Source organism: Vicugna pacos, chromosome 12, assembly GCF_048564905.1.
Source record: "Vicugna pacos chromosome 12, VicPac4, whole genome shotgun sequence".
Taxonomy (NCBI): domain Eukaryota; kingdom Metazoa; phylum Chordata; class Mammalia; order Artiodactyla; family Camelidae; genus Vicugna; species Vicugna pacos.
Window position 1 is genome coordinate 41,529,167 of NC_132998.1, and position 576,045 is coordinate 42,105,211.

At 34.5% G+C, this 576,045-nt stretch overlaps 2 protein-coding genes, 2 long non-coding RNA genes and 1 pseudogene across 32 annotated transcripts; 1 reads left to right on the top strand and 4 right to left on the bottom strand.

Moving 5' to 3' along the window:
- Positions 1 to 64,029: 64,029 nt before the first annotated feature.
- LOC140700472 (uncharacterized) lies at positions 64,030 to 78,442 on the bottom strand. Its single transcript, XR_012078869.1, has 4 exons — positions 78,355 to 78,442; positions 76,970 to 77,029; positions 66,642 to 66,767; positions 64,030 to 64,167 (listed from the first exon to the last, which is right to left on the bottom strand). It is a non-coding gene; the product is annotated as an uncharacterized lncRNA (long non-coding RNA).
- A 49,012-nt stretch (positions 78,443 to 127,454) lies between these two features.
- Positions 127,455 to 131,058, bottom strand: LOC140700226 (uncharacterized). The gene is made up of 3 exons (XR_012078569.1): positions 130,976 to 131,058; positions 130,109 to 130,233; positions 127,455 to 128,501 (listed from the first exon to the last, which is right to left on the bottom strand). It is a non-coding gene; the product is annotated as an uncharacterized lncRNA (long non-coding RNA).
- Positions 131,059 to 131,144: 86 nt separating this feature from the next.
- MGAT4C (MGAT4 family member C) lies at positions 131,145 to 469,720 on the top strand. Of its 29 annotated transcripts, XM_072973281.1 has the most exons (11): positions 131,145 to 131,379; positions 144,221 to 144,331; positions 210,708 to 210,763; positions 343,389 to 343,437; positions 381,434 to 381,579; positions 384,490 to 384,633; positions 412,673 to 412,755; positions 432,408 to 432,457; positions 461,714 to 461,887; positions 465,885 to 466,032; positions 468,549 to 469,720. In XM_072973281.1, the coding sequence occupies exons 7-11, from the start codon at positions 412,698 to 412,700 to the stop codon at positions 469,688 to 469,690; spliced, it is 1,572 nt and encodes a 523-aa protein (XP_072829382.1). In that variant the 5' UTR covers positions 131,145 to 131,379; positions 144,221 to 144,331; positions 210,708 to 210,763; positions 343,389 to 343,437; positions 381,434 to 381,579; positions 384,490 to 384,633; positions 412,673 to 412,697; the 3' UTR covers positions 469,691 to 469,720. The 29 variants fall into 29 exon arrangements, with proteins under 29 accessions (XP_072829382.1, XP_072829383.1, XP_072829406.1 ...); XM_072973282.1 differs by lacking the exon at positions 343,389 to 343,437; XM_072973305.1 differs by lacking the exons at positions 381,434 to 381,579; positions 384,490 to 384,633; positions 412,673 to 412,755; positions 461,714 to 461,887 and adding exons at positions 319,362 to 319,493; positions 348,580 to 348,651.
- Positions 469,721 to 474,134: 4,414 nt separating this feature from the next.
- Positions 474,135 to 511,465, bottom strand: LOC102540766 (serine/threonine-protein phosphatase 2A 56 kDa regulatory subunit delta isoform pseudogene; annotated as a pseudogene).
- A 29,516-nt stretch (positions 511,466 to 540,981) lies between these two features.
- NTS (neurotensin) lies at positions 540,982 to 552,456 on the bottom strand. The gene is made up of 4 exons (XM_006197875.4): positions 552,277 to 552,456; positions 549,971 to 550,032; positions 544,115 to 544,339; positions 540,982 to 541,761 (listed from the first exon to the last, which is right to left on the bottom strand). The coding sequence occupies exons 1-4, from the start codon at positions 552,347 to 552,349 to the stop codon at positions 541,609 to 541,611; spliced, it is 513 nt and encodes a 170-aa protein (XP_006197937.1). The 5' UTR covers positions 552,350 to 552,456; the 3' UTR covers positions 540,982 to 541,608.
- Between the last annotated feature and the right edge of the window lie 23,589 nt (positions 552,457 to 576,045).

Genomic DNA, 576,045 nt, shown 5'->3' on the forward strand with positions numbered 1-576,045 from the left:
ACAGAGCCCTATTGCTTCACCAGCCTATTAAATATTTATGCTTTTAAGAGTTTTGTTCTTTAATCTCAACCTCTGTGTTCACTTTGCAAAACTGTAGTTTCAAGTATCCTGTAGACTTGTTTCTCCATGTTTATATGCTCTCTTTCTCTCTTGGGTTCGAGTCCTTTATATATACATATGGAATGTGTTTAGTTGACTGTCTTATGGTCAACCCTGACAAATTGAAATGGAAGTTACTTTTTTAATCTTCCTAACTTTTACTTCCATACTCCATGCCTCAGTAATTATAATTGGTAAGCCCATCTACATAGATTCTCCAAAAAGATAAATGATCATTGATTAGTTATCATTAGTACAAGGACTTCTAAACTATCAATCTCCAACCACGATATATCATTCTTTTCTTAAAATTCATAAATGGTAATGTTGCTAAATAATAATCATGTTATAATATTTTAGTTATGAATGTGAAATGTAGTTACTTATGTGTTTGGTTTGCACATTGAGATCCTTCAAATGTCTTCCTATTGTGATTGTAATAAAACTGTAACATCTTTGGCAGGAAATTTAAGTTCCTCCATAAACTAAGTCTAAGCTGATTATCTAAGACTCAGTTTTCTATGCTTTCTTTTATTTTTTTTTCTACCCAACACTCATATTGAACTGCATACTTGAAATCCCAAAGTAATCTACACTGTTAAAGCTTTTTAACATGGCACATATTTTTCTCCTGATGGAGAGTGCCTTTCCTCTGACCTTTTCCTTCTTTACCTAGATGAGTTTTTCAAGATTAGGCTTAACCTTAATTTCCTCTAGGAATCTTTATCCAGCCTCCTCCCCAAGTTGGCTTAGCTTCACTCAATCTGCACTTTTACAGGAATCTACAATATCTCTAGCACATGGATTACAACTGTCTGTTCATTTATTAGTTTTTTCTGCATTCACTTATGACCTCCATTGCAATAGAGGTTTTTTGTTTTGTTCTGTTTTCCTGTCTCTGTGAATATCAAACACATAGCAATAGAAACAAAAAGCTGCAGAAGGGAGGATAGAACCAAAGCTAATTTTCACAATAACCTGTTGCAATATTTAAGATGTACAATTATATATATATGAGGACACTTTCAAAATGTCAGGTTGCTACATTCATTATTCAGGTTTTTGCAACCTAATCTTAAGAATTTAGCTGGAGAAATGTAGAGAGGAATTAAGAAAAATTAGAGAGGAAATACTGAGTAGATTTGATGAAAATAAGAAGCCTTTACCTAACTATAAGGAACTGTATACCAGCTTCAAATAATGAAATAAGGAAGAATGTATAGATATTATATATATATATGTATAATATATATTCAACTGAGCTAAAAACTGAATAGAGTATAGGGTGTAGGCCTTCATGTAGAGATTTATTGATTCTTTTAATTGTGAAAACAATCTATTTCAGATTAAAGATACTTTAAACATGTTCTAATACTATCACAAATCTGCCTGAAAAATAAAACGCAGCATTTTAGGGAGTGTTTTGAAAACACCAGTGGTGAAGCTCCCACAGTTAAACCAGAATTTCCTGCAGTGGAACCTAAGCACCAGTATTTGCTTAAAGAAAAAAAAGAAGTCCCCAAGTGTTTCCAAATATGCAGCCAAGATTGAGAACCATGGCTCTGGTATAGCAAACTGATTTTGCAGTTAAGAAAGCTGAGAATCTTTACTTATAATCTTTAAAAGCCTTGGTCCTCGGGTTCCCTGACCCAGAGTCATTGAGAGGAATTGGAGCAGAAGGCTGTTAGAGGCAGGCAGAATGATGGTAGACTGTGACAGCTGACAGCTTGACAGGCGAGGCATTACCGCAGGGTATGGTAATGGATGTTCAAGATGGAGGCTGTGCATGATCATGATAAGAGCAAATTCCCTTCAGTGGCCTCTTTTTAAGAATACAGGGAAGTGTTAAGAGTCTTCCAGAAGATTTCTATCAAAAAATGATTAAACTAAATGTCTCCTTGGGACCCAAAAGTCAATTTCCACTTTTGGCAAATTCAGTACGTGCATTCCCCAATCGTGTCAGACAAAAACGGCATCATCAGACTATGCTATAGTGTGATTTAACACAGGTCGCCTCTTGTGTGGTAGGAAGAGACTTGGACTAGCATTCAAGATGTTCAAAGTCTGTGGTCTGTGTTGGTAGCACAGTCTTAAAGCCACAGCATGGGCTTTGTTTTAAATTCTTTTAAATTTTTTAAGTTCTCTCACTTAAGAACAGAAAAAGAAACAGATACCTAATAGGTTATAAAAAAAAGATAAAATGAGGTTAAGTGTATTTTGTGTAAATAGTTGTATCTATTCCTGTTCTTGAAAAAGGATGTAAGAAAGCTGAACAAAAGAATGTATAAGAATGTGCATTCATATACATACACATATATATTTGCATTATAGATAATCTATCTGGATTTTAGACTGTGTCTTGTTTTTGTGGTTGTTTAGTTGTTTGTATCTCAAAAATTGGGTTTGTATGATGCTAAACTTATAAGCATTTATTTTAGAATTTATGGTCATAAAAACAAGGTAATAGAATGTTTTATACCAGTGGCGATAGTGTCAATTTAATTTGAAAGCTACAACCAAATTATTGAAATACCTTACTATAAGACTAATTCATAGGTATGGGAGTTAGGGAACAGATGCTTGTATCCTTAAACTCTCACTGAATTTCCAGGTAGAATGAATACAGATATCATGTTATAATCATGTTATAATTAGAAATGCTCATATAATGTTCAGTTAGAGTACTGAGTCATTTAAATAAGAGGGAAGGGTAACCTGTCAATGGAGAAACATTGTCCTAATCCTTTCAGGCAAAATTTTCAGTATAATTAAAGGTAATTGACAATGTTCTTTTTTGCTCAAATCCATATATTTGAAATAACCATTTAAGTATACATTTAGTGTGAGATATGACTTTCATCTCTTCTTGTGCCCTCTAAAGATTAAATATTCTTTTACATTTTTTTAAAGTTCTATTTTTCAGACTGAAACAAAAAATATGACTAGGAAATTACTGTTATAGTGAAAGTTGATCAAGATGTGTTTAAGTTTATTTAAAGGAAGTTTCTCTGATTACATGATCACCTAATGTATCATGCCAACCAAAACTATATGAGTTTATGTGTATGTGTGTATGGTGTATTGTTTGCTTACTCAAAAGGAGTTTCTGAGAATGCGGAAATGAGACATGAGAGGGGGCTTCCAATGATAACAAACTAAACAACTTTTTAAGGTTTGTTTTCTGTCAGTCCCTCTGCTAAGTATTTTACAAAGGTTAACTCAAAACAACCCTATGGAATATCTCCTTTTTGTAGATGAATAAACTGAGGCAAATTTTATTAAAATAACCTGTTTAAAGTTGTACAGTAATTAGTGACAGAACTCTGGTTTGGGTCCAGGCATTGTGTTTCTATAAATCATCCCCTTAACCACTGTACACACTACCTTAAAAATGTACATATTCTCTTTAAAATCAGATATGCTATTTTTATCTTGGCACTAAAGCCTGAAATTCAAGTAACTACCATATAAGGTACACATTTTTCCATGTATTTAGAAATACATTAGATCTATATGTACTTCACAGAAAAAAAATCATAGCTTTTTATTTTTTATAATTTTGATTTTTATGATTCTTTATGATTATGATGATGTATGATTTAAAAATATACATCAGGTCTCTAAAATAGTTTTATAGTAGTAATTGGAGCAAGATACAAAGGAATAGAAATTGTCCTAGGTACAATCTGCCCAATCTATTTAAAGTCTTTTATTTGTCACTAAGTCAAGTCATGGGCTCTTGAGTCAGAACAAACTGAATAAGACAACTTCAAGTTGCTGATGCTATTGATTCTGGGAAAAGAATTTCAGAGTAGAAAACCCCTGCATAAACAGTGCAGATTTTGCATATTCTCAGCATCCAGCATGCTCACCTATCACGTAGGTTTTACTTCTCTTGTTTAATAGCCAGCAAACTACAGCCCATAGGGTCAAAGCAGGCCCATGTCTGTTTTGGGGCCATTCTGAGAACTAAGGAAATTTTTACATGATTTTAAATGGTCGAAAAAAAATTTTTAAATATCTTGTATCATGTGAATATTCATATTTGAGCATCTATAAATAAAGTTTCCCTGGAACATAGCATATTCGTTTTGTTTATGGTTGCATTCCCCCTGCAACGATAGATTTGAGTAGCAGTAACAGAAACTGAATGGCCTGCAAAGCCTGAAATATTTATTATCTGAACCTTTCTGGAAAATATCTGACACCTGCTTTTGACATTGAAATCTTCTTTCCTTAGGTTAAGCCGTGATCTGGTTTGCTTGATTATTCAGAAAAGGGGGGAAAAAAAAGAGATGGATTCTAGTGATTTTTCAGGATTTTTCAGTCTAAGTCTTTGCATTTCTGACCATTTGTCCTACTGAATCAAAATTAAAGCCTGAAGGTTTTACACAGTGGCCTGAATTTTCCCTTGATTACTCTGTTGACTCTGCAAATCTAGCGTGTGTCTGCTACATGACAGGTGTGTTCCAGTCTGCCCTTCTCTTACTACAAGCCTTTCCTGTGCTTCACAGTGATTCTGCTCTTACCTCTTATACCCAATTTTACTTTGTTCATACAGTCATTTCCCTCTTAAGATTTTACTTTGTATTTTGCAATAGAATCCCCACTGGGTGCATTTTATAGACTATACTTAAATGGCTTGATCTCTTTTGTACTATGGAAGTTTAATAAAATACAACTAATAGACATCAAGCAGTGGCCTAGATCAATTTCCGTATGTTTCTTGCTCAAAATGCTTCCCAAATGCATATAATACATATCCCTTTACCACTAGGTAACCAATCATTCAGCACAAGCTACTGTTAATTCTGAGGACAGCTGTGTCTGGTAGGAGAAATGCTGGACTTAGCTCTCTGAAAGTGAATTTGGATGGAGATAATGTATTTCAAGAGCTTTTAAAATTATTTTTTACTCATGATTTGGTTAATGTTTAGTAGATTGATAAATGCTTAAATGCTTACCAAATGTCAGTTTGAGGAGAAACCTGCTGCTTCCTTGCTTGGGGATATCTGATTTAAAGTGTGTCACGAAGACTGGTCAGTGTGCTAAACTCATGGCGGCACAGAGAAAACACTTGAAACATTTTCCTCAGAGGTATCCTTAGAGAACAAAGCTGTCTTCATGTTTCTAATTACCAAAACACTTGAGGAGAAACAAAGGTATTCCTTGTTATGAGTCTTGTTGCTTTTCATAAAATAGTAATTTTGTTTGTGAATCATGTCAGAGAAGATGAGAAACTCTGTGGAAAATGAAGATTAATAAAGTAATCATTCTCAGAAAATGTAGATCCTATTTTTCTGCAATTTTGCTTTTGAAAAAGGGCAAGGAATGAAATGCCAGAAGATGTTAAGGGAAAAGTATTGTGGAAAAATAGAATGCTTTGTAAATGTGGCATGACATATCAATAATGTTTTAAGGCTGAATGGATTACTGGCTTGCTTTAGAACAAGATTTATGTGGTGGAAGGATTTAACAAAGGTCCATCCTAGTTGTGAGGCTTTTTGAAGATGAATACTATTATATCACATTTAAGGGTGTTATTTTAATTTAAATGACACTGCTGATCTTCGAGCTGTAAAGAGGAATTAAGCTAATGGTGCCAGAGTGCAGGTCTTTAGTAGAAATAGCTAAAAATTGGAGGTTTGTAACTGGCTGTGATCTGATGGTCTGCTTCAGAGGCCTTCTTCGATGTGCAGTGCCTTTGTGACACTGTCAGCAAAAACAGAAGCACAATGTGAGGAAGAAAGTCTGATTTTTTTTTCCTAATGCTTGAATCCAAAATTGCTTCAACCTTGTCTGAGGAGCCAATTTTGATTGTCAGTTTTCCAGTTTCACTGGTCCAGTAAAAGAAGAAGGCAACTTTGTCTAATATGCCTTTAAAAATGTACTTTTTTTTTTGAATGGGAAGACTGCAGAAGACTAGAGGAAGTACACATAGACATAAAGAATTATTGCTCTTTTTGAACTACTTCCTTTTGGAACTACTTCCAGTAGTTTTTTTTTTAAACAAAGATGTAAGCTTACATAAAGTCAGCCTCAGGCAATATATTGAACAATCCTCAGTTTTGCCTGGGGAAAATCAGTTCCTTCAACATCAGTCTTTTTGACAGTCTCTTATCCTTTCCCCACCGTGATTCCAAGCAGAAAAATAAAGCTTGTATAAAATTTCTAACAGTCACTTCTCTGTAATGGGTTTCAAGTTGTCTCACCTTTTCCCCAGAGTTAGGCAGAAGAAAATTGTTGCGGAACAGAGAACTGCTTTTCCAATTCGTTAAAAATTGGTCATGTCACCTGAGGTGGCCTCCCATTGACTACTGGTTCCATAGCCAGCCACTACCTGTGCTGGAGGCTGATCTCATTCCCAAACTTTGCTACTAGACTCTTGATTAAAATACTGTCTTCTTGAAGACAGTATATCTAGTTTTAGAAAATTAAAGGGCAACACAGGCTGATAGAGCAAGGGAACTAGATTATGGCTCTGTTTGACCACAGGCAGTTTACATCACATTAATGATCATCAAGCATAAAACGAAAGATAATAATATACAAAGTGGACATAATAAATGTGATGTTAGGACACTAATTGAATGGCCAAGAACATTTGAATAGTAAGTGTCTGATTTTATCTGAAACATTAATTTATATAAACGTTACCAATAAGTTAATTAAAATGTTAATGCAAAAATTGAGGACTTTTTTTTCTATAGGTATGTATTTTATGGGATTCCTTAAACCTTATAAAGTTTTTAATATTGTAAATGATAATAAATTCAATGTTCTATAGGTTAATAACTTGTCCAGTGATTAGATGCCTTTTTTGTCTTTTAACCTTTTCCTCTTTCAGGCAATAATCAATGTCTGGGGAAAAAAAAAATCAATGTAGCACTCTTAACTAAAAGATTCTAAATGAATCTGAAAATTCCCAGAGCACTTACGTGGATTTGCTTAAGAAGTGACTGTTTCATGGCAGATAAACTAAAATCATAAACTGTTGAGATAAAGGATAATATATATTAGCTTGTAAAAAGAATTGCCTTCTTTTAAATTTCATTCTATTCTGCTCCAAATCTCATACAAATAAAATAATAAACTGTTTCCTGACAAAATCCTTTTTCACAAATATTGAACTTTTAAGTAAATTATTTCTTTGGAGCTTTCAAATTTGAATGAAAAAGAAAAAAAGACAGACAAAACTCAGAAAAGAGGAAGGAAGTAAAAGAGAGGAGAGTAAGGGGGAAGAAGAAAGGAAAGTGAGAGATTGAGAGAGGGAGAGAGAGAGAGGAAAGAAAAGGAGGAAGGATGCATGGAGAGAGGAAATAAAAAGGAAAACAAAGGCATTGTCTGCAGAGGCTACTCCTGGGTAGCTGTGTAGAAGTAGGTTCTTTGAAGCACAAAGGATATTGACTGTGCAACGCCAGATGATAAGCCATGTTCTTTAGGATTCCAGCAGTTTTGTTATTGTTTGTTTCTTACACTGACTGAATAAATACATTTCCAAATGCTTGAATGCCAAGTCTCAGAAGGTAGTAAAATAGAACTGACTAATGACGGCTGGGAGAAACAAAGCCTGATTAGAAGAAATACAGAAATTCAAACAACCAACCCCTCCAAATAATTCGAACTTCATTTTTGGCAGAAACCCAAGAATTCTCAGTCCGAAAGCATAGATTCTTTGAAATAGCAAATTTGGTGGCTTACTTTTTAAACTGGCCACAAGATTTTGAAAAGCCAAGAACCTTGTTTTCTCATTTCAGAAGCAGCACTTTGAAATAACTATCCTGTGCATGGGGGGGGGGGGCTTTTAGGTAGTTATTTCTTAAAGTCCCATTTTACCCTTTTCCTACCTGTATCATCCCATTTTTGTTCTTGATTTTCCATTGGTCATCATTATAGACAAGAATGGTGTATTAAAAGCCATAGTTAAGGGTCTAGATGGAAAAATCAATAGGACACATTTTCCAAGTAAAAATCAATAATACTTAAAACAACTTTTCTTACTTAAAAGGCCAATCCTGTTGTGCTAAATAGCTAAGTTCCACTTGTGCCGTGACCTTGTTCTGTCTGACTTACCATGTCCCTTTATGTCTATATGAATGATCATCTGACCGATTAATTGTGACAATACTAGCTACTAAATAAGAATACACTAATGTGAAAGATGCTTGGATAAATGGATTAGTCAGCACACAGATTATTTTAACTGCAATGATCAGGTATGTGTTTTATTACACAATGACTACAGCTTAATCCGAAAGTAAAGTCACTGGAATTTCTTGAAACAGCAGTGTTCATTTTTGACACCAGTTAATGAAGTTAATTGTTTTGCTTGTGGCCTTTCAAAACCTTGCTCATGATCAAATTGGTTTATGATAGAAGATTAATGCTGGTTCAGAGCAGTGCTAAGTCAGTAGATGTAAGTATGACAACAAAAATAAGAGATACTATTCACTCTCTGTCACACACTGTGTTGGATGTTTCATATGAATTATTTTTCGTCTTCAAAATAGCTCTACAAGATGCAGTCTATCCTCATTTATACAGTTAAAAACCTATGGGATCTGATATATTAGGGGGTAAAACTCATAAACAGTAAGGAGCAGCATTAAGATTCAAACCCACAGGTTTATTATACCAAAACATTTTGTTTTACTCTATACTATAAATACTCCTGTGACCTATTAAATCATGGCAGAAGCATGAACTAAGGATTGAAATAACACAGAAGTAAACTACTCTGCTTATCATTTTCATAGGGAAATTATTCTTCAAGTACATTCATTTCATGGAATGTAAATAATACACAAATAGGAATTTTCTACTATGTCAAGATTACTTGCCAAATTTTCTTTTTTTCATTCTTTATGTTTTACTTTTCTTTTCCACCAATATAATTCTATGATTATGAGTAATATACACAACGACTTATGGTATACATGAGTAAATTTCCTGTGTCTCTGATTTTATGAGGCTGTTCAGATTTCTGAAAGCACTGAATTTACCAATGGTCTGGGTCTTAGTAGGTCACTAGGGGTCTTCAGGTCTCTCTGACTTGAAATGAAGGCTGGAGCTGAAGGAGCATCATATGTCTGCAGGTCATTTTTCAAGGTGATTAGACCAGGTTATTCTAGGGTGCTGGACTGTACACCAGAAATCAGACATTAGTTAGAGTTCAGATCCCCGCACTACTTATGTATGATTTTGTTATTTCTAACCTGTCAACCTCCCATTCAAACATACTTCATTAACTCACCTTGGACTGCCCTCCGTATCTTTAGTATTTATATTCATCAACTAGCATTTGTTTCCCTTTTTCAAAGTAAATTTTGTATTTTCCTAACTTTAAAGACATATAGTCTCATATGTCTTTATAATTTATAATTATTTGATTAGTAATTTCATATGTTCATACTAATATTTGCTGATTAGTTTAAGATTTTTCATTTCTTTCGCATCTCTTTTGTTATCCTTATGTTAAATCTCATTGCCTTAACTTAGATGAGAATGTATTTATTTTTAATTTTGTTTAAAATTATTTAAAATCAATTCTTAGTATTTTCTTGTATTTTACTCTTAAAAAGTTAGTTTTAATTTTATCTATTTTTTCTTATTAATTTTCATTTGGTATTTCTTTTTTTCCTCTCTTCTTATTTTTCTTTACTGTACAATTTTTGCTTTTATAATTACTGACAGTGATGATAATACAGAAAGACCCCAAATCATTAAGGGTTAGAAAGCAGGACATCCTGCCCATAAGGCTTTTCGACAACACTATTGACTTCCCCATGGGATCTTCTAACTCGTTTAAGAGTGGTTCCCCAAGAAACCTCACCCTCGGAAAGCTAGTTAATTCTACCCAGGACTGTAAATCACCATGCAGGTGTCACAGTTGATTTATTAGGATGGTGTTGCTTCCTGATAGCTGACATCATACAGTCATTGTATAAGAAATCGTTTTGAAAGTCTATTGTGTACCATGTGGATAACTATTGGATTTAGGTGCTAGAGCCCATGTGTTATAGTTTACCATAATTCAGAAAAAGAAGGTATAAAAATATATGGAATGTCCCACTGAGGATAAACTCTCCGTGTGCAACATAGACCTGAATTTGTGAAGAGAATACTTAGTACTAAACATCCTGACAGAAGACAAGTGAACGAAAGGGCATTAAGTGCTAGTGTTCTCCAGGATGCCTATCTCTAGCAGCCTTTTCTTTTCACTCTTGATGGTTATAATCCAACTCCTGCTATATTATCTAGCAACTCTCTGCTGATACCCATATATATCCCGTATATAATTGTTTTTTATATCTTTTATATATACACACACAAAAAAGACATAAACACATATATATATATTTATTGAAGTATAGTCAGTTTACAATGTTGTGTCAATTTCTGGTGTTCAGCACAATACTTCAGTTATAGAAAGTACAAAATCTATATCCCATTTTGTATCTCTCTCCTGAGCTTCAGATCTTTGTGTTCAATTACCAAGAGGACATTTCCACCTAGGTTTTTAACACCTATCTTTAATTCAGTGTGTCTACAATTTTATGTACTGACTTTCTTCCCCACCGATCTTCCTGATAAATCTCTAAGGATCATTTCTTCTTGAATTCCATATCTCAAGGAATCAATCATCCACGGTGGAATTGGAGGATTCCTTACTCCCTCTCCTACTTCATTTCCACATCCAATCTATTGTCAAATCCTGTTAAATCTACTTTGTTAATGGCTCTACAACTGTCAAAGTATTAGACTCCTTTTTCCATTCTCTTAGAATCATCACCAAAGTCTCTTACCTGGCATGTCAGTTATCACTTTATTGCCTCTCAGCTCCAAATTCATTCTGCATTACCTGATCTATGAAAATTATCTGGGGCTTTTAATGTTTTTTCAAGTAGGAATGATTTTAAGTTTTGCCAGTAGAGGGTGTTGAGTAGACATTTCTAGAAAAAAAAGAATTTTGCTTCCTTGTTCTGATATGCTAGCTTAGGTGGCTTCTTCATCACTCAATCTTGCAGTACAGAACAACCAGCATTTTCCTTGGCATACTTCCTTAGGTAGTTTTGTAGCAGTGTGCCTCAGTGAGACACGGTCAACAGCTTTCTCAGCATCTTACGTAATGTATTTCCAGCAAGTTCTACAGTACCATAGTAACTTCTCCACCATGCAATGAGTCAGAACCATGCCCTCCAACAAGTCTATGTGTCAGCCCAGGATGGAAGGTTGGGGGTGGGGGAAGGAGCTGGGTTTCTTCCTTGGGACTGTTTTTATCTTAGCCCTAGTGCTGTTTGTTTGTTTGTTTGTTTATTTATTATTTTGTTTTTGTAGATACTTCTTGCATCCACTATTCCTATATTCTTTATAATTATCTTTAAATTTTACTAGCCTATTCCCCATCATTATATCCCAGTACTGCAGTTAATACTTCTGCATATTATATTAAACTTCCCCTGTTCAAATTGCTGTGTAATTTCACTCTCCTGGTTATGTCCAGACTTTGTTGATAGCTATAATAACCTAGTCCTCCAATTTCCTTTCCTTCCCACTTTGATTTATTTTCTCCCTCCAGCTGGAAAAACCCAGTGAAGTTGATACAACTCAGTAGTTTGTATCTCTTCTCTGGCATTCTGGGAAGATTTCCACCTTACTTTGAAATCCCTGTCCTTTGCCCATGTACCTTCCATCTAGCTAATAATAGCCATGGTCACCAAACTAGGCGCTGGGATTCAACAATGAAAAGAATGAAGTCCTTGCCCTTATGAAGCTTACATTCCCATGGATAAAAAGGTCCACAAACAAATGTAGATGTATATGTTGAAGGGGAAAAAAAAAGGCTATAAAAAAAAGTGAAGCAGATTAGAGGAGGTGTGTCACTGAAAACAAGATAGGTTATACTGTGATATTAATCAAACCCCACATCTCAGAGGTTTACTACAATAAAAGTTTAATTTTAGTTAACACTGCATGTCAATCACAAGTCAGGCATAGCTCTTTTCCATGTTGTCTTCCATCGGGGGTCCAGGTTGACAGAGCAGCTTCTGTGAAGACCATTATATGCATCCAGGCAGAGGGAAATGTGATGGGAACAACAATATGAAGATGCTGAAAGCTTCTGCCTAGAAGAACACATCACTTATCTTTACATATTATTGGACAAAGCAAGCCGTGTGTTCCAACCTAAAGCCAACTGGGCAATAATTTATAAACTTCCTGGGATAGTGAGTAACTGTAAACAAAAATGCAACCTAACACAGGTGATAAGGAATATCCTTTATGAGAAAGCAATGTTTGATCAGTAAGACCTGAAAGAAGTAAAAAGGGGAGCTAAGAGGATATGTAGGGGCAGATCACTCCGTAACAGGCACAGAATGACTACTTTTATTCTTTTTGTTTCAAGTAAAAACACTCTAAGTACAGTAAAAATGAGTCTTTTAATAGTAATTCTCTTGACAGTAATTGCTGTGATATGTCATGCCATGTATAGTTAGCATGTGAAGAAAATGAATCAGGCGCATTTCCTAATAATAATTATCTTAGTGAATGATGATTCAAATAGACAAGAGGATAGGATCTTCCTTAAGTGCTTCTCTCTCTGAAACTTAATGAAAGTTTTGTGTTTTAAACAAAACATCCTCAGTGTAGGTTTCTTTGGTGAAACACTTGTTCAGATCTGATTTTGCCACCAAGAAAGTCTTATTCAAATCCTTGTCATTTAATTGATCCCTTTGTAAAATGACTTCTTCTGATTATGTAGAGCTGAAATGTATGAATCAGTATAAATTGAATCTGATATTATACAAACATTAAACTGTGTATAAATACTTAAAACAATTTATATGTGTAGCTATATAATCTCATTTTTGACACATTAATATTCCACCTTGGTTATGTGAATAAATGTGATCTTTCATTAATTTACATATTCTACCTTCCAAGCTTTTCCATGGCAGAAATTATTTTTAACAATTTATTTCTGATTTTAAAAGTAAGCTACATATTTTATAGAGTATTTTAATCCTGTATAGTTTATATAGGATTACCTGCAATCATAACAATCTACAAATCTGGGGAATTACACTTTATAGGTTATTATGTGCTCTTATTTTTATGAAAATCTTGATGCTCTTTCAGTGATAATATTTCACCATATTTTAATTTTATTTGTTGTATTAGAATTCTTCTAAGATTATGCCTTCAGTTATATTTTTCTGTATTTCTATATTTCCATTCAGTAAATGTACTAGTGTAGCGTTGTTCATAGCATTCTCATATTTTTTAATTGCTCCCATTCTGGTTACAACTGCTTTCATTCCAAATTTCATAAATTTGTTTTCTCTCTTGATTAGAATTGTCAGCAGCTTATAAATTTAATAGGTTTTAAAGAACAAAACTTTGATTTTGTTTGTCAGTCTCATAGTTACCCAGTTTGCTCTGCAATTAATTTCTGTTTTTAACTTTCTACTAATTTTCTTGTTTGTTCGTGTTTATTTCTTTTCTGTATCCTCAAGTTAGATGCTTGGAAGTGCTAGCTGAAGTCCCCAAGCCTTTTCATTGCCCCTCCCTCACTTTCACTGTTTTATCCCTTTCAATAGTATTGAGAAGGTAGTACTCTTCTACAGTCATACAGCCAATTCTTTTTATTATCAGTGATTTCAGCATAAGAGAGTAATACAAAAGTGGTACAGGGCAGGGCCAGTTACTTTCGCCCTACCTCTTATATTCCTTGAACTCAAAATTTCATCTTTTGTTTCATGCAGATTCTTTGTAGTCTTTTTCAACATTTTGATGTGTATTCCCGAATTCCCTCTTTACTTAATCTTTGCCCTCCTTTCATTCATGAATTCTCAAAATGAGAATATAGCAATTCAATTTACATGAAAAGTTGGTAGGTGGGATTATGGGATTTCTCTTTGAAGTCTCTCTCTCACTTTCTCTTTCTAAACACACACACATGCATATATATATTTTTTTCAGAATACTAAAATCAGTAGGGATTTCTGGTGCTATGTGGTTCCAAACTGGTTAAAATAGACATACTTAAAAATATTTGCAGATACTGAAATTAAAAAGAAAAAAACAAACATAATTTAAAATGTGATCCTATATCTTTACTGAAGCTCTGTTTATGTGAAAATAAATTAATGAGGAGGATGTTAATTAAACTTTCAGGTATTGAATTTGACAAGCAAAGTCATCCTTGGCTAATAGCACACTTAACCTGAGTATCAAAAGACGTACATGCTCCATTACTCCACAAAAAAACACAAGATTTCAGCCTATTCTCAACTTGTAAAGTATTTTTCACCCTCAAGTGTACTCCTGAAATGTTTTCTGAAATTGTTCTGTCAATTTTGAATTAAATCAAGGAAATCATAAAATGTAGTGAAAAATTCCAGTACACATGTCTGAAATATTCCAGTTTAGGAACACTATCTTCATGTGTCTTGTTTTAATGCTTTTTGTGAGTTAGCCAAGAATATGTTTCAGAAATACAGCATAGGGGTTTAGAAAGAAGTACAGCCACAGATTTCTTAGCATCTCAAGTCTCCAGTATCTCTTGTTTGTTGACAGCTGAATAAAGCTTCCAAATATGCAAATTAGGCATAAGCTGTTGCTTCTGTTAAAATGCTTTTATAGTTAAATATACTCACTTTCTTCATGTTGAAATAATCTTCTGACTCATTTTCAAAAGTATGTATGTCAATAAACTTGTCTGTAATATATTATGATTGACCACAAAAGGTTATTTATTATTTTTTGTTAAGACTCTAAGTACTTCTAATGATCTGCCTGATAAGATGATCTAGAATCCACATCAACGGGGCCACACTGTCCTCCTGTAGCTCTTTTCCAGATTGCTTCTATAAGCAATGGAAGGCCACCCTTGTATTTCCTTCTTTTAGCCTACTCCTGGACAGCACACAGAATGAGCTGCATAAGAGGAAAAGGCGAAGTCTGATGTTGCTTATGGTCTAATGCTGAGCTTTGCACCCAAACCATAATAGAGGAACAGAAAATATTTGTTAAGTCAATGTTGACTCTTAACCTCCTTGCATTGTTTTGTACTAAGCGTTAATTTTTTTTCATCTCCTTCTTCCCTAATTTTTTCATCCTCAGTATGCACTGAATACAGTAGTAACTACCATTGATTTAATGATGTCTCTGTGTATGTGTTGTGTATGTGCATGTATGTGTGTGTAATCACCAATCCTTACAAAGTCTATATTTCTCCAGATTTCCTTGCTAGGTTTATATATCCCCAGATACTCTTATGAGGAAACCTTCAGTGATGGCAAATGATTTCTCCCAAGTCACACAACTGTTGAGAATCAGAGCCAGAATTAAAACTCAGTTCTACTTGTCTAAGTTTTTCCACTGCCCTCTGCTTCTAAAACTTTTCAACTCAAGTACCAGCAATAACAGAGGACACTTATGTTACTTCACTGCGTAATAAAAAAAATGGCAGAGTTAGGACTTATAACCAAGCAATATGACTTTAGAATTTGTTGTTTTAACTATTTCTCCTTAAATTCAGAGGGTGAATACAAGCATGCAGAATCCTGTGAAAGTAGGTTGTTTAATGTTCTACCTATAGTACAATGAACCAAGTCACACATTCTTCCACTTCTCCTTCAGGAGCAGGTTTGAGGAATATTAGGCAAAATAAGTTTGGCTGAACAAAGTCTTGTGTTATAGAACGTGGCATTCATGTCATGAGAATGAAGTTACATTGTGGTGCATAATGGTCTGTGTGAAAGAAGGAATAAGAAAGCCTCTGTACTGAGTTCTAGAGAGGAACACTGAAGAAGAAAAGATTTAGAAGGCAAAGGATTTGCAATGTGCAGTATCTTTGGTCCCTTTATGAAATGTCTAGTGAAACCTACCTTATTCACCAGAGCTTTTGAAGTTAAATGGGGCTGGAGGGGGAAAACCCAGAAAAGCATTTAAGAACTGAGTAGTAGTATAAGATGTGTGCAGGTCGAAAGCAAAAGCCGCCAAAATGGGCACAGTTACATACTTATTACCTTTTCATATACTTAATGCAAAAGTTTACTTACTTTACATAATTTATCCTGCCTCCCTCAAAAACGTCAAGCAACTGATGATCTTAAAAGATGTTTCCTCTTTATCTGAGGGTTTTCCTATCTCCATTGCAAAACGCACCCAGAATGTGATGCAGCATTGTTAATAAGCATTCCAGAGAAACAGTCAGAGGACATATCAATATATCATTTTAAGGGTTAAAAAAATAGACACAGGGAAATAAGGTTTTGCCCCCAAATATGTAGCTAAAATGACATTTCTGGATAAGAGTTCAGGGTTCTCAATCCATGTTACTGTAGCTAAAAGAAAGGAAGCTTCCACGAAGATGCCAGGCAGGAAGATATGTAACTACAGTAATTTGAAAAGCTATCCTGTTTGATTCTGATCTCAAAATCCAAATGGAGAATTTCCTTTTCCTTTTAAACACCTGAAGTGTAGAACTAAAACCTCTTGGATTGAAATAAGATAGATAGTTTCTGGTACATAGATTATACTTATTTTATTTTAATAAATTCTGTTTTTCCACCACTTTGAAAAAGAAAACTGATTTCCATTGCTTAAAGAAAACCCTCAAACTTACTTTCCGTTAGATTTTAACCTCTACATTAGGTTTTTTCGATCTTTCTCACATCAGCCACAATTTGTAGACTTAACTCTCCTTGTCTGATGCAATCAGCATAAATGAAATGGAGAGTCAAAAGGTCAATACCTTTCTAACCCAGAAAACACTATCTCATTTTTACTTTCTCCAATTTCTCTGAAGCCATAAGTCTTTGTTCATCAGTGATTAAAAATTCAGAACCATATTGGTTTTAAAAGTATAGACATTTTCCTGTTTAATGCTCTCTAACATCAACGTTTTTCTTGGATTGTGGCAAAAATGGCAACTTAGTCTAATTTGTATGATATTAGTTTGGTTTTATTTTTTATTTAAAAACTTGCATTTTTTATTCAAACAAAATTTACCATTGTATTATAATTCAAAAAACCTGTGTGATGGGAAAGATTGCCCATTAAAATTAATAAAACATTTTCTATTTTACTGTATTAAAATATATTTGTAAATATGTTTTATACTTGCTAATATGTATACCCTGAATAGAATCTTTAAGTGTCTGAAAAAAATATTCAATTAAATATTGATAAAATCTCTGGTATGACTGCTCCTGCCAACCTAGGATTTTTATTATTGTTATAAAGGAAAAATACGCAGAAAAAGATTACAGCAGGTGATTATTCCCTAGCAGAGATACTTATTTCTCACCAATCAGTATCTTTCTTCCTTGCAGTAATAGAATGCTTCACACCTAGATTTTAGAGGTCCCATGGCTAAAGCTAAAAGACCTTCCATACTTATAGTTAGGTGCCGCCTCGTGATGAAACTCTGCTACAGGGATGTAAGTGGATGTGATGTGTGCAACTTTCATGTTATTTTCATAAAATAAAACTGCTGCTCATTTATTTTATTCTTTATTCCTTTCCACTGGCTGTGTAATGGAGACTCTCCTGTAACCACTGCCTTTGCCCACAGTGGGAAAACTCTTCTTGAGGAGGGAGGTTGCTGCCAACTCAATTCCCCAGGTGAAGAGGAAGTAGCACTGCCGTTGATGACTTGCCTACCTGGCAAATTGTGTGACAGAGAAACAAACTTCTCCATCACTTAAGGTGCATACACTAAACACTCAGTATTACAAATGAAAATGGTCATATTGCAAATGATGAAGTTAAGTTTTACAATATTCTTTTGTCTCTAAAATAATTCTGTACATTCTGCAAGCAAAATATCAGTGAACTTCTACTTAAAATGTCAACAGTCATAAGCAACAATTCATATATATAACCTTTAACTCTCTAGAAAAGGGTAGTTAGTTGGGAGTACTCAAAAATGACATAAACTCAGGTTATCTTTGTTAATGCAATATTATAATATTATAAAATGTTAGCTATCCATTCAAATGAATATAAGTAAGATTAGGAATATATTATAAAATGAGGAATATAAAGGAATTAATTACAAGAAATACAATGTTGGCCACAGTATACGGGTAAGCTTGCAGTCTCTCCATCTCTTTGTGAGGCTTTAAGTCCTTTCATCTCATCTTTATGTATGTTTGTTCAATTTTTTCTCTTTGAAGACTGGTTTCTTATGGTGTTTCATTTTTGTTTTCCAAAATTTTTACTTAATTGGTCATTGTTTTAGCCATCATGGGTACCAACAAAACTGCCAGTAGTATGACACTCAGTACTGATTTCCACATCTGACTGCTTCATTCTCCATCAGCATTACAAACTCCAGGAAGAAAAACAAATGTCCAGACTGAATCAAGTGTTCATTCCAAGGCTTCTCAATCCTTTCCCTTGTCTAAAACTATATAGGAGGTTCAGTGTGTGTATTCTGTCCAGGGAGAGAGCAGTTGGAATCTCCAGTGAGAAACTAGAAAAAAAAAATCATATGGGATACAGGCATTTTTTTAGTTAACTTTTAGTGTAAAATGAATGTCTTTAGGACAAAGGAGTACATACATGGGTTTAATTACTTCTATCCACAATCATTATTAAAGAATTAGGTTTGCGTTTCTCCAATATTCGTTATCATTGTACTAATTATAATCACCTGAAACTTGAAAGAGACTGGAGGAAGAGGTAGTAGTTACTATGAAGGTGAACACTGCAATAGTTTGCAAAAAAGTACTTATTAAGGAGTTCCAACTATCTGAACATATTTAAATAATAATCATGTATGTCTTAAAACAACTATCCTGGCTTGACCTTTCTGATAAGCTCATCTTCACCCATTTTTACCCAATCATTAAGTCACAATCTCAAACAGATTTTTTTTTTTAGAATTTTACTTGATTTACTGTATCGACTTAAAAAAAAAAACCTTAACATATTTTCTTTAATTCATATCATTCTTCTCATATGAGCCTAAATCACTCAGCTTTTATGCTGTCCCATAATTAAACACTTACCTACTCATTAATCTAAATGAAATCTGTGACTTTATTTAACACCTATTTACCATCTAAGAAAAAGTGGGATCATTAAACAAAGTTTCTAGTTGCTGGGCTCCAAACTTGCTCTTGTAGGACTATTTTTTTTTTTTTACAATAGTATACATCCTGTGGGGAGGGAAATAAATCATCAGATAATATTACGTATTTTTTTCTTCTCATAGTTATTGTATCTACTTGTAAGTATTAAGCAAGCCCATACATGAGATGAATTTTAAATTGTCAATTAAAAATGTTATTCCAAAATATAATAGAGTTAGGTATTATATGAATCTTTGAAATTAAACAATTTCATGAGGACATTAGTGACTGAAGCTTAACTGTGGATTTCTTTTTTTAATTGTTTGACTTGCTTAGTATGTGCCTATATGTGATGTTTAGCTGTTTGTTGATACCAGATCTATCTATGATTGTTTAGATAAATAGATGTACAATTAGATGAATTCTGGTCTCAATTACCTTAACATTTCCTTTGCTTAATATACCATGAAGAAGAATCTGGTGTTTCCTCAATAGATCGTAGTAATATATATGGGTTGGGACTTTTTTCTAAGGTAGATAGCACACAAAATATATTACCCCTTAACACATCTTAATATTCCATATAATTAGAATGTTAAATGCCACCAACTACACTTTATAAATTACAGCTAATGCACATCTCACCAAAGAGTTGCTCACCTGCAGAGAAGCCATCATATTTAAAGCCCATTTCCAAGTCTTCTTATGCCCTCAAGGATACGAGGCTAAAGTAATGATACTATTGGAACTGCACATAATCAGCTCCTATAAAAACATGTAGTCCTGATTCCAGTTATGTTAATTCATTGCAGCAGGACTGTACATTTCAATCACCAGAAGGTTCAGTACCTTTCGGAAGCCCCTTGGCAGCACACAGGCAGGCCCCATGAAAGTATTTAGCAAATCCTTTTGTGAAGCATGAGGGGTTTAAAGCAGTAATAAACCAATTCCTTTACATTGATAAATTCCTCTTAAGTCAATGAGGGCTTTGAGGGACTGAAGACTGAGGATTTTTCTTCCCCAGTTCACTCTTCAGAAGAATCTCAGATGATGTATAATAATACAGACATCCATTTTCAACGTCTGGAGCCACTGGAGGGCAAGAGGATCATAATTCACAGTGAAACAACAGTTTAAATCAGAGCAGCCCAATTTCAGTCCCTTAGAAATGCTAGTGGTCCTTTTTCCACAGCATTTTGTATTTAAATGTGTCACTGCTGCATTTCTGTACACTTAATAGAGCATTCGAGACACATTTGTTGTGGTGTTACGGAAAGCAGTACATGCAATGTTTTTGCTTTATTGGTGAAGCTCCTTTTGTAATAAAAAGGTTGATTTTTAAGTCCACAGCAGAGTCTGTAGCATAAAATTCTGCTGAAGCAGAAGTACAATTACATTGGACGCCCCCAAAAAATAAACTTGGTAGAAATATAAGCTTAGTCTGAGTATTAACATGCTTTCTGACATAATTTTGTTGCAGAGGTAAGTGGAGAATTTACTCAATTTTTTTTTCTTTTTCCAAACACAAAGCCATTTATTAGTGGCTAACATACCCAATGTTGTCAGAGAAATATATTCTGAGGAGAGCAGCTATTATAAAATATAGAATGCCATGAAAAAGTATATTAAAGTTTATAACTCCAAAAGCATGACTTAATTAAGAATTGTAGTCTGCAGCAGTTATGTAGCAAACCTTGACTTTTTTCAATTTTCCAGACTGATGATGCATTGCAGGAGAGAAAGTCTGGCAAGGGTTGTCCTGCTGACTTTGAAATTCTTACAGCATTGTCAGTATTTTAAAATATTTTTAATTTCCCAATTTTGAAAAATAGTATAGTGTTAAAATACATGATCCACAATATATTAGGTAGAAGTTTTGATGTGTGTAAATTATCAACACCCTTAGATGTATTATAAATCTGTTGCTCTATTGTAGGACCTTTTGTTCAGTGTTTTAAAAGAATCTATAAATAATGACCCTTATATTTAAATGACATCAGATTTCCAGTTAAATATCACTACTTCCTTTAGTCTGGTTCTTGGTCAAGGATAAGCTTAAAGATATCCAATTTAATTTTATGTTCAAAGTACATGTTCTTGGGTGGGTTCACAACGTCTACATGCTTTGCTCTCTTCTAAAGGAAAAGTGATGTATAGCGTATATATCTGCACCCATATAGCATATGTAAATCTGTATCTGAACACCCACACATATTCTATTGAGATTTTAGATTTTGTCCAATATTGCATAAATCAATTTAAAATAATTATCTAAACTCTAAATAAAGTGGTTGAGTTCAAAATATGTCTTATAAACACCCATTACATAAAAGATTTTCTGTTAATAACTAGAAATAAAATGCTCAATGATGTTTGCCCCTCCCATCAAGACCTTAGAGCTTACTGAGTAAACAGAATCTCTACATAGATTATTTCAAGAAAGTAAAAAACTAATATAATAAAGGTAATTCCTGAGTGTTGGGGACACTCAAAGCAGTCTGCAATATAGTTTTCTCGAGGAAATAACTCTCTTGTTGCCTCTCAAAAGATGCTTAGATATAAATATTAGAAACATGAAGAGCAAGTAGGTATTTAGAAAAGGCCACCTAATAGAAATCAGTTGTTTTTATTGTCATAAAACTGAAAATTGAAAAAGTTACATCTGTTAATTTCCTGTAAAAGTATAGCAAGACTTACCATAGAAGGCCCCCCCAAAGCCATTGTAATGCATTAAAAAACAAAAAGCACTCAGTGAAATCAAGGACTACACATTTATGAGTATACACAGGGGAAAAAAATAACTAAATTTAAGGAATATCTGATATTTTTACAACTTGTAATTTATCTACCCTTTATCTAGTAAAATAGTGTTTATTGTTCTTGGTAGCCATATGTATTACGTGGGGACAGTAACTCAACTCAAATTGTAACACGTGAAGATAATCAGTGCATCTTATAGTCAATTAAACTCAAGTAGAATTGTATAGGAATCCTAGAAAATACACTCTTAAACGCAGGCACAGAGTTAATTTAAAATTACAGAACTGAGACAGAATTTAAAATGGCAGAACTGAGAAAAGAGAAAAATCAGTTCCCAATGATCAGTATCATTTAAAACCTTGATAAATTTGCATAAAAACCTAGTTGTCTCTGGATTTATAAATTTTGTAAAGCAAAAAATTCGCTGGTTCCTTGAGAGAGTGTGGTTTAAGTTTGACTTGGTTTTAATTTTAAAATATCCTACTGATGATACATGAAATAATCAAAGAAGTATCAGTTTTTGCTGCACAAAAAACATCCAAAATTTAATACTTGAGAAAAATTTGTTATTCTTGATGATTCTCTGGGTGACTGGATAGTTTATCTCTGTTCTCACCTGTGCTTACTTGTGGCCACAAACTCCTGGTGAGGCAGCAAGGACCAGTCTCAGCTGGCACAGTTGGGAAGCCTGGGTCAGCTGGCATGTTTTTCTACACGTCTCTCATCTTTCATAAAGCTAGTTCATGCTTAATCACACCATTGTCCCAGGGTTGTCAAGAGCAAAAGAGAGCAAGCCTCAACGAGCAAGTGTTTTGAAAAGATTTGCTTGTGTCACCTTGGCTAAATTCCCACTGACCAAACAAATCTGCATGGTCAAGTCCAGATTTGAGGGGTAGAGATACACACTTCACCTCTTGATTGCAGAAGTTGCAAAGTCATAGTGCAAAGAGTGTAAATACAGGGATGGAAAAAATATGTAATCATTTTTGCAATCTAGTTTAGTGGGTTTTAGGGTAAATAACAGAGTGAAAAAGAGAAAATATTTGCAGAAGGTAGAAGAATGTAGAATATAAAATGGCCAGGACTGCACAAAATGTGTCATTAGATCGACTCACAACATTAAATAGAAATGAGATGCATTTATTGGTATCATATAAGAGTTCCTTTTTTTCAAGAGTATTTGTGGTCTGTTTATACTACCTTGAGTGACTGATTAGTATTCAGATTGGCTTATAATAGTTGTTGATGGAATTTTGAGATCTCATAGAAAGTAAGTTTCACAGCCGTGTTTTCATATTTATAAGTAGATGTCCAACATTACCCACCTTCTTCCCATAACTCTTATAATCTGGAATATAGTACATGCCAACGAATCTTTATTGAGTAAATTAGGTGAATTTTTATTGCAGGTAATATGCAAGAACACCAAAATAGGAATTTATTCAGATAAAACCCCACTTACTCTGATTTTTAACCATAGCCATTTACTATTTTTCTTGCCAATGCTGCTTGCCAAGGCTAATAGATTTTGGTTGATTTTTGCCCACTCTCATTTTTTTTTCTTACTTAGTCATAATCATAATAATCTTGATGGAATTTTCCCTGTTTTCTCAATTATTTCGCAGGAAAACCCTAGGAAAAATGCTGCAGTCAATCAAAAGAAATACTTTTTTTCCTTTTCAATCTTGCCTCTAAACTAACCTCATGAGGCTTCAGAAGTTACTGTTATCCATGTAGTAGTTCTAAGTGCAACTGATTGGGTCATAACTGAATATATGTAGAGAAAAACAGGAATCCTTTTCTTTTGGGAAATTCTGATAATTGCAGAATAGTGCCAGCGAGCCTGTTAAGCATAGGTATTATCTATTTTGAGTAGGAAAAAATAACTAGAATCTCACTGAACAGTATTGTTTTGAACTTTCTAATATGGTTACATTTCACTTTTGAAAATAAGTGTAAAAGGTCACTGCTATCAAGAAGAGTGAAATGTAGAAAGTATCTGCTATATAGATTTGGTGTAGGATCATAAAATATTGAATTCTAAAATTTAAAAACAGATTTATGAGAGAGATACTTCCATGTAATTTCACAGCCCTGAATACCTTAAAATCTTGCTGAGCTTTTTAAGTTTGCAGATTTAAGGAGGTATAGAGGATGGGAATAGAAATTAGGAATGGAAATTATTACTAAGGGTTCATTTCATTGCTTGCTGAATATTGTTCATTGTCTGAAAATGCCCTGACACAGGTGACTGATTTTCACCACAGAGAATTTTCTCAATAATAGTCCCATGTTACGTTGAAATAATTTGAACTTCATAATTCCAAAAACATTAATGAGAAAAATATATTTAATGTTGCTTATAATTTTACATTCAGACATTATGTAAGTAATACATGAGTGATCTGAGTAAAATAAAAATTTAGTATTTCAGTTGTAAATAGCCTCTGTATCCCCCATCTCAGGCTAGTACACAGAAGTAAGCACTGCTAAAGATAGTGTTTGATCCATTAGATTTTTTTCTTTGTATTTTTAAATAATAAATATCTCTACTTGCTATATCATGTATGTAATATATTCTTAAGCTATGACTATATGGTCTATTAATATCATGTATTCTATAAATGATTTATGGATATGATTTTGGTGATTATTTACATATATAGGATCATATGTGTATATTATCTTATGACTTGCATTTTATAAAATATTTATGTTGTGATACAACACACAGGGAATGCAGAAATCACAACTGGTCAGCTTAGTGATTGTATAACCACCACCCAACTCAAGATACAGACCATGACTAGCCCATGCGAATTTCCCACCTGTGCTCCCTTCTTTGTAAACCTAATCTCAGATCAGGGTTTCTAACACCACAGGTTAGATTTGCATGCACTTTCAATTAAACTGAAAAATTTGGGTCTACTTGCATTCATAGACATCGTATAAACGTGATTAACCTCATTTTGTATGCCATTCATTCATTTCATTGATGATAAAGGTGTAACATAATCTGTTCATTGTACAATTGATGAACTTTGGGTTGTAAGAATGCTAGTACGAACATTCTCACATATGTTTTGTAGTACACATAGGCTTGCATTTTGCTGGCTGATGTTTGTGAGTAGGGTTACAGCATATGCATATGTCTATCTTTAGTAGATAATGACTAAGAGGTTTCCAAAGCTGTAGTATCAATTTGAACTTCCTTTAGTAATATAGGAGGTAGGCTAGTGTTTTACATTGTTACCAACATTTGATATTGCTATCCTCTTTAACTCTACTCATTCTGAGCTATATATAATAGTACATAGTTCTGGTTTTCATTTTGATTTCCTAATTAGAAATGAGCACTTTCTAATGAGGTTGAGCTCTTAAAAATATATTTATTGGCCATTGGCGTATCCTTTTCTTGAGAATTCCTGTTCAGTCCTTGTACTGCATTATAATAAGGTTATGTATTTATTATTATTGATTTGTGGGAACTTTATTGTACTATGAATATAAACCTTTCGTTGGCTGTGAGTGTTGTCTTCCATTTTGAAGGTTATTTTTCCATTCACACATGGTTTCTTTCGATTAACAGACATCTTAACTGTAATGTAGTTAAAGTAATTGTTCTGTTTGTTGTCATTCTCTAATCCAAGCTTGTAAACATGACTTTTAAAAAATAACCTACAATTTGAATTATCATTTACATTTAACATTAAAATTCACATATAATTTATTTAATTTTATTACTTTTTAGATAAAATTTATATAACAAAATTACCTTTGAAAGTGTACAATTCAGTGATTTTTAGTATATTCACAGAGTTGTACAACGATCACATTATCTAATTCCAGAATATTTTTCATCAACCCAAAATGAAATCAGGTATCCATTAGCAGTCACTCCTAATTTCCTCCTCCTACCAAGCCTCTTACATCACTAAATTACTGCCTGTCTCTGTTGATTTGTCTATTCTGGGCATTTCATATAAATAGAGTCGTACAGTAATTGGCCTTTTGTATCTGGTTTCTTTCATTTAGTATAATGATTTCAAAGTTCTTCTATGTTGTACTGTCTCCATATGAATTCTTTTTGTGGCAGTATTACTCCATTGTGTGGGCATACTACATCTTGTTTATTCGTCAATTAATGAACATTGTGCTTTTTACCTTTGGCTATTATGAATAATGTGGCTATAAACATTCTTGTGTAAGTTTTGTGTTTAGATATGTTTTCAATTTTCTCAGGAATCTACTTGGGAGTAGAATTGCTGAGTCATCTGATAACATTACACTGAACTTTCTGAAGACTGCTAAAGCATTTTTCAAAGCTACTGCATCATTTTACATACCTAGCAGCAATGTATGAAGGTCCTAATTTCTCCATTTCCTCACCAACATATTATTTTCTTTCTGATTACAGCCAATCTAGTGGGTGTATTGTATCCCATAGAGAGAGACAGATGTCTAGATATACTACACATACATTTAAAAACATTAAAAAATGCTCAGTGTTGTGAAACCAACAGTGATGTGATGAGCAGCGTAATCTAAGATGAAAAGGGAAAGAAAGAAAAAAATGAAAACATGAGGTTGAATATAAAAAGAGTTTGAATGATATCCCTATTGCCAAATTTGTAGTAACTGGCCTAACTAGGTCTCCTGACTCCTTTAAAGTATCCTGCAGCAACACTATTAATTTCAACTTAACTTGTAAAATCCCCTGTCTTCGGGGAAATGCTAGAGATTGCAACCCTTAATTCACCAACACTCAGAATACTATTTAAAACATGCAAAATATTTCCAAAGAAATATGACCATATACAGAACCACTGGCAAATCTTCTTACCCATGTATTATTTAAACTATTAATTTCTCCTTATTTAAATATTAACACCTCCATTACTAACCAGGGGTATCTTTGAGTTACCAATTCTTTTTTTGTGAGAGTTATACATTTTGCTTTTACCAGACATTTTCTGCTGATTTGCTGATTACTTGTCTATCTTCCTGACTTTATCATAGCAATTCTATTTCCAGCTAAGCATAGTTGCCTGTAGAGCTTTGTGATTCTTCTTTGTTCCGTTTCTTCAGTCAGCCAGAGGAAAGCAATCAAAATCAGCGCTGTCATTCTCTCTCCTCATGCATTTCTAGCAGAGATTAATGCTTCACCTTATGAGTCTTGAAACTTGAGTGTTGTAGGCAGTTTGAGATAACTTTCCATTTATTTTAGACCTTCTAACTCTAATCAGTTTGTTGTGTTTCTATTTAAGCTTTATTCAATCAAAATACCTCCAGTGTCTATTTCTATATTTAGTTACCCTGTAGTGGGTTTAACTTGAGAATAAATGGTAAGCAGTGGTTATTAAAACCAGTTCTGCTTACTATGTATCCTAAAACTGCTTTTTACAAAGTAGATGCTCAATTAGTATCTTAACAGAACAAATACAATGAATGGTCAAAAATAAAATCTCAAAGTGGAGAAAGTTTAATATCTACTTGCCTCTAATTAAACCAAATCACCCATTTTAGTATCATTTTTAAAATTCTGACACTTCTCAGCCACTTGTATCTACTCAGGGACTCCTGTAACCACCAAAATCAAACACTTCATCTATATGCTATATACATATTAACTGGCTTAAGAATAATAATCTACCAAAATTTTACCTGACAAGTTAAATATTGACCTATAAAATGTGACTTTCATAGGATTTTTCAGTGTAAAACAGAATTATGTAACTTTTTCCACACCTAAAGTGGAGGCAGGTAACATAGAAAAGAGTTGAAAAGAGTTGGATATATGTCAATCAAAAGTATCTTATACAATGGTTAAAACCTTGGAGAATCATCTGTGAGGAGGGCAGTGAGGTGCTGTAATTGGTGACCACCTACTAGACTTATGACTATCGTAGGTGGACGAATGGTTTTCTGACAGCAAGGGAGTAAAAGTAATCTTATTAGAAGTTTGGGAAAGAGAGTGGCTTCTAGGCAGATAAAAAAATAAATTTGTCTACTAAATGTAATTCAGTTATAAAAAGCATGAAATTTCAATAGGTTCATTCCAGATTTCATTTGTATATTTGTAGACATTGCCTTAGACAATTAATTGTTCTAGGACCTGGCAAACAAATATAACTAAAATTTGAGCAAAGTCGCAAAGGATATTAAAACACAGAGATGGTCTTTTCTTTTTTAGTTGTATTGCAGAGGAAATTCAAACGCCATTTTGTCTTTACATGATTAGATATGTAATAATTTTCCATGATGTGGCTTCAAGGATACCTATTGTAATCAACTGGTGCCAGGTGATTTAGATTGAATGAAAGTATTATGAAATGTACTCAAATACATTGACAATATATGAATTCTTAATTCATTAAAAATAATTTTGAATCTGATGGAAGCTCAAGAGACAGTAGAATTGGCTGACAGTTATATAACGATTCAAAGGCTTGAATAACAAAAGAGAAAAAAGGAGATTATTTAGGTTGGAGTTGCTAGAGACATCTAGTAATTTATTTTTACTTTTTGGACTATGTCAATCAATGCTTCCTGGGTCTAATAGGATTTTAGAAAATCCCAATGTATATTTATGACTATTTGGGGAAACCCTCTTACTCATCTCATGCTGTAATAACAGAAATCCCATAGACATACTACCTTAAATAACAGAGAATTATTTCTTATAGTTCTGGAGGCTGGAAAGTACAAAATCAAGGTGCTAGTCAGTTTGGTTCCTGTTGAGTGTGTTCTTCCTGGCTTGCAGGTGGCTGGCTGCCTTCTTTCCATGTGCTCACATGGCCTTTCCTCACTGCTAGAGAAAAAGTGCAAGCTTTTGGCATTTCTTCATCTAAGGGCATTAATCCCATCATGAGGATCCCACCTTCATGACCTCATCTAATCTTAATTATCTCCTAAAGGCCTCATCTCTAAATGCCATCACACTGGGGGTTAGTGCTTTAACTTACGAATTTCCTTAGGAAAACAACATTCAGTCCACAACAGGGACCCTGTGTGTGCTAACATCACTTTGAGGGATATGAACAAGTGTCATGCGTGGTATCAGAAAGCTTTTTTGTAAGGAAGCTGATGATCATCAAAGCTCTCCAACTGAATTGAATGGGCATTTTCAGGAAGATACTGAGGCCATGAAACAAGAGGCTATCATATTCCTTAAGGGCCCATTGCCATTTCCTCCTGATATTTAATTCCTGCCATAGTTTATGCAGCCATTCCCTGCATTTGATTCTTTGTCAAATTCAAAACAAAACGTAGGTGGTTTATAGATAGAAATAATAAGATGATCAATGAAAAAAGGGACAAAAACCTGTTGAACAAAGAAAGTAACTCTACTTAAAAGGTCAGACTGGATGCTGTGTGTCTGGCTATGTTTGCTCTGTTCACTGAAACTAATCACCCACAAATGGTACAACTTTTTGGTCACTTAGGAAAAGAAGTAATTGAACACAGAAAGAAGGGATCATCCAAAGTCCTATAATGCAGAGACAGGAGTTATGAACGTTTTTGTAGTCCTATCAGACCAAGATGTATGTAGACAATGTGGGTGAGATCTGTCTACTTCTAAGGGAGATGTGCTAATGATCTACGTAGTTTTGGTAGGTTCTGAGTTAATATAATTTATGGGAAAAACATTTATTAGAATTTAAAAATCATTGATCAGATGATTACAGGAAATAAAATCTGGGTGTCATTTTAACTGGCTTGGGAATCTCAACAAATTATATCAAATATATTTGAAACGTAAGCAGTGGGAAGGAAAAAACTGTCATGAAGCAGTTAGGTAGATTCTCTATTTCAGAAATTGAGTTCCGTGATGAGAAAAGCTTTGTAAATCTGGTCTAATTATAACTTCAAATTTCAGGGCTATTTGGCTAGAATTCACACATTAAGATAATCCTGGTTATTCACTTTAGAAGAGGTTCTCATTATGTTAACAGAAGTGAAATCAAAATTGTATCCTATCCTAGAATTGTATGAAATCCTAGAATACCAAGCTAAAAAAAATATGAAAAAGATATGGAGTTTGGAGTTTTGAAAATATAAAAAGAAAATATAGCTTACAATATAGCTTCCTCGCAGTTTTAGTAGCCTGAATAAATATTTCTGTTCAATATTCAATTAGTAGGAATGATCCAGATTGAAGAAGATCAGAGGCTAATGCCCATGGGCTATTAGCAGCCTGTAATTAATAGATGCTACTTTGCAACTCATTTCTTTACAGAACTGGTCTTTTATAATCAGTCAGTGGTTATGACCCCAGAAATATTTTGAAAAGTGGTCACTGAAACTTGGTCTCTTGTGTATAATCCTCTTTCTGCCTGGTATAGGGATCAAAAAAGAGACTATTTCTGGAAAGGAAATATATTTAATAATGACCAAATCTTGGTATAAGCAAATCATTTAAACGTTGAACTTTACTGATAGTGGTATAGTTATAGATGTATTCTAAGACACGATGAATGCTTGTGAAATATTTTATTAATGTTGACTGTGTAACTGATTTGCATTGATAACTTGAAATGATAAACCCTAGCTTCCCAAAATATAGAAAACAACTGTCCAAGTTACACGTGATTGAAGATAAAGTCACAAATCAGCAAATCAATCTACTTGCCAGAAGCAATACATGGTCTTACAAAAAGGTGACAAACAAATTATTCAGTTGATTAAACAGTACGAAATATTCTTTCAGAAAGAATGGAAAACTGTAGTTTCTTTACCTCATACTGTTTTTCTCAATCTAATTATCCCATTGGACATTCCGTGGAGGTGTTAACATGGTAATAAAAAATGTTTGAGATGTTATCAGAGATATTGTCATTATTGTACAGGCTTATAAAGAAAAAAGCCAATGAGTTAATAGGGTAATCATAGGAAATTGCTGGCCAAGAGATGTATTGGATTTCAGGGAAACATGAGACTTAATCCTAAGTATGAAGGAACCTCAGGGAAAACTACTGCAGTCACCTGCAGGCTAAACTAGCCTAAAATACCTGTTTAGAGTGGTAAGAGTCCTTGTACAGACAAGTTATGTGCTGGTAAATGTGATGGATGTGAACATTCCTTGAGAAAGGTATATTCAAATTATATTATTGTACCTGATGTATAACTGCACGGACTGAGCAGGCTGACATTAGCTGGAATTGCTCTGTGCCCTCTCCTATCTGGGAGTAGCCACAGGGTTTTAACCCTCTTTTTCCAGTCCACTGGTCAAAAGACTGGGTCTTCACCTTTATGAACTTATAAAATCGACATTTCACTTCTAGGGAATGGGAAAAATGGAGAATGACATCATGAGCTGGGAATGTGCCATTGTATTCAACTATGCTGTACAGTCTCCCTGTTCATAAGGATAAATTGTCCTACGTTTTCCCCTTGTTAAAGACACTAATTTAGCTCGCAGTTGGTATCTGTTCATTTTATCATCACCTTTGTGATAACAGTTTAGACATATAAAGAGAGAGAGCCAGAGACCACTGGCCCAGAAAGCGGGAGACTTTTCGAAAGAAGACTGTAAGGAAATGTATAAGGCAGCCTAATAGTTGAAGCAACTGAATTCATAAAGCAATCAGGCGTATGATACAGAGTAGAAAATTTTACTAGATAACAACAGCACTAGAGTTAGAATTATTGTGAACATGCCTTTGCCAACCAAGATTATAAACTTTTACTTGTATTAGTTAATTTAATCCTCATGTGTGAGACATGCTGTAAGGTGAACCCTCAGTGAGTCATACGTTTACATATCTCCTTTGTTTTGTGGTGGGCAGAACCTGTGACTTGCTGCAAGCCAGTAGCATATGGGGAAAATAACGGGACACTTACTTCTGTGATTATTTTAGCTTGGATAAGAGTCCATCTGTGCAGACAGGAATAAGAGATCCTCCAGCTGGCCCTGAAGAAGTAAATTGTCATATTGTCAGAGGGCCTGTGAGAGAGACTAGGCGAGGGCTTCCTGCAAGCAATTGCAGGAGGCTTCCAGTAGCTGAGAGCAGTTCTGGGATGGAAGTCAGCAAGAAAACCAGGAGAATCTCATTCTCACAAACACAAGGCAGTGAATTCAGCTAACAATTGCATGAGGTTTAAAGAGGACATCAATCTCCAGAAAGGAATGCAGCCTGGCCAAAATCGATGGCAGCCTCTGGGAACCTAAGAGTTAATGTCCAGCCTTCTGACTGACAGAAACTACCAGATAACAAATACATGTTGTTTGAATCTGCTAAATTTTCAGTAATTTATTATGAAACAATAAATGATTAATATATTTTAAAAGAATAACAGGAATTCAGTACTATTATTTCTTATTCCATATTATCACTGAAGTATAGAGAGATTAAATAACTTCATCAAGTTTACACAGCTAGTAAGTGATGGAACTAGGATCTGAACCCACATAACATCTAGTACAAAGAAAAGTTGAGAATGGATGTCTATAATCTTGACTTTACACATAGAAAACTAGAAAATTCACTGTTAACCAAAAATGCCGTTAGGCTACAAATTGGATATGTCCTCTAAATGACTGTGAATCTATTACCTGATTCTCAATACAGCTAGTGGGACTATATCCTATTTTTTATATCTCGTATATACATACAATAACTCCATTTAATTAGTTTAACCAGAAATACTTTTCTTCCTCTGTTGTTTTTTTTTTTCCTTCACCTCAGTGTGTTAGGAACATCTATGGGAAGGTCCATTTATATTTTGCCTACTACCCATTACAACAGTAAGAAATGCCTTGGATAAAGTGGAGGAATTCACACATTATATATGGAATTACAGGACATTTTAGTGATCTGGGAATTTCATTTTACCCCTAAGCTTCTAAGGTATACTCTGAGTATTATGGCTGAACAACACAATATGATTTAATTTTCAGGTCTAGTTTACCCATGGAGTTTTAGGTAAAGCTAACATCTTAAGCACAGTAACAGTAAAACCAAATTACTTCAGATTTAAATACCCATCTAACACTTTTTGAATGCAACTAAACTGACACATTATTCTATAATCACAAAGCTAAAATCTTGAAAGGGATTTTGCGTTAATTTACTATATCTAATTATAATTGAGATTACTGGCAGTTTTATTGCATCCTAAAGGGGAAAATTCAGAGTAAATTGCATTACGTTCTTAATAACAAGTATTTGAGAGAATTGTTTTCACAGTGTCTTGCTATTCACTTCAAACTGTGCCACCGACTTTCAGATTTAGAAGGTGCTGAGAGAATAATATTTAAGTATTCCTACAAGTATAAAAAGGAAAGGCAGTTCCTGTGGTTAATTTTTAAATCATCTATGATGCTTGAAATGACTGGAAACAAAGAGAGAGCGCATACAGCCTAATTATGTATCTTAAAAGTAGCTAATATTAAAATATTTTTATGGTCATAGAATTAAAATATTTAAAAAGACAAAATGGGTGAGAAGGGCAATAATATGATTCATTGCCAACATTCTATTATGTCTTTAGCCCTCTTAGCTAGAAACCTGCAAAAATTAATTATTTTTAAAGACATTTATTACCTTCTATTATAGTCATACATGACAGAATATAAAATAATTCACTTCATAAACTATGATGTGTAATGAACTATCCCTTTAAAGCTTATCAATAAATGTTTGGTATGTATGTATAAAATAGGAAAATGCATTTATTGTATGCAGTAAGACAATAAGACACAATCTTTGTGTGTGGGTATTGTACCTTCAACATTAAATTCCAGTAGTTATTTCTCCCCGTTTTCAAATGCTTTATGACATAATACTAGTTACTCTTCATTTAGTACTAATCATTTCCCAAATGTTTTGCTAATTATTTAGTATCTATAATCCTAATAATTATACTAGGAACTGTCAGAAAGGTTTAGTAATTTGCTTAAACAAGTACACTGTATAGCTGGTATTAAAATTCTACCTGGATTACTTCAGATCCAGGCCTTCGCTCTGATATATGCATACTGCCTTGTAATTTTCTCTTTAGTAGAGTAAAAACTGCCACAATCAAAACAACAAAACAAGTTGTATAATAAAATTAGAAAATACTAAGGTTGTCCCCTTTGGAGAGAGTGAGAAGCACTTTACTCAAGTTCATTTCATCTTTTGGGGCATAATTCTTTTCAAGAAAGTAAGTTAAAATTTCGCTGTTTATTTTAAATTTAAAAAATACTTCAGGAAGAGAATTATGTTACTAATTCTCCTAAGCTTAACTTTTCTCGTGAACTTACATGAACTTATTATTCATATATTCATGTAAAATTTAATTTTGTTTTCTATTTATAACTCTGATATGTATTTGATTCTTATATCCCTAGGTAAAATAAAGTCTCTTTCAGGACAAGAATTTTTTTGTGTAAGAATTTAAATTCATTATTTTATCTAGTGTAGTGTCTGGCTTGTATTAATATAGCCACTCCTGGTTTTCGTTAATTAATTTCTGCATTTTCCCATCCTTTTGCTTTTGACTATCTTAATATTTAAAGTAGATTTCTTGAAGAAAGCATATAGTTAAATCTTGGGTTTTTTGTAAATTATTTTATATATAGTAACACTGGTTTATAACATTATATGTTTCATGTGTACAACATTATCTTTCTACTTCTGTATACATTAGAGCATGCTCACCACCAAAAATTTAGTTTTCATCTGTCATTTCCGTATAATAGATCTCCGCTGTCCCGTCTGGTAACCACTACTCTGTTCTCTGTATCTATGTGTTTGTTTTTGTTTAGTGTGGTTTGTTAATTCGTTTTGTCTGTTTGATTATTTTTATATTTTATGTTTGAGTGAAATCATACAGTATCTGTCTTTCTCCATCTGACTTAATTCACTTAGCGTAATACTCTCAAGGTCCATCCACATTGTTGCAAATGGCAAGATTTCATCTTTATTCATGAATGAATAGTAGGGTATTGCTTTTGCTTATTAATTCAATCTGATACTCTTCCTTTTAATTGGGACATTTAGTCCATTTAAACTCAATGCCATTATTTACACAAGTATAATTATATGTACCATCTTTCTATTAGTTTTACATGTTTCTCATCTCTTCATTCTTCTCTTTTTCCTGATTAATTGAGGATTTTTTATAATTCGATATTACTTTCAATATTGGCTTAATAGATACATTTTTGTTGTATTATTTGTAGTTGTTGCTTTAGGATTTATAAAATATTTATCTTAACCCAGCCAATTTAGATTAAATTTATCACTTCAGTTACAGTACATGAACTTAAAGTATCCTTCTATATCCACCTTGCCAGACTCTGCACTGTTTTTGTTATGTAACTTATTTCTCAAAATATTGTGTACTGTATAACACATACAACACTTTTTTTATTTGCTTTGAACCTTTAAAAGGCAATGTTAGAATTAAACAGATTTTTCTCTCTTTACTCACATATTTACTACTGATGGGGTGGTACTCTTCATTTCTTTCTATAAATCCAGATTTCAATGTGGTGTCATTTTTATTCTCCCTGAATAATAAATAATTTATTAATCATTTATAAATGCAGGCCTGCTTGTGGTAAATTCTTTCAACTTTTGAATATCTGCAAAATCCTTTATTTCACATTTTGGGGTGGATCGAGAGGATTTTTATAACAGTTTTACTGAAGTATAATTCACATATGATAAAATTTACCCTTTCAAAGTATACATTCAGTAGTTTTTAGGATATTAAGTTATACAAGCATCACAAATGATTTTAGAATATTTTCATTACTGCAAAGAGAAACTCCATACTCAAGAAGTCAGACCTGATACCCTTCTCACCTCAGCTCAACAACCAGTAATCTACTTTCTGTCTCATAGACTTATTTATTAAGGATAAGGATGCAGAGCATAAATGATATCATATATGGTCTTTTGTGATTGGCTTCTTTCAGTGGGCATACTGTTTTTTAGCTTCATCCATGTTACAGTATTCATCAATCTGTCACTCCTTTTAGTTCCAAATAATATTCTATTGTATGGATAGGCTCCATTTTGTTTATCCATTAACCTACTAATGAATATATGGATTGTGTCCTATTTTTGCTACTGTGAATAATACTGCTATGAATATTCATGTACAAGTTTTTCTGTGGCCATATAGATTCTTTCTGTTTTTGTTTAACTGGGAATGTCTAATTTCCCCTCCATGTTAGAATGATAGTTTTGCTGAATTAAAATCTCAGTTGAAAGTATTTTTCCTTCAGTACTTTGAATATCTCATCCTTCTGCCTGTATGGCTTTTGTTACGAGGTCAGCAGCTCAACTTACTGAAGATTCATGTATATGATTGTTTTTCTGTTGCTATTTTTTAAGACTCTATTTTTGACTTTGGCTTTCCACATTTGACTATGGTATGTCTAGATGCGACTTTCTTGAAGTTTCTTAAGCTTCCTGGTTGTATAGGTAATATATATCATTGAATTTGCAAAGTATTCAGCCATTATATCTTTCCATTGGACTGAATGTTGTGTCCCCCTGAATTCATGTGTGGAAACCTAATCCCCAATGTGATAATATTAGGAGGTGGGGGTGTTTGGAAGGTGATTAGGTCATGAGGACAGAGCCCTCATGAATGGTATTAGTGCCCTTATAAGAGGCCCCAGACAGCTCACTTGTCCTTTCTACCATTTGAGGATACAGTGAGAAGATGACTGTCTGTGAACTAGCGAAGATTCTCAGTAGACATGAAATCTGTCAATGCCTTGGCCCTGGACTTTCCAGCCTCCAGAACTATGAGAAAATAAATACCTGCTGTTTATAAGACACTCAGTCTATGGTATTTTGTTATAGCAGCCCAGACTAAGACAATCTCCCAATATTGTTTCTCCTTTCTCTCTTCTCCTTCAATTACTACCATTACGTCTATATTGGAATTCTGATAGTGCCCCACAGGTCTCAGGCCCTGTTCATCTTCCTTTGTTTTTTTATTTCTGTTTCTCAGACTGAATAATCTCAATTGGCCTATCTTCAAGTTTTGTTGTTTTGGTTTTTTTTGCCAGTTCATGCCTATACTTGAACTCCTCTACTGAACTTTTTAAAAAGTTTCTATAATTTTCCTTTTTAATTCCAAAAATTTTACCTGGTTTATTTTTATAATTTCTGTCTATTGATATTCTCTATTTGGTATAATACTTTTTCATATATTTCTTTAATTCTTTAGATATGGTTTCCTTTCATTCTTTGAATATATTTATAATGCTTGATTTACATCATTTAAAAAAATTAAATCCAACATATGTGCTTCTTCTTGGGCAGCTTCTATAGAGTGTTTTGTCTTTTTTTTCCCACTGTGTATAGGTCATATTTTCCTCTTCCTATTTGTGTCCCATAATTTTTTATTGTTGAAAACTGGAAATTTAAAAAATAATCATGTTTAACTCTGGAACTGAGATTCCTCCCACCTCCCTTCTTCCCCATGAATATTCTTGTTAGTTCTATTGTATTTTTTTTCCTATGTGTTGCTGCTATGTGTTTGTTTAGTGACTTTTCTGGCCAATTTTTTTTTAAGTCTATATTCTTTTGTTGCCTATGGCCAACAAAATCTCACCTTGAATTGCCCCACTGGTCAGGTAATAATTTTTCAGGGATTTTATTAAATGACTTAAACCAAAAGGTCTCCCACTCTTTGTCAAGAGGCTCTGTTTGTTTGTTAGGTCATGCTCTCAACACTCTGGTAGTTTACAGCTCTACCTCAGCCAACACTTTCTCGTTGTACAGAAACTCAGGGTCAGGCAGAGGTGAGGGCATAGGCTCCTCAGGTCTTCTTTAGGTACAAACTCAGCCCTACCACATGTATTTAGCCTTTAGAGCCTCTGAAATATGTTGGAGTATTCAAAGCCATCAATGAATGTCTCATTTTCCAGATCATAATTTTAAATTTGTAGCCAAGCTGTTACTTGCATCAGTTGGTATCACTGCCTCAGATAGCTGCTACTTTAAACAATCATCACAGATAATTTTCAATATATGCCAAGATTTAGTGCTTCTAACCCTAAATAAGCTCTGAGTCAAGTTAAATAAAGCCCTGTAAGTGGGACTTTATAGGGGACTGTCAGACAGGTCCAATAGGGAAAATTCTCAGGTGATGAAATATTAGGGAGAGCTCTAAATTCCTTTTGGCCCCTTCATTAGCTGCTAGGTTCTCTGTATTTACAGTTACCACACTGTAAAGCTCCTGGTTTTCAAGATTTCATAGAGCTGGAAAGAGAAGGATGAGGAGGGACTAAATTAAAACATCATAAAACTCACTGTTCCTACCAAAATTGATCTAATTTTGTCAAATAAGTGCTCCTCAGATTGTTGCAAGCCTGTTGTTAACTTTCAGAATTCTATAAAAGCTGATTTTAAAAAGTTTTAGCAATGTTCTTGTTGTTTTTGTGAAAGAACAGATTTTCAGAGGACCATAGTTTGCCATTATGAAAGTACTTCTGTCTACATTTATTGATGAAAGATATTTTTGGCTAGATATAAAATTCTTGGTGTTTTTTTAAATTGATGTTAATCCTCCAGTACTTTAAAACGCTGGCCCACTGTGTTTTGGCTTGCATTGTTTTTACCAAGAAGTCCACTGTCATTCTCATCTTTGCTCATTGATACATGTTTCTTCATTTAACTAGTAGCTTATTATATTTTTTTCTAAATATCACCAATTTTAAGTCATTTGGTTACGATTTTGTTTAGTGTTCTTCACATTTCTTATAGTTGGGTTCATTAGTCTTCTTGGATTAATCAGTTTATAGTTCATTTAGGGCAGGTTTAGTTATTTGCTCAAACATATTTTTCCTATGCCCCACTCTTTCAAGGCCTTTAACTACACGTTTATTAGGTGAAGCTGTCCCATAGCTTACTGATGCACTGTTCCTTTTCAGAGTTTACCTTTTCCTCTCTGTGTTTAACATCGAATAGTTTTATTGGTTTGCATCAGGTTCACTAATCTTTTGTTCTTCAGTATTTAACTTACTGTTAATCATATCAAGAGTATCAGATAATGTAATTTCAGCTCTAGAAATTTTACTTTGTTCTTTATATTTCTCTTGTCTATGTTTAGCTTTCTGATTCTTTGCTTTAATTTTTTGAGCAAATGGAATATAGTAACAATAACTGGTATAATATGTTTGCCTAGTAATGATTTTGTTTTTGTCATTTTGAATCTATTTTTATAGACACTTGACACTTGCTTTTTTGAGTACCTAGTAATTTTGTAGTGGATGACAGACATAAATTGTAACTTGTTTGTGCTGGATTTGTGTGTGTGTGTGTGTGTGTGTGTGTGTGTGTGTTCGTATTAATATTCTTGAGCTTTGTTCCGAGCTTATTATTAAATTATTTAAAACTGCTTTTAAAATTTGTTATGTGACACCAATAAAGCCTTTAGTCATGACTTAAGTTTGTCCCCCTATTGATGCAAAATATTTCTTACTGCTCTACCTGCTACCTCTTCAGTTACCCTTGTTTTTTTTTCAGTCTTACTGCTAGGGATAGAAATTATTTACAGCCCTGTGTGAACTCTTAGGTGTGTTCTAATTCTTTGAATTGGTTCTTTCTATAACCTAGTGCAGTTTCCTTAAATGAAGTCAGAAATTGATCAGAATTTAGTAGGGAATCAAGGGAACCCTCTGCAGAGAATTCTCCATATAGATCTCTCATCTCCAGGACTCTTCCTAGGAAAATCCTTGCTGCCTCAACTCCCTGGATCTCCTCATCTTTAGGGAAAATCCCAGGCTTGGCTTTATTTCCCTTTCTCTGGTAGACCATGGATGCATTCTCAATGTAGTAAGATATGGGCACTCATAGGGTTCACCTCTTTAATTTCCCCTTGTTCAGAGACCAGTGTTCTGTACAGTCTCAATATCTAAAAATCATTGTTTCAAAGATTTTACCTGTATTTTTTATTTATCTCAAATAGGAAGATAAATCCAGTTTATCTTACACCATCTTGGCCAGAAACAAACATCTCTTCCTTACAGTTACTTTTTAACCTAGTTTTTTTATTCCTTTAAAAATAATTTGAATATCTATATCATGTATAATAGAAAACTACTGGGTACTATAGAAAATTATCATTTTAATTAATTTATTCATTCAACAAATATGCATCACTTTTCCAGATCTAGGCTTATTCTTAAATACTTAACAGAAAATTTCTATAAGATTCTTTCCCTTAATCAGTTTGCACACTAGTGATAAAATTTTGAAAAATATGAAAGCAAATGTCTTCAGGTTGCTCCTACAAGGGGGAACAGAATAGGTCTATGCTGTAAGGATGCTGTATTGTTTTCCTTCTATGGACTGATAGGATTTTGACAGGTGAAAATATGAAGAGTTTCTTTCAACAGACCAAAAAAAAAAGGAAACAGTATCAAAAAAATTAAGAAAGAAAAGAGTGTAAACTTGAATAGGAGGTGGAGTAGAAAAAATACCCTAATGTTACTGTTGTATAGAATACAGAAAAGAAAATATAAGAAGGCATATCTTCAGGAGAGAGTAAAATAATATGGAAAGACATGAATCTTTGGTCTTGGAACTACATTTGTGAACAGCAAAGACTATGGGAAGAGACAATCAGAATTAAACTCAGTTGCAAGCACTTTGTCCTACTTGTACAATATGAGATATGCCCGCAAGAGAAAGACCAGCTGAGAAATAATAAAATGAAGGTTTCTTAAGGATATCACACTGATTGGTTGCAAGGGTGTTATTAATAGACTAGAGAAGTCAGGAATGAAGAACATTTAAAAGGGAACAATCAAGAATTCAGTTCTAGTGAGCACAAGACATGGATATAGAGATAATGTGTAGCTACTAAGAAGATTATCTGAGATTGTTAAAATAATTGTGTAAGAACTAAGTCTACCTGAACAATGATGCAAAGCTATTAAACAGCTGGCTAAGACTGAGGCAGATTGTGGGGGGAAAATTACTAATGCGAATTTGCTTTCAAAGTTTGCTTGGACCGCAGATTTTTTTCAGGTGTTGACCAACTAAGCCAATCTGTTTCAGTCCTTGAGGAGAAGTAGGTGCTTTAAATAAAATGGTTATTAAAAATTTTAAAATATGGTTCATTAATATGGGTCTTTAATCAATGTATTTTGTTTTGTTAATTGCTAAAATTATTATTTCTTGCTGGATTCTATTTTCTCCAGTGACATGTTGCCTATAAGTTGAGCACAAGTTACATATTTTTGAGAAGTAAGCTTTGTGCAGGTGACCTAGAAGTGAGAAACTAGTGACCCTCTGCTAGTCTTCTAAACATCTATTCCCCTGCTGGAATGGTTTGTAATATCAAAAGATCGATAGATGTGTATATACCTGTTTACTTTTTCTCTCCCTGGGATTTTGTATGTCTAAAGGTTGTGACAAACATTTTGAGAGAAAACTCTATTCATTGAACTTGAGGGAGAAAAAAAAAAGTCCTGTCAACTTATAAAGCCAATTCACACAAGCAGCATACAGCAATAAGTGAGTTGCATATTCTCTGTAAAATCTCATTTTAATAGGATTTTTACTTTTTTAGTATTCCAAAAAAATCAAAACTGAAATAATACATTTTCTGTTCATAAGATGGTAACTCTTATGTGAACTAGATTTGTGAAATGTCCATACAAATATCACAATGTGCTCTTTCCAATTCTCCTTGCTCTCATTGCTGCAAGGATTCTAGTTCAATGGTTACTTACATTTACAGATGTTTACTTGTATTTGTGCTGCTTTTACTTTTAGCAAAAGTTTCAATAAGAAATATTCTAATTGATTATGGATTTTTCTAATTCAGAAGCATTCTTCTGTAAAGGACAGATCTACTCACCAATCCCAAATATAAATGAAAATAAGCAATTTGTTTCAAGTATCGCAGGGGTTTTTAAGACTAGACCTAGAAACTGTAAATCAGGCACCTAAGTCTCCCAAGTTGGTGTAACACACACTGATATTACACCGTAAATGATATCAGATCATTACTCTAGTTCTCTGTGAATACTAGTTTCAGGTCTACATTACTACCATCTAAGGTATTCTGTGCATAACTTCACTCATGAAGAGAATAAAGACTGTGAACTTAATAATACCACTATCCAGGGTTTTGTAGACATTTTAAAAGTTTCTTATTAGAAACTGGATTAAAAGATCATGCTGAATAAAATATTTCATGGGTATTTTATACTTTTTGATTTGAGCAAGAATCTCTGTCAATAATAGATGTCATCATTTACTATTTTTATGTTTATTAATTCTCTAGCCTTGTTTCTGTCTAACCAGACTACGTCTATCTAGTCTAATTTCAACTACAGTGTTTTATATGAATTTAAGAAAAAAAACTGAGATTATATGCATTTGGAAAAATTCTAAAATTTCATTCTTCTAGTAATTTCACAAAGCCATGGATTTGGTAATGTGATTTGTGATTCTCCACTTTTTTATGTCTCAAAATTGCATAATATCTCAGGATTAGTGTTCTTTGAAACATACTTTGGTCAATAATTCTCCATCTCTGTTTAAAATAGAGTAAAATATATTTCTTCTAAATCATGATGTTAGTTTATTGAACGTTCTTCCACCACTCAAAAATGTCAAGCTAATTTCTTATTAATAAAATGCAAAGCTGAGCTTCTTAGGAAAACATGATACGAGATGGACAATTGAGCTTTATTACTGATTTTCCACTTTTTTTTAATCACCTCAAGAAAATGGTGCAAGGTGACATAGAGTTTTCAATGATACATGTTCAGAATTAGACTTAGAAAAAGGAATTGGTTGTGGGCTACTGGGCTACATTGCATTAGTCTATTATAAACACTTCATCTATTGATATTTTGTAAGTGTTACAAATTAATTATTATTATTACCATTATTATATGTAAATAAATCTTTCACAAATTGGATACTTTTTAAAGTGGTAGAACAGGAATAATTTTAGATTCCCTTCTTTTACTTTTTTTTGGGTGTATATATATTTTTAATTGAAGTATAGTCAGTTTACAATGCTGTGTCATTTTATGGTTTACAGCATAATGCTTCAGTCATACAGGACATACATATATTTGTTTTCTTTTTTTTTTTTTCACCGTAAGTTACTATAAGATATTGAATATAGTTCCCTGTGCTATACAGTATGAACTTGTTGTTTATCTGTTTTATGTATATTAGTTAGTATCTTCAAATCTCAGACTCCCAATTTATCCCTTCGCACCCCCTTTCCCCCTGATAATCAAAAGTTTGTTTTCCATGTCCTTGAGTCTGTCTCTGTTTTTTAAAAAGTTTGGCTTTTTTTTCTTTAGATTCCACATATAAGTAATATCATATGGTATTTTTCTTTCTCTTCCTGTCTTACTTCACTTAGAATGACAATCTCCAGGTCCATCCGTGGTTGCTGGAAATGGTGTTATTTAATCTTTTTTATGGCTGAGTAGTATTCCGTTGTATAAATACACCACAACTTCTTTTTCCAGTCATCTGTTGATGGATGTTTATGTTGTTTCCATCTCTTGGCTATTTTAAATAGTGCTACTATGAGCATTGGGGTGCATGTATCTTTTTGAATTAAAGTTCCCTCTGGATATATGCCCAGGAGTGGGATTGCTGGATCATATGGTAAGTCTGTTTTTAGTGTTTTGAGGAATCTCCATACTGTTTTCCATAATGGCTGCACCAAACTACATTGCCACCAACAGTGGTTCCCCTTTTCCCACACCCTCTCCAGTATTTATTATAAACAACTATATGGTAATAAATTAAACAACTGAGAAGAAATGGACAAGTTTCTAGAAACATACAGTCCACAAAAACTGAATCAAGAGAAATAGATCATTTGAACAGACCAATCACTAGAAATGAAATAGAATCAGCAATAAAAAAACTCCCTGTACACAAAAGTCCAGGACCAGATGGCATCACTGAGGAATTCTATCAAACACACAAAGATGAGCTCATACCAGTACTTCTTAAATTCTTCCCAAAGATTAAAGAACACTCCCAAATTCATTCTATGAAGCCACCATCACCCTGATACCAAAGCCAGACAAAGACACTACAAAAAAAGAAAACTATAGGTCAATATTGCTGATGAACATATATGCGAAAATCCTCAATAAAATATTAGCAAACAGAATCCAACAACACATTAAAAAGATACACCATGATCAAGTTGGGTTTTACTATATTTTTTTATTACTCCCTTTTTACTTTGATTGCATCTTACCACAACAACATTATTTTAGGTGTGCTATGGAAGATAGGATCCACTGATTACAGAATGGCCTATCATAAGACCCACTGGAAATATTTCTGTCAGAACTTAGCACCAGGAAATATTGCCTGACTTCTAACAGCCTGGTCTAGATTTTACATCCTGGGCAATGTAAATCTGTGGTCTAATTATGCTTCTCTCTGTTGTCCATTAGGAAGTTCAAAGCTTAATTTGCAGTCAATTTTTAGCAATTATAGAGGATGTTATGGCATATATTTAGTGTATGAAAATCAGCTTGATTTCTATTTGTTATTATTCTTGTGTATCCCTTTGTCTCTTCATGTGTCTTTTATGTTGTATCTCTCTATGTCTTTCACTTTATGTCTCAATTATGGGCAAAAGTAATAAAAGAAAGTTAAAATAAACATTTAATAAGAATAAACATCTTTTTACAATTTCTTTCTTTTTTTTTAATTGATCCTTAGTTTTGTCTTTGTTAGACTATGTATTTATAATTTCATAAGCTTGCTCTATATGCTTTGTTTGATCATAGGCTGTGTAATACCCACTGAATTTAGAACACAGAATTTTTAAATCTGTTGAAAATCATGCAAAATATATTATTGGCTAATTTCCTCTTTAAGTTGTTTCTAGTTACAATATTTTTATTCTTAGTTTAAATGTTGAAAAGTTTTTTAAGTATATACTTTAAAAAGTCATATTTCAAGACTATGCTTTTTGACAGCTGTGAAATAACAATGTAATTGCATCATAACTCTGAAATATGACTTTTTCTTGCTTGTAGAAAGTGGATATTTTGCCAATTCTGACATGTATACAACAGCTTCAGGGCATCTCATATTTCCTGATTAATTAAGTTCTGCTATCCACCTTGTCAGATTCATTGCCACCTTATCCAAAAGTTGAGATAAACAGGTTGTATACATAAAATAAAAGTAGATAGCTTGAAAAATACAAGTGTGCTTTCTTTTGTAATTATTTATTTGGAGACATAATATATAAAAAATGTGCATTAAGTAATTTTATAGTAAGTAATTTTGATATTTTATTTCTTTTTTCATTAATAGTTGTAATAGCAGAGATTTTATGTAAATTGGTAGATTCATCCTCAAATATCAGTTTAAAAGCATTCAATTACCCCCAAGTGACTCTTAATTTAGATATATTACTGTTGAAGTTCAAATTGTTAACTTATATATCAATTATTGGAAAAAAGATGACATAATTAATCCTTTTAGAGAAAAATGAACTTCAGTTACAAATCATGCAGTAATAAGTTTGGTCATGTTATCACAAAAGAAATGTAAATGCATTGATCATAAAATCTAATTCATTTGATAACCACTTTAGATTAAAAAAGAACATTAGCTACAGCAGGTTTTGTAGTTACATAAAAGCTTTTTAGGATTATAAGATATAGTGATTTTTATGATCAGAATTTGTTTTAGAATTAAATTTTTTTCTTAAAGAAAAAGCTTGATTTTTTTTTTCTACTATGGCACATCTGCTATTTTGATTTATTCTTTGTCATCTTTAGAACATAAGGATAAGTCTTTGGTTCTTGACCTCAAAAACTAAGGAATGAGATAAACATATAGCAGACATCTATAGAGCATGAAGAACAGAATAGAATTTACAGCCAATAGGTGAAATGATAGTTAACCCAAAGGTTTGAGAATGTGTGTGATTTAACCAGGTTGAGGAAGATGGAAGCTAATGGGAACATTCTAGTCGTGGAGACTAGCGTAACTAAAGAAACGCAAATCTGAAATGTAATAAGGCATTCAGATAACTGCAAGCTCTTTCGTATTACTACATGATAAAGTATGATATGTGAGATAGTGGAGGATGAGGTTAATTGGAGAAATGAATAGAGGCTCTGAGATCAGATATTCAGGAGTTTGAAACACATCCTAAAGCCAAAAGTCCCTGAAACTTAAGAGTTCCTCCAAGTTGCCAAAGGTCTTCAAACAAATAATGGTACTTTTTTCCCTGATAACTTCTCACATAAATTCAAAATACCAAATTAACCTCTTAAACATACTTTTATATATATATATATATATATATATATATATATATATATATATATATATATATCAAACTATCATAATAAGACATAAAACACTTAACTATTTCTATTTCTTCCTGGTCACTGAATAATGAATATGGTCATTAAAAAATGTATTCAAAATAGTACAACTGACATACTGTTGCTATAATATAAAATCTACATTTTAAATAAATATTATAAATAAATAAATAAATAAAATATAACAATAAACAAATTTATTAAGATGATTCAGAAAATAAAATAAAAAGCAATTTCCTGCATTGAACCATTATTCACTGAGAATGATAGTGAAGAAAGTTTTGATAGAAGGAAACAAGGAGTATTAAAGTCATCCATGGATGGATTGCTGGAGGTGACGTGTGGGGGAGCTAGGTGATGAAGGAGAAACTTCAGGCAAATATCAGACCCAGAAGAACTGACATAGTTTCCCTATCATTCTGTTACTGCTATAGAGAAACCAGAACAGCAAGCTTCAAGCTGCTTCTCACCCGTAAGTGTGCACAGCAAGGGTACTTACCAGCGTCAGCCATTTCTGACCTATATATAATGCCTGCAAAGGAAAACCTCTGCTCTGTGTCTCCCTGTCATCTGCCTGAGACTTTCTCACAGTCTGAGACTCTTTCTTCATGATATTCTTTCCTTTCCTTTCTCCTCCTCAGTGATACCAGACCAGCATTGTGGTCTGCATGTAATACCCACATGATCCTACTCCCTCGTCCCTTTGCTTTCATAAGTGTGTCAATAAATCTGTTGCCATTTTAATTCTTCCCTGATGTCTGCTTCCTGGAGAATCTGAACTATCGTGGCAAGAGATTTCACAAAATATTTAAAAGAGGACTTTTTATTCTTGAGCTGACGCATTTAAGGATATTGTTTAGCATTGTATTTGTATGACCCATATATTCCTTTAGAGTACATATATGGCACCTGTGGTTTGACTGTGTTCCTCTTAACATTGCCAGCATTTCCATCTTCTTCATATGAGGACTATATACCCTCCTGAACAAATGTGGTTATTAATTTCCTGCATGAGATTTCAAGAGCTCTCTAGAATCCTTTCCATCAACTTCTTGGAAGGTAATATACCTCTTCAGGAACAACAGTTTTCACTCTATCCTTAACCACCTTTACAAAACCTTTTAAATCAACCACAAATTGTAGAGTGAGTTTCTTATTATATCTCTTGGTATTGTAGAAAAAAAATTTTGCCATGCCTTGTTAGTAAATTCTAAAGCTTTTTTTGTGTTAAAATGTTTCCAAAAATTTTTAGTAAATCTTCTTGTTTGACATCTGCATCCTGGACCATGTTTTGCAGAGATAGTTGAGAATAAATATTTTGATGACTGTGATAACCTCATGGATAATAAACTTATGGTCCATGGGTTACAAATGCAATCATATTTGGATGGAAGAAAATCACATGGATGGTAGGGCTGCATTCTAATTCCTGGCTGAATATAAGAGGTAAAAATATTTAGGGTTTTGTTTGCAAGATTTTTTATTAAGGGTCAGAAATAAGAATATACATAATTGTCAAAGATTCTCCTTTGTCAAGTAGTGTCTGAGAATATCCAGGCAATTTGTAATTTTCCTTTCATCATTTTTTTGAGTAAATATATTTTTCTGAATACATGATAGACTAGTTAGGTTTAACATTATTAGCACAAGTACCTGGATAAGTAGATTGAGCTAGATGACTTCATAAGCATATACTTTCTTCTCCTGAAAGATAAGCCTCCCTGAGAATACTGCTTCCAAAACAATCTGGTCTCATCTACAACAAAATTGTATTTAACAGTATCGCCACCCTTGATTATTCTTCATAGTTAGAACAAAAAATAGTAATTTCTTCACAGAAAGTTAGTATCATTTCCACTATTATTTTGATGATATGAGCTGTCTTAGTTTAATCAGGCTGCTATAACACAGTACCATAGTCTGAGCGGCTTAAACGACAGACATTTATTTCTCATAGTTCTAGAAACTGAGAAGTCCAAGATCAAGATGTCAGCAGATTTGGTTTTTGGTGATGGCTTGCATTCTGACTTGCAGACCGCCTGCATCTTGCTGTATGTTCACATGACCCCCAGAGACAGAGCTCTGATGTCTTATCCTCTTCCTGTAAGGACACTAATCCCATCGTGAAGGTACCACTGTCATGTCCTCATCTAAAACTGACTACCTCCCAAAGTCTCCACCTCCAAACACTGTCACATTGGGTCTTAAGGTTTCAATGTATGAAATTTGGGCAGAAACAAACAGTCCATCCATAACATGAACATGGCTTGAATCTTGATTCTATTGAATTTCTCAGGCTTGTTTGAAAAGACAACTTATTTGCCAACTCATTTTCCTCTGCCACTGTCTTCCTCTTGAACTTCTCTGACATTGTTATTGTCATCTGAATCAACAATAGTAAAGAATCTGAGTCCTTGAGCAACCTGTCTCTCAGTCGATTTTGCCAATTATTTTGTATTCTTTCCCAAAGGAGAATGCTGTATTCTTGTCACTTCATACATGTGACTGCTAATTCATAGATTTTGTTTTATTATTTTTTATTATTTTATTATGGTACACTCCCTGATAATGTGTTCTTCAGGATGCATGCAATTTCTTTAGCGTGCTCTCCTTTGTCAAAACATCTTAGCTTTATTTCATTGAAAGAAAGCTTTCTCACTTGCTTTGTTTTCCTTTCCACACTTTTCCTCATAACATCGTCAACTGTTCTATGATTCATTGTATAAAAGTAGACAAAAACAGAAGCCAAAAATAGAAGGCACTGTGGAAAAGTGTTTGAGACAAGTGAAGAAAGGCCAGGGCACTCTCATATCAAGTGTAACATTGTGATGCCTTTCTTATTTCCATCACCTTCAGAACACTTAAAGCACATTTCAAATGGTCTCCACATAATTCTGAAATTCTCCAGTTGTACTGAGAATATAACTCACACTAGTTTTCTTTTTCCACAAATTGTTTTATTTAAAACATTCCATTGAATTTAGGGGGAATAAATTATTTTCCCATATAAAATTTAGTCAAGAGTTTTGAGAGAAATGTATGGTCTGTTAAATACAAGTATATTTTGATAGATTAAAAGGTTAAATCCTATTAATTCTTTTCATTTTTCCTGTGATATTAGATCTTTTTATAAAAACCCTTTACCTGATACATCTCTTTTAGGTCTCTTTCCATTATTGACTTGACCATATGACATGGTAATTAAGTTCCCATATTTGTCTTCCTCATTATTTATTAACTAATTGAAGGCAGGGACTATGCTATTTTTCATTGTATTCTCAGTTTTTCTCATAGCAGATCATGGAAGATATAGTAATCTCAAACTGTCTCCTGAACTGAATATAGAATACACAGTAAAGTATTGATAGTTTAAGGACGTAGAAGAGCTACCATGACTCAGTCTACTTAAGTAAGCTTTTACATCAGGCAGAATTCAAAGATTCAGAAAGAGTATCCAAGGAGGAGTTAGAATGATGGATAACCCCTCTTACTTAAGTACACTTTCAAAAGCTAGCCCTATCTCTAATTTCACCCTTATGGGGTTTTTTCCCCCCTAAATGTATCATTTGCATAATAGAGGATACAGATATTAGTAATTTTCATTTATCATAACTCAAGGTACAACCATTTACTTTATTTTCTGTGCATATGAGATAAAGTTGCGCAAAGGAGAAGCCCTGTGTGGTTAAGAATAATATCTCACACTAGTGTAAATTTCATTACTGGCGTGACAAAGACACAAACACCAAAGAGGAAGAAATGTTTGTCATGTTTTTTGTAAACATGTCACATATACTTGAAAAGGAATTTTGAATGATGAGAAAGAATTCTAACATTTAATAATATTTTAATACTTATTTTTATTACCATTGCCTAATATCTATTGGGCTGAGGATTAGTTCAAAAAAGTAATGATGAAGGTGGTTAAAAAATACCAGCTGCTGAGCAGTGGGCAGGAACACAAATACGTGGGGTACAGAGCAGTGAAAATATACTATGTAGGTTATTATAATGATAAACATGGCGCTATACACTTGTCCAGGCTCATAGAATGTTCAACAGCAAGGGTGAACTCCGAAGTATGGACTTTGGTTGTCAGTGTAGGTTCATCCTCAATGAAAAATGTACCATTTGGAAAAGGGATGTTGACAATGAGGGAGACTATGCATGTGTCCGGGCAGGAAGTATGACTTTTTATTTGCTTTAAAAAAAAAAAGTCCTTAAAACAACAACAACAAAACATAACTAGTAGAAGAAAATGTAAGAGAATATTTTATAATCTTGTGGTGCAGAGGATCTTTCTAACCAAGTAGGTCAAGAGCTATAAATGGAAAGAATAACAGAATTGACTATATAAAAATGGTGAACTTCTGCAATGGCAAAAATCCATCCTGGCAAACAAGCAAAATTTAAAAGAAAAAAAAATGTTAAGTATTATTGTACATACAAAATGTTTACATAGTTTAAAGTGCATTCTAAAAAATAAAAAATAATCATAAATATTGATAATAAAATAGACCGCTGTGTATCCATAATTCAGTTTGTGGAATAGAAGTCCTAAGACTTTTTTAAGTTCCCTGTATATTCCACCCCAACCTTATCTATTTTTCTCCCCTACAGAGATAACTATTATGTTGAATTTCTTTATTTTTATTATAGTGTTAGGAAAATAAATTTTCCCTTAAATTTTTTAATTTGTTTAAAACTATTAATACATAAAGATCATTTCTCTGTAAAAAAGAATCTCATTTTTCAGAAAGCCTTATATACATTAAGAGTAATAGGAATTTTCATTTCAGTGCTTGATACCTTTTTTAAGCACCAAACGGTATGTATTCTAAGGAAAAGGGAAATAAATGCATGAGAATTTCCCTTTCCCTCAAATATTACTTACACTTTGTAAATTAGCTATCCAAACAGACTCAGCATCATTTTAGTTATAATGCATCAAAAGCTTTCCAAAATATGTATGACAACTCTCATTATCCAGGAAAGGTGTTAAAAATATTCGGTGTTTTTACTATTGAAACATGTTATGAATCCTTTAAATATCAGAATGCTAAAAGGTAGATTTTCAAATTGAGCAATATGCAAAATCTAATATGTGTACACCCTGCCATTTTATGTAGAGGAAGCCGGAAACCATATGTCAGAGTGACCTCCAAGTGGGCAGAGATTAGATGCCAAAAGATTTGCTTTATCTAAGGCAATGTGGTATTTTTCTTTTCAGCAATCCTGGTAGTTGTTTGTTTTTATCATGAAACACTGAATTCCAATGAGGACAGTGACTGCTAAAAATGCATCTTTTTTGATGTGGGCATTCAGTGGTAACATGCACAGCTGTGTTTTCTGAGTGAGTTAACAGGGACTGCAGCCATGAAAATCTCAATCACTGGGGACGAGCTGCTTGTGCCTGCTCTAGTTCATGAGGAGCCACAAAAGCCAAATGAGGTCCCAAATGTCTGGTACTCTACATAGTTCATTGCTAATTACAAAGGAGTGACAAAAAAGTATGAGAATATATATTTTTGATATTTTACAGATTTGTATACCATACGGCATTTAAGATGATATGAAAGCAAAATAATGCCTTAAAAAATGGAAGTATATTTTCTCTATGCCTACATTGTACTAATTCCAATGGTGCAGAAATGCAGGATATTGGAGACATAGTAATATTCAGAGTTCGTATTTCACTGATGTCTACATTTAGTATAAATAGTTGCTTGTGTTTGCCACATATGCACTTCTCTTAGCCCATATCTGTAACCTAAGAGGATTCTATTTAGCCAACCAAAGTGAAAAGATGACTTGATTGAGGATGACAATGATTCTCCATGTTATGACAGCACCTGCTGGGAATAGACTGTTCCTGAGTTTGCTCAAGAAGTTTCTTCAAGCAGCCAGAACTTTCAGAAGAAACTATCTTCCTGGATGGATAGTCTTAATGCAGGATCTGTATTACATTCAGGATAACAATTGTTAAATATGAATGACTTGTTGATGAGATAGTTCAAATTAAAAAATTGAGTCAGCTCTGCAAATGGACTTTTCAGAAAAATCCAAAGACTGGAAATGTTTTCAATTGATTCAAAATAATTTTGAAGATTATCATTAATATCAGCAGTCTTATGGACAGGATACTCTATTCAGCAAATGCCAGTGATCATGTATACTTATCAAAATTAAATACTTATTAAATGGGTGAAAAAAATATCGATCATAATTTTATAGATGAAGGGAAATTGGGGTTTTAGTAGCACTGAACTCCCATCCCTAAAACTGACCAAGATACATGTCTGGAAAAAAATGAGAAACCAGCTATATAAGTATTCAGCATTCTTACCAACCATGTTTAATCCAGAAATTTCTAACCTCATAGAACAGTAGAATACCATATTAAAAATTCAGCTAAATGGTCAGTTAAAAGCAAACCTCATCTTGTGAGGATTGGCAAGTATTTTTCAGAATTCAGAATATTCACTGAAACAGTATCCATTAATCAAAATAAATGAACTGGAATCCATGTAGTTATGTTTCTTGGCATCACACTTAATAGTCCATAAACTTTTACTTCTCAGACTTATACTATACCCTTATCTAGTGGTCTTAGAAAGGAATCCCCCAAAGAGAAATACTTCTATCCCAGTCGGCTAACATAAGAGCTGAAAGCAAAGAAATTGAGAAAAGTGATATATGCTCCCTAGGTATGTGTGACACTTGCAAATATAAAGACCAAAATATTTCCTGTTTGTTGACTGGGATAATTTTCCCATTTTTAAAATTTTGAATAAAAGACTGTATTTTTAGGTATTTCTTTTATTCTTTTTTATTATATCATATAGGGAAGTTGTTAAATTTTCATTTTTTTCCTGAAGTTTTTGATATTGAGATGGAATTTGAGGACAACTGGCTCTACTGGACAGTGTAAAAAATCCATTGCATCATCTCTGACTAGAGTAGCTTAATGTTGACTTCCAGTTACCTCCTTTGGGGAAGAAGAGTGCCTATGTAGTATGATTGGATTGAATTAGGCAGGTAGATTTTGAATAAAGGTGAATGTGTGTGTGTGTGTGCACACGCATAAGTGAACAACACCCATATGGTAGAATGTAGAAGATGTCAATTGGGTGGAACTTCTGGCATGTAGAGATTCCTCATGTCCTGGAAAGAACCGCATTTCGAAGACTTTAGGCCCTGTTAGGAGTCTTACATCTCCAGCCCTAGCTGAATGTTCCAGGGTGGAGCTAGGTCATCAGATTATCTCCTGAGAATTTTAAACTTTGAATAGAGAGATCTGGAAACTAGAAATGATTAGAATTGAGCTTTGGTAAAGGCAGCAACACTGAAAGGAGAAGGTTTCCCATCTCAAGCTCTTACGGCTCCTTCAGCTGTCTTCATCTCTGCTAATCCATCCAGCTGGAGTGTATTTTCTTGGGTGTTCCTGGGATTCTGTGAATAGCCCGACTATCTTTCCAATAAAGGCCCTTTTTCATTAAGTTAGGCAGAGTCAGTTTCTGTTGTTTACAACTACTGCAATCTTAATTAAATCAGCTCAGTACGAGTAGTAAAATAATACCAAAGAACCATTTCTCTTGATCAAGAACTTGGAGAGTTTTTTTCTGGTACTGAAAACTTCATTTGCTGCCCACAAAAGGAAGTAGGAGGCTTGTTAGGGAAACCTAAGATCAGAGGTCCAGGAAACATGAAAAAATATTTCCAATAGAATTGGAATAACTTGGGAGGATTGGAAGGTGTCCTTGAAAAAATTTTAAAACAAAATATTTACTGCGATGTTAATTATTTTATTATGTCAGACTTATGATTTCTTCAAGCCAGGTAACTATCTCTAGATGTAAAACTGATCATTTTGTAAGGATGACATTGGGCTCTTTGATATAATGTCCAGTGTTCAGAAGCACGCCTCAGAATATGCAAACCATGCTCTTTGTGTGTATAATCTATCACTTCAGGAAGACAATTTTCAGTTTTAAAACAGAGGCAACACCTTATGTTAAAAATATTTCCTGCGAGGGGCCCTAATATTTTACTAGTTAAGAGTACAAGGGTCAGAGATGGGCAACTGGAAATAAGAGCCCAGGACCACAGCTTTACAAGATGTGTGACTTGTACAAGTTACCTCATTTCTCTCCCTTAGTATTCTCATCTGCAAAATGTCTATAGTAACAGTTAACTTGGGGAGAAACACATTTATGAATATTTAAATAAATAAAGTATGATCTTGTCATGAGGTGCTTTATCATTATTAGCTATTAGTCTTTCTTTTGACCTCTTTATATTGTTTATCTCTAGGATGACAATTTCAGTTTGTGCCAATTGTCCTGCAGTAATATTGAAAGTCACTTCTATCACTCTCAAAAGTATGCCTGTTTGGATGATAAATTATATATTGCCTTTGCTGTCTCAATTTAAGTCCTCTTCATGCCATGAATCTGTTTTTACCATCTGCCCCAATCAATAAATGGCATTATCCTCAAATAAAAAGGAATGGTAGTCATTTATTTTTCCCCTCTCCTTGTTTTGTAACTCCAATCCATCAACATAATCTGTCAGTTTTCCCTTCTGAATTTATCTCTATTTTATCTACTTCTCTCCATTGTATCTCACCTCACCCCCAACCCCAGCCCAGGCCAGATCAGTATCTAACTCTCAAATACCCACAAAAGCCTCCTTGTTGATTTCCCTGCTAACATTCTTTCACAGCTCAAACAGGTTCTCTTCAAAATGACTTTTTATAATGTAAATGAGATCATGCTGCTGCCCTTTTAAAAACCATTAACTGGCCTCCATCAAATTGAAAACACAATCTAAACTTATGTTGATTTACCTGCTACCCTCCAACCTACGCCCCCAGGCTTCACAACCTGGGCCCCTCTCTCCGTGTGATATTCCAGCCTCGCTCACAGGCTTTGAGTTGTTCAGCGCTGACCAGGAGATAGCCCACCACAAAGCACTTGTCACTACCGTCTCTCTTGGTCTGAAATGTTCTTGCGTGTCCTTCTCTGTCTCCTTCTCATCCTTCATATCTTAGCTTAGATTTCACCTCTAGCAGGTAGCATTCCTTGATCATCCTTCCTAGAGTAAGTTCCGCTCACCCCAGCTGTGCTTCTCTCTTAGAAACCTGTTGGCCGCTTTCTTTTAACTTATCACATGCAGGATCATTTTTTTTCTGTTTGTTTTTTTTTCAATCTCCTGCACTGCTGTAAGCTCAGAGAGGAAAGAAACACTTATTCACAGAGGGAGCAGAGTCCATTAAATGATGTCCAGTCTTTGATAAGTATTTTTGAAAGAATATACTTATTAGACATTATATAAAACTATACTTTTAAAAATTTCTCTCTAAAGTTACCTCCTAATATTTTTAATTCTGTTTTTCTAAGACAGTTTAACAATATACTATAATGGAAAGAGCCACTTTCTAGCTCTATGAACTTAAAAAGTAATTTAACTTCTCTTTGCCCCAATTTCCTCAGTTTTAAAATGAGAAAGTGTCTATCCCATCTACCCTGCCTTGAGCTCAATGTGACACTAAGCTATAAACTCTAAAACACAATAGTAAGTCCTCACTGTTTGGCAAATAGCAACAATTAGCAACCATACTTATTTCTCACTTAGACTTATTAATTTTTCAGGCTAAAACAAGCTAAGTACAGCATTCATAATGGTATAAAATATTTCAAAACTTTGATCGCATTTGGATTGGATTATCATACATTTGTAAACATTCTTATTTCTGCAAATGAGTTTTCCATCAAAGGTCTAGAACTTAAATTATAATGCTCACAGATAGCATAATGGAAATCATGGTAAAAATTGGGCATTTTTGAGTGCAAGTAATATACCAGGCACTATGTGAATAAATTTACATACTTACTTCCTTTAATTTAATCAACTACCTGGGAAATACATGCATTTATTATTCAGACCTTACAGATGAGAAAATAAGCTTATAAGACCTATGGGTTTTGCCCTAAGTTTCCAAGGCTAGTAAGTATAAGGAATGAATTTCAAAACTAGATATATTGACAAAAATAGAGAGATAATACTCTCTCCTTACTACTTTTAGCAGTTTATATGCAGTGAAGAAAGAAAGATATATTTATACTATTTTTATGTATTATATATTCCTCAAAGGAAACATACATATTTTCTCCTTCATTCATAGATTTTTTTCAGTTATCAGCAAGTATTTATTTACTTACTTCAGAGTGTCAAGTGTTCCCTGGCTAAACAAAATGCTATACAAAAGATACATAATTTATCTAATTGTGTGAATGTATTTGAACATCACTACAAAAAGCGAAAGAGGTGATCAGGAGACCCACAGGGAATTTAAGCTTATCCACCACATACCATGGAGGCACTGAAGTAAACAAGGCACTAAACAAGAGTTTTAGTCTTATTAGTAACAGGATTAAATTTGTATTTTGAAAAAATCACTATGCTAATGCTATGTAAATTGGTCTTGAGAGAGTTAAAGAAAATGAGTTTCTTTGATAAGCTTATATGGTAATCATGGCAACACATGAAAATAATTACAATACAACCTGTTTAGGTTTTGTGCTTAAAAGGAATGTTGGACAATTTTACTTACACAATTAAAAAGAGGAGTAGCTTTTTTTTTTTTAAGTCTTGAATGTAGATCTTCTTAGTATTAAAAAGAACCACAATTCATGGCTAATTTATAACAATTATACTTTGTATTTATACATTGTTGACCTGAAATAAAGAGATTGCCAGAGATCTTTCCAGTGATGATGGGTTTATTCTGGATTAGCAAAGAATTGCATATCAGGGCTGAGCCATGGTGAGCCATGAGCAAGTATTCACACAGCAAGGGAAGGAGAACATTTTTATAGAGAGAAAAAGAAGTTGGGAGGGCTGTAGTAAACACACTGTCCATGACTCTTCATTGACTAATTCCTTCCAGGAAAAGCATCTTTCTTCTTCCTTGTTGCACTCTGCTGTCAGGGCAAGGTGTGAGAGCTCCCATTCTGGTTTCCCAACTCTACTCATTTGAGGTTTCTTTTCATTAATTTTTTTATAATATATATACTTACACACAAATGTACATATATAAAAAGTATTAAATATTTTCCCAGTGAAATGAGTAAATGTACCTTGGATTCATTTTATGATCTTTAAAAAATTATCTATAAATTATACATTGCTAATCACAATCGAAAAACATATAGGAGACTTTTATAATAATTTGCATAAAAATAAGTAAAAAAATTAAGGCAAATAATTATCCACAATCGTGTACAAATAGGTAATTATCATGACTTACAGAATGATATAGTTACTTGAACTTTATATCAGATAACTGCATGTAGAAATTTTCTTTAAAATATTAAGTTCTTTTCAAACTTTATAACCATTTAAATTCAATATGCTTTTAAAATGCATAATGCAGAACATCTGGATAGTGAAAGAAATCGTTCTTTTATGGTTCATGCATCTGAAAGAATTTTTATTCTTTTGAGTTTATTGTAAGTGATACTGCTTTCTTAATTTATCTTTCAGAGAGTTCATTGTAGTCTATAGAAATGCAACTGATTTTTTGTATGTTGATTTTGTATCCTGTAACTGTACTGAATTTGTTTATTAGTTCTAATAATAATGGAGTCTTTTCGGTTTTTTTCATGGAGTCTTTAGGGTTTTCTATGTATCAGATCAAGTCATCTGCAAATACACAATTTAACTTCTTTTCCAATTTAAATGACTTTTATTTCTTTCATTGCTTAATTGATCTGATAAGGAATGCCAGGACTATGTTGAATAGCAGTGAATACAGTGGGCATCCTTGTCTTCCTGATGTCGGAATCACCACTGAGTATGATAGCTGTGAGCTTGTGATATATTATATTTATGATGTAGAGATATATTTCTTCTATACGTAATTTGTTGAGAGTTTTTATCATAAAATGATGTTGAATTTTGTCAGATGTCTTTATCTATTGCAGTGACCATATGATTTTCATTGTTTATTCTGTTAATGTGGTACATCACATTAATTGATTTGGTTGTGTTGAATCATCTTTGTATCCCATGGATAAATTCCACTTGGTCATAATGAGTGATCCTTTTAATACGCTGTTGAATTTGGTTTGCTGGTTTTCTGTTGAGGATTTTTGCATCTATGTTCATCAGTGATATTGGCCTGTATTTTTCTTTTCTTGTATTATCTTATTATTTTTTTTTTTTTTGTAGTTTCTTACCTGGTTTTGTTTTTAGGGTAATTCTGATCTCCTAAAATGAGTTTGGAAGTGTTCTTTCCTCTTCAATATTTTGGTAGACTTTGGCATATAATTGTTCACAGTAGTCTCATAAGCCATTTAATGTCTGTGGCATCAGTTGTAGTGTTACTTTTATTTCTGATTCTATTTATTTGAATCTTCTTTATTTTTTTCTTAGTTAATCAAGGTAATGGTTTGTTGATTTTGTTTATCTTTTCAAAAAATCTCGCTTAGTTTTGTTGTTCTTTTCTATATTTTCTATTTATTTCATTTATTTCTGTTCTGATTTTTTTATTTCCTTCCTTCTGCTAAGTTTGGGCTTAGTTTCTTCTTCTGTTTCTAGTTCCTTGAGGTGTAAAATTAGGCAGCTTACTGAGATCTTTGTTTTTCCTTAATGTAAATTTTTATTACTATAAATTGCCTCTTAGAACCAACTTTGCTACATGTCATAAATTCTGGTATTGTTTCTTATGAAGGTGCTCCATCACTCACCTAAGTTTATTTTTCTTTAATCCTTTGTCATATGTAAAAGTTATTTTCTTGTCTGAATGGATACTTTCAAATATCCTATCCTCACATTCACAGATTTCCTCCACGGCTTATTCAAGTCTGGTGTAGATTTTCTCTACTGCATTTTTCACTTCCTAAATCGCAATTTTTAAATGTAGAATTTTTTTTTACTGAGTTCCGTTTCTGTTGAATCTTGTTTTGTTCACGTGATGTTTTCTTGACTTTGTTAATGTCTCTCTGTGTGCTTTTGTAGCTTGCTGATCTTCCTTAAAATGATCATTTTAAACTCTTTATCAGGAAATTCATTCATCTCCATTTCTTTGGGGTCAGTAACTGGAAATCTGTTTAATTCCTTTGGTGGTGTCATGTTTGACTTTTCATTTTCCTTGAAGTCTTGCACTTTTGTTTTTCTTGTTTCAAGTAGTTGCCTCCTCCATTCTTTACTGACTGGCTTCAGAAAGAGTTACCTTTACCTGTTTCTCCATCCAGCTAAAGGTTTTGAGGATTTCTCAGACTTCTTCTAAGGCTATGCCTGGCTCGCATTCCTATTGAGGTAGGTGGGGATGGTATTTTTAAGATTGTATGCCCTCTTTCAGTCTCACAAATCCAGGACAGGTGTTATGAGCATCTTATTTGTTTTTTCCTGGGCAGTTCCCTGAAATTCTCAAGTTTGTGTCTTTTCCCAATCCCAGAGAGTAGGGCTGGCTTTCTGCACTCATTCAGTAGCCGTCTACAAAGGCTCACTCTCGATGTCCACGGGAGCACACCCTGGGAATTAGCATAAAGGCGGGGATAAAGTGTGTGGAGTGTTGGGATGCCCCTGGACCAGTAGAGAGGTCCACAGGTGAGGTGTCTCCAGTGGCTTTTTGGCAGATTCCTTGATGGAATCCATGAATGGGTAGTAGGAAGAACTGTGAAATGATTAGTAGTGTCCCAAAGTATTTTTTTTTAATTCAGTCAATTGAATCTGAGATGTATTTAGAAAGAAGGTAATTTTTATTCCCTGATAATATTATCACTATTATAGATGATAATTTAGATTGTGCCTCACAATATAAAAATTCAAAATAGAATAAAAAGACAATGCTCTTTTCCAGTGATAGTGCCAGCATTATTGAAAAAGAATGGATGAGAATGTGCAAAATATAAATTTTTAAAAGTATTATGTTCTTTGACAGTGACTCTATGGGCATACACAGCAGATGAAGAAACATTTGTTTAAAGAAATCTGAACTTTGGCAAGAACTCTGACTCTTTGCTATTTGAAATAAGACCTGTGTCATCCCTATTCCTCCTAGCTTAGGGAGATATAAACTCCTCTCCAGATTAAAATAATCAGAAGCACAGGGCTCCCTCTCCCCCAAGATCCCAGTCAGAAGGCTATTTTCTCAGGAAAGCAGGACACCATAATTTCTCATTTCTCCCCTAGCTACTTCTTGCTGAGGCTAAGTTCCATGTGAATACAGCTTAGAGATGGGGGCTCCCTTCTTTTGCTCATTCTTTATTCATGGAACGTAAGCTCTACCTTGGGTGCAACAATGCTGAATAAACTGGGGCCCCAGCCACCCCTGTTTCAGCTTTTGGGTGGAAGTTTCATGCTGGGCAAGGCAGAATTAGAAGACCTGTGGCTGCTGCCTCCCCATCTATCAAGTTCTCAGCTCCTAAAATGAAAGCGTCACTCAGAGAATTAGGCTATTGTCCCCACCTTCAACCCCCTCAACATCAGAGTTATGGTTCAGAGATTTTGTCCCAGAGAAAGGAGCAGGATATAGAACACAGACTTCAAATTCCTTTCAAGTGAACCTAATAAAAATTTGTAGAATACTCTACCCAACAGGAGCAGAACACACAGTCTTCTCAAGAGCTCATGGACTATTCTCCAAGAGAGACCATGTACTCAGCCAAAAAAACCACACTTCAATATATTTAAAAGCATATAAATAATTTTAAAAGTAGATTGTCTGACAATAATAGAATGAAACTCAAAACTCATGTATTAGAAATAAATTTGGGAAACTAACAAATATATGGGAATCAAACAACATATTCCCAAATAACAGATAGGTCAAAGAAGAAATCACAGGTGAAATTAGAAAGTATTTTGGGATGGATGAAAATGAAGACACAGTACATCAAAACTTTGGGGATGTAGCTAAAGAAATGCTTAGAAGGAAATTTATAGATGTAAATGCCTATATTAAAAAAGAAGGAAGATATCAAATCAAAAACCTAAACTTCCACCTGCCATTAGAAAAAGATGAGCAAATTAAATCTAAAGCTAGAAGAAAGATGGAAAGAATAAAGATTAGAGTATACCTGAATGAAATAAAAAATAGAAAAACAAGAAAAAATCAGTGAAACCAAAAGCCAGTTTTTGAAAAAAAAATTTTTTAATAATAAACTTGTGGCTAGATTGACCAAGAAGCAAACAGAAAAGACAAATTCCTAGAATCAGAAACAGAAGAGGGAAGACTACTCTGAACTTTGCTGAAATAAAAAGGGTTATAGAAGAATACTCTGAATAATTGTATGCCAATAAATTGGACAACTTAGATAAAATGAAAAAAAAGTCTAGAAAATCAAGGAAACTAGAGACATACACACACAATGAAGAACAAATGTTGAGAATTAAAAGAGGGCAAAAGATGTTAACTTCACAATGGAAAGTTTAAGAACAGTGCCAGGATTATGTAAGTATCGGATAGTAAAATCTTGATATTACTGATTACTTTGTGTTCACAAATGACTACAGTTCATCCCCTGATGTCATGAACATGTGGTTCTAGACAAAAGGAGTAAGTATTGATATACTATTGATGATTTGGCCAGAAGAGAAGTCATTCAATGTATTTTAGATGAAAAATATTTAACATTGAAAAAAACCCTCAACACAATATTTGGAAAAACTGAGGGATTGAAAATTGTGATGGAGTCAGTAAAGTTTGAGGGAGTTAAGAGAAAATTTCTGTTCTCTCCTTTTCCACTTTCCAGGTCTTGAACATGTGCTTCTCATTGACAAATCTGAGTAGGAAAAATAGGAAATGGATTCTGAGAAGTGCATGAGAGACTTTAGAATGTGGTAGTAGTGACCCCTTTGCCCCTCAAAAAAAAAAAAGAACACTATTATGTAATACTTAACATTTCTATCTAACTGAACAGTTTAAAAGCCATATATATATGGAAATCCAAGTCTTCTAATGGAAGGATCATCATGTTCTATCACAGTTCCTTCTGTTGTGCTAACAAAATCCCCTGTGTTCTTTTTTAACAAAGAGTGAGATCTATACTTGTTTTGAGATTTGCTTCATTCTAGTTCTATTGATAAAATAAGTGTTAGACATATGCTATAAAGCTCTATTAGCATTACTTTGCTTTTTTGAACATATTTTTCCTTCTCTATACAGCCGAATTCTTACTATCTTTTCCATAATGCTATCAAAAGATAATATAGTTTCATTTTTTAAAAATATAACCAAATTTATATATTGAAAAACTATATGGATGATACCATTTGCAAATATTTTCTTCCATTCAATAGGTTGTTTTTTCTTTTTGTTGATAATTTCCTTTGCTATGCCAAAGCTTTTAAGTTTGATTAGACCCCATTTGTTTATTTTTATTTTTGTTTCTTTTGCCTTAGGAGACACATACAGAAAGATACTGCTATGATTTAGATCATAGTGTTCTGCCTATGTTCTCTTCTAGAAGTTTTATGGGTTCAGGTCTTACTATTAGGTCTTTAATCCACTTTGAGTTTATTTTTTTATATGGCTTTACTGTTCTAATTATTCTGCTCTTGTAGCTGTCCAGTTTTCCCAGCACCACTTATTAAATAGATTGTTTTTTCTCCATTGTATATTCTTGACTCCTTTTCTATAGATTAACTAACCATAGGTGTGTGGGTTTATTTCCAGGCCCTCTGGCTCTTTATTATATTCTACTGGTCTACGTGTCTATTTTTGTGCCAGTACCATGCTGTTTTGATTACTGTTCCTTTGTAGTATAATCTGAAGTCTGGGAGTATGATACCTCTAGCTTTATTCTTTTTTCTCAAGATTACTTTAGCAATTCAGAGTTTTGTGGTTCCATGTAAATTTCAGGATTATTTACTCTTATGAAAAATATCATGGATATTTTGATGGTGATTGCATTAAATCTATAGACTGCTTGTGGTAGTCTAGCTATTTTAGCAATATTAATTCTTTTGATCCAAGGGCACAGGATTTCTTTTCATTTCTTTGTATTATCTTCAACTTCCTTCATCAGTGTTTTATAGATTTCAGAGTATAGGCCTTCGACCTCCTTGGTTAAGTTTATTCTTGGTATTTTATTCTTTTGGATGCAACTTTAAATATAATTTTTTAACTTTCTTTGATGATAGTTTTTATTATGAATGAATATTGAATTTTTTCAAATACCTTTTCTGTGTCTATTGAGATAATCTTATAATTTTTATCCTTCCTTTTGTTAATGTGGTGTATCACACTGATTTTGAATGCTAAACCATCCTCATGTCCCTAGAATAAAATTCCACTTGATCATGGTGTATAATCCTTTTTATATATTGCTGGATTCAGTTTCCTAATATATAAACAGCTCATACAACACAATATCAAAAAAATAAAATAAAAATTTAGGTAGAATTGAGATTTGGAAATGTTAACCACTATATATAAAAATAGACTTAAAAAACAAGTTTCTTCTGTATAGCACAGGGAACTATAATCAATATCTTTCAATAACCTCTAATAAAAAAGAATATGAAAATAAAAAAATTAAAAATAAAAATAAACATAGTGTAGGGATTGCTGCAAAAAAAAAATTAGGCAGATGAATAGATGTTTTTCCAAAGAAGGCATACAGATGGCTAACAGGCACATGAAAAGTTGTTCAGCATCACTAATTATTAGAGAAATGCGTATCAAAACAACGAGATACCACCTCACCCCTAAAGGATAGCTATCATTAAAAAGTCTACAAATAACAAATGTTGGAGAAAATGTAGAGAAGAGTGAACACTTTTATAGTGCTGATGGGAATGTAAATTGGTGTAGTCCTCTGGAAACAGTATAGAGGTTTCTAGAGAAAACCAAAACTAGAACTACTATATGATCCAGCAATTCCACTCCTGGGTATGTATCTGAAAAAAAAAAAAAAAACAGAAACATTAATTGGTAAAGATACACACACATCAATATTCATCATAGTACTATTTACAGTAGACTAGATATGGAAGCAACCCAAATGCTCATCAACTACATAAAGAGGATGTAGTGTATATTCATATCTAAATCTATGTCTATCTCTGTCATTATAGATATTGGTGATATAGATACAGATGATGGAATATTTCTCAGCCATAATATAAAAGAATAAAATTCTACCATTGACAGAAACATGGATGGACTTAGAGAATATTATTCTTATTCTGAAATAAGTCAAAGAGTGAAAGATAAACACTATGATATCACTTATTTGTGAAATCTAAAAAATAATATAAACAGATATTTAAGTGAAACAGAAACAGATTAACACAAATAGAAGATAAACTAGTGGTTATAGCAGGAAGAGGGAAAGAGGGAGGGCAAATTAAGGGTATGGGATTGAGATAAACAAACTACTATATATAAAATAGATAAGCAACAAGTATAACACGGAAGTATAGCCCATTATCTTTCAATAACTTTTAATGGATTATAATCTGTAAAAATAATGAATCTCACTGTTACACACTTGAAACTAATATAATATTGTAAATCAACTACAGTTCAATAAAAAATCTACATATATGTGTATATGTGATTTTGTCTCTGAATTAGTTATTACTAAATTTTGACAACATTCTCTTTGCTGTTTAGCAATTAAGCTGTAAACATCTAAAAAGTTAAAAAGGCCATGTATTCACTTCCCACTTAAGAAAGTGCAGATAAGTAAATAATTTGGATTACCAAGAAAAGTTGGAAAAGCTGTTTGAAATTTATATTGGCAATTAATTTTTTATTATGATCAAATTTGCTAAAGGGTTATATGATATTGAGCATCTGTGATTATTTGAATTTTGGAGTTTGTATATCTACTTCTTAAAATATATTTAAACTAAAGGCATAAATGTATCTTATGTATTGTATTTAAACATATTCATAAAAGCATGTTTTTTAATGACAAATTCATTAATATTCTTTTTTTTCAAAATTTGTTTTGGAACCTTAGTAATTTTATTTCATTTTATATACCATTTTTTCATTCATCTTCCAGTGTATATAAAAACCTAGTAATTGAAAATATCAATGCACAGAGTAAATTTTAATAATGAAAATACTAGGGGAGAAACATGTTTCATTCAACAAAGCAGATGTAGTAAATTGAAGATCATGATTTGATCCTATTAATAATAGCTATAAATTATAAAAGTGACTAATTAGTGTCCTCTGAAAAGTAAAATAACAACTTATATTTTAGAAGGACACAAAATACCATGCATCAAAAATGCTACCACAAAATATTATTTGGGCACAAAAATACTATTCTGGTACCTTATTTAATTTCCAGGTCCTGGATATATTCTGACCAATTTCTATTTGACCTAAGAAGGTTGTAGTAAATGTAAGCTCCAATTTGCTGAATGTGCTATTTGCTATTAAAGTAAAACATACTTTAAATTATTTTATTAAATTGGATTGCAAATTCAATTCCTTTTAAAACAGGAATTGTTCCTAATAAAAATGATTTTTGAGTATGAAGTTACCTCTCCATCCTTGTTTTGCAAAGATTATGGGCAGCTTTTAATAAAACTGCTAACACCTCTATCCCTATAATATTATATACTCAAGAGAAAGAGATACAAAGTAAAAATGTGCAACATATTTTACTCAATTGGCTATAAACTCTCTGATGCATTTCCAGGTGCTGAAAATAGGCTTCCTTGATGCATTTCAGGAATAAATCCTTTGTATCTGATTAAAATGCAGATAAGCATCATAAACTATTGTAATTTGAAAGGACTGAACTCATGCTGCAATCTGCCTCCATCTGCTTTCAGGTGTAAAGCAGGAGGGAGTTTTGAGGAAAGTATCACTGACTCCAACTGAGGTTAAAATTCAGAAAATTAAACATGCCAGTCTGATCTTCCCAATATTTTTGTATCTGCATTTATGTTATTTTGTTATGTGCCTGTGTAGGTTTAGAACATCTGCATAATCATATCACTGTTTATTATGACAAAGTGTGTTAAAAAATTTTTTTCACAAATATGGTGCCATACATGTATGGGGGAAAGAAACAGCTAAAATTACTGGCAGAGTTTTGAAAGAGCTTTGGAATTAAATTGACTGCCATGGGCTCATTTCTTCAGTAAAGTGTTTACCTCTTCCAACATTTTTCAGCAAATATGAGAGCAGTAAAATGAAGCCATACCTACTGAGCAGGAACCAGTTAAATAGCAGATGCTCAGCTGAAAGTCATTGCTGCTGGGGTGGGAGCAGAGAGAAAGGGGCTTTGGAAAAGATGCACTTAGGTATGAAACCTAAGTCTTCTGCCTAATAATTGTGTGGTTCATGGGAATTCTTAAATTTTCTCTGAGCTTCAACTTTATCTTTGATAGATCATGATACTTACGCGTCTGTCGGGTTTATGAGAGGATCGTGGTTAGAAATCACCTAGTGGAGTGTCTGTATGCTGCTGGTGTGAAATGCATGATGGCCTGTTTTCACTCTGGTTGTTATCTACAGCTGTTCTGTAGACCTTTGTTAAAGGTAATGAGAACGAGGCATCATCAGTATTCAACAGTGTTCACTGAGCTTATTCCCATGCTTCTAAAAGTCCTCTGTAGTAATTTTCACATTTTGTATCTTTTGTCTTCACATGAATAATAAAATACAGAATCATATTCTGAATCATTAAATAACTGTCTAATATTAGGGCCTGGACTTTTGTTTGTGCTTAGAAACATTTTAGTTCCAAGTAGTGTTATTTTCAAATGTGCAGGCTATTTGGAAGATTATGGAGATGGTCTTCACAATGCCTTACAGAGAAGTGACAGTGATAGCATGGTATGCTATAGATTGGATAAAGGTTTCATAGGTGAAGGAAGCTGAGAATAGGGCCATCACGTGATCTACTGGAGTGTGAAGAGGCCAGTCCCATAAGAAAAGGAACCATTGCCATCAGTACCATTGACCCAATGAAAATGGCACTTTAACTTCAGACCAAATCATCATTTAGCATATTTAATTAATGCCATTTGTGTTAATATTACAATTTTGCAAAATATAAATTTATTCAAAGATCATTTTGCATTTCATGTTATATAGAAGCCATAATCATAAGAAAAGTAAAAAAAAACCTAGTTTTACACATTATATATATCTAAATAATGTTTAAATGAAAATTAACTCTAGAAGCATGAAAGAATTTTGCATTAGAATCATTTTTCTAGTTCTGCAGATAAACTGAAATGCATTAATAAATGATTTTGAACAATTAAAAACAGCTATCTCTTTGAAAGAAAGAAAAAGTCCCATTTTATACTATATATGAGGCTTAAAAAATAAAGCAATATTAAAATACAGCACAAGAATATATATCTACAGTACAGATTATGTAATATTAAATTTGTATTTGGTAAAAAAAATTTAAGCAACAAATAACAGATGAAAGACTAAAATTGAGTAAACTGTACTTAATTGCCTTTGGTAGATCAAAAATTGTCACAAATTGACGAATACATATAGTTTGACCTAATATTTGTGATATTTATCACATAAGGATTTAATATTTCCACTTTATACCCAAAATTATACATGTTAATGAAATGGCGAAAATGACCATAACAAAAACCAGTAAGGAATATAATGAGGAAATTCACAGAAAAGAAAAAGCAAATGGTCTTCTAACGAAAATGGGTTCCACTGCACTAGATGTCAAGGACAAGATGATTGAAACAATGAGATCTTTTAAAAAAAATCGGGTTGACAGAAATCTGAAAGATTGATCGTATTCAGTGTAGCCAAGTATGTCTGAGAACCACAACTTCCATCCAGTGGAACTGGACATTACTCCAAGCTTTGTGGAATTTGTCCAGCAGCATTTTTAAACATTGAAGTGCACATAGCCACTGAACCAGTATCTCATCTGGGCTTTTATCCAGTAGAAATTGAAGTGTCGTTGCATATAAATAATGTACTGCAAGGAGTTTTACTGTATTTTACTTGAAATAAAATAAATAAAAGCAAAAGCAATCTCAGTATCTATCAGTAGGAAATAGTGAATAAATCATGATGAATCAGTCTCAGAGGTTAGCTTCTATATGTTTATTTTGAGAAAAATTTATTGTCCAGTGAGCAAAGCATAGAATAATGTTTTGCTATAATTTTTTAAAAAAACTTATGCTTATATAAAAACCTTGAAAATATATCTTCCAAATTGTTACTCTGTTTAGTAAGAAATGGGATTTTGGTAGAAGAAGATGATAATTTTAATATACTTGATACTTTTGTGTTGTTGACCTGGGTACAATGTGCAGTATTACTGGAAATAAATATATACATCAATTTAAGAATATGAAAGAAAAATTGCAAAGAACTTCCTTCTTTTACGTGTCTTTATTGTTCAATTTATCTGCATTAAAAATTTTCTAAGATTGTGAATGCTGAGTCAAAGAAGACACAATTAAATGTTTAATCATATGGCCAAATTCCATTAAAAATATTTTACCATTCTGTAATGTAATTCCTATTGGCAGAATTAACAAATGTAGCCTCAACAGCAGTCCTCATTATATTCCTTTACTTTTTTTCCCCTAATCTAATAGGCAACACTTTATTCCTCTGTGTCTTGTTTGTATTTCACATACTTGACAAATACATAACACTCAACCCATGAATAGATATCCATTGGATTATTAGTGAGATTTAAATTATTTCATGGAATTTTTGAGTTGTATATTTCTTCCTTTTGATTATAACATGTATCAAGTTATCTACTGAGAATTTTTGATTTGTATTCTTTAAATATCTGAAAATAATACACATTGAACTTGTACTGCTATTTCATTTGTAATATAAGGTAAAGGGAGAGACTGAAAGCTAGCTGCTAAATAATTTTGAGTGATTTCTGAATATTAAAGATTGCATAGAATTAAGAAAGTTGAGATTCTTTTAGGAATATAATAGACATTGCATTTTAAAATATATTTTTCACATTGGAGAGCAATAAACAATTTTATGGAAATAATTTATTTTTTATTGATTTTTATTCTTAATATTTTGAACTATTCATGAAGGATAATTGAATTCATGTGCAGAATATATTTTCACAGAAAGACTGCTTAAATAAGCTAAAACTGCTAACAAAATGAAATAAAGGAATAGTTAAACTTTTTAGACTGTTTAAATACAGTATTAAACTTAAAAATGCAAAGCTTGAAGGCCAGTGTTAGTATTTATTAGCAGATGTGTTGACCCTGATAAATAGAGTTCAGATTTTGGTTATTCAGTGGCAGATGCCATCACTGAAATGAAGAAAGAGCTACAATAAAGAGCTCAGACTGAAAGGAGTTTTGCCTTTAAAATGGGTTACTGCTGCCAGTGATTACTTTTGTTATTGAGAGAAAAGTCACTGAATATTTCATTTGCTTTCTTTTCAGTAGACGTTTTTGATAGCCTGAGTGAGTGTCCCTTTATGGGAAACTCATTTCCTCAAAACTCATTTTAAAGTAAATCCAAGAGATCTGAAGTCCCCAAGGGTCTTTTACTTTGTTCTCTAGTTTCTTAGTATTTCATGTGAAATATGTAGTCCTGAAGGCATAATGCTATTTAAAACACAAATTTTCTGAAAACTTCTCAGAGAGGAAATATTCTGATTTTGATTTTCTAAAATTTTATATGAAAGAGGTCATTGCTTCTTTGAAATAGTTTGTGTGAGCCAGAGGCAATTTAATACAATTTTAATGTCCTTATTTTCCCTTTTATATTCTTGCCCAGTTTGAGCCATTTTCTTATCTGTGTTTAAACGTGCCAAGAGAAGTAGTATGTTATTATTTATGTAGTTTTTAACTGTAAAAAAGTTCTAAGCTTGAAATACCTCATTTTAATTGACTTGCTTGGTTAATATGAAAAAAATTGGACTGCTGTTGAGGTTACATTTGTTAATTCTGCCATCACCAGGTATGGTCAGGGAACCGTTTGGTCTGTGTAAACCTCGGTGTCCTTAGGACTTCATTTCTCCATTCATAAGCTAAACATAATTGAATCCGCCCTTTAGGTATCACAATGGTGGAGAATACTTGACTAGACTGTTGTGTCAGATGATTGCTTTAGTGCATAGTAAATATTTAGATATTAACAAAGTTACCTTCTGGGATGAAAGATTGGAGAGAAGTTTAATTCACTATACTTTTTATTAACCAATAACTAACAGGAAAACAAGATTAAAATACTCCAAATCCTACCATTCTGTCAAATCAGCTACAGTGACATTTCTGTTCCCTTCCAACTGTTTTCCAGTTGAATTCATGAATTTTACATATTTGTAATCAGAGTATAGGCACAATTGGATTTCATTCAATCTTGAAGCCAAACAGATTGGCCCCAAACAGCATTGTTTGTGACTCTGGGGTCCTAACATAAACCATAATAAGTTCTCATTGACTCTGCTTCACCTAATGCTGAAGTATTTTGTTGAAATATTGAATTGTTAAAGAGTATTACTCATCATTTCACACTGAGTTATAAAATTCACAAAAATATAAACTGTTTCATGAAGACTCTTATTTCTATCCACAGATGCAAGATTTTTCTTACTCATGAAAATTTGAAAATATTATATATGGTCTTTGTATGTATATATTAATCTTATAACTAACAATAAGGCTCTCTGAGTACATCTCAGATAAACAAAATCAAATACATATATACTGGGTTATGGAAAGACCTTAATGAATGTGCATTACAATGACCTGAGAACTTGAGGATGTGAGCAAAAACTCCTACTTTTTGTAGATACTTATCCCAGAAAATCTATTAAGACATTGACCGTATCTTTTCCTATTAATGAAAGGCAGGGCAGAAGACATCAGCCTGAGTTAACTACTAATTAAAAATCATTCCTATGGATATATTATGCCAGCTTTCTAGAAGGTGAGCACAGTTTTATCTAGGCAACACAGCACATCCACATATCTTGCTTACAACTTGGCTTAATTTGTAGTTGTGTATTTTTTAACATCAGAAAAATTCTTTAAGATTAGAAAAGAATGTGAATGATCATGTGTGGCTTTTCTATGTAATTCAACAGCTAGTATATTTCTCCAGAAATATTTATTCATAACAGATATATTTGAAGTAAAACCTCCTGAGGGGCAACCAATTAGAGAGAGTAATTCTTCTAGATCTATGACTGAAGTGAAGACATATTTCAACAATCATTAGTATACTATTTGAGCGGATCAGCCCAGACCACTTATAAAAAGATTAGATTAGCATTGAGGAGAGAAGCAGTGCAGAGAATCAGAAGGCTGTGTGGTACATCTTGGTTTGGTAGTTAGCTTTCAGTTGCAGGAAACAGTTGCTGAAGCAATTCGTGGCAGACACAGATTTTATATGAGAAGTTAGATGCTTACCCATGACTTACAGGGCCCCTAGGCTTAACACTCAGAACCACTGCATGAAGAACTAGCTTGGCAGGGAGCTGCTCTCCCTGTTTGACTTTAAGGGAAGACCACTGTGGCTAGGTCCCAAGGGCTTGGAAGTCACTGATGCATCAGCTTCCTCTCAAGAACCGCACAGTGAGTAGACACAGGCCTCCTTTGCAGAAAACCCCAACAATTCTGTGCTTTTCTGCAGTAAAAGCTAAAGCAAAAGAGGAACCATCTCTCCGTACTTCTGCCTTCTAGATCTCACACTATGCATTCTAATGTCAGTATCTAATGCAAACTTAGAAACCTAAGTAAAAGAGAGTATTGGGAAATAGTTTTGTTTTCTAGCCTCCAGAAACAATGCAAATAGTGCTAAGTGCCAATCCACTATTCCTGGCAAACTTGGTGTACTTTTAATTCTTTATGAAATCTGAATATATACCAGGTAGGTTAATGATATGTCCTGGGTTGCTTGGAGCAGTACTGAGATGTGTCTGTCATTCCACCATAATTATAAATTGTGCCCCCTTTTACTCTTAATGAGTTCTGGTTTGGAAGATAAACTCCATATGCACTTTACCTTTATATCTGTATATCTTACCCTTCAGGGTACAATAAGGAAAGAGGGAAATGCCAGCTAACTGGTCCACATCTTATTCTTCAACACCCAAAACCAGACTGTGAAGGAATTGTTAGCATTTTAGCTTAGCAAAGATGTAAGACTTGGAGATGATAATAACTAGCCCATCATGGTCACACAGAAAATAAGAGATAAAGTGGGAGTGATTTTAAATTTAAGCCTGTCCAACTTCCAAGGACGTGATTATTGGTTAATTATGTGGCTGTTAACTATAATCAATTCTGTACTGATAACTGTTGTTTCTGTCAAATTTATCATGGACTTTAAGCATTTTATTTTCATGCATTATTCATTAATTAATTCTACAAGTACTATTTGAGCACCTACTCTGAGCCAAACATTGATCTGTGCCCTAGGAATATAGTGATAGACCAAACAGACAAAAATTCTTACCCCTATGAAGCCTACTATCTAGAGAGAGGACATCTATTAAAAAAAAAAAGACTAAATGTATCAAATGATAAAAAGTGCTAAAGAGGAAAATACAGCAGATAGGCATGATAGGGGAAGCTGAGGGTGGGGTTGCTATTTAAATTGGGACAGTCACTGATAAAATACAGTTTCATTAGATAATGAAATAGTCAAGTTATCATGAAGGTATCTGTACAAGAACAATTAAGGCTAAAGCATGCATATTGTGGCAAGAATGAGTTTGGAGAGTCTGAAGGAGAGCAAGGAGGTCATGGATGAATAAGAGCCCTGGGTAACCCAAGGCTTTGGCTTGGAAGTGAACTAGAAGGCCAGTTTACTGATGCAGCACACTGGTGTATTTCAACCACCTACAGATATTCTCACTTTCTCACCTTGGTAAAAGAGTATTATTCAAAGGTGAGCTTTATAAAAATGGGTAATACACGTACATATTATCTAACTTATTTAATGCTCAAATCCCTCACCAAAAAAAAATACAGTAGTAGAAATGTGGCAAAGATTCAATGCAATTAGAAATACATGTGCCTAGTACACACTACTTGCTCAATCAATGAAGGCAGTTATTATTAGTTAAATGAAGAACAGCTTTTAATCAAATAAGCAGCAAAAATTGCTAATTGCATTCACTTTGCTGTTTATGAAGCAAATAACAGGATTATTAAATCTTATGCAAGATTTAATCATGCATCTATATATGTACATCATTAGCCTTAAACATTTTAACATGCATAATAGAGAAATCCAGCTGGTGTCAAATATAATGGCTGAAGATATTATAAGATTAAGAGAATTATTTAATTGCAAAATAAATTATGGAATTGTTGTTTGGTCTTAGGAAATGTATTCTAGAATATAGATCGAGCAATAACTACTGAGTATCTGTGATGGCTGAGGCTCTATGCCAGGTGTTGGCACTGCAAAAATCAGTATTTGTCAATCAGTAGTATAATTAATCAATAGCAATCACCTGTTAATATGGTAGATGATAAACTTGGAGCTCTCATTGGGTACTTTGGAACCCAAAGGAAACATCTCCCTCTGCTTTATCTGGAACTGAAGGCTTATGGATAGAGTCTTTCTGAGCAGGTGGATCCCAACTGTCTATCTATGTATCTATGTATCTATTCATCTTAATACATAGATATCCATTTCCTAATTATGTCTGGGAGGTGGGAGAAATTTTAAAATATCCATATAAATCAACTTTTTAGGGAAAAAAAATAGTATACTGAAGAGAGTTGCTAGGAAAAAATGATTCAAAGTACCCTATGAGAACCTCTGCAGGGGCTAGGTATGTGACCCAATATGAGAGAGATTTCTTGGTTCCTCCTAGGTATGGTGACACTTAGAGGAATAAGGTGTCTGTCTGAGAAACTTGTTAAGAAAGAAAAGTGCAAGGAATATGTATAGTGTGAAATGTAACTTTATAGGAACATGTAATCAATGAGTTCTGGAAATTGAAGAAATAGCCAACATTCTGGGAGACAAATTAAAGTAAAGCTATTTGAAAAGTAAACAATAAATCCTAAGAAGACAATTTAGATGTGCATATGAGCAGCTTCTTTCTACAACACTGAAATGAATATAGGTATTACTTCTACCATATTTAGTGAACACATACCAATTGCCAAGCCATTCTTTAGAGAGTGGTCAAGAAAGTATACTTTGTTCTTGTCCTCATGAAGCTAAGATTTGGGGGGTGTTGATAGAGATGGAGGTAGTAGTGGTGATAAGAAAGTCCTGTAAGTATACATTAATAGCAAAAATGTACAAAAACATCAAATTTAGTTGAATAAGTGTGTTTTTGAATGTGTGAGAGTGCATGAAATCCAAAGATTACTAAATAAAATGGACTCTAGTTCTCACTCTTCCATAATCTTGAACTGAAGGATCATAGGCAAGTTACTTAACCCTTCTGTGCCTCAGTTTTCTTATAGATAAAATGAAAGAAATGCACAACTTTCAGATAACACATTTAGTCCATTCCATGTTTCATATTCTCTAACTGCATTTTGTGTATAAAATATATATCATATTATGACTACATGTAAAAATTTTAACTATAAGAAAATAATAAAACAGGATTCACTTCAGGCTTACCTTGTATCAGATTCTGTGATGTTTTATTTATTTATTCTAACCATCTGATGAGTTAGGTACTACAAGATACTAATCAAAAAACATATATCAGTTAAGTAACAAATAAATGCCTCTGTTCTTATAAGGTTTAGAGGAAAGAGAAACATTTTCTATCTATACAAAAACTACCCTTCTTGTTTGGATGGATTTACAAGTATCTCTGTATCTGTGCTTCTCATGCTTGTGATGGTTAAATTAGGAAATACAAAAGATCCTTGCCCTCAAGGTGTCCACTGTTCTTAGAGGGGAGGGAGGAAGGAAGGAGAGAGAGAGATTGAGGTTGAGATATGATTTGTTAATACACATCATCATTCAGGCTTCATGAGGAAGAGTACAGAACACTGCTTGACTTAAGTATGGGAGAGCCAGTGTCAGCTTAAGAGAGGAGTTCATGTTGAGCTGGTTTGTACAATAATTAGAAGTGTATTCAAGCAAACAAAACAAGCTAGGGAAAAGACATTATAAATCAAGAGGACAGCCTGTAATCAGACAGGGACCGCACGAGTGAGCAGGGCACTCTGAAGAAGAGAAAGTAGTTCAGGTTGTCTGCGTAACCATGGGATACAAATGGGTGGGTCGTGGGAGATGGAGATATAAAAGTGGGCAGATATGATTGTAAAAAGTGTGTCCTCCAATGACATCCTTAGAAGATTGTGAGCAATGGAGTGATACTATCAGGATTATGCATTAATAAGAAATATTGTAAGGGAGTAAAAGAGAATGGGGGATATACTGCTTCTGAAACCACAGGACTGCATGACTGATTCAATACAAAAGGGGTAGAATGTGAGGGAGTGGAGAAAGATAAAGGTTATTCCCAGAATTTGTGGAAGTATTTTCTAGACAGAAATTGACGAAGTTGATTTAGGTATTTTATTCTGAACTATGCATATTATTTTAAAATGCTTCCTTGATTTTAATATCAAACATTGTTCAAGTGGTGGAACCTAATCTTTAAAGCAAAAATATTCTTTAAGGTCCGAAAGTCTCTCTATCTGGTTTGATGTGGGGACTATGGAACAAAGTATCCATTCTTGCCCTACACACATCTAGGTTCAAACAAGAAAAGGTAAGGTATGGTTGAAATGGCATCATAGAATACCACAAATTATCACTGTAAGTTTTTGAAAGGGGCCTGATTTTATTGATTAAAAAAATCTACAGATAAAATAAAACTTAAAGTGAGTTGTTTTAAATAGGATTTATAACCATGCATTTAATGGAAATTGTCTTCTTAAAAGGGCTTCTGAAGATCTAGGTAGAAATATAAGTGCCTAATCTATATTTTATCTCTTTGACCTTAAACTTACAAAAGACCATATAAAATTCTAGCAGCAATGTGGAGATAATCTCTGAGTTTCTCATTCAGCTAAAATTAAAGTTTTTTTATAGTTAACTCCCCATATTTCATGCTAATGTAGGATTAAAGATGATAAAATAAATGATACATGCGTGTACACACACAATCTTGTGCATATACACACACACACTCTATTCAGGAAGAATTGACCACATATTCCTAATCTATTCAAGGATTTCTTCACAGAATATATAAGCAACACTATATCACCAGTTTCATTAGTTTGAATTCCAATTCTGACACATATTTAAGTTTTTCTTTAATGCATGTTTTAGTACATTAACCTTTCTTGTACATAGACACTGCTGGAAAAAAGCTGTGTGTCATAAGAATAAAATATTTTTAAATCAAAATATGTTTTTCTTTTAAAATACATTGGAAAATACAGCTAACATACCAAACTGATGAAGCAATTAATATTATTATTAAAATGAAGCTAGATGGAAGCATTATGCTGTACACCAGAAATTGACACATTATTGTAAACTATACTTCAAATATATATATGTATATATGTATACACACATATGTATATATATACATACACATAATAAAGCTAGAAAAGAATGATTCAAATGAAATATTAAGTATATAACATTGGTGTAATATATGGCTATGGCTCAAATTATAGCAGTTATTTATGGAATAAAGTTTATGTTACATTTAAACAATCTTATTAGATGAAAAAAATGTGTTTTGAGATAGAGATCTGAAGATGTGTCCACTTGTCAGTAACTTACACTGAAGCGAAGGTCAGCATTCAGTTCAGTCACCACAGATAGTATGATCCAGTTGAGATACTGAAATAGTAGAGACTGTGGTTGGATTTAGGGTTTTTCCTTTGGCTTCAAAATCTACTTTTTAAAAAATACACAGAGAAAACACATGGCAAAACCTCTAAAGCACTGTACCTCTAATGGGGACAGCCCTTATAAATACCATACTCATTTATAGTCCAGGTAGAGGACAAGAAAAGTGTCAGTATTCTATCATAACATGTACTCTAACCAGTGAACCAAGAAAAGCTTAGGAAAAGCAACAGCTGAGTGAGACCTTGAGGACAATTCAGAAAAAGGGATAAAGCAAAGTATGTTGAAGATAGAAAGTTGAAAAATACAAAAAAAAAAGGGGGGAAGAAACAAAGAGAAGTTCCCTGAGATGTGAGATGCATTAGTGGAAGGGAGATTTCTGTGCTGAGATGGAAAGAAAGGATGGAAGCTAGGTACGAACTGACAGTTTTATGAATAGGTAGGGGGCCAAGAAGTTCTGGAAATTTCTGACTGGTAATCTGCATTTACTTGTTAACGTGGAGGCAGGTGTTCTTCGAGAAATTTATGTTTAGATGAGTGAAGTCGTAAAGGACGATACAATTGGAGGACAAATTTCAAATAAGTGTTTCTGAAAATGAGCTTGTTAAGTAGTAATGCTTTAGCGTTTGAGAGAGCCAGCTTCATACAACTCTGTTATCAAAGTCACTGGGTGAAAATATATAGTCATCTGTTCAAGTGAGCTACAGGCAAACTGATGTGATAAGGAAGAACTAGGTTTCAGGTAAAGGGAAGAGTTTTTTTTTTTAAATTTATAATATCTAAAATACAATTTTAAAGATATAGAGGATAATGGATCAAGGTTTTAAGGAAGTGTGACGCTAACTCAATGGGAATAATCACGAAGTAGTGAGAAGAGTGGGCACAGACAACTTATGAATAGAATTGGATTTAGTTATATAGTTATATTCTTTAGAAGTCTATGTCATAGTTCTTATTATAAAACTTCATTCATATAGGATAATTTAATTTAATTTTTCTATTGCTTAGAATTTAGAGTGTGTGTGAGTTTAAATATTTAAAGTCAAAATGACTCATATACCTTTCTTGGTCATGTGGCCACGCCTTAAAGGAAATGGCCCAAGGTCAGCTAGAGAATATTGTATCACACTTTCATTAAGCCTGCAACAATTAGAATTAATGGAATTTTCTGAACGAAATAAAGGTTATGCCAAGGTTTTGCTGACTGGGCTGCAACTTTACTGCCATGGATTAGATATAAAAATGATCTTAAGTAACTTTCTTGATAATTAAGTGCTGGTACACAAGCTTTCCAATTACTTTACAGAAATACTTACCTAGATACTATGATGATATCTAAAAAACAAATGTTTATTATTTCAGTATTCTCTATCACTCAGAAGAAGATTATGGGTAACATCAAACTAGAATATGCACTGTACTTGTACATATTTTTGATGCAAATCATTAGAATCTAGAAAACTGTACATTTTACTTCACAATAGTTGCCTAGCAACCTTCAGGAAATCAATAGTTTATTATACAAAGACTCTAATTTATATCTCCCTTCATATTTTTTTTCTCATTTTTTGTACTTACCCCATTTTAGCTTGAAGTTCTCATTCATCATTTAAAGCTCTAACTAAAAGTAATACTAAAGTTTGGGAGGCTGAGAAACTAACCAGTTTTTTTTCAATAGGGAAAGAAAGCATCATCAAACCTAGTTCCCAGTGTTGCTAATTTAAGTGTCAACAGTGATGCTGAGCGCTCGGGCAACATCCATCTGAAAGCCCCAGTTATTTCGGGCTTCTCTGTATTGATGTATTCGCAGAGGCAGGAGTTATTCTTAAAGAAGTTATGTGTCTTCTTACCCTTCACATTTTCATAAATAAAATTATCACTCAAAAAAGAAAGCATCATCAAACCTAAAACTATAATTAATGTATTTTAAATTAGCCTGTTCAGATTAACAAGAAAGTCACATCATACATCTGACCATATGCCAACAGGTACAAATGGCAATTGAACTTTCCAGGAGACTTAATAATTAAATGCATTTGACAGGAATCTAGTAAGATGCATTGATGAATAACTTTGTATGATCCTTTCTGTTAAAACATTGGCAGCCAGACAAATTTCATGTACAACAACACTAATATTGCCCTTTTTTATCTGGAAAAAGTTTTATAAACTGTACATGTTAAGTACACATAAAGTAGAAAATAAAAGTCACCAATAATCTTACCATACTGTACTTAAAATTGTGCCATATATTTTGGATACCATTATAGGATCATCACCATCAAAATAATCATCATTATCAAAATAGCTCACTTTTTTAGAGTTTTACTATGTACCTGGCTCTGTTTTAAGAACCTTTTATATTGTAACTCACGAAATCCCTATGAGATAGGCAGTATTACTATAATACCAATTTCATAGGTAAGCTAATTAAGAAAAGAGAAGTTACATAATTTGAAAATGTTATTAACATATACATAACATGGTAGAGCCAGCCTATAAGATGGCCAGTTAGCCTCCTTCAATCCTTTCCTAGAAGTTTTTTTTTCTTGTAGTATACATATTTAAGGTAATAGACAATACTCATATTTTTATAACATACTAGACACAGTTCTAAGTTCTTAACATACATTGATTTACTTAATCTTCACAAAATATGTATGAGCAGCTTCTACAATATTTTACAGGGAAGGAGACTATGGCAATCTGAGAAAAGAAAAAAATGTAAAAGTTCTTTTTAAAGTCAGTGATGAAAACTGTTCAGTGTTAGATAACAATATGGAAAAAGAAAGCAAAGTGCATAAACCAGCTTCATACTGAAATCCAGTTACACAGATTTATACTGTTCCAGAATTCTGTACTTTAGATGTGATCAAAGTAGGAAGATATCGCTGATTCAAAGAGATCAATGTCATAAGCATTGGGCTCTTAGTCCCTCAATTTTATTGTCGAAAACATGGCACATAACTTAAAGAATGTATTTCTGACAATTTTATACTATGCTTTGAGAAAAAAGAGAGCCCTCAGAAAACTATTGTTATTAATGAAAGCAGTGTAAAGAATCCAGCATTGTTGAACTGACACTTTCATAAAAGAAACGGAAATTTGCTTCTGTAAGTATTCTTCCTACTTCTGTTTTTTGGTATTAATTGTGTGCCTGAGTGGTTTTTCAAGTAAATTTCAGTGTTTTTCCTAGGTCAAAATACTATAATTCTTTTCTATCAAGCTGAGATTTAAAGATCATTTTTCATCTACTTTCCAGCATTTATGCTTTTAAATATTATCAAAATAAAGGTTTATTTTATTTGATTGCTTGCAGGAAAAGGCCACACTGTTTCTAAAATCCTAAATAAACATTTAGAAGTGTGTGGTAATTGAAAAGTCATAATCTGGCACCATAGTAACAGCCTGTTTATACAAGAGGATTTTGTGATTTTGAATATTGCTTGTCATCTAATCTGGCAAGAAGATATACTATCAAATATGTGCTTTATTTTGAAGAGACACAGCCTGTGGTTATGTAAAAGTATTCAACCTACACTGAACTATAGACTAAGTTCTAGTTGAATATTTTATGATGTAGCATCTACTTGTGGTTATCAATGTTACCATTTCATATAAACCACTTTCGAAAAAAATTATAATTTATTATCCAATTTCCACTCCATTTATTTTAGAAAAATGGATTCATATTTAATGAGTATTTACAATGCGGTCTTCATGTCAATAAGTTGAATTACTCTCTGGGCAAGTGTTTAAATCATCATTTATAAATCAATTCATATTTTAATATGCAGAGGGTGGCTGTTGAAAGGAATACAGTGACAAATCAATTTGTAAATTAAATGATCATTACCTAGTTTATCCCTTTGTATCTAGATAGATAAATGTTTGTTCATCTTTCTGAGTTCAAAGCACACTGTAGACCTAGAATTTTGGGAGGCTCAGTAGAAAGAATTAAAAGGCTGAAAATGAGATTAAGCAAGTTAACAGTGATTATAAAGCAATCACTATTAAATTTAAAAAAGGTTGCATGGTGAATATAAAAGTAGAAACAGATAATACAGCTGTGTGAATATAACACTTAGTTACCTGACCACATGCTACTTTTCACTAATAAGGCAGTATATTTCCAAGTTTCAAGAAATAAGCATTTGTCTTTAGTTCTCTTTAATGCTGTGCTAAGTGTTTTATTTCCTGTTCATAGCAAGCTGTGTCCTGCTTCAAAACACTAATCTGACAGGTCAAGTGAAGCTCTATTTAATAAATAGTGTTCTTTCTCTATACTGTACTTGGTTTCAGAAATGCATTGTATACATTGGAGACAAAGCACTGAAGAATTTCCAGTTATACATATACCCAAGCCAACTGATTGACCACTAAGCAAAATGTTTGTATAGAGGATGCATTTTAATCAACAAACTCCTTTGACCATAGAATGGTTTTTACTCCTCAATCACTATTTTCATAAACTTTCAGAAACATAAGACAATCCCTATGGACATAAATCACATAATGTTATAGAAAAATAAAGAGTCATTCCACCAAGAAAATATATCAGCATAGTAAGTTTTGTAAATTTTTATTAAAGTATAAATGAAAAGCCAAAACACATTTCTAAGTACTTGTATATGTCTCCAAACAAATAATTATCAAAATTGGTCACCTGACATAGAATATTGGGTGTAGCTCAATTATACATCCAGGAAAATGATTGTATCTTGAGTATGTGCATTTGAGATTGTTTGGATTAAAAATCACAGTTCAGACATTGTTCTAAAAACTTTGCAGTAGAAAGTGTCTCCTTTTTTGAATCTAGGCTTGGCCATGTGACTTGTTTACAATCTTTCTGAGTTCAACCCACACTCTAATGTCAATTAAACATTAGCAAATATGGTACAAGCAGAGATTGAAAGGTGGTTGTGTAATGGGGCTTGCTCTCTTGCTGAACATGGAATTCTGATATCATCACACGAACGGCCTGAGCCAGCCTGATGAAGGTCCGTGTAGAGAACTGTGGCACTATGGTTCATGGCCCACTGCTGGGTCTGTGAGTGAGGCCATACCACGTTACCTACATCCAGTCAGTCCACCAGCTGATGACAGAAATCAGCTAAGCAGCCTAGACCCAAAGGCCATCAGTGACACACAGGATTGTATTACACAACAAAGGCTAGTTGTTTTAAACCACTAGATTTGGGGTTATATGTTACACAACAAAAGATAACTCATATGTTACTGGAATCAAACAGATGTAAGTATAATTCTTGGATGTAAAACATACTGGCAATTTCACCTTAGACAAATGACTGACATTTTCTGACACTTAGTTTGCTATTTCATAAAATGAAGAGGCTAAAAATTATTTTAGAATTTTTGTATATAAATTGGTACAATAATGTAGATAAAGTGCTTAATACTATGCCTGGCAAATATTACATACATTTTAATTCCATTACTTTATTTTTAAAATCCCACAAGTTGAATACCAAGTCTCTGAAAATAAAAGAGAAGAACAAAATAGTCTAAGAGAAAATTTTAAATTTTATGATATTTTTTCTTTTATATATATTTGCTATCAGAGACTGTAAGCTTGGTGAGTTAATCAGGGTGCTTCAAAAAAAGAGCAGAAATATGAAACTTGTCAGTGCATCTCCCCCCTAGAAAGGTATATAAAACTAAAACTGTACATTTATTGTACTGTTAATATAAATAGTGTAGAATTATGATACCATTAATATAGCAGATGTATAAAACTAATGCCATGTAATTGTTCTTTATCATTATATCTCTGGAGCTATTCTGGATGTATGTGTATGGAAAATTTCCTCACCAGCTCTCTTAATTATTTAAACAGAATCCACTTAGTTCAGTGATCTCACCAACTAACCCCAAATGAACAAAATAAAATTTTCTCAACTAGAAATAGACTGACAGATTAAAACATAAACATCATTTTCTAATTAGACTTGGAAAAAACTTAATGTGTTTATTTCAATGTTAGAATTATTGCAAGAACTCACAAAAAGGGCAACACTTTAAATATATAAAATCATAAAATATCTGTAAGTTTAATTTTTTTTAATTTAAATGCAAGGCTCAGGCTGGGAAAAATAGTTGTAATAAATTAGCAAATGTTTTAGTTAACCAAATATTTTGTTACATACCCACCCCATGTCTGATAAAATAATAGTTCAGAAGAATTCAATGAAAAGTGAAATAGACAGCCAGGCATTTATTCACTTCATTTATTCATTCATTCTGCACATATTTATTGTGTCTGTAATATATCGGATACAAATCTAGTTTCCAGATACTCCATGGTAAAAAATAATAATAACATAGCCATGGCTCTGAAGAAACTATGGGAGGAAAATATGCATATTAAATAATAAAACACACAGATATGATTGTCACACACTTTTAAGTCTTATGAAAGAAAGAGATAGCTAACTGCCCAAGAGCAATAACAAAATGTGTAAAGGAAGGACCTCTTTCTAGGAACACAGGGAAGGAGTACTGAGCATATTTGGGGGTATTGAGAATAAAGATAGTATTCAAAAATAGGTTACTACTAAAAGTGAATTTTTACCAGAAAAGGAGGGATCCAGTTGAATGTGCCTGCGGGAAAAATCAGGTTAAATTTGAAAAACTAAAATGTGTTTAATATTGTTAAATTGTTTCATGGTACACAAAGAGCTTTAGTCATTATTTTAAGGAAATTTTCCTCAGTCTGTGTGTCTCTTGAATGTAAGAGATTTTATTTCCCTCTATTCTTACTACCACATTCTTAGACTGTGAGAAAGCCACAGTATTAATTCAACATTAATGGTTCTTATTCCCAAATCAACACAAACATAAACTACTATCATGAGGAGCTGTAACTCCCAGAGTTATTGGCACTGCTATATGCCTATAATGAATGGCAATAGTGCTTTGTGTTGATTATTTATTCTCTAAATGCATAGAGTAAAAAAGGTAATTTCAGGAGACATATGAGGACAGAATTTTGGCTATCTCAGAAGGTGGTATCCATGTAGTAGAAGAGTGGATACCTTTTTTGTTTCTGTTTTGATTGGTTGGAGTAACAGATTCTGTATTTCTGAATTATGAGTGGTTAGTGCAGCTGAGCCCAAGCCTCTTCCTACTTATTTCCTGAATGTGAGATGTTGTTTTTGCCAATAAGCATGCATAGTTCTCATTGTGTTTATTAGTCCAGTTTCTTCTACATTCTATTTGGTCCTCGATCTTCAACATGCATTCTGAATCACATGGAAAACTTATTAAAAGAAAAATTGCTGAGTCCCACCTACAATGTTTCCCATTCTGTATGTCTAAGTTGGGGTCCAACAGTTTATGTTCATAACAGATTCCCTGGTGATATTGGTGCTGCTGGTCCAGAGACCACACTTTGAGAACCCTCTTCTATTTAGTGAAAATTCTTCTCAAACACTTACAAAGGTTTAAATGTCATGTTTGTATTAAAGAGTATTGGTTTTGTTTTTATTCATCTACATCATTGGGGGTATTTTGATAAAAATTTGGATCACCTACAAGGTAAGGTGACCTCACACAAACTTAAACCAAAAGTGAGTATAGTAAATACCGTTTGCCTGAAAGGCCCATATCAATTTGTCTCTATAGAGCTAAAGATGTCATAAAGCTTCAGGTGGGAGTCAAAATCTGGTTGAGGAATGAATCAATGTTAGCATCTATTGTTGAAACATATTTTTAAATCATTACAGATGCCTTTCAAAGGCTATCATTAAGTTACTATCATTTATAATATCTGTAGACAAATTGACAGATAAAACTTAAAATATAATTTTATTTCTAAAAATACATAAGTTTATAGTTTCACTGGGTTTGTTGTAACTCATAAAACTTAGACATTTTGAGCAATTGATCAATATACTTCAATTTTTCATTTTCAGCTGCTTATTTTATAAGGTGCAGATACAGTAATGTTTACATATAGACCGCTTCAGGTTAAATCAATAGCAATAAAGTCAATCCCTTTCTTTGGGAAATCATTTTGAACTTTTTAATCAGTTTTTGAACTCTTGCATAATCCACCATCTGGTGTTTACTAGTCATCAATAGGTTCAATTGATTGTAGTACACGAAGTCCATGATGCTCTGAATTCTGGTTGACTTTTATAGATTTAATCGAGTTCTACGTGAACTAATTTTGATTTCAAGCATATTTACACTAGGTAAAATGCATTTTAGGATTTCCCTATTGGAAACTTTTTAGGAAGCATTTTTTCCCCACACTATAATGGTTTGTCTCCCTATTGAGACCAGCATGAAGGTTTGGGAAAGTTTAGTATATTTATCATATTTTCAAATATCTTATGCCAATATTTTCCTGTATTTGGGCTCCTTTAACTTACACTCTTAGTGGAATGGTTCAATGAAAAATGCCTTAGAAAGCAACTCCGTGGTAGTCTTTGTGTTTCAATCTTGAAATCTTAGTTTGAGTATTTACGGTGAAGATAGACCAAGTGAAAATATGACTACTTAAATATCTCAGATGTCTCTCCCTATCCTAGCCTTCTTTGAAATAGATATTTTATTTCTCTGTTGTTGCCTAACAAATTATATCACAATTTAGTGGTTTAAAAGAACAACAAGTATATATCATGTTACAGTTTCTCAGTTTCACAACTAGTTTAGATATGTGTTTCTAGCCCAGAGTTTCTCATGTAAGTGAAGTCAAGATATTGGCCATGGCTGCTGTCATATGAAGGCTTAAACACGGGCTCTGTATCTGCTTCCAACGTGGCTCACGGACTTGCCTGGCAAATCAGTAGTAATTGTTGGCAGGAAACTTCAGTTCCTCAATTTGTTGGCCTTTCCTTAGGGTAGCTGGCTTTCCTCAGCATGAGTCATCCAACAGAAGCTACAAAGGAAGCCACAGTCACTTGAAAGACCTAGATTAAGTAGTCATTCTCTGTTATTCCTGAAATACCCTATTTGTTCCACAAGACAATTCTATTCAGTGTGGGAGAGGACCACACAAAGAAATGGATACCAGGAGGCAAAAATAACTGGAGATCATCTTGGAGGATAGTTATTGCAAATTACAAGGAAAACTGTAGACAGTTCTCTTATTTATTACTAATATTGTGGGAAAAGGCTAGGGTGTTACAAAATCATAAAATCTCATCAATTTTACTTCTGTTTAGAATGGAGATAGTTTATTTTATGCTTACCTTTTTCTCTCCTCACAACAGCTCATCCTGTGGTTCTTATACACACCTAAAATTTACTTATTTCATATTCTTTTCATCTCAAACCTCTGTTTTTAATTAAGCAATATTTTATTAGGCCAATATATTAATTTGTGGTCATGTGTTAGTAAATTCTAATGCATATATAAACACATAAGCCTTCTGGAGGAAATAATTTTTATTGCGAGTATTTAATATTTATGAAAGAAGAAGGAAGACATCCGGGGATCAGTAGAAATTCAATGATCCATACATATCACCACAATGATGTTTTAAATCAGCCCAACTGAGTGGACTTACACGGGCCACCAAATCCATGAGGAATCCTAAGATTCCAAATTTTCCCTCAGGAAATGTTCCTTACTCTTGAGGCTACTAATTATTTTGGTTCTCTTAAGGAATTTATCTTCCACAACTATGGATTCAACTAACTCCTGTATGCTGTATCAACTCACAATCTCTATTTCTTGGCCAGATCTGCCTCTTAAGCTTCCAGTTCAGCTTTCAGCTGCCAGTTGGACAGCATGAAGTCCTGGAAATAGAATGCAGTTTGGAATCAGAAAGATATGGATTTAAATACTGGTTTCACAACTGTATTAGCTTTGTGATATTAGACACATTGCCTAATTCTTCTGAGCTTCAGTTTCCCATTTATATAATGATAATAATATCTTCCTAGTAAATCTGCTGTGAGGATGAAAGATGATAATGTCGGACAGTGGTTGTTAACCAGGGATGTGCTGTTCATCTAGAGGACATTGCAAAGCTTAGAAACATTTTGTTGTTGTTGTTTTACTGTCACAACTGAGTAAGAGGGGTGCTACTGGCGTCTAGTGTTCAGAGGCTAGAGATACTACTGAACACCCTCCAGTGCACGAGACAGCCTTCTGCAGTGTGATGGTTACTATTTCCTGTTAACTTGACTGGCCACATGGTGCCCAGATGTTTGGTCAAACATTAATTTGTGAAGTGTTTTGGGAAGAGATTAACATTTAAATTGGTAAACTGAGTAAAGCAGATTGCCCTCCCTAAAGTGTGTGGGCTTAATCCAATTAGTCAAAGGCATCAATAGAACCTCAAGGCCTGACCTTTCTTAAGAGAAAAATCCTCCTACCTGACTGCCTTCAAAGAGGGACACCAGGTTTTTCCTGTCTTTGGTCTTGAACCAAAATACTGGTTCTTCCTGCCAACCTTAGGACTGAAACTACACCCTATTAGCTCTCGTGGGTATCCAGCTTGAAAACTGACCCTGCAGATTTTATACAGACACACACACAGACACAGACACAGACACACAAACATAACACCCCTACATCCTGTTGGTTCTGGAGAGTCCTAATACACACGATAAAGAATCAAAGAATTATCTGGCCCCAAATGTCAATACTGTCCAACTTAAGAAAGCTTGATAAACAGAAGCACCTAGTCTAATACCTTATATATGGAAGGCAATCAATAAATGTTCAATTAATCAGCTATAATTCAACTTCAAAATTTTAAAATACAAAATATTTATATTTTCAGTGAATGAAAGTGCCTGTAGTCTACCGGACTGGAAAATTAAGTCCACTGAATAATTAAAAACAATATTACTTAATACATTGCATGGATAATAATTTATGTTTTCAATATAATGCCCAAGATTAAGGTGAGACTGATGAATCCACTATAAAACAACACTTATCATAACTTACATTTGCTATCAAACGGATATATAGATTTTCATAAATGTATCAGTTATAAAATTCTGGTCTTCTGATACTTTGGTAGTTCTAATCTTCACTGTTGTGATTCTCTCATGTTTTTGGTTGTTGGTTAATTGGTTAGTTTATTTGTTGTTTGCTAATATTATTTATGTCTGTGTTTGATGATATGAGGGAAGTATTACTCCACGTCTTTCTCTGTTGTTTTTGCTGTCTTTGAACTTGATGATATAACATTTCCCACTGAATGCAGAATGAAAGTCTAAATTCCAAATTTAACTTAGATGTTTGGATAATGAGTATTGCTAATCTCTTGAAGCAAACAGATTCTTATAAGAGTTAACCAACACATTCTGTTAATATTTTTAATCAAAATGTGGTAGTATTTCATAGTTTTTAACTCTCAATATTTAATACTTGGGGTTTAATTTTTTTTAAATAGCAGGCCTTTTAAATTTAAACCAAGAGTAAGTATTCAAGTGGTGAGAGTGATGCCCTTTAGGCAGTGTTAAAGATATTTTAACTACAATTTTGTAAGAAAATGGATATGCCATGGTGGGTAGCTATCTCATGTTAATCAGAAGAAAAGGAGGAAAGGAAAGAAGAGAGGAAAGATGGAAGAAAAGAAAGAGACAGGGAGAGACAGGGAGAGACAGAGAGACAGAGAGAGAGAGAACAAACACCAGAGAGGCAGAGAAAACTTGAGCAAGTAAATATTCTCTATTTAAAACATGCAGTACTTAAAATATTTTCAAGTTTGCCTCTAATTTTATTATAGCACAGATACTTCCATATTTTTGTAATTTTTTGTATATGATGAAAATATAACAAGCAAATAAAAATATTATACTTGCATAGATATTTAATAATATGTTTTTTAGAATATAAGAAAAAATACAATGCAGTAATCTATAATATTAGACATGTACAGTGGTTACAAGAAGTGAAACATTTATTTCATTATGTAAGTCTATACCACTGGAGTGCCCACTCCCTAAGATTGGTATGAAATACTTTACCAATTTAAAAAATGTATAAAGCCCTAGTTTATAGTTTCTGGTGATCACAGATAAGGTAACTCCTTACCCAGTCCAAAGGAGCTATATTTAAGGTCATCAGGCACTACTGGCAGTTCCAGTCCCACCACGACAATTCCACCATGAAGTCCTCTGGACTGTGGTGCCTGGTGTCCAGCCCTCGCAGTTCTCACAGCCACTTGTGCAGTCATTCTTCTCCTAGCCCTCTGCCACTTCAGGCACAGTGTACTTCAGGGGGTTCAGCTTTCCCCCATAGAATATTCAACTCCTCTTTTCTCCTTAATTCTAAAAAACCAACAAGATCCTGCCTGATCCCTGCCTTATCTCAGACTTCAAATTAAGGCTGTCTTAAAATGAGGCTTTCAAAACCAGAGGGTTATTCTGATCATAATGCTTATCTTTAACTATTATGTGTGCTCATGAACATATTTCCAAAATTATCAATGTCAAGAATGAGACAGCATTTACTCCTTATCCCCCATATCAGGGTCATTCTCTCAACAGATACAGATCAAGGGTCTTCTTTGAGCCGAGCATTATTTATTTATTTTTTTTTTTTAGAATTTGACATCATTCATTTTATTTTCCCAGACTGGTGAGAAGTGATTACAGAAATCACAAATTAGAGATATTTTGAGGTTTTTTTTTAACAGTATAAACTTGTTGTTTATCTATTTTATATATTTATATTAGTTTGTATCTGCAAATCTCAAACTCTCAAATTATCCCTTCCCACCCCCTCCCCCATAACCATAAGTATGATATTACTTATATGCAGAATCTAAAAAAAATAAAATAGACAAACAAAATTATTTACAAAACAGAAACAGAACAGACTAAGCCAAGCATTATACTGGGTAATGGAAATTCACAGGCAATCCAATGAGAAATGGCCCATGCCCTCACTGGGCGTAAGTAACAGAAATTAAACACCGTCATTACTATTTTTTCACTCCATTTTCTGTTTTTTGATTGATGACATCTGTGGTTGTTAATCTGTTGATGAGCATTATCAATATACTCAGTATCGTTTCTTATTAAAGATACTTATTTCTGTAACCATGATAACAGATGTTAAGAAACCTTCACTGTTGATTCTTTTCTATGCTGCATGTATTATCTTTGAGTATTTTATTTGATTTTACTCTCAGAAAGGGTACATGGGTGGTTTATTTTCTGTAAATTCGTCTGTGAATGGCAGCTCTGTTGGTTGGGAAATTATTAAATCACAATCTTTTCTGCTTGAAACTCCCTAGAGACTGTCCTATTGTCCTCAGCTAGATTTGTGTTTCTTTATTGGTAACCTGTTTTTCATTGCCTGAATGTTTAAAGAGGTTTTTAAAATTTATTTATACAGTTCAGTATACACGGTTCATCCTTGTTATTTTCATTTAATATACAATGAATCCCCTTAACCAAAGACTTATTTTCAGTTGAATTTTTTATGTTATTATAACTTATAAAATATTACTTTATTTCTCTCTTTCAAAATAAGTACTGATGTCCTATCTATGAGCAGGTTAGTGTGCTTCTGCTAAGGATCCATGTTCTAACAGGCATACATAACACTTGCACTTCCAAAATAAACCCAAGGTCTATGTCCTATATGAACTTGGGAATTCATATTAGCTGTATAATGAGTATTGTAATATTGCCATTTGTTGCACTATCCAGTAATATGTTTTCCTTTTTCTTTGTCTAACACAGTTTCCTCAGTGGAAGGCATCATTGAGGGTATTAAAGGGTACATTCTCAACACAGTGAATAAATTAAATGTCAGCAGGGAGTATACACTGCCATTTTAAAGAAACTGCGTACCTCACATGGATGGTATTTTTAATGTATTCATAGAACTTCTGCCTTTCATGTGCGCTGTTCTTATTGTTTTTTAGGCTTCAAATATTTACTTGTAGTAGTATATAAATACATTCTATTTTATTAAGAATATGAATTCATGGGCATTTCATCAACTGAGAATTTCAAGATTAAGAAAACACTCAGTGAAAATATCTAAAATAACTTTATATTTAATGTGTTAACATGTGCAATATGATTTTATTTTACACATCTATTTTGAATCCAAACTTTCATTTAACTAGAGGCTTAAAGGGATGAAATTACTAAGGAAACTAACTGTTCTTAAGGATAGAAAAAAAAATGTGGTAATCCCAAGCTTGAATTCACAAAGAATAATTTATGTATGTATCTGAATTTCTGGGTGCCTTATTAGTGACTTCAGTGGAATGCTTCAAAAGGATTAATTGCTTGGGTTTGCACAAGTTCTTTATTTATCATCATTAAAAGGCCTGCTGAAGGAGGATTTTTATGGTGTAATGTATCACTTACTAAAATTATTTTTTGGCAAACTGACAAAAAAAAATCTTAGATGTTATGCTGTCTAATTACATGGCTTGAATCTAACAATTATTTCTAATTTGTTGGCCTCAAGCTATAAGGAGGAGAAGCTGAACAAATCAGCCGTTATATTTCCTTGCATGAGATCTATACCTACATGTAGTGAACAAAGGCTTTTAAGAACTATAACATATAATATGGTGATGCTGATGCTAAAAATCAGACATGAGACTGCATTACCCTTTTCTGAAACAATATTTTGATAATGGAAATTATGAACTAATATAATCATTTATCTAAACTAACTCATGATTGAGAACTATAAAATAATAATGATAATGCATGAAAATTAATATCGGTTAAGCTTCCATAATGTTGCATGTTGCTTTTACTGTGTTAAAATAGGTCATCCATTCTGTGCATAAAATCACATGAGCAATTGGCAAATGATATTAGTTTAAATAAACATGTTAAAGATGTTCCAAGTAATCATAATTACTATGATATAAATAATTAGACTGAAAACATTTCCCCTCTAAATGATGTATTCAAAATATTTCCTCATTTGATGTTTGCTTTGTCGTCACAATGTCCTTCTAGTTCAGAGTAAACATACCGTATTTAGAACTAATTCTGCATAAATCTTTTCCTAGTTATTCCCTTAGCATAGATTTTACTTTTGAAGGTAAGAAAGAAAGAAATCAATTGGACTGGAGAATTTATTTAAATTTATTTAAATTTATTAAATTAAATAAATTTATTAAAATTTATTTCAGTCTAGGAATCAGGTCCAGCCTAAGTTATTTGCAAACATAAAGCAGGATAGAAAGCCATGTGGGTAGAGCAAGGAAAATATTTGAGTTCCTAAAATTAATACTGTAACATGGGTAGAACAAATAGAAACAGAAAATGAGTGGGAGCTATAATTGCATCTATTGTGAATCAAAATCCATTAAATTATAAATTTGTGAGAATGATTCTCTAGGTTAACGTGGATTTGGAGTCAGAAGACATAAGTACTCTCTGAGTTCTGTCATTTATTTGTTCTGTAACCATTGGCCATTCATTCAGAATATCTTAACCTTTTTAAAAGAAAATAATAAAATTCACTTCATGTAGTTATGATAAGTAATAAGTGAGGTAACATATTTAATAACACATTTATCTAGTGCATTGCAGATATTCAGTGAATGGTAAGAGAGTCTGAGGTGAGAGAAGCATTGCTTCAGAGTTTAAGGAGACAAACTAGAATTCTTTGGAGAGAGGTACAAATACGCCAAAAACTACATTATGAGAACTAACTTTCCAACAGTTCACGTTACTGATTGGGCTGCATATTGAGCGAATGAGGTCCTCAGTGGAAAACTGTTTGAGAGCTGGGGGACAATCTTCTTGAGATTACAGAGAAGTTGATTAAACATGAGACTGGAGGATCATCAAGGTCCTCTCCAATCCCAGGATCCAGCGGTTTGTGAAAACTGTTAGTCTGACTACTTTGCAGATAAAAATGTATTCTCCCAGAAAGGAGCAACAGAGCAGAATGTTTAAAAGCTGGGACTCTGGAATCTAAACTGGCTGTGTTCCCATTCTGACACAGTCTTTTCCTAATTGTGTGAATTTGGGAAAATTATATGACTCCCCTGAGGTTCAGCTATCTTATCTCATACATGGTGATAATAATTTCTATTTGATGTGAAGATAAAATTAAATAGTGCATGCTCAAGGCTTAACAGCGTGCCTACAACATAGTACTCATCCCCATAGTTACCAGTGTTTTATCATTATCACTCTGTCAAGTTAGTAGAACCGATAGGCCAAAGCCAACTCTATCTAAAATCACTGCGTGAAGAAACTTTGAATAATGAGACCAGATCAAGCAGTAAGTTGTTTATGAAAATAAATGCATAAAATATCATTCATGTTAAGCACAATATAGTTATCCAGAAACAGCCAGGCTTTATGATGCAGCCCAATGCATACTAAAGCCATAGCATTGCCAAGCTCTTAAATTATAAGCATTTTGGTGTATGATTGAGTCTACAGGTTGTCTAATAAATGTATACTCAGTTATTACCATTGATTATTGCAGTTCTGTTCCTCTAAATAGAGTCTGCAACTGTTTTTCCTTCTTAGCCTTGTCCAAAGTATAGAAACTTCAGTCACTTACTCTAATGGCTAGAAAATGTATCCTATTCTGAGTTAAGGAACCCATGAAAATAACTGTAGTATCCTGACTGACATAATTTTTAAACAGAAGTTCAGGTATCAAGCAAATTAGTGTAAATTTGCCATTCACCAATTTGATGATTCCATAGGGTTAAATAATCCATTAGCCAATTTATAAGGCCAGTTGTCCAAATTCCATTAACTAGCATGCCAGTGCACTGTGAACTTCACATTTATCAAAACATTTTTTATTTTTCTTACTTTAAAATTTTGAGCTATTACCAATAGCTATAAGAACAAAACTCTTAATAAATATTAAGTTAAACATTTAATTTCAGAAGTAATTAAAATGTAAAACTTTAAATGATGTGAATAAAATAGAGAGCATTTGCCCTATTATGCTATCTTAGGGGAGAAATCTGTGAAAAAGAAAGAAAGAAAAAAAAGAAAAACCTTCTGTTCTGAGCTCTACAATTCTATAACTGAAAGAGTAGAAAGTCTGAAAGAAAAGTGTCTTGAATGTAAAAATCTTAAACTTGAGAAGTTTGAGAGTTAAATTTTAAAGCTGCAGTAGGTTGTCTTCCTTGTCTTAACTGTGAATGAAGGAAAGGGCAATCAGTAAACAGAGAAGCCCTTTACCAAATACGGCATTAATGACTGCACGCAATACCTAGCATCACACTGGGAAGCAAATTGGTAGTCATTGGAGACTGCTGAGCCTTGGTGAGATGTTCCCTGAGGCTAAAACCAATCAACAGCCGGGCTATTCCATACCCCACGAAGCCTAAGAGTGGTTTCCAGGGGTAACCTCTTTGAGAGCACATTTGAATAATCTAATTTGGAGTTTCAAAAGTGGGGGAAATGGTGGACACACCACATGTTAACTGGCATAATTTCTTAAATTGCTATAGAAGGATGCTCACATCTGATACAGTTTATGATGCATGTTTTAAAACAAAACCAATGATGCATAACCTGTTTGATATTGTACAAATACACACTTCAGTTTCAGTGCTCTGCTCTTTTCTCTAAAGGTGAGTTTACTTCTTTTCTGAGTACTTGAAATGTCACCCCTTTCTTTCTGAAAATAATGAAGTGGGCGGGTGCCTTTATCCTTAATAGTGTTAAAGAGATTTCAGAAGTTAACACACTGAAAATTTATAAATTCTCATGCATTCATTATGTTAGGAGTTGGTTGTTACTATTTGTGTAAGAAATATTTATGAAACACGTATTAGGTACTACACGTTGGCTAATAAGCCTGGAGTATGTATTATTTTCTTTAAGAGGATTGAAAAAGAAATGATGTTCAAACCTTTAATAGGGCAATATTTCTTCTTTCAGAGGATTCATCCTTGAAAGGGGAAAAGTGAGCAAAATGCTTATGTTATGTGAACCTGTTCAGGCTATTAAATTGTCTATTGAAAGATGAGTATTTTAGAACTAATATATACTCAAATAAATGCTTTGAAATGAAGTTCTACAACATAAACTTAAATAACCTTCTAGAAAAGTAGAAGTTAGGAAGTTAAAGGGTACAACAAATAAGGTATTGTTTAGTTCTCTTAGCTTCCTAAAAGTCAGTGTTCTTTCTAAAAGCATGCTATGTTTCCCCAGGCAGTATATTTATTTTATTTATTCCTAGGAAACACATAGTATGTATTTGATTTCGCATTAATGATATAAGAACTTGGACAGGGATCCATCTACTGGGGCAGAGGTGGGACAGAAATAAGAGACTATGCATGTCCTGAGGCTTGTGAGAGACTGTCAAAAATAGGACAGTATAGAAGAATCTAGATCATTAGGTAAAAAATGAGAGTTAGTTGCTAATACCAGAGATTAAAAGGGCTTGGGTTTCAGGACAGGTGTCTAGACCTTAAAAAAAAAAAAAAAGGAGATAGTACAGCAATGACCAATTCTAAAGGAAAGGCTGTATTTCATTAGGTAGCTATGTAGTTCAATGTGTATTCTAATAGCAATGCTAGGCATTGTGTGCGAAAGGAAAAGGTAAAATTTATATGACCTTTAATTTGAAAGAGTCTCCATAAAAGCATACAAAAAAAAAAAAAAGCCCCCACCAAGTTAGTGGACCTAAGAGGAAAATTGGTGAAATGATAACAGACAACAAATGATAAGAATCAGGACTGAAGTATTTAAAAGAAGGTTGACAGTGCAGCTTACTTACTTGATGCTGAAGTATTAAGTCATTGGCTCATAGTCCTTAAGTCTTCTCTTAAAGTAAGATAATTTTTGCCAGATATTGGAGCAAGTCTGGTGTCTGGCAATATGCATTAAATAGGCAAGGGACTCATTGCCAAAGAGTGTATTACCTTACTTACAGTGTCACCAGGGGAAAGGAGAAGATAGACTACTCATGCTGGTGCTCAGTCATCTCGCTAATAACAGTATGGTCTTCGGGTACAGCAAATTGCTTTCTATCCAAAAATAACAATGGCATTTATTCCCAAAGTAGATTTTATTCAACTGCACAAGACTTCATAAGGGGAGACATTTCTCACCAAGGACATAATCTAGAATTGAAAAAAGTATTTTATGGAGCCAAGTGCAAGTGGGTATGTATAATGCACTTGTCCCTTTGGATCACAATCAAGCATTCCAAAGAAGGAGAAGAAAAACAGTTTGTTTCCTAGCCTAACACCAATCTGTTTGTCTCTGTTAAACTGGAAGAGAGTTTTCTGTCTTTTTTTTCAACTTGTTTTTAGTATTAATTAAAGTTGCTCACAGTGCTTTGATGTAATAGATTACATTATCAACTGTCAAATGCTGATTATCAGAATTACAAGTCAATAAAGAGTTAAGTGAGTAGCAAAACGGAAAACAAATGGACAAAAAGGCTGAAAGATACACCGCAGTCTTAAATCTTTGAGAGTATCTTAGAGACAAGTGGATGATTTATGATTATCTAAGAATGATAAATTTATAAATCCCAGAGTAATATTTTTGTTTCATTTTTGTGTAAGTTTAAAGTATTGGTGAAATTAATTTCTTACCAGTCATCAGCGAAATGAAACTTTAATACCAACATGATGCACTGTAAAATAACTGTATTTTTAACAAACTTTCTAAGCTAAAGAGAAATTACATTTTAATACTCTATATTCTTATTTGGCATAATACCTAGAAAGAAATAGAAGATAATATTTAAATCTATCTACTGAACATTTATATTTCCTAGAAAGGCAAATAAGATTATTAAATATTTAAAGATAAGAAATTTCCTTTTTCTTAGAAAGTGAAATTAGCAGTATAATGAAGTCACCTCTGTTTTAAATTAATGATTGTTTTGTTAGCCATGCATTCTTCAGACTGACACTATAATTATTCATAATAGTAATCTTGCTTACTTTGATCTCATAAAAAGATATACATGGATTATCCTATCATACAATATTTTCAAATGCATTTCTTTAGTAGTATTCTCCTAGGAATAAAGGTAATATTTTTATAAAAAATAAAAGAAATTATATTATGCAGGGTCATGTTACCTTTAATAACTTTCATGAAGTATAATTATATGTGGTCAAATACGTTTTAAGTGAACACTATGATTTGTCTTTTCTAAAATGTCATGTAAGCTGGAATCATTCTCTAGGTACTCTTTCATGTCTGGGTTATTTTAAGTAGCATAGTATTTTCTTGATTTATCCATTTTTTGTGTATGTATCAATAGTTTGTTTTTATTGCTGAATAGGATTCCATTGAATGGATAAACCATACTGAGTTGCAAATTCAGCTCTTGATAGACATTTGTTTCCAAGTGGGATTATACTGAGTAAAGTTGATATAAATATTATTATGCAAGTCTCTGTGAGCAAATATGGTTTAATTTCTCTTGGGTAAAAACCTAAGATGGGTCATACTGTTAAGTATATGTTTGACTTTATTAGGAACTCCCAGATGGTTTGCCAAGTTGCCACTTTCCTTCTAGCAATGTTTGCAACTACTGGTGCCACTCCATCCTCTTCAACACTTACTATTGAGATTTTCTGATTTTAGCCATTATAAAGGGTAGATGAGGTATCTCATCATTGTGATAATTTGCATTTCACTTATGAGTAATGAGGCTGAGTATATTTTTATGTGATTACTGACCATTTGTGTAGATTCTCTCAATAGTGACCATTTAAATCTTTGACCCATTTCTTTACTTTTTCTCTTGTTATTGATTTGGAAAAGGTATTTATTTTGGATTCAAGTCTAGTATAGGACTCCTAGTCTGTGACTTGACTTTTCATTTTGTTAGAAGTTTTTTTTCAGTTGAAGTTAGTTGGTATACAATGTCATGTTAATTGCTGGTGTACTGCATAGTGATTCAGTTATATATATATAACTTTTCCTTTTCAAATTTTTTTTCATTTTAGGCTATCACAAGGTATCAAATATATTTCCCTGTGCTATACAGTAGGACCTTGCTGTTTATCTATTTTACATATAGTAGTTAGTATCTGCAAATACCAAACTTTCAATTTAAATTGGAAGTTTCTTTTGAAGAGTAAAAATATTAAGCTTGATGAAGTCAACTCTATCAACCTTTGTTCTTTTATTGAACTTGAAGTCTGTGGTCTATCTAAGAAAATTTTAAGTGTTCCAAGTTTAATAAAGAGTCTGACTCCATTATTTCATGTGTTATGACAGTTTCCAAGTCTCACTTCTTCCCATTTTGTCTCGTATCTGAGCAAGTTCATAAGAAAGTCTGGATGTGCCCTCCAGTAGCAAATGTAAGGGAACCTTTCCCTTGGCCCTACTCTCTATACTGTAAAAATACCAAGTCAGTCTCCTTTCCTGGTTTTCTCAAGCTATTTTTGGACCAAATTAATAAACCTGTCCTCCTGACCTGAAAAATCTTATAATATGACCAATACACTGTTTATACACTCTAAATGTGTTTGTGTGGTGTTATCAGTCTTGACATTTGAATCAAATTCTGTGTGGGGTCCATTCTGATTCTTCAGAGAGGCCATAACATCAAAGATGGTAATACTTTCACCTGTATTTCCTTTCAAAATGGTAATAGTTTTAACTTTAGGTTTGGATTGATGGTCCATTTTGAGTTAGATAAACATGTCATGAATTAAGTGTACAGATCCATTTTTTTATTGAGATATAATTCATATATTATAAAGTTCACTTTCTTAAAATGTACAGTGTGGTGGTCGTTCACATATTCACACAGTTGTGTAGCTATCACCATGATCTCCATTACCATCCAAAATACTATGGTAGGTAACCCTACGTTTAACTTTTTGAGGAACTGCCAAATTCTTTTCTAAAATGCCTATACCATTTTAGATTCCTACTAGCAATATATGAGTGTTCCAATTTATCCACATTCTTGTAAACTGGCACCTCATAAAAAATTAATTGATTGTAAATTTAAGTGTTTATATATGGAATCGCAATTATAATCCATTAATCTATATGTCTATCCTGAGGAAGATTTTTACTTTTAAGAAAAAAAGTTAAAAGCAAAAATAACTGTCAGCATTAGTTTTGCGGGGAGTAGTTATAGAGATAGTGTGCACCCCAAGCAGTGAGAGTGGCACCTCCGAGCTCTCCCTGAGAACTGCAGTCCCGCTGGGCAAGGCAGGTCCACACCTCAGGTCAAATCACATGGAAGTACGCTTTACCCAGCATGAAATCAAAGAGCGGCCACGTGACAAGGCTCAGTGTTTATGGTCTGGGAAACACCTCTTTCCGCAGAGAGATGGCATGGGGCTAGAAGGGGAATATTAGCTGAATAATCATAGGCCATACCCAGTCTCAGTAACAGAATCTTTACTGCATTTGTCAGACAAGGTTTACTGAATCAGATAGTTTTCCTGCCAAACTTCAAAGAGATTCTCCAATCTCAGTACTTTATAAAAATTAAAAAAAAAAGATTTTCTTGATAATAAGGTAAATATATAGTTTGCTTACAGGTATTGCCCACTTTTTGAAAGTTCACTTCACGCCATTTCACTTTTATGAAAGCTCTACACCAGTACCTGTTTTTGCTGATCAAAAGAAATCTGAAGAGGATTTTCACTTCTAAGAAAAAAGGTGAAAAGCGAAAATAGGGGTCAGTGTTTGTTTTGCATTGAGTAATTATAAAGGCAGGGTGTGCCCTAGACACACTGAGAGTGGTACTGCCAAGCTCTCCCTCAGAACTACACTTAGCATCTCAGCATCAAGCTGCCGTAGCTCTAAACTGTGTCTGTGAGAGTTTGTGCTTTGTTTTGATTTATCTTGTGTATCTATTAGCAAAGTGTATCTAAAGGTAATTGCTTCTTCACTTTAAGGTTTGGTTTAGGAAAGCTCTCATGGGGGCACTGTACTTTTGGATAGTAGGGGAAACCTATACCTATAATGTGACAGACATTTATGTTGGCCACCCAGCATCCAAGACAGCCTCATTTTCTTTTGTCTTCCTCTAATTTTCAGTCTCTCGAACTTCCTTTATGCTAGGATATCCATATTATACAATTCTGGTCAGTGAAAATTTAACTGACCCATTTTGGAATAACACTTAAAAAAAAAAAAAACCTGACAAGGAAGCTTTACCCTTTTTCTTCAGCCATACTTCTTTCTGCCTTTGTCTAAATCAAATGTCATGCTTGAGAAATCAATAACCATCTGTCAACCAGGAAGTTGAAAGCTGGGTGCCAAAGATAATTGAGCTAAAATGAAAGGAGGCTGAATATTAATGAGATATTGGAGTTATTAGACTAACTCTGTACTTCCTGATACACGAGAGACACATCTGTCTGTGTGGTTAAGCTGTTGGAAGCTGGGCTTTCTATTACTTACAGCCTAATGTAGTTGTATGTAGCAAACTACAAGAGAAAAACAGAGGTTTCCATTGTAAATGTCTAAATTATCTTTGATAAATAATTGATCTGAGGTTGGTTGTTGTCGTATCTACTTCTCTTTCCTAAGTGATTTTTTTTTGAAATGCACTAATTTTTGAAATCAGTTTCTGCTGATCCTGCTCTTAGAGCCATAATCCATTCTTTTCTTCAATTAGAATTTCAGAAATTCTCAATCTCTGCCAATAATTGCTTATTTTCTTTAATTTCCAAGTCTTTTATTTATATACACATTTAAAAACAAAAATAGCAAAACTGCAATTTGTCTGTTTTCCTAAGATGATCATCCATTTATACCTAGCACCCAGTAGCACTCTTCTCTTGACAGGAAGAGTAAGTCCATTGGAGGTGTGAATTAAAAATAGATTCTCATCGAATAACATCATAACCTCTGTAACAAAGGCTGTCAGTTAGCCCATAGTATCCGTTTATCCTTTTTTTTTAACATCATAAAACTCTTGATTTTTTGCTGAATACATGGTCATCCAGATGAAGATTATATTTACCAAACTTCCTTGAAGTTAGATGTCACTAATTTCTGGCCAGTATCTAGGAGTGAGTGGTTTGTCAAACATCCTGAATATGTCATTGATAGGAACTGACATGACATTTTAATTTTCTTTTTTTTTTTTTTGCTTCCTTTTGCCTGAAGTCTGGATTTATGCCCCGAGCCCTACCTTGGATAATTTGTACAATTATTTCTCCCTAAGAATAATGAAAAAGAAAGCTGAAAAAGGCCAGAATTTGAAAAGATTTCAGGCTGCCTTACTAGCCTGAATTATGTGTATGTGAAATTTAACATGACAGAGAAATAAATTTATTTTTGGCAGAATCCAAGGGTATCTGTAATACATTCAAATGAACCTGTATTATAATTAAGACAAAGACCTTTACTGATTTTCCTTAACATTATTAAATATATTAAATAACTTCCATAGCTACAAAACTTATAAGATATGTTTAATCATTTAACATCCCCTATTCTGTGCTTTATGATTGCTGTTATAAATATTCAGTGGAGGAAAATAAATTTAAAAAAGAAATCCAAGGACAGAGGAGTGGTGATCCTGGAAAAATGGCATTAGTGCTGGCTCTGGCTTATATGAGAGTAGAATTTCAGATTGGCCTGAACTGTGATTTTCCTTAGGCTGACATACTCTAATCACACTTGGAAACTGAATATTAAATTCAACCTGGTCTATGGAGTTTTTTTGGTAATGTGTTGGGGCTTTATTTAACAGGTCTTGAGTTGACAAAGGCAATAATAGGTGGAAAAGGTTCTAGTACAAGTAAACCATTTTACATAATTCATTATGCTATTATCTGCTTGAACTGGGCCAGAATTTTGTTTCTCCAAACCAAACTGAGAATAGCTATGTCACCAAGAATATTCTCTGAGAAGGACCCAGAATTAGTTTCTTTAAGGATTTGACATAATCTGCCTTCCCAGTCAGGCATTACCAGTGCTAGAGCCTTGAGCCACAGTGAGGACTTGGAGGCTAAGGAAGCCACACATTAAACTGCGACCATTCTACTTGTCCACCCTTCTGTATAACTGTATGTGTACGGATGAGATGTGTACTTGAATCAATAAAAATCAGATTATTCCTCTATGTATGCATCTTCCTTTTACTAAATAACACCAGTTAGTATGGAGGGGAGTCAGTGTATTCTAATGATCAAGAGATTGGATTTTTAAACTGGCTTGCCCACTTATTAGCCTTGTGGAAGGCATCCACCATCCTGATGCCTCGGTTTTCTTATTGATAGAACAAGAGAATATTTGTACCTCTCTTAGGATTGTTGTGAGGATTAAATTAGTTTATACATGTAAAATAATTGTTGCAGTAGCACTGTTTGTATCAGCTATTATTATTATTATTATCACCATTATTTTATTTTTCATTTATTATTTTATCACTTTTTACCAGCGCAATTTGAAAGTGACCAAAAAAAAAAAAAAACCCAAACAATTTAAAGTGCTCTCATTGATCAATTGATTCATTCATTCATTTAGCTTTTATTTATTAAAGACCAAATATGTTCTGTTCACCTTTCAGAAACCTGGGGGCAAAGCAGTGAACAAAATTATATAAGATACGCCAAGCAGTAGTAAGAACTATGAAAAAAATTGAGGCAAATAAGGAGACATAAATTTAGAGTGGGAGACTATTTTTAAATAGGATTGTAAAGTCCATTATGAGTTGATAATAGGTAAGGAGAAGCTTAAATGAAACAAGGGAGTAGACTATGCAAGTATGTGTGAGAAGAACATTCCAGAAGAGGGAAAAGTAAATACTAAAGACCTGAGAGAGCAGTATTCTTGGTATGTTACAAGAACAGGAAATGAAGCTTGGGGGGCCGGGACAGAATGATCCAAGGATAAATAGGTAGAGAAGCCTCAAGCTGTGTGCTGTGGGGCCTTCTACAATCCATTGCAGAGAACTGGTATTTCATCTGAAGGTTTTGAGCAGAGGAACCATCTGCTCTGCATTAGTTTTGCTTTTAAGGAAACATTTTATCAAGTGTATATACATATGCAGTAAGTAGCTTGTTCACTTTCAATTACTGCTATAAAGTATTTCATCACACAATTATACTTAAATTTATGTATATGTTCTCCTGTAGGTGGGCATTTTGGTTGAGTCCGGTTTTTATCTGTTACGAATAATGCTGCTATGCATATTCTTTTTTTTTTTTTTTTTTTTTTTGGTGGAGGTACTGGGGATTGAACCCAGGCCCTTGTGCATGCTGAGCATGCCAGTCTTCCAGTGAGCTCTACCCAACCCACCCCCAACCCACCCACACCCCCAGCTATGCATATTCTTGCAGATTTCTTTTGGTGAACATATGTATGCATTTCTTTTGGTTATATACCCAGATATGGAATTCCTGGGTTATAGGGTAACACATGCTCAATTTCAGTAGATGTGATAATTTTCAAACATAACAACAATGTATGAGAGTGACAATTATTCTGTATACTCACTAGGCATTGTTTGGTTAATTTGAGCCAGTCTGATGTTAAGTAATGGTGTCTTTTTTTTATTTAAATTTGACTGAATCTATGGCTAATGAATTTGAACACCTTCCCACATTCAGCCATTTGGATAGCCTAGATTTGAAATGCCTTTTCACATTTCTTCCCTATGTTGAATTGAGTTATCTATACTGTATTTTACTCATTTGTGTATGACTTTTAGATGAGAATTCTTTAATGAAAATATACATTATAAATATCTTTTCCTATTCTATGGATTTTTTAAACAGTAAACTTAATTTTTAGAGCATTTTTAGGTTTATAGGAAAATTGAGCAGACCCAGCAGAGTTTCCATTACACCCCTCCCTGCACCAAACACATAGTTCTCCCTTCTTGTATTACTGTCATACACTTATTACAACTGATGAACCAACATTGATACACTATTATTAACTAAAGTTCATAGTTTACATGAAGGTTCGCTCTTTGTGTTGTGCAGTCTTATGGATTTTGTCGAATGTATATCATGTATCCACCATTATATTAGTATATGGAATAGATTCACTACCCTAAAAATCCCCTGTATTCCTCCTGTTGATTCTCCTTCCCACTCCCAAGCCTCTGACAACGACTAGTCTTTTTTTTGTTGTTGTTGTTGTCTCTATAGTTTTGCCTTGGAATTCCAGATGTCATTTATTTGGAATCACACAATATATAGCCTTTTCAAACTGGCTTCCTTCATTTAACAATAAGCATTTAAGAGTCCTCCTAATTTTAGTGAACTCAAATTTGTCGATCTTTTCCTGCATAATGGTTTTGTTTCCTGATTATGACGGGTTTTTTCCCCCTCTGTACCACTGTAATGAAGATCTTTTTCTGTTATGGAAGATTTTTTCCCCTCTATTTAAAAAAAAAGTCTTTCACATACCATATAACTAGAATTTCTTTTCAATATATGAGGATGTAGAGATCAAGATTTATTTTTTTCCCACGTGAATATACAATTAAATAAACTCCATTATTGAAGAGACCATCCTTTCCCCACTGCACCATACGAAAGCTTTTTCACAAATCTGGTGAATGTATAGGCCAGTTTCTGAACTCTCTTCAAGGCAGTTTACAATACAAACATGTATCAAAAAACAGTCCTGAAAGCCCTATGGAGAATTGTCTCTCACCCTAGACATCACTGTCTCATTCTTGATGTTACAGAAAAAGTATTCAGTAGTTCACCATTGTGATGTTTGCTAAAAGCTTATTTTTTTTCCTAAATAGACTTTTATATTAAGAAAGTACCTTTTATTCTTAATCTGCTAAAGTATTCTTTAGAATTATTCTAATAGGGATTTGAATTTTATCAAAAGATTTTTATTCATCTATCATAATTATATTGTTTGTCTCTTTCATCCTTTCAATTTGATGACTTGCTTTGGCTGATTTTTCAAATAAACTAAATTCACACAGCAGGAATAAGTCTAATTTGATTGTAACCTATCATTTTTACATTTTGCTGAATTCAATTTGCTAGTATTTGTTGAAGGTTTTTATATGTTTATATTCAGGCAAGATGCTGGCTTATAATTTTCATTTCCTGCAATGGCTGATCCAGTTTCGATAAATAGGTTATATTGGCATCATAGAATGAAATGAACAGTGCATCATATTTTCCTAATGTCTTGAAGAGTTTATATGACATTGATGGATATTTTTCTTCCTCAAATGTTTGGTAAGATTAACTGTAAAGCAATCTAGGCTTGGCATTTTCTTTGTGGAATTATTTGTGTTTATGGATTAATTTCTTTAAAGATCCATTCATATCTTCTCTATTTTCTTATGTATGTTTTATTATGTTTTGTTTTTTAAAGAGTTTTTTTTCCATTTCATATAAAATTTAAATTATCGAACTAATTTTTCATAATCTCTTATCTATTTAGTCTATAGGATATTTATGTATATGTTCTCTTTATTCCTAATTTTTATAATCTTTTCTCTCTTTCTCTCTCTCTTCCTCGCTCCTTCTCTCTCTTTGATTTATCTTACTAGGAGTTTATTATAAATACATCTGATCTTATCTTCAACATTTTCTTTCTTCTACATTTAAAAATTTTAGTTTGCTATGCTTATTCTAATTTCTTGGAATACAGATACACAAACACATATATAAGGCTATAAAATTGCCCTAAGCTTTAGATGCACTCTGCAAGTTTTGATACATTGAAAAAAGGTAGAATGCTTTCTGCTTGATCTCCAGGATCAGTACCTTAAAAATTGGAAAACCCTGATGCGAGAAGAAAAACAAAATGTCCTACTACTTCTATATGTTTATCTTCCCCATATGATCCTAGGACCTTTACATTTGGCAAAAGATGCTCTTTGGTGCATTCAAACAAGTCTATTTATTATCTTCTCTAGTTGCTCACAGGAGAGAATTACTTTAATCTAAGCTACTGCATCCTAGTCAAAATCACAAATTCCAAATTTCTAGTTTCTGTGTGAAAATGGATTATTCTAGGAATAGAAAATGAGAATTATTAGGAGGCTATTGTGCTAATCAAAACAAAAATATGAAGGTAGCATTGACTGACTATTTGGGGCAGAATAGTGATAAATGGTTACTTTAGGTATATCTTTTAAAATAAGTCTGGCAGTATTTTCCAGAGTATTAAAAAAAGGGAAGACTGAGAATGGCTTCAAATATTTTTGACTTAAGAACAAGAGAGATTGTTTTTTCTTGCCTTGGCTCAGTCTGAATGAGACAGAGTCTCCTAAATAGAGGTAATATGGCTTGTAGCAGTTTGACTTTCTATGTTTCCTGTGTTGGGAAAAAAAATATGTGTGTATATATAATCTACTTCTCATTAACATGATGATTAAGAATAGTGGGTCACTATCAGATTAAAATTTATGAAGAGGTATTTTGTAGAAAGAACATGTACTTTTACAGAAGAACCATAATAACTTGAGTCATGTACGTCCTGGAAGCTCTACAAAGTTAGCTGGTATTATGAGAATGGTCCCAGCATATTCTGGGAGTGTCCTGAAACTCTGCTATGACTTATAGCTCCTGGTGTCACTATCTAGAGATGAAGGTGTTCTGTAAGGCTGAGAACGGCATCAGAATCCATTCCTGGAAAAAAGGGATTTGATGAGGTCTCTGTACACTAGGACTAAATATTGCAAATAAATTTATCAATGAAAATAATAAAAGTAACCCTTTAGTGCTTTCAATATTATTATTTAATTACTATGGTGTAAAGCATCGATAAAGACAATTTTTATATTCAGTTTCTCCTCTCGTGGTCAAAGCCACAGAACTGCTGCATTAATTTTGAAATGACATGGTTCATAGTTAAATATTCCTAAGAGGCTAATTTATCAATGCTTACTCCTTTGGATTATTTCTTAGTGGCAAGTTGGCTTTGTTAATGACATAAATAATGCAGGAAGGAATCAAGTAATTTTAAATCAATTATGAGGGAGTGCACATTTTGAATTCAAAATAATTGCAATTAACTAAATCCTCAGCAATTATAGCCATCTGGATGTTATCAAAGATATTTGAATTTTGGTAATATTTAATATTTAAAAAGTGAAGCAATTTGTGTTTAAATTTTCAGGGCCTTTAATTTGAAACTGTAAATGCAGGAGATAAAGTTTGATAATTTTTTTCATTTTGAGAATAAATCCACTGATATCTACTCTCAAATTAGATCTGTTTGTTGGGGTTATTTTAAAAGCTTCATCAATATGATTTTATGAGAGACCCATATAGTAGCAGATATATTTTCTAGCATGAACTACAGTGCTTACAAAAATATTCAGAGTAATTACATGATTTATAAAATATTTAAAAGCATTTAGTGATGAAAGGTTTTAAATGGCTAAATGATGACCTCAATTACACTGAGCAAATTAGCTAAAGAAGTGTTTGTCCATAATCAGTGTTTACCTTTAAATGGAATTTCGTATATATACAAATGTTTATTGCATGATTTTCTATGCAATCAGGCTTGTTAACAATTTTTAAATCCAGAACTGCCATTTCTTGAAAACACATTTTTAATACATGAACAACAAAAACACATTTAACTTATTTTCATAGGCATTTTTAAAAATCCTGAAAGACTAGTATAAATTCATTACTGTATAATTTTAGGTATTGACATTCATGCCTCTGTATCATGTACCTGGCTCTAAAAACATTGAGAGAGTGAATCTCAGTATTTTCCCCAGAGAGCTTTTTTTTTTCTTTCAGGTATAATGCCAGTAATCAATCTAATTTGTTTTCTTATACACATTCATGTATTGAACGGCTTCTACAACATAATTACTAGGCTAATCTTTCAGGCAGGTAGGATAAATAGCATAAGAAATGGGCTTGAATATCTGAGAGATCAAGCCAATCAAACTGTGTTTTCTCATTCATGTGCTTGTTAGCAGAAGAGCATTCCGGCTGGCCCCTTCCCACTGTTGCCTTCACCACTCCATGGGTCTTATCATCAGATGCATCCAGCCAGAGGAGGCAACAACTGGGGAGCTTTTAAGAACCCAGTGGAAGCGGCTCACATAATTTCTCCTCACTTTCTAAAACTCAGTTACATAGCCACACGTAAATGCAAACAAGGTTGGAAACACAGCCTATTTATTTGTGTGCCTAAGATAAAGAAGGAATCTGTTTGCAAAGAGTTAGTAAGCTTTACCATCCTAGGTAAATACATTCAACCATATATTTTTATATAGGAACTACTTTCTGCTATCAAGGAACTTGACAGTGGAAGGAGACAGGTTTATTAAGTGACTAGAGCAAAGTGAGGTAAGTGCGTAACTAGAAATAAGGTATACAGGAACTCCTTTAAAAATAACAAGGGAAAGAATGACTGCAATGGAAAAGGGCAGATGCAGTTTCACAGAGAAGTTGACAGTTCAGTTTTTTTTTTTTTAAGGATTAATTTAAATTCTTCAGGTACACAGTGGGACAGAGAATCTGTAAAAATAATGTATAAAATTATGAAAGATAGGACAGGAAGAGGGTATAGCTCAGTGAATAGAGCACAGGCTTAGCATGCACAAGGTCCTGGGTTCAATCCCCCGTCCCTCCATTAAATAAATCAACCCAATTACCACCCCCAAAATAAATAAAAATAATAACTTAAAAAATTGTTCTGTGAAAAAAAGAAAGATGGGACAGCTTAATAGTAACTAGTCAATTATACTGTAGTTCATTTTAAAATTTGGAAGTAACTTAAAAATACAGAAAAAACAAAGAAAAAGTAATACAGATACCCATACATGCACAAACCAGAATGAACAAATACTGACATTTCTCACATTTGCTTCAGATGTGGTAGATTGAACTATTGACTTGTACTGTATCACTGACTTCTAGTATCCTATTGCTGACTTTTAACTTTACCTTGTTCCAATGTAGTTCTTCCCACAGAGGCAATGTATGACCACTTCCTTCTACCCCCACATACCTTTTGACTTTAGACTGGGCCATGTGAATTGCTTTGACAAAAGGGATGCTATAGAATGATGCTAGGAGGGGACTTGAAATGTACTTGTGTAGGTGGAACTGTCCTCTTGTGCCTGTGTCATCCCCAAGAGAAGAATTTCCTCTGGGTATCTGCTCCTGCTGTTTCTTCAGTCTGGGACTCAGATTAAATACACTTAAGGTAGAAGTGAACCAGGCCAATGGGCAACTTAAAGAAGAACTGTCTAGCTGAGCCCAACCTAGATCCACAAAACACCAGCCAATCTTCAAACACTTGCGTAAGCTCAGCGCAGCTACGGACATGACAGCCATACAGAGTGCCATGGATATGAGTAATAAATTCTTTTTTTTATTTACCACTGAGATGTTCTAGTTGTTTGTTATATATAATACCTTAGATATACACTGCCTATATATTTATATACATACACACACACACACATACAAACAAATATTATAGACAACAACTCTCTTTTGTTCTTCCTTCAGGCCCCATTTCTTTTTTCTTTTTCCCCAGAAAAAAATGGTATGCAGATAATGGAACCTTCATTTATATTTTCTCATATTTTATTACATTCAATTTAAGTGTGTGGCATACTTCCAGCTTTTCCTCTTAAGAGAATATCTCTATGGTCTGTACTGTTGATGTGTAATAATTATACAGGTTTTTTAAAACATTCTAATGTTTAGATGGAGCTTTTCTCAAGAGTAACTAGTGCATATTCTTAGAAGTAGAATCACTAGATCATTAGATGTACACATATTCAATTTTAGTAGAAATAGCTTGTATTTTCAAATTCATCGTCCCCAGCTCTTGTTAATATTAAACATTTCAGCTTTTGTCATCAGATGGTTATGCAATCATTACCTCATTACTGTTTCCAGTTAAATTTTCCTGATTATCATAAAGTTGACCATTGTTTATACTTTTGAGGAATTCAGTATTTTCCTTCCATGAACTGCCTGTTTTTATTGCTTTCCATATCTAAGCTTCAGTTCTCCTTTTGTTAGTCCCATGTCAAAATAGTTTTTTCTGACACTAAAACTTTATTGTAAATATTTTTTCCTTATCTTTACTTTGTTTTAATTTTCTGTTATAGTTTTTCTTCCTATAGAGAATTTTAACTTTAAAGCACTCATTTGTTTTTGCTATTGTCCTTTCTGATTTGTGCTGTTTGTATGTTCTTTGTAACATATTTTCTATCTTGAGATGCCAGAAGTTTCTAAAATATTTTTCTCTAATATCCTAATTTTTAAAATGATCAGTCTTCTGAAATTATTTTAATTTAATGCATGTGTAATGTATTTAGTTTAATAAAACTAGGGATTGTATGTATGTTAGAGAGAGGAAGAAAAAGGGCTGAGAACAGAAATGAACCAAAACCAGAAAAGAGTCTTATTTTCCATACTAAGTATTTGGATCTTATTTTGTAGATATCAGTGCCTCCAAACATGTCGGTGAAAACCTGGAAAGTGGTGTCAGGTTAGGCAAAATTTTTGTTTCTTTGTTTTAATAACATGACACAAACAGTACCAATTATTAAAGAAATAATGAATAACTACACTTCATTAAAATTATAGCTTTTGATCTTCAGAAGACACAATGAACAATGACAAAAAAGTTAGCCTTTTGAAATAAAATATTTGCAGAATACACCTGACAAGAGACAAGAGACAAGAGACAAGAGTGTCAGGGGAAGGCAGTGACTGCAAAGAGGCACAACAGAACATTTTTAGTTCAATTAAGTGTTTCATATCTTGATTGTAGTAGTAGTTACGTGGTTGTATAAAATTACCAGAATGTGCCAATTTTGTATTTACAATGGGTAAATTTTATTCTATGTCAAACACAACTCAGCAAAGCAGTATGAAAACAAACAGTTGTCTGTAGTCTAAACAATTTTTGTTCCATACGTACAGATGCTGCTAATTTTAAAATATATGTATTTATATGATTTGTACTAAAATACAGAGTATCTTAAAATATTACTAATTTAAAAATATTAAAAACTTTAATGAAGGTATTTGATAGTTTTATTAATTTAAAACATTTTAGAGAGTATCATTTTGAAGTATTACTAATTTTATTCTACTCTAAACAGCAGCGAGTATAGCTACATTAATGTGGTGTGATGGACCTTGATATTTCTTAATATTAAAAAGGGCTCTCATATTTGCAAAAAATGTGGAAGCAGTGTTATTGTTGAGAATAATATCAAATGAGAGGCTACATGGTTCCTCGGGGATTTTAGAATGATGATTCTGATTAGGAGAAAAACCAAAGGACTGGAGACTATCGAAACTCTCCAAGCCATGTCATTAGAAATGAGATGTTTAAAAAGTCAGGATGAATAAAATTTGCTTACCTATTAGATATTACGAGAGAAAAAAATCTAGAAATTTGTAGGAGTCTAGTTTGGATGAATTGCTAAATATGTTTAAATATTGCATTTATATTATATGAAAGTTACCACTAATTTCAAATAATTTATTCTATCTTTCTTAATCTGTAGCCTATTAATTATGAATTCACAGATCAGGCATTATAATTGTTTCAATTCTGAGTTCATTCCTAATGGATTTCTCTAGTTTACAAATATATATATATATATACACATTCCTCTTCATGTACTTTTTCATTATAGGTTATTACAAGATATTGCATATAGTTCCCTATGCTACACAGTAGGACCTTGTTTTTTATCTATTTTATATAGAGTAGTTAGTATCTGCAAATCCTAAACCCCCAATTTATCCCTCCGTACTCCCTTTCCCCTGATAACCATAAATTTGTTTTCTATGTCTGTGAGTCTATTTATGTTTTGTGAATAAGTTCATTTATGTCATTTTTTTAGATTCCATATACGAGATTATCATGCTAAGTGAAGTAAGCCAGAAAGAGAAAGAAATACCATATGTCACAAATAATTTTAATATTCAAAGTATATTTGTTTCTATTTTTCTATAAATAAAGCTGGTGATTTTAAACAGTATTAGTCTTAGTGCTTATATATACAGACTGATCTATGTCTATATACCTGTCTATCTAGTAAAATTAGAGAAGTTTGATTTAGCTAAGGTAAATCTCAAAGGGAATTGCTCAGCAAAGGATAATAAAATAATGCAGAGCAGCCCAAGTGTTCATCCACAGATGAGTGGATAAAGAAGATGTGATATATATATATATAGCCATAAAATAATGAAATAATACCCTTTGCAGCAACATGGATGGGCCTAGAGATTGTCATACAAAGTAAAGTAAGTCAGATAGAGAAAGGCAAATACCATATATGTGGAATCTAAAAAAAAAGGTACAAATGAACTTATTCATAAAACAAAAACAAACTCACAGACATAGAAAACAGACTTATGGTTACCAAAAGGGAAAAGAGGTAGGAGGGATAAATTAGGAATTTTGGATTAGCAGATATACACTATTATTTATAAAATAGATAAACAACAAGGTCCTACTGTATAGCACAGAGAATTATATTCAGTATTTTGTAATAATCTATAATGGAGGGGAATCTGAAAAAGAATATATATATATTAATATATATATATATCTGAATCACTTTGCTGTACACCAGAAACTAACACAACATTGTACATCAACTAAACTTCAATATAAATAAATAAATAAGCAAATAAACAAATATAAAGTAATACAGGAAGCTTGATTTTCAGTATTGTTTTGTTTGTAATTGTATTTGTAATTTCAACTGCCATAAAAACCAAATTACTTAAAAAATGACAAAACATGTAAATTTATTGAAACTTACCCTCTGGTAGTTTGAAACTAGAAAAATCTGCAGACACTTCTCAAGGCACATATTAATATAATTAGCTCTAGGAAAATACAGAACCTCTAGAAGAATATAATTATGGACATCAAAATTCAGAAATAATTGTTTTGTAAATTTGGTAAGCTCATGACAGGAAAAGTGAATAACCACTCCAAAATTAAAGAGTAAGAAGTAAAAACCACCTCCTGAGAGCTGCAATGTAGAAGCAACGTAGAAGATTGAATCTGGTATGCTAAGTCACCTTTTGGGGGAAAATAATTTCCGAGGCTGAGTAAGATGTAACAGGATCTATCAAGGGAAGAATAGATGTATAAGAGTGGAGAGTTGGGGAAAAAAATAGAAGAATTACGTGTTAGTAATAAAATATTACTTAGGAGCAAGAGTTCTCTGGTCTCTGTGATAACAAATCCATCTCACAGAGAAGAATGATTCCTTAAACACTGGAGCCAACCAGCTGATACCAATTACTTTTCAAGAAATCATCATCTGATCATCCTATAGGGAGAAAAATACCTGGCTGTGAAATATAAGAATTCCCATCCTTCTGTCATAGTTCTTATTATAAACTAAAACATGATTTGCAACTTCAGTTTATACAGAAGACTCTTGTGAGCATTTGATTGATATCAGTCCTCCCTCTGAGAGATGTACCTATTTTAAACATTAAGACAAAACTGGTCTGCTGAGGCTACACATTTGAAGATTGATTAATGCAGCACATCTATGTCTCTTGGCCAGGACTCCTAGTGTTTACTCACTGGGATCAATGAACAATGTACTAACTTTGACTGACTAACTTTTAAATTTATGAAATAAATATTAGGTGTCATAGTTTTGGGATACTTTGTCAGATTCCCCACATTAAGCAATGTTATAGGATAAAAATAAGGGATTTACTCTAAGTAGTGTTAATTTTTTTCATAAGATAGGCATTTTAACATTTAATTATTGACAATGTATCTGTGAGTTTTTCTTACTCCAATTATAAAGCAGCAAACTGAGGTACTTGCTTCCTTTCTGACTCTCATTCTTATATCCAGAACAGGTCTTCTGACTTTGAAGGACGTCCTTCTTCTGTTACCGAGTTTCCTTGTTGTTGTGGATTTTTATCTTGATGTCCACAGACTTATGCTGCCTTGCCTCTAGTAGTGCTTTAGACCTACACTCTTAATTTTTTTTTTTACATTTTTTATTGAGTTACAGTCATTTTACAATGTTGTGATATACTCTTTTAATTTTGATCTCTGTAAAAGGTCGAATAAATAAAAGGTCAAATATAATGGTGACAATAAGAATTAATGATCTACATTAGCAAATAAATGTGTTTTAAATTCATACTCAGTTTTTTCTTTAAAATGAAAACTAGTAGTTGACTATGCATTTTTTCCATTACAAATTAATACTTATTTAAGTGCCTTTAATCTATTAAAAACGTATCAAAATTCTGATATGACTGTGAATACCGCAGGTCTCATTGTTAACATATGGACGTATTTCAGTGAATTTTATTTACCAAGTGAAAATAGGAATCAATATTCTCAATTCCAGGCACAATCCTACAAGGTTTAATAATTAGTCTGTTATTTAATAGTTGAAGAAATAATATTTTAAGAAAATCCCAAGAAATGGGTCTTAAATGATTATGATAATTATTTCCTTTTTTTGCCTCAAATATTATACTGCAAACCACTTGATACTTACAGGCATGTAAAGAATCCTATTAAATGCTAAAATTCCAGTGGGTAGCACAGTGGTTGCCAAGTCCAGGCCCTTACTGTAAGCATTTTCTGAATGAATGAATGAATGAAGTATTTACAGCCTATGCACAGACTGAGAGTGGCGTGACAGATTTAAATTGGATCATTTGTTGTTTAATGTATTTTAGACAATCTTGTTTCTATCCTTGCTTTTCCTGGGGAAAAGATAAGGAGAAATTTGCTCAGATACAATAAGCAGGAGGAAGAGGACTTTGGGAGAGAATGAGATTCTCAAGAATCTAGGGCTCTGTGTTGTGGCAACATTGGCAATGTCACTCAAACTAGTTAGTGTAGTGGTGGAGTGTATTTTGGAAGGATAGGATCAGATGGGATGCTTTTATGGAGTAATAACTGAAGTTAATTGAACAACATGAGTGAGAAAAATATTCCAGGCAAAAGAACAGTATGAGAAAAAAAATCTCTTGAAAAAAGAAAATAAGGGTAGGAAAACAGAAGGTAAGTGAGTGTGGCTACCGTTTTGTAAGTAATCCCTCTGTCTCATCAATTCCATATGAAGTGTCCTCTCAAAAACTTCTAATAATTATATTTTATTCCATCTTTTGGTTTTTATTCATTCATTCAATATTTATTGAGCATCTATCTAAAAACTGTACAAATTACTGGGTAGCACAATGGCAGTTAAGACAAAAGTTCACTGTATTATATGGGAAACAAAAGCAAAGACCTTAAAATGACAAAGTTTACTTTTGAAGTGTAAAGAAAATGCTGTGGGAATATGAGCAAGTGAGTTGCTAATTGTTCTTAAATAGAGAGAGTTTAGGAAAGGTTTTTCAGAAGAAAGAGTTTTAGCCAAATCTTGAAAGAAGGATTGGTGTAACAGGCGGATAAGAAAGTAGAGTGGAAAGGCGTTTTAAGTATTGCAAACAACCTTATTAAAGACCACTGATAAGGTGTTTATGAAACCATAGTAGGTGGTTTGTTTATAAGCACAGAGTGCATGGCAGTGAGAAGTGACCTGTGAAGAGCAGATCAGATCACAAACAGATACTGTATTTTATTCTGTGTGCAGGGAAAGGTTATTTAGAATTTTAAGCACAGAAATGAATTGATTAGATTTACAGTCCGTAAAGATCATGCACAATACCGTAGAGAATGGCCAGAAAGGTATGGATGAGCAAGACAAAAAGGAAACCGAGCAGGAGACTTACAGTCTCTGCTAAAGATTGAAGTCCCTAAAATGAAGCTCCATATGAGAATGGAAGAGTGGATTGATTCAGAAAATAATGGATAGAATCACTCTCTAAACTGAAAATGAGTCCCTGTTGTCTCATGAATAAAGTATACTGTCCTTACCTTCACACTCAAAACCCTTAATTTTCTTCTCTCAACAAATCATTCTAGCAAAACTATACTTCTAACAATACTTTGACTCCATAAAACCTATTGATTTTACCCTGAAGAATCTTGACTTTTTAAAATTTAGAATATGGACACCATATAGGCATCAAATGACACTTTTAATAATAAGTATTTTTAGCATAAAATCTTTTTTATTAAGTTGTAGCCTCTGTTAGGGAGGAATCATTTAAATTTTTTGTTCTCACTCAAAGCAAACAGAATGCCTTAAACTTGTATGTATCAATATATGTGTGAATGAATACGTGAATGAAATACATGAATGAAATATTACCATTTGACCCAGTTTTTCTCCTAAAATTCACAAACAAGTAGATTAGCAAAATCAACAGAAACATCACAAATGTATGTGCTTTGATAAATAAATATAAGCTAAAATTGTGGGAAATTCTGTGGGATAACCAAAACATGGACTTCATATGTGACTGTAATTTTACTGGACCTCTTCATTAGTCTCTGAAATCTTTTGCAACTAAATCAGTGAAAAGCTGTAGACTTTAAGAATATGAGAAAATGAGTTTTGAAAATCTGATCCTGGAACCCACCTACACTGTTGATGAGCATAAAGTTTGGTGCAACCATTATGGAAAGCAGTATGGAGATTCCTCAGAAAAGTAAAAATAGACTTACCATATGACCAGCAATCCCACTCCTGGGCATATATTCAGAGGGAACTCTAATTTGAAAAGATGCATGCACCCCAATGTTCATAGCAGCACTATTTATAATAGCCAAGACATAGCAACAACCTAAATGTCCATCGACAGATGACTGGATAAAGAAGCCATGATATATTTATACAATGGAATACTACTAAGCCATAAAAATGAAATAATGCTATTTATGACAACATGGATGGACCCGGAGATCATCATTCTTAGTGAAGTAAGCCAGAAAGAGAAAAAAAAATACATATATCACTCATATGTGGAATCTGAAAAAAAAAAAAAAGACACAAATGAACTTACTTACAAAACAGAAACAGACTCGCAGACATAGAAAACTATCTTATGATTACCAGGGGAGAGATGGGGTGGAAAGGGATAAAATGGGAGTTTGAGATTTGCAGATACTAACTACTATGCATAAAATAGATGAATAACAAGTTTCTTCTGTATAGCACAGGGAGCTATATTCAATATCTTGTAGTAACCTACAATGAAAAAGAATCTGAAAATAAATGTATGTATGTATATGTATGACTGAAACATTATGCAGAATACACAATAAATTGGCACAGCATTGTAAACTGACTATGCTTCAATAAAAGATTAATTTACAATTTTTTAAAAAATCTGATCCCTTCTAATAAGGAAATAACTGAAAATCCTATATATGCAAACAATGCATTTCTTCCTCAATATTTTCTTGAGACTAAATAACTTGAGGATTTTTTTGAACACAGATATAAATTAAAAAGGTAGAAAATGGAAATTACGATTATCGTACTGATGTAACCTCTAATCCTTTGACTATTTCATCATTCTTTATGAGATTATGCTTACTTATCCCAAGAGTTTATTCATAATTTTAAAAAGATGCATCCACTTTGTCAAGTTGATTATTATAGATAGTATTATAACTCTATCTGCTGAGAATTAAATGCTGCATTTGTAGCAGCATTTGGTTTCTCTTTTCAAAGGGTTCTTACTCAAATGTGATAATATCTGTAAATTTTATCATTTAAGCATATTTGCAGACTGCTATTTTCATAAAGGTGATTAATATTTTATATAAAATCAGAATAGTTTTGCTCTAATGCTTATAAGTAGAAGTAGAAATATCCTTATTGAATCTGGTAATGCCCTAGCAAAACTTTTGGAGTGAAAATACAACTTTACATTGATTTGTTTCCTAAAAAGAAGACTTGTTTCTCTCTCTGTGTGTGTGTGTGTGTGTGTGTGTGTGTATATATGTAGTAAGAAACTTAAAAAATACAAATAATAAAAAGAAGGAATTTCCTCCATAATCTAGAGGTTATCACTGTTAATGATATTTTAATATGTCCTCCTAGTATTTCATATTTATTACATATATTTTAAATTTATTATATATATAGTCATGTTTTAAACTTTCTCACGTAAAAATAAACTTTGATTATCTTTCAATATGATTAAATATTCTTTTTCAAAGTCATTTAGGAAGGCTAACTAGCATCCTATTCTATATATGTACCATAAGATACTTAATCATATCCTTGCTTCTGGACATGCAGTTTGCTTCAAATTCTTTGTGTATGCTCATGCATATGATGATACTGCTGTGATGCAGATTCTTGCCTCTACATATTATGTATCTTTTTTAGCATTTTCTTTTAATAGGAATTCTAGAAATAAAAATGCTGTGTCAAAGCAAAATGTAGGCACATTTACTACTATCAATCTGTGTTGTTAAACTGAACCATAGGAAGGCTGTACCAATGTATGTTCACACCAACAGGGTATGAGAGCAGTCATTTCCCTCTCCTCACTACTAAATTTTGTAACTTTAAAAGAATTGCACAATAAGAAATAATTTATTATGGAACAATTCAGAATTTTATTTTAAATGTAAAATTAATTATAATTAGTTAGACCCTATGAGTTTAATTCTTTTTCCCATTACTTAGAAGCTGGGAACTTTGGGAGAATGCTTCAATCCCTGTGCCTCAGTTTCTTTAAAATGAGGTAATAATAACACAATGTTTTGTGAGGATTGAATTAGGTGACACACTGAGAGGAATTCTGGTGTACAGTTATTATCTAAAACTTTCTGCTGCTGCTGCCGATGGTTCAGTAGTATGAAAATCACGATGGTCACGTTAGCATATTTCTTTGTGTCAATTTATATTTACAGCATGCTTTTCCATAAAAGTTGTACCCAAAATATCAGTTCTCTCATTTCCTTCTGCTGCTTTTCTATTGAAGTAGAATATCTATAGGGACACTCAGCATTACTGAAAACACTTTATAATGTTTATTGTTTAAAGAAATGTATGACCAGAGACAGATCGAAAAAAAGAAAACTACAGACTTTTTAATAATATATAGACTCTGTCTCACACAATTATGCTTTTTTTCATAAAATCCTTTTAAATTAATGACTAAAAATTTATTACTATGTATATTACTATGTGGTATATAATATGTATTACATGATCTATACTATATATGTTAATAAATACATAATACATTCAGTAATAATACATAAACATAATACCTACAGTTTATATATATGCAGATATATATATATATACACACACATACACACACACACACACACACACACAGTCCAAATAGTCTCATGATAATAATGGAAAGACATCAATTTTATTTATTTATTGTTTAAAATGTTTAAATTGAGGTAACATTGACTTATAGCATTATGTGTCGTGTACAACACTACATTTCTAATTCTGTGTCCTCTACAATGTGCTCACCATTAGAAATTTATTTTCCATTCATCACCATACAGTAAATCCCCTTTACTCATTTCACCCTCTCCACCACTACCCCTACCCTCAGGCCTCTTACCCTCTGGTAACCACTACTCTGTTCTCTGTATCTTCATGTTTATTTTTCTTTGGTTTGGCTTGTTTATTTACTTTACTTTTGTTTGTTTATTAGTTGTTTTATATTCTACATGTGAGTGAAATCATATGGTATTTGTCTTTCTAATCTGACTCATTTTACTTAGCTCAGGGTCCATCCATGTTGTTGCAAGTGGCAACATTTCAAGACATCAGTGTTATAATGCAAATTATTCAGTGTGTCTTAAACCTGAATTTGCTTTAAGTGTGTATATAAACTCCTTGTCAATTATTATGTTTCCATTACTCCATACAATTATTTTTAGGTGATCATTCTGATTCCAAATTCCATTTAGCAATGATTTATAGAGTGCATACTGTGTTCTGAGGGTTATGCTGAGCACATTTTTCTTCTACTTTATCTTATTTAATCACTAAAACAAACCTTTGCATCAGTGCAGCTTTTATCCCCATTTTTCAGTTGAGGAAGTTAAATTTTAATAAGTTTAAGAAGTTTATCAATGATTACACAGCAAGTAGGTAGGATTACTAGGATTTGAAAACAAGCATTCTGACCTTGAATTTAGTTCTTAATTTCCAAGTTATTCTATCCTTCTTATACAGTTTATTACTTTCAAAATGCATACTAACATATATCAATAAAAAGCTGAATTTATAACTTGTAATTTATATTTTAATGTACTTTTAAGATGTTTGATCAACTAATGTGTGTTTGAGCACCTAATTTTCATGCTGTATTTTAATTATTGACTAGTTAGAAATTGAAGAAACCACTTTGTATTTACTTTCTGCAGTACAGGGAAGAACAAACACAATGAAGTAGTCCACAGCTTGGAAAAGTGCAAAGATAAGGTACAAAATATGCATAATTTTGAATTCAACATTAATCTGGCCTTATCTCCACATGCCTCAGTGGGAAACCTCTATTTACTATTAAACAATGGGCCTTCATAGAAGAAAAAAAAAGTCAGTATAGCCAGAGTGTGAATTTTCTTGAGTAAAATGGAGAGCATTTATCATTTATGCAGTTCATAAAATCAGTTTAACCTCCCCAGACATGAGTGTGTATTTATAATTTAGATACTTAATTACTTCTAGCCAAGAGGGAGGCTTAAACATTTCTGTCCCTGACTTTCTGTTTGCTAAAGAAAGAGATCTCATTATAATAGTCTATCCTGGAGAGACTTTGGAGATCAGAAGGGAGTATTGAATTGTATAGCGGCAAAGGGGAAAAATATATATAGCATAACCTTGTTTTTCAGTTCATCCATTGATAGACATCTCTGGTTTCTTTTGCACAGTGAATCCTATTATCTGAATTCTCCATAGTCTGAAACAGACTTTGTGAACTATCATGGTTCAAGTATATTTGGTATGAAAAGGCCCATTGTCACATCTGAAATGTCTAGTATTTCCTTCCACTTGTAATTACTTGTTAAAGGTAGACTTTATTCATTAAACCAGAAAGGCTTGAGTATGGCTCTATCTTAGAAAAACAGATTTAGAAAGTCTTAATATGGACTTTAATAATAACTGATGTAGTAAGCAGAATTTCTACTCTTTTAAAAATAATACTAGTAGCACTGTTGTTATTTTAATTAATCCTCCTAACTCTGCTCTACACAATTTCTCAGTGTTCTTAAAGCCAGTAAATGGAGGATTCTTAGACTTTTTATTCCAAATTGTGACTTTGTTGTTACGATAGGTTCAGGATCTTTTCTTAGTTGTGACATTGTTTTCTTCATCTATCTCTCAACATTTTGCTTTAGGTATGAGGAAACAGAATCAGTGATGAATGGTATGCATGAACAAAGGATCTATATCTGAAATCTTAGGAGTTTCGTTTCTTTTTCCCTTCTCTTTTTCCAGATTCTTTTTAGATATGTGCTAACTTTATCTGAAAAAGAAATATTTTCTAGGACACTGGCACTAAAATGAAGAGTCTAGCTCTCTTTAAGTCCTGACTCTTTGCCTCTTTCCTGACAATAAATTAAAGCATAATCAGTATTCAGATTACAATATTGATTTACTCATAGTTTGTCATTGCCGCTCATATAGGTGTCATCTCAGATTTAAGACAGTCTTTTTACTCCCACTTAGGATGAAAAAATTATCAGTATCTAGGTTCCTCCTCTCTTCTGCTCTTTCTCCATGTTGTATCTATTTATCTACTATCCAATAATAAGATTTCTTTCATTTGAAAGATATTTCTCCAGTTGTTACTTTCTGTTTGTCTTTTTTATTAATTTGGACCTTAACTGAGTATTTTGTGACTGAAAGTTTACACTTGTACATCCCTTAGGCAATGATTATTTTATAAGACTATACACAAAATTACTTCTAATATGGAAGTTGAATTTGCAAAAATCTTAATTTGTACTAAAATTATTTGTTACAAGGTCTATTCCTCCAGAATATATATTAAAATAACTATAGTAGAACACTTAGGACTTATTTACTAGAGGAAAATATTTTTATTACAATTAGATTTTAGCTATATAATAAAAGTTGAAAATAATTTACATATTGATGGATGAAAGAAATTACAACTTCCTTTTCCTTGTGCAAGCTTTCATTTATGAACACAGACTTAACTGAGCTTAATACCATACTTAGATGAAGATGAGACTTCCACAACCTTTGGTGTCCAAGAAACAACTGTGAGCTCAGAAGTAAGGTAAAAAGCCCTCTGACCGCCTATGAACATAGTTGCTAAAGACCCTAAACTTCCTTAGGTGCTTGCCTTCAGCTAATTTACTGAAAATTCTATACAAAGTTAAGTCTTTCATAGGCTTGATGTAGGGAGAGAAGCAGAGAAACAAAAATGAATAAATTTATATTATTATTTTGGTATGAATATATGGATGAAAATGATACAGTTTTTAATACATCATTATTACAATAATAACTGTGATAATATATGTTTCAAAAAAGCAAAGACTATAAAGTTGCAAACATTTATAACATGGTATAAATTATGTCCTTTGACTATTGAATTAAGTCTAAATAGTCTATATTTTCTACATTGGACATCAAAGTATTTAAAAATCAGTAAAGATACTGTATCAGTTTAGAATAAGGTTCAGCTCATAAGAGTGAAAAAGCAAGTAAGTGGCATGGACAACCCAGAGATTTATTTCTCTCTTAATTACAAAATCTTGGCCTTGGCTAATAAGTCCACATTTGGTGGAGGTGGAGGGTAGGCTACTTACTTCTCTATACCATTTCAACATGAAATTCCTTCAAGTTCATCAGAAATGCAAGATAAAGTCCTGTTGTCATATGTAAATTTTAGAGAAGTAAAAAGAAAGACAAGAAACAGAAGGCACAAAGTGTACAACTCCCATATGAGTCGGTTACATTTAAGCACTTTTCCTGGGAGACACCTATTGCCCATCTCTAGGTATAAGGAAGACTGGGAATTATAGTCTTTTAGGTAGGCATGTAACTTTTGAAGAAATGCAGTTTGATTAACTAGCAAGAAAACATGGCAGAATGGAGACAGTGCAACTAACTAGTAGTCATTTTTAAATAGCTTTAACTTAGTTCATTTAGAACGTTAAGCATTAGAAAGAGCACTGAGAAATTATCCACGTGCTCTAGAATTTCACAACCTATAGAGGTGTTAGTTGCATAGTTTTGTAAAGCCATAGGACTAGCATTAGAAAGGACTCCACAGACTGTGCAGATGCTCATTGATTAGATGAGGGAATAGAGGTCCACAAAGACTGGATTGTCTGACCTCTCAGCATCAGAGCTGGGAAGAGAACTCCATCTCCTTATTCAAGTTTAGTTGTACATGATTTGTAAAATGTGTTTACAAATTTTGTTATATGATAGAGAGACATTACAAGTCAATTAATTGATCTGAATGGCAGACAGAAACAATTTAATTTCAAAGTAAGGAATGGTGGGGCATGCTTGCACATGGTTATATATCTTTAGTATTTTGTCATTAATAAAAGGCATCATTAAAATTTTTAAAGGACTATGAAAAGGGGGAAGTAATATAGCTTAGCATTTAAATTTTAAGTTTTTTTTCCTGTGTTTTATATAATTTATATGTGGGCAAGTATAAGAAAATTAATAGAACCCTGAAAACTTAAATCATATGTTTAACTTTTAAGATTTATGTTTAGAACTGATTAGCAGAAAAATATAAGACAAGACGGTGGATGTGAATTGGCATCATACTCATGTGGGTTAAAAGCCCAGCTATGCCTTCCCTAGGTGTAAACTTTACACTGGGAGAAAAACTGAATACTGTTTCCACTGTTCCCATAGGAGGAAAGGAACTTCATGCAAACACACAGTTTCATGTCAAGAATTATTTTAGTAATCTACTTCTGTGTAACAAATAATCTCAAAGATTAGTAGTAAAAAAAAATTTATTATCTCATGGTTTCTATGGGTCAGGAATCCAGGTGCTGCCTAGGTGAGTCATTGGTTCTCATGAGGCTGCAGTCATTTCAAGGCTCAGCGGAAAAAAAAAAAAAGTTTTTTATGTCATGGCTGTTGGCGGGATTCAGTTCCTTGCTGATGTTGTGAGGCTTTAGTTGCTGATTCTTGGCCAGAAGACTCTTTCAGTTTCTTGCCCTGTATACCTCTCCACAGAGCATCACATAACATCAGGGCAAGTAAGCAAGAGAACAAGAGAGAATGCCAACGAGATAGAGCTTGCTAGCCAAACAGAAGACATGATCTTCTGTAACTTAATCATAGAAGGGACAGCCCATCACTTTGACTTTTTCTGTTATTTAGAAACAAGTCTCTAGGTCTAGCCTACACTTAAGGAGAGGCATCACATAAGGATGTAAATATCAGGAAGCAAGTACCACTGGATACCATCTCAGAAGCTGCCTACCACAGGACTGACTGAAGCAGCAAGGAAGCCAGTGTGGCTTGAACTGAGGATGAGGAAATTTGTAAAGGAGGATATTGGAGAAATAACAAGAGTTAGATTCATGTATATACATTACCTAATTATAGAACTTGGAGTTTTAAGTGAAGGTAGAGCAGTCATAGGATTTTGAGCAGAGGTGACTGACATAATGCAACTTACATTTTTGAAAGACATCTCAGGCCCCTGCATTTATATATTAATAAAATTTGATATATATGTAAAATATACATTTATATGGGAATGGGGATGGTTGGAGTAAAGAGATAAGTTATGAGACTCCAGAAGGAATTTAGGAAGATGTGATAGTATATTGGGTACAGTGCTAGAAATGAAAAATTGAATGGTTGTCTTCAGGAAAAATATTTAAAACAGTTAAGATGAGCATATGCGATTAAGACATACAAACGACTATGTATGAAGTAGATAAGTAATACAGATATATTATACAGCACAGGGAATATACCACTATTTTGTAATAATTTGAAGTATAGCCTATAAAATATTGAATCATGATGTTGTACACTTGAAACTAATATAATAGTAGACCAACTATACTTCAATTGAAAAAATAGAGTTAAGAAGATTTTATGATAGACTAAATGGCCAGTATGAAGGAAAAAGAAGATCAAATGTAATTCCAGTTTTTGACCTTCAAGTTTCTTGGCCAGTAAACCTACAAGGATAGAGTTACCATCAGCTGCCATGGGAAAGGTCGTATTTGTAGTAGGTTATCTTTTGGGGAGGAGGGATCGAGTAGTTCAGTTTTGAATATAAACACAAACACATAGTGGAAGTGCCAAGTAGACAGTAGAGTATACCGATTTTGAGTTAAGGAAATACTTTTTTGGCCGTGCGTATACATTTGAGACATGCCACTGTTTACCTAAAAAAATAGAGGGGAGAATAGCAAGGGGATAGAGAACTACAAGTGTAGAACCTTGGTCATCCAACATTTAATAATGTGGAGAAAGATAAAAATCTAATTCAGAGTAAATAACAAAGATGCTTCCTTTTTAAATTAACTTGAGCTTTTCCTAATCTACCATGGAACTACTTTGGCTCAAGAGCTATGGTACATTTAGATTTCTCCGAATTAAGAGAGACTATTCCCTTGTTTTCAAGTGCAAGCCTGGAAACATTATTTTAGCTGGTAGTACAAAAGATAAACACTTCTCAATTGAATATAAAGCTATTTTCAGTTATTACCTATTCATTAAATTATCTATCTGAAAATATGTATTTATTTTTACAGAACTATATATTCAACATATAAACATATAAATTATACAATGATTTATAACATGTAAAAAAGAAAATTCTGAATTAACTCTTTGAATTATTACATATATTTGTGTATGTATATGTATAATTTAAAATATGGACTCAGAATGTTATTAAAAAGGTCCAAATATAACACTGATTATAAAATACAGAAGTTATTTTACAGTCTGAAAGTACACAACACAAAACTCTTCCTAAAGGCTGACGTGATGCTACTTCATTGTGTCCTGTTGTATTGCCACCCTCAACATGGAACTTCCTTCTCTGGGTCTGAGACAGCTACTGTGACTCTCCCATCATGTGCACACTAAGACTTTGGGGAGGAGAAATAAATAAGGTCTTTTTTTCTTTTAAGGACACAGATGGGAAGTTGAATATGTTGCTTTCATTTATTTTCCCTGGCCCTAAACTAGTCTTTGATCACATGGGGCTTCTAAGAATGATGAGAAATATAATCTGTAGGTAATTAATGAATTTAGGGGGAGTTACCAGTTTTCGATGTCAGCTAGGAAAGCATTAGCCATAGCAAAGTCTTACGGTACTATATGTGAATAAAATACAGAAATATTATTGATGTCTTATATTCAATTTAGTAAATGCACATAAATATCTGCAGATTAGTGAAAAGTATACAACCTGGAATTTTATAGATATAAATAGAAATTAGGTGGGTTTCTAAATACTTAGTAGCATATAGAAATGAAAGTATGCTTTCAGGAGAAAGAGCACAGGCCATTGATACAGAAAACCCAGAGTTGATCCTTGACTCCATAATTTACCAGCTACTTGACTTATGGTAAATTACCTTATTTATATGAGACTCAGTTTTCTCAACTGCAATAAAGGGTAAACAGTAATTCTACTGCCTCTCTCAAGGAGTTACTAGATGATCCAAGAAAGTATTGTGGATGTTGAAGCATTTTATATAGTACACTGTATTATGTAAATAAAATATATTATTTGTATATGAATAGTAAACTGACTTGACTCACATCAGGATCATAAATTTGTTTGCCAAAAGTAAGTGAAATGGTATTAGTACTTAATAAATAATCAATTAATTCTTATTTTTACAGAGGGGAACAATAATATTCTTTGTGTGAATGCTAATTCAATATTAATAATTTTATAGAATATATTCTCTGTAGAGAAATGAATTCAGTAAACAAATAGAAAGTAGTTATTTGGAAAAAACTGAAGATATTTCGATAGATTTATTTTGTTTTTATAAATGTTGAAGGATTAGATCTTGAGGAGGTTATTTTCATAAATATTTTCTGTAAGAACATCTGCAAAAATTTGAATGCACAATCATCAAAGTAAAATTTTAGTGCAAATGAATTAGGTGTAAACTGAGAGTATAGATGGTCGTTTGAAAGGCTGATGTTACAATCAAATATAAGCAGGTGCACATATTTGAATGATCATTACTCCCATATTCAGTAATTTCAATATAAAATCATTTTAAGAAGTATAGATGCAATTTTCTCTATCCTCACTGCTTATCTGTTCTTACTTAAATACTGCAAATGATTCTTTAATGTTTAAGTAAACAATTTGCCTCTAACTTTAGAGAGTTTCATTAGATTAGCAGAAGACTGAGCAGCAGCCCTGTATGACAGTCTGTGTAGTTAAACTGCCCCATATTCTCCAAATCACCTAGTAAACTTTGCTTAAAATCATCAATGAGGTATCAAGGAGAAAAGCCATGTAAAGCTACTTCCCAGTCGTACCATCTTACAGTGCGGCAACACCTGTGAAGAAGCTAGATGATGAACCAAACTTAAAAAGTACCTAGAGAGAAGGCTGGCTAAATTAAAAACTCATTATCACCATGTTGCTGATTTCTTAAGTAATAACAACATTTCTGAAATAGCATAAAGAACTGGATATAACTAGTTAATTATAAGAAAACTGTAACATACTGATTTAAATAAAGAATTTTATTATGCATTTTAAATCTTACGTTGTTCATTCATTTCTACTTATCAGTGTCTGCAGATCATAGTTCCAGTAGATACAGACGCACAAAAAATTAGCCAAATAAGGTAGTATTTTACTTAACATAAGATGGGGAGTTATATGATCATTCTCTTTTTTACTATATTCATTAAGCACATAATTATTATGTTTGTATTCTTGCTGTACATGGTGGATACTAAGCAAGGAATTAAAACAAAGTTCTTAAAATTGAAAGTTCAAAATGAAAATGTTATGGGTGAATCTAACATAATTTATGGGTCAGGAAAGATATGCCTGAAAAATTAATCTTTAAGTCAAGTTCTGATGGAGAAATAGGAGCTTGCAAAGACAAACTCTGAAAAGGATATTAGGGATAAGGTGTCCGTGGCAAGGGTGATAACATATAGAGAAGCCTAGAGGCAAAGGAAATTCCAGATGTGTGTCAGAAACTATAGAAAATTGAATAGAACTTGGACCCAGTGCAAAACTGTTGAAAGATAGGAAAGAAATAATCTACTCTGGGCAAGATAGCATGCAAAATAAGATCCCAAGCAAAATATTGACTAATACAGATTTCCATTATGTGGACAGTTTTTCTTATTTTTCAAATGATTATTCAATGTTGTATTTTTAAAATTTAACTTCTTCTTTTAGATATTTTGATGAAAATTCTATAATGAATGTATGGCCATTAAGTTAATTTCTTCTCAGTTGCCCCTACCTACACAAAACAAAAAAGAACAGAGGATCTCAGCTGGACTCTAGACCCAATAAGAGTTGGTTCTGTGTCCAATTTGTTGCAACCATCAGAATTGCAGGCCTGGATCCCGGAGGGCATGAAAATGCCACAGACCTAGTCACTGCAAACAGAGGTGTTCCAAATGCTGTTTGTTGTCAGTGTTTTCTATCATCCGTCTCCATCTTCTCCACCAGTTCATGATTTTATCTTGAAGGCAGGAACCACGTCTTAGTCATCTTTATAAGCAATTCAATACTAAGCACAGTGCCTGAAAGTAACAGGTGCTCAGTAACTATTTATTGAATGAATGGCTACATTTTTTTTAAGTTTGAAAAATTCTTATAAGTAAATTCTAACAGTGTATTTCCTCATGTAGAACAACTATTGCTAAAGACACATTATGTTTAATATATTCCAGAAAGTCACAAGCCCGTTTTATAGTGAACTAAACTTCTGTTATATCAAGGAATGCATGCAATATCAGTTATTTTAATGCCCATATTAGTTTAAACTGAGCCTTTCACCATCTGTTCCAACTCTTTAAACCGTGGATGCAAAAGAACACATTCCCCTATTACATTTGTAAAATGTAATATATAAATGATTTAAATACAGTTATATACTCTATATACTCATGAAGTAATGCTGCATGCAGCTGGAATGGGGCTCCCTTATGTTACAAACAGAAATAATAAAGCAGAAAGCCTGCTTATTCCTGACACAGAGTCTGAGGCTCTATGACTTTTTGTAATAGCACTGGAAGGTCAGGTGTTGACTATAGCACAAAACTGATTTTTCTCAGTAACGAATTTCATTTATAAACTACAATTCCGCCCATCCTCATTTTGTTAAACTGTTCATGAGTGCATTTTAATTTCTCTAAGAAATTCACATAATTCTCTGAAGTCCTTGGATAATGTCCCTATTGGAATTCTGAGTGCACTTTGTGAAACTTTATCGATTTTGCTGTGGATTCTTTGCACTGAGGCGTAAAGTCCCACCAAAATAATTGTTTACTGAGACCGATTATAGTCATCCATATAACCAGTGGCAAGAAGACATTTTAAAATTTAAGAAACATGTTTTATTTGGCCTACTAACATTGATAACTTACTGCAAAAATAATCAAAAAGGAAAATAAAATGTGTACTTTAGTGCTGTTTGTCATATCTGTATCCATTCACAATGATAAACATGTGAATGGGTTTGAGACCTACAATTTTCCAGAGAGCTATATTCATGGAAAGGACATGAAGCATAATAAGTATGTATGTTTTATACTTTAAGGGGTAGAGGAACAAGAGTTGAGGGAAAAAACATGCCAAGACTTTAAAACTCTTTTGCACTGTGTTCAGAGAACATCTTTTCCCTCCCCCACCACAAATAGAACGAGACATGTCTCATCTGCGTGTAACTGATAATGTATGCAATTTCTGCCATGGCCTAGTTAATTATTGATATTTAGTGACAGTATTTTTTAATATAGCAAGGACAAAAAATTTAAGTATCATTTCTGTGAATTTGACTGGTGGCTCTCAAACGCTTTATTTACAAAATACATTGCTCAGGGAAGAAAAACCTAACAGACTGTATTTTACCTACTGGAGTTAGCTACAGCTTTATAGACAGTCTTTAACATGCTGTTTTCTATTATTCAAGATAAACTCTACACCTATAAACACATAATACAGACACAGACACAGACACAGACACAGGCACACACACTATCCTGTAATGTGGCATAAATATTTTAAGACTATAGGAAGTAGTTCAGAAAAAGGCCATAGAAATTCTGTCAGAAAAAACAGCTGGATATTAAGTTTGAATGTGATATTCTCAATGTATTATTTTCTATTTAAGTGACAATTTAATTACCTGTACAATGTTGGTGTATTTTTGCTTTTTCCTGATTCCATAATCATAACGCTAAAAATGGTGTTCTGTTGAATTAGGCAGCAGAGACCCACCATAGGACAGTTTGCCTCCTCCTGCTGTAACTCCTGTGGAGGAGATGGAAGTGTTTAGAGAACAGGTGTATTTCATACAAACTCAGCCGCTTTACCACTCAAGATGTTTCTAGGGTTGAAGAATTGAATTATAAGTCTTCAAAACATAATGTCAATATCTAAGTAAATAAAGGTGTCTGAAAACCATCAAATATAAGGGATAAACATTTTAAAATAGGAGGCTACTGAAGAGTGGGTTCTTTATATAATAGTTGGTGTTATGTATTCTTTATTCAGATAAATTATTACTCTAAGCCTCGGTTTCCTTACTGTCCCAGGTGAGAGCAGAGAAAGAGACAAGGAAAGGGGTTTACTTCTGTAGGTAAGATTGTAGATACTCCTTCACTCTAACATTTGCTTCGACCTAAGAACCATATGGGTCAATTATAGTACATATAGGCTTCTCTGCTTATCTGTTTTCATCCTGACATGAGGTGTCAAGGTGCAGTTCTCATCTGGAGGCTTAAGACCTTCTTCAACCATAACTGCTTGTTGGTATATTTTATTTCCTGGTGACGATATGAGTGAAGTCCTTATTTTCATGCTAGCTGTTGGCCGGAGACTTGTTTTTAGCTTCCGGAGGCAGCCTCCAGTTCCTCCCAGTGGTGCCCATAGGCAGGCTATTTGCTTTCTCCAAACAACCAGGAGTCGCTCTGACACTTCACTTAAGTATCGTCTGATTAAGCCACCCATGATAATCCCCCTTTTGTTAATTCAAAGTGAAGTGATCTTTTACCTAATCACCAGAGTGATATTCCTGTCTGTAAGGACAACGGAGACGGGTCCCTCGATGGACTTCCGGCGCCCAGTGACTCAGCGGTATTATCCCGCATGCGCAGCACCCACGCGTTGTTACGTAACAGATGACGTGCGCTACGCAAGTGCACTGGTTAGCCCGTAGCTCATAGCTGGGTGGGTTCCGGCTTTGTTCGCCTTCCTGTATGAGTTGGGCGGGAGTTGCCACCACCGCCGCCGCCATGGAAGCCTGTGCACTCCGCTAGGCGAAAAAGGCAGCGCGTGTGTTCTTCGGTCTGCCCGAATCCGGGAACCTGCCAGGCTTTGAGCACCTGCAGTGCGCTGCCAAAGTCACAGATGCTGGCTACATTCACCAGAACGGGATTATACAGTGTGTCACATCAGGTACAGGAATCTTGGGAGCCACTTTAGAAACCTGCTTATCACATTAATGATAGCATGAAGCCTTTATTAACGTTTTTTCTTTAAACTTTATCTCATTCCTGTAAAGGTTCTAGTTTGTGTATGTATTATAATGTACATATTCTATTAGTGTAATAATACTTTTATGATTCATAAATATATGTATATGTTGGGATAAGTTCTCAAAATGTCTTACTATTTGATCACTTCTCTAAGAACTGAGTGTAGTGTTGAGGCTGTTGTGATGTGTGGAAATGTTATTTTTAGAAAACTAGGTCATTGGAAATGGCATCTGAAAATTTACCTCACTCTTTGTATTTACTGTCTCTAAAATTGGAGCCACAGTCAAATAGCCTGGCTTTGTTGTTCAAGCATTCCAAAAATATTCTGTACGTTATTTAAAAAGTGTGTTGATAAATAGCTTCCACAAAGAGACGAAAAATTGCCTGCTGGAATTAATAATATGAAATGATTACAATTTCCCCACTTTTGACATTTTTCTCAATCTGAAGGTACTCAGTAATATTCATTCCACATGTAGAGTTCGTAACTGTTAATATTTTCCACTCTCTTAAGTATAGCCTTCCTGAATCGTGGAAAGTAGACTGGATATGTGTGAAATCATCTCATATAATGACAAGCACGCATTGTGCTTCAGTGGGTAATTGTTGTCTTCCTTCTCGTTCCATGCTTCCAAATGAAGGTTTAGGACTGTCCTTATCCACGTAAATATTAAATGCAAATAAAGCCTAACAACGAGGTTAAGGAAGATTCAGGATGATACCATACGGAGAACTGGCAAGCTGTGGGAATCCGATATTACCGAGAAAAACGCTGGTTGCACTTTTGAGAGCTTGTAGGGAAGGGACGGCAAGGATTATGGGGACTACTCAGACAGTCAAGGTAGTGAAGCCTAGAAATCTGGTTGGAGATGTGGAATAAAATAAACAGTTAAAAATGAGGCGTGTTTTAGTTTCACAGTCTCTAATGATTGTAAGTGTTCAATCTAATAATTGAAAGGTATTCGTATCTACTCTTCTAAAATGAATCTAAAGTGGCTGCTAAAATACTGTAGGTAGCTAATAACAGATTGCTCACCTTTAAAAATAATACTCAATTCAGAGCTTTATGAGTTATTTTCTATGTTTGCCGTTTGTAGGTTTTTTCCTTCTAATTTTGCTCTTTGCATTGACAATAAAATAATATAGTCTATGGTTTTTTTACTTTAAACCTCTAGCTCTTTAAAACTACTAATTTAAAAATATTTTTAAAGTATTTTATGGCAATAGATGTTCACATGGCTTATTGCACACTGAACTATGTGAAGAGAGGGGAGAGAGAAAAATCTGTGATCCTATTTATTTTTATTCTGTTTTTGGTTTTTAACAAGGTTCTACTTAAACGGTATGTTTTGGTTTTCCTAGAGGTCCCATCATTCCTTGAGTGGATGGGAATAGGAACAATTACTGACAGACTCATCCTCAGCCATGGTCCCTCCAGTCTACAACCTATGACTAGAATTCTCTCTGGCTGAATAAATTAACATGCTATTTTCTTTTCCTTTAAAACCAAGATGACATTTCAACTATACTATATTGAAAAATAACTTTCCAAATCATAAAATCACCCACATATGAATATTTTTTATTATGTCCTGAAAGCAAGTGGACAGCAGTAAACCAGAAATAACATTATCTTTCCAGCAGGGTATGGCATGGCTTAGCTGAAATGAATGTATTCAAAAGTGAAATCAAGCACTTTCACTGAAACAATCAGAAAAAATCTATTATTTTTAAATTATCATTTTAATCCTGGATTTGATGCCATTTTTCTATCAGATCAGTAGGATTGAGTATTAATTTGCATGTTGCCTTTCATTAATTCTCTGTTGTGTGCTTTGGAAAAATTAAGTAATGAAAGTTAAATAATGAAAACTGATATGCTTAAATTGGGAAAGAAATATATATATATACGTATTTATATTTCAGCACTGTAAGTAGAATACCAGTTATGAAATTCTTTAATTCTATTTAAATGAAATGGTGATCTGTTAAACTCAATAATTCAAGGGAAATTTTTTAAAAATTGAATCTCCCTTGAAATTATAATCCTGTCATAGATTATCTATTTTATATATATATATATATGTATAATACATATGTATGTGTGTATCCTAGAGCAGTGAATTCTCAAACTGATGACTGTCATAGTCACTTAAGTTGATTGAAATAGGGGTTTCCTGAGCTATTTTGCCTACCTGAGAGTCCAGTGCAGTCACTCTTCAATAGGGTCCAGGAATTTGGATTTTAAAAATGCACCCCAAGTGTTTCTTGTGAAGGTAGTTGAGTGCCTGTCAGTAGTGGAATAACTTTACCAGATAGTGAAGTTTCTAACAGACTTTCCTTGTAAATCATAAGATAAAGAGGAAAGATAATACAAGATTCCTAAAAGATTTTACCTTATGCAGCTTTTTAAATGTGCATTTTTAACTTGGTCCACTGAGCTATCCTCAGGGGTCATACCAGGATCCTCTGCCTGTTGCAGACAAATTTGCCTACTTCCCAGATTTTCCTTAGTAAAAGGATGAAAGAGAAGTTGGCTAAAGTAGACGTATTCTGGATCAAAAATTTAAAACAGATTAAACTCTACCTCTGTTTTGTGACTCTCTTAATTCACCAGGATCATATTGCATTATCAAAGCCCTCTTAAAATGGAGAACTCCAATTATTATAATCTTAGTCATTCTTGAAAAATTTCCTTTCTGGCAGGGTGCTGAGTAAAAGAACAATACCAGACCTTGCCAGAAAGACTAGGAACATGCCTGGATATTTGAAAACTAAATATTATTAATTTTAGGAATTCAAAAACACCACTTACAAAATAACTTGAATCTGTAAGATTGTCCTCCATTTTTTCCTGCAAGCATGGATATGTGACTTGACTTATGTATTTTCCAATTTTAAAACTATTATTTTTGTAATTTTATATATACACATATTCAGAGTCTTTTCAAAGGTAAGAGTGGGAACCTCTCTGTGATGCTTTTCATCAGATTATTTTCCCTAAAATCTCATTTTCAGAGAATTATGTTTGGAAAGACTTCATTGTCCCTATGAAGGAAGAGCCTTGTTTTTGGTATTATTTTTCCTTTTTGTATTTTCAGAAATAGTAAGAGGCTTAAAAAGTCCCATTTTCCTAGTAAAATAATGTCAAAAGGAAATTTTGTAAATTCCATTAAGCAAAGCAAAATAATTATTAATAGTAAAAAAAAAAGCCTCAAATTCCCATCTAATTTGGAATGGATAAATTAGATACAGTTTAGTCATACAATGCAATAGTATACAAAAATGAAATGAACAAACATCTGCTACATGGGAGAGCAGTATTAAATCTTAAATTTAGAATGTTTTTCAAAAGAAGTCATACATAAAATAATTCCTATGGTGTTATTCCAATATTAAAAATTTCAAAAGCAGACAAAGTAACAGAAGTGAGAAGAGTGGTTACTGTAGAATGGTGGGGAAGAGGGATGCCCGGAAGGGACCGTAAAGCAGGATTTTATGCTCCTGGACATAGTCTGTAATTCAATTCGTTTAAAAAAACTGGATCAACAAATATATTAACTTTGTAAAAGTTCATCAAGTTGTACAGTTAAGAATTGTTCACCTCATTTTATGTGGGTATTTGTTGTTTTTTAATTATCCTCTTCAAATTAAAATTTTATTTTTTTTACAGCAGTTTTAGGTTCACAGCAAAATTGAGGGGAAGGTACAGAGATGTCCCACATACATGTCCCTGCACATGCATAGCCTCCTCCAGTAGCAACATCCTCCACTAGAGTGGTACATTTGTTACTATTAATGAACCTACATTGACATGTTATCACCTCAATTCTATAGGTTATATTATAGTTCACTCTTGGTATTGTACATTCTGTGTGTTGGGACAAATGTATAATGGCACATATTCATCATTATTATATCGTACAGAATATTTTCACTGCCCTAAGAATCCTTTATGCTCCAGTTCACCCTTTGTCCCTACCCCCAACCACTAATTTTTTTTATCATCGCTATAGTTTTACTGTTACCATGAATTGTCCAGAATGTCATATAGTTGGTATCATACAGTATACAGTCTTTTCAGATTGACTTCTTTACTGATTTGCATTGAAAGCCGTGACTTTCATGGCTTGATTGTTCATTTCATTTAGCACTGAATAATATCCCAGTGTCTAGATATACCACAGTTTCTTTATCCATTCACCTACTGAAGGACATTTTTATTGCTTCCAAGGTTTAGAAATTATAATTAAAGTTGCTATAAATATCTGTGTGCAAATTTTTATATGATCATTACCCCCATGAACCACAGCAGTGACACAGTTGGGGAACATGTGGAGGGGGAAGGGCTCTCGGGAAAGAGGAGGGGTTCTCACCCTCTTGCCAGGAACTTGGTTATTAACTTTGCTTTTTTGTAGGCAAATTCTGAAAGAAAACCAATAAATGTACCTAAACCATCAAAAAAAAAATTTCAAGTCCTCTAGGTAAATTCCAAAGAGTATTGCTAGATTATATGCCAAGTGTATGTTTAGTTTTGTAAGATACCATCTGTTTTCCAAAGCTGCTGTTTTGTTTTGCATTCCTACCAGCAGTGTGTGAGAATTCCTTGCCAGCATATGGTGCTGTCAGTGTTCTGGACTTTGACTATTCCAACAAGTGTGCAGTGGTATCTTGTTGTTTTACTTTGCATTTCCCTGATGACATATGATGTGGACCATCTTTTCCTATGGAGCAGCATTTGCATCTGTCTCTCTTCCCTGTTGAGGTATCTGTCAATGTTTTGGACCTATGTTTTAATCAGGTTATTTCTTACATGTTGAATTTTAAGAGTTCCTTATATATTTTGGATAATAGTCCTTTATCAGATGTAGCTTTTGCAAATATTTTCTCCCTATTATGGCTATCTGTTCATTGCCTTGACATTGTCTTCTAAGGAGTTTATTTGTTAGATGATACACATGAATGTTGGTTGGCACCCCAAGGTATTCAAAAGTGGAAGCTGAAGGCCCTAATAAAGAAGAAGATATGCAGAAAGAAGAAAGAAAATAACTTACGTGATATGTAAAGCACTCAAATTAGCACCTAGCGCATAGAAAGGATTCAACAAACATTAACTGCTACAATAATGAGAAAAAGTAAAAAGAAGAAAGAAGAAAATGGGGCAAGGAGACAGGCATAATTGAGAGCAGAGAGAAGTCAGAGGAAAATAAAAGGAGCAAAAAAAGGAAATAGAAATAGTATTAACTGTGACTATTGAGATTCAAATTCAATTTTCATTTAACTGTCTTTTTTTTGCATGCTACTTTATAATGTTTTATTTTATAGTGATACTCAGTGTTGTCATATACTATTATTATGTTTGTTTAAAATCTTTAAAACTAATAAGAAGACCAGCTTATTTATTATGAAGGAGTTTATTATATTCCATTAAGAGATTATTATCATAAGCTTTTTATGTAAGTACAATTTTGTGCATACTTAATTTAATTAAGTTTCGAAATCTGTGCAGATGAGTTAAAGGGATAAGTGTGCGCATTTGACATATGTTTCACAGAGAAGATGAAGTTCTAAATGATATGAAAGAATAAGGTATGAAGGACCATCTTTGTTGCATAACTCCAAGAACACCATTTACCTTTATAAATAGTAGTTTTTTGGAGTTGTGCACTGCTATGATCTATATGAAATTCAATTTCTCCTACCTTTTTCTTTGCCTATTCATCGTATTTTTTCTTAGTATTAATAATTTTTATTGAGCTATGACTTACAAACAATAAAATATATCAATTTCAAGTGCATATTTTGATGAGTTTTGATAAATGTATGAAGCCATGTAACTACTATCACAACATGATACAGAAGAGTTTCCTCATTTTAAACAGTACTTTTTTCAGTCAATATTTCTGCTTCCACTCCTATGTTCAGCAAATAATTGATCTACTTTCTGATAGAATCTGAATTTTTTTAATTATATTAAAAATCACAGAAATTATTTTACTCTTTGGAAGAGGCAAAACAATGTTAACTGACTTAAATTTGAGATGACTAGTCATATACATACACTCATATTCTGAAATACTAGGTTAGTTGACATAATAAAATATCATGACATATGCATATCACAACAAAAAAAGATGAATAAAGACATGACCCTCCCTGAGATTTTATTTATATCTTCTTGTGTTTTCTTGTATTACTCTTTGTTGCTTTTATTGTTCTTATGTCTTTTCTCTTTTCTCTCTTTTGTTTATACTTGGTCTCATCACTATTTAAAGAGATCCCACTTTTTTCTAACGAAATATTAAGGGAGACTATAAACCAAGGCTACTTAAAGCAATAAAAGTTACAATGAGATCAGACTTCTGGTCAATCCATGAGCTTATTATTGAAAGCAGTTCCATTAAATTTGTTTCTTTTTGAGCTATAACTGATGCTTGTGCAATGCAATGATTTTATGTAGTAATAAATAATAATCTCTAAACTTTTATAAGTATAGACACAGTTCTTAGTACTTTAAGTTATGGCTGAGATACTTTCAGTCTTTTTTTTTTTTCGCTCAAACTGAAGTGCTCAGTCACAGTTACATAAACAGAATTCTGCTCAAAGAAAGGATGTCTTTTTGGAATACTATTTCTGCTACAGGGTCACTGTTCTACAATATCTGTTCTCCTTGGTATTATTAATCTTTTTGTTCATTTTGTATCATTATATTTCAAGCTTATCTATTATATGAAACGGTAGTGATACAGTGGCCAAGCCATCCTGTTACTAGTGCGTGATATAATAATGTATTTAGATGAAAGCGTATTTTGTAAGTTCATGTATAATTCTTTCACTTACAACGTGTAAAGGTTTATTCTAGGCGATTCAGACGTTATCTTTTTGTCTTCTCACAATCAGTCAGGAAGATGAATATTACCATCTCTTTCACAGGTAAGGAAAATGAGCCATAGCAAAAATATGCAACTTACAAAATTTACATATATTCAGGCCTGTTTTTGTATCACTGTGATAAACACAGTTTTTCCTCCAGGGCTAATTGCATTCATATATATCAGAAGAATGAGTTACATGATGAACTGTAATCCCTGATAGCAATTTCCATTTTCTTATGTGAACATTGGATAACATAGTAAACAATACATAAAATGCAAATGAGTAATGTGAGGGAAAAAAGCAACAAGATAGTGTAAAGGATAAAATACTACTTTATGTTTCTCCCTTTTCTAAGACATTGATTTTGTAACTCTGCACAAAAAAGCAAGCTTTTTTTTCTCTGTCAGAACCCCAAGAAGTTTTATAAAAAGATAGTGTAAAATGAATACAGAACAGTATCTGTGCTACAACGGTGACTAAATTTATTTTGAAAAAATGCATTATTTACCCTGACAATGTCTTCTAGAGAAGCCTTCCAGGGCTAAGTAATTATTCAAATGGCTATTTTCCTACTGCAATGTTCTAACCTTATCGCTGTGATTTGTTTTCATTATCAGGACAAAATAGACTATTGCCTTAGCAATACATTTTCACAAGCATTTCAAATTCTGTTCTAAAGAACATATATCATAATGATTGTATTATATATTTGGTATATAAATATACACATATATATATTGAAAAAGTTTTATTGAAACATACATATCCAGAAAAGTGTAGACTCTTAAGTGAATAGCTCAGTGAATTTTCATTGTGAACATCTCTGTAAGTGTAACCTTAGTAGGAAAGAATATATTACTAGCATTTCAGCAAACTATTTCATACATCTTCCTAGTTATTTTCCTCAGTCAACCCCAAAAATAACAAGTAGGCTGACATCTATTAATAAATTAGTTTTGACCATTTCTGAAGCCTATGTAAATGGAATCATACAAGACACTCTGTGTGTGTCATGTTTTCTCAGCATGTGCAAAAGACTCACTGGTGTTCTTGTGTATAACAGTAGCTAATTATCATTGATTATATTTTCTTATTTACATGAATATTCTGAAACATATTCATCCATTTTGGTGCTGATGGACATTTGTAATTAAAAATTTTCATCTGTTGGCTATTGTTGTGAGGCAGGGTACAGCTCAGTGGTAGAGGGTCTGCTTAGCATGCCCAAGATCCTAGGTTCAATCCCCAGTACCTCCATCATAAATAAATAAATAAATAAACCTAAATACCTCCCCCTGCAAAGAACAAAGAGATCAAGTTTTTGCTATTGCAAAGAGAGCTCTCATAAACAACCTAGTGTATACCTTTTGATGCCATATTCGTATACTTTTTGAGTATAAAATCAGGATTGTAGCTGTTGGGTCATGGTGTAAGTATATTTTCAGCTTCAGTATATGCTGACAGTTTTTCAAAGTACTTGTGCCAACTTGCTAATCTTTAAGCGGTGTATAAGTTCCACTTGTTCTGCATTCTTCCCAAATCTTGAAATAATGTTTTAGGCATTTTATTCAGTATGATGAATATTTCCCTGTAGAGACATACTGTTGAGCACTCCTTCCTAGGGTATTGGCCATTTGGATATCCTTTTGTGTGAAGTGCCTGTACAAATATTTTTGCCTTTAAACATTAGATTGATTATCATTTTCTTATTGATTTCAGTTATATTAACACATTTACTGTAAATGTTATTGCAGCATAATTGACATAAATTGAGCTATACATATTTAAAAGTGTGCAATTTGATTAGTTTTGACATATGTATATACTCAAGAAAGTAAAACAATCAAGATAATGAACTCATCTGTTACCCACAAAAAGTTCCTTACGACCCTTGGCTATTCCTCACACAAGCTCTACCACCCCTCTTTTCTAGTCTCCAGGTGACAACTGATCTGCTTTCTGTCACTGTAAATTAGTTTGCATTTTTGAGATTTTGTATAATTAAATCATACAATATGAACTCATCCTGTTTCACTCCTTTCACTCAGCATAATTACTTAGAGATGGCATCTGTATCATTGTACATATCAGTGGATCATTGCTATTGGGGAATTGTTTAATGAATATAGAGTTGATTTTGCAAGATGAAAAAGTTCTAGAGATGGCTGTACAGTAGTGTGAATATACTTAACACTATAAAACTGTATACCTAGAAATGGTTAAGATGGTAAATTTTGTGATATGTTTTTAACACAAAAATATAATTTAAAAACTCTTGTTTTTAGCTTAAACAGTTGGTGAATTTTACTAAAATTAAAAAAGAAAACTAGAGAAAATTGAGATTTGCCAAGACATGGTAGAATCAGTTGTTTTGCTTTGGCCATGTTTGAATTTTAAAAATGCCTGCTTGACAGCCAAGAACTGAGATCAGTAAACAGATGGAGAATGGCATTTGGAGTACAGTGGAGAGGTCAGGCTGCAGATATAAACTTGGTAGTCAAAAGGATATAGATAATAATTAAAGCCATGGACTTGGATGAGAACACCTACAGGGAAAGTGTAGATTGAGAAGAGAAAGGAGTCCAGGACCAACCAGCTTGTATTCCAAACATATTATTCAGGCAGTAGCGGAGAAGCCAGAAAATGAACCTATGATTAAAAGACCTGTAAGTTATGATAAACATCATAAGCATGTGGCATCACTGAAGCCAAGAGTAAACAATGTTTCAAGAAGGAATTAGTTAACTGGCTTCAGACACTATTGAGTTGTCAAGAAAGATGAGATTTATTTTAATGGATTGTGCATATGGATATTCTATAAGAATAAGTTGAGAAGGAATTGGAAAATGAGAAAGTAGATCTTTTGAGGTATTTTTGAATAAATAAATATGTTGATATGAGAGACAAATGGGTTGGTGGGAGGGTTTTATCTTTCAATACAGGGAAAGGTTAAAGCAGGATTTTAAATGATGGGAATGATTCAGTGCAGAGGGAGTAAATGATGTGAATGAGAAGCATAGCATGAGAAAGTTCCTTGAACTCCAGAAGGGTTCACAGGTAAAGTACAAAGGAGTTTGGTAGATCAGTAGGGTGGATTAGGAGAGTTGGAAGCTCCTGTACAGTGGCTACTATTTTCTCAGTGAGGAGAACATAAGGCAACACTATCCATTACCATTAGGAAGACTGAAAATAACATAAAGAAAAGGAAAATGTTTATCTTGTTCACTGTTGTATCCTAAGAACTTAAAGAATCTGTTACCTAGTAGATATTTAATAAGTAACTCTTAAATTAAAAAAAAATGTTTTAAATAAAATCACAAGGAATTACCTTTTCAAAGGTAATTTGCTAATTATTTCTAAAATTCATTAGGCCTAGGAAGAGATCTTTGAGCTCCACAATGTATCACAGCTTCAAATACATTATAGGAATTCTCTAAATGTTTATTCCCCATTTCGAACCAGCAAACTAAATCACATAAACTTGTTTTGTCTTGTTAAATTGTTTTTTTTTTAAATTGAAGTATAGTTGACTTACAAAATTATATTAGTTTCAGGTGTATAGCATAGTGGTTTGCTATTTTTATAGATTTTACTCTATATAAAGTTATTATAAAATATTGGCTATATTCCCTGTGCTGTGCATTACATCTTTGTAACTTACTTTATACCTAGTAGTTTGCACCTCATAATCCCCTTCACCTATCTTGCCCCTCTGCCCACCCCTCTCCCCTCTAGTAACCACTAGTTTGTTTTTTGTATCTGTGAGTCTGTTTTTGTTTTGTTACAGTTGTTCATCTGTTTTATTTTTTAGCTTCCACACATAAGTGAAAACATACAGTATTTGTCTTTCTCTGATTTATTTCATCAAGCGTAATACCCTCTAGGTCCATCCATTTTGTTGCAAATGGCAACTTTTCATTCTTTTTTTGGCTGAGTAATATTCCATTGTGTATATATACCACATCTTTATCCATTCTTCTGTTTCTTAGATTGCTTCCATATCTTGGCTATTGTAAATGATGCTACTGTGAACATTGGGGTACATACATCATTTTGAATAGTGTCACCTCACACCTGTCAGAATGACTATCATCAAAAAGACAAGAAATAAGTGTTGGCAGGGCTATGAAGAAAAGGGAACCCTAGTATACTGTTGGTAGGAATGTAAATTGGTACAGCCTCTATAGAGAATAGTATGAAGTTTCCTCAAAAAATTAAAAATAGAACTACCACATGATCCAGCAGTTCCATTCCTAAGAGATTGAAAATTCAGACTGTTTTTTTCAATCTTGGAAATAGTGTTTTAGAAGAACTGGTTTAAGACGTAGTTGAACAACATCAGAAGGTCCTACCACTAAGAATTTACTACAGTAATTTGTCAAATCTTTTCTCTTTTGTGAGCCTCAGTTTTCCCATGTGTAAAATGGAGAACATTAATACCCTCTTCACTATTCTGATGAAAGAATTAAATAAGAATATGTTAGTGGAAAATTTTATTATGGCAAATGTTACATAATAAGGCAGATTTTAGTTCACTGATAATCAGCCTTAGAAAAAAAAAGTATAAAGGGCATGTTTCTCCACACTCAAAGGTTATCCCTCTGTTTTTCTAGAGGAGCTGTATACGTTATCCCTCTGTAGTATTCTGAATTTATAGTCAAAATCTTTAAATGGCACTGACATCTACAAATAAAAATAAGGAATTTTCAAGGCTTTAGGTTTTTAAAGATGTTACTTTAAAAGGTTCAACAATACATAGAATTTTACACTTGTAGAATACCTAGATTTTTACTTGCTTCTGGAAGACACATCTTATAAATTGTCATAATCTGTCGTTTTTAGAGATTTATATAATCATAATTTGTATAATCACAAATTGCTTTGATATACTTGTTTAGCATGTATGATTAAAAAAAAGCTACCAGATATAAAAGTCAAAAAAAAAAAACCAACAAAAAAACCCCAAACACCCATAGCATTAATTTATATTTTTTAAATGGCAGCACTGCTGATAACTGTTAACCAGCCTTTATACACTTAAGAAGCAAGGCAAAGGTCACATACTCACGTAGTTGTCAGATCAATGTATTGCTCAGATTATTGTAAGAAATGATACAATTTGAGGCTGTGTTTTTCATTGAGGCTAATTTTTTAACCTAGTTCACTTTTTCTTGATAACAGGAACATTCCACTCATAGTTACAATCAGTTAATGCTCCCATAAAAACTAAATGTTTAAAAATAAGGAAAAAGTCCAGACTGTATAACTCCTTCATTACTCCCATAAGAATTAAAGGATGTGGTTGTATTTGGACCCCTTTGAAAGTTTGGGCAAAGTAACAGTGGAATATTTAAGCCATAGAAATGCAACATAGTTGGTCTCAGACTCTAGGGTATGTTGTAGGCATTATTGATGTGGCTCCCATGCAAAGTAGAGATATGGAATTGTCACTTTCATCAAATAATGAAAGTTACCTAACAATACTGATAACTCATTGTCCTATAAATAATGGATTGAATATTGTCAAACTTAAAAATAAAGACATACAGATACAGACATATAGAGAAAAGTAAATTATTGGATGACATCATCTTGATTTAGACAGCGTTTTTTTTTTTTTTTAAGTCTTGAACCACACTTTCCGAACCCAAAGGTACTGACGTGGTAGTAGAACTCACAGTCACAAATTCAGGGTTTCTTTAAACATATTAATGTCAGCAATGGATAGAGAAAACCAAACAGCAAGTGTTGAAAGTAGAAACGTAATTGGCCTGTTTGGAAAAAGTCTACTAGAGTAACAGTGACCAGATTCAACATGCAAGTGCCATCATGATGAATGTTTACAACACTTTTTTGAGAGCCAATTATACTGTTTTTTTGTGCAGGGACTGGAGATCAGCCAGATCAGTTGTATGCACAAAGCCGCTTTGGGTCTGTCTTTTCAAACAAGAGCTGCAGAAAACGTTATAGCAAGGTTGAAGCTTTATTCCACTTCGGTAAGAGAAGCTTTCTTTTTTCTTTGCTATGGTGAGAGTTTGATAAGAAATCCTTTTAAGCCATAATGTGGTTAGAGAGAAGTGAAGCTGTTCTATGTTACAAGTCATAAAATGTTTTCTTTTCTTTTGAACTGTTTTTTTCATGATGCTTTTTGCCCGTACATTACAGTGAAATAAAACCGGAACCACTAAGTCATACTGCACATGTTAAATTTGTACTGGAGGTAGGGGAGTCTTAAATTCCTCTTTTGCTGAGTGAAATGTCGTGCTATTGTATGTTTTTTACTGTAGATCTCCCAGTCAGGACAGAAGGGAAAAAGTCAGTATTCTGATACCGTGGCTGAGAGAGAATCCATGTGTTTAAGATTTCCCCTGACCAGGGATGTTATGAATGCTCAGCAGCTCACCACCATAAAGCTTCAAGAACCCAACCAAATTTGGCCTTTGGGTTTACTTGCAGGCATCTCTGATCACTGTAGCTTCCTTTCATTTTAAAAATTGGAAAAGCTGGAGATAGTAATTCTGGATGAGTTTGTCTGCTTATGGCTTTTGTCACTTTAGCTCTAAATAATATAATGGTACACATATATATAAAATACAAGATTTTGTTTTTCACATACATTTCTTTGACCTGTAATGTGCTTAAATATTACTGTATAAATGTCTACCTGTTAGAAACTCTACCTGAATTCATATCTGTCTAAAATAACAGGAAATGGTTGAGAATATAAATATATGTGTGTATGCACAATTAATTTTAGATAATGGCAGATTTCTACATTAGACTAATGTAATCCCTGCCAAAGCTTATCATTTTAAGTTTGCATTTATATAGTTTTTCATTTTCTTGGTAAGCGTTTGTTCAGAAAATGATGATGCAAAATCAAAAAGACTTAACAGCCAATCAGCTGCATTGAACTTGAACACTAAATCTATTTTTTAAAGTGAACTTGTCTGTAGTTTTCAGTAGCTCAATTACATATGGGATTTCATAGACAGATAGGTAGATCCATGAGAGATTTGAATATAAATCTTTTTAGGAATTTATCCTACAGTAGTATTCCCAGCTTCAAAGATATTAGCAGCTGGCAGTATTCAGTCTAAAAAAAATCACTAATAAATATTCATGTTTATTTGATCATTTTAATAAGTATTTATTAACTATCTACCTTACTAAATATTTCAAGGAGAAGAAATTTGTAGCTTATAAAAGAAATATAATGTGTAATATCTCTTCATATTTAAGGATGATTCAACAGATGTACTTGAAAATTGTTTATAATGAGGTTTTAGCTAAGGATAAATCCTTAAGAGTGTCTTACACGCAGAGTCAGGAACAGTCAGGGACAACAATGAATGCAATGAGAATAAATTTTTAAGATTAAAAAATAATTCCACCCTTTACTATATGAGCCTGAAAAACTGTAACAATGCCATTTTCCCCTTTTACCCTCTTCTAAATAATGTGTACATTTAATACAACCCACTTTAAGTACTTAAGCTGTGTACATTGTACTGAAAGAAATATAGACAGCCTTGCCCTTGAAAGACAGTCTGATCTAAAGAGGAGCTGAAGAAAAAAAATTATATTACCTGAGTCCATATAGTTAAAATAGTAAGAATAATAAAGTTAATACCTTGTGATTTCTTAGAGTGCTTGTCGCCCTTTTGGGCACCTGCAGCAGGCAACAACAGCAGCAAAAAGCCCAGTTCCCTTCATTTCTACCTTTCTCAATTTTGAAATTAATTTCAGATGGACGAAAGTATTTTTCTAGGACAAGAGCCATGTTTAATGGTATGTATGTATGTGTGTGTGTGTATATATATTTATATTTTCCTTTCATTATTACCTTTGCCTTTAGAAACTACACTTGTTATCTCTCTCCCCCGCACACACAGACACACACACACACATTATTTCACAGGACAGGAAAGGGAAGCAAGTATAGATAGCACTTGTGCCCCCGATGAGTGTGGTCCAATAGGACCTAACAGAATGTTTTACCTACAAGCCTTTACTTTTATTATTTATGCCGAGAACATGGTTTTTCTATTGTCTCATGTCCAGCTTTTATGTGTCCTTTATGGGTCAGAATAGAGGCCATTTTATATCATGGTGTCTTCCCAGCACGCCTCATGCCCCAGTCCAGCAAAATGATCTCTTCTCTTTTGAAACATTCTTGTCACTTTGTCATTGTGGCAAAAAGACTGAAGTTGAGGAACAGCATGTAAATGTTTCTCTTCATAACCACAAAGACAATTTGACACCTTTGTCACACAGTCCCTTCCTCTGGGCGTTGTTTCAGGAATCTGCTTTTTTAAAAGTTGCTTGTTAGAAAATTATTTTTTATTTCTTTAAAAATTTCCTTTGTCTTCCTTGCCCACCTGCTTTTCTTACAGCTGATGATCTTGCCTTCCATTTCCTAGAGAAAATAGAAATCATCTGGTGAGTTCACCCCATTCTTTTGCCTCCAAATCTAAAAGCTTAGTTCAGTCTACGCCATCCCTCTCTTCCGTCCACCTTTTATGGTGGGAGGAAACACCCAAACTTGAATCCACGCTCAACTTCTCCTCTCCTGTGAGTTCTCAGGTATTCACCTCCATCTGTCAGTTCTCCATTCCTAATCATCAGCTTTATTTTCTCCGTAAGATCTTTCCCGCTTGTGTTAAATTAAGTACATACCTACCAATCAGTGGTAGAGCTGGCACGTTCCCTTGACGATCCATCCATATTCCTGCCACTCTTCACAAACTGCTCAGAGTTTTTTTTTCTCCTCCAGACATCATTTTCATGACCCTGTCTGCCACCAGTTCTCTCTAATCTTACTCCACCTTTGTGACTCTTCTGAACTTTCTCAGGAAACCGTGTGGCTATTTTTGCTAAATCCATTGGCCACTCTTCAGTTCTCATTTTAGTTTCCCACAAGCATTTAAAGCTTGACGATTCAATCCTTTTTGAAATATTTTGAACTTAACTTCCTTGGTACCACATTCTCATGGTTTTTTTTTTTTTTTCTCTTGGTTGATTTTCTTACTTTTTGGTAGTTTCTTTTCCTACTTTTTTTCTTTTCTGGGCTATGTGATAAAGAGTTCCACAAAACTCAGTCATGGGCCTCATACTCCTCTCCCAGTTTCCCCCCTCACTCCCTCTCTCCATGGTCTTCATTACTATAATTTAAAAACATGTTTAAATATTTAGCAGCAGTCTTACAGTTATGTGCACCAATAGCTAGTGCATCCTTTGATAAAATAGGGATATGCTTGACAGGCTCATTAGATTTGGGATCGGCTAATAAAATACCCTCCACCCTAAACAATATTTGACTAGGTTCTACCATGTTTCTATTTTTATTTCTTTCTATTTTACTGCTGAATGTCACTGTCTTGTTTCATAAATACACTATTTCTTTAAATACACAAAATAATGGAAATGGACAGAGGGGAAAGCATGAAAAAGGAGTAGAATAAACAGATGTTGTTATACTAAGATATTCTTACCTTCTGGCAAAATAAGAAATAAGTAATAAGAGCGAACATATGAGAAATGGTGCAAATGCTGATACAGTTATCTTTATTTTGAACTCTGTGAGATTCACACAGAGATTTATAGTGGAAAGTTTTTAATCAAATCGAGAAGAAATGTCTGAGAAAAAGGCATAGCTGTAAAAGTTGTGGCAGTTAAGCTCTTTTGGGTTATAACAAACAAGGAGAAAAATAAATTGCTTCAGCCATTATTATGAAGAATATATTTTGAAATAGAGTTTACTTAAAAGCAAATATTACTTTTATTGAAGAATATTAATAATTATATGACAGACTCCTCCAGATTATATTTGAACGTTTGTCCAGGATAAAAATTACCAAGAAATAAGACTAAAGATAATGCAGAAATAATGAGAAATATTGGGGAACAGGAGAATGACTTGTCACTAATGACAAAATACAGCCTATTCTAAATAGACAGTGAGAATTTCAACGTGGGAAATAAGAGGTCAAGGAAATTTTAATCAGCTGCAGGCTAGAAGGGAGGAAGAGAAGTAAACTGAGCACAGGGCTGTATTCAGAAAAAAGTAAAAGGATTATACAAGGGAGGAGGGTATAGCTCAGTGGGAGAGTGCCTGCTTAGCATGCATGAGGTCCTAGATTCAATCCCCAGTACCTCCATTAAAAAATAAATAAATAAACCAAATAACCCTAATAACACCCTCTCCCCAGAAAAAAGCAAAAAGATTATACAATATGTCAATGAATAAAGGTTAGTGTGTCGTGTGTGTGTGTGTAACATATACTGTGATGTATAGATTGATATCTCTGTCCATCATAATCACACTTCATTTTGCCTTTGACTTGATTTTTCTAGATGCACTATTTCTGGTAGAAACTCAAATATGATAATACCAACAGAATTACTTGCCTTAGCTCTTTTTTGATTTATTCACATTAAATGCCACCTCCTCAGACAGACTGCTGTAGCTTCCTGCTCCTGTGGTCACGGTGTATACTCTTACCACACTTTTTCGTCATATAATTTACAACTACTTGATACTTTATTATTTTCTTATTTGCTTTACTTTTCGCTTTTAGACTAAAGAGAACTAAGTTTAACACTCTGTGGGAAGTGTGTGGTACCTTCAATAAAAACACTGTGATTACTCTAGTTTGGTTATCGTGGCTGTTCGTTTTTCGGATAGTCTGTTGTGTAATTATTGTGACATGTAAAAAACACCCATAACATTATTTTGTTAACCTAACACTTACAGCCAACAGTCATGCATGCACACACACATGCACACACACAATATACTAAAGAAGTCTATGACATTTACTTAGAAGAGTAAAAAATAAAGGGATTTCTTTTTTTATTTTTTTCTCATTAATTCACATATCTTTTTGTGAGAAAACACTGTTTCCTGATAAGAATAAATAAACTTGATCCCTGTAAGTAATTTATGGTAATTGTTCTCATTCATTCCTCTTAATTCTTCAGCAACATTAGTGGTTAAGGCCACAAGGTCCTGTGTTTGACAGCCTTTGTTTTATATCTTCTACAACTCTTTACTGTCTGTGAATTTAGATAAAGAATATAAACTCCCTTGTCAATAGAATGAACATAACAACATTTTCATCTCCGTATGTCTTAACATGTTAAAACATTTCTAACTATGTTGCAGCATTGTAGTGATACAGTGTGTGGTACTCCCCACCTCCTATCAAAGTGGTGGCTCTAAGTATGAAGTACTTGTTCATTTATGCTGCACATCATTCCATGAAGAAATCTAGACAGGGAGCATCAAACCTGCACACTAAAGGGAGAAGAGGGCCCCTCCTCAGGAAACACGACCCTCTTCTTTTCTAGAAGTCTGCACAAGAAATCTTGAAGAGGAGCATCCCAAACCTGGGATTGCCCTTCTTCGCCAATACCTCCTGCCCCTGTTAGCTGAAATGAATACGGCCTGGGCCTGTTAAATATGTACTGTTCTTTGTATATCAACTGTATCTCAGTAAAGTTGTTCAAAAAAGAAGGCACTTAAATAGGACAATTGTGTGAGAAGGTCCAAGTAGCATACTTAGCTGTGATTTTTCTTTATACCTCAGAGGAATAGGTGTGTCTCCATATAGCACTTAAGAGCAGAGGTGTGGTCCCAGAACCAGTTCTGCCATAGGCTGGCTGTGCAACCTTGGGCAATTGACTAACATTCCTAAGCCTTTGTTTCCTTATCTGTATAAGGAAACAATACTTGTTAATAATTAATAATAATAATAATAATACTTGTTAATTCTACCTATGATTTTTGTATTTATATGTGAACATGAGCTGAGATAAGAGGTACATTTAGTGTAGTGTCTGGTGCCTTACAAATGACCAATAAATAATCATTATTAGAATTTTATTGTGATATGTTTCCTCTTCTACTGTTCTTCAACATCTGGAAATAAGGCAGCAGGCTTTGAGCCAAAGGACAAAGGAATGCCAGCATAAAGTTCTCCATTTTCTTGGGATGGAAACATACACTAATGCTAAGGATGTTGGTGAAATAGAAAATATTTGGAAAACCACTGGCAGTGATGGAACCCATTCAGAGCTCTTAAGAAGCAGTTGCCATAATATCCCACCTGTCTAGATGGGCATCGAATAGGTGGTGTCCCTCTAGTGCTGAGAGCACAGTTTTAACATGAAAGGTCCTCATTAGATTTTAAAATATTGCACTTACATAGCTTGCTTCTGTTATGGGAAGAGGAAAATTTTAAGTGCTTCTTGATTGAGAAAAATAAGTGAGTATACAATGGAATAGAATATATAGTTATTGATATAGTTGTAGATTATTATTACTGTTATTAATTTTGTTAACTGTCTAAATTATTGAGAGACAGAAAGTCATTTGTAAGGTCCCTCGATAATCAGAAGGAATCTTTGTTAAGCAAATCCAAGTTTAATACCCATCCATTGACCTGGAAAACCCCAAGGTACTGGTGAAGTTATATGCAGGCAGTACCTTAAGATGCTTACCGGAAAAGGGATCATCGTGTCATTTTCTTTGGTGGCTGGTGCAAGACACTCCAGATCTTGGGGCAGAAGGTAAAGAGAATGGATTCAGTACTACCAAAAACCTGCCACTGTCCATAACCAAATAACCAAATACAGGTGTAATATATATATAATGGTTTTGAAAATGCCATGCCAGTGCATTTCTTGTTCTTCTTAAATTATGATGAAAGTCTGCATGGTGTAATGTTCAGACCAAGAGATCTGGAGCTACTGCTTTGCTGCCTGATCTTGAATTCAGGTTCTATCACTTAATGATTGTGTGGCTTTGAATAAGTTATTCTATTTCTGTGTGCCTCAGATTTATCGTCTCTAAAATGGATATAATAATAGTTCATGCTCCACTGACTTGTTATAAGAATTAAAAGGTTTAATAAATGTATTCTTTAGAATAGTACCAGGCATAAGAAATTGTTTGTAATGATAATGATGATGATGTTCATGCCCAGCCATCCTCACTCATGAACCAGTGGATTTCAGTTCTTCAGGAACTTGAACAGATACCACCTAAAATACTGAGTCATTTCTCCGTCTGACTGTCAAATTAGTTTTGTAAGTCAATTAACCAACAGGTTTAAGCTGTGAAGAGAAATCTCATTTTAATGTTCACTTCTTACATACTAACTCAAATAATCGGTTGATTTTTTTTTTTGCGATTTGCTACTCTAAACTGGCATTTTGATTTCTATGTACTCCTAATGAAAGTCAAAGGGAAAGGTTGCATATCCAGAAATCACAGGCACCCTTAACTTCTCTTTGCTCTGCATCTTTGACACTTTTCTAAATATCTGGCTTGTATGGTTTCTGGACCTAAATGGACACATATTTACAACAGAGGCTCTCATTTTGACATTCTCATTATTGAGAATGTGAAGAATCATGCTGATAATTTTTAATATATGTAGAGATGGATACTTTAACATATGAATATTTGTATTTCCCTGGTTTTTACTTTCGGTCTGTCCTACTGTGAAACATTTCCAGAATCACTGACCTTGTGTTAATATTACAGTGTAATTCAATTACAGCTTATCCCCTACACACACATATATGCATGTATATACATGTACATATGTAAACACATGTGCACACATACATTCAGTAGGGGAAGATATAATATAGTTGATAGTCAAATTCTTAGTTGTTCCACTATAGAAAATTCCATGTGTTGGTAGAATTAAAAGCAAATATGATTGCCATATGTTTTTCTGAAACTTCCCAAAGACAATTTTTTAATTTAAATTGAATATTTATAGACTAATACAACATTCAAACTCTGGCTTAAATGCTTTTATTTCAGGTTAAATGACAACAATAATATTGCTTTAAATATTTTAAAGCATTTCACATTTAATATTATTTTATTTACTCCACTCTGACTACATAATGCAGTGAAACATAACATTTTGACACTAATAGAAAATATTTGTATAGTCTTAAAACGTTCATTAATTCAGTAAAGTATTAAAGTTAGGAATAATTTACATTCAAGCAAATTTACAGGCTAAGGGATAGTTACAAAAAACTCATAAAATACAGCTTATTTTCTAATTTTGCTTGCATCTTTCTTATAGCTGTACTCAAAAAGATCATGTATTCAGATGTTTGTGCAGATTACTATCTGCCCATTTTCCATCTTTCTCTCTGCACTAAACAACAAAATGTATATGCGTTAGCTCTTGGCATTTGACACTGGTGGGAAAGATTAGCAGGAGTTGTGACTTTGACAGATCAGATATATTAAGCCTTTGCTGATGGGATCCACTGCAGAAAAGCTGGTTTGTCACTGTAACTAAGATATTTGTTTATTTTTTCCAAAGAAAAAGGAACATTTTTCAGACTAGTATATTGAAATGGAACCTAATTGCCTGCACATCACAATTTTAAATTATTTCACAGTATCCTTGTTGAGTTTTATAACAGTATCCAAAATATTGACCCATGTCATTTTCTAAATAGAAAATACAGATTTTATGTTTTATGTCAAAATGGGAGTTACCAGGGGCATAAAAATTGATTTTAAAATACTACTTCTTAGACACAGAAGTTGCTTGTTGGCCAGAAGATTTAGACTCCATTGCACCCTTATGATCAGAGCTGTTGGTATGTTTGTGTTTTCACATGCTACAGCAATTTTTAAGATTGTCAAGAGTTGAAAAATGATATTTTTCCAAATGGATGACTCTTTCAGAGATATTGATGTTCTTTTAACTGATCTGTGAGTAAGTTTTGAAAAGGAATTGGTTTCTCTTAAATTCTATTTTTAATGATTAAGGCAGCTACCCAGGGCTCCTCACAGTTCCAAGGTTCTGAACATTACTTATATATCTGCTGATAGAATTTTGTACTTCAGTTAACTGTGTTTAATTCAGCCTGAGAGTGGGAGAAAAGGGGGATAGGAATGGGAGAAAAGGGGGATAGGAATGGTAGAAAGGCAGATTTGAGTAGAAGAGTGTTTAGATACCTGTAAACTCTATCTCCGTTTATCATAGTTATGAGAGTCCTTGACTACCATCACTCTGTTGTTTTGTATCATTCTATCTCTGAAAGGAATCCTAATTCTAGGCCTTCATTCAAGAAAAATCATATTTTTTACCAAACCATTACTAACATTAATTTCTTTTCCTGGACTAATCTTGTCCATACACTAAATTATTTGAGAGTGACTCTTGAGAATGTTTTATAGATTAAAGACCCATGATTTCTGCACATGCTTCATATTTACATGTTTTGTATTTCCTTAAATCTATGCCACTGACATTATGGGATTTGTATGGAATATGTTGTATGTGATTTATATTTTTCTCCTTAATGTTAGATTTGAACCTAAGGTTTTTTTTTTTTTTTTAAATATAAGGCTTCTTGGCAAGTTGTCAGATATGGTTGTTGGAATAACATCTTTCTGTAAGGCTATTCAAAGTAAAATTATTATATGTAGCAGATAGATTTTGAGAACCAAAATAATGAGCCTCATTTGAATTCAACATTTAAAGGCTAATGATAGATTTGACAAATGTATCAAGGACCCATTTTCTGGAAATCTAAATGTCATACTCACTGTCAGCAAGGGTTAGAGTAATATTGTGAACATTGATATGTCCTAAACTCTTTCTAGTAAAATTGAGCATTTAATCATTAACACTATTACATTAAAATGGTTTCTTTTACTTTTGCCATGCAGAGACACTTAAGATAAAAGAAGCGCAAAGAACACCCAAGTTGGAGATCTGTTTTATCTGAAGCAGCTGTTCAGATTCTGACCCAAATTACATTTTGTTTGGTTCACTTGCTATGAAAAGAAAAAAAAATTAAATATCTAACCAATTTAAAGGGATATTCAGAGCTTTTACCTAACTCTGAGTTGGCTGTGATTCGAATTTTACCAGGAACAGTTATGAAGTAAAGATTTTTCCATGCCTTTTATGACTAAATTATTCAAGTGGTAGACCATACGGAATTGCATCATATTCCTAAACTCAAGTTGTTGCAAACCATAGGTGATTTTGAATGCAAGTTCTTAAAATGACTGCTCATCTTCCTTTTATTACCCAACTACAACAGAGTAAATTTGTGAATGAAAGTGGCTTTGTCCATTCACTTCCACTTAAGTTCCAAAATATTGTTCTCTGTACTTTGACTTTCCTACTCCTTTTGGTACATTTCCTAAGACAAAAATGTCACCCTTTTCTTTCAGTCTCCTTTCTAAATTCAGAATAAGCCTCTTACTTCATTTCTTGATCTAGGAAGCTAAAAAACTGGCTGAGCTACAAAAGTATTGATGTAAATTTAAATTTACATATTGTATATATTTATGTATATTTACAGATATAGTGTATATGTATTATATATAATATATGTAATGTATTATACATAATAAATGTATATGTGTATACAATACACACACACACATATATAAAAACACAAAGAAGCCAAAAGAAAACAAGATTTCTTTTGCTCCTTTGTTGTGTCACTGGGTTTAAGCCCTTGGGTTTGGAATAGAGGATTTTCAGTAAGAATTTTTAACAGAATTGTGAGGTTTAAGAAATTCTCTTATTTAAGTATAAGTCCTACAGTTAAATTGTACATTAATTTCCCCATATTTAGATAATAATTAATATAACAGATCATGAAGTTTTAGAATATGAAGACAGAAATAATGTTTTATTTCTCCTTTATGATTTCTGTGAATATATTTGATTGAAATATACTACATAGTATGTAAAATATTTTGAAAATGTTTTGTTTCACTGTTCTCTAATAGAAACCTTTTTGCAATAACCATAATAACTCCCCAGACTTGAGAGATGTCTGAAAATTGTTCTGGGTGGAAGAAAAATTGAAATTTTTCTAAGAAGTTATTTTCAGCAGAATATTTGACCTCAGCTTTCTACCAGCATTATTTTACAGATTCATAAATGGTTTCTTGGCAAAATCCAATCAACTTTCTTCAATTTTCTTTCTTTTCCCAGTTGTATTTGCAATCTTTTTAATACTCTTTTCTCCTTTATCTTACCTGAAACTTTTTTTTTAACTTTGTCCTCTTTACTAGCTTTTCTTTTTATAATCAGTTGCTGTTCAGCTCAGTTCTGTTCAGTATTCTCTGAACATTAACTCATACATTTACTCACTTACTTTTTTCTATAAAAATGAATAATTATTCATTGTCTGTTTTGTGTTAATTACTTAGGTAATCCATCAGCCATTCTAGTGTAACCCAGACTTATGTTGACATGTATGACTCACAAATCATGTTCTGACTATTCACTCTCTCTCCAATTAGTTATGAGTAGATTAGAAATGAGGAAATTAAAGTCATAGAATATTTTATCAGAAGTCCTTTGAAATGGCTTATGCTATTTAAAAAAAAAACAAGAGAGTTAGTTCAGTGAATGTATACTCTTTGAATACATAGTGATGTAATTTACTCAAGCAGTACAAGTTCTGAGATGAGACTGGACTGCATCATAATTGCAGCTACTTCATAGTTTTGTTGGTTTGTTTTGTTTTTAAGAAATAAATGGTGACACAACATTGTAAACTGACTATAACTCAATTAAAAAAATAAGAAAAAGAAAGAAATGGGATAGTGCCTGGAAATTCTGTGATACAGTAAGCACTCCTGAAGCCCAGAGCTTATCATTGCCATCATCATCATTAGTATTACCAAAAAAAAAAAATTCATCCTCTTCCTCTGTGCACTGTACATACTCTAAGGTGACAATAAAATTCTCAGTTGCAGATACTGCCTGTAAATATGTCCCATTCAAATTTTATAAATGTACAAATAATTAAATATTTTTAGGGTAAAGTATTTATTAGTCAAAAATATGTATAGGTGCCTAAATTCAAAATCAGGATAAATGTTTAAATACAAAATATTTTTGTTTAGTTCAAGTTGTATGTTATAATTTAATTAAATAAGTGTTCTGTAGAAGCAGGTAGATAGAATCATTACTTATTTGTACTTTGTGTGGGACAGAAAATGCAAATAATCCATCCCAATCGATAGACTTTGTGACAACTAAATATATAATATACTTGCATTTATGTTTTACTTTATTTTTATATTATCTTAATCCATATATTTTATTTATTTATTTATTTATTTAGGTATAGTTAGTTATAATGTGTCAATTTCTGGTGTACAGCATAATGTCCCAGTCATGTATTTTATATATATGTGTATATATACATATATACACACACACACACACACATTTATTTTCATATTCTTTTTTATTAAAGGTTGTTACAAGATATTGAATATAGTTCCCTGTACTTTACAGAAGAAATTTGTTTTTTACTATTTTTATGTACAGTAGTTAACATTTGCAAATCTCGAACTCCCAGATTTATCCCTTCCCATCCCCTTTCTCCTGGTAACCATAAAATTGTTTACTATGTTGTGAGTTTATTTCTGTTTTGTAGATGAGTTCATTTGTGTCCTCTTTCTTCTTTTTTTAGATTTTACATATGAGTGATATCATATAGTATTTTCCTTTCTCTTTCTGGCTTACTTCATTTAGAATGATGATCTCCAGGTCCATCCATGTTGCTGCAAATGGCATTATTTTATTCTTTTGGTGTCTGAGTAATATTCCATTGTATAAATATACCACAACTTCTTTATCCAGCCATATGATCCAGCAATCCCATTCCTAGACATATATCCAGAGGGAACTCTAATTCTAAAAGGTACATACACCTCAATCTTCATAGCAGGACTATATTCAATAGCCAAGACATGGAAGCAACCTAAATATCCATCAACAGATGACTGTTTTACTTTAATAAAGCATACTTCAGCCTGAAACCATTGAAAATTCAGGCTCTTTTAACGTTTGAGAACACAGTGGTCATTGGATAATTTAGTGAAAGTCAGTAAAAGATTTGTTTTTAAGATTGAGCTCTGTAAAGGGTTTTCTAAGTCACTTATTCATATTGTTGTCATTTGTATTGTAAACCAACCAGTTGTGAAAAACAAAACAAAGAGTGTTCTAAGGCTAGGTCACTGATGAGTTTCCTCTGCATTCTAAAAGCTAATGGATCCATACAGATTTTTTATGATAACTATCAAACAAAATCAAAGTATAGTATAAGGCCACTATATTAACACCACAAATTAGGCAGCTTAAAACAACAGAAATGTATTGGCACATGGCTCTGAGGGCTGAAAGTCTGAAATCAAGATACTAGCAAGGCTGTGCTTCCTCTGAAACCTATAGGGGAGAATACTTGCTCACTTCTGGCTTTCTGGTGTTTGCCTGCAGTTCTCAACTCTCCTGGCTGATAGATGCAGTGCTCCAATCTTAGCCTCCATTGTGGTAAGACCATCTTCTCCCTGTATTTCTCTGTCTTCACATGGTCTTCCCAGTGAGGCTGCCTATGCCTGAATTTCTCCTTCTTATGACACCAGTCATATGGGATTAGGACCCTAAGGACCTCATCTTAACTTGATTATCTCTGCAAAAACTCTACTTCCAAATAAGGTCACATTCACAGGTACCAGAGTTTAGGATTCGGGCTTTAACATGTCTTTTGGGGAGTCACCATTCAACCCTTAACACTGAGCATGTTTTTTCTTGTTCCTTCCTTCTCCCAGGCTCTCAGTCTTTTCCTGGCTGCACTTCTTGTCTATTCATCAAGCACTGTGTCAACAACACCCGTAATTTTTGTTTTTGTGATTCTACAAGGTTTAATCTGGTAACCTCCCTGTCCCCAAACCTGGCAAAATGCTTTCATTATCAATCTCTGTTTCCTGGACTTTTTTGCCCTTAGCCTACATATTAGTACACATATCTCTCAATACCAAGAAAAGTAAAAATGTCCTTCCTGTGAGTCTATTTTTCACTCTAAAGAGCATTCTGTTTCATTCTCTTTCCTAGGCCTAGTATTTTTTAAGAATGATTTTCACCCGATTATATTTTCTCAAATCCTATTTGTACGATTGGGGTTTAAGCCCCAAAACTGTACTGAAACTGCTATGACAAAGATCACTAATGATTGATATTTGCTACATTTCAGTGCACATTTGAGTATGATTTTAAATATTTGTCATACTGACACCTTCATTCTTCGGTGAGTTTCCCTTTTGCCTCTCTGGATATTCTTTCTAAGAATCCTGTGAAGTCTCCTTTGAATTCTTTTTAAATGTCAGAGCATGTTAGAGTTACAGTCCTTAATCCTCTTCTTCCAGCATTTGTATTTTTTTACTGAAAGATTCATATCCACTTTCAGAGTTTTCTTCAGCCCCGACCTATTCTCTTAATATCAGGTTATTTGTAATTATTCCTCTAACTTGTTATTTATACTTTGAAGTATCTCTCAAATGCATCCTCTTTTCTATCATCTGTATCACCACAATTTAACTCAAACTACCTACCCTCTCTCACTTCTTCTCTCGCTTTTGCCTTCATCTTATTCTTTGTTGACTGCTGTAATAGGTTCCTTACCTCAAAGTTTTGTATCTCTGTGAGTCCTCTCACTGTCTTACCTGGATGATTTTTCTAAAACTTAAATATTAGCATTATCATCCCTTGATTATAAGTATCTTCAGTTACTTATGATCTCCCCTTATTGGGACCAAAATTCAAACCTAGATTGTCATCAAGATCTTAAATACTTTGGAGCTTGTCTACCACTCCAAACCTGCTCCATCACTTCTTAAATACGCTATAGGTTTACGTGTTTATATGCCTCTACCTGGTCATCACCTCTCTTCATTCTCGCCTCCCCCAACAGGCATAATGCTGTAGTTATCTTTGTATGTGTAGTTATTAGCATAACACTAGTATACCGTGAATGTCAGTACATGTGAAATAGGGACAACTGAGGAAAAGTCTGATATCCATGTCATTCAAGGAACTGTTCCACATTTTGCCCAATTAGAGCACCAGAAAATGACTGAGCTCCCTTCTGTAATTCAGGTTTGCTGATGCGGTGACTTTTTTTTTTTTTTTTTTTTTTTTTTTGCTAGATGAAAAGAATAAACAAGCCCCTTGAGTTCTGGTTCCACTTTGCCTCTTGTCCATTTCTTCCCTCCCCCCCCCCCCACAATTTCCCCATAGCTTACCTGTCCATTGTCGCTGCTGGGGTGGGAGAAAGTAAAGAAAAGAGAGATTTGTCTAGCATCACCAAATGAAACTCAAGATTCATCTTGCCATAGATTTTTGTTATAAATTCTTACATGAGCAGTACAAATAGGACTCAGTCACATTATGGGTTAAATTTGCTTTGCGAGGAGAAGGGGCATGTGGCCTATAAAATGAACAATCATTTATTACACAGAATTCAGCTTCAAGTAGCTACTACTTTACTGATTAAATTAGGGAAATGTCTGTTTGGGAAAAGTGGCTTTAATTAATAAGCAGTTCTCCCCATCTGGTTCAAAGTGAAACAGCCCTATAGCAAGTACACTTGTAGCAGGACATGGAATCTCCCATTGAGCAGTCAGCCATTAAAGTACATAGATAGAAAAACCAGAGAAGACACCATGATTAGGATTATAGATCTTCAACATGGGCTAAATTTATTTTGGCTCAAAAAAGTGACTAATGATTGTTTTAAAACACCCACAGTTAAAGAAATCTTGTTCTAGCTCTAAAAAATGGGATTTTCCTGACAATTCATATGTCTTCGAAATCAATAAAAGGTAGCTAATGTGTGCCTAGCATTTTATAAAAGATGCTCTTGGGTTTGGAATTATTCTTACGAGAATAGGATTAACTTGCTACATTTTGCTGAACTAGTGTATTATTGTAAACACTAGATTCATGAGGGGAATAATGAAAAAGCAAGAATCTATTTTTCTGTACAATATATTGATTTCCTGGTCTGAGAATTTGTTTAATGCTAATTAAAATCCATTCTTAGAATCTCCAGGTTTATTTCTCACAATAGTCAATTTAATTCAAGGTCTTAATTCTTTCAAGTAATTTAGATGCATAGAAACTGTCTAACAAATTTTTCATTTTACCGTTTTCTATCTCTCGTCTTAGTGTGCTGTATTCAGATTTTCCCTTATGTATTATAGTAGAAATTTAAAAAAAAAATCTTTGAGTTTACTTGAGCATTTGTTTTGAAAAGTGCCCTCCTTGAAATGCTTTTTTTCTAGACAGTTAAAACCTGCTGTTACTATATATTATGTGCAGTTTTGTTTAATAGTAAATGTTACTGAAGTAAAGTTTCTCTCCATCTCTCTGTCTGTCTCTCTCTTACCCACCCCCCCTCCATTCCTCCTCATTACTTCTCACCACTCCCATTATACTAACTTGGCTGAGTTCCAACCAGCTTAAATCCACTCTCCTGTCTATACCTGGGAAGCTGAAGATGGCAGAAGAAAACCATACTCCCTTGCTGACTGGCTTCATGGTCAGTTCATGAGCATTGAATCAGGTGGGCTTTTGGTGTGCCATTACAGTATTACCACATTTTCCATGAAAAATCACGCTCGTAAATCTTTTATAACATCTCTAATCTGCTACAGCATCCCCCATCTCCTATGCTACAGCTACCTCCTCTTTTTCTATTACACTGACAAAAGCTCTCAGAAGAGAGCTTTCACCCCACCTTCATCTACAATCCATACCTTTCAGGGAATAGATCTCATCCCTTCTGACCTTATTTACAACATAATTCCATTATTTTGTTATTTGCAAACTGGCATTTCTTGCTGTGTATGCTCTCCTGAGTTCCAGAGCCTCGGGTTTAGGTTGTAATGGATCTTAACCTTCAGCCCTAACTTTTCATTTATTTTCCTCTGAACCATCATTTTTTGCTTCTTGTTATTACCTTTTTTTAAAACATTTTTTAATTCAGTTATAGTCATTTCACAATGTTGTGTCAAATTCTTTTTTTAACTTTTTTTTATTGAGTTACAGTCATTTTACAATGTGTCAAATTCCAGTGTAGAGCACAATTTTTCAAGTCATACATGAACACATATATTCATTGTCACATTTTGTTTCACTGTGAGCTACCACAAGATCTTGTATATATTTCCCTGTGCTATGTAGTATAATCTTGTTTATTTGTTATTTATATGCCTGTTGGTATCTACGAATTTTGAAATCCCAGTCTGTCCCTTCCCACCCCCTAACCCCTTGGCAAACACAAGTTTGTATTCTATGTTTATGAGTCTGTTTCTGTTTTGTATTTATGTTCTTTTTTTTTTTTTTTTTTTTTTTTTTTAGATTCCACATATGAGCGATCTCATATGGTATTTTTCTTAATCTTTCTGGCTTGCTTCACTTAGAATGACATTCTCCAGGAACATCCATGTTGCTGCAAATGGTGTTACATTGTTTTCTATGACTGAATAGTATTCCATTGTATAAATATACCATATCTTCTTTATCCAGTCATCTGTCAATGGACATGTAGGCTGTTTCCATTTCTTGGCTATTGTAAATAGTGCTGCTATGAACATTGGGGTGCAGGTGTCTTTTTGAAATAAGGTTCCTTCTGGATATATGCCCAGAAACAGGATTACTGGGTCATATGGTAAATCTATTCCTAGTCTTTTGAGGAATCTCCATACTGTTTTCCACAGTGGCTGCACCAAACTGCATTCCCACCAGCAGTGTTAGGAGGGTTCCCCTTTCTCCACAGCCTCTCCAGCATTTGTCAGTTGTGGACTTTTGAATGATGGCCATTCTGACTGGTGTGAGGTGATACCTCATTGTAGTTTTGATTTGCATTTCTCTGATAATTCGTGATATTGAACATTTTTTCACGTGTCTATTGATCATTTGTATTTCTTTCTTGGAGAATTGCTTATTTAGGTTTTCTGCCCATTTTTTGATTGGTTTGTTTTTTTCTTAATATGTCATATAAGCTGCTTATATATTCTGGAGATCAAGCCTTTGTTGGTTTCATCATTTGCAAAAATTTTCTCCCATTCCGTAGATTTTCATTTTGTTTTACTTATGGTTTCCTTGCTGTGCAGAAGCTTGTAAGTTTCATTAGGTTCCATTTGTTTATTCTTGCTTTTATTTCTATTGCTTGGGTAAACTGCCCTAGGAGAACATTTTTGAGATGTATGTGAGATATGTTTTGCCTACGTTTTCTTCTAGGAGGTTTATTGTATCTTGTCTTATGATTAAGTCTTTGATCCATTTTGAGTTTATTTTTGTGTGTGGTGTAAGGGAGTGTTCTAGCTTCTTTGATTTACATGCTGCTGTCCAGTTTTCCCAACACCACTTGCTGAAGAGACTGTCTTTATTCCATTGTATATTCTGGCCTCCCTTGTTGAAGATTAGTTGACCAAAAGTTTGTGGGTTCATTTCTGGGCTCTCTATTCTGTTGCATTAGTCCATATGTCTGTTTTTGTACCAGTACCATGCTGTCTTGATGACTGTAGCTCTATAGTATTGTCTGAAGTCTGGGAGAGTTATTCCTCCAGCCCCTTTGTTTTTCTTCTGTAATGCTTTGGCAATTCTAGGTCTTTTGTGGTTCCATATAAATTTTATTATGATTTTTTTCTATTTCTGTGAAATATGTCCTGGGCAATTTGATAGGGATTGCATTAAATCTGTAGATTGCCTTGGGCAGTATGACCATTTTAACAATATTGATTCTTCCAATCCAGGAGCATCGGATATCTTTCCATTTTTTTAAGTCTTCTTTAATTTCCTTAATCAGTGTTTTATCGTTTTCCGTATATAAGTCTTTCACCTCCTTGGTTAGATTTATTCCTAGGTATTTTATTACTTTGGGTGCTATTTTAAAGGGGATTGTTTCTTTACTTTCTTTTTCTGTTGATTCATCATTAGTGTAAAGAAACGCAACTGATTTTTGAATGTTAATCTTGTAACCTGCTACCTTGCTGAATTCTTCGATTAGTTCTAGTAGTTTTGTGTGGACCTTTTAGGGTTTTCTATGTATAGTATCATGTCATCTGCACAGAGTGACACTTTTACCTCTTCTTTTCCAATTTGGATCCCTTTTATTTCTCTCTTGCTTGATTGCCATGGCTAGGACTTCGAAGACTATGTTGAATAGGAGTGGTGATAGTGGGCAGCCTTGTCTTGTCCCGTATTTTAGTGGGAAGCTTTTCAGTTTTTCACCATTGAGTACTATGCTGGCTGTAGGTCTGTCATATATAGCTTTTATTATGTTGAGATATGTTCCCTCTATACCCACTTTGGCGAGAGTTTTTATCATAAATGGGTGTTGAATTTTATCAAATGCTTTTTGTGCATCTATTGAGATGATCATGTGGTTTTTGTCCTTTCTCTTGTTGATGTGATATATTACATTGATTGATTTGTGTATGTTGAATCACCCTTGTGTCCCTGGGATGAACCCCACTTGATCATGATGTATAATCTTTTTTATGTGCTGTTGGATTCTGTTTGCTAATATTTTGGTAAGGATTTTGCATCTATGTTCATCAGTGATATTGGTCTGTAATTCTCTCTTTTGGTAGTGTCTTTGCCTGGTTTTGGTATCAGGGTGATGGTGGCTTCATAGAATGAGTTTGGGAGTATTCCCTCCTTTTAAATCTTCTGGAAGAGTTTGAGAAGGACTGGTATGAGCTCTTCTTTGTCTGTTTGGTAAAATTCCCTAGTGAAGCCGTCCAGTCCTGGGCTTTTATTTGTAGGGAGATTTTTTTATTGCTAATTCGATTTCATTTCTAGTGATCAGTTTGTTCAAGTGGTCAGTTTCTTCTTGGTTCAGTCTTGGTGGACTGTATGTTTCCAGAAACTTGTCCATCTCTTTTAGGTTATCCATTTTGTTTCCATATAGTTTTTCATAATATTCTCATATGATATTCTGTATTTCTATGTTATTTGTTATAATTTCTCCATTTTCCTTTCTTATTTTGCTTATTTGTGCTCTTTTTTCTTCTTTGTGAGTTTGGCCAGAGGTTTATTGATTTTATCTACTTTTTATCAAATTCTTGTTACTACCTTTTCACTGAGTGTTTTGGCCAAAACCTAGAAAAGTCATATCACCCTTCAAGGTTTCCTCTTCCTCAGCGGCACCTCCCGTATAAATTTCTGTTCTGTCTGTGAAATGACTATAGTTGATCCACAATCCCTCTATGCTTATTCCAAGTACTTCTTTTTTTTTTAAATACTCTAACTTATATCTGGGCTCTTAGAATGGATCCACAGCTCGTCTCTGCCTCTCTTCTAGATGTTTAATGCATCTCACACATCGTTATAAACAGTCATCTGTGTAAACAGAAATAAGAATAGGCACATATCATGACTAAAATATTTTATACAAATGCATTTAAAAAATTCATTGCCAAACATAATATACCCTGAAGTAAAATAACTTACATTTAAGCTTTAGGTCTGCCATTCTGGGGTTTTGCTTTAAATTTTAAATGTTTGTGCCCCAGTTTTCTTGCCTATAAATTAGGAATAATCACAGTAACTTTTAAGGGGTTGTTTTATGATGAAATAATCCATTATATATAAAGATCGTAACTGCCCAGAACAGACCAAGATTCTGTAAATGCTAATTTGCATTATTATTATTATTCCTCTCTTGATTTTAGATACTTTAGTTGCTTCTATCATGGCATATTATTGCTGCTGTTGTTACTTCTAGTATCTAGCACAATTACTAGAACATAGTGTTTCTTAGATAAATTTGTTTGACCCAATGAATAAACTTACAGTTATTCTTCATTAATATTTGTATTAACTGATTTCCAGAAATAAAGTGACTAAATGGAATGGAGTATTGTGGAATTTAGAGTTCGTTACAGAGCAGTGGAATGAAGTAGATAGAACCTGTTGCTCTCACTTGCTTTCTTACATATTTAGTGTATCTGTTTATAAGCTTAGCCCAGCCTTCCCTACCACTCTTCTCCAGCCCAACCAGTGAACACACTGGTGGGTATCAGAGGAAAATATTTTAGAATGAAAATATCTGAAATCTCTTCCTGATCTTTGCAAAAAGTCATTGAATGGCTGAACCTAGATAACCATAAACCATTTTGGAAGAAGTTTCTGAAACTTGGAAAAAAAATAGGTTGACACTGTTTAGAGGACAGCAGAAATTATCAAAGGTCTAAGGTGAACATTTTATTCTGGGAATATGAGGACTACAGTTCTCTTTCCTTTTGAATAACAAACTAAATAGTGAGACCAACCCAGATGGTTCTTCAAAGAGAAAGAAAGAAAAAAATAGTTTAATAAGCTTGATTTGCTGACAGTCAAATATTACAGAATTTATTTTTTATATATCCCTGCCTACCAAAATTCATTAAAATTCTTCCTTCAGTGATAGACTATATATGTGAATTTCAGAAAGAAAATACAGCTATGATAGACCAATTAAGAAAGAAAAAAATATTTAAAATAAAATTATAAAAAAGTAAAAATCTCAGATATACAAGAAGACATGTGTATACTGTTTACTGTGTAATACTATTTTGTTTATTCCAGTTATATAAATGATTAGGAAAAAAGTTACTTTATTTTGTTCTAGTTGATCTTTGTTTCACCACAATCTCCTCAGTGATATAAACCCCCTAGGAACATTCACTTCATTCCAGAAAATAAATATTTTCACTCCTTAAATATATTGTGAGTGAAAGTCTATGATAAGTCATATTTTTATTAAAGGTTCACACCATGAAGCATATATTTTATAAAATAGAAATTCATTTTGATGTCATCCATGTGTACATTCAAATACATTTTATGGTCACACTATTTTATAAACACCAGAGCTTTGGTCATTCCTACAAACGTGTGTGTATGTGTGTCTTTAAAGCATCAAATTATAGGAAGTAATTTTAATCTGCCCTGGGAAGTTGCCTGGCAACAACATTAGAGTCAATTGCATTGCATGGTACAATATATGCCTAAGTTTAGATTGCTATTTATCTTCATTATAACTAAGTAATTTAAGTTGTCAAGTCTCTTGTGACTATTGGATATCTGTTAACTATACATTTAATGCTTGACTACACTGTGCTTCCAAAAAAGAAGAAAAAAAATCTGCTATAAATTGCTGTGTTGGGTTTAAACCTTATGGCAGACAAAAGGCTACAATGTCTTCATCTTCTTGGAAAAACATTGTCTTTTTACCAAGTGTGTACTACATGGACCTCACAAAGTAGTGAGGGATGTGATTTATTCACAAATTCATACAGGATAAACAGTTTTATGACACTGAATCCAATTGCACCTGAGGGGATTGTTAAACCAAACAGCAAACTGATTAAACTTAAAAAAAAAAAAAGGCAATATGAAATTCTAGTAACCTTCACTTTAAAATGACATTAATCCTACTGAACCACAATAGAGTATTCATTTTTAGGCAAATAAGAACTTGAATACTTCAACTTTCTTTTCTTCCTCATAAATACTGAACTCTGCATACTCAATATCCTCATAATTTTTTAGAATAAATAAGAGTAGTTAAACATGATGTAATTATTTCCTCTTTACATCACTTAGTTATATACTAACAACATGTATGATCTTAAATGGCATTTCCAATTATAATTTGGCATATAACGTCAAAAATTATAATACTGAGAAAAGATACTTTATTATATAACTTATAAAATATTTCAATAAAGATATCAAATTCGCCCACACATTTTAAAGCACAATGTTGAATAAATTAGAATTAAATTTGTTCATTAAAAGTAACATATTTTCCTACAGATAATATAATTGATAGAAAATACATGAATAAAATCATAAAAAAATGAAAATTCTGTTTCAAAATGCAAACACATCATAAACAAGGACAATTTTTTACTAAATTAAAGCACTTTTTAAATTTTGTGTAATAATGAAAATGACTTTGGTTTTCACATCTAATAAAAATATATACCATTTATTTGCAAATTTTAAGCACTATATATTTGGTCATCATTAAACTATGAAGTACTAAAAGTAAGTTATGGTAAATGACTTTGACAAAATAATGATAATAGTTTAGAAACATTTAATTTGCTTTGAAATCAACCCATTAAATTTTACAAAAATATTTCAACCTATTTAATGGCATGTAAATTTTTCTAATTAAAGATATTATGCTATGAGACCAGCATCACTGTGACAGCAGAATCAGACAAATATATCACAGAAAAGAAAATTATAGGCCAATATCACTGATGAACATAGATGCAAAAATCCTCAACAAATACCAGCAAACAGAATCCAACAAAACATTAAAAGAATTATATACCACGGTCAAGTGGAATTTATTCCAGGGATGCAAGGCTTTTTCAGTATCCACAATTCAATCTGTGTGATACACCACATTAAGAAATTGAAAAATAAAAATTATATGACTATCTCAACAGATGCAGAAAAAGCTTTTAATAAAATTTGACATCTGTTTATGATAAAAACTGCAGAAAGTGGGCATAGAGAGAACATACCTCAACATAATAAAGGCCATATATGACTAGCTCACAGCTAACATCATACTCCATGGTGAAAAGCTGAAAGCATTTCCTCTAAGATCAGGATACCCACTCTCATCACTTTTATTCAACGAAGTTTTGGAAGTCCTAGCCATAGCAGTCACAAAGTAAATAAATAAACAAAAAGAATCCAAATTGGAAAGGAAGAATTAAAACTGTCACTGTTTGCAGATGACATGATACTATACCTGGTAAATCCTAAAGGAGCGACCAGAAAACTACTAGAGTTCATCAATAAATTTGGTAAAAGTTGCAGGATACAAAGTTAATAATCAGAAATCAGTATTTCTACATATTAACAACAAACTGTCAGAAAAAGAAATTAAGGAAACAATCCCATTTTCCATTGCATCAAAGAGAATAAAATACCTAAGAATAAACCTTCCTAAAGAAGTGAAAGACTTGTACTCAGAAAACATGACGCTGATGAAAGAAATTGAAGATGACACAAAAGGAAAGATACACTGTGTTCTTGCATTGGAAGACTCAATATCGTTAAAATGACCATATTACCTAAGACAATCTACAGATTCAATGCAATCATTATCAAAATACCAATGACACTTTTCACGAAACTAGAATAAATAATTTTAAAGTTCGTATGGAAACACAAAAGAACTCAAATAGCCAAAACAATCTTGAGAAAGAATTATACACCATGGTCAAGCAGGATTTATTCCATGGATGAATCACATGGAATATTTATTTCACGGATGAATCAGAGCTGGAGAAATCACATTCCCTGACTTCAGACTATACTACAAAGCTACAGAAATCAAAACAGTGTGGTACTGGCCCAAAACAGACACATAGATCAATGGAACAAAGTAGGAATCCCACATATTAATGGTCAATTAATATATAACAAAGGAGGCAAGAATATACCATGGGGAAAAGACAATCTCTGCAATAAGTGGTGCTGGGAAAACTGGACAGCTACATGTAAAGGAATAAAATTAGAACATTCTGTAACACCATATATAAAAATAAACTCAAAATGAACTAATGACCTAAATGTACGACTGGGTCTTATAAAACTCCTAGATAAAACATAGAACACTCTTTGACATAAACCACAACAATATTTTTTGTATCTATCTGCTAAATCAAAGAAATTAAAAGCAAAAATAAACAAATGGGAACTAATCAAACTTTAAAGTTTTTGCACAGCAAAGGAAACCGTACACAAAATGAAAATACAACCTACTAAATGGGAGAAATATTTGCAAATGATCTGACCTATAAAAGATTAATATCCAACATATATAAACAATTCACACAACTTAACATCAAAAAAAACCCAATTTAAAAAATGGGCAGAAGACCTAAATAGACATTTTTCCACAGAAGAGATGCAAATGGCCAATAGGTGGATGAAAAGATGCTCAACATTGCTAATCATAAGGAAGACGCAAATCAAGACCACAATCAGATATCACTTCACATCTGTCAGAATGGCTATCATCAAAAAGAACACAAACACAAATGGTGAGAATGTGGAAAAAAGAGAACCCTTGTACACTGTTGGTGGAAATGTAAATTGGTGCAGCCACTGTCTAAAGCAGTATGGAAGTTTCTCAAAAAACCAAAAAATAGGACTATCACATGACCCAGCAAGTTCACTCCTGGGTATACACCTGAAAAAAAAAAAAAAAACAGAAACACTGATTCGAAAAGATATATGTACCCGAGTGTTTATAGCAGCATTATTTACAATTGATAATATATGGAAGTAACTGAAGTGTCCTTCAACAGATGAACAGATAAAGAAGGTGCAGTACATATGTATATATATATTGTGTACATATATGTAATGTATATATGTGTGTGTGTATATATATATGTACATGTATGTGTGTGTATATATATACACACATGTATATATACACACACAATGGAATACTACTCAGCCATAGAAAAAAATTAAATTTTGCCATTTGCAGCAACATGGATGAATTTGGAGGGCATTATGCTAAGTTAAGTCAGACAGAGACAAAAATGGTGTTATGTCACTTATATGTGAAATCTGAAAAATACAACAAACTAGTGAATATAACAAAAAAGAAGCAGACTCACAGATACAGAAAACAAACTAGTGGTTACCAATGAGTCAAGGGAAGAGGGGAGAAGTAACTCAGGGACAGGGGCTGAAGAGTTTCAACTATCAGGTTTAAAATAAGCTACAAGAATATATTTACAGCACAGAGAATGTAGTCAATATTTTATAACTATAAATGGAGTATAACCTTTAAAAATCGTGAGTCAGTATAGTATACACCTGTAATTTATATTGTAGAGCAACTATATTTCAATAAAAGAAAAAAATATTTATCTATAAAGTAAATTGTCTTTGTGTCTGAATCTTTAATTAAGAAGAACAAATAATAGCATAATAAAGCTGACATATACTTACATATACTTATATACTTGTCTTGCCTCTTCTCCGATAATAATATTGGTAAGATGTTTAAGTTTTACTGTCCATTAAAGATCATTTTACTTTTTTTCATAATGATCATGTTTTGTTATATAATACAATATATTTTAGAAAAAAAACTGAAACCTTTTAAAGTTTTATTTTTCTAATTAAACATGTAGCTTAAAATTAAGCATTTATTTGCATAAAACATTTTCTTTGTATTAAAATTAATAAATTTTGTATGAAAATTAGGTAACTTGTGAAGCCTAGGAGCCTTCAGATTTCATTCACTTGAATTGAAAGTTACAAATTTCTGAAATATGAAAGCAGATAGAGTATTGTGCTAGTAGTTTAATTGAAATAATCCTTAATTTTACTTTACCTAAACTATAACCACAGAAATGTTTAATTATTTTGGTTTATTTTCTGACATTCTTGATATCTTGATCTATCTTGGAGTTCAGCAAAGTGGCAATGGTTGAGAATTTATGTTTACTAAATGACTATCATGAATCTGATGTCATATTAAATACCTGGTATGTATCAAAACATTTAACATTTTGCTGATCTTGAGAAACTTAACTTTATCTCATAGAGATGAAGGAAAGGTCTTTGATTAGTAACTTACAGAGACATGACTTAAACAGAACAGTCTTTTTTTTCCCCAAAACTAGTGCTGAAAACTCACTTATTTTATTTTTCACTTTCTACTCCTTTGGATAGAATTTCAGTTGCCTTTTTTTTTTTAAGTTCCTTCGTATTAAAAAATTCTGACCGGTCTTGGCTGAAAGGATTGTCAAAGTCTGAGTGCAACTGGGGTCCCTTCACCTGTTTTAGCCTACACTTTTTTATAGAGGGCTATCTTCTTGAAGACTCTAAGTCCTTTTTTGTTTCAGTACCTAACCTCCAATGCACTTTTTTTACTTAAAAATTTATTTTGAGGAAATTTTACATTCAAACGGAGTTACACACTAATATAGAGATCCCATGTACTGTTTACCCAATGGTAACATCTTGCAAAACTATAGCACAGGATCACAACCAGTATATTAATATTGATATGGTCAAAATATTGAACATTTTCATCACTTCAGGGATCCCTCATGTTGCCCTTTATAGCCAAATCCACTTCCTTCCTGTTCCCACTCTGGCTCTAACCTCTGACAATCACTGATCAGTTCTCATTTCTATAATTTTGTAAACTGAATAATATAGTTATGTAAACTGAATAATAATGTGTGTTTCCTTTTGGACTTGGCTTTTTTCATTTAGCATTTTAGCTCCCTGGAGATTCAGCAAAGTTGTTTCATGTATCAATAGTTTATCCCTTTTTATTGCTTAGTATCCACATTATAGAGGTACCATAGTTTGCTTGCTCATTTATGAACATTGGATTAAATTATTATAAATAAAGCTGATTTAACATTTATGTAGACTTTGTTTTTATAAATTTATATTTCATTTCTCTGAGTAACTGTCTAAGATTCACTTGCTTGGTTTTATGGTAGTTGCATGCCTAGTTTTTAAAGAAACTGCCGAACTGGTTTCTCGACAGGCTATACTGTTTAACGTTCCCACCAACAGCGTATGAATGCCCGGTTTGCTGTATTCTCACCAGCATTTGGTTCTGTCGCTATTTTTCATTTTAGCCATTCTGATAGAAGTGTAGTTGTTTAATTTGCATTTCCCTAACTGCTAATGGTGGTGAACATCTTTCCGTGTGCTCCCTTGTGGGTTGTGTATAACCTTCAGTGAAATGTCTCCTCATGTCTTTGGCTCCTGTTCTAATTGAATTGTCTGCTTTTTCACTGCTAAGTTTTGAGAGTTCTTTCTATATTTTAGATACTCCTCCTTTGTCAGATATGTGGTTTTCAAGTATTTTCTTTCACTTTCAAACTTACCTTTTTCTTCCTCTAAATAGGTAATTTCACAGAGCAAAAGGTTTTATTTTGGGTGAAGTCCAATTTATCAATATTTCATTTTATGAATCATCTTTTTAGGGTGAAATGTAAGAATTTTTGACTAGTCTCAGGTTCCAAATATTTTCACTTGTATTGTACTTTTTCTAAAAGTTTTATGGTTTCATATTTTACAGTTAAGTCTATGATCTGCTTAGAGTTAATTTTTGTTTAAGAAGACTTCAGTCAGAGTTAATTTTCTTTTTTTCTGTCTGTCTAATTGTTCCAGCACCATTTATAGAAAAGCAGTCTTTCCTCCATTTAATTGTTTTTGCAACTTTGTAAAAAAAATAAGTCAGCTACATCTCTGTGGGTTACTGCTGAGCTGTCTGTTCTTTTTCATCAATCTGTGTGTCTGTCCTTCTGCTAGTACCACAGTTTTGATTGGTGTACCTATATATTAAATCTTGAGATCAGTGGACTGATTTTCCCACTTAATTGTTCTTTTTCAAATTTGTTTTATGTTTTCTAGCTCTTTCGCCTTTCCTTATCAATTTTAGAATGATACATTACAGTAGCTCTCTACCCTTTTTAAGAGCTTGTTAATATATTTTAATAGTCTTCTATAATTTTTATTGTATAAGTTCTGTACATCTTATTGTACATACACCTAAATAGTTTTAAGCAATTATAAGCGCTATTTTTTGTAGTTAAGATTTTATTTTTTAGAGAAATTTAAGGTTCTCAACAAAATTGAGTGGAAGGTACCTAGATTTCCCATATATCTGTTGCTTCCACACATGCATAACGTCTCCTATTATTAATGGTATTGTATTTTTAATTTTAGTGTCCGCATGTTCATTGCTAGTATTTGGAAATATAATTTATTTCTTTATGTTTTTCTCACATCATCTGAACTCATTTTTTAGTTCTAGGAGTGTTTTGTAGATTTCTTGGTATTTTCTATATAAATGATCATACTTCCTACAAATAGAGACAGATTTATTTCATCCTTTATCTGTTTGCTAATAGATGTAAAGTTGACACCAGGTATAGGGGTTAGTTTCACTTGGTCCATGGGCACTTTATGAGCTTTGAATCAGTGACTCATTATCCAGGGGAACATCCTAAGAGAAAGGTGGATATGAAGCAAAAGCATATAAACTGGGGAAAACCATGAATATAAAGATGGTTTAAAGCAGAATTTTGGAGGCAAACATACTAAGTTATCTTTTGCATTTACATGAGCATGAAGATGAGTGTTTTATTGGTATATCCTTTATTCTATATATGCACATTTATAGGTACAATGTTCTAAGCACCATGCTAGTTGCTGGGGACGTAGAGGAAGGAACCCATTTCCTGCTCCCCATGAAATTCCTCTGTATTTTGAAAAATTTCAATAGAAATAGAAAGTGCTGAATGAATAAAGCAGAAGTGATAGTAAGCGATTTGATGTTTCTAAGGCAAATAGTGTTTTAAAAGATTAACAAGTATAATAATATAATATTAATAATAATTTTTAAGCAGCCATCATTCCTTGAAAATTTTTATTCATTCATGTCTGAATGAAGCTTTGAAATATATAGATTTTGGTAGTTTTAGTACAAGTGGTCTTCAGATTGCATTTTGAAAAATTCTTCTGTAAAGCAGGTTGATGAGTACATGCCACGGAACATCTGTGTTTAAAAAAAAACAAAAAGAGAGCGAGAGAGGAGAACCTAGCTAGAAGTGACACAAAATAAATAGGCAAAGATATTACCAGAAAACCACAGACTACGATGTCCTCAAGCTATTTTATTATGATAGTTAAGGCTGGTATAAATCGCTACAGATATACTTCTACCTTCCATGAACTGAGCCAGTTAATTCTAGTTTCATTTACTCTAAAGGGACAATTCAATATATAGAAGCAAAAATGTAGCATGATCTGGTAGCTTTGTCTCCCTCTGCCCCGCCTGCCACCTCTTCCTTTCCTCAATGCTACCTGTTCCTCCAATGAAACAAACAGCTTTTTTTTTTTTTTGAGGAAAAGATTCTTGAAGTATGGATAGTATTCCTCCAGTAGAAATGTGAGTGTGAGCTAAATAATGGGTGGACATCTAGATAATTGCCAAAAGAATTAATTTCCTGCTTGTGGTCAAATGCAGCAGTGTCCTTTAACCAAAATATGCAATGGAAAAGCAGTCTTTCAAGATGAATGACATTTGATAATCTTCAAGTTTTTTTAAGCTATAAAATTATTTGGTTCTAAACATTTATTTATATAAATGAGTGATTATAAATGAATAGGTTTTTGGTCAAAGGTTCTCAAGTCTGCAGTACGTAAGAATCACCTGGAATGTTTTTAGAAATTAATGACAGACATGTTTCACTCCAGAACAGGAATTTAAAATTTTTGGAATGGAACCTAGGCAACAGTATTTAAGAGTATGTCCCAAATGAATATGGAATATATCCATTTTTCAGATCCATCAGTTGAAATAAAGATTTATATTTTACTCTTTTATTCTTTTACTCATTTTACATTTCACTCTTTGTTTTACTATAAGTCTTCACAGAATCAAAAACTGTTGTTTAATACTAAAATAATACAGTTATTATCTGGAGAAATTATTCTACAGAAAAAAATTCGGATGCAAAACAAATAATCAACCCAATAATATTTACTTTAAATGTGGACTAAGAAAATTAGTAGACAGGAAATTACACTAACTAAATAAAAGTGTCCAGCTTAGAATATGTAAAGTTATAATTAGATTGTATTTCTACATAATAGTTTTCTTTAGCATTTTGGTTAAATATCTACTCCTGATACCAATTTAATTACTTTTGTAAAACTTTGAGACGTATTGTTAGCATATCCCACAAGCATGTATCACTACCAAAAAGCACACAGAGAAAAATAGATGGGTCTGTGTTGTAAAGGCAGTCACTTTGAAACTATGTTGTACATTTCAAGGGAAAGAAAATAAAGGACTTATAGTATTATAGTTACTGTGCACTGAATTGTAAATCCAAAAAGGCCACTACGCTCTAAAATACAAGAGCTTAGTGCTACTTTGGTTGACTATGCATAAAAGAGCACAACTTTTACTGAAGGAATTTTCTTTGAATGTAGTTTTGGAGTGTGTAACCTAAGCTTAATAATTCAGCTCAATGCTCTCTTACTTTTTGGGCAATAAACAGTTCTCAGGTACGTACAGTAGTTTCCATTTCTCTGTGCTTATTTAAAAGCATGATTTTAAAATGTGCTGGATGTGCATTGGTTTAGCTATTAAAACATTTTTTCCCTTATGAATGCTTCAATTGATTGGAAAGATAAGGAAACCATGAACAGTGTGATGGTAGTAAAAATTGTTAAAAATAAGCCAAAACATCTGTATGATACAAAGAATGATTTCTTGTTTTCAGCTCTACAATTTATTTATTGAGATTTTCCAATATATCGGAAAGAAACTGGTTAAAACTCAAATTACAAATCTTTATTTTCTAAATTGGTTGGATTGTCTGTTTTCTGGAAGCCATTTATTATGTTCTAGTTTTTTCTAATCTTCCATCACTTTGCTAAATTATTTAATGTCCTTATTTATCATTCAAAGATTATATTTTTTCTTTTTTTTAAGCTCTTAGACTTACTGTCTCTTGGCAAGAGAACATTGATAAAAGTGAGAAGGAGGGGACTCATGAATGTACTCCCACAATATCCTTTAAATAGTGATATATTTTCTCTCTTCACTTACAGTATTCCTCAAAAAATAAAATTACACAACCAGATATCTAATAATGTTTAAGAGCCATGAAAATATCCAGTGGCCTGATATCAATAAAGCATACAGCTTCTTTAAAACAAGCATTAACATTGAAATGGCTTGAGGGAGGGTATAGCTCAGTGGGAGAGCACATGTTTAACATGCGTAAGGTCCTGGGTTCAATCCCCAGTACCTCCATTAAAAATAAGTAAATAAATAAACCTAATTACCACCCCCCAAAAGGCATTAGAATGGCTTAATAATAGCTACATTATATTTATATATTTTATTTCCAACCATCAAATTTACCCAAGATATCTATTGTATCAGCATGCCTTGAAGAGCAAATGACACTGTGACCAACAGTATATAACCAAATGGCTATGTGATGGTTGTTAACTGAGAAGTATGGAGGGAATGCATTCCCTGAGTTGATTCAGTGACTTTTCCATCCTTTTCTGCCATCCTGCTACTGTTGTTTTTTTTTATCAAGTTAGTGATTTCATCTTCACATGGTAGCTGCTCAGCTCTGACTACCATATCCTGTGAGGGGAGTACACACAGCAATGAGGAAGAATCCAGATGAGCTCTCTTCACAGTATATCTGTCTTTATTCCAGGGAGAAAAATCACTCACATCTACAACAGACTTCATTTTATGTTTCATTTATCCTGAACTGGGTAACATGCCCATGCCTATACTCATTCCTGGCACAGTGGGACAAGATCACCATGATTAGTTTAGACATTGTTTCCAGTTGGCAACATTGGCATTTTGGATGAGGCATTTCTTTATAGTGTAGAACTGTCCCATGATCCCTAAGCAGTAAATGCCTGTAGCTAATGATCATGACAGCCAGCATCATTCTTCATACTTCCTGGAGGGTCAGTACTCCCATCTGTTGAGAACCAGTAAGTAGAACATCCTCAGTTCATCTTCCCCGGGTAGGTGTGTTGCCAAGAGAATAAATTAATTTATTGTTTAGCATGGGAAAGGGGAGATCGGTCTTTGGTAGGTGGCCAACAGTATCTGTGACACCTCTGGAAGGAAACAAGTTAATGGTTTGATTATGTCATATTTACTCATACATTCCCCCTTTAACAGATAATATAGGAGGACGTACTTTAGTTCCAACTTCTGTTTGTTAATTGTGTTTTATTGTTTCATCTCATTGAAATTTCATTTTCTTACCTCTGAAATGATGGTTTTAGACTGGAATTATCTCCTGAATAAATTGCTTCTAATCCTAAACCTTTGGAATGTAACTTTTTTTTTCCTTCAAGTAATGTGAAATAGATAGATTGTAATTGAGAGGTGATGCATACAATAATTTAGAGTTTTTCTATGAGATTCTGTAGCTTTCCACAAAAGGAAACCTTGTGATGCATTCTCTGAGGAGTAAATAAGAACATTTGTTTATCCATTTGTCCTAACAAATTTAGAAAATACTTACTACCTAGTTGTAATTATAAGAAAAATAAGGTTAAATAAATTTTTTTTGTTTAATTTCCCTCAAAACTCAAAAGATAACAATGCTTTGCCTGGAAAAATTGACCTTCTAAGTTTTGTTAAATTCACATGTCTGTGTATATATACAAATACTTTAAATAAGCAAATATTTTCTTAGCTAATTGTAAATTGAAATACTTCACAATAGCAGTGGAAGTTCAAAAATTTAAATCATCTATGTATCAAATTTAGTTCATTTTTAATAATATGATTGTTTATCCTATACAAGTTGTTTTCCCAACAATGATAATTTTCCTTGAACAGTTATCATAGGAAAAAGAAATTTTGTTAGCAGGTAAAATGTTCATTCAATCATTCACTCACATATTTATCAATGAAAAATTTACTGAATACTTTAGTGCATGTGCCTGAGACTGAATAATTTGGCTGCTCAACATTAACTGTTTCGCGTGTCTAACTCCTCTCCATTCTTTAAAACTCAGGTAAAGTGTCATTTGCTCTAAAAGCCTTCCCTCACCACCTTGTCTTGATTAAATATTCTTCTCTGTGGGTTTTATTGTACCCTGAGCTCCTTAGGCTGTTAGGGCACTTACCACTCACTGAAACTACCTATTACTTCCTCTTCCTCCGTAAGATCATAACACTTATCTTGGTATCTCTGGTACCAGACACTGTGCTCATCTTTTAGATGTATATGATTTAATAATCATCACAATCCTATAAATCAGGGTAATATTATAATTATCTTTATTTTATTGGTAAGAAAACCAGGATATAAGAAGCATAGATAACTCATTTTATACTGCTAATGTACTGCAGAACTCGAGTAGAACCCAGACCAGCTTCGTTCCTCAACCATAAATCTATAAATGCCAACTTCTTGATTGAATAGATTAAGCTACCAACTTGCTCAGTGAATATTACCGCTAGACCTTGTCAGCCACACACACACAACTTCCTTTCATCCAGAAATGAATGATATTTCTTCCTCTCTGAAGAGACTGGCATATTTACATGTGCATTTTCCCAGTATGACTTGTGTACATTCACTGCCGTTTCACATTCTGATTAGCCCTTTACTATTAAAGCAGCAAGAAAACTTTGGCACAACTGTCATCCCCAGTTCCATGCTCAGTACCAGTAGAATAAGCAGCATCTTTTTTTTTATTCTAAAAATCAAAGTTTACTAGTGACTTCTCATATGTTGAAATTTCTTTCTCTGTATTGAGATATTTTCAGACTATAGTTATTTCAACTCTTCAGTTGCTTTTCATGTCACCCCAAAAGGATCTTAAGTAAAGCTTCTGAAAAACTCAAGACCTCCATTGCTGACAGTTGCCCAGTTTTAATAGATTTTTTAGGGAGAACAAATTTTGAATGTCCTGTCCCATAAAAAAAGAAAAAGGAAAAATTGTTAAGTGATTTAGTGACCCCACATTCTGTAGCCTTTCAAATTCTTCCTGGAAGATAGGTCTGTTTTTGTTTTTAATTTTAAAAAATAGTTCCATGTGATTAATGCATGGATAGTATGGGGGTCATGTGATCAGAATTGGGATCACCTCTTTGTTCTATGACATGGAAGTTCTATGTCTTTATGTCTGAAGCCAGTCTTCCAGAGACTCATTTTCTTATATGAAGTTCCAATCCCTTGTTTTGTGAGTAATTTTTGTAGTATTAAAATTTTTAAGTAATTAAAATGTTAAAGATGCATAACTGGGTTGATTTATCTTTTCATCAATTAAGAAACACATATTTTAAAAAAAGATTGTGACTATTGGTCCGAAATTTGTATTGGACATCGTTACTGAGCAGTGATTCAAAATTGAATTACAAACTGGCATTGTAAAATGTTTCCTATTTCTGTATTGATGTAATCTTAAGGGTGTCCTCAAATGCATTATTCTTTGCAAACTGAATTGCTAAAACCAAAATAAATTATGTTATCTTATTTAGAAATGTTAAATGAATTTTATACATTATAACATAAAGCATTTCTGCTATTGTTATTTATTTCCCATGAATATTTGCCTAAATTAGATTATAATTACTAACTCATTACTCAACAATAAAATATAAAACATTAGACCTTAAGCATATAAATTGAATTAGCTTAAAAGTAAATCTGTTTCTTAACTATAGTACTTAAGAAACTGTACCACTTTCTTTAACAATAATAATCCAGAAAGTCATTTGTATATTTGTGATCTATATAACAATAATTCTGTATTAAAAAAACAACTTCAAATTCTGGCTTACAGCAAAACTCTCAAATCTGAATCAAGTGTGGCTCTGCTGGATTTTGATGAAATTAGTTCAGTGACTCTGTGTCAGTCTGTGGTTCAGCTGAGCATGGTTCCGGGATCTCAGCTGTGTTCAAGTATGTTTCATTGAGTCTACACTTCATGGGTCTGGAGCCAGGCTAGATATAGACTACTAATGGAGTGAAAGCTGTCTCATAGAGGATCCTAGAAGGGCATAAGCCAAATCAAATTGCACAAGCACATTGTAAACGTCTGTACTCTCATATTCTTTAATGTGGCCAAAACAAGACATGTGAAAGCTACTCACATGCCCACACCCAAAGTCATTATTATGGGGAAATATACTGTACCTTAAGAGGGGAAGAAATAATAATTCAATGAATAACATACAATATTCATTTGGAAGTAATGTAAAATTTTGACAGTCATATTTTGGGAGAAAAAGCCCTCAGTATTAGACATAACAAACTGTGAAGCAGGATAATTTTATAATTAGACTTGGTAGCTTCAGTGAGAGTCACCTTATAATTTAAAAGTTCTTTCCATAAACTAGAGGGAAAAAATAAATGTTGTATTTAGAAATGAAGCCAAGGAATTTATTGATTATCAAGTTTCAATGATACATAGTGTGTTTCAATGGAAAGATCTCTTTGGATGCAGTTTTCATTTAATTTCTCTTATCTCCTTCTCTGATAAATCTTAGAGGCCCATGTGTAAAGTAAGTTTTATTATTTGATGTCTAAGGACTGCTTTAAAAATTATATTTTTGCTTTACAATATTGTTTAATTGTCTCCAGTACTTCTTTTTGTATGAAAAGAAAGAATCCTAATGAGCTAACTTCTCATTCCAAATCTTTAAAAAATAATATGCAAAATGATGTAATTGTGCTCATGTTGGAAATCATAGTACATTTCCTTTCCTAGAAGGATGATAAAATTAAAGTTATGCAGTAGGTATTGGTTTCCTTACCACATTTATATTTTCTCTCCAAAATGTATATTTGAATTTAATTAAATACAAACTCATAAATAACATTATGAAAGCTTCTGATTTTTTCACATTCTTCTGATAGAATGAGAACTCTAATATTTTAATAACATATTATTATTACAGTCTTCCTGCTGCATTTATAAAAATGCTTTGCAGAAATCATTTAAGATAGATGACTTGAGTATTTGTATTACTGAAGGAGAAAGAAATTTCAGCAGCCGTGTCTGAATTATAAGCATCTATTCTGTATTGCACATAAGTGCCTTAGCATTAATATCTTGAAACTACTCTCTTACTGAATTTCATAATACTAGTTCGTGTTCCTACTTCATAAAACAATAGGGCATTTTGTCATAGGGCTTTTACAATATACGCATTCATCAAATTATGATTAGCTAAGGTCAAGCTTGCAGCTACAAATAACATCCACAGTATTTGATAAATAATGCAATAAAATACCATTAACTGCTCAGTGTAATGGATGATCTACTTCCTTCCCCTTCTGTTGCTCTGCTATAATCTTTAGGGCTGCAGAAGTCACACTACAGCTCCAGTAATAATGAGCTTGTTATTGAATCCATTAACTTAATATTTTTCCATTTTATTGCACATTCTGAATAAAATAACCAATTGACATCATTTAGAAATAATACCATTGAACGTTCGTTAAATAGATTTTTACTGTGATTCCTCCTTCCATTACTCTTTGTATGTAGCTCACGGATTTATTTATAAATATAAATAAATATAAATATATAATATAAATATATAAATAATATGTAATCTAAACAATATTTTCACAGTTCTTTTAATTTAAAAAGTCAACTGTGTTTATGAATATTATATATTTCACTCTAAATGGATAATTATAGTACATAATATGTGAAATATATATATTTCTTACTGTTATTGCAATCTATATGTGAGTGTGTACACATTTATACATATATACACACACACATATATATACATACTCAAATATAGATTGCAATAATAAGAAAAAGAAGGATAGCCCAACTATTAACTTATGTGAATCTTGAAGTCAGAAGGTGCCCAGTCATTATCTCTGAGGAAATCAGGGCTAGCAAGTACAAAGACAGTAAAATTTTTATTGCTGTGAGCTCACAATCATTTGGAAGGGCATTGAGACATGAAAGGATTAATTCAGACAGCTATTTACATTTTGTATTTGGAAAGAGTCTGTTAGAAGGGAGAGAAACTTGTTACAGTACTTGAAATATTAACATCAGATATGTAATACTCATAATATTCTACTAATATTTAAGCCAATTTGTACAAAATTAGGGATAAATGTGATAAATTGTGTCCATGCAGCTCACTTAAAATTTCATTCATTTGGTAATTCAGACTTCTGAGAACAAAATAATTTAAAGTGATATGTTTAATTAACTGGTTATGCAAACACAATAGCTAAATTGAGCGTTTTATAAATATATTTGTGCTATGTAATTAATAAGTCAAATAGAAAAAGAGACAGTTCCTATCAACACTTTACAAATACAATGATGTCATTCAGTTTTTAGTAATATTTTACTGAGGTCCACTGAGAACTTTGAATTAACTTTATTCCCTAGTCATTCTTTTCCCAATGAAAATTGTAGTCCAAAATACTACATTGTTGTTTGAGTTCAAGCAATTTCTTACCCTTTTTTGCCTTTAGTTACCACATGGAACAAACTTTGAGGTCAGCAGAAACAATGCAATTGCAAAGGAGACAAATAAGCTTGTATACAATTTTGTGTCACAATATGCATCTAAAGTAACCTTTTAAAACAAAATGTGTTTCACTGTGATAGTGAAGTCCCGAGAATGAACAAAGACTTCTCCACAAGGACCAGGAAGCTCATTAATCCGTGAGCACTAGCTGTATGTGCCAGTGACTAAGAACATAGGGATTAAAGAAGGTCCTGTTTCTTCAAGAGTTTACTGCGTTGTGGAAAGAGTCTACTATGTGTGTGTGTGGTGGGGGGTTGGGGGGCGGGGAGTGGGCAAATGCAGTACCCTTCCCAGCTAGACTGTGTGTTCTGTAAAGACAGGCCAGGCAGCCACCTCTTCTGCTTACCGTGTATCCCTTGCATTTCCTGGAACTAGCACCATATCTTGTACATAACTGATTCTCCCAAATAATATTAATGGATAAGCGTAGCAGTGCTGTTAGTAGAAGCTTGAAAGAGAGCACATAGGATGCACATCTCAGCCGTAATGGAAAACTGAAAAAGATACTGTGAGGAGGTGCCATCTGGATTTAACTTTCAGCCCATGGAGGAACTAGCCAAGTGAATGAGAGGACCTGGGCAAGACAGGTGTGAGTAGACAGCACATGGCATACAGGTAGGAGGAACAGCAGGTGAACAGGCTAAACCCCACAACGTTCATGATGCATTTTAACTAGCGTCCAGTGGCTGTAGTGGACTGTGCCTAGTGGTGAGTAGCAAGATACGAGACTGGCAGTATGTGAGGGCTCTTATCACAAAAGCCACACTTGCTGTGCATGAGCCATTCGATTTTATCTTACAGATGATGAGGAGCCAATGAAAGACTTTAAGGACAAGAGCTTCAAGCTAATATTCTCTTATCATACCATCACTCTGGTATCCAGTTGGAGGGGAGAAGTTGAGACAAGCAACTAGTTAGGAATCTATTGCGCTAATTATGACATGAACATGACATGACATGACATGAACAGAGCCCCCAATAAAAGATAGGTAATAAGAGAGGAGTATATGAGTCAATTTGAAAGTTGTAAGAGGTGGAAAGAACAGGGTTTACTGTCAAGAAAAACATTTTAGTATGAAAAAGGCCCAAAGGAACTGAAATGTATCACTTTATTATTATTAATTATTACATCTCGTTCTTGTTTTGTTTTACATCATCATGCCAGTCACCAATTAAAACATTATGCTGGACACCAGAAATTGACACATTGTACCTGACTATATGTCACATTTTTTGTAAATAAAAATAAAAATTATGTAACTCTCCATAAGATCCATTGCTTTAGCACCTGCTGTGTAAGCAAATGATCACTTATATGTACTATACAAGAAATACTATGCAGTGCTGAGGAATGCAAACTACACAGAAAGACTTAAAACATTTTCTCTCTCTCTAGTTGTATTTTAAATGGTAACATATAATTTTTAAAATATTTTTCTTACTAGACATGAGGAAAGGCTAGGTACATGGGAGTACCTAGACAAGGGATAGGGGTTAGGAGAAGTTAAGTGGATCAAAAATTGGTTAAAAATTGACACTGAAAATCAACTGTCTAAAAGAGAGCAGATTACTGAGTAGACCCGTTGACAGGTATCTGTATTTGCACAGAAGCAGGGGAGCAGGTTGTGAAAAACAGCAAGGAAGAGGCCATATGAAAAGGATGTAGCAGCTATAAATTTACAGAGGCTGAGATTCTGTCCTACCCAGAGTGCTGGTCATGAACAGAAAGATAGTCCTATATTAATTTGATTAATGTGGCAGACACCTTAATCATGCTGTTACAGAAAGGAAATGATAGCATTTAAATATTTTGTTACATTTCAGTATAAATTGGATAAAGGAGAATAGTTAAGTCTTATTCTCTGAAAGGCAGGATATTTTCACAATTTATATTTGATTTCTTGCTCTGTCACATACTAGTTTGTAAATTTGGACAAGATATTTGATCTCCTTTAAGCTTCATCACAAAATAATAATGAGGGCATACCTTATTTTGTTTTCATGAGGATTAAATGAAATGTAGATGTAAGTGGCTTCGCACAGTCTCTGGTCTAACGTTTAGGGCTAGTCTCATCATGAATTTTCATCTATTTACTATTTAAGGTGCTGAAGAGACAGCCCTGATTAAAATAAGAAATCCATGCCTTTGTGGAACTTACCGTCTGCTGAGCAAAATTGCCATAGTCATTGTCTCATTTTAGAATTCCTAGTGTTTTCACCTCTGACATCCTATGTACGGTGTTCCAAAGTGTACAGAATGCTGAGGCAGTGGATGCCGCAAAGCCGCTCAGTTCTGTTCATTCTGTTAAAAATCATTAAGTGAGTAAGTCTTTTTAACTAAGAGAAAGGGAAACGAGTTATAACAGCATTTCAGAAAATGGGTGAATTTCTTCAGTTTCTTTTCAACGAGTACGATATCCGTGAAACCTTCTGTAGCAGCTCTATTTCTTAACATTTTCTACTTTACAGGAAGTATGTGAATTGTGATGTAGATCAAGAATTATTAAGCAGAACAGACTTAAACATATTCTAGTGTTACAGCACATTAGTCAGTGTTATCACAGAAAAAGGAAGAAAAATGAATCATGTAAGAAATAATTGTGCTAGGCCTATTCATTTCTCGTCTTTGGCTCGTTCAACAATTCCTAGGAAACCAGCACATTTAGAAGTCACTGAGTAAAAGCTTAGAATAATACTTGACTGAACTATTCAGTCCTACACACTGCCCACTATGAACCCCATACATTTCTCCATGCAATGAATCAATTCTTGGTTTATGAATTTGCTGTGGATTGTTAAAGGAGTACATTTAATAAGAACCCCTTCTGCTAAATCAGGGGAGAAATGAAGTTCTGGATTGAAGAATGGCAGAATGGGAGAAAAAAACATGGCATGACAGAGATGAGATCGTTGAAAATTGTAGCAGGAATGAGCAATGATAGTTGAAAGAACAATTTTAATTAATTTTCACCTATTTTAAACTAAAAGAAGCCCATTGTTTATATAGGTTACCCCTAGAATGCTTAAAGCAAGCAGTTTTTCCCTTCCTTCATTCACTCAGAAAATATTTATCTACTGCTAACTAGGTGCCAAGTACCGTTTTAAGCAATCTTGCTTTTGAGTCACAGGATACCTGCTGATATCATTATTACCATTTCATCTTAAAATGGTGGAGGAATAAATCCAGTAAGCATATAGATGTTTAAAACCAGAATATTATTTTTATTGTTTCTTTTAATAAAAAGATTACACAGTCATAGAAATATCTAGAAATAAAGGTTAAAAAGCAGAGTACAATACACAATTTCTACCACTGTCAGCATCTTAAGGTTATATCCCTCTCTCCAATTCTCTCTAGATACGTAGGTGGGTGGGTAGGTAGGTGGATAGATATACACAATTATCTGTCTATCTATCTGTCTATCTATCTATCTATCTATACACACAAACACACACATACACACAATTATGTATAGGTATAATGAGATCATATTGAAAGTTGTATGTAATTTGCTTTTTCACTTAAAGATAGGTGCTGTATCTTATCCATGCCAAATGTAAATATTCATGCAAATCTATTTGGGCAAATGTGAAAAAAATTTGTTACTTCTCTAATTTAACCACTCTCTGCTTGGTAGGGTCATAAAGTTTTTTCAGGTATTCTGCAAATTTAACAGTGCAGCATGAATATTCTTATAGATAAGTCTTTGCTTCAGTTCTTAATTAGCCTCTTGGGATGATCACTTAGAAATAGAATTAATGAGTCAAATGGTATATACATATTTAAGACATTGGATCATATGGTTAATTTATATCTAGAAGATAAAATATTAGTATAAAGAGTGTCTATTTCCTAGAAGTTTTTCCAATATTGTAAAATACAATTGTCAATCTGAGAGGTGGAAGTGATCTCAGACATGTGTGCTAATTTGCAATTTTTAACTCACTCTCAATACAGAACATCGTTTCATATTTGATGGGATTGGCTTCTCTCTCTCTCTTTCTCTCTGGAATATGTTTTTGTGTGTGGACAGCAGGTGGACAATCACGTTACCTATTCACATTCTGTCCGTTTCCTATTGGGTACTAATGTGTTTCTTAAAGACTTACAAGCTGTCTTATAGTTCTAAATTTGTGGTTACTTCCCCCAGTTTTTCATTTTTCTTATGAACTGTTTTTATTTCTGTTTAATATATATGATATGGCCTCTCTCATTTAGTCATTCTACAAATATTTATTAAGATCCTGTTGTATTTTACAAATTGTTCTAGTCACAGGGGAAAGTAGCAATGTACAGAAATATCTTTTTCCAACTAAAAATTGCATTAATATACAATACAATTTTGATTTATTTAAAATTATTATTTACAGGGAGAAGAATAGTGTAATATAAAAATATAATTTTACTTTCTAAAATAATTGCACAGCTGCATTACTGTCAGACACAACAGACTTCAAAGAAAATATTATTAGGGATATAAAAACACATTAGTAATGGAAAAAGGGGTCAGTTCTCCAAGAAGCCATAACAATCCTTCATGTATGTGAGCCTAAGAATGAGGTCTCAAACTATTGAGAAAAATGCTACTAGACTTGCAAAGAGAAGTAGATGACTTTGCTCTCAAAGGTGAAGACTTTAACGCTTCTGTGTTGAAATGGACAGACCCAGCAGTCAGAAAATCAGCAAGGACGTAATTGAAGCCAACAACACCATCAGTACACTGGATATAATTGCTATTCTAGACAACTTCATCCAGTAACAGCAGGATACCTGTTTTTCTCAAGTGTGCATGTAACATTCACCAAGATAGGCTGCACTCTGGGCCATAATACACATCTTTACAAATTCAAAAGGATAGAAATTATACAATGTCTGCATTCAGATCCTAGTGGAATTACAGAATTAAACTAGATATCATAGTAGAAACATAATTGGAATATCTCAGAGTATATGGAGATTAAACAACACATTTCTCATTCACATATGAGTCAAAAAGAAATCCTAAGATAAATTTTAAAACATTTTGAGCTAAATGAAAATGAAAAAAATCTTACCAAAATTTGTGTGATGTAACAAAAGTTTAGAAAAAATTTATAGTGTTGAATGCACATATTAGAAAGAAAAATATCTAAAATCAATGATCTAAGTTTCAACTTTAGGAAACTAGAAAAAGAAAAGCAAATAAAATCCAAAGTAAGCAGAAGGAAATAAATAATAAAAACTATAGCAGAAATCAATAAAATTAAAAATTGAAAATCAATAGAGAAAATCTATGAAATCAAAAGTTGACTTTTGAAAAGATCAATAAAATTGATAAGCTTCTATTCAGGCTAACTAAAAAAAAAAGAGAGAGAGAAAGAGAAGACACAAATTACTAATACGAGACATGAGAGAAAGAACATCACTTCAGATCCCATGGAAATTAAAAGGATAATAAAGGAATTCTATAAACAGCTCCATGCCCACAATTTTATAACCTGAATGTGATGGACTAGTTTTTTTTGGAAGACATAATCCACCAAAACTCACACAAGAAGAAATAGTCGATCAGAATAGGCCATTATTAAATACATTGAATCAATGGTTGATAACCTTTCGAAACAGAAAGCATCAGGCATAGCTGGATTATCTAGTGAATTCTACTAAATATTTAAGGCAGAAATTATATCAGTTCTCTGCAATCTCTTTCAGAGGACAAAAGCAGAAAAAATATTTCCTAAATCATTCTCTGAGGCAAGCATTATCCCTAAGAGCAAAACAAGGTAAAGACATTACAAGAAAACACATTGCACACCAGTACCTTTCATAGATGAAAAAAATCCTTGAAAAAAAATCAGCAAATTAAATCCAACAATGTATAAAAGGAATTATGCAACACAACCAAGTAGGATTTATCCCTGGTATACAAGGTTGGTTCAACATTGAAAATTTAATTAATGCAATCTATCACATCAATAGACTAAAAGAGGAAAGTCACATGATAATACCAGTAGATAAAGAAAAAGGATTGAACCAAGTCCAATGCTCATTCATGATAAAAATTCAGTAAACTCAGTAAACTAAGAATAGAAGAGAATTTTTTATCAAACTGATAAAAAAAAAAAGGTGCCAAAAGCCTACAGCTGGCATCATACATAATGGTAAGAAACCCGAACCTTTCCCACTGAGATCAGATATAAGGCTAAGATGCCCTCTCTTACCACTCCCTTTCAGCATAGTAGTGGGAGTTCTATTGCAATAAGAAAAATAAAGAAGAGAGAGAAGAGGAAAGGAGATGGGAGGAAAGGAATACAGATTGAGAAGGAAGAAATACAGCTGATATGCTCACAGATAACGATTACCTATGTAGAAGTTCTGAAAAGATCGATTTAAAAAAATACGTCCTACAATTAATAAAAGATTATAGCAGGGTTGCAAGATATAAGGTCAGTATAAAAAAGTCAACCACTTTCCTATATGCCAGCAATTAACAGGTGAGATTTTAAATTAAAGACACAATGTCATGTATGTTAGCACCAAAAATATAAATAAGTAAATGCGTAAGTACTCAGGTATAAATCTAACAAAATATGTATAAAATCTATATGAGAAAAACTACAAAACTCTAATAAAACAAAATCAAAGAACTAAATAAATAGATATTCCATGTTTGAAGATAAGAAGACTCAATGTTTTTAAGATGCCAGTTCTTCCCAACTTGATCTATAGGTTCAGTATAATCCCAGTCCCAAATCTCAGCCAATTATTATGTGGATATTGATAAACTCATCTAAAAATTTTATGGAGAGATAAAAGACCTAGAATAAACAACACAGTATTGAGGAAGAACAGAGTTGGAGAATTGACACTACCTGCCTTCGAGACTTACTGTAAATCAATGTCAAACAGTACACTATGGCACGGGCAAATGAATAAACACATAGATCAGTGGAACAGAATAAAGAGCTCAGAAAATAGATGTACATAAATGTACTCAACTGGTCCTTGACAAAGAAGAAAAGACAATACAGTGGAGCAAAAACAGGCTTTTCACAAATAGTGCTGGAACAGCTGAACATCAATCCAGGAGAAAATCTAGGTATCCTTGCATACGATGATTACTTTTTAGATACAACACCAAAGACACAACCCATGAAATTATCAGCTGATAATTTGGATTTCATTAAAATGAAAAATTTCTGCTCTGCAAAAGACAATTATCAAGACAGTAAGAAAAGCCACAGATGGGGAGAAAATGTTTATAAAAGACACATTAGATAGAGGTCTGTTATTCCAAAAGTACAAAGGACTCTTAAAACTCAACAATAAGAAAAATAAGCAGTCTGATTAAATCCAAAGACCTTAACAGACACCTCATCAAAGAAGGTATACAGATTGGACAAGTAAGAATAGAGGAAGATGCCCCACATCACATATCACCAAGAAAATGCAAATTAAAAGAACAATGAGATTGCTTTTTAATATAAAGCATACCTTGTTTTATTACTCTTCACAGATACTGTGTTTTTTCACAAATCAGAGGTTCACAGCAACTCTGTTGAGCAAGTCTACTGATACCATTTTTACAACAGCATTTGCTCACTTTGTGTCTGTGTCACATTGGTAATTCTCATAGTATTTCAAACTTTATTATTATTATTATATTTGTTATGTGACCTGTGATTAGCAATCTTTGATTTTACTATTATATTGTTTTGTGATATTTTAGCAATAAAATATTTGATTAAATTATGTACATCTTTATACATGCTATGATTGCACCGATTAAATAGACTATAGTATAAACAGAACTTTTATACTGTGGGAAACCAACAGATTCATCTGAGTTGCTTTATTGTAATATTTGCTTTACTGTGGTGGTCTGCAGCAGAATCTTGGAGGTATACTTGTGCACAATTATTAAAATGGCCAAATCAGGAACATTAACAACACCAAATGCTAAGAAGGATATGGAGCAATAGGAACTCTCATTCATTGCTGGAGGGAATGCAAAATGGTACAGCCACTTTGGAAGACAGCCTGGTGGTTTCTTACCAAACTAAACATTCTTTTTGCCATGTAACCCAGCAATTGCACTCCTTGGTATTCACTCAAATTAGTTGAAAATTTATGTTCAAGCAAAAGCAAGCACATGGATGTTTATAGCACCTTTAGGCACAATTGCCAAAAACTTGAAAGTAACCAAAATGTCCTTCAGTAGATACATAAACTGTGGTATATCCAAACAATGGAATATTATTCAGCACTAAAAATAAATGAGCTATTAAGTCAGGAGTAGACTTGGAGGAAACTTAAATGCGTATCACTAAATGAAAGAAGGTAGTCTGAAAAGACTACATACTGTATGGTTCCAACCATATAGCATTCTGGAAAAGGTAAAATCATGGAGACAGTAAAAGATTAGTGGTTGTCTGAAACTGAGATGTGAAAGATGAATAAGTAAAGTACAGAAGATTTAGAGGGCAGTGATAATACTCTGTATACCATAATGATGGATATTTGTCATTATACATTTGTCCAAATCCACTGACTGTACAGCACCAAAAGTGAATGTTAATAAACTATGGATTTGGTTGATGATAATGCACCCGTGTCAATTGATCAATTGTAGCAAACGTACCACTCTGATTGGGGATACTGATAACAGGGGAAGCTATAAATTTGTGGGAGCAAGAGGCATATAGGAAATCCCAGTATGCTCCCCTCAGTTTTGCTGTGAGCTTAAAAATGCTTTAAAACAATGAAGTCTTAATTTTTAAAAATATTACCATATCTGCTGTGCTGGCTTTATTAATTGATACCTACACTACTAAATTAGTTTTATTTTTAATATCCTTAATAATTATAGTTTCTACTATTGTGAAGAGTAACCCTACACTAGCAGCATAAAACCAAAAACTTCTCCACAAAATCTGAAGATGTGCTGTATTTTCATCTTGAAAGGCCTGTGCATGGTGAAGTGAGCTGTAGGGCCAGAAATGTCTCGTTTCTAATCTCAGTTTAGTAACTTGCTTAACTGAGGTTAATTTCCTCATTTATAAAAATGGAATAAATAGTATGCATAGTTTATAGTAAATAGTATGAACAGTGTGTATTTGCTATTGAGTAAATATTTACTAAATGGCCACTGCTGTTGTTGCTGTTATTATTTAAACTCATCAAAGGATGTAATCCCCTTTAAGTGATATGAAGTCTCTGTTTTTATTGCACTGTGGTTGGCACCTGTTGGATATACTATAAAGTCATCTGAGTGCTGGGCAATTTGTACTGCATGCAGTTACAAACTTATTCTTACCACATCATCACTTCCAGCACGCGCTTCCAGAGATCAAGTTCTTCAATGTTTCCATATCATCTGTGAGTTAAATTCAAATCCTTTACATAAAATTTAAACACTCTGTAGTCTGGCTTCAGCACATTGTTGATGTTCCCTGCTGAAACCAGCACTAGATCCAAATGCATCTCTCATTCTTTATATGTATTCCTTGTCATATCTTTTCTACCTTTTCCACAAAAAGGCGAATTACCTTGACATAGTTCCTAAATGATAGGGTGACAGAGTTTTTATTTTTCTGTCATCACAACCTAACACAATGTTTGAAACCTATGGAACACTCAAACTATATTTGTTGAATGAATGAATAAAATTTATAGTTAGGTGCACCAGTAGTTGTCTATGTGAAGACTTCACTGAATAAATTAATAGTAAGATGTTAAAAAGGCGGAAGTAGGGCGGAAGGGAAGCAGAATAGGGAACTTTAATTGCCTTCATGTTGTTCAATAGTTATTATCCATTAAAGAAGCTTAGTTCATCTCTTATTTATTGACTTTCTCACTATGATTTTTCTCAGCTATTCAGATCTGCTCTACTATAGTTCGTTAACTCCGTGCACAATAGAGAACTCTGTCACTTCCAAAAATAATGTTTTCTTTGTGATGGCATTTTCCCCCATATAGTCAATATTTAGTCTAAAAATGCACAGAAATATTATACATTTCTTCTTTGATCTGCTCTGAGATACCCTTTATCCACTTTTCCAAAGTCTAAATAATTGACTTTTATGTGCATATATGGGGAAGAATAGAAATTCAACATGAGAGTATACAGTAAGAATGGTACAGATATAGCCTGGTCTGTTACACTTTCTGATCTACAACACTCTGCAGTCATGATAAATGCTCACAGTAGGGTCAGTCACAGGCTGCTGTTTGAATCCTTAAAGCTGAGTCAGTTTGTTTAAGCAAAGTTTGAAGAATTGAGTGCATTTAGTTTAGAAATGTTACAGTGAAAATAAAAATGGGTTTGTAATCAAACACATTCTAGATCTGTTTCCTTTTCAATCTTTGTACTAATAGTTACTAATGTGAACGATGTTCTTAATATGTCTTGGCCTCAGATTTCTCATCATTTATAAAGATATAACAAGGTTTGGTGTTTAGTTTTACTGTGAAAATTAAATGAGCTAACATATAGAAATAATGTTAACACTAGAGTTATATAAATAATAACTGCCTTCTCTTGCCTTTTGTGGTAATTTTCTTATAATTGGTTATTCATATTAGATATATGTGTGTATTTCTGTGTATCTTTAATTTCGTTTATAATTCAATAACTTCCAAAATGGAATATGAGGTTGTTTAGTAATATAGCTATTCCATCATTTAAACTACATGTTTGTTGATCATCTACAATATGCAAATTGATGTGTTGGGTGTGATAAATCTAGTAACAGAAGAAAAATTTGGTACTAAATACAGGGCAGAAGAGGAGCTATAATAAGACGTTGCAGTTGATGCAAGCTACTGTAGTTGAATGTAAAATTGTCTGAAATACATGGCACGTCAGTTTATCACATCTATTTGATTAAATGCAACACTCCATAGTCTAATTACTTTGTTTTGGATTGCTACTATGTAAGGAATTACCATATAAAAATATAGAATACTTCACATAGACTTGGGCTATCCGGACATAGAAACTTTTAGAGCAGAAGTATGTCCTATTCTTTCAGTAGGTGAACTGCATAATTCATCATTTCTCTAATAATGTCATAAGAAACTGCCATTGTTTTTCATTTGTACTCTGTGTCTAATATGTAACAGTAGAATATGTGATTTTAAAGTATTAGTTTTCTTAGAGATTAATTGCTTTTCTCCTCTTTAAGAAGAAGTAGGAGACATATTATAGGATTAAGATACTCCAGGGTGTGTTTTATTGATCCACTAATACATGATTTGGGTGGTTAAAGCACTTAGCCTTTAGGTTTGTAGCTCATAAGATACCCTAGGCATGAATAAATGGAAAAATAAAATGTACCCTGGAGTGTCTTGATGTCATATTAAAAATAATAAAACACATAAACTGATATATTCTGAATTCAAATAAAGAAAAGGTTAGCTATACAAATATTCAAATACTCTGAATTGGATTAAATTGATACTTTAAAAAAGCTTAATAATATCATTACATACATAAAATTTTATTCAACTCGACATATTTTGTTAAATTTGTTTTCTAAAAGTCATTTAATGGACTTGGAAAAAAAAATGTTGATCAACTTTGAAAAGCCCAAAAGCAAATGTTGAATACTTAAGTGCAGAGGTATTCTACAGAAACGTTTCTTTACATCTCCGCTTTCCAAAAGAATGTTTCTTTTATGATTTGTTACATTATTTAACTTCTAGGTCTTGTTCTCAATTCTGGGTCAATTTATTTTTATTTAATTCACTTTAAAATGTATTGCACACTTTCAACATGACAAAACTGGGCCAGGAACTGTGCCAAGTACCGAGGACTGAGAGATGAATAAAATACATCCCCCACCTTTAATTATTCACAGTCAAGTAGAGAAAAACAACATGTAAGTAATTCCATACAAAGAGAAAAGTGCTATAATTCAGAGTCCTGTCTACTCCTGCCTTCGGGATAGAGGGAGGCTTTACAAATGACACATAAAAAAAACCCCACAAAATAAAAGGATTTAAAAGTAAGGAGAAAGGCAGCAGTGGGGCTGATGAGGTGAGTCCCTATCACTGAATGAGAAATGTTCTGTGACCTGCGCAGTTTTGAACTTCTCCCTAAAGGCAATAGAAGACTACCAAATGCTTTTTTTGTTGCTTTATTTTATTTATTTATTTATTTTTACCATGGGAATCATAAGAGCAAATTTATCTTTCAGAAAGCTCCCTCTAGCAGCCATGTGGAAGATTGATTGTCCTGGAATGAGGCGACCAAAGTTTAAGTGAGAGATGGAGAGGGACCGAAAAGAGTGGGAAGGAAATGAAGAGCAGAATTTGAGAGAAATGTCTGCGTTAAAGCTTTCCCCCTTCCTAATAACTCCCAGGGACAGCAAGTCTTAGTGACTATGACGATCTAGGATGTTGGGGTAAAGTGCAAGAAGGAAAGGAAGAAGAATTTTGGAATATTTAGTCCTCTTTAGCTGGAGCGGTCACTAATACTAGTATCGAGGAGTAAACACCTTTTGCAATTTTATTATTTGCAAGTCTCAGTGTAAATTTTATTTCCTCCAGGAAATATTTCCCAAGTCAGCTGGTCTAAGATCCCAGTGTCTCTCTCTTTCTGTGTGTCTCTCTGTCTCTCTCTCTCTAAACCTTGCATACTTTTGTGAAGTCATTTTGATGTGCTATTGAAAGGGACTGCCCTCCCCACCCCCCAAAAGTAGTAAACTTTGAGAAAACAGGAGCCCTGTCTTATTTACCTTACTATTTCTAAGACTTAGCATAATGCATTTCATAGGATATAGTCAAGCAGTACTACTGGAATAAATGTACTTGGGGAATTACGCATGCATATTGACTCAGAGAACTTTTGGAGATTAGATAGGAAAATATTTTTTAAAACCCCAGCACAAAACGCATACTGAGAAGCAGTAGAGCTTCTTTACTGAGTGAGGAGCCTCATTCATAGACATTTTGCCCTCAGTACTCTGCTGCTCCCACAATGATCTTTCAGCTCTGTAAATCTAGCTGGGTTATTTCCTTCGTTAGCACGCATCTACACTTCTCCATTACTTTCTAAAGGAGATTCAACTCCCTTAGTGGAGAAACAAAGTCATTCAAGATCTGATAACTGCTTACATCTGGAAGTTCATTGGAGGTCACCACCAGCCAAGTTTTCACATACAACATATGGTTCAATTATACTGAGTGCTTGCATTTTTCTTACACATCATGTTTACTCACTCCTTGATATTTTGTACACGGTGCTTCCTCAAGCTGAAAATTTCTGTTTATCTTTCAAGTTTCAGTGCAAGTATCACCCCTGGTGGAAGAGTTCCCTATCACTCCCTGTCTGAATGAGATGTTCTGCTTTTTTTCCCCATAATGTATCAATATCGTAACATCTAATACACCATATCATTACCTCTTGACACTTTTGACTGTGTAGTTCACCTCATTTTTAGCCCAGTTTAGTGTTACAGAGTTGACAATCACTTCTGAATGAACAGGAAACGAAGTTTCTTATTGATACCCTGCTTCAACTGCTTTCTAATAAATCACTTATTTATGTATCATTAAGCCACTCTTGTATTCTAAAAGAGAAGTAGTAAATCCAAAAAAATAGTGCACTGAATTTTTTTTTTGAGTTAGGACACAAAAATTAGAAAAGGAAGAAGAAACTATTCACTAAAACCTAAAACAATACCGATTAGGAATTTAGACCAGCAGAGATCAGAGAAAATTGTGCCAAATCTGTGTTTACAAAGTAAGTTAAACACCATAAAAGAATCTAACAGACGAAGAGTCAACTGAAGCTTAAAAAGAGATAGCTCTTTAAATTCAGCAGCAGACGTTTTATATTCATTTTTCAAATCAGCAAGGAAAAATACATTATGTAAGGTGAAACTACAGAAATGCATAAAATATTCTTTTATATTTTTTCAGTGTTGCTGGAAAGTGATAATATGTAACTTTATTTTACATAAGGTGAATTCCGAAGGAACAAGGCAAACATCAACTTATAGCAGAGAGGAGAAAAGAATGCTTTGGTCTTCGAACCATATCCGATTATTGTCCTGCCAACATGATGCTCTTTTTCAATAGACACCTCCCACTGATGCCACGAACATTTGAAAATATTGGATAAACTACCATAAACTAAATAGTAAATGCGTAGTTGAGTGCAAAAGAAGACATGAGAGGGAAATCCCTAGGGGCCACAAAGAAGGAACTTGAGGCTAGATCAGTAACCCTTTGAACTGAATCAGTAGCATCTGGTAGCCAGGTATGATACCAGAATCAGATATACTTCCTGAATGAGCTGGGCGTTTAAAGTGCAGAATAGAAAGGAGAAATGGGCTTGTGATAGAAAGGACCTTGTAAATGTACTGCAGGAAAGAAGCAAGGAAGTTTAACTGTCCTCAGGGATCTTTCTAGGAAAAACAAATCTGCTGTGAAAACCTGAAAAAACAAGTTCACAGCATTTTCTGGGCACAGAGTTCACATTTATATTACATATATGACGTAGAAATTTGAAGACAAGAGATCAGTAGCAAAAACAACAGAAAAATGAATAACAATGATGACAAACTGGTCTTCATTTAGTGAAACCCCTGAGAGGCAGAAGGAAAGCAAATGAAAAAGGGATCTGAAGAGAGCCTCCCCTGTATGCCCCAAGTTCCTGCAACTGTGCAACATAATGATTCACACACACACACACACACACACACACACACACACAAAATCCAAATCAAAGGAAAGAATGAGATTAAAATACAAATGAAGGACTATACCCTCTAAAACCATAGACAAGTTTGAAAGAGACTATAAAATCAGAACACATAAAATGGTTAAAGGAATAAAAGAAAAACTAAAACACATATAATGATGGAACAATTTGGTTTGAAGAGAAAGGACATTTGCAAAATAATCAAGTAGAATTTTTGGCAATGACATATATAGTCAATAAAATAAAACCTTAATTGATAAGTTAAGCAGCAGATTAGACATATCTAAAAAGAGAGATCATTTAAATGTAGTTAAGATTTAAAAAAATTTTTTAAAATTCAGCCTAGAAGAATAAAGCACAAAAATATGAATAAAAAAGTTAGGAGATACGGAAAATAGAATTAGAAGCACCAACATATGAGAAACAAATAATGTGTGAGAAGTAGTATTTAAAGTTATAATTCAGAGAGTTTCCCAGAACAGATGAAAGTCATAAATTGTCAGGTTGAAGAATCAAATATGATCTTGATCTCAAAGCAAAGATAACAAAACCACATCTAAACATGTAACTGAAAAACATGCAATATAAGAGAAAACTAGAAATGGCATACTGTTTACAAAGATACTAGAATTTTAGCAACAGCTGACTTCTTACGAGAAACAGAATCCTTAAAATCCAGTGTCTTCAAATGTATGTGGGAAAATGACTGTCAATCTGGAATTCTGTATCAAGAAGAGAATGGAGAGGGGAGAAGTTCTCTTTCCTTTAGGAGTTTACTGTATGGTGGAACAAAGTTAGGTAAGAGCACGGAGTGTTCTTCCCAGCTAAACTCTAAGCTCAGTGACGACAAGGACTATATTTGCCTATTGTGTGTGCCCTTGTATCCACTGCAAGCACTGGAACTAGTGTATGTCTTATAGGTAGCAGATTCTCAGAAATAAGTACTGAAGAGAAGAGGGGACAGGAGACGAGAAAAGAAGAAGAGGAGGCCAAAATAAAGTTATTTTCAAAAAAAAGTCCTAAAAATTACATCAAGACCCTCATTCAAAAACCAGATAAATTTGTACTTTAATTGGAAACAGTTAACCCAGAAAGACAAAGATGAACACAAAAGCAATGATGAGCAAGTAAATTAGTAAATTTTTTGGCTGCAAAATAAGAAAAAAAAGGAGCAATGAAAAGAAGCATACTGATTAATAGGAAGTTTATAAGCAAGTTGTCACTTTAATACCAACTTCTGTGAAAGATGTGGTTCTTTTGGTTCTTTTGTTCTTGGAATGTGCTAATGCTGGGAGAGATACTGAAGTAGCTTTAGATATAGTTGAATACAATAAACAAATTGCAATTTAATGATCACTAAAATAATAGAGAATTTATAATTTCCAAGTTAATAAAGGGAAAACACAAAAAGCAGACTACTTCAATAGAGAGGATTTTATAAAATGAAGAAAGAATGAAACCATGTTATATATGAGACAAAAAATAAAATAATAGATATGTTTACTTCATTTGTAATTAAAACAAATGTAAACAGCTTAAATGTAAATACAATAAGTTCACTGATTAATAGATTATGTAATTAATTAGGGTAAACAAAAATAACTAGTTTTTTTTAATAAACCTGTGTGAGAGTTTTCCTCCCTGAGTTATATGCCAACATGTATGATTTCTGGATCTCAGAATACATATGCACACTTCATGTTATTAAGTATTTCCTTTTGATGTCCAGATTGATTGCATAAATCTATACTGTCTTGTTCTTCACAGTGCTTTTCCTTAGCCAACAATCTGGTGAGTGTAAAGTAGCATTTTATTGTTTTTATTTAAATTTTATAGATAAGCGATGAGGTTGGGACTCATATCTCATACTCGTTAGCTAGGCAAGCGTTCTCTTCTGTGAACAGCATTAATATTTAACTAAGTCTTCTTTTATCTTTTTATTATTGATTTGTATGATTTTCTTGTATATTTTAGCTATAATTTTATTGCCCATTTTAGACATTGCAAATTTTTTTCTTAATTTGCCACCTGTTATCTTTGTCTTTTGTAGAACACAATTCCTTAATTTTGTTTTAGCAAATACTGGTAGTTCATATATTATGGTTTGAGGTTATTAATTCTTGTTTAAAAAGTTGCTCTACAACCAAGGTCATAAAAATATACTTTGCCATTATTTTTTATTAGCTTTGTGATGTTACTTTTAACACTTTTAAATATAATGTCAGCTGCAGCATTTTTATAGTTACTCTTTATTATTTTAAAGAAGTCCACTTCTATTCCTAGGTTGCTGAGAGATTAGTTTTTTAATGGATGTTGAATTGCCTCAAATTTATCTATTGATAGGCTTGTGTGTTTTTTCTCCTTTACTGTATTAATAGGAATGTCTAGTTAATTGATTTTCAAATATTGACTCATTTTTGCATTCCTGGGTTATTGCTGGTCTAATGTGCTAAATTTTATAGATGATTTTCACATCTATGTTGATGAGGTATATTGTTTTGTAGTTTTCCTTTGTTATAAATCTTTGTCTTGTTTTAATATCCAAGAAATGCTAGCCTCAAAAAACAGACTGAGAAGTATTCCCTCTTATTTAATTTTCTGAAAGAGACTCTGTAGGGTTAGTATAATTTCTTTCTTAAATAGTTGTTAAAATGTGCCAGCCAAATTATCTACCCCTGCAGTTTTCTTCAAACATGTTTACAAACTCAATTGATTTTATAAATACATGACTACTGAGGATAATTATTTCTTTTTGTATAAAATTTGATAGTTTTGTTTTTCAAGGAATTGGTCCATCTATTCAAAGTTACTGAATTTATAGATAAAATTATTAATAATCTTTCTTATTGTCCTTTTATCTTTTTATTATACATTTAATGGCTGTGAGCTCTGCAGGGGTCTTCCTCTTTTCATTACTGATGTTGGTAATTTTTCTCTTTCTCTGTCTCTCTCTTTTTTTTTTCCCCTCTATGTCTCTTCTAATTGATCTGGAAAAAGCTTTATCAACATTATCAAAATGTGAAACTTTCAAAGAACCAACTTGTGGTTCTGCTGATTATATATATTGTTTTTCTGCTTTTACTTTTAGTGGTTTTAAACCTTACCTTTATGACTTTATTTATTCTTCTTGTGTTTGGTTTTATTTTTCTCTTTATTGTTTAGTTTTTTAATATGGAAGTTTCAGTTACTGATTTGCAACATATCTACTTTTCTAATATAAGCATTCAATGACATAAAATTTCCTCTGAACTCTATTTTAGCTGTGTCTCACACATTTTAATATGTTGAATTTTCTTTTTAATTCAGTTTAAAATAATTATCAATTACTCTTGAGATATCTTTTTGACCTCTATAAATTATTCCCAAGTGTGCAGCATTGGTGGTATAGTGGTGAGCATAGCTGCCTTCCAAGTGTGTTGTTTAATGTTCAAATATTTTGCAATTTTTACAGATGTATTACTGTTACGTATTTCTAGATTAACTCTATATCTGGAATGAAAGCACACTTCGTATAATTTTAATTCTTTTAAATTTGTTAATGTTTGTTTTGTTATCCAAAATATGATTTATCTTTGTAAATGTTCCAGATACACATGATAATAATGTATAATCTGTAGTTGTTGAGTATGGTTTTAAATTAGATGATAATATTGGTCAGGTCTTCTATATCCTGGATGATTTTCTGTGTATTTATTCTGTTGATTCATATTTACAGGAATGTTGAAGTCTCTGGGTCACATTGTGGGTTTTTCTATTTATCTTTTAGTTCTATCTGTGTTTTTCTTCATGAATGTTAAGCAGTCTTTAGGTTCACTCACATTTAGTATGGATATACCTGCTTGAAGAGTTCCCTTTTTTGTCTTTATGCAATTTGTTTTTGTCATTGGTAGTTTTCTTTATTCAGAAACCTACTTCGGTTGATATTAACATAGTCACTACAGCTTTCTTTTGATTACTGTTACTACATTTAAAAAACTTGTTTATATAATTATATTTAAAGTGTGTTTCTTGTACGGTACATATCTGGACCTTATTTTGTTGTTCTTACTGTTTTAATCCAATCTGACAATAAGAATTTTCTTCTTATTTACATTTAATGTAGTTATTGATATGGTTGGATTTAGGTTTATCCTTTTATTGTTAGCTTCCTCTTTATCCTCTCTTTTTTTTTTTTCTTTTGATGGTGATTCTCTAGTACCGCTTTTATGCTTTATCTTGAATTATGTGAATATTTCTAGTAATCCATTTTATTTTTCAACTTTCAGATACATATATTGGTGTGGGGTTGCTCTAGGAATTAAAGCATATGAACATAACTTTTACAATCTATATAAAATTAATATTTTCTTACTTCAAATAAAAGGCAGATACCTTACCACCACATAGGTCCCTTTATTTACTAATTCCCCTCCTGTATGGAGTAAGTATAATATGTATTATGTCTATGTACTTTGAAAATTTACTCACTTTTTTTTTTTGCTTTCAACACTCATGCATATTTTAAAGAATTTAGTGACAACATGTAATATTTTATTTACCTAACTATTCCTATTGATTTTCCATCAATTCCAAGGTTCTAGATTTTTCTGTTACCATTTCCCTTCTGTTTAAAGAATTTCCTATACCAATTGTTTGAGAGCAAGTCTATCAGCAAAAGAATCTGCTGGTTTTATTTTTTCTGTGAATGTTTTTAATCTGCTTTCATCCTTAAAGAATATTTTTGCTGTGTATAGAAATCTGTGTTGTTTTCTTTCAACACTTTTTAAAAAATGCTGTTCTTCTGTCTTCTAATCTTATGTAATATATTATTTATCTTCACCTGCCTAGAAGATTTTGTCTTTTTCTTTAGTTTTCAGCAGTTTAAGATGTGGCTGTATGTGGTTTTCTTTCTGTTTGTTTTATCTGAGTTTCTCTTAATTTCTTAAGTTTGTAAATTTATGTTCTTTACCAAATCTGGAAGATATGCAGCTTTTATTTCTTCAAACACTTTTTCTGTATTAATCTCTTTTTCCTTACTTTCTGGAACACCAGTGACATCTTGTGATACTGTGTCAGAGGTCCCTTGGATACCTATATATGTTCAAACTTCATTCTCTCTTTTGTCCAAATTGGATAATTTCATTTACTCTATCTTCAAGTTCTCTGATTGTCTTCTCTGTAAATTCATTTCCAGTTAATATTTTAATTTGTGGTATTGTAATTTTAGGTCCAAAGTTTTCAATGGTTTCATCTTTAGAACTTCTGTTTCTTTCTTGAGAACTTCTAACATTCCACACATTTCAAGAGTTTTTTGTTTTCACAGAGACAATACTATAATAGCTGCTTTAAAATATTTATTGATGATACCAACATAAGTTATCTTGTCTTCTAAATAGATGTCTCCTTGAGAGTTGTTAAAGTATACCTAGTTCCTTAATGTGTTGATTAATCTAGAGTTGTATGCTGGGTATTTTCAATATTATATGGGACTCTGGGTCTTATTAAAATCCTCAGGAGAATTTTCTTTGTTTTATTTGTTTCAGCATTCAGTCAATCTGGTTAGGTTCAGAATGAATGCTATGAGCCAACTTCTATTTGCTAGTATACCAATATCAGTATAGTTGCCAAAGCTTTGGCTGTCATATTCTGGTCCACAACACATGTCCACCAACCAGGGGCTAATCTGTCACCTGAAAAGTCATTTACTTTATATGATAAGTTCTCAAAGCTTTTAATGTGTTGATTCAGGTCATTTCCAAGCATGCACACTGTGAGGGTGAGGCATGGACTTCATGTCCAGATTTAAAGAATTGCTTTCTCTAGCTTCATTTTTCTCAGTAACACCAGTGGCCTCAGTTCTGACATTTTTATTATTATGCCAGCATATTAGCATCACTAACTTCATAATGTCTACAACTGGGTTCAACTTGGAGCAAAGTAGCAAGAGAGAAAAAAAGGAAAGAAAGGGTATTCTTCCCACGCTTTTCATATGACAAGGGCCTCTTTCCTGTTTATCTGTTAGGAGAGTGGGTTTTTTGTTTGTTTTTTCCCTGAGAGTCTTAGGTGCTTGCAGGTCCACTGATGCCACTGCCCACTGTCACCGCCATAGGAGGGTAGCTTCATGACTGGAACCTGGCTTGGGCCAGAGCTGGGAGAGAGAAAAAAATCAGAAGCATGAGCATTTCCTCCCATGTTCTCCATCCTGTAATGATCCCTCTTCCTCCACCAGCTTCCTAGTTTTCTACACCAAAAAAAGACAGGTTTTCTTTCAGCTTTTGCTGCCTGCACCTGCTGCACAATCTCAGGATTTAGGACGCTCTATTGTCTAAGCTACTAGAGATGGAAGAAAAAAAAGACCAGGGAACTCACCTCCATACATGTCCTTCATCTGTGAGTTTAAATTTCCCTCTCATGCTGCTTGCTACTATTTATCTTTTCAGAGCCTAAAGATAGTTGTTTATTTATTCTGCCCAGGGTTTTTAATTTTATCCAGTGAGAGGGATAGAGTGATATGTATGTACTCTGTCTTAGCCAATTCTAGAAGTCCTACCTTATATTTTAAACAAATAATTGCTAGTATCTACTGTTTGGAGACAGGCATTGAAAGTGGGAGACCATTTAAGAGGCAATTATATTAATCCAGGTGAAAGATGTTGATAGCTCAATGGAAGTATTGGGGAGCAGATTGATTCTGGATGTATTTCTAAGTAAAACCAGCAGAATTTCCTAACAAATTAATACAGTGTGTGAAAGGGAGTCTTAAAAAATATGAGAAACTTCACTTTTGGCTCTGATGTCATATAAGAGTCCAACAAATACAGATAAAACACCTTGGGAAATGCTGGGTAAAATGAAAACCAAAAAAAAAAAAGATGTTTATGAATGAAGACAAAGTAATCATGCATCCATGAAATAGAATGCTATGTGGTCATAAAAAGAAATAAAGATGATCAAATTTGTAGTGATATGAACAGATTTCCAAGATATATTGTTAATTGGAAAAATCAATCTGCAATAGATTATGTATCATAAGCCATCATTATGTAAAAAATAGGAAAGTAATATATATATAGATATTTTTCTATGTAGGAAGAGAAAAATTGCTGTCAGATTTTGGTGAAAGGGAGAATTTTTTTCACTATATTCTTTTGCCATTGTTTGATCCAAGTGTATTCATTATTTACTCAAATTAAATTATTTTTAAAAAGGATGTCTAAGTTTTTTAATCTGATATTTAATCAACAGATATTCATCAAGAACGTGCCATGTTTAAGCCATGGTTTTAGGCATCAGTGCAAAAAAAGTTTGTCATTAACATTAAAGTGAACATCTCAATGCACAGAGCTGCATTTTCTTTTGATTAATTTTCTCAGAATTATCACAAATGAAATTATTGAGTGAAAATATTTGCATATTTATAGTTCCTGATAATTCTTTCAAAATTATCTTACTGGCATTAATTATGTTAGGATGATAGGATTATGTGTGATTTCATTTCAATTTTAGATTTTCACTTATTTTGTTACAATTGAGAAATGTATTCAACAATCTCTCCCCTACTTTGAGTCTCTAGGCAAGATTTTATTGTTCTTGGTTATTCTGTACATCATCTCTGCATCACAGTAGTTTTTGATCAAATACATGTACATTATAGCCTGGTTGACGGTAAGTTAGAAACTGACAAATAGGAAGAGTACAGGTGTTGTTAAAGATCATGGTTAAACAGAACAACTTATACAAGAGTCACAAGAGAAAGAAAAAAATATGAGGCAAATTTAGCCTAGGTTTAGAACTAAACAACTTTCGGTACCTAGAGGAGCCCTCCCATTCCAACTTCCAGGCTAAAGAGCTGCTTGGGCATGAATGTATTCTACTTTAAATCAATGTCATTTACTGCTACGTATTAGAGAAATGTTTTAGAAGTTACCTTGGTTGAATATGACTGTTTTGCTTAACCATATAAATTAAGTTGGTGACCCAAAGACAACCAAAACTTTTCTGTCACAAGCATCTAAGTATTTATTTGTTTGTGAAATGAGAGTGAGGGCTTAGAGAAACATCTCTGAAAGAATAGAGTCATAAAATCAGAAGATTTTGTTGATTCAGACAGAGAAGCCCTTGCCCGAAAATGCTTCTAATACACATACGTATGTAACAAAACAAAATCATTTTAAAAACAAAAGACCTTGCAAGAACAAATCTATGTTGTCTCCAATGTAAGAAAAGAAAGGACTTGGACATAAGGAACAACAAAAAGTAAATAAGTGAAATATTCAGATGTCACCAAAAGGAGAGATTATGTCAGTTTATATTACCATTAGAAATGTATGATTATGCAAGTTCCATCATAACCATGTGAAGATTAAATAGCAAATATTTTCATCCATTCTAAAAACAAGTTAAAAATAATAGCTGATTTAATAGAAGCAGAAATGAATCAAATCAAATGTACAGTGAGCCTTACAAAGACAGAAACACATCCTCAATTTACTTGAGCCCTTTACTGGGTTAAGAAGATTTTCCCTACATTAGATGCCCACCAAAGAGTAAAGTGAATCTTCTCTTCAGGTAGGAAAAATCATGGAGAATCTTTCCAGTTTTTCCTACACAATATCTGACACTTATGTGTGAAAATATCTCTCAGTTCTTTGTGTGTTTGTCATAAGATTCTGAAGGCCTGCTGACCCTGTGTCTGTAATATATAGTGGAAATAAAGGCAAGTAGCCGTAAATTGAGTTTCAAGGGATTCCTGTTGAGTTCTAGCCACATAATCCTAACAAATACCTCATCTTAGTCAGTACACGAGGTTTATCTTCTTTAAATGAGTCCTATGATAATAAAAACTATACAACACAAAATACAAGGAGTTGAATTTAATTATTTAACAGAAAATCTCTTAACAGAGTTTACTTTTGATTCTTTAGAGCTGAAGAGAGACCGTTGTGCCAAGAAATTTAAAAGTTGCCAAATACCAAAAAAGAAAAAAATGATAACAGACCCATGTAAATAGACATCATTGTGATCTCTCTGAATCTCAGGAATGAATAGAAGATCCAAAAGTTTTCAAGGAGCGAAACAAAAACAAAAAGCAAAAGGAGTCATTTTCTGAAGAATTGAAGTCAGACCTTCATGTACTGGGTAAATGCAGTGATTCAAGATTCTCTAATTCTGAAATTCTGTGTCCAGGCAAGCTGTTATTTAAGTGCCAGAGCCAGATGACTATCATTTTATCTAACATTGCATTCCGTTTACTTCCAAATAAACCTTTTTCTGAAGAAATTACTTAAATATATGATCCAACAGATTATGGTAAAAACCAAGGGAAAATGCATAGCTACAAGAAACAATGAAACTGAAAATTTGGATGAAAAAAAAAATTCATGCTATGTAGAAGACATAGAAAACGATTAGTTTAAATTAAATCAGGACATCAGTGGATTCAAAGATGAGTATCATTTCAAGGAAGAATGAACCACATTTAAAGCAATGGAAAGAGTGACTGAGGAGCAAATGCTGTTAGTAGCATAATGAAAAAAGCATTTGTGCTCCCTCTCAATGAGTGAGGCAGCCAGAAACAGTACATTTATTGCTGACATGTGAAGAAATTAAAATGTAGAATGATTTTAAACAATTTATACAGTATAAATAAAAGTGACTTATTTCACCTAGATATTAGGAATTTTTTATTGATTCAGGGTTTATGAAACAGCTGAATATAAAGAAAAAATTTGCACACATGATTCTAAGCAACAATTAAACTTATATGTGTATATGTGTATTTTTATATAATTCAGATATTTAATAAGTAAGTTATGCACACTTAGAATAAAACTGAAGACAAAATAATGAAGACATGTCATTGCAGAATAAAATGTAATTTTCTCAACTTGATGTGTTTGGTTTTCAAGGAGACATACCCAGTTCATTCTTTAAAATCTACTGGAAATATCTTTTTCTTTTTGAAGCTACTCTGATTTTACCCTCTCTGTGCTTTCCATCTTGTTAAAATAGTTTCTTCTCCTATTGCCCCAAAGTTCTTTGTTTGATTCTCTAATATCTTCTTAGATTATAGTAGCCCTCTATGAGTTTTAGATACTCAAAAGCTACTCTGTTAAAGTGCTTTTCACATAGGGGTTCTGGATCCAGACTCTTTGGTTTGAATCTATGATCCTCCACATGCTATGTGAATTGGGCAAGTGACTGTACTTCTTTCTGTGTGCTCCAGTTTTCTCATGTGTAAAATGGGAATAACAACAGTGTCCATAAGGTCGATGTGAGGACTGAATGAATTAGTACATGTGAGTAGCATACAGCAGTGTCTGACAGATAAATATGCTAGAATACATATTAGCTCTTTCTCTTATGATGACTGTTGTATTATATATTGGAGATGACATCCATTCAACTGATTTGCATGATTATAAAACGTACTAATTGATGATCACGGAGACACATACTATGTAGTTTATCACCCAAACAAGGATACTTTTATGAGTGAAAGGGCTGTGCTATTAATAATTGGAACCAGGTAACAGTTAATAAGCCAAATTATGTTTACCCTATTAGGCCTTTGTGTTATGCACCCATCACTCTGCTCACTTTGTCTTTTAATTAATAGGCCTAGAAATATTAACTCAAAGTTTTAGCTACTACCATCTGTCTTCAAGCTTGGGTTACAGCATTCACTTTTCAACTTTAAAAACGTTTTTCTAACTAATCAAAATGCTATTTCAAAGTGTAAATGATCATATTTCTCTATTTTAAAAATGCTTCAGCAGTTTCTCTTTTCTTCAGACTCTTCACTGTGACCCTTATGGCCCTCATCATCATCAATATCATCAGAGATTACTATTACTATCTGTCATTAGCAGCAGCAGCAGCAGCAGCATCTTAGTTCATTTTCTATGTCCTAAGACTTGTACTGAATATTTTATGTGGAATTTTCCTTTTAATCTTCACAAAACCTCATGAGGTAATTGTATTATCCTCATTTATGAAACGGAGAAACTGAGGTTCGGAGAGTTTAGACTAATTGCCTAAAATCATACAACTTATGAGAGATAGAGTCAGATTTCAAAGACTGATAATCTGATACCAGTGCCCTTGGCATTGATCTTAAGTTATATCACCTCCCCAATAAATGTGTTGATTAAAAGTAAACAACTGTATGATTGAGTGTCTTTTCTTATCTCCTTTCTGTTGCGTGTCAGCCTCGTTTCCTGCCACTTCCTATGTCATCGTGTACAGTCCAGCCATTTTGATCTTATTTTCTTTGCTCTGAAATGCTTCTTTTGCCTTTGAGCTTTCACACATGCTGCACCTCTTCTTGAAGCATTTTGCCTTTCCCAGTTTCCCTGAATAATACCTCATCATCTGTGAAGTGATAGATTCGGTGATACTTATTCTGTTATACTTTTCATTATCTCCTCCACTTTTACTTGGTGCCCCATTCTGTTCTTGCAGTCATGGTATTGATCACATTCTGCTTAAAAAGTCAATTTATATGCCTCAGTCTCCCAACTAGATTGTAGGTACCATGAAGGCAAGTACAGTGTCTGCCTTTTCTTACCACAGAATTCCTAGCATGTTGGTGCATAATAAACACTTGAGAATGTATGAGAAAACTTGTATCAGATGAAGTTGAGCGGACAGATAAGACTTTATTCAAGACTATTGCAAAGACAGGGAGGTATTGAACTTATCTCTGCTGAAATACATGGCAGGAGATTTTTCAGAGCTGAGATGAACTGGTGAAAAATGACTAGAGGGTGTTAGGCGGAGGTTAGTCAATATGATGAGGTCATTTGTGTTTGTAAATAATGCATATTCTTAGGCTCCTACCCTTACCTAGAGAATTGGAGACAGAGGCATCATTTCTCTTGATGATTATCTCTTAAAGGGAAGACTCTCAAGTCTTTGAGAAAGACATTCCTGGGTTGTAAAATTGGCAAGAGATTAGGAGAACATTTATAACTCAAAGGGCCAGAAAAATAATTCACAATTGCAAGTTTAAAATAAATGCTCTGAGAAAAGGGAGGTTAGGGGCCTAAAGTCAGGAAAAGACCTATGTAAAGTTTAGTCAAGCCAAGGGGAATTGTAAACTCACCTTATTCGAGATCTGTTTATCACTGCAGGGAGGGAAGGAAAAAAAACCTTGACCTGAGAAAAAGAATTCAAGTGGAAGACTGAAAGCATGATATAAACAAGGATTTTTTAGGGGGGGGGGGTGAGAGGTGATATTTTACTTTTTTTTTTTTAATTAAAGTATAGTCAGAGCAAAAGTCAGTAGAGTACACCTTCAAAAACTGAAGGCAGGCAACCCAAGAGGGGAAAAATGGCCCCACTTCTTTGTTTCTCCTGTCTTACATCCTGGCTTTAAGGGTGTTCTTGTGATTGACTGATGGCTCACGCCCCTTGAGTGCTCAGGCATGCCCAGTTCCTTTGCGCATGGCCTTGCCAAGGATGCACACAGGAAAAACCTGCAGGAGGGCGCCCAAACCGCAATGCTGATATACACGGTAAGGAGCATTGGGTTACCTTAAGTCAGGTTCTTCTCTCTACGTGCAGCTGCAGCTTTCAGTTCTAACTAGCTTCTTTGTTGACGTTCATTTAGAAAAAGTAAAACTCTCTGAAGCCCCTTATCCTAAGCACAGGCGCACTGTTATTTTCTTGGTTGTTCCTGCCCCTTCCTCTCCCCTTGCCCAGTGCTCATTTCTAACTGCCTAAGATGTATGTGAAATAAGTGGATAATTAACCAGAAAAGTTGAACACTCATTATACACTAACAAATTTTGACATGTATTGATAAGGACTGTTACCTGACTTTGTTTTACAGAATTTAAATAAAGTTTTAAAAAATAAACACAGGACATTTAGCTTTTTAAATATTCAAACTAGTTGTCTTGGTTACATTTTCAAATTATTTTATTCATAAAAAATAAACTAACATTATTATAATATGGTGCTTCACAAGTAGATTGTTTTAATTGAACATTTTAGTTCTCCAATACTGAAACTTTTATAAATTACTGATGATGTTAAAGTGCACTGTAAATCAGAGACTCAATATAAATATAGTCACTGGAGAGAGCAAAAATAATTTTATTGCCTGCCAACTGAAGTTCTTGCATATTTTAAATGGTGTTTAATGCTGCTTAAATTATTGTGGCTGCAAAGGACATACATACAATCTAATTAAACCTGTGTAATTTTGAAGAAGATAAACTTAGTAGTTACATTAATATTCCTCAAAGTGTCATTGAATATAGTAATTGGTAATGTTTTCAAAGTATCTCACTTTCATTTCTTATACATTTAAAATTGTATGAATCACCTCAAATATAGGGCAGCAGTTAATTTAGCTAAATTGATCATATTGTACATTCTTTAAATTATATGGTTTATTTTATTTTCCTTTCCAGCTTTACCCCTGTCTCTCCCAATTCCAGATGCATGTTTATGGAGGTTAATCCCAGACCTGAATTTCATTAACTGACCGTAGCCATAGTTGAGTTTCTACAGTAATGAGTTCATTGGGCAGAAATTTTGCAAAGATATGGGAGGAGGAGGAGGGGTAAATGTTATCTACATTTGAAAGGACCAGATTTACAAATCAGTACTCTTTAATGCAATTTTTTTCTCCTTGACTAACTGGGCGTTTATTTGCATGCATTCTAAGTGGCAGTGGCATGGGAAACTAAGATTTTGTCGTTTTGGTTTAACACAGACTCACCCAGAAAGCACAAGCCTGGTTTTGCATGAGAAGGACTGTTAACCTAAAACGTGAGTACTGTTGATTTCTTTTATTTAATTCTACCGTGTGCTGTATAAGACCTTGTGATATGACGTGGCCTTTATTAAGATATGCAATGAAAGTCTTGATTGAGTGTAATTGTAGACTATAAGAAGGACAGAAAGTAAGAATTGATATGTCATTTTATTGGTGAGTTTAAAGAATTCTAGTAATAGATAACTTTGGAGACGATATATTTGTGCTCGTCACTGATACTAAGTGTAAGTCAGATAGCTTTGTATAGTTTTGATATTCCAACTTATTTATGGTTGATAAAATATTTAAATATAATCCCTTATTGTTAAGTACTTGGAGTATATATTTAGCATCTCAGTTTTTCTCTGGATTTTTCCAAATGGAGTAAGGAGTCGGTTAAAGATAAAAGCTTGGTGCATCTTCCTTCCTTGTTCTGTCACGGCTCTGTCTTACTAATTGTTGGCGTCTCCTTTCCCTGTTTGGCCTCTGATAAGTTGTCTTTGAGAACCTGCTGTTTTGTTCTTGAACTCTGCCATGGCTACAACTGTGAGGTATCAGAACTGTCAAAAATAAAAGTAAAAGAGCAAGAGGCACAGAGCTTATGAGAGTTAGAGAAGACATAAGGCCTGGGATCGACCAATGAATTTTTCACTGGCAGGTAGTTTTCACTTTATCCCATTTGCTGTCACAGTACACAGTACCTGAAATAATAAGGGGATTTTTTTTTTCCCCAGTAATGGACCATGGGGGCTGGTTGCTTTGTGAGAATCTGCCAAGGCAACATGCCATGTGGCTTTATCTTTGAAAGCGAGGGTGAAACAAGCTTGCCTGGCTGCAGATAAGCGACTTAGAAGGAATCCTATTCAGATGTACCTGTCACTAATTTATCTGGAGGTTTCGTGATTCATACATACTGCTCTGTGTGCGATGAAGCATTAAATTGGTTTCCTCTGGGAGCAGGTCACATTCAGGGGTCGTCAAACCTATGCCGTGGGATGGAGCATGCTTGATTCATACAGCCTCTTGCTACTGAATTTTTTTATCTGTTAGAGGGCTGGTAACTTGAACATATGTTAGATGATCTCCTGGAACATTTCAATAGCAAAGGAGTTGACAGAAACTTAACTGTCTATTAATATGCAAGTGTTTGTAATAAAAAATTAATCAACATTCCTGCTGTTAGCATAGTCATTTATTCTGATAATTAAGTAGTTATAGATACGTTTCACAATAATGCTCTAGCTCTTGATGAATGTGTTTTCATAGCTCCCTTATTTATTGAAACAAAGGGATATGTATTTAAGTGCATTAATTTATAGTGGGGAAAAAAATGCAGAGCTGGTTTGAAGCACATCTTACCAAAGAAAAACTTTAAAAAACAAAGGGTTTTCTCATTTACAATATAGTTTTCTACTTTCTTACTCTCTATATTTTGAAAGAAAATGGCATACCTTGGAAAATGAAACATACTGATTCAAATTTGAAAGAAACATAAAAGGAAGAGATGCTTATTTACATGTTAACATTGTGCTGAGAGTCTTTCACAGAGATCTGTTTCTTTTTTTTTTTTGGATGTGAGGTATTTAGCTAATGCAAAAAAAAAAAACTTTTTCATTTTATTATTCCCATGACGGGGTATATAAAACTAAAATCTAATATGTTCTCTTGAGTTTTAAATGTGCTCCATTTTGTGTAAAATTAAGCCAATAAATGGCAAAAAGGTAGTTAAATGAAAGCAATCAGTGAGAGCTTTTTAAAGTGTTTTTAGCATGCATGACAGCAGTCTTAACTGTTGGTAAATTAGCTATATATATAAACCAATATAACTGATATGTTTTCCCTAATTTTTTAAAATTTAAAATTGTTTCTTATATTCTGTATTGCATTGTAAAACAAACTTGATCATGTCATGAAAGACCAAAAGGAAAACTTCCAACTGGAAGAAAATGATAGCTTTATGCTGCATTTATACAGTGGAAGTCTTTAGATTTTGTCCTAGTTGTGAAAATTTGGAACATTTAACATAAATTGGAATTTTCCTATTAATGAATTATAGCTACAGCATTACTACAGGAAACTACTAGATTATGCATAATTCAGAATATTTAAGTAAGATACTCTTCACATTTTCACAATTCTTAAATTAAACTGTGATCTTAAAACCTTGTAAGGTCTCCTAATAGACAAGAGTGTGAAGTAAGTATATTTAACTATTATTTTAGAATTTCAGAATACTCTAGTAAGCATTTTTCTGTTTTTGAAGTATACTACTGATATATTTATCTATTATTACTGCAGATTAAGAGCAAGTTTTGATAAGTTAGTGTAAATTCTACCAAATGTATTCATTTTCAAGATTATTTTAGCTATTCTTGATCCTTTTCCATTTCATCCTGGAATTAGCTAAGTCTTAAAATGTTTTGATTGAAATTGTTTTAAAGCTAGCATATCAGGAAAAATTGGCATCTTAATAATATTTAGTCTTCTCATTGTCGACTGAAATAAAATGCACAACCTAAAAGTTGAGAGTTATTTTTTATTCAGCATGTTTTATTAGGACTCGAGCCTGGGACTTGAGTGATCTGAGATGCTGTTCCAAAGTGGCAAGGTAGAAGCCAGGATATATGAGTTTTTGCAACAAAGACCAGGTAGCTGGGACATGAAAAGTTTTACTTTCTAATTAAAGAAAACCAGATATCCCAAGTTAAGGAATTTCAGCACTTTTCTATGTATCGGAAGGTGCAAAATTCTGCACTCATTGAAATTATTCCTTGGATATGCACCTAGCTATCTCAGGCCAGTATCCTGTTCTTTCACAGCCTGGGTTCCCTCCACTCACTGCGGGGCTCGGGGGGAGGTGGTAGTGGCTGATGACTTGATGACCACAGCATTCTTTGTTTATTCATACGGCTGGCAGTATTTTTTCATTCACATCATTTGTAAGATGGCGTAGCTCTTCTTTTATTTAAGTCTTGTTTTATTTCTCTCTGAAGCAATGCATGGTTTTCATAATAGAGATCCCACATAATTTTTAGGTTTAATTCCTATTTAATGTTTGTTGCTGTCGTTAATGGTAACATTTTAAAACGTCTATTTTTCATTGTTAGTATATAGAAATACAGTCAATTTTATACTGACCTTTTATCCTGTGAGTTTGCTAAATTCACTTATTTCTGTAAGTATTTTAGTTGACATAGCCTAAGTCCTTTTTCTTGCAAGTGTAATCCAAATGTAATTATATTTAGCTTGAATTCCTTAGACTGTGATTTCCATTCCTTTTAATTTAAAAAGTACATGTCAAAATCTCCATTATATTAATTGTTTTAATGGGAGAGGGAAGGGTTAATTGATCATGAATACATAAACAAAAAAATGCCAGGGACAGTTTCTTGGCAAAAAACAATTTAGTTGAAATGCAATTTTTAACAGTGTATTAGGATTGCGGCAATTAAGGTACAGTTAAGCCCTTTAGAAATATGAGCCCTTAGTCATTTTTGTTTCCTGACTGTAAGTAACAGAGATGAAGCACTTAGCACCTCAGTGTAAATGTGCTTTTTAATTTTTTGAAAACCAAGACATTTTTAAAAATTTCTATTTGCAGCCAATTCCTTTTGTTGACTGTATTGCCCATGATGATAAATTTAAAGCACTGAGAGGTGCTCAATGGAATGAAAGGTAACATCACTTTGTTAAAAAGCTTTGTCGAGTTTCTAACCTTAGTATCTTAGTGGAACATCCAGAAGCAACCCATGCTCCCAGTGTTGGTTTTTTTTGTTTTGTTTTGTTTCCCTAATACAATTATTTATCTTTGGATCAGTTCTGCAAAAAGTGAAATAGAGTTTCCTTTGGCATTTGTTTTCTTGTTATGGTTCCTTTATGAGTTGTGTAATTTTAAGTTTCTTGCAGCTAGAGTGCGTTTATTATAAAGATTATTCTCTTCCTAAATAATGCTAAAAACCAGACATACTGCTTGGCAAATTAAGTAGTAAATTCATCCATTTAAATCTTGTTTACACTTCTATTGTCAATATATGTTTTTTTAATTCAATAAAGACATTGTTAACTCAATAATATTAAGAGTAGGTGACATCCTTTTGGGGAACTACCTTGATAATTCTCAGACATTGCTCTAAATATGTTGAATGAACTATTTGAGACTTCCTTCATTGCCGTGTTATCTTATCCTTCTACAGTTTCACATGCATTATTGTTATATTTAGCTCTCCACTGCTTGTCATTTTATTTCATTACTCATTTCTAACTTCTTTAATGACTCATGTTAGAAGTCGTCTTTTCTGAACTTTTCTTGAACTATGAAGCCACGGTCAAATTTCCTTCTGGTTGTACCCATAGCATATTGAGATTTTTTTCCAATAGAACATATTTCAGACTACAATCAGTGCCCCTTGATGCATCTTTTTTTTTTTTTTTTGCAACAACATTTTGCAAGCTGGGAAGTCTCTGTTTTAGAGGTAAATAAGCAACACATGAGAAAAATAAACCCTACACTATCAATGGGGAAAGACAAGAAACAATATAATTGACTTTACGCTGCAGAATTCCCGAAAGTCTTAGTTATTTGTAGTACGAGGTACCCCTGGTTCGGGGGATAAATGGTGGGGTAAGGAAGAGACAAAAAAAAAAAGAGAGAGAGAAAAAAGAAAAAGAAAGATTAATTAAAAATGAAGAACTGTTAGTTCTCTAAATATTCTGTGTTCTAAAATCCTAAGGCAGTATCTTCAAATTTCTAATTAAGTCAGAATTTTTGTTTACTTTGAAATCATATTTTAATTATCTCAATTTCTTCCAATTTTCATTTTCACATTTTTTTAAGTTTGATTTTTGTAATTACAATTCTGCTACACTAGTTGTAGTATCCTTGGTTTGGATTAACAGCCAGACTCATGAAACACAAGAGGCTTCAACCAGCACCAGATTTACTCAGCTTCAGGAAATAATACACATTAGGTAACATTAAGCAGGGTTGAGACTAGGTTAAATCAAATGAAGCTTTCACTTTGTGTGTAAAATTTAAGGGTACACCAGTCAATTCAGTAAGCTAAATAAATTCTATTTCAATAAAATATTTTTAAATGCATAAATTTCAGATGAACAAAAATAATTTAAAAAATATAGACAAGATCAGTATTAATAATTTTTCCTCTGCTTCAACTCCTGTATGGCTCAGCGAAGGACTGTAATATATTATTGGAAGGTAAATGAGAACAATTTCTAGAAAGTGAAGCAGAGAGACAAAAAACTGAAAAATAGAAGAGAAAAAATAAGAAAATTAGTGTCTTCTTCTGAGTCCCACTATCTCAATTACAGAATTTCAAAAAAGATAAATAAAATGGCGGGGGACAGTCATCAATAAAATAATAGTTCAATATAGTTTTCAAAACCTGTAAAATATAATTTCCCAGAAGTGCAAGTGTCCACTAAGTACTCATTACAATGGACAAAAATAAAAGGAATTAAATGAAATAATAATAATAATAATAACAACAACAATAATAATAATAATAATAATAATAATGCTAGTTTTCATTGAGCTTTTTAATACCAGTAGAGTAATTTTGAATATACATGATTATTTTTCTTTATGTGAAGATAATTAAACTTACCTACTTTCATCTGTGTTAATCTGTCTGCACAGACGTAAGCATTTCTGATAAACATCATCTGCTTGGTCCCTATCCCTTCTTACACAGTTTCTAATGACAGTGTGAAAGATGTGAAATCTATCTGAGGAAAAATACAATGGCTATGCAAGTGGCCTGGATGGCAATATTTCAGAGTGGTTAAATAGACACTGACTTAGAAAGTCTTTCAAATAAATAGATCTTTCCAAATGTATAATTCATTGCATGGAATATGTTACTATTACATGACTGTCTTTTTAGGCCCTCTTATAGCATAATTAACTTGATTATCTAGGGATATATTTAAAAGTGCATCATTTTAGAGTATTAGAATATTCAGGTTTCACTGCTCATTTAAAATAAATGTGAATGTTCACATACAGTTACACACACACACATTTTCTCTTAAGTTCCAGAGAAATATCAGGAACACTGTTATGCCATGAAATTGTACCTAGAATTTCCTCAGTAAAAATTTCTGGAAACATCCCCAGAGAAATGCAAGTCTTTTTAAAACTTCTCTGTTGATGAAGTCTCCAAATTCGACCTTGCTTTTCTGAATCCTGGCACTTACAGTTCATTCCAAATGTGTACTTTGAAGTGGTGAGCATGTAGTAGATCTCTTGGTCTTCAAGTTTCAGAAGAGCTCCATGAGTTTCTGAGATGGAGATAAAGAATTTTAAAAGAAGATGCAGCACCTATTGGAATAGCCTCAGCATAGATATAAGCAAATTTCAAGAAATATCTTCTATTATAGGTAGTCCTCAATAAATGAATGGTGATGTAGGAAATAATACAAGCAAATAAACAAGAACTTCCAAACATTATTCACAACTCCCACCTGCAGGATCTCCCCAAAGACATTAGAATCTTGAGGAAAATTCCTTTTCTCGGTCCTTCTCACCTCTGCCTACCATAGAACTGTGCCCTAATTAAATAGATTACCAACAGTAAAAATATCTTTAATTTCAACAAGCTAGTTAAAGCAGGTATCAGATGGAGAACTTGCACAACAAGAACCTTGTCCTTCACTTAACACAAATCTTCTAATCTTTACATTTCCATGTGACAACATTTTGGTGACATTTTACAATTTGGGGCATCTCAGGACCTTATTGTGATGGTGAAATGATATTACGTTTTATTGTAAAATTATGGTAAAGTATTAAAAGATGTTTGGTCCTGTCTAAAAGGTCCATAAGACATTTGATCCATGCCAAAAAGTCCTTAAATTTGGTCCTATCCAAAACATTGGTCCATGCCAAGTGGTTTTAGACAGGACCAAGTGTTAAGGACCTTTTGGTGTGGACTGTCTTATGGACATTTTGAACAGGACCAAATTGTTCTGCAAACATCAAGGACCTTTTGACATGGACCAAATGTCCTATGGATCAAATGTCTTATGGATGTTTTGGACAAGACCAAATGTCTTGCAAGGATCTTAGTGTACTTACATACTGATTATAATCATTTTAATGACATGGGCCTACTTATTTTAAGGAAAATTTTGAGAAAGGAAATCTGACCCACCCAAGCAGTGTTCTGATTTTGGAGGCAGTCATATGAAGACCTTCCCAACATCAAAATACAGCTTGTCTAAGTCATCCTCCTTAACTACCTTACTAAATTACTTTCTCTGTTGTTAATTAAGAAGGAGTGTGGTAAGGCACTTTTTAGAGTGACTTTTGTTAGTTAAAATATTTCGGCCTTAATTTTTAATTGCTTTCATTTCTCATTATTCATATTCTGTTGATCATGTGGAGAAGGAAAACTGGTAAAAATACTTACACACTTCCAGAAATTTGAAAGTGTGAGTGGTTTTCTTAATTTTTTAAAATGATTAGGTAAGTTGGTTTTACAAGCATAATGATTTCCATCCATTATATAAAATAAGACTCATGTGTATTTACAAATTTAAAAGTTACTTACTCTTTAGTAATTCCATCTACTTTTCTAGGATCAAATTTTACCTTTTTATTACAAAGTCTAACAGATTTAAGGCTTTATGATTCTTTTATTCTGCTGAGTGGCTGGGTAGAGATTGAAACTAATATTTAACAGCTACTTACTATGAAGAAGATATGGCTTAGCTCATTTAATCCTCCAACTATATTATGTAAGAGAAAATATGATCCTCAGTTTTATAAATAATATGCAGATTCATATTGGTAGTATAATTTGCTTGAAGTCACTTAGCCAGTCAGCAGAGTCAAGGCGGTCTCACTTCTAAGCCCATGCTCTGCTCACTGCACCATCCGACATGAAGACTAGAATCTCCTTGATGATGATAGAGTAAAAATGACTACGTTGAAAGCCCTGTGTCAGGCATGAATTGCACTGCTTTTAATACAGGAGCTCCTTTAGATCCCTTTACTTTACCTACTTTATAGATAAACTGAGCTAGAGAGAGGTTTGAATTTGTTCATGTCCAGAGACAGAGTAGTTAAGTCAGGATTGAGCCACAGTCCTTTTTAATTGCACAGTTATAACTAGAACACTTTACCACTATTCCACTGACATTTATTTGTGAAGTTGTTAAGGATTTTTTTTTGTACAACCTGTATCACAAAGCTACAGTAATTTCTCAATAAATACTAATTGTTTTTATATCTACCTAAGTATGTAATGATTAATGAGAACTTCTTATGGAAAGACATGAAAAAGAGTCAATATATGTCTACACAGAGGGAAGACAACTTTTTATAATTCTCAGCATTAGCTGTTCCTGTGAACTAAATTATATTAAAGATAATCAAATCTGAAGTATCAGCAAAATAAATATCTGTATTTGTTTGTCTACCTACTACAAATAAACATGCATGGTATTGATCTGGTAGCTTCACATTGCTATTCATACTTAGGTGAGGCATCAGTGAAGTAGGCAACATTTATATTAAAATAATTGATTTGCTTCTAAACATCTACTATAGGTCAGAAAAATTGGCGTTTATCCTATAACACAGAATAGCTGAAATAATTTAAAAACTCTCATCTGGAACTGAACATGTTATTTTAATACTGCAGGGCTGAATAAAAATCATTAGGAAGTGATTCTTTGGGAAAAACAAACAATTGTCATTAGATTTGTAAGACTTCCATCCAAGTGGCTCTAATCAGCCACATCTTTTGAGAATAATACAAACCGAGTAAACATCTAGATATAAATCTGGGGCAGAGAGCAAATATTACTGGAAAAGAAATACTGACTGTTTTCCTAATTTATTTTGCACAGGCAGAAAAAAATCTCATTTCTTTATGGATTTGTTGCCTGAAGTATATTCTTACCACTTTATCTCCTAATACCTTAGAATTTCAAAATCGTACAATTACTATTTTGTTCATATAATTTTCCCTTTAGAATTCACACTTAATAGAGTGGCATATATGAAACATACTCTAATTACTCCAAAGTTTAAATTACATGTTTAGCAATAAAATCTACAGCTAAATGCAGTAAAAAAAAATAGAAACAAAATAAATATATCAAAATCTAACAAAAAATGACTATAAAATAAACTTTAATCAATAAGCATATTATAATGCTCAAAAAGGATGCAAGAGATGTAAGAATATGGAAATATGTATCAGAAACCATTTTATGATGTGACCAGGCACACTCACATCCTAAAAGAATATAGTATATGTTTTCTTAATATACAGTTGGAGCACATCAAGGCATCGACCACTATTTTGCTACCCATGAGAAACTGCAGAAATCTGTACTGTAGACAGCTAAAGTAAGGTGGCAATATGTAACTAACCTTAGAAGAGAAATCTACATTTTGTTTTTAACAATTGAGATTTAACTTGCTAGTTAAAAGGAGATCAATGAGTTTGTGACAATATACTTAATTTGCATTACTATGTTCAATTGAAAGGAAAGAAAGTCTGCTTCTAGTGATAAATCAACTAAAGAATAAAACTAATTGAAATCTTTTATTCCAGTTTTCTTTTGATTACTAAAGGCTTATATAAGAAATTTTAACACTGTCTGAATTCAAATATAATATTTTGTCTTCTACTGATTTGTACATTTTATAACCTTGACTGACTCCTGCAAATGAAACTACATTGATTCATTTAGGCTAATAGATAAGATTTAGTAGTTTTTTGTAGTCTTTGGTTTTATGTATCATATTGGTATGAAGGCAACTGTGGAAAGTATCAACAATTTTATTGAGACTTTTTCAGTCAGAAAGCAAAAATCATGAATATTTATTTTAAATTAAATAAATAATATAGAAGAAAATATATGTGAATTTAGGGGTCTTTTTTTTACTATTATAGTTATTTTTTTTAATTGCTATAAAATTTCCTTGAGTAGTGATTTGAAATTCAACATCTAGAAGGACAATATTATGCTTTTCTTAAATTATGTTGTTTTATGTACTTAATTTTTTTCTTTGCATAAAGAAAACTGCCTTAATGATTTTATGATCCTAAAAAACTATTGATTCTTTTTATACTGCCGCTCCTTTAATTTTATTTTAGAAAAGAAAGATTAAATATATTAAAATTGTACCAGATTAGCCACTAACACTTAAGAAAAAATCAAGTAGAACATTATAATATAGATTATTGTAATTTACTCTAAATTCATGTAACTTAAGAGTGAGAGGCAGTTATCTTATGGGCTATGTACATTTTATTCTTATGTGTTATTTTCTGATACAAAGGGATTAAATAAATGTACTAAGGATTTAAATAAATAATGAATCTGGGTGAGAAAAGGATTGACTACTATGTATTTTTTATAAATCTTTTTACTCTAATGCTAAGGAGAAAAGGAATGGGAGACACTGAGGACAGGAGGAATAAAAGGAATTGATTTGAGGAAGGGGGTTATATATTAAGAACTTTGTCAGACATTTTTTCTTAAATAACTCTATTCAATAAGAACATTCTCTAAACTACCACCTTTCTTTACTAGCTATCACTGTCTACTTAACTATCTATCTATAACTGAGTTTTCTGAAAAAACACATAAAAATGTTAAAGACTTAATAGGTAATGGAACAGAGAGAGTTAAGTTCCCATTAGTTTAATTATTTTTCTAAATATTTACCTAATTTTTATAAACAATTTTAATATTACATCCATTTTATTTAGGATTTTACTGAGATATTTAAAAATTCTACAAATTGTTTTCTTTCTCTTTTGTTTCCTGTTAGTGAGTGTGCATATGACTAAATGGTATTATATAAATAAATAGTTAACATAAAAGACAACTTCCATCAGAATATTTTTGTGGGCTTTATTAAGTCTTTCATATCCGTCTGAAATTATACTACCCATAGCACCTCATGCATTGCTGAATTTTACAATAACATTTTAAGCTCTGATGCAAAACCAATAAAAATGAGCAGTGTTTGTGAAGAGCTTATAATCTTTTAAATAATTACTTGAATAATGAATAAAATCTGAAATTAGCTCCCCTCCCCCTTTTCTAGCAATAAACTTGCCTATGTACACAGAAACTGAAGCAGGCATTATTATAGATTTGAAACTGATATATTCACAATCTAAATCTAAAGTACCTTATCTCATGCTACTACAATTTTACAACTTTAAAAATGGATGCTCTGTGACTCACATAGGGACACATTCCTGAGCTACCAAAAATGATGAGAGGTAGTGTCTGGGGAATATGCTTTTTGATTTCAAGTCAAAGCAAATGAACTGGTCTTCTTGCTGATCACTTCCACTGAATTTCAACAGAGCAGCAATACTGACAACTCTAACAGCAGGAGCTTCAATTAAAAAAAAAATTAAAGAACCTCTAAGTTCATTTTTTTCTAAACAAATTCAATATAATACTGATCTTCCATCTCTTAAAAATACAAGAAAAAGATAAAACTGTTGATAAGACTGACTAAAAAAGGAATAGTAACCGTGTTTCTTTTGTGTTTAAAGCAGTGATTCGGAGTAGAGAAACATGTAAATAGCTGTCTGATCTCAAAGGTACAGTTTAAGAATATTTTTCGAAAGAACATAAGGGTACTTGAATAAATATAATTTATAAAAGCCATTTCCAGCATTTCATTTAAACATCCATCTAGTACTGTTTCAATGATATCTCCCAATTTTCTCATTAAAGTTTTAAAAAAATTCCAAACCATCAAGATACTTCCTAAAACTTTGTAAAAGCCAAATAAAAAGTTTCATTTAATCTGGAAAATAAAACAAATTCTTGTATCTGCATCCAAGAGTGAATTACCCACTTTAATGTCATAGCATATCTCAAATTAAATCAAAATAAGGAGCTAGAAGAATAAGAATGTGACTGTTGTATTTTAGATACAAGATATTATGGCCTTTAGAAAGCATATCATAGGTAACTAGGTATTTAAATCATTTAATTCATTTCATCTTAGTTATTTGCTCGTTATTTGATTGCAGAATGATGAATGGCTGAGCTCTGTAGCAAAGAAGGCATATTTGAACTCTTGAATTAACCATAGTTATATCATATTTTAAGAAACTGAGGTAACCCATGCAAGTAGAAAATATATTTTAGATCAAGATGTTTCCTCATGAAACTGAAATGATCTTATGTTTTAAAATAGAAATTATCACATAATTTTATCTATTCTTGTGTCAATTTTTTAAACAATTTTTTTACATGTAGGTTTTAGAGAAGGTTGAAAAACAAAACAGAAGGATAGATACCTTAAGATCCTTTTATTATAAAAAGTTATAGTACATTTTAGAGGATTTAAAAATATATAGACTTCATATTAAAATTTATCTAGATTTTTAAAATATCTATTAAAAATTAATTGACCTAAAACATACTGCCAGATAGTTTTCCAGCAAAGATGGGTTTATTCAGGATCAACAGACAATTATAATTTGGCGTCTGGAACCATGGTGAGTCACATGCAAGTTCCTTGCACAACAAGAGAAGAATTATTTTTTTTTTAAATTGAAGAATTTTTTATAGAAAGAAAAAGGAAGTTGAGAAGGCTGTAATGAACAAGGTGTCCATGACTTTTCATTGGCTGAGTCCTTGCCAGGAAAGAAGAGGAATCTTTCTTCTTTCTGTTAGGCTCTGCTGTTATTGCAAGGCATGAGAGCCTCCTCTTCTGGTCTCCTGACTCTATTTATAACTGAGATTTCTGTTATTACTTTTATTACATTTCCCCTTTTGATTAAGATCTTTCTCAGAAAGAATAATTGACCAAGAATCAGGTTTTCCAGTTTCCACTGGCTTTTTGTCTCTCAGTGCCAGGAAGGACCTTTCTTGGGCATAATGTCTCATGTCAAAGGAAAAGTGCACAGATTGGAAACTTATTGGGTTACATTGGGTTGCTCCTGTGAGTAACCAAGAGGAGTAGAAGGGAGAATTCTCAGGCTTCTTTTTTTTATCTAAAGTTTATCTGTTATCAAGATTGTAGACACTGGAGGTGATCTGAAGTGCTATCCTACCATCAAAGATTTGGTGGCAGACTTCCTACAGGCCTTGTATGGATAACTTGGGAAAGCTGTCTCATTAGATTGCATCAGCTCCAATTTGGGGAAATCTTTACTCTCAGGTAACCACATGATGTGTGGGTCCAGTCAGTATTCTGTGTGTTTTTGTTTTTTTTTTAAGGTGTGTTACATGAATCCAAGAGCCTATTCCTTGATGTTTGGTAGCACAAGGATTGGTTACCAATACTTGATAGGAGTCTTTCCAGTGAGGTTGAAGAGAGTTCTTCTGGAGATGTCTTTTCCAATGGACAAAATCTCCAGTTTGCAAGGTGTGATGTTCAAGATCTTCATCTGCTAAGAGTGTACTGTGAAAAGATTACTTTACCAAAACATGATTATTTTTAATACAAGCAATTAAGCCTTTGCAGTATTAGAGTATCTCTCCTTTTATCAGTTTTGGATCAAAAGAAGCAGGAGCCAAGTGCATTTAGCATCCTGTGACTATCTCATGGGGTGAGAGTTTATGAGTTCCAAAAGGAGTGGATGTGACAATTAGAAGGATTAACAGCAATATTTTTGGCCGAGGTATTTGAACGGCCTCTACACATTTTTCCAATTGAGTCATAATAATGCCATTAATATATTTGACTAAGACAGAAGATTGAGGAGAATAAGTACAGTGAAAATATTGTAAAAGAAGCCAAACAGTGCAGACTTGCCAAAGTAACTTGGCCAGTAAAATGGATTCCTTGATCACTATACATTTCAAAAGGAGTTCACCAGATAGGGGTAATATTTTCCAAAAGGTCTTTAGCCAAGAAGTGGGAATAGACTGTAATGGAAGGCTTCAGCCCAGTGTGGAAACACACAGACCATGCCTAAAATATATTTTATTTATGAGATGGAGTAAGTTGTATGAAATCCATTTGCCATACCTCCAGTGGTCTACTCAGCAGTTTAAAATGTCCACTAGCAGTGCAAACAGGCTTCCCTGTGTCATACTTCTGACAAGTGGGACAAGAGAAGCAGGCCCTTTTCGCAGCCTTATTAACGTTTTCTCATCAATATTGATTCATGAATGCTATCATTTTGTCAGTAGACCGATAATTTAATGCAAGTACAGAAGTGAGTGGGAATTTGAGAGTCTCCATTGGGACTGAGTGATATTTGGTCTAAACCAGAGCTTTCTGTTTTTATCAAACCACTAATTATCAAATTTCTAGTCCTGTTTTTCCTTTTCTGAGGCCAATTGCTCATTTCTCTACCCAAATTCTTGTTAGCATTTGTGGAAATACACCTTTGGGCCAAGAGAGAGGTTTGGCTGCTGTTACTTTCTTTAAGGGCAGCATTCCTTGCAGAAACATCAGCGTGGTGATTTCCCTTAGCTTCCAGAGAGTCAAGTTTAGAATCCCCCAGAATCTTAAAAGTAGCTAAAGCAGCAGGTAAAAGTTTTGCATCTAATAATTCCTGAATATAGGGGCCATATTTAATTTTATTTCCCCTAATAGTAAGGAAGCCATATTTCTCCCAAAATATTCCAAAATCATGAACCACTCCCAAAGCATATCTACTATCAGTATAAATAAATACTGGCAGTTTTGTCCTTGGCTAAAGTACAAGCCTGTGTAGGAGTGTATAATTCAGCTTATCAGGCTGAAGCAGTCATAGGTAAAGATGCTTCCACAATAACATCAAAAGGAGTTGCAGTAGCACAGCCAGCACATTTCACAATGTCACCTTTTAAATAAGAACTACCAGTGAGCCACAGAAGTCAGCGTTGCCCAAAGGAACTTCCTGAAGATCATCATGAGGAATCAGGGGGTGGTCTGTGAGCATTAAGCAGTCAAGAGAGACTAACTTGGGTCATAGATGGGAGAAGAGCGGCAGGGTTAGGGTTATCACAATGTGAAAGAGTTATGTGAGGGGCAGTTAAGAAAAGAATTTCATAGATGGTGAGATGACTTCCTGGGAAATGCTGAGTGTGATGAGGATTCAGGAGAGGTTTTTCTGTTGTATGAGGTACAAAAAGGGTTAAAGGTGATCCCACCATGGTTTTCTCAGTAGTCTTAATTAAAAGGGCAATGGCCATAATAGCTCTAAGGCAATGGGAGTTACCCTCCTGCTCCAGGGTCCAGTTGCTGGCCATAGTACCCTAAGGGTTGATGGTCAGTTTCCAAGTGAGTACCCTGGGGAAATTCTCTCCCTTTTCATATACAAAAAAAGGAAAAAGAAACTCTGATCATTGGTATGCCCAAGGGCATTTGCATTCATCAAACTCTCCGTAAGCCTTGAAAACTATGATGTCTGATTCTTCTCATAAAATTGGGTTCGAGTTGTTTTTGTTTAGTAAAACATACAGAGGTTTGGCCATAAGAAAAAAAAATTGGAATCCAATTTCAGCAATAATCAACTAGACTAGAAAATCTCACAGTTGGTGCTTAGTTTTGGATCTAGATGTAGCCTTTGTTCTGATATCAGATGCCCTAAATATCAAAACTGGGTTTGGGCAAACTATAATTTTTCTATGGCTATCTTATGTCTCTTTAAAGCTAAACGCTTTAACAAATGGATGCTGTCAAATCATCCACACGTTGCAACAAAGTAGGTCCTCTAGAGAACTTTATTTCATCCAGATCAGCCTTCAGGATCTTCAGGAAATAGGAAGGACTCTTCAGTAAAACCCTGAAGCATTACTGTGTTTCCTCCCAAGTGAAGGCATAAAGGTACTGGTTAGCTTCATCTCTGGGGTGCTAAAGAGTGCACTGCATAAATCAGTTTCAGTAAAGAATTTGTTTCCTGTGGGAATGGATTTTAGTGACATATGGGGGTTAGGAACAACAGGGTGTCGAGGGATAGCAATGTTGTTTATCGCTAGAGAGTCCTGGACAAACGTCCACTCTCAGCCCTTAGGTTTTCTCACTGGTAAAATGAGTGTTACAGGGGCTAGTACAAGGGATAATGAGATCTTGACCTTTGTAATCTTCTATTGTGGGTTTTATGCTTTGAAAGTCTTCTTTACTTATACAAAATTGATTCATCCTGGGAAGAGATTTTGAGGAGTCTGATTAAATCTTGATGGGAGATAAGCTATGAATTTTGCCGATAGAGGTTGGAAATTTTGTCCATAAGGAAGGTGTTTTCTGATCAATAGGAGGAAGACAAAGGTTTTTTTCAGCCAGTTTCCAGAGAACAGCCCCTACTCCAAAGGCTGAACTGGCGCAGTTTCAAGTAGACCCTGTTCTGGAAGGAATGGGACAAAGGCTAGCCAGTTTCAGGAGAAACAGCCCTTGTTCCCCCCAAAATGAGCTGAAGGCTTAGGCTAGCTTCAATTGAAACACTCTGACCTCAAAATCAGACCAAAATGTCAAATACTTGCATACAGAATGAGGCCTTAACCAGAAAACAAAACCTGAAAATAGATCCTGAATAAAGCCCAGAGGGCTTCAGATGCAAAGAAGATAATGAGCTCAAACTCAGGAAAAAGATGTACCTTCAAACCCCAGGGTCAGCAAGAAAAGCAGTGACCAAAAGGGGATCAAATGTGGGTACTCTACCTGCGTGCTCATCAGCCCCAGAACTTTTGGGGGTCTTCTCTGGTCCTCCTATAGCTGCCAAAATGCTGACTTAAAACAAATAGACTTTTAGATATCTCTCCAGCAAAAATGGATTTATTCTGGATCAGCAGAGAATTGCAGTTCGGGGTCTGCAAACATACTGAATCACATGCGAGTCCCCCTCCCTCCCCAGCCCCAACGACAAAGGAAGACAAATACTTTCATAGAGGGGGAAAGGAGGTTGGGAGGGCTATAGTACAGAGTCCATGTCTTTTCATTGGCTGAGTCTTTGCCAGGAAAGAAGAGGGGTCATTCTTCCTCCTATTGGGCTCTGCTGTTATCACAAGACATGGGAGCTCCCCCTTCTGGTCTCCTGACTCTTATTTAATTGAGGTTTCTATTGATTAATTTTTTTACAAAATGTTTACACAAACTTTTAGAATGTCAAATTGGGAGACTGTTTTTACATTCTTTTGAAGCCTTCTACTTGATTTTATATATCTTATTAGTTGAGGAATAGAATAGAATTAAATTATGCACATTATACGGCTGGTAGATTTTGATCCAGTAAGGAAAGTGAAATGGTAACAATTAGAGGTAAATAAAAATATCAATTGCACTTTCCATTATTCACAAAGAAGGGGCTTTACCACCTTTTAGGGCTCTTAGTAGGTAATTTATGTGTAAGTTTTAATGAAAGATAAGATATAACCCAACTCTAAAACTTGTTATGTGAGAGGGTATAGAACATTAAGATTTTGTAATCATATTGATCAAATGTGAGTCTTAGCTCCGCCATTGACCAACAGTGAGACATTAAGCATGCTTCTTAACCTCTTTAAGCCAACTTTCCTACCTGTAAATTTGGGATAAAAATGATTCCCTGTAGTACTAGTATGCAGGCAAAAAGAGATAATGCTGAAAAAGCATAACCTTTGGACACACGCTAAGTTCTTAATAAATTTCAGTTATCATTTTTTTTTACCATGAAAGCATTGACTATTAATAAACTAATCATATTCAAAAGAAATGTGTCTTATTAAATATTTTTCCTTAGATGTTTATGCAAATAATCTTCTTATGTGGTATAATTTGAGTAAAGAAAGATAACGGTAACATCTCTTCTGACTAGAATTCCAACCAAAATCTCGAGTTATTTATTCATTCCCTCGGGTTAATGGTTGTTGTTTAAAACAAGTACAAACCTCTGAAAAGGATAAATTAAGCCATTATCAGACAACATTTTTATTCAGATAGAATTGTCAGATTAGTTTCCTTCATCACTTTGCGAGTGAGGGAAAGAGACACAAGAGTAAGTGGATTTAGGGAAGGTATGATGAAGGATGTCTTGTAGTGTAAGAAAGGAGAGCTGGGTCAGAGGTTTCCAGTGTAGAACTGTAGATTTTGGTCCATCCTTTCTAAGGTTTACTGTGTTCCATGGACAAAAGAGAAGCAGTAAGAACCATGGAGCAGGTTTTCCATAAATCTAAGTTCATGCAACATTTTGTGAAGTTATACCCTTACTAATTTATGGGAATTGAAATTTCATTTCTTTTTTGAAATTATAGTGGATGATTTTGTTTTAAAGTATTACTCATTGAATCCTAAAATATTCAGCATTTTCAGTGAGAAGGCTATTGAGTCTCTTCGAATTTTAAGATACTTGTTGTGAAGAAGGGGAACTACAAGTTGCTGATGCAATGAGTTTCCCAGATAACTAACAAAAATTTGTTCATTCACTAAATACACATTCATTCATTTACTCATTTAAAAACTAGACACTATTTTAGGTGTCAGGAACAGAGCAGGAATCAAGAAAAATCCTTACTACCATTACATTTTAAATTATTATATTAGAAATTAAATTACTATAATGGAAGAAGTCATTGGGGGAAAAACAGTATTACTCTTCTTGGCTGTAATAAATGCTAAGTGCTTATAAAACAGGTAAAAGAGTGATGGAGAAAGGCATGTTTCTGGAGTCAATAAATGCCTCTCTGAAGAAATAATATTTGAGCTTATATCTGAATGATATGAAAGAATCATCCATTGCCACTTTTGATAAAATTGCCAAGTGAAAAAATTTGAGGGGTTGATTGGGTAACAACATGAAAGGATATGTAGGATATATGTGTGATATCAAGAAATTTACTATCACTTAGATATTGAGCTAGTGAAAAAGTGACTGCAGGAAAAAAACTTAAAGAAATGGTTAGGAATCGACTCATGAAGAGTCTATATTCCATGCTAAATGTGATAAACCTTTTAAATTTTATCCTAAAAGCAACAGGGAGGAATTATTTGAAGGGAAATTATGTGATCAGAATTGCACTGTAGTAAGATAAGTCAAATCTCCAGCATCATGGAGAAGTTGGTATGTGAAGGAGATAGGAAGGTCATATAGGGGTCTGTTGTAATAAGTTCTTCCTTGAAAGATACCTGTGTGAGCTTCAATGGGAGCACAAAAAAAAAAAAAAAAGAAAGAAAGAAAAAGTGAATTATATCAGCAGTGGGTCAAAAAGTACTTCCTTGCAGAAAACATTTAACCTGAGTTTTTTGAGTAGCTGCTGCATCTTGAAAAATAGGGTTGGGTGATAGAAGTTGAAATCCCAGGTAAAACGGGAAGAATAGGAAAAAGCACGTAGAAAACATGTCTTGATCGCTAACTAATGCTTTATTGCTAAGGTGTAAGCCCATACAAGTAAAGGTCAGAAATAAAACAGGCAGTCTCATCTCTTGAGAGTGATAAACACCAGCAGCCTAACAGCCATTAATAACGGGGACCTGGAGTGATTCTGAACAATGAATGTAACAATGGAACTTTAAACTATTTATGAGGAAGTTGTGCCATTATGATGGTGTGGGTGGGTGTGAGAGGAAGTGTACTGCATTCTACATATAATAGAATGTAATTTACTACACTATACTACAACATAATATAGTCAATTTTTTGTTGTTGTTGTCAGTGTCTTAGATCTGGAAGCTTTCACTTAATCCAATTACATAGTAAACTCATAGTACCAAAAAACACCATAATATTTGAAAGAAAATTCATATACTTAATTTACATGGTTCAGAAATTGGGCTCAAAATGAGGAAGTGTGTTTGAACAATTAGAGTGGTCCAAGAGTGAAGCTGGCTGATGGATGCCAGCACCATCCCTTCCAGAGAGCCAGCTTGTGCTCGATGTCATCAGACATCAGGGCCAGTGATGGGTCATCCAGCCGTGTGACAGCTTCTCCCTCAAGCACAGGCAGTGCTGTTCCAGTACTAATATTTCAGTCTGTGAAAAGTGCTGGAAAACAAAGTTCAGGCTAACCAGAAACATTATCTTTTTCTCTGAGGTGTAAATTTGAACTGAGTATGGACAATAAGAAAATCCTCATAAAATACATTATATATTTTATATTACCCAGGGAAAGCTAAATCAAATAAATCCATCCTCACAGAACCAATTTCTCCTTCATAACTTGTTTGTGTATTTCTGCCTTCTTCCTTTGATTTCTCTAAGAAGTTTTCAGCAAAAGTATCTTCAATGGAAATTTAATATAAGGCTTTGCTTTGCCTTGAGGTAAGTTAAATTTGTTGTTTTATTTCTAAAAGCTGAACATAAGATGTGCATGGAGAAAGAAGAGGAGAATTGTGAGATTTCTTATTGCAAAAATGCAGTTAAATAGTGTATTTAAAAAATTTTTGATTTTGGCATCTAGTAGCAGTTCTTTGAAAGTATTTCTGTTAAAAGGCACATTAAACCGTAAAATGTCAGATTGGAATGTTCTTTACATGCATGAAACACCCGTTAATTATCTTATTGAAAATTCACTTTTTTACAAGATGGTTTATTCCAATGTTATTTATTAAAAAAGACTTCCAAATTTGCAACCAAAGTTGACTCATACCCCACACTCCAACTTCTCATATCCTAATTCCAAAAAAAAAAAAAGGATGTTGTGTTGTTATCAATGTAATGTATGCCCAACATCAAAACTACTGTGTCAGAAGTACTTCCTTCCCACTCTCAATCCCATTCCCCAGAAGAAAACACTCTGCCTTAACTTGTGTGTTACATTTTCTGACATATTCAAATCCCTTAATAAAATACTTATACTGTATCTTAATCATTTTTTAGAGAGCACCTGCCTTTCCTCAACTAGGAATTTATATCCATTCCAGAAATTTGTATTTCTATTTTTTTAGCCCCAAGCTTGCATTTCTTGCTTTTTCAACTAGTGATATGTCTTTTGACTTTCCTCTTTAAAATGATAACCCCTTCCTTCCTTGAGCTCTGCTTTCCCTTCGGTCTCACCTCTGTAGTTACATTTTTGTTTAAGTTTTTTAGCATTTAAATACTCTCCTGAAACAATTCTTGTCTTCCAACCCTTGCAAATAGATTGATGATAACAGTTAAAATTGGTATGCAAATTAGCTTTATGTAAATGTATTCACTGTAGTCAGTGGTCATTTCATTTTTCTTCCTGTTCAGTTGTGCTTTTCTGGAATTTTTTTTCTTTCTTTCTTTCTTTCTTTTTTTTTTTTTAATCATTGTCTTATGTTTGTTTAATCTTTCAATCTTTCAGCTCAAGGTTTTTATTTTATTTTTCTAAATTGCATCTGCTTTTGCTTTAGGAACACTTATCTTCCTGCTCCACTCCAGAAAAGGTTATTTCTATGCCTGAAGTGATAATGTATAAATTTCCTGTCTTTATTTTCTATTTTTGAAGCTATTCTACCTCACGTTACTTACCATTCTTTTTTTCGATGTGCCCTCTACCCTAGCTGGGTCCCCTGGAAAGCAGACTCTGAGATACAGATTTGAATGTAGGAGGTTTTTAGAGTGAAAGAAAAGGAAATGGAGGAAGTTGAATGGAGATACAGTCATAATGAAGGCTTCAGCTGGGGTGATCCTTCTGTGTCTTCCTGAGCTGAGCTAGGGTAGGAAGTTCAGTCTTTGTATCAGCACATTGATTATTCCTGGGATGGGTACCACCCTAGAAAGGGGACATCCTACCTTGAGTGAGGTAGTTTTCTTCAGCTGCAGCATCACAGTAAGGAGGTTACAGATAAGGGCTCTCTACCAGCAGCAGTCCCAGCAGCTGAAAAATCAAATCCTTTGTTCTAAAGAGGGTCCTGGGCAGCATGATACAGTATCCGCCACAGTCCATACCACGCACACGGGGATCTTCTAGGATTCTGCGCATTCTCTTTTTCTTTGGGAAGCTTGGGAGAGGAAGCCGTCACCACTGCAGCTGGTCTCAGGCTGCAACTGTTATTCATTATAATCTTCCTCTCCTACCCATTCTAAAGCCCCTTACCCTCAGCTGACACCTCTGCTGACCTCATGGACTTGATCAATTGACCCAAACCCTCATCCTTAAAGGTCTAAGTCCTTGAACATCATGCTTTTCTCCGCCAGGTCTGTTAAATTTGTCTATTTATTATCAATATGGAGCAAGGGACCAGCAAGAGGGGCTCACTACCCAAACATGTTTCTTTCCGCCTGCACTGGGTAAGAGCAGCCTTGCTTCCTGAAGATCAGATCAGTTATCCCTGCCGGGACTATTAAAGTATAGCTGGTACTCTAATGAGACTGCAGCTGGGCCTCCCGGCAGAAACAGTTCTCCTTCAGGAGTTTGTCCCTCTAAACCCTACTTCCATTTGGCTCTTCCCTGTTGATTTCAACCCTCTGATGAGTTTCTTCATCAATTTATCCTCATTGTTCTCTTTGTCCACTAGAACTTTTAACATATTAATCATTACAGATTGTCTAAGCATTTTTTTGTGTGTTTATTCTTAGTATTTGTCTAAGCATTGTGCTTTTTGTATTACTTGTTTAAGTAAATTTTTTGTGTGTTTTTCGTTTGTTTTTTAGGGGTGCTCTGATCTTTTCAGTCTATGGATTAATTTTTTATTACATTATTCTTTAATTTTGCCCCCTCTTCCTCCTGGGACTCCAATTATATTAATGTTAGATGGCTGGATATTGTCCCATAGGTCACTGCATGTTGGCTTATCTTAACTTTCTGTTTTTCAGTTAAGGTAGTGTCCATTTCCAGGCCTTTGTGTACACTGATTTCCTTCTATGCAGTATCTAATCTGATATTAAATCCACAGATATATATATATATACACATACATATTTATTTATATAAAGAGCATTGAATGTTAAATTGATTATTCTTGTCATTTTGCAATCTGTTTCTAGTGATTGAGTTTTCTTCTGTTTGGGGTCATATATTCCTGATTCTTCTAATAATTCCATGCTTACATGATACACTTTGTGACTCACTACATTTTTTTGTCTTTCTTTTGAAGGTGTTGAATTTTTTGACTAATAGTTAATATATTTTCAAATCAGCTTGATTCTTGCAAGGCTTGTTTTTAAAATATGCTAGTGTGGCCATACAGTAGCCTTTACTTTTAGGGATAGTGTAATAATGCTTTTCTTAAGGTTTGGTCTTTCCGGTATCTTTATTGAATGTTCTAATCATGAAGTCTTTTCACTATGGTTGGTTGGATCTCAAACACCTCCCAGTCCTGTATCGCCTAAGAGAGCTGTCAGTTGTTCTCTCTGCCGTAGCGGTTCTTTCCCTCCACGTGTGGAGTCTCACCCTAAGCATCTGCTGCTCAGTATTTAGCCACTCAGTTGCGGAATTCTAGAGCTCTTTAACTGCATAGATTTTTTTTTTACATGATACTTTATCTTCAGCCTCCCTAATTTCTGATTTCAGTGTTCTTTGCTTAGTAAGGCTGTTTATACACTGCTTTAGACCCCCTTTTCTTATGCTACCTCCCTCATCGGACTTCCAGGGAGAAAGACTCAACATGTATGGCAGTCAACTCATTTCTCAGGGATCAAAGTCCTGAACTCCCTAGGTCAAATATCTGAAAACTATTGTTTTGAATATGATGTACTGTTTAATAGCTATTTACAGAGGATGGCTAGATTAGTAGCTGGAGTCAGGACTGGAAGTAAGAATATCTATACATTTTTAAAAGCAGTTTTATTAAAGTAAGATGAACATACAATAAACTGTATATATGTAAAGTATATAATATGATAATTATTGATACATGTATGTACCTGTAAAATCATCACCAACACCAAAGTAATGAATATATCCATTACCCTATGAACTTTTGTAATTCCTTTCCCCTACTCTTACCCCTTTCCACATCTTCTTCCCATCCATCGGCAACCCCTGGTCTGATTTCTGTTTATACAAATCATTTTGCATATTCTGTGATTTTATGTAAATTGATTCATACATTATAACTTCTTTCACACAGCATGATTATGATATCCATCCATGTTGTTACATGGATCGATGGGTCATTCTTTTTATTGAAGAGTAGTATTTAATTTCATAGACATAATGGAATTTGTTTATCTATTCATCTGTTAGTGAACATTTGGCTTACTTCCGGTTATTAACATCTTATGTCTAATAAAAATGTTATGAACATTCATATCTTTGTGCAGACATACATTTTCATTTCTCTTAAGTAAATTCCTAGGAATAGAATGGCTGAATTAAGAGATACCTATATGTTTAAAATTTTAAGAAATTTCCAAGTAATTGCACAAAATATATTAGCATTCCAGTTTCTCCATATCCTTGCCAGCACCTTATATGGTCTTTATTTCTTTTTTTAAATTTCCTTGTTTTCCTTTCCTCTCATTTTCTTTCTTTCCTCTCATTTTCTTCCTTTTCTTTTCTTCCTTTTCTTTTCTTTCTTTCTTTCTCCCTTTCTTTCTTTCTTTCACCCTTTCTTTCTTTCTCCCTTTCTTTCTTTCTCCCTTCCTTTCTCCCTCCCTCCCTTCCTTTCTTTCTTTCTTTCTTTCTTTCTTTCTTTCTTTCTTTCTTTCTTTCTTTCTTTCTTTCTTTCTTTCTTTCTTTCTTCTCTTTCTTCTCTCTCTTCCTTCATTCCTTCCTTCCTTTCCTTCTTTCATGTTAAAAAAAAAGTAACATGAGGTCTACACTCCTGACAAATTCTTAAGTGTATAGTACAGTATTATTAATTCTAAAGACAATATTGTACAGCAGATCCCTAGAGGTTTTTCATTTCACATGACTGAAACAATGTGTGTAAAATTTCAGCCCTGCAAGATGGCCTTTTTTTTTTAATTTAGACATTTTAATAATTGAATTGTGTTCCCTCGAAATGTACATATTAAAATCCTAATCCCAACATGATGCTATTTGAAGATGGATTCTTTGGGAAATAATTAGGTTTAGATGGAGTTGTGAGGATGGGACTCTCAAGATGGCGTTAGTATCCTTTTAAGAAAAGACATCAGAGTTTGCTCTCTCTCTCTCTTTGCCATTTGAGGATACAGTGAAAAGGCAGCTAGAAAATGACCTCACCAGAAGCCAACCATGTTGGCATCTTGATCTTGAACCTCTATCCTCCAGAAATGTGAGAAAATAAATTTCTATTCTTTAAGGCACTTAATCTGTGGGATATTGTTATGGAAGTCTGAACTAATACAGTAATGATATCTAGTAGCTTTAATTTGCATTTCCTTAATTCTTAAAATCAAATTTTCGTGTTCAATGAAAGTATGATTGTATTTGATTGGAAGAATTACATTGAATCTATAGATCAACTTCAGATGAATTGACATCTTTATAATATTGTGCCTTTCTAATTCCATGAGACTGAGATTTAAAAAAAATTTATTTAGATCACCTATAATTTGTTTCAGTAAAGTTTTTTATATTTATCTGCACATGAGTCTTATACCTCTTTGGTTAATTAATTCATGGATATTGTGTAGTTTTTTCTTGCTATTGTAAATGGATTTTGATAAATGACATAATATTTTTAAATTTATTTTTTGATGTCAACTTAGTAATTTTTTCTTAAGTTTTCCATTCTTCTTTACTTAACATTTCTTTTAAAGTGCAATTCAGTGATATCAATGAAATATTTTTATTGGAATGTTTAAAACTTACCTTCATAAATTTTGAAGTCTGATGATGTTTAAGCTGCCTTCTTTTTTTTTTTATTGAAGTACAGTCAATTACAATGTGTCAATTTCTGGTGTACAGCACAATATCCCAGTCATAAATATGCATAACTATATTTGTTTTCATATTCTTTTTTCATTAAAGATTACTATAAAAATTGAACATAGTTTCTTGTGCTATACAGAAGAAACTTTTTTTAAAATCTATTTTTATATATAGTAAGCTGCCTTCTTGACTATCATGGATTCTAGAAGACAAGCTTTATCTTTCCCAAACTTTTTCAAAGTTTTAAATATTGTATCTTTGTTTATATTTACTTTCTAATTCCCACATATATCACATCATTATTGGATAGAACATGGTTGCTGGTAGAAGAGAGAGTAAAGAGAAAATTTTGTCAAGATATTCATTAATATTCTTTATAAATCAAAGTCCTGAAAACAGAGTAAAATAATTATACTTTCCTTTACTTTTTGAATCAAGATTTTAGAAGATCTTTTAAATTCAAACACAGTGGTTTTCACATAATAGTGATCAAATGGTGTTAGATTCAATATTTTTTATTGATTACACCTATAGTTTTCAGTCATATTTCTTACTCTGTTTCTTATCCTTCTCTCTTCTCTATCTTCTATTTTTATCAACTCCATTCTACACTGTTAAAATATCCTACCTGTGGTACTAACGTTTTAATGACCTCTGTAAGAAGGTGAAGAGTGAATGGGGCTAAAAGATTAAAAAAAAAAATTGTGAGAAAGCTGGGGGGGTGCTTTATTGCTTCCGGAAATAATAAATATAAGAAATATTTGTCCACTTCCATTGAATATAGAACAGAGAACATAGGACTAAATTAGAGCAAATATGGTTTGGTTTAATTCATTGAAGCAGAAGTGATTTATTTAGTTACTTCAACTGGAATTAATTCCAACTATTACTTTGGTCCCTACAATTTCAACAACGATTTAAACTTGTTTCACATTTGTGCATCCCATTTCACGGTGCTAGCTCTCCTTCCATAGATATTGTAGATCATTTGGAAAATGGTTTTAGAAATACATAAGCTCTCACCATTTGTTTTTAGTAAGTATCACAAACCAAATTATTATTTCTAATAATCTTGGTAATTAGAAGCTAGTTTTTTTTTTAAATCATATTAGTTCCCTTGCTAAGATATAATTTAGTTAATCTAGTCACATGCAAATATTGAGTACATTATATTAACAAAACCATTTTGCCCATCTTTTCAAAACAACTCTGTTCTTTGCCGATTGCATAGTTTTTGTAAGTTCGTGAGAGAGCAATTAAAAGTTTTCCTCCTGGCTTTTCTCGGTGGTAAGAATGTGACTTGTTCTGCTTTTAGTTAACTGCCTTAGAGGTCTTTTGCTGTTAATCATTACTTGTCTGTAGTTTAGTGAGAGTGCACACTGCACCTATTATCAACTGATTTACACGGTATCTTTTAGTAAGCAGGATGTGTTACTTGAGGCTAAAGGGGCAGATTTCATGACCCTGAAAAGAAGATCATGAAATTTTAATAGGAGTAACATTTATCTCTGCGCAACTTGTTTTTCCACAGCTCTGACCTCGGTTGTAAGACTCCATTATAAGATGGAACAAATTAGATGTTGCATCTGTCAATATCCTCCATAATTGCTCAGAGACTATTTAAAGGAAACCAGTAAGAAATTATAGTTTATTTGGAATTTGATTTTATTATATTTTAATTTCACATATGTTTACTTTATAATAAAAAGTGAAGAAGATATCTAGCTTTATGTTTTTGCTGATTGTCACTTATCATAGACATTAGCCACTATTCTGACTCTATTAAAGCATGCAGGATGGGTTAATATAGACCCACACTCTCACATATCAAAACAATCAAGGAAATTCTCAGTATCTAAGAAAAAATATTGTAGCATGTGAAAGACTCTGAACACTTTTCTTGAGCCTTAGAGGTTCCAGTGCCTTTGAATTAACTTTGGGTTTGCTACTGCAGGACACTTAACTTTGCTCTCGGCTCTTCCGCATATGACAATCAATGGGCCCAACCAGATTCAGAGGACATGGCCTTAGAAACGCTATATCATGACTTCTGATCATTTTAACTAAAAACGAGTTCTTTATATTTCACATGAGTTTACCATGTGGGTATTGAAATATTAAAATATAAAATAATCTTTAAGTTGTATATGTATATTTTTCAGAAGAGCGTGCCTGTACCATGTGCTAGGCATTGTACAGTGTGTGTTTCATGTTACACCATTCAACCAGAACACTGCTAGGCCATTGGTATAATCACTTTGTAGAAGAGTGAAACGGTCTAAGAAAGGTTAAGTAACTTGCTCAAGTGGCAGGACTGGAATTTGAATGCGGTTTGTCTGAGTATCTGACAGCTCCACCTCATACACACTGTATGCGTGAGAAAACTAAAGTGAACAAGCGGGTGTGTTAAAAAAAAAAAAGTGATGGCATTCCACAGGCACTTGCTTTTCACACTTTCCAGATTTGGGGTCTAGAGTCATGCCTACTTCTAAAAGGCATTGCTTTCCATTTCTCTTAACTCAGCTTTTAAAAATGCTGAGTTTTTGCTGGATATTTTAGTTGGATATTGCATGTTTTAGGAAGAGGAGAAGAGGTTTGTAAGCTGCAAGGGAAAGAACAGACAAGCAGTAATGAAATACCCTGGTAAGCAGAACTGGCTACATAATTCTCAGGGCCTGGTATGAAATGAAAACATGGGACTTGTTTACAAGGCAGAAAAAAAGTATTTTCTTCTATGGCTTCTCTTGAGTTGTCGTGCTTTTTACTGTGTACTTAATGCCATGTCCCTCTGGCATGGGGGTGCTTTCAGGGTGAGCTAGTGTCTCCCAGGTACCTGGGGTCAGCCCCAGGATGCAGACTAATCATAACTCTTGCCATGCTAGTATGCAGGCCCCTGCTGGGGTAGAGGGTGGCAGTGGTAACTGGACAGGAGTGGGGGCAGAAGGGGGAGTTTTGCCAGCCAAGAGCCCATCCTGGGAGGCAGGGAAATAAGATGAGACAGAAAGAGACAGGATGGCATGTGAGCAGAGGCTCGAAGTCCAGATTCATGATCCAGCATCCTTTTAAACTTCACTTACAAAGCACATGTCCAAATTTACAATTATTGATACTTTCCAGACCGCAGCCACAGAACATCCATTAAACCCCAGCCGCCTTCTGGGTGCAGATCCCTCTGCAGATCTAGTGATCGCAGAGCCATGAAACCATGCCTGCCTGTGGAACGTATTCCTTGAAAGAGACTATAGCTGCCCTGGTTCCTTCAGTTCACTCGTTTGATCCTAAGTAATAGATGACAGCAGATAAGCCAAAGTTGGACAATGTGAGGCTCTAGTTAAAAAGGAATTTAGACCAAAGCAAAAGGCTGAACCTCTTTTAGAAATCAAGTAACTGATGAAAGCAGAAAATGGGTGATGCCATAGAACTGCCCCTCAAAAACAGTGCATGGAGAGCACACAAATTAATCTCACAAATAAGACAGTGATCTAGAGAAGAGCACTGTAAACAGCAGAGTCCATCAGGCTTTGAGAACAGCTAGAGGTAAACTCTCCCTTGCCCCTTATCTTTTCACTAGCAAGCACACAATCAGGTGCCCCTGGGCCAAAACCTCCCAACCTGTACAGGTGGAGTCAGCAAGGGGTGATGAGAGTATTCACATACTTAAACATTTCTTGAATGGGTTGTTGATATTTCAGAATCTCCGTAAGATCTGGATTTCAGCTTCTCCTTACGAATCTGGAGTTTTATCAAAATTGGCCACAGCCGGAGGACCAATGTCTCATCCTCGGCTGAAGCCAGCGCGGACACTGATTTGTTGCACCATTCCCTGTCATTCTCAGAGCTGGCGGTGGCCTTGCTCTTAATCACTGCATTTCCACTTTATTTTTTCAGAGAAATATTTATTTTTATTTCTCTATCAAACATTCAGAGAAGAAAGTCATAAAAATAGGACCATGATTTTCTTACGGCCCCTCCAATTTGCTCATTTGTATTACCTTTCTGGCCTCAGAGCAGAAAACTGAGTTTGAGACCTTGGCTTTGCACTTCACTGGCCTCATTCTACCCTTTGCTCATAGGTTCTCAACTTTGTACTGTCCTTTTTCTTTTTTTTGCTCTTTTCCTTTTATGTTTACTTTTCTAACTTGAGCCTTGACCTTCCTCTCTCTCTTACTTTATCCTTTCTTTCTTTTCTTTCTTCTTCCCATTTTCTCATCCATTCCTGTTCCTCAGGGATCTACCTCATTTATAGATAGACAGAGATCTTGTATGTATTTATATATGTGTCTTATATATATGTAAATACAAGTTGTATGGTAGTAGAGAATGCATGAGAAAGGTAAATTTAGTCTTCAAATTTTAGCATCTTTTGGAGTGTATTGAAATCTATGCAGTTTACTGAAAAACAGTAAAATCTTTAAGAAAGAAGATAAACAACACAATTGTTTCTTCATATTTTTGTCCCTAGGTTTTATTGTTTCTGGGGCAGTTTCAAACACTGTAGCTACTGATTTAGAAAAGTCTCTTTCCATTTACTGACTTGTGTCTAGAGATTGAGTTACTGAGTACCAGTGAGCAAGCTGAGTATGCTTCCCTGATCCAGGCAGGTTGCTGTTCAGTCCTGCACACGTTAGCAGATCCACACCATAAATAAAAGTCAAAAGTAATTATTTGAGTCTATTTTGGATCAGCAGGCAGTTTAAAGATTAGAGGATTGGGATAATGTGGTTGTTGTCTGAATGCTATGCTAGCAGTTGACCAAGTGAGAACTTTTGATAGAACTGGATCTAATAGTATTGTGCAAGCACAATGGGTATTAGTAAAGTATAAATTTCACCTTTTACTATTAAGTCAAATTCTAAGACTAGTCTCTTCAAAAGAATATGGCTTACAGGTAATCAGTGCAAAAATTCACTGTCTGACATTAGATAAGTCCTTTCTCCTTGAAGGCCTCACGAAAAACAATCCAATATCACAAAGTTATTATGAACATCAAATAAGATGATTACTATAAAAATACTTAGCACAGTGTATCAGCAGCAATAGGTTCACACTAAACATGACTACTAAAGAAAAGAAAGTTCTGTAATTGATTGAGGCAGGAAAAAAACACCTTTCTCTGTGTTTACATCTCAGATTTTTTGTATTTTACCATCCTTCTTCTTTTTTTAAAAAATGATTTATTTACTGAAATCGCTACTGTCATTGTTAGGCTGTTACCAATGACCAGTCAAGAAATCAACCGTTTTTTAGAACAATAAGAACTACTTGCTTAAGTCCTTATCTGATTCTTTTGCTTCTCCCCGCCAAAAATTCCTTTGTATCCCTTTCCCCGGATCTCTAGTTAAAAGATAAGTTGCTGTTAGTCTCATAAGCTTTTAGAAATTATATAAATTCAGAGTTTTCTGCAATGATGTTTAGAGGGAAATAAGATATGGAAACTCTGAACACACCAAGGGTAGAGTTGGTATTTTTAAAATATTTTTCTCTCTTAATATGTGCTTGGCTAAAATCAGGCATTTGGAATTTTATTTAGTAAATAAAATAAACAATAAAAGGCATTTTTAAAAAATAAAATAAACAATTAATAAAAGGTAGTATACTTTTTAAAAAGTAAGATATCCCAGTAGAAAAATGTTCAAAGATCCTGTGTATGCATTATCTGTATGTGTGTTTGTGTGTACATACACATAATTTATTTTTCAAATGCCTTTTTCAGTGTCATGTGTTAAAAAAAAATAGATAATACCCAAACAAGTGGCTGAAAATAATTGCCTTTAAAATATCTCAAAACAAAATAAATGTGGGCAAAATTTTCCCACAAGGGAAAACAAAACAAAACTGTGAGCTCTCTTTATTTAATGTAAAATTGTTGCTGAAAAACAGCTGCCCAGCACCATTCCTCAGCCCTGTTTGCCTCTGGGTGGAACTTTTTCACTAGTTCTAGCTGATGGTTAAGTGTTAGTGGTTCTTATTATCATTTTGAATGAAATGCATGTATCCATTCTTTCCTTCCACAAACATTTATTAAAAATTCACTGTGATACCTGGTATATTAAATGAGATTATAAGCAATATAGAAATATATGATTTGCATTATGCGATACACCCCGATGCCTCCAGTTAGTAACTGTAAATGTTGTGTGACATCATATTAATTTCTTATGATCATTATGAGACAACTGTAAATGCAAAGCATTATATTCAACACTATTTAATGAGCAGTTTTTGTGATACATACAGATGTCCTAGCAGAATCTCAGTGACAATATTTTATCTTTCAGTGATGGTTTTCTGCTTTGAGTTTGATGGATATCTTATATGTTAAACAATTATAATGAGCGGCTCAGGAAGTAATATAATAAAAAACTCTGAACATAGAAATAATGTTTTTTTGCTATAGCTATTAGGAAAACTCTCTGGAGATTATTCATTTATGTGTATGAATTTTTCTCATCAAAACTTTCTAAGATTTCATTGTGAAAATTTTCAGACATGCTGAAAAATGAAAATAATTTTATAGTATCCCCATACCCATATTAACATATAGCCACTATTAACATTTTACTGTACTTGCTTGATCATTTATCCTCCATCTACGTGTAGTTCAATCCTTACTATTATTTTATACATTTCAAAAAATAGTTGTAGACATCATGTACACTTCCCCCTAAAATCCTTAACATGTATATGATCACCTAAATGTCAATTTTTGTTAACAATTTATTTTAAAATAAAATGTCCATATCCTAAACTACACAGATTGTAAGTGTATTACTTCATGAATTTTGACAGCCTTATATACACCTGTGCAATCCAATCACCTGTCAAGGTGCAGGACATTGCTATCACACAAGAAAACCCTTCATGCTTTTTTTTTTTTAACATTTTTTTATTGAGTTATAGTCATTTTACAATGTTGTGTCAAATTCCATGTAGAGCACAATTTTTCAGTTATACATGAACATACATGTATTCATTGTCACACTTTTTTTTCACTGTGAGCTACCACAAGATCTTGTATCTATTTCCCTGTGCTATACAGTATAATCTTGTTTATCTATTCTACATTTTAAAATCCCAATCTGTCCTTCCCAACCCCCGCCCCCTTGGCAACCACAAGTTTGTATTCTATGTCTATGAGTCTGTTTCTATTTTGTATTTATGTTGGGTTTTTTTTGTTTTTCTAGATTCCACATATGAGCGATCTCATATAGTATTTTTCTTTCTCTTTCCGGCTTACTTCACTTAGAACCTTCATGCTTTTTTACGATCAGTCTTTTCCCCATCAGACCCCAGAGGCAACACAATACTGATTAATTTCACCTCTTCTAGAAAGCCATATAAATGAAACCACACTACCTGTACTCTTTTATGTAACTTCCCTTCATTTAACATGGTTTCTTGAAATGTATGCACATTATTGTGTTTATTGATAATATCTTCATTTTTATTGCCAAACAGTTTTCCATCATATAAATATGCTTCACTTTTGTAATCCATTCTGCTGATGGCAACTTGAGAAGTTTTCAGTTGTTAATCAGTTTTGTTTGATTCTGCTACGAGCTTTCTTGACAAGTCAGTGCAGATGTATGTTTTTAGTACTCTTGGGTAAACACCTAGAAGTGCAATTGTGGAGTCATATGACAGAAGTATCTTTAGGTTTATAAGATACTGCCAGATCTTTTTTTCAAAATGGTTGTAACTTCTAGTTTTATTTTCTTGTGAAGTTCTAATTTAAAATTAGACTTTGTTACTCATTCTCTGGTAAAGGAGAGGTCCACACTAAAAGTGTAAGGCATTATACAGCAGGATGACTCTGGCAGTAAAGCCAGTCCTTTTAAAGATGCATAAAGACTGAAAGTGAACAACTTTATACAAAAATAAGTACACATTATTTTTAAGAGGTATTTAATTTCAAATTGCTATATAGAATATCAAGAATTTTATTAAAGCTAATGTAGTCTTGATTCCTATAAATACAAGCAATCAAAACATAACATTTCTTTAGTTAGCATTCACTTAAGTGTTGAACATCATTATGTACTGCTTTGATCCAAACCTAATTTAAATCATAATTAAATTGAGATTTATTTTTAATATAGACCCAGTGGCATCTGTCCATTTTCTAGGGTTGCCCTACCAAACAACTAGAAACTGCGTAACTTGAAACAGCAGAAATGCGTTGTCTCCCAGTTCTGAATCTGAAATCAAGGTGATGGCAGGACCATTCTGTTTCTGAACCCTGTAGGGGAAAATTCTTCCTAGCCCCTCTCCTGCCTTCTGGTGATTTGCTGACAATCCTCAGCGTCCCTTGGCTTGCAGCTTTAGCACTTCAGTCTCTGCTTCCATTTCACACAGAACTCTCTCCTCATGTGTCTGCATCTCTTCTTATAAATACATCAGTCCTGTTGTGTTACAGCTCTCCCAAATGACCTCATCTTACTTGATTACAACTGCAGAAATCGTATTTCAAAATAAGATCACTTTCATGTGTACCAGTGGTTAGGACTTCAACGTATCTGTTCAAGGGGCACAATTCAACGCATAATATATAGGCCATATGATATTTGATTTACTTCCCCTTGTGAATAGATCTGATACAATGACAGCGTTCAAATTTTAGTTACTTCTTTCTTAAATATATCAGGATGTTTGGTGAGGCAGAAATAATATATAGGAATAAGGATATATTTTGATTTTGTTAGAAGTTTTTTTTTTCCGTCTGCTTGGTCTAATAGCTTTAAAAATAATCATATAGAAAGTAGATTATGGAAAAAGCTGTTTTCTTTTGGCTCTTATATAAAAAACATCAACCAATAACAACTCATTTCACAAAATCAGCAAAACATTACTGATTGAAAAAAATCAGCTGTAAGTGAGCTGCTTGTACAACTTTGCATCAAGAAAGCCTATTTGCCACCAAAACAAAAACAAAAAACAAAAAACAAACAAAAAAAAACATTTGGGATAGCTGAAAAACAACTTCTATTTATTTAAAATATAATATGCTCATATTTTGTTTATTAGTTATTGTTCAAGCAAAGCCATTCACTTTCTCACTTCAGACTGATGCAAGTTTCACATTAAGGGGATATGAAAGCTACTAAAAGTGCTTAAATTCTGTCAGGAAATAGAACTTCCTCATTGTGTCATTTTGAGACATTAACCTGTGTCATTTTGAGACATTAACTTGTTATCAACCCCAGTTTTACTTGCAGTACCCACCATCTATTCTAGAAAATAGGAAAAACATGTGAGACACTAGAGATCAAGAGAGAGAGAGAAACAGATTGGTTTCAAGCAATGTGGCAAAGTATAAACTACAAAATTCTTAGGCAAATTGATCATTTGAAAATAAGTGTGTTCTAGCAAAAGTAAAAAAAGAAAATGTACTAATTAGCTATGAATCTTGGGTAACATAAGTTCAAGACAGAATATAATTTTCTGTGTTTTGTACACAGAAGGTAAAAATGTAATAGCCTGAGTTTACAATATGCAGAAACTGAGGTTGAGATTTTTGTAAGGTGACATAGCTAGATGAGGCCAGAGACCTGAATTTAATGAATTTATTTTCAAGTTCTGAAGGTTAGTAATTTTACTTTAAAAAAAAAATTTTACTTTAACCATTCTCCAAAGTTTATCTACAAATTTGGTAAAAGACTGAGTCAAGGTAGAGAGAAGTATTAATAACATCTTCAAATGCATTCTATCGTAAGATTCTGATTTCATCTATTCCTATGGGCACAATGCAGCTAATGGCCTCCTTTAAAGACTTAACAGTTTATTAGTGTGTAAGGAATTCCATTAGTCTACAAATCTTATATTTTAATCAGAAAATTTAGTGGACCCACCATAGCTTAGAGGCTGAAAGGGCAGAATACAGACATAATCAATAAATAATAACAATGTAGAACATTTATCTTAAAAAAATAGATATGTAAGTCTAAATCTAAATGTAAGCTCTTTTGCCTGCATTTGTTATTAGAGCAATATAACTGAAATTAATTCCTCAAAGAAGGTGATTAAAATGTTAGGAGTTACAAAGAAAGTACTGGAAAAACATATGAGAGAAAAAAATAGCTAAACAAACAAAAAAGACTGCAGCTCTTTCTTCCCTCTCATTGGCAATTCCTGCAAAACATAGATCCTTGCACAGCAGAGGGGAGAAGGCCCTGAGTGCAGATGAGTTAATGAGGACCCATTATTGTGCTACCCCTTGACAAAATGTAAAGGACTGAGGAGTAAAATTAAAAAGAGCTAATGTCTCTCAATGCTCCCTCTGCCCTCACCAGACTAGATTTGGTGTCTCTCTTCTGAGTCTCAGTATCATACAGTAAAATATTTCATTTAAAGCAGTTGGCCCACCGTTTTGAACTGATTTAATTGTTCTTATGTCTCCCTTTTTAGACTGTAAACATCTCTATTTTAGGTTCATATTTAACATAACTTCTATATCTCACTGGCTAGTGACTGTATAGAATATTGTGAATGTTTAAAAAGTGTTAAAATGACTTAAATTAGTGTTATTTTGCAATATTTATAAAGATGTGCATGCTTTAGGTAAGTTTTGGGTGGATGTTGGCAAAAAAAAAAAATGAGACATGACTTTAACTTGTCCTTAATACTAGTTATTAGCTAGTTATTATTGCCATTAAAAGTAAATTGAAATTATGAAAGAAATTAACAGAAAATAATAATATTTTTAAAAGTCATTTTTTTTCTTGATTTGAAAGAATACATTCAATTTTATAATTATTAAAACAATGTAAAGAGGGAGGGTATAGCTCAGTGGTAGAGTGCACGCTTGGCATGCACAAGGTCCTGGGTTCAATCCCCAGTACCTCCCTTAAAAAAATCATAATAATTAAATAAATAAACCTAATTACCTGCCCCCCCCAAACAATATATGCATTTTACAGTAACATAAAATTTTTATCTACTTGTATCTTTCTCACAAAGAAGCAGACAATAGCTGTGTTCAGGCCTGGATTTTGAGGGGAAGTGAATTCCACATCCTGCATGTATATTCCTTTGGTTGAAATTTCCAACTTTGCCTAGGGGGACCTCAAGTATCGTTTGTTTCAGGGTTTTACTGAGATCTCAATCTTATGGATGGAGATAGTAGAATCTCCCACATGACTTGATTTGATAGTATTATCCAGTGCAACTTTATTTTATACTCGGTCCATAAAATGCAAGTACAACTGGGTTTTTCACAAGAATTCAGAGGGAGAGAGAGGGCAAGGCGGGGGGTGGGGTGTGGGCAGGGAGCTATTGCTTCATGGCAGGTTATACTAAATAAAACTATAAAATACAAGCTAGTGTTTTTTAATGACAGGATGTTGACAAGTATATGGAATTTGAGGTTGCTCAGGAGTGCTATTGCTTCTTAGATAAAACAAACCACATCAAATCTGTTCTTATTGTAAAAAATCAAGTCTTCTTTGTCTTTCCTACCTCATTTCTAAATACACACTCTATCTACGTAGACAGGTTTTGATCAATTTCTGGTCAAATGGTTTAAATAGTTTAAACATTTCTGGTCAAATGTTCAATTTCATGATTTTAATATAAGAGATGGTAGACTTTTTGAAATATATGTACTTTAAAATCTCAGGCCCGTGTCTTGATGGTCAGGAGTAGACAACTTGTTCTGCTATAATGTACTTGCTAATAGCATACAGTATTTTTTTTTTTCTTCCATGATAGGTATTCTTGATGACTTTCATCTCAGTGTGAAGCTCCTGTCAATTCCTAACTAACAACAAAGGAAAAGAATAGGGGGAAAGAAATGAATGCACAAGAAGTAAAAATGCCATTTCACACTGGGTGCTTTGTAAATGTGAGCCAACTCACACAAATCCTTTAGGCATCAGTAGAAATGGAGCTGAGCCAGAAGAGAAGAAAACGTCCAAATAGAGAAAGTTTGCTCAGCAAATTGAAATTCAAGCCTGAAATTGAAAAGTTTGAGTTAAACCTACTGCAAAGGGCACATTTCATCCTTTACTCATTTTTTTCCTAAAATGCAAAGTTTATTATATATTGATTTTTTGTTACAGATTCTTTGCTTATTTCCAGTCTCTGCTTCCACTTAATCTTCTGACATAGTAATTATCACTCAGGTAAATGGGAATAAAAACATAATGCTAAGTATTTGAACAATTTCATCTGAGTTTGCACACAGAAGAAGTAAAATATACTCTTTTGTGTAATTACAGCTCAATATGAAAAATATAATTTGGCATTGTTGTCCCAAAGCCAAAATCTTTTATATTATTGCAAAATATGTTTAATAAAAAACAGTTTAGGTGCAATTTGGAGAACTTTTACATTAAATACTATGTGATTTCACTATTTGAGCTTTGAGTATCAAGCTCATGAATGTGAAAGTATTTTGTAATCTAAAAGTCAAATTTGATATAGAAGGAGGATTAAATTTTATCAAAAGGAAAAGTAGAGTTAATAATACATTTAAAATTATTTGTCCCTTGTGATCCAATTTGAAATAAATATAGCTCTCTCCATTTGTAAATTTTGATTGACATTGTCATTTGCCAACACTGGGAGAGACTTTTCAGGTAGAACTTTACTGGCAAAACTCAGCATACTCTCTGTGGAAACATGTTTTAATATCTCTCTTTATTATATTTTTGTTCTTCATGACTAATTAAGTGGAATAGCTTAGAGTTAGTAACCATTTGGATGTTCACTTCTGTGATTTGTCTCTCACTGACAGTCAGCTACAACATAGTGACTTTAGACACTGCACTTTAAAACCAAATCTCACCAGGCTACACACTGAGCTAGCAGGGCATGAAAATTCCCATTTCCTCACATCCTCACAATGTTTGATTCTATTGAGCTTTCTAATTTTTCTAATTACTAGTGAGTTTGCTTTCTAAGTTACTTCTTTGGATTTCTTTTTTACAGCCTTTCCCCATTTTTATTAGTTTCTTTCTCTTTTTCTGCTTCATTGACTAGAGATAGTCTAACCTTCTAGATATTAAGCTCTTGCCAATTTTTGTGTTGCAAATGTGTCTTTATGTAATTTTGTCCCTTAGTGAATAGAAAGCATTGCTTTGATACAGTTAAGCCCATCTGTTTTTCTTTTTAATGTTTGTTTTTCACTCTTTGGGGCTTTAAGCTTTTCTCCAAACCATGACCATAAATACACTGCCCTACATTCTCTTCTATTAGTTGTATGTATGTATGTATGCATGTATGTATGTATGTATCTATCACTTACATCATCTTTAGTATTTTTCTCCACATAATGAACCATTGTTTTCTAGCATCATTTAGCATTCATTATTCTTCACTGAATTTTGGTACTACATTTATTGTATATTAAGTTGTTATATTTGCATGACCTCCCTCTCTATTCTGTTTCGTTTATCTGTGTTAGTAACATAGTGTTTGTATTACTATGTCTTTATCCTCCATCTAAATAGGTAGGATGAACAATCCCAACTCTTTATTCTTCCTTTCGCAAAGTTGAGATAGGTTTTCCTGAATTTCCTGAGGTGGAGAACACAATCAAAGAAACAGTACACTCACAAATCTCATCAGGATCAATTCTGTCTTTTAAAAATTGACCCTTCGTCTGGTTTTTGAGTGATTTTCTATGGAAGTCCCATCAGTCCTCCACACATAAGTAGCATTACCAGCCAGGGAGTTGGAAAGAGCCTACACTCAGACTTTGGTTCTTAACCCTTCTGCAGCTAACTTGATTCCACAATTTTCCCCTTAAGTAATATTCATAGATTCAAATGTAGCGTAAATAAAACATCAGCAAGTACGTAGATGGGATAGAATTCTAAACAAAATTTGTTTTAAAAAGTTTCTTTCAATGAAAGTTTGTATATATGTGTATGTATATATATATATGCATACATATATTTCCTGTCAACTGAAAAATTGCAATATTACTGTGCTTCAGAAGTTGAACTGTATACACCCCTACTTACCCAGTTTTGTGAGAATAAGCTCTAGGATGCAATTGTCACAATTGTTAAATATTCACAAGCTAATGCCATCATTCTTACATATTGATAACTCAGAGCTTTTGTGAAGTGTTCAAAAGCCCGGGTCACCTTGTCAGTGGTGAAAATAGAGTATTACTTTGCCTCTCTGTGAATATCGTTTCTGTTCATTTCACTGGAGTTATATCTTCTGTCAAGTTTTTCATTGTAGATTTAACCTTTCTTTTTTCACCTGGGAAATATTTCCTTTTCTGGAGAAAATGGAAATCTACAATTTCAATTTGTCTTCATCTGGCTTCTTTACAAGAAAATATTTTAATCCTTGGCTGTTATACTTTTATAAAATGGTGCAAAATAAAAGTTAATCAGAAACATCTCTATAATTTTAGAAATTGAGTTTTAAAACAATATTAATATTAGAAAAAGATGCAAGTATCATAGTGAATTTTATATATATATATTATTTTAATGAAGTATTTATAATTGTTTTTCAGGGAACTATATAGTATGTTGAGGGCGCCTAGATCTTTGAAATGAAGGAAAAGGAGGATAAGCAGGATGAAAGCATGGATTGCAAGTAGCTGAGGAATTTTGTGCAGTGATGTTATCATAGGGTCGTATTGTGTTTTAAAAGACTCATTCTCCTAACAGTGCTGTGACTTAGTTGGAAATGAGCAAAGACGATTGAGAAATTTTGAAATGACTGAAGAAAGAGATTTGGTGACAAGTGTTGCGTTGGGAATGAGATTGTGGACAAAGATATGTAGGAAGCATTACTGATAACACTAATGGTTGATTTAATGTTAAGATGGATGGGTGAGAAAGAAGTAGGAGTAAGTGATGGAAGACTCACAGGTGTGTGCCTTAGGCAACAAAGTGCTTTGTGGTTCCATGTTCTAAGATAGGAAAGATGGAAAGCAGCATGTTTAGGAGTGAAAATGATGAGTTTCCTACTCTTTGATTTCATCTGAACACTATTCAAATGAGATCACCACTAAGCAGTCAGAAATATGGGCCTGAAAATAAGTCAGGCATAAAGCTAGAAATATTTAACAAGTAAAATCACCATTGCTTCTTACCTAGAGTTCTGCAGAAGCCTTCTCCGTGATCTAACACCTGTCTAGATCTCTGACATCATCTCATACTGTACTTACTTTCTGTTCCTAGGGCCAAACTACTCCAGGTTTCTCTTTGCCTAAGAACATATCAAGCTTTTATCCATCTCAGGGTTTTTGCCCTAGCTGCTCCTCAGTAAAGATCTTCCTCATAGAAGATAGTTTCTGCCTCTCTTCCTATGCATTTCACCACCTATACTAACTATAGTTTGTTTACTTCATATCATATCACTAGTAATTAGAGAAGTACCTGAACTCAGTACCCATTTGTTGATGAAAGATCTACATCTAGATGCAGGAATAGACAAGATTAACCAGGGAGTATTTCCAGAAAAGTGGGCTCCTGGTAGAACCATGAATAACACTGTCTTTTGATAGATAAGCAGGAGTAAATCCTTTGAAAGATTAAAAAGAAGAACACTAAATGAAGTATAAAACCCATAAATAGGAAAAAAAATCTAAGTTAAAATGTGAATATATATTATAAAACATATTATATGAAAGGAAATGAGAGTTGAAAATGTGTTATCTGGGGAGAGATTTTTGTGTGTTTTACTTATTTTTATTTTAAATACAGTACAAGATAGAGTTTATTAAAATCCTGCCCAGGATGAATTGGTAGAGTGGAGAGAAAAAGACTCTTAAGTTCCAGATGCCTTAACAAATGAGAATATAGAAATGATCTTGGGCTTTTGTAATTAGGAAATCACTAGAAACTTTGAGAGGGCAATTTCATTAGCATGATGGACCTGGAAGTCAGTATGCATAGTTGGGCAAGGAAGGAGCAGGAAATATATGGTGGCCATGGTTGCTGAGTATTTTCCTTAAAGGTTTTAGTCCCATTGCACAAAGCAGAAAAACAGATTGAGAGGGAGTACAGTAGGGTAAAATTAAAAACCTTTGGCTCCTTTGGTTTTCTTTTTCAGAACAGGCAAGCCCTGTGAATATTTGCAGGTGGAGGAGAATGGATGCAACTGATGAGGCAGGTTGTGCTAGATAGGAAGAGAATAAATTTGGAAGTGAAATTCTAGAATAGGAAAATGATAAAAACAGGGATTTAGGTAGAAAATATAGCTTTAATGAGTGTGAACAACACTTTCCCCTCCTTTATGATAAAAGGAAAAAAGATATAAAAGTAGAAATGAAATTTCATGAAATTTGAATTAGATATAAGCCAGGGGGGGATGAGACAGGAGGCCCAAGGCAAATTTCACTTACAGTAGGGATTTGACTAGTTCATGGTTAGCAAAGTAAAAGAGCTTCTGGAAAAGTCTCAGGTACAGTTGAGCTGCATAGTTTTTATTTTTTATATATTTTTATTTTTTTAGTTTCGTGAAATGCCACATGTCAGGCACACTCCTAGATCCCAGAGTGTACAGTCTTGGTCTCTGTCTACCTGAGTGGAATCAACACTACGTGGTGGGAGATGCTGTTACCAGGAGTTAAGAGCAGAAGAATTATAGTAGAGAACTGAGACAGTATTGGGGTGTAGATTGCTTACCTTTTATGCAGTGAACTATAAATAATGGAAGGTGACCCACTTGTTAAAAATTTGGTTTAGAGAGTAAGACTGTCTCCAAAATTAAAAAAAAAAAAATGAGTAGGAAATGCCACGGAATCCAGAATTTAAAATTCCTTCATGGGAAAATAGAGCAAAAGTATTCGATCCCCAAAGAAAGGTAAACCCTGAGTGCTAGAATTTTCATAGTTGAAATGAACATGCCAAAGACAGGTGATAAAGGTGAAAAACAATGCTTTTTTAAAATAACCAGCTCATTATCTCATAATAACTAAACACTTTAAATATTAAGTTAGTAATACCTAGTTTCTTTTTAGCATCCAGTCCCTCTCCACCCACCATTCCCCCCCCATACAGACACTTGAAAACCCCATTCAAATCAGTGAAAATTGAAGTGATCACATTTGTAACTAAGATCATTTTCAGTCTTTACCCAAAGTAAAAATTAAATATTCAAATAATAAGAGCTCGACAGTTTGTCATAAATATCTTGTTTACATAAATATCTAGTACAACTAAGAGTTGCACTAATGTTTAGAACATTTTCAAACATGCTCTTCTTCTTGGCCCATATGTATAGATCTCTAACCTGTATCCAACTAATTTTCTCGTCTTTTCTTGTATGTTAGATTACACACCAACTAGCTTTCATTAATTGCTTGAAGATTAGTCCAGGCTTTTTAAAACCATTAATAAGTTGCCAGTTATGATCTGAAAGTTCTGAAGTCTCAGCTTAAAATAACAGTCACTTATTTTACCTTTCTGTCTTCCCAGGGATAACAGATAACTCACAGCAGCTATTTTACTTTTTTTTCTGTCAGAAAGCTGTACCTACATGATTAAAGTGGCACTTCAAGCTCTGTTATCAATTCTCCCAATTTAGGTCAAATAGAATGGAGCAGCAGTCTTTGCGGAAAACAATATGAACAGTATCAACTGTTACTAATTTAAAAAATTAGGTCAAATAGAATGGAGCAGCAGTCTTTGCAGAAAACAATATGAACAATATCAACTGTTATTAATTTAAAAATATCATATGTACCTATGACAGCTTCTTCCAAAATTATCCAAAATTAATTATGTCTAGACAATCGCTTGTAATCACATGTCCCAAAATCCATGTGTTACATTGTGTTCCTTGAATTGTTGGGTAAATTAGGCCCCAGGGAAAATCAGTGTTTGCCAAGTGGACGAGCTCTCCTGATGTCTACTGAAACAGGAATCATAGGAGTTTGTTTTTTTTTTTTAATAATAGACTTTTAAAAATTATGAATGTTCATGTCTTTACAAAAGAAAATTACCAAAATTCAACCTCTTTGCAATAATTTAAAATAATTGTTACTATTTTATGTCTAATATATATATCTAAAATATCCTTTTATGTTATATATTTTTATATAGTATAAAGTCTACTAAAGTATAAAATACAATTATATATTTATACTTTATATACCATAAAGTATATTTTTTAAAAGTGTTTTTCTTTAAAATAGTTTAATTTTGTTACAAGATCGAATTATTTTTGCTAAAATGTATCTTTATGGTCAGGGTTATTAATGCTAAATTATGCAACAACAACAAAAATTGACAAGTCTCAGTGCTTAATGCAATTAAAGTTTATATGTTGCTTATCCCTTCCTGAATGGTTTTCCTATAAACAGACTTTTACTATCTTTTTTTTGTTTTGTCTAGAACTCTTTTCTAACTATGAAATTGCAATTTCTTTTTTTTTTCTTTTCCTTTTTTTGGGGAGGTAGATAATTAAGTTTATTTACGTACTTATTTTAATTTTTTTTTTAATGGAGGTACTGGGGATTGAACCCAGGACGTCATGCGTGCTAAGCATGCACTCTACCACTCAGCTTTACCTTACCCTCTCCTACCATCTTCTGATGCCTCAATCTTCATCTGAAAGTGAGTGAGTGTGGAAGATCAGGCAGGAGGTTTAGTCATATGATGCCAAATTAATTGAAGTGAGGACTGAACAGTAGCTTTAAAAGTAGCTCTAGCTATGCATCCAGGAGAAGATGAAAACAATTTGATAAGCATTTAATAGTATCTTTTTTACAACCTACCCTTCTGATCACCAAATAGTCCTCCAAATATTCCTTCCATACTATCTCCCATATTCTCTACTTCTCTGTATTAATAACCCCAAATCCCATCCAGTCACATCATCTGCTGTATGTTCTGAGATCTTTGAAAGATGACAGTTATCTTCATCAGGCCCATGTATAAAACCATATTCTTGGTTCTGAAACCTGGAGATTAAAAGTCATAGTTTCTGCCTTCTATCCTCCAGATATACCTCCTAACAGACAGAGGTAAGATGATTTCAACAACTCTCATTTGGAAAATTGGAGAACAGAAAGAAGGTACACAGAAGCCATTGATCTCTGGCACTTACAGAGTATGGCTAGGCAGATACTGTAAAGTTCCACTTCCTGGAGAAAAAAGAAAGACCCTCAATGAGGCCTGATTATCTTCCCTCAGAAGGACTTCTGTGCTAAGAAAACCAAATTCAGGGAAGGTTATTTCTTCTTATCCTTCGTGGTCAAATATAAAGTGGTATTGAAGACTATGTCTCTCTCCGCTGCCCCATGTGCTCATGGAAATATGGGTGTCTAATGGTTGTTTAAAGGATTGCAAAGTCAAAAACTTTAAAATATGGACTTGTGGCTATTTGACAATATAATTATTTTAAAAACTTGGAAAACTATTTGCTTCCAGCCAGTTTCATGTAAAGGAAACCAAAACTACAAGACTTTGTTCTCAAATACGTTTCATTTCTTTGCTGTTTTGCTGTCATTCCTCTCTCTGTCTCAACTTAAGAGTCAGATAATCTTGAGCCTGTCAGGCTTGAGTTGGCAGAGCATGTCCTTCATTTGATCTTTGATGAAAATCTGAGTCACTCTGTGCAGCTGAGAAAGCTCACTGTGTCTTGGTTCTTCAGAGTCTTTCAAATACCATCTCTTATTTTTCTAAACTTTCTATTCCCTTTCCATTCTATGTTAAACCTGCCGATTATTTTCTGAGCTCATCTCTTTCTTGTAATACTTTGCTGAAACCACCAAAAATAAAAAATACATACTACTAACACCCATTATCCAAGCATCTCTAGAATTACAACTTCAGAGAGCTTTGGACTTCCTTCTAAGCTACCATAGGACATTTTTTAAATGTCTTTTCATTGTAATCACCAACTGACCAACCTGTTTTATTCTCCTGAATAGAGCTACTCACTAGTAAGCTAATACCACATACACTAATTTGTGTTATATCAGCTTTTCACTTCAAGATGCTGATTTTTGTATGTCAGTGTAATTAGTGCTAGCTCCTGCAGTAAGTAATCTCCAACCCTTTGTGTTATTCTCACTCATACAAAGTCCAGTGTGAATGTTTCTGATTGCACAGCCTTCCTGAGAAGTTCTCATACGAAAAGCGATTTAGAGATTCAGCGTCCTTGCACTTAGTAGCCCCGTTATCTTTAAACATAACCTACAGTGACTCTTTTTAAGGAGGAAAAAAAAAAACTGGAGAAGTTGCTAAGAGTGTTTGTAGGTGGAGGTGGAAGCTCACATATCATTTTCCAGTCATATAATCTCAGTGTAAATGCAAAGAAGGCTATGGAATATAGGTTAGCTATGAGCCCAGAAAACAAGTTTCTTAACAGTAAATATCTCAAATAAAAAACATAATAAAGCAAAATAAAACTTGGTTAACCTAGTAGAAAATATTCCTGCTTATTTTATTTCATTTTTCTCTAATTTAACTTCCTTTGAAAAAATTCACTTTCCACTTGAAAAACTCTCACGAGTGGTCAGTTTATAAGGTGTTTATGCCTGATAAATATTCATTTTGCTGCCACATTTTTAAATGTAATGCTTCTTCAAATAAAGAATTTTGACCCATTCCAGTTCTTGTTTCCCAAACAAGTACAAGTACGTGCCAATTTTGAAACACATTTTCATGGAAAGCTTAATGTGGAAACAGTGCATGGCCACTTACCGCTAAAGATGGAGGTTTGATTAGGGCATCTCTGATGTTCTTTTTACTGCTAACGCTTTATCAAATGTGACGCCGTTGAATTTAAGCAAAAGTCATGCTAGGCTAGCGTTTTAATATGTAAAAAACTTCTCACTCTGTCTCCAGCTCACTAAATGTAGTAATCGAGACTTGTTTTCTGATATTTTGAAAGAACAAAAATTTGATACAGGAATTAAAGTGAAAAGGCTTTTAAGGTAATTTTGTCCTGATTCATAAACTGTGCTCATTATAGAAAAAGTGAGAAATAAAAATAAGAATAAAAAAAAAAATTCCAAAGAACTTATCACCCCCAAATAGGTAAGTTCTTTCTGGTTTGTTGTTTCTTCTATGTGTGTTTTATTATAAACGTGATTTTCTAAATTTACAGTTTTCCATTTCAGTTAAGTAATTCCACTACATTAAATAGTTATAAATACATGATTTAAATGCTTACGTAATATTTCATCATATATGTGTCACATTATTTACTTACTCAATCTTCTGTTAGATATTTAGGCTATTTGTAATTTTTTTATGGATATGACTGTATCTATAAAAAATCTCGATACATAAATCTGTATGTTCATTTCTGAAGAATTTAGGATATATGAGTGTTTTTGAGCTCAAATCATAAAATCATATCCTCTGAATCAATATATCGATTTACACTTCTTCCAACAATGTTCTAGTGCTTTTTCCATCATTCTTGTTTCAATAATTATCATTGTAACTTTCTATATTTTTCAATTTGATAGTTGGATGGTTTTTTAAATGGTTATTTGAGTTCCTGTGATGTTGGATATTTTGTATGTTATCTGTATTCTGTGTGTAGATGTGTTGTTTAAAGGCTCAATTCTACATACTGGAGATGCAGCGGTAAACAAGACAGACAAGATCTGTGCCTATTAAAGCTTACACTTAGCAGGGTAAATGACAGTCAATACATACCAGAAAAGCTCTTTTAACATACCTCCACATAAATGACTCTCCAAATTAATTCAACACCTTTATTCCTTCAGCAAAACATAGCAACGTCTACCTTTAGGAGGCTGAACACTTGTGGTGAAGATACTAGCATCTGGCAGGAAAGTTCATTTCTGCTGCCATAACGTGGGTTATGTGCCTACCAAGACTCAAATGAGTGTGTTCACAAATTTGTTGTGATCTCAGGATTCCCTGATTAAGTTTTTCTTCCACCTAAAATTAAAACAAACTGGCAGTTACAGTATATTCACAATGTATGTTTTTAGTTGTTAGAGACTGCATACAGTTCTAATCAGCAGACTATTCCCTAAAAAATAAAGCTTTAGTTATAAACTGAAGGGGAAAAAAAAAACTATAATGTAGATTTAGATGGTTTATGTCAAACAGATGCCTAATACATGCATATATGATTATTCAGGGTTTTCTGTCTCATTCTACTGATTATTTTTAATTAATCAAAGTGTTTGATAATGAGAAGGTTTCTATTATAATAAAATGATCATAAGCATGAGAGATAAGAAAGAATGATGACATGGTTTCCCCTGGAAACTATGATTTGTTTTCTGGTATGATTTTTGGCAGTTTTCCCCAGACTAGTTTAAATTTCAGCCTCTAATGAATAGGGAGATCGTAGGCCAGAATTTAGAAATGGATGAAATCCCTGTTGTTTAAAGAAGTGCCTCTAGAGAAGGTCTGCAAGGACAACGTTGTTTTTTATCTTCTCCAAGTTAAGAGAAGTAGCTGTGTGTGTACACACACACACAGATATATATATATAAAAGAAGTAGATAGATAGATACATACATACATATATACATACATACATACACATGTAGATATCAGGAAACTAATAGACACTTTTAACTATTATTATTTATCTGTCTCTTCTATGTTTTGAAGTTTTTATAGAGAACAATGTATTATATAATTATTGATTGGTTTTCCAACTCAATATAAGATATTTGTATGTACCTATGTTATATTTTACTCCATTCAGGTAAACAATTTTTGGGCCCTTTAGTCACTGCATTTTGCTTGGATGATACAAATACATTTATGTTTGAGCTCATTTAAAAGAACTTTGGGTTTACCTTTAATTCAACCGTATAGTTCAATGCAACATGTAATGTTTGTTATAGTGGATTCAGTAGGTGCAGGCAGGATCAAATTGAAAACATTTTGAAGCAGCAGTGCCTTAGCACAAAGTGTTGAACATGCCCTGAATTCTATACAGTGATATACTGTATCTCTACAGAACTGTCAGGTTGAAGAAAAGGAGTATTGCAACAGTTATAAACATATCACACACAGACATTTATTCAGACAAATAGAGATGTAGCCAGGTGTCATATTAAAGCTCAACTATTTATGCTTTTGGCAGATAGTTGAAAACAGAATGCATTTGTAGCTCAGAGCTTCAAAAATTTAAAAACAACCAACAGTACATTACCAAGGATCAGTGTATCAGGATTAGCACAAGCTTGTGAAATACCAATAATGCTCATTATTTTTTATTTCATATGTTATCATTATTCATAAAAGCTGAAGCAGCGAAGACAAAACTAAGCTTGTTTCATTGTGAAGGTTTTTTTTTAAATTTTTTTTAAATTTTCTAATTTTTCTGTCTTTTTTCTTGTAGGAAATCCTAATCAGTTTTTTTTTTTAACTACCATATTTGTATAGTGTGTTTCAGAGAAGGAAGAATAAAGATTTCTAAAGAGGATAGTGTAAATTGACTATGTATATTTATATTTATATATAAAATCACTGTAGCATATCCACATACATATGAGAACTATGAGAAACACAGAAATGAACTGCACAATAGTGTCAGTTTTCTGCCTAGAATGGCTTTCTTGATCAAGACTGAGGACAGGAAGATGGAGTCCAAGTAAAGTCTGGTGACCTCACCTTGCTGAAGAGGCAGATAAGACTTTGACCAAGATAATGTGGTTGGACTGGTTGTGCAGGGTACAGAAACAAAAAGCTCCAGGACTTTGCCTAGGGGTCCTATTATGTCTTTTGCCAAAGACTGAGCTGTACCTGCCCCAGGTCATATTCTGCAAAGTTTTGCCCAGGAGAAAAAAAAAAAAAGAGCAGCTGGAGAATACATCAAGTATAACAAAGCAGATTTCATCTGAACACCCCAGTCATTTCTTTGAGAATCTAGAGAAGACATAAAATCCAGAAAAGCTTTTGTAGAAGGGCTCCTATTCTAGAATAAAGTTTACTCACTCTAGAACACATGTTGCTTATTCTAAAATTGCATTTTAAAAAGCTGAAAAATAAGATGCATCACGGTGATGCATCAGTAGAGTAACTGCTTGTCAGAACAACACTCAGTACTTTAAACGAACACAAAAAACCCCCAGATTTTCAACAATACAGTATTCACAATGAACAACACACTATGAATACTAGATATCTGAAGAAACAGGAAAATGTAATTCAAAACCAAACAAGAAAAACAATCATTAGGAACAAACAGAGATGACAGGTCAAATTAGCTGCTTCAGTGTCTTAGCTTGCTGTTATAAATGAGAATGTAGAGAAAACTCTAAATATAGTAATTTAATACAAGGGAAATTTGAGTAGAAAAATGGTAACTATAAAAAAAACTGAATAAAAATTCTAGAACTTAAAACTACAATATATCCAAAAAAAAAAAATCAAGCACTAGGTGGACTTAACAGAAAACTGGACATTATAAAATACATGATCAGCCATCTGGAAGACAAGAAGATAGAAATCATTAAAACCGATACACACAGAAAATAAATTTTAAAAAATTTAAGAGATACTCAGTGACCTCTGGGACAATATCAAGCAGACTAATAAAGGTGTCACTGGAATTCTAGAAAGGGGAGGAACATGTATGAGGCAAATAAATAAATAGTGGCTGAGCATGTTTTTAATTTGAGAAAATATATTAATCTGTACATTAAAGAATCACAACAAACCCTGAGCAAGATAAAGTAAAAAAAAAAAAAAAGGCACACATCAACTCAGTAGAGTCAACCTTCTAAAAGCCAAATGTAAAGAAAATTTTAAAGGCAGACGGATGAGGAAAATACACTTTCTACTTGGGGAACGATAATATCTAGGCCTCATACCTTTCACCGCTAAATAAATAAATAAATAAGTAAGTAAGTAAGTAAGTAAGTAAGTAAGTAAATACAATGGAATAACATCATCAAGGCTAAAGAAAAATAAATATTGAAATAGATTTCAAAGTCCACAAATGTGTCCTTCAAGTATCATCCAAAACAAAGGCAACATAAAGATATTTGCTCATGAACGAAAGCTCAGAGAATCTACCACCAGCAATTGTACACCATATGAATGTTGGAGCAGGTTAGTTAGGCTAAATGATAATGATACCAGGTGGAAATCAGATCCTATACCAAAAAGCAAAACAAACAAACAAACAACAGAGAAAGAAAGAAAGGGCCTGAATAATGTAAATATGTGGCAAATATAAAAGTCTTTTTAATTCTTTCAGTCTTTCAATAAAAAGTTGCTTATCAGTAAAAGAATTTTTCTAACCCATTTTTGTATTTCCTCAAAAGATAATTGATTGTATGAAATAATGATAATCTGTGAGATATTATTGATAGATGATAGATAGATAGATAGGTAGGTAAATAGATAGAAGGGTTGGGAGGGAGGGAATGAAATGTATGACAATAATCACATGAAGGACTAGAAGGGAAGTTGAAATATACCAATGTAAGTTCCTTAAATTGTGCATAAAATAGCCTTCAGGATAGACTACTGCTTTAAATAGAGGATGCATATTGTAATTCATATAGAAACCACAAAAAGCATGGAAAGGCAGAAAGAATAAAACAAAAGACAGAACAAAATGTAATAATAAAATGTAGTCAACCCAAATGAAGGCAAGAAAGGACAAAAAAATGATGGGACAAACAAAAAATAAATAGTATAATAATGGATAGAAAACTGTGTGAATAATTATCTTCAATGTAAATGAACAAAATAATCTAATTAAAAACAAAGATTGCCATAGTGGTTAAACAAAGAATGACCCAATTATAAGCTGTTTCTAAGAGGCACACACTAAACATAAAGGCATAGAAAAGTTAAAAGTTATAATGGGGGAAATGACGTATTTTGTAAACAAACTGTAAGGAAGCTTGAGTGGGTTTAATAATTTCAGACAAGGCTAACTTCACAATTACTTTATTATAACTCTACCATAAAGAGTATTAACAAAGATTTGCTGAATGTCATTTCACCATGATAAAGGGTCAGTGTATCAAAAAGGCTAAGAAAACCCAAATGTTTAAACTAGTAACAGAGGTTCAAAATATTAGTAGTAATAGATAAAATAACAAGAGAGAAATAGACAAATTTATGTAACAAAATATAACAGCCATAAATCAGAAAAAAGGCTCTAAATATTTTTATATAGGAACATTTTTGAAAGGATATACAAGAATCTGTTAGTAAAGCTGTTTTTCTGGAATGGAGGCATGGGTCCTAAATAGAATGGAGTTTTAATTCTCATCATATATTAATTTCATATTTTTCAAATATTTTATAATATACAGATTTTATAATACAAACATTGTGAAAAAAAAGTCATTCCTTCTAAAAAAAAAAAAACAAAAAAAACCTCATTTTATATAGCCTGAACCATGCTTTTTGTTTCCTTTAGCAATAGTAGTTTCAGCTGACACTTACTAGAGAATACTTAAGTGCCAGTGTAATTCTCTCTTATTGCTGTCTGGGTTGAAAGCTTTCCTCTCAAATTACCACAAACTTAGTGGCCTAAAACAACACAAATTTAATACTTTATAGTTCTGGATGGCTGAAGTTTAAATGGGGTCAGTATAGCTGTTTTTCTTTTGGAGATTCTCGGGGAGAATCTTTGTCTTTCCCAGCTTCCAGAAGTTGCCTCATTGTATGGCTAATGGCCCTACTTACTTCAACCTCTGCTTCCACCTGACCCTGACCCTTGTCCATTCCTCTTCTCAGCACCTTTGTTATTGCCTTGGGCCAACCAAGATAAGTCAGAATAATCTTTCCATTTCAAGAACCTTTATTTAAATCACATTTGCAAAGTTCCTTTTGCCAAGTAAGTTTCCAGCAGTTAGGACAGAGATGTCTCTGGGGGCCGTTTCCTGACCTTTACAGGTAAGCATTGTGCTAGTTGCTTTTCATTCTTCCTTTCATTTAATCCTTGCACAGTCCTTATGAGCTGGGCTTTATGCAATAGAGGAAACAATTTTAGAGAGATGAAGGAGCTCTCGTGGGGCTGCAGAGAGACTGAGCTGAGAAACTGGGAAATGTGGAGTCTGTCTGAATGGCTCTAGAACCTTTTACTCTTAACCATTATACTATATACTTTCATTATTATTATTTTAGGTGTATATAATTCATGATATTAGCTATTAACAGTCATTTTAATTTTCAAGTGACACTTACTATTTGTTCTGAATAATACATGTGGTACTATATTAAATTAAGCCAAGATGGATGAACTATTGTCTGTAGATCAGTTTTGTTTTCCTTGAACAATTTTATCAACTCCTTGAAACAACTTCAGTTTCCCAAGATCCAAGCAGCTGTACCAAAGTGTCTGTGAGCCTCTTACCATGCTCATCTACACTTCAGCCAATCTTTGCTATCTGATAACCCAACACTTTTCTGTTAAGAGGAATTTTTGTAATTCTGTAACTGTTCACTTTTCTCGCATTCTTCTTTTCACAGAATGGCGTTGACTCTTCTTTTCACAGAATGACAGAAATTCATTTTCAAGCCCACTTATATATTATGCCCTGGCATGTTGGAGACAAACCACTGACCCCAATGTTATTTTTCACCTTAATGTAATAGGCTGACTCCAGCAAGTCTGGGTATATAATATGAACAGAGGATGGCTAAGCATTCTTATGTAAATACAGGTTTTCCTTCTCATTCAGTTCCTGAAAACTCACTTTTGGAATATGCCATTTGTAAATCTGCCAAGGAATTCTTGCTTATGATTAGCTAGGCTTTTTATATCATTATTTGGTGCAAAGCCTCAGTAGACAAAAACTTTCAAGGGTTTAGTCCATGACATTGATGTGGTTTTGGAACTGCCCACTTTGCTTTGTATTACATTCAACTTATATTTAATACTAACTTCAGTGGGAGGAATAGATAGATATATATATATATAAATGGAAGCCACTTTTAAAAACTAGAATATCTTAGGTACACACACAAAAAACTATTGGAGTCTTTTATCTTTAGAGCTGCATAAAATTTTTGCTGAATTAAAACTATTTGTGGTTTTCATGATATTTTGGAATTATTGATAACTCACAGCTAAGTCCTCTTTCCTTCTCAGTGTGTTTCACTGTAGGTTATCATGTACAATTTATATGCTGATGAATCTCCAAATTTGGACTGAAGTCTAATCTCCTTTCTTCAAGTTTCACACTTGTATACTCCAATTTTCACTCAAAATTTCCAATTACCTATCTCACATCCACACATAAATTCAATGTTACCAGTATATATTCATCTTTCATTGCTTTCTATCGTAATAAATGGTATCAGTCAATTTTCTTGCCATAAACCTGGGAAGCAACATTGATGTCTTCTTCTCCTAAATATATTTAATTAACAAATACTTACATAGTTCTCCTTAACTTCTAGTCCTTGTTTGAAGAGCTTTATATTTTATTTAATTCACATAAAGTACCAGTGAAATAGATACTATTATCATTCTCATTTTATAAATAAGGAGACTGAAACACAGAAAATTTAATAACTAGCCCAAGATCACACAACTTAAATAATGAAGTCAGGATTTGAACCCAAGAAGTCTAGGGTTAGAATCTGTACCTTCAACCAGCATACTATGCTATAACCAGGAAATTAATCTTGCCAAGTGAATTTTTCAAATATTTCTCCAACCTAACTACCAACGTGCTATCTACTCCGTATTTTACAACTACTAAAAGCCTCCTAACTCACGCTTTCTTTTCTTTGTAGGGAAATAGGAAGTGATTAATTGACAATTAGCATTTAAGAAGAGTTTTGTTGTTGTGTAAGCAGGAGAGATTCATTATCAAGGTAACCTGAGATCAGATTCTCTGACCATCTGTGCAGTGAATGCATGGATTTATTTCAGATATCAACATTGAATTCTTTTTTTACTTGAGGTCAAGTTCAAAGAGATAAATAAACTTTCAAATAACTTAGATGAAGGAAAAAAAATACAATTCTTAACAGTATGTGGTTCCTCAGAAGTATTAAAGATAGAGTTACCATTTGATCCAGCAATTCCACTTCTCATACATATCCAAAAAGAATTGAAAACAGGAGCCCAAACTGATATCTGTACACCAATGTTGATAGCACTGTTATTCACAATAACCAAAAGATGGAAGCGATGCAAATGCCCATTGATGGATAAATGGATAAACAAAATATGCAGACTTCAAAAGAAAGGAAATTCTTACACATGATACAACATGGATGAAACTTGAAGACAATATACTAAGTGAAATAAACCAGACACAAAGACAATTACTGTATGATTCCACTTATATGAAGTACATGGACTAGTCACCTTCATAGATACAGAAAGTAGAATGGTAGTTGTCAGGGACTAGGGGGAGAAAGATAAGGAGAATTATCTTTTGTTTGATGGGTACAGAGTTTCAGTTTGGGAAGATGAACAAATTTTGGAGAGGAATGATGGTGATGGTTCTACAACAATGGGAATGTGTTTAATGTCACTGAACCATTTAACTAAAAAATGATTAAAACAGTAAATTTTATGTTATATACTTTACCACAATAACAACAATACAGTTCTTAAGGGAATACAAGAATAGTTGAATAACACTTTCAAAAAAGGTGGAAACAAAGGAGGTTCAAAAATGTGAAGAGCAGTTGACTTTCAGTGCAGTCCTTTCCCCATCAATATAATCTAGATCCCATCATGTCTTACTTCAAATATTCAAATATTCACCTGGGGGCAGTGAGTCTTTGAGAAGGTGAGGTCATTTAGTATGAAGGAGATAGTGCTCTTTGCAAGGCAGTTCCTCTGAGAAATGAGGGGGTAAGCAGAAATTAATGGACATCTCTAATACAGCTGACATCCAGCTGCCCCCCAAAAAACCCACAAACAAACAAACAAAACAAACTAAATTGCAGTTTATAATTGATTTAGTACTGAGAAATTGCCTTTGTCCTGAGTAGCACTGCCTAAAATGTACTAACAGTTACATTTTATGATTGTAGTTAATTGAGATTTTTTGACTACTCGCAAGAAATGTCAGTAGATCTTAGGGAGCAAAACTAAACATAAGAAAAAAAATCAAGAGTAAATCTTATTTAAATACTTTTTTGGAAAAATATAGAAATAAATCCTATATCTCAATATTAAAATAAAGACAGATGTACAAATCAGATAACCTATTCAAGGATATTTTAAGTCACTTAGTGATATAAAAAAATTTATGCATGTTCTTTCCAAACAAATACAGTATAAGGACTTTGTGCTCTTTTTTTACAGTTTTTTTAAAGTACTCTTACTAAGAGCTTGTGATTATCTGCTAAAAGTTCACAACCATTAAATAAATGGTGTGGAGTGAATAAAAACAGCATGGTGTGAAAATGAAAAAACATGCATACATATAGTTATATATATATGATAAAATATATACAAAAAGCTAGTGTGGTGTGTGTTTGTGGGGAGGGGAGTAGTAGTTAAGTGGGGGACCGTAATGTTTTCTCAACTTGTGAAGGTAAAACAAACTGAAAAAATGCACACACATACAAAACACACACACACAACTTAGTTTTTGTTTTCAGTGTGTGTGTGTGTGTGTGTATAGTGAGTGTATATATTTATATGTGTGCATGTGTGGGTATATATAAATATATGTGTGTATATATAATGGATGTATAGTTACAAGTATTTATACATAAAATTGTATACTTACAATGTAAAGTACTTATTATTCAAGGCTAACATATGTAGCCATTTTTCTAAGCATCTTCTCCAAAGATAACCCTTAATGCTTCAGAGCCAACCTCATCAGAATAACATAGGAATGTCACAATGAATATCAATATATTCTAATTCCCCCAAAGATCATATATATTTAACTGTGACAATGTTACTTATATTTTGGTGAGAAAAATTACTCCAGAGATAGTCAGCAATTTCATTGACTGTTTTCAATAAATATGTTTGTGTCATTCTATGAATTTTACAAGTAAAAACCCAGCTCTAAGGCCTGAACAGTCTCTTCCAACACAAAGAAAAGTTCAAATTTTATCCTTACAAATATGTTACCTCTGTTCTGCCTGCAGTCAGTTGTTTGCCAGCCAAGGCTTGTATATCGGCTTGTAAAATCTTTTGATATCTTCATATCTTTCAATTCAGTTTTATGATTTATTTACATCCCTTCCTTGAGTTATTACATTCTAATGCATATACAAAATATTTGAGAAGATAGCTCAAAACTAAGAAGGTAATAAATATAAAATGTAAAATTTTAATTAAAATACAGAATAGTATTTACTAGGTACTCTCAAAATACAAAGATCTAGACCCGTATTTCTGATTTGTGGTTTTACCAGCCAATTTATGGGTTAGTTTATAACCTCAAGTTACTTTTAAAAAAATTTACCTATATATAAAATAAAATCTTTTAAACCAATAGCAGAGTTTTCACAAGCAACATAACCATGTGGGAATAAAGTTAAGAACTATCCTATATGGTAATTAATGGGTCAAAGTTTTGAAATACAATAATAAATAAAGCATTTTAGCCAATGTTTTATATATATATTAAAATGGCTTATCTTTCCTCTAATTCTGACATCAGGTAGAAGTTACTTCCCAAAAGAGTTATAAAATGCAAATTATATAGAAAATTAGGAAATTAAATATAAATAGCTACGTCATGCCAAAGACTTTAATCTTACATGCATATTTTGTGTAGTGTACTGAAATGACTAGACATTTGTTTAGTTTACAAAACCATATTGAATGTTTAACCTAGTAAGCGAAGCAGGCAAATGGTCTTTTTTCAAGGACCTTATATTCTAGTAAAATATACAAACAGTTAAAAAGCCACAAAAATAAATATATTTACTGCAATGATAAATACAACAAAAGAAAGGTACCTAGACTAACAGAACATATAATAGGGATTTGACTTAATTCAGGAGGTCAAGGAAGACTTCTCTGAACAGCAGATGGCTGACTGGATGAGTAGATACATCTAGATAAAGAGGAAGATGGAGTAGGTAGCAGAGTATTTAGACAGAATACAAAGACCTAAGGCCAAAAGATGTAACATGATTATGAGTGAGTAACAGAAGTTTCAAATGACTTTTTTTGTGATAACAAGGAGTAATATGAAAAGAAGAATGGGTAAAGTCAGAAGAAACTGTCTGGATTTACAAGCAGGCCCTGTAGCAAACCATATTACGACAAGAAATGGGACTAAAATGTATCATTTGAGATGGAGAAGAAAGAGAACGAGAGTGAGGTCAAGAAGGCTGGTAGCAGATGAGGTTAGAGAGATTGGGGCCAGATCAGACAGGACATTGTAAATCATCCTAGAGAGATTCCCCCTGTTTTTTTTTAAATTTAAGTATAGTCAGTGTACAATATTGTGTCAGTTTCTGTTGTATAGTGTAATAATTCAGTAGTACATATACATATAGTCATTTTCATATTCTTTTTCATTAAAAGTTACTACAGGATATTGAATATAGTTCCTTGTGCTATACAGTATAAATTTGTTGTTTATCTATTTTATGTAAACTGGTTAGTATCTGCAGATCTCTTTTTAAGCAAGAATCCCTGAAGGATTTTAAACAAGGCTTGGAGACAGTAGGAGTGGGAGGTTAAGGATCTGATACACTGACATTACATGTCCCATTCACTGTGATTCTTATTCCTCTCCAGAGCAGATCCAACACTAAAGCACAACACACTTCTGGTATGCCTCTCAATTCATCATGAACTAGGTTACATCTAATCAATCCAAAATGATTCAGAAGATGCTTAAGAGTCTTGCTATGCTTCTTGGTCTTGATAGTGCATACTGAAAATCAATACAGTGCTATAGATATAAGCTGGAAAATATTGCTGTAAACCAGTCACAACATTGCTATATATCTTAAAAGTTGCTTTTCTCAGGAAATTGCTTCTAATAGCTTGCTAATTTTTGTTTTGTTTTGTTTTGTTTTCCTATTAATACAAGTACAAAACAAACATTTGACATTTCAGCCTTCTAGGTAAATTTATGCTTATCTTAACTGACCAATATGACAATTCACCTGCTATATTTTATTTAGTGTTTCAAATTCTCCCTTGAATGAGAGTTCTTTGAGACCAAAGTGAGTCATGTTCATATTTGTGTCATAGTGATTAACACAATGTCAGACCATCAATATTTTTTGATTGGAAAAATGAATGGAAAGAAAATGGATACAATTTCTTGTATGTATATTCTCCTGCAATATTTCACTAATTCTTAAAATGTCACATCAATTCAATAAATATTTAATGAGTGTGTATTCCATACAAGAATGTGTTAGGCAAATATTTATAAGTTCCTCACAGTTGTTTTCAGATGTGTCTTCTACAGATAGTTTTGTTGAGAATTATCATAGTTTTATCACATACCTCATTAACCCTCCTGGATCTATTGAATATTTATAAGTACTTATAAATTTAATGAATAAGCTTTCCTCTTTAATTAAAACAAAACAAAACAAAACCTATATACAGTTGGCCCGTGAACAACACGGTTTGAACTGAGTAGATCCATTTACACGTGAATTTACTTCAGCAGTACATTCACTGGTACATTTAGATGACTGACATTAAAAGTGATTATTGATATAATTGGATTAATATCTATCATATTTGTTGATGTTTTGCATGTGTTTCCCTTGTTCTTTGTTTCTATTTTTGTCTCCTTGTCTTTTTCTGCTTTTCTGGTTAACTGAGCATTTTATGATTCAACTTTATCTCCTTTCTTAGCATATTAGTTTTTTTTTTTTTATTGGTTTTAGTCATTGCCCTTAAGTTTACAATATACATTTACAGTTAATTCAGGTCTACTTTCAAATGGATTATGCCACTTCATAGATAGTATATATGCTTTATAATCACAAAATAATCCTAAAATCTCCCTTCCATCCTTTGTATCAATGCTGTCATTCACTCACTTATACATAAACACACATATTTTATCCATGCATCTACCTATAATGTATATATATCTATATACACACACATATATATGACCATACATAATCAGATCCATTATTATTTTGAATAAACTGTTATCTGTAAGATCAGTTAAGAATAAGGCAAAAGGAAGTTTTTATTTTACCTTTACTATTTCTTCTACAATGGTTTCCTTTCTTTAAGTAGATCTGAATTTCTGACCTATATGATTTTCCTTCTTTCTGAAGAATTTCTTTTAATATGTCTTGCAAGGAACGTCTACTGGCAACAAATTCCTCAATTTTTGTTTGTCTGAGCATGTCTTTATTTCTCCTCCATTTTTGAAGGATGATTGCCAGGGTACAGAATTCTTGTTTGTTTGTTTGTCTCAGCAGTTTAACCATTTTACTCTACTCTCTTGTTGCCTCCATGGTCTGAGGAGAAGTCAGATGTAATTCTTGTCTTTGTTCCTCTACATGTAAGGCTCTCCACAACCAGCTTTTTACAGGAAATTTTTTTTCCTGTAGTTTGAAAATGATGCCCAATTGTTGGTTTTTAAGTCATTCATCTTGCTTGGTGCTAGGCTTCCTTATGATTTATGGTTTGGTATGTGACATTAAGTTGAGGACATTCTCAGCTATTATTGCTTCAGATATTTCTTCTGTTTCTTTTTCATTTTCTTCTCTTCTGGAATTCCCACTATGCATGTGTTACATTATGTGTATGCTTATGTAGTTCTCCCACAGTTCTTAAATATTCTAATTTTTTCCCACATTCTTTTTGATTTTCCCTTTTGGAGGTTTCTTTTGAGATAGTTTCAAGTTCAGAGATTCTTTTCCTGTTATATCCAGTCCACTAATAAGTCCATCAAAGACATTCTTCATTTCTGTTATAATGTTTTTAATGTTTTTTATTTCTGTTTGGTTCTTTCCTAGAAATTTCAGCTCTCTGCTAACATTACCACCTATTCTTGTATGCTGTTTACTTATCCGTTAGATTCCTTAGGGTATTAATCATAGTTGTTTTAAATTCCTGGTCTGATAATGACAACATCCCTGCTGTATCTGAGTAGTTTTGATTCCTGTTCTGCTTCTTCAAACTGTTTTTTTTTTTCCTTTTAGTATGCCTTGTAATTTTCTTGACAGTGAGACATGATGTGCTAGGTAAAAGGAACTGCTGTAAATAATCCTTTAGTAATGTGGCTGTACAGTATGGGGGCAAGGGAGCCATTCTATAATCATATGATGAAGTCTGAGTCATTTAGTGAGTCTGTGCCTCTTGACTGTGACCTTCACCTGCACTTCTCGATCCTGCCCCTACCCCCGTAAGTGGGTTAGCATGGTTGGAGGAGGCCGGAGCTGGATATTTCCCTTCCCCCAGATCCGTTAGGCTCTGATAAAAACCAACACAGATTAGAGTCTGTGACTGTTTTCTCCAGTAGAGACACCTTGTTAAGAACAAAATGCTCTATTTTGCTTCAGAATGATTGTTGTCCCTTTCCGTGAGCCTCTGGCAGTTCCTCAGTTACAGTTCAGGTTCTCCTACCCCAGCACTGGTTCCTGAATGTGTGTCAGTTTGCGGGTTTCTGCTCTGGTAAGTTGTGAGCCTCTGTATCTGCCTATCAGTCCCTCCAGTTTTGGAGGCAGCAGTTTTCCCTAAGACCTCACTTCTTTGATGGATCTAAGAAAAGTTGTTGATTTTTTTTTCAATTTGTTCAGCTTTTCACTCACTAGAATGAAACGGCTAATTCCAAGGTTCTTACAGGTTAGACTGGAAACCAGAAGTCCCTTCAGCTATTTCTTTGAAATCCTGAATGCAATATTTTTGCCTTTGGTGTTTCCTATCAGTTCAATAGAGTATATCGCATTTAAAACTTAACACTTGTATTATTTATTAGTATAGGAGGAGGAGGGGGCAATTCCATTTCTTTACATAACTTTTAGTTTCCCTTCCCTTTTAAGTGCCTCATTTTATGTCCTTAGTTTTCTACTACTTTTCCCTAATTTGGACTTAAACTCTCTCAGAAAGTTATACTTCCCTTCAATTTTTAAAACAATCGAGTACCCTTTTTTGTAGGTTTTTTTTTTTTTTAAGTATCCTTCCTGGAGAATGCTGTCTTTCTTTTCTAATTTGTACATGATTACTCTCTAGGCCTGCTACCTAGCTGTCATCCTAAGATTGCTTTCAGCATCATAATCAACTGGAAAATTCTCGTGACCACTCTCAAGTGTTAGATAACCAATTTCCTAAACTCATATTTTTCTCTTTCTTGCTTCACCCATTGCTCTGTTGGAGCACATCCTGCAACAGCTTCCCGAGAAAGGGTGTGGAAGGTGACATTTCTATGAGTTTGCATGTCTGCTGATGTCCTGACATTGTTATAGTCAATGACTATAAATTTCTGTGTTGAAAGTAACTTGTAAGCATCCACTGTTCCATTGTTTCTTTTCTCAGTTTGGTTGTTGAAAAGTCTGGTGCTGGTCTAATTCCTAAATTTTTTGATGCAACTAGTTTTTTCTTTACTTCAGACTTGAAAGATCTCTTTATTCCCAGTGATTTTAAATTTCATGACAATGTGTTTTGATGTGAGTCTTTTTCATTCATTTTGTCAGGTTTCCCATAGGTCCTTTCAGTATAGAAATATATGTCCTTCTAGGACTTTCATTCCACTCACTGCATAAGGCAGAAAAAAATGACTCTGTCTTCATTTTGGAAGAATCATTGTGGAGGGGTTTGGGGTCCCAAAGGGCTTTTTTTGCCAGCTTGCCAACATTTCCATAACAGGCAGTTTTGATCTTTCATTAGTCGCAGCCAAAAACAAATGTACCAGGAGCAGGTAACCTCTAGCAGAAAAAAAACAATTTCTTGATATCTCCTATATTTTCACATTGTCCACTTTGTGATTTTTTTCTGATTTAATGTAAAAAAGAACTAATATGTTTTCAGGTCTACAGTTTCAAAGATAAACTGATAGAGATGATTGATAAATTTGCCAGTTATATCACAGACTCTTAAGTCACACCCACATGTCATTTATCTTGACAAAGTTTAAGGTTCCTATAGCCTTGATAGTGATCCTTTACCTCTGGTGAGTTCATGGATTAAGTTGAATAATGAGCTCTTGGACAACAATCAACCATGATTTGATCAAAGGACATTAATTCATGTTGCCTCTCAACAATGTCCTGAAACAATGGCTGTAATTTAACTACTCTTTTTTTTAAGACGGCTAGAAAGAACACCCCCACCCCGGCATTTCCTGTTGTGGTCACCCTGGTTGTAGGAGTACACTGTTACTGAATCACTTTAGGTAAAGTGTAGTGGAAGATACATTTCCTAATAGTAGCTAATAGCAAAACAGTGAAAACGTACATGAATACAAAGGAGGTTATTTAACAAACCTTGAAAAAGTAACAAAGATAAAGAAAGTTATTTTGGTCCTACACTGCTGAAGACAAGGAAGCCCTGAAAAAAAGCTAAAACAATATCAGGTGAGTAGTTGAAAAACACCTGCTATTTACAGATTATTATGAATCAAAGATAAATTGATTTTAAAATATAGATATTGTAATAATAAATGTAGGGAGAAAGAAACTGACTATATATATTACAGGTATACATAGTACTAAATGAGACACCTAAAATAATCCTTAGACTTCTTCAGAGCCTATAAGTAGCTTCCTACTAAATGTCAAACAATTATTTAAGTTTTTTATTACATTTACTTAATTGTATACACAGGAAGATAAATATATGTACTTCATATATATAAAAGACTATAATAAAGGATAGTATTCCCACTTGTATCTTTAGAAATGTGTTATAGTCCAGCTTAATATTATACTTTGTATTATATATTTTATTTTTATTATGGATGATACTTAGTGATGAATCATGAAGAAGAGTTCTGCTATATGCTTGAGCAAATATAATTAAATGAATGCATATCTCAGACACAGAGCTTGGTTTATAACTATAATTCTATGAAATCATAGAGGACTATAGAAAAGTCTATTATTTCTGTCATCTGTCATTTCTGTTGGTTTTCACAGATTCTAGTCTCACACAGATACAGATACTGGGATTTTTTCCATTCCACACAACCACCATCCACTTAAGAACCATCCTGTGTGTCAGTGGGCTTGTACGCATCCTGGACCTTCGAAAAAGAGAATTTTGGTTTAGGGCACTCAGTGTGAGTCTCAGTATTGTGTTCTGGCAAGAGAGGGCATTGCTTGTGCCAGATCGTGTGTGGAAGATACCTTGTTTCACCAGTGCGCTGGTCTATAAGTGTTGTCCTTGCAGTTCAAGACTCTTTAGGACTAGCGTCCAATGTTGCTGGGCAGTCTCTGAATGCTGAGTCAGCTCCTGTTCCCATCACTCCCCTACTTCTTGTCCTTTTATTTAATTCAGCCCCACTGACCATGCTCCATTGCACTTTCCTTCTCAGACTTATCAGACAGGTGATATTCCTCTCTTTACCTTGGTGATGCAGAGTAATCTGGATTTTTTTCTTATTCATTCTCTAAAGTATTATTTGACATATAAACTATGCCCTACTTCATTCACAGACAACCTCACTGGTGGAAGGGGCCAGGTAGTTCTCTGGGGTCTCTCTTATTATAAGGGCACCAACCCCAATTGCAAGCCTCTACCCTCACAGCTGAATCACCTCCCAACGGGCCCATCTCCTGATACCATCATATTGGCATTAGCTTTCAACATATGATTTCGGGGGTGGGGTACAAATATTCAGTCTATAGCAGGGCCCTCTATTTTGGCATTTCGTAGTTAAGATTCATATAAACAGTTCTGATTAAAAAGTACTGGCTTAGAATGTAAATTTAAGAGCCCTTTTGAGAGTCTTAACATTGACCTCTCTTGGGAACCTGTTGCAAAAACCAAACCAAACCAAACAAACAAATTAAGATAATCAATTCAGATGTTAAGCATATTGTCTAACACTTAGTAAATACTCAAACCAGTGATGATGATAATGATATTTTTCTTTCTTTTACTATTATAATAATTTTAATTCTCCTTGTAGTAATGTGGATTCCTCTGAATGATTTGAAGAGTCTACTACAAAGTTATGGCATGGTAGAAAACCATATAATGACTAGTAATCTGTTTCTCCTTATCTTTCATATGTAAACATCCATATGTGTGAAGCAATATTTTGAGCACAATGTGTTTTACATGAATAACCCCTTTCTCTTGTCAAATAAAAGGTGGTTGTGTTCAGATGTCCCTCATCAAGATCCTAAATTCATTTCTAAGTTTTTATGAGATTAATATTGTTCCATGATTGTCAAGACAGAGGTAGTAGTCCTCGATTTGATTTAATTTGAGTAACATGAGACAAAAGGCAAGGAAATTGAGGTGGAAGGAAAGAAGTCAGGAATGAAGTTGTGAAGTTGTATGACAAGGCAACATTTATTTATAAGAAAGCAAGTGAAGAATCCTTAATTAAGAAGTAGTGTGAAAACACAGAAATTGTAGTTATTCAGAGAACATGGTGGAAAAAAATTCGTTTTGCCTACTGATTTTTAGGTCTTTTACAGAGATTAATCATGATGCTCAAAAGAGATCTAGAAAATAAGTTAGAGCATATATTCAATTGAGCTATCTTCCAATAATAAGTTAATGATTTCTGTTTGCATTTAAAAATAGTGTTCTGAATCACTAAAACAGCATGGGCTTCTTACCTTCACATCTGAGAATTCATATTTCTTTAACATACAAGAGAAGAGACCTTCCTTTATCTGTATTTAATCATTTTCTCCTTCTCTAGAGTAAAATTTACTGACAGATAAACATAGTTAAACGTCTTGGGGATATTTATTCTCAGAAGAGAAGGTGATATGGCCTAAGAATTCTAAGTATTTTCAAAATTGTATCTACACAGGAAACAGAAATAAAGATAATGTACTAAAGCTGCCACACAATAGATTTAAGGTAGACATAAAGAAAAGAATGACAGTGAAGATGACTAAGTACAAAACAGGAATACAAGCAAGGTCAATAAATAGATATTCTTACCAGATTCGGTCATGTCTAGAATTTAGTAGATGGAAAACGTAATTCTCAGGTATCTCTTACTGTACCACTGAGTTATCATAGGTTCATAAAGTATATTTTGAACATTGCTTGCATTTTTAAAAAGCAATATAGAAGTCTTTATGAAACAAAATAAAACCATTTATTATAAATAGATTAGCCTCTGGAATAAGTTTGGAATGAAGCACTTAGGCACTGTGTTAGCAAAAAGTAATGTCTTGAAGTGACACATTTTTAAGATGATTTAAATAATTCCTGCTTTTCAGTACGTTTTAACAAATACCCTTAACCAGTTATTCTTTTTAGACTGAAAAGTTACCTGATAGAAGCATTCACACACATTAATTCTTTATATACTTAACGTATTATATTTCTTTAAATAATAACAACAAACAACAGAATGAACTAGTGTATTAAGAGTGTTAATGGCCACATAAACAGAGCTGCCATCTTGTGGATACTCGGCAATGAGCCATTTGTTGATGCTGTAAGACCCAGTAAAATGCTGTATTCTAATATTCCTAACTGCTCGGAGTGAGTAGTAAGTAATGTTCAAAACCTGTTTCAATTTCCAAGTCCTGCCTATAAAGTTATCACCTGAAGGACATGTTCATTTCTTCCAAAGTTAGCATTAACCTAAACCTTATTAATATGTAGGTTGGGAAACATTGGAGGATGGTTTCTCCAGTTTAATTAGCCTCTATGCTGATTTATTTTGATAATATAAATAATTAGTTTAACCACAGAATTGATGTAACAGAAATAATTGTCAGGCAATTAAGTACTGCACTGCTTTCAACTCCTGGGAAATATATAGTATGTAAATATAGTAATAAAATTGAGATGTACTTGATTTGAAGTACAAAACATCTTTTACTTGATTTGTGAAAAATATTTTTATAGATTCGAAGTTCTTCATATCAGAAAACATTTACTAATATAAATTTACTCAAAATAAAGCCTAGATTAATTCCTGTGTTTTTTCCCCCTTTATATTGAGCCCCTACATGGTTGTAAAAGCTAAAATATTTGTCTGTTCTCTGGAATTCACAAGTGTCAGCAGGCCATTGTAGTGAGAGGAATGTAATAAATGATGAAAGTGTTGGCAAATTCAATATAAAATGTGCTGTTTGTTATTTTTCTTCTTTATGAAATTGTATATTTTTTAAATTCTAGAAAAAATGTATTTAGCTTTTCTACATATATATCATAAAGAGTGCATTAAAAACAAAACATTAACCATTCTTTTTTTTTTTTTTTTACATTCCCTTAATGTTTTATCATTTTTGTGTGTAGGATTTTTTTTTAACATTAAGTAATGAGGTTGGATCTCTTACTAGTAATATTTTATGATAATAATAAGAATTTTTATGTCTTATCATCAGTGTTCATGTTACATATTCACTATCTTATTTTTGGCTTTAACCCAGATGTATGTGCAGACTGATGTTCAAGTATCATTAGACTTTCCAAAAGGACATTCTGCAAATAAATCACCAAAGGGACCTGACCTTTAATAGCTCTGCTCTTCTTCAAGAAACACTATCAAAGAATTACTAAAACTTTCATAACTTCCACTCATTAATTTCGGATGACTACTGCCCACCATAAGGAAATACAATTTTTCTGTTCTTACATGTAAAATACTATACTACAGTAATCTCACTGATTTCCATATATCATATATTATGTGCTATAGGTTTCTGAAACTTCCTTAAGTGTGCAGATGTAATTATTTCAAACTAAAATATAAATTGTATCCTAATGAATTACAATAAAATTTAAAATTGAATTAATATATGGAAAAGGATTCATTCATTATTGTAAGCCAGCTTTATTTTTAAATAGTTCTACCACATTTTCCTTCTATCCTATTCAGTCTCCTAGGAATTAAATAATATCCCATCTATTTTTCTATTTTATACACAATTCAAACATTTATGCTTTCATATTTAACAAGTGAACTCCCTTAAAATTTTACTGATGCATTAATTAGTCTTGATCTTGTGTAACAGGTAAGCACAGAAATCTGTATTCTTAAAAAAATCTTATCTGCATATTTTAATAACACAAAACTAGAGCTCTTTATCAAGATACTAACTTACTAATGGATCATGTTAAGATCTAGGTATTTGATACAAAATGTTTTCACAGCCTCATGAGTATTTCTCTTTCTGTCTTCATAGTGTCCCTATGTGTATGTGGCATGAAAGCACCCAAGCAAATGCAAAACAAAAACAGAAACATAATCTGAGTTTGTTAAAATCACCAGGATGTACATTTATCTTAAAAATTAACTGAATGGTATATATATCAGTATACTTTCTATGTGCAACAAGTTGTAATCTAATTTTGCTAGTTATCTATCTCTACTATTAAATATTTATACCATGGAACTTTTATATGATGTATAAATTGAAGGAGCATATTTTATTTCATAAGTAATTATTTTCTCCATGACATATCTTCTTGGCAGTTACAATGTCTGAGTGTTATCATTTGTCTACCAGAAATGCAGTTGACATTCCCATTGTCCAAATTCATCTTTCTGATCTGTAATTCAATTTTATGTCACTTTGCATGGCAATGAATCCTTTTTTTATACACATTTCTATCTAAACCCCCGTGTTTTTAGGCAGAAATAAATGAACAGTGTCTTTCACGTTGGCCCAAAGTACATTTTGACAAATAGTCTTCTTGAATCTAGATTTTTTTCATTTGACTAATATGATTAAGTTCCAGATAATACCAGGCGGGGCAATGGCTTCAAAAAGAGACAACTGAGTGAATCAGTGTTATAAATCAAGTTAATTTGAAACATTATTTTCTAGCTGAAATTTTAAGAGTTTAGAATAATCATATTTCTTCCTTCATTATTTTGAAGGTGCTAACTTGACTCTTCATTTTAAACTACCCAAATGCCTTTAAAATGAACACATTCGATCTTTTGCATAGCAACAATATTATTAATTGCATCTTATTTTATGTAGCAATTTTTATTTTATGTAATATGTTTCATACATTGCCTCATTTAATCCCTATATCAACTTTTTTTGGTGTAAGTGGCATTGCTGTTCTTACTCTATACATGAACGTTACTGATTTTCTGAAGTTCTTACAGATAGTAGGTGATGGAGCCAGATCTGAAGGCTGGAGCTTTTGAACCCAAATTTAGAACCCGTACCCTATACGCACACCAACTTGCTACTCAGAGTAATCAAATAATCAAACCAACAGTCATGAAAGTCAGAACTCGGAAGGAAATACTGAATGTATGGTCTGTGAAATGTCTTTTCAGGTATTTTCAACTTTTAGAATTCTTATTGTGTCATACAATAAAACAGTTTTTTGTTATTGGAAATGTGAAGGGATTATAACAACTATTTGCCTTGAATCCATTATTCAGAAGGACATGAACCAACCTAATGGCACACAGGGGCACTGTTGGTGACCTTCCTTTCCCTAAAGGTGGGGATGAATGCTGCGAATTTCTCTCCCTCTCTCTCCAGGAGGGTGTACCATTTGCATGCTGAGCTGCACAGCTTTCAAAGGGCTTGCCCTGGGGTCTGACTGGGCTGGATTTAGAAGGAGCTGGTCATTGAATAGCTCTGGTAATTCTTGCATCTCACAGTTATGCGGCTGACAGCTCCTTTTGGTGGGGAAAGCTTGGATATATTTCAAGGTGATTGTAGTTTTGTCCCTCTGGCAGCAAGCTGCTGCAACCAGCTTAGCCCATTATCCTCCTCTCCCACTGGATTTAAGCCCGGGGAGAAGTCTCGGGCTTTTGTCAGGATAGAAGGTGGAAGATGGATAATTATTCCCTGTTTGTGCTCAAAGAGGACAGCACTATATTATAAAGTAGCCTTCATTTACTGAAATGGACTTGTCTACAAGTCCAGTGACTTATAAATTACTCTTTGTAAAAACCAAAATTTAACATTGTTTTTTAGTGATGTTACATTTCTAATATCTCACACTTTAAGCTTTATTTCACAAAACTTTGGAGGTACTGTTTAACATTCAGAGAGTAAAATGCATTTTCATTTTTAAATTTTATTAGAAGATTTAAAAATACACGTGGCTGCTCTGACAAATTGATTGAAAGCTCCACTGTATAACTGTGTACATTGTAATTTTTCTCAACTCGACTTTCTTCATCTCATGGGATAGTTCTGTAAAATCAAGTCAAAGTAATTAGAAAATTTTAAATTCCAAATGATGTAGTTGTATTAATGTTTGTGGAATACCTTTTATAAATACTGTTATTTAATAAACATATCTGAAAGATGAAATTCCCACAGATCCTAATTAATTACTTATGTAAGTCATCCTTAGCATATTTGGGGGGTGCTGTTTTCAGTTGGCCATCCTCCAGTAGCTCAGCATCTCCCCTTTTCAGCCAAAATTATAGTCAGAGATGAGCATTTCAATTTGCAGCTGACAGTTTAGGGTTAAGATATGATTCCAGGTAACAGAAGCCAATGAGAGTACACCCAGTTGATGTTTGTGACATCATCCTCCAGTCGGAGTACATAGAAGAGCTGAGGTAGCGTTCAGTTTCAGCCCCAGTGCCATTATGATGGATGTTTACATCTCCTCTTTGAGAGCCAATTATCTCGCTTTTGTGTGAGGCCCGGGGATCACTCAGGCTGCCAGGCTGCACACAGCACTGTTGGATGTAGCTGAACGAATTGTTTTTCCCTGTCTCTGGTAAGAGCCTCTTCTGTTTTACCTTCTCTTTCAAAATAAAGGTAGATGTGTCTAACAGGGGAAACAGTGTAAGAAACTGGTGTCAGGGTTGAACAGGATTACTATTCGGCAAGCTTTTAATCAGAGCAATGTTTAGCAGTTTTAAAGGAAGTGTGGATTGAGCAAAATGAATTGAAAAAAGCATGCTAACATGTACCTGGCAAACTAATTTGCAGTAGAAAATGAATGGCAGGTAATTCAGCTTTTCTTTAGAAAAAGGAAAGTAACTTCTATTAGGAGATTGTTATTTTGAATGTGTTTTTAAAAATTTATGTGTATGTGTTTAATACTCTGCTCCATTTCTTTATAATTTGCTATTAGCAGCAAAGAGTAGAAGTAGAAATGATCAACCAGGTGGTGTTCCTATAAATTTAAAATGAGTCAAAGTTTCTCATTGTTAAATGATAGTTCTTTGGGACAGTTTTCCAAAGTTGTACCTATACCAGAAAACAGAATTTACCAAGTGAGCAAAGGCTTTAGCTTTTGAAATGAAGTTGTAGTACTTTGCATTCATGTTTATTATTTTTAACCTGGGAAATGATAATAACAAACAGTTTTAAGGGATAGACTGTTTTTTTCTTTTTTTTCCTGGAATTGAGAGATGTTAAAACCATTGATTGTATTAGGTGCTTTTGAATGCATAACAAAATTATGTGTTTTATTTATCTGCAGAATATTTAATCCCTGAAGTTAAAGCTTTCACTTATATAATCACTTACTAGTAGTGATATTACACCTGAGGATCCTTACAGTATTGTAGCAAAACAAATATATTTACAGCTGTTGAATTACTATGGACATAGATGATTAAATCTGGCAGGAATCCTGAAAAATCAGATACAATAAAAGCTTTTAATTGACTGAGAATGTTCACATGCTACCAAATGAAGAATTCAAACACACTTTTAACTCCTTTACTATTGCCTGTTATCATGGTATAAAGCAGCAGTCTTTTGTTATCTCAAAGTTGAATGCAGTTATTTATGAAATGCAGGCACAGAAAGGTGTAAATAGCTGTTGTTTAATAACATCTCCATCTCTGCTAGGGTAATAAAACTTTTGAATCACGACTTGTCCGTCAGGCTGTGATTTGCTCACGCTTTTCAGATTTATTTTTCACTCTGCTTTAAGAGAGACTGTTTGTGCCTGTGCAAACCATGAATTTGGATAGTTAGACATCAGGGTTTGGAGGTGCTCAACTTGTGCTCAAAGACAGTGGGAGCTTCTCGACTATGTCACACTTCTCTGTCTTCTACCAGCCCAGTCCTGTTTGGCAATGCTTGATGTTAACTGTTGCTCGATTCAATTCCGGTCTGAGCAAAACTGAGTTTGTAGAAAGAGTCAGATGTGTATTAATGGCACCTAAAGAACGGAGCTTGTCATCTCAGCCAAAACAGTATATAATCTACCAACCTCAAAAGCTTACAAATGTGCATCTGGGATTAACATTTACAGGGAGATTTATGTTGGCGTATGCTGTGAATTTCAAAAATAAAAGTGAGAATCCATAAATTTTGATAACGTGAACTCGAAAGCGTAATGGTTCATTGCTTTGAGGTGGTTTTTTTTTTTCCATTAAGTACTTTAAAGTGCAGTTGAATAACCCAAGGGTATTGACTCAGTCATTTTCACAGGTGATCAATCTTGACCAAGGGAAAGCATTTGTTTCCTAACAATTAATTCTCTAAAAATCGATTTATATCATTGTGTCAACAATGAAGAAAATCTTACTCAGCTAATTAACAGTCTAGACGTTTAAAATTGTATTTTCTGCTGTGTGTAAGTGCTTTTCTCAGTATTATTGTCTCTAATCACAAACGCACTGCTTCACTGCTTTGGTAGTGATGACGGTGTTAAAATTGCTTATCTTCTTGTTTTCCTTTGAACAACTTTGTACAACATGGATATACATGATATCATCTACCTGGATGGTAGACTTTATTGACAGAAAGTTTTTGCTTTGAATTTTAATTTTTTAGAGAAAGGATGTCAGTGAGTTCATAGCAGTTTTCCAAGCCACAAACTCCCTAGAAAGAATTCTTAGCATGGGGCACCATAGGTGGAAGATGTGTGATGCTACAAGTATGGCTGTGTTACTTGCCTCCTTTCGAACACATATGTTCTTTGTCTGAGTTCAGTCATCATTTTTTTTTTGCATTTTTCTTCTCTGTATTGTCTTATCCAATTCTTTGCACCTGGTGTACCAAGTTAAATGTTATTAAGTGACAGGTTTTACAGATCTTAAGAAGAGTTGGGAAAAGTGCACAGTGATAAAAGAGATTCCTGTTACCCTTTCTGAAGTTGTCTGCATTTCCCAGAGGCTGAGGGTGATATTTTGTTTTCTTCTGAAAATTGCTACTAAAATTATGATATTATCACTTACTCCAAAATAACTCTCTTCTTTCCCTTCTTGTATGTTTCTTGTATGCTTTAAACTTATGTAAGCACCTTCATTAGCACCTTTTAGTTATTTAACACATTGTACCATTTAGTTTTCAACTTTCTCAGTTGAAGTACTTGGATATGTCATGAATTCTGTGCTTGTCTTAACAGTGTGAAATTCTGGATTTCCATGGCCAACTTTTTAGTGAAGCCCAAAATATAGTAACCACAATGTCAGCTTAGCTTAGGCTTGTATTAATATGTGAATGCATGGAGACTTAGGTGTGTATTTTATATACATGAGCATAGTGTTTATCAGCACTTTAAAAATTTAACAGTTGTTTTTGTGGGCATAATATCATTCATTCTTAATAATTGATCTGTGTTAAGTAATTGATATTATTACCTGCTAATAACACTGCTTACCTGCTGCTAAGGAAACAGAGACTAATGGTTTTAAACTTGTTGCCAGAGATCACCCAGTCAGTAAATCAGTAAATGGAGAAGACTCAGGAATGGGTTTTCAAAATTCAATGCCCCAGTCAATCAATATCTTTCTCTCTCCGTCCCTCCCACCCTCCGGATACCTGGATGTTTAACTAGTTTTTGTTGTTGTTTTTCTTGCTTTGCTTTTGTTGTCTGCTCTGTGTCATGTATTCTTCTAGGTGCTTGGGATGTATTTATCACTGAACAACATAAAATATCCTTGCTCTTGTGCATGCTGTATGTTTTCCTATATGGCAAGGTCTCCTCTGATAAATTACTAAAAATATAGAATGTATTTCAAGGTGTGGCAGAATAAAACAGAGAACTTGCTGGAAAACAGGAAACATGAGTTGAGGTATGGACTTATTTGCTTTTCTTGTGTTTCTGTGTGTCCTTAAGTTCTCAGTTATGTTCTAACCAAAATAGATTTGTAAAACTTTGCATTTGGATATTGTGAAGCTGTCAGTTATTTTATAATTTACATTTTAATCCCAAATGTGATCACTACAACTTTACAAAAATAAAATGCTTAAATTACAATGGATTCCAAAAAAAACACTTTTGGACAAAGTTATTTTGTATTGTGGAGTACATTCAAACAATCTATCTTCATACTCATCCTCTGTAATAAAGTTCTTGATGGTCATAATTCATTGAGTTTACAATTGTTTGGCTTTAGATAGAGTTTAGATAGATTAAATAGAAGAGTGAGAAATGGATGAATTTTGTCTTTGTTCGAAGTTTAAAAATTAAATTGTGTTCGAATAAAGCAGAGTAGAGAGAATCCGAAATTTTACACCCATTTTTTCAGTAGGTTGGCATATATTAATACTAGTTTCTAGGACAGTTGAACTGAAAGTGAGATTTACTACTCACTGAATTTATTTACAGATGTCCAGTGATTTAAAGGAACAAAAAAGAGAAGCCTGAAATCTAACCTCCTCAGAAAAAATCAGTCTGTACATAGAACCTATCAGTTGAAGATAAACCATTTTTAGATGGTATCATTTAATTAGCCACTGAAGAGTCTATCTAGCGACATGCACATAAATTGTAAAACAACCCAAAGTTGCCTGAACACACTTGATTTAGCACAAAATATTTTACTCTTGTTAATATTGCATAATAAGACAATTATATCCCTGAACTTAATCCCTTTGCTAATGTGCATTTGAAATGTGCAGAGTGAGGAAGTGAAATGAAAATGCAATAATTAAGAGTATGAATAGGCTAAATTCAAGGGATATTAAGCCATGGGTGTTTTGCCCAAAACAAGTTTTACAAGACACTAGGCCTTGAATTCAGCTAATTATTCCTAAGATTATTCCAGAATTAATTTTTGTGATCTATTATTTCTATTGAAGTATACGTAATTAGTTTTAATAATGTTTGTGATAAATAAAATATAAACTGACATCAAAGTGGGTGTTTTAAATGTAAAATTCTATTAAAAGCAGAGGATTACTTGTTTTGTAATACTGATTTTAGTGGCAAGGAACTGAGTGTAATATAAGGACTGTCTTGGTCACAATCCTTGTTTGAAAGTGACTCTTTGTCCTCATACCACGACACTGTAAAACTCTCAGAGGGGTACCATGGCACTTGAATCACTTTGAAAAACATATTTGGGCTAAAATAGCATATACACATTGGTACTGCCAAGTCAGAGCTGGGTGAAGTTTATAATGTGGAGCAGAGCATGGTAAAATCTGCTGTGACTGAGTGAGAGGTGTGATGGAAAGTTAAGTTCCAGCAACTCTTCTCAATTTTAAGCGCATGAGAGACTGTGTTTGGATAAGCAAAGAGTTCTGCTCAGCAGAGCCACCAGAGAGGACACTTTCAAAGACAATTTTTGTTTGCTTCCTTGTGGGTTTGCCTGCATTGTGGTGAGAATATGGCGTCTGGGACGAGACTACCTGAGTACAAGTTCTTGCTCCATCCCTTTCAGGCCTTCATTTCTTCATATAAAAACTGGGAGAAATTAAAGTACCTACCTCATAGGGTCATTGAGAAAATTTTGTTGAGCTAATCTTAGGAGCATTGGGAACAGTGTCTGGCATGCAGTATGTGCTCAGCCAGTGTTGCCACCTTTTAAGATTTTTATTGCTACTGACTTGCTTAGTTGTGTGTGTGTGTGTGTGTGTGTGTTTTAAGTAATTCAGGAATTTCATTAAAAACCAGTTTTTACAAACAGAAAAATTCTGGTCTACCACAAAAACATTGGGAACTAATCATATTAATTACTCTTTAAAACTTGAAACTGATTTCAGGAGATTTTAGTACTAGATACACCTTATCACTTATTGCATGTAAGTTTTCTGATATGTCTTAGATTTCACATTTTTAACATAAAAAAATGAATTAAATAAATTTAGATTAAATACCTTTTAGGAGCTTTTTGCAACTTTAACATTACTTGATACAGGACATCATTATGTGTGTGTATATACATACATACATATATGTATAAATATACCTATATGTGTATAACACAAATGGAAAATTCTTTAGCTTTGCCTTCTACTTTTTACTCTGTTTTACTCTATTTGCCTTTACCTTTTTATTCTGTTATTTTTTGTGAGTTGATGAAAGTTTCAAACTTGCAGTTATAAAAGGTTCAATTTATTCTGATATATATATATATGTGTGTATAAAAAGGTCAACACTCTAATACTTTCCAACAGCTTATGGTCTCATGTGGATGACGAAATGGTGACAGAACTGGGCTAAAGTCCTTTTCTAACTCATGCTGTTCTGTATCCCCAACACACCCTAAAAGGCAAAATAAATGTTTTCATTTTAAAAATCTGTGTGTGGTGTGTGTGTGTGTGTGTGTAGTTTATTTTGTTCTGTTTTAGTGGAGTATCTACCATGTGTCCAACATTACATCAAGAGAGATACAAATAGATAAGTATAGAAATATTAAGTTCCCCAGAGTTCATAATCTTGTAGAATCAAGATGTTAATATATGTGTAAAACATAAAAAAAAAACAGTCATTTTACTAAGGTGTTTTTTCTCCTTTACTTCTAAGTGCTCTTACTCTATAAATTATTTTTTTAAATACACACTATTACTGAGCACCTATGGCATGTCCACAATGAACAAACTACCACCACTGCTGTCGAGGGCTCATGGTCTAGAGGTCAACACAAAGTCGAATATAAATAATTATACAACATTGTGATAAGTTCTATATTAGAGGTTTGCAGAGTCCTGAGGGAGCAGAGGCGAGAAGTGACTTCCTCTACCTGTAAAAATTAGAAAAAAGTTTCCAAAATAAGCCATCATTTATCTGACTTTTAAAAAATGAGTAGAGTGTTTTCCAGGTCGAGATCAGACAGAGGTGCCTCCAGTAAGTACAAAGGCAGAATGGGAGGAGAAGGCACAGTGTGTTCGGGTAAGGACCAGTGTTTGGTAGGACCGGAGGCAGGGACGATGGGAAGCTCATTAGCACCTAATTATCAGAACAAATACTGGTTGTGAAAAACCAGTAGGGACAACCTGGTCGTAAGTGCATAAGTATAAGCCTTGGCTAGAAGGTTAAATTGAGTTTGTTCCTGAATTTAAATACTGTGGAAAGTCTGTGAAAAGGGAGCTGAACGAAGTACAGAGACTCAGAATTAGAGGCCTTTGATTCAGACAAAAGAACTAAATCTAAACTATTAGGACCGCCTGCTAGCTTTAGATCAGGAAGGAAGAGATGGTACTAAGGGTCGAAAATCAACACAAAGCTTGACATGGAAGAATAAATCTGAGCGTGACATTCGTGTTTTCCCCTCTCCCCATAGCCTCTCTTCGTCCCCTTGTCACCTGAAATTCTTTGGTAGCTTTCCATTACCTGCAAGCTAATGACAAAACTAATCCAGTTTGCAAGGCCCAGCATGGTTGCTGTGTGCATGCTGGGAACATTTGCCTTCCTTTTGCTTCTCTTACAATCTCTTCTCTGCCCCACCACTGAGACTTAGCTTGTGCCAGTCCTTCTGGTTAGCAGGTTCCTCTCGTATATTGAACTCCTACTCATCATTCAGATCTCTATTAAAGAGTTGCATCCTTAAGGTAGTACTCCTTGAGTTCCTTGACAGGGTCAAATCTTCCTATTATAGTCTCTTGCAATAATATTTAACACTGGCTAGAGTTGGAGTTAGAGGATTTCTTGGTTAATAAAGTTATTAATTCCAGTCTTCCCCATTCGACTTTAATCTTTATGAAAATAATGGCAGAGTCTGTTTTGAGTCATCACTGGATCTCCAGCATCTGGCATAATGTTTGGGTAAGGATAGCAGCTGCGTAAATGGTGCAGGCGCTTAGAGGCTCGCAAGAAATGTATTTGCCCCAGGGGAAAACAAAGGCACTGAGTTGCAAGTGAATTTTAATTATAAAACGAAAAGTTGAATGGACTTTCCTGGGGTATTAAAATATTTGCCCACCTCTGCAGCCTCCTGCTCACTAATGTGTGAACAATTCATAGGTTATGCACTTTGAGTTATATCTCAAATTTTAATATAAATATAGCAAGAGTCCTTTGGAACACATGGATATTTGAAGGATACAAAGAGGTGTAGAACTGGCAAAGGATATAAAAGCTAAGTGACCAAATGTATAACTTGCACCAGGTATAACTGGTGTTACTGAAAACAGAAAAAAAAAAAGTGTAATTGAGAATGCAGTGGCCAACCAGATAAAAGGCAATGGAAAGGCTCAAAATACAGGAACAAGGAAAACTTCACTTTAAATTGAAGAGAAGGTCACTGGTGGCCTTAAAAAAAGGAATTTGAGATGCTAGACAGCAAAGAGTTCGGCAAGAAATTGATTGTCAGGAACAGAAGTCATGTTCAAGCAATTTAGAACTGAAAAGGAATAAAGACCCCCCGGACAGAACTGTCAAATGATGACTCCTTCATAAACGGAAAAACGTTATTGGATGGGTGTGTGAAATACTAAGTGACAGTTATCCTTTTAAGTTGGTCTTCATAACTTATAGCAAACATACTTATAAGGTTTACAATATCATCATGGTTAGAAGAAGAGGACAACAATATATCTAAAGATGTAGAAAACTGTGGGGATTATTGACTGAGCAGTTAATTTATTCTCATAACAATGATTGTTTCAATTGAAGCTATTTATAAGCATCTTTGTAGACAATAAAGAACTCTTGCCTTGTAAGAAAATAAAAAAATAAACCTCCATACGTTAAGACTTGGGCCCTCCAGGGAGCCACAGAATATTCAAAAAGAAGCGATGCTATACCAGAAAATACCTGTAGCCTGCTAAATAGAAGAGTTCCACACCTAAAGAGGCTGGAGAAATCAGCTGAAGCCCAAAGAGAGAAAGATACGCAGTGGATACAGGTTAAATATCTATATGATTAGCAAGAATACTGTACTACAGATACAAATATGAATACAAAATAAATGTATATACATAGAAAATTGTGTATCTTTATGTATGCAAAAATACACATTTAGTGTTAGAAAATTTTGTTTTCAAAGTTGGCTACAGACTGAGCTATTTATTTTGGTATCTCTACAGTGATTATAGAATTCTTCTTAAGAAGAGATTTCTGATTTGCTTAGAAAACAGCCACTTTGATTAATTTACTTGTTCTTGTGGTTTGGGGGAAGGGCAGGTCATCTTTAAATAGTCAAGTCAAGAGAGAAATGATAGCTTTCCTCTGCGAAACAGTCTGAAAAGCAAAGCAACAGGATTTGACTACTAACTCCAGCAGCCTACATGGGAGGAGGCGGGTGATGCACTATGGATTCAGAGAATAGGGAGGTCAAAAGTGGGTTTTGAAATGGGAAAAGTTGGCCACAATGCTGTGCCTAGGGAAATTCATGGCCACCTACATGTATAAAGAGGTTCTTTCAGCAGTGTTTTGTAGTCAGACTATACCGAGGACTAGACTCCAGAGAACAGCGAGAGCACAGGAACCCAAAAGCCACCTGGGGATACTCGTGGAATAAAAACATAGGAAGAAGTCTAAAGACAAGAGGCAGAGGGTGGTGTCTGAGGTCTGAGCTGTGGGATCTAGGCAAGGGGACCGAGATCAGACTCTAGTTTTTTAAAAATCTAGGGAAGCAGCGCCTCAATGTGGAAACCTGGCTTGCTAACAAGGGACCTATCGACTGGGAAAGGGCTAACTGGTTCCTACTTATGGGCAAGTTCTCAAGGACTGGACAGGGATTCTGAAGTCATAGAAATGTCAGCATCTGGGACGGATTGGGACCTCAGGATTAGGTTGGTGCCTCTGTTAGTGAAGGATAGAGGCCTGAGCTGAAGCCCCGCCATCTGGTTTATTCATCTGAGTTAGACGAGGGCGTGAGAGTTGGGGGTTAAGACTGTCAGCTGCACATTAATTCCTGGCTGCACCATTTACCAGCAGTATGGCCATGGGCAAAGCACTTAACATCTCTTCGTCTCAGGTGCATCTGAGGAATGCTGTGAAAATCCAATGAGATGATATATACCATCCAATTTGCACAACACTGGTACCCAGTACCTGCTGGATAACTGCTGTACCTTATCATCAACTAACCTGCAAACTCTATGCTTCAGTTCCACTGCTCTTCAAACTCAGCTCCGGGTGTGAGTCACATTTTCCCTCTGCTTAGAGCACTCTGTGTTGTCGATTCCTTTTCATCCTTCAGGTCTCAGTTCAGATGTCATTACTGGTGGAGTATCGGATTCCTTCCCAGACCATTTTGCAGTGGGGAGGTGTCCCTCTTTTGTGCTGTGTCAGCATTTGCACTTTCCCTATCGTGTATTTTAATTGCCATTTCCTTCTCTGTATCTCCCATTAGACTCAAAGCTCCATATGTTTGGGGATTTCATATGTTTTATCTGCTGCTATGTCAGCAGTGCTGGCATAGAGTAGAAGATCATTAAATGGTGATTAAATGAATAGGCGGTGAGAGACCCCAGACTTAGATCCCTTTGGAGAGCCATAATCTGAAAGGATTTTTCTGTTACAGCTTAATTTGGGGGCTGGTAATTGGAGAGCAGAACTATAAGTTCTGCAGTCCCTTTCAGAAGGTGGCAGTGGGACCCACTCCTCTGTTAATCCCTGTCCCCCTTCTGACACAACAGTATTGGTAGGAACAGCTTTCATTTTGAAGTATCTTGTGGCCCGCAAGCCACTGTGTCCATCACCATCTTCCCCATTCTGGCTGGTGTAAACATCCCTGAGGACTGGTCACTGAAGGGCAGCTCAGCATCAAGCAGAGCAAAGCATTCTGGGAAGTAACCACATGGGTGCTTCTGCTTGTGGGCATGTGGGCATGTGGGCATGCGGGCATGCCTTATGCAAGCCACTGCTCTTCTGAGTATTCATAAGCTCTTCCTTCACATTTCTTTTTATTTTAATTGACTCATTTGTCTTTGTGAGAAAAATGAGAAGTAAACTCCACCAGCAGTGCTACCTGCTGGAAGCAGATTGGGAGCTTGAAGAATGCAGGGGCCTGAAGAGCTGCACATAGAAGCCACAGGGGCTAAGCTAGGGTAGAGCCCCTCTTTTCTCCTCCTGGGAGATGTTCTTATTGCCTGGGGGATGTATGAGTTCTCTATTGCTGTGTGACAAATTACCGCAAAGTTAAGCACCTAAAACAATGGACATCATCTCACAGTTTCAATGGGCCACTGATGCAAGCACAGCTTCGATAGATCTTTTGCTCAGAGTCTTAAGAGGTTGAAGTAAAATCTGGAGTTTAGGTTCATTTTAAGGCCCGGGTGTTAGTTGGCAGAGTTCTGTTCCTTGCGGCTGTAGGACTGAGGATGCAATTTTGTTGCTGGCCATCAGCTGGAGGCTGCTCTCAGCTCTACAAGCTGCCTCAGTTCCTGCCAGGAGGTTTCTCATAGGCTCTCTCTCAACATGGCTGCTTGCTTCTTCAGAGCCAGCAGGGGAGTCTTTGCTCCAGTCTGCTCAAATGGATTATTAAAGAGTAATATAATCATGGGAGTAACATTCGATCACTTTTGCCATATTCTGTTGGCTGTAGATCAGTCACAGGTTCTGCCCATACTCAAAGGGAGGGAATTATACAAAGATGTGGCTCACTGAAGGTCACCTTAGGATGTGTCTACCACAGGGAGCCATCACAGGATATTCTGGGACCACTAAGTGACTGTCAGCTCCCACCACCTAACCACTTGTAGGGACTTTCCACAAAACTCTCTAAACTGGCCAGAGCCAGAGCTCATAGCAAAGAGCGAATTTTGAGCGAGGAAAGTGGATCATCACCAAGAGAAAGTGATCACTGGAGCCAGAAAGATGGCCAGCTGCTTCCTCCTAACTACTCAGCAAGGAAAAGCTATAGTCACATGTACAAATTGTGGAATGGGAGAGCTGGGGCAAGGGCTGTGGTTTGACTGTCATTAGACATTTTGGATTAGGGACCCCTATTTTCAACCCATTATCAAGAAGAGAGCCATTGAGAGTCACCTTGTTGATAATGTCACTTGGGACCGCCATTGTTGTTCGTCTGCCAAATAAGGCAAATACCCGAGAGAGTTCCCGCTTCTGGACTCCTTTAGCAGCTAGACTCAGTTCTTCTCCCCCTGCATTGCTGAAAGCTCTTAGGGGCAGCAAAACCCCTAAGGGGCTGGGAGGGGGGTGTGTGTGTGTGTGTGTGTGAAGGTGGAGAGTGAGGGTTACTGCCTTTCACAAGCCGTTGCCGAGGGACTGTATACAGAAGGGTTTTGTTGGCACAGTTAGCTTTCGACAAGCCCCTGTCTCCCCACTTTTTCTTCCCTTTTATCCTTTCTATATGCATCAAAATATCCTAGTATTTTATTTTAAGTACTTTCCTTGGCAATCAAATAGAATATTAATAACATTTCACCCTAATTATCGTTTGTTTAATCTCTCTTCCTCCCTCTCTTTCATCATTTGAAGGAAGTTGCACGTTTCATGGCCTTTTACTTGAAAATATGTTGATCTTTAATTCCTAAGAGTAATGATATTCTCTTATATAACCGCAGTAAAATTCTCAAATTCAGTTAATATTGATATTGTACCATTGATATAATACTTTAAAGTAATACATGTCCACATTTCAACTTTGCCTCCTGACCAGAAAGCATTCCTGTGGAGCACTTTTACCTCTCCAGTACAGCGTCAGTTCTAGGATGAGGATTGCATTTGGTTATATCTCTTGAGACTCCTTCAGTCGGAATCATATCAGAGCCTCTTTTTGTCTTCCAGGATATTGGTAATTTTGAAGAACACAAACCTCCTTGTCCTTTCTTTAATTGAATGTTCCTCTTTTTGGATTTGCCTGATGTTTCCTGATTAGTTTTAGATTAATGATCCCAGGTAAAAATAACACATAGGTGAATTTTTTTCTTTCCGGGAATCAAATCTGGGGATATCTAATAGCCATCTGTCTTTCACTGGTGATGTTAATTTTGAAAATTAAAACAGCAGTCAAGATGTTGCTCCATTTTCCACTGTAATGATTCTTTTTGTTCTCCCTTGCAAGTAATAAGCAGTCTCTGAGAGCCATTTTACAACCATGCAAATATCTTGCTCCACATCAAAAACCCTCTCCTAGATTTAGCATCTATTTGTGATTTACTTGATCCAATCTTTACTGTCTTGTAAGCAAAATGATAGTTTTCCAACTCCCACTCTTTCTACAAAAATTTACTATTTGGTTCTCTGCATCCTAATATAAATAAGGACTAGATCTTCTCCCCTGTTTACTATCTATTTACTATTGATATAGACTCATGGATTATTACTTTGTTCAATAGCTTATAATTCATTACTCTGCTTAGTTATTTTGATCCTCACATTTTCCCAGATTGAGTCAAGATTTTACTCTTGAAAGTCTAGGCAGACTACCCTCCAGGGCAGAGCTGGCCTTCTCAAGAGGAAAAGGCGGCCCTAATCAGCAATGAAGCCTCAGTGGCAGTTGAACCAGAGCTGGCCTGCGATCCTAGACCAGCTAGACTGCCATCAGTGAGCAAGCAGTCTACAAAGTGTCACCCAGATGCCAGGTAAACCTCTCCCGGTCCTAACCGCAGGCAGGGCAGCACATGCTCAAGCAGCCTGTTCTGACAGTGCTAACAAGCCTCTTGCTTCAGTCTGACCTGTTGTCTGCTTGATCCCACCTGAGTCTCACCTGAACCTGCTTGGCCAACCCAGCCCTCCTTTCATCTGAGACTGAGAGGAAATTGAGATTATTCATGGTACTGATGGTGGTCTCCCAGTGTCTCTGAAGTTCCCCCCACTTCACTGCCTACCTCGTTTTCTTCCTGGCCCATCAAATCACCCAGGAATTAAAGACCAACATATTTAGGAGTAAAAGGCCATGATGTGTGCAACTTCCTTTAAATGATGAAAGAGAGAGAAGGAGGAAAGGAAAGGGAGAGAGATTAAACAAATAATAATTATAGTAGAATGTTAGTACCATTTGAATCTAGGTTAAGAATGTATGGATGTTCTTTATACTATTTTTATTCTTGCTAATTTTTATATACATTTGAAATTATTTCCAAATGAAATTTACAGTTGCATAATATATATTATTAAGTTTTTTAAAAATTTAGTACAGTGTGTTCACTTGCTCTCTCACTTGTTAAAAAATACGTACAAACACTAAGACACACACATACTCATTAATATGCATGAGAGTGTCCGGAAAGATACATAAAACAAGAAAATGTTATTGACATTTGCCTCTGGGTCAGGGACTGTATAATGGATGAGAGAGAGAGACCTACTTTTCACTATACAACTTTTTTATACTGTCTGAGTTACAAAAAAAAAAAAAGCAAGTACTTTTAAAATGAAAATAATAGTTTAATTTAATTCAGTTTCATACATAATAATACAGAATTGTTTTGTGTACCTTAGTCTAGGCCCTAAAAATATAATGAAAAAGATTTATTTTGAATCTAATGCCCTCAAGTAAATCATATTCTACTTGGAAAGAAAAGGGATAAGATCTTCTATTCAATGAAGGAAGGTAAGAGAAATATGCTGTTATTAAAATGAAATAAAGAGAACAGAAGTACAAAACCTTAGTTGTACATCTGGATCTCCGACTGTTTTAATTGCACCTCAGTTAAAGCATTTATACTTTATTCTTCTCACTTAGTAAGAGATTGAGTAATATTTTCCCCTCTGCTCTCCATATAAGGGTGTTCTAAGGATTAATGAGATCATTTTTTGGAGATTCTTGGACTTCAGTTGGAAAGGATATGAAATACAAATAAATAATATTATTAATGTCAGCTATAAAACATACTTCTTTGAAATAAGCTCAAGTGCCAATGAAAGAAAGGACAAAAGAAAGGATGAAAGAAAGAAAGAAGAGAAAAAAGAAAAAAAGAGATATAAACCTTCTTATATTAACTTCTTAAGACTTTCACCTGCTCTCTGGAATATCTGTGTAATTTGGCACTTTACAGCAAATGCAGTCATGTTCCTTCCTCCGTGGGCTTCCAAGAAGGCATATTTTTGTGTTATCAAGGCCAGATTTATTGAGACATCCAAAAAGTGATGACTTTGGGACAGTAACCTTGCAGTTATTCCCCTGAGATTGAATCAAAGTTTGCTGGTGTCTCTGACAACCCTTTTTGAACACGTCCAGTTTTAATAACACAGTTGGTGTGAAACACTTCCTAAAGGAAAAAGAAAGACAAGAACACCAACAGAATACCACTATATAAAAACAAAGTTAAAAGATTGTGTGTAGAAAGGGTGTTAAGGGTCGACCTTTAAGATCACAAAAGAGTAAATTCCAAGTTTGAAGTTGAAATCTGGGTCTTAAGAGTTTCCCACTGTACCGTATACTACTGCTGTATTGAACAATTTTTTAATGTTATTCTGATAGCCCCAGAAAGCATGAGGTCTACTATAAATGAATATTTTAGACTTTTACTATTAACACTATGCTTGCATAGTACTTTTTTTTCTCAAAGACTTTCACATTTATTACCTCATTTGAGAGACTTTGCTGCTTGTTCAATGGCCTTTTCATTAAATCACATCATCTCTCTAGTAACTTTTTCATTCCTCTTGTGACTGAAAAGTACACCTTAATTGTAACCATAAATAATTCTATGTGTTATTATTGTGCTGGATAGAATATTGATTATTGAGCATAAAGGCTTAAAAATTCGAAGATGGCATATGATACAAATATAGATCTGCTACCAAGCTATATCTATGCTGTCCAGGTTTTCCCTCACAATTAGAGCTGTCCCTTCAGCAATAGCTTTGTAACTACTGACCCTGAAACTGCATAAGCTGACCTCAAATAAACTCTATAACAGTGTAAAATGCATGCGTCCACATTTGCCTTTTTTATGTTTTGGAAAATTTGAAGATTGGAATAGAAAACACCCAATACTGTAGCAAAATAAACAGGGAAATTATGAAGATGTATAAAATAACACAAGGTAACAGTAACTCAAGACAACTAAATTCTTTCAATCATGGATTATTCTTTTCAAATAGCTCAAAGCATCTCTTCTGTGTCCAGACTTTTGTATTACTTAATCACGTAAGTAATTACTTAACCAATTACTTGAATGTGAAGGTTGAATGCCAGAGGTAACAGAAGTGGTCAGTTTAATAGGAGCAAATTTATCCTGGAAGCATGAGTCTAAGAAGTATGGTTATCCTGATAAATAATTGCTAGTTTCCCAATGAAGAGGCTTGCTCATCTTCTGCCAGCACATCGTATCGTTCAGTGACAGAGGCTGGGAACACGGCGGCAGGGGAAAGATGAGGCTGGAGCGTTGGCAAGGAGGAAAGAAAATATTACAAAATGCACCTTGTAAAGCCCTGTATGAACTATGTGTTGTCATCCACATGAAGGAAGAAGTCACTGGAGAGTTTTAGTTTTATTAAAGGAGTGAGAGACACATGTTTAGATTTTAGGGGAAAAATCCTTTTTGATTCACTGTTACTGCAATAGAAGTAGACAAGTTTAGAACAGAGATGCCAGTCAAGTGTATGTTCAGAGTTATGGAGGAAACAGGTGATGTGGTCTGAACCTTTATGGCATGTGGTGTGGGGCCGGGAGGAGTAGAGAAGTAGATAAATTCGAGCAAGAAGGGTCAAAAGGATATGCACTATTCACATGAACTGGAGTGCATGAGAAAGACCTGTCCTGGGAGGCAAAAGGATATAAATAAACCTCTGGAAATGGATTATATACCACAGCAATTTGAGAAAAGAACTAAGGACTGGTTTTTCAAAAATATCAACACTTAGGAAAGGCAGAAGGAAATAAACAGACAGCCCAAATGAGGAGACAGGAAAAAAAAAAAACCTAAGAGAAGAGTCATATAATTGGAGTTAAGAGAAAAGAATAGTTCATGGAGGTGGGAGGAGGCGATGGTGTCAGTGTAGTACCCGTTCATGTGAGAGGAAAAAAATAACAAAAACGCAAACTGGGAAGTGCCTGTCAGTTTTAGCAAAAAGGAGGTCATTGGTGACCTTGGGAATAGCAGTTTTAGTGGAGTCTTGTGGGAAGAATACAGATTAGCAGGGGTTTAGGAATGAATTAGAAGTAAATTAGGGGAGACAAAACCGAAGCAACTAATGTGAAGGGAGAAAGAGAGGGAGTTAAGTAGAGGGGACAACTGGTGTCTGCCAAGAGCTCTGGACTGATGTATGTGCTGTCAAGAGCTCTGACTATGTACCCAAGAACTGTCAGCACGAACTGGGACTTAAGCTTACATATACTGTTTACCAGAAACAGATTGGTACCTATTTTGCATTTAGAATGATACTTAAACCACAGCAGCGTGCTGACTCAGCAAAGTGATTCATACTTGATGGAGAGTTGCCCTCAAGTGTGCACGCAAAGTGCCACGTTAGGCGCCCAGTCATTCTTCAATAAACATTCACCTGACATGGTTAAAGGACCAGGTCTATTCATCTTAGGTTGCCTATCGCTTTGTGAAAATCAATTCGCATCTTTGGTTTTCTTTGCTTGTAATTTTTTTTCCCAAATGATGTGTCTCTAGCCGTGTAAGTGTTGGTTTGTAAACTGCTCTCTTACACAGAGGAATGGGAGAGAGTGAAGAAAGAGTCAGACCACTCCAGATTGGTAGTGGCAGTTTTAATAAGCAAGGGAACTTACTTACAAGGCTTGTCTTGGGTGGCCATAAGACACGTAGATCTCTGTTCTCACCTGCCAGAATCTTATGCATTTGTATAAAAGCCTTAACTGGGCTGAGTCTTGTATATCGTCTGAATGGACTCAGCACCACAGTGCTCTCAAGGCTGCATCTTTGGGCCGGTACTATCGCGGGGAAGGCAAGTGAATGCACACTCCAAGGACAGGGGAGGGGATGAGGAGCCTCTGATGGTCTGGGTCCCGCTTGAGGGTCAGCTGGCAGTCGTGTCCTCTTGATGACCTCCTCCAACACTTTACCCCCTCATGATCGGCTCTTACATTTGTATATGGCCCCCTCTTCCGCCCTGTGCCCTGAGCTGTCAGCAAGGGGTTTTACTAGCATGGAGGTGGCTCAGTTTGTAGAACTGTCTGGCTGTCTTGGAGGCAGATGTCACAGCAACAGTGTAGACATATGTAAGAGAAAACACATCTAGGTAATGATTTTCGAAATAAGTAACAATATTTTTTTTTCACTAAGAGCCCCATGACCCAAACCACTGACTTATTAAGTCTCTTAGATTGGGGGTCAGATCACTCATGGCATTTACTTGGATTTTTATGTGATTTATAAAGATGATACATTAGCAGACTTACCAGGCATGAACAGATAATATTCTCTTTGGATAAAGGCACAGGTGCCTCCTTGTGAGGTAATAATAATGTCCAAGGCCATTTTATTTTGGAGGAAAGCTTTTTTTTTTTTAATTAGTGACATCTCAATGTGCAGTATGAGCAGGCTTTGTTGGCTGTCACTTGAGGCTTGCTGAGGGAAGTTAGTAAAGGCTTGCTTGTGGTCGGATATGTCCTCCAGGCCAATGGAGGGGACCAAAACAGCACCCAAATGATTGTACCGGTGGACAACTGAGTATGTCCACCTGTCCTTGAGGAGAGGGAGGTTGGCAGCTTTAGGAACTTGACTTGGTTGTGCATATTATAAATGTTGGCCGGTGGAGGCATGACTGTTGATCAGGCTGGGACCTTCATTTTCTCCCCTCTTTCAATAGTGCATGTTCCATGTTTCCAGTGTAATGCATTTTAACTGGTCTGGCTTGCAGCAGGACAATGGGATACCAGTGAAGACTGAGTGGTTTCCTCTCACCCGGGGGTGCAAAGTAACTCACTCATCTTATTGGGATGTCTCATAAATTCCAGTGGATAATGTCTCTCAGGCAGGATGGGGCTTGGTGTTTTCAGCAGCGTAGCACGTTGATCCGTGGTCAGAGTTGGGGCAATGTCTGTTTTTGGATGATTTCCATACCTTTATGGCAGTGAATGTTTTGGCAGGGGCCCCCAGTCTAGCATATGGTTCAACAGGTCCCACTGGCTGAACATTCAGATGTACTAAAGCCTGGGACAGGACTTTAGTCTACTTGGCCAAAGTGCCTGTACCTGTTACTAACTCAGTCTGCTGCTTTAAGATTCCATTTTTCTTTCCACTAACCCTACTGCTTGCAAATTACAGGAGAGATGGAACCTCCACTCAGTGTCATGTTTTTCTGCCCTATCTTGCGTATTATGACCTTTGAAACGTGACCCCAGATTATTGTCTATTTGATGAAGTTTTCTGTGCATAGTACTCAGCATGTCTAGTCTTGTAGTAGTGGTAGCCTGGTTTGTGTGGCAACAGGGGAAAGTTTGCGTTAAGCCAGATATGGTGGCTCACCCTAAACTTTGCACACAAACCAGGGCATGTTTAGAACCCTCCATCAGAGAACAGAGGACAACCTATACAATATGCCAGTCCCTCTCCGGTTGGGAACTCCAGTGGATAGCCGTACTCCTTTGGCAGTTATCTTGTACGTTGTTTAGAACGCACAGGGCATGCTGTTACTGCATTAACCAAGATACTGTGTTTTAAGGACAATCTGTCCACCTTCCAATTCACCATTCTGTCCAGGCACTAGAGTGGCCGTTCGGCCTGTGCTCCCAATCTGCTGTATCTAGTGGAGAGTCGATTGCTAGGGCTCATAGCCAGGCGAGGGCATCAGCTTCCTGATTGCCAGGGGCTGTCATTGCCTTATGAGCCAGTATGTGGAAGACAGTGAGGACTGCTTTAGGCTCTTGCAGGTGAACCCGAATGTCTTCCCATATATCCTAACCCCACCAGGGCTTATTCATGATTATCCACCCTTCACCTTCTCATTGCGTAGGCCATAGGATTAATCCTTTTAGAACAGCTCATCAGTGCTAGGGGTTAATGACCAGGGCTCATGAGTGATCACCAGCTAAACTGCTCTGAGTTCAGCCCATTGGCTGTTGTGGTTCCTTCTTTCCTCCAGGCATCTGTATATCAGGCATCAGTGAGGATTTCTCCCATTCTCTCTCTATAGGCCATAGGGGCTGCCACAGGAATAAGGATGGGGGCATTTGGAGGCTCTACGTACTCTTCAGGGCCTAGTGGCACCCACAGTTTTAGAGAGAATGAGCTGGTGGACAAAATACTCCTTTGCTGCAAGTTGGCATGCCACTTAGTCAAACTGGGAGTTTGGGCCATGGCAGAAGTGAGTCAGTGGAACATATTCTTAAACCACCCATTGATGAGAAGGGAAGTTCTTACCATGATACGCTGCTCCTTTGGGAGAGACTCTACCTGGAGGAGCACTGCATACCCTGCTAGGAGCTGTTGCTGTATGGGGTATGTTGGGGTTTTGTCACCTACCAAAGCTGAAAGCAGAATCTTAGGGGTGCCTTCACCTGTTGTTGTCTCTGTCACAGTGTCCAATCCATACCTTCCAGAGTCACAGACACATCAAACAAAGATATTCCAGCAAAGTCTGCAGCATTACCTGCAGCAGAGGCAAGTCTTCACCTGTTAGCATTATATCATCAGTGTTATGGGCCCTTTTATTGGATATGGAGAAGAACAGGGATAGATCTTGGGTACCCATCCCATGACTTACTGTGAGGCTGTGTAGGTAGCCCTGGGGAAGTGATTGAAAGGTCCACTGCAGTCTCTGTCACATGATCTTAGATTTTAGAGACTTAAACTTGCCAGAATCTTTTCCTTGAATCTCCTTGAAGATGAAGCACTTTTGTAGGAATGCTTTTCAAAAGTATCAGAGTAAAACACTAACTGTCTGTAACTGACAGAAGACTTAAAAATGGCCGTGGGTAAAGATCTCCTGAAGGTTCATTATAATGCAATTGACCAGGGAATCTGATTTTTTTCCTATGACCTACATTTTAAAATTATGACTGATAACATAATACCAGGATATACCAGATTTTTAGGAATTTTATATAAACATATTCTAAAGAAAGTTTAGCATTATTCTTATTTGACAATATTCATCATGTAATTTCACTGTTATATGTTAATAGTTATGTCATTATTCTCCAAACTTAAAAGAACAGCCATCAGAAGAGTTTATGTTTAAGGGTCCCCTAGCACAGATTAATTACAAGAAACCAGTATATCAACCCAAAATTGCACTGAGATACTAAGCATTTCTTATTCACAAGTTATACTCATCAATATGCATATATTCATACATATGTTGGATTGTATAGTATATATTAGACAAGACCTTTTGCCTATCCAAATCAAAGTTAAAAGTGGAAGAGATAGACCCATAGTAGCAGTTTGAAAATAAGAGAAATAAGATTATGTGGTGATAAAGAAATTTTTTAAAAGCGTGTTTCAAGTTTCTTTATATCTCTCTGTGGCTGCCTAAAATCAAATTCCCATCACTCCTTCACTTGACTACTCTAAATAGTTTTCCTGCCTTTATTACCTGCCCATGTAAGCCATTCCCCTCCTAGGGGTTTGAGTGATCTTTGCAGAAATTAATCAGGTTGTGTTGCATCCCTTCTTACGTTCCCGTTGCATCATGTGTTGTAACCCACTCTTCCACAGGCTCCCAGGATCTGCATCCTCTACTCTTGGCCCCACCTCTGTGATCTCATTTCTGACTCGTCTTCCAATTACTCTCTCTATTCCAAATGTATGGAATTTCTGTCTGTTTCTGTAACTCTCCAAGTTCTCTCTCATCTCTGTATCTTTGCATTTCTTGTATCCTTTGCCGTAGACCCTTTTCCTTCTGCGCTGCGTTTGTCATTCTCTGTTCACATCAAATCACCAGAGAAGCCTTCCCCTAGCAACCCCCATCTAGATCCCCTATTCTAGTCAGTTCTTATCACATTATCCTGTTTTGTTTTCTTCAAAATACTTGTCACTATCTGATTTTTATTTACAATCCATCTCTAACCACCTTTTGAAAGTTTTATGAGAGTAGGAACCTTGTCTGTCTTGTTCATTGCTTTATTCCCAGTGTCTAGAACAATATTTGAAACATAGTATATGCACAGTGAATATTTGCTAAGTGACAAATGCACATTTCTTTCATTTGAACCCAGTGGTGTCTGATTCTAATGTTGGATCAAATTGCATCATATTGGTTTCTTGTGACTAGATTCTGTGACTTCAGAGGGTCTTCATGATTTACCTTGATTTCCTAAACCAGGAAGAACTCCATACTAGATTTTGAATAATGGGGTAGGGGTTGTTTTTCATGAGAATGCTGATTTATAAGGTCCCCCTACAATGCATTCTGGAGTAAGTTAAGGTATAAATATATTACAAATTATAAATAAGCCATAGAAATATGGATGTCATCTCTGTCATTCCTTTTCCTGAAAACTGCATTTTGTATATGTAAGTTTGTATGACTTAATTCCATGTGTTTTTTTTTAAATCAATTTCTGGCCCATTTATGGTTGTCTCATAATGAAAAAAGCAAGATCCTTCAACAACAAATGGCATATCTCAGCATCCTCCCTCTTGTTCAACAATACACACACACATACACACACCTGCAAAAGAGTATTTGCAATAAACTTAGTTCATTAGAGACTGTTGTTGGATACAAATTTGTAATAAAGAATCTATAAGTTAGAAATAGGAATCTTCAAAAAACTCTTCTCATACAGGCAAAACCCACAGTATAAAAACCCAAAATATAGGAGAAAAGAATGTAACAGATCAGAAATATAATTCTCCTTTTAAAAAGAGAATCGGCTCTAATTTAACACAAAATGTAATTTAGGTCACAGAGAACTGAAAATATATTTAAAAATCAGGTGTGGTACTTCAAATGCATCCCTTTGTGCAGACAAGACAACCAAATTTGTAAGCTTTTAAACTAAACAATGAGCTTTGGTTAACTGCAAATCAAATTGAAACAAAGTACTCAAGTAAGACTAAATTTAATTACACTCCATTCTCCATCAAAAGTGACAGATTTTTCTGTTCTATTTTTCTGACATTGAATGAAGGAAGAAAAAGTGTCTCTTATTGTTGCATTGTTTTACTGCAAAGCCTGTTTCTATCCATCTAAATTATACCCTTATATTTGTATGGAAGTCAAAGTTTGAATAACATGCTTGAGTTCATTATGCAACACTTAAAAAAAACCTCAGATAGAAGATGAATTGTAATCAATTTTAATCTTTTCAGAAATAATTAAAAACAAAAAGAACTTTTAAGATTTTGGAATGAAATTATCGTTATTATTCCATTCTTACGTCCTAGTTTTAGTTGTTATTATTGTTCTCACTGTTTTCTAAAATCTATATATGCCACAGTGGAGAGTGGCATTTTTAAACTGGCTATTTCTACTTGTACTCTCCTTTGTGCAGATGTTAACATGGGGCTGAAATAAAATTAAAGTGCTTCTAATAGTTTCCAATTCTAAATACGATATATAATTCTAAATACAGCTTTACTATGCAAACCTTTAGGTACTCACTGAATTAAATTTTAGTCGGAGGGAAAAAACAAAACAAAACAAAAGCACATGCATTAACAATAGATATATGTATTTTTTATAATATGCAATATTTCCGCATAGCTACTGGAGATATAACACCATCTTATGAGGAATACACAGTCTGTTGACAGGAAGAGAAGAAGTGTACACAATAGGCTATGATAAGTGCTATGGAAGAAACAAGTTAGGGTTTGTACAGGATGACTTCCTGAAATTTAAATTGAGGTTTAAAGAATGATTAAAAGTTATATAGTTCTCACATCAGAACAACAGAATTTTCAAAGACCTTGAATATGAGATATATTTGAAGAGTAAGAAAAAAATTCTGTATGGCTGGAATACAGGACTTGAAGAGCCCTTTCTGGGAATCTGTATTTACTGGCGAGGAACTCTGTCAACTCCTTTGCTCAATTTCCTTCCTTCCTAACACCTGGAAATAATTCAATTCTGGTGAAAGCTATAATTCTATCTCCTTAAGCATCCAAAATTTCCTCTCTTTCCTGTCAGACTCACCTGATATCCTTGTTCTTTATTTCACTGAGAAAACAGGAGAAATCAGATGAGAACTTTTAGATTACCACTCTCCCACCTCAACCCCAACCACCAGATCTACCAACCTACCTACATACTCAACCACATATCTGTCTTTCCTCTTGTTAAGATGAAGGGATCATATATGCCCAAGACCTGCTACTTAATGGTCTGGGTTTCATCCCCTTACACACACTTCTGGACATTTATTTTGTAATTGGCTTTGCTCTTTCCAAGGTTGTTGGTGGTTTTTTTTCCATTTCCACTGTAATGTTCACGAAAGAATGTAAATATTATGTAATGTCTCCAGCCTCACACACACACACACACACACACACACACACACACACCCTCTCTCTCTCAGCTCTCTCTCACAAGGTGGTCTATATTCCTTATCTTCTATCATCACTTTCCATCATCTTCTCATACTCTTTTTAAAACTCCCTGAAAATCAGCTTTGTTCCTGTTACTCCAGTGAAAGCTCTTTTGTCAAAGCATCTAGTGGTCTCCAGGTCTCCTTTCCCAATCTTTGATAAACTCTTCAGCTTTTGATACATTTGATCGCTGCCTCCTTCTTGTTTTCTTTACTCAGCATCAAAGATGTCATTTTCTTCCTCTCTCAATGAATACTAATTTTTAGTCTCCTTTTTCTGATTCTTCCTCATTTTCCCAACCTCTGAATAATGGAGTGGCCTAGTGCTAAGTCTTTAGCTAGTACCGGGACCTATGCACTACATCTGGAATTCAGGTCCTTCACGTCACTTCCATTTCTCTAATCTTACTCCAAGCCGTGGTCACCTTTCACCTGATCAACTACTTTTGCCCTTACTCTTCTCACTACATTCACTATGGCCTTCTAGTTCAGCATGTGCCTACATCAAGGCAATTAGCTCTCTGTACCTGAAATATTTTTACCTTGATGCTTGGGTATTTCTTCTTTCACATCTCTGATCAAAAGTCACCATGGCAGAGAGATCTTGATATAACATACTACCTAAAATTACCATTCTATCCCTTTATGCTGCTTTATTTTCTTTCTAGCACTTGTCATGACTTGATGTAGTTATTCATTTGTTTCCCACCTGTACTCACGAGATTTCAAAGCACCACAGGAGCAGTCTTGCTTTTGTTTTCTGATATATCCCCAGAGATTTAAATTCTGCCTAGAACAGAGTTGCTACTGAAAATTTCTGATTAAATTATCCCCTAAGTCTCACAAACTTTGATTCAGGAGTGAGGAAGATGATTTGGTACTCCAAAAGAGGTGGGAAAAAAATCCTGGAGAATAAAACTGAAAATGAAACAGCTTTTGCATGTACTTGAATTTACTGCATTGAGATTCTAATAAATTATTAAAAAATCCACAGTCCTCAGAAATTATGTTGTATTTACCTATTTTTCTTTTGCTAAACTGAATTTTTCTTTAACTACAATAAGGATGGCAGTTGGGACCTTCCTAGTTTTGAAAATACATTCTTGATGGGGAAGTGTTTTAGGCACAACATGTAACATCTTCAATATCTATTTCTCTAACGTTTCATCCTTTCCCCCACCCACACAGACATAACCTCACCCCTCTGACATATACACACACACATAGTTGTTTTAAATGTTCTGAATCACTTGATGACAAGGTTCATGCACTCATATTAAATCTCCTGAATCCTTCTTCAGTGCTTCCACTAAAAAAATAATAAATGAATAAACAAATAAATAAACCTAATTACCTCTCCCCCCCAAAAAAACCCCAAACAAATAAATAAATCTCCTGCATCTTTACTTTAACCAGACAGGCATTGCTTCCTTTGTATTAAAAGAAAGTGTCAGTTGCATAACTTCATATGTGTTAAAACAACTCAAATAAATTTCAGAACTTGCATTTAAAAATTAAAAGTGGAATGAGCAGACTCAGTATAAATATTAAAAACTAAATCCATTCTTGTAGGCCCAAACAGGATCATGGCTAATATATGTAGAGAGGGCAGAGGAAGTTCAAAAAGGGATCTAAAAGAGATATCTATGCTCTGACTGGAGCCCAGGGCATGTTTAGTTTTTGGATAGAGGTTTGACTGCCAGACAGTGATCATTTCCCTACCATCAATCAAAAAAATGAATGTATACTTTGTATCTTGAATCTGTTCCAAAGTTCACACTTAGGATTTCAAAGCCATCATATGCTCAGGAATCATCCTTTAAGGCTAAGGAGAGACAAATAAATAGAAATGAGATGCAGAAGTGGTGGGAATAAATTATCTGGACCAGAGAAATTTTGACTACCTTCCTTGGTTTCTTTTAAAAAATAGAATACAGGCAGGAATGTACATTTTTTAAAATGACAAAACCCATTACAGGACAGAGAAATTTGAAAAACAGAAAAAAGAAATGTAAATTTAACACCATGACATATATATACTGTTATTGTTTTAGGTAATTAATTCCAAATTGTCTTTATTTCCGATGCATTTTAAAAACATGCATAAGTTATGTTTGTTTGTTTGTTTTGTGCTAATGTTAGAATGATATATCAAAATACTTTTCTGTGGATCACCTCTGACTACTCATTTAGGACCTCTGGTCTCCTCAGATCCCTTCCTATCCTGTTCTGTTTTCCTCAGGAAACGTATGTATGAAGTAGTCTTCTTGCTGCCATTGGGCTTCTGTCATTTTCTCCCTTCCCAGTACTGGCTGATAATTTTGATACTTTCTGAATCTGCCTCTGCCACTGTTGTTTTCATTCCCTTGGCTTCTGAAGCCTGCCTTAGGCACTAATAAAGCTGAGATCCTGCTGTGATGTCCTCTAAATACACCTCTCCTAGGAACAATTCCCTCTCACAGCTCAGAGAGTGCCTATTTCATATCCCAGTGAGCACTAATAGTAACTCTAGGTCGAGACGTGATGTTCTGGTCATCACCACCACAGCCACACTCTTCTAAATGTTAACGTATCCTGTGCACCCAGTGCCTCATTAGAAGATTTCATAAATGTTCCTGCTTTATGGTAGTATCTTTCCATTTGGACTCAGGCACAGGTTTCTTCAGGATAAAATAGTTCATATATCAGGTGACTTAGCCTCTCGTGTAAAAGAATTCTTAATAGGTCCAAGGTGGCAGTTCTTCTGTCATGCATCAGATTTCAGTATTTTAACATGTATATGGAATAGATTTCAAATCTAGGTTCTTGCTAAATATAGTTATGATCATAGTATATTATCTTGATTGTTTTTACTTAGGATTACATAATTAGTATCTTTCATAGGTGTGTATTTTAATGTAATGTTCATAATTTTTATAGTTTAGTTTATGTACTTGAGAGAATTCAGGACAACTTATTTTATACAGTAGGAAATAGATTATGCTTTATTTCTGTAAGAAAAATATCAGCTTATATATGATTTGTAGAAAAGAAATACTGTGGTATTAAATAAGCATAATATGATCGTGTAGAAATATTTTCAAGATAAGCAATACAAAATATTGTTCTTATTATAGAGATGAGAGAACACTTCCACTCTCTTACCTCCATCTCTGCCTATCCATGCCCTGGAAAATTTCTATGAGGAGAGAAGATGTTAATTTTATGATCAGAATGTAAAACATTTTAATTACTCCTCATTAGGATGAAAGCTCCTCACGAGGGCAGGGATTCTGTAGGTTGTATTTACTGATGTGTGTCTAAACCCTAGAACAGTGCCTGGTATCTAATGGGTACTTATAAATGTGTATTGAATGGATGAAAAGGCACTAAAAATGGTGACTATGGTATGTTTTTAAGTGGTGGTTTTCATCTGTCAGACTGCCTACTCTTTGAAGGTAGAAACTACTTCTTAATTGAATTTTATAAACATGTAGATGTACTGGAAAATGTTTAATGTTTTGGAATGATCGGATGTCAAAAAAATATTAATGAAGAGCCCCACAAGCTACATGAAAAGGGCAAATATCTTGGCATTTTGAATAGAATTAATTTAAGTAAACAAGCTATCAAACATTTAAAGGAAGTCAAATAGGTTTTGACCTTTTCAATTTCACCCATCCTTTAACACAAAGGCATTATTAGACTTAAATTACAATGCTTGTGTAAATGAATTTCAGTTGAACTAGTTATCTTTGGGAGAAAACAAAATGTATCCCGTGTCAGTTGATGTAATTATGTAGTAGAAAATCAGAATTTGTCACAAAATTTGATCAAGAAAAGACAGGAAAACACAATAAACTGCCCTTTTATGTGTTTATTTGGGAACACTTCAGAAGAAAAAATTCTGAGCAACACAAAAAGAATTTCACCTTTGCCATCTACAGGATGAAGCAAAGGATTTTGAAGAATTTCTCTCCCCAGATTTATAGCAAAGATGTCTCTGGAAATTTGACCTTTAGCAGATGACAATCTATTTCAAACACTCTTCTTTCCTTACTTTCTTCCTAATTTATGTGCCAAATGGGAAACGTAATTTCCATTACATTTTGAACAGGTCATCCCCTCCCTGACTGCATTTTCTCAGGGTCAACACAATCATGAGCAGTAATGGGTGTCTACTGTGGGTGAAGAGTTAGAAGAGCCTTTCAAATAGAAATAAAACCCTATATGCCTGCAGTTCCCATATCATTCATGGCCCTGGTAATCAGATATAACGTGTTAAAAATCTACAGAGATTATAAATCAGATTTTTCCCACTAATAGAAACTTCTAAAACATCCTCTTTAAGGAAATTATTTGTTTAATAAGAGACAGAGATGATATTTTCCACACAGTTGAAAAGAGAATTTTTCTGGCTCCAAGCAATTTTTAAGCTAAAAGATGTAATTTATCTTTAAGCAAGTTCCATTAAAAATATTTTGATTTTTTTTGTGTCTGTGTGAATTCTCATAGACTTGGATTATATGCAAAACTCCTGCTTGGTTATCATAGGTGTACCTAACAGGTGGGTTACATTTTCCCTTTCTGCCTATCTAATTACCTATGTAACATTTAGAAGGGAACTGGGTTATTGTGAAGCAAAGTTTTAACTAACCAAAGAAGAATCTAATCCTGGAAATCATATGTATACTCGAATCAATATAATCTAAATGTTAATAAGTAATGCCTTTATGTTATTAAATGAAAAACCTCAGAATCCATATATTTGACTTCTGAACATGTGGTAAGTGATTGAAAGGGTATTTATATATTTCTTATTTAAAATTCTATTAGCGTTATTCAACTCACATCAACTGGAATTTCTCGTTTTCATCTTAGTAACACGATAACAGTACTTTTTTGCATTTGTGTGGGAATTTTTAGTTGACAGTGAGTACGCACATCAGTTATATGATTTAATCCCAAACAAAAACCTTCTAACAAAGACAAATGTGAGAAGTTAGGAAGTTAAAGCTTAAAGGGGTTAACTTAAATGACTTGCTAAAGTTTGCCAGTTTGAACAAGACAAACCCACTTCTCTGATTAGTTCTCTTTGTGGAAAATTTTTAAAGTTCAGAATTCTGCATGTTTATTTAACAAATCAGTGTTAGGTGAGTATCCATTCTTTTTCTGATGCTTGACTAAGACAGAATTCACAAATAGGTTCAAGAAGTTTCTTCTCAAATAAATTAACGCGAGAAGTATCACCAAGTGCCTAAAGTGTGGTCAGATTTGGAAGGAAGGCAATGAGGCAGAGTATTTGAGCGCGCAGGATCTGAGCCTAGTGTGTCTTGGACTGAACCCTGACTAAGCTACTAATAGTATGTTCTTGGACTATTTATTCTCTCTGCGCTTCAGTTTTTTTCATTACAAATATGGGAAAAATTATACCTTCAGGGGGCTATGATGTGAATGAGTGAAATAAAACATGAACAAAGTTTAGATGAGTGCCTACCTATTTGATATTTTAATCTAGTGGGGAAAAATAGGCCAAATAAAGAGTAATCCCCTGCCTGTCTGGTATTCAGTGAATATGTGTGTGCACACTTATGTGCATCAGGGAGGAAAGCAAAGTAACTGATTGGCAGCTGGATAAGAGGAGATAGTGTGTTTCAAAGTGAGAAGGCAAGGATTTGAGGGTTTTTTTTTTTTTTTGAATGTCATCATTTGCCGATACAGAACACCCTTGACTGACCCCTGTGGGATGTTCTTTGATGTTACATAGAGAAACATTCCCTGATGCCACGCAGCAATCAACATGTGGACTTACCTATTATGGTAAATGATAGGTAAGGATCTAATGAACTCTGGACAAACAGCTCTAATCAGCCAGCCATGGAGTAGGGACTCTGAAATGACCGAGGAATCCAGGTTACTCTATTTTAGATTTTTAGATCTAGATTTACTCTATTCTATCATAAGTGGTACAATCTTCAGAATTTTGCACAGCTAATGCCTTTGATGCCCAATGTGAATTAAATATGCTTTAGAAAAGAAAGCGATATGTTACAGGAAACAGTTTTCTCCATGAGCTGCTTATATGCAAGTCTGTTTTCAAAGAGCTGAATTGCTATGATGAAGTTTCAGTGCTTACCCCATAAGCAACTAGGAATCTGGAAGCAAGCCAGGTGGTTAGTACTCAACACATTTAAAGCAAAAGCAATATTGTAGGCTGGCAGACACTTTGATGTTAATGGCACATTAGATTACTCCTCAGACTTTTATTACCAGGACTCCAAAGGTGCAGCCTTTGATAGGTGACAGTCTTGCTGTGTTTCAAGGAGTGGAACTTCTAATCTCCCTCCGAATTGCTAGGTTTCACACTTGTATCACCACGGCCTTGAAGTTTTTTTGCTCAATTCCAGGACAATTTGTTTCCACCATGACTAGAGCGAAGGGTAAATTAAGTATTCTTGATAATGGCAAGGCAGAACTACAATTTCATTTACTTTATACTTTGTCCTTTTTGTTGTGATTAGGAATTCTCTCTCTAAGCATGTATGGTATGAGTATCTAACAATATTCATAAATTTGGTTTAAATAACAAGAAAAAAACTTATTTTTTTCCTTCGGAACTTTATATAATCTTTTATAACAAATTTTCTCTGTGAAATAAAATTTTAGTAAGTATATGTATAAATTCTATAACTAGCATTTATTATTATCATTTAAAGGCAACTCGGCTATGTTTTTGATTCTATTATGGCTTTAACAGTTTGTGATTTATTTTCTAATACATGCAGGTTTATCAGGCATATTTTATAATTGATGAAGCACTCTTATCTGAGCCTGGACATGCTACTATCACTTGATACTTAATAATAATTATTTGCAGTATTCAAGTAATTATTATCAAGTATTCAAACTAATGTATGTCATCTTTGTAGCAAAAGCAGTAACAGTAAAAAGGCATGGAAGTTGACTAATATGGAAATGTCTTGTTTAGCACATACAGTTCACTTTGAAAAATCATCTAGTTTAGTTTTCATAAAAATATATGTACATTTAGGAATTACATTGTATACATATGAAATATGTTTATATATTTATATATATGAATTCTAAAGAACATCTGAAAATAATAAATTTAAATAGAATTATTTTAAATAGAAAGTGACATAACCTCATCTTACTGTTGGAAAAGGTAATCAAGAGGACATGTCTGCTGGTTGACCCATGAGCTGGACCAGATAATCAGAGCTCTTCATCCCCTCCTCTGTCTTTGGAGTATGTTTGCTTGTACTCCCTGTACTGGAAGCTGCTCAAGGACACAGCTTTGAGAGCATAATGTAGTTTTGGTGCCACCTGGATGGTATACATGACTGAAGCCAGTTAGGGCCTCTGTATAAACTTCTAACATTCTGGTGAGTGGGTGTAGAGATCTACTCATCTTTTGGCTGCCCAAGACAAGCCTTGCAAGTAAATTTTCTTGCTTATTAAAGCAAGAAAGAGTTGTCCACCTCTTTCTTCGGTCTCTCTCAACCCTCTGTGTGTGGGGCCAATTTTTAAACCAACAGTTGGAGGGCCATCCTGGAGAGCAAAGTAACGAGTCTTGGGAAAGAGGCATCCATGGGGAAAATTCTGAGCTGGCCATTGAGCTCTGTGTCGTGAGGAGGGTGGCCCATATGTTAGATGTTTGTGGGCAGCTGCATGGGTACAGGGATGCCCCCAAAACTCTAGCTGCTTTGATACGCTTTTTTGAGTAACTGCACGTTTGCACTGTGGCAAAAAAGGAAAACAAATGACTTCTGCAGGGGTCTGGCCGCTACTATGGACAGTTTGGCCAGCCACCAATGCCCAGTTTAAGGCTGAAGCTTGAGTTGGAAAGTTGGAAGAAGAGCTGAAGTTATAGGGGGACATGTGGTTTCCCACCATTCTGTTAGCTTCGTGGCTAGCAGGCAAGATGGGAGAATAGAATAATAAGTTAGAGACCTGGAAGTTTACAGACTACTGCAAATTAACATTCAAGTGCTTACCAAACCTGCTTAGGACATTAAGAGGTAGACTCTGGGGGAGTGAGGAGAGCAAAAGGGAAGAGGCTGTGAGATTGATAATGAAATAAACAGAGTGTCCCATTCTATCCAACCCTTAATACAAAGGAAAAATTTAAATAGTGATTATCCTAGATTTCTGATAATAGAAAAATATACCCCAAAACTCCTATGAGAAAACTTGCATTCTTTCTCTGTCCCTTGAAGTTGTAAATCTTACCACATCTACAAATTGTTAACACTACCTACCATTGCTTGAGAAAAAAAAAAAAAAAAAGGAGAGGAGAGGTTTTTTAAAATACAGACTGCTCTAAAAGCTCTCTTGTCCAAAATCTAGTTTGCAGTGACCAAGGGCTAAAGTTTTGAAATAAAAGCCATGGGGTTTGTGTTTGTGTCTGTCTCTCTGTATATGTCTATGGATATATGTTATGGACATTCAATGTTTTTCTACTTTCAGAGGTTTTGCCAAAATTAATTTATAAAAGAGCTCTACTTCATTGACTTAAAGAGCAATAAGCTTTACTCTCAGTACTGTATTTATGTAGAACTGAACTGAACGTTCTTTCATATGCTAAAAAGGTGAGGTTTTCTTGGGTTGTTGGTTTGTTCTTGATAGGAATATAAAAGGTTTTTCTTTACTTAACAAGTAATCTGCCTAGAAAACAAAGATTCCGTGTTTTATCAAAATAATTTCCTGTGCTTCAATTTTTCTTTATCAGATCTTTGACTACTTAAGAAAACCAAGCCTTCTCTAGTAAAAGAGCTATGGTTTGTCTGTTTGTTTTTTGCAACTATATAACTCCTTACTTTTGCCTTTGAAATCTTCAGTTGTCTCTTTGGTTAAATGAATAACTAAATATTGTTTCATAGTAAATTATGATACTATTTAATCAAGTATTGTAAAACCTTTTAATATTTTTAACAAAATTCCCCCAAATCAAATTCTGAACCTTAAACTAACTCTAGAATTTTCCAGAGGGCCCCTGAAACATCTCAAAAAATGTGTTCTCTCTCCTTTTAAAAGAAAAATATCAAACTAAGTAGGCTTGTTTAATACATTAAATTTCATGGTGAATATGGTATTATCCATTACTTCTGTTCACTGTGAGATTTAAGACTATTTTATGAAGTGGAAAAAAAAGGTATTTACATTTTTGACTTACTGTATGGTCCTGCCATGACTTTACCACTACAGAGTCCTTTTTCCCCCCATCTGTGACCCTTCAGTCCACTGCAGCAATCGCAGGGAGGATGGCCTTGAATAGGAAGAGCAGCAGCAGCTCTTGGGAAGCAGCATTAGGTCTCAGACTCACTTTTGGAAAGAACCTGACAACTACTTGTTTCTGCCCCCAATTGATGTGTCAGTTCAGATCACTGATGCCAAAAACCAGAAAGGCAAAGTTATCAGAAAATCTCGAGTAAATTAGAAGGATATCCTCCAGCCACAAATTCTCTTATCCTTCAGCACACAAAGCTAATGTTCCAGGAGTTTAGTTGTTGAGCTGGTAAAGGAGATTGTCACACCCTGAAGTCCATGGGGAACCATGTCAAGCTGAATCCACAGAACACACTATTTTATACTTACTTTTAAAGACACAGTGCATGGAAGGAACTTTTACTGCAATTTATAAAAGTAATAATCTCACTATACTAATACTTGTCTATCTTTGCCTTTCTTTTTTGGTAACTGAAGATTTCATGTAATTATCTGCAATGTGAGTTGATATTAAAATATCAAATGGTAATTAGGTGAGGAAAGTAAAATTCAGTAAGCAAATACAATTATTAAAATTTCTGCTGTCCCCATTTTTTAAAAAATCTTTGGTTCTGGTATAATAATGTCATAGTAACTTTTTCTCTTACATAAGAGAATGGCTATACTTACTTTTCAATGATTCTGCTTTGTTCAAAGAAATACATGCCCTGCATTCAAAAACTGTGATAACAAAAGAATTATTTTATAAGAAATTTAATATAATACTCCCTATCCTTGGGTGGAGTAGAGTTATTTCTTGTGTAATTTGATGAAATGGTATTTCATTAGAGGCAAACCTATACTTATTAGAAAACGATGGTTTCGTGGATATGCAAATGAGATAGCTATTCATCCTTTTACTTCATCACCTCCATACTAGCCATAAAGAAATTAGAATGCTACGGCTACAATCTTTGAATTTGTAAAGTCAGTTAGCATCTTTCTTTAATGGGAATGTTAGGAGGTAGCATAAGATTTTTTCCTCTTTGGGGAAGACCAAAGCTCTGAAAAGATATCTGGACTATTAACCTGTAAACCAGACAACAGCTCAAAAATTCAAGGAATAAAAATGGAGTTGAGGATAATCTCTGAAATAATTCTACCTTGGTAACCTAAGAAAATGACTGAGATTGTTACTGAGTCCAAACTCATTCTGCTTGCTGCACAACAGGCCAATAAATCGGGAGACGAAGGTGTTGGGGCAAGGAATAATGACTTTATTGGGAAGGCTGGCCGACCAAGAAGATGGCAGACTAAAGTCCTTGAGAATCGTCTTCCCCACATCAGAATTCAGGCTCCTTTTATACTAAAAAGGAGAGGTGGCGTGGTTGTTGCAAACTTCTTGATGTTGGAATCCTTTGTTCTTACAGCTGTCCACATGGGTCAGGTCATGGTGTCCCTGTAAACCACCAAATGTTATTTTCTATTCTGCAACTTTTTATCTTTATATAAATGGAAAAGAGTTAATACCCTTGAGGTCAGAGCCTTGAGAATGGGCTATATTTCAAGCTATAGACAACATTCTTTTACAAAAGGTGCAGAACCAGCATGACTAAGCCCAGGAAACAGAGCACAGGGTTAGAGCCAAAGGAACAGATCAATATGGAGTCAGATTTGTTCTTTTCTGTTACAAGATCACAGCAACAGGATTTACTTCAACAGGTAAAAAAATAAAGTCAGGTAAGAAGAGAAGAAACTCTTGTCTAGGTCAGCTCCTCTGGAGGGAGGATATGAATAGCGAAAGAAACTAGTAGAAGGAGCTGGAAAGATGTTGAAGAGATAAGCAGTTGAAGATCAAGTTAAGATAAAAATTAGCTACAAAACATTTTTTCTTACAAAGACAGTGGAAGCAAAGAGGCATATTGCCACTTGTTATTCCCGGTCTTCTTGCTGAAACTTGGCTTCCATACCCCACTTACCACATTGAGACTCAAGGACTGAGTTTTGGATGAAGTAGAAAAGGCAGCTTTATTTCTTTGCCAGGCAAAGGAAGTCACAGTGGGCTAATGCCTCCAAGACTGTGAGCCTGCCGGGGAGAGAAGGTAGAGGGCGTCATAGGAAGGGTTCAAGAGGTGGCACTGGTTTCCATAGAGATCACATGCAGGGTAACAATTTGTTGTGTTGTCCTTATTTTTGTAGTTGCAGTGATCCCTTTTCTTCTGCTGGGTGTGATGTTCACCTCCAACTTCAGAACTCTTCTAATATTCTTGTGCTTAGAACAAAGAGTGCTTAGGGAAGGGGTCTGTGGAAAAGTGCTCTAGAGAAAAACTTGGGCAGTTTAAAGTCAGGTTGATACATGCTTCTGTTATTTTGGGCAGGCTGAGGCTTGGGACCTCTTGCTGTGGTGTTTGCATAGGTTGGGATTGCACCTGGAAAAACAGAATACAAAGAAACTACAAGAAGCTAAAAATAACTGCAGACATGCACAGTTGGGGCGAGTTCTGGTCAACAAGGTGCACAAAACACTCAGCTGCTGTTTCTGAGGTATTGGGAGCAAAATGAGGGGAATGGGCACATCACCCAAGTCCCTCCCTCCTCTCCAGCCTAACCCTGGTCAGCAAAAGAATGAGAAGAGCCCTTTAAACCATTATGCAGTTAAGAAATTTCAAACACCGCTACCAATACCAGATGGTCACCAAAATGACAGTCTCTCTGCTCCTTCTGAGTTAGGTGTCTGTCCTCTGTGTTCTAACAGAACTATGTTGGTGTACTTTCCACTTCACATCATGTTATTGGCTTACCTCCCTCTCCAGTCAAATTAGGAGCAGACTGAAAGCAGCATGAAGTCTGTTATTTCTTTATCCTCAGTGCTTAGCACAAGATCTGGAATATACTGTTTATCAACTATCTGTCAAATGAGTGAGCCAGATTTAGTACTATGCTCCTGAGAGACACCAAATAATCAAGTAAACATCCAAAACCAAAATAAGTATTACTCTAGAGTAAAATCTGAGACGATATGGAAGCACACACAGTTGATACAGTTCCAATTACATGCAAAGACACTTAATACTGTTTAGCCTATATGTAAATAATGATTTATAGACAAATGTTAATTGTACTTTAGGAATTTTAAAATATTGAAAGTAGTTTATTAATGCTTCTGTTTATTAATTGATCCCTAGTTGGACTCTAGTGAGCTAGATTTCTAGAACTCAAGAAATCCAGGAGAGCTGAGGTCTGGAGTGTTTCTGGACCTAGACTAAAGCTGAGTTTATGGATGAATATTAGATGATCCTCTCTCAAGATAGGAAATCTGCCAACCTTGGAAAACGACAGGCTGCCATCTCACGTCACAGTTCTTTAAAGTTAACTGATTTATTACTGACCATTCTTTTTACATAGTTGCAAGGGAAAGCACTAAGGAGAGTTGGGAAACATCACACCCACAAATCAGTGTTTGCCCCAAGGTGAATCCAGACATTTGAAAGAGGCTTATACTGAAGGTAAAGATTAACGTCACAACTTGATTAGGAAATATCCATTGAAGAAAAGTAGAGACACCTAAGTTAAACCAATTGCTATGTTTATCTTAAGTATATTTATCTGTGTATAAAATCCTTGATTCAAATAAATATTCTGAAATCTAGAGGAGATGGCAATTAATGGGCTAGGTAGATTAAGTGGGAAGTGAAAAGAGTTTCAAGAAAACAGAAAAGTGAGAAAGCTGAGCTTAAGTTTTTGGACTTCACCTTTAAGAGAGTAACAGAATCCCGATCTGTATTACTATTAAAAGGCAAAACAGAAGGCAGATGATTGAGAGTATTAGAATGTCTATCTTAGCACAGAAATGATATTCCAAAATTTTTACCCAAGAGAATTTTTTGTTGTCTATAGAATGATAAAGTTCTTTGTCACCTTCATCTCTGGTGACTGTGGAATAGAGAACTGAGAAATGACGGGAGTTACGTATGGTACAGTGAAAAAGAAAATTCACCTTCTCATTTGTGTCAGTCAAGCTAGAGACCTTATTCTCATGCCTTTCTCCCTTCTAATGTCTAGTCTTGCTTCTGAATCTTCTGCCAGAGGAAGATGGAAAATATAGACCATTTTTATTACAGTCAAGTTGAGAAATAAAGATTGATTTGCTTAAGATCAGTTAAATTAAGCATGAGGGAGGCAAGAATTTCCTGTTTCCTAAAATCTGATGCTGATGCTAAGCATATTAAGAATGTTTAAAGTTGCTGAAAGTATTGTGATTTAGAACAAAATACAACAGTCATATGTAAAGTAACTGTCAACGTTTATAATATCTTTTAATTCATCTTTTCCCTAGAAGAAAATAATTCCAAAGTCTAAGGAACACTGATAAGATTATGACTTAGAAAGTATTACTAATGATAAATGATAATGTAGAATTATCTTATTAAGCTTTGTAAATTTGTTTTTTCTGAAAGACATCTAAGAATTATATGCACAGAATGTCATCATTTCTTACTAAGCTGTATTTTCTTTAATTTTAGGTGGGGTCTACTAAATCTATTAATGCAAAGTTGTCATGCATGCCAATAGTAATACTCTCACTGGAATAACATAATGTCATTTTAATGCAAAATATAGATTTAAAAGATCCATACAAATGAAAAATGGAACGTAATTTTGAGGTTAGCACATGAAGTTTGTTAAAGAAGCAAATAGTGAACATATAGGTCTTTATCAAGCAAATAGTGAATCTTAAATAGGTCCTTATCAAGTTTATTTTCTATTTGCATAGTCTCTTATTAGCTACTTGACCTAGTGGGGTGTCACTTAAGAGCTTTAACTACATAGTTGAAATTTTGATTTTTTTTTTGGATTAAATTGAATCTAGGGGTTTGCACTCCAAAATATTAACTTTTTTGAGGACATTTATGCCAAATCAAAAATTTCACTAAGCAAAGTTAAATATGTAAGGAAGACTTTATTCTAGGCTGTTACAGCGGGGATACAGTTAGAATGCAGTATAAAATCAACTCTGCTGAAACAAAGGGCTAGAGGGTTTAAAAGGAATCATTTACTTTTTAATTTATGCTTTGAACATGTATTTTAGGAGCACTTTGCTCATTTCTTGATAGAAATATTGGATGTGCCAATATGGAGCTTAAAATATGGTATTTGTGAATTATTTATACCTTTCATGTAATATAGTGTTAATAAAGTTTTCTGAAGGAGATGGGGTAAGGGAGAGAGGGAGTGTAGAATGGAAAGAGACAGAGAAGCGAGACAGAAGAGAGAGAGGAAAAGATAAGCAAGGAATAAAAGAAAGAGAGAGAAGAAAGTCCAAAGACAAGATGGGGAGAGTAAAAGAGAAGGAAGGGGAAGGGAAAGGAAAGGAAGAAGAGAAAAAGATGAAAAATCAGGACTTTTCCACTTAAATTTATCTCCTTCCTCTATGATAAACTCAGTGCACCTGTCAAGACTTCTGCCCCAAAAGACTGACGCCTGCCATCTGTTAGCTGTTCAGCCTAGTCATCATTTAGCTTGCTGATAACAATGGTCCAGTGTAGAAATACAGTTCAAGATAAAGCACCCATTTGGTAACTATTATTTTTCTTACTTGCCTAACTTAGTTCTTTCTTGTTAGTTATCAAATATTCTTATGTCTGCTTTTTTAACACATCTCTTTCTGACCAACCTTTTTTTCAGAAGTGCCTCAAGGTATTGTAAAATTTTTATAATCCAAATACACTTTTGTGAATCTCTTAAACACATTGTGTCTTTCCTCTGCCTGTCCCATACCCTGTCATTCTTTCAAAAATGTAACATAAAATAAAAATTAAAATTATTCATATAAATAGTTGTAATTTTAATGGTTGGTACCAATAAGTATGTGCACCCTCCTAGAATTTTAATTAATTAACCAGTTAATACACACAATGCCACATGCAAACAATTGTAATTGTCATTTGGTATGTATATTTTTATATACAATGTGTATTTTACATATAAGAGACACAAGTGCATTTAAACAAAAAACTTCTCATTGATAAATTCGACTTCCAGTGTTTAAAATATATTTCCAAATCTACTAAATGTTTGTCTCAAGATTGTCCCGAATATGGCTTGAACACTACTAAACCATAATAATTGTGAGAATTTTACAATTGAATAATCTCTTTTTGACTGAGAGAAATCAGTCTATTTGGTTATTTTTGCATAATCTGGTTTATTTCTACATTGTCCAAATAGAATGAATATTTTGTAGATAATTTAAAAATTAGTAGCATGATAGACTGAATGTTTATGTCACCCCAAATTTATATGTTGAAATCGTAACTGCCAGTGTGATGTTATTTGGCCGTGGGGCCTCTGGGAAGTAATTAGGTTTGGATGAGGTCATGAGGGTGACCCTTACCCACCATGGGATTAGTGTTCATATAATAAGAAGAAGCTAGACCAGAACTCTTTCTCTCTCTGCCATGGGAGGACATAATGAGAAGGTGGCTTTCTATATGCCAGGAAAACTGTTCTCATGAGAAACTGAATCTGCTGGTACTTTGATTTAGGACTTCCTAGCTTCCAGAACTGTGAGAAATAAATGTCTTCTCTTTTAAGTTACCCAGAGTATATTTTGTTATAACAGCCAAAACTAAATAAGATAAGGTTATAGATATTTTGAATGATTACAGTGAATGGTTAGTACAGTTCAATTTAAATATCTTATGATTAACTGAACAATTCATTATATTCTCTACTCTCACTTATCCTTCTTTCCATATTAAACACAGATGTTTTTTGGACACTTTGATACATATTAGGCTCTCTGTAGACACTACATGGAGTCAGGGAATTTACAGTATTCAATGACTCTTCCACCATAGTTATCTAGGACTGGCCTCCTATTTATGTTTGAGAGAAGGGACCAAGGAAGACATAACTTTTACTATCTCATGGACCTGTCCACTTTTTCTAAGGGAAAGAAAGCAGTAATTGTCTAAATGTGTTTTTATAGACATGTGCTGAACTAAACAGCACAGATGGAAGAAGATAATCTACCTTTAAAATACAGGTACACAACTGTAAAAAACTGAGATAAATCGAAGTGTGAAGTTCAAGGGAAAACTAGGAAATTTCAAATTAATTTTATTGTGGAAGTAAATAATTTTCTCATTCAGATGAAAACCAAATTAACATTTTAAAGATAGTTAAGTAAAAATGTGCTTATTGTATGATGGTTATTATTAATTAGATTAAATACAAATTTATTGGTACATATTAAATGCTTCTGATATTTGAAGAGTTTAAGAATCAATTTTATAGGTACTCTCATACACTTAAAATATTACTGAAATAGTCATGTGCATTTATAACTATACAATATAAAATATATTAGCCTTATGAATATTTAATTTTTAGTGAGAATGGAAATACTGTTTTTAGATGATTAAAATACATGTAGACACTAAGGAAATGTTGGCTACTGTATATTTTATCACTGATCAAAAGATAAATTATATATTACTCTTCACATTTTATACTTAAATACTGCACTTTAAGAAAACATTCTTAAGGGAGGATTTTTAATATAAGAAAATTGCTCTAAAATAGTTTAAAATACCACTAATTATAATCCTCAATAATTAAACTTAGAAAAAAGACTAATTTTTCAATGCCTTTATGAAATAAATTTTGACTATATCTGAAATATTTTAATCATTTTTAATTTTTAGCATCTCAGGGTTTCATAATGAAACATTACTGTTTGATTAAAATTTTTCCATGGGTTATAAAAAGTGTTGATTTTTTTAACTTCCTGCTTTGAGACTTATTATTTATAGCTTTAATGAAAATTTTTAAATACAGATTTTTATATTTTGATTTTTATATACTTTTAAAATAGAGTTACTACACTATAATATGTACAAAGATTAACATTTTTATTTATCTCTGTGCCATTATATAACAGCTTTTCAATTACTTTTTGTTATATATAATACCTAACACATAAATAACTTTATAAATGTAGTAACTCTTACTGTAAAGGCTGTGTTTTGAATTATAGTTGTCTTCCCTGAGTAAGATGTGTGTTTATTTGTTCTCTAGCTCTCAATAATTTTTTACTTAAAAGATTTCACATATGGCATATATTTATTTTGCTGGCGTTTCACATATGTCCACATATGCTGTTATTACAATGGCAAGTGGCAGAAACATTTACACATCCTCCCTGGAGACACCTACCAACATCCTGAACCTTAAATATTTATACAAGTAAAATCAGAAGAAAAATGAACAGTTCAAAGTTAAAGTAACTCAGCATACAGGAAATAAAATATCTTGAACAGGATGCAGCAGAAACTATAGTCCACTGAAATGGATCCACTATGAATTCCCTTCAATCAGTTGGGAAGTTATATGCTCTGTTTCAAATAGTTTAGTAATTACTCTAGTAATTTAAATACACATGCTTAATTTTAAAGTCCAATGTCTGTCATTTTTTCCTCCTCCTGCATAATTTAGGATATTAGAACATTTTAACATCATTCACTTCCACAGCTTATTTACAATGACTATTTTTATCTTAATTCTATTTTACTTTCTTTTTCTTAAACTCCAAAAGATACGATGGGTATTGCTTTATGTCATCAATATTTATTTCAGTTTACTGACATACCACTCCCTTTTGTTGTTCTTTTTTTTCTTTCTTCATTTTTTACGAATTGTTACAAATTGACCGATTCTCAAATTACTCTGAAATTGGAAAGGACCTAGAATAGTCAGAACCATACTAAAACCTAACATAAATTTGAATGTCATACACTGCCTGATTTCAAGACTTATTATATGGCTTCATTCATCAGTAAATGTGTTATTGACATAAAAATCAGCAAATAAAACAATGGAACAAAGTCTACACATAATAGACTATAGTAGATACACACTACGTAGCCAAGTGGTTTTCTGCAAAGGTGCCAAGACAGTTCGGTGGGCCACATAAAATCTGACTTTACACACAAAAATTATTTTGAGCTAAATTATATGTAAATGTAACGTTTTTAAACTCTTAAAGTTTCTAAGAGAAAATATAGAAAAAAAGAACTTTACCTCCTTGAAAATACAAACCACAGCCTCAAAGGAAATATTTGATACGCATCTCTCTTGACAAAGAAAATTGTATCTAAAACGCATGAAGAAATGTCAAATGTGATGAAAAATGGGTGAAATCTACACAAATCTTGAATAAGAACATGGAAAAGTGCTCAACTTCATCAGTCACTAGGAAATACAATTGAAATTACAATGAGATACGACTTCATGTCTACTAGAATGTCTAAAATTATAATAACTGACAACAGACAAAATTGTGGATAGAAACTGTCATAATTTGCTGGTGGTGTATAAAATTTTCAGCTATTTTGGAAAAGTATTTAGTAGTTTCTTATAGACACCACAGTGTAGCTAAATTTTTGCCAAAGAGAAATGCAAAAAAAAAAGTCTGCAATATTACTTGTATAAGGATGTGTAGAGAGGTTTAAAAACTGGAAAGTACCAAATGTCCATTAACAGGGATAATGGATAAATTGTAATATATTCATGAAATTTAACACTACAGTATTTGCAGCAGTGAACTATGCATGTGTCAACAGTAGATCTCCAATAAATCAATAAAAAATGTTAAAAAAAAATACAGTGGCTCTCCATTGTACTATGTGAGCATAGGAAGCCAGACATAAAAGAGTATGTACTATAAATACCATTTTTATGAGGTTTAGAAACAGGCCAGATTAATTTATGAGCTAGAAATAAAAACAAATCTATGCAGAGAGGAGTTTGATAGGAAGGGACCATAATGAAACTCTGTGATGGAAAATTTCTATACCCTGATTGGTGATTAGTTGTGTGATGTATAAATATGTCAAAACTTATCTTCAAAAACTCTTATGAGCTATACATTTTACTGTATGTAAACTTTAACTTCAATTTTAAAACTTTTTTTAATATTCAGCAGTAAGTTTTATCAGGTCATATTTGAGTTTGAGTTTGTAGCTTTCTGATATAACACCAATGATATCTGTTTTCCAAAAACACCAATGTTATATTTATTTAGAAATTAACATTTATATCTTTTGTACTTTGTTAAGTATTTTGCATGCATCCTATTAGTAATTATGACAAATCAGAAACCTGTTGTATAACATACTAATTTTACAGACCAGAAGGCAACTCCATAAAGGAAGCTATTTAAAAATACATGCATTTAGTTTTTACCAGTGTATCTCCAATGTCTACAATGGACCAAGTGATATAATAAACACACATTAGATACATGCTGAACGAATGACAGGATGAATGATGAAATGAAATATAACTTTGAAAATTTTTTAAATCTTTTTACAAAATTACAGTGGCTTCTGCACTGGATTCAGAACATGCAGCTTATTCAGAGTAAAATTCCATCTTCCTTTCTAATCTGTCCCTTAACACTATCATCTCTACCACTGATCCATTCCTCTCCTGGATCCTTCCTTTTCTCTCTGCGTCCGCTCCCTGCTGCTTCTGTCATAAGCCTTGATGCTCCAACTGCCACTCATTTCTCCTTTATCCCTGAGGTTCTCACAAGCATTCTCACTCTTCTGTTAATGATATGGTTTCTATTGGCATATCAAAAATAATAGCCACATGAAGGAAATATCTGGAAATGCAGCAACAGCAGCAGTCTATCAGCATGTTTTAATTCTGAATAAATTTTGAAACAGATCAATTTGGCATGATCATTAAGATACAACCATTACGAGTTATGCTCTTAAATCCCTCAATAGTGGTTCATTTCACACAGCTGGCATTTGTTCTTTGAAAGTCCCAGTGAAGTAAAATGAGCAGATTCTGGCACAGAATTGAGAATTTGCTACACATTTGTGATAGCCAGGCTTACAAAAGTCCAATATTCTTTGTGGCATATTCTGTAGTATATCCCTGATGCCTTGGAAACAGGAAATTTCGATCTTGAGTATTACAGAGAGACAAATGGGTGGAGTTAAGGCTAAAATGCATAGAAATGCTCTCAAATCATAACAATGAAAGCATCAGAAAAGCATCAGTCCATGGTGAACCACCATTCATAATCAAAGAATAAATTCTACCCATGAGTGTCACAACTGATAGAAAAGTTTATAAGCTGTTACTCAAACTGACTCAAATATTGCAGTAAAATGAGAAGAACTGATGGAAAAGGTCCTCCTTTCTGTGCACATGAACAGTAAAAATGTGAGAAAGGTACATCACACATATTCATCAAACTAATTTTCATAATAAACTCATTTAAAAACATAATTCTTTCTAACTGTAGAGAAGTTTATAAACAAACAAAAAAAGGACAAATCAGAAAGTCAAACACCATGGTCATGGTAAACAGAAAGTTAGACCATGGAAAATATTCATTTGGGGTTTTTATAATAAAGAAGGCACTGCAAAAAAAAAAAAAATGCCTTAATGGACTTTAGACCCTACTGACAAAAGGAAACTATGTTGGCTGCTGAATTTTGTGATTGGTTAAGTATTTATACATCCACTTAGACTATGTAATCCAATTAAATGCTTGTTGGTTGATTTTGAATGTCTCACCATGACAACATGCTGGGAATTTCATGTTTAAAAATATTTCACCAAACCTAATTGCATTAGCCAGTGTTCTGAATTTGCATCATTTGACACAAAGTTTCCTGTAAAATTCTGATCCTATTTAAATGAAACATGGAGTCATACTCTGAGCTTCATAATTCCTGCTTACTTGAGCTACTTATTCTAACAATATTTTAATTTACCTATTTTTGATCTTTATTTCTGGTCAATTGTCAGTCAACAAAAAAGGTGTATTTCTCAAACAATAAATTATGTTTAATGTTTACCAGATTTTTCTCAATGCTTACACATTTCAATTAATACAACAAGGTGTCCTGCCTATGCTTAACAGTAATTCTAAGACGCCATCATCTTTTTTCAGTCAAAATAGATTATAATGTTTCCACTAAAAAAGTAGCATCATCTATCACCTCTACTTTACAAAAAGAGAAGAACCAAATATCCCATCCAACATATATTTTGTATTTACATAGCCATTGTGAATATATGCCCATTATATATTCCTGGGGCTTAAAAATACTTGATTTGCAAAGTAAGAAGATGTAAATTAATAACAATTCCTTATGAATTATTAAGTATGGGTTGCTTTTTAATGAGTGTATGTATATGCATTTGTGTGTGATATATAGAAAGTTGTAGTGTAGAATAATTTAGCTAACTTTATATAAAACTTTCAGTTACCAAAAAAAGATTATTGTCAATATCAGTGAATGGTATAAGTCACAACTTTATTATTTAAGAAAAAACTTGTAAAACATTGTCTCACTCTTTAGGTTAATAACTGAATTAAACACACTGATTTTCTATGTAATAGATTTTTGTTTCAAGTTATATCAGTTCACAATTGTTTGAATGATGACAACACTCATAATTGACAATTTCCTTAAACAGCAGTTTGTACTAACGAAATTCATTAAACCTACTTTACTGAATGTTTTGATTAGACAGTTTATTCAAAACATCATTTTAGTATTTTCTTTTTTACTAAACATTCATGTGTACAAAGTGCTGAAGTTTGCACATCTTGAGTCATGTTAAAAATTAACCAAATGTTCAATTGTTTGAAATAATTGGAAACAATTGCATGGATAGAACAATTTCAACTTATCAGAAGCTGTCCATAATCTGTCAGAGAACTTGTCTAATACAATAATTGGTAGACTTTCTCAGTGCACTTTTCACTGAATTGTGTGTAACTTAGTCAATATGTTATCTCCAAATTTCTTCCAATTCCTGTGTTAGACAAGATCATGGTCAATAAAGATATATGATCAGGTTTTGCATGCCCAAATTATTTAAACACCTAAAACCATTTTGTTATCTTTCTTCCCTAAAGCCCATATATTTGAAAATGTTATATATTCCCAAATATTTTCTCAGAGTTTCATTTTTATCTTTTGGCTTCCTTGAGCTTGTAAACTGTTTCAGGTCATATAAATAGAGTTAAAAATGGAGCTATTTAAATAATGTGAAATTAAGGTGCTTGATGATACAGGTAAAATCAATGCACAATATCAACACACAGTGTGTAAGAACATGGCATCAGGCATTCAAAAAAAAAAATAAACTCCTTAAATTAAGCAGATAGTCTAGAGTAAAGAGACAAAAGAACAGGCAATATTGGTTTGAGGAGCCATTACAAAAATGGTCTTTATTCAGATGAAAATGCTTGTTGCACATAATTGCTTTTTTATCCTTTATATCAATCTTGTTGGTATGTATGTGTATATATGTGTGTGCATAGTCAGTGTACACACTTACATACTATTGATATATATGGGTTTTGTATGCGTATGCATATACATACACACATAGACAGACAGACAGACAGACAGAGATGAGAATAAGATGGGAGACAACTGAAATAGCATAAAGATTTGCACCTGGCCATAGCTTTCTAGTTCCTGTAATACACATTAGACAGAAATTAGAAAAATTTCAGATATTTGTTTTCTGTTATTATTGTCAACCTTTTCATGTATCAGTGAAGATAGGTACCTATATCTAGGTAGAGTAGAATAGATGATATCCTTTCAGAAGATAGAACCAATAAATCATAAATACTTCAGTCTTTTCATTTCTAAAATACCTATTATCATATTCTAAGATAATTATTGTGCTAAGGGCTGAAATATATTAATTCACAAGAAATTAATCAGAAGAATTCCTATAATATATAATTTGTAGTATCCAATATTCCCCTTATAAAACACGACTTACAAAATACTTTAAAAGATATTAGCAGCCAACACTTGAACCAAGATCCTGCAGAGAAGGGAACTGCACTGGGCAAAGACCAAATTCCTGTCCAATTTTTTCTTACTGGTTTGTGCAAAACATCAAGGTGTTGCTCAGAGCTTTGGACAGTCTCTTAGGACTAGAAAGGTGAAAACCAGGATTAATGTCTCTCAGGGTAGCCAGAACTTGAGGTGCCAAGATCACAGAAAGAAAGAAGAATGAAGAGAGGGGAGCTTCATACTTGGCCCCTTCCTAAGCATTTGCTGATTTTCAAACTTTAGTCAAAATGCTAAGAAGCTGAAGGGAGCTTTTGCCAACTTCATGGGCAAGGGAGACAAGTGTTTAGTTCAGGACTTGCCGAAGAAGATGGTCTCTGGTAAATATGTCAGCTTCAAGTGTAGTGAGAGCAGATCCAAATAAATCCTCTTCTAAAGGCAGAAAATCAGATTTGAATCAGTTCTATCCCAGCCTGATTAAAATCAATCTGTCCCTACTCTACTGCCTGCCAGAAATTAAAAAAAACAACAAAAAATATCTCTCGCTGAATATAACTACATGCAGAACCTCAAATTATCTTTTTAATTTTTCAAACACAGCATTCAACATTTTGTCAAAAATTAGCAGACTTATAGGAAGAAGAACTAAATGACTGAAAACCAAGAGATTAAAAGACAATAATCATTGGAATTATTAGATGTGGATATTTAAATAACAATGATTAATATGCACAAAAATGTATGATATATTATATGTATTGTAAGATAGATAATTTCAGCAGATAATTGGAATTTATGAAATGAGTCGTGTAGTAATTCTAAAAGTAACATTAAGAACCAGTTTAAGATACAGCTACAGTAAGGGTTAGTGAATAGGGAGACAGAGACAGGTCATTAAGATATAGTCTGAAACACAAAGAGAAACATACTGAAAATACAATGAAGAGTGTATAAGATGCATATGTGATGAGAAGTTCTAGCGTATATTCTAAATCTTCAGAATAAAAGAGAGAGAGCAAGAAAGGAGGCAAGAAAAGGTGAGGTGAGGTGAGGTGATATGCAGCAATATGAGGAAAGAGAAGATACAAAACAAAAGCTACCGAAGCTGAGAATTACCGCAAATAAATGAGAAAACAAAACCCTCCAGAGTTAAGAAAGGCTACGTACCTCAAATGGAACATATACAAATAAAACCTCAAATTGCTAAAAAAAAAAATGCAAAACAAACAAACAAAAAAACCAAACTAAAAAAAGATATTCTCATTTTTAAAAAGAAATTTTTCTTCAAATGACAAACTATATCACTTATAGTGGACGTCATAACAAATAATGGAAACTATAATAGTATGTTATTTAAAACCTGCAAAAGATTACTGCCAACCTAGAATTCTATATCCAGTGAAATATTCTTCAAAAATGAAAATATAATAAAGGCTTTTTATGAAAGGAGGAACAGGGAATTTTTTATCAGCTGTTCCCACTAATGTGAGTTTTTCATGCAAAGGGAAATAATTACAGTTGAAAGCACAGAAGTATGGGGGAGAGTAAGTACCAATGAGAAGGGTAAATCTATAGAGGATTAAAATGCATAACAATGCATCACTAAAGCTAGAGGGAAGTAGAAAAGATAAGTAGTAGGGGTAAGAGTAGATAGGGATTCTGAAATCCTTATGATGTTTAAGATGGTAAAAGTACACTAAAAGTATTTACTATACTAAATATATTGTCAAGAAAGTATATTATATTTTCTAAGAGTAAACCTCTTTAAACAACAGCAGCAAGTAAAGACTTAGAAAATGGAGAAAAGAAGTGCCTTCTTTCAGTAATTCCTGTTGTAACAAATAAGTGACTATTAATCTTTTTCCCCATTTTATTCAGATATAATTGACATACAACACTGTATAACTTTGAGATACAATGTGATGAACTGACTTACATACCTCATGAAATAGTTACCACAATAGGTTTAGTGAACATCCATCATCTAATAGGGATACAACATTAAAGAAATAGAAAACAGTTTTTTTCCTAGTGATGAGAACTCTTAGGATACCCTATTTTAACTTTCATACATAATATTCAGCAGTGTTAATTATCTTTATCATGTGGTACATCTCTAGTACCTATTTATCTTATAACTGAAAGTTTGTACTTTTTGACAACCCTTACCTGGTTTCTCTCCCCCAACCTTGTGCCTCTGGTATCCACAAACCTGATGTCTTTTTCTCCACGTTTGTTTGTTTTTTGGAAATAAAATTGACCTATGATACTGAGTTAGTTCCTGGTATACAACATAGTGACTTGCTGTTTCTATACGTTTTAGAATGATCACCATAATAAGTCTAGTTGTCATCTGTTACCATACAAAGATACTACATAGTAATTGACTATATTCCCCACACTGTACATTTCATACCTGTGACTCATTTTCTTCATAACTAGAAGTTTGTACCTCTTAATCTCCCTCACCTATTTCTCCCCTTCCCCCACCTCCCTCCGTATAAAACTTTTAGGACTTTTAATATCTTTAATTTTGGCCCTGTTTCTGTATTTTCTCCAAATATAATGAGAGCTAAATAGAATTCATTGATAAACTGAAATTTGGATGTGAAAAGAAAAGTTGTCATCAGTGTCCCTCAGAGTCAGAATTACAACCAAATGAAATCCCCTGAGAATTAAACATTCAGTCTTTTCTTTGAAATAAATGTGTCAAGCATTTAAAGGGCCAGATAATTGCATAAATGCAAATATGAAAAAGGGAGAGCTGAAATTCTTTTAAAGATCTGCTACTTTGCACCATCAAAAGGAGCACATGATTGGCTGCCTGAGTGTACTTAACTATCTTTCCATGAACACAAAGAATGGCTTTGGAGAGAATACAAAAGGGCTTAAAAAGTGAACTGCAAGTGTTTTCCACAACTTCACTACTCTATTTGGTTTTTGCTTTCAAAGGAAGGAACCGGATTTATGATTTGAAATATGGGATTTACATGCTCGCATATAAAGATGTATTCAAGGGTGATAAGCTTTCAGGAAATAAAAATTTTTTCAGTTGGCAAGAGCTCTTAGAAAAGACTGTTTTTGTTACCTTTTAATAAGAAATCAGTGATTTTAATTTCTTTTCAATTTTATTTATTTATTTTTTATTGAAGTGCAGTCAGTTACAATGTGTCAATTTCTGGTATACAGCACAGTGTTCCAGTCATGCATATACATACATATATTCATTTTCACATTTTAATTTCTACTTATGCTAAGAAGGGCTAAAAGAAAAACAATTTTTAATTAAAAAGAATCATTGTAATATTTTTGAGCATCTTTTGACTTCATGTTTTTCCTAATATTCCTTGCTCTCACTGTCACAAGACTAACTTCCCTGTGTACTTTTTGTACAGCTGGTTGTGATATATCTTTAGGTGGGTGGCTACTGTAGTATGTTATTACATATGCAACATACGAAAAGCTGCAGGTTGGAAGTGAATATATTACACTCTTGGAAATTTGAGTTACTTTAATAAATTTGTTTACATTTAAAATATTGTTGATGAGATTCTAACACTAACAAAATGTGAAAAACAACTTTATGAGAAACCAAACAATTTTGCCATACCAATTCTCCTCTCTAAAATGGATTGGGGAGTTGGAAGTTCTCTTTGGAGTGCTATTCTTCAAATAGAAAAGACAGCTAAAATCACCCCTAATTCTAGAAGTAGAAAAGTATGGATCTTCATCGAAAGAAGAAAAAGCTGAACTTGTCACTGGAGTTAAGTCACTGGTTTCTAAAATGTGTTCCTCTTTCTCCACATAAAACCTATCAAATCCTGTACAGCCATCCTAACCTGACTTCTTTCAAATCATATTCTTTGAAATTTATTTAAAATTATTTATTTATAAATTTACTTACTTACATTTAAAATTTAGAATTTATAAAATTTAGAATGTATTATTATGATATTCAATAGTCATTCAATAATTTTATTATAATGAACTTTTAGTGACTTTTTTTCCTTCAGTAAATTCAAGTGAATGTAAAGTCTTTAGTGTCCCTTGCTCTTTTACACTGGTAATGGGATTTTAAAATTATGGTAGTTAATTAGTTCTCCATAGGAATATAACTATAAATGACAATATACAAACTAATTACTTCCAACTTCCTAAATGTCATATCTAAAACAAATTGTAGAGAGAATTATTTTTCCTTCTCTGTAGAATTTGAGGTTGCATGACTTCTCATTTCTTGTGAGCTTTCAGATTCTTCTGGGGGTGTTCCTCTACCATATATGTTTATGCATTCAAAATCTATCTTTAGCTTGTATAGTGTAGGGATGGTGCCTAAAACTGTATAGATGAAATTGGGACTACAGAGAGGGAATTAGTCTGTTTTCACCTATTTGGCAGGTTTCCTTCATATTGTGTTTATGTTCTGTATGCTACACCTGGTTGCCCACAAGTAAAGAAGATATAATGTTCATATATCTGGGAAAATTTTAAATGCTGCTTCAATTTCTTTTGTTCTGCAATTTCCAGTTCTATCTTCCCACTAGAAAATCATCACTGTGCTTGACTAGGCAACGTAAACTCCATTCCCCTAAAATCACTGGAATTTTCAGTCATTTCTCGTCATTCTATTTAGTTGTTTCATGCTCCTCTTTGAAAAATACTTCTCCAGCATAAAACTGAGCATAAAAGAGGAAATCCAGTCTGTGCTCACTGGAGTAAAGGTATTTTAGACAGGCAAAGGCTCAACAAGTCCTCATCTCAGCAGGGCATATGCCTCGTCTTCCACAGCAGTACGCTGTGGACGTGAATGCACCGGGTATCTCACTTGGGAACCATCAGATAAAATTGCCATTTGATTTGCCAAGGTAGTTTTCTCCTAATTCAAGAATATCTTTGGATTTCTGGAGATCCCTCATTCTCAAATTGTGTGAAGTATTCTTAATGAGATGTAACTTAGATAAATAACTTCTTTTTTTTTTTTAACATTTTCATATCTGGAGAAGCCCTGAGAAATGGCATTTTCTTTGCAGTTGAAAGGCAGGAAGACACAAAATCTAGGGTCAAAGTAGTAATACTCTATCTCATTACAATAATTTTCATGTGTGTGACCAATTATAGGTTCTCATTAAATAACAGTGAAGTCATTCCTATAAAAGGGGAAAGATTTATTATATGACATTCTAGAAAAGGTAAGTCTATTGGTAATCATATTAGTGGTTACTAGGGTTTGCAGGGATAAGGTAAAAGGAGACAATACAAGGTAATGAAAACATCTTTTTGGACAATGGAAATAATTTTTATCTTTATTGTGGTGATGGTTATACCACTGTATAAGTTTGTCAAAATTCACTGAATTGTACACCCAAAAAGGATGATTTTTAATATACAGAAATATTCCTTCAATAAGCAAAAAAAATAAAAATTGAAACATTAAGCTCATATTAATGGAAGGCTCCAGCCGTATGAAATTAAATTAGAGCAACATCAGGGAGAATCTTTAGAAGAATTCAGTTGTATGAATTAGGCTATCTTGTGCATTAAAATTGTCAACATGAAATCCATTGTCATACAATGCAGTAGAAAGAATGTTATTCCCATTTTTAAAGATGTTCAATAGTGGTTGAACTAGAAGTGGATGATCTAAACTAATGTTGAGTATCATTGATTAAAAGAATATAGAAGTACAGTTGGAATATTGACAACAGTTTAAGAAATTTTTTATTAGAAAAATAACTCACAAGTCATAAAAGTCAATGAAAAACACTGAACACGGAAAAGAAAAAAGAAGACACGTTGCTCTCATTTGCTACCAAAAATGTAGGAGCAAAAATTCCCTCAAATTGCTTTTGTTATAAAAATTCTTCCACAATCTAGTTCTCAATTAATCAGATTTTAGCTAACGCTAGTGTTCATCGTAGAAGACTTATTCGTCGTGATAGAAGTTATTGATGATTAGGAGAATTGTTCAGATCAGTTGTTCAGATTTGCATAAGTTAATGATTTAGGATTCATGAAACATTTATTATCTGCAAGATTTCATTGAAAAATTAATCAATAACAAAACATATTAATTAATATAAGTAATTACATCCGTGATCTGTAGTCCTCCCTTATCTGCAGGAGATCTGTTCCAAGACCTGCAGTAGATGCCTGAAATTTCAGATAGTACCAAACCCTATGTATACTATGTTTTTTCCTGTACACACTTATCATAAAGTTAGTTTATGAATTACACACAGTGAGTGAAAGATATTCCAATTTCCAGCATTACTTCTTTTGCACTTTGGAGTATTATTAAGTAAAATAAAGGTTACTTGAACACAAACACTGGACACCCTATAGTCTGCCTCGTAACTGAGACAGGTACTAAGTGACTAGTGGGCAGGTGGCGTATATAGAGTGGACATGCTGGACAAAGGGATGACTTATGTCCTGGGCTAACCAGAGAGGAACGGTGCTGGATTTCATCATGCTCCTCTGAAGAGTGCTCAACTTAAAATTTATGATGTATTTATTTCTGAAATTTTCCATTGAATATTTCTGGACCATAATTGACAGTGGGTAACTGAAACCAAGAAAATGGAAACTACAGATAAAGTTGGGTTGGGTAGAGGGGAACTACTGTAGTTAAATGTGCTAATTGACTCCTTATCTGTTGAATTCTTTCCAAGTGTTGTCATTCCTCATCGCAAAGTATTACCATAACTCTGTGTCCTTCAAACTTTAAACTGATTATCAGTATCAGTGTCAGAATTGGGTAGCTACTTCTGGTGAGGCAGGGTAAGTTTTAAGTAACTGTCAATACAGCCTTCAGTCTAGAAACAAGAGTAATCCTAAAATGTGAAGAGTACTGGGTGGGAAAGAGCAAGTAACAAGGGAACAGGTCAGATCTAAGAATTCTGGAGAAAGTCAGAGAGCAGGCTCATAACAGAGGTGAGATCATAAAGGGCAGAGCAGAATTCAAGGGTATTGATCCAAAACATGTAGGGATGTATGAGTCGGGTAAGCTAGGCATTATTGAGGGACAATCTGGCTAAAAAGAAAAAGTTCAGACTATGACTAAGCAATGAAGTGACAAGCTAGTCCTAATATTAATGTAAGCATCTTAATATTAATGTAATGATTTTGAAACTAGTGTTTTCCATGCGTTTATCTCTGGGTCCAGATCTAGTGAAAGGCAGCCATTGGCTTAACTAATCACCGCAATGAAAATGAACAGGCATTTCCAATTAAGGGAGAGCAGTCTGGGAGGGAAATTTCTGACAAAGTTGTTTAACTATAAACAAAGACAGGAACAAAAAAATGTTGAATGACAAGGTGTGGTAGGGCAAGAAATGTCATTTTAATCTTCTGAGAATAGTAAAAGCAAGAAGGATTAAAAAGCCAACATTCTGCTCTTAATTAAATTCTCAGCATAACTGTGAACATTCATGCCCTCAACCAGGGAGTACAAATGCTCTACCCAGCCAGTATGCTCTGTGCAGATTGTCAAGTTCATCTTCTTTCTGTCAATATATTTACTGTATTTACGTTCGATTTTCACATTCTCAAATCATCTTAAATACTAAATGATGACAAGTATAAGCAAACTGCCTTCTACATCATTAGTGGAAATTAAATATGTTTTAAATATGACTGCTCCTAATAAACTAGAATTCTTACTCAATATTATAAATATAATGACACAGTCTAGTGGATTCAGCACAATGTAATAAGAATCTGTTCTTATAAGCCTAGAAATGGAAGACTAAGATTCAGATGCAAATGATTAGTAAAAAGGAGATATCCCAAAAAATATTGTACTCGACACTATAATCACAGAATAAGTTCCTTTGTAAATTCTTCTCCAGAATATTGATTATTTTATAAATAATACTTTCTTTTTCTCAAAAAATCATTTTTACCTCTATATCTGTTATATATTAGGGTGTTGGTGACATAGTGAATAAATTATTTTTATGAATTTTCAATACATAGTTCATGTCCCACCTCTGTTTATCAGATATTGGGGAAAATCTAATAATCATTAAGATAATTTGGTTCTAGTTTGCAGGTGTACTGAAAAGAATTTAGTTGCATGTTTTATAATGGTTCCTGCTTCAACATTTGTGTGTGTGTGTGTGTGTATATATATATATATATACATATATATATATATATTATTGAAATATAGTCAGTTTACAACGTGTCAGTTTCTGGTGTAGAGCATAATGCTTCAGTCATACATGAACATATATATATATATATATATATTCATTTTCATATTCTTTTTCACCATAAGTTACTATAAGATACTGAGTATAGTTCCCTGTGCTATATAGTATGAAATTGTTTATTTTATATATATTAGTATCTGCTTATCTCAAACCCCCAATTTACCCCTTTCCACCCTCTTCCCCCACTGATAACCATAAGTTTGTTTTCTATGCCTGTGAGTCTGTTTCTGTTTTGTAAATAAGATCGTTTGCCTTTTTTTTTTTAAAGATTCCACATATAAGTGATATCAAATGGTATTTTTCTTTCTCTTTCTGGCTTACTTCACTTAGTATGATGTTCCTGCAAATGGCATTATTCTATTCTTTTTTATGGCTGAGTAGTATTCCACTGTATAAATATACTACAACTTCTTTATGCAGTCATTTGTTGATGTATGTTTAAATGCTGGAAAGGGTATAGAGAAAAGGGAACCCTTCTACACTGTTGCGGGGAATGTAATTTGGTGCAGCCATTATGGAAAATGGTATGGAGATTCCTCAAAAGACTAAACTTTGACTTACCATAAGATCCAACAATCCCACTCCTGGGCATATATCCAGAGGGAACCTTAATTCAAAAAGATACATGCACCCCAGTGTTCAGAGCAGCAGTATTTACAGTAGCCAAGACATGGAATCAACATGTTTTTTAAATGTACACATTGAAGATTTTTCTGTTTTTGTAAATAAAAGTTTGTGCATCAATTCTGGTTAAAGAAAGTTAAAAGAAAAACCTATTAATCTTTTGAAATATCAAGGGTTGCTTGTGCATTATTTTGGGGATGTAAATTAATATAGCCATTATGGAAAATAGTATGGAGTTTCCTTAAAAAAGTTAAAAATAGAGATACCATAGATCCAGCAATCCCCCTTCTAAGTTTACATATGAAGGGAGTGAAATCAGTGTGTTAAAGTGATACTTGCACTCACGTGTTCATTGCAGCTTTATTCACAATAGCCAAGGTGTAGAAACCACCTGTTTATCACTTGATGAATGAATAAAGAATGTGTAACATGCATATACAATGGGAAAATCTTCAACCTTAAATAGTAGAAAATCCGGCTGTTTACAACGTAGATGAAACTGAAGGACATTAATCGAAGTAAAATAAACCAGTTAGAGAAAAACAAATATAGCATGATCTCATTTATATGTGATCTAAAATATCTAAAAATGTTGAGCTAATGGTCACAAAGTGTAGAATGGTGGTTACCAGAGACTAGGGGTAGGGAAAATAGGGAGATGCCAGTCAAAGTATACAAATTCTCAGTTAAAAGATTGGTAAGTTATAGGAATCTGATGCACAGCATGGTGACTATAGTTAATAATACCGTATTGTGTACTTGAGATTTACTGAAAGAATGGATCTTAAGTGTTGCTACCACACACACAGAAAAAGATAACTGTATAAGATAATAGATGTTATAATTAGCCTGATTGTGGTAGTCATTTTACAATGTATACATTATATCAAATCATCACATTGCACACCTTAAATATACACAATTTTTATTTGGCACTTATACCTCAACAAAACCAGGGGATAAGAAATCTCATGGACTAGTCTCAGGGAATATCCCAGTGAAGGTAATTCCACCATAATATTGATCATCATGCTGAATATCATGGTTACTTTTCTAATTAGACTGCCCGGTTGTGTCTTCCATCGTACCTTCAGCATTGATGAGAATTCCTCAGTAGCTTCATCCCCTTACTAGAACCTGCACTTGGCACAAATATATCTTGGGAGAGCTCAGGTCAATTTGGTTAACTAGTAAGCTGGTATTTTCACACAATTTTAACCAGCCACACTACATGGAATGTAGAACAGATGATGGAATAGTAAATGGGTTAGACAGCCGTACCTTCTACTTCACTGTTATCTCTGAGTTTGGGGAAATTGCATAAATTGGAACAGTGCTTGCTCATAGTAAGCTCTCCATACATATTCCTTAATTTAATTAAATAATGAACAATCACTTAATGTATTATAGACATTATCTCTTCTTACCCTTTCAGTACATTCTAGATAAAATAAAAATAGCAAATATGGATTGTGATTCATCCTTACAAAAGAATTGTGTAGAATATAATATATAATTTTACCAATATTTTATGTAATTGTTAAGATTCACAGCACACAGTACAGTATTCTTATTTATGGAAACAATAACTTTAAAGGAGCTTTAGAATAGAAGCTCTCAAAAGTACTATTAACCTAATAGACATATTTTTATTTGTTGTTTTTCCTATTTTTTTCCAATGATTAGCATGTGCATTTTTCACTTTATGATAAACATTTATGGAGCTAAAACCCAGACATGTTTCTGAATAGATAGAGAAATGAGATGAAGCACTCACAAGAATAGGATGCAAAAGAGAAAAAAACAATTACATGTGGGTGAGTATATGGAAAGGAATGCAAAGGTACTGTGTGACACATGGGTACTATCTGACCTATGCAAAGAGCTTGGCAATGCTTCCCAGCCAAAAAACTGTTTGAGTTGAGTCTTGAATTGTGATCGTCAGGAAGCCAAGTAAACAAGATTTCAGAAAAATGAAGTAGAGAAATAAAGGATGCTCCAGAGGAATGGGCACATGATCTTGCATGGAAATGTACGAGAGCTCACAGTGTTTAGGCCTCTGTGGAAGATGATTGTTAGAGAATAGGGTGAGAGATCAGTTCCGAGAATAAAGCATTATGAAAACATTTTAGGTCATAATAAAGATCTTAAAGCATGATCCCAAGACCAGCTATATCAGCATCACTTAACAATTTGTTAGAGATGTGACTTGTCAAGTCCCACTCAAAACTGCTGAAGCAGACATTGAGGTAGAGTCCTGGGAAACTTAGTTTTAACAAACCCTTCAGGTGATCCTGTGCACTTTAAAGTTTGAGAAACACTGCACTAGAACATTTGCTAATCGTCTGGCATTGCAAAGCCATGCACTTACAAAGGTGAGGGAGAAGCCTGGATAAGTACTTTAGAATACTTCATTGGCAGATTCATTGGAAGGAGACAGTAATGAAAGCAAAAAGATGAAATTCAAGAACATTTTGGCAGGTCAGGTGAGAACTGAGGAGGTTCTGAAATAACATACTAAATATGGTGATATAGAAGATGGAACACATTTAAGAGAAATTTGAAGTGGAAAACTGGGATTTGACGAACAACAGCATATAGAAGCATAAGGTAAAGGGGTTAAGTTTTGATTGATTTCTAGTTTTCTAGCTTTGTGAACTAAGTAAACCAAACATATTATATAGCCAGTTATTTAATATACTGCCAAGTATTATTGGTATGTATCATCAGTTTACAAGATCTTTCTTTAAATGCTTGATTACATTCTACCTAAATTTGTGCACATTCTTTTTTTTTTTTTTTTGGTTTAAGCCAAATACATCTACAAAAATTTAAGTGACAACTGAGTTTTCTATTTACAGGAACTTACATATAGTAAATTGTACTTACCAGCTGAAATACCTTGGAATCTGTTTTGTGGCAATATAAAAGTATTAATATGCTACTAACTCCAAATACTGAGTAATCTACTGTTAACATGTTTTTAAAGTAACTATGCTAATATGAGTTCTAAGCTTACTACAGAAAATGTCAATGAGAGTTAGGACTGGGCAATGCATTTTCTTTTCCTTTATTTTTTATTTCCAAAATAATAAATTCATTATTACTTCCCAACCCTTTAAACTCAATAATGTTATTTTTATCCTACAATGAAGCTTTATAAAGCTTGTCTTTATATCACTCCATCAAGAAGGTTTAAATTATAGGAATCACTAACACTTTCACAATAAGTGGAACCACACACTTGAGACATGGAATGGAAAAGCGTAATAAAGGATAGAATTTTAAGGAAAGCATGGTTTTCAACAGTGGAAGGAGAGTCACAGTTCAATGATAATACATATATCTAGTGACATCTTGCCGAGCACTGTTCAAGTGTCATATGCGTCATCTCATTTAAAATTCCAGTGGACTACCAATTAGGAGACAGTATTATCTAAATTTTGCAGATGACAAAATTAGGATTTAAGTAACTTACTCAATTCATACAACTGATAAAATAAAAAAGACAGAATTTATATCCAGCTGTGTCTTCTTATGGGTCCTTAACAACTATGCTTTACTACCATGTGAAAAAGAAGATAGGAAAGAAATGACTAGGAAGGTACATAAAGATCAAGGTAAATTCAGTGTAATAATGAAAACAAAGAAATAGAAATATCCCAAATGAAGATGAACTTATTCAGCTCTGTGTATGTGTGTGCGTGTGTGTGTGTGTGTGTGTGTGTGTGTGTTATTTTGTGAAAATAACCAACTTCTAATTTTATTGTGAAAAACATAGATCATGGCATTGGAATATCTATTAAATACTGTACCCTAGGCTGTTTTTCTTTCCATATATGAATGTGACAATATTTCTCTCGCTGAACACACAATGACAACATTGTTTTTTGGAGGCAAAAAAATTATATCACAATACAAGTGAGCATAAACACAAAAAAGGAGAAAGAAGGGGAAAAACTGGTACAATATTATAGATCATAAAATACAATTCAGCCTTCAAAAATAAAATGTAGAGAAGTCATAAATAGGAAAGGGGCTCAAAGAAGAAATATCAATGAAACTCCGTCTTTTTTTTGCTTTTTCTCAGGCTGATTATATTTAAGAAAAATTTATCCTAGTGTCCGCATCTCCCTACACACATGCATAAAGTATCATTAAATTATATGTTAACTTTTCTCTATCTAATAACACTGTTTAGAAATAACACCATGGAAGGTCAAACTAAGTATTGGATCACTATTTTGAACAAAAATGTGTTTTTGGAGGTGCAAATACGATATCTCATAATTGTGTAAAATACTGTAGCTCATTGTGACCTATTTCTGCTGATCTGATGCATGTTATTTTTAAAACGAAACAACATTTTGAACAAAAATAAGATAGCTAGTTAAAATATCCTTAAATAATTGTCCCATGATGGGCATCACTGCTTGAGATTGATAATAATTACAAAACACACATTTGCATTTCTAAAAATATATTCTCCTAATTTAGTAAATTGATAAGAAAGTCATATTGTTTTAGTGAGCTTTTGAATATCTAAATATTCACATATAATAGAGTTGCTCAATATGAAAATTGCTGATACAGAGTTAAACTAAGTGTTCATAGCAATAAAAATCACGGTTAGGTGAGGGGTAACAGGCAGCTCTCCTAAGAAATACTGTAGAATCCTGTTTAGGTTATTCTCTCTCCTATAGTAAGCAACCACCATGGTCACAATTTATCCCAGCCTAAACTGGAAGTCTCCCGCAGAACATTAATGATTGCATTAATGTAGATTTTGCTAGCTAACATTTTTCTCTGTGACAGTTTCATATTCAAAATTGTATATGCATGGCCATCTAGGCATATAATTTTACGGTTATGGTTTAAAGTGTAATGACTCTGTAATTTTATACCTGGAAAAGTCATCAATGATTCTAATAACTTTAATAAATTGAATCATTAATATTAATTATTGAAAGATATGTAGAATACATTGAGTTAGAACTGGGTTTAGAATTCCGTCAGCTTCATTAGAGATGATCTCATTTTCGTTTGTTTTATCACCACTAATCTAAGAAGAAAATCAAATAAATCCTAATTATTTAAAAAAATATGATCGGTAGTATATATGGAAGATGGTCATTTTGCCTGGAGCTGAAAATCTAAGGCATGCCCTTAACAAACTTAAAGGATATACAGAAAACTGATAAACTACATAAATCAAAAGTTAAATGGATGGTAAATTATGTGTTGCAGATATTAGCTCTAACTGAGTGTTTTCCTGGCTAAGTATGAATTCACTATGTGTAACTACGTATTTGTGAAAATAGTTTATTATGTCTCTATTCCCCATTAAAATATAAGATAGTCATTTTACCTGTTTTAAAATCTTTCATCCTCAGAGACCAACAAAGGACCTGATACACTATAGTTACTCAATATTTATTAAATAAAATGAAATAAAAATATAAATTTCATTGGACACATGTTAAATACTAAGTATTTTCAGTGTGTTATTTGGAAAATGTGATCCAATATTACAGATGAAAAAATTGAGCGTAGTTATTGATATAAAACAATATTTTCAAGATCGAGTGGCTGAGTCTGTATTCAGGCAAAATTTTCTAAGTAAGATAATAGTAATAATACCATAATAATAACAGGGGCTAAAACATATAATGCTTACTAAATGCTAGATTCTGTTCTAAGGTCTTATTTATATCAACTCACTTAATCCATCTAACATCCTTGAGATGGGGAGGATATGGGTCTTATTTCACCAGAGGGGAAAGTGAGGCCCAAAAGGGTGTTATGATAAGTAATCTCCACATAGTCTGCAGATAGGGAGTGAGTTCAGCAGCTGGGATTGCAAAGTCTGTCTGGTCTGAGAGTCTTTCTTTTAGACACTTCAGCTTTACAGTTTTTCAGGATGACCATTTCTGTTTATGAAACAATTTTGTCCCTGTGTGAATCCAAAGAATTATTGGATGTGGAGTAAATAAGTAAATACTCTAGAAATGCAAATTCATTTGTCCAGCAAACATTTATGAAGTTTATTATGAAGTCCCACACAGTGGGACTGGGGTTAGCAGATAACAAAGATTACTGAAATTCACAGTCCGAAGGGAAATTCTTGTAATGTAGTTATTACAAGGTAATTGTTTGAAGTGGCACAGTAAAGTCAAATGACGACCAGGCTATGAGGAAAAAGTGCCTTGGGTTGTATCAGATACAATAACAATAGGCACTGCATGGTCATTTAGTTAATCTAAACCTCAGATTCTTGATCTGTTAAGTATGGTTTATAAACTTGATATGCTTGCTTCAATGATCTATTAGAATAGTTGATTGATTTAATTGTGGAAAGGGCTCTGCACAGCATAATGCTATGGAAATTTTCAGTAATATCTTAACTATTTATTTACATTAGGTCACCAATGTTCAAAGAAATGTAGTCAAACAGGAATCCTCTAGCCTAGCAACTGATGATACTGTCTCTTCTGCTTTCTGTAACACATCAGAGAGTAAAAACATCTCCCATCTCTTCTTCACTTCTAAATCACGTGTTGGTGTTGGAAGAATTAAGTTCACGTGGAACACTTCTGGCCTAGTTAATAACTGCACCAGGTTTTGCTGTCTACATATCCTTGGCTGGGTTCTGGCAGGAGAAAAGGTTGCAAAGTGGGGAGATCATTAGGTCTGCAACTTCTTTTATTTCTCTTTTGGATGTTTTCATTCTGTGAACTATTTGTTCATTCTGCTTCTCTATATCCTTTTTATTTCTTAGCTTCGGTGTTTTTTGAACGTGAAATACACTCCAGTTTTTCTCCCCAAAGGTAAGAGTAGATCAGAAAAATTTGACCTGGATTACTTATGTGTATTTTTATCCCTGCTTCATTTACTTAACTATTCACTGAGCATCGACGTGTGTGCTCACCTCTTTGTTAGGTGTAGGTGGTGTAGATATGAGCAACTAATGGAACGTTGGTAATGAGACTGCCAGTAAATAAATAAGAAATGGTAGAATAATTTATTATGGTTGAGTCTTCCTGTGCAGGAAAAAGAGTAAGAGAGGCTTTACAAAGAGGTGAAGCTTGAGCTTGATTTGGAAAAAGAATAACTGTTCTTCAATTAGAAGAACTTTAGGGAGTAGAAATGATTATCTCTAGGTAGAGAGAACCATATGGAAGTTATAAAACATTCTGGTGTGTTCAGAGCAAGTGGTTCAAAACAGAGAATAGAATAAGGGAAAAAGTAAGACTCAACCAGATAGTAAGCTAGAAATTAGGCTGGGTCGAGGGTCTTCTATGAAAACCCAAGGCATGGACAGCAGTACTCTCTTCTCTGTTTGCCTCTTTACTGTGCTTATCTGCTTATTCATTTGTGCCCTTCAAGTTTAAAAGTTGAGTGGAAATAGAAGAAAGTGATGCACTGTTTTTTTCCTGTCATCACTAAGAATCAATAATTATGACACAGGTAGTAAAAAAAATGGTGAAAACTGCTGGCAGCTATGTTTATTCTTTGACTAACATATTTCTGAACTTTTTCATATCTTTTTTGCAATCTAATCTATATCATAAAATTAGTTTAAAAACAAAGCAGAATAGAAAAAAGTAGTGCCAAAGATCCTGAGTTGAGGTGTTCTGGATGCTGCTTCGATTGTACAGGATTGCGCTCAACAAGGAGAAGGCACTGAGAGTGAAGCCATAGTGATACAGGGCCTGGGCAGTAGCAGGGGAAAAAAAAGGCTTACGTTAAGAAGCCATTACATCAAACACTGCCTTTCACAGTGTTTGTATTTACCACTTCCACGTGTGATTTCATTCCTCTCATGATCCAAGCAGCAGGAACAGTGGAAAACACTAATCACTGTACAACTGTGAGCGTCAGGAAATTAACACTTTACAGCATTGTTATCTAATCTGTAGGTTTTATTCGTATCTTCAGTTGTCTCAATAATGTCCTTTTTTTGCAAAAGAAAATCCAGAATTATGCATTGCATTCAGTTGTCAGACGTCCTTTAATCTGGCATACTTCCTGACTTTGTCTTTCTCTCTCTCTCTTTTTGGTTATTTGATGCTGTTATTTTTAAAGAGTTCAGAGTTATTTTGTAAAATATCCCTCAGTTGGGGTTTGTGTGATGTTTTGTTACCTCACAATAAGTTTCTGTCTTTTGACAAATACTTCATAAGGATGTTGTGCGTTGTATAGGAAGACACACATTGTGGATTTGTTTCATTACTGATGATAATTGTTAAAAAAGGAATTAAGTAAGCCAACAAAATAATTCAGCATGGTAAAGCTATGGATGATAAGTTTAAATTTTTCAGTTAATAAGACTAAATTTGGATTAATTTGTACTTTTCATGCACACATTAGAAAGAAGAGATAACTTATAGGCATTTGTACTTAAAACGTATTTACAACCATGAAGCAAGCAGCACTAGTATGAGGATGAACATTTCTTGAATAACCTCCAAATTCATTACCTGAAACGATATTTATTAAAGATACCACTAAGTTTTGACTAAATTCGATTACAATTGTATCACATAAACAGCCACACTGGTTCTGACAGCTTCCTATGCAATGCTTCACCAAAACGCTAAACACATTTGGAAAAGATTGTAAGCTCATTGAAGGCAGATAATACACCTTATACACTGTTTTATCAAGACTTAGCTGATAAGTGTTTCTAAATAAATCTTGAACTCCCAATGTATCCCTTCTTCTCACCTTCCCCGCCTGGTAACCGTGTTTGTTTTCTATGTCTGTGAGTCTGTTTCTGTTTTGTAAATAAGTTTGTCTCTTTTTTTTTGTTTTTTAGATTCCACATGTAAGTGATATCATGTGGTATTTTTCTTTCTCTTTGTGGCTTGCTTAACTTAAAATGACCATCTCTAGGTCCATCCATGTTGCTGCAAATGGCATTATTTTATTATTTTTATGACTGAATAGTATTCCATTATATAAATATGCCACAACTTTATCCAGTCATCTGTCAATGGACATTGATGTTGTTTCCATGTCTTGGCTATTGTAAATAGTGCTGCTGTGAATATTGGGGTGCATGTATCTTTTTGAATTAAGGTTCCGTAGTCAAATTTTATTCCAAGTACATAGTTTTTTTTTTCCCTCAAAAACAAAACTCATCCTTGAAAATGTTATATCATGTTTGGGTTTAAGTTGCATTTTATTACTTTAATAATTTTGTAAAGGTTTGCAGCCTGTCAAAAGATATACTTTTGCTCAGTTGAGTACCTAATCCATGATCGTTGACTGTAATTCTATGTCTAGGTGCCCTTGCTTCTCACCCTCCAATACATTTAGATAATTTTGGCTGTGGTACAAAGGTAATAAAAATAAGGAAGCTGCAGACAGCAAAGCAGCATATAGGTCTTTTAAGCATATTATTTTTCCTTGCATACGTAGTGCACCTTCAAATTAAACTGTTTAATTTAGATATTACTGAACTTTTGAAATGACTAACTTTGACATATGCAATAATCTGTAAGCACTGAGCTTTGTTTTTTCAAACCCTGATATTTATGAGGCCAGAATCAACTCAACTATGGCCAATGTGAGACACTTAGAAAACTAGATGAAGTGGCTATCTATCGTTTTAATTAAATAATGGATATGACTTCATCGTTACATTTTGTAATTATAGTATTCTTGCCATCAAAATGAGTTTATAAAATGGAATATTAAAAAGGAATAAATGTCCCAGTTTTGTATCATAGTTTTAATTTGATTTGAATCAAATCTTATAGAGAATTTTACAGCACTTGATGATATAATTCTAAAATGTTTCAAGTGATTCAAATAATGAAAGAGCTTAAGAAAACAAAATATTTTGAGAAGGACAAATAGTGAAAAAAGAATTGCTCTACCACATATATAAAAACATTGTAAAGCTTCAATTAAACAGTTCACTTTGTGAACTAATCCACATGTAGAAATACTTTTAAAGGAGCAAAATATTTGGTCTTTTGACACCAATAGCCTTTGGTTTTCAGTTCATGTAATATTTATTCATTGCAGGATAATAGGTCAATAAAAATATGTGGAAAAAAAGGACTGTTCTAAAATTATGCTTAGAGTATATATAATAAAACAGAACCCATAATTTATGAATCTATGGCATTTTAATTTTTTAAGTATATTAACTATATATGTGATATTTGCAGTAATATATTCTTTATATTTATGTTTAAATCTTTGTTCATTGCTGTATAGAGAGACATTAAGATATGTATAATTATAATTGAGATAGATACTTATTAATGTATATTGAATATATATATATAGAGAGAGAGCTGTCTTAATGAAGGAGCCTCCATCCATCTAATCAGTCTGTCTAAAAATCTACTTGTCGTAATTTAAATCTTCTTTTTTCTTACTTTCAATATCCAGTCTGGCTAAGTTTTATTCTAAATATCCCTTAAATCTGCCCTTTTCCTCCTATCTACCAAATCATAATCCTAAATTTAATATTTTTACCTGGCTGGATAACTCATTTTGGTAATTACATGTCTCAGACATTCAATATGCCCTAGCCATGTGGTAGCCTAATTGAACTTTTTTAAGTTCAGTGTCATACTTCTGTTAACATTCTGCAATGACTCACCACTATTGCTCTTTTTAAGATAAAGCCATTACAAGATCCCAACCAGCCCTGCTTAATCTAGCTCCTGCCTCCCTCTCTAGCTACATGGCTTACTTATCTTATTCTCTCCCTCTCTGCTACACTAGCTTTCTTTCATATTCCCAAAAGTATTCTGCTCCCTAGAAATGCACATGTTCTTATTTGGTCTGTAAAACTCTCTCCCCAACCCTACATTTCCACTTATTCAGCCAAACCATCTCTGGAATCCTAATATACATTCATAAAACATCATGCACTTTTGCACAGAAGTTGTCACAGTTTTCAGTCATAAACTGTTGTGTGACTATTTGATTAGTGTCTATCTCTCCCTTTAGAATTTAAACCACCTGATCCACGTGTTTTTGCTCAACATTGTATTCTCACTACCTATCAGAGTGCCTGGCATAGAGTTAATTACTCATTGATTGAATAAATGATTGAATAGCAAGATATAGGCATCTCAGTTTTCCAAAGTACTTTATTTTCAATTTTAAAGACATTGGATATCATCTAATTCGTATCACTCTGCTGGCCACTAACCTTCACCAGAATCATCACGTTAACACAGAGCCTACAGGATAAACTACAAATCCTTTGGCCTGACAGACTTAAGTCTCTTGAAACATAGCTATCCTTTAAAGCTATACTTTAAAAGTTATTTCATACTCTAACTGTCTCTAACCGCTCTGCTTTTGCCAAGTTGATATACTCTTTATCTTTCAGAGGCATCCCACATTCTTCTATTTCATGTCTAAAAAACCCCTTCTTACCTCTTTGCTTATATAATTCCTAAATATCCATTAAAACCTACTCAAGGCCCTTCAGCTCTACAAAGTGTTACCTAAGGGGAATGTTAATTGTTTTCTACTGTGTGTATATATTATATTTGCTATTTACTGTCATGTACACATTCCTGTTTTATGTGTGTATATGTCTCTTGCAGTTACTTTTGAAAATAACATATGAGCAAGAGTCTTTTTTATAAAAAATTGTATCCTGATAAGGATTTGCAGAAACCTTATTGATTAATTAATTAATTGATGGATTGAAATTCAGGAAGTAAGGATTGAAATTCATAAATTATGTAATATAGTCTTGGTACAAATGCCAGGTCAGTGGTTTGGTATGCTGTCTTAGTCCATCTATATCAAAGGCATTTCATATTATCAAGTTAGGCCTTCAGGAAGTTTTCATTTTTCTGATCAGCAGCCATTAACCATGCATATGCAGAGGGTGATCTGATTAAAAACAGTGGTTTTTCAGGATTGATATATTGATAACATGGATTTCTTTAATAATTCAATAAATAGATGTTATGTTCCATTCAAAGGATCAATGATGAGGGTGTGAAAGATTGTGAAGTTGACAGTGTCTGGATCTCTAAGAATGGTCAATCTTAAAGGTAATTAATATTAATTTTCAGTCTAGAATGTCATAAAGAAAGGCTGCAGAAATTCTGGTAAGAGTTGACAGTTATTGCATTAAAATGGAGTTGCATTATGAAGATATTGACTATAAGCTAGAGATGAAAAAGTATTACAAAGGGAGATTGGCAGGATTTAGGCACTAATTGTAGAGATCTTACAGAGGGTGCCACACAAATTCTGAATCAAATTTGTCTGAGATGTTTATTAAAATGAAGATTACTAGGGCCTATCTCAGTCAGGGCCTATCCACTGAATCAGAACCTCAGGATGAATGGTAGACATGAAGCCATTTTAGATAGCTATAAAACACTTACCCTAAGGATTAAGAACACGATGTTTAAGAACAAAATAGGAAGTTTGATTTCTCCATTTGTGGGAAATCCAAGTAGACTATCCCAAAAATTATGAAACATGTAGGACAGGTAATTATTGTTAGTGTGAAAAAGCCATTTAGACAAATAATTCATTTAGCCTTTATGCAATTTTAATTTATTTTTTACCAATAATTACTTTTCCAGTTCATAGCATTAAAATAACACATGATTCGCTGTCCATAATATTAATTGACCTAGCATCTTACATTAAAAACCTTAAAATTTTCCATTATATTTTTGTGAATGAATGTAATAAATTTAAAATATTTAGTATTCTTTAATGATATGGTTTACATATTGCATTCGTTGTTTCCATAAAATTTGCTGAATTTTTATTTTTTTACATTTTATGTAGCTGTTTACGATTCTCTTAAATGGCCATAAAGGATTGCAGACCCTCAGTATCTGGTTCTATGTTGTTGATTATTTTAAAATAAAATAATTGTAAAATAATTGTACCAAGAAATATAAGTTATATAATTTTTTCCATTTTATTTATTTGTTTTAAACATTCACTTTTTCAATACTTTCAATGAATACATTTTAATATTTTATTCTTAGTTTAGAGCAGCCAAATTCCACCATGAAGTTGCTTTATTTTCCTATTACAGAACTGTTTCAAATATCATTTAGTAGATATCTCTAACAGGTAAAAATGGTCAAAATTCTCATTTTATCCTGTTATGAATTTTATATTTTTTTAATTCTAATAAGATTTAGAAGGTGATGGTCATGATGTATAAGACACAGATACTAAAAATAATACGTTAATGTGTATGTTTGAGGGGCTCACCATATGCTATGGAAATGCATAGTTGAATAATATCATGATCCTCGCCTTCAAGCAGTTGTGGTTTACCAGAAGGAGATACTTATGTATGCTCAGTGATCCAGCAGATACCATAAATGTACCACTGTCAGTAAAATTTATATTATATTTTAAACTTTCATTTGAGCAATATGAGTGATGAGTTCATTATCATTTTCAATCACCTTTAACTATTCCTGCCCCTTCAAAAATTCTTTTTCCTCTATGTTTGATATTCTTTATCACTGAATTATTAAAGTCATTTAAGTAGATTTATCATTTTCCTAAGCTTCTTAAATCATTTTTGTCTACCTGCATAACAAGAGCATGCATATTAAAGACTATAGTGAATATGAAAGCAATAGTGACATTTATTTAATTTGTATTATATAGTATATTCTTTATGCCTTGTCTTTAATCTCATTGTGAATTGATTTTTTTCATTTGGAGAAGTAATACTTTAAAATTATCATATTTTAAATACTACATGGATATAATTAATTATAGTTTTAGATTTAGGATTAATCAGTGGTTATGATGCATATACTTATAATTATATAAAGAAAAGTCATAAATCATAAGGAGGGCAATTTAATCATCCTACTTAGTTCATGAATATTATTTTAGTTAAAAAAAACTTACAGTTATACATGTTAAAAATCTTGCAATATATGTAAGCTTGTTTTTCATATTTTGCCTGTACTAAATTGCCTCATGCCATGATAGTATTTGCATTTCCAACATGATCTGTATTTAAACCAATTTTGAAGGAACTCCTTTGGGTAAGATAATATAGGTTAAGAGATAGTTTTGCAGTATGCAGAGCCAAAATTACAGCAATCATACACACCAGGAGGGGGATGGGAATAAAGAAAAGGGATATTGACTAAATTGCCCATTAGCTCTATAACAAATTAAGCTATTTTCGTCTAGTGAGTTATCTTGCTCTTGTGGGGAAAAAAAATAATGAAATTTTGAGTCATACTAACCAGGGCTACATTTGCTAACATTTTTAGTTGTGAAATTCTGAGAGAGTTACTCAAGCTTTTTGGATCCATAATTTACTCAGTAAAAAATGAAGATATCAAAATCTCATAGCTTTTTTTGAGCATTTAATGAGATGTGTATATATATATATACACACACACACATATATATGTGTGTGTATTCCCCCTATACTCTGGAATCAGAACCATTCTCACATATTTTTCCTTATTATTTCTGCATAGTCTCACCCATTTTATAGTGATCATCTATATGCCAATGGTTTCCAGCTATGTAACCTTAACCACTACATCTATTAATTATAATTTTCAAAAAGATAAATTTAATAACCTCATGCAAATATAAAATAAACACATGCCAAAGATTCTATTTGCTTATTAACTAATGACAGGGTGTTAAAATTGGTCCAAAGAGCATATGAAAAATAGCTGTATGCTTATGTTTAAGTATGTGTATATGAATGTATATATAATGTGCAATTTAATAGAGGAATGTTAGGATCATATTTCTGAGTTAGAGTCAAAACTGATAAATGTCTTAAAAGGCAAAAAATTATTTTTTTCTATTCCACTAGACAAATTATATTCATATATACTCAACAACAGCAATAACAACAAATCTGCATGTTAATCTCTGTCCCTGCAGAGTTGGAAAATAGGCTAATTAATAGGAAGATAAAGTCTGTACCACACTGAGAAGACATAAAATAATCTCTTTTGTCTGTTTTAAGTCTGGGACAATTTTCCTGTCACCTTTTTCATCAAATTTGGAATGCACACACACATACACATTCACATATGTAGTATAAATAATTTTTATTATTTAACATGATAATATATAATTATTTAAATACATTTTTTTAACCAAGTTAGCATTTCCAGTTGACTGTCTAGTAGTTTCATCAGAGTTAACCTATCTGAAACATACACATGTGTACTTAACCTGTTCCTTCCTGGCTTTCTACATCAGTAAATAATGCTAATCATTTCTTCATATATTCAAGCCTCAGATCTAGGCATTGTTGATCCTTTGATTATTTCTTTTCCTCTGTATTCACATACTACCACCATCATTTTCTGTTTAGAGTACTTAAACAATATTATAAATGACTCCATTTCACACTATTTCTAATACTACCTCTATTCCGTGGTACCATCACCTCCCATCTACATCACTGATATGACTGCCTAACTAGTCACCATTGCTTCCAACATTAACTCCTTACCATCCATTTCCACACACATCCCACGAAACCATCCAGTTGCTACCCATTACACTTAGATACAAAATCCTCACTCCTGGCTAGAAGGTTCTGTGATCTGGCTCTGGACTAACTTGCCAAGTTCTCCTCATACTATTCTCTGCTACACACTCACTGCCCTTCAGTCACATTGATCTTTCTGTTCCCTGAATTCCCTAAAATCTTCCCCACCTTGACAATAGTTCGTCCCTCTTCCCATAATATCCATCCCAGGATCATCTTTTATTTGGATCTTTGAAGCCTTCCCTGACCACTCAGTTTAAATTAGCACTCTTTAATTACTCTCCATCACCACCATTCCACTTTATTTTCTTCAGAACTCAACACATTTTTTTAACTAGTTGGTCCTGCTTCTACTGAAATACAGGCTCCATAAGAACAATTGTTTTATCTGTCTAATCTATCAGTGTCCTCAGTGTCCAGAAAAGGACCAGGCACATGGTAAATACTCAACATACATTTACAGAAAGAATGAATGAGTGACACAGAAGAAATGCTAGATAAGCTAAGCTCTCAAAAAAGTGAATTTCTTGCAGAAATAGCTGTTTATTTTTCCTAGTTCTCTGGCTGTGGCTACAATTGCAATTAAATTTAAATGTATTATCAGAATTAATGGGTGACTCTCTCAGTTACCATTTGTGATAATGGAGTTTGAAATTTACTCAAGAAATACTCAACATCAATAAGTACTTCTTCATGGTAGTAAATGTGCTGAATTAAAAAATTTTTTTTAAATTTAAAATATGAATCCCTATTATTTACATTTTTCTTTTCAACGTACGGAAAGAATAACATGGATGTTATTCTACATCAATAAAATGCTTTAACCTGCATCAGAATCTGTTCTAGTCTATAATGTTTATTCTTAGAAAAAGGAAGAACGCTCATACTGAAAACACAGCATGTTGAGTTTTTTTTATTGACATCCAGTCAGTTACAATGTGTCAGTTTCTGATTTACAGCACAATGTCCCTGAGTGTTTTGACTCTTTAGCAATGATTTTAGAAATAACTATCTTTGTGACTTTTAATTAAACATGCAAGGTAGAATGTAAACTGAGTCTTCAGAAGATTTAGTACTATGTTTCATAATTTTTAGCTTTATACTTCCATGATTTACTTCATGGACAGTCTATTAAATGCTTTTTGGGGTTATATTTGTCTAGTGTGTGCTAATGTATTAATTCAAGGTTGGATTTTTTATTTCTCTAGTGATCTAAATGTCAGTGAATTCATGAGATTCCCTCCAGGAGTAGGAGAACTAAAGTTCCTGTACTTGTTGCATTTAAGCTGTTTGTATTGAGAGAGGACAATTCATTTTTTTTTTTATTCTTTGTTTTTAGTGTCAGAGAGGCTAGAACCATATGGTATTCTCCACCATACTTAGGAGCTTGCAGGGGAAAAAAAGTATTAGTTCTACAATCACTGGTGCAGATTAGAAACTGTAGGTGGGAAATGTAACAGTTTGTACTGTCAGAATCAGGGTATGGTATCTTTAACAGGACTGAAACGCGATCTGAGCTGGATTGGACACAGCAAAGCACTGTAAGACCCATGGGAGACTGTAAAAAGACGAATGATGGCAATGACAGTGGCTGAAGTGCTAATGAGACAGTCAATTCTAACATACTGATTTTTTTTTTCTCTTAACTGAAAAAAGACTGGGACTGCTTGTGTGTGCATACGTCTTAATGCAAATGCATATGTCAACATAGACATTCAACTGCTCGAGAACTACATATTCACATATTTCCTGGCACTAGAAGAGCACCTGGCCACTCACTAAACCCCTAAATACTTCTTGAATGGATGTTATGTGAATAAGAAATAAATTTCTTTCTAAACAGAGTAACCCTGTGAGATCTACCATGACAGAAGCCATGGAAAGACCTAGAAACAAAATAAACTTACTATTGTAGGGCATATGCTTCAGGGAAAGATACATGGAGTTGAAAAAAGTCCCATCTGATGTGGCAGGAGATGGAGAGGCTTAAGTTGGAGAGGCAGTGCAGGCGGGCTCTCGGGAGTCCAAGCAGGAGGTCGGTGTTAGCAGGATTGCTGAACCTGACCTGTGTGAACCTGGTAGGAGATGTGAGCCTAGGAAACAGGCGGGACCCTGTTAGTCAGGGCACAGAGCTGGGGCGGCCTAGAATTTTCGTGCAGGAATTTGGAGAAAAGGTTACAGAATAGTCTTAGTGGCAGAAACAAAGTGAGGCTCCATTGAGGGAACCAGAGCATCAACTCATAAACCAGGGCGTAAGCCAGAACTATCAGTTATGCCTACTATTGAACAAGGCAACTGAATCATGAAAATTGGTCAATTAATCAGAAAAGCAAATTAAAACAATATTATGAAAAAGTTATAATTAGGTAAAACACGGTTTTATTTTAATAAAATGCATAGATGTATTCATTCACCAGTCTTTTCATATGGTGCCAAGATTTTTTTCTCTGTGTCCTGGTCCCCTGATTTGAATTCCATTTGATATTTCAGGGCAGAATAGGGTTAACTCAGCAGGCCTGGATTTCTCAAAACCTGTACGTTCCAAAGAAATCTTCAGTATTGGCCTTTGGCTGGCTCTTGAGACGTAACTCTGAACCCTTGGAAAATCTATTTGATAAGAATGTTTTTATATGTCTGAGGCCTTGGGCCACTCTGTATCAGTCTCGTAGGTACCACATGCTGCGTTACTGACCCCCATTAAAAGTATAGATACCACCCCCCTCCCAACCGCCCGGGTGAGCTTCCCAGAGTGGTAGCGTTTTGTCCGTGCTGTCACACATCACTGGTGGGAGACTGTGACTGAACTAAGAGGGGCGCCTGGAGATCCTTCTGATTTCTCCTGGACCTTGCCCCATATGCCTTTTCCCTTTGCTGGTTTTAAGCTGCATCCCTTCTCTGTAATACACCATAACCAGGAGAATAACAGCTTTGAACAGTCCTGTGAGTCCTGGTAGAGAATTATCAGGCTGTCTTGGGGACCTCTGACACAACCTATATAAGCCACAACCTACCTAAGCCATATCTATGATTTCTGGAATTTCTTTGAAGAAGAAGGGGAACCGAATAACTTTGGAATTCTGACTGCAAATTCTTTGTAAATTTTATGATTTTTGAATTAAAGGAATTCCACTTGCAAAAACACATATGAAAAGTAACACGTAGACTCTTGGTTGGCAAGAGGGAGTTGAAGTGCAGGGATACTTCTGAGTAATAACCAGCACTTACTGAGCATGTATTATTTGCCAGGCCTTACTGTGTACAGTTTATGTTTCACCTCAGTTCTCAAGTTTGTCATTTAGGAGATGTCTACATGGAGAAAATGAGATGAATATCTGTTAGTAAGTAGGATGATCTGAGAAAGAAGTGTTGAGTTTTTAACTTAGCTTACTAACTAAATATTTTTCCTGAATACTCTCAATTTATGAATGCTCTAAATCTCCATTTTATTGAGAACTATGGTAGTTCTTGATAATTTTACTTTTGGAGATACAGTTGATATTGATGTTGTAAATAACTACAAGTCATGTATTGATGGAACGTTAACACAATTTGAGGCCCCTGTTCAAGAATTATGGTCTAAGATAATTATCCCACAAGGAGTTTCTACTTTAGCTTCTTTGCAGTTTTCTTTCCCAGTACAGGTTTGAAATGGAAATTGAGATTTTGTGCTTTTTACAGTTTCATAGCTATGGGATGCTAAATGTTACTAGTAGGAAATGTTCAGGGAAGAGAGCAGTGTCCTGCAAGCTGTTTTAAGTAAAACCTGTAACAGTTAATTCACTTCAAAAAGCATATAAGGAAATGACTTACTTTGGAATTGAAAATACTGAATGCAAATTTTAGTCACAAAATGAAAATCAAGTATTTCTATTTTGACTGACCTTGAAAGGGCATATCTCCTTTAATGTTATAATTTTAAAATTAGGATTTGAGGGAATATCAATTTTCAGAAAAATCCAATTAAATTTATGAATGTCAATCATTTTAACATTAAATATTTGCATGTTACTATTATTATTTTGGAATGTGAAAACATACTTAAAAGCATAAACATTTTTATATTAACATGGAAGCTTTAAAAGATTTCTCACATTATATTTAACATAAGGAATTCATTATTTATTTTTTTAGTACATAAGAAATCTTACATTTAGCACCAGATATAAGAACTTAAAATGTCACGTATTATAGACCCTCCCACTGATAAATCATATCATGGCTACACTTTTATTTTCCTTTCTATAATTGTTCATAAAATAAAAAGGGGGGCTCAGCAGTGCTTGAGGAGAGATATAAAAATTGAACATTAATTTTATTCAGATGAGATGATTTGTATGCAAGCTGATCAGGCTACAAGCTTATCTCATTACAAGCTCAAGGCTATGAGCGTTTCATCATTTCTCAGATGCCATTAAGTTTAATAATATGACTGCCTGCATTGTGTATTAAAAATGTGTCGCTGTTCTGCAATTCTGTATGATGATGAAGTGTTTGTGAATATTTATTACTTCAGTCTTTAGTGCTTTCAACTTTATACTAAATAGCAAAGTTGATTGCCTATACTGTTCTAATTGCATTGTTTAGAGAATACTATCCTTTTCCTCTTCAGTTTCAGAGTTGCTAGTAATATGCAGAGCTTTTGAAGTGCAATAATTGGCATGTGAAGACTTGCACAGACATATAATTGCACCCCAAATTGAAACACAGTAGGTGCACTCAGTCTCAGGCAGAGTGAGTTAGCTCTGTGCCCTTCCTTCTGGGAACACAAGTGGTCAGTCCTGCTGATTTTAAGCAGTCACTGAGACACTGATTTGCATATATAATTTGTTTCTATAAATTTTCAGAAGAGCACAATTTTTTAATGCCAAGAAAGGAGTGTTTCCAATAAGCCTTTGAAAAGCATACTGTTTAATTAGTCATTCACTTAATCATTCTCTTAAATTGGTATGAATACACATGAAAGGCTTCAAAATGAATTTTGTTGTCATTGTTTACTATATTTTTTTTAGCTCAGTTCTTCAAATATTTCTCTTTCCTTTGTTTTGCTCTCACTGGAACCCAATAACTATTCTGTTGGGAAATAAGGCTGTGAAATCCAGAGACTTGAGATTTAGCCTTAGTTTTGTCTCTCAGATATTGTCTTATAAGAACCAATTTAGTTTTCTGTACCTGCTTCTACACTGTCCTAGTAATGGGTAGCCTGTCTGTATATTATAATCCACACCGTTTCCTCCCTACGTCACTAATTTCAGTGTAATCATATGGAATTGTACTAGTGGCTTAAACCCTTAAGTATGAACAGTGTCACTCAAGATGATCTGCATCTTTCCCCTTCTCTGGTGATTCACTGTGATTTAGTAGTTTCTCTAACTTTGAAGGAGAGGCAGGTTTCCTTCTGTAAACACCTTGGATACCCCATTCAAATGAGGATTGTCCTTAACCCAGGTATATGCTATTTATGAGGAAAAAACCATCTTAAACAATAGGGAGACATGATTTTTGTTTTCTGTTTCTGCTACCTTACTTCTTTTACCTGTATCTTACTCAGCCTCAGACACCTCAGTGTTTAGACCCACTTTTCTCTAGATCCGAGACACATATGCACTTTAAGTTGAAATCAAATTTAAAAATTATACAAACACACACACATTTCATAATTTCTAGTATGCCAAAACTTTTTTGCTAGGCATTATAGAGACAAAGAATCCATTCTCTGTTGTTTCCATGGGCCGGTGGCTTAGTCTGTCTGCTGAGTGCTGTATAGTAGGTATGGAGTAGACTTTAACAGAGTAAATAAAGTTTAAAATAAGTAAGATATTGCCAGATTTGGAAACAGCAAGGTTAAAGGCAAACGAATATAAAAGTGCATGCAACAATCTGGAAAAAATAAGATTAGAATGTACAAAGAAAGTATCAAATAAGGTAGATTATTGTCAAATTGAAAGGCTCTGAATCTAATGATAGCGACCCGTCAGTTATGCTGGTAACTATTGATAAGTCACCCAATTTTTATCCAATGAATAATATAGTGTTGTGGAATTCATGGGAAGAGAAGCTTCCAAGGAATGGGAAATGCTCACAAATACCCAGTGCTGCCTTGTCTAGGATGAGGACTCAAATAGGGACATTATGTTATATAACTTGCAAGTTCTGTGAGATTTAAATAGAATAAGAGAACCTGAAACAGAAGTCAGAAAATAATATTCTACTTCGAATGCTTTTAAAAATAGCTTCAGTAAATAGATAAATGTAATTACTAATTATCAATCCAGAAGAGTGAATGTGAGGTGGAGAAATCAGAAGGACTAGTATATTTTAAAAAGTGTATCTTATTTCCCTCAGAGAATAGGGTGCACACTCCCTAGGTAATTGAACAAATTAACATGCACTGAAGTGAAAAATAAGATAGAACAGGTGGGCTCCTTCAGGCAAGCATGGATGTCCGTTTTACCCGTGGTCTTCTGCACAGAATAACCTGTAGTCACAAGTAGTTAGAATGCACGCCAGTAGAACAGGTGGGTTGTGCCATGACTGGCTGATGGGAGGACTCACAGATCACTGTCTCAGGTCTTCAGATCCAAGGGAATAGGATGAGGAAATGTTTATTCATATACAGCTAAGCTGTGGAAATATGCTAATATTCTTCTGCTGTGTTTTCTAAGCAGGAGGAAAGTCTGTTAACACACTTCATGTCCCAAAGGGATGCTGTGGACATTTAAAATTAATAATGAAATATTTCATATGTAAAAATATTTTTCATATGAATACTTTTTCATGCCCATCTAATAGTATAAACTTATTATCAAGGCTGTGGCTGGCAGTGTGCTGTGACAGTTCTCTGGGGTCCAATGAAGGCAAGGTTTCTTGGTTATGGTGGAAGGTACTCGAACTCTTATTTTTTTTATTTAGCAGATGTTTATAGAACGCTCTATCCCCAAAATGAAGAATACGTATTCTTTTCAAGCATTTACAGAGCACTGATCAAGAAAGACTGTATGCTAAGCAATGAAATAAATCTCAGTGAATTTCAAAAACTGAAATCACAGAGTATATTCTCTGACCACAAGTCAAATAAATTAGAAATCAATAATAAAAATGTATAAAGGCAATCCGTAGAGAATTGATATTTTTTGCCTTCTAAGTTTTACTGAAGTGTAGCCCTTTTACAATGTTGAATATATCTTGAGCAAATTCCAAACTCCATTATCACAAATAGCAATCGAAAGAGTGAACCATTAGTCCTGACTACTTATTTATATATTTATTTATTTATTTAATGTATAGTTGGTTTACAATGTTGTATCAAATTCTGATGTACAGAATGTTTCAGTCATACATATACATACATATATTAATTTTCATATTCTTTTTCATTATAGGTTACTGTAAGATACTGAATATAGTTCCATATGCTATACAGTATAAACTTGTTTATCTGTTTTGTATATGGTAATTAGTATTGCAAATCTCAAACTCCCAATTTATCCCTTCCTACCCTTTTTAATCACCTAGTAACCTTAAGTTTGTTCTCCATGTCTGTGAGTCTGTTTCTGTTTTGTAACTAAGCTCATTTGTGTCTTTTTTATTTTTAGATTCCACATATAAGCAATATCATATGCTATTTTTCTTTCTCTTTCTGACCTCCAGGTCCATCCATTGTTGCTGCAAATGGCATTATCTTTCTTATCCTTTCTTACGGCTGAGTAGTATTCCATTGTATAAATATACCACAATTTCTTTATCCAGTCATCTGTCAATGGGCATTTAGGTTGTTTCCATGTCTTGGCAATTGTAAATAGTGCTGCTGTGAACATTGGGGTGCATGTGTCTTTTTGAGTTATAGTTTTCTCCAGATATATGCCCAGGAGTGGGATTGCTGGATCATATGGTAAGTCTATTTTTAGTTTTATAAGGAACCTCCATACTGTCCTCCATAGTGGCTGCATCAATTTATATTTTCACCAACATTGTAGGAGGGTTCCTTTTTCTCCACACCCTTTCCAATGTTTATTATTTGTGGACTTTTTAATGATGGCCATTCTGACTGGTGTGAGGTGATTCCTCATTGTAGTTTTAATTTGCATTTCTCTAATAATTAGTGATGTGGAGCATCCTTTCATGTAGCTGTTGGCCATCTGTATGTGTTCTTTGGAGAGATGTCTGTTTAGGTCTTCTGCCTATTTTTTGATTGAGCTCCTTGTTTTTTTTATATTAAGCTGTATGAACTGTTTGTATATTTTGGAAATTAGTCCCCTTGTCATTTGCATCATTTGCAAATATTTTTTCCCATTCTGTAGGTATGTTCCCTCTATGCCCACTTTCTGGAAAATTTATATCATAAGTCAGTATTGAATTTTATCACAAGCTTTTCTGCATCTATTGATATGATCGTATGGTTTTTATTCTTCAATTTGGTAATGTGGTATATAGCGCATTGACTGATTGGTGGACAGTGAAAAATCCTTGCATCCCTAGGATAAATCCCACTTGCTCATGGTGTGTGATCATTTTAATGCATTGTTGCAGTTGGCTTGCTAGTATTTTATTGAAGATTTTGCATCTATATTCAAGTGACATTGGCCTGTAATTTTCTTTTTTTGTGATATCTTTGTCTGGTTTTGGTATCAGGGTGATGGTGGCCTCATAGTCTGGAAGTGTTCCTTCCTCTGCAATTTTTTGGGATGGTTTTAAAAGGATAGGTGTTAACTCTTCTCTAAGTGTTTGGTAGAATTCACCTGTGACGCTATCTGGTCCTGGACTTCTGTTTGTTGAGTTTATTGATTTGATTTCGGTATTGGTAATTGTCCTTTTCATATTTTCTGTTTCCTCGTGGCTTGAACTCTGTTTTTGTCCTGAGCTTCTCTACCTGTTCCTGTCTTCTTAACATAATCATCAATGAGACTTGATTTGTTTTATATACTCTTAAAATAATTTTTAATTTCTTTGTATACCAGTGGTTTAATAAGTGATCAATAAAATCAAGTAGGTAAATTACTACCAAATTAACATGAATCCCACCTCACTCATTTTTTGTAATTATTAGATCATTGCCAAATATAAACATATTTAATTTCCTGATATGATAATCCGTTATGAAACACAAAACCTACAGGCAGCGCCTTCTGAATACCTGATTATCTCAGGAACATGGATGTGCTCACAACATTAAAATATAATTAAGTCTAGCTTTGGCCAGATTCAGAAAGGTTTGAGAATCTGCTACCTCATAATTAATGTCTAATTGTTGGTAATTATGTTGTTTAGTTTTGTGCACAACCCAGTTTATTTATTTTTTGCACCAGGGCCCATGCCAATTATACTTTGGCCACAACTGTCAAGGCTGTCAACAAATTAAACACTGATTGCCAGGGCTGCATAATAATGGTCTCCTAGCAATCTGCATAAAGTAACTAGGCTCTTGAGCCCAAAACAGCAAGTCTATGTTGAATGTTGGCTCTCTCATGTCACTTCTAATTAACCACTAACGGCTAGCCAGGCCAAAATTTAACTCAGAAGCTAGAGATGCCCATCCATATAAGTTATTGAAATCTATTTCTTACTATGTTTAAAATATTTAGACACCGTTTAAATCTTGTATGGCCTGATAGAGAATTTAATAAGTTTTTTGCATTTAAACAGCTTTCTGCTTCTGCAGTTGCTTATGATTTACTTTAGTGTAGCAAAACTGAATCTTTAAGATTTTTCTTCCTTTATTTTGTTTTCTGTTATATAGCCACTTGGCACAAGCTGAAGCAACAACATAAAGTGAAGAGCATCCATTGAAAGTTTTTACTGTTTTATTGATGATTTTTTTTTCTCATGAAAGACCTTAAAATTGGAAAATAACTTAAAATCCCTTGGGACTGATCTTTCAATATAACCTATGAGCATTTTTAACATTCTCATTACAGAGACAACTTAGATAACTTTGAACATAGGAACTAAAATATAAAAGCTCTTGTAAAACCTTCCTATAATGATAATTACTCTACTTTAGCCTATAGCATACCATAAAGATATGTCACTGAAAATATGTTACACATTACAGTGGTGATGTATAATACTGTGATCCCTGATAAAATGAATCTTCAGAGTGGAGGTATGTGGGGTTATAATTCATGGGAACAATAGCTTTTAGTGCTCTCCAGTATATCACAAGAGTGACAACTCGGTGATGAAATGTAATACATAATCGCCTCAGTCACATACACCAGTTTTTTTCTGACCTGAAGAATCTTTTGTCTCTATTTTAATAATAGTGTCATGATTCTTAGCATCATAGAAAAAGTAGATGTAAGACCCGTACTTCAGTGTGTAACCAGCAATGTAGTTTCAATTAGAGGAAGCTATCAACATTTTCCTGCACATAGCTTTCCTGGTAAAAGAAACATTTCACTTGTTGAAATAAAAGAACACTCATTAGCATGACCTACAAAGACTGTATATTAAAGCTGAAATTAAAACCATGAATTCTAAGCATAATGTGGACCAGACCATCATTATTATGTAGAGTAGACTTTAGAGTAAGTACATGCAAGGGCTTTCCTATTTACATCCCCTGATGGTCTCATCTGGATGCACAGTTCATCCTAGTGGCTCCCTCTTCAGCTAACCCTGTAGTTGGACTTTATTTTGTCACTGGAATTTTATTTAATACATATTATGTGCCAGGTACTATCGTAGGGGCAGAGATCATAAAAAAGAAGTCAACATGGTTTCCATCCTGGAAAAGGCCACCATGGGAACAAGACACATAAACCACTACTATCACAAGAGATCCTTTCTCTGACTTTTTTCAATTTCTTCCCCCTCCCGCTACTAGTTCCTGCTGCCTTCATGCACTGGGGTCCACAACCTACAATATTCTGTAACAGCATATTTAGTAATTAAAATTTCTGTTAAAGATACTTTTTTCTTCCTTTTCTTCTTACCTGTTTTCTTCTGCCCAGGTTTTCAGATGTGCTTTTTACTGGATTATCTTAATTTGCTCTTTGGTTCCTCTCTCTAGCAAATGAATGCTGATGTAATAAATAAAATACAAATCTCAGAATAGCAGAGGACTTTAAATGCCATCAAATCCTATTTTTTCAGGCAAGGGAGGTTAAATTAAAAACAAAACTCTTTAAATTTCCCTTTATTTCTAATCAATTGCTTTTTTGCGTTCCCATAGGAAGTTACCCATACCTCTATTAGAACACCCATTACGTTGTTATACCTTGCTGTCCGTGAGTTTCTCTCTTTCTGCATGACAGTACCTTCCAGATTAGAATGGCAGACATAATTCTGCACAGTAATATATTCAGTGTAAGTTGACTTTGTCCAAGAAAAATGTCATCCTTAAGCATGCCATGGAAGCAGTGTGTTTTTTCATGGAAAATATATATCTCAGTGGAGATGTGCCATGAGCTATAGCAACCTACAAGTTGTTTAATTATCCAGCTTCACTGTGAATACTGGGACTAGCAGGTAGAAATAAGCCTTTGTTAAACATGGAATTTGTTAAATATCTGTATCAGTCAGTGTGGGCTGCCTCAACAAAATACCAGACAGTGGGTGGCTTAGACAAGAGAAATTTATTTTCTCACAATCCTGGGGGTTGGAAAGTCTATGATCCAGGAGACTGTAAATCTGGTTTCTGATGGGAGAACTGTCTTCCTGGGTTTTTGATGGCCATCTTCTTGCTTGCATCTTCACATGGGCCTTTCTTCTTGGATATATGGAGAGAGAGCGCTCCCTGCTGTCTTTCGTTATAAGGACACTAATTCTGTAGGATCAGTGCCCTGCCCATATGATCTCCTATAGACCCTATTTCCTTCATTATCTCCTGATAGGCCTTATCTCCAAACACCATAAAAATACCATCACAATGGGAGTTAGACCTTCAATATATGGATTGGGTGGGTGGGAGAGGGATACAGTTCAGTCCAATAGCAATATCTTCTGGTTATAAAAAGAAATAAAAAACAACTTTAGTTTTAATAATACCCCCCCCCGCAGTATGCATCCACAATAGAATGTACTACAATGCTTCTCTCCATCTCTACCAACATAGTTATAACCATCAGTACACAATCTCCTAATGCACATTCAGCTGAGAAAGGTGGTTTTTGCATGGGAATGTCAGCTTGGAGGAAAAAAACCAGAATTGGAATCCTTAGAGGCATTTTCTCACGGACTGTTGTTGAGATGGCAGATGTTAGGTTTAGATGTGAAATAGCTCACTTGATCACAGGTAAGTTAGATGGACAAATGGACAACCTAGTATTGGAATCTCTCCTCCTTCCATTATATGAAAAGAAATACGTGTGCATAGGCTTCTTAGTAAAGGAGTGAAAGAACCTGAGAAGCCTTTCGGAAGCTCCATCTGCAGTCTCTGCACATCTGCTCTACTGCCTTGACTTTCTTCTGTGCACATGACCTCATTTTCCATCTTCAGAATCCACATGGCCACCTTAAACTGCTCATGTTTGCATCACTTGACTTCTAGGTATAGACAGTAGATCTAATTATCTGTCCCTGAATCCCAGTCCTAATTTGGAATCAGATTACAGAGAGAATCAGCCTGGCATGAGTACGAAGTTTGTTCCTAGAAGGGCTGAGTATAGCCAGGAGGACTGGTCATAACATTTATGAGGGTTCGTTAAATCCCCTATTTCTGCATGTGAGGGTTGTTTGGATCCTAGCAGAAGACCACCACCCTGTGAAAAGGGGATGCTGACTCTCCTAATAAAGCAGGCAAATTTTGGCATAAACCTAATATTGTGATGAGGTAGAAAGACTGCTTTTTCTAACCTTACTCTCCTTGGCCTAAGCGTTTGGAGCTTTCAGATTGCAGAAGTTACTTTAACCAGGAATAGTCTTAGCAGATATATCTTGCATTTGAATTGTGTCATCTGCATGACCTAAACTATATGCTTTTAGTTATGATATACTGACTACCTGTGAAATTTAAATGACATTTTTTCTTGATGACTAAAAAGCTAAATCTGGACATTAGGAATAGCTGGTAATTGGTTAGAAGTATTTTATATTTCCGTTTTGAAAAGTAAGGGTCATCACAAAAAAGGTTATATAACCTTTTCTGTACATCTAATGGAAAATGTTCAGTTTAAAGCGAGCCCTTAAAATGTTAAGAGAAATTGTCAGTTATCGCTAGCTAAAAGAATAATCAGAGTCTAAAAGAAGTCCTCCACTTAAATTTTCTAATGTTTAAATTTGTATTTTATTCTCATCTAAGTTATTTTGGGGAAAAGGGTCTGAGCAGCTATTTATATCTCAACTTAAATTGGATTGATTTTATATTATTGATAATTACTTGAGAAAACTTAAATCTGTTAATTTTTTGTCCTTCCAAGAGTTTCATCTCTTTTAAGAATTTATCTGGTATATCTGTTAACATTTGCTGCCTGCAGTTAACCACCAAATCTCAGTGGCTTACAAAAAAGAATCACTCATATCTCAGGCTTTGAATCAGATAGTATTTGCCTGATCTGCACTTGCCTCAGTTCTGCCTTGTGTGACAAGCATATTCTTAAGGGACTAGCAAGCTAGCTAAAGCATATCCTTTTCATGGTGATGGTAGAAGGCAAGACAGCATGCCTAAAAGGGCAAGCACATTCCATGTTTCAGCTTCCATCATACCTTGCACACTCCATGGGTCAAAGTGGATCATGACCAACATCAATATCAATGGCACAGAAGAATATCCTCCTCATTTATACGTTAGGGGAATCGAGAATGTAAAGAGGACATGCATATTTGCTGAATAATAACCCAACACTCTGGAATGAAAATTCACATAAAGTATAATGTGTGTGTGTGTAGAGAATAGTCGTTCCCATTCACCATGTGTAGTGGGCAGTGACTATTGAAAGCATTTGCTGGTTGCTCCAAATAATTTTGTGAACCACAGAACCAGAGGCTTTAATTGACCTCATTTGACCCTAAAGGTTATTAGCAGGCACATTAAAAAATACACATGACATTTCTTAGTTATTTTTGTGATAAATACTGTATTTTGACAGCACAGTGAATAATAATGGCAGTTGATGAGAGGGCCTAATAAATTCTAAGGAGTCAAGAAAAGCTTCCTTGAGAGAGTAACATTTAACATAAGACTAAAGGAGCAAAGTTAATCAGGGTAAGAGGTAGAGAAAAAGAATTCCAGGAAAAAGTATTATGTTTGAAGGTCTTGGGGCAATAAAAAGAAACTTAAGACCAGTGTGGTGATAAAAGGCATGGAGAGTGTTATAAAATACTGAATGATGGAGAGGACAGAACAAAAAGAATCCTTTGACGTGTTAAACTTTTGGAATTTATTCTAGGATCAATGAAAAACCATTAAAGGATTTTAGGCAGGGTTTGGGTGACTTAATCAGATTTGCATTTGTAAAAAGGTCATAGTAGCTGCTAGATGAGGAATGGATTAGATCACACTATCAAATCTTGAAGAAAATGAGAGCAGCTGAATTTCTCATGCATTATTGGTACGATTATAAATATGAAATTGGTAACATGCTTTGGATTTGACATCACTAGTAAAGCTGAAGACTTAGATCCCCAACAACCTAGTGTTTCTACTCCTGTATTTGAAGAAACCCTTACATGTGCACATCAGAAGACATATATAGAAATGTTCTTTGAAATGACATCTTTAAATAGTAATTCATTAATTTATTAGTTAATTTTTAAAAAGGAACAGTGCCCCCAAATCTGCCAACATTAAAATAGATAAGTAAGTTATGATATATTTATGTACAATGGGATGTTATACAACAGTTTTGCATGACATATGTGCATATCAGGAATACTATTTTGATTGAAAAAGGCAAGTCATAGAATAATACTCAAAGTGTTATTTTATAGTTAAGCATAAGAAAAATAAACAATATACTTTAGAGATACAGACATAAATGATGATGTTTTAAGGACAGCATGGGAATAAATGTTAAAACTAAAAGTCAAGATAATGGTCATGTCGGGCTGAAGATAAAATCGAATAGGATCAGGAAGAAGCACATCGAGGTTTCCTTAAGCTAGCTGATGGAGAAATGAGTGGTTTAGTATTTCAGCTTTATCTGTTTCTTAGCCTTTTATAATATCTTATAATTACTAAATACTTAATAAAACATTATAAAAATAAATCATAGAAGATTCAGAGTATGTATAGACCCGTCTGAAGATTATTAGTGTAAATCAGGAGAAATACAGCGGATTGCTCTACTGCCTAGGTTCTTGTCCCATTGCAGAAAGGATTCAGAGACGAGACATGGAGATTATCAGAAAGTAAAGTGAGGATCTATTAAGGGATAGATAGTTCACTCTCAAGGGGAGAGCAGGCAGGCTTAGGTGAGCAGCTGCCCTGAGTTTCCTTGGCAAGTTGGTTACATAGAGTGTAAAAATGAATGAGCAGAATATTAATTGGGGAGGGAAGGGTTTAGGGGTCATATTCCCTGGTTTTCATCACAGCCCCACCTTCCTGAAGGGAGGAGGGATTCTGCCCAGGGAACCCTGTTGTTTACAGGATGTGTGATTTTCTTCATTTGGCCTGTGCCCTGCCTTTTTGCCCAGTTCCTGCCATTTGGCCTGCATGCCCCTTTCTCTGCTCACATCTAGCTATCTGCCTGCTCTAACAGCTCTAGACTGAGGCAAACATGATGGAGGGAAGTCATGAGGACCTAGGAGGGAGGATGCTGTGGGAGACTGAAATACTGAGAATTTTCTATTGTGGCCTTTGCATATATTTGATCTTTCAGCTCTTCTTTCATGTCCTCTTGCACATAAATTAGCTTCTACCCATTTCTTTCCACCCCTCTTGATATAAACCAGATTGTTCAGTGGCTGCTCATTCATGTAAAAAGTTGGTCTGTCCTTAGAACTAGCCCCATAAAACTTTCCACTCTCTTCCCCGAGGTTTGACTGCCCCTTTGGAGCCTTCTCATGCCTATCGTTTTTGTTAATAGATTCTTATGCTAGCAATTCTCTGGTTGATTTTCTTCCACAGTGTGATCCCCTATATGTGGGAGTTGAGATCGATTATTTTTTCATTCCAATATGTATTTGAGTTGCCTATGAGACATCCAAGTGGGAATATTGAAGAGAGCGCTAAATGTATTGTCTAAAGCTCAGAGGAAAGTCTAAGTTGAAAAAGGAAAAAAAAATTGCTCATAGTATTAGCCGTAGGGGTGGATGAAATTGCCTAGGGAGAGGACATATTGTGCAGTGAGAAAAGCATCTGAGATTAAGTGCTGAGGACCTCAGCCTTTATATGTTGGATGGAGAAGGGAAAACTGGCAATAGAGAACAATGAAGAAGAGCCAGGTGATGTGAGGGAAAACAGGAGAAGATGGTGTCATAGGTTATGTCTTCAGAAGCCAACCTTAGATAATGATTCATGTTCTAGTAATTTATTAGAAAAGTGCTCCTGGAGAAACTGGTGAGGAAGTAGGGAAGAAACCAAGCAAGTGTGCAATCTCAGGCAGTCTTACTATAGCCTGACTCCTTAGGAAAGATCTGAAGGTGAATTGCTCCTCAGAATTGTTCCCTACTCAATGCAAATAAGTTTGACATCTATACTTCCCCACGGTATTCACCAAACTGTGCTCCCCGAGATTATTGACTCCTAGGTACTTCCTGTTCTCTGTCAAAGCTGCAATTGACTGCAAGCAAGTCTAAAATTATAATTGCACGTGAAGGAAGTTAGCAGCAAGAATAATGGGGGGAGGGAGGCGTGGTATACAGAAATGATAAAAGCCATCAGAAGGAATCTGGATATAACACTTGTAAGTGTCTGCTAAATATGAAATCATAGAATCCAAAAAGGAAGTTTCAAGACATGGCAGATTTTGCTACAAGTCTTTGAGAGTTTAAGGTGAACTCTGAAAAAATAGGTATTTATTAGATTTGGTCAAAATAGCATGCCTAAATTTAGGCTTGCTTATATGAACATGTCATATAAGAAGCTTGGACTTTATCCTTTAGACAATAAGAAGCCACTGAATGGTTTTAAGAAGGAGCATAACAATGTCACATGGGTAATTACCTCAATGAGGGCAGTATAAGAAGGCATTCAAGGATATTCAATTGAAGCGTATTAACCATTTTGGAAGCTGTTGCAAAAGTTCAAGTAAGACATTAAAAAGACTTAAGGTAAGTAGGAGTGGACAGAATTTACTCTTTTATTTAAGAAATATTTAAGAGCAAATAAATAAAGGCTTAGAGTTCCATGAAGAAAAACAGTCATGGATGGCTACAGGTTTCTTTATTTGGTTACTGCATAGAGGATTATGAGAAGGATGTTGAGAATAGTCTATTTTAGCATTAATAGGATGTGTAACAGGTGTCTCTGGAACATTCCTGTTGAGCTATCAGTTAGTTGAATATAAAGTCTGAAGTTTCGGAAGGAAGTTCAGGATACCAGATATGAATTTGCACATCGTTGTCTTTATCATCATTAATATCTGAGTGGATAAGAAATCCCAGGAAAAGCTTATAGGGTAACAAAAGAAGTAAGCCAATAGGATCCTGGGTAATAGAATTCTTAAAGAATAATAAAGCCATATCAGATGCTAATTGACCATTTCTTTCAGTTTAGATAATATCTTTGTGATTTAGGTGCTTGTCTGGTCTCTTTATTGTACTCTCTATTCAAATGATAATTAGAGATGACTTTCCTAATCACTCCATCTAGAATATCTGTCCTCCACATTATCACCTCCAACCCTATTTTTTTCCTATCTCCTTACCTTCTTTTTATTTCATAGTACATACAACTAGCTGGCACTATACCATATATTCCTGGGTACATTTATTTCTTACTTACTCCAGTAGAATTAAAGTTTCATGAAGGCAGAGTGCCATCCCACCACCACCACCAAATATATCCCCTGTTTTTAGAACACTACTTGGAACATGAAAAAGACTCATTAATCCTTAAATGCATAGATGAATGACTGATACATCCAACAGGCTTGTAGGGTGATTATTTTATGGACTCTTATCTATTTCCATTTTAAGCAGTATTGTTTGGAGAATCTAATTCCCTCTGTAAATTACAAATCTATTTTTAAAAAGCAAAATTTGATTCTCCAGTCATAATACAAATTCTTAAATTATTCTAAAGAAGCAGAACTATAATTTTAGTCCCAAAGAACAAAATTGCTTTCTTTTATAATCTTTCTATACTTAGACTGTATCTCTAAGCCAACCTAGTGACAGCAAAGATTCCTCAAGCATTTACTTGGTAATTAATTTGTGTCCAAATTCCACACTCATCTTAGTTCAGCAATGATATGCTTGGGATTAATGTATTGATAGATCATCTCAATCTGAAAAGCATTCAGTCTATCCTGGTAAATTAGTATATTTCTACATGATATTAAGGTACTGCTAGATCAAAGATGGTACAAATATTCTGTAAAGGCCGTGTTCAAATCAGTATCACTTTGAGACGCACAGCTTCAGGGACGATATGTAAATAGTCATTGTGCATTTGAAATTATTACACACACACACTCAAAGAGATCTGAAGGATGCTCACAACTTTCTTTTTATCTTCCCAAGATTCATTTCTTTTTTTTTTTTCTTTATTTTTCGATAATACTACTTCCATATTCCCCTTGGGTAATTACACCTGTCCACCTTTTCATGCCACCTTACAAATAAGGTCATGCACACACTTTCCTCTGATAATCACATGGCTTTTTCTCTCCAGAACTTGAATTTTGAACAGAAAAACATTTAAACAAAAATATCAGGAACTGATTCTTGCTTACGAGGTTATCTTAATGAGACTGCCCATTAGTTCCTACTATCACAATACCAGAAACTCTTGGATCTTGTCAGTCTTGATTTTCAGTCTTTCCTGGGATTCTGGAAGCTACTCCATATGCTTGTAATAAGCTCATGCTATATTTTATTAAACACGAGCTTGATTCCTTTACTTGTAGTTAAAGGACAAAAACAAATGCAGAGACCTATGATTCTTTTAGTGCCTGCAACTTGAGTAACATATATATGAGCAGGTAGGAGAAAGGAAATAATAAAAGTGTAGTTTTGTGGCATTACCTAAGATGCTATTTATTACTTTCTAGAATTTGGCATTGTTAATGGGCTTTTAAAATATTCAGTTGTCTAAAGGTATCCAGCAGATTTGTCCTTGGTGATTGGAGATGCCATGAATGATAACCTCATGTGTAGTAAAAGTTTCTTTTTCTAAGTTCAGCTAAAGTACCTCATTGTCGGCAAGCCTGTTATTAGATCCTCACGTATGACAAACGGCTTTCTTTTAGCCTCTCTTTCCCTCTTCGCTGTCCATCATCCTAGCCTTGGAGATCAGTGCTCTTCTCCTTTGAATGCGTTAGTCATTCATGAATAATGACATAAAAGCTTAGCTATGCTCTGGAAAGAGAGTCTTTTATTATACATTTCTAACAACCATTAATATCTACAACACTCAGCGGTTTCTAATTTTCTTTTATAAAAGGACAGGCTGTAACTACATGTCAAAATGGCATGGGGTCCAAAACTATTACCAGTTTTTTATTAATGAGGATAAGAAAGGAAAAAATAGAAAAATGAGCCATATTATTACCAGACACAGGAAATCTTTGATTAAAAATAAACATAAAACACCTTTTTTGGAGGTGAGGTGGTCATTGCATTTATAAACATTAATTACCTCAAAAAACATACTATATCAAAAAGGATTTATTTTTCCATCTAAATCTCTTGGAGAATCTTTAAGAAACTAAAAACTTTAAACTTATCTTAGCTAAAATTTTGAAGTTAGGGTAAATATTAACAAAATTATATATTTTCATAATATTCTTGAGAAAGTATTACCCAAGAAAATATATGGAATAAAAATTGCTGGTTAACCAAGAATATTTTTTGAAATTATATTTGTGAATAACTTCAGCTAGAATATTAGGAAACAAAATATTTGAATCTACATGAGAGGCTCTCATTTAGATTGAAATACATTGAAAACAAAATGGTCACAATTATGGGAGTTATATATAGAGTTATATATAGACTTATATATATATATGTTATATATAGAGTTATATATAACATAATTAGGATTATTTTATCTATATGTTGCTTTCTTTTCTTGAATTTAAGAAAAATGGAAAATTCAAGCACAGCACTGAAACCTTTGCATGTTTCTCTCAGATATCTTATGATAAAGTTAAATTGGAAATAAAGTCTTTTTAGTTTGGAATAAAATCTAGATTTAGGAGCTAAATTGCATATCATTAAGTTCTCCACAGAATAAGATGTTGTACTTCATTTTTGTTTTTTCCTAATTGAATATGTATCTTTCAAAAGAGCCAGGGCAATATCATTAATTAACTTCTTTCAGATTTTTTCTACTTAGGTAGACTTCATCTTCTTTACTTACCTACATGTTTATTAAAGATTCATTAAAACCGAAAGTTTGGTTTTCATTGTGAATGCTAGCTTCTCTTTGGGTCTTTACATTCAAATTATTTTTCATTTACTAGGGGAGAAGGCAACAGTTAGTTACAGAATGACCTGCATTATGTTAAGCGTAACAAATCACTGTAATAAGCACTGACTCAATTCTATTTATGACTATTAGGGTAACTCTGAGTATGCTTAGAGAATGCAAGAGCATTTGAGGAAAAGGATTTGTCCATCTAGACTATTGCACTTTTCCAGGGAGGGACAGATCTTCAAATGCTCTATCACGTAAACTCATTTGTTCCCAAATGCCTCCAAAAGTTTAGAAGGCAGGACAGGTAGTAATGTCTTCATTTATAACTAAGTCAGAAAGTTTAACAAGTGACTTTTGTAGTATAGTCAGTTTACAATGTTGTGTCAATTTCTGGTGTACAGCACAATGTTTCAGTCATCTATACACATACATGTATTCATTTTCATACTCTTTTTCATTATATAGGTTACTACAAGATATTGAATTAGTTCCTTGCATCTACAGAAGAAACTTTTTGTGACTTGATTTTTACGGGTGACAGAGTACTATAATAGTAAATATGTATCTCCAATCTCTCTGCTCTAAAGTCTCTCAGATACAATTAAAGAACAATCTAATCAAGTAAAAAATGAGCAAATCAATCAATCTGCAGTTTCTAAATTCACATTACCTGCTATTTTTTTTCGCAATAGATAATAACTGTAGAAGAGACTTTTGCATTGTGCTTGTATCAAAATCTATTGCATATATATTTTATTACCAGCAGAATTACACGGAGATGCTAAGCCAAAGATTCAGGTGCTTTCTGTAGGAAAAAATTTAAAAATTTTAAAAAGGAAGAGGACATATGCAGTGCATAGAGTAGTAGGTTAAGGATTGAAATATGTGAATCTCTTTTATAGAGTATAGAATAATGATCATAACATCCATGAATTTATTTACAGGTAATGTAAATAAATTGAATTTTTTATGCCAAACATACCTGTCTGATAGCCTAAGGTTTAAAACAAATTTCCTATCATAACATATGTTTTAAAAAGCAGTGGTCATTATGAGATTCATGGTTTTAGGCTATTTTCTGAGAGGTTAAAAAAGGAAAGACATGGCATTTAAGTAATTGTAAACTTTAAAACCTTCTTGGCTTTTTGATCATTATAAAAGAGCACACACTTATGATAAGAACAATGAGGAATGTATCGTTTTCACAGAAAAGACTTGCCTGCTCCACCTGCTCAAGTGTCCTTACTTACTGTGTTGTTCTGATCTCCAATGTAAACACAGTCGTTACCTTCTCCTCCAAAACTTTCTGGGTGTTGGAATCACCAGCACTGCGCTGGGGATTCTCAAAACCTTATGTTAATAAAGTTTTATCCTCTCCTGGGTTTTCACCAAATACCATATTTGATAGTTGCTTTATGTATTTCATTTTTTTCCGGGGACTAGAGTTGGATTAATCAGTTTAAGGCACTTCATCATTTGTGCATGCACGGCTTTCTTATTCTTTGCTATGTCATACGGGTGCTGTCCTATCAGGCCTTACCCCAATTCTTTATTTTCCTTCTGTTTATAAGAATCTACCTAAAGCAGTGGCTATATATGTTAGACTTGTTGGAATCTTGTATATATTTGCCTTTATATGTATATTTTCAAAGGCAAATGTTACTGTGTTACGATTTGTCTTTTTAAAGTTGCACACTTAGCCTTATTACGTATCATAAAATTCACCTATTCTCGTTGTGCCATTCATTGAATTTTAGTGTATTAACAGAGTTATGCCTCCATTGCCACAATTTAATTTTAGAACGTTTCCATCAAGCCTCAAAAAAATTATGTGCTCATTTATAGTCACTCCTCATTTCTACCCCCAGCGCTCAGCAACCACTTGTTTAATTTCTCTCTGTATTTGCACATTGGGGGCTTTTTTAATAGAAGTAAATCCTGTGATATGATTTTAAGGAACAACTTGGCTCCACAGAATGCATGTGTTTATAACATTTATCAGTTATCTCATGTAAGGACACTCAGGTTACCTCTAATCCAGGGCCTTGCTTCCCAGAACAGTGCTGCACAAACACTTCTTCAAAAGCTCAAGCATTTCTGAAGAACACACAGAAGGTTTCTTGGTCATGTGGTATACAGATACATAATTTCACTAACGATCAGCAAATTTTCTACAAAAAGGCTACATCAATGTGTGTATCTGCCAGCAGTTTATGAGGCTAACTGGTTCCAAACATTACCAAAATTTGGTAGTAGTGGAAGGTTTTTTTTAAATTGTTGTTGATTTAATCAGTATAAGATTGTTTTAATTTTCAGTTGTTTCATTATTAGTGAACTGACTATCCCTTTGTACACGTATTAGCCATTCAGGTTTCTCCTTCAGCGAATTTCATAATAATACTTTCCTTCCATTTTGCTTTTGCATGTTCTGTCCATGGATGCTACTGCATTTCTGTTATTTTGCAAGAATACCTTGTATATTCTCATACTAATTCATGTTGTGTCAAATAGCTTCTCCCAACACATCACTATTAATATTGTCTACCACAACTGTAATTCAACAAAAAGCAAATAGTATTTATGTCTTTCTATACCTCTTTTAAACAAGATTCTCCAAGCATGTCTATGGAGCAAACAATTAACAAAGCACTTCTTTCACACACTTAGAAAAATACTTGAATCTCAAATAGTCAGCAGATAATTCTCCCAAGCAGAGAGTTATGGTGAACAGGTCACATTATTCTGGAACTAAGAGACTATGTAGACTCAGTAAAGAAACTGAATCTATCAAGATAATAAAAAAGTGAATGGTGCCATATGTAGAGATAAATACATAATTTGACTTAATTTGACATATCCATTTGGAATTCTTTTGCAAGTGGAAGTAACAGCAGTTAACACTGTCAATTTTTCATCTGTGCTTTAGTTACAAGACAATTTCTGCAAATAGTATAATTGTTTTTATATATTTAATTGGGTTATGGAGGAACTGGTAAGAAGAGTGATTCTGGACAAAAGTTCAATAGAAAACTTCAGGGGAAAAAAAGTCCAAACATTATTGAACTTTAGAATCAATTTATATTGACAAAAGGAAAGTTCATATTCTACTTAGCATGAAGCTGTTCATTCCATCCCATTAAAAGCTACCTATTACATTTGCCTCCAAATAAGGCAACTATTTCAGATGTTCCAGCCAGTTGATCGGAAAGTACTTATTGAGTATTCATTAAATACATTGATGTTAGTTTCAGGATAAAGAGGTTTTTTTAAAAAAAAAAAACACTTCAGCATTGCAATAAAAATTCATGAACATATACAGACTGGTGGTTCCTGAAATGATTTGATGTTGAAAGCTATCCGGAGAGAGGTCAACTTCTTACAAAAAAAGAAATTATGGAATTATTCTTTTCAATCATTCATACCATGTACAGTTTTACTGCCTTTAGTATTATCCTGATTTGAAATTGTACTAGATGGTTTGATTCTTCTAATTGAGTTAAACAGGCTACATGATAGTTGATATTTGAAGAATACTATTAATTGTAGCTACTATGTTAATGTATACAAAATTTTATCTATATAATACACAGCCCACATAGCTTATTTTTTCAAATTAAATTGAATATTTTCTTAATAGTTGTGTTGTGCAAACTGAGAAAAAATACCTGTTTTATATATATATATATATATGTGTATATATAAAACTTTACTCTTTACTTTGGTACTATTGTCTCGCTTATCAGTAAATTATCATTAAAGAGTCAGAAGTCTAGAAAGATAAACTTCAAAATCTGACTAGTAACATGAGCCAATAAAAATTCAGTAATATACTTCAACACATTTTTCTGGAGAATATTCAAAGTGATTTTTACTGAAAGAAAGAATTTATATATAACAAAAGAATAAATGGTAATTTCATTATGACTTTCAACTGTTGCAAAATGCTCTACTATTGATGAATATATGTCATATCAGCTATTTTCAGAGTCTTTGCTTCAGGAAAATATAATGTCTCTAGAGAGTACCCAAATGTGGGGATACAAAATTATGAAAGAAATGGAAAACTCACCATATCAAGAATATCTTAAAACAGAAACAGGAAGATAATAATCAACTGCCTGGATAAGGAAAAAAAAAAGTAATATTTACTGATTTTCAAACATAATATATATTATCAACTCCTAGATCTAGGTAACTAGGTATTCCATATATATTATCCTATTATTTTTTACAAAACTAAAAGATAAATATTATTATTACATGTTTTATATATATATATATGTGAACAAATGGAGGCTCAAAGAAAATTTATTACTAAAGCAAAACTAAATATGTAGTAATGGGCCAAAATTTATGTGTTTCTAACACTCTGCTATTTTCCTCTACACCAGTATTCCACATAAAAAGAATGAATGGTGAGATCTGGAAAGCTTGAGAGAGATCACTACAGTACTAATGAAAAGTAAAGGTTATTTAGTGAATAACCACAGTTATTGCAATATGCAGCAAATGTAGAAGTAACATAGCCATAGTGGTACTAGTAATAATGGTACTAGTAATAGTAATACTAGCAAAGATGTGATGGTTGTGGTTGTTCTGGTAAGAATAATCATCATGGGTAATACTAATTACATCAACATATATGCAAAATAGTTTTAGTTCAGTGGTAAGATTAATTCAGGTGGGGAAATATTTTTGAACAGTTTTACTGGAGTTTTATAAATTTAAAATGAACATTATATCCAGATAGTAATATAAATTTTAATATTAGATAATGAATGTATTATTATAAACTCAATATGTGTTTCAAAGAAAAAACAATGAAGAACATTATTTCTGTGAGAGTCTAAATTAATAGGACAGCCTTGTATTTACTTTTTTTATATATGAATTTCTATCAGCTTTCTTAATAAAAAAGAAGTTGACCCTGGAGAATTTTCTTATCTCAGGACACCATGTTCAAGGAAGCAATTTGTACTGAATGAGGCAAGTATTGCCTTGTATTTCCCACTTTTATAATATAGGGATATTATTTTTTGATATAGTTACCCTAAGAAACAAGAGTTCCAAAACAAATCTTTGAATATAAAATGTAGTTTTGTCCTTGTAAAATTTCATTGTAAACCATTTTATTATATTTGGCCTGGAAATTATCATTCTCACATTTGTATACTTCATATTCAATATAAATTTATGCAGTTTTTTCCTTTATTTTTGTTATAACAATCTCTAATATTTATTCACCAGAACTAGGTCAAGGGTATTAATCTTATTGTAGACTAATTTTAAGTGTTTGACATTTTTGATGAAAACTATTAATTAAGGAAACATACAAGCCAAGAGGTCAGCCATCCCCTGGGCTCTCCTTTGGAAGGACTATAATTTTGTCATTACTGGTAATTGATTGAAGTTACTTAGTAGCATATACCACTGATTTTCATAGCCGCTCAATTTAACATCCCCTTTCTTGTAAGAAAAAGTACTCTGATTCTGGAGCTCTTGACCCTTTCAACATAGCACATGTGCTTTCAGTGCTATGTTGGACTCCCTCTTGCTTAAACCACTCAGCACAGCCTATCCAATCTGATATAAGGATTTGTCCAGAAACCTTCTCATGGCCCACTGCATACTGACGAAGCAATGTTTGTAGAAAACTTCTGGAATCCTTCGAGAGAGACACTTTCTCTCTCTAGATGGTGGAAATGCAGTTGTGAGGTCTGAAATTGCTACACCCATGTAACTGAAATTGTGGGTGTCACTGGCGACCCTGACAATCAGTTTAAGTAATTATAGTGACAAACTCTTGATCAGCAAAAAAAGGCAAAGAGAGATATTTCCAACTGACTTCCCAAAATATCTAGTATATTTTCAGTTAATTTTGGAGGGTTTTCCCAGTTTAACAAAAACAGTGGGCCTTTCTTCTCTTACTTAGGTTTCCTGATCTATACTGCATTGGTTATAACTTTCAGACAAATGTTAAATTTAGTGTTAAATGGGACATCTTTAGCTAGTTTCTGAAATTAAAGTAGATGCCTCTTCTGTTTTGGTATTCCTTAATACATTAGTTTTTATTTTAAAATAGTTGTTCTTTGTCATGTTAAGGAAGAATTGTGATATTCTAGCTTATTGAGTCTTTATTGGCAATACTGAATTTAATTTTATCTAATATCTTTTCAGTTTTTAACTTTCCCATAAGGTTTTTGTCCTTTGAGCTACCCATGTATTGTTGTAATAAATTATGTTAATAGCTTTCCTTCTATTAAGCTATTGTTTTGCATACTCATTTATTCAAGTGAAAAAACTAAGGCCCTTGGCCTCATGGAGCTTACAATATAGTGGTGAAGAGGCCACATAAGTAAGTAAGAAATCAGTAAAGAGGAGCAGATATTGGGAAAAAAAAGTAAGAGTTTAGTTATGGACATTCTTGCTATAGAGACAAACAAGGTATAATAAGAGAAATAGAAAGAAAATTGTTGCTATTTTTGCAGGACACTAACAGTATGAATGAAGAGAAGGAGTAAGAAACGGATACACAGTGCAGGAACATTCAAGGCAGAGGGAGGCAAATTCAAAAGTCCTAACGAAGGAGCATGCATGGCTTGTTATGAAACAACAATGAGAGCAGAGTTACTGTAGCTTATTCAGCAGGAGAGAGGGGCAGGACAAGAGGTCTGGGAGATGGAGTGGAGTGGTCCAGGTCACACAGGTCCTTGAGGGCCACTAGAGAATTTTTACCTTTATTCTGAATGAGATAAGGAACTGTTGAATGGATGAATGACGGTCTAATCTATATTTAGGTTATTCTGACTACTGTACATGCTCTCAAGGCAAGGGATGAAGCACGAAGGCTAGTTTATAAAAAGTAACACAGGTGAGACCCGTATGGGGGTATCTTGGAATAAAGTGGTGACTGAGGAGTTGTGAGAAATGGTCAGAATTCGGATGCATTTTGCAAATGGACCTAACATGCCCTTTTGATAAATATGTGATGTGAGAGAACTAGAAGAGTCAAGATGACACCATCATTTTTGCTTGAGCAGTTGATAGAATGGAGATTAACCAACAAAGAAGGGGAAAACTTGGGAGAAAAATAAGAGTTTAGTTATGGACATTATTAAAGATGACTCAGAAAAACGAGAGGAATTGTCAATTAAATATTTACATAGATGATATAAAAATAACCTTGGAATAAACTCCACTTGCTCAGTGCACATAATTCTTTGACTTAGTGCCTTATTTAAATGCAGTGGTGATTAATTTAGAATTTCAAAATCTGTATTTCTAAATGTAGATGTTATTTTATCTCTATTTTATTGGTCCATTTATTATTTTGTTTCTTTTTACCTAGTTCATTATTTAGGATATACTAAGGACCTGTAACCAATATAGATTCTCTTTGACCTGATATTTCAGACAGTGATATTCTCACTCTCTCTCTCTCTCTCTCTCTCTCTATATATATATATATATATATGTGTGTGTGTGTGTGTGTGTGTGTGTGTGTGTGTATGTGTGTGTGTGGTTTTGATTGTTTAAAATTGTGTTATTACTCATCTTTATCACCATAACAGAAACTGTGATGTGTTATTTCTGTTACATTTGACTTGGTGATCAAGTTTTGAAAATATTTTGTGGCTTCTGCAATAAAAAATTTTCTTCTTGGTGTGTAGCATGCCAAGTGTAATACAACCATTAAATGGCCTTTTTAAATTATGTTATTCAAATTCTCTGTATTCTTTTTTAATCTGTCAAGAACTAATGAATTGTGACTAGAGTTCTCCTCTATACTTGCTTTTGTTAATTTTCTTTTTATTTTTTTAATATCTATTGTTCCTTACTGCTTTACATTTTTTATAGCTTCCACGTATGTTTTATTTATTAAAATTTTAAGACACTTCCATTTATTTTTCCTAAGTATTCCTTATTAAATATTAAATATTAATTGTGAATTCTATAAAGGATTTTTAAAAAAAGACTTGTTTAAAGTTAATTTTAAAATATTCTTCCACTTTGTCCCTAGAAAACGGCACATAGTTAAATTTTTCTTGGTGATCCAAACTGGAAATCTGTCTTTTCATGTGTAATTTTATCCAGTTCCTGGAGAGCCATAACTAATAGCGTCAATCTTCCTATTTAATACTTTCTATTTTTTAGCTTATTTTCTCATTCTTTTGTTTTCAGTTATTGCTATATAGAATACATTTTCTTTGAATGAATAAATGAATTTTTTTTTCTGATTTCCAGTAAAACAGTCAGGCTCATGTTCAATTTCTTTTTTAACCTATAAAACTGTAATTCATTGCCTCTATATAGAGTGATTATTATTTTGACATTAATTTTTCTGTCTCCATGAACCCTTTCCTATTTTAAGATTACAGTTCATCACTTACAGTTTGCTCTAAATTTCTTGGTATGGTGTTCTCTCCAATCGTGTTTTCAAAAACAATTGGGTGTTTTTCAAAAATGCTCTCCTGTTTTCTGCAGTAATTCAATTTCATAGGAAAAAATCCATTCTCTTTCCATAGGGTAGCCCTTTTGTTGTATATCTGGTAATTTCTCCCTGTTTGCTTATCTTTCTTTGTTGTTTGTCCTTACCCTTGCTTATTATGTGATGTAATATACTGAGCCGTTTGATAACATGTTATACAGATGGAGAAAGGAAAAGTGGGAATTGTTACTTTGTTGGTTGAACCTCATCAATGCAAGGATGCAGCAACATGAGAATGAATGAGACCCAAAGGCAACCTCGGACAGGGAACTTTTACTTTTGCTACAAAACTCTGCCCTGGGTGTAACGTGACAGTCTAGAACTACCACATGCGAAACGTTGTTTATTTTTTGATAGGTGCGGTTGTTTATGTCCAACGTACATGGGGTAATCCTGCTTGGTGTGATCTGCAGTATCTGATACGTGCTGGTGCGATTCAGATTGTCATTCAGCCCTCTTACATACACCAGGAACACTGTCATACCCAGCCTTCATCCTCCCAGGTGAGGTACTTAATCAGTTTTGCTTTGAATCCAGCCCACATTCCCAATAACGCTTGCCATACAAATAGGGAGTTGTGTGTTGTGTAAATCCATTCCTCATTCTGGTCACATCTATGCTTTCTTTTGTAGAAATTCCTTCAAGTATATAGGCTATGGATATCATCTCTTCCCAGTTCTTAGAGATAATACATTTTTTCCCCAAAAAACTCAGAGAATAAAAATGGTCCCAAAGATAGACCATAAAAATGGTACCTCACTCCCAAAGGGACATTTGTTTCAGCATTATGTCTCCTCTGTGTCTGGTAAAGATAGTGTACCAGGGGGAATATATTAGATTTACTGTCTGATCCTGACTCTCTATGCCAGGTAGAAACTGTGAGTCTTCCAAAATTTCATCCTAATGCCTAGTAACTTTGTTCAGCTTCCTGAATAGTGTATCTGCTATAAGAACACAGACACTACTATTTCAAAAAATAACTAACAAAGTGATATGCAGCTCAAATTTTATGAGCCACATCTGTTCCACTGGCCATTAGCACTTTCCCTCTAAATTAGCGTTGTTTTGTGAGCTTCGTCAGCATAACACTTATTTCTTAGCTATGCTGTTGCTTCTCGAGATAGAATATTATTCTCAGAAATCCTTTATTCTTCACGCTTCTTCCATTATTTTACTTCTCTCAAAAGCACCTCAAATTTTCTGGATTGTGAAATATATCTTTCATTAATGTACAGTGCTTTTCTGGCTTTTCCACTTCCCAAATTTGGGGAGTGACTCAAACTCAAAGTGAAATTTAAGGGTAGTAATGGGACTTTTCTTTATCTCAGTTATCGGGGGACTCAGTAATTAAAATGCACCTATGAAGAGACTATCTAGTACTGTTGAAATAGGTAGCATGACTGTCCTTTCTATTTATTTTTAAAAAGAAACTGATTGAAGTATTTCAAAAATTTCTTAGATGCCTCGAAGATTTAACAAGATAACAAAGATAACATGATAATTTAACAAAGAATTATGTGAGGACAAGTGCTTTACCTTTATTGGCTCATATAACTGAGCCTAGCGTAGAGTAGCTGTTGTCATTAAATATTTGTAAAATGAATGGCCTAATTATGCTGGAAGACTGGCTTAAACCTGAATTTAACTAACAGCAGTGAGATCTTACTGGGCACCTTTCCCCAAAATATATTTTAATGCAGCTATCAAGTCATTATGGATCTCACTTTCTTTTTGCAGTTAGCTTGAAATATGTAAAAATAAAAGTATGTTCATGGGGACACAAATTATACAACTTTGATGCTGTATTATGTACTTTATCTTGGGCTGATTTGATCTGAAAATTTCACAGATAGTCACTACGTTTTCCTCCTGGCAAAATGAGACCATAAACGTAGTCTAGTCAAAATCATTGTCTCATTTCTCTACACATTTCAAGATCATGCCAGAGTATTTTGCCATCACTTCAGGTATTTAAAGACATCATTGATAGAAAATCAGAGTTTTCTCATTATTAACTATTACCAAAACTCATTCAAACAGAATAATGTGTAAAGGATGGCAAGGACAACGTACACCTTTGGGTATGTGTTATTGTGTGGGGGACACAAGTTGAAGATTGACTGTTTTACCTGTGTCGTGCTCAGGACTGGCATTTTGGCTGACTGACTTTTTCCGTAACTGGACACATACAACTGTTTCACTGCTACAGTTATGATGAAGAAGAGTACTATCATTTTGTGCAAATTCACACACAAACATGCACATGGACACACACACGCACTAAAAGAACTTTCTTCTATTTCTGTTTATACCTGTTTAGTGTTTTGTTTATTCCCCTTTTACACACTTTATAGCATCTCCTAGCGGATGAATTGAAAGCTTCTTGGGAGCACTTCCATCTGACTGCATCATCTTGCAGTGTTTATAGTTCTGTAGTGCAATGTTTACTTTCTTAATTTATGTAATTAACTTGATGAAATGCTTGCACGCTACTTTAGAGATGTTATGGATTAATTATTTAATTAGTTATAACTCAGATAAGATGAAAAGTACCATATAAATTTTAAACACTTCAATTATAACAACTTCTTGCATAGCTATAATTATAAAAAGGATATAAGAAAATATGAAGTTGTCACATTAAAATATAGAAAATGGAGAACAACAGTAACAATGACAAGAGGGTATTCAATTTTACATCTTAGGATAATGAAAGGAAAAATGGCAGGGAAAAAAGTGATTGTGTTTCTACAGGGCCTACTAAATTCCTAAATTTTTATTTGTATGTGAGAAAGTGGTATAATGCATATTTTTGCTAATAGAAAGCATTCATTTAAAAAATAAATGCATTTAATTAAGTCTTCATGATTCATAACTTACAAACTTGAGTTTCCAAATTATTACAACAATTATATTGACTTTTGGGAAACATGGTATTGATTTTCTAATAGCTATGAACAATGACATGGTACCTCAACATTTTATAATTATAATAGCAGTTTGAAGATTGTAGCTGTGTTGCCAAATTTTTCCATTATTACTGAGCAATTTCAATAAAATTAGCTGACAAAGAATTAAAAAGAAATACATCCCTATTATGGTCTTACATGCCTCAATGCATTATTCATTTGTTTTTGAACATGACATTTATAATCACAATTGTAAAATATTCTTAAAAGTAACAATTCATATAACCCTTGAGGGAAAATGCTGTCTCAAAGCATAGATAGTTTCATTAATTATGTGGGGTCAATTGTTTACAGATGCACAGAAGGTTAAAATGTGACCTACTTTTAACATAACTTTTCTTGTAAATATGTAGTCTATTATCTCTTACCTACTTTCTTCTGTAAAGAAAACAATCAAGTGATTTCTAAAATGCCCTCCTGTTCTCTACAATAATTCTATTTCAGAGGGGAAAAAAGAAGATCTGTTCTCCTTCCACAGGGTAGCACCTTTGTTGAATACCTGGTAATTTTCTGCTGGTGAAGAGTTGCAACTTTCCATTCTGGTGGCTGAAGTTTGTCTTTTGCTTGCCAGTTGTCGTATTTAGTTATGTAAGTCAAAACCACTGGACAGCTGTTCATCTCTCGCACCACTAGGAACATTATGATCGATTAAACATCATCACAGATTCCTGTAGTTCAAGGCCCTTTGATTGTCATTCTGCCCGTATGCCCACTACAGTAATTAAGTCCACCTTAGCCCTGATAAATAAGCAGCAGCACATGACTAGGGAGCACAGAACAGAGGAGGAAGAGTCAGTGAAGAGGTACATTTATTACATTGCTGCCGCACTAGGTAACTGGGATAAATTCCACAGGGACCTTCTGATGAACCAAACAGAATGAAGTCTCAAAAGGCAGTAAAATTGCTTGTTGGCATTTATTGTTAGAGCTCCCTATTCTACGACGTCATCGTCTTTTATCTGGGCTACTTACTTTAGCAGCTTCTGAATAATCCCCTTGCTTGGTGTTACTCTGTACCCCCCCAGCCACAGAGAAGCTGGAGGGCCTGTGAGTGTGTAAGTCAGCTTGTGTCCCGCTTCTGCGCCTACACTTGCTTCCCGCTGTAAGTAAAGTGAAAGGCACACTCTTTATCGTGCCCTCTGAGACCCTGTGTGACTGGGCCCCGGGCTGCCAGTTCAGTCTCATGATCGGCCTTCTTGCTGCAATGCCCTGGTCACAGAAGCCTTCTTGTCATTTCTTTGACATATTTAGCCTATTTCTTTCCTGGAGATGTTTTTACTACCTGGAATATCATTGCCCAATTTTTTCATGTGGTTACTGTTATAGGCTAAAATGTATCCCTTCAAAATTCATATGTAGAAGCCCTACCCTTCAGAACCATAGAATGTGACTGTGCTTGAACACAGGGCCTTTAAAGGGGTCCTTAAAGTTAAAGGAGCTCGTTAGGGTAGGCTCTTTGTAATACGACTGGTGTCCTTAGGAAAAGAGGAAATTTGGACCCAGACGCACACAGAGTGAAGACTTAGTGAGGACACAAGGAGAAGTTATCCATCTAGATGCCAAAGAGAGAGGCCTCAGAAGATGCCAACCCTGCTGACACCTTCATCTTGAACTTCCAGCCTCCAGAGCTGGGAAGAAATAGAATTCTGTTGTTCAAGCCCCCCAGTCTTTGGCACTCAGCTAGGGCAGCCCTCGCAAACTAATAGTTACCTACTCATCATTCTAATGTCATCCTGTCGCCTCCTCAGAAAGTCCTTCTTTAAGTGCAATGGCCAAGGCAGCCATATACCCTAGTCACAACTTTTCTTATTACCCTGTTGTCTTTGACAACATGTTAATACAATCTTTTATTTATTTATTTATTTATTTGCTGCTGTTAATGTGTTTATTTTATGAACCACTCTAAGCTCTTTAAGGGAAAGACTTTGTCTTTTTCACTAAATCCTGTCGTGTGGTAGGTACTCAGTAAGTAAAGGCTGAATAAATACCATGTTACAAAACCGCTGCTCTGTTCTTCTGCCACATCACTTGTCATGTTTTCTTCCCTGTGATAAACGTCTTCAATTTAGTCTTCCTTCTAATGTCATTCTTTTTAGAAGTCTTGGCATTTTGTTTACATTCCTTTCGAAATAAAAGGCTTGAAATAAATTATTCTAAGTTGACTTTGACCATCAGGGTTATCATTTATCATGATCTAGATTAATTAGCATTACTCAGACTTTTATTTACCTTTTTTACAACAAGTGTTAAAGCTCTTTATAATCAATCGAAACTTGGTGGCATTTTATTTTCACGCAAACTTAAACATTTTCCTAGTCTATTTTGCTATTGTTTTCTTTTTAATCTAAATGTAAGACTTATTTGTATCATTAAACTAAACTTAGTTTTAGCCCAAATCTGAAGTATTTGACTTAAATGATTAATAATTTTTCTTGAAATTTGCCACTCCCACTTTTCCCACTCCTGAATCACATTATTCTTAATCTCATTTTATGACCCCTCTTCCTTATCCATTAATTACAGATATCTCCAAGTTGCCATACTCAACCTTCTCTCCTTTACCTATATTATATTTTTGGATAAACTAACTCCCTTATCTTTAACTATTTTAGAAATTTGGCAGATACATGCTAAATTTGTATCTCATCCTTCCATTGTTTAGTGGTGTCAAGAAAATTTTACTGAAATGTGACCTATTCCCCAAATCTTTAATATTTGCTACCATGGACATTCCTGAGTTTTTCTACTTGTAAAATTTCCTCCATAAAACAGGAATGTTAGCAAATAGTAAAGTGGGTGAATTCTGTGAAGTCATCTGCTATCTCCTGGAGTGGACTCAAAGAAGTTTACAAAGTCTGGTTAGTCTCAACTACCTCCGTAAATCTCCATAGCTTTCTTGTCACCAAACATCACAATATTTCCTTAGGATGGGTAACAGACTTCATAACTTCTACTAGTGTCTTTAAGACCATGATAAAGGAAGAAGAGGATGGGGTGGGAAGGAGAGAGAAATTGAAAAGTAGGCCTTTTAAAGTCAGAGAGATAGGGGTTCAAAATCCTAGCTGTCTGATAACAGCTCTTTTGCCTTGGGCACCCAAGAGAATTATTCTAAAATTATTTCTATTTTTCTAATATGGCAAAAGTAAAATAAACTGGCATGGGAATTACTATGAAAGTTACGGATAAGTTAAAGCATTTAACATAGCATCTGAAAAAATCGTAGATTCCTAATACATGGTAGTTGTCATGACTTTTTTATGTTGAATAGAATCAAAGGAGCCCATATTGAACAGGTCATTTAATGTTCCTGCTTGTCATATCTGCGCTATTATAACCTCATGCTGCGTGCCATGATCAAAAATCTCTGCTGAAGAGTTGACACATTTTGGTTGGCATGCATTGTAGAACGTGGCCTCTCTGCCCTGATCACTCTAAGAACTGACATGCATAACATGACCCATTGATCTAGGAGGCATACCAAAATCCTGAAGTCATACTTTATACCTTTGGATATAGATATAAAGCTCTTCTTTGGATTTTGAAAGCAAAGAATATGAAAAGAAAAAGAGGCTGTATTAGAGGCCAAGAAAAGGGGAGGCACAGTAAGAAGTATTAGTAAAAAATTTAAAATAAACCATGAAGCAACTGAGCCCATAAAGAGAGTAGAAGACATAATTAGGCAGGGATGCCCAATGAGAAAGAAGACTTGGAGAAAAACAGACACAGAGCACATAGGGAAAATCCAGCTCACAAGCTTAGCAGTCTGTGGGCATGTTTGCAAGTCAACAGCATACTTTAGACTACAAAAATTCCTGTTGGATTTTGAATTGTGAAGGAATGATATTTCATTTTCTCATGAGATTTAGCTGTGAGTTTGCTGAGATTGTTCATATGTCTCTTGCTTCCCTGGGCAGTTTTTAAATCCATTATCTGAACTAACATGGATGCATTTCTGTTTCTTGAAGTGTGATAGATACATCTTAATAAAAACAGAATAATTCAAAATCAACTAGTCTATATATCTTAGTTTACTAATGAGCCATTGCTTTTATGCCTGCTCACCCAGTTGGCTGGACGCAGACAAGATTAAACCTGGTTTCTGCTCTACCTCAGTGCTCTTTCTGCTCTGTCTTCTTGCCACTTTAACCTTTTCACAGTGCCCAGAGACTCCAAAGTTAAACACCACGTTGCTCTCTTGGTTTCATGCTCTACTTCTCCTTGTTTTAGTTTTGATTTCCTTTTTTCCACTTTTACATTTTTTTCTGTATTATTTCTTTTATCTTATTTGAAGAGTTCACATACTCAAAAGTAAATTTTGGCATTAAAAAAAAAAACCTACAAATCTCGTCTAGCTGAAAGAACAACTTGCTGTTGAGTACTTGTGATTAATCATCAGCTTAGAGAGCAAAGCAGATATTGCACAATATCTAGAGTTTGTGAAAATATTACCTATCCATCAATATTGCTGAAGTCACTCTAGAATGACTGATGATCTTTAAGTGTTATTTCTCAGAATTTCCTTTAAAAATGCATGAATTTATTTTACCATCCTCTGAATCTAAATCTTAAAATGTTTTCATTCGTTTTATTTGCTGAATAATACCTAAATAAGAAGGTAAAGAATTTGGCTAGCAGCCAATCAAGGATACATATTTCCTATACTTTACCAATCACTGTTAATTCCACAGGGTCTCACTGTATCATGTTCAGATTATTACAGTGGTTTTGGTTTTCTTGTTTCTAGCCTCATCCTACTCAATTAAATTTTTCTGTATACTTCTAGGCAAATGACTACCAGTGCAATGCAATGTGCTTCCACTGGCTCCTAATTTCCCCCCAATACCTCTGCATTTAATCCCCTTCATAAGCATTTCTATCCTTACCTTTCTCTTTAAATATCATCATATGATGTTCCACAATATATGCTTTGTTTCAAAAAGGTTCCTATCTTTATTGTCACTCACACATGCCATCTTTATTTCTTTCACACGTCCTTACTCTGTTTCCTCCTATTTGGGGAGGCCCATCTAGTTCATTAATTATTTTTTTTAACATTTTTTATTGATTTATAATCATTTTACAATGTTGTGTCAAATTCCAGTGTTCAGCACAATTTTTCAGTCATTCATGGACATATACACACTCATTGTCACGTTTTTTTCTCTGTGATGTATCATAACATTTTGTGTATATTTCCCTGTGCTATACAGTGTAATCTTGTTTATCTATTCTACAATTTTGAAATCCCAGTCTATCCCTTCCAACCCTCTACCCCCCTGGTAACCACAAGTCTGTATTCTCTGTCCATGAGTCTTTAGATTCCACATATGAGCGATCTCATATGGTATTTTTCTTTCTCTTTCTGGCTTACTTCACTTAGAATGACATTCTCTAGGAGCATCCATGTTGCTGCAAATGGCGTTATGTTGTCGGTTTTTATGGCTGAGTAGTATTCCATTGTATAAATATACCACCTCTTCTTTATCCAGTCACCTGTCGATGGACATTTAGGCTGTTTCCATGTTTTGGCTATTGTAAATAGTGCTGCTATGAACATTGGGGTGCAGGTGTCATCCTGAAGTAGATTTCCTTCTGGATACAAGCCCAGGAGTGGGATTCCTGGGTCATATGGTAAGTCTATTCCTAATAGTTCATTAATTATTGATTCATTTTATTACTACAGCCCACAGTTATTTCCCTAATTGTTAAATTTGTTGCTTTTGTTATCTTTAAGACCCAGCTTAATCCTTAAGTGATCTGTAACTATTTCATTTATGATCATTTGCTACGAATAAATAGTATATAGCAGAAATCATGCAATAAAAACTGTTTTTTGTGTATATATTACCTTCAGTGGTTAGCACAGTAAAAGGCATCAGTAGATGTTTAATAACTTCTGGCCAACTAACTAATCAGTGTCAGATCTTCCCTGCAAATGTGAGTAAGGACAGATGGGAATTGCACTGTCACTGCTGATCTTTCCCAAGATAGTCATGGTATTTTTCAACTATTTCCATAGAGAAAAATGAGCTCTACAAGGACATTAAGTACACCTATAGCATTAAATGTAACAACAACAACAACAAAATGCTGAAAATTAGGAAGAAAGAGGGAAGAGTACCACTTAGGGAATATTGAAATGTCATCTACCCTTTCAGGGTTATAGAGATTTTAGCAAGAGAACTAAACGGTGCCATAAACCTAAGGCTCACTTCACTTTTAGCCCTAATTATAGGATTTCCCATGCATGAATAATATGTAGACGATATGCACTGCAGTCTTCATCTGTTCCATTGTATCTAGACAACATGCTTGAAAGTGTGGATTCTTCTTACATGCATATGTGTACTTGTACACTACGTACATGTGCATGCATATTTGGTATTTTGTGTCTACAGCATTTTCCAGTAGTTATATTCTTAAATAATTGCATTACCAAAATGACTGGTAATAACACTTTCAGCCCCAGGTGGCTCTCTTTCCCATTTAGAAGTGATTACAGAAAGATTGAAAAGATATTTTGCATTCCATTTGTGGTTGTCTTTTATTGAACTTGGTTAATGTAACATGCTCCTGCGATTTTAGGTTTTTAATGTAAGTGCAGTCCCCTTGGAAATGTTTGCACATAAACGTGGGTGAAACACATGTAGCCACTCTAGTTAAGCTTTCAAAAAGTGTTTTTAGGAAATGTTTGAAATTGAGGCTTAGGTTATTGTCTTTTCTTAATGTGCATACATAACGCCTACTAATCATAGCGGGAATTAAACACACCTATATAAAGAAAAGTAAGCTTTAGTTCTTTTGGTTCAAAGATTTTCTCAAATCCCTCTTTCTCAAATAATTAAATAGAAAATTGTTAAAAGTATTTGTCGTCTGTGTGGACAATCTAGAAACTAAATCTGACTTTGTATATCTTCAAAAGTAAAGGGCCAAATTCTTGTTGCAGAGTCTTGTACTACGTATATAGATTAACAAGCATTTTGCAAATACACAAGGAGAGTGAGATTTGATTTAAATTGCAGAGCCACAAATAGCAACCTGTCTTATGTGATTTACCGACTCCTGAGAAATATTTGCTAGATTGTCTAAAAATTTCTATCCTCATTTTCTTCAATCCTAATGCCATTAACTTCTAGGTTAGATTACTGATACATTGATATTTTTATATCTGTATGATAAAGTTTCCTGTGCAATATGGCAACATTACTGCTTTTCATATATAAATAGAGAAAATCAGTCCCCCTAAAAGGCCAGAAACTTTCTGTAGTTTAAAAATTATAGCAGTGACTTTGACATTTTATCAAATCTATAGAATGAATTTGTATTTCTTAAAGCAAAGTGCTATGCTGCTTTTATTTTAAAATGAAGGAAAAATGTTACATTGCAAATACATGAAAAATAACTGTCTTTAGTATCTTTAAACTTTAAAAATGATGTGGACTAAGAAAAAGAACAACAGTCTTGTTGCACAAAGCCTGCGTATCTCGAATTCAGAGTAGATCAACATAACCATGACTGTTACCCTTAACTGAGTGCTGTACATCATATAAATAAAGGTTTGATTTCAAAGTTTCTTTAGACTTTACAACTCTTTCATGAGCCTCTATTTTGTTACATAGTTATAAAACACATACTTTTCAGGTAAAAAGTGTATTAAAACTGAGGAAATAAACAATTATGTTGCAGAAAGTGTTATTTGTTGGAATTTCCTCTAATGTTTAATGTCCTAAAATATAGAGTTCGCAAACTTTGAAAATTACTCTTACATGTTTTGAAGACTGGGTTTTCTCAATCAAGTTTAACTATAATTGAAAAGTTGAAGCGACATCATATATTATACCTTAGTTTATTTGTTTTTAATTGAAGTAGAGTTGACTTAGAATATTGTACTAGTTTTAGAATACAACATAGTAATTTGACATTCCTATAGATTAACCTATGTATAAAGTTATAATAAAATATTGGTTGTATTCTTTGTGATGTATATAACATCTTTGTAACTTACCTATTTTATACCTGGCAGTTTGTACCTCATAATCCTTCTTCTCACTCATTTTGCCCCTCCCCTCACCCTCTTCTTGCTGGCAACCACCAGTCTGTTCTCTTTGGTTTTCTGTTTTAGATAGAGATTACCCCAAATTCCACGTTAAGAGTCATTGCTAAATTCATTTTCAGCTTCTTGACTATATATATTTTGAACTTATGGTCATACAGGTACAATCATAATGCATATATTTACTTAAGATACTTTAGCTATCTTACTTGGATGTCAGAATCCTTACATTTTGTCCAGAAGATCTTACTTGGTTTAACTCCAGCCTCAGATAGCAGCATTCTTGCTTTGCTCTCTATCACACAGTCACTCTCATCTTGCTGCCCTCTCAACTCCTGAAATTATCATGGTGACTACATCTTTGCCCACAAGTTTTCTTCTAGCTGGAACACTTTCCATACTTCATCTAGCTAACTCCTATTCATTTTCCTGTTTAACACTCCTCCGAAAGGGCTGTCTGATGCCTAGTCTCATTTAGAGCCTCCTGTTATGCTGCTCAGAGACCCTGTCAGTTTCCCCAGTACTGCTCAGCACAGTTGTAATTAATTAACTTTTAGTGTGATCACATATTTCTCACATGCATCCTCCGCTAGCCTAAAAGCTCCATAGTCAAGAATTTTATAATTTTGCCCACTAATTTTTCCCTTTTTCCCAAAGACTGACCACACATTAGACCATAAATACATGTGGAAATAAAAGAGTAAATAAATATAATTTGCATTCTGCTTTGTTCTAGTTACAATTATGCCATAAACATTTTGCCATATTTCTAAGCAATTTTTGTCATCACTTTCAAATGGATGAATAGCGATGATGATGATGATGATGATGATAACAATAATACTGACGTATCATTTTCTGCAAAGCCAATCTATTATACAACAGATATTTTAGGTTAATTAAATGTTTTGAAATTGTGAATGACATTAATATGAATATCTTCATTTATACTGCAGTTTTGCTCCATTTGATTGTTTAAGAAAATTTCCCGGAAATAATAGCTAGTACAAAAGTATGACCTCTATATTGCCACAGATTGCTTTGTGAAAAGATTACATCAGTTTTCAGTACCATGTGCCAGGGCCTCTTTAAATACTACAAATGGGTTAAATTTTTTGCTGTTGAGAAATTACCTTAGCTATACGTCAATAGGAAATATATATACATAAAAAAATGCCTTGGAAGACAAGACAGAAGACACAGATAAGAAAATGTTGGTGTTATTGTCTGATGGCTAGTGTTTTTTTAAGGATATTTGATAGGAAGAAGAATATTTGACTAGTTTAAGGCTGCAGATGGTCTCCAGTTGATCAGTAGTGGTGCTCTGAGTCCCATGTTATGGATTTGCTGGCCCTACAGGCTCTCTGCTCCTCTTTAGGGGTCAGGCAACCCTGTACAGTCCTCTGTGTGGTTCCAGACTCCCCACAGAGATGTGTAAGCTACTGCAGAGGGTTAAGCTTTTCAAATTTTGCACAAATAGAAAAACTATCAGCAGCTGATTACTTCCTTGCTTTTACCCAATTTTATATTTGGCTTGCCCAAGAATAAATTTATTGAATATAATCCAATCATAACAGCATTTCCTCAGTTACATCTGAGAGAATTCCAAAATCCAAAGGTACATAAGGCAGTTTTAATGATGCATGCCTTTTCAGTCATTTAAAATAAGTAGTTAGTCTATTAATAAATTTGTTGGAAATCCCCTAGAATGCAATTTGCATTAATGACTTTATTAAGAAAATCTGTCATCAACTTCAGTTGGTTTTGCCAGGAACCAGAAATGATGAGCCATTTACTAAGGGCAGTTTTAGATAACATTCAGGTAGTTTAGTAATATCAGTAATAATAATGACTACCAAACCAAGTATCAATGAGATGTGTTCAATATTTTCTTCTCTACATAGAGAAGGGACAGGTTACAAAGCCTAAGAAAGAAAAATAATTATATTGACATCTTTTGTGTCATCTGTACTAAAGGTATAAATACTAAAGAACTGAGTATAAATTTTATGTTTTGCTCTGTCACATTTGGTTTACTCAAAAAAACATAGTTAATTTATAGTTGGCCTGTAGGACTACTAATTGTATACCAGCATTACATCTGGATTGTAATCTTATTCCTTAAAAACAAACAAACAAACAAAAACAAAATTCACAGAATGACATTCAGGGATTAAATTCAGAAAAGAATTCTGGATTTAATTCCTAAACTCCCATTATTCAGTCTTTACCCTCATTTCATTAGTGCATGTGATTTTTTTTTAAATATGCTTGAACCTAGAATGTTTAAAATACAAGGCTCATGTAATTAAAACTATAAATCTGCAATAAATGTAAATGTATGAGCTAGATTATTAAGTCCTGCAAAATTCTCAATTCCAATTTCCACTTATTTCCTGAAGAAATACCTTTAAGATTGGAAGCATTTTTAATTTTTTTTCATTTTCCAAAGCAAAACACCTATGCTTCTGGTTAAATATCCATAAATCTGTCAAAAAGGTAAAAACTAAACCTATCACTAGCATCATCCAGAGTATTATACATCTGAGAAAGATAATTATCTATGAAATTTAAAACAATTTGGAATGTATGATGTACATGATAAGGCATCATGCACCCAGTAAGTTCATGCTGTATAGAGGAATTTGGGACATTCTGGATTAAAACTAGAAAGAAATACTAAAAATGTTTTCTGAAAATGGTGTTAGAGACTATGGCTACCATTGTCCACTTAGGTTCCGTTGTTTTGTCTGTCACTTCCCATACTCACTGCATTATAGGCAGTCAATAAATATTTGTAAAATTTGTGATGAAATATATTTCCAAACTAACTATTTTGGTGAACTGTTTGGGCAGGATTCTTGTATTGAAAGAATATTCTACCATATTTTACTTTATCTCCCAGCCATTTTCCTGGCATAGTAGTGGTATAGTATTACTATACATAGTAAATATTCAATAAAGTTTGCTTGGTGAATTAAATAGTAAATAGTCACTCATGTGGAAGATGAGAACATTAGTTGTATGTGGCTAACAATTTTTCCTTTCTTTTTAAATGTATGTTAATAGGAAATACAGTTAGGATTGTGTTTGTTTTTAGTGTATCTCTTGCTGGTTTCTCGTGGTTCTCTTCTCCCTGCCTTTATAGCAAATGCCAGATAGATACTTCATAATGTATGTGGCTCAATCAATATATGTTATTTGAAATAGAAAATGTTATTTATTGGCTTATTGTTTCCAATCATATGTATGCTAATAAGGTCCATGTGAGAAATCATGTATATAATGCTTTCCCTATATGATCATATACTAAATATGATTTTGGAAGCTTTTGGTGGTTGTTTTTGGTTTTGTTGTTGGAATTGGATTGCTTTGTTCTTTTAAGACATTCTTTGCTCCTTAGTAAGATTCTGCCAGAGTTTATAAACTTAATTCTTTTTAGAGGAAGAAAAAAAATTTTCTCTAAATCTAAAATAGCACTCAACAAATATATAAAACAATCCACTTTAGGTCAAACATGGAATTCTTGGGAAAAACACAGATCTTAGAAATAAAATTGTCCAGTCAGTGTAAACCACCATCTTTCAAGATTGATATTATTTAACAATGTCTTATTATTTAGCAATTGTCTTAATGTGATTTTTTTTCAGTACAGCACATTTTATCTGCATTTACTTAGGGATTTTTCATGTGAAGGGAATGTAAATTAAAAATAACATGTCAGGACCTTGGTAACCAAGTCCATCTATATTGTTCCACTTCTGTCAAAGATATATTAGTAGTAATGATGGATGAAATGAGGCATATATCACTGTCTAACTCTGAGTCCCAATAGAGCTAATGTCATTTAAGTCAGGATCAACCCAGAAACACTTCAGATCTGTAAGAAATATCTGGTTGTCCAAGTAATTTTGAATATAACACATTATCTGAGTATTTTCACCACCAATGTTCAGATTTTTAACAACAACAAAAAAAAAGTACGTTAATGGTAAGATCATTTTCGGTTCAAAAACCATACTTCATTATCATTTGAACTCCCATTCAGCAAACACTTATGGCTCATTTAAAATTCCCATAAAATAACAATTTAATATTGCAAAAGGGTAAACATGAATATCTAGGTTTGAGAGTACCAGAGACTAAACACTAGAGATTCTAAGATTGAAAACAAAAAGTTACCTTGTCTCCTAGCTGTCTTCTTATTGCTTCTTTTAATCCATCTCCAGCTCCTCAGAAATCAACTTAATTGAGACTTTTAGGAAAATAATAATAAAGTAAAATTACCAATTATAAAAAAAAATTTGTCAAAGTGTATTTTTTCTATCCCAGCTTCCAAATTTGGATTGGTGGCTCCTGCTTTGTGTAAAAAAGTTGATAAAAAATGGAGTTTCCAGGAAAAAAAAAATCAGAACTCTGTACTTGTTTGTCTTAAAGATTTCTCTCTTCAGCTATTCAAATATTTGTCAAATAAATGGATCCAGAGAACTGAAAATACTTACTTCATTTTGAAACCACTTTGATGACCCTAATATGAAGTTATTAGCATACTGCAATGTTTCCTGTATTAATTTTTAATTTTAATAGGTGTTACTTTAAATTGTCTTAAAAAATTACTCATAAAATTAAATCAATTTTTCTATTGTTTTATATTTGTAACCAGATTAATAATTTGGCTTTACATAACATCTATAACAGTAGCTTAACATAATTTTTTTAGTTAAACAGAAGTGCTTAAAACAACTAGGAAAGTAGCTGGTGCCACATTTGCTGTGTATCTTTAGCTCCTTCATCTCCTAAACTTTAAAGAAATTTTAATTTACTGTTACAACAAAAACATACACTCCATTCCATTTCTACATCAGTAAGCATGGTCCTTTCTTTCCTGTATTTAGTATTCAAACTTGTATCAGTATTTGTCCCCTCTTCCACGAATTGTTTTTATTCCAATGAAGTGTGATGGTTAAATCTTTTAAATGAATATAAAAGACATTCCATATTTTAAATCTTTTGATTCTTTTCTCTGTCTTTTTCTAATTAATTAGGCTGCTTTATGGTACATATTTTAAGTAAAAAACACTATTCTTTCCAAATATAAGTTTTTATCAGGAAAGGGTTTTTGGAAAAGTATTGTTTGATACGTGAAATTCAGGAGGAGGTTATCAACTTGGAGATTTAAGTTGCTGATTCCATTAATTTTAGTGCAAAAAGAGTGAAGCTCATAATGGACATGGAGCCTTTGGAATTGACAGTTAGCTGGTAGAGTAGCAGGGGTCCATATAGTTTCCTATGATTTAGTCTAAAACATAACTCTGTCACACCTCGCTCACACCATCACCCTAAACTAAATGCAGCTTTTACTGTACTGCAATTTTGGCTGCCTTAATAGATGGTTTTAAAGGACCCACTGTGATTTAGCCTGACTGGAGCAGTCAGGCTGACATTATGTGTCTCAGAGGAGATCTATGCATAATTAGCTATCTCTACATTTAGAAAGGTTTCACTTTGAAAGATAAGTTTACACTGGAAATTAGGGAGGTTTACTTTCTGTCTCTGAACTATTTTCTCTCTCTTTACTTTTTCTATGTCAAGTCATCCACATAGTAAGACCTTCTCTCCTCTGCTTATTGTATTTCAGTGTAGTTTAGATTTTGCTTCCAGCCCTCTTACTCTCTCTGGGAGGAAATGGTCGCTCCCTCTTTTGAGCCCCACTAATCATCCCCTCTTTGTGACTGTCCTGTGACAGCAGGTTATCTGTGTCACATGGGTTCTTTCATTGACGTTCTGAACTATTACTTAAGCCCCTGTTTATTAACTTATTAGTCTTATCTCTTATCTTGCTAACTACATTTATTCTAAACATTTTGAAGGTAGAAACCATGTCTTTACAGAGTAAAAATGAATGTTGCAGATACTCGGTATTTATTTTAATGAATTGCTGAGGGAAAAAAAAAGATGTCTTAGTAAAGAATAAAAAATGAATATGAAATATCCTTCTACTTCACAGTTGGCAATAGTTTGGAAAAATAATAACAATAATATATCTGTGTCATTACTTTAGTAGTTATCATTATTTTAGCAACAATAACTTAATTTTCAGACAGTAGTTTACAGTTTGATGCAGAAATCTTGAGGACCATCTTACAATACTGTATGCCAAAAATATTTTAAAATATATGGTCTATCTTCCCCACTCCTTCTTCTCTACTAACATTCAACTATTCTGCTAACCAGTTATTATTGTTTAAGTCAGAATAGAAAAGTAGAAAAAGTTCCAAAATTTTATTTGACCAAGTTTACCTGGAAGTGACTGGATTATTTCTTACCTTGTTTAGAATGGATGTCTTAAAATAAAAAAAAAAAAGAAAGAAAACTTTACATTTATGCACATTTGAGTTTATCAATTATAAATAATATGCCCTCCACACAAGGAATAGTGAGGAGCAATAAAAGTAGGAAATTATTGATGTTATATCAAAGTAATTGTTGTGACATATTTTAAATATTAACAGAAGTTATAGGTGATCTCAACTGGGAATGGGTGGAAGACCTTAGGGAGCAGGGAACAGGAAGTTACTGTTCTCTTTGGAAATAGTCTATAGATACTGATTAACCTTGAATATTCATGAGAAATCTATTTTTTTAACATTTTATGTTTTATAGTTTAACATCCATTAAACTGTAGAAATCATTTGTATAAGTGATTTCAGAAAAATAGAAATCATTTGTATAAATTCTAAATTATGCAAGTGAAAGTACATACTACCTCAAAATCCTCAGTCTAAAAAAATGAGGAAAGAAAAAAATGGCAAAGAACAACAAATAAATAATAGAAAATAAGATGCCATTGCTAAGTCCATCGTAATAATAAGCATGAAAGTGGGTAAATTCCCTTAATAACAAATCTTATACTATGACTTTTTAAATTCTGGTTTACACTGTTTTTCTGGAGGAATGAATAAAATAAAGTGGCCCAAAGACTGAAGATAAAGGGAAAGAAGACATAACAATAAAATATGATAGAATAAAAGGTACAAGAAGCTACAGTAGTAAAGAGCTTTATGCCCTCAGAAATGTTTCAAAATGTAGAGAGCAAGTACTAATAAAAATAAAAGGGGAAACTGGTAAATAACAAATCATGATTAATAAAAATATTTAAAACACTTCTCATATATTAGTAGAGCAAAAAATACAAAAAAGAGAAAAACTTAGGTGCCCAGTACCTTAGGAGGCTCTTCATTGTGACAATGGCTTTCCAGCTTCAGATCCACCGAAATTGAGCCAGAGCTTGGACCAGAGGACTGCTAAGTTCTGTGGAGGCCTCGGGGCAAAGAAAGACAAACAAAAAGAAAATAAGAACAAATCATTTAAAAGATTATCATGAGGTATTTGTGAAAATTAACAGTGTCTCAAGCCACAAGATTATTGCAACATATTCTGAAGTACAGGAAACACACCTTTCACGTTTTCTGGCGAAAACTCAGTAAAAAAGAATTAGAAGTTGATGGTATGGAAAAGTAACCAAAAAACATATATACTAAAAATATTTAAAGGGAAATTCTCTTCTAAATAAAATCTTAGTTTGGATAGAAGAATAGAAAACCCAAGATAACAAAATCTTTAGAAATGAGTGACAAAAAGCTTCAAATAAAAAGACTCATGGGATTCATCCAAACCATGAAATAGTTAAGAATAAGCTTCAAAAGAAAGATGCAAGTCCTATATGAAAAAAATTAAATGAAAATGTTGATCGTTATTGACAGACATAAAATGATCTTAAAATAGTAAGGCATCACTCATTTGTGGAATGTGGCAATTTTCTCTAAGCATGGATTATAAAAATTTGTTCATATCACAAAATTAATAACTATGTTATTAGCACAAGTATAGAAAAAAATTTTAAGTGGATAGAGAATTCTGATATAAACCCTCATATAAAGTACCATATAATTTATTTGAAAAGGGTAGAATTTCAATAAATGTTGGTTTATTCTATGAATAGTTTTAAGTGAGAAGAAAAGTTTTCTGTCATTGAACAGTATTTTGGCATTTGAGTTTTCACAGCTAGATGTCCATGATTTTTTCTGTAAAAAATAAGTAATTTATGGAAAATTGCTGTTAATTTGGAAAAAAAAATACCCTATCCTACTATAGAAGGCAATTCACACAAACATTAAGTGAAATAAATTGCAGCCATTTCAGAATAAATGTAATACATAGAGTTAAAAACAGCAAAAAGTTATAGATACACAGTTATGAAGTGAGATAAGTATAGCTCAGTGGTAGAATGCATGCCTAGCATGCACAAGGCCCTGGCTTCAATCCCCAGTACCTCCATCAAAAATAAATAAATAAACCTAATTACCTCCCCCCCCAAACAAAAGAAAACTTCAAGAAACATAGCTCTGTACATACATGTGTGTGTAAAAATATATTATATATCCCATTTTTATTTTATAAAATCTATGTTTGCACATATTGGACATGTATAGGAGAAGCATTAGGGGGATTAGCTGCAGAGAGGAAGGGAAGGAGGGCTGAGTACTTTAAATGTCACCTTAAAGTACAGTAGAAACTGGGATTACAGAAAGCATCCAATACATAGTCTCTGCCTTCTGGTCATTCACACACTGAGGTCACAAGGCAAAGCTACATAAAACAATGCATGAAATGAAGACAGTGTATGACTGTGCCAGACAGAACCCATCCCACTGGCACTTAATCACGCCTGCCTTGATGGTTCCAGCTTAATATAAACTTCCAAGTAGTTGCATCAAAACTTTTCTCCTAGCGTGGGGTCCCATCATTTTGGGCAGTTTCATAACTGATAGCAAGGAAGGAACAAAATGACAAGTTACCTTGAAAATACAACACCATGGTATTCATGTCCCTGTATTGAAATTTAGAAAAGAAAAGAAAGAGAGAGAGAAGAAAGAAAGAAAGAAAGAAAGAAAGAAAGAAAGAAAGAAAGAAAGAAAGAAAGAAAGAAAGAAAGAAAGAAAGAAAGAAAGAAAGAAAGAAAGAAAGAAAGAAAGAAAGAAAGAAAGAAAGAAAGAAAGAAAGAAAGAAAGAAAGAAAGAAAGAAAGAAAGAAAGAAGAAAGAAAGAAAGAAAGGAAAGAAAAAAGGAAGGAAGGAAAGAAAAAAGGAAGGAAGGAAAGAAAGGGAAAGAGAACAAATGAACGAAAGAAAAAGAAAGAAAGAAAGGAAAGAAAGAAAGAAAGAGAGAGAGAAGAAAGAAAGAAAGAAAAGAAAGAAAGAAAGAAAGAAAGAAAGAAAGAAAGAAAGAAAGGAAAGAAAAAAGGAAGGAAGGAAAGAAAAAAGGAAGGAAGGAAAGAAAGGGAAAGAGAACAAATGAACGAAAGAAAAAGAAAGAAAGAAAGGAAAGAAAGAAAGAAAGAAAGAAAGAAAGAAAGAAAGAAAGAAAGAAAGAAAGAAAGGAAAGAGGGAGGGAGGGAGAAAGAATGACAGGCCATGTAAAAGGAGAACAGGGAATGATAAAATGAAATCCTTTTAACTCTTTTATAAGAATATTTTCATCTCATAGTAGACATTGTCAATTATATTACCTATAACATACAAATATGACTTAAGTACAGAAAATGCTTCTCTTAGGAAATGGCTTTCTAAACACAGTCATTTGAAACGTATAGGAAAAAAGTCTGTTAACTGGTACTAAAGTAATTCAGGCAGGTGTTTCTTCCATTAGTATAAGTGTCAAAAGACAGATTGCTGCCCTCTATTTTACTAAAATTCTAATTAGAATTAGCTTGGAAATGAAACATCCGATGGTTGAAAAGCAAAAAGGTCTTTTCACGGGAAGATGCTGTAAGAGCAAATAGCACAACCAGTGCAAGGTGGATAATGTTTCTTATTTAATAGGTGCCTGGGGTTTCCTATTATTGTAGAATCTAGTTTGAATAAAACGTCTAATGAAATTACTCCTAATGATGAAAATAATAGCTAATTTTAAGTGAATTAAAGGTACTCAAACACACTATCTAGTTTCTTGTTAAATAGTATCTCTGATAAGTTATATATAGAAGTATGATGAATGTCTGCATCTATGGCAAGTAAAATGTCAAAGACATACAGTCTTTATTCCTGTTGTAATTTCCAGTGTGCATTTCTGTGAGTATCTTCCCCCAGATTTTCAAATGCAGTATCTCCATGTCACATCTGTTTCCATTGAACAAACTAAAAAATGTAATAAAATGCTGTACACTATGTTATTGGAAAGAGTAAGATCCGGAAGGGATGTGGACAATAGTAAACAATTCACATATTGTGTTCGTATCCAGTATTGCAGCATGAGGCCAACTGTGTTGTTACCCTAAAGTCACTGTGAAGACGTGCTGGCAAAGAAATGACCAATTCAAGCCAAATTATTTTCTATAAAATTTACATCTGTTCTCCTTCCCTGTACCACTTTCCTCCTACTTATAACTTTTAAAATACAACCTTTAAATTAAATATCCACATAATAAACTGTAACACTGTGTGTGTGTTATAAGAAAAGTTGAATAAGCTTAATGCTTGATGTACAGAAATTAACTAAAAATAGGGCATTAACTTCGATAGTATAGAGATGGAGGGAAAGAGGGAAAAGAGATTCTAGCCAATTTCAGTATTGCTCAAGGGCAATTAATGATAGAAAATAATCTTTCCTTCCTCTCCCCCTGCAAAAAAAATAAATAATATAAAGAAGAACCTAGAAGTCTTCATAAAAGCATTAGTATATAGGTAACATCTAGAACAAAATAGGATCATTCCTAAATAATACATTTGCTTATATATAAAATTCTAAAAATAGTTGACAGTATGAGGAAATAGGCTTAAAAGACTAGAATAGGCAGCTAAGACTTTGAAACCAGCTAAATATTGTATGTTATAATAAAAAGTAATTAAAAACATTCTTTCAAAATCAAAAGTAACATGGCAAAAATTAACTTAAATGTAAATTCAGAACCAAAGTGGAGGAAACTATTTTAAGTAATTTTCAGTATCCCTAGGAGTGCATTCAGAAAAGGGTTAATGTTTCCCTCCAAACTCTGTAAAGTAGAACAAGTATCCTCGTGCTCTCAAGACTTCTGCCAGAACTCCAGCCATCATTCTGTAAAAAGAGCATGTATAGCTATGAAGTCTCTTTAAAAAAAATTTTCCCAAAACTTTACCCAACAAATTCTGCTTGTATCTCATTGGTCAGATCTTCAACATGTGTCATTTGTATCGGTGTGTGACTCTAAGAAAATTATAGTTCTTAAATCTGGACACATTTCTGCTAACTCCCTGAATTGGAATCTGAAACTCAGGGAAAACGGGAGAATGGGTGCTGGGGATGTAGCTACATTCTCTTCCACCATAGTTTTTGCTGAGTATGTGTCGTGGCAGTGAGCAGGTAACTTGACCTCTTGCTTCTGTCTAGGTAAAGGGTTGGTTCTCTGCTCCTTTAATCTACAATTTAATGTGCAAGGAAACTTAAAGCAGTCCCCAGGCAGTGGGCTAATTGAGCCTTTGTAAGAAGAACAAATCCCTGTCATTCTTCACACGGGAAAGGGCATAATATTTTACCAAACCAACAACAAAGTTCAAGGTCTTATACTTGAAAGAGAGAAAAGGAACAAGAAAGATAATTATTAAAATCATATTCAAGAAAATGTTATCTTTGTAAAATTCAGCAAAGCTAGCAGCTCTGTAACAATCCTACTTTTGTGATGAGGAGTGAAAAAGCTGGAAATACCCGCTAATGCATGAAGTCAATAGTTTCATTTCAAAGATACAGTATTTTCTATTTTCTGTTTCTAAACGTAGTATTTGCCATATTTAGCAGTGTACAACACATACACATATCAGGGTGTGCGTGCATGTGTGTGTCATGTCCACATTCACCAGTGTTAGTATAACATGTCCTTGGTATTTACAGTGATACAGTGATACAAGTGACACTCAACTGAGAATAGTTATACTACATACTACCTTCCCTTCCACCCTTTTGAAAGCACTTAAAGATAATTTACATACTGATCTTCTTGGCTAATTGCTTGGGACAAAAACTATGGTATGCTAATATTACATTTCTTTGGTTGTTGGCCAGCTTTTAAGCTCCTCTGACCCAGTGTATTTTTACAACTTCGTTTCTTCTCCTTTTATATTGTACATGTCATGTTGTGCAATTCATTTGTTCTTTGACCATTCATAGATTATTTAAGTGAACTCACCTGTCCCAGTATTACCTGTTTTTCCCTTTCTCAGTCCCTTCACTGAACATTTTGTACACAACTTCTTTAACATAGGCACTACCCAATTCACTCTGCAGTTTGAAATTAATATGTATGTTGAACACGTATGAAACTTCAATATCTATGAGTTAAACATATGAGTAACCTGAAAATTACAAGAGTATGTAAGAAATGTACAATTCCCATCACATTGAAGAAGCACAGAAATATGATCAACTGACTTTGCCTAAGGAAGTCAAGAAGACTACATTTAAGAAGGCAACATAGTAGAATTGTACAAAATAAGTATATATTTCCCAGGTTAAAAAAAAAAGAGAAATTGATAAGGGCATTTCATAGAGAGAGAAACAAACACACAAATTTAGAAATGCATGGAAAGACATGGTAACTTCAGAGAAGACTGGAGCTGGAATATTCATGAAGTGTTACCGCAAGTGATGAAATTGGAAAGGTACGCTGAAGCCAAATTTGGAAAGAGTTTTATATGCCAGTTTGAACCTTCATGTATATGTAGGCAACAGAGTAGATCAAAAATGTTTAAGAAAGACTTGCAAACGAGAGTGATAGATCAATTATAAAGTTACTGTAAATGAAATTAAAAAACACTCTGCAATAACATTTTATAACTCAGATTGTCAGGGTTTGAGAAGCTTATTCTCTTGCTCTATTGATGACGATGTGTGATTTTAGATCAGAAAAGTCTCTAGGAAAGACAGTTAGGCATTTTCTACCCAAATTGCACTTGAAAATATTCTTTAATCCCACAGTTCTACTCTAAATATTTACCTGTTAGGGATATTTACAGAAATCAGATATGAAAGGTTAGTTGTAGCAACATTATAATAATAAAAGATTTTACCTCACCTAAGTATCCATTGATAGGTTACTGATTAAATAAAAGGTGGTGCAGCCATACAAGAGAATTATATGCATTTAAAAAAAATTAAGAGTGGAGGGGATAGCTCAGTGGTAGAGCACATGTTTAGCATGCATGAGGTCCAGGGTTCAATCCCCAGTACCCCTATCAGAAAACAAACAAGCGAAAAAAGACCAAATAAATAAATAAGTAAACAAATAAATAAATAAGCTCCTTTGTGGAGTAATATACATCCGTGTCCAGAATGCATTAAATGAAAGAAAAATAGCACAAAATGTGTATAGCATGTTACTAGTTTGTTAAAATAAAAACAAAGAATAAAGAGTGAGTACATACTTATTGGCTACTATCAGCATGGAAAAGATTTAGAAACGAGTGCTCATATCTTGGAGAGAAATTGGGTGGTGAGAAGATAAGTAATGAAAGGTAATTTTTCCCAATATATCATTTTTTTTTACTTTTTGAATTTTGAATCATGTGCATGTACTACCTAACAACATATTCAAAGTTAAATTTAAAAATAAATATCACATTATTTCAGGTAACAGATTATAGGAGCCTGCATGAAATTAGTAGCAGAAGGTTTAGAAAAAGATGTCTCATTTGTGTGATGTTTAAATAGGATCATGTCTAGTTGGGATACATTGTATGATATCTTAATGGAATTGAAAATATGGTCCTGTGTGAAATGATGATAGCAATACAGATCAATGGTGGACATACAGAAATCATCAACATCTTGATGCCAGGTGATACAGCATAGCGTGACACAGCGTAAGTATAGCAGGGAAAAGGACACAGTCTAGAACCTTCTGCCAGCCACAATGAAAGGACAGGGGAAGGAGAGAAGTTAGTAAAATAGAGAAAGAGGTAATGAAATAATAAGAGTATCAAAAAGAGAATAGTGCTTTGGAAATTATGGGAAGAGTCAATTTAAGGAGGTGAATGGTATTTGAGAACATGCAGTGCTACTGGAGGTTTGTGCTCCATACAGTCCCTTAATTCCTTTTCAGATCCTTTTTCATCATAGGTTCCTACAAGATACTGAATATAGCTCCCTATGCTATACAGCAGAAACTTGTTATTTATCTATTTTATATATAGTAGTTAGTATCTGCAAGTTTTGAACTTCCAGTTTATCCCTTCCCACCAAAAACTGACATAACATTGCAAGCTGACTATACTTCAATTTAAAAGATACAGTCCATTAAACCAAGAATTATTTGCACTATAATATAAGCAATGCTCATTATTAGGTATTAACCCTACACTGAATGTCCTTGTTATTAAGGGCTGTGTATAATTTATGGGACATAGCGAAGTGATTTCAAGTATGATGCTCCAAAGAAATAGTTAATGAGAAGCAATGAGAATTCTAAATAGATCTTTGTGTTTTCTTTATGTGGCCAGTTCTACCAGATGCATTAGAGAGATACAGAAGAATGGGTATTGAGAAAGTATTGTCTATTAGAAACTTCAGAAGTCAGTTACAGAGGAAAAGGGACTGTGGAAACCCCCTGGCAAATGATTTAATAGAATGATGGATAAAGAGAGGAAGTATAGCTTATGCAGAATCAAGGAAGCCAAAGGAAAATTTGAAAAATATGAGAACTTTAGTTCTGCTGTTACAGAGTGTAAAAAGTCAGTAGAAAGGGACATACTGAGAAGATTTAAAATAAGCGATTTAATAATAGAAAAAGTGGGGTTATGGAGGAGAGTGCGAAAGAGCTCAGGGCTAGCTTTGAAAGAAGTATGTCTACATTTCCCTCTGACATTATGTGGTAGACAAGAGCATAGATGAGAAAAAGGTTTAATGAGGTTTAGAGGGAGACAGGAGGGGTAATTTTATATACTGAGTCAAAGAAGCAATCATACGCCTCTTAGATGATATGTTCCTGTTACAGTTCTATACATGTCTACATACTACAGATGTTAATGAGTCAGTTAATCTAAATATAATGATAAAGAGAAGATGGATCTAGAATTTTGAGAAGAATGGTTAAGGTGAAAGTTAAGAAGGAGAGTCCACTTGAAACAAGAAACAAACAAAAAACAATTAACTGAGAATTTTGTTAAAATGAATCTATGTGAATTAGTGCTAAAATTTTCCAAGGGCACACATGGTCTACATATACAAATCCCCAATGTTCATAATACAATATTTTCACATCCCTTTTTTAGTACTTTTGATCACTAATTATAATGATGATCTTCAGAAATTAAATCACATAAACTCTCTGAGCCACCGTTTTAATGTAAATAAAAGAACAGGGTGGGGATAACTATCTCCACCATTCTTCCAGTTACTTCCAAGCAAAGCATATGAGTATTGTTCCCTAATCCAACATGTTGTTAGTAGAGATAGCAAATAACATGATACTTGCTTTTGCTCATGAAAAGGCAATTTTTCAATTCTTTTTTGTAGCTTATGATCACTGATTTTTTATGTGAGCATGAGGTGACAGTGTGGTTACTTGAAAGAATTATGATCTGCTTCGGAAAAAAACAAAACAAAACAAAGGTCCCTTTTCATTCTGGGAAGTGTTTTCATCCTGTCATTTATCAGAGAAGACTGGAGAGCCAAGGGTTATTGTAGGGCAACCAGAAAAACGCTATACTTATTTCTTGCTACAGAGGATGGAGTTTAAAAAAAAAAGGAAAAACAATTTCTAGTTCCTCCTGTGAAACAAGTGAGCATGCCTTAGTGCCTCTGCGATCTTCTCTGGGGAGCAGTTATTGGATGAGGGAAAGGCTAGCTTCCTTCTCATAAAGTCTGTGTGTGTCTGGTGAACGCCAGAGGCAGGCACTTGCAGGCTGTGTGAACCTTCTGTGGGAGCGTCAAGACACTTCAGGGGCTGCTCATCGAGTTATCAGATACACAGAAACATACCCCTGGGTCAAGGAACATCTCTTCATTTTTTTCTGAGATTCTATATTTAAGTCACTTTTCACTGGAATCACATAAAATAAGAGAGGAATTGTACAGCTGTGAGTTCCAAGCTCTTGTTTCTTTCTGTTTGCTGTTTATTATTTGCCTAAGACTTTCAGCCATTTCAGGGCAAGGTCTACTAGTCTCTAGATAGTGTCATTCATACTTACATTCTTCCTGCCTGATTAGCCACTTTACGCTTTGCCGTCTTTTTCATTTGGCTAGTGATAACAAAATGCATAAATGCTTCACATGAAACAAAATATCCTGAGGATTCTCGTAGTAGTGTTAATATCTGGAGCCAGTGGTGAGGGGGGGAATGGTTAACAACTCGTCGCTGTAGTCATGTTAAGAAATTTTGACAATTACACACCAACGTTCTGTGTTTCTGCCTCATTTACTAAATTCTTAGGAACTAGCTGTTATTCAAGGCTACTGCTTTTGTCCTTTCCTTCCCACTAGATCTGTTTTTAAAAAAATCTAAGGCAACATTTTTCTTCTTATAAAATATTCCTACTTAAGGACCAAGAATTAGAATTGCCCCTGATCTTGTCTTCAATTTATTTTAAATTCTTTCCTTTTGGTTTTTGATATTTTTATTGTTTGTTGGTTTGGTTTGGTACTTTATGTGACATTTTACAGGAAAGAGTAAAGGGGTGTGGGGAACATGTTTAAATTTTTAGATAAATCATTGTAACGAGTAAACAAAAATAATTCTGTTTTTCTCTGAATTTTTGTTCTCCAAGGGTAAATTAAACAATCATTTGTGGGTGTGAGGATTAGGAAAATACAGTTTAGAAAGAATCTAGGAAGGCAGCCCAAATCTGTGCTAATAATTTTTTCTCCTGCCCTCCTTTCTCAAAAAGTAAGATTAAATATGATCTAACGAACGTATCTGGAAGGAAAATCCAAACATACTGGTGGTTTGGGGTTTTTAAGAGACTCTAAGTTGTCATTGTTTGAAAGTCTAGAAGATCACCAAGGACTTATTAGCCTCGAAATAAACCTTTTTCTATGGAGGAGAATAAAAAAGACTGATACTAGAATTCTAATCACAATATCAGAATCTAGAAAAGAGTGAAGAATAGAGACATTTGAGAAGAAAGTACTGCAAAACTAGAAACTGCACTCAGCCAATATATCATTTGTATTTTTGAACTATGAGGAAGCACAAGATGACATTCAAGAATTCAGAAAGTACATCATTCATGAGCCTTCTATGTGGTAATTACTTGAAGATCTGCTCCACTCAAATGAAAATTAAATGAGAAATATCTCAAGGTGGAAAATATGGTGTATGAGAAATAGTGATGATCAGTGAATGTATTCAAAATTTGGGTTAATCCCAAATAGATGATACTATTGTGGCTGTGAACAGTAATATTCGTAAAGATAAATAAAACTTTAGGAAACTTGATCAATCAGACAATATTTTCTTAAGAAAGGATAAAACAATAAATCCCTAGTGCATTTTAAATATGGGATTTTATATATATGTCATCAAAGGAATGAGATAAAATATATCACTTATGGTAATAGGTTGAAAAATATGATATTCAATGATAAAGACTCAGTTTTGAATAAATAAATATAAACAGTAAATTTTGCTAAAAAGAAACAGATCTAACATAAAATGGCAAAAAGCGATCCAAAATTAAGTAATAAGCAAATAAGTGGTCACAAATTTTAAATTAGATATGATAGCATTTAAAGGCAACAGAAATTGACACAACATTGTAAACCAACTACACTTCAATAAAAATATATTAAAAAAATAAAATAAAGACAACAACCTCGACAGTAAAAAGATGGATAATTTTAATGATGAACAGTGCAACCCACTAAGGTGATCAGCAGGACAAGAAATGCATAAAACAAAGTCCTTTGGAAATACACATAAAAATTGTTAAATCAACAAACATCTTCCTCAGAAATTGGGGATTTTAAAAACATTTTTCTGAGAATTGACAGTCTAATGACTGGGTCAGGGAAGAAGGACATCAAAGATTTTAATCTAAAAATAAATAAATTTAATCTAACACAGACATGTGCACAGATCATGTTTGATTGATCCCACATGTAGTTTAAATCTACAACTGTGTGTATATGTTACCCTGTTATGCCTGTGGAACATACACAAGAAGTTGTATACAAATAAAACTTAATGTACTAAAACACAGAGATGTTAGAGGATACTTTTTTTGGATAAAAATGCAATAAAAAACAAAAAGAACAAGAAGTATTTCAGGAATTCTTTGACAGTTCTTCAGACTGTAAATAAAGGAGGAAGAGTCTATTTCACATCATTTTAAATAATTTGATACTATATTTTAGGCTCTCTGGGAATTGTGTACTGAATCTTACAACTTATATTTATAACTTTTTTTTCCTCTGTTAGTACTAAATTTCTTTTAACATGGTCAAGAGTATTCATTAGAAATCATCATCAAACATTACATGAAACGGCTAAAATCTAAAGTGTCCCTCAGTGAACTTACGAATAAGACAGATACCCACAATAGCTACTGATATTCTGTATTAATTTGAAGGCTTTAAGTCCAAGAAGCCAGAAAAATTAAACAAACGCTATAAATTCAGATGAAGAAGAGACTAATTTATTATTAGTTACAGACGACATGCTGAGGTCCACGAAGTCTGGAAGAAGTGACTGCAAGGCTGTGGAGGCCTCAGTGATTCCTCCAGGTTCAGCGGCAATGCCGAGGTCAGGTAGCACTAATGGTGGAGCTGAGGGTGTACACGTGCTTGACTGCAGCTGCCTGCGTGGCGACAATGGCTGGAGCCAAATGTGTGCACATGAACAGCTGTGGATGCCTGGACTGCCTGTCAGGCGTGCACGCGTGTGGCTGCAGAGGCCAGCTGCAGGCTCAAGCACAGCAGAGCAGACTATGGTGGGAGTCAGGCCCAGCAGCATACAGGTGCACAGCCACTGAGGAACCTCCCACAGCTCTTGTCACCAAGCATCATGCAGTTGTGACGTCATGGACTCCACCTTCCTGAGCCAAGGAGATATCATGTACCCCCGGACCAAGAGCTATCACACATCACTGCACTTGGCACCCTATGCCACTAGACCCAGGTTCACAGCACGCTGCGGTGTTCCCCCCCCCCCTCCCCGCCACATGGGAAGTCTTTTCTTAACCAAAGTCAGTCCAGGAAGTCTGGAAAAAGTGACTGCTTCTTTAAATGCAGACACCTGCACAAGGCTGCAGGAAATCACGAAGAATCAGGGAAGCGTGACACCACCAAAGGAACACAGTTGATGTCTAGGAACTGACATTTCCTACGAATTTCCCAAATCTTTAAATTCTGCTTCCTTTTTGATCAACAATTCGATCTTTAAGTCATTTCTTCCTTCTCGCATTTTACTATAAGCAGTCAGGAGGAACCAGGCTACCCCTTCAACAGTTTGCTCAGAAATTTAATCAGCCAAATACCCCAGTTTTATTGCTCACAAGTTCTACAAAACATTAGGACACAAACAGGATTCAGCCAAGTTCTTTGCCGTTTTATAACAAGGACTGCCTTTTCTCCAGTGCCCAATAATACGGTTGTCATTGATATCTGAGACCTCATCAAAATGGTGTTTATCGCCCCATATTTCTGTCAACATTCAGTTCTCAAGTACTTGGCTAGTCTCTAGAAAGATTGAAGCTTTCTCTTCAGCTCCCCCTCTTCTTTCTGAGGTCCCACCAGAATCACCTTTAAAGGTCTGTTCACAGCACTGTAGGTTTTTTTTTTTTCTAACAAGCACCTCAAAACTCTTCCAGACTCTACCAATTACATAGTTCCAAAGTCATGTCCATACTTTCAGCTCTTTCTTACAGCAGCATCACTACATCTGGGTACCAATTTGTCTCAGTCCATTTGGACTGCTATCACAAAATACCATAGACTGAGTGGCTTAACCAATAAAGATTTATCTCTCACAGTTCTGGAGGCTGGGAATTCAAGATCATGGTGTCAGCAGATGTGGTGACCCATGAGAGCCTGCCTCCTGGTTCACAGTAGTCCTTCTCACTGTTGTCACACGGCAGAAGGGACCATGCAGCTCCCTGGAGGTATCTTTTTTGACGGCAGTAATCCTGTCCATGAGGGCTCCATCCTCCATACCCAGCTGTCTCCCAAAGACGTCACCTCCAGATACCACATTGGGATTTAGGTTTCAACATACGAATTTTGAGGGGACACAAACATTCAGTCTCTGGCAGATTAGAATGCAAAAAAAAAAAGGGAGAGTAAAGTCAATAAAACATGTTAGAATTATTTTGCTATTGAAAGATTCAAATTAACTTTGGGTTTATAAACAGTCTCCCTTTTTTTCCACATCATTAATTTTTTGTAAGTGAACAACCACCCCCCAAATATATTTTATGGAGAGAGAAGAGTTTCAAATACATTTCATATCATTTGTAATAGTTTGATACTTATATTAAATTTTCCTTTTGATAATTTTATGAAAATTACAGTTTACCATTTACAGCTACGCTGAATGTTTCTCTCTTTTTTTCAGAAAATGCCTAAACTGTGGTTGATACATGTTAGTCCTAAATCTCTCTGAAGAAAACCTCGTATTTGACAAAAAGACATGTTCCAGTATGTCTCTGAAGAAATACAGTGAGACAAATGGGTTGTTGCCTACCAATCCCTTTTTCAGTAGAAGCTCTTGCTTTATTTCCATTTAGTCAAAGGAATCATCCCTCTCGGAAAATAAAGACACATGGTAATGCTGAAAAGAATCGTAGGATTTTAGAGGTGAAAAGAACTTAGAGATGGTTTAGTCTAAGGTTACACGGCTGGTTAATGACATTGCCAGAATTAGAAATACCGTCTTCTGGTTCTCAGTCCAGTGTTTTGTTTTGTTTTGTTTTGTTTTGTTATACTATGCTGTGGCCCACTTCATGTCACCTCTGAAAAAGCATTCTCCTAAAGCATCTGTGAAAGACTCATAGCATCTTGAACAGAAATATTTTCTCTGCCAAAAAATGCCTGCCAAGGATTCTGCTACTAAGAGCTCCCACTGGGCAAAGGGTCCCTAGACAGCACACTGAACAAACTGTAATGAGGTATATAATGTCTCCATTCTCTAGTGACATGGAGGCTTCACAATGTAGACTTTGTATTTTTAAAGTGAATATTTTAAGCAAGCATCTCAGTTGTCTAACCCAGTGCACCACATCCCATGAGACAGAGCCTACAGCCTCTCACACTCAGTGATGTTATGCTTTAGGGCGACAGGGGGCTGTTTCAAGATAGTTGGCTTTGTCTGTGTAGACCCCATTTTTTTTTCCTTTTTTCTTTAAGAAATCAGCATGATCTCTCTGGCCTTTTCTGTAACTGAGCAATTGAGTAAGGTCTCAATGTAAAAGCTGTATTCACAGCAATAGTGCAAAATGTCACTGAGATGCCACTCCCAGACTTCATTCGATTCCTGTAACAGATATTCTCCATTCTGTGCTCCAGGAGCTGAAACAGGCTTTGTTCCCTAGAGTTATCAGTTGTACCAGATGAACACTATATCTTGAATATTACAGAAAGCTAGATTCATGGTGAATTTGTAAATTCATGTGGATAAAAAAACAGAGTAATCAAAATAAATGTAATGCTATAATAACTAGCGTGCTTGGGAGATTAAAATGAGGTCCTTGATTTCTGTCAAGGTGAACACTCATCTTTGGTTTGGATCACAGATTCTCACATTTAAATCACTTTGATAATGTTACCTTCCTATCATCCCCAAAAGTCACCATGGCAACAAATCAATGGCAAAGAAAACCTCTTCATTACATATTGTTTTTTAACATCTGTAAGTTATCAGGCTGTATTCGGAACATAATCCATTATATCTAGGAACTTTTCATATGTTTATTATTTATATTTCATTATTAATGCTTTCTTATGCACCATAATCACATATATTTTCCCCAGTGTGGAGTCCTAAAACTACGTTTTGTTACAAAACACACTCCCTCTGTCCACATTCCCTTGAATCACAGAGGAAAAAAAAGTGATTTCTATTCATCAAAACTAAAGGTCATTAATTTTTAATTTTTTCTTTATCTTAAGTTGAATGCCTAGAAAATACCTATACTATTTATAGCCTTGATTTTGTGTGTGTATATATATATATATTTTACAAACAGCTATTTCCATGCTGAGAGAATAAGTCTGTTCTAAAAAATTAAACACTTTAATTTTGTTACCTTCAAATTTTTACAGTAATGGAAAGCCATTACTATAATTGTGTTTTTAATCATACTCACCCTGGGAAGCTAACTTTATGGGGCAACATATTTATTTGAATATGTCCTTCCTCCAGTTAATAAACCTCTCTTTCTTTTTCTCCACACCTACTAATTTTGAGTAGAATATACAAATCCAACCACCTGTGATTATTACAGCAGTAGCATGAAAGTCTAGTTGCAATGTCTTAATTCCGATTGAATTTGTGGTACATTTGAAGTGTGTGTGTGTGTGTGTGTGTGTGTTCGCTGACAAGTTTTTATAACCAGATTGAGGCATAGTCAGATCGGATAATCCTTTAAGCTCTTTCTGCTGCTGCTTTAATAACACTTCATGCATTTCCAAATATTTTCAAATGTTCTATTTGATCTAAATAATCAGGCAAATTGTTGCCTATTTTCCCTGCTAATCAAAATAAAATAGAAAAGCCAAAATTACAAAGGAAAATGTAAAAAACAAACACAACATAAATAAGTGATAAAAGCCTGAATCAGTTACTAGGGGGTAAATTAACCCAAATAAATTACCTGTAACAGTGAGTATAACTGCTTTCCCTGCAAAAGGAAAGGAGCTTGATTAGGCAAGACAAGGCTGAATTGTAGCTAAAATCAGAATAGTTAAGATAGCAAGTGGCAAAAGGCCAAGAAAAGAAAAAAACGGAAAAAAAGATTAGACAGTGGAGAGAGGAGAAATGTAGGATCCATCTGATAAAGAAAAGATGCCTTGTTAGCAGCATCTGCCAAAATGGAACTGAATAGTGGCACAGCACTGGTGCAGTGAGTCACTTCTGGTAAACAAGCGTCTGGAAGTTTAGTAGACAAGTCTTATCTAAGACTCAGGCCATGGAGGACCTGATCTATTGCTACTCAGTGTAACAGAACTGACAGCCCAGTAGCAAGATCTAGCAAGGTAGGAATGGGGTAGATCAACTAGTCATTTAAAAAGGAAACTGGAAAGAAAGAAATGGGGGAGGGGAGAGAGAGAGAGAGACCAGCAGGTGACTTAGCCATTTCATTCACTGAGCACATGCCCAGAGGGAGAACCTACTCTCATAAGTCTCCGTTTCACTTTATTCTCAATGTTTAAACATTTCTAGTGTTTAAAGATAACAAAAATGTGATGGTAATTATAGCACATATATATATCTATATATATCTTTACATATTTTGCATATATACATTGTCTAATTTCCCATGCATGTTATTGATAGAGTTATATATAAATAACATACAATAATTTTTGAGTAAATAGGAAGGTAATTTTTCAGGGTTATTTTCTAGGGAAATTTTTTTTTCCTGCTGCCTTTATATTCTAATCCTCATTTCAGTCCGCATCCTCCCATCAGACAAGACCACACTGTATCATCATATTGAATGCTGGCCATTGGAGGTCCTGAGATACTTTAAGAGAAGACCACTGAATGTACCACTCTTTAGTCACAGTTTGACCTTTTTCTTTTGCTTTTATAGTTCGGCATTTGAAACTGCTACCTGACCTCTTAGCAATTCAGCTATGATCTCCTCATCTTTGCCTACTTGGTTATACTTAGGCAAAATTCTTAAAAGGAATAATAGAAGAGAGAGTCCTTTACAATTATAAGAGATACTAAGGTTGTTTTCTGTGCTCATTTATTCACTTATGTGAATCCCCCCAAATCCCATTCACTTGAGAAAATATCAAGTAGCATCATTATGCCAGGGTTTGACTAGATATCAATATGCAAATGCTGTTCTTGTCAGTCAAGGGTTCACCCCTATTCACATCGGTGGAGTGACACGAATCTCTTCTTCTTAGGGAAAAAAAATCAGTGCTTCTCCACCCTTTATTTTTCTTATTAAACTTAATTTCTTATTAAGATTTCTATCTTGTGAGGTCTTCCTTCTGAGCCCTAGGACTAATTTTTAAAATGAATAATTTATTTAAAATATTAATTGGTTAAAGTGCTTGTTCATATTTCAAAAACAGCTCCTACTGAAAAGTGGCAATAAACTAAGGCTAATCCACACGTCAGATTTTCCCCAGGGTTTTACCAACTTCATCCTTTAGTGTGTGGGCTTCTCGCACTTTAGAAAATCCTTGCTTTGTTACTATTACAGAGAGAATTATGAGCTGTCATTCAGATATGTTAGGGTGGAAAAAGTTTGAGAACTGTTCGCCTTAGTTCAATGTGAAGTTCTTATGGAAGTTAGGAAATCATTTTCAGGAAGACAGCCTTTAGGAGAACTATTAAAATCGTACCTTACTATTTTGCCATAGCAGGGTTGGTAGAGTCTTGGTGAAGGAGTAAGAACAATAAGGCCATCGGGTTAAGGCCTGGTGACCTGGCAACACCCCATTCAACTTCCTGTAGGTGTTCTTCAGTCTGCAGAAGGAAAAATAAAAGAGCACTGATGTTTAATCTAACATGCTTTGTCATCAAGTTAATAGGTAAGAGGATTTATATTTCCAAAAAGTAAATAAATACCAAATTAAATATTAAAAGCAAAAGAACTGATGTTCATTACCACAAAATTTCCCTTGTGTCTTCTATTCAGAAATATAATTATTTCCAGAAAGAAGATGCAAATCTACACTGACTTCCACTATGGAATATGAGTTGAAAGTTTGAACTGAATAGACATGTAGTCTCATTTTCAGAAAGTGCAATATCCAGAGTCACTCTTCCCTTCATAGTTTTAGGTGACACGGTAACAGAAATAAGAGCTTTGAAATACCTGTTACATTTTCATTTGAGCAAATGTTTTATTCTAATGCCAGCGTGCATGCTTTTCAATGCAGTAAAAAGAAAAAGCTGTTTCTGAAAAATATTTTCTCATCAACTTGAAACACATAAATCTCAAGAACTTCATTAGCAAAAGCACCTATTGAAAACACTTGTTTTTCCATCTCCATTACTGAATCATATGTTATAATCAATAAACACTTGTAGTCTATATGGAATAATTCATATTCTCATAGAAAAAGTGTTGGAGTTTGAGTATTTGGGTACTCTAGGTGGATCTATTAAGATTCTTCAGAGCCCTCAAGAACTGAATTATTGACTAATTTTTAAAATGTTCTTCATATGGACTTATTCTGAAGTATGCTTTGCATACAAGAATGAAAAGGTAACTCCTAGTTCTCTCAGAGTTTCCAACAGCATACTACAACTAACAGAATGAAACTTTAGGTAAAGCTTTAAGTGTCTTAGATGTTTTTCTTCTTCAAAGAAGAAAATTACCTAGATAAGGACCTAAGGAACTAGCTAATTCTCCTAAATTCATTGTCATGAGGAAAAAAAAGGCAGGGGTGGATATGTTGACACAGTATTCTCTTCTTCAATTTCTGTCCTCTTCAGTTATATATTTCTTTTATTCAGTTTGGTAGTATATATAACTCTCTCTCCCTCTCTTTTCTCTCTCTACCTACCTACCAACCTACCTATTTACCCATCTAAGTAATCATTTTTCTATCTATCCATCTATCCAAACATCCTTCCATCCACCCTTTGCTTTATTGCTCAAAATATGTGAGAGCAGGAGGAAAGAATGCATGTATATGAATATGTGTGGCTGTCTGTCTATTTATCTGTCTATCTCATCTTTGATGAGACTCACAAATATAAGCATAGACACGTTTTGTACACTCATAAACATATTTGGATTTTATTTTAGCTTTTATTATTTATTTGCAATTATATCATTTTCTCCTCCACTCATATGTGGACAAGAACAACAAAAAACATTGGTCTGACCTGGGATTTTTTAGAAGTATGGAGCTAAAAAACAGACAATAAGAGAAATTCAGAAACTTCAAGAAAAGTTCTGTCTCTTTGCTTGAGAAAGATCTTTTTCTGAATAATTAGTTTAGTGACGAGTGTGCTGGGGTTGTTGCAACCGAACTAAGAGAATGTAATCAAGTACTTAAGAGCACGGGAAATGCCATTTACCAGCTCTGTAACCTTGGGCAAGTCACTTAATCCTTTTGTTCTTAGTTCCGAAGTCTGTAAAAGAAGGATAATGATGGTAATTATTTCATAGAGATGTCTTGAAGTTTGAATGTGTTAATATTTATAAAGAGCTCTGAACAGTAGTTGGCAAACAATAAACACCCTATATGTTAGCTGTTGTTGTCTGAATACCCTTACAGAAATGAAAGCTCATGAGCGCAGGAGATTTGCTTTTATGTTCATTGCTATTTCCTAGAAGTAACACTTGAAAGTATTCAATAAGCCTCATTTTGAAGAGGCAGTGCAGTGTCCTAGTTAAAAACAGTGATCATGAGGACAGACTCCCTGCATTAAAATCCAGGCTCCAGTACTGTTAGGTGTTTTACTTGTGCAAGATCCTTAACGCTGTTCTTCAGTTCTCAATACTGTAAAATGAAGATGTTTTGCTTAATTTTATGTGTCAGCTTGACAGAATCTCAGGGTGACCAGATGTTTGGCTAAACATTATTTCTGGATGTGTCTGTGATGGTGTTTCAGGATGAGATTAGCATTTGAATTGGTAGAATGAGTGAAACAGATTGCTCTTTCCAACGTGAGTGGGCCTCATCCAGTCGATTAAGGGCCTGAATAGAAAGAAAAGGCAGAGGAAGGGAGAATTTGTTCAGTCTGCCCGACAGCTGAGCTGCAACGTCAGTCTTCTGCACTCAGACCAGGACTTGCACCATCGGCTCTCCTGCTCTTGGGCCTCTGCACTCAGAGTGAAACTACACCATCGGATTTCCTAGTCTCTTATCTTGCAGATGGCAGATCTTGGGAATTCTCAAATTCCATAATTGCATGAGACTTGTAGATAAATAAATAAAAGACAGAGAGAGAGATCTTCTGTTGGTTTGGTTTCTCAGGAGAGAAGCTAACATAGGGTTAATAATAAAAATCTCAACTCATGCAATTATTGAGAGGAGTAAATGGAATAACATATATAAAATCCTGACCCATAGTGCATTTCTACCCCATCACCTGATGCTAAGGGAAATCATTCACATAGTGTCATATGGGAATAGGATGAGCTCTCTGGAGTTGCACAACCCAGCAGTCCTCATGTGAGTTATATAAATGTCAACCATGTTTGATATGTTGATAACCAAAAGTAAAGTTAAGAAATATTTTATAGCCTGAAGAATACTGTTATAAGCCAACTAAAAAGCATGTTCGAAAAACGGTTGGGGCTATCTCTGTGAATTTTTTTTTGCTTGTTTGATCTCAGAACTTGATGCTATAGTGCCTATTTGATATTTTTCTCTTCTAAAAGAGATTGTCTTTTCGAGCTTAGACTATTTTGAATCTATGTTTTTCCCATATTCACATATTACCATTATGCCTGCTACTTTCTTAACCTCCAAAAATCAAAGCGTTCCTTGCTTTGGTATTTTCACAATGCACTTAATATGACTGTGTGCAATTCCCTCCGCTCTTTGTGCTTTGACATAATCATATTCTCCATTGCCTACCTCTGCACTGAAAAGCAGTATTACTTTGGAATTTTACTTTGGGACAACCTGTATTATTTTATAAGCTTTAACCTCAGCTACAATTTAGAGTAATCTAAATGATTACTAATCTATGTGATAATCTAGATTTCATCTTTGTTTAGAAAAATCAGCATACTCTTGAATGAGCAAATTGGATACATGTTTTCCCATGGATTTTGACTGAATAAGGAGTTTGCTTCTTGGTTGCTCAATTTTTTAAATTGGTTGTTAATTGCATTATTAGAACTCAGCACAAAAATATGGTTCCAAATCTGATTCTTTATGGACCTGGTAGGAGGTGGCTACTCTAGGTCTGTCCTGACAAATATACCTCTGTGTTCTAGTAATATTATTTTCCTAAAAATCTCTTCAGGGATAGACACAGCTTTGAAATCCCAGCTTATTAAGAAAGATACAGAGATAAAGCTATAACCTTTAAAAACTATATTGCTGTCTATATAAATAAATATTGTTAAGAGAATCTTAGCTACAAACCATCAACTGAAACTAAAGCTGAAATTTGGGGGAAAATATCTGTTGATAAATATTTTGATTGAATCCACACACAAGAAATAGATTAGCTGACTAGCTTTTTCCTTCATATTGATTTATTCTTTCAATAACTATTTATTATATCTATGATTTGTTAGATACTTGCAAACTATCCAAGAAAAAAATTCTGTTCTTATAAAGTTTGCAATCTAGTCTGAGAAGACAGATAATGAATAATAAATAAATAAGTAAATTATATGATGTATTGGAAGGTTACAAATGCTATAGAAAAGAAAAAGACATAGGACAAGATGAGGGGCTTTAAAATGCCTGTTTGGAGGGAGGAACTTGGAATTTAATAGGACAGACCTCTTTGAGAAGGTTGTATCTGAACAGTGACTTGAAGGAAGGTAAGTGCTCAAGCCATGGGAATATTTAGGAGGAGAAATTTCAAAAAGAAAATTGGAGCATCCAGGGCAAATTTCACACATCAAGGAGGCTCACAGCAGGTGCAGAGAACAATGAAGAAGACAGTGTGGCTGCTGCTGAAAGAAGAGGGCAGGAATCAGAGACCAGTGAGGACCTTTTGAGCCATCGTAATTGGCATTCATTTCAAAAGGATTGAGGAGATATTACAACGTTTGTGTAGAGGAATGAGATTATCTGACTTTTATTTTTAAAAGATCCTTCTAGTTACTCTCTTTAGAATAGGTTGGGGGATGGGCAAAGAGACAAGTTTGCAAGAGTGAAAGGATGGGGGCGAGCTGAAACCATATTAATTAAATACAGATAAGAAATCCTAGTAACTTGGACCAAGATGATAGCAATAGTTTTAGAGAGCTATTGTTATATTATGGATGTATATTAAAGATGAGGCCAGCAGGATTTCCTGGTGAATTGGATGTGGTGTGTAAGATGGAGTTGACTCTAATTGGCCTGGAGGACTGGAAACTAGAGAAACATCAGTTGGGAATGAGACTGTTGTATAAATTCATCTGCTTACTCAACTCCCAAAGCTTACACAGTTCCCTTTCCTCTGGATGCCATGTTATGTGTGGAGTATTACAATTGGAGACTTTTTTCACTTTACAGGTATTAGATTTTAGACTAATAGACTTAGTAAAATCTAAAACTCATACATATACTCTATTTTCTAATCTGGAGCACTGTTTTTGACCCAGTCACCTGTGGAAGGATGGTGGTTTCAGTATTTGAGAAGTAAATCCATATTATCTCAATTTGACTTACCTCAATATATTTTGTAGGTAGGACTGTCCTATTCAAGAGAAAGGGTAGAGTTTTTGGGGAGAAGCTTATTAAAAAATACTTGAGGATAAGCCAGATAAGCCACAAAGTCATATATTTTTAACTCCTCAGAGAATGGAAGACACAAAACTAAATGACCAAATTCCAGAAAAGGAAGATCCTTCCCCAGAGTAAAAGAATCAAAGGAATCTCATAATTGTTTTCATCTCTAAGGGCACTGCCGCAGAGGAAGACTTTCTGCCTTAGACAGGATGAGGGGAAACCAGAACAATTTTTAACAAGCTATAAATGGTCACATGTGGGTTGAAGCAATGAATTAGAATTCCAAGGAGTCACTATCACAAACAAGATCTGTAGTATTGACCACAGAGGAGCTTCACCAAGGGCAAGGCCATGGCCTGAAAAAGACTGGGGCAAGGGAGGCCTTTCACGTACTGCGCTGCTGCAGAGGGCCGGGGGCAGGGCAGGGCAGCCTCTTCAGAGGCATGGAAAACTGGGATAGAAAAGAATGCCTCAGTAATCGGTAAGACCCCAGACACCCAGGTCAACTGCAGATTAAACTGGTTTCGGCCCTCACTCAGCCACACAGGGACTGAAAGTGAGGTTCAAAAGCTTCATCAGAAATTCATATTAATAACTGAACTATAAGAAAAAGACTAATTAACTAACAACACAACAACCACAAAAACTGTTTCCCAAGAAACTAACCGTAGAGGGAAGGAATAGTTTAGAAAGAGGAATAGTAATGTTGCAAAGCAGATGAAGGTGTGAACCATAACCCTGAAGAGCAGAATACCTACCAAAAAATCAAAGTAAAGCTTAAAGAACAAAATCTGCATTGTAATAAACAATGAATATTAAAAAAACAGAAACCTATTCATAGATACAGGAACCAACTAGTGGTTGCCAGAGGGTAGAGAGAAGGAGAAAGGACAAGATAGGGATAAGAGATTGAGGTACAAACTACTAGGTATAAAATAAGCTACAAGGATGTATTGTACAGCACAAGGAATATAGCCAATATTTGACATTAACTTTAAATGGAGTATGATCTTTAAAAATACGGAATCACTATGTTGTACCTCTGAAACTAATAGAATATTGTAAATCAACTATACTTCAATAAAACAAAATTAAAAAATAGAAAACCTGCATTGTTGCCCCTGATAAGAAAATGTGTATTTTATGGTCACTAGCACAGGCTGGTCTGAAAAATTCCAGTGGCCTAAGAGATAAGAACACATGGGGCAGACCAAAATTAGCTGAAATGGATGTTAAAGCTGAAATTTTAGAGGTAATCCAATTGCAGTATTTGACAGAGGCTCAGGAGAACCAGGGAATCCTCTGAGTTATTAGGGATGCATCCAGTTGACGGGACTTGTGCAGCCAGGGTCTAGGTCCTGTGTTGACCAGCTAGCACTTCCACTTTGGCTTGTGCTCTTACTCTGTCTGCATGGCAAGAAAGTTCACTCCTGCTTTCGTCTCTAATCCTCAACCTGGACCAGCGGGCCTCATAATCTATTACATGCCTTCTGCCCATGGAACAGATGATCCAGTGTCCTTAAAACTGAAGTCCAGTAGAACAGATACTAAGGATGCTGTAGGCAATTTGATTTTCACTATTTCTCTCTTAACTTGAAAGCAAAGCACCTGGCCCAAGCTTTCTTCCTCTACCAAGTTGAAGGTTTGTACTGGGAATGGACAATGAGGGAAATTGATGACAGGAAGACCTCCTTCCTCCCCCCACCTTCCTCCAGGAAGCATCTGAAGACGGTCTTCCACCTTCCATTACTTTCTAAGGGAGGGATTTTGCTGGCCAACCCCATCCCCTGTTAGCATGGATAGATGTCTGCCCACTAAGATGTTTCTACTTTAACCTTGTTCACATCCAGGGTTTCATTCCCCACAATCATTTCTTGAAAGTTGCTCCCTGTTGGACTAAATTCTTCAGGCGAATCTTCTGAGGATCCAGAATCTGAGGAAAAATGCTTCTATCATGTCGTGTTCTCTTTTACTTTAACAGCTAAGAATGAAGTGTTTTCAGACATTTGTGCAATTTGAGGCTTGATAAAATTACAATTCTTAGGGTAAAATTTCATAGTTAAAAGTCATTTCTTAATTAAAATTATTTGAATAAATAATCTCCAATGTATTAGACTCTAGATCAGTATTGGATTCTGATGTGATTCAATAGCCAGTCATAACAAAAGCTAGAGTAAGCATTTTAGCTGAGGAGTTAAACAACTAGGCAGATTTAAAACTTTAATAAGCCATATTTGTTTCCTAAAAATTTCTAAGACAACTGTGAGAGTTTTCTGAACATTACCTTAATAATTTTTATTCATTTAAAAAACAAGATGTGGCGCCTCTGGGAGAATACAATAAGGGAAAAACAATGCTTTGCTCTTTGAGTGACAAGAGGAGGTCAGTCTGTCATGAGGCCTCGCTCAGTGAGGCCTTGAGCCTCAAATAGGTATGTCATCCCGGAGGTCTCTACAAGCTGTAGGCCTTCATGTGAGTTGGTGGTCATGGCTGCATGTTTCCCTCTCCACCTCTAGGAAATTGAGAACAAAGACATTTTCAGAGACAATGCTCTCTACCCATTGTCTTGCTTCCTGCTTTATTTCTGTTTCCATCCATGCGAGAGTGCTGACTTGCATTTTTCTGGTCAGGCTGAGTATGCTGACGTGCATGGAAAAGGTAGGCAGCGTGGGGGTGAAGCTTACCCCACAAGTGTTAGCGCCCCGCCCAGGGGTTGCTGCTCTAGTGCTCTTAACATACAGAGCTGATCAAGTGAGAGGAGCAAGAACCAGAAGGACTGAATCCTCGTCATCTTAGTTCATTGTAATCAGTTCAAATTGAAGTTTCACACTGTGGTTTTGTGTCCAAAAAGTAAGCATATCTGAGTACCACAGCCTAGGTAGGAGAGCCTTTATCAGCTGTATTGGCCACATCAGACTGAGGCTTGAACTGTCCTGTGTCTGCCCTTCCAGCGTGAATGTATCCCCCCAGGAGAGGGATGGAGGTGGGCAGGGACTGTGTGCATCTCACAAGAGAAAAAGGAGACAGGTGTTTCCAGCCAGCAGAATGGAAATTAGAAACACTGGTTTTAGCCCAGCTCATCAAGAGAATTATGGTTCCTTCTGTAGGGAGAAAAAAATCAGCAAAGGGATGAACAAACGTGAACAAAGGATGAACAGAACACAAAGGAAGAGCTCCTATGAACGTTAAGGGAAGATGTTCGATCTTCCAGGAAAATGGAATTCTGTGGCATGTGAATTGAATAAAATGTTTTTGTAAAATGTTGCATTCTTTAAATCCAGCAATATTCCTAGAAAACAATGGGAATACATTTGGAAATGCTTTGTATGAACTTAAGACTATCTACTAATGAAACTGGAATTGGGAAGAATTTGAGGGCAAAACTTGAAAACTAAATATTTTTTTACATCTAAAAGATAAATAAAATATTAAATTAGATGTTTAAACACAGTTGTTAGAGTTGAATAAACTCTTAGCTTTTTATTCAAATCATGGAGAAACCACATGAAAAATGTCAGAGAGACATTTTTCCACATAATATATTATGAATTAATTTTTAATTGAGACCTAGAAGACCTGTGGTATATATTGCCTCTGGGAAGCTACCAAAACTCTTGCGACCTCAGTTTTCTAATACAAAAGAAAGCTAATATCAAAACTTGTTAGGCTTGCTTTATAAGACTGATTTAAGAATCCATGACAGTAATATATTTAAAGTATGTTCGGATTTACAACACTGTAAATTTTAAAGTATAATTTAATTGCAAGCCTTATTGAATAAACTACTGGGGAAAATATTTCTCACTATTAGTAGATTATTAAGTTTATTTTTCTTACTAAAAGAGGTTATGAGAAGAGTTTGAATATTTTATTTGGCATGATACAAAATATTTTTATAGATTTGGGGAGGATTTATACTATTTACACAAACTACTCAGTGATCAGAAAGAGAGTTGTCATTTTTCTGATGAGGCTTTTTATTTTGCACTGTGTTTCTAGCAGATTCTTTATAGCATTTATATGTGTCAGTTATGAGGAACATTACAATTTCCTAGATCATTCAAGCCTAAACATCATTTTAATAACTAAAATATATAAATGTAAAAGATACACATTGTTAATTAAGGGTGTATTTTCATTTAAAGTATTTTTTTCTAATAAAAGTATCTATCTAAGCAAAGGTTTAAGTTAACGACTAAGCAAGGAAATGAGACAATGTAAGTTAAATCAGATTTTAAAAGCCCTTAAATTTAAATAAATCTGTGACAATCTATTATTTATGAGGTCCAGAAAGGACTGTGAAATCAAAAATGCTTCCTCAAATAGCAGTGCATAGAATTCAAAATTCTGTCTGCTATAGAAATCTTGTGTTAAAATATTTTCCCTGAAAAGCTCCAGTTAGTGGGAAAATGTCATATAAATTAATTGTATTAGTCATTTAGCTATTGTTGAATATCTGTGATAGTCCAGACACAAAGATGACATAACGTGATTTCCGTCCTTGAGTTTTATGACGGGAAGAGACAGACGTGCACTGAAGACTGCAATAGATGTAGTTCATCCTCTAATTGTAGTCTCGAGAAGTGAATGACCAACATTTCCGCAGGGGTTTCAGACCCTCACACAAAGTGACATTTGATCAGGGTTTTGTCTAGGAAAATAAAAATACATGTTCAAAAGCACTGAAGCTTGAAAGTTCACATGAAATGTGTTTGAAAAATGGCAAGTAGTTCAGTGTGGCTGAGGCATAAGATGCTTGGTGGGAGTGAAATGTATGGCTAAGAAATTTATTTAACCAAACAGGCAATGAGAAACCAATAAAGGGATCAAAGTCAAGAGTGATCTGACCAGATTTGCATGTTAGGACATTATTTTGGCGGCAGAGGTATCTGCTTCACTTGTCTGATTAGCAGGAAGGGGCAATAAACATGATTTACAGAGGGATAAACTGAAAGGCCAGAAGGGTAGCTGCTGTGGGCACAGGAACATTACTTGGAGCCTGAACGCTTGGAAGAAGAGAGCTCCGGAAAGTTATAGTAAGAAAATGTCTTCCTTAATCTGTCACTGTTCCCCAGTGTCATTGTTATGTGCCATTTCTATCTTTGTTCGAGTTGTTACAGATGTAATAACTCCCCCTTCCTCCACCCCAGAGTCACCAGTGCACACCCTGCCCATCTCCCGATCTCGACTATGAGATTAATCTCTGGAATGTGTGAATTTAACATTCCTGTTTTTTCAGTAGTAACTGAAAGGTTATAAAAGTCCACATCATGTAGTAATTTTTTTACACATATTTTAAAGAATTTAAGGCCGATACACAAAAAGAAGTCACTAGGGGAATGCACCTAGCCAACCCCCCCCCCACTTTGTATACCTCAGTTCAACTTTAAAAAAAAAAAAGTAGGTTCCACTAGTCTTTGAATAAAATGTAATTATTGCAGAGTAATTAAAAAAAAAAGAAAAAGGAATCAATAAGCAAGCAAACAACAAAAAAATTCTGTTATGTAGTAAAATATGACCCTAAAAAACACCAATGCATTAGTGTAGGTGATAGAGATGATAAAGGAAAAAAAGCGAATATGTTTAAAAATTAAATCCAGAAAATTGATGTTTTGAATAGGAGAGAATAATATGGGAATTACCAGTGGATTGTATCTGTACAAAGGCTATCAAATAATATTCATGATATGAGTAAAAACAATTAGAGAGTTTCAGAAATATATTATTATGAAATTGGCAAATTTAGAAAATTTTCAAGGTTTAGGGAATGTAAAGGATGTTCTTCTTTTAAATAAGATGATTTAAATCTAATTAGTTGGATATTAGCTTTAAGGAAAACTACTTTGATTTTAAAATCAAGGAACTCTGGAGATTTTCCCCAATCTTGGCATGTTGTATTTTCTTATTTAACTTCTAATTTTATAATATTGTTTTAAATAGATTATTCTTTTTTTATACTGCATACTTTATTGGTTAAATTAATAGTTTTCACAAACTGACATCAAATTCAACTAAGAATAGATATAGCATAAAGGAGCTAATGAGTTATTGGCAGAACAAAGGCTTAAATGATTTAATTTAAATTAGCCAGAAGTATGCCTGAAATAATTTTAAGGAAAAAAAAATTATTTGTTGAAACTAGTGACTAGTATAGCAAACTCACTGATGGTCAACAACTAGCAACTATTTTGCTTAGCCAGAGAATATCTACAAATGGTCATTTTTCTCTAAAAATGACTATCTACTCCACTCCCATTTGTCCATCCTGGATGAGGATTCTCAGGAGTTAGGCAAAAAAAAAAAAAAAAAAAAAAATTAGGGACAGAGGAATGAGAAAAGGGCTGAAGTTTGGAGATAGGAGAAAAAAGATATGAAAACATACTTAAATCACAAATAAAGATCAAATACAAACAAGAGACAGTTCTCCTTCTGTCCCCACCCATGTTAGCTTGGCAAAGACTTAAGGCTTAAAGCACTCAGTTGCCAACTAGAGTGTGAAAAAAGAAACACTCTCCTATGGTTCTGGTAGTATTATATTAGCATGAGTGTTGAAAGTGGGTCCTTTCAGTTTATGGGAATCATGTATGTTTCTACTACAAAAATTAAATACACAAATTAATGAGAAAACTGGGTTAGGTGGGTCTTATAGACCGGGTAGTGTTCTCTTGTCAGTCATTCTAAGCTGTTTCATTCGTAGAAACATAATTTCATTCCTAGCAACATAATTTATGCTTTGTGGTTTATATTCCCTCGATTCCAATTATTTACCCATGTGGTTTTTTTTTAATCAGGATGTCTTTTGATTTCTGTTTGTCTAATACTTGTGTACAATTAGATCTAATATGTTCTCTTGTCACTTAATATTTCATATTTTGTATAATTTTTACAGTTGAGGTGCCTAGTCCCTCAACTAGATAGTCAACTCTTTGAGGCCCAGAAATTAATCTTAGACATTCTAGTGTCACCCCATTTCTAACACAGTGCTTTCTGTAAATTTATGATCAGTAGCTGTAGTTTGAATAATCATCACTCTTGCCACAAACATTATTATTATATAAAACATGCTAGTTGACACTGATGAATTTTTTTTAAAAAGCACATATTTTACCAAAAACTGGTTGAACACCTACTGCTTGCCAATCGTGTACAAGACTCCAGGGATACAATTGTCCATGAAAATAAACAGGATCTGATTTATGTTCTAAGAGATCAGAACGATGTTAAATAATCACACTACTTAATATATGATTAAAACATGAGATAAGAGCTCTGAAGAAAAGAAACAATTGTTTCATAGAGTTTTGAATTCTATATTCTCTAGCAAAGGACAATACTCATTTGAAACCAAGATTTTTTTTTCCTGATCATGCACTAAATATATTTCTCCAGAAGGTATCTTTACAACCACATGTGAGAATAATACTCTACTTCCTGTAAGTCTAGATGCACCTGTGGTCTAGGTGACAACCAGTATGTGTTTGACTGTGGAAGGAGGTCCTGGACCCTCTTTCTCTGTTTCATGTTTCTGTGGATGAATTCTGCCCAGGGAATGCTCAGCTCCAGTGTCATAGGTGAGTCTACTTAGATGGCATCTTAAGTTCAAGAAAGGCAAGCCATACTCAATCAAGGGGCAAAATACCCTACCTTTTCAGTTTTAAGTGTCTGAAGATCATTAATTTGCCTTTTAGTTATCTCATCTATAGTGAAGGCAGTTTTCAAGGTTGAGCTAATGATTTTCCAATGTTGTAGGCCCCAAGCTTCCTTCAAAAATGTTCCAGTTAAAAACGTCACCATAGCTACTCATCTCATTTAGAAGTCAGCTTAAACATGTGGGCATTAACATGTGCAGGCCAAAGTATGTTATCACGGAACTAACACTATTCCTGGTTCCCCAAGGATCTTTCACTTTGCTTGGCTGACTCCGCAACTCCAGTAAAGTGCAGTCAGACTCCAATAAAAGAACAATTTGCCTCTTATTTCCTTTGCTGCCGTTTGCATTTCACCACTCAGCTTACAGAGATGAAATCTATTACTCAGCAGGTAGTGCTTGCACAAATGGAAGATAAATTTTTCTTCCAGATAGGACAGATCAGTGAGAATCATAAAATATTAATGATGAAAGCTGTGGGAATTAGATAGCCCCCTGACCATAGGTTTCTCTTGACAGTGAAGCGCAGGCAGTTTAACCCTTTTTTTTTTGTAAGAGTCCCATCAAGAATGATATGAAGGGAAAATAATACATGATTTAAGAGTCAAATGAGCATAGATTTTTTGAGAAAGGTAATATTTCTGTCTTTCATTTTCTCTCATGTTTTGTGTTCCTTATCTGCAGTAAATTTCACTGAGTGATGTAGTGGATTTGATTTGATTCTGGAAGCTGCTCATGTGCTCAGGAAGGAAACTGCTTGAGTATAACATAGAAAGTACACACTTCTTACTATATTTAACTTAATGCACAATATTATAATAGCTGGCATGTGATTGAAGCAATTCATTTATCCAAAAAATTAGGGATCTTTTTAATGTGTATTCAAATATATGTCATTAAGGAAGGGCTCTGTATTCTTCAGAAAAGTAATTGTTACAGATATTTTTCACTTGCTGAGATTTTATCTTGACAGTCCTTCCATAGTTATTAAACATGTATAATTGTCTTTAGCTTTATATTTCTTTGTAGAATGCTTAGTCAATTACCATTGTCCTAAGATTTTTTTCAACATATGTTTTCATTTTTTACAGAAACAAAGTTTACACTTATAAAATTTAAAGATCATAGAAATTTTTGATTCATTCATAATTGATTCATATTCATTCTTATTATGGCAAACTGAGTAATTATATATATATAAACATATTTATATATTATAAATTTAATTATCTATGTTAAACATTTGAATAAAGTTTAAATGTTGGAAATTTATTAAAAATAATAAAATAATTTTATTAAGCAACTGTTTTTAAAATTCTTTAAACTTTTTATGTTAACATAATTGTAGCATGATTCACAATGCTTTTAATCATGCTAAAGAACAGAAGTATATAAAACTAACCATTGCTCATAGTAATGCCTCAAAAAGTAGGTAATCACCAAAAAATGAAAGTAAATACAACTAAATCATGTCTACTAAAATTTAAAACATATTGAAAGTGCTATTTAATATGCTAAGTCTTAATAATCAGAAAAATAAAGCATCCGTTTTCATCTGTACTCTTTATTTCTCTACCTAAATAGGAAAAATTCTTATAATAATAGTTCTGTTTTTATATCAAAATAATATTTATTGAAAGAAAGTATATGATAATACAGTCAGAGAAATTTATCTTTGCTTAATTACCCTTTACTTAATTAAAAATTTTGTTTCATGTATCTTTTCTCTGGTACACCCCTATGATGAATACATGCACAATGATAGTCCAGATACAATCCTTATAGAGCACTAGTGAGTTCCTAAGATCTTGTGCTTACAGTGTATGTTTAAGTCTCTTGTTGGTGATATGCATACAAGGATAAATCAGCAGATTCCATTTTGTTAATCAGCCTTTTAGAAACTTCATCAACACATTGCAAAAAAATCAGATCTTTTGTTAAAACATATCTTGAAATATGTTTAATTTCATGACGCTAGTAAGTTAAAAGACTCAGAAGACATAGGTCCATCACAGGACACCTGGTCGTCAAGCATGCTGTTTCTTTCATGGTTGCCTGATCATCTGATGATCACCTCCAGCATCTGGAACTCGTTTATTAATATGTTCCATTCATAAGTTTGAAAACATAAACCAAATGCCCTGCTGTAACCAATTCTAAAGCTTGCATAGAATTCAACTTATTATTACTACAGCCTTCTGTGTACCAAATTCTTTGGAATCTATAGCTAGGCCTTCTTAAGCCCTACCTCCTTTCTGTCCCACGCTGATGACTGTCGATGCTGCCCTCTCTGTGCTGAGATATAACCAATTAGCTGTAATGATAATAGCTCCATATTGAGAAATGAATTTATTTGAAATGAGAATTCTAAAATGACTACTAACATTTTAAAATATCAATCTTCAATTGCAACTATTCTTGCTATATGCAGAAGCCACAAAAGAAAAAAAAAATAGAAGAAAAATACAGAAATCCCAGTGCAGGTGTTGTTGACCACAGAAGCTGACCACAGCACATCTAAGTAGAGATGGAAAAAGCGAATAGAGATGTCAGGAAAGGCAGAGAAATCTGTGCCTCAAGAACATAGGAATTTTCACAACTAAACATTGTCTAAAAGAATAAATGTTTCTATAGCATCAAACTTCAGGAAATAACATTATTGGCTCCTAGAGGTACCTAAAGAATGCAGAAAGCACTAAATATTCAAAAATATAAATAGTACTTATAAGTTCAGTGGAGAAAAGCAGTGCAACGTAACAAAATATTTATTATTTAAACTCTCTTTGCTTAAAGAATATGCACATGACTTTAAAGACATTACTAGAGATTTTTCTTCATGTATTTGTTGTGTTATAGGTACACAGTTTTCCTCTGAATACCCTTGTTAACATAGCCTGGCAGACATTCAATAGCAAACTCTGTTCCAGGAAATGAATTTATAATGTTATAGCAGGAACAATCTCTTGAATGTTGAAAACCTTTACATGAGTATAATACGATTGCATGGGAATAACAAATTTTCTAGAAATTTTTAATTTTATTTTTATTAATAATAAAAACAGAGGATTGTATTAGTCATGTTGGACTTTCTTTTTTCCAGTGTATCAACATTTTCTGCACAGAACAGATTATGAAAACTTCTTTCTTAAGGTGAGTTTGGGTGTCATTCACAGTGTTTTGAGGGGCTATAATAAGTTTTTTATATATCAGCAAAGACATCCCATAAATCAGATTGTCTTAGGATAGTTGCATACACCCAGACTGAGAGTGTTTTCTCATTAGTTTTATATACATAAGTCCTATTTATTCAACAGTACTACTTTCACTGTAAACTCTAAAGGATATTTATTGGAAATTTCTGAGTTTGTCAAAGCATGTAACTTGATATTTTGATTAAAACTTGGAAATGTTATTGATGCTAGGAGAAGAAAGCAAGTCATAGAACAAAAATAACCTTTACAACTAATACAATTAAGATATCTCCCAGTGCAAATGAATACATATATGAGAGTCATGTCAATGTCTTTAACTTCATCCTAAAATAAACTATATTGACTGCTTTAATTACCATGAGCCATTTTTCTGTTAATACTGTGGGTATTTTTGCTCTATTATTCCAAGAGTTAGGAATTGTTGTTGTATTATAAATTAGTGTTATATTCGATTTACTCACATATTTACCACTTTTTTCCACCATGCTGTCTCATTAGATTGTCTACCTTATCTACCTGCTTCAAGTATGTCCGTTAGACTTTCCTTTAATGAAGATTTCACTGTTTTTCTTTATCTGAAAGCATTTCTATTTTTATCTTGTTCCTGAAAATTAATTTCTTTGGACTGTGAGTCTCCATTGCCAGGGATTTTTCTGATACCGTTAAAGATTTGATTCTATTGTTTTCTGGGTTCCATTTATCAATGGGAAGTCCATTGTCTGTCTAGTTGCTATACCTGTGTAGGTAATTTGCTATTTCTCCTTGACTGCTTTTAAAATCTCCTCTTGATCCTTGGTGTTCTGAAGCTGGTTATGATATGTGTAGTTTTTATGTATCCCACTTTAGATTTGCTGGCCTTCCTGATTCTGAGGATAGATGTCTTCCAGCATTTCTAGAACTCCTCAGTCATTATCTCCTTTAAGTGTGACTTCTTTCATTTTTCTCTATTTTTCATGTCTCCTAAGTTTTTTTCAAATTATTTCATAGTTTCTTAATACTATGTTCTTGGAATCCATATCCAGTTCACTGATTTGATGTGTATTTATAACTATTTTTTTTAGTATATAATAGATTTTATTGAAAAAAGTCAACTAAAGCATAATAGGATTGTTAGTAACAGTACTGTATCACTACTTTATACCTCTTGATATTTTGTTTCTATACTAATAATTGGAACCACTGATTTGACATTCATTATAGTATATTCTGGTCCTTTCCCATCCTCCCCATATTTTATTTATTTATTTGTTTGTTTGTTTGTTTGTTTGTTTATATTGAAGTACAGTCGGTTACAATGTGTATATTTGTGACTTATTTTAAATTAATCTTTTTATTCTTTTAATTTTTATAATTTGGGGGTTACAAAATTCCATTTGAGTCTTTTACAAATTTAATAGTCCCTTTTTCTTGCTCTTATTTTCAGTTGAAACTCTGTTTTAATTTTCTGGTTCTGATTGCACTTTCATTTCCTGTTGTTTCACTTGTGAAATCTTATTTTCCCTTTGTGTTTTTGTTTTGACTATAATCTCATACATGTGGAATGTTACTGATGAAAATTCTTTAAGGCCAGACTTGGGAGATCCATTCTTAAAGTATTTGCTTCTACCAGTCATCCAGGGGCACTATCAACCCAGGACCACTTTTAAACTAAATGCTTTGTTTTCAAACTAAATGCTTTCAAATAGCATGAATGTAGATTTCAGATCTGTGATGAGGACCAATTTGGTAATATATTGCCTTTCAGACCCTTTTCCCCCATGAGGCTTATGTCTCATTTTGTGGGAGGGATCGTCTACTATATTTTTCACTCTGTCTTCATGAGGCAGTCAAAAGGGAAGCTCAGGCTTTCCAAAGATCTCTAGAAGTTCTCGTGTTGAAAGCTGGCTTTGGTGATACCTCTCAGGGTTTCTGCGTTTACTTTGATCTTAGTATTTTCAGATTTCTTCCTTTCATATGAGATCCAAGATTCTTAGAAAGTGCATACGTTTATTTGTATACATAATTTTATTTAACCATTTTCATCTTTTCATCAGGAAGTTTACTCTGGGTATATAGATCCAGTAGACTGATTTGAAGCAGAAGATCAAGTGTTGGGGGTCTATTAAAGATGCTAATTGTGAATTATTTCTATTTCACAGACAGTGTAGACAGTGGTATTTTTCTCTTTTGACTCAACTTAAATAGCTGACCTCTGCTAAAACTTTATTCCAAACTAATGTCCTGCCTCTGCAATTCTCCAGCCTTGTCCTTCCATGATTCTGTTATGCTTCTGTTACTTCTTTCTCTTCCCTGAAGCAGAGACTTTATCACATTAATCTTACTAAACTGTTAAGCCCTGTCAACAGCGAAAAGGGGGGTAGTCTGTGATTCTGCTTTTGAAGAAACCACTCCCCCAAAAAAACCCAAAACATAATGTGGGTTCCTCTTCTAATCTTTTAGACTCCCAAACATGCAATATTAATTTTATAGCCTTTAGAATTCTTGTAATTACCATTAATGCTTACTGTTTAAGTAAACGAGCAATTCATAAAATGTCCATGCAGGCTCTCTAATGAAGTTACCCATATGGTTGTTGGAAAAGAGGGTTAAAATTAGACAGGGCAAGTACTCAAGTTTTTTATTCTTTTTACTCATATGAAAGATATGTATATAAAACAGCTGTCGTTGGCATTTTCCAGTATAAACATTTCAAAAACTTCTGTTTACTCCCTTTGGAGGCTGCCACTTCCACACTGGTTTAAATCAGCCAGATTTATTTGTAGAAAATAGTATTATAATATCCATGTACTATATTTTAATATAAAATCCAGTATTTTTTTACTTTAAATACAACACATGTTATTCTTCTTTTTTTAAGATAATATGAAAATGACATTACAAAAACATTCAAATTATAACAAGCTGGGTTTTGAGGGAAGAAGAAGATTTTCATCCATAAATTCCAATCCATCGGTACTGAGTTCCTTTTCATAAGCTCTTTTATTTTTTAATTTTCACTTTTCAGCAGTGTCTAGTAGCAATTAAAATTCACAGTAACTTGGGTATTCTCAAATATTTGTAGTGTGTGTGGTTCACTTTTCCTTTCAGTGCATTGAAGGGTCAGGCTCTTTAATTACATTTTCTACTTCCTACATTTCCACTACTCTACCTATCTAAGGCTAAACCAAAGAGTTAATAACAAAATACTGCGCTAAAGAGGCTATTTTATTCAAATACAGTCGAATTATCCAGCTTCATATATGTTGGTGAGCTATTGTGCATTACAGTATATGCAGTATTAGCCCACAGAAAAGTCTAACTCCTTATAATCCTTTCATTACAACAGATGCTTGATCCCATAGGACCTGTCTGCCACTTTTGATAAATATGGACTTCTCAGGAATTGAGCAGTTATTCTCTTTTTAAATTTCATTTCTTAACCTAACATTAGAGTAGGGAAGCATTTCCAGTTCAAAATCCTTAGTTCTGACCTTCGTAGAATAAAATTTATGAGCAACTTAATCTCCCCAAGTGCATCGTTATCACAATTCCAATGGAATTCTTCAACCTTCAACCTCGAGCTAAATTTGGCAAAACCTTGAATGGATGCTCTGTTAGTTAAAATTCTCAGCTTCTATATTTCTATGTTCCATGGAAATAATTGCTTTGTATAAAATCAGCAAGTAAATATTTGCCTACAGATTAGTTAAATAAGTATTGATCTAAGTTTTAGGAAGTGAATAAGCCCAGTTTTTCAAATATAAAATAATAAGGCTGAGAATAACAATATTATTCAAGAAATGAAAGTACATATATCCACAGTCTGTGGATCTTAAGGCTTTAGAATTGCATAATATGCTAGAGGGTATATGTCCTGAGGGACAAAGCATAGTAATTTTTTAACTTGAAAAAGTCTGAGAACTGCTACATTTTATTAATTTCTTCATCGTCATGAGAATAGCAGTTCTCAGACTTTTTGTTCTCAGAATGCTTTACTTCCCTAAAAATTATTTTGGACTCAAAAAAGGTTTGTTTATATGCACTTTATATTAAAAATATATACATTTTAAGATAGTCATTTCCTTTAACATTAATAATAAACTATTACTTATATATAACATATTTTCATGAAAAATAACTGCATTTTCTAAACAAAGCAAAGTTTAGTGAGAAGAATAATCCTGTTTTTCATTTTTGCTAGTCTCTTCAGTGTGGGGGGGGTCTCATTTCTGCTCCTGTATTCACGCTGTTTTGCCATCAAACATTATGAAGCCTTTGGAAAACTGTATACTCTGTATACACTCTGTATACTCTTGACAGAGTAAGAATTTAAAAAACAACGTCTTAATATAATTATCAAAGTAGTTTTGATCTTTTAGTTCCTCATAAAAAGGTGGTAGAGATCCCAGGTGACCCTAAAAAACAATGAGAACCACTACCTTGAAACAATATATTGTCCTTCTGAGTCTACAGCTCACAAGGACGATTCTGCCAATCCAGGCTGGGCTTGACTGAGCCCTCTCGGCTTACTCAGGTGTTTGTGGTCGACTGCTGGATTGTCTGGAAGGTGGCTGCTCCAGGATGGCCTTGGCTGAGGCCTCTGTACCTCTAGCAAGCTAGCCTGGCCTGTTCCCATGACAGTGAGGGGTCCAGGAGAGGGAGCTGAAGCATCAAAGGCCTCTTGAGTTCTACGCTTGGATTGTGCACTGTTAAAGCTACAGCAGTTCTTTTGGCCAAAATGTATTTAAAAAGTCAACCTCCAGTTCATGGGTGGAAAACAGGCTCCGCCTCTTGATGAGAGAAGTTACAAAGTCATATTGAAAAGGGGGTCCATACAAGGAAGAACTGGGGGCGTTTTGTCAGTTAACCATGGCATCCTAAATCTGCGCTCCCCCCCAAAAAATAAAAGTAATCCTTTGCCTCATTTTCAGTGAATTTAACTCTGTAGTAGGTACAGTAGGAATCTGTAAGGACATATTTAGAAGCTATCTTTTAAATTTATTAGTTTGGGCCCTACACTGTAAATGCTCAGGTGTAACCAGTGCCTTGGATATAACCAGGTCCTGAGAGATGGGCTCACACTAAATAAAATAATAAATGTAAATATGAGTACATAGCAATATGAAATGGATGACAACTTTGCTAATTTCTCAATTTATGATAAGAAAAATAAATATTATATGAGCTGGAAATATATGTATGGAGATAATCAGCAGAATCTCTTACTGTAGTTAAGTAATACTATATAATACCACGCATATGCCATCAAAAATTCACTTTCACAGGGACCAGAAATAACCAAAATACATAATTTGAGCACATTTCCCCATTATAAGCGGACAAATACAAAAATCAGATGTCAATTATCTAAACACCTACCACGAGGTCAGATGCGTAAGAGTCTAATGAAGTCAAGCTAAGAGAGCTACATCTGGTAACGGGATTTGTTTCTTCTCTAACAGAAGGGAAAATGCATGAAGTGTGTATATTGCATCTCTGTCCACCTCGAGGATAACCATATCGTTAGAACAACAATGCCAAAACCTTTCACAGCTTGGGTTCCCTTTACTCTGGGTCACATGTTGCATATTCGACGGTCTAGAATCATATAGGTACGATAAGTGAGTGATGCAATTCAGTAGGAAAATATTGAGAAATTGGGGGATGGGGAAATTGTACGAAACTGAAGAGAGCCTTCCCCGTCTAAATGGAATGAGCTAATACTTAGGTCCAGCCAGTTGTTGCAATGTGGGAATGGAAGCCCCTCTTTACTATGTACTCTAATTTAAAAAGAAAACTAGATATTTATCTAAAATTTTCCTTTTTTTCACATATTGCATGGACCAAGCCAATCTTGTTAGAAATTAGATTCTCCCTCAGGTGGCTATTTTGTGACACCTACATCGTTGAACATTGCAGATGCGCTCATGAAGTTCCCGTTTTTTAGGCTTTGTTTCCACTGATGTATTGCTCTGTTATTGATGCTCATGCATATTGATATTGATGTATGAATAGTGATATCATACATATGGATAATCCAGTCCTGCTCTTTAAAAATGTATGCAATCTGTTGTTCTCATGCATTAAAGTATAAGAGCATGTTAAACAAATCTAACTCAAATAAATAAAACTGTAAAAGGTCAGCAAAAACCAGAGAGAGTGGGAGAGGAACACAAATAATTGATATAAATTTGTACTGGGCAGTTTCACCCACCATTTCGCTTGGTACACACCCTGCTGTGACCCTGAGAATGAAACAGGAGATGTAAATCTGTTACTCCCACAGTTATTATTAGTTCCCATGTGTGAACATCTACTCACCAAATGGAATGTGAGTCTAGTGCTTAAGATGGATGTATTTCACACACGATGCCTAAGTCCAAATAGGGCTTACATTCGATTCTTAATAGAGAAAGCACAGTCGTTCATAACACGGGGAGAAAAACTGACCGTGCACGGTGAATCCAGTTTTAGTCAGAATATCAGTCTTAAACACGGCATGAACGTTCTACTTCTCCCTTTTTTGATGATACATGTTTTGTGCTTTAGTTGGGGACTTCAAATTTAATGGCTACATGAGACACTGTGACTTTAGACTCTAAAGGCAACTTGGAATATTTTTCATATCTATTCATTGAAAGTCAGGAAACTACCTATCCTAAGTTCTATCAATATGTCATATCAGTCACTTGGACTCTGTCGCATTGATTTTTTTTTCTTTTGCATAAATTTGTGGCTGGACTAACGATCTTCACATTTCTTTGTAGCTTGAATATTTTATGATTGACGTTTAGTTCATTGTTGAAATTAATATAAAATAAAGTATGCTTTGAACCACTGAGAAAATGATAAACACGTTCCTCCAGATTACCACATAACTCGTATTTTATTAGAAAGCAATGCATAAATGTATATCATATCTAATCAATCTTTAGTCTTGCCTCTTCAACTTTTTTTTTTAAAAAAAGCAACCTAATGCTTTGTGCATAATAGATTTCTCAACAAATATTTGTTCGTCATTGATACCGGTGAACTTTTCCACGTAGTGTGCACCGTGCACAGGTAGCCACGTTCACTAGTACTTAGACACATTACAAGCCTCATCTCATAAATGCATAGTGAAGTGAACACGGTCTCTAGCACAGACTACCATGTTTTCTATTCTACAATCATACTGGTTGCAACTTGAGTATCAGTCTGTAGACGCAATGTCTTGGCCTGTTCAGGCTGCTATGACAAAATATTACAGCCTGGATAGATTATCAACAAGAGACATTTATTTCTTACACTTCTGGAAGACGGAAGCCCAAGATCAGAGTGCCAGCGTGAGTGCTTGAGGGTCCTTTTTAGAGCTGCAAACTTCTGATCGTGTCCTCACATGGCAAAAGGCACAAGCTGGCTTTCAGGGGCCCCACTTATCAGGGCTCTGATCCCATTCATGAGGGCTCCACTCTCACGACCCAGTCACCTCCCAAAGGCCCCACCTCCTCATCAGTCACCTCAGGTGTTAGATTTTCAACAGATGAATTTGGGAAGGGGCACAGACATCAGGCCATAGAACACAAATTTTACACAAATTATTTGCAAGCAGTTTTGATTTTCACCAGTTAACATGAGATTTCAAAATGTGCAAACCAAAGTATGACTTTTTATTCTGTGTGAATGCAGGCAAATTATTTAATCTCTGCGTCTCCATTGCCTATTCTGTAAAATGGTGCATGACTTACATCTGTTACCATGTCTTTCCTTTCCTCCTTTACAAGTCATTGTCATGAAAGATGATACTTCCAGGAAAAAAATAAACTCGGATTTTCAAAGTGATCTTTTTAATAGAATTATAGGCACAACAAATGTTTGTCTTAGTCAATTGCTACTTGTAATTGAGAAATTTGGTTATTATCATTTAAATGGTTGTTTCTAATCTGTCCATCCAAATACAGTTATGTGCAATTAAAATTAACCCCTAGACACGTTCCATTCTCAAAGCATAAAGCTTTCACAGTTCTTTTTAATGTTAATGAGACTTGCACACATTCATCAATGAATAGAAGGAAAACTCTGAGCCAGAATCTAATTGCAATACAGCTGTCTTGTAAAGTTCCTTATTAGGCATGAATAAAACACCACCACTAATATCAGGGGTAATAGTTTTAAATTAGGTAAGTGGCTCCCTCCTCTCTGAAGGAAATGAATCCAAAGAGAACAATAAATTTATTACTAATCTTCAAAAAATATTTCAGCAAGTTCCCCCCTCCCCTTGTCTTTTGGGCCCAGCCTCCTGACACTTTGCAAAGCAGGAAATGGCGCCTGCCACACGAAGTGGAAGGGAAATTTTGAATTATCACACTGGTGGAAGACTCTACTGGTTTTTACCAGGCTGGACCTCTGCCCAAGTACATATTTAAGTAGGCTATTTGCAAAGCATATGGATCAGCAGCGTTTGCATTGTAGCTTTTCTCATATATGACAGCAGACCCCAGTCCCACCGTCCAGTCGGCCGTGCACTGCCTTCCTTTCCCATGACTTACCCTACTTTTCAGGTCTACCTTTTATGACCTGACATTGACATTTACATTTGCCTTAAACTATGACAAGGCCTCAGAGGGCTGGAGACCTTTTCTAACCTGAGTCATTCTATTTAATTCATTGCTCGACTCTAATGCTGGACAAATAAAACTGTGTGGGACTGTTGATGTAAAAAGGTGTAGAAAGCTTATGTAAGCACAGAATCAGTCAACTCTTTATTACTAGCAGTAAAGAATAACAAAACAACCCACACAAATTACATTTGGCTTAGGATAGTGCAGTATACTTTGATCACATATCATTATATCTCGGCTTCATCAATAAATCCAACATTTATTTACAATCTGCTTGATGACTGGCAGGTGGTTAGATTTGGGAATTTAAACAGATATAATTTCAACAAGTGTTGAAATAGAAATGTGAACTAAATTGGAGCAATTTATTCAACTGATGATGTCAGGATTGATCGGATAGACTTTTTTTTTTCTTTTGAGTGTGTCCCAAATTCTAGTTGCTTTGTTGTCTCATGCAATTAAAGAAATAACCGTTGAAACCTGATTAGGTGTTAATGTGCCAACTTTAAAATGAAAAACCTGAGGATTAAGATCTTGCCTAAAGTCATACAGCCAGTAAGTAGAAAATTTAGGATGCAAATTCAGAAGTATCTGGCATCCACATTATCTCTATGAAGCAGATGCAGGATGAGATTTGGAGTTGAGTTTTAAGGATGAATTAAAATTAACTAAGCAGGCAAGGACAAAGTAATTCAAGGCACAGAAAAGCAATAGAAACAAGCACACACATGATAAGATGAATGGCATAATTTAAGAAAGTGAGTAGACCTTCATAGTTGTAATATTAATTGTTGGAAAAGACTCCCTGAAAAATAGACTAGAAATGTAGGCTAAAGTCAAGTTGCAATGCATTTAACATGGAATGACAAGGAGTTATAAGTCATTAAAAGGTTTTAAATAAGTAAGTAGAATTGTAATAAATGTTTAGAGAGAGAATGCTAATAACAATATGGTTGATGAACTGTAGAAATGAGTAGTTTTCAGTGGGTCTTTTTGATTCCTGAACTCAGTTCTAAAGTTTGTGTGTATATGTGTGTGGGGTTGCTTCCTACACAACATGAGGCAATGCTCAGACACCAGAAGGATGTCCAAGAGTTCAGCTCAATTCTGACACCATCTACTGGGAGAGAGCATCAGATTCCACAGGTGAAGGGTCCAGTCCTACAAGACGGCCCCCACTTCCCCCAACACCGCTTCAGCTGCCAATCACAAGCCTAGGTTGTCACCTGTGCCTCTAACTGACTGGCTATAACTCAGAGGTTCCCAAGACCCCTCCTCAGGATTGATTAATTTGCTAGAGTGGCTCACAGAACTCAGAAAAACATTCTACTTACTAGATCGCCAGTTTGTTAAAAAGGGATAAAACTCGGGAACAGCTAGGTGGAAGAGATGCACAGGACAAGGTTTGGGGAAAGAATGCGGAGCTTCTGCGTCCTCTCCGGGTGTGCCACGCTCCCAGCACCTACACACGTTCACCAGCCTGGAAGTTCTCTGAACGCTGTCCTTTTGGTTTATTATGGAGGCTTGTGTTTGGTACACCAGTGTGAATGACCTAAGTTATGATAAAAGTTCACAATAATTACATGTAGAGGAAAAATATAGGTAAATGAGGGTGCATAATGAGAGATCTTAGGTCACTTTTAAACTATAATATGGATTTTTTTTCCCTCTTATTTCCTCCACCACAGCTTTTGTTTTAATACAGTCATCTTACTCCCAACCCCCAGCATCTCCTGGCAGGATCAAACTCCTACCCACAATTTTGCATACACCATAACAAACAGAATAGCGAAATAGTGTTACAGTTAGAAATGTTCTCCTTGAAGCTCCAGTAAGGGTTTCTAAAATTTTAATTACAGATGTTTCTCAAATGGTGAATTCATTAATTAATAATCCATAAAAAATGTGAGGTATCATTTCTGAAGAAAATATTTTCCAAAATAAAGTACATGTAAAGACGTTTTCCTTGCCTTAAAGAAACCCACAGTTTATTAGAAAAAAATAGCATGTATAAAGAAATACTTGCAATGAAGTGTTAAAAGTGATGTGATGGATAAGTTACACCAGTTGCACTGGGGATCCAAAGACAGTACTAATGACTTCTATCTAGAGGAGGGAAAAACCAGGCAATGTTTCATAGGAGGAGCATCATTTAAGCCGCTGAGGTGGGGAATGTGGAGTATTTGAGCAGACATAGCACATGGGATGCTGTCAACCACTAGGACCAGAGAAGGTGGAAGAAGCTTTTAATGACTTTGGAAAGAATTTGAACTCTGTGCCATCAGCAAATGGAACTATGCTTGGGAGTGACAGGGTCAAATTTGTTTTAAGAAAGAGTATAAAAAGGGAAGCATGGCAGAGGGATATGAAAGATGCAATACATTCTTTAAGGATAGCAGTTGATAGGACAGTTTTAATAGTGTGTGTTTTATGCTGTGTGAACTAGATACACTTACTTTCGAAGGCTGAAAAATTTGAATACCTTAGGTCAGTGGAGAATATATACAATCAAATATTATATTGATGATAAGCTGTTACTATATAATATTTTTCTAGGAAAAAATAAATAAGTTCATTAAAGTCTAAACTATTATTTTAAAGATAAGCTTAGCAAAGTGAAGTAAAATTTAGAATTAGTTAAACCTCTGGAAAATTATAGTAAAAGCTATAGTGATGGCCATAGGGCATTAAAAGATTCTGAACTGTTTTATGAACCATGGAATATTAAGTTATGTTTAACATACTTTCAGTGTTACATGTATTCACATAAATTCCACATTTCTGACTAATAGCTAAAATGGACAATTTTCCATTAGCCAGAATATTTTAATATGGTATCATAATTCTTTTTTTTAATTTAAAAACTGTTTTCCAGTTTGATTTAGATGTAGTTGACATACCTCACTAGATAAGTGTAAGGTGCACCACAAAATGGTTTGACTTACATACTCTGTGAAATGATTACAGCTGTAAGTTTAGTTAGTTTCCATCATCTTATAAAAACATGGTAAGAAGAGAAAGCAAATAAGAAATTTTTTTCATTGTGATAGAACTTTAGGATTTATTCTTCAACAGCTTTGCTACATGGGACATAGTGTTAACTGTAATCATCATGCTGTACATTACATCACTGGTACTTATCTTGCAAGTGAAAATTCGTACCTTTTAACTGCCTTTCTTCTAGTCTCCTTCCTAGTCTGGTAACCACAAATCTGATCCCTTTTTCTATGACTTTGTGCTTTTTTTGTCTTTTGTTTGTTTGTCTGTGTTTTTAAATACAGTATTTGTCTTTCTCTGTTTGATTTATTTTCCTTAGCATAATGCCCTCAATATCTATCCATGTTGTTGCAAATGGCAGGAGTTTCTCATGTTTTATGATTGAGTACAGTTCCCTTGTATGTATGCCACAACTTCTTTATCCATTCATCTGTCATTGGACACCAAGGTTGTTTCCAGTGGACCAAAATTCTTAACTAGATAGGAAACAGTTAAAATTTGTAATCTGTAACAACCTATATTCTCAATCAATGTTTTTCATCATATGAATTTCATGGAAAACCACCTACATTTTTAAAATTCTGGATAAGAAATACAGTACATTACACTATAAGATTTGACTTAATTAGTTAATTAAATCTCACATATTAGAGTAGCCAATGAAGCACAAATGAAAAATTAGTGATTTTCAAAATAAAAAATGTAATAAAAAGAAAATTTTTGAAAAATACAAACTATTAATTATCTTTAGTGCTTCTTGCTAGGATATTTCAACTTAGTCACTGGCCATTGTTTCTGAAGATACAAGGAAGAGAGAAAAAGTCTTCTTTTAATGCTTAGCAATCAGAGGGACCAGTACTCAGAAAATACCCATGAATATGCTTCTGAGGGGTCTCCATGCAGCCCCTCTCACCTTCTGTTATGATGCCGTATGGTCAGTTTGCTTGTGAGGTGGAGTGTCAAGATTAAAAGTCCTCTATTTCCTAAAGGTTTATTAACAATGTTTCACTATTTCTTAATGCTGTTGCTATTTTTCTTTTAAGAATGTGGACATCATATTTTTTTTTTGTAATATACCGAGAGCTAGCTAATAATGGCTTTAGAAACCAAATCGAAGGTAGACTGAAGCATGCACATTTTCTGGTGTGATCAGTGTCTACTTAGCAAATGGTTCCACACACAAATGCATTGTTGTTGCTACCTTAATTTAAAAGGACCTCTTTCAATAATGTCTCTGGCTCTGGAGGAATTATAATCACACAGACTGCAAGAGCTAAGAAAGTTTATTTAACTAAGCTGTCAACAGCAATCTCTCAGATCTGCTTAAATTTATTGGGAGGCAGGGAGATCTCTTTAAAATGCTGACAATAAAACATAGAACTAGTTCTAAGCGTGTTACATTTAATACACAGGAATATATTACACGGTTAAAGGGAATTGGCAGTATCTATCATAACTGAACCTACCCTTTGATCCAGAAATTTCTCTTGTCAGATTATACTCCAAAATTATGCACAAAGATATATTATAAGAATTTCTACTGTAACATTTTTTGTAATAGAGAATATTTGGAAACAACTAATATATATATTTATAAGGAGAGGGACAAATAATTAAGTGTTCCAACTAGACTATTCAGCTATTTAAAAGAGTAAAGTGCCCTATTTGTACTGACATGGAGAAACTTCCAACATATAGTAAGATACAAAAAGACATAAATCAATACACACAGTGTGATTGATTCAGTGCATGCCTGTTATTTAGAGAAAAGATGTGTGTGTATGTAGAAAAGACCCTGGAAATTAAATTATGGTTATCTCTATGAGGTACTCAGGGGCATGATGGAGGGGGATATTCACTGCTTCTATTTGTATGTATTCTTGCATTACTTGTGTAATTTAAAAATGCAAGTAACAGAGGTCTGGGGAGAGGGTGTAGCTCAGTGTGCAGAATGTGTGCTTAGCACTTAGCATGCACGAGGTCCTGGATTCAATCTCCAGTACCTCCGTTAAGATAAATAAATAAACCTTCTAGCCCTACTCCTTATGAATAGGACTTGGACACCTTCTTTGTTTATTACAGCATTTGTTTTTATTTTTATATTAGCAAAAACATGAGCTTTCAGGACTGGTGACATAACATACCACCACATCTGTAGAACTGTATAGTTGGTAGTATTATAATCTGTATTCCTCCTAACTAATCATTAACATTCACTACCATGGACCAGTTAGCAGGTGAAATACATATATGGATATATATTTTTTCATGTAAGTATATGCTATTTTTTCATACAAGAGGCTAAGCATTAGAATTGAGTTGATAATAAATTACTTTCACTATATGAGGAGAGACAAGATAATGTTTAAGAGCATAGTATATAAAGTCAGATAGGCCTTTGGTTTCAGTTTCAACAATTATATGACCCTGCACAAGTTAATTAAATGTTCCCTAAAACCTTATTTTTTTTTATTAAAAATGGATATAATAGTATCCATTTATTGGAGTTTTAGAAGGATTCAAATAGATAATTCATGTAGAAAGTCCTGTAACACAGTGGCTAACACATAATAAGTTCCCATAAAATTTAGAAATTTTTAATGCTTTTTCATAGTTTATGTTAATAGCCTGTTTTCCTCAATAAATTATATAATTCCTGAAACAACATATGGAAATATTATTGGCATGAATTTTTCAATAATGAATGTATTTGTAAAACTGTTTAATTCTTTAAAAACAATAATATCTTTAGCTATTGAATAAAGAAATAAAATTATTTTAGTACAAGAGAGCAAGCAGTTAGTCTTGGAGAAATATACTTTATGTAATTACTTCATTTTATTTGATTATCTGCATGGTGCCATGAATTGGTGATCTTTAGGGTACACATAGGAAATAATGCAACACAGATGACAAGATTGAACACAGGAAAACTGGTTTTCACTGTTGAAATTATTAATTTATTTCTAAAATGTATTTTTCATTACCAATTTCCATTATGCACTCAGGCCATAGCTTCCTAATCAATTCAATAATTCATACCATGGAAGAATGAAAAAGAGGAGAGACTGAAAGGTTGGTATAAAAATTATGTTTAAAGAACTGATAATGAATCTAGGTTAATGTGTCTAGTTTTAAATTCATTTATTTCTTTTTAAAAACCACTTGACAAACCACTTTAGGAGATCAGTAACTAAGAGGAAAAGCTAGTCTTGATTCTGTTTCCACAGACGGGGAAACCAAATGAACCAAGATTATCATACAGCTGTTAATATCATTAGGCTGAATTCAACCTGAAGAGCATGGGGATTGGAAAAAATGAAACTGACATATTAGACATTTTTAAGATTTCTGATTATGAGGTGAATAAAAGGAATTGAGACTTTAAAATACATGTTTTAATAGTAATTATACCATGGCTGTCGGCCACAGATGCCTACAGGCTTCTCATCTGAGCATTTAACTGTAGAAAATGACTGTTTTAATTTCACCAAGAGCAAGTTGTAGGATGGTTAATGATGTTTGTCTTATGTCTAAATTAGCACCTCTAGTCAACTTGAAATTATTTACCAATGAAGCTCTATAATACAGACATTTATCACCTAAGTTGTCCATTTAGATACTGGAGTACAGTGAGTACAGTTATAAGAGTCTTTATAAAAGTGAAAATTATATCATCCAGAAAATTCATATATGAGCAATAATATTACAAAACATGAAAAGAAAAAGAAGAATTGAAACACTCCTAGGCTCAGAACACAAAGGACTTTTACCTTCAGAACTAATCCCTCCTAGTATTTTTGCTTCACACTTTTTGCGTAACTTTTAAAATGTATGTAGAATTTTAGGTTTTTTCACATATATTATTTTAAATATATTATATGCCTACTTTAAAACGTAAGAAATACAGAAGCATATAGAGAAGAAAGTAACAACCAACCCATATGTGTATTAAGTGCAGACAACAAATGTTAATATGTCGTTGTAGTTCTTTTATCTTTTTCTCTATGCACTTTAACATAGATAAAATTTTATGTGTATTTAAGAATAAGTATTCTTATGAAGAATAAATACAGATCTTAGATACAAGATAATATTATGTAAGATAATAGGCGGTTTATTGACTCATGATAGTGGACATTTTCATTCAGGAAAAGTTTTAAAGATACAGAAAAAAAATTCTTTCCTCAAGTTTCTTGACATAGGAGTGAGTTTTAAGTTACTCAGCTCAGCTCTATCTTTCTGATGGGAATAAACAAGAACCAAAATTTGTTGGCAATTATCCTTGTAAACGCCAAGCTTTGTAAATGTTACAGCCATTGTAAGCAAGTCCATGAACAGAAGAAATCCTGTTACTGCTTCAGGTAACTATAAACAACGGGCAATGTATTCTATTTGGACATTGGATACAGTTTTATTAACATATTTCTTGAATATAGAAAATTCAAAGGTACAAAAGAACTTTGCAGTACTTAGTACAAAGTCCAACTTCACTGCTCAGATTCAAAATCAACATGAGAATACCTAAGTCCAATTGGTTTCCTGAATTTGGAATCAAAACTAAGTCAAAGAACTGCACATCTCTCCATTCTTGGTTCTTAATTCATCTCTAAAATGACTTAGCAGGTATCTTTAAGTATCTTTTAAAAGAAAAATACTTGTGTTTTATTTTCCAAAGCCTTATTTTACCTATGGAAAATAAGGATAACTTTTTTGATCTGCAGTTATGGGGCAATAACATTTTCCTTCAAAAGTTCCAAGATATTTTCTCATTATCTTCCTTTTAAGTAAAATTATTATGGAATAGAAGTCTGAAACCAGTCTACTCACTTTATTTATCAAGATACTTGTAGGGTATTAATTTGTACTTTTCCTGCTTAGATGATAGTCGGATTTTGAGAAAAAAGAAAAAAGAAACAACTTCAGAATACAGAAATGTTACACTCTCCATGCTGCTTTCTGCTGTACCCTTTTTCTGGAAACTTCCCCACCCTTATCCCACTCCCTGTCTGCTGTCACCTCCTTTATGGGATATTTCCTGAAGACATCTCCTCCCAAGGAGATGGGTCTCTATTTCTTTCTCTGGTCTCTATTTCTACTATAATCTGTGCACATTTCCAAAGTCAGACTTGTAACACTTCACGGATCTAATTTTGGCACATCTACCTTCCACTTACTTTGACCAAATGGCAGTTGTAAAAACATGCACGTATTAATCTTTTCTTCCTAGTACAATGTCATGTGCAGAATAAAGCTTCAATAAATGCTGAAAGGACAAAGGCAGTATTTAACATCTAAGGCAGCACAGACTAAACAATCACTTAATGATGTTTCTAAAAATTCTTGATAACAACTACCAAGAAAGTGTTTCAGACCACATCATGTGTTTTTATTGTACCTCCTCTGTGAGGTTTTTTTTGGTTTGTTTATTTGTGTTTCTCTTCTACTTTAGCAGGATGTGAAACTGCAGTCATTGTGTCTAGCACAGACACCTGGTACTTAGTGTGAACTCTGTGCTTGAAAGAAAAGATGGATACATTGATAATGAACTATCTACAATAGACCTATTCCTTCTGGTTTTAGAATTTAATAACAAGCTTAATAAAAACAATTCTTATTTAAAGGGAAAAACAATTAGTATTCTAACAGTATACCATTCAAATACCAACATACATGTATGCATACATCATACATATCTACTCAAATTGGTGTTTGGTGATACTGAGTTCAACTTAAAGTTTACGTGTTCTATTACTATACAAAAATGTGTGGCAGTTTTACTGAGACAATATATTATAGTCTTTTGTACTATACCAATAATTATGCATAAATGTTTGCACAATCCCTTAGGGGAAAAGAATCATCTTATGTATTATCTCTTTCTATTAGTAATAGAAATAGGAATCTTCAATATTATTGCTTTAACCAAATTTTAACTTGATTGGGAAGCACCTAATTTTTATATCTCTCTGATAAACTCATTGAGTACACTAGAATGCATAAAAAGCTAGAGATTTAGAAAGAAGACCCATTATTTATCATACCTATATAGCATAATTGCTCAGTGTTGTTCCATGGGCACATTGCTTTATCTATCTAGTCTTCAGCTTCCTTATTTGTAATGTGAGAATAATCAGAAATATATTCTTATTTTACCTCGTGAATTTTGTGGAAGATTAAATAAAATCTGCATCACAGCCCTCTGAATGAGTTAGTATCACCATCACCATCATTATTCCTTTCTCCCCCAGCACAACTTAAAACAGCCTTTGTGACTATAACTTTTCTTAGCACTAACTACTGTGTTCTCTCTAAAGTAGTTAGTTCCGTGTTGCTTTTTATTGGTTCCACTCCACTCAGGCCTTTTCCAGATCACTGGAAAGAAACTAGAAATCTATAATATAATGATATTCTAAAAGAGAAGTTGGTAAATAAAGTGCATATCTTAGCTTTAGTGTTGAAAAAGACTAGACTTTCTTCCCAGTCTTCATCTCAAGTGTTACTATTTTTATAGTCAGTGGCAGAAAAACCTCCAGTCTGTCAATGCTGCACATTTTCTATCTGCATTGAAGCTTAAAGGAATCAGAAACTAAATCTTGCTGGTCATCATTGTGAACCCTATGAAACAGTCTAGTCTCTATCATTTTCCACTCTGCTACCACCTCCAGCTACAACTTAAGACATTAAAAAAAATCTCAGATGGAGAAAACAATTACATTTGTTCCTGTCAGTATCTAAATACCTGAGCTTTTTGTACAAAAGGTAATGATAATCATGTTTTGCAAGACCCTTTTCATTTCCGTGGCTTCCTGGAGCTTTTGCTATGTCAGCAACATCCTTTCTGTTCATTGGAAAGTACTGAATATGCCCTGAGGGCATGTGAAGCCTTCCACAAAGCACAGTAGAAAACAAATTGGGCAAACGTTAAAAAAGGCAAGCCAAGCAGGTCAGATGCACATAGTGGCACGTGGCAGACAGATGAACCGGTGACTGCAAGACTTCTTTCATGCTTTCCCTGAAGCGAGGTTGAGTGTTGGATACAAGCCCGTGTGATTAGGGGAATGTAATTTACTTTTGCATTCTGTTGATTTAAAAATAGACTATTAAATATAATACAAATTACAGTTTAGTGCCTTGAGGAGATTAACGTGCCACGTTCATTCGGATGGACAGGAATATGGCTTTCTTTTTTCCATCCTTTTATACAGGCTGTGGAATAGTTTGCATTGGGAAGTGTGATTTTACCCTAAAGAGCTGGAGGGAGAGAACTGAGCTCATTAACATTTGGTAGTTTGTTGCATATAATCCAGGTAACATTCCAGAAACATGATAACATGCACAAACATATGCACTCTAAGCAAACAGCTCTACTGGATAATAATTCACTTGTCACTTTATATCAGCATCAATTCTTTAATAAATGAACATTTTTCTTGACTTGATGAAAACTAGCACACAGATTCCCCCACAGTGTCTTTCCAAGAAGAAATATAATAAAGAGTTTGTACAACCAATACTTTATCTGCCTCTGTGAGCAATGATCTGAGGTAAATAATAGATATTCATAGTGTTACAATGACAGAATCTTTATTCTTATACATATGTATGCACATATGCAAGGAAGTAAAGATAATAGTCTAATAGGTCCAAAGACAATCTGTCCCCAAATTGCATGGTTTCTAAAATTTTCACCATACCTGAATTCTGTTAAACAGACCAGATTACATCTGTCTGAGACTCCCCAGTGCAAACTAGTTATTTTGCTACTGGTCTTCTAAGTGGCCACAGTGTCGATATAAATTTTTTTCTGCTACATTTCTTAAATATCCCCAAAGATTTTTATTTATCTCAGTTATAAAATATTTCAATCCATTAAATAACAAAACTAACCACAAGTGGCATTAACCTCACTTCTCAAGTAAATTATAAAACAAACAAAAAAGAGTCCATGGTGCTCTGATAATGGACAAGGCTAAGTTTGATGTGCTCATTGCGCTTTTGCAACTAAAGAGTCCAGGAACTACAGTGTAGGTCTGGGTCATGGCAGGGAAGCTTTTAGGCAAGCTTTTACACGTGCTGTGCTGTGGGAAGGAAACACAAATATTCACAGGTTGATAGTTCTTCCCATAGCTCCAAGTCCAAGATTTCCACAATGCAAAAATGCACATTAAAAAAATAAAAACGCAGCATAGTAGTTGTTTGCTATCTTTTTAAAAAACACTCCACTAAGTATTCAAATAATATGGTAAGAAGTTTTAAAAATGTTTTACATATAAGAAGCTCATAATCCAAAGGAAAATAAGACAATAGAAAGTATTGAGTAAATTAAGAAAAGTGTAGATAAAATAAGGGTTCAAACAAGTGAAAAAATAATTTCTGATGGAAAACAAGGCTCAGAGAAATCTTCGTCAAGAATGTAACATTTTGGTGACCTAAAAATTAAATTCCCAAATGTGGGCATTGGAAAGAGAAGAGCAAACCCATGAAGATTAGAATGTGAGGTAGTACTTTTCTTAAGCTGATGCCCAGAATATACTTAGTTTAAGGAGGAAACGGGGATTATGTAGCAAAGCACATCCACACACATAACAATTTGTAGTTAGGTCTCTGAGAAACAAACTGTGCTGCACCAAATAATATCCTTTTTTGCCCTATGTGCTTGTAAACGGTTTGATTCCTAAATTTCACTAAACAGAAGTAGGGATTCCAGAACTAACATACAGATTGGCTTTCACTTCCACGTTATTCAGCTTAAGCTCTGATACAGGGCTGATGGCACTCAACGTTGAATTCCAAAGGAGAGTCCGACAGACCTTTATGAAGATCTGCTACGTTTCCTCAGGAGCTATGTTCAGACACAGGGATGCTGATGTTGGTGTTAGGAAATGGGACAGCTCCCCTGGAACTACCCCATCTGCACGCAATTTTACCTTCCGCAGCTCGGATCTGGCCTCAGCCAGAGGTTTTGCCAAGGAAATCCAAGTCTTGTTAGGACCAGGCCATCTTCCTTTGGTTCAACCAGGTGCATTCAAAAATTCTCCTGGTTCTGAAATTGTTCAGAGGTAGGAGATTAGGTGATTTCAACCCTGTGACAAGACCTGAAAAACACAGGTGCATCAGACTTGTAGGATAGAAACTTTCTATAAATGTATGCACATTTGTTTCTGAAAAAGGTACTGTCCTATTTGACTGGCTGTTCTACATTTTGTTCATTTGCGCACAGCAGTTCATCAAAGATTTTGGACCCCAATCCGGAAAGGATTATTATGCTTAAGTTTTACCCAATCCTTTCTGTTCACCTGTCCATCCTCCAAGCAAATCTAATTCCTCGGCTATTTTCCTGGACTGTCTACAAGACTGTCACCCATCCCACCGGCACTTAATGTAGAGTTACAGCAGTTTAAGAGCTGCATTTATGAAGAAGAGATGTCGCCCATTTCTGTGGAGTTGTGTCCCCACAACCACTCACACTCCGATGAGTCCAAAACAGAGAGACACTCAGCCTTATAGAGCTTCAAAGTGATAAAGTTAGTTGGTCAACAGTCTTTGTGATCACCTGTTTTGCACTTTTAAAAGATGAGGAATTGCATATAAGTAGAACATTAGGAGAAAGCACTTTCAGATTATTAAAGGTTAGAAAGAGGACACTGGAGTTGGCAGCGTGGATCCGCTAAGTTGCCATCTTGAAACTCTCTGGATGAAAATGCTAAGGTTTCAAAGTATTTCTTCCTCTAGTTATTGCAGTAGTTGCTGAAGCTCCTGTTTCAAGCAATCCAAACTTCACAGTAGTGGCAGCTTTGCAATGTGCTTCTCCGTGTTATGTGACTTTGGATAAAGTCACAGCCTGTATAAATTTCAGTGTCCTCCAATGGAAGGTGCCAGGTCTCTGCCTTTCATACAGTCCAGAAAGGTGATGCGGGCCCTCAGTATATTCTCTGCTGGTCTTTTGGATCCTCTTTGGACTCTAGGTGATTGGCATGACCTCAGCATACACAGCTTATAGGGAGGTAAAGGGAGAGAATGCCTGAAGCACTAGGGCTCCCACCAAAGTGGACTCCAGTTCTGTTATTTCCTGTAGGAAAAGACTTTTTTTTTTCAATTTAATATAAAACTGCTCTTATTATTGCAAAACAGTTATTTTACCTCAGGAGTGGGGAGCAGAAATCAGGCAGGATAGATGTAAAACCTGTAGCTTTGAATCAAAAGAACTGTCCAGACCCTCTGCCTCTTCTACCTGCCCAGATGTTTTGCAGCTTTCTTCCTAGTGTCGCTTTCAGAGTACAAATAAAAGTGCAACTAATTCTGGAACTTGAAAAGTAAATACATGAAATGCCTTTGAAGAGATACTAGGTTCCTTTCCCCCATTTTCCCGAAGAGAATTACTGAACAGGACCAGCTGGAATTGTCTTCCGCACAATTTTCCCTACATAAATCTTGGGGTTCCAGTAGCAGGGGAAGTCTAGGTCTGAATGCACCTGCTGGTTGAGCTCTGCCCAGCGCTGAGCTGGCTGTGCCTCTTTGCTAACAGGAGGTTCACCATGGGGCATTGTTTTATCATCTTGATTAATGCCGGGGAGCACAACAGGACCCCATTGTTACGTTTCCTCTACTAACCTCGCGGAGCAGGCATCTTCTGAACATTCCTGGGCTCAAAACGCATCCTGCCGTCTCCTCCAGTGCGGGCCCCCCACTTCCGGTTTAGAAGCATGAGGCGGGGCGGAGGGAGGGACGCCAGAGGCTACTTCCAAACCCGCCTTTGGTTCAGGGGCTGATACTTTAGAAACATTATGAACAGCGTACAGGTAGGAAAAACCACCAGTGATCTATTGCTGTTGTCAAAGTTGAAGTATTAACCTGAGTTCCAATAATGACAGTGAGAACTGGATGAGAGAAATGGTGGCAGGTGAGAGACTGAGGACTCGAGACAGGGCTCTCTGACTGTGGGAGAGCAGGAAGTAACTGTTATTATATTTTTTCAGATGATGTGACTAGGAGATTAGAAAGCTAGGCCTGCCAAAAATGAGACTCACAGGAGGAGCAGGCTGGAAGGGAAAATCCTATGGTCTCAGATTCCTTGTGTTTGAGTAGTCAGAGGGAAATCTACATGGAGCTAATAGTCATTATTCAAAAACTGGAACTAAATTCAGGAAGAAGTCCTAGCTGAAAATCTAAATTTTGAATTTTGCTCAAAAAGTGTTTGTAGAAAAGTTCATGTAATGCCAAAAGTTTGCAAAGAAAGAAAAGAAGAGAAGGCTGGATGGAGCATTGGGAAAGAACTATACAGAAGGGAAAGGAGATTACCAAGATGGGCTTGCATCCTCTTTGATGATGGTTTGTAAATTGAGAAGATAAAATTCAGGTAGCATCAGTATTAAATATTGAGAAAAAATAGTATCTTCTCACTGATTTACCTGTTTCATTGTTAGTGACCACAGCTCTATTTATATATGTATAATTATGTGTGTATAAATGTACAGGAATATTTGCTACACTGTTTATAATTTCAAACTTGTATGCGAAGTATATGAATATATAATAGACATATGTCAGTATATTTATCCACATATTCATATATAATAATCTTTATGATAAGAATTATAGAGTGAAAATTGTGTCCTTCCATTTAAAAAATGAATTCTTTGGTATGGTGTCACATCAAAATAATATGAAATAGTTATGTATTTGAAGTTTGATTTTATTAGTTTCATATATATGAATGTTCAGCACCTCACCTGTGTCTGCCCTGAACAAAAACTGATGAGGTCTTACTGAACTAGATGTGACAACTTTGCATACATTTGGGGTGGGGAAGTGGGTTATTAAATGTTCTTATTTCCATAACTGTATGCGGAATCAACAATGTTGTATTATAAACAGCAGTGGTCATGGAGCTGTTTTTGAAAACATTTGCAGTAAAGCTGCTAAACAAAACATGTTCAGTGCTTCCCATGGTACGTGCAAAAGATAAAGCATATTGTAACATATGTTGTTAACAGATGAATCTCTGGTGACATTTAGGGTATATAAAGATGATACATCAACTTGAGAAAATAATTCACTCAAGCCATGATAATAAACATTATCACTTTCCTAAATAAAACTAATCTGTAATAATCAACCCATTACCTTCGAGGAACACGTTTCGTTTTTGGCCTCTTGACCTATCTTGGATTGTGAGTGTTAAAGTTTCCTAGTGTTAGGAGTTTTGACTTCTTGACTCTTCTGTAATTTCAGGTTTAGGAAGTTGTTCATAGCGTTATTTAGTTGTATTTTGTTGAGAATTGTGGCATAAAGCATTATAAAGTGGCCTTAGTTGTGTAAGATTATGCTTTTATGGCCTATGTTCACTGACATTTTTTATCAGGATTGCAACTGTGGTATCTCATGGTGCTTGCTTAAAATACTTCGCTCATTCCTTTTTCATTAGCCTTAATGAATTACTTTGTTTCATGTATCTTTCTTTTGTACAGTTTAGAGTTTGTACAGTCATATGATTTTAAAATCATCCTTTTTTTTTTCAGATTTTCTCAATACTGTGTCCTTTAAATGTGACTCCACTAATCTTTGAGAGCTTCCTTACTTTATGGAACAACAAAAGGATAGTTTAATCTCACAGTTTCTTCCCCTCAACCTGAAATCAGCTATTTGCGTTTTCTTGTCAGTAAATTTGTTTGACATTGATCTGTTTTTTCCTTTTCTCTTTTGTTTGAATATTTGTTTGTACTTATCTGGACTCATGTGATTCTATGTTTGAGGTGAAAGAGGAGTTTGGATAGATTGTTAGCTTTTTAATTTTTGTTTGTTTTTCTATGGGGTAGACTGATGTAGTTTTTAAATAAATGACACATATTTTGTTCTGTCTTTTGATCTTCCGTTTGCTCTGATTTGGAATCCTCGGCCAGTTCTGCTTGTCCTGGTGGTTATTGTTTTTGCTTATATATAGATCGAACATTGTACTGTTATGTTTCTTCTGGTTATGCTGTGAGTACACACTGTAGAAGGTTTATTTGTGCTCTGATTGCTTTGAATGAATTTTGGAGGATTGGATATTAAAACTTGGGTGGCCACTATTATTCTTTAAGGACTTTTTCATTTCTTATTTTGTCAGCTCTTTAGAATCACATCCCAAGCTCTGCTGTGCTTACTGTTTTGTTCTATTTTGTGTCAATACAGGATGCACAGCAGTATTATCGTTGAAAACATTGTTTTCACCCCTTCTTACACCACTCAAAACATTATATATCTCTCACCTCCTCATATTATATTTGTCTGTGTGTTTATGTAGATTTAATCAAAATGTTGCTTTCTGCTAAGAAAGTTAAATTTATATTCATTATATTATTTCTATTTCATTCAACAGGTCAGTATCACAAATTATTGTCACATATGTTGATAGTCTACTGGAAACAATATATTTAAAATATTATATGAGTAGACAGTAAACCGTTTACCAGTAGTGGCCAACAGCACAGACTCTACAGTAATTCTAAGATTTAGTAACTGGAATCATCCCTACTGGTGATACCTCGGGAAAGCTTTGTTTTTCTTCATTTGTAAAATTGGTGTAATCATAGTTATTAAAGTTTGAGCATTGGTATGAAGGTTCAATGAGTTACCCATGCAGAATGTATTTCCTAGTGCTTAGAAATATGTACTAAATATTAATAGAAATTCTTATTATCTTTATATGTAACTAACTACATTTGAACTTAACAGTTGCAGTCTGCATCACATCATTTACATTTTCTCTTTGTCTCAAAGGAATAGAATTAGAATGGACTTCTTGACTTAGCATTTATATTCAACTTAAAACATTCAACACTCAGAGCACCCAGAGACATAACCATAAAACATTATATGTCTTTAAATCTTATTTCCTTGAAAAAAGTTCTGTGTTTATGCTTTTGTGTCCAGGAAATAAAATGTAGTTTTATTTTCCAACAGACAGTTGATAATTTTGAAAATTAAAAGTAACTTTAAATAATATTAATCCATATATGTGCTTTTAAAAAAATTAAAAATTTTTAAAAATATAAACAGGATTGCTGCACTGAGATAACTGTTACCTCTTACAGATTGTATCCAGTTTATTTTACAAATATAAATGCTTTGCAATACCTAAGCTGAGTATTTGCTTACAAATATATATTCTTGGCCTTCGGGCAGATTTTGAGAAGTGTAATTGCTGACTCAGAGGGAATACACGTGTTTCATGCTACTGCCAAGTCTGTCCAAACTGACATTTAGAAATATTGTGCCACTCACGTATGATTAGATTCTAATCCTTGGTAGTTTCAAAATTCAGATTAAAATCTTTTTTGTTATTTTTCTAACCCATTTTATTACTTAACGTGGATCATAAACTCCCTTGTATATCACCAAATATGCATTTAGGGCAACACTGTCAATGGCTTCAGTCTGTTCATACCACAAACTATTCAGATATCTTCCATTGTTACTCATTTAAAATATTTTTACTTGTTCATTTTTAAACAAATTTGTGACGAAAACCCCTTCCCATGCATTCTGAAATAATTCCTGATGACAAACTGTGAGAAAAACCCATGGGCCATGTGGAGTCTTGGTTCTAAGAGCTCTGACACTGAGGTGGCTGGATCTGGGTGGAGGTGAAGACACAGAGCACGATGGGAAGTTCAGGCACTTGTGCACAGACTACCAGGCTGTTTCCTCCAGCAGTGGCTTGACTTGAGGGCTCAGATTTGCTACATGGTTGATGGGCTCTGAAATCTCTGCTCCCAGCCAACACTCAAGCCTGCGCTCAGGCACCAGCATGGTGCTGTCCTTCCCAGAACTAGACTCTGCAGCTAAGAATCTCTCCGGAAATCACCCGTTCTACTAGATGTCCCCCTTTCTCAAATTTATCAGAATGTGCACCGTTATCCCAGTCCCTCAACCAACATGGATCCCTGGAACATCCATCCTCAGTGCTTGTATATTCATGCTTACAGACCTGAGTCCATATTTCAGCCCTATCTGGAACCAGAACTGGAATGTGTAACATAAAGTTCCTACTAACCCAGGGTACCCCCAGGGTAGGTCCTGGATCCCCTCAATTCTACCTCTCCCTTCCACCCAAACCCTAGTCGTGTGCATGCGCAGTGTGCCTGGGGCATCCTCTCCTGGACCTGAATCTGTCGCCTCCTAAAGTACAGATGTCCTTGAGGGCAGCACCAGAGTTCTGGGACTGGCTGCTGAATATAATCAGATAAACTAGATCCTACTCCAAAAAATCCCTCTCAGACGACTCTGAGACTTTTGCCTCAGGCATTCAGACTCACAAGAATTGCAAGAACAGATCTCAGCTGCATCCAGAATCTGCACCCAGTAAGTGACCCCTCTGGCTCGTTGGGGTCTGGCAGCCCTAAGAGATCATCATTCTCTTGAAATTAGCCACCAAGGTGGAGGATCCATAGCTCTAATTTTGCTTCTTAAGCCTGCTGGGCATCCTTATGCCCGTTACTGCTGCAGTGAACACAAAGGGGTGCCTTATCCTATGCCAAATCCAGAGAAAAATCTTTTACAAATAGAAAAAGATTGTTTTATCTATAGAATCAAGATCAGATTATAGTACAGTATAGAATACAGAACCAGACAACAGCATTTCACTTGTAATGTTTTGGTTCAAAAGTGCTATGTAAGAATTTTCTTATTGAAAGAGGTTATAAGTGATGAGTCTGTAAATACATTTTTGACCCAAAAGTGCAAATTATAAAGTGACTTTATTCTAGAATTGTCATCACAAATCAAAAAAAGAGAAAAAGATAAAGAAAATATGATTCCCCATGTGGTGTGGTATAAAACATTAATGTTTACCATTAACCAGTTCTTCTTTATTTCTGGGTACATAGGAGATTATACTTCCCCACACCCTTGAAATTAGAAGTGGTAATGTGACCAGTAGTTATGCCAGTGCACTGGGGGTAGAAGACCATCAGCTCTCCATATGGAAGAAATAAAATAAAATCATTCCACTACATAATATAAGACACAAAGATAAATTGCAGGTGTATTAAAAAAATCTGTCTATGAAAAACAAACAGAAACCCCAGAAGAAAATAAAGGAGACTTCCCATATGACATTTAAGATAGGGAAGGATTTTTAAGACATTATACAAAAAATCCACATCCATGAAATAAATTTGACATTAAAAAAAAACTACTGTACTGCAGATATCATACAAAAAGAGAGAGAGAGAGAGAGAAAGAAAGAGAAAGAAACAAAGAGAAACAAAGAGAAACAAAGAGAGAAACAAAGAGAGAAAGAGAGAGAGAAAGAGAGAAAGAAAGAAAGAAAAGAAAGAAAGAAAGAAAAAAAGAAAGAAAGAAAGAAAGAAAGAAAGAAAAAAAGAGAGAGAGAAAGAGAGAGAGAAAGAGAAAGAGAGAAAACAAAGAAAAAAATACAAGAAGTACTTGGGGAAGATATTTAGACATTTTCAACATAAGCAAAGATAAGTATATATGTGCATCTCTACACATGTATTTGATAAATCTCTCACAAATCAACAAGAAAAAATGGCCAAAAGGAACGGGCATTAATTCTTAGAACATTTTTTTCTCCCAATTCCTGATACTCTTTCATACAATTTATAAGGATTCACAAATGCTTTCTTGCATTAATTCATTGAAGGGACTTTGTTAGCCAGCTCTGTCCTAGACATTGTTGTAAGGGTTTGGGGTGCAGTTTTTTTTTCCTAAAGTTCTTTATGCCCAAAATACTTCACCATAAAGCTGAACTCAGGAAGACCCAGTACTTAACTCAAAGTGGCATAATTTCCAGATTATAGTTGACTTTAGACAAAATATGATTCAACTAGTCTTTTGACCATTCCAGGTGTGTTTTATATATATATATATAGTATATATATAAATGATCAGTAATCTAAATGAATTTGTCGTTGAAGGACATCACAAAATGTAGTAGAGTGAAGAGGAAAATGATTAGGCCTCCACTACTCTCGCTGACTCTGGTGTTGCCTTTTTGCAGTCTGAAATCATTATAAACAGCCAGACCTGTAGGTAGTAGATCAAGCAAGGCAATGTCAATATGCCACTTCAGGACTTACTCTGATTTAACAAGAATTACTGGAAAAATAAAGCGATTGTAACTCTAATATACATGTGGACTCATCCCCAAAACTTTGACTTCCTTTGTGCTTCTCTGTCTTTCACCCGAATTCCCTCCCCAATATTCTTTTCAGTGCACCTAAGATCCCTAACTCCCAAGATCAATATTAGGCCCATAACTTCTAGTTTTTTCCATTTTCATTACATTATGACATGAGAAGGTAGATGTGACCTTTATGTTTGCTTTTCTCTTTTATTTTTATTCTTTTTCATCAAAGGACTTACTATTTTCTTACATTACTGTTACCAACGTTGATTTGTTCAGAAATAACTGTGGTTTTATTTTATTTACTCAACATCAGTATAAGCCACTGCATTATCCTCATGTTGATGTATTAATTATCTGTGCCAACTTTATTGTGAAATAGGAAATAATTTTGGTTAAAACAATTGAAGGGTGAGATTTTATAAAAGGTGTGGCTTTCAATATATATGATGAAGACATATTTGCATATAAAATTAATTGTTAGTAGTTCTGTGCCTCTTTTCCACAGGAGAGAATGTTTAAATTTCACCAAGTGAAACATATTTTTGAAATACTAGATAAAATGCGATGCCTGCGAAAACGTTCTACAGTCTCTTTCTTGGGAATTCTTGTCATTTTACTTCTGTTTATGAACTTGTACATTGAAGATAGCTATGTTCTGGTAAGTCTTGGAGGTTGATTTTTTATTGTTCAAAATAAGTCTTAGGTCAAACCAGTCAGTCTATTAGTAGCCTAACTTCAATCCCATGCTATTGAAATAACTTTAGTTTGAGCAAAATTATAACATGCATATTTTCTATCTGGCTACTTCTTCTATTAACTATATATTACCAACATTACAATTGTTTTGGTTTACATTGCAATGTTTTCTTTGATGCTACATATACATACAGTGGTTCGAATATGTACATCTAATTACAAATAGGCTAATCACCCCATCTGAATTAATATTATGTAAAATCATTGAAACTTTTTAGCTTTAATTTGAAGTACATTTCGTCCTTGAACAATGTAGGGGTTAGGGGCACTGACCCTCCACGCAGTCAAAATTCTGGGTATTAACTTTCCAGTCAGCTCTCCATATTCATGCTTCTGCATCAGCAGATTCGGCCAACCTGTGGTTGTATAGTACTGTATTATGTGTTTATTGAAAAAATCCATTTATAAGTGAAACTGCACAGTTCAGGCCTGTGTTGCTCAAGTGTCAACTGCAGATGTAATACATAAAATTTCCTTAAAGGTATTACTCCTTATTTTCTCTACTTTTCTATACTATTAAAATTTTCAAAATCCCATTGTCTAATTAATGATACTAATTGTACTATTTTGTTAAGAACTTATAGTGTATTACAATGTGAGACATCTCATTTGGATTTTGAAGAACCCTAAGTGACCACCATGTTAATATTCACTGAAAAGTAATATAGAACCTCAGGAACTAAAAGTATTAATGTGAAAACTATTCAGTAGGTTAAAAAATAAAATTAGTAGATAATTCATGAATGAATTTTTAAGTAAATTATGAGAGTATGCAAAAGGATAGATCCTGATTATTTCTATTATTTATTGTTGTTATAATTATGACATAATTTCATGTCTGATGAGAATAATATGGACATTATTGCTTATTTACTTTTTCTATCTGGATTGTGCTTAAGATATGTGGGATAATTCCAATCATTATGCAATTATTCTTGTTCACATATTTCAGAAAATCAAAGCCTTTGGACAGATAGAAAACTGGAAAATAATTTTCATCGTGCAATCATGCTGAAAATTTTGATTATTATCTTAGCTAAAGAGAATCTGACAATAGTCATAAAGACCATTTCCCAATAAAGTATTTTATTAATTGAATATGACTTATTAACTACCTACTATTTATTTGCTAGGTAGGATATATATCTTGTGAACCAACCACATGATCTTAGTTGGTACAGATCCTCTTAGGTGGTCTTCTGTAAGGCATCTTGCTTCCTTTAGCATTGCCCTTTGATGGTAAAATTTTGCCAGAGTCCTAGATCTTGACTCTGCCAAGGCCTTTTACTTTCAACTACAGGTCTTAATCTTTTGGACTCTTCATTCTACCATCCACAGCCAATTCACAATGGGTGAAGTCAGCACAGTTAGTAGAATTTGACTAGGCATGACTTAGGTAAACATAGGAAACTGGAAAAACTTACTAACGATATGCATTTTGGATTTTTTTTAACCTGATTATTAGGCTTATGAAACTTAATGACAATAGTGCAAGGCCCAGCTAATCTAGCTATTTTTTCTTTATAGAACTAAAGATCATAAACTAACTAGAGAAGTTCTTGATTAACGATCTAACTTTGTAATAAAAAATTTATTTCTTGCATCTGTGTGTACTGGTGGAAGTGAATCGCATGCATGTTGTAAATCAAAAAACGGTATTGGCAGGATGCTTTTATGAGACACTTTCAAGTGCAATTTCAGTATTTCACGTTACACAGACAAAAGATTATTGTAAGCAACAAACATCCTTATATATTTTTGAAATAGAACCTCTTTAAATTCACTACTAAATGTATAAAAAGTAAGAGTATACATGCATAAGAAGATCAAATATTATTGCTCTGTTTACACATTTCTGTCTAAACGTTGGTCCTAGCTACCTAATTAAAAAGGTGTGATTTAATGAAATAGCTCTTACTATAGAATATTTTCTCAATGACAATTTTCAGGCTATAGTGGCCATATATCTCATCAGATTTGCAAATCGTCCCAGGTACAGAAAACAGATTGCTTCTTCACTTTAAAAATTGATATTATTTTAAAATACTTACATTACATTAGAAAAAATGAATTAAAATTGTTGTTAAATACAAGCACCCCTTATGAAAATTCAGTAACAGTATTTTTATTAGTTTAATTTTTCACTAATCACTAGATGATGTTTTCTATCTAAATTGCATTTTGAGCTAAATTTTATCCCAAGGCTTAATATGTATTTGAAATATTCTTTAAATCATCCATGTAAAATTACATTAAAATTGTTCTTCTGAAAGTGTTTAATATCCATGGAAAACCGGCCTTCTACAAGGATACAATGTGGTTTCTTTCTAATACTTCTCCTTTTTGACCCTTTTATCTGTATTTATTTCATTTCTCAAAAATTATCTGACTTGACTTTCTTTCTTGACTCCAAAATGCCACAATGCATGCAATTTTCTAAGCAGAGATATTAGCAAGTTTTTCTTTTTCTGTCTATTTTATTTCAGGGAGAAATAGTAGTTATAATTCAGAGAAATCAAAGAAACAACTACAATAGTAAGATCTCTGGAATTATTCATCACATATATTCTACTCTTTTGGCTAGAAAATCCATCAGTGGCCCAAAATATTGGGCAAATAACAGTTTAGTGTATTGCTCACATATTAGGGGCATATGTGCCTTTCAATGGGAAAGAAAGGCAAGTTCAGTGTAACAGATAAATAGCATTACAAGGCAAACTAAGTAGAAGAGACCCTGCATGCCCAATCGACTTAGCCTCTCGGCTGTGAGCATCTTCAAAGTAGCTACTGGGGTATGTCTTTTGTCTGTAACTAGTCCATTGAATTGCATTCCCATCCAGAAAATGATTGTCATAAAGCTTTGTCTTATTACTGAGAAATACACTACAGCCAAGTAGCTACAGAAAGAAGGTGTCCAGGGAGCGCCTGATTGTTCAGGTAGATGCCTCTGGAAAGCAGCCAACAAGGCTGACTCAGGTGAAAGCTGCATTATTTATTTATGCTGAAAAGTGTAAAGAAGCTTGTTCTTGAGATTTTAATAAAGTGCTTCCATATAAGTTTCATTTCCTTTTATATTCTGTTATGTCCTTCAATCAGGATGAATATACTCTATCTTTTCAAAGAAAAAGTCTGGATTCGTGCATGTTCAAGATAGAATTCTTAAAGAAATAATCAATATCCTGCACTTCCTTTAGAATGTGATATCACATAAGAACAGAATGGTAAAATAAATTCAGTATTGTGACTACTGTGATTTTTATAGCTATTTCTTCTAGACTCTATGGACTATGGACCATTACATTACTATTAAAGTAGTCGATGTTAAACTGAATCTCCCATTACCTTTTGGAAATCCTACATGTGTTTATTTGAAAATTTGGTGATATTTTATAGGTTTATAAAACCTATAAGATAGGTTTTCAGAGACACAAAGATGAAAATATTTATGTGTAAAGAATTTAAAATAATCGGAATTCAATGGATAGTCAATTAGTCCATTTATAAGAAAATTAGTGTCCAGGGTTTAATTTCATAAATTGTTAAACTCTACAACTTACAGAAGGCAAAAAAAATAATTTGAATTTTAACATGAAGGCAGTGGGAGTTTTCATATAGATTTTTTTTTAATCAAAAGAATGCCATTTTTAATGTATGCTATAGAAAAGCGATTGTAAGTATGGTATAAAAAGTAGAATATAGTGGAGAGACTGAAGCAGAGGCTCTAGGTAGGAATTCAGGTAAAAGATCATGATCTACAGCTTGTGGTGCTAGTAACTGAGATTTATATAATACCCATATTACATACCAGATCCATATGTTTACTGTGTAAAGAGAAAGTCTATCTAATCCACGACCAACTATTATTTATTTGTTTTCTCTGCCTCCTTCTTGGCATTCAGGAAGGAGACAAGCAACTTATAAGGGAATCATCCACACATCAACCGAATCCAGAACGCTATGTACATACTTTCAAAGATTTATCTAATTTCTCAGGAGCCATCAATGTCACCTATCGCTACTTAGCTGGCATGCCTTTACAAAGAAAGCGTAAGTATCAGTACACTTTTCAAAGCAAGAACAATCAAATCTTTTGTTTTAAAATAGCGATAACTCGCTTCATTTGTATTGCAATCACAGTTTATGGGCTTGACTGATATAATGTGTCCTTTTAGAAATGTTTCAGTATTTCTTCACAAATTGCAATGACTCCCCAGTCCAGTTCTACTCATGTCCGGGGAAGGATCCTTCCTTGCCTCTTCCAGTTTTTGGTCGCTGTCAGCATTCCTTGGTTTGAGGCAACAAAACTGCAGTTACTGCCACTGCCTTCACATGGCCTTCCCTGTGTCTCTCCATCTGTTCCTGCTCTTATAAGGACACTGGTTATTGATTTTAGGGCCCAATCTAAATTCGATATGATTTCATCTTGAGATCCTTAACTAATTACATCTTCAAAGACTATTTCCAAATAAGACCACAGTCTGAAGTTCTAGGTAGACATGAAATTTTGGAGGAAACTATTCAGTGCTCTATAGGCACTTCCCTGTTAAGAAGTGTTTATGCAAGTGAGTTTGTAATCACCAGCTTGAGGAAATTGTAACGATTCAGCTTTCTTTAGACCTTTCTTTCTTCCATTTCAAATGTCTCCTGCTCTTAAACTTTTTTCTAGCTGCAAAGACTGCTACTGTTTTTTTATCTCCATCTGTTACACCACCTTTGTTCAAACATTACTAATTCCTTTCCATGCTAAGTTTACAAATGTGTATTAGCAATATACCAACTGCTTTATGTTAAAGAGGCAATATAAAACAGAGGGTAAGATCTCCAGGTCCATCCGTGTTACTGCAAATGGCATTATTTTATTCTTCTTCTTTTTTTTTTTAATCTCTGAGTAGTAGTACATTGTCTAAATAAAATAATGCCATTTGCAACAACATGGATGGACCTGGAGATCGTCATTCTAAGTGAAGAAGTCAGAAAGAGAAAGAAAAATACCAGATGATATTAGTCATACATGGAATCTAAAAAAAAAAAAAGGGAAAAAGAGGACACTAATGAACTCATCTACAAAACAGAAACAGACTCACAGACATAGTAAGGAATCTTATGGTTACTTGGGGAAAGGGGGTGGGAAGGGATAAATTTGGGAGTTTGAGATTTGCAAATGATAACCACTGTATATAAAGATAGATAAGAACAGGGCAGTTTGAAGGTTGGCACCATGCTACTTACAAGGTAGTATACTTTGCACAAGTTACCGTCTCTCACTGTGAGTTAGTTTCCTTATCTATAAGGCAGGATTGCTATTGCAAAAGACTGTTTTGAATATTCAAGCTGCATTTTACTGGTGAAATACACAGACTCCTGCCTTTTATGCAGAAGATGTTCTATAAATATTGGCTGTTATTGAGCATCAGTGAGGGCTGATGGCTTGAGTTTGATGATAGCAGATAACATTAGTTTTTCAGTAGAAGTCAGTGTTGTAAGCCCAGGTATTTCAACAAAACGTGTAAAGCTCTACGTCTCTGATAGACTAGTAAAACAGATTTTTCTCGGAAGGAACTTCTTCCAGTATCACACAAATCAAATCATGTAGGTGTCTATGTTAAAACAGTAATCTTGGTGTATATAAACATTTCCCCATTTTCCAAATGGTGGTTCTGAAATTTTATTCAATTTTGAGTCATGGTGAGAATCAGAGCTTTAAAAAGTGGAAATATTTCCATCAGAAGACATCTGACGTTTGTCAGAGGTGAGCTGCCATTTCAAAGGGCTGTACTTTATTCTCTCAAAATACCTAATTTCTAATTATAGGTTTTAAGTATCTGAATAAAAATTTCGCCAAAATTACTATAAAATGTGTTTCACAATAAAGAAAGCAATTATATTCATGACTTGGAACAATGTACCATACGTTTGAGCAGTAATACAGCTTTGATTAGTAGCTTTGATATTGTTTGCATTCTAATTAACATACTAGATAAATTTCAAAATAAAGTTATAAAGTCCAATTATAAATTCCTCTGGTACAAGATAATAACAGTGATCAAAGAAAAATGAAAATATATGGCATGTTTCTATGAAAAATTTAAAGATGATTAAAAGAATGAGTTGCCTTTAATTTTCTTTTTCATCATTTGAGACTAGTTTGTTACCCTTAACTGGATGAATTCTCTTCTCCTTTTGCAAGTTAAAAAAAAAAACTGTGGCTATTATTCAAATATCTATCTTCTCTAATGGCCATATATGAGAACATTAAGCTGAACACTTTAAACCATATTTCTTATTTCATAAACAAACATTTACAGCAATAGGGCTCATGCATCATTGTCCTTAAGATGCCATTTTTTTCCATAGAAAATATGAATTATGTATCGAGTACTATAGCCTTGATATATTTAGCATAATACTTTAATCACAAAATGTTCTATACATAATCATTCACTTAGATTTACTTGATACAATAGCAGGCCTAAGGGGAAAAGAACTTTTTTTCTTACTTTTTCTATGTTATTCAAAACTTGTTTCATATGTAATTTGTCTTCCTTCTCAATTCTTTTGCTCAGGATTTCTTACAATTGGACTTTCATCAGTGAAACGAAAAAAAGGAAACTATTTACTTGAGACAATCAAGTCAATTTTTGAGCAATCGAGCTACGAAGAGTTGAAGGAAATTTCAGTGGTGGTTCACCTAGCAGACTTTAATTCATCTTGGCGTGAGGTCATGGTCCAGGATATTACACAGAAATTTGCCCACCATATTATTGCAGGAAGATTAATGGTTATACATGCTCCAGAGGAATATTACCCAATCCTGAATGGCCTTAAAAGAAATTACAATGATCCAGAAGATAGAGTCAGATTTCGTTCCAAGCAAAATGTAGATTATGCATTTTTGATTAATTTTTGTGCCAATATTTCAGACTATTATGTAATGCTTGAAGACGATGTTCGGTGTTCAAAAAATTTCTTAACTGCCATCAAGAAAGTCATTACATCCCTAGAAGGAACTTACTGGGTAACCCTGGAGTTCTCTAAGCTTGGCTATATTGGAAAACTTTATCATTCTCATGATCTCCCACGTTTGGCACATTTTTTATTAATGTTTTATCAAGAAATGCCTTGTGATTGGCTATTGTCTCATTTCCGGGGTTTGTTGGCTCAGAAAAATGTGATTCGTTTTAAACCATCTCTCTTTCAGCACATGGGTTATTATTCATCATATAAAGGAACTGAGAATAAGCTAAAGGATGATGATTTTGAAGAAGAGTTATTTGACATCCCTGACAACCCTCCTGCAAGTCTATACACCAACATGAGTGTTTTTGAAAATTACGATGCAAGCAAGGCTTACAGTAGTGTTGATGAATACTTCTGGGGGAAATCACCTTCAACAGGTGATGTCTTTGTGATTATATTCGAAAATCCAATTATAATTAAAAAAATTAAAGTGAATACTGGAACGGAAGATCGACAAAATGACATTTTGCATCATGGAGCCCTGGATGTTGGGGGAAACATTATACCGTTCAAACAAAATAGGCAGTGTAGTACTTATATAAGACTGGGGGAATTCAAAAATGGAAACTTTGAAATATCTGACGTAAATCAAAAAATTCCATTTGATGTACATTGTATGAGGATACACGTCACCAAGACACAAAAGGAATGGCTGATTATTAGGAGTATTAGCATCTGGACTTCTTAACCAATTAAATCCCCATGTCCAGTCACTGAAGCAGGTCTTCCTGTTTCCTTCTTTGCTACCTTCCTCTTCTGCTCCCTTTGTCCTTTGGAGGGAAAGCAGTGGATGGGGTATTTTTTTTAAAAGTCAATCATTTTGTCAGTTTTGATTTACACATGATCAACATAATGAACTCTAAAAATTAATTACATTTATTTTAATTTCTGTAGTTGAATATCAGTCCATAGTTAATGCCACTTTTATTTATGTTTTTAATGTTATCATGTTACTTTGAGAATTTTGAATGAATGTCAAAAAGGGGACATGAAAATGAAAAAATGTCATTTGCTGGATGGTGAATCTTGAAAAATAGTTGCTAATTGTATGCACTTAGTCAAGAATTGATTTCATTATATCGTCAGATAGCTTTTATTAGGCATCTGTGTGACTGTGCAGTTGACTGGAATTATCTGTATTTTTTTCCTTATAAACTTAGGTTTCCATAGACTTCTCTTCGTCTACAATGAATACCTCCTCATAGAAGTGATGTCTTTACAACAGAATTTTGTGTAGGTGGGGTGATGGAGAGGGAAAAAAAAAGACTTAAAAAATCTCTCCCCTGATTATTTATATAAAAAGGAGATATTGTTCACTGTATAAAAACACTTAATTGAGCACCTGTTGTTAATAAATTTTCTGTGGGAAGCAGGCTTTTTCTGGTTTCCCTTTTGCAAAAAAGAATAGTTATGCTCAATATTTTCAGATTACATTGGGCACCTGTATTTAATAGAAGCACTTAAAGAAGGCCTATAGTTAGTTCATTCTTACAAACATTTTCAAAATATGCAGAAAATTTTTGAAATTGATTTTATATGTTTGTATTAAAATTCATGTGATTGAAGTCCTTGTGATTTAACATATACTTTTTTGGAGTTTAAATTGACATCTTATAAAGGAGAAGAGTGAGAAACAGAAATCAGTTGATTTTTCTACACTCAGAGCTAATTCATAGCAAAGCCAGAATGAGAGACCGGATGTTCTGCTCTCAGATAATCCTCTTTCCCTTACGCAGAGATTGCTCTTTACATAATTTGTGCTTTCTGTTCTCTGATACCTGAGTCTCAGATAAGTTACTCTATCTGGAAATAGCTGGTATAATTCTTCCATAAGTCATGTTATTCTGTAAAATAATCCTAAAGTGTCCTAAGTGGTGCTCTTGTGACTATGCACCCAAATGGTAGGCAAACGACTAAATTTTACTATAAGGGACTGGGCAATAGTGTCCACACCATGGGTCCATTCAAGCAATTCAGGACACCTCAATGCATCCTAAAAACATTGTTTTCTTTAAGAATGTCCTGAGCTTGTCTCATCCTCTTCTTTTTTAACAAACAGCAAAGATGAAGAGGATTATTATAAAGAGTACTTCACAGATGTTTATGGAGAGACTCAAATATACTATGTTTATATATATATACACACACACATACATGCATATATATTAGTATTCTACACGTATCTTAGAAATTACAAATAACCTTTATTCTGTACTTTCAATGATAAAAGGTACACTACAAAGACATACTATCAAGACCTAACTACACCCCATGAAGTAAGTTGTAAAATTTGACATATTCAGAGAGTGTTTCCAAAGACCAGCCATGGACATCAACTTCTGGAAAAATTCTTCAAGAAAGATTGCTGAGGGTAACAGTGACATTGGATGTTTGCTGGAGAATTATAAATGGAAATGTGATCCAAAGATGTCACGTTGCATCTTAAATCTGATCTGTTCGTTGCTAAAACTGGGTTTGAATAAGCTGGTCTTTCACTTGAGAAACTCTCTTTCCTTTATCGGTTGACTGTGGGTCAACTTTTAGAGGAAAAGACTTTGACAAAGAAAGCTGCTCCAGTATGGATCAGGGGAACAAGTAACCTTTCTCTTATAAAGAGAAAATCTGACCATTCTTTACATGGTTGAATGTTGTAATTCCTATATTTAAAAATCCTGCGTAAGTCTCCAATAATCTTGTTCTGGAAGAACAAAGCAAAAAAGACAGTTACTAGTTTTAATTATATTCAATCTGTTATTAAGCATTATGTGGTGTCTCATTTTGCAGTAATTTTTAAAATATATACATTATTTTCTTTGGTACAAATATCCATTGAAAAAGACTGGAATGTGGCATGAATAGTTGAGTTATTTAATTGCTATGAAAATAATTTGCTGACAGGTTTCAAGCACAAAATATGGAATGACCATAAATAACATCTCAATTTGTAGACTTCACACTGACTGAAAAATTACTTGTGCTTAAAATTCTTCTTACTGGAACCTTTTCAGCATTTACGGATAACAAAGAAAAGCATCTTGTAAAAGCACAATAAAAATTTGGAAACTAAACATTTTTGGAAAATACACATTTTAGCAGCAATAACAAGCGTGGATATAAAAAATTCATACAATTTATTAATGCAAGCACTTTTGCATTCTCATTGAAAAACTCTAACATTGTGCAATTTATAAAGTAGGTATTTTTCCAGTTATAAAAATATAATTTGAAACCCAATGTGTCATTTAGAAGTCTTTCTCTCATACAGCTCCACTTATGAGACTGGAATATTCCATTTCTTACTGAGCCAGTATTTTTTGGAAGATTTTATAAACCTATCATAGAAAAACCGTGCTGCACAATAATGGTGTAGGAATGAAACAAACATCTATGAATTACAAGATGTGGTAGGGAGAGCACTTGCTCTCCTAGAAGTCCAGTTGGCACACGTCACTCAGTCTTTGCCGATTTGTCAATACGTCAATTTGTCAATTAGATGACAATGTCGATTTGGCAGTTAGAACATGGCGTTCAAGATTAGCATTGAAAACGCTGCTCTCGATGTCCTCTAATGGTTGAAGAAACAGTGTAATTCTCTTCTTTAGCCTCATCACTATATCCATTAGTACAATCTAAAATTGTACTTATTTTTTATCACCATACTATTGACTAAAAGAGCCCATGCTCAAATTTTATATTTATTACATCATCTGCTGATAAAACATGATTTGTGATTTTGTACATACATGTTCACTTGATTTTTGACATTTCTTTTAAGATTGAATATTAATTTCCAAAGAATTTCATTTTGTTTCTTCTGACCCATGATCTCACACTTTCCAGCTCTTGATTTTGTCATTCAATGTTTTAACACAACTTTCCAGATACATGTTACCACAAATGGCTTTTGTCCTCATAGGAAAGACAACAGAAGGATCATGCAGACCTGAGTCTGAAACCCAGTTCTGCAATTACTAGCCTCCAGATAGAAGGAAAATTATCTCTTTGAACCCAGTTCCCTCGTCTGAGAAATTGGAATAATTTCACCTTGTAGGATGTTAGCTGGAAATCAGATAATATAAACTCATCACGAAACGTTATGTTTCCATTCTTTCTGGCCATGTTACATAGCTGTTAAAGGATATGGCCCTTCAAAACACTACCAGAGGCCTTCATCCTGATCAATAGGGGTCCCAATCTTCACTACCCATTAGAAATGTTATCCACCCACCTTTTTTGTATTTTGCCCAAAAGAATCTCATGTAGAATTGTGTAAATGCCTTTCTAAATTCAAAGTATATTTTATTTCTATCATTCTAATCTATTACTCTATAAACCTTATCCAAAATTTGTAACATTTGCTTGTAAGGGTCCCATTGTAAATATTAATGACCGTTTTGCTCAGAATCTTTATTATGTTCATGGAGCTTCAGTTTTCGTAATTTTTTTTTTTTTTTTTTTTTGGAAAACGATAGCCCCTGTTCTCTGGTAACTTTTCCATTCCTGACAAAATTTATCAGTGCACTGACATAAATTACTCAGACTTAGAAACAGGCTGCTTATCTCTTTGTCTACCTTGAGTTTCAATGTTCATATTTCTACTGCTTTGAATTTCTTCTCTGTTCATTTCAGGATTATTCTTGTCAAGAGGGAAAAGGCTGTAACAAATGTAATTTGATTAGTTCTTGCTCTTTGCTTTTCATTTGCTTTTAACATTATTTTTTATTTACCCCAAAGAGAAATATCTTTGTATTATCTTTTTCTATGTGCTCCAGAATCATGGCATCATTGCACATATGTGTGTATCTACATCTCTCCCTCGTTTGCTCAGAGATCCACTTTATTTAATTCTGTACATACAGAGACATGAACCCAAGCCCAACCCACCTTAGCAGGTGTCACTCCGGAGAGAATAAAGTACCTTTTCTACCCAGCCAAAAGCTGCACTGCCTGTGCCCCAGAACCTGGATCTGGTCCTCCCCAGCTCCTTGCCCTTTCAAGGTGCCTGAAAGGGACAAGGGAGGGACTGCCCGCCCTGCTCACCGTCATCACAAACAAGGAAATAAGTAGGTGTAGGGGGAGCCATGCTTAGGGCACTGCTCCCTGCTTCCTTCCTCCTCGCTTTGGAACCACCATCACAGGAAAGCAGCCAGTCCCAGGGAGGCCCCTTCCATGTCAGTGATCCCAGGGCGGCTGCTCACCACAGAGGGGACAGGGAGTAGGGCCCTGTATTCATCTCCTATTGTCCGGAGCCTCTGCGTTTCTCCTGCCTCCCACGCTGCCTTGGTCAGCAGGAAGTAAGAGGAATACTGCAGCCCCGTTAGCCTGCACACTGCGGGGGCTGGGGGCCTGTTTGTGCTCTTGAGGGTGGCTCTCCTCCAACTAACTGGCTCCAGGGGCCAGTGGGGCTTGACAGTAACTGTAGTGAGAATCATCTGCTGCTGCTGTTTATATGCCTGCAGGGGATGGGGAGAGACACCCGGAGTTCAAATGAGGCTGCAGGGCAGAGGGGAGAAGCGTGTGTATTCCTGGGTGTATTTCTCAGAGCAGCCTCAGGTAGCTGCAGGGGGAGGAGCAGGAGGGGACCAGGCATCCCAAGTGGTCTGAGCATTGAGCATCGCGGTGCTCAGCCTGTCTGTACCAACCGGCACGGACATATCTGGGGAAGAAGGGGGGCCACTCTGTGGGTGTCCCTGCTTCAAGTGCCATACCCCCCTCACTAGAGGAGAGAGGCACTGCCTTGGCCCCATGCGAGCCAGTGGGGAGCAGAGGGTGGAGGGCGAGGGCAGGGTCTCGCAGGGTCCCACCCTCCTGCGGCAGGAAGGTGAAGAGGTCCGAGAGCCTCCTGGCTGGCAGTTAGACTGTCTTCCGCTGGCTTGTGCACCTCCAGTGCCGTGATGATGTACCCGTCCAGGGGCAGCCCTGACTGCCGCCGAAGCAGCACCTTCTCCTTCTCCATGTCCTTCAGGATCTGCACGGCCTCTGTCTCCACCGTCCTCTTCAGAAGCTGGATGTTCTCTGCTGCGGGGGGTCTCAGTTTCCATCAAGTACACAGGAGGCAGTGGTGGAGGAGCTCGGAACATGGGACACTGGGGATCAATATTTTGCCACATCTGTTCTCTTTCCTTCATTCAGAACCGGTCCTTCTGTTTCTCTGCCTTGTACTCATCGGTACAGTCATGAAACAGCTTCTGACTCATCTCCATAAACAGCTTCAGCACGTTGTAGGTCAGCCCACAGATTGTCTTGTTCCAGTGGCTCTTGAAGTTCCTGTAGAGGACAAGGAAAATGATGGGGAGGACCTGGGCAGGACTGTCACTTACCAGGCTCATGATGTACTCATTGTTCTAATAATAAACAGCACATTCTGCCACCTGGAAATGGGGACTGGAGACACACTTGGCAAGCTGGCAGAAGAGTGGTTCTATCACTTTGCTGGACTCTGAATGTTCAGTGGCATCCAGAATCTCTTCTAGCTCATTCAGGAACATCTCCTCCTTGGGGCTGTGGGTGTTGGGCCAGAACTTGAGAAGTCCCACAATCACCAGCTCAGTGAGGCTACTTTCCTTCTCCAGGAACTGTACCAGGCAGTATGCCACCTGAGGGTGAGACACTCAGGGACTTGACCTTGTGAAGGGGAGCAGGACACAGATGAGGAACATCTTGCGCTCCTCCTTCGGGAGAAGGCAAAGCCATTGCTGATGCTGCCCAGGAGCTCCAGAAGTGCTCAATCCCACTGTGATGCTCCGTCTTATAGATGAACTTGTAGAAGATGTGGCTGATCTGCCTACAGATGGCAGTCCGGAGCCCTAAAATCTTGCCATAAATGCGATACAAGATGGTTTTGAGAAAGTCCAGCTCTCAAGGGTCCTCACTGTTAACAGGTCCAGGAGAGCAAAGACAAACTTCAGGTCAGTGTACTTCTGGGCTAATGTTTGGCTGGAAATTGGGAGATTCAAGGAAACATGAGAGAGACTCATACAGGAGCTGGAGATGGAACCAGGCGTCTTCCTCGGGGACAAGCTCGGCCCCAGTGGGATTCCACGAAGGTGGCGGAGCCTGGAAGAGGTTCACTGAAAACATGGTGACGGCCTCAGGGTGAATGGCCTCGGTGACAACATCGCAGCTGTGGGTGAAGTACTCTGCTATTTCTCTGAGCCCTGTCTGCTTCACCTCCTGGAATTTGAGGTCACTAAGTGGGTCTGACACAAAGTCAAAGAGGACACAGCACTGGTGCAGCTTCTGAATAAACACCTCCGGATCCTGGGTTGGCGAGTCTTCTGTGGCAGAAAGCTTCTCCAGCTCCCGGTTCTTGCCGAGGGGAAAGCAGGAGCCACTTTGCAGCTGGGTACTTGGGTACCTGGGTGCTTGATCTTGCTGAGCTGCCTGGGGGGCAGCGGCTGTTGCCAGGACTCTTGGATGACTGCAGCTGAGGCTGGGGCTGGGGCTGGGGTTGTGGCTGGGGCTAGGCTGGGTCTCCTCGGCCAGATATATGTGTGTATTTGTGTGTGTGTATGCATATATCCATGTGTCTGTATATGTATAGCCTCTCTCTGTGTGTGTATATATATGTACACATGTATTTATGTAGCTGAGAGAGAGGTGTGTATCCTTAGCACTGTTTTTAGCTTCCACACCTCCACTTGTTCTTGGCTTTAGCTTTCCTATCTCACTGCCTTCCTAGTTTGTGTTCCTCTTCTGAACTGGTTTTGGTTACATATCCTTAATGTATATTTTATACATAACATCCTCTGAAAATTATAGTTCATTAGAGATTTTGTGCAAGTGTTTAGATTATTTAAATACCTTAAAATCTTATTTGCTTATTAGAGAATCTCATCTCTCTCAAAAAAAAAAAAGACTTGCCTTTTAGAATTTTAGGTTTACATTTATTTTATTTAAATTCCTTAACATTTAAAGGTCAAAAATATGAGTTTCAACATGTAAAGATATTAAGAGAACAAGGTCACACAGTCCCAAAATTCAAGTCCCTTCCACCTCATGAATCTGCTCATCATGCTCACCCCAGTTTAAGTCCAGAGTAGAAATCACTTCATTAATCCCAAAATCTTCTGAGATGCTTTTCTGTTCTACTTTGAACACTGAGATTGAAATGTAGATTTGAGGCCATTTTCTGGATAATTGGACGTGAACATCTGTTCTGAAAAACATACATATTTGAGACCAAAGTAGTTTTTTATCTGAACAGTTGCTTCAGCTTCCCATTTCACTCTCTCTAGACATTCTCTTTGAAAAATTATCCAAAAGTTAAATTCACTATGTGAGAAAGTATGTAAGTTGTATACACTCCTAGAAAAATACAACCACATAAAGAATATACCATGTTCAAATTTCATGTTCTAATAGGAGTAAAAACAATACCCTAAATAACCAGGTCTTTAAAATGATTGAATCAAAGATGCAATGATAAGATTCTCATTATTTTCTCTATTAAATGAAAATTTTCATGAGGCACGTGCTCATTAAGTTTAATATACAGGAACTGATCACTTTAATTGTTGTTTAAGGGTTAACAATGACAGTGAATATGCAGTATTTAGAAACCAAGTCTATACTTTCAAAATACTGTGTGTTACTACAGCTTAAACCACAATGGCCAACATTACCTACAATCAATCTGACTATAGATAAATACAGTTTTAATGTATAAAAATCATCAAAAACCAATGCATAAATAAAGCAATGGAGGCTGTTAGCACTCACAAGTGAGAGCTATTGCAAAAATAGTTAAAATATTAAATTTGTGATATACTCAAAGTTGTGGAAGAGAGGTAGAGAATTTTTCTCTCAACATCCTCCCTCACTTCACCAAGGAAATACAGTATCTGAAATACTGCACAGAGATAAAGGCCATCCATTTTCAATCACCAAGGTTTTAAACTCTATTGCAAACAGATGTTTAAAAAAAACTTTCATTGTAATTTCATCTAAGTCAGTTTTCTTATTGAATAATAATCTATCCATTTCTTTCTTGTATCTTCCCAACTATTTGGGGAAAAAAACCTTAAAATATTACATGCATCTTTTTCTCCCATGAAATATCCCAAATTTGTTTAACTGCCTGACATGTCCTATAGTCACATTTTTAAATATATATATATATTTATCTGGGAACTATATAGTTCCCTCCAACTTTTAAATATATTTGTATTCTACTACACTTAAGCACTGTTATTTTACACTTTTTTAACTTTATCAGTGAATAAGAGTATATATCTAAAAAGTTAAAATAATGGTCTAAATTCTTTTACCACTGTCTCTCTTTTAAAGTAGTCTGGTTTTGACTACAGATTATATCTATAATCTTTCGATTGTGTGTTACTGGTCATTATGGGACCACATGAGATGGTAACAATAGTTGGCAGAAGTTATTCCCTAGTATTAGAAAATAAATGCCTTAAGAAACTCCATCTTACATTTTAACAATTACTACTATTGAAAGGTTTTGAGGGTTTACACCTTTCTTTATAACACATTGGATCTATTCTTGAATTACAATTCCTTACCTACAAATAATTATACTATTAATAAAGAAATACATCTAAGAAGAATAATTCCTTAAAAATTAATTTATTTGATTCATAAATCAGCCTAAGACAGTTATTTTCAAAAGGGCAAACCGATCTCTGCTAATAGAATAAGCAATGTTTTTCCCTAAATGAAAAAATCTATAACCTTAGCTTTTTATAGAATTACAATAAAGAAGCTTTCTCATTTGAATAAATATACAAACTAAAAATTTTTAAATCATGTTAATGCAATTTTAACTTCTATTCGCAACAATTTCTTAGGCTCTAAATCATATGTAACTGGGCACAAAAATTTTGTTTATTACATGTGGTATCTTTATCCACCATGATTTGATAATCAGTCATGACCTCATTAATAGCCTTTAAAAATCACTCAGAATAATCAATTATTTTGGAAAAACATTTAGAAAATTTGTTACTAATAGTCAAGAAAATTTCGACGACTTTAGTGTGCATTTGAAGTCTCTGTAATAGTTAGAGATTTGTTTGGTTAAATTCATGATCCAAAGTACGTATTTCTACCCTGTAACTTTTTGCTAATTTATTGTAAACAGAGTAGTCAAAAAGCATCCTCTCAAAATATTCTCTATTATATCAAATTGCTATCAAATAAGTGATAATAATAACTGTTTGCTAATTTAACTTTGACTATTAATGAGATAATCCTTTCAAATATTGTAGTAAGGAGAGTTTGCTGGGCACCTAAGGAATGTTAAAAGAACACCAGGAGAAGTCACACACAAGAGCTGGAAAGATTCAGACTGAAAAGCTTGGCTTCATGATTTTGCCTAAAGCAAGTTCTTCTCTTTCCTCTCAGCGCTGCAAATTACCATGGCTCAACTTGTTAGTCTACTACACGCCTCAAATTTTCACTCAGGCAAATCAAAATCTGATTTTTGAGAGTGTCAAAAGACCGTTTAAGTATAAATCTAGTGTTTTTACTTACTTGACCAAATAGATCAAGCTTATTCTTAATGAAATTAGAATTCCAGATTAGACCCACGGCTGTTTTTTGTTGGCCATTTTACTAAATGGATGAACTCTTTTCTGCCATGGGATGCTACAACAGAAGGTCTGAATTAATTTGGGCAATGATGAATCTGAGTCGTGTGTTCCCTACGAAATTGATTTAAAAATATAAATGCCCTTTTAGTTAAGGCAACCTAAATTGATCATCCTTGAAAAATAAAAAGATATTTTGGAATATTTTTTCCATCAACTGGACATATCAATTTAATGTTGATAAAGCTACACATTATCAACACATCACCAAATAAGTAAATACTTAATAAGTAGTGATCTGATGCACTACTAAAAATAGCTGTCATGAATACTATTCACACAGTGTCACTCTAACATTTAGTATTTTGTTTTGTGAGAAAATGACATTTGTTAAATTATTTTGATAATGTATTTTATTCTTTCAAATTTATATTTTTTAATGTAAATTGTATTGCTGTGAATACTAAATTTATTATAAGTAATTAATTTTTCACCATTTTTCTGATTTTCATCAGCAAATGTAATAACTGTGGCAATGAAATTTTACACATCACTCTCACAATACCTAAAAGATTTTACAAGGCATACTTTTACTTAACACAAACAACAATCCCCATGCCACTGCTTCATTTTTTTAAATCTCATAATTTATGTGATTTTTTTTAAAAAGTAAAAAAAAAAAATTTACTATTTTAGCCTCTCATGTTTTAGGAGTCCTAGAGATTAACATTGCAGAGGTACAAAAACACCATTTTGGTACCTTAAGAAATTAACTCTGTGCACCATGGCAACATTCTTGATGGGTCAATTTATTGGTCTTACCGTATAAAATATAATGTAAAATTTTAATCAGTTTTATTTAAATTGCTTACAATTTCTCCATTTGTGATTTCAAAGCGAAATAGTATCTGGATTGTAAAAGCACTGGGAATTTGGAATAGTTGGAGAACAGTAATTCAATCCGTTAAATCAATACTTTTCTTCACAGTATACTCAAGACAAACAGCTTATTGAAATGAGGGCACACAAGGAAGTCAGTTATGTCCACATAGACTTAAAAATAACAAGGAATAAATGATAATGTTCGAGCTGGCACTATCCTGACAAGGCATTCATAGGTTGTAAAGCAGTCTAGGATTTTTATGTAATGTGTCTGCACTCATAATAACTTTAACAGCTTTTACCAATTTGACCCAATGATCTAGCTTACATTTCCAAGAAATACAAGAAAAAAACTAATTTTGTCAATTTTGTGAAAAATTCAAGTTTATTTTTGATAGAACTGATTATGTAAATGAATCTATAATGTAATTCAAAATGTATCAGCTGATTCATCCCTTAATGAAACTGCCTATCAATCTATTACAGAAAAATAGAAACAGAAAAAAAAAATCTAAGTTTGATCACCATGCAAGCCAAACCAATAGAGAAATTATTGAATTTTTCTCAATTCATCAATTTAAGTGACCTAGGAAAGGCATTCAGTTTCATCTATTGACACTTAACTTTAACAAATTAATAACGTTTCCTTATAAGCTGAGTAATTAAATCATATTTAATGGAGGGTAGAAGAGGAGGCCAGAGAGTGAGACTAAGTTGTCTAGATTCCAAAGAAGAGGCACCTGGGATGATAAGAAAAGAAAACAAAACTAACCAATCTCCTTTAATTTACAGATTATTTATGTAGTCTCAGCACCTAAAATCGTGCTCACACGTAAACAGCATGTTCTGAGCAACTGTGAGGCATGGTGCAGTGACTTCATGGACATTCCATTATCTTATTTAATAAGTGAAACAATCATATAAGAACAATTACTAAACCTAACAGCATATGAGGCAGTGGGGGTTAATAACTTGTCCAAGTCAGATAAGTAATAAGTGACAGAGAGGGGATTCTGTCTCAGGTTTGTGTAATTCAAAAGTCCATGCTCTTAGCCACTGTTGTTTATCACCTCCTCATTATGAGTCCATTGACAATGCATATGGCTACAAAGTGATTATCTAGAATATGTGACTATATTAAAATTAATCTAAAAATGAATTTAGATAATTAGAAGTTTTTCATATGAAATATTTTTCTCACTTTTTAAAAGAATTTGAACATCTAAGATGCTTCTACGTTTTATTCATTGTATTCAACCACAGCCTGGAAGTCTAAAGTTTTTTCCTAATTTCAATTACTTGAGAAAGAAACAAAACTTACAAACTCAGTACATCAAAGGAGTCCAAAAGTTGTAAATTTGAATTACTGCATAATATGATCACCTTTTAAAACCCCAACCCCAAATCTGCCAAACTGGTAGTTTGGCAATAAGTGTGGAATATTTTTGGTTGATTAATGAATTTTTAAATTTTCAGTGAATATTTTGGAAAGATTGGAAAACACCAACAAACCCTAAAGTTACATTTATCAGCTTAGAGCTTACATGTGCTGGGTGCTTAATATGTCTGGGGTATTCCGCTAATGACTACTTCTGTTACTCATTAAAATGATGGTTATTACAAGTCATTATGCAAAAGAATCACCTGGAAAGTTCATTGAAAATGCATATACTAGGCTCTTGGATTCTTGTGGTAGATATGGTATGGGTCTAGGAATTGATGTTTTTAATGTATTCCGGTTAACACTGATGCAGGTGGTGCATGGACTCCTTTCAGAAACTGCATTAAATCCTTACAACAACTCTGTCAAGTAGGAATGACTATTATTCCCACTTCACAGAGGCGGTGTCTCAGGCTAGAGTTATACAGTTCGCTTAAAGGGGTCACATAGTCGAAATGGAGCAAAACTCTGACCTTGTTAGTGAACTCCTAAGCCCAATTTTTCTGAACACTATTATTCGTTATTTATGTTTATCTAAATTATTAGCTTTTAAGTCTGGCTGCTTGTTAATATCACTGGGGGAGTAGTTTGCTTATTCCTGAGCTCCACTCTCAGAGAGTCTCTCATAAGTGTTCGGCAGTTTCCACAAATCAGTATTTAAAAAAAAAAAAAAAACTAAGTGATTCTAATGTGCAATCAGAATGGGGAACAACTGAGAATCACTGTATGTCAGTAAAATTCCAAAATTTCTCATTTATCCAAGTTGGAAAGGCCATAGATTAGGAAATGAGAGAGAAGGTGTAGATTTTCCTTGGCTGTTCACTGCTCTTGTAGTTTATTTCAATACTGTTATAGTTGGATTGAAAAATACAAGCTCCAGCCAACTTCCTGTTGCCTGGTCAGGCTTACAGAGGTCACCATACATGTCTTTCCATTGACTCCAGGATTATAGTTTTTCAAAAAAAAAAGCTGCATAAATAATCTTTTTATATGAGCCTTGACATATACATCTTATTAATTAAAAACTAGGATTTTAATACTAAAATCTAATGATGCCATCTATTTAGTTTGTTAAAATACAAGAATGTATTTTAAAAATGTAAGCTGAATTAACTTCCTCTTTCCATAAAGTTAAGTAAACTTACTCAAGAAAGGGAGAAAAACTACCACTTAGTTAAGCTTTGTTTCAACTTTTCCATAGTGCGCTTTTTTTCATAAATCCTACAAATGTCAACATATAAGTCTTTCCTCATGCCCTCATAGCCCATATTATCCAAATCTCTAATTTATTTGTTTTTCTTTTTCCAGGAACTGAATACTTTAAAAATGTATTTTTAAATTTTTAAAATTTCAGACAACAGATATAGAACACACTGGCTTGCTCTGAATGTTTAGAGAGTTTGAGGTTATTGATATAAGCCTTGATATATATTCCAACAGAGAAATTAAAGTGTTTACTCAAATACCTACAAAGTGTCAGAAATCTTGGTGATGGCTGATTGAGTCAGAATGAGCAAAGGCAATGAAGAGAGTAAATTATGCACATACATACATTCACACATAGTTCCAAGGAGTCCCCTACATCAATTCCAGCTCACAAGTTCTCAATGTTATCTGGCTGAAGAGAAATATATCAATTAAATTCACACATTAAAAAAAAAATCTAGTCACTTACTCTTTTTGAAACCAATTAGTGCATTTATATGTTGGTGTTTTGTCTTATTTCAAAATGTAATGTTTTTCTCCACTGGGTCTCTATGTAAAATGAAATTTTTTATGAATTAAAAGATCTGATAAATAATATTCTGAGGTCAATTTTTATGTTGCACTCACAGGATTTTCAGATTTAATCTACATAAAATTAGAGTTTCAGGAACACTTATTTGTAGTATGTTTTTGCTCTTTGCAAACTTTACTGTAACTGTCAGATATTAAGCTTGAATTTAGGGACTTTATATACTTAAAAAACAATGTATAGAGATTTGATAGTCTCAAGATAACCAATTTTATCTTTAAACTTTCCATTGATTAGTATAAAAGAAATAACATTTTCCTCTAAGATAAAAGAAAACTTGTTCTTTGGCAAACGCCATTTAAATCAAAGGATTTATTGAACATCCTGAACCAATTATGAATCTGAAATGCCAGAAAGTTTAAAAAATTTGTTCAAATTTTTATTGCTGGTTAATATCAACGACAAAAACACAAATCAGTGTTGTTCGTTTAGAACCTAATTCTGTGTCTGCAATTCACCTTGGAAATTCAAAAAATATATGAATTCAAAGAAATACCATTAAAGAAGACTCCCTCTGATGATGTACTTAGGGTGCACAGTAGAACGAAAACAGTTGGGTTTAATAGCTTTACTAACAAATGACAAAATGACTACTTTGATTAAGTACCCTTCTAGGCTCATGCAACCCTAGAAGTTTCAAACTAGGTAAATGATGGTGATGAGTTAGGTAGATGAACAGATAGAGGTAGTTATGTCAGTTTTAGGAAAATAAATCTGCCGCCCCCAAAATATTATTTTAGCAAAAATAAAAGAAAATGAGGGAATGTGGCCAAGTCAGATAGGCGGTAAACATTAGTAAATAGTTAAAGAAAGGTCAATTCAAATTAATAAATTAAATGATAGGGTATTATTTTTTTCTCTCTTGGTATTACTGTTGTTTAGATTCTTTTTTTTTTTTAATTATTTATTTTATTTTGGTGGGGGGTGAGGGGAGAGGTGATTAGGTTTATTTTTGGAGGAGGTACTGGGGATTGAACCCAGGACCTCATGCATGTATCTCATGCACTTTACCACTTGAGCTATATCCTCCCCCTCTAGATTCTTGATAATAGTAAAATGAACTGTTTCAGAAATTATTTTGGATACCATCACAGGTAATATAACCATAATACAAAATTTCTGGAGAATAGAAAAAATAAACACTGTTAATTTAAACTGTTCAACACAGCTGAATGTCATTGATTTATCAGTTATTTAGTAAGTGCTCTACATTCTAGGAATGTCCCTTTCTTAATATTGCCTTACAAGTCAGTTTTGAGCAGTGTTGTTAAATAGAGGTGTTCTATGAAAATCTGTCTATTTTTAAATGCTGAAACAATTCAGATAATTGAAAAGACGATTAATTTGATAATTTTAAATCCATAGATTTGGCATGAACCATGGCTCAGACAATTGGACAAAATGTGTCAATTTTAAGTAAATTTAAGTTACTGCATCGCTGAATGTTCTAATTATTGAGAATACAGGACAAGTTCCATTAAAATTCAAGTCTTCACTTCATGAAAGTCACATTTGTTCATACTTATGAGCCCTTCTCGGGCTCTCAGTATGGTCCTTGTCTACTTGTTGGGAGTGTCCTTTTTCCCATGTTCATGATCTGCTTAATAGTTAAGAGCAATAGACTTTATGAAGCATCTTCTTTCAACATTCAACAGCTCTCTTTAATTGAAAGAAAATATGTCTACAGAGGTTAATGCAGATTTCATGAGCTTCTACCAGGATAGATTTGTGACTCCCACAAGTGGCAGAAAATAAAAGGCTCCAAGCTCTACATGATAATCCAAGAAGGATCAGTGACAGTTTATTTGCGTTTCTCTGGGGCTTTCGGGAGTCTTACCATCTTACCTGAAAAGTGAGTATGAAGTAAGAACCTTAGGCCTCCACTCACAGGTGGGATATCTATTTTAGGATGGAGGGCTTTTAACAAATCATGTCACCTAGGTGGCAATTAAATTCTACTTACTCTTATGGTTGACTCTGTAGGAAAAAGAAAAATATTGCTGCGGCTGATAGCTCCTCCTTTACCACTGAAGTGTCAGAAGAAACAGTAGGTGAAAGCTTGAGACTAAGCTGCAATTTGGGGAACAAAATAAAGGTAGTTTTCAAAGGAGCTGCAGTTTTTCTGGCCTATATGTTGGAGAAGGGTGTATCGCCTTCCGTAAAAAGTTAATGCGCTCTTTATCAGTAAATGTAATTTCCCTAATCTAGTCAGTTTCCTTCACTTGGATTGCCCCTTACGGTTAAAAGCATAGTTTATTTAAGATAACTTTCTAGTCTGAGGGATACTGCTTATGGTCCTGAAACAGAATGATACTACTACTTCATCCAGGTATGAAAATCTCCAAATTACCTCCATTGCTAGCATTTCATGATTCTATGGCCAAAGTGACCATTAAATCCTCATGTAACCACACAGCATATAAAGCTCCTTGGCATGAAAACTTGTTTTTTCCAAAATAACTCTTTTAAAATCTTTGGATGACTTTTATATATTACATTTTCAAAAGTTCCTAAGGGGACTGCAAGTACATTTTACTGTTGTGCCTTCCACATGTCTTACGGAGGTACACAAAAAGAGTGAGGGGAAAAAACAGACGTTGCTCGCAGTCTTACTATCCTGCTTTGATGATGGGGAGTGACTTTTGACAACAGGTAATCAGTTCTTACTGCTTGAGCTCCAGCATCACGGAATAACCTTAAAAATCCTAATGAATTCTTGGAGCTCCAAACTGTGTGTAATGCTGCCAAATCCGAGCCTCCAGATTAAACCATTAATGGTGTTAAACCATTTTTTTAGGGTCAGTGAAAAGTGTACATCAATTTGTCTATATATAGTATGAAATGCATATGAACTCTTATATAAGGAAGGTCAGACTGAAAAAAGAAATTCAAGAAAACAGACCGTGTTCCGCTGTTTTCTTCAATTGCTCGGATTGTATCTGACACGGAAGTCTCCTTAGGGTGAATTTGTATAGAGACAAACACATGAACTGTTCCTGAGCTGGTAAGACATAGTCAGAAAAAGAGACTCTGGGAGGAATTCTTTTGTGGAGGATGACTGTAAATGAAAATTAAACTATATACCTATGTTGTATATGAAATGTATAATTCTTCTGACTATAATAGAAATCGTATAATTTCATGGTTCACTAGTACCATCCCCAGACACGTTCCCTTTGTTGCTTAACTTTTCTCACTCTCTGAAAGGGAAATAATGAGAAAGGAGATGTCTAAATGTTCATGTTAGGCATTTTTTCTGAGCTAATAAAAGTTTATTTTATCACTTAATTGGCTTTTCTCCGTAATAAGACAATAAAAATCTCAGTGCTTTGAGGCTGCTAAACAACGCCCATCTAGTTGACAGTCTCAAGAATTATTAGCAAATGATGGTGTTAGGTAAGTGCTATGGGTCAAAGTGTGTAAATGTAACTGCACCAGGACTGGAATACTAATGAATGTCAACAACCATTTCCTTACCTGCTCCCAATTTGTAATTCTTGCCCTGGTGGCCCTATATTACAGAAAGAATATTGTTTTCCAATTTATAGTTAGAAAGTCATTGGAGTGATGAAGACTCTGTTCTTTAAGTAGGTATTAAGCTTATTGTCTTATTTTAAAAAATGCATGCAGCCCCGGAAAGGTGTATGAATAAAATGATCTCTTTTAAACAAATTGTAGTTTTATAAAATAAAATGTCATATCTTATATAAATAAATACTTACAGGTTCAGTAAAAATCAGACTAGTAAGAGGAAATTCTTTCAATGTATGGCTTTCATATCAAATTTTTTTTTTAGAAATTTAGTTTAATAGGAGTTTATGGTATGAGTTCATTTATGTCATAGGCAAAGAAACACCAACTATTAAATTCAGTCATTCAGTTCACTCAAAACAGGTTTCAAAGCAGTTTCCCTAATATCATGTCACACAGTATTTCCAAATATGGAACGATACAACTCATTTTACCTGTGAGTTATGGGCTGCAGACAGTACAACAATCATCACCCAAATTAGTTGGAAGGTTAAAGCCGGGAGAGAGGAAGGGAGTGAAGGACTGGTTTGCTATGAGCTTGCCTTCTGCTTATCCTTGTTCTAGATTTTTGTCTGTTTCTCTCACCTGGTTCAAACCACAAATCTGTGCACTAAGGTAGATATCCTTACTGTAACCCATGAGGTCACGGTACGTAGCACTGGAGTGGGGATTCAGCCTTAAGATTCTGCGTCTTCCTTCGGACAATTTCTCCCCAAAGCTGAGATGTCCTGAATGCTGGTTCTAATTTTGTTACTCAATGAGAAAGTTACTTCTTTTTCGGTCCTCACTATCTTTGTGTAATAAGGAGACAGAACAAAGATGTTTGATGAAAATATCTTCCAGTCATTATGTTTTTGTTCTGAATGAGTAATCATTTGTAAGTCAACCTGAGGCTGGCTAGTGACATACTATGGCCACCAGAGGCAGCAAAATAACATCTGTGAAAGGACAAGCTAACCTCAGACCCCAATCAATGCAGTCAATGCAACAATTTCCTCTGAAACTGAATTGCAGCTTATAAAGCAATTGTGCACAGTCACAGTAAAACTGCAAGATAAGGAGAGCATGGTGTTGTTTTTACAGTTTTACAGGGGAGTGAGATGTTGACCCCGACCTAAAGGGATTTAGGAGTGAATTATTTTTTCCTTTGATAAGGTGACTAGATGGCCTCTTTTTTTTAATTAAAGTATATTTGATTTAGAGGTGAATTTTAATATTTCAGTAAGCACAAGACTGACAGTAAATTTAATGAATCAACAACACTTCACTTAAAAGTAATTTCACCAAATAACAAAGCCCAATTTGTTTCGGTTAACATCACGGAGCATTAGGAGGAGGAAAGTATTGGTTTCAAATTCAGCAGATTAAAAAATAGAAAAATGCAGAAACCATGAGAAATGGTTAAGATGAATGAGGGACAGGCAGAGGTCACTCTGTGAAACTACAGCACAACTTAAACTATTTACTCATATGTCAGTATCAGATTTAAAACCATACTTTCAATTAAATTTTTGAGTAGAGTTTCCTCCATTTGTCTAAAATAGTAAAATCCTTCTAGACTAAAGCTGGGTATGGATTTTCCTCCTTAAATCCAATCAAATATTCAAAGTTTAAAATTGTAGGAGCTTCTGAGAAGATATCGCAAAAATTTATAGGAAGGAAGGAAGGGAAGAGAGAGGAAAGAAAAGAAGGAAGAAAGGAGAGAGAAGGAAGGAAAATCTCTTACTTGAAGCCTGAAAAAGCAAAGATTTCATACACTTGCCAAACTTTAGATTCCATATCTCTTATTTGCATACCTCAAAAAATTAAAAGAATTACTTGGAAGTATAAATCTTCTAGTCCTCATGAGATTTTCCAGCTTTTCTGACTTCTATACTGATATTTCAAGTTGTTTATCAAAGACAATATTGATATTCTCATTGCTTGGATATGAATCATGTGATTATAATTAAACAAAATTAGGAAGAAGTTCCTCTTTATTCTACCATATTATGAGGTAAAACTTGAAGAGTAAAGCTTGGATGCTGAGTCTACATATATTGTATTAAATGGTTGACAGAGATTTAATGATACAGCAAAAGTACTCGAACCTTCCGTCTGCCCCACTCACTTCACTTGTATTTTCCTTATTTTAAAATGTGCAGAGGATAGATTTACACCAAAACATAGATTTTGTCAGATTATGTACAATTTAACAATCTGACGATTAGTTCGGGCATTAGTTATTAAGCTTGGCTAAATTGAATATTCATGACACTGTCATGCTTAGGTTTTTAGCTCCAAGAATGTACTTGGCAGTTTTTGAAGGAGGTTCATCTTAGTAATAGGTATCTTTAAAATTGATAGTTCTAAATAAATTTTAAAAGATTAATTAGTACCTATCCACACTCACTAGACAAATAGAATTATCCTTGCTTATTTAACAGTCAAATAACTTGATGTTTGCCAGTTAGTTTTTAAATATCAGTTAACTGTTCCTCACATACATTTCTGTTCTTCACAGTATACAATCAATTGTAGACACTCAGTGTGAAGCATTAGGATAGTTTCTATCTCTGAGGAAATAAGAAGACTAACCCATAGAGAAGTTATGTAAATTTGAGACATGAGTATATTTCACTTTTTAAATTTACCTGATAATGAAACATCCAAAAATTTGAACAATTAACTGATTCTCGTATGTGGAAGATCATTGAGTTGTGGATTTTGCTATAGGTTAATGGCAAGTCCCTCACATAATCCAAGTGAAATAATTTGGACCATGTAAGTTAGTTCCAAATTTACATAGAAAAAAAAGCAACGGAAGCCAATAAATAATGGTGGGCCCCATCACCCATCACGTACTGTAATGTCTTACACTATCTTGAAAGTTTTTGCACCATCTGCACTCCCATGACCTGATGAACTCTTTAGCTGAAGGATTTTAGTTTGTATTTTTACCGTGTGATCTGTCTGGACTCACTCTTTTTGTGACTGATAGGTTTTTTGCTTTCCTGTTCAACTCTGCAATCAAAGGGAAAGTCATGATTTTCTTTCACACAACAGAACTATCTTCAGCTACATGTAGAGGAAGGAGACTAGGATAAAGGTCTATTTTCTTCTTCCTTCATAGCTGAGATTTGCCGGATACTTAGAAGGACCTCTGAAGACTGTTGCTCAAATCCCAAAACTGTTAATTCCCTTCTAGCTGCTACTGGAATTCATGTGTCTGGTGACAGGAAGGCTGGAAGGACAATTTCTGTACATACACTTCTGGTCCATGCCTTTCAAAAAGACCTAAATATGACTAATTTTTTTAAACTTTTGCAATGGAAAAAATGACATGGCCTCATTATAGTAAGACCTGCAAGATCCTTAACCTGGGTCCTTCACAAATAATACGCCTTCGTGTACAGATGAAAACAAAAAAAAACTACAATAAAGATTAAGTATAAATATAGTTCAGAAAAAAATTAAGCATAAACATAGCTCATCTCCTTGCTTTGAGCCAGTAGGATGTCACCACTATTTCGCTGATAAATAACTGAATTCTGAATAACAGTCTTTAAGCGAACTGCTAGGAGGAACTATGGGTGACAACAAAATAACAGCTTATCTTGTTTAAGCTTTGACACAGGTGAAGTGCTTTCACCTACATTCTGTTATCACTTTGTCTGACCCACCAGTGATTCCACACCTGCTTGAAAGACCTGGAACCATGAAGTCAGCTTTCATAATAAGACTTCCAATGAGCAGTTCATAACTTATTTCAAAATTGACCTTGGTATTTGCTTAAGGGTATATCTCTATGCTTTGGGGGGAGGGGGGTAATCAACTCAATAAACCTTCCTAAGCAAGGTTTTTCCAAAAATAATTTGGGCAATGAGAAAAGAAAAAGAAAATTCTGTGGATTTAGATTCTTTTTCAACCGCATGTCATAAATTATGTGTTTCTCTAGTCTTTGAGTCTGTTTCATGTGTGCATGATTAGCATTGGCCAAAGGCAGGACTGGGCCTCATTGCCTAATTATGTGGTTTGCTCCCTGGGGTTTGGGTTAAATCTTACACAAGCTGAAAACTAAAAATTTTAATGACATTTTTGTTTTCTTTAAACAAAGTATTACTGATTGAATTAGGTCTTTTCTAAAGACTAAGTGTAACTTTCTCAAGTCTATGAATTTTCTCAAGCTTTACAATCACAATTTAGAAAGTTTATCAACTTGCTTGGAAAATTTTAAGACCCTTCCCTTGAGGAGTCTGAAATGCAAACATAATATTTATATTATTTCTGTTATCTCAGCGGGAACAAAATACCAAAGGTATTGAGAAGGGACTCTCATGTTAGTGTAAACAGCTCATCAAGTTTCTTCTACAAAACTGAGTAATAGAACAATTAACAGTTTCCTTTCTCTGCCAGCGAAATGCTGGCAGCCAAGTGGTTTGACTGACAATGTGATACTTGTGTATTTGTATAGCCAAAGAGTTTTTAAAAAATTATTGCAATCCCCGCTGTTTTTCTCTGTACAAAGTTGAGGATTATGTCCAAATTAAAAAAAAAAAAATCCAATTCACCAGCACCACCCACCCCTTAGATCTATCGTTTGTCATTTGGAAGAGAGATTTTAGTTGTGTTTTTTTTTTTTTCCATGAATCTGGTTTTATAAAAAAAATCACACTTCTGTTAAGCTCGTTGAAAAACCCTACTTTTTGCTGTATGTGTTCATGGACTTAATTTCATCGAAATATTAATATTCACTGTGTGCTAAGGAGTGTCATACTGATCTCACAGTCAACAGTTACTGATAGAAATGTATACATATACAAAATATGTAAAACTAATGACCTAGATGTTTCTTTCATTAGCTAGCACAAGTAGTTACAACTTGTAAATCTGTGTCGTGTGTCTTTTAAAGTCTGTAACGTGGTGAAGTCCTATGCTTGCTGTTTTTATATCTGTGCCTGCAATTTATTATTCACTGAAAGCAGCAAAAATTGAGAACTGTTCAAAATTGTGACGACTAAACAGCATAAGTCCATGTGTATACTTTTTATAAATACTTGTTTTCATGAACTGATTCTTGTACTTGCCCCCCTCCCCCCAAAAAGCTGTCATTTGTCTTAAGCATAAATTTAAAGGTAGTCAGTGAGAGAATCTCGTGAACTGAAGTGGGAAGAAAATATCTATTCTGTTATTTCTATTCTTTCATTTTAAATCATGTGGGCATAAAAATCAAAACATTCCTATCTGAGAGTAAAACTAATGGAAAATATAACCAGAAGTGGCTAATATGGTGAATTAATGTTTTATGCAATTTAAAGGACATTTGACTCAAAATAAAAAAAGTGAATTTCCAAAAGATACGGGACGCTCTTGCGAAGCCTATTCAATGAGATACTTGGATTAGGTGCACCATCTAGTGGTCAAGTTTCACACTGACAGTACGAGTGCCTAAAGACCCCTCGTCCTGGTGCTCTACTTTGAATACACATATGTGTAATTATTATTTCAGAAGTTCTGATTTTTTATGAAAGTACCTGAAAAATATTCTATTCCTATAATCACACACTTACTTTACAAAGGAAAAGCCTAAATATATAAATCAACAACTGCCTCATGTAAAACAAGGATTTTGTTGTTTAATTCTCAGTTTTACCATTTTAGTACTAATTTAAAAAAATAGAAATATGAAAAAACTGCACACTAAAATGTAAAAACATACAACACTTCCATCATTGCTATTCAAGGTTTATAAATGACAACACTTGTGGAGTTTGGCATCAATAGTACTGTTTTTTAATCAAACTTCATAAAGGTAATTATGCTTAATAAAGCGTAAGCTGTCTCAAACATGCATTTTTCTAGCGAGAATAATATTGAGTAATTCTACTTAAAGTACACAGTGGCTTTTCTTGCAAGTCATGGATTAACCATTTGTGAAGCTGTGGGTATTTTTGTTGGAATTGAAGTAGCCCTGAGTAGAAGTAGGGGTAGACAAGATTGAATTTGAATTTTTAGCAACATTTAAAATTTTAAATTAGAATCACTGATATTCCAGAAGGAAAAGTAAATACCCATATGGATTTTAACTAAGAAATTTTCATTACGAAATTCCACTTATTTATCCTAATATGAAATAACAGCAGAATAATCAACTTAACATTCTCTCAAAGATTAAAATTTTCTTCCACTTTTCTTTCTTAGCATGTCCCAAGAAGAAATGGCCCAATGATTCAGATTCTCCCTAACTTGAACGTTAGGCACATGCAGTCCTAGTCTTCCCATGTTATCTTCACAGTCCAACTCATTAAATAGAGCCCAGAAGGACTTCCTGCTCCAACAAATGAGACTAATTAGAAAAATTAGGAAAGGACTTGGAGATTCCTGCACTTCTGAGGCCACTGAGAGGCTACAACGGCATCCTGGAATTAGCAAACGAGATAAAAGCCACCTGGTTCTGAGAAAGACAAAAAGACAAAAAGACACACACACACAAACACACACACACACACACACACACACACACTCTCTCTCTCTCTCTCTCTCTCTCTCTTAAAGCCTCACTCCCTGGCAATAACATGTCTCCACACTTACACTCAGATTTTATGTTGTTTTGTTGCAATTCTAGATCACGAGTGATGTTTAACTACACTAGTTTAAATAAAAACAAACAACAGCAAAACATTAAATGTGAAAGATTCACTATCCCAAGGGCCATATGTGATATTCAGGTATGCATGTCTCATTAGTGATGATCTAAATGCGCTGGTATTTGCTAAAAACACCAGCCTTAATATTCCAGAGTAAAAGTTGTCCTCTCTCAACCATTTTACAGGGTTGAGAATGATTACTAACTAATGGTTGAAGAAGTCAATCAATGAACCATGAATCAACAAAGCCAAAAATACATTTAGACTAAAGGAAATCACACTACTGTGCAGGAAACTATAAACCATACTGTTGTGAACGAAAATACTACAAACCATATCAGTAAACAAAGAATGCTGAAACCAAGTCATCAGCGGCTGCCCCCACCCCCCAGTGAAGACCAGCCTGCAGCCCAGCCTCTGCAGCCACTCACAATGGTGCACCCCGAGGGGACTCAGAATAAGAAAGGACAGGATACTGGCCCTAGATAGCGAGGTGCTTGTCAAAGGAATGAATTCAATGAGCCCAAATGTTTGCTTCCTCCCATACATAGAAAAGCGCTTAATTCTTTAACTTGAGATGCCTGGTTTTCTTCAATTAACAAGTAAGCGTGTTATGTTTTTCCAACTACCTGGTCTTTGTGGTAAAGCTCCTGTATATCCTAGCTCCTCCCCTACCTCTTCGGAGCAGGCCCTCAGAGCGATCTGGGAGGCTGTCATCCTGGCTTGAGTCCTCCCCCTAAATAAAACATAACTCTCAACTTTTAGGCTGTGCATTTATTTCAGTCGACACTGTAATGTAATCCTAGATAATAATTATCACAGTTTCAAAGAACTAACTTGTGTACAAGGTCAAAAAGATATTCAGGAAAGTGTCGGCATGAGCCATGGCGAGAGTCACCATACAGCTGGGTTTTCCCAGAACAGTACTGAGTTTCTCAGTTTATGATAGTACTGTCCTTCCTCTCTTTCTGAGTCCTCATGTTTTTCATAAATAAGGAGATATGACAGAGTGACATGATCACTAGTAATGAGAGAAATAATGAAATTTAAACTTTCATATTTCTGAGACTGGATGGAAGGGGGCAGGTCACAGTCATTCAAGGAATGCTACGGCAATTAACATCAAAATGGTGAAAGATTCAACCTCCAGTAGGCCTTGAGGCTCAAGATGATGAGAAATTTAACTTCTAGCAGATCTTGAGATTCATTATATGCTCATTGTAATATATTAACATGGTGAAAGACATGCCCACAGGCACCATGGCAGTCCCAGGGCTAGCCACAAAAGGTCAAAGGGTGGGAAATGGCCAACTGCCTGGGAATCCCAGCCCCTTCCCTAGGCTACTTAGACTAGACCTTCCACTTATTAGCATATAAAGCCACCAAGCCCTTAAAAACCAGCAACATGGTGCCTCGGGGCTGCCCCTCTCTCTCCCTTTTTGAAGACAGCCCAAACACTCTAAGGAGTGTGTACCTACTTTTAATCTGAGCAGCCAATCCCCACACTTTGTAGCCTTTCTCTTGCCTTTCAATGTATCTCTCTGAATGAATCTACCTTCATTCAACTGTGGCTTGCTCTTGAATTCTTTCCTGCGTGAAATCAAGGACCCCACCCTTGGCGGGGCATGTCCTAGGGGCTCAACCGAGACCTCGGACACAGCCCTTCTCACGCCCCACATCTGTTTTCCTGCATCATTTCTATCCAGTTTTCAGAAAGAAAATACAAATGTGTGGCTAACAGTAAGAATTTTCTTTTAAAAAATTTAAAATTTAAATTTATTTATTGTTTTTGCTAACTTTTTTAGGGGGGTAGTTATTTTTTTAATGGAGTTGCTGGGGATTGAACTCAGAACCTCATGCATGCTAAGCATACACTCTACCACTGCGCTATATCCTCCCTTCTGAGAGTTTTCTTTCACATTCAGTGTTCTTTATGTTTTCAGTTGATGCACATCTAACAAAAATTTGGCAAAATACCTGCCCACCATATTTTTGAGTTCTCACATACTTGATATAAAACTTTATTTTTTTAAACAAGCTTTAACCCCACCCCACCCCCCCAAAAATAAATGTAATGTGATTAAGACAAATTTGGTAACTAGAATGGCTTTTTTTTAAATCATAATTTCCCCTAGAAAGGAGATTTTTTTCAAAGTTTAACTCTAATTTGAATAACTCTTATTAACATATCCAGCAAGTTTTGTGTTATTACATAACAATAACTTAGAAAAATCCAATGTAAAGAACTGCTTTTTGTTTTATTTTGTTTGTTTTGATTTGTTTTGTTTTGCTAGAAGTGAGGCTTTTGTGGAGTTAATTGAAGCCATGAAGCCCTAAAGCGTTGAAAAGTTCTCCTAGTCAGTCTAAGCAGGCTCAGCCCGGATCTGGCCGGGTCTCCAAGCAAGGAAAGACGGCTTCAGAATAAACACTAAGCCCCGAGCACAGGGAGAAATCAGGAAACAGCAAAGACTTGATAGACTGATCAGGGATCTTGCCGGTAGTTCTAACGTGTTTGTGCCTAAGGGTTTCTTCCTCTTTCCAATCTTAAAACATGGTTTTAGGAACCTGGGCTTCAACTGACACCATACATTGTATTCCTAGCTTTTGTACTAAATCTTTCTGTCTGATTCTATACAGGCCTTCTAACACCTTTACTTTCAATACTTGTATTAACCACTAGATGGCAGTGTAATGCAAATTATAAGCCAGGCAGAAAAAAACGAAGGGACTAATTTTACTTGGTGAATTGTTTTTCTAGCTTTCATTTCCTCACAAATATTTTTTTTTTAATCTATGAGCTGGATTCATAAGTGGGACCCTGCTATTCATGTTCCTCATCCCTCATCAAGTTTTTTTAAAATTACTATGTTAAGTTATAGGAAAAAACGCCTTATATACATAAAAGTAATTATTTCCTAGCTACTTGATCACAGCAGGAATCTATTATTTGTCATTTTCAATCTCAATGTTAAATATTGTAACCCAGAGAATATTAGAAATGTGTGTGTGTTAGAATTATATAAAAATTTATATATTACTCTTTTCTAAGATAAGAAAATACATTTTTATTTGAGTTACCCTGTATAGTCTATTTTTCAAAATAATTAAAAGGCAAAAAGAATAGCCTTTCCTTAAAACCTATTAAATATGATTTCATCTTTGCTAATTGGAAATGCTCTTTGTATGATACAAATGCTCTGAGAATTGTGGGTTTGAAAATGATCCAGGCTGTAGCCAGCCGAGAAGGTCTCCAGCCTTAGTGAGCTCCTCTGCCCGTAAGTCCCGCCCCAAGCCCACCACCTCCAAGGAGGTTAGGACAGCCCTCCGGGTTCCCCCCACAGCCTTAAACGTGTATCTATGTTATTTACTTTTCTCTTCAAACTACTCCTGAACATTCATCTTAATTTTATTTCACTGCTTTAAGAGTATGCAGCAAAACTGAAGGGACTCACTCAGGGTGAAGTCCGGCAGCTCCACACATTTCAGTGGTCTTTCTCAAAATCATGGTGGTAAACGTAACTGATTTTAGGCAATGGAAGGAGGTAAAACACAAGCAGTAATAGAGACTCACATTTGAAAGATGAAATGATACATCTGCATTTATTGTGGGTCCTGGATATGTTTACAATTCTGTTCCATTTACTGACTGTAGATTAACAGCTACTAGGAAAGAACATTTTGTCACTAGCGTCCACAGTGTACGCATAGCATTTTCCAACATTTACACAAATTAAATTTTAGTTTTGCTAACGACTTGAACAAGCGTTTATGATTAACCTCTACATCCAAAATGTGATTCCCTTTCTTGTCCAACACTTGTTCCCTCAAAACTGAGAAGAATCGAAGAGAAGGGGGATTGAGACAGCAGGACCCCACGGGGCCCTCCTGGGCATAAAACCCTTCCCCTGTTTCTTGTTTGTAGGAAAATGGCTTTCAGCTTCCTAGACCTTCCAAAGGGCAGATTCAAACAGTTACTAATTAGGAGAGTGAGGGAATGCAGAGAGAAACAACAGTGCAGCAACGAGACCTGGGCCTGTTTCCTCCTTGGGGGATGTGCATACCATTTGATACACATCTCTGAGTTCTTCTAAAGGAGCTAAGGCCCCCCCGCCCCCCACTGGGTGGAGGATGGTAACTTCAGGCTGAGCACAAGCCTAGTTGGAACCAGAAAGCTGATGACTGAGGTTCCTGGAGCACCATCTCATTACCTCACCACCGGCCAATCAGAGGAGGGTTACACACCCTACAGCCCTTTGCAAATTTTGCTCAGAAAAACTTCTTCCCTGAAACCCACCAGGGAGTTCGGGTCTTTGGAGCACGAGCCACCCATTCTCCTTGACTTTCATGGAAAGAGTTTGCAGAATTGCTGAGGCTATATTTTGACAAGAGAACCCCCCCCCACACACACCCCATTGTAATAAACATAGCAATTACCAGCAAGGGATCGCATTCAGTCTACTGCTGGGAGAAGTTCAAGAGTGTAAAGAACTTCAAGGGATCTGAGGTTTTGCTCTACTTTCAAGCAATCACGTTATCCTGCTACAGTTTCATGGATGCTTGCAAAAGATGCGAGACTCCTGGCTCAGACCAAAAACATTTATCTTGCCCCGCACAGCAAGTAGTATACATTTCATATGTTTCACGTTCATGTTGTTTCTCTGGTCTCCCCCGCAAGTCTCGTGGAGTAATCTGGTGATTGCTGCTCATGCAATGGATTTATGTCACAGATGAGAAGCCCTGAGCTTGGGGAACCTCACTCTTTTATAATGAGCTGCAAATAATGAAAGCATTATTTTTATTATATGAAACAGTAAGCACTCTGCTCCAGAGGGAGACACTATGCAATTTTCCAAGGATGTTTGCTATGCAAATAGCCATGAAAACTTACTCCCGAAGAAAGTCTGCAGGCGCCTTTGCTCACGAGATACGCAGAAACGCAGAAAACCCCTGTAAGGCAGAAGTTGCTTTCCCAGGGCTGGTGCAGGCATGCAGACAGACTGATAACTGCAGTGGAGTGGGAACCCTGAGAACGCCCCGCCCAGCACTGCAAATGCCACACTAAATACAAAGTAATGAAATTCACTGCTGGATAAATTACAAGTCAGCGGTGTGCTGAGAGTAACAATAGCGACAACCAAGTCACACCAGGCTTCACTGCCGACTAGACTGCTTCAACCCACAGACTAATCGGCTGACGGAAGAGAAGTGTGCTCATACTGTTTACCTCAGTCTCTCCTGTTATGCTACACATGATGTCTGGCATTTAATTAAAAATGACAAGTCAGACTACAAGTAACTGCTGTGACGAACTGAAGCAATCAATAGAACCAGCTACAAAGACGACCCAGGGAATTTAAAATAGCTGTGATAGTACGTAAAAGGACCCAAAGGAGGGAACTATTAGAATTTCTGGTTTCTGATTCTGCATGTGAGGAGCTCGGTGTTAGCCACTCTGTCCCAACAACCAGTTAAAGGTGAACAGACTGAAAAATCAACAACTTTTCTTGGGTTCATTAGAGAGGGGAGGACACAGGGCAAACTGGGAGAGACAAACAGGCGAATACTAGGCGTGGAGGCTCAAAGTGGAAATTGCCCTGAGAACCAGTGCCAGGGTGGGAAAACCTGAACTGTAATTGTTCAAATGCTGGAAGCTCAGAGCAGACAAACCAGAGTTAAAAGCTCCCCATGGGAACCAGTCATGGGGAGGGTGTGTCCACAACATCGTAAAATTTACATGCAGGAGCTAGACAGATTCTCATAGAAAATATCCCAGAAAAATTCTCTCCTGCTTCCACCAGGAGGAGGTGAAGAGAGCGCAGAGGATTTTTAGGGCAGTGAAAATACTCTGTGTGATACTACAATGATGCATATGTGTCATTTTGCATTTGTCCAGACCCTTAGAAGGTACAACAGCAAGAACCAGTAATACAAACTATGGATTTGGTATGTGTCAGTGAGGATTCATCAGGTGTAACAAATGGACTACTCTGGTGGGGGATGTTGATAATGGGGTAGGCTGTGCATGTGTGAGGGCAGCAGGCAGAGGGGAAATTTCTGTAACTTCCTCCCCCAATTTTGCTGCTTAAAAAAAATACTCTTATTAAAAAATAAGACCTTAAAAGACCTAAATACACAATTTTTTCATTCCTGATGTTACAGCTGCATCACAGTGATACATGAAATGAATTACGAGCTATTACTATTACCAGTTTGCTTTAGTGTTATTATTTGTAAAGGAAGACAGATGTTCACCAACAGCTCATCTTACCTACCTGGCCATGATGTAATATTAGTCTAAATATATCCATGATCTGGTGATGGAACATCTTATCCTCAGAGAAGCATTTCTTGAGCACCAGATTGAAGTGACCCTCAAGGATTTCTCCATTATATTTCTTTCTTTTCTTTATAACACAAAGCATGACAATAATTTATAGCATTATTATTATTCTTTATTGTTTAGTTTCTTATTCTGTCTCCCATCTTTTAGAATGTGGTCTCCAGGAAAGATGGGAGTGAACTTAAAGCCTTGCTCATTCCTGTTCCCTTAACACCTTGAGTAGTTCCTGACACAGAGCAGGGGTCCAATACATATTTGTTGAATTAATAACTGCGTGGACTCTTAAATCTCAAAATGTGTTCAACCATACACCAGTTTTGGAAGAAGCCCATAGAATAAGAGTTACGCGGTCAGATGAATCTGGTTAATGCTACACGCTATATACTCTGCTTGGAAGTTCATCATGCCTTTTGGTCTGTTAAAGGCTCCAAGAAGCCCTGCAGTAAAGAAGCTGTCTAGCCTTTGCTGAGGCCAGGAATTTTCAGCTTATTTTATCACGTCAAGTAGGCTAAGGCCTGAGCCGGAGGCTTGGGAAAGGAAGTCTGTAATCTATAAAAACACAGATTCCTTCATCTCTCTTGTAGACTCAAAGAGAAGCCCATTTCTCTCTAGTTTCAGGACTTCCTTCCTGATCGTAAGGACATACAGAGAATGAGCATGTCATTCTGGTTAATCTAACGTAGATGCAGATCTAGAATGAGTCTAGGAATTATTCATACGACGCTCAGAATGAGCCTGCTTGAAAGGTGTCCGGTTGGCCCAAGTCACTGCAGATACACCAAGATAACACGGAGCTTCGCTTCAAATCAACCAAACAACGGTGTTCCAGGCACAGTTCATCTCTGCATTTTGCAGACAGATTGAAACAAAGCTGTGTACTTATTGCAAAGAGTGTTTGAATTACTTTGAAGAGGCAAAAAAAAAAAAAAGAGAGAGAGAGAGAATACCCTTACTTGCATCTTTTTGAATTTGTCATGCTTCTTTGTGGGTCATTAGAAATATTCAGAAAATTTGTCAATTCTTTGTCTATAGGAAAAAAAAAGATTTTGCCTCTAATCTCAGCATGTTTACTCATTAAATTGTTCAACAAACTAGGGCTGAGGAGACAGTTAAAACAGGAATGGGTCTTCCATGACTAGTGAAAAATAAAAACAGAAATCAAAAAATCCAGTTTGTACCATCCTAACAATGTCCACTTAAAATACATGTTATGTTTTATACAGTGAAAAACTTACAGGCTTATGCATTGAATAATAATCATTTCATACATTCTGGTGAATTTTTTAAAAGTCAGAGTATAAATTATGAAACAAAATGTATACAAATCCTAAGTGTACAGTTGGATGAATATTTTTAAAATGAACACAGCCATGTAAGTACTGCTCTTTCCAATCCAGAATAACTCACTACCAGCACCACAAAAGCCATTCCTATGACACCTCTGTCCAGAGTGTAGCTAAACTACTTCATAGTTTTGCAGCCTCGGCACCCATTTTCTTTGGCCAAGCAGCCTGCTGTGACCTTCAGTTTACACCCGCCCATCATGCAGTCGTGCAAGCCAGTGCCCTCGGTAGCAGCCCACAGAGTCACAAGGAATGTGGGTTCCAGATAAGACTTCCCCAACCGCCCTGTGGCCAGCAGTCCTCTCTGCATTCCAATGCCTTTCCCTGATGTGCCACTTACATAAGAACCCCCTGGGACTTACCAAAACCCTGCTTTTTTGGTTTGAGTTGACCAATCCAGCATTAGCCAGGGAACCCCAAAGCTTTCCACCCATGAACTTTAATAAAAGCATGTGCCCAGGTCCTGACACTCTCTCTGCCTGCACTCTGCCTTAACCTCCCCATCTGGCCCCGCCCGGAGCGCCGGGTCCTTCCTCCAGGATCTATGAAAAATTAACTTTTCTATTTCAGTTTCTCTTCTGCTCAGTTATTGAACCATGGCTCATTATCCAGCACCCCGTGCTCCACTTAACAAGCGTTAATATGACGAATTCGTAGCATCTTCTAATCACACCCTACCCTCTTTCCAAAGGGTCACTATTGTCTTTTATGTTTAACATCCAATAGATTAATTTTGGCAGGTTTCAAACTTTATAAAGTGGAATAATTCAGTACATAATCTTACCTATATGGTTTCTTTCACTTTTTTTTTTTTGAGATTCTTTCATGTAGATGTGTGTGCAGCATTGGCGTATTATTTTCATTGCCATATGACATTCCATTGTAGAAACATACCGCCCCCCTCCCAAATTAACCCTTTCTACTCCTGATTGACATTTGGATTGTTTCCAATCTGCAGCTACTAGGTATAATGCCACTGTTAAGATCCTTGTAGACGTCTTTCAGTACACATTTGTATATATTTCTATTAATTATACACTTTAGATTGAAATTCCTACAACTTAGTGTCATTGCAATTTTTCAAAATTTATACTGCTACCAGCAGTGTAAGAAAGTTCAAATTACTCCCCAGCCTTGCTAACATTTGGTGTTGTTATTTTTCTTAACTTTAGCCATTCTGGTGAATGTGTATTGGAATTCTATTATAGTTTTGATTCATTTTCCCTGATGACAAATGAACTTGCAGATAGATATTCATTACTTAAGTATCTCTTTTTAAACTGGAATATAGCTGGTGTACAATATTATGTTAGCTTCAGGCGTATCATAGAGTGATTTGATATTTGCATACATTATGAAACAACCGTCAGAAGTCTAGTGATCATCTGTCTCCATTCAAAGTCATTACAATGGCATTGACTGTGTTCTTATGCTGTATAGTACATCCTCATGGTTTATTAATTTTATAATTGGAGATATGTACCTCTTAATGCCCTCCACCTATTTCACTCACACCCCAACCCCCCTCCCCTCTGACAATCACCAGATTGTTTCTGTATCTATGAGTCTGTTTTCATTCTGCTTTGTTTTTGTTGTTGTTTTGCTTTCAGATTCACATTTGAGTGAGATTATGTGGCATTTGTCTTTCCCTGTCTGACTTATCTCACATAGCATAATACACTCCAGATCCATTCATGTTGTCCCAAATGGCAAGATTTCTTTTTTGTGGGTAAGCAATATTCCACTGTATGTGTATACTATATTTTTTTAATCCATTATTACTGATGGACCCTTAGGTTGCTTCCATATCTTGGCTATTGTAAATAATGCTGTAATGAACATAGGGGTGCAAATATCTTTTCAAATGAGTGGTTTTGGTTTTCTGGGGTAAATTCCCAGGAATATATGGCAGTTCTATTTTTAATTTATTGAGGAAGTTAGTTGTTACTTGTTGTCTTTTTAATGATAGCCATTTTGACAGGTGTGAGGTGGTATCTCATTGTGGTTTTGATTCGTATTTCCCTGATGATTAGTATTATTAAGGGTCTTTTCATGTGTCTGTTGACCACTCTATGTGTCTCTATGTGCACTTAGTTCTTTTTCTGAGGTTTTGTTTTGTTCTTTCCTTGGGAACATACTATTCTGTCTCTTCATTTTGCCTAATTCTCTCTGTTTATTTTTATGTATTAGGTAGGTTGGTTACATTTCCTGATCTTGGAGAAGTGACCTTATGTAGGAGACATTCTATGGTGCCCAGCAGAATGCTCCCTTCTGGTCCCCAGAGTTATATACTCTAGGGTGGCCCTATGTAGGCTGCATATCCCCTTCTGTTGTGGTGATGACTACTATAGGAGCACTGGTGAGTATGGCTGACCCCTGGCCTGATTGTCTTTGAGTTCATGCTTCATGAAGTTGCTGTAGGTCCACTGGAGAACAGGGCTGGGTCACCACGTGGCTGGCCACACAGGCCAGGGTGCTTTGGGGTTGGTGTCAGCTCACTGGTGGGTGCATAAGCCCCCATCACTTATAGGCTAGAGGCAGGATTCCAAAATGGCGTTTGCCAGCACCACTGTCAATATGGCAAATTAGTTCCCAACAGTATCTGTTGCCAGCTTCTCCATCCCAGCATCTCCCTCCGCAGGGGAAGTCTCAGTTACTTTCTGCTTCCTTGGGAGGCTCTCCAAGATCAGCAAGTGGCTCTGACTGACCCAGGCTCCTTTTAAACTACTTATTCTGCAACGGTACTTGGAGCATGTGAGATTTTCTGCATGCCTTCCAAGACAGAAGTCTCTGTTTCCTATAGCTTTCTGGGTTTCCTGAATGTAAGCCCCTCCAGTTTTCAAAGCCACACATTCTGGGGATTCATCTTCCTGGTGCAGGACACCTGGACTGGGGAGCCCAATACAGAGCTCCTTGGGGAGGACCTCAGCAGTTGTGACAGTCCTCCCATTTGTGGGTCACTTACCTGGGGGATGTAGGTGCTGCCTATACCACACCTCCTCCCCTCCTACCCACCTCATTGTGGTTCCTTCTTTATATCTTAAGTTGTGGAAAATCTTTTCTGCTAGTCTTCATGATTCTCATAGATAATTGCTCTGTGAGTAGTTGTAACTTGGTGTGCCCATAAAAGGGGGCTAGTTCAGGCTCTTCCTACTATGCCATTTGGCCCCTCAACATGTATCTTCCTTTTTGATGTGGGTATACAAGTCTTCAACCCATTTTTATATGGTGTTGTCTATTTTTTTAATAGATTTAGTGCTCAGTATATTTTCTGGATACAAACATTTTGTCTCTGTTATTTATTCATCTTCTCTGAGCTTCCTTTTTGACTCTTTCATTGATGAGTTCATGAGAGTTGGGTAAATCTTGGTTGGAAAGCCATACAGAACCATGAAATTTAAAAAGAAAAAAGTAAAACCCTACAATTACTTTTCCTCCCTTACCACGTAATTCCTTAGGTAAGAGTTTCACTCATGGCATTTTGAGGACAACACAACATTAGAAGAGACGTTCTTTAGATTATAATTTATGAGCCCTTGCCTTAAGGAGTAGGCAAGCCAATAAAAGGAGACACTTCTTCCCTGAATTTTTCGACTTGCCATAAGAGCAGGACTTCCTCAGAGCTCTGATTTTACCAAAGCTTTTGGAGAAGTCAGAGTTTGTTCCAAAGCAATTAACCTTGGAGGTGGTAGTGATGGAGCGATGGTAAGCGTGTCATATTGTGATTTTTTCCTAATGTAATGTTTTACTTATTGATTAAATATGCTTATCTATATGTGCCTCTGTTAGGTGCTAGTCACAATTTTATATTTCTTTGAAAAGACAGAGTTTAACCATATAAATCTGAATTGGTCCTTTTATCCTATCAGCTGTGAAAAATCCTTCTTGGGGAGTTGCTGGCTGAAAGGCTGCTTGAAACTGTGCACTTTGATAGTGTAAGTCAGTCCTAAGATTGCTGAATCTTGAACTCTAGGCCCTTCTATTGAGTAATGCTTGTAGGGTACCTGTAATTTCGATGTGTTGGTACTGATCTTAGAACTCCTGCATCCTATTACCAAAAATCAGTTAATTCAAGGCCACTGAAATTAACACAGGTTGAAAGAATTTTACTAGCCATGATTTACGGACACTGATAGCACATTTGAGCAACTGATCAAGGATCATTTTTACTTCTCTTTTTCCCCATGTTTTTTCCTAATCCAGGTAATTACTATGAAGAGCCCACAAGGAAAATAAACATGGTCAGTATGGTCGATCAATGTGCCTCTGTCTTTGCCTGATAGAGATGAAACATGATATGTGATCCAGAAGCAATATTGATTTAAAAAAAAATCTTACTTTTGAAAAACTATTATTGCAAGCTACAGTTAGAGGTAAAATGACTTTCACATCTGGTATAAAATAGAACAAAACCTCATGAGACAGGTAGGATCCTTACAAACTTTGTTTTATGGGACACTTTTAAGTCACAAAGAACCTTTATTTACAGAAAAATCTCTACATTGATTTCTTTCTAGAATATTTATGCCTTCAAAGTCACCATGAGCCAAGTACAAAAAAATAATGGAGAAACAATCTATGAGAAAACTAAATGCTATTATCCTTTATTTTGCAGTTTCATACAATCACGTATGAGCATCAGCCTGTAGCCTAATATTTTAAAAAGTGATTTTTACTGATGTAGCTCTTATTCTGATGAAGTTTCTTCTGAATGACAAACTCCTGTTTAGTCGGCATATATTCTTGAACTAGCAGATAAAGCAACCTACTCAAACACAAAGAAAAGTTTATTTCTTGTCTTTAAAAAATGAATTAAAAAAAGAATTCAATTTTGTATGCTTCTATGACATTGAAAAATAAGATGAAAGAATTAGATTTTTAAAAGGGGGTCAACTTACTCTGAATGAATTAAAAAATACTCTTTATTTTAGTCTGTATTCAAAATATTTTTTTCTGACCATTTTATTTAGAATTGAATTCTCACCTCAGTAATTAATGTATAATATTTAATAAATAGTTCTTAAATAATAACATGTTTAAGAGTTATCTTATGTAGCAGTATATTAAAATATTTAATTTTCTTATGAAAAAATGGTTGCCTTCTGTTATCTAATGCAATGTTTTTTATATACTTCTTTCCCTCAACTCTCTTTCCTGTAATCATTTTATGTTTTATATTTTTAACCAAATCCTGTGTGCATTCAGAATGCTACTAGCCATGCCATATTTTAAGCACCAAAGGAAGAAACCACTTTTTCTGTCTTTTTATTTTCTTGTCATATTATGCTTAATATTCATAGAAATCATTTAAGCATCATCTTAGACTTCCATCTGTAACCTTATTCCTTGTTGCAGGATTATGATTAGCTAAACGTACTATAACAAAATAACCTGGAGTTACTAAATAGGTATAAAATCTACACGAGGCTGCAACTATAGGCGTATCAACAAATTCAGTGGATTTGCTTACTCATTAGTCACATACGAGCGTCTTTTAAGAAAAGAAACTGAAGCCACAAAAAGATAAGCAACATTTCATGACAAAGTAAGTATTACAGGTACTGAATGCCTGATCAACTTAGCTGCATCTTCAAAGCACCCTCTGAAGTATATAGAGGCTAGAGGTTGTCCACTGAATTGCCTTCCCATTGAGAAAATGGCGGTCATAACGTTTTGCTCTATCGCTGAGGCACACACATCAAATAGTAGCCATAGACAGTATCAAGGGAGATTCCGGTTGTTCAGGTAGCTATCTCAAAAAAAGGTGATGACTACATTATTTATTTATTCCAAAAGTTATAAAGATGTTTAGATTGGGGGCTTTAATAAAATGGTTTCACGTTGCCCAGGCATGAGGTTTGACTGTACCGTTCTTACAAGCCAAATAAGTGAGTTAATTTTAGCTAATGTTTGTTTCAGTGGATGCTGGCAGAAAGTCTGAGATTCCTGGTTCAGAGATAAAGGGTCTTATCACTCAAGGCACAGAACACAGCATGAACATCCGCATGTGAGTGTCAGTTTCTCTTGCCTCCCAAGTCCCGTGGGGATGAAACAGAGGGACCCAGATAGGAGCTGTGTGTGTAGTGGGTTTGTAGAGCAGCTGAGAAACCCTAAGCTTGGGAAATCCGCTGCTTTTAAGGAAAGTAGTCAGCAAACTTGCTCTTTTGTCCTAGAAAGAGACATTATTTCATCCCTCACGTCTGCCCACTGCAGATGCAACCTAAAATGCATCTACCCTATAATATAGTAAGTCCACTCCTAAGTATAGCACCATTAAAATTAAAAACAATTGTCTTCAAAGATACTTGTACAAGGTATCCTTGGCATGCTATTCAAAATAGCCCCAAACTGGAAAACAAATGCATATCAACAAGACAATGCATAAATAAATTGTGTTATATTCATACCAAACAATAGTACTCAGCAATTTAAAAAGTAATGGACTACTGGCTCCCTGCCTGGGGTCAGTCCCTGCAGCCTGCGGAGCGAAGGATGTAGCCCAGGGGCCTCCCAAACCCGCGCTGCCCCGCCTTCGGCGCTCCCCGCCGCCCGCGGCCGCACCAAGTGGCCGCCCCCCCTCCATGCTGCGGTCCACCTGCCCTCCCGTCCCTACATCTGTCCATCCTTCCGGCTAGCGGGCTGGCACACGGTGGTGCCAGATTAGTGCTTGCCGAGTGAGTGTACTCGAGGGCGACTGGACGAATGCACGAAGTTGCACCAGCTGCTTTGCTGTTAGACACAGCGGGGGGTTGTTTTGAGAGACTAAATATTAGTGTTTGGCATAGGTTGCTATTAAGTTTACAATTGACTGGTAGCTTTTATTTTTATTTGGAGAATGTTTCCTATTATACCTGGATTTTCAGATCTTTACACCTCTAGAGACGTTGTCTGTCTTTTCTTTAAGCTCCTGCCTCAATTATTTTTGTTACATGGAGTTGTATACGTGCAGCAGAAATTGTGCGTGGCACTTTTACTGTGCTTTCAATGAATTTTTATGTACAACTGACCCTCTAAAGACATGAATTCTTGGCATACTGCAGACTTTATGGCATGATCTGTGAATTTATGGTTGTTTTGGTACCTACTTTGATATAACCGCTACTGCATCTAGTAAATCCTAGATAATTGCCTCAAAATGATTACCTCAAGAAAATTTGCATTCTGAGAGCATCAACAGAAAACTGAATATTTGCAATACAACACTCTTAATTTCCATATAGAATATGCTTCTTCATAAAGCTGATTCCTTCATTACAATGAAATATATTTTTGACGGTGGAATTTAAAGTGTTTTATGTGTGTTTTTCTTTAAGTTGATTCTCTTAACTCAAAAAATAGAAATCCCTCATAATTAAGGTTTTTCCTTGATGAGAAAAGCAAAATCAAATTAAAATGTTGTGCATTTGACATAAGCTTATATTTTCTCTGTTTGATATGCCTGAATTTCAAACCCAGGTACCTAACTTCCAAATTATGGAGCAAAAGAAGTTTTTTTGGCTTAGGGATCTTCACTATGTTAATAAAACATACTGCAATCTTTATTGTTTTCATATTTCCTTGCATTATTATTTTGACTAATATTAAAAAGTTTTTTAAATGCATGAAGAGTCATCATCTACTTTAAGGGTACATATGATAGAGATTTTAATTATAAAATAATCTCAGTTTTTTATCATTTGAAGCTGACAAAACTCATGTTTAAAATTATTCCTTTAAAAAGTGTCTTCAGCAAACAGGTATGCATCAAAGAAAAGTAAATACAGTAGAGTATGCATTTTTAGTTACAATGACTGTGTATATATTATTAATTCGAAAAAATGGTAATGCAAATATTTTAGAATTTATAATTCTAAATGTATGTAATTCTAAATTCTAGTCTGTAATTTCTGAAATATGCATTTTTCAGAAGGTAAAAATGTTTCTACATGCATAATACTGTGTCACTCTGTCATTAAGCCATTGTTGTTTGTGAAATCCTCAAAGATCTGTATGATTATAACATTCACAAGTGTAAAGGACAGTAAAGGAACCATATAAAAGAAACAGACATTTAAATGTCACGATATATGTGTAGAAGAGAAAGTAGACGGCTTTGCAGAGCCTCACATACTATCCTTTATCACAAATTTTCTAACTTAATGAGTACCTTGAAATATAGATGAGGACTCAGAACATTGCTCCTGATACCATTTTATAGGATTATAACACTTTGTATCAACAGCTGGGAAGTTCCAACTTGTTTCTTTCGATCCATGATTAGCTTAATAAAACGGCCCACTAACAAATGCGGAACAAGCATTCTTTTCAAATGCTCATGTCACCTCCAGCCCTACAGTTCCAATGGGGGCTACTCACTGGTTGAGTCTGTGATGGCTCACTGTCATGTGCCACGATCCATACATTTTTTTTTACATGGACTTAGCTGGTGAATTAAATCAAAGTTATGCATCCTTTAAGACTTGGAGGGTGGCACTAATCTGTGTCATTCCTGTTGGGGTGCAATATTGTTTTTGATTTGCCATCTCGCCTTGGGATTGCAGATTCAGGAGCTTGCACTTGGCCTTTACTGCTATGATAGCTCTAACTCTGTAGAGCAAGAAACCTATGTGAGAATTATACCAACTATAAGGTATGCCCACTACAATTATTTAGCAATTAGGGAAATGACCACCAGGTAGCTCTGGGTAGCTCTGTGGAACTATTGGCTCCATTGTGACACGGCATTGGGCCAGGACTCCAATTACACCTGGTGTCTACACATCTTTCATCTAACAAGGGAGAGTATGATAGTTCTTTGATGCTCTTAGGACATAATCATATCAGAAATTGTGCCAAACCATCTTCAGAAAACAGGCATTCTCTTTCTTCTGGATATCGTTATTTGAGTAAATGGCTGGAAGCCCTTTGGGGAAAGAGAGGAAAGACGATATACATTTTCCATTCACTGAAGGAGTTTTTTGTTCATTTGACAGATTCTGATAACTGGATCTGATAACACCCAGGTCTGGAAACTAGGCACGGGAACATGCTTTTTGGTTGTGAAATCCTACCTCAGGCTCTGCTCATTCATTCTTGAATCTCTTTTGAATATAGATTTTGAGCAACACCTTTTAGGCAGCTCATTTAGCTCATCCCTGGAAACAAAGTACACACTCCACATGTATTCCGTACACGGACACCGTATGGCCTCTCCGGCTGTCGCTCCAAACCGCTGATTATTGTGGGAACTTCACCCAGTATTTTTGCTAATATTTAAAAGGGCTGCCTGTCCTCTATTATTCCTGGATCCTCTCATCCTCGCTGCTATTTTGAGCCTAGACATGGTAACAGCACCTTCGACCATCAGCCCCAGATTATAGAGGACCACTGACACCGAGCTCCCCAGTGATTCTGCTAGGATGTCCTGCTACCGTCACTGCAATATTCTGTACCTCCTTGATAAATGCATGTCTCCTCTGCACCATCTCAAGGGACAAAGCACCTGGTGGGTTTTCTGGTCTTACAAAATAGACTCATTCCAGTGTTCTCCCTCCCCTGAGCCTTTTCATCTCTTGCTCCCTAATCTGTCATGGCAGTTCTGACATCTGTACTTCATTTATGTGAGACATTCTTTTTTCCCATGCTTCTAAGAACTACCCCAGCGGCAAATTAGAAGCAAGTCCTGGGGCCCTTGCCAGGATGTTAATTCTCAGTCATGGGAGAGTCCTGCATAACTAAGTGCTCTCTTCTCACTTACAGGGTGGCTCCCTTGATGCTGCACCCCAGGGTCCACTTCTAGGCGTGTTCTCCAGTTCCTGCGTATACACCGTGAGCCAGACTGTGCAGCCCCTTTGGCATAATATCCCTGTTCTCCTTTAGCAGGCTCAGCATTTTCCTTGTTAGACCTTGTTATGGACCTGATGATCAGAAGAGAGCAAGCACTGACTTCTAAGACACATGTTCCCTTTGAGGCCATGGTGTAAATTAAAAGCAAGGGGGCAGCAGTATATTTCCAGTGGAAGATGGAACACTTCCATAGTCAGGAAGATTCAGAAGAATTGGGGAGATCTCAAGTGCATCTACCAAACTCAGTTTCAGGGTTCAAACTGGATTTCAGGGTTCAGATCCTTCCCTATCAGATCTCTGATTGTGGCATGGGAGACTTCTTGCCAAAAGTGGGAGTGCATTCTTCACTGAAGTTCCACTACTGTCTCAACCAGGTCTTCCCTCTTTTGCCCTTTGACTTGGGGAGATTTTCTTCCATGCATTGAAACAGGTTCTCTGACTCTCAAAATTTGCTTAAATTGTTAATTAGTAAATCTGAATCTGTCCTTTTGTCTCTGTTTAACAACGCCTACCCAATAACGGTCTGTGTAGTTACCATTTCCCTCCTACCTGTTAAATATCAGTGATATTGCACTAGTTAGTGCCTCCCTTTCTGCTTTGTGTTTTGTCCATTTTCACCGCAAATGAGTCTTATCAATTATATTGCTCTAACACGCTTGGGATTATGGATACTCTGCCTCCCACCAGTGAGGGGATTCTCACGACCATCTGGATTTCTCTGCAGAATACCATCCTTAGATTCCACTTCTTCGAGCAATGCCCGGGGCTCACTATCTTAGATCAGGCTCCCTAGAGGCGGAGACAGGGATTTTTGAGAAAGTACCTTACCAGGGAAGTGACCTCAAGAAAAAACGAGGAAGCAGGGAAAAGGACAGGGAAGGAAAGCTAAGCAAGGATTTTGAGTGAAGACAAGCTTCATCTTGATCCCATCAGGAGAACTGGAGCCAAAATTACACCTGGAAATTGGTTCCACCTTGAGTCAAGTGCTGCCACCTGGCCTCTGCTTTTCCGGATGTCTTTAAATACTTCACGCCAATCAGTCATTGCCTGCAGGCTTCTGGGTGTGACCGTGCTCCCAAGTAAGGAAGCTCTCATTTGGCCAAGGGCAGTTCTCTCTATCAGCGGAAGGTTGTGAGTCAGTATCCTCCAGTACTCCCAGCAGCTGGGGGATGAGATGTCTGGTCCAGCCCCCTGCAATGACCACCCTACCCAGTATCCACCAGCACCATCCACAGTCTTGAACCCTTAGTTCATTAATTCTTCAATAGTCCTGATAAATGTAAGTAACCAAAAAAAAAAAAAAGATGCCCAAATATTCATTTTAGGGCTTAAACTCAAAAATGGGAAATTTTCTCACTTACTATTATTTCTTCCTAAATAAGACTATTGAAAAAAAGGAGATGGGGGAAGACAAGCCTGCTGTGTACTGTCTATACAATGCTCTGCCTCAAAAATGACTGTAAACTAATGGAGTTAGATACTGCACATCACATTTTTAAAATCTGGCTTTAACAGGATGGGAATACTAATGAAAACCAACAATAAGACCCCTATCTGCTATCTGCTCACAGTTTTTCATTTTAAGTCTTGTGGCATGTATGAAACTGTAAAAATATTCCTTTCCAATTTATAAAAGGAAACTCCTTGGAGTAACATTGGAGTAACTGAATTTATTTCTGCACAAATAGATCCTATATTTATGTGTTTCACAATGCATATACGTCTGGAAATATCTGCACATCTTGCTGTTAGATAAAATAGCATTGCCAAAAGGACTGCCACAACTTCCTAATATACAATCAACAGCTTATTACCAATCAAGCCAGTGAAAGAATTACTTCACTACATGATTTTGCTTCAAATTTTTATTGTTATTATTATTTTGCTACCTTAGCTTGAAAGGTCACGTTTATATCACAAAGAAAGGAAACCCACCCGTGTCGGAAGTATTTGGCCCAAATTCTTTTTTTTTAAAACATTTTTCATTGATTTATAATCATTTTACAATGTTGTGCCAAATCCTTAATTGACATTCTTCAGAATGAAATTCTTACCACTTTGGAAAGTGTTTCAGCTGAGAAAATGAACACACTCTACCTTAAAAGTGGTAGGCTACAGAGGGTACCAAAATATGCAAGATAAGTTAAATAGTAAAGAAGAAGGAGGGAGGAAAGAAGGAAAAAAGAGAGGAGAGCAGAAGAGAACGATTTACTGAAAGCCCACTGTATGGTGGTAATATTTTAGTTTTCATATGTTTATGTGTCTGTTTTTTGAACTTACATCTGTCATTTCATCCTGAACATGAGGGTGCAAAGTACTGTTGTTTTAATTTTACAAATGAGAAACATGGTTTAGAGAGTCACAACTATTAAACAGTGATCTGGAATTCTCACTTGGAATTTGGAACTGTTCCCACCCTGACTGCACCCTCCCCAGCCCAGGGTTTAATGATCTCAGTCGAATTCTGTCTTTACCACTTATGGCGAAGTCATATTATCTCCTTGGGCCCCACTTTCCATCTGTAAAATAACATCTGTTCCAGCTGTATCATGCAGAGATCCTCCTTGGGATTAGCTGGGGAGAGTACAGAGTTTTCAAGGAAGATAAAATGTACTTATTGAGTCAACAAGCTATTTTTATTAACTCCAGTTTCAAATCAACTTATACAGTAATGAGACAGGATGGAAGCGGGCAGGGCACAGCCACTCAATTTAACACCAGAATGTTGGAAGGTTCACCAAAATGGCTGAAGATTCGCCTCCTGGTTGGCCTTGAGGATTAAGAGGTTTGAATTCTAGTAGACCTTGAGCTTCATTATATGCTCATTGTAACAGCGAGCTAAATAACATGCCTGCAGGCGCCATGAGAGCCCCAAGGCTAACCGCAAAAGGCCAAAGAATGGGCGGTGGCCCAATCCCTGGGAATCCCAGCCCCTTCCCCAGGGCAGTTGGAATGATCCCACCTGTAGGCTGTGAAGCTACTGAGCCCATAAAAACTGGCAACACCACGCTTAGTGGCCCTTTTCCCTCCCTCCCCTTAGGAGATGGTCCGCACTCTGTGGAGTGTGTACCTACTTTTACTTTAACCTGAGCACCCAATTCTCACACCTCTTTCCTTGCCTTTCTCTTGCCTTGCACTCTATGCAGTGTGTATCTCTAAATAAATCTACCTTTACTCAACGGTGGCTCACACTTGAATTCTTTCCTGTGCGAAGCCAAGGACCCACACCTGGTGGGGCACATCCCAGGGGCTCCACCAAGACCTGGGACACGGCCCTCCCCATGCCCCACATCCATTTTCCTGCAACAGTGATAGTCCTTCTATAATTACTACAATTATAGAAAGTTTATATTTTATAGAATTGTGGTTGACAACTCACTTGCACACCATTTCACAATCACCTTGTAAAGAAAGAAAGCTGGACATTGTTTTCTCTATTTTATAGAGGACTGAGACATCTTTGTTTCTCTAGCCATATTTAGGAATTGATTTCAATTCTTATGCAGAATAAATCCACAAATCAGATTATCCAATGAAGACAGTGACAATACTTTCTGTAAAAAGAGTATCAAAGAACTACAAAACTTGTTATTTTGCTTATATTTCAGTTGAATAAATCTAGCAGAAAATATTAAAACTTTACCCTCAAATGTAGTATGTTAAAAACAGAAAAATTCAGACAATCATGAAACATTAGAAGCAAACTAAAAGTCTAGAGATGGCTGTAGGAAACTGGATGGTGACTGAAAAGTACCAACTGTCGACTGAAATAAAAGCACAGCCTAAAAGTTGAGAGTTATATTTTACTTGGCGGGAGGACTCAAGCTGGGATGACAGCCTCTCAGATCGCTCTGAGGGACTGCTCCGAAGAGGGGCTAGGATATATAGGAGCTTCACAACAAAGACCAGGTAGTTGGAACAAACATTAAATGCTTACTCGTTAATTGAAGAAAACCAGATGGCTCAAGTTAAAGAATTTAGTGTTTTTCTATGTATGGGAGGGAGCAAACATTTGGGCTCATTGAATTCATTCCTTTGACAAGCATCTAGCTATCTAGGGCCAGTATCCTGTCTTTTCATATTTTAAGTTCCCTCAGGCTGCAGAAGCCAGGCTACAGGCTTATCTTCACTTTTAGGGGTGGTGGCAGTGGCTGGTGACTTGATGGCTTCAGCATTCTTCGTTTACTGATACAGCTTGCAGTATTTTTCGTTGACACAACTAAAGGGATCAGTTACACGTAGACAGTGAGAGATCTGGGGGAATCAAAGGAGTGGGTAAAACATGGACTCTTATGTGGAGAAGTGGGGACAGAAATATCTCTGCTTAAAGGGGACATCAGGGAAAGAGAAACACTGGACCATCATCAGTGCCCTTTGCAGTTGTGGTGATGATAGTGGAGCTGGAAGTTAAGTAGTGTGAGAATATCAAGAGGGGACTTTTTTAATGAAGGGGAGGTAATTAGATTTATTTGTTTATTTGTATTTGGAAGAGGGACTGGGGATTGAACCCAGGACTTCGTGCATGCTAAGCATGTGCTCTACCACTTGAGCTACACCCTCCCCAGGAAGTGAGTTTTGAAGTCGATCCACTGGCAAGAGATTTTGGTTAACCTATGTCAAACAGTTCTGCTTTTGAAGGGCAGTTTAGTTTTGACCACTGGTATCTTTTTGATAATCTTTGATGCCTATAATTCTGAAACTCATAAGGCAGGGCAAAACCCACACCTAGAATTTTATGACTTATTCAAGATGGTGAGTGATGGACTCAGAGTCCAGTAGCAGATACCACTGAAGAATGATTTTGTTATTCACTGAACTTCTTGATTATCAAATGATGAGTCTGTGTGATGCTGAAAGTACCTACCCTGCTGCTAAGATAACAATGGAAATATTTCTTTAGGATCTATGACAAACTCCTGTAATTAGGGTGAGGTTGGTACACATGCAGTTATTAATCAGGGGAACATTTAAATTTTATTCTACTCCAAATATACAGGATATTCAAACAGTCTTCTTAATGTGATAGCCCAATTTTTTATGTTCAAGGAATTTTAAACATATCTTTGTCCACCAAGAAATGCTTCCTACATGATTGCTGCCAAGAGGACTGGAAACAATATATTTGGAAAAGATCTAGGCTCTGCTCTTATGAATGACATAATCTAACACAGTAGTTTTCAGTTTTGTTTTGTTTTGTCTTTAAGTAAAGATCCAGAACACCACACATTGTCTTAATTCAGTGAATAGCCAACATATGAAGCAGAAACAAAAGTTTCCTGAAATAATACTGAGTATCGTGCTTTGATTTTTTTCCCCTTTTCTCTACTTTCTTCCTGAGCCTCCTGTGTCCTAAGACACAGCCAGGGTATCCTCTGTGTTTCCTTTTGCTCTTTTCTAGAATTTTCAAGATCATGTTTCTACGTACTTCATTTCGAATATTTTTTCTGACTTATCTTTATTATTACCCTCTAAAGATGTTTTCTAACCTACTTTACAAACCATCCATTCTGTTTTGATTTCACCTATTGTTCTTTGAGTTCTATTTTTTGTTGGTTGTTTTGTTTTTTTTAAACAGACCTGCTGAATTTCTCAATCTCATTTATTATATTTTGAACATGTACAACACCCTTATTTCAAACTCTCTGTGATGGTTCCATTATCATGACCTGCTGTGGGTCTATGCATAGTGTCTCTGCTTTTCTTAGTTATTATTCAGGTCTCTCCTTTCTGTATTTCCTTAATTTGTGTTACATGCTAGGCATTGAATATGGAAAATTTCAGAGGTATTTTGAGGTCTAGAATGATGTTATCTTTTCCTAAAGAGAATTCACATTTGTTCCTAGCACGCAAATAAAGGTCTCACCAATCCTAGACCTTAGAGCTATGAGAGATCAAGACTTTTCCTCATTGAGCTTCAGTCCCTGCAAGAGCCTGTCTATTTCGAGTTCATTTTCTTCTGGTGTGTAAACCCATCAAGGTGAGCAACATATGTCTGTGGTATTTATCAGGCATTGGGTAGCACCCAAGGGGAATAAAAATCTTCAGGATAACGTAATTCCAAAACCAAGCTCATCTTTCTGGATTTCTTTCCTCTCCTGAATCTTTGCTCTGTAAGTCTTCCCTAAAATACTGGCTGTTCTACACTTTCGGTTTCATGCTTCAGTGTTTCTCTTTTCAGGAAAGCATCAGTCACAATTGCCTAGCTTGTCTCTCACTTGAGCTAAAAACGTCTCAAGGCAGTTAAAAGACCAAATTTAAATAGAAAACACAGTGCATACTTTTAAAAATAGCTTTGAATTGTGTGTTCCTACATCACTGAAATTCTGTTTATTAACGTATGTCAATAATTTTCAAAGCTTTTTTCTTTAAACTTATTCTGAAATAAAAATATGCTGCAGATCTCAGGGTTTTCCCTTCACGTGCCACAACAAAGAGAGGATATTGATTTCAGCACCGGTTCTAGCAGTTCATCGCAATTCTTCCAAAGATATAGTGGGGAGATCTATTTTTCAGTTCTCTTTTAGTGTCTCAGATTGTGGTTTATTAGCTTGATTGAAAATTTTATGTTTGCCTATAGCCATAGCAGAAACAGATTTTCAATAGAAAACCATTAAAATTTCCATTGATGATCTTCTCACACATTTAAAGGCTTTGCCCATATTTAAAAAAAATAAAAGCAATCCTTCAGAACTATAAACCAGCTGGAATCATCCCATTTTCATTAAGGATGCTTGTTCTGATTACATTTTCATGAATCTGAATTTGTAAGAAACAGATTTTACTTAAAAGTAGGAAAACAATGTCTATAACTGTAGTTGCAGGAGGATTTACTTCTGGCAAAGATGAGAACGCCCACTATGGACTAAAGAATGCAGTTATGCTGAGATTCCTGTTAAAATTTACACTTTGGAGATTTACACATATAAAAATATGATAATTGGTGCTCAAAGAGGTATTGTAAACAATGGTCCTGAGTCATGTTAGGGCTGGGGAAATATTGGAGAAATGTGCTATATATTTTATTATCTGATTTTAAAATTATTTATTAGAACAACAAAATAGGTTTTGTTCAATGCTGTGAAGATTTAACAACATTAAAATCTAAGCATATAACTATGATTTTAAAATGTTTTAAATATAATTTTTCTGTATTGATACTTGTTTATATCTTCAAAAGAAGGAGTCTGAAAAACAATTCTTTAGATTATACTAACTTTATGATACTTCAAAACAGAAAGTCACAATAATTTTTTTAAAACTCAAGAAATATCACATATATTGCTCTATTCCTGCATTTTAAAAAACATATATAAAGTAAAATATGTGCATTTGATATTGAAAGTCAATGGCAAGGTATTTATGTAAGAAGCCACTGATTAATTTAAATCATATGTTAAAAATTGGACCAACAGTAATAAAATGACTAGACTTCTAAAAGAAATGAGGTCTTTAGAGATCTATTATATTTCTGTGGATTAGGAATACCATCTAGTGGTCAAAAATATTTATGCCTCCCTAATTTTTCTTTTAAATAGATGCCTTGTGTCTGCCTATTCCTTGTTAATTTTATGTCCCTTGAGCATATTCTTATTTTCTTTATAATTTCAAGTTTTGAATTTTTAGTAAAAGTAAAGAAAAAGTATTCCAAATCTATGAAAGCCTATTTACTTGTAAAGGAGATGGCAGATAGATGAGAATATTTGAAAACGATATACAGTTGACCTGGAACAACATAGGAGTTGGGGCACTGAAACCCCACGCAATCAGAAATCCAAGTATAATTTATAGTTTGTTCTTCATATACTTGGTTCCTCAGTATCCAAAGCTTAGTATCCATGGATTCAACTAACTGTAGATTGTATGATACTGTAGTTACTATTGAAAAAAATCTGTGTGCAAGTGGATCCACGTAGTTCAAATTCATGTTGTTCAAGGGTCAACTGTGTATTTTTAACTTGCACCCTGGTTTAAATTAATTTCGATGGAATAAAAAAATAAAATGTAGCAGAAAGTAAGAATTAAACAAGAATGTACTAAAAATATAAGTACTCAAAATATTTGTTGGGTGTTTTGAACATTCGAATAGGAGATTAGTATTGATAACTATCAATGTTCATAAATATCTCTATGATAATTAAGTTTCCAACAAACCCCCAAATCGTTGCCTTTGAAATAAATATCCATACTTCAGCTACATGGGGATTGTGGTAGGCCGAATAATGTTTCTCAAATATGTCCACATCAGAACTTACAAATGTTGTGGGGAGGGTGTAGCTGAAGTGGTAGAGCGTATGCTTAGCGTACACAAGGTCCTGGGTTCAATCCTTAGTACCTCCTCAAAGAATAAATAAATAAGTAAACCTAATTACCTCCCCCCAAATAAAAAAAATTAAAAAAAAAAAACAGAACTTGTAAATGTTATCTTACATGGCAAGTGGGACTTTGCAGATGGGACCAAGTTAAGGCTAGTACCATCGAGAGACCATCTGGATTATGTGAGTGGGCCCAAAGTAATTGCAACGGTTTTCATAAGAGGGTGGCAGAACATAGGCAGAAAAGAAGGTAATGTGATAAGGGACATAGAAACTGGAGTGATGAGCTGTGAAGATGAAGGGAAGGGCTACAGGGCTACATGCAAGGAGTAGAAGCAACCACTTGAAGCTGAAAAAGACAAGGAAACAGACTCTCTTCTCTCAGAGCCTCCAGGGTACCAGCCTGCAGATATGCTGACTTAGCCTCTAAAATGAGTTTCAGCCTTCTGACTTTCAGAACGGTAAGATAATAAATTTGTATTGTTCTAAGACGCTAGATTTGAGGTAATTTGCTGGAGCAGCAATAGAAAGCGTGCACAAATACTTTGCTACTGGGGGAGGGTATAGCTCACGTGGCAGAGTGCATGCTTAGCATGCACGAGGTCCTGGGTTCAATCCCCAGTGCCCTCTCTAAAAATAAACAAGCCTAGTTATCTATTCCCCACCAAAATAAAATAATTAAATAATACAATAACATAAAAGTGAATAAATTAAAAATGAAAAAATTACTTTGCTACCAATTGCTATTTGTAGAGCTGTGAGTATTTATTTGGACCAGAATAGCCCTGTGATTTCATTGAGTATTCTAAACTGATTTTGATGTTTAGTTACTAGTATCCCATAAGAAAAAAAAATGTTTATCCAGCATTTTACTTAAAAGCTTTTTATCTTGAAATTCTAGATCTCTATTAGTGTAACTTATTAGAAGAAATACTGACAGTGTTTTCCACCTAACTCTTAGTGTTGGCTATCTTCACACATACTATTTCAAAGGCCTTCATTCACAGGGGTCTCCAAATGCTTTCCTAGCATCGTGCATCTGCTGGAAATAACTCACTGGCCCTGGGCCCACCTTCTATGCTGGAGATCCCAATTTTTATCTTTCCCTTACTGTATACTATAGTCCATCTTGTTAAAAAGTGTCCAGGTTAGCAAGGTTATTTAATAGGAGACATATTCTAATTAAATACCATCTGGTCTTTCTAAAGAAATTAATATTCATGATGATGGTGTATGTTGTCTTCAGGTGAGTAATTAAGTAGAAATTGAACCACATTCATTGTTGGTGGGCAGGGCCTGAACCATTTCTCCTCCCACCTTCCGTAGGACCAGTGCTCACCTCTGTAAGCAGATGAACAGAAAAAGAAAATACATGAAAAGGAAAGAATATCAAAATATGCAAAAAACAAGAAGGGACCTGAGATTGGATTTCCATTATCTTGTGAAGAGTGGTGACATCTTTAAAAGGATGATGGTGGGATGAAAGAAAGAATTGTGAGAAATGCTTGAGATAAATTTTGGAAGAGAGGAAAAATTGAACAAAGGAATATCCGTATACATGAACCCCTTCAGTTCATCAGTAACACACCTCAATTCTTTCTCTTCCTACCTCCTCCCGTACACACTTATGTGGCACAAGGATATTCGTCACCTAAATAGGATGACAACTTCTACTCAGTTTTTGATCTAGTGGAGCGTCGGACAGGGGTGCTCAGAGACCCCCATGGAGAAGACCCATTTTCTCATGTCCCCTTTTGTCTCTTCTTGACGGCAGTTAGGAAAACCTCTGTATGGCACAAAAAAGAATATGTCTTAAAACCTTGGATTAAGGTCAATTTAAGTTAAAAATACCAAGGTCAATAATATATAAATGATAAAAAAAAAAAAAAACAAAAAACCCTACTGTGTCAAAAGGAGGTTAAAAGTGAGGAAAATAATACAATTAGTTAACAGAATACTGACTAGTCAAGCTTTCATCCTAATAATAAGCTTTATAACTTGAGTGTTTGAATTTATCTGAAAATGCATTTTATTCTCCACCGCAATATGGAAGAGTTCGAAGAAACTCACTGATCTTTCAGTACAGTGATTTTTTTCCGGTAGGGGAAGAAAGCCTTTAAATCTCAAAGAGTGGCACCATCACGTATTCAGCCCCTCTAATCTATTTCTCTATTCTTCTTCTGGATCTGGCCAAGATTCCAAGGATCCAGTTTTACCATAAAAAGTTAAGAATAGAATGCACAGTAACATACTCAAAAATATGTGTGTGGCCCAACATCAAGTCATTCTCCAACAAATCTGCAAGGACATAACCACTCTTTGATTAATCTAAGGCTAATCTACAAAGGAGACGGATATATATTTAGCCCTTGTCAATTTTTCATTTGTATTGACTGCCTGACATTGAGGTGTTATAAATACTTTGCTTTTTTTCATACCATTTGTCACCATTCTGTGGTGATATAAGGCAAAAAATAAAAAACAATTTTAAAAGGATTTGCTTTTGTCACAAATAGTCATATGACTATGTCCTGGACTGCCCTTTAATTCAAGAAAGAGATCCTATAATCTATGCACCTCTCTTTGTATCTTGTTTCCTCCTGTTACATTCTTAAAATGTTGAAGTGTGCAAGAAAAGTCTATCTGCCTTGTATACCTGAATATGAACTTATTTCTAGATATACAATCACAACAGAAAACTATATTAATTATGCTTTTAAAATGGAACATATGATGATGTGACAAGAAATACTAGAATGTGTAAAATATAAGTCACAGGTCCTTTTTTCAGGGTAAGATCAAGAAATGGAGTTTTAGAGTTTTTTTAAGAGAGTAATCATGTAAGACTAATCTCCAAGATGATTAAAAAGCCATAAGAATGTTCTTTCCTTTAACTTATCTTGATTATTCTGAAAGGGAATGTTGGAGACCCTCCAGGATACATGTGAATTACGTCCCAGAACTGACAGTGACTCAGAGCAGCAATCAGCTGAGAGGCAACAATGAATTCCACAGTCAAGGAGCGCAAAGCTTTTAAACAATTAAGCCTCTTAACCTACAGGGTAGATGTTTTATTTAGATAGCCTGTCACATGTCTACCCACATTCATTACATTACCTTTAATTATTTATTATCCCTTTAAATTGTCCATGCATATTCATTTTAGTCAGTTCCACTACTAGAAAAGTATTGGAGAAAATGGAAACATATTTAAATTGTTCTGGCTCCAAAATTCTGTTGCAGGTGATATGATCTTATATGTAGAAAATCCCAAAGATTCCACACCAAAAAACCGTTAGAACAAATGAATGAGTTTTGCAAAGAGGTAGAGTATGAAATCAACACACATTAGTCATCAGGGAAATGTAAACTAAAAACAAAGTTCTATACATAAGAATGACTAAGATTAAAAGGACTGATACTAATAAATGTTGGTGAAAATGTAGAATTTTCATCCATGACTGTTGGGATTATAACTTGGTTTAACATCTTTAGAAAGCAGTCTGGCTTTCTATAGAAAATTGAAGAAATGTATTAATCTCAGAGCAAAAACTCCACTCCTATGCTCTAGTCTAGGTGAATATGTAACTGTGTGCACCAAGAAACACATTTTAAAATGTTTATATTAGCATTATTTGTAGTCACAAAAGATTTAAAACATCCAAATGTCCATCAAGGGAAGAATGGATGTTTGTGGTGATTCACATTTGGCATAAAAATAAATGAACCACAGTCCCGTACAACAACACAGATGAATCTTACAAACCAATGTTGAGCAAAGGAAGCGAAACACAAGGGAGTATATTGTGCTTGACTCCGTGTATAAGACAGGTTTAGAGAAACATACTTTAGTGATAAAAAATATTTTTAAGAAGGTGAAAGTTATAAGAGTCAGGATTGGGATTACTGTTAGGGATAGGTCCTGGCTAGGGGTTCTGGGACTCTGGCAGTGTTCTATGACTTCAACTAGATGGTCCTTACAAAAGTTTTGACTTTATAAAAGTTCATCATACTGTACTTGTGGATTTTGTGCATAGTTATGCAATGTATTTCCTGGTAAAATTTTTAAACATAAAAAATACATTTATTTTCATTTTGTTCTTGTATTGCATTTACCAAGGAAAGTGGAAATTTGTCAAAATTTCTACCAGAAATTTACAGAGATGTATATAATTAACCCGAGCATATGGGGTATCTGAAGTTGACATTTTAACCCAGGAAGTAGCCATTTCATCTCTCTCTGTGCATCTGATCACCCATCCCAAAATTGCCTGCATAATTTTCCGTGTAATTTTGTGTGTTTTGTTCATAGACCTACTTAATAAGTTAAATTCTATTGTTAGCTCATTAGTTGCCTTCTTTATTATTGTTTCTGTTCCCAGGTCTAGGAAAAAATGTTCCACAGAGCAGTGACCTCGGAGAGCTGTTGTCCTTGGATTCCTGGTACCTACAACCTTGTCTGGCATGTACCAGGCATGCAGGAAATAAGTTAGTGTTGATGTAGGTTATATTTTTCAAAATGTGTCCATGGACAATGTCAAGAAATATTCTGTTAAAGAGGGTTCTCTCATTCCAATAAAAATCAATTTAAAATTCTGTTTCCTACACAAGACTGTGTGCACATTTCTGTGTCAGGTGACTAGAGTTATAGAGGGGAAGATTTAGAATAAGGGTATTTTGGATGGAAACTTAAAAAAAAAAAAAACTTTAGCCTGGAGAACTCCTAGAGTTATTCCAAACTCATTTTGTTTTCCACCAGCCACCAACCGCCTTCTCATTTTTCAGTTCGGTTTTTCAATCCTACTTTGGGAAATAATGCAGTAAGTACACGTGCTGAGACCAGAGTCAGAATCTCTCTGTATTTATGAATAAAGGACCAACATGTATTTTGGACATGTACATGAACTACAAAGGAGTATAACGACTTCAAAAAAAATCTGTGATTCGATGCAAAGAGACGATCGCGAGTCTTATTTTGCCCTCTTCCCAGGCACCCCAACAGTCTTTGAAATAAGTACACATTTCTATTTGGATCCTTCAGCACGATGCAAAGATGAAAAGTACCCAGTACATCATTGCTAGCCCTTTGAAAGGACTCTCTCATCTCTTTGTGGAAGAATATACTTCGACCGGGGTCATTGCTATGCTTTTGGCAGCGGGTGATTTCTGAGACACTTTAGGAAATCCGACATCTTATATTTTCCTCATGGCAATATTGATTAGCATATTCAGGGCTGTACAGAATCCTAAAGTTAAATGAATTGTTTAACTTTGTTTAGCAGCACCTTTTCCAAATTTTGTGTGAAGTATTTCTACTGAGTCATGGGCCAGATATTTGCCAAAAATGAGCAATCCAACAAATAAATCCTAAGGAAGTTACGGCAGACTCAGCAAAACACATAGGAGCTGGCAGACTGTGGAAATGGTTGGTGAACGTGACTTCCCACGTTTGCAGTTTCTTGTAGAAGATACAGTGGAATAGCTGGTAGAGCTATTCTGCTTGCCCCGGAAGCCGTCCTCTGGTCATTGAGAACTCAGAGTAAGGGTGTTTCCAAATCCCTTAAGGTCGCGTGAAACCTCAGCATAATTACCTTATAGTGTTGCAAAAAGCTACCTCTTGCAAGCTATATCTTCTGGATTTCACATCTGGGCTTGGGGTATAATTGCTTCCTATGGCTCAGCCATACGGAATCAAAATTGTGGCATTAGGCATCAAGATTGTGCAGTTCCATTGAACCTACAATGTAATGAGCAGTTGCAAGACATGTACAATTGTTTATGTGCAATGTCTTCAAGGAGTGACCACACTAGGCATGAGGGAAATCTTTTTTATTTTTAAGCAAACAATAATATCCCAGGGAATTGGTGCTACATATGTTACATGTAAATATTTCTGAAACACTTGGCTAGGCAATGCAATGAATGTGTATACATTAATTGAACAGTTTTTTACTGAAAAGTGATTGTATTTAAACCTTGGGTGAAAATACATTGACATTGTCTCAATTTTCACATATATTTTTCTATCATGTAAATATATTATGCCAGTTAACTTGATATCTTTCAGGCCATCCCAACCTAGAGGTAAAAAAAAAAAAGGATCACCCTTTATTAATTTGAGAAAAAAATCTTTAAAATATACTGAATTTGTATTTCATTCAATTCTCCTTTGACATTGTAAGATTGGGCAGTTTCATCACATCCTGTCATGAGCTACAGACGGGAGAAAAGCTTTTCTCCTCCACTCCCAGACTGTCATAAATTTCCCTGCTCCCTCATTACATCACAGACGCTGTTTTCCTTTACATATTTATGGCCACTTTTCTGACCCACGGGCCAGAGAATTTGGCTAAATGTGTACGTTTACCCGTTTCCCGGTGAATGAGCGTGCCCTGGTTGCAGAGGCAGAATGCTTCTAGAGGACGTTTTCCCTAACTTTTAGTCACAAATAATGGAGGCAACACAAGGTTTTGCATCATTACTGATGACCCCTATGGACTGATGCAGCATGCCGATTGCTTCAATAAGAGCTACAGTGAGAATGTGTCTCAGAAATCACCCGCTGCCAAAAGCATAGCAATGACCCCGGTCGAAGTATATTCTTCCACAAAGAGATGAGAGAGTCCTTTCAAAGGGCTAGCAATGATGTACTGGGTACTTTTCATCTTTGCATCGTGCTGAAGGATCCAAATAGAAATGTGTACTTATTTCAAAGACTGTTGGGGTGCCTGGGAAGAGGGCAAAATAAGACTCGCGATCGTCTCTTTGCATCGAATCACAGATTTTTTTTGAAGTCGTTATACTCCTTTGTAGTTCATGTACATGTCCAAAATACATGTTGGTCCTTTATTCTTAAATACAGAGAGATTCTGACTCTGGTCTCAGCACGTGTACTTACTGCATTATTTCCCAAAGTAGGATTGAAAACCCGAACTGAAAAATGAGAAGGCGGTTGGTGGCTGGTGGAAAACAAAATGAGTTTGGAATAACTCTAGGAGTTCTCCAGGCTAAAGTTTTTTTTTTTTTTAAAGTTTCCATCCAAAATACCCTCATTCTAAATCTTCCCCTCTATAACTCTAGTCACCTGACACAGAAATATGTACACACTATTATGTAGGAAACAGAATTTTAAATTGATTGTTATTGGAATGAGAGAGAAGGGTGAAGGTCATTGTGTATTATCGTCATATTTTGTCCTGAAAGGTGAAGATGCCTTACTGTTTCCTTTAATTAATGAGTTTCCTGTCTCTGTCTTCCACGCAGGACTTGTCTGAGACCCTCATAGAGATCACTGAATGATGGTATTATGAATGAATGTGATTCTTGTCATTTTTCTTCAACAAAGCTCAGTGTACAATCCTAAATTCTCTTTTCTTGATTAACGTTTCCTAGTTAACATCATCAATGCAAATGCCAGCTATCACTGTCTATACGATTATGACTTTTAACTTTCTAATTTGTGCCTCCAGCTTGATCTCTCCTGTAAGTACTATCTCCTATATTCAGCCACTTACCAGACAATTTACGTTTAGGAATATCAAAGACTGTCTCAAATATACATGAAACCCAATACGAGCCAATGTCAACTCATGAACTATGACTTCCCTACTGTGATAGGTTAAATTGTGCTCTCTCCAGAATTCATAGGTTGAAGTCCTAATCCCGGTGCCTCAGAATGTGAAATTATTTGGAAGGAGGGCAATTGCCAATAGACTTAATTGTCACTAGTTATGAGGAGGTCGTCCTGTAATAAGGTGGGCCCCTCTTCCAGAATGACAGTGTTGTTATAAAAGGGAAAATCTGGCCAGAGACTTACACACAGAGGGAGAATGCCAGTGAAGATGAGGGCAGAGCTCAGGCTGATGTTTGTACAAGTCAGGGAGTGTCAGTCCTTGTCAGCAAATAACTAGAAGCTACGGGATTGGCATAGAATAAGTTCATCCTCATGCCCTCAGAAACTGCTAGTCCTGCCAATACCTTGAGCTAGGACTTCAAGCCTCCGACTGTGAGACTATAAACGTCCTCTGTTTAAGCCATTTAATTTGTGATACCTTTTTTCCAGCAGCCCTTGGAAAGAAATACATTTGCCTACTCACCCAAAAGAATCAGCAGTAACCACTTAACAGAAAACAAATAGAACGACATCGTTACCATTTATTGTTCCCTAATTCCTCAGGTTGGAATCCTAGCAGCCATTCTGAGCATATCTCTGTAGGTGACATGCCTGATCCAATCACCAAAGACCACTGGCTTTATCTTTAAAACAGCTCTCACATCTGCCCTTTATCACACATCCTCAATACTAACCCTGAGCGCAGGTCACATCATCTCTGACCTGGGACTCAGCAAACGTCCCCAGCTCTCTCTACAGTGACTTGTGACCTTTTTAAATCTGTTCTCTTCACTACAGTCAGAACAATCAATGTAAAATGCAGATTTATTGAAATCATACCCAGCCTCACTTCACAGCCTCTGATCACTCTCTGGACTAAAAAAACAGAACTTTACCTTGTCTGACGAGGTCTACTGTGCTCTGCCTTCCCAGCCCCTCCTATGCCACTCTTCTAGTTCCTGTGCTTTCAGTACCATAAATAAGCCTCATTTTCTTCTGCTTTGAGGACCTCAGGGTGCTCTTCCCCCTGACTGAAATAATGTCCCCCAGTTCTTCCCACCCCCGTGGGAGCCCATGATTGGGTTAACAAATTGTAGCAGATCCCAGCCGCTTATCTCCTTAAAGAAGATGTGCTTAGTACCTGCCCTGAGGTTTTAGCAATGACCCAGGCCCCTGGCTACAAACACTGGGCGTACTGCTGTTAGTCTTCTATCCCCAAAACAGCCTTGGGCTGGAATGGTAAACAACTTATAAAAAGCTGCAGACTCAGAGGTGAGAAGGCTGGTTAGCCAATGAGGGTAAGACCCCCTGAGGGGGGCAACCTAAGACAGGCTCAGCCGCCTGAGTCCAAGTTGTTAAGCAGCTGATTCTCATACGTTCTGCCCTGATAAGCTGAAAGGCTCAACACGAACGTGATTCACCAAAAAGGGTCTTCTGACCTTGAGCCAAACACGAACAATAAACAAAGCCTTTGTATACTCACTGTGATCCCACCCTGTCCTTCCCTAAATCCCTGCATTCCTGCTTTGACTGTACTCAGTAAATATGGGAGATTTGAGAGGCTCGTGGAGTTGGCTCCTGACTCCCTCTCGCTCTCTTGACTCTTCCACAGAGTCGAGTAATTCATTCCGTCTCGTTGGGACTTCTGCCGGCCAGAACCCACAACTGGGACGAACCCACAACCCCCCACCTCCTAACCTGCATAGCAGACTGAACTCACATTTTATCTATTTATCCAATCTGTACTCAAATTTTAATTTCTCAACAAAATTTTCCATGAGTCTCTGTTAAAACCCCATGTTGTAAGATTGTAAGATCTTTTAATACTTTCTCATGGCATTTATTACCTTTTGTTGTTCATTTCTAATTTTTTTTTTTACTGAAATTGCTATTGTCTCTTATCCTCAATTTACGTCTATGAGAATGGTGGGCACATTTGATTTGCTAACTATAATATCTTGTCACTTAGCTTGGAATTTGGAGTAAAGAAAACACATGCAATATTTAATAATCGATTGACTATGTGCCCACTACATGCGAAGGCATTGTGTAGTTCCGTTATGCTAAAGGATTCATTAAAGGAATGTGAAGTTAGTGTGGAGGTAGATAAGGACAAAATTTCATAACCAAATTCCTGGACAAATGGGGGTTCTCTATAGTGGTGAAGAAAATGGATCCAGGAGCCTTTCAGCCTGCGTTTGCATCCAAGTTCTACCCCTAACGATTTATGTGACCTTGAGAAAGTTACTTAATCTCCGTCTCAACCTCCTCGTGTGTAAACTTGGAGTGATACTATTATCTAGCTCAGGGAGTTCTTTTGAGAAGTTAAGTGGGAACCAATGTGAAAGCACTTAGTGTGGTACACGCCACCCAAAAGTCAGCCACAATTCTCAGCTAACAATATCACTTTCTTACATCTCCCTCCTCTGTGTCATCATTCATCTGCACTACTCTATTAGTGAGAATAATCTCCACTAAAACCGCTAATGGCCTTAGTGCAAAATAAAACAGACACATTTTATTCAACCCTTATATCGCTTCTAAAACTCATTTTTAAACAGTTTTTCCCTTCTCTTGTCTTGCGCAATACCAATCTCTGGTGTTTCTGTTCTTCCTCCTCAGTTTTAGTCACCATCTCCTTCTTCCCTGTGTGCCTCGCAGGGTCGGTGTTCTACTGTTTCCTCCTTCCGATTCGTTCTATTCAGTCTTGGACGCTCTCATCTACTTCTATGATTCTGGCTAGGACTTTTCATGCTCATGATCCCAATCCTCTGTCTCTAGGTCAGAACGTCTCCAAGGCTTTGTGATGCTTGAGGATTTGGGGACCGAGCAAGGAAAAGATAGGAACGCAGGGGGGCAGTAACACAAAAGTTGATTGGGTGGTCTTTGGATGGGGGTGATTGGAGGGCGATTTTTCAGCCACCACCTCAAAGGGGAATAGGGCAAGGGTACTTCTAGGAAAGAGGGGAATCTGAGAGAGGGTTCCTGAGAGTCAGAGAGTCAGAGAACTCTGAAGGATAGTAGTGGTTTGGGGATCAATACACAACTACTATCTTTGGCCCACTTACAGAACAGGCTTCAGACCCACAGTTTTAATTGTTTACTGGACCATCCCATCCCAGATATCAAATGGTTATCAGCAACACAAATTTCCCCAAACAGACCACATAATCTTTTCCTGAAAAACCCATTATTTCTATTTATCCGTTTCTAATGAAGTGGCATCATTATAGTCCCAGTCAGACAAGTTAGAAACCCCGACAGCATTTTAGATTCTTTGTTCACACTCCATCATCTCTTCTTCAGTTGTGTAACTCGGGACGCCTGTATCTTTTTCCTTCTAGTTTTCTGGAGTTTTCCTCCCTTCTCCATCCCACTGTCACTACATTTGGATCGTTCCCTCCTCTTTTGTCACTGACAAATAACTCCTGCTTTCCTTGTTTCTAGTCATATTTCTATCCAATTCATTCTTTGTAATTTTAAATTGAGGTCTTCCTAAAAGTCAGATCATGTTACCCTTATGTTCATAATTTTGTGTTTCTTATTTTCTTTTTTCTTCTTTTAAAGTCATCCTCAGGATTTACTAAACTTAGTTTTCCTTTTTAAAATCACATTCCTTTTTTTTTAACCAGCTTTGAAGTTATTCTCTCTCTACATCTTATCTTGGCATTTACTTTAACAAGTCATACATTAATCAGTGTATGAGGATCTTCTCAAATATTTCAAGAACTTTAGCTGTTTGAACCCCAAGACTCCTTTTTTCTAGTATGACACTGTTGACTAGTATTTTCATTTTATTAAGTTTTTTTAAAATTCTTCAAAGTACGTATTTATTACTCTCATTTATATGGTCTGTTGGTATTTTGATTTACTTCCATATTTATCAGCATCTCTACTCACTAATCCTTCTTGCATCTCAGATCTTCTTATGGGGTTATTGTCTTTATAGAACTGTTTCATATGAAGTCAAAAATATCTAAATTAAATAAATTGTCTTTATTTCACAACTGCTCTCGAAAGATTCTGTTACTTGGCATAGAAATCTAAGCGGAGATTATTTCTCTTGGTATATTGAAGACGTCATTCAGGGCCTTCTAACTTCTATTGCTGCTATTGAGAATTTAGCTCAGTCTATCAGCTAATTTTTTGTGAGTGATTTTATAAGTCATTGCTACTTCTAGGATCTCTTTGTGCTCTGAAGTCTCACTAGTAATTATGTAGATATAAAATCTTTTTAGTTATCTTGCTTGGAAATTATTAAATTTTCTGTAAGCTTTTGGAAATCTTATCAAACAGTTCAGTTCTTCCCCATTTTTTCAATCCCCTGTGTTTAACTTCTCCATTACATTTTTTTTCTCTGCTTATGCTGCATGATTGATAATCTATTTTACTTTATATTTTGGTTAATTTTGTTGTTTTTGGTCAGGGAATGCTTTCTGGAGAAATAATTTCTGGTCAGCATCATGATGGATTTATAAAGCAAAAGAAGATTGGAAGTTGATTTGAATATTAATGATTTTAGCTGCAGGAACAGGAAACCTTAAAATTACCAGCCACTCAACAAAACATAAACATATGTGTGTGTCTGTGTGTGTGTGTTTTCTCTTGTGAAAATTCGGAAGTACATGGTCCAACACTAGTAAATTGGCTTTGCTTCCAGGGGACTGAAAGGCCTTCCATGTCACTGTGCCACAATGCTATTTGTATTTCAGGAAGCAGGAAGGAAGAAAGGTCAAACACAAGGTACAAAGACTTTGTATCAGTTGTCTGTTCAAGGAGATTCTAGGAAGTTGTCATGGTAACACTTCCTCTTATATCCAGTGGCCAATTTAGTCACATGGACACAGCATGTGATTTGGAAAGATACTATTTATATACTATAGGAAGTGTATCTTTAACATGGTGTTCCCAATGCTTTGCACAGTGCCTCAGAGTGTTGGTACCAAGGAAATATATGTTAATTGAAAGAGCAAATAAGTTAATTTAATAACTATACTCTGTCGTCTAGCTTGATGAAACAAGAATCAGAATTCTTGGAGAAAATTCTGAAAATAAAAAAAAAAATCTCAAGACTTGAAATCTGAAAGAATAATGTTCTCAGAAAGCTAATATGGACTTGGAACTCACTCTAGTATCTTTGTGATGGTTTCCCAGAGATTTCATGAAAATATTTTGGCAATCCTTTGTCGGTTTCATTTCGGCATAATTTTAGATATCAGGAAGACATTTCAGGAAAAAATAAATTGACCATCTCTAAACTGTTCTGTCTGTAGGCAGCTTTCTCTTGATTAAAAATTGGTTAGGAATAGCAAGTGAGTCAGATTGCTTCCTTGGAGACAGTTAAACAGCAGGCGTCTATTTACTAAAGAACTGGTAAATTCTTAAGTGAACAGAAATTAGCTTTACAGGCATGACACTGAGGGTATTTTAACACTTACTGAATTTAAATCCAGAAACATGAAGGCGTCTCTTGTGCAGGCCAGATGCCTTGTCTCTCAGGAGGCTGTGTGTTGGTAAATGCAGGCCACACGTTATGTTGCTTCACACCTCCTTTTTATAGTTACCATAAAATCACAAAAATATGGCTTAAATTCCCTCATTTTTTTTTCCCCATGACTTCACTGAGACCACTAAAAAAAATCTTACTTAGATTCATTTGCGCATACTTCCAGCTGCTAATATTTCAGGATTCATCTGAATTCTCCTGAAGTGAAAGTCTATATATTGAATGCCCTCTAAAAGTCTGAAGTCACTTAAATTGGAACAAGGTAAAATCAGATGCTATCTAATGATACTTTGCAAAAATCTTCAAAGCCCTGAAAGATTTTCTGTCACAGAAAGCCTAACTGTATTTAGGCTGTTGTTCGTAATTAGGGAAAACCGGGTTTTTGCTGGTCCTAGGCAGGGTAGCAATGCCAGGTGGACAGAACTAATTTGTTGGGGGCTCTATTAGAAGGTAGGAAGCTTCCAGTGCTTTCTGGATGGATAGCAGGGATGCTTCCTGGATGGATAGCAGACAGGTAGGATGGCCCTCCCTCAAGGACTTCACTTTGTATGCTTTGTATGTACACACCGAGCTGGATAAGTGAGTCCCTGAAGCCACTAGCTCATTAAGATGCTGACAACACTCCAGGTTTTGGGAGAGCCCCTTGGCCCTTGTGAAATAAGAACTTGATAAATGCTATTAGTAGAATCTCTGTATCCACAGAGAATCTTATAGTTGAGTCTACAAAGGGACAGATTTGGTTTTTTCCAGAGGCCATCTTTCTAGAGGGCTATCCACAAAGGAGTGGGATGAGAGCGAGAGATCGCAGTCATTGCCTAGCTCAGCTCAGCAATGGTTTATTCACTCAACAAATAACTTCCTGGGTGTGCCAGGATCTGTGAAGGGACATAGAGATGAACAAGGCATAATATCTAACCTAAACAAGTTTGATCTATTTTCAGAGAAGCATGCAATCTCTTACTATACCGTGCAGGGAATATGCCAACAGGGACATATGTACGGGATTATACCAGTGCAGGGGACAAATACAGAGAAGACCCAACTGAGCTTTGTGCGGTGAGTTGTTAGGTTAGAAAATGTTTCCAAGAAATGGGATTTTATCTTCATCTCAAAAAGAATGGGATGTGATGAATTGGACAAGGGTAGCAGTAAATCCTAAGTCGAAGAAATGGCAAGAGAAAAGATGTGGACAAAAAAAAAAAAACCCAAGAGAAAAATCACAAAGTGATTTGGAGTAAACGCAGAGTGCGAAAACGAGAGACGGTGAAGCCAGAGAGCTGGGTCGTGCACGCAGCATTAGTGTGTGCCATGCTGGACGGTGTGTGGCTTATTCTGATGTATTTTTACACTTAAATAAATTCAAAGCAGAAGGCAAGAATTCAGGCTCATTTTTATTATAGTTTTAAATTTTATCAAGGATGAAACGTTAAAGCCTTTCACTATTCTGAGCCTGTGAAATGGCTGATTCATTACATCAAGTTCCTTTGACTTTAGTGGTACTTCTGCCTTGTCAACAATCCTTCAGATGAATACTAAAAAAATCGTTTACCAGAATGAAATTTTGCCCAAGTTGTGGCACCCATCCAATTTCCCATCGTAGTGGGAGGTGGAGGGTTTGCAGAGTAAGAAATCAGGGCAGATAAGGTAAAATACAATGCTCCCCCCACTACCTTTTCAACTTACTTGTATTTGTGAGCAGGAATGGAGGGGAACATAATAAAACTTAGTTTAGTGATTTTAGGGTTTCTAGTACTTTCGCATATATCTTTATATAACCCTGTAAGAAAGACTAGGAAATTTTCATACAACTTTAGTTCTCAACCTCTGTTTCCTAATTGGAGTTAATACTAAATTTTTTATTTAGCTGGTACTTGATACAAAGAAAATCTATTCAAACAAAACATAGATTATCAGGTGGCAAATAAGTCTCTAATTAGTCTAAAAATGACTAATAGCAAACTGTGCCCCCAATTTGACTACGTATCCAAATCACCTGGGTAGTTTATTAAAATACAGAGATCAAGCTTCACCCTCAGAGATGCTGATTTATTAAATCTGCAACAGAGTCATAGAATCTATATTTTTAAATTGGATGAAGAAACCAACCCTCATTTGAGATATTTGGTATCAGAATAACGCTGGTCTCATGAAATGAGTTTGAAAGTGTTTACTCCTCTTTTATTTTCTGGAAGATTTTGAGAAGGATTGGTATTTGGTAGAATTCACCAGTGAAGCCATCTGCTCTTGGACTTTAATTTGTTGGAAGGTTTTTGATTACTGATTTAAACTTCTTACTAGTAATTGCTATGTTCAGATTTTCTATTTCGGCATGATTTGATCTTAGTAGGTTGTATGTTTAGGGCCGGGTGCCCCGCACACATTTAAAAACAGCTTCTTTGTTTACTCTAGTCATGTTAGGCATGTGGGATGTACGAGCGCAGGCCCTGCTGGCTGTCAGAGCTAAGTGGTTTGGGGAATCCATCACTCAGGCAGCAGCTACAAAGGCTCTGATGTGTGTGCAAGCTCCTTCCAGGGAGATACAGGCAACTTCATTTTGTCATCATAGTGAGCCAGGAGGAGAAGGTGGGGAAAGTGTCCACAAGTTTCCCTGTTTGCTGGGGAGGATCACAGCCCGCCCCTAGATGTGTGCTAAAATAAGGCAGATCGTCAGGCAGCAGCTGGTAAGCATGCAGATAGATCCCTTTTAGGGAAAGGCTGGGAGAGGGGCCGTTTTGCCTGCTCCCTCTGTCCTGAGCCCTGTGGGATAGTCACGTACTTCGTCTGACAGCAAATTACGTTCTGAAACTGAGATTGCGTTGCCAATAATTTATCTAGCACAGGTTCACCGTGGGAATTGTAATAATTTCACAAGCCAATAGTATGTAGGATAATGTCTCCTAATAAGCCAATAAAGAAATAACCTACTCCAAGCCAACGATAGATTCATCACAGTATTGTTCCAGGCAAGGGGGAGATAAAAGGGCTAAAGCCTGAATTTAGTCAAGGTGCGCCTTTCTATGAGTGGTTCTTGCGAGAGTTGACCTAGCCAACCGTGAGAGATACCTAGCTGTTTGTTGTAGAGCAGACTGCTAGGGAACAAAGAGGCCAAGTGTGGATGAGGAAGCTGATCTTCTAGGGAGCCTCTGAGTGGTTTCTGCCACTGCCTGGCAAAGAGTCTCCCTGCCACACAGGGAGTTAATGCCCCAAGGGCTTTAGAAAACTATCTGGATTAGCAAAGATTAACCTTGCCCAGACCAAGCCCTCCCAAATTGCTGGTAACCTCTTGGAATGTAAAGCTTAAAGTCCTCTAACCACAGTCACTCTTTCTCGAAGTTCTTATCAATAAGCCCCCAACGGCGCCTGCCAATAGCTGAGTTAGCAAGTATTCCTGCTAGTGAGGCTATCCTAACACACCTTCCTCAGTGTAAGCAAGTTCGTTCTTAGAACAAAAAACAAGTAGATTCAAAATCACATGAAACCAATACACAACACCACGCAAGTGTGAGCACGCCTGTGAGAACTGCTCCTTTGTTTACCATAGTCTACTGGGCCTCATGGACACGCGCCACGCTGGCTTTCAGGGCTGGGTGTTCTGGGCACCTGTCCCTCAGATGGGAGTCTTAAAAGGAGGGGCACCCGATGTGCCGTTCAAATCCTTCGCTCATCGGGGTGACACTAGGAGCTGGGCGTTCCCGCCCAATTGCATCTCACAAAATCAGGGGTGGGTTTTATGGCCAGAGGGTGTCTCAGCCTTTCCACCCTGCTTCAATGAACATGTTTTTTCATTTGCCCAATGTGTAGGAGTTGCTCAACTAGTTTCTGGATTTCTTTCAGAGGAAACTGCTCCACGGATACTTGGAACCTTGATGTGCTGTGGGAGGAGGAGTGCAGGAGGCTTCAATATTTTCGTCTTGATGGACCCCTGAGCAAGGACTGGATTTAAATTTAAGTCTCATGTAGCTCAAACTAATCCAGCAGTGACTGGGGATTCTCAAAAAAAGTGCAAATGGAGAACAAAGTTGAAATCTCAAAATAATCTTAGAATATTCCTTTCTTCTTTCCTCCTACATTCAGATACCAGTTTATGTTAGTTCTTTCTTTTTACATTCCACAAATCCATTTCTTTCTATTTAAACTACAGTTGACCCTTGAACAACACAGGATTGAACTGCACGGATCCACTTATGTACAGATTTTTTTTTTCAATAAATACATGCTACGGTACTACACAATCCCTGGTTGGTTGAATCCGTCGATGGGTAACCGGCGATGAGGAAGGCTGGCAGGAAATTTATGTATGAATTTCCAACCCCTGTGTTGTTCAAGTGTCAACTGTACTGTCTGTTTCACCCAGGCAATTTTGTTTGTTTGTTTTTTTCTCAGAAGGGACTCTAAGAGACAAAAATGAGGGACACTCTCTTCAGGCTGCCACTGTGAGTGAAGAGGAGATTCTATATCTCAGGGTCTGTGTTGCTTCGTGTAAGACCAGGACCTTGTGGAGACACCTGAGCTCATCACCAATCCTGAAACATAATCTCTGAGGTGGGCCTTAAAAATCTGTAGAGACTATATCTAAACCTCTTACGATAAGAGAAAAAACCCTTTTGCTTCTAATTTATTTATTCATGAAACAAATTCTTACTAACACATACTAGGTCTAGTGCTCAACCTTGGAAATATAGATATGAATAAGAAAGACAAAAATCCCTGTCCTCACAAAGGTTACACATTTGAGTGGCGGCGAGAGATTATAAACAATAAATGACTGTACAATTTCAAGTCATGCTATGTGCTGTACTGATGCCTTCCCTGCACCGGGAAGACACTCACACAAAGTTGAGGCTACTGGCACTGGAGGTCTCATTCAGTGAGAAGTCACGGGGCCTCTCGATAAGAGGGTATAAGTAGAGACTTTGTGCAGGATTTGGACTTGAGATTTGAGGAATAGTCCGAAAGTGTGGTTTTTACTCTGGTTTCGGTGTTTTTGAAAGCAAGTGTTATTCTTTGATTGGCTATTATAATGGTTTTTATGAAAGAGGTAGAAAAATGGAGCTTAGTTAAAGCAGTAATTCATAAAGAAGCAGCAGTCACTCAAATTATGTGGGACAGAAGGATGTTTGATCCTTTCTGTGGTTTGGGATGTTTTCGTTTTTGTTTTTGCTTGGACATGATTACAGAATAGTCTTGCTTATTGTCTTGCCATCACGGTTAGAATGACCTTGTCTGAAGTTTATTCTACGAAATTTTGTTTAACAGGAGGACAGCATCATAGCCTAGTGTTGGTACCAGGCCAGCTCCCAGCTGATGCCTATCAGTGGCTGCTTTTCTCTTTTCTTTTTCTTTTTCAAATAGGAAGAAAAAGAAAGCAGGTTAGATGGAGATATTGACTCAGAGATGAAGGTTATTTAAGAAAAGGCCTCACTGTACATATATCACACATGCAGAGACCGAAATGACGTGAAAAGCAAACCATGAGAAGGTCTGGAGAAGACGGTAGCAATTAAAATAACAGTTGAGGTGCTCTATCAATGTGGCTGGAAAGACACTGTGCCTTAAATAAGTTAGAGATGCGTTTGGGAGGTGCTCTATCAATGTGGCTGGAAAGACACTGTGCCTTAAATAAGTTAGAGATGCGTTTGTCTTTCAAGTTACAGTCTGGTTGGTCCAGGGATGGTGAGGCAGCTTTGCTCCACAATATTGTTAAAGGACTTACGCTCAATCAATATCACCCTCAAGAGAAGGGTACTCATTTGTGTGGTTAAAATTAATTCACATTTAAGACCAAAAAAAAAAAAAAAGAGGAAATAGTTAAGAGAATGAGGTTTCTCTAGTAGCTATAAAAGACCCGTAAGTTATGCACATTCTTTTCTACCCACGACCCCATAGGCTCCAACTGAGCCACTCCTAGTGACAAGGGAGGCTGAATATGTAGTCTTTAAGTAGATGTCCCCAGGAAAAAAGATTGTCTGCCAGAAGAGCTGTCCAGAAAAGAAGTTTCAGCAACTATGAAGACTCTGGAGCAGAAACCAGCTAGATATGTTAAAGGGACAACAAAAAAGGCCAGTGTGACCGGAGGAGAATGAGTGAAATTAAATAGAGAAGTAGACAAACGTCAGGACGTTTCCGGCCTTCTGAGACAGAGTTTGGATTTTGTTCAAACTGCAATGAGAGGGCACTATGGGATTTTGAGAAGAGATGTGTGGCATAATCTAATGTTTTTAACTTTTTTATTCTGCTATATGGATGTAAATGAATAAAAATGATAAGAGGAAAGAGCTAGGAAGATGTTGTCACAGTCCCAGGGGAAAACTTGTGGATTAGGGCAGTGGTGGTGGATGTGGCAAAAAGTAGACAGCTTTGAGATAGATTTTGATGCAAAGCCAACAAAGTTCTTAATAGATGAAGTGGCAGGTGCATGTTATAGAGAGGGATTAAGAATGACTACCAGATTTTTGGCCTGAGCAGGCGGTGGGACCATTTACTGATGGGGAAATGAAGGACTGAGCTTCAGAAGAGAAGAGACAGTACCCACACTGAAGTGGAAAAGAGTGAGGGGTAAATGCAGGTTGTTGTTATGTTCAGTCATAGAGAAATGATGCAATTTTCTTTTTATTGCTTTAAATTTTTGGTGAAATAGAAAGTCATCTGCTCAAAGTGAGGAGAATGATGAGTGTTGTAATTCAAGGAAGAAGTGAAGATATAAAATAATCATCAGTGAGAATTAGAGGCAGCATTTTTCAGGCAAATGTAGTAGGACTATTGGGTGGTACTAAGGGTCCACTTGAGAGTTGTGGTCATAAATTTTAAGCGTGAGTCTTCAACAAGTTTGGGTGCATTTCTCCAGCTGTGTTCAGCTTCTGAGGGGAGGTCAGAATTGGGAGGGATTTCAGTGTCACAACTAGTGTTTCCACGGGCTCATAAGGTAAAAGGACAGGAAGTTGACAGTAACAGGGAGTGACTTTAGTTTGGGCCATAGAATCTAAGCCAAGTGAAGTGTAAAGTGAGGGCATGATTAGAAGGGGAAGAGTAAAAAGAGGAGGGGACAATGGATTAGATGGGATCATACATTTTAGAGTGAAAGTGATGTATTATGTGACCTAGAAAGAGAAGATGATGTGTAGAGAATAGAGTGCTTGAAACTGAGATTTCAGAGAGGTTGAATTTATTGGTAGTGAGAAATTCTATGGTACGACCATGGAAGTGATGGAGTGAGATGAATGGATAAAATGTTTATTATTGGAAGAGGTCAGGAACTGAGAAGGAAGATTACTGGATGAATCTTGCACATGTATGTGGAGGTCCTCAAGGAAAATGAATGAAGCAAGGGATTAGGAGATCAGCAGTTGTTCAAAACACGGCGGGTTAGGACATGAAATTGTGCTATGCTCTGTAGTTTTTGAAAGAGAAGGGAAAAATGGTATGAAAGTGGCCAGAACTTTAGTGTGTTATTAATATATTCCAGACACCATTCTAAGTATTTTACATAGTGTCAGATCATTTTATCTTCCCCTAGGCCCCACATTTTGTAGTTGAAGAAATACAGAGGTTAAATACGTTCTCCAAGATTACTAGTAATAGTGGAGCTAAATCTGGGCATTCTGACTCCGAGTAGACACTCCTAATCACTATGAAATAATTTCCTTCTTAGGATCAGTGCTGCTTTGGGCACTTTTTAATGTTGAAGCTGATAGGATTGTAAAAGATGGTGGGGAGGTGGTTGTAAGAAGTCAAGGTTTTACTAGAAGAACTATGAGATTGGTGGGCTACACTTAAATCCTACTGAGTGTGGTGTAGCCTAGGGGAGGGGCAATCTCATCAAGAAGACAGAGAATTTTCAAAACTCCTCAACTCCAGGATAGCTCAAATCCTGATACTTTCCTTCACAGATGACTACAGGACCAGCCTGCAACGCTGTAAAGAGATGTCTCCCAAGGCCCCCTGTAAGAGTGGGGATCTAGGAGGCCACAACTAATGGTGGGACAGAAAGGTTGTGAGGGCTTATGAGACTGTAAGTACGGTCCTAAAGGAAATTTATGAGGAGTTATTTCAAGTGTTCCGTTTGCCTCAAGAATGTTCTCCCAATTAGGAAAAATATTCATCACACAGATTCCTCAGTGAGGTTACAAATAAAGCTATCACTTACTGGATGTGAGGGGGAAAATAATCAGTAAAAGGCAACTCTTCTAATGCAAGTAAATCTGCAAAGAAACATGATTCTGATGGCTTGGGTTTTGCTTTTTTTTTAATTAGCCATTAAGTTCATTTAACAGAAGAAACAAATTCAGTTGAAGGTCATTAAGACAGGCACAATTAACAATAATTCATTCATCATTCTTTTAAGATGGTCTTATTTTACTACTGTTAACGTCCCCATATCTGAGTGATTCATGAGTGACTCTTGGAAAAGAGCACGTATTTCTCTCAATTTAATAAAACATTAGTGAGATAATAAAACGGGTGCTATTACTTTGTTTTGGGTTAATGACATATGGGCTAGACTTTGCCTTAAGACTCTGTTATAATCTCTCATAATTTGGTTTAGAATGTCAAACATTTTAACTGGTTCAACAACCCATTAAGTGCTTTGCAAAATTACAAAAACATTCTATATGTGACTTAATCAATATTTACTCCAATTATACACAACATGTCATGCTCAAGATCTAGATTTATTTGAAAACATTTAGTCCAATTTATATTAATGCAGAAAAGTCACATCAAATAAACCACAATTATAGAAGAGACAAGATAATTGTGTTCTGCCACATTCTCACACAAATATATTTTGATATTTACTTAAGGATGATAAATCACAATCATGTGTAAAGAAAACATTTAGCCTCTCAGTAGTAGTAAGAACCTCTTTTGAGTATGTAGGGTCTCCTAGGTTTATTCTCATACAGCTGCCGTTTCAGAATGTAAGGAATTTTTCTCTTTATAACTTCTTCCTTTTCATTTTTGTCATTTCCACTATCAAGCACATCTTCCTGAATTAACTGCAAGATAGAATATGAATGAAACTTACATATGCATCACATATTCCATTTCAGAGTATTTTTCTACATTTTAATTCATTTGCTATTCAGACAATAAGACATGTGTAGATAAGATATATGGGGTTTAAAGTAATTAAGTGCTTTGCCCAAGGACTGGTGGCCATTCAGTGGCTGAAATAGGATAAGAACATGATTTTTCTAATTCTCTGTTCAGTGTTCTTCCTAGTTCATCTGGCTAGCCTTTTTAAAAATTTTTCTTTATTTGTCAAGATCATATATTAATACCTCCAACTGACGGAGCACACGTAATATAACTTTGAGTATTTTTCAGGCTTGAACTGATGATAGACCAAAATATTATGGAAATATAACATAAACCAAACAAATATAGAGTTTAGAATCTAGTAAGCCAAGTTTGGCCTCAGAGGTCCATAGAATTTTATATTCAGTTCAGTTAGTTACTGATTTGACTTGAAAACCGTTCTAAAGTAACGCTTCTCAGTCACAGAGTGGGGCCCGTTCTGCCTATTTACTCAGAAGTAGAAATTAACACACCTGAAAGCTCTGTGTAAATGGTAAAGATCCTTAGATTATGGAGCTTAATAATTGGTCATTGAAAGCTAGTTCACATTCAAAAACTCAAGGGAGTTAATTTACATGTAGAATTTTGGCTACTGTATTAATTGAGTATGCCCCATTCTAAAATTAGTTCCAAATGCTTTTTTTTTTCTGACAGTACTGTTCTGATCATTCGCAACAGGCATAAAATATTTAAGAACTCTTTCCAGAGTTTTGCACATGATCTACATAAAATTTTTTTAAAAATCAATGCCCAAGACAAGAATTGTATTTACTCTTGTGACTGTCTTCTAAACTTTGGGGTGACTATAACCAATACTGGCAGGAGATTAAGTTTTTAACCATAATCCATATGCATTGAATTGAATTGTATCACAAGTGCTTTATTTCAACCCACAGCTATTCAACTGCAGAGAAGGAAAAATAGCTACTGTCAGACAATCTAGTTTCTCAGTCTTTCTTTCTCTGTGTGCGTGTAGTCTGTAATTAGTTGTACTAGGCTCTGAATACTATTATCATTTTATTTTAAGTCACTCAATAACATTTAAAATAGCAAAAGTTTTAATCTTATGTGCATCTGGTTTGCCTGCATAATAGTTTATTGAGTTTTTTCCCGGATAAACAGCACATAATTGACATTTTCCCGTGTTAAAATGAGCATTTTTTAAAGTTTTATTGACTTAATAAAGAGAAAACCATTTAGCTGGAATTGTAATTAAGAGAGAAACAGTCCAGCAAGAAAAATTAAGGCTGGCTTTTCTGGGTTTTTTTAAAAAAACTTTTTTGTTTACAAATTAGAATCAACACTAGAAGTTCTGCATTGCATTTCCTCTTTTCCACAGGGTATCTCTGTGATAGTGTGTTATAGAGATTGTTTTGTTATATTAGAGGGAAGGCAGCCTCAGGCCCCCAGATGCCCAGCGTTGGTGTAAGCGCAGAATATAAAACATGAAGCAAATTTCTCTTAGGGGGTTAATCTGAGAGAAATGTTTCTCTTGTTGGGAAAATGTTTTACATTTCTTCTTCTTCTTCTTCTTTTTTTTTTTTTTTAAACATTTTCATTTCTCTTTTCTCCTCCAAACAAACATTTCCAAGCCAATGGTGGTGAGTCACCAGTGTGGTGTTTAATACAACTGATTCATCCTTTGTCGTAGTTCTGTATGATAAAATTTGGCTGTGTTAGCCATAGTGTACCTAGTTTAGTTTCTAAAGATAACTGAAATCCACAATGCACATATTCAATTAAAATAGAAATATATATATAGATATATAGATATATATATATGTATCTATATATCTATATATATATATATCTCCCTATCATTCCAGTTTTATTTGCCTAATATGTTTAAATACAAATGGAGCCTTTTGTGTTCTGTGTTTGTTTATAGATAAATACACATGACTTAGCATTTCTGAGAAATATAGAGAATTCAAAATTCAGGCATACCACCACTGCCACCACCACCAAAAAAAAAAAAATAAAATTGCCTAAGCATGCCACCCATTTAAGCACAATACAAGCATGTGGCTCAAATCTGCCTTAAGATATATCCCCCTTTTAAGACCGAAGAAAAAATATTTTGCTAAACTCCAAATATTTGGAGGACACTCTGAAGATCTGAAGGAATGTTAACCAAAACACATGGTTTATTATGCTCTAGTATTTGTAAGTCTTCCTGTTACAATAATTGTCAAGATTAAAAAAAAAAATCAGTACAAATGAGAGCTAACTAGTATAACCATAATCATTTCATATTCTGTTTTGTTTTACCTCCCAGTGTTGAAAGGCCCTGCTGTGACAGATTTTTCGGAGCTGGTATATTGTCAACATTGCTTCCAAACTAAAGCCATCTAAGGCAGTGGGAAATTTCCTTCTTGTAATAAGCTCCTCTTCATGAAACTCTCCTGTTTCCTCGGCTTGGCTGTTCAGGTTGTTTATAAGACTGCAAACATTTAGCAGGGTCATCTTCCAAGAGGGAATACCTGCTTTACTGATCTGAAGTACAGAGACAAATAATTATTACAGTTAAAATCTGTTGCTACATGAGTAAGAAATGCATTTTTATTGCTCTAAGCCATTACATTCTAGAATCTAATTGTTACTGTAGTCTGACAAAGAGCACTATTATTAGTTTAGTAACTTTCACATCACAAAGTTGAATAGTGTCAATGCTTCATACCCTTTATTTAAACAATGCAATGAAGTTATACCCAAACATGTATGCATACATGAGCAAAGTAAGAAAACAGAAATGACAGTAAGTAGAAAGACATAAATATATATGTATATGTCACAGATGAAAATATTAAAAATGCCAACCTCTATTATACTTCAGTTCAGTGCCCAATGGAGCAGAGACCAAGATGGTACTCAGACTGGGATGATTACAGTGGCTGAGATCACTAACCCATTTCACACATTAACAGTTGTCACAGGCAACATCACAGCTGATTAATTTATTTATTTGAAATTTATAATATTTTCTAAAATAGCCATCCTTTTCTAATAAGATCTTATCTGAAACCATTATTACCATAATTGACATCTTTCCCATGTGCCAATTTTAGGAGAACCTAAATGTAAAATAATCAATACAAATTAACAAACATCTCCAAGGGCATAGATGAATAAAAGCAGAAATTCTTTCCAAAGAACATAAAAAATTTTTTTTTGAATAACCATAGAGTGATGAAAAGACTCAATAGCAATAGTATCAATTCTATTGGTGTCAGTTCTCTGAATTAGTCTCCAAATGCGATGCAGTTGCAAATCTAAGTTCCAATTAGGAAAATGTGGGGAGACTGGAAATTAGAGGAAGGGATGTAGCAAAATAATTATAAAGTTAGTTTGCAAGTATGAATGTGCGGGAATTAAGAATATTTAGAAAAATAAAAATGTAATGGGAAGGGACTTAGTCTACAGATATTAAAATGTATTTTAAAGCTGCAGTAATCAGAGTGAATTCATAGAGCAAGATTAAATATAAGACTCAACAAAAGAGAACAGAATGTTGAAAAACTGATCTAAAAACATATGAGTGAAAAGCATAGAACAAAGTTTGCATTTGAACTTCTTGGGACAATTGGCTGGGGAAATCTGGATTTAGAGCTAGTTATAACCTTTACTGACATATTGCAAGTAATATCCAGATGGGTTAAATAGGAGTAAATATGAAAGTATGTAAGTATATAGAATTTATTTTATACATTTGGGAAAATATCATTAAGCAAATATCCAAACCAGAATCCATAAAGAAAAAGATGATTTTAAATACATCAATGTGTAAATTATCTCTCTGGGAAATTAATACCCTGCACTAAAATCAAAAGCAAGATATATTGTAAAAGCTGCCACAAAATGTTAATATACTTAACACAGGTGGAGTTCTTCAAAAAGAAAATGGTGAATGCCTCAATTTAAAAAAAAACTGAAAAAATGTTAAACCTCAGATAAGTAATATGAGCAGATATGTCACAGAATCACTCATCAAAGAAGAAATATGTAATAGAAATACATAGAGTGATGTTCATCTTGGCTACCATCAGATCTGAAGACTTTAAAAAATGTAAGTACACTCCATGTACTTATGGGGATATGGAGAAACAGACACTTTCTCTTCTAAATATTTGTTAGTCTGAATATACATTGGTATAACTTCTTGAAAGGTGTTTTGGCACTATGTATTAAGACTGTAAATGTGCCTACCCTTTGATTAAGATTTTATCCTAGGGCCATGAAAGTCTGAGAGTACAAAGATATTCACTATAATATTTTCAACCAGTTTGGCAATCCTTTCAACTATGCCCCTTGAATATGATTATCAGCCATTGAGGGAATGTTTCTGCTATGGGAAACTTAGAGGCAACGTGCTCCATTGTGTGGCAATAATACCTTACGTCTTGCCAATTAATGGGATACAGCAATTTTACATTTGGAAAGCTCTTTAGAGCTGATTGAGTGTTTTCTAAAGTGTTTCCCTTAGAATACTAGTTTTGCTCTTATTGTTTTTAAAAAGGAGTTCCACTGCCAAGTAAGTTGGAAAACTTGAATTTAAAGGAAATTTAAAGGCTTCTTGAATGTAGGTATCCCCAGAGCTTTTTATTTGTAAATATTCATTGTAACTTTTGTTGCAATTGTGCCAAAATAATATACAATGTTCCCCCAAACTAATCAACCATAAAGTGCTTTATTCATAAAACATCTTTCAGGACTTGTGCTGTCCGATTATTTTTCAGATAAGGAAACTGGGTAAATCATCTCGTTCCCTTCTGTCAGAATAGTCACTAAATCACTCAGTACTCTTATTTAATGTCACATTAGCCCCTGTCATACTTTGGAAGCACAGCAGAGACAGCAGTCTTCTCCATAGGATGCCTAAATAGACATGTATTTGAGAACATAAAAATATGTCACGTTTGGTATCTGATTACCTTGGTATTTGATTAAACTTCCACCCTCGATTTCAGAATTCTGTTGAGCTTCTATCAAGAATCCTCCTAGACTTAATGTTTCTTCTTGGTAATTTTCCATATACTGACCCCTCACCTTGCTCTTTGGCTGCTGTAAATCCCCAACTTGTCCTTGTTGTCTTTGGAGTTGAGCCTGATCTTTGCAAAATCCCTATTGCAATAGTTCCTCTAGAGTAAAGTCTTCCTTGCTATCTTTAACAAGTGCCATGAATAATTTTTCTTTAACAGTAAACATTCTTATTTGTTAAATTATTTTATATAAATGTTTATAATAGACCTAAGCCTATAGATAAGAAATTTTGAATATTGTCTTCTCTTGTTTTCAAATTAAGGAAAACAAGAACATTTATGGTTCTTACTTATTCTTTTTGATTAAATTTTCTAATACCAAATAAGATCCTGGTCAAATTTCAATTTCTGTAATTGAAATTTAATTTATGTGATTAATTTATGTGACTAATGTTCACTCCCTGTAATACACTGAACTCAAGTGTATTAAAAGCATTTAAGTTGGTGAATTGGTAAATTCATGGTGAATTCAAGCATTTCACCTAACTAAAAATAATTCATCATCTTCAGTGGAGCCCTGAAATTTTTATATGGAATACAAAAGGCAAGTGCTAGTAATATATCCTTAATTCCCATTGTTAATTCATAAACATTTATTAAACTCTTACTGTATACAAGGTATGGACTTTGCTCATAGGAAATGACAACATTCCAACAGCTTTTTGAGAGCCTGAAGAAAGCATACTAATGAAGTTCTTCTTGATAAAACTATACCAAAGCACTAGCATTGGTAACAAAGAGAATTATATTGTAAGAAACAATTTCTTTGTCTTCTTCTCTGCAGGCTTTGGAATCTTCCTTGGCTCTCTGTGACTAATTTCCACATTAATATTTCAATATCTAAAGTTTTACTTTAAAATGGAAATTGCTCACATATTTTACCTGAAGAGTGGCAAGAAGGAAGCTGAAGTATTCTGAAGCTTTTAATAATGGGGTTATACCAGCATCAAATATTCTCTTAGATTCTTAAAAATAGCAGTTTGGTTAAAATGGTCAAAAGTTCAGAGTTTTCATTTGCATAGAACTCTACACACACCAAAAACTCATTGAATCACAGAGAAATAAGTGATAATAGTTTTGTAAAAAAAAAATAAGAAATGAACTTCTGGTTCCCATACTAGCAGCAAAATTGGCATCATTATGTTTCTGGTTGCTTCCTCATCAGAATCTGTATTTTACTTCTTTCAATGAAAGGAAGGAAGTGGGATTCAATTTTTCCTCCATGATCTGTTTTAGAGATATATCTCATGACTGAATGAAAGAGAAATATTTTATTATGCCTATGCTTTAGTATGTATCTCCCTTAAGAATAAAAGTAAACCACTTCAGATACTAGAATTGTTTTCCCCTTGCAGTGTCTTGGCCAGGAAGGGAATCATAACCTCTACTCCCACATTTTTGCAAAGTAGCTAACACTTCCCACACCATACCACATTCTGGAGATCATTGAGGACCTTTATGTGTCAATGTAAACTTGGAATCATAGAGGCAAACTCTCTACCAAGACACGAAGGCATTCTAATCTGCCCTGTTTTCCAAAACAGACTATTGATTTCACTTGTCTTCCTGTACTTGAGTTGAAGTGATTGTAGCCACTGCTATTCTGATTGAGTATTAAACAAAGGCTCTGTTATTTTAAGATTAAATATATTTGGTCATTGAGTTTTAATGACTGAACAAAATTTGATCATTCTTGACAGGAAACCTACCAAATTATGGTAGGATTTGGTTTCCACGTGTTTAAATTTTATAGATCTGGCAATTGTGGAAGTATACGTGCGCTTAAACTTTCCCCAAATGTCTTTTAAGGACCAGAGTAGAAAACCTCTCTGTTAGCTTTCAGATAATAGTGCCACAGGCTCGCAAACACACACACAAGTGGGTACTTCCCCTTCACACCCACTATCGAATGTAAGTCTACTTACATACCAGGGGTTCTTGCACCTCACACATGCTCATCCAGCTGGGGAAGAGAAGCCTGAACTGAAGTGTTGCTTCAGAAATTAGACAGGAGATTTGAGCATTTACTTTCTTACCATAGCATTTGTTGAGTCCTCAGACTTGATACCGGTGTTGTAACTGTGACTGCACCGAGTGACTCCCTCATCTCAAAATATGCTTCTCTTTGAGGATTAGAGAATTGTTCTCTAATTCTACACTTAGATGCACACTGATTAACTCATGCCACGTAAATCAATATTGTGAGGTAGCATGGTAATCAGTATATTCTAATTGAGTTCTATTCCTAGATACAGGTTGGTGTCTAGGAAACTTGGTTTCAAGACCCTAAGAGAGGAGTAATAGGGTCCAGTACAAAGTTTCACTTGACCTTGATTCACTAAAAACAAGCAGGTACTGATAATACTTCAGTGTTATGAGGAGAACTGGAATCCAGGGCTGGACTTAATGCAAATGTCCAGGAGGTAATGAACTCCAACCCCAGCATTTAAACATAAGGAAACAAAGGTAGCAATGTTAACTAACCCCCTTGCTTAAGATCAAATAGTTCACAAGTCACAGTTGCAGGGTTAGGTCGCAAGGCTTCTGTTTGCCAGTTTATTGTTCTTTGCTCTCTACCACATTTCTTCCAGGGATTTCACGGACTTTCATTTTTTTTTGTTTGTTTGCTTTTTTTTTGTTTGTTTTTGTTTTTTTCTTTTACGGACTTTCATTTTTAACTTAGGAACTCCATTTCCCTTCCCCCAGTATAACAAAAAAGGCAAGAATGTCACTCAGTTTTCATTTATGTGTTTGACTCAAGGCCAACATACCTTCCATCATACAAAATGTGATTGGAACAGAAATGAAGTTTTAGAAACACATTTTCATGTTCACATAAATAATACGTGACTACTTAATTAAATCTGCAATATGGTGATTGATAGTCACTATAATTTCTTTCCCTGTCACATCAACACCCTTAAGTCCTTTGAACTTAAGGGAAAGTTTCCCAAAAAAGGAAATGCCTTCCAATGAACTTTTCAGTTTCAATAGGAAGTCATTACTATAGGAAAAGGACACCATGTTTATAATTAGAGCTCCTATGTTTCTCAGTCTTTAGTTTGAAAAAAAAAAAAGAAAAAGTTACCTTTGATGTATGCATATTGGTCAATAAATCTGCTTCTAATGCTTTCATTTCCTCTTCTGAATCTGAGTAAAATCAAAAACCACATGTTTACAATATAATCACATATCATATATTGTAATCTAAAGATTTAAGATTAATCTCAAAAAATTTTTATCTTAGAAATTTATTCTCTTTCCTATGTTTTATCCTCCCTAAAATAATATTTAGAAAAAAATAATTATAGTTGAATTTTAGGCTAACAGAATAAAATAATAGAAGCACTTTTAAGAAAATAAGCACATGATTTTATGTTAAGAGAGCTACTGATGATTTGAAATAGTTTAATCTCTGTATCTAAATATTAAAAAATGATTATATTATATAATAGATATTTTATCATGTATCCTGGTTAATTTTTACCAGCAATAGTTTGCATATATAGAATATATGCATATTGATATTTTTAAAAACATCAATATAATGAAAAGGTAAGTACAAGGGACGTTTTCAAGACAAGACCAAAAATAAATGCTCATTGATAATTTTAGACTAAGAAAGACACTGAGATTAATTTAAGATGCTGTTTTACAAAACACAATTTAAAAGATTTGTTTTTCTACTTTAAACAAGAAATTAGAATTATGTGCATTTAGCATTTTATCACAGTCTATTAAAGAAATTGTTTAAGCAAAAGTGGAGTTGTCCATCAATACGTGTACTATAGTGTTGAAAATGGATTTCTCATTTTTTTTAGAATATTCTTTCCAGTTTCCACTGATGAATGTTTTACAGAGACGAAAAACTGATGAAATACTATAAGATAATAGAAATAAAGTTATAGACCACCGCAAGAAGATGAGTTAATTCATCCTCGCTGACCTATAGATTGTAAAACAAAGCAGAAGTTAAAATGACTCTTTCTTCCTTGCACTACACCCTCTGATTAAAAAAAAGTGTCACTTTTGTTAAATTGTACCTAAGAACTAAATTATACCAGAGATGTTCTTCTCCTATTTCTTAGAGGCACCATCTATTTTTCAAAAGGAAAGACTATTCCTTTAACCATGTATGAAAAATGTATTTTAAAAAAAATCCCCATACATGTTGGCTTATAACAGCAAGAAGTTTCAATAGTTAATAAACACTGTATTTAATAAATAATCAGTTTTTTTCATATACTCTAAATATACCTTCAACCTTATGTGACTATTGGATAGAATCATAATTGTGGAAAATTTGGTATTTATCTCATAAAAACATTTGCAAAATTTAGAAGTTCAAGATCTTTTTCTAATGATCAAAAGAGATGAAATTTTATGTTAAATAACATTTATAGTTCCCTGCTAGATTTGATTTCATAATTTAAATAAAATCATAACAGGAATTTCAGTTAAACATTTCAATGTCACCTTTACAAGCTATAGCAGTATAAAACAGGTTAAATGATTTTTGCTGCATCTCTCTTCTGTTTCTTTTTCACTTTGATGTGATCACTCAATTATTTTTCAAACATTAATTGGAGCATATTACAGTCATAATATTTCATGTTACTCTTCTAAGTTTAAATCTTATTGTCAAGGTGAACTATTGATAAATGTTCGGCAATGTATGGCTTCTTCTTAATTATCACATGCAAAATACTCTACAGGTAAATAACTTTTATTAATATAAGAATGATAATTACATTCTGAATCAACTTAAATGCCATGCAAGAAAACAAATTAATAGTATGTTTATTTGCCACAGAGAAAGGTTATATAAAATGTATTCTTAAAAAGGATTTGGGATTTTTTTTTTGTATTTTTCTGGAAATAATTTTCTACAAATAACACTTTGTTCATTAAACATCAGTTTTCACTTTATTATCTTAATACGCACATAGTTAAAAAAATAATTTGGGGGAGGGAGAAGCCACTGCAGCCTAAGAGAATCAATGAGAATGAGATAAAATATTTCAAATGGAATCACTTTTAATTATGGGCTTGCATTTTGACAGGCACCACATCTGTACTTCTTGTTAAATAATGACCAGCCTAATTTAAGTTTTACACGTTTTTTTTTCTTTAGTGCTTATATTGCAAATGGGAACACAAAGTGTTTCATTGAAATCCCTTTTATTACTTCACAGATTTAGAAAGGAAAATGAAATCTTTTAGTGCTTATGATCATAAAGACAGAGAAAGAAAATATCCAGTTGCTATCACTAAAAAGCAAACCCAGAATAAGGGAGAAACTCTTTTCCCTGGATATGTTCATGTAAGTAGCAACACACTGCAGAAATGAAAAAAGAAATCACTTCAGGGAGTTGTGAAATGAGCTGAGCTTACCTGAGCACAGACTCCAGGAGCTGAAAGCCAGGAGGATCATGCACACCAGCTGAATTTTCATTCCTGCCATCATCTTCTTGAGCTTTCTAGCAAGCCAAGTTCATAAACGCCAGAGACAGGCTGAAGGGGGCTCTCTAGCACTGCCTCCTGCCTTCAGCTGACTTTGGAAGTGACTGAGCTGTGAGAGATGCTTTGACCATGCCCTATATATACATATATATGCAGGGGATGATGTCACGAGTACACAGGGATTATCTCTTCAGGATGTGCCCTTCATCTCCACCCCCCCGCCTCTCCCCACTTCCTCCTCCCCCTTTTCTTTACCCCTCACTCTCTCCCCCACTTCTGAACCTCCATGAAAGTGACATCTTCTCTAATTGCCCCTGCAGCTCCAGATTTCTGACGCACAGCAGGAGTCATTCAAAAGCAATTCCATATAGAGCATACTGACAAAGAACTTCCAGTACTCCTCTTTCCCCATTTCCTCTCATTCTCTGACTTCTAAGAAGTTGGCATTTTGCTTTTCTGAAGCATGAGATCTGTTATTTCTAATATAAACAAAATCTCTAGAATGGTTGCCTGAAATCAGTAATTCTTTAGATTTGGATGTCCTTAGAGAGTTAGGATTCTTTTCTGATAATCCACACTTTTGAACAAGTATTTTGTGGTCTAGGGACAAATATAGGTCTTAGATAATACATGCTAGAAGAAGAAAGAAGTGGAAGATAAACAGAGAATTAGTTATAATATCAGGTTAAGCAAAAGAATTTAGAGAAAGGAAGAAAATCAGTATTAGAAAAAAAGAGGCTGCTAGCTGTAAGGAACAGAGTATTATTTCTCAACAAATTGACGAGTCTTTTTTAAGTCACTGGAAAGATGACTGAATTATGTATGCTTACCTATGGCTGAATGCCTTAGAAAAACAATTTCACGTTTACAAGATCCAACAATAAATCATTTATCTGTTAGCAGGTGGAAATCTGTACCGTTGTACCAGTGATTGGTGTTTTCTGGTACTTTCCCTTTTTGCAGTCTGCACTGCTCTGCTCCTTTTAGATTCATTCTTGATGCTGTATCCTGTTCCGTCTATAATCCCGGTCTCACTGATTTTCACCATTGCATCAGATTTCTCCCCCTATGATAGTCATAAAGATGAGACTGTACTTCTGGAAAGGCTTCAGTCCTAAATAACCGCCATCCACATTTCTAAGACAGTGTCTGCACGTATTTCATAAGTAACAATGATACTCATTCCCTCTCGGGGTTCTCAGAACAAAATTGCTCAAAATGTCTTTTAGAGTAAAATTTTCTTCTGGATTAAGTATTTCAGGACACATGGAGTGATCTGGAAAGACGATGCTGTTAGAAATGTGAATATTTGAAGGTAAAGGTGGCTGAGAATTGTTCACTTCTTAAATAATCAATCGAACCATACAATTGATAAAAGAAATCTGAATTGATTTCTACAGAGAGTTAATTTGTATTACATAGTACATGCCTATGGAATTAACTTGTCAATTTTACCCTAAACCTAAGAAGAGGGACTAATTCCAAAACGTTCATAATAATTTAAAACAGCAAGGACTCATTCATGTGATTTAAAGTTTAGGAATTTAACAATGGGTGATATTTTTACCACTTTTAGCTTGCTTTATAGACTTACATACAACACAACATTGAACACAACTCACCTGAGGAAAGTTTTATGTATAAAGAGTAATTAATTGGCAAAGAAATGTGAACTATGTACACCAATGTTTGTTTTCTTGCCGCTAGGTGGCGCGATAGAAGTTTGAAAGGCTTTTAATTTTCGCTTAACGTTGAAATCACTTCAGAATTCTGAGCATTATGTTTACTTCTTTCTATCAGAGCATCTTTGTGCCAGAATCTTTTTAAAGCCACTTTAATGAAGAAATCAAGAAATTATATATTCTTTGCATGACATTTAAATTAGTTGTTTTATGAGCTTTTGAGGTGCAAATATAAAGAATAATCTTTTTAAATGTGTAATAGCAGCCTCATAATAAAAAGGGAGTGTGATTTCTATTTTCCTCAGCTGATTTCTTTAATATATGAAGCTCAGGGAAAAGCTGACAAAATTAATTCCTAATTAATTAGAAAAAAAGGAGAGAAAGAATAGTGGGAATTCATTTTAAATATATCACTTTAACATTAGCTCTCAATGTAGGAATTGTTTTAAATATGATAAATCTGAAAGAACTGGAGGGAATGTGGTAACAAATGTCAAATGATTCAAAATCAGATACCTGCTATACACTATTTTTCTTTTGGGGGCGAAAGAAGATGCGTAATTTTGTGATAAAATTATGATAAATAAACTTTATCTGACTTCTAAGTGACATTTTTAAAAATATATGTTAGCCCTCTGCTTTTCAGTCCCAAAGCTTTCAAGCTATAGAAAATCCAATTAAACAATTTGTTTTGAGGGTGAACTGTGTGTGGATAATTGTCTTTAAAAAATATTTTAGGAATTACCCTCACAATGCCATTATTGCAGTATTTTAGGTACCTTTCTAGGGAGATGGGAGAACCATTTTCATTCTGAAGTCTTTATGCCTAAAATCCTTTTAATTCTACCTTAGCTCTTAAAATACGAAGGAAGAACTTGAACATTACCCTTGGATAATCTTCAGGTGTTGGCCTTCCAGCTTGAGGTCACCACAGAGTGGCTAACTCTAAATAGGTTTTATCTACTTATGTATCTAAATAGGTTTATTGGGGTGCCTGTAGATTGTAACATCTTTACCATAAGTAGATTGAGAGCATCTACTCTGACTGAAGTCAGACCTTTCTTAGTTAATTACTTATAGTAATCAACAATGCTGCCTGAAAGACTGGCAATGGAAAAGAGTGGTCTGTAACCATAATTCATTTGGAGATGGCAAAACTCAGGGACTATTAAAGAAATAGTGTTTCTTCAATTCCAGATGATTTCTTCCTGTATCTTTGGAGGCTCCATCAACCCGTTTACATACAGCTTCCTGGGCTCTCCAACCTTTTTATACTTTAATACCCAAAACTTACCCCATGGTGTTTCTACCATCTGGAATCTGCAGCCCACCTTCCCTTTGACCTATCTCTCACTTTCTGACATCATCTTTCATTTTTAACTGACTGTATATTTGGCCTCATCAAAGTAAACATTTCTAAGTTTGAATCCTGAAAGTCTCACCTACTTCTACTCTTCCCAGTTTCTGCTACCCATTTGTGATGAAATGAAGAGGAGCAGAATTTGACACCCCCAAGTATGCCTCTTTGTCATACTGACTATTCTGAGCTGACTATTTTTAAGATACAGTTAAGGCAAGAGAAGCTCTGAAAACTGAGCAGAAGTTACCCCTTTTAAAGGGACATTTACATTAAGAAGGGACATCGCCATTTTAGGGGCATCTCTCTATATACACAGTACCTGGAAGAGAGGGATGACTAACCCTCCGGAAACTCTCAATGCAGAAGGCGTGGACGGCAAAACAATCGTATCTTGGCTTACTGTGCTTTGCCTGATAATCTTCCATTAACAGATATTCCTCCAACCCCCTCCCCATCAGCTTTCTTTTGTCTTTAGCTGAAGATAATATTTCGGGGGGTGGTTTGGACCGTTTTGGGGAGCTGGTCATTTTTCCTGGGTATCTCCCATGGGTATAGGAGATGTATATGTTTGTAACTGTTAATCAGTTACTAAGGTGGGGAGGGTGGGATGTCTCAACCAAGACCACAGAAGAGTAAACAGAAAATTCTTTTTCCTCTCCTACAACTGTAAACTTCTAGAGGAAAGGATGCTCCCATCAGTGTATATCCTGTTCTTCCAAGGCTTACAATTCATATGTACTCAATACATATTCACTAAGTTGAACTGAAATACTGATTATTTTAAATTTCTAACATGTTTTTCCATGTTTCCATCTGTAACATTCCTCCCCCCCCAATTTCTACTTTAATTTCAATTATTGAAAATTCCTTTGTTACCATTAACCTTAACATTTGATGTGAGCCTTTAACTAAGTCAGTTTTCTCAGACTTTCCTCTAGTCATTCTTTTCTTCCCTGACTGGGAAAGTCAACTTTAAAAATATATTTATGAAAAGCATCTCGGATCACGTGCATTCATCAATTGAGGGCTTAGGATAATTTGCCGGTTTACTCTATTCCTCTCAGTGAGTCTCTGGTTTGGAACTGTAACTCTGACTCATCTGAACAAACAATGATGCCAGTCTCTTTGTAAACTCAATTGATTTTTCTGTTCAATTAAGGTCCATTTTCTAGACATACAAACAATTATGTGCATGCACAGACCCACACACCTCCATATACTATCTTACACACAAAATGCGTATAATCCAATCCTTGAAGACTTAGGTAAATGTAAACCAAATGTCCAATTTTCCAAACTATGTGTAACCATGCTTTGGTCATAATCTCTGTAAATTCCCAGCTCATTTCCCTTTGGCTCTTCCTGTTTCTGCTCTTGCATCTTTGCATCTTTATAGGTAATTAACGTGGAAAAATTGATGATGGATTTCTGTAGTCAAAGCATATTTTGCAGCTTACACTCCAACGATAACATAAGCTTTGCCTGGGATTCGTACGTTAATGAGTTGCCATATTTAACTAAGGATGCTCCACATTGTAGTTACTGCTGATCTCACTTATAATCTTGTTTCTCATATCAAAGAAAATATTAATATGTCCACAAAATCACCACCCACCACTATGCGTAAAGCTCAAGTAATTGTCTTCCTAAGCCTCCTTTTCGGAGGCAATGCGAAATGAAAGCATTACAGGAAAAAAACTGAACCTAACAATTCTGTTCTTTTATTTTTGTTAGTTTCGCAAATTAGAGTTTAATTATTTAGACTGAAAAAATGAGATGAGTTCTCATTGAAAGAAAAGTCTCCCCCTCTTTTTTTGGTTACAAAATCTAAGCAAATTTCTGTAATACCCAAAGCAGAACAAACGTACCTGAGTTACCATTACCAGAGCAGAGTCAGTGAAACTCTTCTTCTTTCTTTACCTTAAGAAGATATTAGATGCTGAATTTGGGACATAATTGTTTATATTGGTTTATATTATTAGTACTCCTTGGTCTTATTATTTTCTTCAATTTAGATTCTTTCCCTGGTGATCTCATTAAATCTCAGGGCTGTGAATACTGTCTATTTCCTAATAACCCCCCAGTTTGCATGTCTAACTACCCACGGTCTATATCTAATCACATCCTCAGCAGCTCTACTTGGAGGATCATTAGGTAAACTTACTGTCCAAAATAAAACTTTTTTTTTGAGGTAAGGAGAGACTTTTTTAACAAAACAATTATTGCAGTGAGGGGAGGAGGACTGTTATAATAGGGATAATAGTACATAGGTGATAAGATCTGCAAGCATCTCCGAGACCAGTAACTTTATTACAGTGCGCGAGGTGCTGTTAAAGCACCTGCATAAGAAAGAGGCCTGGGACAGAGATGGCGGGGCGGTTAATTCAGCAGCAAGAGAAAGGTACAGAGTGACCAGCACAGGTGAATTCGGTCTTGAAAAGCAAGATTTCATCCTCAGAGTTAATTGCGGCTAACATTTACTTATTGAGGGCTTACCACGTGTCCATTACGCTAATTGCTTTTCCTGCAAGATCTCATTTATTCCTCACCAGACTCTGAGCTGGGTATCAATATGTGTCTGCTGAATTTTGGTTGAAGAGTCTTCCAAGTACAGCTCAAAGACACTGAGGCAGGAAGATGGCAGCTTTGGGAGCAGGCGGAGCAGCAGGTCGGAGGAAACGCGCTGTTTCCTTGTCAAGCTCTTCTTTAGCCAAGGCTTCCTGAGCTGTTGGCTCCAAACCAATCAGGGGCACACTGTTCATTCATTCGCGTGTCTATTCGAGTATCTTCTATGTGCCTGGCATTGTGCTAGTCGCCAAGGCTACAACTGGTGGGCGAGACAGCGTGATTCCTCCCATCCATCGTGGAGTGCACATTCTGGTAGGGGAGACAGGCCAATCCCATCACAGTGTGATGAAGAGGGATGAGAGGCTGTCTAGAACAACTCCTGGTCTTGCAGGACGAGGGGGGCTTACTGGAGGACCTGGAGCTCAGGGTTGCTGAGCACCAACAGGGAGGCACAGATGCTCATGCTATCGCCCTTCACAAAGGACACGTCCCCGCCCCCGACGCTCCGCGGACCCGACAAGGACTCCTTGTCCTGGTCCAGGACAAGGACCTTCAGCCAGGCTTGCTGCCGTTTCCAGAGCAACAGGGTTCCTACCCACGGATGATGCTGCCCTGAGCCTACAAAATAAAACTTTTGATTCCTTCGAACACCTTTCTAAAAATATCCTCCTCCCTTAGTGCTCTTTATTTCAGTTACTAGAACCATCGTTCACTGAATTGCACAGATCAAAAAACTAGAACTATTTTCCCCCCTTCTCTCTCTACCACTTCCAAGCTACCAAAACTTTTCAGGGCGCAGGTCTGTGGCAAAATATATTCTGAGTACTTTTCCTTACTCCATTATCACCACCCAGGTCCTAGTCATCATCCCATTATCACCATCTACGTCCCAGGTCCAAGCTATCATCGCTCCCCTGAAGTGCAGTGAGTCACTTCAACAGTATCCTACCAAAATCCCGATCCATTTCAATGTAGTCATCACACAGAGAAGTTTTGTTTTGGTTTGTTAATGTAAATCTGTTCTTATTACTCTCTGTTTTAAACTCTCTGAAGCTCTCCTGTTATATTTAGAACAAATTCCTGATGGTATTATTATATTGTATTATCCTGAGTGGCCCTCCGCCTCCCTGCTGTCAGACCCTACCATTCTCCCCTTCTGTCTGTATATTGGAAGCACAATGGTCATTTGGCATCTCCCTAAACCTCCAAACTCTTCCTTCAGAGATCTTCAATGAATGTTGTAATTAGGTGACTGTTCAGCAAATACTCATTCCCTGCCTCCTACCAGAGTGGATAGAACATACTTCCCTACTCTTTGACCATGGCTTCGGCCATGAGGCTTTCTTTAGCCAATGGGACGCTAGTAGACATAAGGAAAACAAGGACTTGCTATGAGTTTGCAGCGTGGGGCTTGCCGTCTTGCTCTTCTGCCATTGCCGAGAGAAGAACTTTTCCTGGGTAGTCCCCAAATGAGAAGAAACATGAAGCAAATCCAAATCAGTTGACTTGCAAAACTTTAGGTGAAGCAGAGCCTCCTGAGTTTAAAGCAGGGTCATGCTGGCTGACTTACAGAGATATGAAGAGAATTGAATCATTTGTTTTAAGTAACTGTGTTTTAGGGTAGCCTGTTATGCAGCATTTTTGTGACCATGGTGGACTGATACAACTGTCTATTTTAAAATCTATCCCACTGCTACCTCATTCAATATCTATAGTCTTTATTTGTCCACTTACTTTTCTCTTTTGTAAATAAAAGCAGGGATCTCTCTTTTGTCTTATTTCTTATATTCTCAGAACACAAATAGTGTTTCTCCACAGTAGGGACTCAGTAAATACTGTTAATTGGATGATTTAATGAACAAGTGAAATTCCACGCACCCCCTCCCTGATGGTTTTAGGGTAGCTATCTCTTCTTCACCTCTCACAGAGACATTTTAATTCTCCAATCTGTGAACAATGGAATCCAGGAAACAAATCTTTTTTGGAGAGATTTTTAGCCTAATGATGTGAGAAAACGCTTCCCTTCATGGGAGGCTAGAACGTTATTTTTCGTTGCAATTGACATTTTATAAGTTATCATTAAGGAAAAGCTGGAGTATGGTGGTCCCAAAGGCACATACTGATGTTTCCAGTTTGGTGAGCCAATTGGTGCAGAGAGAATAAGGAAGGGCGTGCTGTTCCAGGAAAAGAGCTAGAGGCAACAACTTAGCATTCTGAGTCGGGAAACAGCCTCTGTAACCAATAGCACAGGCCTCAGAGTAATCTAGAGATTAAACTTGAAATTTGTTTATTGAAAACCTACTCTATGACAGGCATTGTGCCAGGTTAATTTGATTTCATGTAACACAGCATACTGTGAAGGAGGGTTCACAGAATGCTGTAATTCCCATTGTGTAGGTTAAAAAATAAACAAATAGAAAGAGCCCTAGAGAGTTGAAATAAGGATAATGGAACTTATTAAGCAGAGCTTGGATAGGACTGAACGAGGCTTTCATTTCTAAAGCCAACAGCTAATCTTTGTAATATTAATACCGGATCCAAGTACAAGCCAAAGAAAATCTTGTATTAACATGCTGTAGAAAACATTATGCCAAATCAAGGATAGGCTAATACGTTTAACCTAAAAGTACATTTGGTGAAAAGTCAGATCAGATTCTATTTTCAAATTGATTCTAATCCATCAATTTATCCTGTTTTCCTCCCTTTCCAGCTTTAGATGTGTTACATATATTAAATTCATAAACTTTTTTTTTTAACATCTCAGAATCATCCTTCTTATTACAAAGACTATGTAGGACCTACAAGGCTCTGTGTGTGTTAAATTGTTTTAACTGGGGTAGTAGGTTAGAAAGGAGGAAGGAAGAATCAGGGATTTAAGTGCAGCTGCAGCCATGTTGAGTTAAGTGAGTGATCTGAGAAGGAGAACACTTCCCACTTTGCACTCTGGGTGGAGGCATTGTATGCATAGAATGAAAATACCAGACAAGCACTGTTGGGGTACCAGACCATATTTTAATGTCATCCTAATTCAGTAAGCCAAAGAATGCTGGAACTAAAAAGGGCTGTGTGCATCAACTAGTCTCATGCTTTTATTTTATACAGAAGGAGACACAGACCTACTGCTCTGAGAGGGCTACAAATTTCCTCCTCCTTCCAACTCTTCATCACATCGGTCCTCACTGCTCAGGGTCTAATCTCACTTCTTATCCCAGATGAAGATTATTCTTCAACATCAGTCAAGATATCTTGAGAAATTAATTTATCTTCTGTGAGTTTCTCTATTATAGTACAGCATCCCCATAAATTGGAAAAGCATCCAATGGGTATTAGTTGCTATAAAATGGACTTTTCTTTTGGACAAGTCTCTCTCTCTCTCTAATTTTATTTTTTGACTTTTCCCTTTTATAGTATATTGCTTTTGGCATTACCAGATTTTGTTGCTATCTCTCAGTAAACACAAATCCCTTAGATCCTAAATCATGGATTCTTTATGCATATGATCTTTTGACCACCCTCCCACTTTAATGTGTAACACCGTATTTTTATATATGTCCTCTCTGGTCCTGAAGTCAGATAAACATAGTCATAAATCAGGTATCACTCAAATGCCTACAGGGATCAGGCAGGTAACATGTCCTATTTAAGCCCCATTTAAGGAGGCCATCTGCTTGATACTGAGCTTCAGATGATTTTTCTCCATGTGGGGACACAGACCTCAAATCGCAAATTTTCCTCTTTTTCAGCATTTTCCAGAAACTCAGATTTTTATGGAAATGTCACAATCTAAATATTTACTTCAATTTTCTTTTTTACAATACCAAGCAGACAAATTGAAATGTCTATGTCCAAGTTCAGCCTCAAGTTCCACCATTCTTCTAGTCCCTGGTTTAAGTCCTATTCTGATAACTTTCTACCTTGTGGCTTTAGACTTTCTCAGGGCCTCCATTGTCACCTGTAAAATAAAAATAATAATCAATATGTAAAAGATGCTGTGCTTATATTACAAAGTGCATAGGTAATAGGCACTCAGTAAATCTTAGCTTGTGCATCTTATTATAAACTGCATACACTCTTTCCATTTATTCTTATTTCTCATCTTCTATCTTTCTACTTTATATTCATATATCTTAATCTTTTAAAAAAATCATTCCAGTTTTTTGCCTCTTTTGTTTGGATAGTAGTCCAATATATTACTTTTGTCCTCCTGTGACTTGTTTTTTTCATTGAGGGGTAATTTACATATGATAAAAAGCATAGATCCTAAGGCTGATGAGTTGTGACAAAAATTTGAATTTGTGTAATTCAAAACCCAGTAAAGATGAGAATCATTTTCTTCACTCCAGAAAATATTCTTTTACACATTCCCAGTGAATTTCTCCGATGTGACAGCCAAACACTTAATCTTATCTATTCTTGATCTTCACATAAATGGACTCACACATTATATACATTTTGGTGAGTGTCTACTGTTTCTTAAAATAATGTTTTGAAATTGATTTTTGTTATTGCAAATATCAGCAGTTTATAACCTTTTAATTGCAGAGTATTATTCTATTGTAGAAATATACTGTAATTTGTTTATCCATTCTTCTGTGAGATGGACATTGTGTATTTTCTGGCTTGGAGCCATTATAAATAAAGCTTATATTCACATGTAAATGTTTTCCTGGTCATGTAGTTTCAGTGCTCTTGTATAAATACCCGGAATGAAAGTGCTGGGTTATAGGGTAGGGGTGTGCTGAACATAAAAAGAAATCAATCATTTCCTATGTGACTTTACCACTTTAAAATCCCACCAGCAATATCCTTGCTAACATTTGGTGTTGCCATTCTTTTGAATTGTAGCCTTTATGGTATCTGTTGATTTTAATTTGCTTTTTCTTGATGACTAATGATGTTGAACTCTCATTACATAATAGATATGCTTTTATTTTTCTTTGGAAAATGTTTGTTCAGATTTTTGCTCATTATTTAATTGAGTCATTTGTCTTTTTATTAATGTGTTATGAGGGCTTGGGGGGCAGGTAAAAGTATTGCAAATGCTTTCCCCCATTTTACAACTTGCTTATTTTCATAAAAATGTCTTTCAACGAGCAATGTTTTAAAGTCTGATGAAATCTAACTTATCCCTTTTATCTTTTGGTTAGTGCTGTTAATATCCTAAGCAATCTTTGCCTGCCCCAGTGTCATGAAAATGTTTCTCTAAGTTTGTGTCTGGAAGCTTCATTTCAGCTCTTAAATTTAATCTATAAAACATCTCAAATTATTCTTTTGTGAATGCAATAGAGGTCAAAATTCATATTCTCCATTTGACATTCAACTGCTTCGGCATCATTTGTAGAATAGATTTTTGTTCCTGCATTGAAATTCTTTGGCATGTTTCTGGGAAAAAAACCATTGATCATACACTACGCATGGGTCTACTCTGTTTCACTGATTCATTTGTCTGTCTGTATGTAAATGTCATACTGTCTTGATTTCTGTAGCTGGATAGCAGTTTGGAAATCAACAATGATAAATTCCTCAACTTTATCTTCTTTCAAATCACTTTGGCTACTTTAGGTTTTTTTCATTTCCTATAAACTCTTAATTTGAGTTCTTTGATTATATTTTAAAGCCTGATTTTGTATTAAGGTTTTGTTGACTCTAGAGACGAAATTAGCATCTTCAAAATATTGGGTCTTGAACATTGCATATTCCCCATTTATTTAGGTTTTTTTTTTAACTCATTCTTTTCAGCAATGTTTTCTAGCTTTCAGGCTGGGGGTTGTTTTATTAAATGTTATTTTCAAATTGTTCGTTGTGAGCTTATAGACACCAGATAGATGTTTGTACATTGCCATTGTATCTGCAAACTTGTTAAACTCACTTATTTAGAGTCTACCAGCTTCTTTGTATATTTCTTGGGATTTCCTACCTAAACAATCATACTATATGCCAATAAAGACACTTTTCTGTCTTCCTTTCTAAACCTTAAGTCATTTACTTCCTCGTTGGGCCTTTTTATTTTTCCCTAATTGAATTTGCTGGGACCTTCTATACAATGTTGAATAAAAGTGGTGAGAGCAGAAGTCCTTACCCTAATCCTAATTTTAAGAAGTTTAGGACCCAGAAAACCGATGTCTTAGTTTTAGATAGAATCAAATCCTAGACGACTTAATTCATCATAACTGAACTCACGAGAGAGTAAAGTACTTTAATCCAAACAGCAATTTCTTAATTTATACTAAAATCTCTAACTACCACAGCGTCTGCTCCCACATGCTCAGGTCAAGACATTCTTCCATTGTACACGAGTCTATTATAATCAGGAGTTGTTTTGTGAGAATGAAATCAGCACAAAGATTGCTAAATGATAAGCATGGTTTCTGGCCCCAGGCTCTGGTAATCAAATGCTTCACCTCCACAGTAATAATCGCAAATATTTGTTCAGCCATTACTTTCTCCCAGCGTTTCAATGGGGTCCAAACAATTCTAATTGCTGTTTTACAAACAGAGATATTGAATCACAGAGAGATTGAGTAACTAGTAAGTGGCAGAGCGAAGTGGGATTCAGACACTCGGAGCCTGTCTCAAGGGTCCACGTTCTCAGCCTCTCTGCCCCAGGGCAATACCGAGGCCAGGATATCAAAATTTGATAGATTGACTCTTGGGATGGGCAGCACTAGTACTGAGATTGCTGGGACGCGTCGCTTCCTTCGCTCTGCTTTTCCAAGTGTCAGTGGCTGGCTAATACTTCTTTGACTAAGACATCTTTCGTTATAGGTATGATAATGAATTCAGTGATGTTTCAGGGGAGTTTGTCAGGTGGTTTTGAATAACTCTTCTTACTCTATTGTTGTTAATTTATAGGGTGATCTCAGCCTGGAATACTGTGGGTGGTGTCTGCAATCAGAAATATATGTGGCTTTAGCATCTAAAAAAATTAATTTGTTGTCATGTGTTTCATATGGCAAGATTTCACATTAAAAAAAAAATCAAATGTTCGTGGGTTCTCTTGGAAAAAAAGAAAAATCAGAAAATTTAGAGTTAATGGACCCCTGCTTCACACAGTGCCAATCGGCTGGAGCGGCCCAGGCAACTCTCGTCATTAGCATCGCCTGCCTAACAGCTTCAGGCGTTTTCATTAGCAATACTTGATATGTAGTTTAACTCGGAAGAAAATAATTTCTGACAGTTCATCAAATTGTACATAGAAATTTTTATTTTAACATTCATACAGTTGTCCATAATTCCAGTGCATTACTTATTTATTCATTCTCTTATTAGAATATATTCAAAATGTTCCATTTTATGAAAGGCAGCCCCTAGTAACTGATAAGAGCATAGCTTCTAATCTCTGCTCTGCTAATTAGTAGCTTTGTGACCTCAAGGAAGTTATTTCACTTCTGTGCATGCAGTTTCCCTTATCTATAAAATAATGATTAAAAAATGAGCTTATCTCATAGACTCTTATGAGGATTAAGGACAGTGCCTCACACATCCTAAGTGATTGTTACACAATTGTTTCTTACTACTGCACACAATGATGCAAAAATGTACCCTTTTGGACATTTACAAATACACCTTAGGTTAGATTTTTAGAAGCAGAACCACTGAATCAAAGATATGTCTGTTTCAAACTTTTTTGGATAGTGAATTGGAAAAGTAGTCCCCAAACAGTATTTTGATTAAATACCCATCAGTAGTGTATACCCTGGTAAATACTGGTAAGTATTATTTTTAAAATGTGGCTACTCTAATGTTTAATAAGTAACTTGACTTTGTTGTTTGATTTTGTATTTCTCTAGTAGCTAATAAGTCTGACTGTAATATTTAAATAATGTATAAATTATTTAGCTCTGTAACATTGTGATTTGTAATAAGAAATACATATTATTGGTCTTCATCCCCCTATCTCTGGCACAAAAGTCCTAAAATCCTTAGAGTTTACTAAGAGAGGACAGTAAAGTCTTCTGTCCTTTGTTATATGAGTGAGGTGAATTTTGGACCCCACCTAAAGAAGAGGGACTGGTTGCCAGTGGGACCAACCATGTCATTAGAGGGTTGGAACTTTCAGTCCCCTGGATCCCGCCACCTCCAGGGAAGGGAGAGGAGCTGTAGATTGAGTTTAATCACCAATTATGAAGGCTAATGATTCAATCAACAGTGCCCATGTAATAAGGCCACCATAAAATCTCAAAGGACAGGGTTCAGAGAGCATCTGGAGCGGTGAACACTTGGAGATGTGGGGAGAGTGGGGCACCCTGAGAGGTCATGAAGCTCTATGCCCTTTCCCCATATTTGCCTTATGTGTCTCTTCCATCTGGCTGTTTCTGAGCTTTATCCTTTTAGGAAAAAAAAAGTGATCTAGTAAATAAAATCTTTCTCTGAGCACTCTAGCAAATTCATCAAACCCAAAGAAGGGGTTGTGGGAACCTCTGATTTACAGCCAGTTGGTCAGGTGACACCCTGGGCTTGTGACTGGAGGCTGAAGTTAGAGGGCAGAGGAGTCTTGTAGGACTAAACCCTTAACCTGTGGAATCTGGTGCGATCTCTGGGTAGATGTGTCAGAACTGAGTCGAAATGTTGCAACACCCAGCTGGGGTGTGGAGCATTGCTTGGTAGTGTGGGGGATACTTTCCTTCCCCAATACTGTTGGAACTATAATCAGTACATAAATACTTGGTGTGACAATTTACTCCAAAACTTAGCAGCTGAAAAAAAAAACATTTATTAACTTAGGCAGTATTAAGAGTCAAGAATCTGAAGGCAACAACTTTGCTGGGTTGGTTCTGTCTCAAGATCTCTCATGAGGTTTCAGCCAAGCTATAGGCCAGGGCTGCAATCTCTGGAGGGGCTGAGGTGTCATCTGCTTCTGAGCTCACTCATGTGGCCACTGGCCAAAGGCTTCAGGTCCTTACCATGTGGGACTCTCCAGAAGGCTGCTCACAATCTGATTTTCCCCAGAGCAAGGCAGGAGCTATGGTCTTTTTATAACCTAATATTGAAAGTGACACATCAACGCTTCTGCTGTTATTCGTTAGAAGGAAGTCACTCAGTCAAACCTATTGCTGTTCATTAAAAGTGTATCACTGGGACCCGTCTGGACACAGGGAGAAGAGAATTAAACTTCATCTACTGAAGGGAAGAGCTTCAAAGAATCAGTGGACATATTTTAACACTTCAACACTTAGCTTCTTTCTCTTTCTGTGAATTCTCTGTTTACAAGCGTGACCATTGTTTTTTTTTTTTTAATTTTAGTTTTTAGGGCTCTGCTACATATGAGAATCTGCAAGCTCTAAGCCACTAGACTAGAATATCAATATTGTCACAATTTTAAAAAGATCTATTTCTCCCATCAATCACTTGGGCGAATGCCTAATTTACCAGGAAATCTAATACTACCTCTCTCTCTTTCCTTTACCTCCTTCCTTATTTGTAAAAAACAAAGCAGTCCTGCTTGCAGAGAATATTGGGAAGGAAACGTGAACAGCTTAATTGCAGTTCTACCTTTTTAGCTGCCTTTGTTTCACACAGAATTTCAGTCTCATAAACTGGATCCACAAAGCCAGATCTGTGCCCACTGCCCTAACAAGCTCAGATCTCTGTAAATGCAGAAAATGCAAATTAAAACTACAGTGAGGTATCACCTCACACCAGTCAGAATGGCCATCATTAAAAAGCCTACAAATGATAAATGCTGGAGTGGCTGTGGAGAAAAGGGAACCCTCCTATATTGTTGGTGGGAATGTAGTTTGGTGCAGCCATTATGGGAAACAGTTTGGAGAGTCCTCAGAAGCTAATGAACCAGCAATCCCACTCCTGGGCATATATCTAGATGGAACTCTAATTCAAAAAATACATGCAGCCCAATATTCATAGCAGCACTATTTACAATAGCCAAGACATGAAAGCAACCTAAATATCCATTGATAGATGACGAAAAGGAAGCTGTGGTATATTTATACAGTGGAATACTACTCAGCCATAAAAAGGATAAAATAAGTCCATTTGCAGCAACATGGCTGGACCAGGAGATCATCATTCTAAGTGAAGTAAGCCAGAAAGAGAAGGAAGAATACTATATGATACCATACATCTGTTATCTTAAAAAAAAAACAAAAATAAATGAACTTTTACAAAACAGAAACAGACTTAGTCATAGAAAACAAACTGATGGTTACTAGGGAGGAAAGGAGGTAGGAAGGGATAAACTGGGAGTTTGAGATTTGTAGATACTAACTACTATGTATAAAATAGGTAAACAATAAGTTTCTTCTGAATAGCATAGAGAACTATACTCAATATCTTGTAGTAATCTATAATGAAAAAAATGAAAACAAATATATGTATGTACATGTATGACTGAAACTTTATGCTATACAGCAGAAATCGATGCATTATAAACTATACTAAAAAAAGTAAAATAAACACACAAAAGAAAAGGCAACTTTGAAAGTCATATATCTCTTCCTAACCTACACTAACAAAGGTAGCTAGAATTTTAAAATCTAGTGGCTGTATTTGAAAGTTTTCCTTCACAGGCTACAGGTTTTTCTCTAGAATTCTAGTGAGAAAGATGAAACCTGCAAACTTCCTTCCAGTTGGGTTTAAATCATCCTGAGCAACCCTGGTATTGGTTCAGTCCAGGAGGGCATTTTAATTCATTGAGAAATTCTATAACATTAAATCTCAAAGGGAAGTTGTGGACTGAGGCCCCAAACTTCCCAGGAGGCTCGCAGATTCAGGTGCAAACTCACCCACATCTTCTCCCAGAACACAGGGGTTATTAAAGGAGGTGGCTTTTCCTCAAAGGACAAGAGGTATGGATTTGTTCTTCCCCAAGGAAAATTAGTCCAAGTTCATCTGCTTCATATTATTATTGGTGTGTTAGTCTGCTTAGGCCATCATAACACAATGTCACAGACTAGGTGACAAGCAACAGAAATTCATTTTCTCAGAGTTCTGGATGCTAGAAGTTTGTAATCAAGGTGTTGGCAAATTCGGCTTCTGGTAAGGACTCTTCATCCTGGCTTGTAAATAGCTGCCTTCTCTCTTCTTTTCCCAGAAATAAACTGGTGTCTTCAAAAAAAAAAAGACCCCAAAACAGAAAACTTTCTTCTTGAGCCTGCAATAGGAGAGAGTGCTGGTGTCTCTTTCTTCTTCTTAAAAGGACACCAGTATATCCTTCCTTATAAGCACACGGGATTGGGGCCCCACTCGTATTATCTCATTTAACTTCATTGAGACAATTCCCTAAATGCTCTGTTTTGGAATATAGTCGCACTGGGGCTTAGAGTTTCAACATATTAATTTGAGGGGATACATTTCAGCCCATAACAATTGGTGCCAGTGTTTGGATACATATGAAGCTAATATGTTCTCCACATCATAAAGAAAGATGATTAGTAGTGTGGTGAATTAAAGTTATATTCACAAAATCTATAATCAGTTTAAAAAAGGAAACAGTTCCAAATTTACTTAATACAATCTCTATTAAGTATCAGTTAAGGAAAATCTTCCAAAGACCATGTCAGTGATTGCATTGTAATTCTAAACCATTGTTGTTAATATTCATGGAATGGTGATGATAATACCTAGTTCTCAGAGTTATTACAATTTTTCTCAATATGTCTTAAGAAATTTAATTGCTTCTCCCCCGTATCACCCCTGTACTTTATGCACAGCTCAATTCAAGGAATGATGCTTTATATTACAATTGTTTTTCCCATTCAACTCAAGCTTTTTGAAACCAGAACAGTGTCTTCTCATCTCTGAATTGTAGACTTTTAGTTCAGTGCCTTGCATACTCTGAGTGTCCAATAAACATTTATTGTATCAAAGAACTAATCAGCCTCTAGTCAATGTGCTTGTTAAATGTGAACTAAACATAAATGGGAAGAAATACTGGTAAGCAAATGTATTAAGATTATGTTTGTATTTCTTAACACTAATAATTAAACTGTTTTTAACCTTTGTTAAAAATTGTCAACATTTATCATTCCATAATATTCTTGACAAATTACCACAGATTAATTTGAATTGCTCACATAATGCATTTCAAAGACTATGCATCTAAGACTTTTATTTTTGGTATAAATAATATCTGAGGCAAACCCTAAAGTCTTAAACCAATAAGTGATTGCTCTTTATAACTTAAAACGCTCTAAATGGAAGAATATTGTAATTATCTCCGATATTCAGCATAAAGGTGCTAATTTCTTTTTAATATGTATTGATAATGCCAAAACCTGGTCAAATGCGAAGACTGACAATAAACTTTAATTTTTCACAGATAACGATTCTAGCAATTTCACGTGTGAGTGGTTGAGGCGGTGGGAAAAGAAGATGTGATTCTAACCCCGTCTAGGGACACTCCATGCAACATGGTGATTTTAAGCTGAATCATACACACCCCAAGTGGTGGGGACTGCGAGGTGATTGAGCGTCTACTGACCATGTATTATGCATTTAGAATGGTATCTCCATTACCAGATTAATTTTCACAACAGTCACATTAGATATGGATTCCACGTGAGTTTAGTTAGGAAATTATATTATGTGACAATAGTATCTCTCTTAAAGCATTTGATACTGTCCTAAGGGAAGGGAATATGGATTGGGAGCTTCTATCCATATGACCCGTATGAACCAAGTCCTGAACACCCAGTGTCATGTCTTTTAAATTTACCTCAGTCATGACAGGACATAACAACAGCTTTGACTCTACTCAGCCTCTCTCCCTTGGACATACGTACCATGTCCCTCAATTATTTTTCTCCTCCATTTAGTTCATACACAGAAAGCATGTCTTTTGTCTCTGTAATCTTCCAGGTAGCTTTACACTGAAAAACTATTTACCAAACGTCAAATCGTATATGATTTAAATGTTCTTGACTCCATATCATTCTCTATTTCCCCCTGGGGTGAAAGGGTTAGAAGCCTGTAAACTATATTTCTGAGACACTTGGCCAAGCTAGTGGCTTCAGGGCCAACTTTCTTTTAAGTTCTAACATTAAGAAATGTGGGCAGAAGTTTGGAAAATGGGAGGAGCTGAGAGATTTGCAAATATTGGCCCAGCACTGTTGAAATGTACACTTCAGGGTTTTCACCAGGAATAGTTCTCAGTCTAACAGGAGTGAAAGGTCAAAGAAGTTTCTCCAGCTGCTGAGAAGCACTTGTTGGCTCATGAGATCCAGCACAAGCATGGTAGCAGCTTCCAGATGCTCTATGTTTGCTTCTCTATTCCTTCCAACACCTGTGTAACCAATTCTCTGCATCAAACCTCGCTTGGCATGAGCTATCAAAAGTGATGTTTAGTATCTTGGCTAGAAACATATGGTATCATGTTTTCTTATTCCATTCCATTTAGTATTTGCTAAAGGAGAGTTCTGAATTCTAAAATTATGAGTCTTTGACACATTAAAACTTGAGGAGTAAATTTCTAATAGTAAGCACATCACAAATCTCCACAAGACATCATTTTTTTCAAAAAAAACTCTGCCAATGCCTCAGGAGTTCATGAAAATTCTTGTCACTGGATTAAAACTATTTTCTTTCTTTATAAACTATGGCAAAGCGTTCGTTTAGGCTTGTGAAATTTGAACCCAAGTCATTCAAATGGTTGAAATAGACTAAGCATGTATAGATACATGATTTCAAAAGAAACTAAATTGAGAGGATTGTGTTTTGAGCCTATTACTGGGTTAAGTCTGGAAGTGAACTTATTCTCTTCTGTTCTTAGAATCCTTAGCAGTAAAATGCGTCCTTGCACAGATGAATTCTAAGGTGGGTTTTAGGTTCTAGATTTTTATTTTGTTCTGCTTTATACATTAATTAAGAAGCTGAACCTCAGCTGCTAATATAGTCAACAAGGTCTGTTCTTGGTTCTACTTCATGCTAACCCATGTTTTTGAGCAAGGGCGCTTATATCTGAGTCTCGTCTTCATCGACATAATGAGAGGTTTGAAGTAGAGGGTATCTGTTTCTAACCTACGCTAAAATCATCTTTGATTCCAGTCTGTGCTTTGATTTGAGTAATGGTTAAATCACATGTCTCTAAACCTCAGTTTTCTTATTCATAAAACTGAAACAATATTTTCTCTTCTGCTGACCATGTTGGGATCAAGTGAGATATCAGACATAAAAATGCTTTATTACGATTCTATTATTTCCTACAGCAAGTGAATGTGTATTTGAGGGCGTTTATCTATTCATATGCACCCAGTTCATTTTATTAAAGTATCTATGTTTCACAACACTTTCTTTGAAGTTGAGCAATTTCTAGTAGCAGCTGCCCTTATATGGATTTGCCAATTTATCTCATTTAGAGTTAATAATAGCCACGGCTACTCAGTGAAGAAATCTGACCTTTTATTTAAGACACAGGTATCGGGCCAACAACCAACAAGTCAGCTATTCAAATACCGTTGAATTAATTAAAAGCTTGGAGCCACCTATTGAAGCTGGATGACTAATCAGACATACGATGATATAAGTCCTACAAAAGCTTAGGAGTGCCATTTAAAACTTTTTTTGAGAATCAAAAGAACATTGCCACTGTAGAATCTTAGAGCTAAAATGGAATCTCTGCTGCTGGGCTTTTCCTAAATTACTCAAGATTGCTATTTCTCCCATGCTCACAATCTTTTAGAGAGGTTATTTCAAAACCCAAGACACCTACATCCATTCTTTAAATGATTCTGAGAAAACACGCATCCATTCCAACTTTTAGATGTGATTTCCATCACCATGAGCAAACTTAAAGTAGGAAAGAACCCCCGAAGACATTCACTGGAATAAAAATCATAGTAATGACAATAACTCTAGAATTCAGTTTAATCATTTACTCTCCACTCATTTCTTTGAGATTTCCCACCTTTTGCTATAAACAGCTCTGTTCTTCATGGGGCCCTTTTGCCCCATCTTGATTGTCCAAAGATTCTTGTTCAAGTTCAGATCCCACTCTTCTGGCCAGTTTTAATTATTGCTGCTTTCTTCTCTGTTGTCCAAACGAAACAGGTTCTCTAGCTTGTTATTTTTTTTTCTTAACGGAAAAGTGAGGTTTTGAGTAAATCAGATAAACTGACCGACTTTAACATGCTATGTAGTATATTTCCTCACAGATTACCACGTAGATGGTGACAGATTGGCTCAGAGTCAATCACCTGTGCATAATTCATGATCTAGAACCTCAGCTCTGCTGTTTTTTCATGCAGGCCTTGGGGAAAACTGGCTCTTCCCAGCACAGATGTGTATGATAATTACATATACCAGGAAGCCAATTTAGTCATTAAAATGTGAAGAGTAAACCCCTAGTAGCAAGCATACAACACATCTGCACTAGACTATTTTTTGAAAAGAAAAAAAATCCTTTTAAACTTATATTTAATGAAAAACGAGAGCACATTATTACTAGTTTCTTCACTTCGCAGATCAAAAATCTGAGGCTCAGTCCAGTTAAGTAATTAATCCAAGATCTTTACTAAGAAGTGGCAGAACTATGACTTGGATCCCTGTCTATGAAGCTACAAAACTCATACTCTTAACCCTTCTACTTATATCAGCTACCCTTTTAATGACATCAGATGTTAGAAAAGCCTTGAATGTGGTCATCTGAAGTAGGGGTAGAGAGGGAGGGGTAATTGGAGGAAGGTGGTACAAACTTCCAGTTACAAGATAAATAAGTACTAGGGAGGTAATGTACAGCATGATGACTATAATTAACGCTGGTATATAATATATTTAAAGTTGTTAAGAGAGTAAACCCTAAGAGTTCTCATCACGAGGAAAAATAATTTTCTTTTTTGCTTTCTCTTTTTATTGTTTCTATATGAGATGACAGATGCTAGCTAAACTTACTGCAGTAATCATTTCACAATATATGTAAGTCAAACGATTATGCTGTACACCTTAAATGTATACAATGATGTATGCCAATTATATCTCAATAAAACTGGAGAAAATCAATAAAAAAAGACTTCCTAATATGAAGAGAGGCTGGGTCTATGACTGAACTAGACCAAGAATTGATACATTTATTTTTGTTTTATCTCCTTCAAAAACAGGCTTTTCTATCAGAATACGTGTTTTAACAGTGTTTAGCTTCTGATATAAACTCAATCACAGATCAAATAATCTTCATTTGATTGAGGAGAACATTCATTCATTCTTCTATTATCAAGTATAATGTACACTCATGTTGAATTTTCATGTTAATTTAAATACATAAGGAGATATACCTTTTCTATCTACTCTGGCTGAGTTTCATACTTACAGTTGAGTGAAAGGACATTCTAACTACTATCAAAACACATTTCACATATTTTGTCTTTTAAGAAAGGTAGGGATTGTATAGAGAAGTAATTAACTATCTTTCTTCTATGAAGACTTCCTCTTGATTCAGGAAAGGACTGATGCAGGCTCAGAGTTTTTCAAAGCATAATTTCAAAAAACTGAAATGTATGAATTTCAGACAAACAGATAGTGGGAAAGTATCAAAGATTGATTTTAATGAAGAATTCAGCTGAATTATAATACTGGTCCAAAAGAGGATAGGAAAGATTGCTATATATAGTTAGTGAATTAAAGAAAGAATGCTGACATAAAATTTAGATATAAATTTGGTTGGCGTTCCATGAGGCAATAAAGCTATAACCTTTTGAGTTATCTTCCTATTAGATAAAAATTATTGTATGGCTCCCAAACAAAACAAAAGTCATTTGCAACTTTCCTTTATTTATTTATTTATTTATTTTACAACTTTACGTCTAATTTCACAAGTCTTGGCCTAATCAGTTGTAAATAGTTATGTTTAAAAAAAATGCATTCTTCCAGAAGACTGGATAACCTTTGTGAAGAACTATTAGACAATGCTCCATTATATCATTGAAAAGACATGCAGTAATTAGTTTGCCTTTTTCTCAAGTTGAGATAAATTTTTATATGACTCTCTACCCTGTGGGGGAGGGGGGAAGCTAGTATCTTGCCTAATACTATGTGTCAATATTTTGTGTGTAATATTTCAGTTAGTTCTCAAATGAGCACCAATAAGCACAATAAGCATAAGTCTTTTTATGAAACTCTGATTATTTCCTTATGAAAAATTATTATGAGAGCAAACTTGGATAAAAGAGTTTAAATATTTTGAAGGTTATTGACTTACATAGCCAAGTTCATTTCTATAAGGGATATGCCAACTTGTACACCTCATGTTGAGTAGAACACTCTGACCATGACCCTATAGAGTTGAGCATCACCATTTCAAAAGTCAGGCAATTTAGCAGATGCAAAGTAAAATCTCATTTCAATTTACCCATACGATAACTGTTTACTAGTGAAGCTGAGTTTTTGAAACACGGTCTTGTTATTTTCTTTTCAATTTGCTACTTATTTATTTTTCTATTTAGGTATTAGTGCCCATGTTTTTGATTCCTTTCAGCTTTTAATAGCTGAGGGACACTAACCCTTTGTGTTTAATTCTTACACATCAAAGAGCTTGTCATAAAAAGTATTAATAGAATATTTTATGTGAGGAATAATAACATCCTAAATGAGATTTATTTGTGCTAACTTGAAGCACAACATGATTATGCTCATAAAAAATGTAATGTTTCCTCTTGTTCCATTAAAACTACTTTATTAAAAAATGCTTCATATGAAAACTACATATAAAAGTAATGTTAATAAGGGTGGAGAACCGAAACTGCAGGATACAGGGATATTTGTAAATGCAAAATTCTTTGCAAACTGACTGTAGTCATCATGTTAATAAGCAAAGAGTATAGCTTCAGGGGATTCTATTTTGAATAATTTAGAATAACTGGGCAATCTTCCATAATAGTTTGAATTATTTTTTGTGATGTGCTTGTAAAATAAAACCGAGAACTAAAACTAAAATATACCCAAGACTATGTTATTTCTGTTGCATGTAAAGTGTGTATGTATGTATGTGATATAAATTTACGTACACATATATACACACATATACATATATGTAAGTATATAAACATATAAAATGAAATATGTCATTAGTACTTACCACTTTCAGTATTTTAAAGTATTTCTCTGGTAACACAACCTCAGATCCATTTAAAAGATGACTATTTT

Coding starts and splice junctions, on each gene's coding strand:
- NTS (XM_006197875.4), bottom strand. CDS start 552,349: ATGATGGCAGGAATGAAAATTCAGCTGGTGTGCATGATCCTCCTGGCT. Junction 550,033..552,276: donor CTCCTGGAGTCTGTGCTCAG/GTAAGCTCAGCT, acceptor GATTTTACTCAG/ATTCAGAAGAGGAAATGAAA. Junction 541,762..544,114: donor GGGCCTTTCAACACTGGGAG/GTAAAACAAAAC, acceptor TCTATCTTGCAG/TTAATTCAGGAAGATGTGCT.
- MGAT4C (XM_072973280.1), top strand. CDS start 412,698: ATGTTAGTCCTAAATCTCTCTGAAGAAAACCTCGTATTTGACAAAAAG. Junction 412,756..432,407: donor TGACAAAAAGACATGTTCCA/GTATGTCTCTGA, acceptor TCTTTTTTCCAG/TGTATCAACATTTTCTGCAC. Junction 461,888..465,884: donor TTGAAGATAGCTATGTTCTG/GTAAGTCTTGGA, acceptor CTTGGCATTCAG/GAAGGAGACAAGCAACTTAT.